Genomic DNA, 525098 nt, shown 5'->3' on the forward strand with positions numbered 1-525098 from the left:
ATATTAAACATTTCTCACCTAGCATAAACTGCAGAATCGAGTGAATTATTATTATCCCAACCCATCTTTTGAAGAAGTTTATATCCAACATTACTTTCAGCAATGGCATTCCCAAGAGCGCATTTTTGAAGCTTTTCTCTTGAGACAATCTGTTCACTTTCTGTATTTTTTTTAATCTACAAAAATAGAACTTAGTCAGAACAAACAGTCATTATTTAATGGTTAATAATAAATAAATTAAGACATTTTAGATTCTATAAGTTTTCATACAATATATCATATTTTTTGAGTCTTCTTTGTTTCATCTTACAATTTTAATGTTTTAAAAATTCAAAGGAGATTCAAAAATGTTTTTTAATAAAAAGAAAAAATCTGCAGAATCATTATTTACAAGCAGCAAAGAATATTAATTTGTTGGTTTAAATGCATTTGTGGGTACCTATAATAAATACCTATTAAAATTAGATCAATCATATGGTATACAAAGCAATTTCTCTAAATTTACTTAAAAATTAAAATTACAGTGAATAAGTTTCAATAAATTTATTGGATATCCTAAAGACTAATTCTAACTTTAATAAATGTTTTACTATACACAGTATATAAATAAATTTAAAATCTATTTTATTATACTATTTTACTTATATTTGCTATTTTAAAATTTATGTTTACAATATAATATTGAGTAGCGTTTATATCTATTTTTAACACATCTGCACGCACCTGCACTAAAAAGTTCTCATGCTTAATATTCAGATCATTAAACTTAATTTAATTTTAGTATAATTTATTAACTACCAAATAGATTAATATTAATTTTGATTAAAGTTAAATTGTTATTCAATTATATTTTATATAAATATATAACAGTAGGGAAACAGTAAACAATTTTTGTTTTTTTAAATTTTATAATAGAAGCAGTCAACTAAATGCACTTTGACAGCTGCACTTAACTCTAGTCCAGTGATTCTCAAAGTTACATGTCTGCAGACTTAATAAACTACCTATGTCCCTATTTGCTTCTTATCCTGTAAAAAATAACCTCGGGTATTGTACATGCAACAATTTGGTTTATTCAGTAACCTAAAATGAGATAAATGGTGCATAAAAACAGCATGAATTTGCATTTTAGAAAATTACCAATTGGCATATACTCACAGATCTTCAGTGGTCCTTAGACCATACTTTGAGAATCACTGTTTTAATCAATATTGGAAAGAACCAGGAATAACAATGGAATTATATTCATATACATTAACACATAAAAATGAAACAAATGAAAAAAAGTGCAAATTAATAACTGAAAATGTAATGTATCATTCAATGTACATTTTTGTCATCATCAGCCAGATTGGGTTTATTTTTTGTGATTTATGTGGTAAAATCAAATAATTTATGTATTCTAATATAAAATTTTTATCATTTTTGCACAAATATAATAATTTTACCTAAACTTTTCTACTTAAAACTTTTGAATAGTCAGATGTCTTGTACAAATAGCAACATTAGTGTTCAAGAATTTGTGGTTCACAAATTATGCTTTCACTAGCATCTAGTTGAAAATAAAATAGCCATAAAAACAATTTTTTAATATTAGCTGTATTTTATGACCTTTATATCCATGTTCTATAGTTTGACAAAGTCTTCAATGAATACAGATAAAATATTTTATCATTATTATCCATCTGTGATTATGGAAACTAATTTGAGTTTCTTACAAAGGGACGTCTGATACATAAGTAGCATTTCAATGACTTTTTGCATATCATATGTTTTCCAAGAATTTTGATCAAAATATTTTCATATGTCTATTTATCTTATGAGAACAAAAATGCTGAAACATGTAATGAGGAATCTTGAATAAATGATTTCTGTACAATTGTGAGTCTTTTGGCAAGATGAAAATATATAAAATCTACATTTTGGATAATCTTCACAATTTGAGTTTATTTTGGAAAAATTCAATTAACTGTTCCTTTACATTTTGTAAACCTACTCAAATCTCTAAAAGTATTAGTTCAACATTCACTATGGCATCTATAGATATTTAATATAATAGATATTTGCTCTATAATTTAGATATAACATTCAGTATTTAAATTTCTATAGACAGATTATCTACAGATATTTATTCCATAATTTGTTGAACAGAAAAGAATGAATTGAATTTCTTCAATGTTGTTATCAAAAGTAATTAAGATAAGTTTCTTTACAAATCCATTATTTTATTCCTGCCTGTAATAATATTAACATTATAAATGTTATAAAATGTTATTCAATATATTTAAGTGAAAATATCTGTTAATCAGAACCCAAACAGCATTGTAAAAGAATTCAACAGATTTCTTGCCTTACAGATAGATATATCAGAAGTTCTGCTCTATTTTCAAAAATTCTTGTCAACACTTTTCCTCTTGAAAGCAATCTAAGCTCTGTATGATGTAACAACTCAGTATCTTTGCAATTTGTTGAAAAATAAAAAATTTTCAAAGCTTTTCCTTTGGTGGAATTCACTACTGTATATGAATTGCAATCTGTAAAATGGAATCTAGTTCAAAGGATAGAGATTTCCTTGTAAGAGCATGGCAGTGTAGGAAACAATGCACCATTGCAACATTTTAAATTGTTTTTAATCTTTCAATGAGACTGCTTTACATCTTGTCATCACCTCTGTGCTGTCATATCATATGGCGATACAGTTTGTCAATATTGTATCTGTACTTTGCATAACCATTTTGAATAAACATTTTCCAGTTGTGTTAGTTTCTACTGCTTTACAAAATAAAATAGAGTCCTACAAACTTGACTTAATGTGGACTGAGAAAGTAATGAGTTACTGAAAATGATAAGTTTTATAAATAACAAAGATGCTATTCTGAATAAAGAAATTATCGCAAGGGTATTATATGTGCAAATTTATTAACTATGTACCAATAGAAACTATTTTTATTACATTTGTAGTTAAATTTTAATTTTAAAAATATTGGCTACTTGATGGCTACTTTCAAGTTAATGATGTTCATGCCATGGTGTTTTGCATGGCACCTTGTAAAAGAAGTTATATGCTTTGTTAATGCATAGAATTGCTGCTATTATTGAGTATTGTCAGGGAAGAATAACAACTTACTTGATCCTAGTGTTAAGTTATAGAGGTAAACTCTAGGTATTTTTATTTATTTATTTTGAACAACACAAGTTTTATGGAATGTCGAGTTACCAGGACTCTACTGTATCTTCAACAACATTCTATGAATCATGTGATATAAGGCATAGGAATTATACAAAATTAGGAATATCTATCTATTCATCAAACTGTTAAGAGAAGTATGTGCTTCTAGTTTTATCAAGAATTTAATTATGAATATCTTTGACTATATCATAGTCATTATAAAAAATAATATAATTCTTTATAATTAATATATTTTACATTTAAAAAGTTCAATTTTAATATAATCCTATTTTGAATCACAGAATATCATCTAGTAACTTCAGTTTAAAAGCAATATACAAATTATAATTAACGGATGATTAACACGTGTGGATACTTCTAGAATAGTTAGAGATAATGTTACTAATAGCAAATAACTTTATTACTTTAATAATTTCTCAAATTACACTTGATAAATATATTATTTTTTTAATTATTATACAGTTGAGGCTCATACAACGTGGGGATACATTACGCACTATAGGAAATAGCATTATCACATGATTTATGCAAGTTTAAACCTAGGCCTAAAAGTTGAGGGGGGGAAAACACATACCTCTGAAAAACAAAATTTGAATTTTGCATATGTACTATGCACATTGTACAGGAATTTACTGTATAATACAACTCAGGTATTTTAAATTAATGGATATATAGAAGTAATTTAAGTCCAATGTATAGAAGTAATTTTCAGCTCTTTTTGAAGGCAGATTGTAAGCCAAATTAGAAATTAGATTATTACTAATCAATAAAAGTACTAATGTCAATAATCTTTTGATTTTTCAAATGTTGGTTGACATTAGTAGTTTGTTTTATTGTGTAAAAAGCTTTATTTGACGTTTCTGATAGTCAGAGAAACAGATTTAAACTTTTACAATTAAATACATTGAAAATGCTACCAAAATCTTAGTATAAAGCAAATAAAAAAATTATTGAGTTAAAAATGAACTTGCATTGACAGACAATTGAACTGATAAATGAAACTTCTTAAGCCAATAAACCAACATCTGCTGTAAATAATCGGGCTAAATTTTGGATATATAATTAAAAGATTAGAAATAAATTTGGCACTAGAGGTAGGCGTTAGGCACCATCTCTTATTAATTATATATCCAAAATTTAGCCCAATTATTTATGGCAGATGTTGGTGTATTGGCTTGGGATACCAGGTTTGGTTTGATGTTTATTTGAAACTTCATAACATTAAAATGTTTTCAAAATTGAAAAAATCAAATGTAAAATAACAGAAATAATATGCAGAAACACCAAAAATCTCATAAAAAAGTTTCTTATCATGTGTATAAATTTCATAGGTAACAACTATGTTAATGAAATTATTTTTAATTCAAAGCTACACAAAAACATCATCTCTATACGTGGTCAGTCAAAGTCTCTCACACTTTTTCCATTCCAAAAGTACTGAAGTTATACTTAGTTAATATAGTTATACAGGAAATCATGTATAAAAAATCAAATGGAATCTTTAACAAATGTGAAACTTATTTTGAAGATCACTTTTACTTGTTATGAATTTGAAGGTTTTTTTTATTTATTTATATTTTTTTAAAGAATTACTATATTAGCCCAAATATAAGTCAACTCCTAATTTGAAATCCTTACTTTTACAATAAAAAAAAAAAAATTAAGATCCAAATATAAAATTGATCTTTTATTATTAATTTTATTTGCATACAAAAAATTAACAATTAAGACATAAAAGTTGGGAAAGTCATTGAAATAATACTTCAATCACTTTTAACTTAATCAGAACTTTATTGTCATCATTCCTGTTTTCTATTTCATTGTCACCATAGTCTTCAGTCTCCTCAAACAATAAATCACCCTCTGTCTTGTCCAAGTTGTTGGTAATGTTTCTTAAATCCTTTACAGTTGTGTCTTTACCAACAATCTTTCATAATTCTATTGTTTTAACTTTTAGAAGAATTTTTATTTCTTTTTATCTATGGGATTGACTATGAAAATTAGTCATGTTCAATTCCACTTTTCTTTCTTTTCAAACTTAATTTAGTTAAAAATACATATTTTTTCCTTAAATTTTCAACTATCTTCCTCAATTTTTGACAATTGTTGATTACTAAAATGAAGAAGTTACCAAATTAAAATTTTCATAGAATTTACTGAAATTGACTGATTCTATTGAATACAAAAAAAAAAAAAAAAAAAAGGCTTAGTGTAAATTGACTGTTTAAACACAATTAACTAATTGATTATTTTTAATTGTGCTAAACATTTAATTCCTGTGCATAGTTTGCAGGCTGCAGTATGACAGGTCACAACTTGGTTGGCATTTAGCATTGCTGAACAATCAATGCACCAAATTTTAAAACAACTTTCTCTGTTTAACACCTACCACATACAGCTATTAAAATCAAAGAAAACTTTAATCATTCAAATATAAGTCCAAGCATGAATATAGGTCAAAAGTGATTTTTTTTGTGTCCCTTTAAAACTGCATAAAACATGGAGTAAATATTACTCCATGTTTTACGCAATGTTAATATATCTTGAACATCTGTTTACTGTTTACCCAATGCTAATTAAGGTTTCAAGAGTCAATTAAACAAGTAAAATGAATTTAACAACTATCAGAAAAAAACATTATCTTAATACACGTTCAAAGTGTTTGCTCTCAGCAACAATAAAATACTGGCATAGATGACCTTGAAAATCATTTTCAAGGTCAAAATATTCCATTGATTCTCCATCTATTACTTACTATATAACCTTAACAAAATTAATATAACTTCAGTACCTTTAGAATGAGAAAAGGCACAGCGGGATTTTGGCTCTTGCTATATTATTAAGTATCAGTTAATCATGATCATAATTTGTAAATTTTAATGAATATCTACTTTAATAAAATGTCTGATGTTCTATTTTGTTATGATTTAAATCTATCAAAAAAATAATAAGTAAAATGAAACTGATGATTGATATCAAAGATAATGGGATATCAAGTTGAAACTAATGTATTAAATACAACAAATTTTTTTTATTGAAACTATTCAAGGGTGATTCAACTCCAGACCAGAATTTCAGTAATGATAATAGTACTGTTTGTATTACAAAGTCTCAATTTACGTTTCTTTCTCTAAGTATTCTCTCCACATGCTGATAATTCTCCCATCATTTTGACAATGACACTAGAGTGCAGAATGTCTTTTGGTGGGTGTTACAGCATGGCCCTAAACACAGTGGAGGAGCAATTAATTGGCTTGGTTGGGATATTTTGGATCATCTGGTCTAGAGTCTGGATCTATCACTGTATAGTTATCACCTGTTTGGGCTTTTGAATGAAAGTTGTCAAGATAAGAAATTTACTCAGAACACTGAAGTCTCTGCCTTCAGCATGACACACTCTGAAGTCAGAGAGTTCATCATGCAGTAGCTCTGACACCAGCCAAAAGACTTCTATTCTACAGGCATAGTATTGTTGCAAAATTAATGGGAGAAGTGTCAGTGTGTGGAGTGAGAGTACCTAGAGAAACATAAATGGGAACTATGCAATATATACAGTTCCATTTCCATTACTGAAATTCTGGACAGAAACTGAATAGCACTTGTATAATCTAAATGAATATTTCTATATAAAATACTGAATCTTTTTAATATTTCACATAAACTAAATTTAAGTTTAACAAACCATCACTGTATAAGCTTCTCTCTTCAAATTTTCCAGCGCAATATCTGCAGCTCTATTTCTAGCCATTTGTTTTGTTGTTCCCGTTCCTTGGGCTAGGAGTGATTTATTGAATATTAAATCACAACTGTAAAATATAAAAACTAATTATATACATATTTGTTTTTTAATAATCTGAAAGGAAAATAGAATAAAATGAAAGATTTGTTTGCATATTTTAGAAATTTAAATAAATATGAATATGATATTACAGTGGAACCTCACTTAACGAGCATAATTCGTTCCAGAATCTTACTCGTAATGCGAAACACTTGTTAAGCAAAACAATTTTTCCCATAGAAATTAATGTAAAATACAATAATGTGTTCCACGCCGAAAAATGCTCAAATGTTTTATATATAACATTTATTCAAAAAAAAAAAATTGTACAATATACACTGTTAAGGAGCGTGAATCATCATCATCATTTCTTCTAGCACAGAATGAACCATCCTGAAATGAGAATTAGATTTGCAGAAACAAAAAAAATCATAGCTAATATGTTTGATAAACACTCTAAACGATATGCCAAATTCTTGGGTTACGTAAAGGCTATAATTAAATATTAGAAATTAATTAATTTGACTAGAGGTAAGCAGTTATGTTTCCATCTTGTATTAAATTTAATAATTATAAATAGTTAATTTTTAATTCAGACATTTCTAAAATTTAATTTGGAATCGGTCATTAAATTTAATGAACCAAGAATTGGGCATATCGTTTGGCATGTTTATTATATAACAGGCTATGGTTGTTGATGTTTATAAGTAATGTGTGAGCACAAGTTTGGAAAAATATGTGATTACAAGCGACACTAAGATGCTAGTGGAAGGAGTACTAAACACAGACTGATGGAGCATGCCGCATGCGCACAATTCAGGACTTCCCCTCTCCTTGTCACTCGTTATGCGAAATATCACTCGTTAAGCGAGGCACATTTTTTCAATTTGTTTTGCTTGTTATGCGAAATACTCGTTGTACGAGGTGCTCGTTAAGCGAGGTTCCACTGTATATAATAATAAATCATTTGAATCATATTCTAACAATTTGGTGTTATAAAATTCTGCAAAATGAATGAAACTTTATTAAAACATTGTTCCTTGTTCTTCGGAATTTACTATCCATGTACTCAAACCTCATTTCCTAAATTTTATCATCTTCATTCAAACTTCAATTTTATAAAAAATACAATTTTGGAATAACTGATAAAAAATTGGATTAAATATTATTTACAATCATTTATATTTTAAGTATTCATTCAATTCAATCAATCAATTTAATTCAATTAATAATTATTCAATGTTACCCAATTATTAATTAAAATAATTGTGTAGTGTTAAAATTTTATCATTTTGTAAATTATTAAAATTTAAGCTTTCACATTTCATATTTTGCTGTTCTAAATTGTAAAAGAATTAAGAATTGAGGAAGTGGACAACAAGTAAGTAAAATTTACAGAAAAGTAGCTAGACCCTTTCAAATCATAAGTTCAAATGTTGTTTTGAGAAGAGACACTAGTTGTTGAACTATAAAAGTCTAAGTAAAAACTATAAACTACCCAACACACCTTATCTCACTGAGAATTATTTATTGTTGGGTAGTTTAAGATAATCTAGTTGGGTATTAATTAAGTAAAAACTATAAATATTCAAAATCATAGTAGTCAGAATGATCTGTGGAAACATTCTCTTCTGTAAAATTTTATGTTTATTATTTATTTATCAATAACTTAAATTATATTACTATTTTGTATATTTATTTTATCATTATTTCATTTATACTTAAACACTATGGAAATTTAACATGTAAATGTTAGTTTCAGCTTTTGTTTCAAACTGTTAATCATTTTTTTTATTTTCATGGCATTTTAGAATTTAAATAAATAAATATATAAATACCTTATAGTTATAGCATTTATATTTGAATATTTAAACACTATTGACACATTATTAAAAGATGCAGTTCTCATCATGACTTGAAATGAAGTACGTGAAGGATCAATGTAGAATTCATCTAAAATAACTATATTATGAATATTTGAATTTAGATTATGTACTACTAAAGTTTCATTTTGCTTTCTTGCTGCTACTATTTTCCTAGCCTTTCTTCTCCTTTTTCTAACTGATCCATGACGATTTTTCTTAACATTTTCAAAAGGTTTTGGAATTACACTATTCCTACAGATAATTTCAATTGCTTTAATATATGCTTGTCTTATAGCTTCTTGTTTTTTAGAACCATATGCATCAGTTATTAAATGTTCATCTATAAACAACCAGCAACGAAAACTTTTCTTCTTTTTATTAAATAAGCAATTTGTCCTTATATGACTCTTCATAACACTCATGTTAAGAACTTGAATAGGATTTTTTTCTTTCTTTTGAATTTTTATAATTATTTGAGAAAGATCTTTAAATAATTGTGAAATTTCTTCCTCGGACTTAAAAATTTTACACTTTTCAGGTACTGATGATTCTGTATCATCTTCATCGATTTCATGTTCACCTTAAAATAAAAATTATATATTTAAGAAACTGTAGATAAAAACCTAAACTAAATTATATAAATTAAATTGTTTATTTTAAAATGCATTTATTCACAGTATGATTCTGATTTACAAATACTTGATATATAAGAATTTGATATAACAAGCTGTTTCTTTACTCTCTCCCATTTATGAACACTGACTAATAATTCCGAAAACAAAAATTTTCATTCATAACTGTGATTGCATTGAAATTCTCGTGAAATCCTGATTACATGGTTCATAGGTTCTATTCCGTTTCCTTTGTTTCATACTGTGTATTCATTCATTAGTAGTAGGCATTTGTTCTAACACAACTGTGCAGTTTAGTACATTTTATCTCTACATTAGAAACTCTTCTACCTTAATAGCAATTTTATTAATTAAAAAAAATTTATTTTACTTTATTGCTTGCATTCTGCATACTAACTTTTATATTTAACTTTTCTTATTTTGTATTAGTTCGTTTATATCAATGAATAACTTAATCAACACTTTAATTGATAAGTAAAAGGTGTTTTGCAGAACTTTATTATTATTTGGAAAACATGGTAGTGTTATAGGGCCAGAACAAAATATAAATTTGATCATAAGAAATAAAGGAAAAAGCTCGTCCCTAATTAGAAAATTTTGATTTTTGAGTTTTTCAACATGATGTACATTGTAAATCACGATTACACTGTCTTATAAAATTTAAAAAATAAAATACTTCATTTTTATAAAAAGGTAATAAAACTTGGCATCATTGTTAATAAATAAATAAATTCTAGTTTCAAGAAGTCAACTTTTTATTAAATAAAAAAAAATTTTCAGTCAAAAACTGACCATTCTCAGCTTAAAACCATAGAAATAACAGTTTAGAACAGTATAATGTAGAATCTATGATACACCATTCTAAACTGTAAATTCTTAATAGTCAAGTTCTAACTGAAAACATTTCTTTTATTTAATTAAAAGTTAGTCTCCTGAAACTAGTAAAATTTATTTATTTTTCTGTAATAATTTATAAAATTTTAATTATAAAAAATTTATTTAAACACATACATATATATAAAAGCCACTATAGAGTATTGATGGAATTATATTTAATATTTTACCAAATAATATTCAATAAATATTAAAATGCAAAAATGCTAGAACAGTGATTCTCAACCTTTTTTTTGTCACAATACACTTTTAATAATTTAAAAAAGGCTGACTGTCATAATCATGGAATAGCTTAAATATACTAAAAATTTTTTACTAAATATCCTGTACTGAAATAGGGATGTATCTTACATGCTGTAAAACTATGGTATTTTTAGAAAGAGAACAATTTTATATTTGTATGTTTGTTATAGTTTTATGATATATTTACATTTGTATGTTATTATTTTAATTTTTTTTTTAAAATTTAAAAAAAATTAAAAAAAAATTCAAAACCTAAGTTAAAAAAAATTCAAAACCTAAAAGGAATATAAAATATATTTCGTCTGTTTTTAACAAATTAAAGAAAAACTTATTTCATCTTATTAAAAAATCATTTTATGCAAGTGAGTAATTTACAAATTTAAATATGAAATAATAATATATACCTTGAGTATCTATTGGTAATGGATGTTGTTCTTCTTGATAATCAAAATTCTCGAGTATTTTACTAAGTTCAACATATTTCTGCATTACTTCTTTTGAATACCTGTAAATATTATAAGCATTATTAAAATGGTTTCATTTACATAAATTGTATTTTCATTGGCATAAAATCGTAGGACGATTATTAAAAAATTATTTCTTTTGCTGGGACCTTTAACTTAGAGAGACTACTGTATTAAATATCTTAAGAATTGCAAACATCAACATAGATGACCAAAAATTGAATTGTTTTCATTCACATTTTCTAGAGTGTCAACAGGATACTTATCCTCATGGCAATTCTACTGTCTACAGGATTAATGAAATTTAATTTGTAATATTCCTGATAAAGGTTGGTAAAATTGTGGTGATGCAAGTCATTGAAGACCACATGTTATAAATAAAATACATTAAATTACTTTTCATTTTTGGTGTATGATCACAAAGACTATTTATTCACTTTTACTTTAATTTACAATATTGAGCCATCTATCTCCCTTTCTTAACAATGCTCACCAATCTTCTGACAATCGTGAATCCCAAAACAGTTGCGTGTATAATCCGTTTCCATTGTCTTAAATTATTAATTAAAACTAACTTACATTAGACTAATACTATTACTACTTAAATTAGAGAAGGTAAAGAAAGAAATTATGTTGCTATGGGATCCCTTTACTTTGTTCTGCGAGTTGGACACTTAAGGTGGCTACCACAGTTAATAGGGAAAATTTAATCTCACCATGTGGATACTCTTCGATGAGACGAAAATTCCACTCACAACCTTTCCTCTATTTCTTGATATAGTGTACCTTCGTTATAGCACTGCTCACTATACCACGCACTCAGTTATAGTGTGGGTGATAAGTTCAAACACGTTTATACAGGTCCGTGCAGCATTAGTGAGTAGTGCATTTTTATTGTTACTGCGTATTGAGTAATTGTATATGTATTGAGTTCCTGCATGTATTTTGAATAGTGTTTAATTATTGTATGCATGATGAGTAAAAGCTTACAGTGTGAAAGAAAAGCTTGACATTATTGCTAAAGTAAAGAGGTGAACCGTGTTACACTGCGCCACTCGGTTTAACGCGGTTCACCTTATAATGCGGGTGTTGTTTCCTGCCCAACATGCGCGTTATATTGGGGTCCACTGTATTACAAAATTCAAGCACCACTCTCATACGTCTCCATTGTGTAGATCTTTTTGGTGCTTCTTCCCCTTTGTCGCCACGTGCCTCTTCTCGCTCTCCCGACCAAGAATATCCCAAAAATCATCCTCCTACACCGTGACATCAGTCAAATGTCCCTTCTGGCCCAAAACTTCCCAAAAACAAACAATTAACAGTAGAAAGGGTTGAACAGGGGGAAATGATAGAGTTAGTTGGATAGATGAATGGAAAATGTATGGATTATCTATTTACTTAATAAAACATACATATATACGTCGTGGGGTTCACCACAAAATATGGCCGAAAACATTAAAAACTAGAGTTGTTACCGTAATTTATGGTTATTGAAGTGTTTTTAAGGAAACTTATACTGAATCAAGTATGCTTTCCAACATAATATCATACTTTTTTAACAGCTGAATTAATATACAGTCTAGTGTTTAATTCCTTTCATGTTTCCTATAACAAAATGATAATAATATGCTATCTGACATTCTAATAACATTGATCAATATGAGACTAACTACTCATAAATGATCATTATTCATAGCATTATCAAACAGAAGTGTAGTGTATCATGAATACTTACAATGTCCACATGTAGTAATATTGACTTCAATTAAGTCAAGCTGTTCTAAACAAAACATTTTAAAATACACTTACCTACATCCTAATACTTTAATATTCATATAAACCTGGGACAAACAAATTAACTGATCTTCTGAAAAGCTATTTTGATGACAAATAAGAAATTTCTTTCTTAATTTCCAATGTTCTTCGTGTTCCCAGGGTAAACGATACTTTTCGAAATCTTTATTCATTTCTTTCTTTTGGAAAGACTCGAAATATATTATATTAATCAGGTATTATAATGAAATGTCGAAGAATGTTACAACTTAGTTTTCATTGCTGTAATTCGTACAGTAATAACAACTCCGTTAACGAAATGGAAGCCATTTCTAAGACAAGATGCCCCCTTACGGTCTTTTTTTAAAATGAAAAATAAAGAAAAAAATATTTTTTTCATAAAACAAATAATTCATTCGATATTTAAAAATTATTTCTTTTCCATTTTTAAAATAAAAAAATATTAGGTTCCTCGAAAATCAAGTAAATAATTTTAACTGAGTTGAATATGATAACATACTGTATGTCAGAATTGCCAATGACAGCCGTGTTCAGTATCTCAAAATTCTTGCTAAGTCTAGTTATTGTTTTTTTTTTTTTTTTAACTCTTTCCCTCCTGTGGGCACTAAGAGAGCTTTTTTAAGCAAGCCCATTATGAATTCGGCCAGGCCCGACATTGGCGCAGGGGACTCGACAAATTCGGACGGACCACTCCCGAAAAATTCAGGGTTTTTCGACCCGTCCGGATTCCCAGGTCCTATATAACAATAGACTGTCACATTAGTTCGGCCGTTAGACTTTCTGTTAAGCAATTTAGCACAATATTTTTAAATGTAATGGATTTATTAAAGTTTAAAGTATGAATTATTGTTTAAATATATCATTTTCTGACATAATAAGCATAAATGCTTCCAAACGACATTGACTTAAATTATTACAAAATATTATAGCCTATTTTAATTTCGAAAATGATCTTTCGTAAGATAAAATAGAGTGGATGATATAGTTAAAACAAATTTAGATGTTAAAAATATATCATTAGCGAGGTTGAGGCCGAAGTTTTAAACACGAAAACGTGTACGTCGGACGTTGAACGCCGCTTTCCTGTAAGCCTAGAAGTTTGAAAATGGCGTTTGGAATGTCGAGCATGATTCCTCTGACTTTCCAAACGCCATTGTCAAACTTCTAGGCTTACAGGAAAGCGGCACTGAACGTACGACGTACACGTTTTCGCGTTTAAAACTTCGGCCTAAACCTCGCTATTTACATGCTAAAGTATGGAAATTAAATTATTGCAATACTGCATAACAACAAAGCATGCAATATTTACAATTTGTATTTTTAACATCTTCTGTTTCACCGGATTTTGGATCGTTATCTAAATCCGAAATCTGAATATTTAAATTAATTTTCGTATTAAATATAGTTAAATACAGAAAATATTAGTATGTATAGTCTCCTATATTTCTTCAGACTATACATACTAATAGTTTTCATTATCATCTTTTAGGGTTTCATTGAAAATAGTCTATTTATTTATTTATTTGCAAAGTGTAATACCACTCTGTAAAATTTCCCTGTTCACATTAGTATTCAATTTTTTTATTTATCAAACCTACTACAATTTCGATTGTATCAAATGAGGTTTTATTAATACTACATAAAATTTTATGAAAATTATTCGAATCTAAGCTATAAGTAATGAAAATCACTACAAATAACATTGTTCATTAAGTATCGAACTATTAAAGCTTGTTGCTTCACTTTTTACTCGATCGGAGATTACGTTATAAATTCGAAAATTGCCGCAAACGTTTACATTTTTGCTTCCTTTGCAGTGGCGTGCCGTGACATTTGATGATAGGGAAGCTGTTTTCTGTAAGAAGTCGACTTACAGGGGCAATCAATTAATTGCTCGTCAGGGCCCGTTCGTATTCGTTTGTTCGATAAGCCAGTAAAAACCGTATACTTCCTTAAATGTATTTTTAATAGATTATCTGACGTACTTAATAAATAAGAAAGTTCAATATACTGTAATTACCTCCGTTATTAGATTCAATAAATTTCCTACGCCCTCTAAATGCCAATTCTTGCTTTGAGAAAAAACATATAACGTCTATTAATTTAGATATATCTATTAATCGTAATTATCTCGTTATAATTTTCAATATTTATTTTATATTGTCTACGAATGTTAAACTCTATTCCGCTTTGAATTCCAAATTGCTTCAATTTTACGAAAGAATCGTCATTCGTCACAAATTTTATCGTCAAAATTGTGAGTTTGCCGACAGGGTGCCGACTATGTCAAGAGGGTCGAGCGGTCGCGAAGGGTCGTATGTGGGCGATCGGCACTGAGACAGACTCTACGGTTACAAGAAACCGTTTATTTGACACGAAAGAAGCTTACAAGATTTCCGGCGATCTTGGAAGTTCTAGGTCGGCAGCAGCCTCTGGGTCTTCCTCTCCTTTCGAATATAGTCTCATTTTGAAGGAGTGTCCCTAGGTCGCGAATGGCCAGTTCCCTCGACGACTCCGCGACTCCAGGACGATGCGGTCGACTTCCGTTGATGGAAAGATGTCGATCCGAGGTCGGGAGACGGAGACGAAGATGGGCACCAGACACACACACAACAATAGATCCGTCACTTGGAACTTTCGGGAGAAGAAGCCCTCGCGTCCTTGAATTCTCAGGTTTTATCTGTTTTTCTCCGATTCCGCTTTCCGATTGGTCTCTTCTCGTCACCTGGTGACAATTCGAAACCTTTCGGGGGCGCGGGAGAGGTCAAAATCGAAGTTTAATTCGATTCCCACTCGGAGATAGACGATCTACGTTTCCCCATTGTTCTATTGTTTAAAAGTTCGCGTCGTTTTCTTTAAGAAAAACTATTTCTACCTTCTATTTTTTTTCCTCTAAAAAGTATAATTTTTTTCTAAAAATAAATGATTTTAACGCGAATTTCAGTGAGGTTCGACCTATCCAGAGCCTCACAAAATGTCGAAATTTTTTTGTCGACGTATTTATATTTAATTTAGGCATTGGTCTTTCTCTTTTAATAATGTTTTCTTTTTCATTATATGGTCTCAAGCCAAAACTTTTTTAAAATAAATTTTTGAATCACTAGCCACGATATAAGGTCAGAAAAACTTACTTGGTAAAACAAAAAATGTGATGAATATACCTACCTAGTACAAAAAATTCTTCAATTGTATGAATATACTTCTAAAGAAACTTATAATTAAATATAACTTTGTGAAGAAACGTACATAAAAATAACAAAATATTCTTTACTTTTTAAATCTTAAAACACTCCACTTAGTGAAATAGCTCCCTACGAGTGGCTAATGGATGAATGAAATCGGGACGGTCCAGGTAGGTGTGTGCGTGCCAAATCCCGAGGGTGCCATACCGGTCAATGTCAAATGCCTCTTTTGTCGCATCACTAGTATATCTCAAAGGACGCGACAGGGTTGTTGTAGATTTTAAACGTTTCTCACCATAGCTGTAAAAATCTAAATACTGTATGTTAAACTTAACAGATTGTCCGTCGTTCGTTTTCTAACTACAGTAGAGCGTCGATAAGTGGAACCAAATGGGGACTGGGGTCCTTCCAGTTAATTTGTTCCAGTTTCCGACTTTGTACGAAAAAATACATTAACCTGTCCGATGTTCAAATTTTTCTCCGTTGCGTATCACTTCCTGTTGAATTTTTCTCCGTTGCGTGTCGCTTCGTGTTGAATTTTCGTCGATTTTAAGCCTAACAAAAAATTTTTATAATAATCATCGAGGCTATCGTATCGTTAAAAATTATTTCTGCATTTTGTACAAACAAAATAAATATATTAAAGAATATAAAAAACATGAAAATTATACTTTAGAAGTAAATTTAGTATCAAAAACATTCGATTCAGCACGACACAGTCCGACTGAAAATCGTTCCACTTTCCGGCCATTCCACTTACCGACGTTCCACTTATCGACGCTCTACTGTAATTCGTTTTAGGACAGAGTGTTCACGGAAATTTCCAAAATTTACAACTTTTCGGTCACTCTCATTGAACTGGAAAAATTTCTGTCTTTATTACATCTAATATTACGAAGAGATCAGACCCCACTGTACTCGGCAAGAGATTGGTTCGGTTAAGCTTCTGTTTAAGTAAAATTTCGGCTCTTTCATCAGGGTTTTATTTATGTTTCTAATTTCCTAATCGCTTAATTATTTAACTACTTCTTAAGTAGAAATAAGTCGAAACTAGTTACTTTGTACTTGGATATCTGTAGTCTCGGGAAAGAAGTGGAAAGAAATTTTTGTGACAACCGATACATAAATCGTAAATTTAAGGAAAATAAATTTTAGAGCTTTTTTGTACCATTGTACGTCTCATTCATTAAATTTGGTTGTAAATGATGCTGCCAAAGTAACAGTTAATTTTTTAACACTGTACTAGAATTGTACACGTTTTTTCTCCATCCCCTTACAGCTGGGACATACTAAATCGTAATATCACCGGCTTAACATTGAAATCCGTAAGTAATATAAGATGGGAGAGCGGAATAAACGCAGAATAAATATATCAAATATTTTAATGGATTTTTTTAAAACTCCTGTCAACTATACAGAACTATCATAAAAACATGCCAGTAAATTCCTATCGGTTGGGTTAAGTCATAAATGTAGTCTAGGGTGGGCAACCTTTTTTATAACATGGGCCAGAATAAATTTTACGTTTTTTTCCGCGGACCGTAGTAGTTTATTGACGCCTTCTTGTGACTTGTAATTTTTTTAGTCTGCAAATACGAAATAAATAAATAAAAAGTTAATTACTACATTTATTTCTCTTATCGTTTTCGAAAATTACAAAGAATTGGAAAAATAACTATTAATTAGTTATTTTTCCAATTTAATAATCTATTAAAGGTCTCGCGGGCCGGATAGAAACTTTTCGCGAGCCGTAGCTGGCCCGCGGGCCGGGGGTTGCCCGCCGTTGATCTAGTCTGCTCGTGATTAACATAATCGGGCGAGGGCGGCCGAATATCTAGCAGGCAGGCGGCTAACAGCCCACAACCGATTTGGGATATAAAATTAGAAGCTTTATGCGTGTGTCGCTTCTACCAGCTAAACGGGGTGAGGTTGGGGCTCTGTAAAGCGCATGTGACAATGCCTATATAATCTGGCTGATTGGAAACTGACCCGGTTTCGACACTCCTTCCGCCACCGAATTATTCGAATATACAATAGCAATCTTATCGTTTTTTTTCACATGTAGTATAGAAATTTGTAAAAGATACATAATGCAGTTATAATAAAATATTAATTTTAATTAATGCAAAGTACATTAAAATATGAAAATTTATATTTTATAAAATACAAGGGAAGATCATTGGAAGGTGGAATCGGCGCTTCTATCGCTTCCAATGACGGCACGCCACTGCTTTCCAAGCATTTGTATTTCTCAGTTAATGCCAGAATCATGCTGAGAGTCAACTTATGGGTGCAAGGAGGTCTCGTCAATGGTTCACTAGGAACTATACGCTACATTATATATGCACTTAATGCTCGCCCTCCATCTCTTCCTCTGTGTATTTTAGTGGAATTTGATAGCTATTGGGGACCTTTCATCTATGGTAATCTGTTTCCAATAATCCCCATAATACGTTCTTCGAACAATGGTAGTATATTGCGATCTCGTAGACAGTTTCCCCTTACCTTAGCATACTCGATGACTATACATAAATCACAGGGATTAACCTCCAAAAATCAAAATAGATATAGGGAAAAAAGAGACAGTTATAGGTCTTACCTATGTTACATTGAGTCGAGTGAAAAAATAACTGACTCAGTATTTTTAAAGAGTTACAATAAAGATCGCTACGAGTCAATCTGTAAGTCCAAGGCCCGTAGTGATAGACGAATTTCGTGAAACGTTGGCATAGCAATTAATTAATGGCTTATTCTGACCTTATATTTGTACCTTTAAATGATCCAATAGAAATCAAATATATTGTTGAGAACGAATGATTCTTTGTTTCTTTTTTCCTCATAATCTAGAAAATAAAGGTGCGAGCAGCTCGTTCCGACTACACGCTGATGCAGCGTTACTTAACTAGTTAGATATGGAACATACTGTCTTACAAAAAAAAAAAAAAAAAAAAAAACACAAGTATTACGCTCGAATTCAAATGTCATTTTAAGTCGGCAGGAATGTCGCCTTTGTCTTTTCAAGTTTTGATAAAGAAATTGCAGTCATCAAAGTTAATAAACCTGTTTCACGTGTTTTGCTTTCAAAATTATTTACCTGTGGTTGTAAAAAATGTTTTAAAAAACTTGCTCGAATAAAAGTAACATTTCTTTATAAAAAGCTGGAAGTAGGTTTGTGAATTATTAAATTTTTTTTTAAAAATAACGAAAATAGAAATAAAACTAAAGCACTGTAATGTGTTTTTTTTTTAAATATATAGCAGGATAAACAATTTACAGCTTAAACCGAGAAACTTTATTCAACTGCTGAGAAATATATAGAAATTGTATACGTTTATGATGGTCGTAACGCAAGAAATAATGCTTTCCGGAGATAAAGGGTAACTGGCTCCTGTTCGGGCGTTACAGACGTGGAGAAAACGCGGAAAACGCCACGTGACTAGTCCTTCGTGGCGAGGCGCAAACCTATGACCAAACTCGCAGTGTTCAGGGAACGGAACCGCTTGGCTACTGGTGAGCCCGAACCTGTTACTCGTCTCGGTCTAATAAAAGTGATCAGATTATTATAAAGTTCTATTTTTCTCTTTAGCATTTAGTGTTTATATTTGTGACCACATGTCGCTACTTGTTCGTATATTTTCTCAAAACGTTTACTTTCCGCATGTTTTAATAAATATTAAAAATTTCTGGAAGACTTATGAAAATAGAGAGAAATGATAAGCAAGAGTGGAATGTTCACAACATTTCTAAAAAGTTAGTTAAATTTTACTTGCAGTTTCAAATGAGCATTTATGTCACAAACCGAAGGAAAAAGCAAATTGTTAGTCGTGTTAGCCGCGACGTCTCATCTCGTGTCGTCAAAGTCGAAGAGATTTTTCCTGACAACTGGATTGTAATGGCTATTTTTAATTCATTGGCTCACATCATAATTTTTGATTAGAAAGAATATACAGAATAAAAACTAGAAACAATTTGAGAATATTCAAGATGTTCAAGAACACAAATGTTTCTCCGTCAGACAAAAACATACAGTTGCTGACTTCAGTATGACGCAATGCGAATTCTCTAGATAAATTGGTAGTGTAACGAACAATTATTTACTGTGGCATCGTCACAATGCCAGGCTTTAATCTATTTAATTTAAAATATATGCTCTCCGCCTCAAATTAATAGTGTCTTGCCCCTGTACATCATACTTGCCCTGTTAGCAATAGAGTCGTGTCGGTCATCCATTCAGAGGAAAATTTCTGAATTGAAATACGTGCTCGTTCTATTTGAACTATTCAATATGGCTACACTTTTCTAATCTACATATTAAATTAATGTTTTATTGTTTTTCACAGAGATTAGCAAACATATCGGATGTAGAAATAACTTAATAATTTTGAATACCAAATCATATTTTTATCGCAAAAATTGTGATAAAAATATGATTTACTATTCAAAATTATCTGCCTAAAATTGATAAGATCTTTATATAAAATTAAAATATTGTTTTAGAATAATTAATTCGAAAATGCGTAAATTTATTTTGATTTCGATTTGAATAATGGAATCCTACATGTGGAATAGTAATAGCGACAAGAATCAGTTACCGAAAAAATAAGTTAAATGATGTGGAAGTAATTAAATAAGCATATCCACCAATTAGATAAAATGCATTTCATCGAATTTGAATACAGTATATTTTAAATGAAATTAATCGGCGATATTTTTCAGAATAAATCGTACTATATGACCTAGGACGCAAAAACTTAGTGGCGCCACAGCTAGCATCAGTTAAAAAGAAATATTTAGCAATTAATTTAATTAGACGTATTATGTATACATCGGAAGCTTTCGCGTGACGATTTGCGGATTATTTAATGCACAAGACATCTAGTACTATAGTAAAAGAGAAAGGCGCAAAAATTCTTGAACCGGTCCTGGATAGAACAAACCTAAAACCTTAAAAATTCATTTCTGCTTTTGCAGAGAGATTATCCGCATACAATAAAACTGTCTGCAATACAACAGTACTAAAACCACGAATCTCGAATAAGTACTGAAGGAAAAATCGAAATAATATATATATATATATATTTACAATTTATGGTTAAAATGCACCTAGGTAGTCCAAGATGGCGGATGGCGACGGGAAAATTTTTTCTACCCTACATTCTAGACGGCGACGGGGAAATTTATTTTCTACCCTACATTATAGACGGCGACTGAGAATTTTTCTTTCTACTGTACATTTAGACGGCGACGGGGAGATTATTATTACCCTGAGTTCTATAATAAGAATACTAAAAAGTACAAATAAAAAATAGGATAACTTACTTTGTTACTGAGCTTTTCCCTTTTTATCCACGTTTCCCGTCGACTGAACTTGACTCTCCGGTACGTGACGAGGCAGGCTGCTCTTCTTTTCCCATTCGTTTTAACACTTTTCTCTCTTTTTTCACCTTTGTCTTGTGTTTTCTTTTGCTTTTTGTTTTTGTTTTTTTCCTTTCTTGCTGACATTAAGTACGGGAGCAACCGGAAAATAGTCTCCGGTTCTTTTCAACTAGGTATTATTCCGTGACCGGGATGTATTCGACCAGTCTATGCCTGCCTTTTTAGAAATACCCGAGGAAATTTCCGAATTACTCGTCGTGCACTCTAAACCAATATAGTGCCATACGAATGTCAAAAGATTCGCCCGTGACATATTGTCACATTTCCCTTTGAACGTTCCTTCGAAAACCGAACTATTTCGCCAGCATTTTCGGCAACGCATCACGCACGATTTCGGGTCGCCGCGATAACTCAATTTGCATGTTTAGCCACATTTCTGGCAAACTCCCTCGGTGTGTTGGAGGCCCAGTTTTACGGCAAATCTCGGTCCGCCATCAATTCTTTCGTCTAATCCTAGTTCGTAAGACTCTGCTTCGTTTAGGGTAGAAAAAATTTCCCCGTCGCCGTGTAGAATGTAGGGAAAAAGAATTTCCCCATCGCAGTCTAAAATTTTCCCCTCGCCGACTTCGCTACTACTACAGGTAACATTAACCGACGAGCCGCCATCTTGGACTACCTAGGTGCATTTTAACCCAATTGATTAATTTATATTCAAACGTGCTATTATTTACTGTAACATCGTCACAATGCCGGGCTGAAAATTTTCGTCACGATGTCCTCAATTTTAATAGTATCTTTACCCTGTATATCATACCTTTCCTGTTAATAATAGAATCATGCCGGTCTTCTATCTCACTCCGTTCTCGAGATTAAGATCATTGACAACAGTTTAGTCTTATATACTTTTAAATACAATATCTATTTTACGGCCGGATGGCCGAGCGGTCACGGTGGCAGCCTACCGCTCTGAGAAATTTTTTGGGGGTGACCCATCCCTCATTATCCCGCCGCCCCATTGTGGGCCTGGCCGAACCCATAATGTGTTTGCTAAAAGAGGCCCTCGTAGTGCGCACAAGTCGAAAAGAGTTTAAAAAAAGACGTATCTATTTCATATTCAATGATACTATAAAAAAAATTCCAAACTCAAAATAGACTGATTCAAAGTTCATAGTTTTGGGCGTACAAAAATAAGACAAAACTACCATTTCTCTTTATTTTGATTAAAGACAATCTTTTCTATACAGAGACGTATCACACACATGTCACGAGACATCTACATGAAATTACAGTGTTGCCAGTTTCTGGTATTTAAAGGTTACTTATAAGTGATACAAATAAAAACGTAAGTATATTATATGTTAGATATTTTTATTTATAAAAATTTAAAATAACGAAATAAAAATTTATTAAATATTAAATTTTATTACTAAAAAATAAATAAATAAATAAATTTATATATACATATATATATATATGTATATATATATATATATTTATATCGATATATACGCAAGTACAAGTATTTTAAACAGACGATGTCTGTATGCATTGAACACATCAAATTATAGTTTGGTTAGAAAAATTTCCGAGTATTACGAAGCGGAAGTCTGTCGGTTAAGCACAACACAATTGTTAGAGAAAATTGTACAGTGATAACTGAGTCATTCGTCGTCGGATAGAGAAGTTTAGAAATTGAGTTCAAGTGTAAATTGTTCATAAACAAAAGGAAAATTATTTGTTCTTCATCCATTACAGTAATGAATTACAAGGATGATTGCAGACTTAGAAGACAACGCCAACAACACATTAACAACGCAAGAATTGTCGATTCTAGCTGAATTTGATAGGTAAGTCCCGTCGTCATTAGGCTTAACTAACTGTTATGTCGATTCATACGTTCTTATATTCATTTTTCTCATTCGTTAAACATAACTTTGTATTATGTTGTAAGTAATTATCAATGTCAGCAGTGCAACTGATAAGTTACCTTTCAAACTTTCAATGACATTCTATAATTAGGAATACAGTCTGTGTTTCGTCTATATGATCGATTATCATTTCAAAAATTCTCTTACATTTCATTGTTAATTGCTATTACGTTGTTACACGTTTAATATAAAGAGAAATCATTTAAAAAAATTTTAAAACTTCTTGATTAGTAAATGAATGATTTTTCCACTTCATTTGATAAACTACATTGTTTACATATAAAGAAAAATTAAAGGCGTGTTTTTCTCCAAATGATATTTAATTATTAGAATCATATTAATGCTTATGGAAACTGTTTTAATATAGAAAATTTGTAATTGTTATGTATTACTTGATAAGATAAAATGACAATATAATAGATAGCTTATATGAATTTTTCACAAGAGGATAAAGTAATTAGAACTAAGTTTACTCAAGATTATTTATATAAACATTGTCTTGTAGCATATAACTTTTGTATTTGACTTTTATAATGATTCTTTTTTTAATTTTTCCATGTAAGGTATGAAAATGGATGTGCTGTGATGCTGTTTTATTAGATTTCTTTTTATGTAAATCTTTCTGCTTGCAAATTACTTGTTTAATTTAAATACCTTCATTAAAATAATTTAATATATATATTTTTTTAACTTCAGTTCTGTCATAATGAATATACGTTATGCTTGGCTGATAAGTATGCACTCTTTTTATTTAAAAAAACTATCTTGTGTTATAGATGACAAAGATATTCGTACCATAAGATAATGTAAATAAATACCATCTTTATAACGGGTATATATTATAGAATTTAAATTAACAGCTAATACAGCTTTATGGAATTTAAATTATTAATTGAAATTTAATGAGTTCTCTCATCAACACATCAAAGTTAATTTATAAGTAAAATAAATTGCATAATAGTAGGTAAACACAAAAATGTTTAATAATCTTTTGAATTCATGAATTATGGTATACAGTACTAATATGATTAATGCATTATATATGTATTTAAAAGCACATTGATATACAGCAGATTCTTCCATATATGAAGCTATGTGGACAGGAGCAATCCAGATATTAAAAAAATCTGGATAAGGGAGAGTAATAACTTTTAAATAAGACTAACATATATGCCTACTGTATGCATAAAAAATATTTATTTTGACTCTGACACTTATTAATTTTGAAAGTATTCTGTTAAAGTTGTTTGTTTTGTTCACCGATGAGTTGCTACATTCTGCCAATGCCTCGTCATTATCGGCAGTGGTTGATGCATTGTGTGCATCTATGAACTTTGATGCAATTTTAATTAAAAGAAAAAATTAAAAATGTATACACTGCAGTATGGAAAGGTAAGATTCAGAGTAGAGTATAATGTTTTCAAAAATTTTTGATTGCCTTTGATCAGTCTGGATAGGAGAGGGCCGGATGTGGAAGAGTCTACTGTAATCTAATACAAGAAACACTTAATGCTAGCTTCTATGAGAAAATATTATGTTTTGCCTTTAACAAGCTGTTGAAGTTTTATTTAAGTCATTCTTTCCAGAAGTCACCTATTACTTTAATATAAAATTTGAAATTTAAGCTCCATTAATGTGATGATCTGTTTTTTTTATATTAAAGTTTATATAGTATTACACAACAATGATTAATTATACAGTATATTTTGTTTTGGTTTATTGTTATAAATACTTTTTAGGGGATTTATTTCTGTTTATATTTATGCTACTAGTCATATTTTAGTAATTATTATCCTCGTTTTTCCTTTGAGTAAAAATCCAATTAAAAAACCAATCTTTGTTCCTTTTTTACATTATAGTACTTAATTACACTCTAAAACTGGAATATGTCACATAAAAATAAGGACACACACATCTAAAATCAACACAAATTAACTCAAAATAGTACTTTTACTAATGTTTTCATCTGTTTGTAACAGTCGTCTTCAGGTACATTTAAATATTTGATTTTAATTTGTTTATTTAGTTCTACATTATATGTATTGTACTGTACCTGAAGATGCCTGTTACAAACAAATGAAAACATTGGTTGGTAAAAGTATTATTTTGAGTTAACTTGGTATTGGGTTTAGGCGTGTCTTTGTTTTTATTACATTATCTGGAATTATAAAAATGTAATTATTCATTTTTCAGAATTTGATTACAGAAATAAAAGATAATGAGAACATTATCTTCCTTCTTATAGTTTATAAACTTTTGAACATGAAAATAAACTCCAAAGAATTTGTACTATAGATTATGATAAAGAATAAGTGATATCATTACTTGATTTTATTTATAATTATTATCATCTTTAAGTTTTCTGTATTTTTATGCATTATTAACATATTCAATTATTGCTGTTAGAAACAAGTTCAATAGACACTAATTGTCAAATTAAAATTTTTTTTTTAAATTTATAAATAATAAATTATAGGTTTATTATATTAGGAAGATTATCAGATTAGCTGATTAACAATGAATGATTAATCAAGATTGTATAATCATATCATTGTACAATTAATCATTAACTAATCATTGCCAGGAATTTTTAAAATATTTCATAAAATTTTAATGTTTTTTTTTTAGATTTTAGTTTTTATACAACCTTATTTTAGTTTTAACCTTTTATAATAATAGTTTTGCTTAGCAATTGGTTTATTCAGTATATCAGTGTACGTGCAGTGTAATTGCACTGCTATAATAAAGAATAATTAGAATATTTTTATATTCACTTAATAAAGAAAATTGAGGTCTCTTTTGCTTAGAAAGCATCCTATCCATATTTTTTCTAGTGAGCCTGCTTGCTTCCTTTATTTATAAGATGCTAAGAACTGTATAATTGGCTATGTAATAGTTAAAATTGATGCAACCGACATTAAGTACTGTAATAACTATGTTCATTGGCTACATGGGATTCTTAAATTAAAAATGCTTGGATGTTATGTGCACTCTTCTTTTGCTTTAATGACTCTGGCATTTTGCCTCCTATTCTCACAAGACCAATAAAACTAAACTTTTTGTCATAGGTTGCCAACCATTTGGTTTTAAAATGAATTGTCTGGGACCCATTTGAGAGGTTAAACTAAATATCAGATAATTTCATCCAAATAATGGTACCACCCAAAGGCAAAAGGATTATCTCCATAAATATTGAAAATTGTCATGTTTTTTATTATTAATTGATTGATAAATTGATTTTGTGTCACAATTACTTCCATACAATAGTCATTCTTTTGAGTGCACTGTTAACAAAATAGTGTGAAAATAATTTCCAATATAATAACTTTGTAAATGTGAAATGTTGAAGCCTGTTTTAGTGCTCTAGCATTATTAAAATGACATTTCTTGGATTATATATGAGGGTCAGTCAGAAAATAACTGTTAAATGTGATATGGCTCAATCATGTAAGATCAGACAACATTGTGCAATGCACTGAGATGGCCTGTCTATGAAGGACGAACATTCAGCCCAAAATTGGACTCAAACACACCTCTTGCTTACTGCGTGATCCCAGAGTTGTCAGAGTCCCATTTTAAGCCGTTTTTTTTTTTTTTCTATCAAGAATGTGAAAGAACATTCTTGAACATGATGTTTATCACTGGTGAAGAAGAGACTACAAACATCTGATATATTAATAATATTTTTGTCCAAACAAAACAATGGACTTGACAAATGAAGAACATTAATTAGAGTTATTTTGTACTTGGATAGTCCCAGTTCTTTTTCAATCAAAAACTGCAAAAGATTGAGAACGTCCAAAATTCATTTTATTGAGAATAGCAGATCACTGACAATCATCACAAACTTGAGTAGGAATTTTTGAAAAGGGACACACTTTGTTGGCAGATAATGCTTAGATGGGTCATCCAAAATCCATGACTTTCAATAAATCTTCCAAAAGATAGTTGAGCTCATTTGCCATAACAGGTGCATCATACAGGATGAACTCTCTTGTTTAGTGAAAGTTTAATTATGGTTCTGTTCACAATATCATCATGGACCATCTTTACTAAAGAAGAACTATATGCAATGGATTCCTTATCACCTGAATACTAATCAGAACAATATGTTAGGAGACAAGTTTCTCTTTCAAATTGTGGCTGGTGATGAAACTTAGTGCCATCATTTTGAGCCTGAATGTCAACTATCAGAATTGTCAATGGAAACATCCAAAATCTTCTCCTTCAAGAAATCCAAGACCATTCAAAACAGTATGGGAAAGATAATGCTGACTATATTCTTTGATCAAAATGGGTTGCTCCTTATACATTGACTGTCCCTCCTTGGATAAAGGAGAGACAATCAATTTATTGTGGTACCAAGAAACTAAGCTCTCTACAACATGCAATTAAGCTTGTTTTCCAAAGATATCATCTCCATGATAATGCTCTCCCTCATACCACCAATCTAATTAACAGCACATTGACCCAAGTACACTGGGAAATGTTCAACTATCCTGCTTACAGTACTTACCTCTCTCCTTACAACTTTATCATTTTTGAGAAACTGAAGTAAGCTCTTTACAAGGCTGCAATTCACTTCAGACAAATGACAGTTGGAAAATGGTTCTGGAAACAGCTAAAGCAATTTTATAAGAAAAATAATTCTTTTTCCTCATATCAGTGAGATAAATGCCTAAGTGAGACAGACAATTATTTATGGGGTAATTAAAATATTCTTTATTTTGTAATACATTAATGGGCTTTTTTTAAGACTGACCATCAAAATTAATTACAAAATTAAGATATACCATTTTATCAATCCATGCAACTGGGTAATTCTCATATACATCACGCAACTTTTTTTTAACACCAGTTGAAAATTTAATATCAACAGACTAATTTTTTTGATTTCATGCCAAATCTTCATCAAGTCAAATTGCAATTCCAAAATAGAATGTCTAGTTGTCTAATAGAGCATTATTTATACAGGATATTTGAAAAGTAACTTTACACCTATTGACAATGTAATATATTTTATTTTATATGCTGTGTGTACTGTATATGTCACTTCCCAATTACAAAAGATGTTAAAAATGACCTTCATGAGCATTCAAGCATGTCTGTACTCATTTAATCGCAATCAGGCACTTTTTTAATCTTCACTTGTTATGCATCTAATTTATACTGTGATTGCAGCTTTCAGTTCTTTATTGGAATATTGGTTGTCTTTATATGCCTTGACTTTCTTAGCTCCCCAAAGGTAGTCTGGCAGACTCAGATCAGATGATCTGGGAGCCACAAGTCTTTAGAAATTATACAGTCACCAAAGATCTCTAAAAGGAAAGCCATTGATTGTCCAGCAGTATATGCTATGGCGCTATGTTTCTGAAACCATGCATTATTTATTTTGTTCTTGATAAGTTCATTGTTAAGTGGATACAGAGTATCATTATAGTAATGATCATTGGTGTTGCCATCATAAAAGAATATGGGTCCAAAGATCCTCTTTCTTGATATTGCCATCCACATACCAACTTTTTGCCTGTGAAGAGTGGTTTGTTGTAAACAGTGTGGATTATGTGCTGATCATATTCTACTGTTTTGTACATAACTTTTTTGAAATATATTTATTCACTGATAATAAGATTTTAAATAGTGGTACCATGTTTTCATCACCCACTTAATACCACAAAAATTGAGTGACAAAGAAATGGTGACAAAATTCTACTCAGATACTACAACAAATAATGTATACTTCAATACTTTCTTTTAAAACTTATTACTGTATTACATGTTAACTGGAATAGCTAGATTAAACTTTTCTTTTTTAAATTTTACAATAAAAAGAAGAAATACATATTACACTATAATCTGGGTTGTTATAAAATATAGATTCTCTTTAATGCAGTAAAAAAATTACATACATATATATAGTTTGCTTCAATACAGTATTGGACCAGTACATATACATGTATTATATGATTTCATCAAAATTTAAATCATGGAAAACAAAACAAAAATGTATACTAATAAAAATATTTTTTTTCTGCTGTTGATTTTTGCAGTACTGAGTATTCTTGAGTAACAATTTTTGGTTAGCATGTCAGAATAATTAACTCCTCTTATGTGGAAGAAAACTTTAACTTTTTTTAAGTTGGCCAGAGTTTCATCAGATATTGTTAACACGTTGACTGCCATCTACGAGATGACTCGTAGTTACCGTTTCTGCCTAGGACGCCACCTACGAGTTATATCGTAGTTTGTTTCCTTGCCATATTTGTGCAGCTACGATGTAATTCGTAGTATATCAGTGTAAATATGAATAGATAGCTTCAGGGGCAAGAACAAAAAATCAAGTTTGGCTTACATGAACAGAACATTTATTAATTAATGAACAGAAAATATAATCATAAAAAGTTTATTCAAAATCGAAAGCAAAACAATATTTTTATTGTTTGTGATAATTTATAAAACAGAAATATAAATTTAAACGAACAGAAAATATTATAAAATGTTTATTCAAAATCAAAAGCAAAACGATATTTTTATTGTTTGTGATAATTTTTAAAACAATCTTCTACGCAAAGGGCTGGCTTCTCAAGACAGATTGGACAGAAATAACGCGTTTCTCGGCGTTTTTTAGCTTTGGTACAAATTCGACATGGCTTTGTCGGATGTTGTTTTTTCTGAGTAGATGGGATACTCTGTAAATAGTGAAGCTTCTGCAATTTAATTTTTTTTGAAACTGGTTGAATCTCTTCTCCAATCAACGCTTTGACGAATGCTTCTCTAAACTTTTAGTTTAGAGAAGCATTCGTCATAATGAGAAGCATAAGTTTTATTTTAGAGAAAAAGAGAAGCATAAGTTAGCTTATAGAGAAGCATAAGTTTTATTTTAGAAGAAGTTGCTTTTTGAAAGAGTTTGTGCGCATTATGTATATATATTTCTATAATATGTAATGCAACCTTTTTGAGCCATCTAATAGTCTTTCTTAGAGCTGTGTAGTACGATAGCATTTGATCTGATCGTCAATGCCAGACGTTCCATGATTATAATCTCGAATTATATTCGGTTTCATCGAACATTTTCCATTGCGATTGAACACCTCTACCATTTCAACAACGTGCATGTTTGAAATGGTAAGGACTTCTCGTTTGTCTTTCCATTTACATACAGTAACAGGACCATTTCGCTGCCAAATAAACTCCCCCATCCTCACCAAAAATTTTGTCAGATTCTGAATCACTTAGATTAGTGTAGTACTCAAGTTGTTTTTTAGTCAGTGGTCTTTTCTTATCCATTTTGGGATATTTATAATTTGATTATAAAAATAAATAAAAAATAACACTCTCAAAAAAGACGTAAATGTGATGTGCTCGCCTCTATATCCGATTTATTACTAATGAATTTAGACGCACATCTCCGATTGGCTGTAGCGAAGTGACAGGACGAATCGTGTCTGTGCACGAATTAACTCGTAGTTTGGCTTTAGCGAAGAGCTTTCTGTTACATAAGCCAACTACGAGATAATTCGTAATACCTTTATTTTAAGAAAAACACATTTTATATGCTATTTGATTATTACTATATACTCTGATTAGAGTTTTTAATAATATAATATAATTAAATTAAGTTGGCGTTTTACAACAGAATCCTAAAAAGTCACGTGGCAGTCAACGTGTTAAAATATTACCTTCTATATTTGTTTCTTCATCATTGTCATATCTTGAATGTCAACATCAGATGAAGTTGAGCCAGTGTCATAAACCATTTTAAATAATTTCATCATTTGATGAATATACAGATCCTCCTTGACTTATGATGTTTTGACATACAATATTTTGCACATACAATGGCTGATGTGAGTGAAGTGGAAGTTTGGGGGAAAATGGCTAGAGTTGAATTCAGGATTCTCTACCGATATGTTAATGATCTTGAGACTTTTTTTTTATATATATCATCTTATATGTTGTGTTTTACAGTATACCCATTATGTCTGCAAAACATTTTGCTGTGTCTCAATGAGAAACTTATTGTACTTCTCTGCTCCTTACCGACACCGGGTATTATAACTATAACTTCAAAAAACGAACCTGTTACCGGTGTAAATCTTCTTATGAGCGTCTGACTAACGTTTTCGAACCTAAAACAGTTCTTCTTCAGGCGAAGATGGAATAATTTAAAAGATAGAATAGAACGTTTCAAATCGAACCGCTTTGTCCAATTCCGTCATGGCTGACATGCGCTGTAGTGTCGCCATGACGGAAGATAACCAACACCCAACACTACAGTATCATCTCCATGTAGTGTCGCCATGGTGTAGATGACCAACACCCCGACACTACAGCGCATGTCAGCCATGACGGAATTGGACGAAGCGGTTCGATTTGAAACGTTCTATTCTATCTTTTAAATTATTCCATCTTCGCCTGAAGAAGAACTGTTTTAGGTTCGAAAACGTTAGCCAGACGCTCATAAGAAGATTTACACCGGTAACAGGTTCGTTTTTTGAAGTTATAGAGAAACTTATTATTATTATTATTATTATTATTATTATTTTGGAGGTTGCAGGACAATATTAATTACTTAAAAAGTGAAAAATAATTATATCATTTGATTTCAAGATTTATTTTATATCTTAAAAATAATTAATTTTATCCTGGGAAACAGATCACTTTTTGTCGAAATCCCAGGACAAGCAAAGAATCAGGAAATGAGAAAACCCTAATCAAGAGGATATTGCCAATAATAAACTCACAATTGAGCTTTCAAAAAGTTTATATTATAACATGGCTACGTGCTCCTTTAGGCTAATACTAGTTTACTCAGTTGGTGCTATGACAAAAGAACATTATTTTTATGGGAAAATCTTTATATCATGTCATTTTCACCCTGAATACCCCTACCATCAATATTCCACATTTATGGATAGTATTATTTAAACAATTCACATTGTAGATGCTCTAAAGATCCATACACTTCTGGATTTGTATTTTTGTTGATAATTCCACATGAATTTCATTTTTATTAGACTGTTCTAATTTTTATTGATTATTTGATATTCCAATCTTTACTGAATTTTTAAAAAAAAAACCGTTTCATTTATGTTCTATTCTTATGTTTAAAATTTGTTTGATTTTTGCCTGATGATGAAGGCTGTATGTCTTTGAAAGTACTTGCAATTTTTAATAAATACATATTTTTTAACATTGGTTTGGTATGATTTCTCTCTCATATAATATTCCCAGCATGAAGTGAAAATTGTTTTTGTCAATTGTCAGTTGTGTTAGTTACATTTTTTGGTTCTTTAGTTGCAGATATTAGCGACATTAATAGCAGGGGCAAGGCACTTTGATTTTACCCAGCAGCATTTAATGGTATTTGGGCTGGGTTCTCTCCATGCTTGATCTCAGCATAGAGACAACCATCTTTTGGATTAATTTTTAGTATTCAATTGGTTGCATTAACAGACACTACAATATGCATAAGTAGCATTTATCTGTAGCTGCATTTCACACTATGAATTGCTTTTTGCATCTAGTGGCTGCAAGAAGCTAGAGGTATTTGGATTGGTGGCATTTTTTTTTTAATCCAGATTTCAAAAGTTCTTTTTTCCATCCAGTCTTGAAAACTTTTCAAATACATGTACAAATTGGACCGAGCAGCATAACTCATTAGTAAATTTTTCAAATTTAAATTTTTTGAAATATCTAGGATTTTTAGAAGTTTGTTAACTAGTGGTCTTCTTTTTTTCTCCTTCAGCACTTACACAAAATAAAGCAGTAACTCTTTCTTTCTCTTTGATTTTTTTTTTTCCACGGTGTTTGTTTTGACTGTTTGTAAATTATATTTGAAAAATCAAAATATCCAGCAGCAGAAAGTATTTTAACTATTAAACTAACGTTTTCAACTGTCTTAATCAGTTATCATGAGAACCAGATTTTTTGTTTTGTTTGTTTTTCCATCTAGTTATAAGAGTTGTATATTAATTTATATCATATTTTGATGTTTATTTTTCTCAAAAAAGAGGAATCAAAAATATATCTTGCACAGAGCAAGTAAAAATGCAATTACAGCACTGCAGGCACATGCATGTGCGCATGCACAAGGCTCCACTTGACACTAATCAAATTATTTTTGCAAATAAAAGTATTCATTTGACAAAAAAATTGTGTCTATGTCCCTTGAAGTGCAAAAGGCTCTCTCGTAGTTTTTCATCAGGCTTGAAGTGACATTTTCTGGTGGAAATTGAAATGCTCACCTGCTGGTAAGCTGTGTGTTAACCATTCTCTCTCATTTTTTGTAAGCTGAACATGGTCCTCTTATCAGAAAGATGCAAATTATGTTATTTCACATGATCAGTGTTTTGCTAGTTGGGCTGCAATTTAAAAAAATTGTAGATTTATAAATTCCCACTGTCATCTGTTTGCTGTCTATCCTTCCTCAAACTCTAGAACAAAGTTAGATGAAAAGTTGAGACCAGATATGGAAAGGTTAGGGGCAGGAGGCCCTGATTAACTATATACAAACTTCCAATGAAAACTGGAAGTCATGTTATTTCAATTCAGAAATTTTCCTCTGAAAGGAGTTAGATGACTGACATGACTTGCTAACAGGAAAAGTATGATGTACAGGAACAAGACACAACTAATGTGAGTGGAGAACATTTTAAATTGAATAAATTAAGAATATGATTAAAAATTGCAGCCTGTATTGTGACAGTGTCACAATAAAATAATTTCTCATAAATACTATAGATATAGTTATCTATTGCAGTATTTTTCTAACTTTCTGTTCATACAACCTAGTATATTTGTTTTCATGGTTATGCGATTGAAATGTTTATAATATAAAATTTTTAAAAAACCTGGTAAACTGGAGTCACTTTATATTATATAATGAAATAAAACTATGCATCATTGATAACAACTTTTGTGTGTGAAATGTAACATCTAGTACATTTCTATTAAGTGGTTTGGGTCAATTTAGATTTGTAACAAATAACTTACTTCAATTCCAATATATATTATATTATTGAAATATAAATACTCCAACCAATGCCGAATTATCAGGCTAGAAAATGGCTATAGCAATATTAATAATTTAAGATAATTTGGAACTAGAGTTAGGTGTTAGGTGCCATCTCTTGCTAAATTTAATAATTAGAATTTAAATTAAATAATTTAAATAAATTTTAGGCCTAACTGGAAGAAAAGAATCAGCCCAAAGTGGGACTTGAACCCACAACTTCTGCTCACCGTGCAGATGCGATGCCAATTATGCTACCTGGACCTCTGGTCCGATCTTCCCTTCCAGTATATATAAGCTTACGCTATGACCATTGACAGCCATTACAATGCCAGCTAGGGACGCATTAAGATATAAATATAAATATTAAAAAATATAAGACTGACAATTGTAAATAAAACAGTTTGTTTCAAAATTATTCAGAAGTCTATTTTACTTTGAAAAATATTAAAGTTTTTTTTATAAACTTTAATATTTTTCAAAGTAATGAAATCCTTAATGAAATCCTTTTTAGAATGTACTTTTTAAATTGTAAGATGATTTTACAAATACGGCACCTCTATCTTTATTTTATATTAGAGTAGCATGTTATATCAGCTTGTTTTTACATCCATAATATTTATTGCATTTTAATATGTTTAATGAATTCCACGCATGTGTTTTACGTAATTTAAATAGTCCGTTAAAAAAGGTAATTTGTTCGAAAATCACAGTATTTGATTTCTCCTGAAGATGACAACAGTAAGTTGTTGAAAATACTTGTGTTTATATGTGAAACATTTCAAATAACTGTTAATAATGCAGCAACACAAATGTGTTAATTATTCTTTATTTTATGTTGGTGTGAAGTGTGTTAATACTATTTTAAGATGATTTTGTCAATTTCATTTTGTATGTACATGAAAAAAATTCTTTATTAGTCTGTTTGTGCCAAAATTCATCAATTATTTATTTTTTTATAATTTATTGTTATATGACAATAAACCTAACAGTTTGATTAAACAAGGAAATACTTTTAAAACTATTGCAAGTTAAATAGCTGTATGGCTATGATCTTGTATAAAATATCTGTTTTGTTGTTATTCAAAATAGAAAAGAGAAATCAATTTCATATAAACACATTCTATAATCTTAATTTTATTACTAAATGAAAATAATAATTATAAGAGGAAAAAAGGTTTTTTTTTTCTTTACTTTTCTTTCGAAGACACAATGTAGTGACGTAAACTTAAACACTGGGTGAATTTTTCATCCTTTTTATTCGGTTGGAACACTTTTTATTACATAACGCGTTTCGGGCCGATGAGGCAGTTGAGGTGGAGGAGTACGAGATCAGCGTTAGACAACACACCGGTAGACGAATCTCAGATTCGTACCCTTGGACTATTCACATCCGTCTAAACTACCGAATGAGGTACGGACCAGCTTTTAATGGTATACAAGCTCTCACCACCAGGATTTAGAAGCCATCTCTTACTTTTTAATGTTTAGTTGGCTGAAGAGGGGCATCGGCCTGAAACGCGTTATGTAATAAAAAGCGTTCCAACCAAATAAAAAGGATGAAAAATTCGCCCAGTGTTTAAGTTTACGTCACTACATTGTGTCTTCGAAAGAAAAGAAAAGAAAATACAAAACACGGTTTCCTCAAGATAGGAAAAAAGGTATTAAAAATGTTCAGTACTTAACAGATGTCTTTATTGTTGCTAGTTGTTAGAAAATATTTCATTAATACAAGTGTTTCTGTGGAAAATAATATTTTGCAATCCATTAAAATTTTAATGCAACTCATAGTTTGAGAAACACTGATCTATAGTATTTATTATGAAGTTGCAGACCTACCAATATTGAGACAATTCAGATCAGTAATTGTTCAAGCAAAAAAAATGTCTAGCACTCATTGTGTCTACCAATATAACTGAAAAGAACATGACAAAAATTTAATATTTTATTGTGAAGAGTAAAACATTTAGTAGCTTCTGCTCTCATAACTCTAACATATGAGGATGTGTCAAAATGATGTCATTTTGCTGCATGCAACGAGTACTAGAGCACTAAATGCAAGAATTTAAATCTGGTTTTATGCATCTGAGTAGGCCAAAATTATAAATCATAAAAAAGGAGTGTAGTGTAGAAAATATCCAATCTTAGCATTTTCTACTTCAGCATAATTTCAAAAAATGCTTCTCATAGATTATAACTTCAAAAAATAATTAAACAATTTTATGATCTGAAAACTGAAAATTTTGAATTTGTGTTATTTTTTCTAAAATATTTCTGATCCTCTCAATTATTTTCCACTCCCTTTTTATTTTTTTATTACAACATTAATTTCAACCTCAATATTCATTATTATTCAGAAAACTTTTAATGAATTATATAATTTGTAAATAGCTTAGTCATCATTTACTTTTATTAATAATAAAGATTTTCTTTCAGTTTTGAAATCTCTATTGTAACAGATCCATCTTTTAAAAAAAGAAAATATTTTCATTTTGTAAAACTAAATATTAAAGCAAAAGTTTTCTGTTTTGTAGAAACAGCAGTGAATGGCTACAGAATACACATGGGATTCCATCCTTTATCTATATTTTAATTTAACATCATCACTCCCATCTTATATGGACATTTCAATTAATAAATTCAGCAAGATTACAAAATTAAACCCACTCTAGTATGCCAAATTCAAAATATCCTATTTTAATTCAAAATATAATAAATGAATATATTATGTTGATAAGTATTGTCATCTCTCAACAAAACTATAAATGCTTTTATTTTCCATAGTAGCATAGTTTAACAAGGCTTTTAGGTCACAATGAAATATTGACATTCTATTCTTTATATTGAAAATTGTTTTGAGAAACCTAAAGTTTTCTGAATTTGACTAACAGTTTTCACAAATAATTAGTCAAATTGCTAAATAAGTTTTTTGGGCAGTTGATGCCCTGACGTATACTTTTACAATGGTTTTCCCAATGGGCCTTTGTGGTTAACTGTTTTCTTGAATACCCATAGAATAAAAAGTTTTTCCACTTCTGCTCTATAGTTATTATAATTTTTGTCATCTTTAGTAATGTTCTGTTAAAATACTAAAACATTACTGTCTATCAGCATTAAAACACTTTATTAACACAAGCACTTTCAACATTTTTATCAGTGTCATTTTCAGATAAAGAATATAAATTTAGAACAATTCAATTTTAAAAAAAAGAAATATTACATATTTAAAATGAAAAACATATTTTGGAATACAACATTAAATAAACTTGCATCTAACATAAGTATTTCATTTACATAGATACAAATTAGTATGAAAAATAAATAAATATATTTATTTGCAGATTTATCTCTATGTGCATGTTTGTTTATTTATTTATTTATATATAAATATATAAATAAACATACACACAGAGATAAATCTGCATGAAAAACAAAAAAATAATTACATAAAACCAAATGATAAAGGGAGATAACATAGATGCTAAATGCTCAAATTTTTAAAAAGTGATACCCAAATTCCTAGAAGATTCAACATAGATTTATTAAATGGTTCTGTTTTTTCAATAACTAATGCCTTCCAGATAAAGTAACTTTTTTTGTCACCACAATGTAAAAGTAATGAAATCTCATTCCATTTTGAGACACAATTCTTTTCTACAACACTTTCTCATTATGGATATTGCTCTGGTGATCAGTAAGACGGGTTTGTAATTTTTTGTCGCGGCTACTATATAAAAAATATTTGTATCTTTTATCTGGCTGTTTTAATGGAACTAAATAAACTCCCAATTTTTCTAGTGTGGAAAATACATCTCTGTCATTGCAGAGAAGCCTGTGCAAAGTTATTTGTGGTTTAATTGAAAGAATAAGTCCATTTTTCCTAAAATTTTTGGTGATGTGTAATGAAATGGGCCTAGGTACAGAATGGAAGGAGATACAAACATAAGCTTGTCACTTTGTGCAATCAATGCTGTAGGCAGGAAGAATGACCTACCTACCCGATCATTGATATGTTTAAATTTTACATGTGTAGTAAGTCATATGCTGTTTTATTTTGTCAACATGCTGTATTGTAAGAGATGTGAGAATCAGGAAATTTGTACAAAATTGGTCAGGGAAAGTCATGGAATTTAAAACAAAAATTTGAGTAGGAACCCTGAATTTGGTTTAATTTGTGTTTCTTTAATAATTATCTGGTTTTTTGTGGTGGTTTTAGTAAACTATGTATAATTGCTTAGAATAAGATTTTATCGAATATTTTATAGTTGTGTTTGTATATATATTATATATACAGTCAAACCTCATTAATACAAATTTGAAGAAACTAAAAATTAGCAATTCATATTATTAACAAGATTTCTATAAACAAACTTTACAAAAAATCAATGATCTTACTACAAATGTCAAAAACCATATTTTCTCCCAGTTATTTTGCTAGGTTTTATCTTGTTTTGATATATCAAAAATAAATAAAGTTATGGAGTACTTCAAATATACACATTATACTTTATTGAGTGGCTTGAAGAAAGAATTAATGCTCATTTTTTGACATTGGTTAGAGTTGGACAATTCAAACTACTGGATATAATACCATTTCTGAATTTAATTTGGTCCTAATTGATTAGACAAAATTGAATTCAGAAAGTGGATACATGTAAAACATGTAAAACTTACAAATTTAAAAATAACTCATTTGCTTGGATTTTAATGGAAACTGTTTTTAAATTTAAAATTAAAAACTAATTACAGTATTTAATATTGTAATTCAGTTGTTTTTATTATTTTCTTTATTAAACAATTAAAAATAACTATTTTGTAAAACTACAAATTTTTATTTGAATATTTTCTAATCCTATTAACTTCTAGTTTCCATTGTGCAAGTCATGTGTCTTAACTAAATGCTCAGTCAGTGGCGGATTTCCAAACAGGCACGCCTGGGGCCTCAAAATTCAGCTCTCAAAATAAAAAAAAATTATTTTAATTAATTATTATTTTTTTCATAATAAAAATAGTTAATAATTTAGCAGTGTTTCCTAAATTAAATTACTCTTAATTATTTACCAAACAATAGTGAAATATATTATAATAATTTACAAATAAATTTTTATTATTCATAGATTACTAGATTTTTGAAATACAAATCACTAGTAAATTTAAAAATAAATTATTTTTTATATCCATGGATTATTAAATTTTTTTGTTTTTAACACTTTTACCTATTGAAACTTAACAATTCTTGTACCAATAAGTTTCAGTTTTCATAATTAATACAATTTGAACATCAATAACCTTTTAAATACAGCCAGGCAGTTGTGATTTTATATTGGTTAATTTTCAATGTTATTTCCCTGTCTCGCTTTTTTTGGACCACCAGTATAGTGTGAAAATTCGAACCCGCCGGAACCAACCCGTTAATAATAAAATATTTTATTGCTTGGTTCCCACGAAGAAAATATGAATCAGGAGGAACAAGAGTCGAAAAACGCGGGTTGGCGAAACTGAATAACGTGACCGAGAGGATAAAAGGGCGACGAGGGAAGACGGGGGCCGGTTACGTTCTGTCACTTTGACTGTGTGCGCGCGCAATATCGAGGGAAACACCCGAAATCCACGGAATACGTTGACCAGGAGGACCGACCCGGATCACGAGGTATGACCCGAATTTATGTAAACTCTCCCTCCGCGGATCTGAAAAGAGGCGACCGTCGCGCGCCTCTTCTGTAATTATATCGTTAGCTTAAATAAATTGTTGTTGTTATTATCCGTTGGCTATGTCCTTTATTCGAATATTATCATCCGCCACTCTATCGTCGGACCCATCCGCTTCCTCCACTCGCGTAACGCGTAACTCATCCGAACCGCCATCTTGACGTGGGCAGGTCTAACGGACCTGTTAGCCGAAAAAAGGAGGACCCAGACTCTGTCCGCCTCCTGGCACCCACAATAGTGACTACCAGAGTAAAAAACATGCATGTCGAATGCACATTGTAGGGTGTAGGGGTAGTGAAAATATTTAGAGGGAGGGCCTCAAAATTGAATTGTGCCTGGGGCCTCTCAAGTGTTAAATCTGCCACTGCACAACATATGAAGTGCTGATTATAAGAGAAAGTGTAATTTTTTCTTTAGTTGGAGTGAATATCATTGGTATGTATATTGTAGGGTGTAGGGGTACTGCACAACTTTGATGATAACAGTAATGTTTGTCAGAGTTTCAATGTCAAAGTTAAAAAATGCATTTGTGGTTATGATGTGGTTTGTGCATTGCCACTTTGCTTTCTGCTTCTCCAAAGTAACATGACCCAGTGTGATTTGTATTAAATGACTCAATAAATTGTTATTGAATTCGTGGCATCTCAACATACTTTGTTTTACATATTAACTGATATTCTGTATTAACCAAACTGGTTAACATTGAAATACATATCCTCATTCAACACAGGACCACAAATCAACTTGGCATAAATGCTGACTTTACATAAACAGATAATATAATAATGGGGTTTGATTGTATTTAAAATTACATTACCATGTATGTTAAAGGATTTAAATATATATTTTTATTTATGTACTTTTTAAAATTTGTATTAAAAAAATTTAAGTTGTTATAAATATGTTGTAAAAGAGAAAAAAGTTAGCTATCAATCATTCTAGGAGCAGTCTTTTCTGCAGAAGTGTGTATGGTAGCATCTAAAAAATAAATTATCATAAAACTTCTTGTAGTTTAAAGTAGACTTTAAACTATTGCACATACTTAATAGTAAGTCCAGTCACCTCTGTAGTCAGTTATTATTTGGCATCTTCTGTCCATGCTTTCCATCAAATTTCCTGCATATTCTTGTGGTAGAGTACCATATTTGCTGAATTCTTTTCATAAGCTGCTTGAGATTGTATGCAGACTTTTGAATCTTTTTATACATATATGGACACACATTTTTGATTGGATTGTCATCTGGATCATGTTGTCAATTTATCATTGTCATTTTTCTTCCAAAACTGCATGCACAAGTGGTTCTGACGTTTTGGGTCATTATCTTTTGTAATAACTACTGACTTATGTCATTGTTATAAAACTTCTTAGCCAAAAACTCAACTAGCAATTTTTATAAATATTGCACATTTTTTCTGCATTTAGGTTGTCAACAAGAGGTAGTGTCCCAAAACTGCATTCACAGAACCATCCCCAAACATGGACTTTTATTGGATGTTTGACAGTACACTGAAGAGCCCTGTTACTTGATGTTGACCAGACTCTCTTAAGTGGATTCCATATCCAGAAAGATGCTTCATCTATGAAGTACATTATTCCAACCATGGCTCTTATTTTCATATGTCCATGCTCATTGTTTTTTAGTATCCTTTTCTGACAAAAGCAGTTTCTGTATAGTGGATTGGTGGATTTCATATAGGTGACATCTAATTGTATTTATTCCCATGTCTATTATCTTGTTACAAAGCAAAACTTGGTCTTTGTGAAATGTTAAGTTTGGACATCATTCATAAAGCTGGTAGATCACTTTGCCTTGCTTTCTTGTCATCAAACAGTTTGATTCTCTCTGTAGCAAGTCATCCACATTTCTAACCTCTTTATATTGACTCACTCATTCCTCCATGAAAGAATTTTATTTTTTAAATGATTTTGCAGCTGCTGTGACTGATAATTTGGTCCTTTTGAGTGGGTAACTAAAAACATGGCTTTGTAATGCTTTTAAGTATTTGTGCTCATTTTGAAAATGTCTGTTTAAAACATCATCAATATTTCATATACCAGTTAAATTAGTACTACTCAATAGAGCACACTTAAAGATTTTAACCACATTAAACAGATGTCACTACAGTTATTTTTCTCAAAGTTTTGCTATACATACTTTTGTGGAACATACTGTAAATCTAAAGATTGGACATTCTACTGTTAAAGTTGGTTAATAAGTGGTTAGAGAGCCATTATTTTTGATAACTAGATTTCAGATCAGTTTGGATGCCAATTTATTCTGAGAAAGTTGTAGACACAATGCTAGAGATCTTGTTTTTGATTAGTTTCCATTATGAGAAGTTACATTAGACAAATTCATAAACATGATTCTTAGATTAATGCCAAATGATTGCCAGATTACACTGGGCCGGATTAACGGTACTAATTACTTGACAGTTAATTAGTAGTCAGTAGCATAAATATAGCTTGATGGAATCTGGCAATTGTTTAGCATTGGACATTAAACAAGTCTGATGATAATCATGCTGGGTTCAATATTCTATAGATATCATTAAGGTGAAATTTATGCTCTGTGTTATGTTTATATTTTTTACATTTTCTTTTGCAAAGATTTTTTATGCTTTTTCCTTCTTCTATGTCTGAATATTTATGTTATTCAGAATAAGATAGATATTCAATCTTATACATATACCCTTTATTGTGATTCCAGGGATGCATGTAAGATCACATAACTTACATATATTAAATAGCTTTACTTATATAAAAATATTATTTTAGTAGAGAATTTGAAATAAATTTATAACATATAGTTACTAAAATGATCAGAATACTTTCCTCAAATTTTATTATTTTCTTTTTAGTCGTTTATTTGGATTTTTAAAACTTGGAATTCCTGAAAATGCTAAGAAAAAACTTCTAGTATTAAAGGTAAGATTTTCTTTAATATTTTAAAATTACTTATCATAAAAGGTAAGGAAACTAGTCAATAAATAAGCAAATTCTGCTAATTTTCTTTTATTTAATAAAAAGTTGAATTCCCGAAACTAGCAGAATTTATTTGAAATTACTTATTTTTTTATGATATGTTTTGCGTTAATTTTATTCTTTTTTTTCCCATACAAATTGATTTAATGCAATAGTATTATTTAATTCTTCTTTATAAAAAAGCCTAAATATATCATATTTTTTAGGCTGTGAAATGTATAGAAAAGACTCTTGTTCAGCATCAGCAGTTGAAAGAAAAAAAATTACTTTTAACACAAAAACAGTCAGGTGACAAAAATGGAGATTCTCAGTCAGCAATATCTGATCAAAATAGAGATAAAGGAAATGAAACTATTGAAATAAAGGAATTTTCTCCTAAAATCTATTGTCAGCTTGGTCATTATAATTTACTTTTAGAAGAATATGCAAAAGGTAAACCTAAAATGTGTTAATTATAAAGTTTTAATATTTTAGACTGATACAGTTTTAAATATAAAAAATTAAGTTAATAGCCATGTATTTGACATTTTGCTTTGTACTTTTTTGAAAATATTATTCACATTTACATTGTTTTACAGATTTAGCCATTACTGATTTAATACCAATATGTCAGCATATTGAAATGTTCCCAATACATAGGAAAACTGGTTCATTTTACAAACTGATATTCTGATTTGTTATTTTTTTCTTCAATATACATTCCTTACATTTTTTTTTCTCATGACAGACATTTGAGTATGATGATGACATATTATGATGTAAAAATAATTCAAGATAAAACCAATTTAAGGTGTCATTGGTGCAAAATCATGTGTAGAGAGGATACTCATTGCACATGATTTGCCACCATTGACAACATGACATATGGTTTTGTTACTTTTGAAGGATTCCATTTTTATAGGAAATGATGTGTAGCAATAGATGGGCAACAGATGATCATTGTTGCCAGGTCTAATGATTTAGCTCCAAATTTGGCAATTTTTCTATACTGTTATAGATTTATTGAAGGTGTGTTTGTGTTCAAATTTTTTCTTAAAAATGGGATTGTAGTCAGATCTAGGCAAACTAGACAATTACAATTTCCTAGGACTCTGATCTTAAAGATATCTGTAAATTGATTTGTAATTGTTTATTTCTTTACATTTGAATTTAAATGATTAGTGAACAAGGTTAATATTCTCTAAACCAATGAGCTTTCAGCAGTTTCATTTATTACCAACACCTGTTGAAAGTATGGATAAAAGTGAGGATTAGATTGGTTGGAAAATTATCAGTTTCAAATTGTATTAGCAGAATTCAATACCATATCATCTCTAATTGTTTTATAAACATTCAGAATTTTATTAGTTACCGTTTATCATGACTGACTGGCATCAAAAAAATTTTTCAACTCAGTTGATAGGCCTTTGTCAGTTGTAGAATACTCGACTGACTCATCAATACCTTTTGAAGGGTGATGACCAGCCTGTATAGTATTGCAACTGTACCATAAGTGTTAAGCACATACTGAGCAATTGCATTGCCTCTGAGAGGATTCGTAGACAGCATTTTGGAAATGCAAGTTTTAAAGAGATTTTGGGCCAGAGGCCAAATGTTGATAAATTATTGAACTTTCTAAAAGTCACAAATATTTATAAACAGATTTGTTTATTTATTTATTTATTTTCATATACACTTTGTTGCTATATACATTTTAATTGTTATATATTTTCGTTATCGGTTCTTCGTTTTTTGTTCCTTTCTGGTTTTTTATTTTTTTCTATTTACTTTTGTTATTTATTTATGTATTTATTTATACTATATGTTGTGGTGCAGCTTGGCCTTTGTGGCCCTTGTGCCAAAAAACCTTTACCAACCAACCAACCAACCAACCAGTTGTAGAATATGCAATGGTCATATACAGAAATATTTATATTTTCTATGACATGACCTATTTCATGTATAAGTGCAACAGATGACATATATAAGGTGCATCCCAAATAATCATCAACAAAGTTTTTAAAAAATTTTAAAACATATTAGTTACGTTAACTAGATTTTAAAAAATGTTTTTAATCATGTTTATTAAACGAATGAAATGCTACAAAGTTGCATCTTCCATATTTTTTTTAAAAATTAGCAGAAAGAAATTTTAACCTGTTCCAAAAAATTATCAATTGTTTGTTAAAAATACTTTCTAGGAAAATATATGCACATCAGTTTGAATTTTCATATATATGAAGTGTGCAGTGCCATAACATTGTAAATGCCATTTTTCTCTAGATACATTTTATTGAAGAATTGAATTCTAAAAGCAATGTTTTCTGCCACAAAAAGAATATTGTGGCGATATTGGCACTGTAAGTGGCTGTATTTTGAAAATGAATTTATATTAAGAAGTAATGTTTAAAGTGCTGAAGTGCAAGTCGTGACTTTTGGTGCTTAAAATGTTACGGTTTATATTTAAATCATTTTGATATAATCATTTGTAACCTAATGTATTTTTTTTATTATTTTATTGTAAACTTGAAATGAATTCATTCATTAGAAAGTGTTTTTTACCTCTCCTGAAAAGTTTCTTTTTTGGCATTTACAACATTATGGCATTGTACGCTTCATATATTGTTCCTCTGTAATCATATGAAAATATTTGACACATTTGAAGCATTGGAAAGTTGTTTGTTATTATGGGTAAAAAATATGATTTAAGTGATTATGAAAAAGATAAAATTGATGCCTGGGCAGTTGAAAGCATTTTCCAAAGTGAAATAGCTCCAAGATTAAATAAAGCTAAGTCATCAATAAGCAAATTTTTGCAACAGTAAGGAAGTTCAACAGAAAAATCAAATTCTTGACAAAAAACAAAAGTGACTACTCAACAATATAGGCATATGGTTTCATTTGGCAATTTTTCAATTGGCAAAAAGAAAAAAAACAAAGTTGTGTTTCAAAATCAACTGTTGAAATCTAGAAAAGCTAAATTCAGAAGAATGAAGAGAAGACCTTATCTTAAATCACACCAAAAAGAGGCAAGATTCAGGGCCAAAAATCCTATGACCTGGGATGAGGAATGGACCAAAGTTATTTTCAATGAGGAAAAGAAGTTTAATTTAGACAAACTTTGTAGCATTTAATTCGTGTAATAGCACAATTAAAAACAACAATGATTTTCATGTATATGAGATAACTGACAGTATTTTTTAAATTTTAAAATGTGTTGATAATTATTTGGAATGCATCTTACGTACGTACGTACTGTACATAGTATAGTATAGTATGGTTACTCTAAATGTTAGATACAAAAATGCAAACTTGCTTAGTTTTTAATGTATTTATTTTAGTTTGAATTTGAGAGTTCTTACTAAGCACTAACTGGTAATTAGACCAAAAACTAATTTGAAATATATGTAAAGCAAGTCTTATAAAATTCAATACTGTCTTTTAATTAAACTTACATTTTGTATTTAGTAATCTGAGCATTATTTCTGTTTGAAAAATGTGTATATTGTAACATCCTCATTAATTAAATATACACTTATTGCAATATTACTTAAATTAATTAATTAATATAAAGAATAAAAATTAATTTAAAAATTTTTCAGCTTTGTCTGCATACCAGAAATATCGTGCATTAGTAGAAGATCATTGGAAGGTAAGATTTTTGTTTAAATTGTTTGTTAGGAGTATGGTATCAAGTTATTTAAAATATCTTTAGACTGCTTTGATTTGGATATTTATAATACCAGTATTGTAAGAAATTTATGTAAAATGAATCGTTGTTATTGTCTAAATTATAATTTTTGACAAGTATTAGTATTTAACACTTGTAATAATCCATATATACTAATAATTATTACTATTATTACAATGTGTATTTATAAAAAAGTACAATGATGAAATTTAGCTATATTTTAATGTTAAAAAATTTTTTCACTATAAATATCTGTATGGTGTAATGATTTTTCAATACAGTGGAATCCAGTTAATTTGAAATTTTTTACTTGAATGCATGTGTTTTTTCCATTACTTTAATATAGGAATTTAATGTTAATTTGATTTAATGCAAAATTGGTGAATTTTTTAAACTCAAACTGAAAATTCTGCCTATAAGTTTTTTCATGTATTTATTGGTAAATGCATGTATAATAAGCACCTGTAGAATAACATTGTGTGTATTGACTGATAAACACATTATTCTACATTGTGACATGACACTGATGATGTGTATACTTCCTGATAAACACATTATTAGTATCATTTGATCTCAACAGGTCAATGACAAATGCATCAGCCAACTTAGGAAAAATGCTAAGTGCCAGAGTATTGGAAATGCAAGCTGTATGAGCAAAAATGGTCTCCACATGGAAGCGCACTGATTAGCCATTTTCTACAAAACTCAGAGAGAATTCTACAATTTGGGAAATGAATGTTATATTCTTAATCACCCATGGGTCCCAACTGACCCATGGGTGATTAAGAATATAACACTAAGGCACTTCCCTGAGTTAGATGATACACAAGGAAATAAATAGTATAAAACACAACAATCTGAGCGTAGCATTTAAATGTAATCCTATAGCATTTAGACTTTTAAGCAATGATAAGGTTCCACAAATTCCTGATTTGGGGATTTATTCCATACCAATCAAAGACCACTGTTTCTGCAGGAGGATGACATATGAAGTGTGTAATGCCATAAGGTTGTAAATGCTATTTTTCTCTAAATGTTTTGTTGAAGAAATTAATTCTAAATGTAATGTTTTCTTCTGCAAAAAATATTGTGTCGATAGTTGTGCTGTAAGTGGGTATATTTTAAAGTTGAATTTATGTGCAAGCCATAACATTTTAAGTGCCAAAGTGCAAGTCACGTGACTTTTGGTGCTTGAGACATTACGACTTAGGTTTACATCATTTTGTTATTCCAGAAAATTTGTAATGTATTGAGTTTTTTACTATTTTATAGTGAAATTGAAATGAATTCCTTCAAGACTTGAAGGAATTCATTCACTAGAAAGTTTTTTAAATCTCCTGAAAAGTTTGTTTTTTGACATTTACAACATTGTGACAGAGGTTTTGTAAGGTAGCACATTTCATGTAGTGCTACCTTACAAAACCTCTGGAAAGGATTAAGAAGACAAATATGTTATTGTCAGGGGTCTTAACAATACAGCTTTGTCATCATTTGCAAGTAAAAACACAAGGTATCATGGGAAAATGCTAAGATTACTGTATCAACCACTGATCTAAACAGCATAAAGCACATGGTGCAAATAAAAATCAACATTGGTGACTTCAGCATCAAATTTATTAAGATAAAAATGTCTTTGATCAGTTTGACTGAACATCTTCAATTATTGAAACTTTAAAGAAAAGAACTTGAGATATATAATTTAAAAAATGGAACATTATGTTTGAATTAAAAAAAGGAACAAGAGCTTTTTTAATTCAAATCATTTTTTTTTTTTAAATTGTATATCTCGAGTTCAGTTACTGAAATTTCAGAGAAAAGATGATCGGTCAAACTGATTGAAGATGATTTTATCTTAATAAGTACACTGCTGGAATTATAACGGTAGGTGTTTTTATAATAATAATATTATTATTATTATTGTTATTAAGTCTGCATCTCATGGTTTGACAGGTAATTTTGGCAGGTCAATGAAAACAAAGCCCATGTTTTCTTATTGTTAATTGAGGAATCTGAGTGATGTGGCATGTTTGCAAAGCAACAAACTTCTGATAGGTTAACTGCTAGGTTAACTGCTAGGTTAACTGCTAACTGCTCTGATAGGTTTGCTATCATTTCTGATAGGTTAACACTTAATGGCAGTTTCTTTAGATGCACAGTTAATGTTTTTGAAATTAGAGCTGTTGCTGTTATTAATACTTCCTTATGCTTCCAAAGTTATTGAACGTTGTTTCTCAATGATTTGATATTTGACAATTTTTGTTTGTTCTACTTTTTGTAAATTTTCAGTATTATGTATTAACACTTCAATAAAATAGGTTTTTCCTTGAAATTTAATTGACAGGAACAGTGTCAAGTTTATTATAATCAATTGCTTTGTCTGTTATTAGTTGTTTATCCCAATATAATATTGCTGATTTGTTTTCAATCACTGGAGATGGGTTGTATTTGTAGTAAGGTGCCATATTACTAAAAAGTTTGAATTCTTTTGGCAAGTTGTTGATAGATTATTTTAGCAATTTGATTATATCTCATAGTTTATTCTTTTGGTGTGAGTGCTTAGCATTCAGAAGTAATGTGTTGAATTGTATATAATACACATCCCAAAACCTGATACATTAATACTCAACCAGATGATCCCCTTAATTTATAGCCCAATTAATTAAGGTGATTGTTTGGTTGAATATGTTGAATTGTTTCGTTGGCTGATTTACATGCCCAACATTTGCCATCAATGTTTTCTTTCAGTATCATTTTTGATAATATTTTGTTGTTATTGATTGATCTTGAATGGCATACATAAATAAAGCCTTCAGTTTTGGCATGGATGTTAGATTTGTGTAGCTGTAATGTATAGTTTTCGATATCAATTTTCGTCTTGTGTAATAAATATGGAAATTGACCATATAGTGGCAATTCAATCCATTTATTATGACTGTTTTTTGTTGAGATTTCAATTTTGGTGACATTTCCAGCTAGATTTAATTTGTAATTTTATCATCTAGTTGAGCAAATACTTTGCGTAATTCATTGTTGTTTTCTGTGAAATATTTTCATAATTTTTCAATTTGTGAATAAGCCAAATAAATTGATCAATCCTTGTCCACCTTTACATCTTGTCATACATAATCTATCCTCACAACTTTTAGGATGGTGTTTATGATATTTTCTCATTATTGTTCTTGTATATCCATTTTTAGCTATTCCAAATCTGTATCACTCCACTTTAAAATGCCAAATGTGTATGTGATTGCTGGTATTGCCCATGTATTAGTTGCTGGTATTACATTGCAGGCATTGAGTTCTATTTTTAATATAGATTTTAAACAGTTGACATATTTTTCTTTGAACATTTTTTTAAGTTCTGTAGTGATCCATGGATTTATTTTGCAATATTCTCAAATATTTGTAAGTTTGATGTTCTGTTTTTATTATTATTTGCATCAACATTTTCTCATTGCATTGCATACCTTTAGATAAAACACATGGAGATACTTGGATATCTACAAGATTAATGGAAGATTTGAGTGAATTAACTACTATGATATAGATTGTCTATTCAATGAGTGGAAATCAATTTATGAACTGTAGATTAGCTTTAATATTTATTTCATGTTTTTATTATTAACAAGCATTTTTGTATTGTTATTTACCTTCATTTTTCTTTTATATTTAATTTTTATGTATCTTATTTTTTTATAATTTATATTATTATTTACAAATTAAAATGTTTTTTTATTTGAATTTTGTATGTTTGGTTCTGCAATTGATGGTACTCCATAAACTGGGCTGAAAATATTTTTGTGCATTAAAATACTACTTGCTGGAGCAATTTAAAGTGTTGCATTTTTATCATCTTTTGTTTCAGTATCTGGCTTGAAACAGGAAGATTTGACACACAGATTTGCTTTTGCTAATGTATTAGAGCAGTGCTTCTCAACAGGGGGACTATATAGTTCCAAGGGAGCCATAGGCCAAAAAATCAATTTTTGGGAAACCAGAACATGATTTTGGATGATCTCTGCTATGGATGTAGCTTCACTTTAGTGCCACCATTTGTTTGCCTCTGAAATTGGAATAAAATAGTGTGGAGCTAACCTTAAGTATTTTTAAAAAAAAATAACAATTAGCTATAGTAATACTGTATGCAAGGTGTATCTCATAAAATTAGATCCATTCTAAAAATTCCAATTTAAAAAATTACAAGTTTATTTACATAAAACTTTTATGCAAATACTTTTACTTAAACATAAAGCAAATATAATTTATTTATATATATAAACATCTCAAAGTCTGATATTTTATAATGATACCAAACAATTACTGGATTTAAATTGGGCTACTTTACCACTACTACTATATTCTAAGTTATTTAATTATAATTATTAAATTTAATAAGAGATGGTGCCTAAAGCCTACCTCTACCAAATTATTCAGTGTTTGATTATTAATAATAGTGGTAAAGTAACCTGATTTAAGTCTGGTAATTGTTTAGTTTCATTGTAATATTGAATATGTTGCTGTTATTTTTGTATATGTAGGGAAAATTGAAATTTAAAAACAAAAACTTAAAATTTTTTGTCCCAAAAATATAGTTTCAAGCACATTTATACTATATTTACAAATTGCAAATGCAAACCTACTTTTAATTGGATACAATTTATTTCAAAATCTCAAATAATTTTGCTTGCTAAAGTGCAAACAAAATTAGAAAAGGACATGCCCTAACAGATTTTGAAAAGAGGCAAATATCAGCTCTTCATGCCTGAGGAATGTCATCCAGAAAAATTGGAAAGCAACTGAATTATCCAGTATTTTTTCAAACAGTGCATCTGGAATGCCTCTAGTTTATTTATGTCTGGTTTCAGCATCATAGAGAAGTTTAGATAAAATTAGACCTATATATAGGTGCATCTTTGTGCCAAGAGAGAGGTTTTTTCTTAGGCACCAGTTAAGCCGGTCAAATATCATTGTTGCTTGGCCATCTGGCTGTTGATCTCTGCTATGGATGCAGTCTTTTTTTTGTGTAATATTGAGCCAAGATATTTGAATTTGTTGACCTGGTTGATTTGGGCACCATTAAGATGAATTGTAGTTGGTGAGTCGTCAGATCAGTGGTAATGACTTCTGGTTTTTTGTTAGTGATGATTAGGCTGTTTGATTGAGCAATTTGAGCAATCAAATTAAATATGTCAGTTTCTTCTGCATCAGATTCTGTAAAAATTGCACTATTATCTGCATTATGAGATCAGTAATAAATTTAGATGAGCCAAACTGGACTCCTTGTCATTTCTTGAAGGCTTTGTGCATGATAGCATCAATGGTTAAATGGTTACATGACTTAATGTTAATAATGATATTTGCAATGCAGAATCATACATTTGATAACCTACATGTGGACTGTTTATTATTATTAAAGTGGTATAAGTTCATTTTTCTTTGTGTTGAGATATTTAAGATTTGCAAAAACACAGACACCTTCCAAACTGGTTCCAGCAGGTCCATTTATTGGAAAAAAATGAATGTCTTTGATCACTTTTACAGATCTTCATCAGCTTATTACACATTTTCATAAATTGATTCAATTTATGGAAATGTAATAACCTGACAAAGATCTCTTAAAGTGATCAAAAGCATTTTTTTTTTTCCAATAAATGGACCTGCTGGAACCAGTACAGAAGGTATCTGTGGGTGTTTATATTATTTTCTAGCCTTTTTGGTTTTTTAAGGACTTGCCTTTCATTCAATTCAAATCTACTGAATTTATGCAAAATGTACCAAAAATTTATGATGTAACAACTAAATTCAGTAGATTTCATGTCTGGCAACACTGATGTGGACAAACTGAAGTGAATAAAGTAAATGTTAACTAATTACAAGTTTTATTTTTTTTAAATGAATGTATAAGTACATATGTATGTAATCATTAAGAAATATGCAATAATTATTTTAATTAAAAATCCATTTTTTAACTTTAAAAAAGTAATGGAATTTTTAATGTTTATTTTTAAATTTTTTCCCAAGCTGTTGGGAAAAAGTTTTAAAATATCAATGTTCCACAGAAGAATATTAAGCTCAGAAAGGACCAAAGGTCAAAAAAGGTTGAGAAACAATGTACTAGAGCAACATCTTTGTACAATGACTTGTCATTTTTGAGACACCTGTGACAAAGATCCATGAAACCTGTCTTTTAATTTCTTCTCTTTTTCTTCAGGATTCTCATCAGTGTTGTTGTTGGAAGGTTTTTTTGTTTTGCAAATTTAGCTTGTGAAGTTTTACTATGTTCAAATTCAGATACAAGTTTGTTTTTTTTTTTTTCAGTGTAAGCATTGTTAGCTTTTGGCTACTCTTTTTAACAGAAATGAGAAATACATGTTGCAGATCAGTACATATATAAGTGAAGGATGAAAAATGCAAAATCGGATTCTTCTGTGACATTAAGCTACGTGGTGTGAACTTATTTTTCTTCAGAAGGGATAGTCAACATAGATATCTAAACAAGTGTGAGGCAGAAAACATATGTTGATTTTATCCTGTGGTGACAAGTTAAACAATGTTGAGTAAACCAGAGTTTTTTTAACATTAGTGCTTATGTAAGTTAGTAGGAACCACAGAAAACCAAGAATGGAAAGTTAGAGTTGGGAGTCAAGGAGTTGAATCTTTTTATGGGAGTGGGAGTTGGAAAACTTATCAGCTCCTATCTCCTTATGTCGCATTGACGTTTTATTATTAAAAAATATTAAAATTTTAAAAAGTCTGTTAATGCCATTATTTTTAACTTTTTTAATAATACAAAATGCAGTCTATGTTGTTGCACTGCCTCCTACCCCAAGTCAGTATTGAACGATTATTTTCAACTCTGGATTTAATCAAATTTCACTTGTGTGTAGTGTTGCCACCTTTACAAAATCACTGACCCGGATGGCAGGTCAGGTTTGTTCGAACAGAAGTTCCTGATGCATGTGCAATGTCATTTTACAATGCAAAGAATAACGTGCATGCTGGTTCTAAATCAGTTATAGTTAGGGACTAGGGACTTGCATAGGAGTAACGTATGTAACCTAAATTATGAAAGATAATTTAGCTCCATAGGAGATGTGTACAGACTTACGAGCAAAGAAAAAAAAAAAGTCAGGTCAAGAGGCAGGTTGTGCATCACATGTCTGCATAAACAGGGTAACATAGTAACATGGCAGAATGGCAGATGAGTTTCAGTGTGTGAGGTCTTTCACTGTTCAAATGGTGTAAATTTATAAAAATATTTGCGAGAACTTTGTTTCATTGTAATTTCACAATTTCTACGAAATTCCCGGACAAAATTAATAGTTCACCCAGACAGTGAGTCAATTCTTGGACTGTCCGGGTGAAACCTGGACAGGTGGTAACACTACTTGTGCATTAACTTGAAAGAGGACATAATGGTGGCTAATCTTTTTTTGAGAACAAATTCATTTTAATTAAATGTTGTTCAGTCTTTTTAGTGTCAAATTTTTTACCTTAGTATTAAATATTAATATATTATTATACATAAAATAATGAAACTTTATTAAAGTTTTTCCAGTTTTTATAAGGATAAAAATTATATTGTTAGATATGTATTATGTATATGCAATGCCAAAAAGGCCCAAAATTGAAGCATTTTAAGTTAACATTTTCATATAAAATTATTAAAATTTAAAATCTATATTCAAAGTCAATACAGTATTTTCTGTATTATTATTTTTTCCTGCTTTTTAATTTTTATTATTTCATGTAAACTGTTTAGAAATGATAATATTTTAATCATATAATAGGACTTTTATGTTACTAATTTATATAAATTAATAAAAATTATTTGTAAATAGTATTTACTAAGTACGATTTATGATATTCTTTTTGAAGTTCAAATTCAAATATTCTTTTTAAATATTATTGTATTTTTGCGGAATGACTGGCATGCCAGTCTATCCAGAGGGGAATGTGAAATCAGATATTTCCATATGGTAAAAACTGGCATGCTGGTTTATCCCACGGAAATGCCTATATGCTGGTTTAAGTGAGGTTATAGATTCCTTCTGGAGGGTGCATTAAAAAGAAAAAAAAAGAAGAGAATTATGTCATGTAAAAATGAACAAGTTTTTATTCCAAAATTGTGAAACTGTCAGCATTACATCAAAAACTACAATTATATGTTTAATTTCTTCATTTTGTCATCTTTCTAATGACTTAAAATATGCTTGGAATTCCAAAGGTGCTTTTTTTGTGTGTATTTTATTATTGTTTGATTCAAAAACACAAAAATATAACATATTAAATTTAAGAAACTCACTGTGAATTATCTCAGCTTACACCAATTAAAATAGGCTTTGTGAGAAATTTGAGAAGAAGGTGTTATTTTTAAGGTCAGGGTAGATGGTCACTGTAGCCTACACTGACTATCACCACCAATAAGTCGTTAATTGTTTTATTGTCTTGTAAACAAACTCTCTCTTCCTGATTTTAAGTCAGTCAAATTACAATGTTATTATTTTATTGTACTTGGAAGAATGTTTTCTTTAATGTTTAATTAACAACTAGGTATTTGTTAGATCTGATTAATTTTATATTTGTCACAATTTAACGGACATGCTGGAAACCTCGGGTTGCCAGCATGCTGGTCTCTCCTGTTTATATACAGAATGCTGACCGTTCTGTGAAAAGATGGTATATTTTTGTATATAATAAATAAAAATACTATTTTTATCAAAAACTTTATGATAGTCAACTTTATTTCTATTAAATAAACTACTAACTTACTCGTACATTAGTGAAAGGAATTGGAAGTCTGAGTCGGTTTTAAAAAATACCAAGTCGGGAGTCATGTATTTTTCCTCTGATTCCCCATCCATGCAGAAAACTGATTACAGGGTGGCTGGAAAGTACCTTTACATGTGACTTTAATATCATGTGTTTATGTACTGAGGTCACTCTTCTGGATCCAAAATGTTTTTAGACTCCTCTATGTTTATTAGCACACTCCTATGTTCATTTGCTCATCCACATTTGTGGGGTGACAACTTGGAATGCTGTACAAACTACATTTTTCAGGTTGTTGTCTGTGGAGTATTGGCATTTTCACTTTTCACAAGACTGCAGAATACATTGTCAGGTATTGTAAGGTTAGGGCTCCTTGGTGGCCAAGGTAAAGTTGCAAAAACTGTTGACCCATGTCCAATCTAGTGATATGGAAAAATTTGGTTTAGATGTGCACAGATATTCAGTGCAAAATGTTCTGGCATACTTGTTACACCTGTGACCTTTGTTCCTTTCTAAACATATGATTAGTGCATGAACTGTTTTTAAATACTTCATGCACAAAAATCCATGAATTACTTTGCAAATTTTGACAGAAATTGATGTTAAATATTTACTACAGTGTATCCTGAAAATTTTATTCAAATTGAACCACTAGTTTCTTCATAATTCACATTTTTTTAATGTCAATCCCACTCTATCTGCTGAAATTCCAATATCATTGCACCATTGAAAAACATTGAGTTGATTTTGATTTATTCATATAAAATTTGCCAGTAAATTGGACAGTAACCATCACTGAAGATGGTCAGACGAATAAGCAGGTTCAAATGGCAGTTAAATTATTTAGGTCGCACACAATGTCTGGAAGCCACTACCCTTGTCCAATGTCATATGACACAATGTTTATACTTTTAGTCATACATGGTTCCCAAGCTTTATAGACTATTTCTGATTAGTTTATTCGATAGATGAAGGTTAATTATTTAATTTAAATTATAATTCCAGAGAGTTTATGAAAATACTATATCAGAACCCCATTTGAATTAAACAGTTCAACGAATTTGAGTTATCCAGTTTGATTTAACATGCAAATCCCTACTCTGGACAATTGGGGAAAGAAAATGACTTTAATTAAATACAACTTCAAGTTATCCTAGTTTGAGCTAATCATGTTCTACTGTATTAATTATATAGAAATATGAAGTAATTTATTGTGTAATATAAATGTTTGTACAGGTACTCCTCACTTTACGACCTATCTGCTTAACGACCACTCGCACCCCCAACGACTTAATGACCAATGGAGTTTTGACCTGCAATTCGGGGAATCTGCTTTCTCAGCTTGAGTGTCGGTCAGTGGCGAATGGTGACATGTGCACTAAGCGTACTATAATAGGCTAATAGCATACTATAATAGTCTTTTTATGAATAAATTTGAAGTTTGTTGCATAATTTGTATAATTTTACAACAATCCTATATTCCTGGCATGAGCTGCTCGCTTATCGACCAATTCGCTTAATGACATAGTCATCGGAACGGAACTCGGTCGTAAAGTGAGGAGTACCTGTACAAGGAAAGTTTATATTGTTTTCTTGAAATTTTTAGATTCAAAAGAACACAATGAATAAAGAAATGTAAACATCTCATTTAGATGTAATAAATCAAAAATTGCATTAACAATCTGATGCTGACATATATTTGATGTAATAGTTTGTGCAAAAATAAAAAATAGAATAAAATTATTTATATGGATTATCATAAATTCATAAAAGTGAAAGATATTAAATTTCTGCATTTTACTAAATTATAGTTTTTTTTCATTTTTGAAATCTCTTCGTAAAGAAATTTTAATAAAATAATCTAGCTGAAATGTTTTTATATATAATATATTTAATTTATATTTAATTTAATATATTTAAAACTTATTAGTTTCCTTGTATAAGGTGCTTTGTGTTAACATTTGTAGTTCCAATCAATTATATATTAAAAACAGATTACATAGATTAAAATTAAATAAGTAATAATATATTTGACATTCCATTTTCTCTCTAATTTGGACAACAAGGTCAAAGTTGTAACAAGAAAACTGAAATAGTATTAATTCTACCTCAAGAGAACATAATCCCATCATAAGCTGCATTCACTGAATTATTCATATACTAAAATGTATGAAAACTACAAATGAAATTATGTTCTCATTAATTTAAAAGTTTAATAAATTTAGAACTGCGAGGACCCGAATATAAGAATAACGAGATTCAATTTAAATCTTTTGTTTTATTTGCTGTTTTCCAACCGATGTTGGAAAGTTAGGGTTAATTCCAACCACAGAAACAAAAAACGGAAAAACACCCGACAAATTTTCTCATAAAAATCAATCGTAAACCTTTGTTCCCACGGCAATACTTCCTTGTAGAAGATGAGTTAACTGTTGAAAAATGAGTATGTCATTTAATTCACCATTGGTCAAAAGGGACTCTCACCCCTGACATATATCGCGAAATCTAGAAACCGAGAACCCGAAATAAAAGGAAAAATGATGACATACAAAAAGAGAGAGAAGTTCGGACATTTGTCAAGTGTGTGTGTGTGTGTGCCGTGGATTATCGTCTCCCGCCGTTGAAGCCATTCATCCCATCCATCCTTATCATTCAATTCGAACTTTCGTCAATTTGACTCCCAAATCCCAACGAACTTACGTTCTTCGGAACTTTGTCAACAATCCAAGGATTATCAAAGTATCACCTGCATTTCAAAGTATTTACTCTACTCGCGATGTTTTGTAAGCTCTCTCTCTCTCTAGTCAATCAAGATGTAATCCAGTAATTTGATTCAGTATGTAAATAACTTCCAATTATGTTAATTAATGTATTCCTTATTCCAAAATAAACGGGTATTTTTATCTAACTACAGAGTGGTGTGCGTTTCTTCCTCCATTATCATCTCCTCCGTTCGAACCCGAAACTAAGTACGCTATCGCTCACTTGATCAGTCATTCCTCTGATCCTGAAAAACGCATATCTATCCGCGAGAAATTCGATAGATTGGTGTCAGTTCCTGACGTGAACGGGATCCAACAATCCTCATCTGAAAGTAAATGTTGACCGCTTGATCCCTAGTCATCCTTTCGACAAACGAGGTCGGACCTTAAGGTCTTGAGCCGTTAGATGATGATTCTACCCTTCTCTACCTCTTATCTCCTACCCTCGGTTAACCTCACAGAACTTTAACAAATTAAGAATATAACTAATATTTATAGAAAATTTATAACAATGGGAGTTTTTCTGATCAAATCTTTCTTCCATGTAAACACTTGACTACATTAGTTCTTGATCTGGCAATATGGGTTGTTGTTATTGTTTGTGTTTTTTGTTCTTGAGACTATAAAGAGTCTCAAGAACAAAAAACACGTGTATGATCTTATAAGTTATGTGAATTGTTGAGAAATTGTTGGATTTATGTTTTTCCTTTTTCAACTTTCACTAACCACTGTTTATAATATAAGATCAATCAACTATATATATATACATATATATATATATTGATTTTATAATTGATTATAATTGATCTTATATATATATATATATATTTCTCCTTCAGCTATGACAATGTATGAAATCTTTTGCAATACATCTGGTTCTTCAAAAAAAAAAACCATAACTAGAAGTCAAATGGAGTGAGGTCAGATGATTGGGAGGCCAGGTTGTCTGGAAATAATGGCTGATAACCCATTTATCTGTAGTGTTGCTTTAACAAATTTTGAACATATAATATGATATGGGATGGTTCACCATATTGCATGAATATGGTTTCTTGAATGCACTTGTGTTGTTGCTCTTGTATCATAAAATTTACCAACATGTCATGATATTGCTGTTTAAGTACAGAACAGGTACAGGGTTCAGTTGGAGTAACCTCTTCAAAAAAAATATAGCCCAATAATGAAAGTAGCCATAAATCAACAGTACACAATCACTATTGGAGAATAGAGTAGAACTTCCTGGATAACTCTAGCGTTTTCTGTTGCCCAAATATGACAGTTGTGTGTATTGATTTGTCCATTTAAGCAGAAGTGGGCTTCATCACTCCAAAGAAAGTGGATATCACTTGGCCATGGAACAGACATTCTCACTAGGAGCTAGTATTACTAATCATTTGGAACTATAATTCACTACACTTAAAAAAGTTACCTTCTTGCTACCAAAATTTTGAAAAAGTGCTACTATGCCACTGCTTAATTTGGCAAATAAAAAAAATCCAAAATTATTAAAAAATAATTTATTTTAAAATAAACGAGAGGAATTATTTTTTTAAAAAACAGTGAATATTTTATTTAACAACATTATTTTGGGTATATTGTAAATTCTCTACATAAAAGATAATGAATACAAAAATAATAATCACAAAAAATACAAATAAAGTAAATTAAAATGATCTAATTGCTTTCAGTTTCTTCTTAGTTGGTGCTCTTTTATTGTAATCTCATCCAGTTTTGCAGTATCTTTTAATTCACTTTAATAAACCTCTGAAGAGGACTTATCAGTGTTTCTGTCTGTTTTAAAGGAATACATATTTCTGTGAAATTTTCTGAATTATTGTTGTGTTATTTTGATAGAAGTTACAAAATTTCCCACATAAGGGAAAACAATTAAATGTAGCTTTTTACAATGAAGTGCACTTTTACAATTAATACTAGATTTAAATGGTCACCACAGAAGGAGTTACGGAGAGGATACGGCAAGACAAGAGTTATCTGCAGAACCAATTGATGAATATCACTCTGTGCTGTTCTGCGATGGGCAATGGATCTTCTTAAAGTTGTCCATGGTTGAGATGAAGTTCAGAAACGTTTTTTGGAGCAGTCTCTTCTCTAGAAGAAGAAATGGCTGGCATGGCCAGGGATGATTATTTTTAAGGACACTGGTCATCAGTTTGAGGTGCGGTTCGTCATACCGCTGGAAATGGAAGAGGAGGTGCATAGGAGTTTCATCCTCCTGAGGACAGTCATGGCATTTACCATTGCTGCTAACCAGGAATTGTCTCAGGTATGCATTAAAGTTCCCATGCCTGATGATAAGCTGAGTAAGGTGGAAGGTTGGTGTCAGGTGCCAGAGAGAGGAGGAGGTAACCTTCAAGAGAAACTGATGAGTGAGCCTACCAGTTTTACTGGTATCCCATTCATCCTGCCACCCCTTGGCAGTTTGTTGATTGAGGTGTTTAGTGATCCAAGAGAAAGGGATCAGAGAGAGAGCCTTAGAGGGGAGCCTTTTGTGAGTTGGTCTGCACTTGTTATTTGAACGGCTTTTTATTCAATAGAAATTTATTGACAGCTTTTGTTACAGGTTAACCAAGAGGGTGGTGATGTCCTTGATGATTTTGAGGTTTAAGTTCCTGTTATGGATCTGGTGAAGTCACCTTACTATCTGTGATGTTAATCCTCTTCCTTTTTAGCTGACTGATGTTGGTGCCGATATAGTCGAGGGCCTTGTAAATGGCATAGGACTCAGCCTGATTATTTGAGCAGTGGCTTGCAAGCTTAAAGTGCACTGTTTGTACAGCTGCTGCCTGTTGTCCAAGAAGTTAGCTACAGTTGGCAACATACCAAGAACTAAAGTGCAAATGTTATACAAATTTCTGCATCATGTTGCTGAAGACTCTGTATCCTGTACAGATAGTACCACATCTGATGCAGCACTAGCCTTACAGTTGCATAGGGCATGTCCAGTTCACGGGCAACAGCTGGTATACTTACCCTACCACATGGAGATTGATTGGACAAATCCATGACAGATGTAGCCACATCTTCAACGCAAGAAGGTTCTACTCGTTTTTGACCTCTACTTGGTAGACCATCAAGACATTCTGTTGCTTCAAATTTATCAATCATTTTGTGGACAGTGTGAGCAGATCCATCTGGCATCAGAAGCATGTGAGGACCTTACATGCTTCTGATGCCAGAATTCTCTAAGAGATGCATCTGCATTATTATTGTTCTGATAGAACAATTTGACTAACAGTGCTTTTTCTTGCAACATTAGCATTGCTCATAAAGGTGGAGATAAGCACTAACAAGATATTCTTAATTTGTGTATAATAGTGACATGTCTTATGAAAAAATGAATTGACATATTTGGTACAACTTTTTTTGGTGGAAGCAGTGAAAATGTTAATTTGCCATATTACTCATGGGTTAGCTGCTTAACACCATATTTAAATAAATAAAAAATTAAACTGCTTGTTAACAAAGCAAAAATTATAGTTTGTTTTATTCAATTAGAAATCAGATAAAGTTACTCTTAAAACTGGAACTACTAAATAAGTGATGACAAACTGACTTTTCATATATTTCCAGAAGCGACAGCATTGTAAAAGAAAATGCAAATATTTTCAGCCATATTCAGGGACCAGCATCAGTCTTCTATAGAAGATTTTCTTCATTTTAGCCAACTTTTGGAATTTGAAACATTTTTTTTTTTTAAAAAACAAGGATCTGGAACCAAAATCTTTAAAAACAAACAGTCCACTTTTTCTTGTCATTACATCATCAAACAATGTCATCAATGTCAAAAATTAAAAATAATTTTTATTAAACACCCCACAATAATTTTTGTATAAAACATAAATTGTGGCTTAAAATGACATAATATGCAGCCATTTGTATGCTTGACAATAACTGTGATATTAAATTATATCTCCACGTAATGGATTGTTTAAAAGTGGTTTCAAAGTGTTGCTTTCCCACATTACTTAGACCTGTCTGACACCAACAAAGAGCTTGAACATATTAGAAACATAGCTTGTAGACATTTATTTAACAAAGTGCTGATTCTAGCTTTGACCAAAGAATTTATAAGGGATGGGCAACACAATGAAAACACAATAAGTAATAAAAATCAAATACTACAAGGAACAAATAAGAGGTAGATTGTGATGGATTTCCACTCCAACTTGATTGCAACATACAAAAGAACAGCAAGTTACACCAATATCTCAATTGTCTTTAAACATAATCCAATGTTCTTCAGATTCCTCATGAATATAAAAGATAATTATTTTTTTAACAAAACATCAGGAGTCTGCTCCATACCACTATACTATAGCAGATTTAATCATAACCTCATATACATAGGAACCCCTAACAGAGCTTGGGCATGAAGGTTGGTAGAATATAAGTATGACATTGTCAATAACAAAACAGCAACGACTCTAGCCTAATATGTAATAGAGCCCAGGGTATCTGTACAATGGGATGATGCCAAATTAAGAAAATCTTAGACACTGATAAACAGAACATTAGAAATGTGGGAAGTACACAACGTGCGTCCAGAAAATAAGTTTTGAAAGTGTCAGAAGGGGGTGCTGGTGGTTGGAGCGGAATATTCTTCTACAGGTATGAAGGAAGAATATTTGGTCATAAACTGGTGCATGCACAGCTCCATGCAGGCAGTTTCTGTAATGCAGTACTTTTTCACTTTGTATAAATCTTTATTTTCGAAGACAGCCTCGGCTCTGCAGACACCACCGAAGGTTGAGAGCAGAATGTTTACAAGCATAATACATGTAAAACAGGTTACATAATAAGAATATGTTAGATTACAGCTATATAAGTTTTAGAATTCAGTTAAAGTACTTGGCAAATTATTGACTGTAATGCAGTACTAAAGGAAAAGATGACTGCTCTCATAGTCTCCTGCCAAATGTGAGGTATGTACCATAATGAGATTTTTGCATGCTAAGAAGCTGATGCTGGCAGAGATCCATCGGCATTTGTGTGAAGTGTATGGATCAGACTTCATGAGCAGTAGTATGATCAGACAGTGGTTCAAGAAATTCACAGAAGTAAATGATGTTCCATCTCATTTTGTCATTCTATTTGTTACAACAGTAACATGTTTTCAGGGATTCCACTAGCTTTTTTAAATCAGTAGGTTTTTTGCTAATATTGTCTGAAAACAAGTAATGCAAAAAAAAAAAAAAATGCTTTCAGCATATCAAAATAAAATCTATAATTTCTGTTATCTGCCAGTACAAAATTAGAAGTGACATTATAAAGGCTATAACTTACTCATAGTCATACTAAGCTCACAACTGAAAGCATCTGTTTTTCTGGCATCATACAGTAAAGGCAGATTGGAAATAAAATTCTCTTCAAGGTGGACCATTGATTTGATATATTTATCAAATTGCTAACATTTATTACATCCAGTCTATTGCATATTGGGGTTTTAATGAGATTCATTTTACTAAAACCACACTCACAGTCAACAGTATTGAAATTGCAAGGACATATTCTAAAACAAGGAACATGAGGATAATCAGAATTTAAGTCATTTGGGATCATTAATTGTTGGACACCCAAGAGATAGAGGTGATAAGTAATATTTTAAACATGCCCCATTCCATAAGCAATTCAGTCTTCTCTACATTTAGCTGTGATTGCAACAAAGTATGAATCTGTGATATTTCTTTGTCTCCAGTCATAAAAACTTTCTGAGTTTGTACTGGGGATGTTTCTGGGTAGCAAGACTGTAAATAATTGGAGCTTTCCAATTAGAAAATCTTTGTTTGCAAGTTTGATATAAGATAATTCAAAAAGGTGTTTGATGTACTCTTTCCAATTCCTGATGATCTTTCATATTATCCTTTTATAATATGCCTTTATATTCAATCTCTCTTGTGGTTGATGTCTCTCCAGGAACTTTTTCTAAGAACTCTTTAAATGTGAGGGCATCTACAGTTTTCAGCAATTTCAGGTAGTCAATTGTACATGTTACTTGAATCTCAAAAGTTTGTTTTGCCTTGTTTTTCTTTGAAAAACAAGGCAAATCTGTTGTAACACATTTGAGAATGTCAGTCAAATAAGCTGAAATTTGCAACATAGTAATAGTCCTTGGCCAACTGCTTATTTGTCCTCAAGAAGAACAGATACTAATGCTGATCATCTCCTTCATACAGCTTGAACACATCTATGTAAGCTTAGTCAGATGTTGAGAAAACTCAGACAAATTTTTTTTCAGCAATGTTTAAAACATTTTGAAAACTTTAACAGCCTTGGTGATTGATAAAAATACTGGAATATTTTGTTTAATACATCTTGGTATTTCACTAGCTCCAAAACATGGTCAGTGCCCACTTTTGCAACGAAGAAAGTGAAAATATATCATTGCCCACATTCTTGCGTTTCTGCGTGACATCGAAGCCAATGTAGTAAAAATACTTGAGCTTTTAATATCTGATTAATGTTTGTTTATTTCTCTTTTAACGGTCCTTATTACGAATGAGTACTGTACTTTAATTTCTGTGCTTCTTAAAGATTTTTAAAAATTGTTTAAAATGTTCAGAATTGTTCTGAACATTTTAAAAAATTCTGAAATTTTAAAAATTGTTTTGAATATTTTAAAAAATGTTCAAAACGATTTAAAACATTTTAAAAAATGTTTAGAATGATTCTGAACATTTTTAAAGAAATTTTAAAGCTTTATCTGCACATGAATGCTTTTAAATGGCGAAAAATGCTTTTAAATTTCTTTATATATTAAAGTAAGTGTATACAAGCAGCAAAGATATTTATTAAAATATAATAATAGTTTCAGTTGCAATAATTTAAATGAATTTGCTCATAGAGTGGAAAGTAATCAGTTGCAACAATTAAAGTGTGATTTTCTCTCAGAAACAGCAAGTAATCAGTTGCAATTTCCAGGCATTCCTTTTTACTTTTTCGGCTGTTATATATAACGGAGAGAAAGTACGGTGATCGGTCAAAAAATGCCCCTCCCAACGAAGAGATTTTTACATTTTTGGGCTCAGGACACCTTAAAACATCGAAAAATGCAAAAAGGGGGCAATTTCTGTGTGGGGAGCACAATTTTATTCACCCTGTTTGAAGTTTAATAACTCCTGTGCGTTTTATTGAAGAGTTCTAAAATTTTACAGGGAGATTTGTTTATTAGGGGATTGATGCTATTACGTTCTGGTTGTTATAGGTTGAGGGGGTGGGGAGATAATGGGGGTCGTGTATCTCCAGTTGGGTCAGACTTAATGACAATTTAATAAAGATTTTACTCATTATTAGCATTTATTTACATTTTTTTTATATAAAACTCATTCCTATCCTCAAAATTAAACTTTTTACCATTTTATAATAGTTAAAAATATAAAAAGTTTTTCAATAAAATATGATAACAGATGGCACCACCAAAATTTTAAATGTTTCAAGGAAAGCTGAGCAACTCATTGCTGGGTTTTTTTTCATGTTGTTCATAGAACATGCAAAGAGATAATCTAAAAAAGCATGAAAAAAGCAAGGATAATCAAGGATAATTTAGTAATCAAGAGACCTATTAAAATAAAGAAATGATACAAATACAATATCGTTTAATAGACATATGCTTAATGTATGAAGAATGCATCATGTTTAGTACAGGTGACCATATCTCTAGTTTAAATTAAGTACTTCTGTCAGGATCTATCAGTGAGTTTCTTTTCCAGCTTTTACATTAGTTGTACTTGATTTTAATGACCACTGTATTCGTTGAATTGATGACCTGTACCATTTGTATTGTTGCCATTTATCAATGAAGCAGACAGCGAAACAACTCCTCACGATTTTTTACCTTTTCTGCTCATTGGCACTTTCACTTTTTATCTAATAACTAAATTCAGTTAGTTAACTGAAATAGTCAATAACTAAAATCATTCAGTGTATAGTGAATAATTGATTTTAATTTTAATTTGACTTTAAACTAAAATTGTCATACAGTTAGTGTTGCCACCTTTTCAAAATTGCTGACCTAGACGACAGGTCAGGTTTGAACAGAAGTTCCTGATGCATGTGCAATGTTATTTTACCATGCAAAGAATAATGCACAAGCTAGTTCTAAACCAGTTAGGGACTTGTGTAGTGCAACTTAAGAAATGAAATAATGAAATAACTTAGCTTTAGAGCTGAGAAACTAATTAAAAAAAAAAAGGTCAACAGGTTGCTACAAAATCCCAGACAAAATTATTTGTTAACCTGGACAATGAATTAAAAACAGGACTGTCTGAGTGAAAACCGGACGGATGGCAACACTACATACAGTACAGTGAATAAAGTGAATGATTTTAGTTATTCACTGTACTGTAGTGTGTGACAATCAGTTTAGCTGATATACATAGAGTGAAGAATTTTACACCTTTTTAGTTGTTTTATTAATTTTAAGGTTTTATGTGATTTTCTTTGTTTTTTAGCAAGATTTAACTTTTAAGTTTGACAGTTTTACTAGTTTTACTGCCTTTTTACCCTATTGTTTTAAATACTTTGTTATTTCAGCAGTCACATGTAAATATCATTTTAGTTTTGACAATTGTACAGTGTGGACTAAAGAGGGGCGAACAGCCTGAAATGCATATCCATTTCATGTAAAAAAACAGTTTATTTTATTCATCTAATTGTGTTTTTGTGTGATAAGTTCTACTTAGCAATTTTGTGCTTACTCTCAAAGAACAAAAGAAAGAACAAGAAGCAATGAAGTATTAATGTCCTAATTCTGCTCATATGCAAATGTTGGCAGTTCCTAGTGACTTTGAAGAACATCTGAGAACTAATGGCTGAATTTGTGACCCTCTTGGCCTTAACAGTTAGAACAGTAGAATTCACAATATGTCTACCTTCTCTCAATTGTCTCAGTTGTCAAAAGACTGGCAAAGGTCCAAATTCTGGATCAATTATTCTAGATAAAACTTTTTTGGAAGTGATCTATCTTTTCCAGACTTTTGATATGTGGCATTTTGGTAGAAATGCCACGTATCAAAAGTCTGGAAAAGTCACATATTTTGTTAATTCTATTAAAGTCACAAATTAACAAAAGTTAACTACGTACAGAACAAAACAACCACCAACAATATAAATAAATAAAATAGAAATCAACAAAAAAGATTAAGTGATTTAGTGGTTCAGTAATCATTTTTTATAAAAATAATAAGTTCACTACAGCAAAATATTATCCACTTAAAGAATGAGATAACCACTGTCTATAAGTATAATATCATTGCAAGCAATTTCAACATTTTATAAATGCCATCTTCAAACAAAAAAGAGAATATAATTTAGGAATATTAGAATAAAATTTAAAAACAAACATCACCTATTCAAAATTGGAATATAAATACAAATTTTTAAAAAATGGATAGTAACATTTAAAAGAAACTTGGGCATGAGAATAGCAAATGCATGGAAAGATGATAATAGTAAGAATGAATAGTAGCAGATATATTGAAGGAGTGGAATACACTTTGGAAAGCAATATCAACAACAAGTGTTGAAAGTGCTTGTGATGATGATATAAGTAATAAAACCAAAAATTGAGGACAGTCTGTTGAAAAAGGAATCACAATTTATTTATTTCCAATGTTCTGGGATACAATATTTTGATGACCTACCTTTCTCTGTAGGTTACTTAGCTATTAAAAAATTTCCTTATAAAAACTTTGTTTTTAATTTGATCCTTTTTTTTTAATTAAAACTGGTAAACCACAAACATTATCTTTTATTCCATTCTTACCACTTGGGCTGTAGAACTTTATATCCACTAGAAGCATACACTGGTAAATATAAATTTTCAGCTGCCCTTTAGTGATGAATCTTTATAGAATAATTCTTGAGCATTGAATGTGAATAAATGATGATTCCTTTTTCAATAGACTGTGTCTTTAATTTTTGGTTTTAAACTTACAGTAGAGCGTCGAAAATTGGAACCACTTGGGGACTGGGGTCGTTCCAAGTAGTGATTTTTTCCAATTTCCGATTATGTACGAAAAAATATATTAACCTGTCCGATGTTCAAATTTTTCTTTGTTGCGTATCGCTTCCTGTTGAATTTTTCTCCATTGCGTGTCGCTTTGTGTTGAATTTTCGTCGATTTTAAGCCTAACGAAAATTTTTATAATAATAATCGAGGCTATCATATCGTTAAAAATTATTTCTTTATTTTGTACAAACAAAATAAATATATTGAAGAATATAAAAACATGAAAATTATACTTTAGAAGTAAATTTAGTATCAAAAACGTTCGATTCAGCACGACACAGTCCGACTGAAAATCGTTCCAGTTTCCGGCCATTTCAATTACCGACGTTCCAATTTTCGACGCTCTACTGTAATTACCATTTGGTGATATTCTACAATTGAATCAATAAATAATAAAAATTGTTTAATGCCGATAGATAATGATTATTTCATTCTATGGATGTAGCCATTTTTATTTTTAACACTCATGTAGTTTGGGAGATTGTCACAAACATTTCATTTATTCCATTTCACTTATTTTATATTTACATCTATAGTAAAATGATAAAAGAAATAAAAATGAAATACAATATTTGAGGTGATATCTTCTAAACTGCTTACTGGTGTCATGTTTTAAATGGTAACTTTGGCATATGTGTTATGCAAATGTTTTCTTTTCATTCTAGCATTTTTTGTGAGGTATACATAATTTAGTTATCATTTCAGATTCTTGATGATGATAACATGAACCAGTATGAACCCCTTGCAATAAAGGTCAAAATAAAATTTTTAAGACAAGATATGAGTAAGGGTGCCACTATGCAGATGCAAATCTAATAGTGGGTGGGAGTTTGTGAGCAATATAGTTCTCGCAAAGGAAAACCATGCACAAGCGAGAAGTGAGAAATCTCGCTGGTGAGAATGAATTTCTGGCTCTTGCAAATATCTGACAGGGTTTGATATTTATTGTCTCTCAAGGAGAGAGACAATAAATATCAAACCTTCTTGCTAAATACTGTGCATGTGCTTTAGCATGAATAAAAGATGGCTCCTTTCATCTACTGTATATATAAAAAGATTTTTTTTTTTCAAACTATAGATATACATAAAGCCATATAAATTCTGTTTTATTAACAAATTATAATAAAGTTCTTTATTCTTTTGCTGTTTCAGAGAGGAGAAACACTGTATTTTCATTTTCTTTTTTGTATGTTCATTATGAAGTAATCCTAATAACAAAAGTTTTTCCTTTGTTAGTAGTAAGTGTTGTAATTGAACAATTTGATTTTTATTTCCGTACAGTGCAATAATTCATGTTTCCCTGTGATGAGTTCAATGTGAACATGTGACATCATCATCTTCACGCCAGTTTCTCCTGTTAGTTCACGTTGGTGTAGTTGTACTGTACTTAACTGAGAGCAATGAATGTCATCACCTTCTTTTACCACCTATTCTTGCACACTCGCATATCACTTGGCAAATTTGCTTGCTTGCATCTGCATAGTCATACCCTTAGTGTTTGATTTAGATATATCACATGTGGAAATAAATTGAAATACTGGTCTTGTAAAGACAATAGTTAAACTTGTTACAAAGATAGCAGTCTTTTGAATGATGTAAAAGTTACATCATACAAACTTTTATGTAGTGACATTTTCTGTTACTGTGTATAGGTTTTGATGATATATTGCCAAAATCCATTATAATTAATGAATGGCATTTCAGAATAAAAACAAACTATCTTATGATATAAATTTTTTGTGTTAAGAAATATATAATAATTAAATTTAACAAATTTTTAAATGAATTACTTTAAAATATTTTTAAGAATAGCTATGCTAGGTAGAATTATCAAATTTAAAAATGTTTGAATTATAAGAGAAATTTTTTGTTTTTACATATTGTATAGTGTGATTTAGCTAAGCGTATACAAACTTTGGAGGGGTAGGTTGCACAAAGCCAAATCGGAATCATATAGTAATGATGGCTTGGAAACACCATCTTCATATTGTAGATGATGATATTTAGTTGCAAGACTGTTCATACATTCTTTCAGGATATGATCATTTGTAAACTGCCTACAGAAGTAGTAGGATGGCTGAGTTCACAGACACAGAGATGACTCATACACACCTCACTTATGGAACAATGGACTGCAATGAATGAGCTGTTGTGCGACTGTATTGGGAATAATATCTGATTAGACAAGTTCCAAACCGCCAAGTGTTTGCTCTGCTGCATTAAAGGTTATGTGACACTGGCTCTTTCCATAGGCTAGCCAGGTGTTGGGAATGATGGACACACACTCCTGACATTGAAGAGAATGTGTTAGATCATGCAACAGACACTCCAAGTTCCAGCACACGTGCAATTGTCCATTGACTTGGTCTGTCCCAATCTACCCTATGGAGGGTTCTGCATGAAAACTAATTGCATCTATTTTATGAGCAGTGTGTTCAGATGCTAAGGTCTGAGGATTACCCTCAGAGCATTGTATTTGTGCAATAGTACCTGCCAAACAGTGAGGCAGAACCCCAATTTCCTGCTTCTGTGCTATTCACAGACAAAGGTATGCTGTATATGAAAAGATAGCTTCAGTGCACATAATACACATGTATGAGCAGTGAAGAAACCTCCACACTATACAAACACATGAAGCACAGAACCTGGTAAGCTTCTACTTCAGGCATGTCAAACACGCGGCCCGCCAACACATGGGTTACGGCCCGCCGAGACTTTTTAAAAATTTTTAAATATCAAGCTTTGACACTTGAAGTTGGAAAGTTTGAACTTTTTTGAACTGTACGATTCCCGCCCTTTTTGTGTTTGTTTGTTCCGTATTTCGTCCAACCAATTCAAATTGGTTGACGCTACGAAAGACGGTTGGATAACGGCTGCGGCTTTGAATCTACGAACGATGATTGGCCGGCGAACATCATACGAGAGCGGACGTCGTGGACGACTGCTACGCGCTGATTGGTCCATCAGCGATTGCTACAATCCGTATAAAAGAAAAGGTTTTGGTGCAAAAGTCAAGTTTTTGCTGGAACTTCAAGGCAGATGTTTGTGTTTCGTCTACTTTTGCCGTGACAAGTGACAGGAGGAGTGTTCTGAGTAACTGTATCCGAAGTATACGTCACAAGGTGTCTTTTCGATGGATCTGTTCAGGAATAGTGACTTTTGGAACTTTGACTGTTTGTGTGAATCTACTTTGTAAACGTTGTAATTTTTGTGATTTGTAAATCTCATAAACCTTCTAAGTTCATGTAACGTCAAATAGTTGTCATAAACGTTTTGTTTAATTTGAAAAGAGGTATTTTAAATTTGACTAACTTCAAGAACAATGAGTAAGAAAAGGTCAATTGAAGAGGAACATCGTAATTTTCAAGAAAAATGGGAATTGCAATATTTTTGTGTCCAAAACAAGAATAAAATATTATGCTTGATACGTAAAAACGCTATTTCAGTTCCTAAGGAATATAATCTTAAAAGGCACTATGACAGAAATCATAAAAGAAACTGACCAATACATTGCAAAACTTCGTGAAGACAAATTGTCGGAATTGAAATCACTCCTTCAAAAACAACAAAGTGTATTCGTTTCGCGGATGCGATGTTAATTTAAAAATAAATGAAGAACTTTTGGAAATCATTCCTACGCATAATACAATCACTGAAGCTGATATTTTTGATGCACTTGTGGAAGTTTTGAAGAAGTATAAGTTACCATTGGAAAAGTTGGTTTGTCTCGCAACTGATGGTGCACCCACCACGACCGGTATTACTAAAGGAGTTGTTGCAAGATTAAAAGAAACATGCAAACAGCATGGTAATAATAATTTTGAACATTTTCATTGTATTATTCACCGGCAAGTACTGCGCTCCAAAGTTTTAAATATCGGACATGTTTTAAAAATAGTCACCAAAATTGTAAATTATATTCGAGCACGTGGACTTAATAATCGTCAATTTGCTTCATTTCTGGAAGATATTGAATGTGAATACACCGATCTACCATATTATACGGAAGTTCGTTGGCTTTCGAGTCATAAAGTGCTAAAACGATTCTTCACATTGCTGGACGAAATCATAATTTTCTTGGAAACAAAAAATTATGAATGTGCTGAATTAAAAGATGGACAATGGATAAAGGATCTGGCTTTCTTGGTTGATATTACGAGTCATCTTAATCAACTTAATCTTAAGCTTCGAGGCAAAAATCATGTTGTTACAACGCTATTTGATAATATTAACGCCTTCAAACAAAAATTATCACTTTAGCGAAAACAAATAGTAAAAGAAAACTTGTCTCACTTCGAAAGCTGTCAATATCTATTGCCTAAATCACCTAAATTCAAATTTACAGAATATGCTCACCAAATTAAATTGTTAGAAACGGAATTCGATCGAAGATTTTCTGATTTTAAAAGCTGTGAATTACAATTTCGTCTTTTTACTTCGCCTCTATCTATCGATATTGAAACTGTTGATGAAAACTTACAAATGGAATTAATTGAAATCCAATGTGATAATTTGCTGAAGCAAAAATACATGGATGTTGGAATTCCAGATTTTTATACATATTTATCTGTAGATCGGTTTCCTAAAATGTTATTGTTTGTTACCCGTATACTGGCTATGTTCGGAAGCACTTATTTATGCGAGCAACTATTTTCTTTAATGAAAAATAAAAATTCAGAAAGGTCAAGGTTAACCGATCAACATTTATCATCAGTTTTAAAAATTGCATCAGCTCAATATATTCAACCAAATTTTGATGACTTCCTTTGTGAAAAACATTGTCAAATATCTTCTAAAAAGTAATATTAAACTGTGATTTTGTTTATTTTTTATTATAACTTTATTTTTGTTTTTTATAAAAAATATAAAATATTTATAGTTTAAGTTTAAAAAATAATATGAAATATAAAATGTCTATGTACGTATAATATACAATACATTGAGTCTAATAAATACATAATATAATCATTCTAAAAACCATATTTTATTAATTTTTTGAACATTGAAAACATGCGGCCCCCGACTTATACAAAATAGATCATGTGGCCCGCAATATCATATGAGTTTGACATGCCTGTTCTACATTCATGGAACACCGGGGATGTAAACCTCACGTACAGGAACCACTTACCAGTGTTGGAAATAAAAAAATGTTGTTAACGTTTTCGAACTTTTGAAGTTGTTCTTCAGATGATAAAAGCAATGGAACCCAGATCCAAAAATAGAATGATTATTTTTAAACAAAATCGAACACTTCACGTTAAAGCCGCTTGATCGGACATGCGCATTCAGTGTGGGTAGATGATGATTAAAGGTCCATGCCGATGAGGGCCTGCCAGGCAACGAACAAATTGAGCTCTTCTTTATAATTTATGCAGGTGGTGGCGTGGCTAGATTTGTAAATGCAGATAGCCTCCAACCACCTCAGGTGTTCAGGGTGAGGTGATGTGATGATGAGCCTTGCTTGGTTGAGGGCTGCTTCGATGTCAGGATCGGTCATGTAAATTGCAAGAGCCGTAGAGTTCCTCCCATGTAGAATATCTGCATTGTGCTCATGTATTCTGATTCCCAATGATCATTTGGTTGAACCAATATAAACAAGGTTTCTGTCACACCCGTGATCCTGGATCACGGGTGTGACAGAAACCAGATAGATAAATAGCAGATAGATAGATGACTAGCATGACTCCATTGCTAATGGAAAAGTATGATTTACAGGGGCAAGGCACTACTAATTTGAGGTGGAAATCATATACAGTCAAGTTCGCATAAGTCGACACCCGGATAACTCGACACCATCGGTTAAGTAGTCAGTTTTCTGTGGTGCCGGCGACTTACATAGGCATTAATGTTAAAAAACTCTGGTTTACTCAACACCGTTTAACTTGTCATCACTGGATAAGTCGACATACTTTTGCTGTCCCACACTCCAATAAGTCGTCACTCCCTCCTGAAAAATTGAATTCACTCAGCATGTGTGGTGTGAACTCATTTTTTTTTTTTCAGGAGGGGGAGTCGATTTATTTATTAATACATAATTAATATATTTAATAATATTATTAATATATATATATATACATACATATATACATATTAATAAAAACTCCTTAACATTTTATGTATAAAGTAATAACATATAAACAAAAAGAAAATATACAATCTACATCGTCACACCGAATCCAATTTTGCATTTTCTCATGCCAGAGGCATTAAGAATCCTTAGACGTTACTTGCCAACAATTGACAATTGTGAAGATGATGTTTTCAAGGTGTTCATGATTGTTGAAAAAGAAAGTTGAGACAGTTAAGTGCTCAAAACAAACAACAGTAAATGAATTTTTCAGTTTTTCATCTACAGAGTAATTGTAAATGGAGGACACAATGTATTGTAAGCCTATATACTGTATAATGCACTACTGCATTTTATTAATTGTAGTTTTGTGATTTTTTTTCCAACTGTGCTTTAGTCGTCACATCGGATAACTTTACACATTTCCACTTCCCTTTGGGGTGTTGACTTATGCGGAGTCGACTGTATTTTAAATCAAGTAAATTAAGAATATGATTAAAAATTGCAGCCTGGCATTGTGATGCTGTCACAATAAATAATTGCTTATTCTTAAATAATTTTGTTTTTAATTTTAATGTAAACAAAAATAAAATTCTAAATTAATATATAAATTAACTTATTTCTGTGTCATATCTTTTAAAATGATGTTTTAAAATGATATTTTAGGATGCACCATTCCTGTATGGATTGGGACTGACATACTTCCATTTCAATGCATATCAATGGTAAGTCTGAAAGGATATTATTTTAATTATTTTGTGTATTTTTTTATTTGTTTCGTCAATCAAATCAGTAATCTTTAAATTAAAGTTAATTTTCAATAAAAAATGGATTGTTTTATGATACACTAAAATTTTTAGCTAAATTATAATTTAATTTTTAACAAAATGTTTTTTAAGCTTGGTCTTCATTATTTAATATTTTAATATATTGGGTTGAACAGAAAGTTTTTGCATTATTTTTAGAGAGAAAAAGTTAGGAAAAAATAAAATATATTTATTCAATTAACAATGTATTTTTATTCTTTGTAATTACTTTTTGTCAGTTTCATGAGTGGATTCTATTACCATAAAAATTTTTTAGTTTTGCCTAAAAATGATTTTATATCATTTTTCATTTATTCAACATTTTAAATTTTTTTATCGTTAAAATAATTTCATAATCCGAATAAATGAAAGTTGAAAGGTTCTGTCAACACTATCCTATTCATCTATAGGGTAGATGATCTGAAATCTCCAATTCAATTGTTTTATTTTTTTGTTTCATCATCAAACAGATGTGAAGATGTTACCCTGACAAGAATAATCTTTTTGTTGTTTAAAGTTTGTTTGCTTGGTATAATTACTGACAATAGACATAGAAATTTACAGTTTTATTAGAATCCAAATACTTATCATAAAATATACTATTCTATATCCCACCTTAAACAAAGCAGTCATTTTTGGAATATAGATCTTATTTTTGGAGTTGACACTGCTGTTTTTGTTCTTGCATTATTGTGCTTACTTTCCCAGCATCTATAGAATAATATAACAGGGAAAGTATGGTGATTAGTCAAATTTTGACTTCCCAAGTTTTTTGCTTTTTTTGACATTTTGACATTTCCTGAACCCAAAAATGCAAAAAGACTGCATATAAAATTATTTGTGTTGGTATCTATTTCTCATTATATCTAACGGCTGCCTGAACTAAAAATTTTGAAATTTGTCAGGATTATTTCCATATATGGAGCATCAATGCCCCCATATTTCTATTCTATCTACTCTATTTTATCAATTCTACATGGGGAATCAATGCCCCATATATAGAAACATAGGGTGAGGAGATAAGGGACATATTTCAAGCAGTGGCGTGCCGTCATTGGAAGCGGTGGAAGCGCCGCTTCCCTTGTATTTTCTATAAAGTAAATACATATTGTGCGATTATTTTCATATAATTAAAATTAATATTTTATTATAATCACATTATGTATCTTATTACAAATTTCTATACTACATGTGAAAAAAAAGATAAGATTGCTATTGTATATTCGAATATTAGTGGCGGAATGGAAGCGCTATATTGTCAGCTTCCAAACAGCCAGATTATACTCATTCGCGCATGCACTTTACAGAGCACCAACCTCACCCGGTTTAGCTGGTGGAAGCTACGCACATATAACGCTTCCATTTCTATCCGGGACTGGTCCTAGCCTGTTAGCCGCCTGCCTGTTAGATATTTGGCCGCCCTCGCCTCATTATGTGAATCATGAGTAGATTTATAACTTAACCCAACCGATAAGAATTTACTGGTAAGATGTTTTTATGATAGTTCTGTATAGTTGACAGGAGTTTTAAAAAATTCATTAAAATATTTGATATTTTTATTCCGCTCTCCCATCTTATATTACTTATGGATTTCAATGTTAAACCGGTGATATTACGATTTAGTATGTCCCATCTATAAGGAAATGTAGAAAAAACGTGTACAAATCTTGTGCAATGTTAAAAAATTAACTATTACTTTGGCAGCATCACTTACAACTAAATTCAATGAAAGATGCATAAAGTACAAAAAAAGCTCTAGGATTTATTTTTCTTAAATTTACGATTTATGTATCCGTTGTCATAAAAATTTGTCTTTCCACTTTTTCTCAAGACTACAAATATTCAAGTACAAAGTAACCGGTTTGAACTTATTTCTACTTAAGAAGTAGTTAAATAATTAAGAGATTAGGGAATTGTGGACATCAATAAAACCCTAACGAAAGAGCTGGAATTTTACTTAAACAAAAGCTTAACCGAACCAATCTCTAGCCGAGTACAGTGGAGACTGATTTCTTCGTAATATTAGATAATAAAGACGGAAATTTTTCCAGTTCAATGAGAGTGATCGAAAAGTTGTAAATTTTGGAAATTTCCGTGGACCTGGCCCTAAAACGAATTAGTTAGAAAACAAATGACGGACAATCTACTTAGTATTAAGTTTAACATATTTAGATTTTTATAGCTATGGAGAGAAACGTTTAAAATGTGCAACTACCTTGTCGCGTTCTTTGAGGTATACGAGTGATGCGACAAAACAGGCATTTGACATTGATTGCACCCTCGGGATTTGGCAGCCGGCAGGCATGCACCTACCTGGACCGTCTCTGATTCCATCCATTAGTCACTCGTAGGGAGCTATTTGACTGAGTGGATTGTTTTAAGATTTAAAAAGTAAAGAAGATTTTATGCTATTTTTATGTACGTTTCTTTGCAAAGCTATATTTAATTATAATTTTCTTTAAAAGTATATTCATACAGTTGAAGAATATTCTGTACCAGGTACAAGTATGTACTGTACATCCACCACACATTTTATTTCACCAAGTAAGCTTTTATTATTTTATTTATAATTTTAGCCCTTATATCGTGGTTAGCGATTCAGAATGTAATTGTGATATTAAAAATACATTTAGATAAGTCTACGGTTTTTACTGGCTTATCGAACAAACAATACGAATGGAACCAAGATCATCACTGACGCGCAATTAACTGATTGCCCCTGGAAGTCGGCTTCTCACAGAAACACAGCTTCTTTATCATCAAATGTCACGGCACGCCACTGATTTCAAGTGGGATCACACTTACTGAAACTTGTATTCATTATTGATATTTATAGTTTTTTTTTTTAATAACTTGCCCCTATTCTAAAAATAAGGGTTTTGTTTTTTTTATAATAAATAATAATACAGTAATAAAAATTATCTTATAATATAATCAAGATGGGTTGACAATAATAATCAACACAGAGCCCAAATGGTTAGGAGTTGAAAGTTGAAATTTGGTACACAGTTAGGGTATGGAGGGAGAGGATTAAGGCTTATCTAAGAAACAGCTTGTACTGTACTATTTTAGATGCAATTTTTTATTTTTAACTGCGTTTTAGTAGGGGTACGCACCCAAATGAAAAATTTGCACCCTAATAAAAAATTTTTGGAAATCTCCCGTGAGAAAGATGTAGAGGGTTAAACCCGAAAGAATTTGGCTTCTACTATACTATTTTAATTGCAGTTTTTGCATTTTTGACTGCATTTTAGTAGGGTATAGCCATGAGAATTCACATTAAGAAGGGATTTTTGGAAATTCAACTCTCCCAGGGAAAAGGAGAGAGTTAGTTTTAGTCAGTATAAAGTGTAAATAATAAAGAAGTAAAGTAGATAGTGGCACATATAGTATACATTTTGGAAATTAATAAATATTTTAATCATTTTAGTAATATTTCCACTGTTTAGGTAACCCAAAAACGACAAATCCAAAATAAACAAATGTGAACAAATATTTGAATTCGTTCCAAATTCAAAAAATTCGAAATATAATGTTTCAAACAAGTTTTCTTAGATTTTAGAATTTAAAATTAATCATTTTATTCAAATAAGATTATCACAGTTCTTGCACCCGGTGAAAACAGGTAAGATCGTCTATAATCTAATAATCTTAATCTTCGCTACCATTACTTTCTGCCCAAGAAATGCTGGGCTCATCTGGTAGTTTCTTATAATCTTGTAACAGATGATATCACACACAATTTTAACTTTGAGTCATTTAGTGTTGTTTAAATTTATATATTCTTTTCTTGAAAAATAGAAATGCATAATTTGACAAATCTTATTAGTTTAAGCTTTTATTATTTAAATTTTATGTTGTGGTATAATTTAAAATTACTGTACTTTCTTTCCTTAACGTCCTGTTTGAGTAGCAGGAAAATAATGCAGCTTCTTTTAAGCCAGGCAATCTTTGTCAGCTTTTCTTTTACAAATAACTTCATTACAAACAGCAAAACATATAAGGGGCAGTCAAATGCAAACGAGACAGACTATATAATGAGCATGGTGCGGAAGTTGGTAACACAGGTAGGTGTGTGTATAGAAGTGCCTTCTGTTGGGAATCAGGGAGGAACAGCACGAACATTCGCTGCTGTGCCATTTTTCTGTTAGATGTGCTTGAAGTGAGGTTGGTGAGTCGTGTGTGCGTCCGATGTCACTATGGAGGCCGGGAAAGAGGAACAGCGAGGTGTAGTGCATTTTTTGACTCCGGAAGGAGTGTCAGGAAGTGAAATTCATGCCTGAATGTCTGCTATGTATGGCAAACACAGTATGTCACGTGTGCATGTGTTTGAGTGGAATAAACGATTTCGAGAAGGTTGGATGTCATTGAAAGACAGCAGTTGGCCGGGACAGGCTCATTGTGTCATTACCCCTTCTGTCATTGCTGTGGTGGATGCTGCTGTCAGAACTGACCGATTGTGGTCAGTGGAAGACATTTGGCTCATGTTGGGCATTAGTCACGGTACTGCTCACTCCATCTTGACAGAGCATCTGAAGGTCTGGAAAATCTGTGCGCAGTGGGTTTCCCACAGCCTGACAGAGGAGCAGAAGTTGAACAGAATGTTGACATCACTGCAGCACTTGGAACAGTATCACGATGAAGACTATCATTTCCTGTCCCGTATTGTTGTGGGAGATGAAACATGGTGTCATCATTTTGAGCCGGAGAGCAAGCGTCAGAGCAAACAATGGAAGCACATGGATTCACCTCCACTGAAAAAATCAAAAGCCTTGCACCGCAGCTCCAGGAAAGTCATGACGACCTTTTTCTTTGACTGCAAGGGCTTGCTGCTCATTGACTTTCTGGAACACAGTGCCACAATTAACACATAGCAGTACATGGAAACTTTGCAAAAATTGAAGCTTCCCATCAAGTCCAAACTCCCAGGAATGTTGACGGACGGCATCATTCTGTTGCAGGATAATGCCCACCCACATGTTGCCAAGGTTGTTTTGACTATGCTGCAAAAGTTTCGCTGGGAAGCACTTACACATCTTTCATACAGTCCTGATCTCTCCCCATGCGATTTCCATATTTTTGGAGCCCCAAAGAAAGACATTCATGGCTGTCAATTTGCTTTGGACAAAGAGGTGCACACCTGGGTACAATCATGATTCCGTAGGCAACCGCAAACATTTTTCCACGAAGGCATTGACTGTCTTGTCTCACAGTACGATAAATGTATTAACAGTTATGGCGATTGCTTTTGAAATAATAAACAGCTTACTTACTTTTTTCCCATCTGTCTCGTTTTCATTTGACTGCCCCTTATAGCATTTTATATTACTGTACAATAGTACATTTCAAAAACTTGTAAAGCATAGTATGCAGTATATGCATTGTATGTTAATATTTGTTCTTGCTTTCATCCAAACAAAAGGTTAAAAAGAAAGCACAGTATCAAAATATGCATTTTAAGTTATCACACATTAGTGATAATGTGTTAAATATCATGATAGCTTTAATTAAATTACACTACTGATCTCTGTATTGACATTTGCTTGGAAAATTCAAAAGGTTTCCATTCAATCCAATACAGCATTCTTATTTTATAAATGTATAAGTATTTAATTAATCATTCTGTTACCAGTTTCTGTGGATTTTTTGAAAAATGTATAATTATTCTTTTATTCAATTCTAGGTATAAAATTCATAATATATTTTTAAAATGTGAATGAAATGTTATACTTAAATTTTGAGGAAAATTAGTGATGGAAGATTAAATTTATAATTTTTGAATTATATAAAGATCACTGAAGGAGCAACCAAAACATTGTTAGATATACAGTAAAAACTTGATTTAATGGACTAATTTGGTTAAGGGGGTGTCTGTTAAACCTGAAAGTCCATTATATAAAAAGTAGGTTTTCTGAATATGCATATTAAAAAATGACAAATTAATTAGTTTATATAAAAGCACACATGATAACATGAACAACCCAGAATATCTTCAATTAAAATTGAATTATGACTATTTACAAAAATATAAAATTTTCGAGTCTATCTTACATCCTTTTTTACTCCACCACAGAAGTAACAGTGTATTGGCTTGAATAAACTTCATTAGAACAAATGGTAAATTATAAAAAATCTTCACACAAAGAACCACCTGAACCAGTAATATATTGTGCTAAAGGACAAGGTAGTTGAGATCAAAAATTGTAACCATTGTTTTTAGTTTTAAAAGACGCCGAATCCTCAAATAAAAGGTCGGCGTTTCAATCAATTTTAACTTTGTGTGAAGATTTTTTATAATTTACCATTTGTTCTAACGAAGTTTATTCAAGCCAATACACTGTTACTTCTGTGGTGGAGTAAAAAAGGATGTAAGATAGACTCGAAAATTTTATATTTTTGTAAATAGTCATAATTCAATTTTAAGTAAAAAAAGAGATAAACTAATTATCTACGTATGTTTTTGTAATTAAAATGAAATATGTATGAGAATTTTTATTGCACAGAAAAATTTTCTGTATATTTTATTGCTCATTATGTACTCATTATGTACTCATTCTAGTTCTGAGTCTGTAATAATATACAAGTATACAATGTAAATCAAAATAAATAAACAAATATTTTATGGAAAATATACTTTGTGATTGGTTACCCTTGGATTTGAAAAAATAACTTCTCAATTTAACTACATATATAAAAGCATTTTAGAATTAACAGGGTGTTAATTTTCACATATGACATGTGGACTGGAAATTTTGTCTGCTAAATCTAAAGTCCATTAAATTGAGGTTTTACTGTAATATGAATATACTTATCTGAAATTCATTAAATTAAAAATGAACTTTCCTTTTTCAGTAGAAAGAGAATTATATAAACAAACATTACAAAACTCGATAAATTCTTAAAGCCAAACAACCATTGGATTACATTGGGCTACTTTTCTGAAATTATACAGTATTTAATTAATTACTAAATAATTTAGTAACTGGCATAAATATTCACATGGTAAGTGAGAGTTGCGGGTTTGATCATTTTATTCAAATAAGGTTATCATAGTTCTTGCACCCGGTGAAAACGGATAAGATTGGCTATAATCTAATAATCTTAACCTTCACTACCATTACTTTCTTCCAGAATATTCTAAATTATTTAATAAATATTAATTAAATTTAATAAGAGATGGCATCTAACACCTCCCTCTGGTGACATATTATTCAGTAATTAATTAAATATAATTGCAGAAAAGTAGCCCAATTTAATCCAAAAGAGAATTATATTTTTTCCATATTGCTGCAGTATTGGTTTCTAACTTTTTTTTGCTTCTTGACTGATCCCTTTCTAAAATTATATTTAATTTGCCAACTCCTTTATATGCTGATATAAAATTAGAATAAATTACAAGTAAAATGAAACAAAAGTTTGAATTAATAATTTTTTTTATTAAATGTAAGTATAAACCAAAATTTAAAAATATGAATTGTACTTTAAGAAATTATTATTATTTTATTATATTTAAAAATATTTGTCCATCAATTCTTCAATGTATTCATTTTTTTGACCCCCAGAGACCATATCAAGAATCTTTGCTATATCTGTATCTATTTAAGATCCTATACTACTAGAAAAGGAAATGCTAGGAAACAGTTTCTGTATATTGTATATTTTACAAGAACATTTGAATAAATCTGAACATTTAAATTTTCGGTTAGATCAACAATAAATTACACAACATCAAATCAGAGTTAATAAAATGGACAAACCAACCAACCAACAGTTGAGCTTGTTAAAACATCTACGACTCTATTAAGATGCATGTGTGCACTATTATATGATTTTATAACACACCCTGATATAGAGATACAAAGAAATAAATGCTGTCAAATTAACTGGGTCTTTAACAGAATTAAGAAATATTGAAATTAATTTATTATGTATATTTTGCTTTTTTTACAAAGTAAATGTGTCTCTGTTGTCTTATAATACAAAAATTTTTAACTAATAGTGTTAAAATATTCAGATATGATTAATATTTTGAAAATATTAAAAATTGTTTTGTTAAATCTTTAACAATTATTGAATTTTTTAAAATTAAGAACTAATTTATAAATAATAATGCTCTTATTAAAATAAATCAATTAGAATTTTTTCATTAGTTTTTTAAAGTGAATATACACAACTTTTCTATAAAAGGTTTTTGTTCCTAGGTCTCTTAAAAGGTTTATAGTAATGAAAAGCAGTTACCAAATGTTCTAAGGAACTTTACTGTACAACAATATAAATAAAATAATTTTTCAACTTAAATGTTACTTAATGTGAATATGTTAAATGTTAAGTAACATTTAATTTTATAAAGTTTTATATACTTCCCTATAATAATTAAATGAGTATATAGTGTAATTCAAAATACAATATTATTATAAACTAAAAATAATTGGAAGCATCTGTATTTATAAATCAAAGACTCTGTTCAAATATAATAAAGCAGTTAAAATTTAAGAATTTTTATACGCTTTAAATATACTGCAAGAATATAAACTTATTTAAATAAATGTAGTATTTGATTTATTATTATCATAAATTTATACAATATTTGAGGTGGAGCATCAGTGAAGCATCTTCTGTGTAGCTTTACAGAATTAAGTTGTTCTCAAAATTTGATTGGTTGATTTTGATTAAACTTTGTCATTTTACATAATACTAAATAAAGAAATTAAAAACATAAAAATCGGAGGTCCATCATTTCGTTTTCGAGATACAGTGGGGTCAAAATGACAATGTCCAAGGTTGCTAGCATGAACATGTGCATTTTTAAAAAACTTTTTTACTTTATATTCGTCAATAATAATGTTTCGGGGCCCCAAACAATATTATTGATTTTCTAGCCCTTCAATTCAATTCTTAGTTCATGTTTGAACAGAAAATGAAGTGTGCCTAATAGGTATATTATGTATTTTCAAATTACAAAAGAAAATAAATCATTAAGTGAAAATTCAATAAATAGTTCTTTAAAAAACATTTCAATAAGAAGTTACAAGTATTGAAATTATTAAAATTGAATCTGTAATATTGATATTACTGTAGTAAATTTAGATAAAATTTTGTAATTGGGTAAATTTGTAGATATTTTGTGGATAAATTAACTCTTTGTTTAGCAACCTGATTACACTTACCCTGATATTAAGTGATTCAGATTTTTGAAATACATAAACATACTATATTTAAAACATTTATTTATAAATAAACAAACAAGAATAAAAATGTGGTAAAATAAAAATTACAATAGTTTGATTTAATTTACATTAGAATATTGTGTTCTATTATATTTTAAATCTTGTTTGTCTGAAGAAGATGAATATAAGTTCATTGAAAGTGCTAGTGAAAATAAAAAACTGTTAAATTGGTTATAGTTTGATTAAATATATTAAGTAATATTTTCAGTAAAATGTAAATAGTGATATTTGTATGTATTAAAACCTGCTTATGCAAATATTTAACTTACTGTTTCAAATAACTTGACACAGCTGTTTTTGTTTATGCTTTATATTTTCATATTTTGATTTTCGTTTAATGGTTATTGATATTCACAAGTTTCATTTAAAGAAAATATCAAATTTAAATAGCATGTATAGTTGATTTTTTTTTAATTTTAAAAATTGGTCGTAGGATGTCAGATTTTCAGTGTGAAATAGCTGTTCTATCATTTGAATAGTCAAAAGAAAAAATAACAACAACAAATATGAAATGAAAAAATAGATAATGAAATGGATTACAAGATTGAAACTTAAAACTCCCTATCAGAATACTTGAGAAAGCATGTTTCACTTTTTAAGAATCAATTAATTAATTTATTTTTATAACATTTTTTAAATTTAAAGATTCATTCTTATAGCTTCAATTATATTATAATTGGTCATGGTGCTTGACACCTTTTACAATAGATTTATAAACAAAAACTGAACTTATACTTAATGAGGATCTGATTGGAAGGAATGAGAGATCCCAAATACTGTATTTTTGCAAATGAGAAATGGCATAAAAAGTTTAGTCTTGTGCAGTTGCAACGTTTTGTTTTTGATATTATGTTTTAATTTTACACTGCCCTCTCTGATATTATAGTTAATTTGAAAACATACTTTATTCGATTCATTAAAGGAATATCTTATCGTTTATCTTTGTTGCAAAAGTTAAGAACAATTATTTCTCGAATTACAGTATACAGAAACTTTATTTTTCTGTACAAATGTAGGCCATTATAAGAATAAATAAAACGAGTTAAAACTTTGATATTTTGGATAATATGGCCGTACAGAAAATTTATAATTTTTTGATAGTAGATAAATTTCGCATACATGATAAAAGCATCATTGATGAAGTTCCGAAACGATATTTATATCACAAAGGGATAGATGTTAATGATCGAGGATCGCTTGCATATTCTCGTAATATGTAATAAATAGTGTGTAAGAAAATACCTTTCCCATTCAGAAGAGTGAAGTGGTGAAAAGACAGCTGTAGCGTGAATAGAATTAACGTAACTACTAGATTACGAAAATTTAGTATTACATAATGACGTATATAGCTTATCATAAATTGTACAAAATACTTTTTAATTTGTAAATACGTAAATAAATTACTAGAATTAGTTCACAGTTAGAATGATATTCCAGATCGAATGATTTGTAATATATCAATGTATAAAATTTTCAAAAGAAAATTATAAACACCATTTAAGAAAACGAAGTTATATGCTCTAGAATTTTTCTAGAATCTAGAAGTTATATGATCTAGAATTTTTCAAGACATTATAAAACTTATTTTGGATTAATTTATTAGTTGAATTGAAAAACATCTAATAAGCTAATTTGTCATATTCTGTTGTATTAAAGTTAATAAGTACTTTCCTTATACATATGTAATAGATTTTCGTTATTTTATTTTTTCCTTCAAGTCAAAGAATCAAGAAAATTATGCCATAATTTTTATTATAGAATTTTTCTATACAAAACTAATGCGAACGAGAAACAAATATTTTTAATTAACAAAATTAGACCTTAATTTTAAATGTAATTAGTGTACATTTTTCATTGGGCTGCAATTTGAAAAAATTGTAGACCTATAAATTTCCACTGTCATCCGTCCGGCTGTTTTTCCTTAATCTTGAGAACGGAGTTAGATAGATGAAAGACGAGAACAGATATAGAAACCTTGCGGGCAGAAAGCCCCGATTAACTATATATGTATACGAACCTCCTATGTAAACTGAAAGTCATGTTATTTCAATTCAAAAATTCCCCCCCCCCGAAAGGTGTTAGATAGGTCAGTGGTCTGCAACCTTTCTGACCTCACGGACCACTAAACTCACAATTTTGAATTCCGCGGACCACTATTATGAATTTTTTTAAACGATACAAAATCTGTAGAATAATGATCATAAAAGTTGAATTTTACTATATTAATATGAAACTCGCTTGTTTAATTATAACAAATTAATGCTAGCCTACAGTTCATTGCTGCTTGTTTGAAATAAGTTTATGTATTCTTAACGCTTTTCCAGAAGGACGACAATCGCACTCGCAATATTGTTTATTATTTATTGATAACAGTCACTTCGTATTTGGTTCTAGATTCGAATAAAAACGCCCCCAATGAGTGAAAAAAAACAACTAAGCATTTTGCATTTCTTTTGTAATACTTTGTGTAATCTTCAGTTGATCAATGTCAAAATTTTTTCGCGGACCATCGATGGTCCACCGATGAGATAGAAGACTGGCACACACTATTGCTAACAGGAAAAGTATGATGTACAGGGGCAAGCCACTACTAATTTGATGAGGTGGAGAGCATATATTTTAATTAAAGGAAATAAATTAAAAATTATGATTAAAACTTGCAGCCAGGCATTGTGACTGTCACGATAGATAATTGCTCGTTACTATATGCACTCCATTTTGTCTGTAGTAATGAATTGCATTTTTACAACATGTAAATAAAGTGAAATATTTTTAAAAACTTTTCTCGCAATAATGTCTCTATATACATGGTTCATTCAAGTTCCAAGGTCTTCCATTTTTTTCTGACAAAATACTTACACAAACAAATTGAAACTTCTGTCACTTCTAGACATATCTCCTTGCAGACCTACATATTTTTCACAACGTCGACGCCATGACATCGTGCCGCTGCAAACGCTTCTTTAGGGGTCTGTTTTGACCACTGGATAATCGCTGATGCTAGAGCTGCGTGACTGGAAAATGAGCGATCACGGAGAGTGTACTTCATCGTTGGAAAAAGCCAAAAGTCACTAGAAGCAAGGTCAGGTTAGTAGGGAACATGAGACACCACTTCAAAGTTGTTTTCATGAAGAAACTCTCCTCTGTTAACATCGTCCGATGAGCTGGAGCATTATCTTGATGGAAGAGCGTACGTTCATCCTTTTCCGGCCGTTTTTCTCGCAATGCTGGAAGCAATTCGTGATGACAACATGATTGCGCGCATGGAGCAACTTGCTCCACGCACAATCATGTTGTCAAACCAGCTGGTGCGCGGGCATGGATGCTTCGGTTTGTTGTCACACGATGTTCGCCCCTTTTTTTTGAACTGTCGCACCCACAAACGCACATTTTTCACATCCATGACACCATTATTGCATGTGTCACTCAATTGGAAATGAATTTCGGTGGGTGTCGCTCCACACAAATACAGAAAACGAATGATTATGCGTTGTTCTTGTAATGAAAACATCTCCATTTTATGTATCAAAAACGCTTCTCGCTCGAACTGCTGCTGCTAGAGTTCTATGCGCCGTATGATACTACCCTCTCTGTTATGCAACCACAAACAGTGTCTGCTTTTTTAAAAATACCGCATATTGCTACCTGTTCCCTTCCCCTAGAAAAAAAATAGGCGAACTTACAACTTGAATGCACCTCGTACTATAAAGTTTTGTTTTGTCTCAATATTCAACATTTATTGTTTTCATAATTCTGAAATATTTCTTTTTATCATTTGATATTTTAGATGATATAAATAAATACTGCCAATTTATTGCAGTAATTATAACTAAAGTAGTAATAAATCTTAATATAGCTATCCCTGGTAGTTAGGTTCCACAAGTTAACAAAGTGTACTATTCTTTTCCGTAATTAAGAGAAATATGTTTATTAAAACAATAATTAACCAACAGTTAGTCAAAAATATTGCACGTTAATATTAATTTTTCTTTGCCGTTAAACGCTGGTATTTCCTTTTTGGCAAAATGTCGTCGTCTGAGCTTTCCTGTTAACCTTAATCTGAAGTATCAGCAATTTTATAGTCATTTTGGTAAACAGATTCTTGAGAAACTGCTTGATAACGAGAAATTTACAGACACGGAAAAAAGTTTAGAAAATCGTGTATTAAACTCAACGCGAAACTTTTTTTTAAGAAAAAAAGTCGGGATTTTTTTTGCTTTTTCGACTTAGGCCATATTTTACAGCGCAACCTCTTTCTATCAAGTCAGCAAAGACGACCAAATGGCTGAGCAGTCAAGCCTTTGAGTGGTTGCAGCCTACCACTCAAGGGAACCCGGAATCGATTCCGAATGAAAAATTTCCAGTAATTTTTCAGCATATGGTTCATCCGGATATGTCGAGCACCGTCTCTCACCACCCGGCTGCCCCATAATGAGCTTGTTAAAAGAGGCCCGCAGGGCAGAGAGAGTTTTAAAAGGTTTTTTTAAATTTAAAAAGAAAATTTAAATAAGATTCAAAATCAAATTTATGAATGACTATTTGGTATTAATAAGTAAGTGAATTAATGTGCTGGCTCTTAATTTTATGGCGTATTGGGGCTGTATAAAATTTACCACTGCCTCACATCATCCATTACTGATGCCAGTTGGCCCACCAGTGGCCAAGCGATTCCGTTCCCTGAATACGGGAGTTCGGTCGTGGGTTCGCGCCTCGCCAGAACGGGTTTGCCACGTGGAGTTTTCCGGATTTTCTCCACGTCTGTAACGCCCGAATAGGGGCCAGTTACCCTTAAAAAGACATCCTGGAAGGCATCCCCTAGGCAGATCGCCCAAGTGTTGCGTTGCCATAACTTAATAACAAAAACTGATGCAGTTATGCCTTCAGAACCGCATTTATCTTATTCGTACTATACCCTTTGTTTTTTTTTTTTTTTTTGTTTTTAACCATATTTTCAGTTAATCGATGTCTATGTTGCCGACAGTGGCGACTCAAAGTAAAAGGAAAAGAATAGTAAATTCTCCAAAAATTTTTTTCTTAATTAAAAAAAATTCATTTTTGCCTATAGTATAACTCAGTGTCTTCTATTACTTGTAAATTAGCGATCACACAAGGTGAAAATTTTTGAATTCGCATTAAAAATATTTTATCCGTTTAACACGGCTCCTCCACGATTAAATTTTCAGTGTGCTACTGGTTGTGAAGCATCTTTTGGAAGAGAATTCTAGGGAAAAGATTCATCATCATCAGTATTATCTTAGATATTGGAATACGGTATTCGAGTCAGTTGCGAAGTTGTTTGGAGTGAAATGGAGGGCAATGATTTGTTGATCACTTTTTCCACATTACCAGAGCTATCATAATTACAGGGATGGCCTGTGTTTTTTTTTTTTTCTTTCATATTCGTCCTCTACATTAACGGTTTTCTGAAATTTAGTCACGAAACTAATTTAGTTTATTTTTTAAAAAGAAAAAAAAATTAGTTATTATTTCTTTAAATTCGAAAATTTTATTTACCTGCCTCAAGATTTCCTTTGGAACGAGAGTCAAACGTTTGTTCATGTTTGTCCGATACGCTGTATACATTTGTGTTGGGTTCTCGCTCTTATACCAACCAGAATTTAATAATTTAAATCTTCGTTTAATTAATGTGTATTTCAATTTCGTAGATTTTATATTTTATTGTGAAAACAATAATAAACAAAATACCAATTCTTACTCTAATACACGTCATATTTATTTAATTTTAATAAACTACAGATAGAATTTTTAATAGAATAGATAGAATAAACAGAATTTTTTTTAAAAATTCTTCTAATTTATATTCACCCGATAGTTCGTTGTTAGTAGCGCCAATGAATAGTAGTTTCTATTGGGTATATTAATCGTTTCTGAATCAAGTTTAGTTTTTTTTTTTCATATGTAAAAATTTCTGTTCATAAACGTAAACCTGTTTTTAGAATAGGTAATAATAGATATTATTTAGAGATATAGATAGAATTACAGATAGAATTTACAAGTGTGTGTATTTATACACACACACACACACACACACACACACACACACACATACACACACACACACACACCTAAAAAGAAGTATCCAGACTAATTCAAAATTATGTAATGTACAAAGCAAAATATTTTATTTTGATGATAATAATTACTATACAAATAGAAATATTAAAACAGTGATTTTTGTTCATGTATTCTTTCGTTAGTTTATTTATAAAGGCAGATTGTAAATGTAGTTTGCAGTACATTAGATACATAAATTGTTAGGAGAAGCACTATTATAGTACCTATTTGATACATATTCTGATGGGTTTGTTGTTATGGATAGAAGTAAGATGAAAATTTAAAATACAAATAAGTAACAAATTTATTCTCAGTGATTGGTTAATTTATTGGACAACTTTTGAGAAGCATAAGAGATCTGACAATTAAGTTCGCGGTAAAATTGTTACATACCTCATTGTTGAATTTCACTGTGGTCGTCTTGAAAGTAGTCAGTCCTCTTGGGAAGCTATGCATGGGTGCCAGCGCCTCGTCCACACTTTCGCATAAATTTTGGAACTGGTTTCTGGAATGGCCTTCAGTGCTGCCATCGTATTATCTTTGATGTCATTAATTAATGTCATCAAAATACCTTCATTTCAATATTTCCTTTATCTTAGGGAAGAGAAAAAATTCATTGTGGGCTAGATCCGGTGTAGGAAGGATGTTGTAACACAGTTGTTAGTTTACTAGCTAAAACTCCCCCATAGACAGTGCATTGTGAGCAGGTGAGTTATCGTGGTGCAAGAGCCACGAGTTGTTTGCGAAAAGTTCGGATCGTTTCCGTCTTACTTTTTCACGCAGCCTTACTCCCTCCACAAGGGGCCGTCCATTAATTTCGTATACAGTTTTTAAGCCATTTTTGATACCTCCCTCCCCGTTGTGTACAATGCAGTACTTTCAGCAAACTCCCTTTAATTACGTATACAATAGTTGATGGACCCATCTGATATTGAAGAAATGAAGAAATCAAATATTTTTATAACTGACAATTTATTCACGAGACTAGTAAGTAGGCTTATAAGACCAAATTTGTATGCCACTATTACCACTACAAAAATCCACTTAGACAATGTCTCGACCTCCTCCCTCCTTTAAACTGTACACGTAATTAACAGTCTCCAACGTAAAACAGTAGTACGAATTATGCTGACTTTCTAATTGTCGAGGTTTACTGCATACCAATATCTAATGCAAGTCGTATTATTGTTATAGTAATTTATAAGTGTAAGGTTGTTCTACTTGTTTCATGGCTGGACGACTAGCTCAACTATTTGATGATAACGCTGTTTTGTAATTTTATTAATTATATTATCCATACGTAATAAGTGAACCTTATACAGCACGACATTAATAAATCGAAATTGAAAAATATTTACTTCATTCTCGCAAGTTATTTCTCATAGAAGTCATATAGGGTGATTCGAAAAGAACTTACAACTTATGATTAAAATTCTGTATTCTTTCATACTTGCTGAATCGTTTCAGACGTTCATTTATAACAAAACACATCAAGTTTGTCTCACGTATTGCAGAAATGTTGCATCGGCTCGGGGAGGACGAAACATATTTGGACATTCATCTTCAGTGGTAAAGTGAACTGCTGTAATACGTTGTCAAAGATGCATGTATTTTGTCTTGCTAAATAGAATATATTTTGTAAACCTAAAAACTACCCGAGATATGCCACTTTGTTATATAGCAGTTTGCTCTCATGAATGATATTAATTTTGGTTTATCACCATTTTTTATTGCGATCGACTGATGGATTGTGATATATTCTCTGTCGCCGTTCGAAGTATATTTGCAGTTTGTTCGTTTTTTACTGACTTATCTTTCGCTGTTTGTATTTATCAAAACCAGAAACGATACACAACATTAATAATGATGATGCAGAATGAAAAACTTTAGTGGAAATTGGATTTAACACGTAAATTTTATTTCGAAAATTCATTTTGGAGAACCACTCCATTGGAATTTGTATTAGTGAAAGGTTTTTATGTGGATTGTTGCGTATTTCTCTAGTTTGGCGATACTGTGACTCTTGAAAAATGTAGCGAATTTCAGATTGAGCATCAATACTTTAAATAAAAATAGGGAAATTTCTGCAATAGTAGGAAGAAAAAATAGCAAATAATTTTTCTCATGGTGATTTCTTTTTTTATTTAATCTGTTAGCCAACTTTAATCGTAATTGTTGGTCTGACCGATTTCGCTGCAGTTAAAAGAAGAAAAAAGAGGTCGGATATTTAAAGAACTTTAAAAAAAATGTTTGCCTATTATCAATATTTAATTTCTTGTAATTTATGACAAAAAAAGGGGAAAAAATTCATAATTTTACGACATTAAAGGAATAATTTCATTAAAAGCAGAAAATTTTCGATGCAAATAACTTTTTTTAGTTTATTTATATTTACTCTCTGACAGTTATTTCTGTTTTATTTCTAGCTTGTGCTTTCTATCGGAAAATTCTTGAATGTGTTATTAGCTTGAAGAGTTCGTTTTTATTTATTATCTTTTAATTAAATCAGTTGTTACATTAAATTTTGTGTTTAGATGAATATCTCACAAATATTAGAATATTGTGAATTATTGAGATTAGTCAGATGACCAATTTGTTTGTAATTTAGACGGACACTTTTATCATATTTGATAGAAGAACACGTTCAAATCAGTTAATTACGATTACTTGTAAGCATCTAATACGTAATAGGAGCTCAAGAAAATCTGTATTAGTTTTCGATGGTCAATATATATATAATTAACAGATTATAAAACAAAACTTTTTAATTTCTTGATGTAGGTTGTTTGCAAGATGGATTTATATAAAAATAATATACTGTACCACTATATGCATATGATCTTCGGAATGAATAGACAAAGCACAAATCGCAAAACCAATATATCAATTCCAATGTACACTCACTCACTCATTTACTCACGTGTTAAAACTGATGTGTTAATTTTGAATTTGCCCTTTGTCGATTTCATTTGATCATGTGACAAATTGTAAACGCATCGTGCCTTCGTTATTTAACTGTTTAGACATCAGCAAAGCAAATAATAACTTCTTTAGAAATTAAACAGATTTTAATTAAAAATACGAATTCCTATTTTATATAATAAAAAAATAATAATAATAAAATAACGAGAAAGTTTTGATTAAATCATTGTAACTCTAAAAACAATTATACTTTGATGATGATGGTAAATTTAGAAATATATAATTATACTATATAAAAATTATAGTGGAAAATGAATGTATTAAACAAGTAGTTAAATCATTTTGTAAACAAATTATCGTAAAGAAGCATGTAAATGTAACGATTATATGATATAAAACAAATGCGTTTCAACCCTTTCTTGACATAATCAGCAATCTTTCTAGTTTTGGATACCAATTTGAATATTCTGTCCAACATGTTTTTATTTTAAAATATTTTTATTATATAGTTTACCTTATGTATTTCTACATTTCAACTTTTTTTTTTTGTCTTAAAAAACCGAACAATTTGATTAACTACTTACTGATGTTAGGCGTCTATCAGTGTTAGAATTAATCATTGTGTATATTAATTATTGTTCTCGGTAATAATTATAATTATAAAATAATGATTCAAAATGTGAAGGAGCTGTGCAATTAATTTACTTTTATATAATTACTTCCACTTAATTCGTTGAGTAAAATACAAATCGATATTTTAAAACAAAACAAATAGGCTACCAAATCTAATTTTTGACTTTTTCCGTATACAGTATTTTAAAATGATATCTACTGTTTCTGAATTTTATTGTTATTAATCCAATTAGATATGTTAAAACATTTGAATGCTTATAACTAGACGTGGCGATAAAGATTATACGGAACGTTCGTTGGTTTGTTTGTTGTAGTGAACGTCGGAAGAATAATGCTTCTAGATTATGTATATTTCGGTTTTCGAAATTATTTTCAATAGTTTTAAGTAAACAGTAATTTCACTATTACTAATTTGCATATATTTTTAAAAAAAATATACTATTGTATAATTTTTTTAAATGCTAAATTTAAGCATTTTATTGCTATAAATTGAACTTTATTAATTGTTAAAATTATTAATATATTTTAAGTTTATTAATGAAGTAAAATATTTTACTACTAATAAAATATTTTAATTTAAAAGACTATAATATTTGTTACAACTATCACATCGTCATTATATTATTATTATTATTATTATTATTCAAGGAACAGCTATTAATCGCGATCACTTTTGTATTATAAATAAATTATATTCATGCACTCAAAGATTGTGCGACTCGCAAATATGTATAAAATAAGCATTTTACGGTTTTCGTGAAAAATATTCCCAGAAGAAAGTTTTACGCTAATTTCCATATTAACTTCCGTCGGACAATTTGTGACATTATTCATACTCCATTATGCATCTTCAACTTTTATATAAATATTAATACGTGCTACTTATAATGTAATTTTTAAAATTCGACTTATTAATAAATATGTACATATTTTTTGCATTTTTAATTTGTATTAATTTTTCTTTATATCTTCGAATTTACTTACCGAATATCCTGTTTTTGTATTTTATTTTTTCCTTTACTTATTTTATGTATCGAGAAATTCTCATTTTATTTATTTATTGATTTTAAATATTCCATTTATCCATTTCAATCGTAACGAATATCTCATTTTTACTTCTCTTTCAATACGGCGCTTAATTGTTAATAAACGTAATGGATAGGCAGTAGCAACAGTATATCCTCAAAAAATTAAATTGGATGTAATAATCGTCAAATGGAAAAAATACTGAGACGATCTTTTTTTTGTTTTTTGTATACATTTATCATTTTAAAACAGTATTCATTTTTTTATATTTCAATTTAATTCAGTTTGCGTACAATTTTTCAGTAAACAATATAACAGCAGTTTATAAATTTAATTGCCATTAAACTTTTTAATGTTTTGGATATTCAGAATTTCGGATAATTTTTTTTTCTTAATATGAGAATAGAAAAAAAAAACTTATCCTAAATTGAAATGAAAATTGTTTTTCTAACTATATAATTTTTTTAAAAATTTTATAACCATATTATAAAATTAAAGTTTAGTTTAAATATTTCTATGATTTTTTTTTCTTTTAGGATTTTTGTAGAGATTTTTAAAGAATTTTCTTTTATTCTTAACTGTAAAATTATTCAAAATTATATTGGGAAATTCGTCAAAATTGTATATATTGATTTATTGATTTTTTTACAATTTATCTTTTTGCAATTAAAATAGTTAACCGTCAAAGTTTTTTCTTAACTATAACTCGAAAAAATGATATGAACTAACCATCTTATTTAAATTTCAATTATCGAAGATGGAAATGATTGTATACTACTCAGCGAAAGCACTAGAGGGCATGACAATTGCGCTTAGTTAGAATGTGCAGAGTAAATAAACTGATAAAAATAGGATGCTTTTTGCGATTACATTACCCCAATCGATCGAAAACATCAAATCGAAATATAATATTGGTTTTAACGTGAATTAAAGTTTTTTTTTTTTTATCTTGGAGATTGCATCGAGCATTTCCATATTTATTTTAAGTCGTTCGAGTTGCAGTTTTTCTCGCTTCCTATTTTTCCACGAGCAACGCTATTTTGTCATTGTTAACCACGTGAATTTGGTTCTCTCCCTTCTCCCTACAGCGAACAAAGGGAGTGTCCCAGAAGCTACCGATGTTCCTAGCCGGGTTCGTGTACGCATGCGCTCTTTCACCCGTGCCTGGGACCAGCAAGACATGGATAGTTGTTGTCTGTGGCGGTGGTACTAGGGAGGTCAGTGAGCTATTGTGTCCAGTCAGTAGTCCAAACGTAGCGTATTTATTAGATGGTGGTACAACGACGCGTTCTGCTTGTTAATGGCGTCAGCTGATTGAACTTTAAGCTGATTTTCAGATGGACATTACATTTAGTCTTCGCCAGAGGTCTTCTGGGATTGGATCAATAGATCCAGCAGGTAAATAGTTTTATCTCGCTTCTCTTTTTTCCCGTATACAGTATGTATTTTTCAACCCGTATCTAAGTTTGTGTGTATGTATTGTATACCCATACACTATTTCGATCGGCTATTGTATGGTATATTTAGATCATCCTTGATGATTTTTAATTAGATAATCTTGGCATTTAGTCTGATATTACAAGAACGTTCTACTATGAGGAGATTAGTCCCATTTTCTTTTTTAATGAAATGCATCCATTCTTTCTCATCCTAAATAAATCAGCTCTTCACTCGAGAAAAGTATTTAATCCAAATTTTGAGACAGTGAACGAAAGCGATGATTGAACATCTGAATTCCAACGGATGAAGTGGGATAAATAGTGTTTCCACTTTCTGTAGTCAGTAACAGCCGGAAACGTCTTGGAAAACAATAGTACAGGACACAGCTGTCGTTTCCACCTGTGCCAAATAAACGAAATAAAAACAGCTGGCCATGTGCTTTTCATAGTTTAGACAGTATAAATTTGACCAGCTGATTTATGGTTTTTATCATATTACAGTTCTGATTTTAAATTATTTCTTTTTATTATTTTTTAATCGAAAACTTGTTCTGTTTTGAGGATATAGTTTACATTGAGGATGTTGGCTGCAGCCAGGTGTGCCTGTCGACCACCTGGTCGTAGAACCACTAAATGACAGGTTGAGAAGGCGAAATCGTCCCTTTGTTTTACATCGAAAAATCGACCTATAAGTAAGGAGGTTGACTTCGAGTGTTGGTTACTCACCGACCTTGACTCGGCCGGATGTACCACGTGGCATCCACGCGTTACTTATTATTACTTCCGGTGTATGAATTGATTATTTTCTGAGAATAAACGTGATACAATTTGAAATCTGTCACGAGGTATAGAAGTTGTCATCACTGATTTATCGCCGACATAAGATTATTATCACCGATATGTGGTGTATTGGAAAGACGTTTTTGCACCAACAATAACAGTCGTTCTCTTACGAAAAGATATACACTTTTCCGCTTCTTAATCATTCCAAAATATAAACTTGGAATATAGTTTTCATAATATTAAAAAAGTAGATTTCTTTGTGAAATTAAAACAAGTGAAAAAAATCTTTTCTCGTGTCAATATACTATTTCATTAAAGTCGACTTCCTTTATTCTGACCGGAAACTGTTTAGAACTCGCAATCAAATTAAATACAATGGTTCTGTGTGTATCTTCTCACAAGCGGTCAGCTATTTTGGTGCAGATGTCTGGCGCAACCTTGAGAATAGGCTATTCGTGTCTCAGAAATACCATTTTTCGGATTTATATATAGATTCGTTTTCAAAAAAGTTTTATTTGAACAACGAGGATGAAACTTTGATATTGCAGAAACATCCTTGGGGTAGAAAGCGATGTTTGGCGGAGAGACAGGTGAGGCCGTTCACCCTACCTACCGCTCAAGGCCGTTACCGCCGGTCCCACTGACTGAGTTCCGGACCTGCAGCGTTTAGGTAGAAAAGGTGTTGTTAAAGACTGATCTTTGTTTTTCAGATGACCAGTTTTCTTATCGCTTCCTCATTTAATAGATCCGAGTATTTGTGTAAAATATAAAATTTCGCCGTTTTTTTTGCCTTTTAAAATGATTATGCTGATTAATTAAAGAATACACCATGACAGATGTGAGGAATATCACGTGACTCATTCTGTATGGGGGAGGGTGCCGGGAGAGGAGAATCTATTGTTGTGTCTGAGGCCTACGTGCAACTCGACTCGTTGTCAATGGCGGCTCGATCTCCATAGACCTGTTGACATTTCCCCATACTTTCAGAATCGGTGAAGGAACATTCGTCTGAGATTTTTAAAATAGCAAAATCGCTTATTTCGGATATAAATTTTATTATTTTATAAGTAATTCGGGTATTTTTCTTAATTAACGAATATTTCGAGGTAAAAATTTTGCGATAGCATCATTATTATTTTAAAAAATCGGAATTAGATGAGTTGTTATTAGTTAGCAGATCATTTTTAACAGACCTTTAAATATAAAGTCAAGGACGCGGGGTCAGACACTCCAGGTGTCATTGTCGCCTTTCAAGACGGTGTAAGATAGGAACAATCACCTTACCTTCATTTCGTGTTTATTCGCTTTGTTTGTTTATTGTTTGTTTCACGAATCATTTAATTTTGTTAAATTATATAATATAAAGTTCGATTGTGTAATTGAACTTTGAATTTATTTATCTATCTATTTTAGAAAAAAATTATTTCGGTAATTATTTTATTTAAACGAGGTTTAATTTTTATCTAGACTTAACAATTTTACGATTATTTATTTATTTATTCCGTCACAGAATTATTTCAGATAGTATCGCCTTACTACATATCATCGATCAATACGGCATAAATAAATTAGAAGATATTTTCAAAATCCGAGGATGTTTTTAGAATTATTTAACCGAAGGAAAGGTCATTTTAAAAGTAATGATTTTATTGCTTCTGCGGGTGGTCGGGGATCACCTAACCGGCCATTAGTTGATGACTTCTTTTAAATGGCGAGCGTAAAGATTCTGCCTTTGTCTTCTGCTTGCATTAATTTCGGAAATTCCTTTCTAGTAATATGATAAATGGTATTTGGAAAATCCAGTTTCATTTCGACTCATTTTTATTAAAGGTCATCGCAGTCAAAAAATTATTGTCAGGTACACCGAAAGGTTATTGAGCTGCTAAGATTACAAAATAGTCCTTGACACACTTCCCCAACGGAAGTACTTCAATCTTTGCTATGGTTTGGCGGAAGTTATCTGCGTTTAGCTATCCTAATTATGTTTACAATGGTAATCGATATATATGGTTTTCTTAAATATCTTTTTCTATTTATTTTCTCTTGTTAAATATTTTTTAAATTAGGAATTATTTTCTAAATTTTTAAATTTGTTTTAGTTATAACAAAATTAAAATATTTCTGCCATTTAAAAACATTAAAAAGTGTACTTTTCGAATTAGGAATAAATTACTTACTTCGGGATGAATAAATTTTGTTTAAAAGTAAAATTATGAAATAGTTAAATATTGGATTTTTTTTTACAACGTATTACAAAAGTAATAATTGTATTCAAATTTCATTCTTTTCATATATTTATAGTATCGTGTCTTTTTTTAAATCGATTTTTTTAGAAAAACGACTATTTAAAAATAAAAAAAGACAAATTATTTGATGGAAAAAAAAGAAAGTGAAATGCCAACTTAATGACCATTTTCAGATCCTCGAGAGAAACTTTTAAGTTCAAGCTAATAAAAATGATTCCTTTTTAAAATAACCCTTAGCCACGTCATCGACACTAGTGGGAGTGGTCTGTATTGCATCTGCGCATGGGGAGGTTCCGGTCACGTATCCGGTGTTATTTCCGGTATTCTTCCATTCGCGTTTTTAGATTCATCAAACTATCACCTTCTTTCTTTTTTTTTTTATTTTAAAGAAATCAGAAGGAATTTCTTTTGTTAACATCGTTTAATTTTAAGACAGAATACTGTAGGTATTGTATTCCCAGCTGGTATGTTTTTCTATTTAATGTTGGAATTGATTGATTGATAGATTTTTAACAAAGTTTATAATTTCAATTATAAAGATATATAATGATATTGATTTTAATATATTTTTTTTTATAAAATTAAAATCGATTTATATTAATGTACAAATAATATTTCTATCTTATTCAATTAATTAACTTCATTATATGAAATTTTTAAAATGTTATAATAGTAAAAGTTAATATAAATAAAAGTTTTAAAAACGGTTCAATTAATCATTTAATATAAATTTCTTATTTTACTAGATGTAAAGTTATTTATTAGGAAATTCATCAATAGCATAAATTAATAATTATTTCTTTTCTTCTTTTACCTTGTTAATTCACATTTTTTTTTCAATCTTACCTGTTTGAAGCATATTTTTTAAACTTTGTGATACTATTACAATGAGTTAGAGTAGTAATAAACTAGTAATGATATCATATATGTATTTTTTAAAATAATAATTGTATTTATACTATTTATTAATATTATAAATCTATAATAGTATATATAAAATAAAGAATTGGTATTCTAGAAATAACATGAAAGAAATAAAGTTATATAAAATATCAAACTTTCAAATTTGATCAAATCCAACATTCACTTTTATTTTAAGTTTTTAGTGATAAATTTTACTTTTTAAATATCTCATTTCATAAATATGAAATGAATGGAATGAAGTTAGAGATAAAAAGTTTATATTCTTTGTATAAGTGAAATTTTTTATGCAATATAAAAATTAAAATATAAATATACTATTATTATTATTATTATTATTGAGTAGATGATGATGTAAATTTTTTCATTTAATTTTTTCACATTTAAACATAATAAAAATCAGAATATGATGTATTTTAAATTACATATTACAAATATGAAATTTTTATAATTTGAAAAAAAAAATTCAAAAATAAGCAATTTTTTTTTTGGTTATTTGTATGTTATGTATGTTTTGAAAAAATTTGTTTGTTTTGGAATGAGCCATTAGTATTTTTTAATGATTTAATCCTGAAAATTAATTGAGATATTTATATATTTAAATTTTTTGTTTATATATTTATGTAACATGATTTTCAAAAAAGTCATTTTGATTATTTTTCACATTTATTATTAATAAAATAAATATCTTAAGAGAAACAAAAAATAGTTGTGAAATTTCATTGTTATAATGAAAAGAACAGAGACTAGATGTGGCAGTGATGTGATTCCTTTCTTACTAAATCAGATAAAAATTGTAAAAGTAAAAATAAATTTATCAGAGGAAAAGTGGTTATGATTGGAAAGAGAAATCAGGAATATTAAGTTCAGTTTCCGTTATCATATAAATTTATGCATTTCTTGAAATGATATGTTATTCTGTACACAGTGCCGAATCCAATAGATGCGAGGCCCAATTGAATTTTTTTTGCGGGGCCCCTCAAACTTTAAATAATAAAATTAATTAACTGTTAATTTACATATTGAAATATGTTGTTTTATTTTTAATAATAATATACCTAGATATTTATTTTTGTAACATGTACTATTTTTAAATATATAAATTTTGACGTGATGCGGGGCCCCTTCAAGCGCGGGGCCCGATTGGCACCAATCACTCCCATCGCCTAAAATCCAGCCCTGTCTGTACATTATATAATAACAGAATATAAATTAGTGTATCAAAAATTGATACACTAATTTACTTTATTATGAAAATGACAATGCAGTCATAATATAACAGGAATTTTGTTTGGAGTTTTTGTTGTCATTTTATATAGAGTACAATCAATCAAATATTCTTTAATCATAATAGGCATAACCTGTTACAAAGGGGGTTATGTTGTCAACAATCAGTTCTTCTCAATTAATCAATACAAATTTTTTAACATAATTATACAAATTATGTTAAAAAATATAGAGTAATAAATAGCAGGAGAATGTTTCCAGTGAACAGAATGAATCAAGAAAGCTGAAAATAACAATGAAAGACTAAAAAATGAAGTAATAAAAATTTCATTAAAACAGACATATAGCGATTCAATCACAACTAGATAGGAAAAGATAAGAATAAGGATAATAATTAAACTTTATTTATCAAAATGAAATACTTTATTTGTAGTCATGTAATTCTTTACAGAAATGTGTGCTCAAATCTAGATTATAGATATTATGTACTGATTAATATTTTTAAAGTCCTTTGCTTTTTCAAATCCAAAAATGTTAATCAGTAACTCTCTGATCTCTCTAATGTAAGTTTGAGCATTTTTAACTTTGCTGAAACAAAGAAATAGAAGACACATGTCTAAGATAACATTTAAGCTTTTCAAATTAAAAACTCCTCTTTAGGAGTTATCTAACTACAGTTTTAAAGATGAATATCAAATGCATTAGCAGATGCCATTGTTTTGACAACCATCTTTTTTCCATTTTTTACATGCACTATATAATAGTGTTTCTATGCAATTTTCTTCTAATGCTGTAGACATAATATTGTGCCACAAATAATATCTCTCTCTTTGCTTCTTCCTGCAGCAGTATAAAATAGTATTGTTTTTCTAGTGTAATCTATATTTTGGCAGTCAGCCAGAACAATTTTTATTAAAAAATGTATGTAATTGTTTTTAGGATCATTTAAAAATATTTGACAGTATTAAAATGTGAATCCTTTTTTTTCTTCTTCTTCTCTTTTGTATAAATATATTATAACTGTTAGTTTTCCCCATATGTAAAATAATATTATCTTACATATACAGTCAAACCTGTTTTTATGCGGTGGATAGGGACCGCATTAAAAAAAATCGCACGAAACTTCACGAATGGCTGTAAAAAATAGTTTTCGTAACACAATTAAAAAAATATTTTTTTATGCAGTCAACAGGGACCGCATAAAAAAAGTCTCACATAGAAAATAACTCAAAACTGTACGAAATAGAATTTATTGACAACAGATGTCAGCCCTTGACTGCATCGTCTGGTCTATCGTCTGTTTTACATATTTTTGTCCAGGTGGTGTTTTGTTGACTTAAAAAGTAAATTATTTCATTTTTCGCATATTCATGCAATAATATTACTATAATAAGTGCATTTATGCTATAATAAGTTTATTTAGCTGTAATAAGTCAACGTGAGACATGACGAATCGCACGAGACTAGTCGCCAACTATACCACACAAATAAAAAATCGCACCAAAAAAAATGCACAAATTAAAAATTTGCATTAAAAAAATCGCACAAATAAAAATTGCACATAAAAAGAGCGCATAAAAACAGGTTTGACTGTATATTTTTCACTGAAAACTAAAATTAGTGGAATTAAGTTTGGTGGAATGAAGTTATAATGTAATTTAAACACTGCTCTATTTATAATTATAACATATTTTATAATTTATATGAAAGTTATGAATAAGTTTGTTCATTTCATTTATAAAGAAATTTAATTAAAAAATTAATGAAATAATAAGAAATTACATAGATTATTAGTAAATGATTGTTAAAAATAGGAATATTTTTGGCCAGGCATAAAAGAGAAATCTTTTATGCTTGCTAGCTGATTAATCCTTCACCATCTATATAAATTAACATGTATTTGACAGGTTAAGTGAATACTAGAAGTTGGATTTATTCCTCTGTGGACATGAATAAAAATGCTAATTATATGACTTTGATTCTAGATTTATATTTGGAAAGTGTTCAAATTTTCTCAAAAAAAATTTGTAATCAGCCTTTTTTCCTGTTACCAGAATATTGGATTTTTGTAAATATAATAATTTCTTTGGTTCTTCTTTTACATTGTTAGCTAGCTGTTTCATTTACAACTCTATAAATCAGTCTAGTAATGTTATTATTTTGTTGCTTATTATTAGTTACTTTTAAGTTACTATGATTCAGTTATATATATATATATATATACACACAAACACACACAGGGTGTAACAGAAAGGGGTGTAAAAATTTGAGGGATTGTAGAGGGGGTTAACTTTATAAGTATGCTTTAGGCTGGTGGTGCGTTCCACCATTAGCCAAAGTTTGCATTTTCAAAAATGTTCTTAGAACATCTTCGAATATTTCAAATATGGAATGTTTTAAACATTTAAGTGTATTGTTAATTTTAATGCTAATTTCCAACACTTGACTTAGTAAAGTGTTTGTATTTGTTCATCAACAGTGATTAATTTGTGTTGACCAAAGTGTTTTTTGTTTGTTTTTTTTTTAAATAATGTTCAAATTTATGTTTTTGGAATACACTGATATATGAACAAGCTTGTGGAAATGCACTTGAAGCTATGGTATATGGCATAGAGATTCTGGATCTCTTAGAACTCCAGCAAAGAATTGAAGATGGTTGCAATTCAATCAAACACTTCTTATATAGATGGGTTGAAGCTGGTATTCAAACTGATGGATGCCATTTTGAACACTTTTTCTAAATAAATGATTTGTTATTTAAATAAAATTGTTCAATAATGTCGTTAGAACTTTGATAAATTACTAATACATCCTTTATTTTCCCTTACACCCATTATAACCTGAATTGTTACAAAAAAGACTCAAAATCTAAGTAACAAATTAATAAAATTGCAGATAGTAACAGATATCAAACTAATGTGCAATTATCAATAAATATTTTCATACATTAGATGCATTTTGCTAAACAGGAAGTGATGTGACATTTTTTTAATCACTTATAACTCAAAATGAACACTTCAAATCAAAAAATTGCACTACAATTTTTGACTCAAAATTAACTTTTCTACAACCCCTCAAATTTTTTACACACCTTTCTGTTAAACCCTGTTTAAATATTTACTTTTATTTTTATGTCACTTCAAAATACATAGAATTTTATAGCATTTAAACAGTTTTACATTACTACAAAGCTTTCCGTTATAATACATGTTTCTAACAAGAGTTTGTTAATATATGTAGCCAAACACATCTGAACAAATACAAAATATACTCATCTTGTCTCTTTTTCTCAATTTACTCATGTATATTGCCTTAACAATTTCTATTGTGCTGTTCATTCAAGTTTGTGAACTTTTCTTAATAAAAGTATTTAATACAACATCTCAAACATGAATAAGTATAATGAAGTATTCTGGTGTATTTACTCATCCAAATGAATGAAAAAAACAAAGATTTAACTATTGAGGAGAAGCTTGAAGTAATATTTTGAAAGACTATACAAATAACTTTACAGGCTGTACCTCTAACTCTATTTTTCTCATAAGCTCAGTTATCTTTTTTATGCAAAATTCTTTAATGTGATGTTTAGGAGCACCTACTGCATTATTGGAGAAATTACTTTGATCTTTATACACTGAAGTGCCACTGAGTTAGATGTAGTTATCAATAACATATTGGATCTCTGGCCCTGATGATGACCATCACATGATGTAGCATGGACTCAACAAACTTCCAAAAGTGTTCTCTAGTCAGGCAGGCTTCTCCCACAACTATTCATAATTCACTCAGTTTTATTGGTAATATGATCATGGACCTGAACACACTCTTCTATGGTATCCAAAAGATTTTTGATGAAATTCAAGCCCCTATTTCTAGGTGACTAATTCATTATGGCAAAGTCTGCAGAATGTGCCTGAAACCATGTAATAGCCAACTGGGACCTGTGTGAAGAATAATTGTCTTGCTGGTAGATGCAGGATGGACATATATTGGGTGCAAATGATAGACCAAAAAGTCTGTTTACTGGGATACATTAAGAGGAATAAGTATGTGTAACAAAGGTACCAAAGATGTTCAGATGAAGACATTCAAGGCCATCACTGAGCCTTCACCACCTTAAATCATTCTGACCAGACATACAGGATTCTTAGCTTTATGGGGTTGGTGTCATATATGCAATTTCCTATCAGCATGATAAAGTTTAAATTGGGATTCATTGAATGCCAATCATTGGCACTCAATGAATGGTCCATTTTAATGTTCTTTAGTCCAGGCAAGGCCCAATGTTATGCAGTTAATGGTGTCAGTCTCATTGGTCTTTAGTTGATATGATGAGTCCATATACTGACTGTTTGGCTGGACCCAGCATTCAAATGGGAGGTGATTTGAGGTGATGTGTGCTCTGACAGGTCTGTAAGATGTAGGCTAACTGCCAAAGCCCATGGTCATTCAAGGATGGTTGTCTTTTCCAGTTTGTCTGGGTGCTTGTTTTTTTGTTATGTGCATATTCCTGGAACACTCCTGAAACTGTCATACAAAAATAATCCTAGTTCTTTGACAGTTTCAGATATCAAATGATTTGTTTGTTGGGCACCTAAAATCTGACCATGATCAAAAGCATCAAAATCACATGCTTTCCCTATTCACTCCTCAGGGTAAATTCTGGAGAAGCAAAGCTATCAGCTAAATATCATCACAGAATTGGCTAGGCATGCATATGTGCAAATATAAGAGCAGTGATACAGTATTTGCATGCTGTCTCGTATCCTTAATTCAACGGCACTTCAATGTATATAAGGACTGTAACAATAGAAATCTGTTAAAATTCAAAAGATGAATTAGGAAAAGGATCTGATCAGCAATAGAGAAGGTAGATAAAGATGTGTATCTAATATTTCAAAGTGTGATGTCAGGTACAGATGGTCAATTCCTAAAATTGTGTGCATAACAAAATGTTGGAATTTGCAGTTGTTTTCTTTGAGTCTGTTATATTCTGATCACCTAAATATAAAAAAAAGTACTTTAACTCTATAGGAATTCTTTTTCTCTTTAAAAATCATGGTCATGAGAAAATAAAACCATATTTACTCGCATATAAGACAAGGTTGTTATTCATTTATCACAGCTTCAAATTCCTAGGTTGTCCTTTATGCGCAAGCAAAAGATTCTTTGCAGTTTTGTAAATAATTTTTGTAAACAGTGTATTTGCATTTTTTACTGGATGCTTACTGTTTTGTATTTAAAACATAAGTATTTTATCTGTGTTCTTGTATATTGTCAGGAGTAAAGATGAATAACAATAGGAAAAGCAAAGCTTTTGAATTGAATTTCAGATTGAAATTCCAAAATCACATAGGAGCACAATATAAGTTTTAATCCATTCCTACGTGAAAACAGATGATTATTTGCAAATCAGAATTCGGAGAAACTCATAAGTGTAATCAATGGAGAGTGGATTTGACTGTTAAGAATTGGCAAAAAAGGGTTTCCGATTGTCCAACTTTACATGAACAAATTATGTTGTTGATTTTACAAGATGTTTTTCTTAAAGTTTAAAATGTCAGTAATTTTTGCAGGACAATGTGTGCATTTACATTCATATGATATTTTACTTGTGATTAAACAAAATAAAATTAGAATTGTATTAATAAATCTAATTCTCTTTATTTTGATCTTGAAAGTCACACCTTGTCCTATATGTGAGTAAATAAGGTATCTCAGGAAAATCTTTGTAAGATTTTTTTTAAAATTGTCAACCATTTTTCCAGTTTTAAATTTTTTACCATTTCAAATTATTTATTGCTACCAGTTTTACTTACTAATTAATGCAGGTACTGGTAGCTTTATCAGTTTGGAGTCTAGAAAGCAAAAGTAACATGTTAAGCTGTTACTTAGAAATAGAAATAATTTTTTAATGAATAATTCCAAATAACACATTTGATCACAGTGCTTAAACAGTCTTTTACTCATGTTCTGTCACATCAAAATTTTTATGCTTTAGTCCAGGAATCGGCAAAATTTTTTAGGAAAGGGCCAGATCATAAAATAAATCAGGTTCGGCAGGCCAGGTTGCAAACTCGAATAGGTATATTTTTTAATAGGTACTTCTACTCATAGATCAAAAACAAAAAAAAGTTATTTTTATTAGGAAGTGATATTTTTAAATACATAATATTTATACATATCATTGCTGATACTTAAAAACAAATAAAAACATTTTTAATAAACATTATAGAATGGTGAAAATTTGTACTAATGTGAAAATGAAATTGTTATTTCTGAGACAATATTTCATCATACTGGACTTCCAAATTAGTAATTCCTATCATTCCCATGGCCATAGTTTGCCAACCCCTGCTTTAGTCTACTGAGAAAAGATCAAAGGGAAAAAGAAATGTCACCCCCAAAAAGTTCACCAAATTTTCTATCAATTGATCAGCCAATCTAGAAACACTGGGGTGGCATTGCATTAAAACTGCCATTGGTTCTCAACATCACTTCCTGCTTTCCTGTCCAAACTTGCATGATGTCATGACATTGCTAGGTGTGCAGTGCACAAGACTCCCACCATTAGTGTTGCCACCTGTCCAGTTTTTATTCATTGTCTGGGATTTCATAGCAACCTGTCAACCTTTTTTTTTTTTTATTTTTTTTTCTTCTCAGCTCTTTAAAGCTAAATTATTTCATTTCTTAATGTAAGATGCTCCTACACAAGTCCCTAACTGGTTTAGAACTGGCATGCACATTATTCTTTGCATGGTAAAATAACATTGCGCATGCATCATGGACTTCTGTTTGAATAAACTTGACCTACTGTCCAGATCAGCAATTTTGAAAAGGTAGCAACACTACCCATCACACAGGAGCTTAACATTCTGTTGTTTTTCCTGAAGCATGCTTTGTGATTCAATTTCATGCTGAATGTCTAAATAAGTGGACTAAGATTTTTATCACTACTTTAATAAAAATATTACCAATTGGTGATTTTGGCACTATGCAGCATGGCCTCTGATATCTATCATGTAACCTGTTTATTTAAATTCTATTTAAATTCTGGTGTTATTTCATAATATACTTTTAATAACTTATATTGGTATAGATTGTAAAGTACTATTTTAGTTTACAACGATTATCGACTCTACCGTGTCGGAAACAACCGTTAACCTACCGGGTACTTTACTCGGATTCGCGTTAGCGTGCCAGGCCTGGACTTTAAGCGTGCACCGAATTAAATAAAGACAATATTTGTCAATAGAAAAAAACCAAAGATTTAATTAGTCATTTAGCAATAACTATGTACAATATTTAGTAAAAATCAAACAATAATTTATTCTAAGAAATTCAACAAAGTCAACCCGACAATTCTCAATTCAAATCTATATCTAACTTAACTATTCCCCTTGGGAATCCGACAAAACCAAAAAGCTTAACTTATAACAATAATTCTTATAAACTAGAGATCCTAATCGTCACCTCAATATACTCGGAACCTATTTCCTCAAACTCTCAAGACTTTCTCAGACTGTCGATCCAAATTCGAATCACTTCAAATCACCTTGGAACTATTCGAGATCCTATCGGACACCTCTCTATTACTGCTGCGAAGCTCACCAAGCTCGTTGCTATCAGAATTCACCTCTCCGTCTTCACTTGAGACTCGGGATTTATAGTGTGAGGTGACGTCACAATTCTGAATGCGGTCACTCCCCTCATTTACATACTTAAATGCTAACAATAACGTTTTTCATCGTCTGGCAGCCCTTTTTCCGACAGTTTACTCACTAACCTTTTACATTATTTGTTTTTACAATTCTTTCCGGGACGTTATTACTTAAGGTTTAGCGAGTTTTATTTCGTGCTTGTGGGTTCTCCCCCCCCTCTTCTCGGTGCGGACCTATTCTTTGCCGCTCGGGGAGCGAAAATGTGCGTGAGTCCTATGGCGCTTTTCTTTCGTCGGTGAGTTGGGTTTTATTTCTTCTCTTTTTAATTACTGAAGGTGAATGGTGAGGAAACCTTCGTCCTAACAAAACATAAGCCCCAAACAAAAATAGAATAATAAGCAAAATAAAAGTAAAATAAAAATAACGCTCGGACTTGGTTCCTTACAAGATGAGCCATTTTTCATCCAAGCTTATGAGCCAATTCACCAAAAAATTTTTACTATTTGTGACATGATATAGTGTTGAGCCAGTTAATATTGGATGATTTGTTACACCAATAGTACATGCATTTGTAAATATGAGTCAATTGATATGTTCACCCTTTAAAATCAGCCATTATTCTAGAATATTCTATTGACAATTTTGTTTGGAAAAAACTGGTAACTAAGAACAAAAATAACTGCATATTAGAAAAGGTACTTCTATAGACTTTCCAATGCCAAATATAGCTTTTCCATGATAGTAAACATGTTTGGAAAAAAGTCTTCATGTAAATAAATCAAGTGTAAGCAGCATTCTTTAAAAGTGCAACTAGCTACCTCCTGAAGCTTGTGGGCATTCTGAGAAGCAACAAAGATGCCATACTTAGCCCTCTTGTCTATCAGAGAAGATATAACAAGTTTGCACCCGTGTCCTTGAGAATTCCACTACATCAAGATGTTTGTTCCAAAGGCTTTTTAGTCTTTGGGAAATATCAAGTTATGGTGGTATGAATCATTCATGAAAAATTGTGTTCTTGAGTATAGGCAAAAGCCAAGTGGACACCATCCCAAGCTAAACTACAGTATGTCAAGAAGTACTTACCATTATGAAAAATCTGTACAAAGGATATGTGGTAAGTGGCAATAGATGGTACTAACATGTAAGTGGTCCCTCTGGACAAAGCTTGGATGTATCTGGATGACACAATAAAGCCACAATCAATTTACTATAGGGAAAGAATGGCAACAGGCCACTCTAACTTTGTTATCAGCTGGATATTGTGCCTGAATAAAGATCAGTTCTGTTGTTACATAACTCCAAAAGTTAACCAACTGAGTTGAATCAAAAAAATGTCATGCATTAACCAAGACTTGGATGAATGTTCTTTTATCAGAGTCTTTGACAGATAAAAAAAATTTAAGAAATGATGATAATATGTTATGTTCAAAGTTTATATTAGAAATAAGAAGGTTGAGAAATTATTGCAATTCAAGCTGAAGAATCTAAAATCATTGGAAAGTAACACAATGCTAATTGATAAAGGATCTTTTGATGGCATTTGATCATTTACAACTTGACTATTTTCTGGATGAGAGTACCATAATCTTCAAAATTTTTGTATTAATTGTGGGATTATCACAATCTCAAAAATTCTGTTCTTTTTTAACTTAACCAAAAAATAATAATAAGTATCAGGAAATCCTCTTTTCATGAACCATAAGAAACATTATTGGAAAGTTCCTAATAAGTTTGGTGTTAGGAAGAACATAATTAGGATTTCACAAAGAATCTTCTTTCCTATCTTGTTAAATGTGTTGAGTAGACACCTTATTTGCAATTTATTTAATGCTCTCATCTAATATACCATTAAACTAGCATGAACATTTTAATAAACTAATGTTTTGAACTTTTTTAAAGGGTTGTATTCAGGTTAATTACATTAAAGCTTTAACATAGTAGAATTTGAATTGAGTGTTCAAACCAAACAAATGGATAGTCATTGAGTATACTCCTTTAGAATGGCATTCCAAACAAAAATTCCAGTTTCAACATAGCATATTTTAATTATCATTTGTCTGTAAAATTTGGCTAGTGCCGTGATCCTCTTCTATTTATTTCAACATAAACTGGTATCACAATGACAAAACATCAAAGAATTGAGAAATCAGATGGAATGAATAATTCTTAAAGGTTACTATAGAATTAGTCAATGTATTTAATGAGAAACTTCCTGTGAACATTTACCCTGGATAACTTTGAATGATGCACAAGAAAATTGATTAATCTTACAGCAGATCTTAAAAGAATGTTTGTTTAAAGCTTTCCAAGCTGGCTACAAAATAATCATTTGCTCATTTTGAAACCAGCTTGATGTTTCTCCTCTAAAATGATGTTACAGATTTGTTGTCTTGGAAATATCCTTACATCTTAAGAATTATAGAAATATAATTTTTATTCCAAGCTAGCACATTACTAATGTATAATTTTAAATGTTTTGCACTATATTATGTTTATGTTTCATTTGGAAAATTTGAAATTGATCTGATCTTATGTAATGTAATTGGCATTTGTCTTTACAAATGTTTGTAAAGCTGATGATGATTCAAAATAAAAATGAAAGCATTACTTGCTATAAATAAAACTGGCTACCCCCAAAGTAAGCATTTTAATATTTTTGTGTTATAAGTACCTATTAACCTAATTAGAGGAAAATCTCACAAAACTCTTAAAACTCCAATAACTTAAAATAGTTCCAAGTTCTGACTCTGCTGACTAGCATAGCTAAAAGGACTTTTTTTTTTTTTCTTGTTTATTTGGAGGTGCTGGTCTGGTCACTTCTTTCTCTTCCAACACTAGATGTCACCACTAGACTATTGTAATTGGTGTGACTAAAATAAATACATTGTATTCTATTTATATGAAGGAAAAACACCGGAGTGAAAATAAATTAGAATCAACAACTGTAGTGCCTTTTACCGGTGTGCTTCTTCTCTCTTTCTCTGTAAATCGCAAACGTTTTCGAACCTCGTTGGGTTCTTCCTCAGGCGTAATGGAATTCTGTTCTACAAAATTTAAATATCTCTTCGAAGTTGACCGTTGATTTAGAAAAAATTGCGTTCTGGAACGCTGTTGCGTGCAGCCGATGTCGTCATATTAGACTTGCGTGATGTGAGTATAGCGCTACTTCAGGGATCTGTTGAGAAAGGCTTCCCAAGCCGATGATAAGTTGACCTCCTTTTTAAAATTGATGCAGTGTGTGTTGCTGCGGGTGTTGAGTAAGATGTATATAGCTTCAAGCCATTTGAGGTGATCTTGTCGAAACGTGGAGTGAAACGTGTTTCGACAAGATCACCTCAAATGGCTTGAAGCTATATACATCTTACTCAACACCCGCAGCAACACACACTGCATCAATTTTAAAAAGGAGGTCAACTTATCATCGGCTTGGGAAGCCTTTCTCAACAGATCCCTGAAGTAGCGCTATACTCACATCGCGCAAGTCTAATATGACGACATCGGCTGCACGCAACAGCGTTCCAGAACGCAATTTTTTCTAAATCAACGGTCAACTTCGAAGAGATATTTAAATTTTGTAGAACAGAATTCCATTACGCCTGAGGAAGAACCCAACGAGGTTCGAAAACGTTTGCGATTTACAGAGAAAGAGAGAAGAAGCACACCGGTAAAAGGCACTACAGTTGTTGATTCTAATTTATTGTATTCTATTTTTGATATATTCAATTTGGGTGTGAAGATGGAATGTTAAAGTTCTTATTTCATTTTTTTCCTGAATATTTTAGTATTTATTATTATTATTATTTGATAAATAAAACAGAAATGAAGCAATATGATGATAAACATTTTTGTTCTACGGTCATTTGTATCTTTGACACAGAAAGTTTAGATGACACATGAAGTTCTAATTATTTATAGTAGTGGTAATGTAGCCCAATTTAATCCAGCAATCATTTGGCTTTAGATTTCCCCTTCATATTGTTTTTTAATTTCATTCAGTTTGTAATTATATTTGTAGTTAAATGTAATAGAAAAATAACATTTTAGTGCTTGAGATGGTACTTTCTAAACTGCATTCTATTAAGTGTAATGCTTTAAGCAGCTGCTTTGGAGATGCAGGTTATGTAAAGGTTTTATTTCCATTCTAGCAGTTTTTGTGGTGTATATGCTACTGCAGGTTTTCTGCATGGATTATGATATATAATAATCAAAAGCAAAACAGTCTTTTGTAACTGCAATATAAATTAACAATAAGCCTTTAATCTCTTTTTTTTTAAAGATATTTAATACAAATATACTTTATTACACATATGTAGAATATTATTACAGTTAAAGGGCTATGCTAGTAGCTCAGGCCCTACCAGCTCATAACCAACCAACCAATCAACTATAAGTAGTCAGAGCAGTTCATTAGGTTAATGTACAAGTGAATTTGACATGGTAATAATCAAGTGGATATGAAAACTGAAAAATGTGCAGGATACAATTAAAATTGTGATACAGGAATGCATTATGCATATTCATGCCAGTATTAAAGTTTCAATACACCACTCCAAATGAAGAAAGGTCAACATACAGTACTGAATCTGTATTTGATGATTTGGAAGAGGCAGTGCGGCTCAGTGAAGTATTAGATGTAATAAAGCCGTAAAGATCTTTGACAGCAATATCTGTGAAACTGCACCCTGTTTAGATAGCCCATTGTTTTGCACAATATGATGTTCACAGTGCATTTGTAAAGCTGTTGACAGCTAAATGTTCTGTTTTAAACATTTTGATTATGAATAGTTTATAATTCAACATTTTTGTAAGTGTGAGTCTTGTAATAAATTCTTTAGGATAATTTTTGCCTTATATTAAATGTTTTTCACTTAACTGAAGAGGTCCATTTCTCCAGGGCCAAAATGCATTTTAGGGATATACATGGTACAATCCAAAATTTCGGGGACTGCAGTAATCTATGACAACAAAAGCGTGTATTTGAAGTTACAGCGTATGAAATGGATTCTACCAAACCACCTCTACGTGTTCAGGTTAATTTCACCCATGTCATGTGATTAAACCGCGAGCGCTGCTGTTTTTTTCCGGAGATAGTTACCTTTGTTCTGCGACGTAATAAAAGTGGAGTTTCAAGAACAACCTCCAACATTAAATTTTGTCAGCATTTAGGTAAAACATTTACAGAGACTAAAATTGCTAAGAAAGGTATACAGTGATTCTACCATGGCAAAGTCGAAATGTTGGAGGTTGTTCTTGAAACTCCACTTTTATTACGTCGCAGAACAAAGGTAACTATCTCCAAAAAAAAAACAGCAGTGCTCGCGGTTTAATCACATGACATGGGTGAAATTAACCTGAACACGTAGAGGTGGTTTGGTAGAATCCATTTTATACGCTGTAACTTCAAATACACGCTTTTGTTGTCATAGATTACTGCAGTCCCCGAACTTTTGGATCGTACCACATAGAAGGCATTAATAGTTTCATGTGTGTGATAACCCTTTCATTGTAATAATAATCTATGTATTTAATAAAGTATATTTGTATTAAATGCAATATAAATATTCGATCATGATTCAAAATAGAATAATTCTTCAGTATTGCAATAAAAATTTTGGAATGTTTGAAATATTGTCTTGAAAAATGTTGAAACACTGTGTTAGGTAAAAAGGTATTTGAAGAATGGACAAGTTGACCTAGGTTCTTGATAATACAGAATAGCCAAGAATTACTGAAATGTAATGATAGAGAAGAAAGATTATTAAATGTTAACAAGGAAAAGAAGTAAAGTTATTGATTTTAAAAGTTAAAACTAAGAAACAATGTCTATGTTATAAACAATATAAATACTGAAAACAGTAAGTAATTGAATTAATATTGATGTTTGAACTTTAAAATGATTACTGTTGAATTTAATGTCATGATTATTTTCTAGTAACCTAACAATAATAAATGGTTTAATGGATGTGCTTTAAAGAAGAATTTTTTGATTCTTTGTATTCATTTGTGTTTTATAAATGATTGTTGCAAGCATTAGTGCTGATAAGATGTTAGTTTCTAACTCTAGCAAAGATAAAATCAGTGAATGGCACTTGCACATTACTTACATTTCTACAAGTAACTTTTGGTGAATTTTTTAAAAGATTTTTACATACAGTAGATATAATTCATTGCTATGGATAACTCGTGGATTATCTATACTTCAAAATCAATCTGAAAGCAGGTGTAGGGTGTGTGACTTATGAACTTGTCAAACAGCTTTTCCTTTCTCTCTAAACTTACCAAGAACATCTTTTAAAAATGTGAAAAATCCTTTGTGTTGCTTAGGCATATTCTGTCATTTTAATTTTTTCCTGAAATCATCATCACATGCCTCTTTAGTCCCCTCCCGTTCATTTTCTATGTAGCAATCCACTGTTAATCAATATTATTAGATTATTCTCATTTGGATAGAATAAGTTTTTAACTTGTTAGAGCTATTACTGACTGAAAATACAGGCAATTGAACTTGTATCTTGAAAGATGACAAATTTCTTGTTATTTCCTCCTCTCTATATAATTGCTTCTCAAAGAACTTTACAAATCCTGTTTGGAATCTAACTGTTGATTTTATCATATGTTAATTTTCTATAGCAGATAAGAGCTGGTGAATTTACACCAAGGATGTTATTAGATATTTTGAGACTATTGTATTTTTTGCAGTAATGAAGTTTAGATTCCTCAAACTTTTTTTTCATTTGTTCTGTTTCACAAATTATATACTTACATCTACAATGAACTGGTAATAGAAGGAGAAAACCAGGGGGAAAAATGTTTGAAATGTGTCTTCTGAATTGCATATTGATAAATGTTATATTTTCTTTAGCCACTTTGGAGTATGGGGTATATGCTAATACAAATTATGCATTTTTCTCAGTAATTTTTTGCATGTTATACTCACTGATTTATTCACAGAAAATTAAGTTAGTAAAATTATAAAATTTTGTTAGACATCTCATTAAAAGACTGCTTTGTAATATTTTTTAAAATATGAAAAATTACTGTTGATTGTCATTTAAGAAGAGATTTTCTTAAAATAAAAAAGTATGCATGTATACATACATACATATCAAAAATATGCCTATTAATGTGATGTTGGCCCATCAAGGCCCTAAAAACAGTCGCACATTGAAGCATGAAAGCAATAAGGTCATATAATTGTGTTCCTAATAGAAACAGGTGCATTTAATCACAAATATTTTCCAGTCTGCTTGCAAATTCCATAAATAAACTTTTCTATTTCAATAAATAAGAAAAAAGAATATAAACAGACTTAGGACCTGATATAACATAGGCTGACATTTGGACCTGATATATGTTCTATTGAATTAGCATATTTTAACAGACAGTGATGTGCCATTACCGACTATGCTTATCTAAACACTGCAACAGTCACAATCTAAAAAATTAATAGCTTTGGTAGGGAAATTTTGCAATCCTTCCTTACTTACCAGACCCAACCTCTAGCAGTTCTTTTTTTTCTTCTTCTTCTTTTTCAGAACTTTTTTGCAAGGGCAAAAAAAATACATGAGTGTACAAGAGATTAGAAATGGCATTGAGGCTTTTATAAGCTCAAATAGCTTTTATCAGAATGGAAATGAAAAATTGAACTTCAAAGTGACAGATGGTAGAGGAATAAAGTAGTGAATGCATTTTGCATTAAATTAGTGTAAGTTCCATTATTCAAAATTGCCTAAAAATATGACATTACTATTGAACAGCCAATATATTATTACAGATAACACAAACCTTCCCTATGTGGACAGAAATCATTCTCAGACATTCAACTATCTTATAATATGTTTTCAGTTTCTTAGTAATTTTTCATTTTGAGCTCAACAGTTTTATATTTTGAAATAATCAGGAGTATAAAATTTCAGGAAACATATTTATAGATAATGTATAACTTATTAATGAGAAAGTGATAACCCATAATTATGAAGATAATTTTTAAAAATAAAATTAATATGGGTATTCTTTTTGTATACAAGTTGGTCTAAAACATAATGGTATATTCTAAACAAGTTGAGATAGCATTGAAAAATATTTGTAATATGTAGTTTTTTTTTTATTGAAGCTGTTCCTGTTAGATTTGAATGCTGAGGTTTTGTGACAGTGCTGTATGAAATGGAACTAAAGGCCAATAAAAAATATTTTCTTTTAATTCAATCAGAAGTGTAAATTTTTGAATAAGAAGTTAACAAATTCATTGCTTTCATAAGGATATAAATTAAATACAGTTAGTACTTTCATAAATAAAAACATGCATTTGCTTTATACTTATGTTGGTTGAACTCCAAGTTATTTTTTAAAATTTATTAAGCTATTTTAAAGAATGACTTATAGTTATTCATGATTAATTATTCATTAAATCTTTAAACAAGTTTTTATGGCTAGACAGCCATGAAAATTAGTTTAAAGATTAAAATTACTGTCAAAGCTTGTAATTTGTTTTATCCACTTTTTTTTGTAAGAATAAATAGAATTACTCTTTTAATTAGATATATATTTTTTAAAAAAAATGGAAATTTGATTTTTATATGCAAGAATCTATTTTTATAATTCTGATGCAGCAACATAGACATCTCCATAGCATGTTACAAAGGTAAGGCAGAAAAAGTGGAGAAAACTTGTTTTATATATAAATTATAGATAAGCAAAACTGCACGTTTTGTTAAATGTTTAGTTACGATATGTTTGATTATTTAAAAATATAAGAAAAAAAATGTTGTTATTTTTTTATACAAGTAAAAAGTTTCCAAATAAATCATAAATGTGAAAAAATAGAAGATTTCTAAAATCTTGAATAATTATAAGGCTGTCATTTTATAAATTTCAAACATTAAGTTACTGATCATATTAAAACTAAACTCATTATCAGCATATTTGGACAATTACATAAGTATAATTCAGAAGGAATTGAATTACATTTATGTTGTTTTATAATTTTTACTTATATAATTTTTTATTTTTTAATGTTTTTAATATTTTCTTCAGTAAACTTTTCATTTTATGATAGCAAATTGATATGTCATTCATTTTCCAGGCACAAATTAGCCACTTTGATATTATAGTTACTATGAAAATGTTCATATCTGGCAATCAAAACAGAAAACTTGTATCACATTTTAAACTTCTTTATAGTTTGTTTGATAATGCTGAATTGATGTGTCATTCTCATTCCCAATACTCACTAATTAATTAATAACTACTTACTATGGGAATAGTCATATCTGGGAAAACATGAGTTGTCTTGCAGATGGTGCCTGTTGTTTGCCAACTACAAGATGATTTGTAGTTGGCAGTCAACATGTTAAATAATGTATATCTAATGACATTGGAAATAATTGATGATTCTAAATTTAAAATGTTCACAAGTTGAAAATTATGTTCTGGTCAGCACGATCAGCTTTAACAGTATAGAGCAGTGTTTCTCAACCTCTAATGAATCATCGCCCCTTCAATAAAACTGTTACGTAGTATCACTTCCTTCACTTTGAAAAAGATTTTGTTGGGTTTATTTGATAATTATATACTTTGCAAAAAATTAAACATTTATTTACTCAGAATACATATTAGAATTTTGATATAATTTACAAAATTAAAAAACGTAAATATTAACAAATTTAACAAATATAATAAAATATAACACTTTTTATTGAATATAAAATATTTAAGTATATGGAAAAATTATTATTAGTGCAAACCTTGAGGCTGATGAAGTTGAGCCAATTTGTTTATCTTTGGTTCGAAATTTGTCAAAAGTAATCGCAAATCATCTTTTTGTGTTAATTTCTGATTTCTTTGGACAATAACTGTACAATAGCACTAAATCTTTTTTCTACAAAATAAGAAGTTGGAGATGCCATAATTAATAACTTGATCTTATTCCAAAGCATTTTATATCTGTGCCTATTTTTTGCCCAAAAAGATTCAATATTGTGTATACAAAATCTTTGCTTCCACGTCATGTTGCAAATCAATCATAATTTCTTGTATTGAGGCAGGTATTGTATTTGCATCCATGTTAAAAGGATCTATTACCCAGTTTGGTATTATTAGCTGTTCTACGTCTTTAAAGCAAATATTCATATCATTTTTTTATATTTTCATAAAGACCAACCACTGCCGAATTATCGGGCTAGCAAATGGCTATAATAATATTAATAATTTAAGATAATTTAGTACTAGAGTTAGGTGTTAGGTGCCATCTCTTGCTAAATTTAATAATTAGAATTTAAATTAAATAATTTAAATAAATTTTAGGCCTAACTGGAAGAAAAGAATCAGCCCAAAGTGGGACTCGAACCCACAACTTCTGCTATCTGTGCAGACACGTTACCAGTTACGCTACCCAGACCTTCGGTCCGATCTCCCCTTCCAGTTGATATAAGATTACCGTACGACCATCGATGGTCATTACAATGCCAGCTGGGGACACATTAATTGCCCATGTCCTCCCGAAGGTAATCTTATATCAACTGGAAGGGGAGATCGGACCGAAGGTCCGGGTAGCATAACTGGTAACGTGTCTGCACGGATAGCAGAAGTTGCGGGTTCGAGTCCCGCTTCGGGCCAATTCTTTTCTTCTAGTTAGGCCTAATTTTATTTAAATTATTTAATTAAAATTCTAATTATTAAATTTAGCAAGAGATGGCGCCTAATGCCTAACTCTAGTACCAAATTACAGTCAAACCTGTTTTTATGCAGTCTTTTTTTGTGCAATTTTTTTTATGCAATTTTTTTTTGTGCGGCATAGTTGGCGACTAGTCTCGTGCGATTTGTCATGTCTCACGTTGACTTATTATAGCTAAATAAACTTATTATAGCATAAATGAACTTATTATAGTAATATTATTGCATGAATATGCAAAAAATGAAATAATTTATTTTTTAAGTCAACAAAACACCACCTGGACAAAAATATGTAAAACAGACGATAGACGAGACGATGCAGTCAAGTGCTGACATCTGTTGTCAATAAATTCTATTTCGTACGGTTTTGAGTTATTTTCTATGCGAGACTTTTTTTATGCGGTCCCTATTGACCGCATAAAAAAAAATATTTTTTAATTGTGTTGCGAAAACTATTTTTTATAGCCACTCGTGAAGTTTCGTGCGATTTTTTTTTTTTTTTTATGCGGTCCCTATCCACCGCATAAAAACAGGTTTGACTGTATCTTAAATTATTAATATTACTGTAGCCATTTGCTAGCCCGATAATTCGGCAGTGGTTGGTCTTTATGTATAACAGGTTAGTTGGTGTTTATTTATTTATATTTTCAATATGTGTGCAATATATTTCTAAATCAGTATCCCCAATATTTTTTGCACTTATTGTATTTAAACAAGAAAATATAGAAAATTCTCTACAAGTCATATTATTTTTGTAGAGAGTTAGTTTGTTTAAGAAGGATGTTACAGAACTCTTAACTTTGATGAGATTGATATTGTTGCCTTGAATTTTTGTCAAAAATTCATTAAACTTTTCATATATGTCTGATAAATAAGCAATGTCATTATGTAATACTTCAACATTAAATGTGAATTCATATTTACTTGTATATAGAAATTCAATGATAGTATTGAACAAATTAAAAATCTTTTGAGACAATTAAATTACTCTTAGATAGCCATCTAACTTCCATATGAAGTAACAAACATTCATATTCTTCATTGTCATTATGACATAATTCTCGAAACAAACGGTCATTTAAAGAATGTACTTTGATTTTATTAATTAAAAATATTACCAAATTCATTTATTGATGCAACCTATCATTGAGTCATTTGGCTACTAAGTGTTGTTGATGTAAAATGCAGTGTATGGTGAAAATGTTTGAATTCTTTGCTTTCAATAAGATAATAAATCACGCTGTCTACTTATCATTGCTGGAGCTCTATCAGTAGCACAAGCAAGAATGTTAGAAATTGGTATATTATTTTCATCAAGAAATGTTTTCACAACATTAAAAATAGACGAACCTTTAGCATCAGTAGATAAAGATTTTGCAAATAACATTTCCTTAATGATTTTGTCATTTTTAATGTATCGCACATACACCGGTAATATTGATTCATTATTGCAAACTGTACTTTCATCCAATTGTAACATAAATTCTGTGTTTTGAAAGCTGTTCTTCAACATCATTAGCCTTCTCATCAATTCTTCTGGAAACAGTATCGTTGCTTAAAAGAGGTGAAGAAATTATACTGTTTGGATTTAATGTAGTCATATCACTTAAAATATTCTTGAACAGCTGGAATTATTAATTTTTTCCCCGATATTATGAGGCTTGCCACATTTTGCTATTAACAATGAAATTTTGTATGAAGTCACAAGATTCTTGTTAAGTTGAATTGCCAAATCCTTAAATAAATTCACAACTGTTTTATGGTTGTCTAACTTCTTTTTTTAATTGAAGAAAATAATCAAGATCTTTGTCTTTCTTATTGGGATGTTTTCTTGATAAATGTTATTTCATTCTTGAAGGCTTCATTCTCTCGTTTGAAAAAACTTGCTGACGTTCAAGGAACATTGGTAACTGCTCATTACTTGGCGAAGCAATGAAACCAAATTTTAAATATTCAATGGAATATTGGGGACATTTTCGCATTCCAGACATGGACCAGACAATGTAGTGTTTAATTTTCTAAAGAATTAAAAAATAATAATAAGTAAAATTAATATATTATTTTTTATTACTTTATTCCTTTTATTTTCTTCTTGTATAGTCTGTGCTTTGTCTTTAATCATCATTAATATTTTTAATTATTATACTTTAAATTTAAATACTTTTCCTTAAAAATCTCATATGACACATACAAACTGTTATTTGGATTAAAATTGTATCTTAAAGTTATGTTTATTCCTTGTTGCACAAACTACACATATTATATTTAATTTGATTTATTAACATTTACTTACATTATTAAAACATCAAAAATAAAATAAGCACAAAAACTCAACTTAGTCAACCAGTTCTATGATTTGACCCCATGTATCATTGGACTTTGGCAAGAAACTTCACAGGATCTCTTAATCTGGAGGTCTCCAACACATACATTCACTAGCTTTTGGACATGTATTTGCACCTTGTTTAGTCATAATTAGTCCAATCTTCCTATCTTTAATCATTTCTAAGTTATGTTATTAGTTCACTTTATTTAACACCCTGTATATTTGATATGATATGTACTGTACTTGGCATCAGCATATTGGGAGGAAATCAGTTTGATAAACATATGTATGGTGTCAATAACTTTTCTTAAATTTTGAATGATATCAGTTAATGTTATATGACTTAAGTAGGAAAAAAAATATTCATTATTAGTATTGGAATTAACTTACAGGTAATTTAAGTAAGTCAAATTTTATATTGATTGAGTTAATTATTAGAAAAAGAAATAAAATTTATCTAATAAACAAAGTATTGACAAATATATCACATTAACCTTATAATGCTTTGCAGATAGTTTTTAACCTGTCACAGTTAACATTTTAGTGATATGTTAAAAAATAACTGCAAAGCATTTTAAGGTTAGTGTGATATATTTTAGAGAAAGAAAATACAAAATTATTTAATTAATAGTTGAGTAATAAATTTAAAAGATTATTAAAATTTTAATTATTGTTTTGTTCTCTATTAGTAATAATAATTTTATTATTATTAAATACTTTTCATAAAAGTCAATAGTGTAATATATAAATATTTAAGTAGTTTACAAAATATTTTAAATATTAACATGATAAAAGTTTTGAATTTTCTCTACTCAGTTTACACTCCACTATCAAATTCAGCAAAAATAAACTAATGTTTCATCTTGATCTGTACCAGTTGGTACTGTATCTTATATTAAAAAAAAAATAAACATCTTTTTTGTAAAATGTTAATTAAGAATTTCACTTCTTAAATTATTTTCTCATTTCTAAATAATGAATGAAAATATTTAAATTTTATTCATAATTATAACAGAAATTTTTATTTTAGGGCAATAAAGGCATTCAGACAAGTTCTTTATATTGATCCAGGATTTAAATGCTCAAATGAAATTCATCTTCGATTAGGTTTGATGTTCAAAGTTATTTCAGATTATGAATTAGCTGTTAAAGTAAGTTTAATATTTTAAAATTTTTAAAAATTATAATTCATTATTAATACTTTGATTTTAAAATATAATTTTATCTTTAAGTTATCATATTTTTAGTTTTGATTATAAAATATTGTTAGTTAGCAGAATATGATTACTTTACACTTTAAATTGAATGTCTTATTACTTCAAGTTTATTTATTTAATAAGAAAAATGTGTATATGATATATTAAACACTAATAAGAACTTGATATTTGATCTTTTCTTATAGAAGCCAAAAATATTTATATTTATTTAATACTTATTTTAAATTTTTTGTTTTTATGTTCAGAATTTACAAAAATAAGCATAAAACAACAAAAAAGTTTTTGAAATGTTTATATTAGACTAATATGTATACTTATGTCCAAAAATAAGCATAATTATCTATTCTATAAATAGAAGTCAATGTATAGTTTACAGAATTATTGTCATCAAACTAGAATCTGGAGAGAATAGAAAACTTAATAGTCCCATGAACAAGGTAGAAAGAGACCAGTTTTCAGAGATAAGACAATGAGTATGTATGGACTGTATTATGCTTAAAGGCCACACTGACCTCCATATTTTGCAAGATTGCTATTGCTGCAAGAATATACAGAGACAAAGTTTTGGAACCTCATGTCGATTTCTGATATGTTATGGATACAGATAACATTTTCATTTATAATAACACCTACACACAAAGGGCCATACTACACTCATCAATGACTTTTTTAATGATGAAGATATTGTCACATGAAATGATAAGCAAGATCTGATCTGCATTTTATACAATGTACAAGGGATTGCTTGAGGGAGACAAGTTGGATGTTGTCTTCCCCACCAAGAACATGTCAGGAATTTTAATATGTTTTTGTTCAAGAATGAACCATGCTTCTAACAGTTGATAAACAACACCATTCAATTATTTTGTTACATAAAGAATGCAATCTTTTGCTTGTACACCTTGTATGCTAATAAGTTCTGGTATAAAATTTGCATTATTTTTTCATACCTATGACAGGCATATTATTTAAATTTTCATACATGCTCTATTTACTGTTTGAACATTTTTCAAATTCTGTATAATGTAAATTGTAGTCTTCATTCTAGTAACCATGAAGGAACTAAAAAGAAAATTTGACAATTGTATAGCTTTTTTCAAGGAATGAGGAACTCTGAAATTTGTTATTTACTAAAACCTGGAATTGTTATAAGAAATTGTGTGTGCCCGACCATTAAGAGTTATTGAGGAAACAGTATTGAAGGCTGACCAAGAAGTGGTTGTCCAAGGGATAAAAGGATGATAAAAGGACTCTTATGCTTAAAGCTTTGAGGAGTCAAAGTAGAAATCTTTTCCAATGCCACAGAAAACTGGCCTTACAGATGAATGTCTCAAGACAAAACCAATTATTTAGTACTGGAATGGACCCCCATCTAAAAGTTTATGAGGTTTTTTGACTCATCATTCATTTTGGGTCTCCCAGAGCAGTAAGATGACACCTTAACTATTTGGCCATTCAGCCATTTATGTAAATTCAACTTAGGGATTTACAACAACCTGCCATATATTGATGCAGGCTGAAAAGAAGAAAAAGGCTGATTTGTTGTTGCCTTTTGCAGAGATGATGATGTGAAAAATATTCTCTTTGAGATAAATTAAAATTTTTGAAAAATAATGAAAAATTTAACAAATAAAACTACTGTCTATCCAAAATCAGTGAAAAGTATTTTCCTACATTTCTAGATGTCTCAAAAGGTTTACCATCCCAGAAGTATGATGGTTTAAGCAAGATCAGCAAGGAAAAGTAGAACTTCATTTTGTGTCAATAGGAATGAGTGCCAACAATTACAAGACAGATTCTTCAAGCAGTGGTAGAAATGTTGTATAGAACTGTCCAAAAATCAAATTTGGACTTTACAGCAAGATTCAGCTGTAATCCACAGCATCAAAACTATACAGGAATGGTTAAGAGAAAGTTCCAGATTTCATATTGAAGGAAAATTGGCTTGTCACACTGCCTGATTTGAACCCATTAGATTACTCTAAATTGTCAAAGTTACAGTTGAAGCTCTGTGATAAATTTTTATAAAGGTTGAAACTCCCAAGATATTCTTCTTGAGAATGTGCTACCTTTTCTATGGAAAGCATGCATACCACTAGAAAAGTAGATACCATGTAACATACTGTATGATACAAAAAACAGGGTTACACAAAATTAGGGTTTTAATCAAGTACCAGGCCTAGACTTAATGGAAAGCAAAATACAATTATCCAAAATAACACTTATATAAGCAAAAATCTACAATAATACTTATTGCATTGAACAGTAAATATATATAAATAAACAACAATGATTATAAACAAGAAGTTAGTAATAAATATATATTTCAAATATTCAAAACAAGTCAAGATCAATTATGTACAAGCAAAAAAATCAATGACAGAAATTTTTTTTTTCCCAACTTGGGACATACAATTAATTAAATCTCTACCCATATCAAAAATAAAAAACAAAGTGACCCAACGGGTCATGGGTAGTCTAGTTAAATCTAAAGCATCGGTGACCAATAATTTTCTGCACATAGCCATTTTACAAAACGTTAAAATATTGAACAATATGTGCCACTTAGAGGTGGAAATAGTTTTCTCATTAAATTTCATTGACTATAGGCAAGACTAAGCTATACAGCTCCATAGAATAACATGTAAAACTATGAACAAGTCAAATCTGTTCTTTATCTCTTAGAGCAGGGATGGGCATCCTGCGGCTTGCATCAGTATTTTTTGCGGTTTGCGTCGCATAAAATATGAATAAATATATCAATTTTCCGGCTTAAGGAAGTATGCAGCAAAAATTCAAATGCTATTTCTACAACTTATGTTTGTGAATAGTTTTTCTGCAATGAATTTAGTAAAAATTAAAACAAGAAACTGGCTAACAGACACATCGAAACTAATTTAAAACTAGCAGTGACTAATATTTAACCAAATATAATATTTCCTATATATTACATTTACATCAGTTCCAGAAGCTAAATTAAGTATACATATGCTAATTTATAATTATATATGAATAAATAATTGTCATTTACCGGCATTTTTTTTTCCTCTTTTTTCTTGTATGCGGTTCTTACATAGAAAAAGGTTGCCCATCCCTGTCTTAGAGGAAATCTAAGGTAACAAGCAAGACTTATCCATTGGCTGAAAAGGTGTTAAAAACTTTAATATGATAGCATTACTAGATAATATTCAGTAGTATGTCATTGCAATAAAGAAATATCAAATTATTTTTATAAAATAGGAATAATGTATTCAATTCTTTTGCATTTTCATTTTATAATTCAAATATTATACATGTTACTTTCCCAGCTGTTATGTATACGTAACAAGAGAAAGTATTGGAATTGTCAGATTTGATCCTCAGAGTTTTTTGCAAATCTCCATGTTTTGAGGTTTCCTGAATGCAAAAAAGTCAAAAACACAACTAAAAAAAAAAAACGCCAACACACATCCACATCTATTTTACTTAATATTTCAGGATGGAGTAAAGATTAAGTAACAAAGTTTGGCATGATGGCTTGTATATAAGGGGCATTGATACTATTAAATTTTGGTGGTTAAAGTTTGAGAGTGGGGAGATAAAGGGAGTTGTTTGTATCTCCAGTAGGTCAGACTTAATGATGATTTTATTCGTTATTAACATTTATACTTTTTTGTAAAACTCACTCCTCACATGATTATCACATCATTCATCTAATCTGGCCTTCCAATGACTTTTTTCCTTTTATCAGATGAAGACTGTTACTTTATGGCAGGTGATTAAGCAAAAGTTAGAAGGCTTTTTTAGATAGAAAAATAGTCTTCAACCTTCTGTCTGATTCAAATGTGGTATCATTCATGTTTCTGATGAAATTGGTCAATACCTCCCATTAACTGTCAAAAACCAGTACACTTATAAACTGGAAGTGTATAACTAAATAATTGACACCTAAATGCAATTTCCAACACATAATAAACACAAATTTACTGCTCGAATGTTTCTGACTGTCATTTAGAGGCCCTCATCAGGATTGAATACGTAAAAAACAGTTCTATCATTCAAAAATTTCTATCTTTCGAACATTGCTGTGTTCCAATCTTTTAAACATTTAAAAAGGTGTTCGATATGGAAATTGTTTGTTTACATCATAAATAAATAAATAATTATTTTTAAGTAAAGCTACAAATGAAATTATTATTATTATTACATTCTGTGGCAATCTAAATATTTCCACGACTGTGGTACTGTAATATAGTCTGAGTTGATGCACTCTCCCTTCATGTACAGATCCATTCAATCCAGAATATGTGACCATAAATATGATGTGGCCAAGGGGAATTATAACACAGCACTTGCCCATTATGCTACCAAGCCTGAGGTTTTCCCCATTGGGACGAAGCCATCCTTATACATGGGGTCTTTGACCAACATGACTTACGATCTTTAGAGTCTCTTGAAATTTATATAATTGATATGAAGGGAGAGTGCATCAACTCTCCCACTCACTCTTTGAGGCAGTCATGCATACCAATGCCTTTTTTTATCAAGGAGGGCTTTACTGCGCAGCAGGTTTTCATGAAGCCTTACTCTTTATCATAGGACACAATTACTTTCACTTCAGTCAGAAGGTATACCTACAAAAACAGTGTTCCAATGGGTTGTCCTCTATACTAGCAGAATTAGTCATGAGACACGTGGAGAACAGGGTCTTTGTTCCCCCTCACAATAGCTTACCTGTTAGTATATTTAAGGTACAGTACATAGAAGACATACTTTTAGCATGCCAGGGCAAAGAGGACTCTTCTGGTTAGAACAATATCTTGCAAGTGTATACTCATCTGTCAGTTTCACCTGGGAAAAAGAAATTGAGGAAAAAATCACCTTTTTAGACCTAGGCATCTCCAAATCCCAGGGAGCTTTGGTGTTTTCCATATACCACAAGTTTGGTAATATTATAATATCTGCCATGGCCTTCCAGCCACAACAGTATGTTAACGCGGCCATAGCCCCCTTAATCAGAAGGACCTTTTTAGTACCTTCCACACAACACCTTATCAACACTGAGCTAGAGGCCATCCGTGTAGTGGTGTGTGTGGCAGGATATGGTCCCGCCAAATATAATCATATCCAAAACAGAGTTAGTTAAAAGTCTCTTTTCCCTACCACTACCTTGCACAGTCCAAGAGACTGGACAGTACTCTGTCCTTGTCTTCCATTTTGTGACCACCTCACAGCCCAGATTGCCAGATATTCAGTCAAAATGCATTTCTCTTACCCATTGCCCTGCACCCAAGTCTGAGAAGACCCTTATGTAATGACAGGAATGAGGTTTCAATCCTGGAAAAATCAGGTGTATATTCCATTCCCTTGGAAAAACCAATGTCAGGGCTATACACCCATTATATAGGTGCAACCGCCAGAATACTGGCCAACCACATATCTGAGCACCAGTATTCTGTCACGGTGGGGGAATTGTGATATCGGATTGTCCAAGTTAGTTGTGCAGCATCACCACACCCTCTTCTCCATGCTGCTGTCTCCTTGCAACTCCTCCACCCTCAAATTTCCCAGAATTTGGATTAGTTTATACAAATAGTTAAAACATCAACATTAGCTTGGTATCTACCCCCCTACTCTGCGAATTAAGGTGCATGCGCATCAATGATACGCGATTTTTCAAATTAATGTTTTATGTTTCCTTATTCTTAAGGTTGTTCATGTTACATTCCAAACAACTAATGCATTTACCATATTCTCTGTGTATTAAGGCACATTTGTGTCAATGTTACGTGGTTTTCAAGTTAATGTTTTAAATTTTCTTATTTTTAAAGTTATGTTATGTTATGTTCCAAACAGCTAATGCTGTTATCGTTTCAATTTTAAAAATCCATTCAAAATCTGTTCAATTCTATTACTGCCTGAGGACGACATACATTACTACATCGAAAGCACTTGCAAGAAAATAAAACATTCCTTAATGCCTTTTATGTAAATTTTTATCTTGTTAGGACAGTTGTTGACGTGACATCCACTGTACGTATTCATTCTAATAAATCACTATCTTGGATTTCATTAGTTTGGAATACGTAGCTATGCAAATCTTGCAACCTTTTGGCAACACATTGCAATGAAGTTTGTTTGGAAAGGATTTTTGGAGAATTTTCTAGAATTTCTTGTAGTTTTTCTTCTCACATATCTTGTGTATAAAAGGCAAGTCACCTTTAGCTGTTCATACTAATGTCTGTGAATAATAGCAAGAAGTAAGGCAGTACAGAACCAATCAGGAAAATTATTATCCAGAAGTATAAAGGAGTCTCTCAATGCAATATCATGCAGGATGTGTAGATATTTCAGTCCAGTAGATCGTAGATTATTTTCAAGAAAGGGAAAACACTCATCCACGTGAAGCTTTAGGAAGAAAACTACATTTCAGTTCCAGACAACTATGGTCCTTTTCACATTATATTTCCCAAAACAGGCAAGTTTCCATAGAAGATTTGACAAAGTGGGCAAGGAAATACTTTAATATCCCATTACCTGAATGTATAATGTGGAGATAAATTTGATTATGCAAATATAGGCTGTACAAATCCAATAGAAAACCTCTCGTAAATGAATTATGCTAATGCAGGCATTTAACTTTGGCCAGAACTCATCTGAAGTTGAAAAAATGTTGATTGGAAGAAACAACTATGGCCAGATGAATCAACATTTTATGTAAACCATGGGAATGTAGGCAAGAAAGTTGTACTAAAGATGAATCCCACATGGTATTCAGAATAAGTCCTGAAGCCACAGTCTCTAATGATTTGAAATGCATGAGTGCAGAGAAAGTTGGAGATTTGCATTTCTGCAATGATATTTTTGAACTCTGAAGCCTATATTTGAATCCTTCAGAAACATCTAAGAGAATGAATTTATAAACTTTTTCAAAGTTGATCCTAATTTCTAGCAAGACAATGCTAGGAAAACCGAAGCCTGACTGCTTTTAATTATATATGTGTACTCTCCTGGCCAGCATCAAGCCCAGATCTGTTCTCCTGTAAAAACTGATTTTTGAAAAGAAAGATGACAACACCACCATCACATGTTAGAAAAATTACATGCATATTTAAATGAAGAAGATAAAAAATTTCTATGTTGCTGTACAAGTTTGTGCCTTCCATGCCTCAATGCCTTGTAACTCTTATAAAGTAAAAAGGTGATGCTATTTCGTGATGATTACAGAATCTTAACACATTGAACAAAGTTCAAAGAAGCATGTTGCAAAGGCTCTGCAGATTATAAATTACATATTTTAATAGCTGCATATTATTTTCCCAAAATCTGAGCTTCTGATATGTTTATATAAGATGACCAGACATCCCACTTTATGTGGGACATGTCTTGCATTTTAAGTCCATGTCCTGTTTGTCCCACCAGGGATGCCTAAATGTCACTTTCCACTCACAGAATAAAAATTTAAGGAAACAAGCTCAACATGTAGACCTCATTGCCGTCTGACAGTCCATCTATAATACAGCAGGTTATGCATCACATTGGAAGTGTGTGCTGAAGTATATATCCACACCACAGGCTTCTGTTGGCAGGAAAAGTTTATTTTCATGCTGGGTGAGCAGCCTTTAGATGAGAACTTAATACTAAATTTGTGTCCAAAAAACAGTGTGCAGGGACATTTGTAAATTTAACTCATGGACAAACCTGGCATTCACCAGGGACCTAAAAATGGCATTAAATTCCTGTGATCAATGGGGAATGGTTTAATAAAACACCAGATTTGAATTTATCTGTCAAAATTTATTTTGTCCCTTTTAAAGTAATTCCCTCCCACTACAATGCACTTTTGCCAATGTTTTTTCTAATCCTTGAAACATGCTTATTTTTGCAAAATCCCTTTGGGACTTGGAGCAAATTTTGTTTTGTTGCATTAATCAATTCAAAATAGTTACCACACAACAAAAATTTTGGTTAAGGAAACAGGAAAAAGTTACACTGTATTATATGGTTCTACAAGCTCAGTATTCACTTTATTTGCCTACTAGGTGAATATGGAGCTTGTGGAACCATATTTGTTAAATTTTTGGCCAAAAATTGCAAACGAGCATTGTGAGCCATGTGCAAAATCTATGAATTTTTTCACCGCATATCAGGTCATTTTCTACAAATTGCTTTGTGCAAACAATGCAAAATGCTCAAATAGTAATCTTTGTTTACAGTTTGGCCAGTTGGAAGGAATTTATGATGCACAACCCCACAACAATTGAATAAAACAGTGTGATCTTGATTTTTTTTTACTGATTTTGATATGGTCTTTTTGGTCTTGCTTCACCTTTCAAGCACCATTCACTTGATTGTTGAGCTGTTTCAGTGTCAAAAGCTTAGATCCATGTTTCATTAACTACAGTGATGTGTTTTAAGAATGATTCACCTTGAGAAAGCATTTTGAACATGTTTTTGGAAAAAATTCAACATTTTCAGGACGACTTGAGAAATGACGCACTGTAAGCCTTTTAAAATTGCTTGACAAAATCCAAATGATACTGGAGTGTGTTCAATAACATCTCTAATTGTTAAACAACAATCATTGAGCACCAAATCTATGACTTGAGCAACATGTTTAAATAATTTTTTACTGATTTTCCTTCCCATTTAATGTTTGGAAATTGAAATTATGCTTTTGATTGTAGACAGATTTCAACTGTAACAGATTTGAATTAAAAAATTATTGTTTCTCAAACTATCAAATTTATTGCTGTGATTGATTAGAAAAAGGTAGTCAGTTGACTAACAGTAGTTTTAAAAATGGTATAAATAGTCTCTGTTTGGTATTTCTACTTTCCAACCAAGTTCTGCACTGTCTATCATATTGTAAGTATACATATGTATATTTTATATATACTGTGTTGGCTAAATATTATTCAATGTTTTTCATAGAATCTTACATATTAGAAGCTTGCACTAAAAACAAGAAGCAGGCTACTCTAGATCAGTAATTTAAAAAGTTGTAGCTATTATATTTCATTGTACTTCTCCTGCAATCAAATACAGTATCTGGATTAAAAAAGTTTTTTTGCCATTCAATTGCTGTGAAAGAGTGTTTTCAGCAGTGAATGTTATATGGATAACCAAGGAAAATTCAAGGTTGTAATGTTAAAAGGCATGCTGATGGCCAATGTAACTTTCACAAGTCCTGCAAGAAAGTTTTATGACAGTGTTTTTCAACCAGGGTGCCACAGCGCCACGATTGGGGTGTCGCAAATTTTAGGACCTTTCGGCATTTTCTTGGAAATTTACTTAACAATTTTGTCGAAATACTGACACGTTCAAGATAACTCAATTTTGTCACGTCAAGACACGTCAATTTTGTCAAAATACACGTTCAAGATAACTCATTGTCAGTATTTCGACAAAATTCAATGGACTTAAATTTTGATTTTGAACACGTAGAAACACTATTTTTGCATTAAAATGCTACTTCAAACTGTCAATTTTTAAAATTTTTTTTCCCGGGGAGGGAGTCCTCTCCCTGGACCCCACCCCAGCAGTGTGCATAATATTCATTTTTGCAAAAAATTCATCTCCTCCCCATTAGTCCCCCCTTGTTCAGATTCTAGATCCACCACCAGTCAAGGGTGCCACAACTTTTTATTTTTCAATCAGGGATGCCACTCAATGAAAAAGATTGAAAAACACTGTTTTATGAGATGCTGCAGAAGGAATCTGCTGTTACAAAAAATCCACTCGTCTATGAGATACTTTCTGTTGGCCCCACATTCTTCCAGTCTGTTGTCTGCTTCAAAATAGACTAACTCTCAGTCAGGTTGAGGTCAAAGGAAAAAGTTAGTTACTGGTTTTGTCATAGGTGATTTATTTCTTGGGAAACAAATGTGATCAATAAATACAGCTACAGGTCATATCAATTACATGTGCTATGCTACATATCTATATATATATAATCGAGACGAGTTGATGATGATGATAATAATAATAATAATAATAATCACACACACTGATACACTTCTTTAATTTCTGTTTTGGTTACTATGCCTTGACTTTGGTCCGGCATAGTACACAGCCACCGGTGTTAACCGAGTATTTCTAACTTAACCCATAATAATAATAATAATAATCAGCGCAGAGCCCAAACGGTTAGGAGTTGAAAGTTGAAATTTGGTACGCAGTTAGGGTACGTCACGAGAACGCACACTAAGAAGGGATTTTTCGAAATTCTTCTCCACGGGGGAGAGGGACAGGATTAAAGCTTCTATATACATTATCGAGACGTGCCTAAACGGTTAGGAGTTGAAATTTGGTACGCAGTTAGGGTACGTCACGAGAACGCACACTAAGAAGGGATTTTTCAAAATTCCTCCCCACGGGGGAGAGGGACAGGATTAAGGCTTAACACTTCCATCAACAATTGAAGTGTTAAGTAACAATGGAAGTGTGAAGCAACAATGGAAGTGTGAAGTAATAATGGAAGTGTCAACAATGGAAGTGTTACGTAACAATGGAAATGTTAAGAGCCCAAACGGTTAAGAGTAGAAAGTTGAAATTTGGTACATAGTTACGGTATGTCACAAAAACGCACACTAAGAAGGGATTTTTTTGAAATTTCTCCCCACGGGGAGAGGGACAGGATTAAGGCTTAACACTTCCATCAACAATGGAAGTGTTAAGTATCAATAGAAGTGTTAAGTAACAATGGAAAACAAGAGAAGGCGACGTGCAAGATTTATGGGTGCTGGAGGAAAAAAAAAAAAAGGTAATATGTTAGAACATATTCCATTTCCAAATTTAAACAGATTAATTCAGTTTTTCTCGACTTTTCTTCTTTAGAACATTCGATGAAAATCGAACGATATAATCAGAACACGTCGTGAAAATCGAACAATATTACAATATTCAATTTTCAAATTCGACCTTTTATTAAAAATATTTAGTTTGTTGATGAAATTACTCTTTTTCTTCTGTGACTATAACGTAATAATCTTAATCTTCGCTATCATTACTTTTGCCCGAGCAACGCATGGCCTATCTGCTAGTTTTAAATAATTATTTGTAACCAATGAAGATTTAGTATACACTACTGGTATTTATCTGGCATCCTGCTTTTGCATCCAAGAAATCTTGTCACCTTAGTTTATATGATCACTTATCTTTATAATGATTTACTTTTTGTTACAAAAATAAACATCTGTGCATATTACTATAAATTATTTTAAGTTTTTATTAGTGAATGAAATGCATTTCAAGTGGGATTAAACTAAGTAACCAAACAGATCCACTGTATTTGATTGGATGAAAAATGTAATCATAATGACAAATTATACAGCACTTTCCATACCTGGGATATTTGTTTTTCATCCTTGTGATTGATACAATTACTACTTTGGTCCACTTTAAAAATTTCAAGGGCTCTGAGATTCACAATTTGATTACCGTATATGACAGTTCATATTAAATGTACTTAGTGTAACTTAGCCTCAATGCTGTTATGCAAACATATATGGAGAGGGGGTGGATTACTTCATGATATAAATTAGTGATGCCACGAATAGTGATTTTGCCGAATACTGAATATTCTGCAGCTGAATGTGCGGCAGAATATGTGTACATTTCGTGGGTGACAGGTTACGACCTCTCTTATTGCGGTGGGTGCGGTAGCGACGGCGCGGGCGCATTTGTTTTATTTGCAAGTAAATCGTGTCACGGCATGCATTATGTTCATTGTTACATCAAATTGCGTTACTAATAGTCATAAGGACTATTAGTAACACAACTTGAGCTTGAAACACAGTTCAACTTTGATGCGAATGACAAATATCTGGTTGCCACTTTTCTTGACCCGCGTTTCAAAACCAGTTTCCTGGAATTAGTTCAAATGCAAAGAGCAAAACAAAACGTTCTTTTAGAAGCTCTGAAAATTAGTTGTGATGAGTCTACTAGTACTGATGATGATTCTTCTCCACTTCGTAAGAAAAGAAATATCAATGAAAATGATAAAACCATTGAAATACACGACAGTTTCTGGAACTGTTTTGAGGAAGTCACTACAGAAAATATGCAAAATGATGAGAATGTGGAGAAGAAAAGTGCTATTGCAAATGAGATTGATTTTTATATGAAAACTGTTCGCCTAGATCAGACGGCAGACCTTTACAAGTGGTGGTCAGCAAACACAAAACAGTATCCAAGCCTGACAGAATTCGCTAAGATTTATCTATTGTCTCCCGGCATATAGTGAGAGGCTATTTTTAGAAGTGGATATAGTTTATGAGGAAAAGCGCAATCGTTTGCTATCAACAAATGCTGAAAAAATTGTTTTCATTCATCACAACTTACCACTGATAGATTTTAAGTATTAAATGTAATAATTTGTGATTAAAATAAATACATTTTTGAGTAATATGTGGATTTTTTCCCATGATTTGGTATTCGGTATTATAGTATGCAACATTCGGCCGAATACCGAATATTAAAAAAAGTAGCTGAATAGACTGAATACCAAATAGTGGCCGAATATTCGTGGCATCACTAATATAAATATCATTTGTGTTCTCTCATCCCCAGTTTCAGGCACTTCCTGATAGAGCCAATGTAAACTAAGTCTTCTCCTGAATATATCACCATGTAGAGGTATCATATATATGTCAAGGATCTAGATGTTTAAGGATCCTTCTCATTCCTAAATAATCTGGAAATGGTGGGGTTTCATTTGTATGTAATGTGGGTACAGTGTTTTGCTATCTGTTTAAATTCAGCATTCATGTTGCATTTGTAATATATTATTATGTGATCATCATTCCTCCACTCATTGCTGTTCTCAATGTTGTCATTTATTCTGTCTGGATTATTTTGCTGGGTTTTATATTTACTAACTAACCTCCAGACTAAGCTTTTGTGAAAACTGTGCCTGAGCCATTGTTGCAATAAGGGTCAACTCTGCTTTTGTGTATGCCACATTAGTGCAATATGTGAGAACACCTCATGGTGTGGGCTCTGAATGCATCAGTTTTGTATTAATAAGGAATATTAGATGGAGATCAAACATTTGTTGATATTTTAAATTTTTTATTATTGGACTGGATTGAGATTTTGTACCATCCAATTATAAGTGCTAAGAGAACTCTTGATTCAGAAAACACTTGCTGTTTATCAAGTTACATTAACAGCTGTATTAATATATGAAAATTATTAACCAATATGACGTGATTCATCAAATACCTGCTCACTTGCAGGATGATATCAGAACCTCACTGTCATATTTTCCACCATGGTTCTGCACAATGGAAAATGGCCTTTATTCTTCTCAGTCAATATTTTAAAAAGTTATTCTATGTTAAATTAAATACTAATAATTAAATTTATTACAATAATCTATGAGTGAATTTTTGCTATTTATCAAGAGTATAAACAGTGGTTCTCAATTTTTTTGAAGTCGGAAAACACTAAACTTTGACATTTTTTTCTGCAGAACACTTACTATACATCAGCTTTAAAGCAGGGTGGCAAACCTTTTTTAAATCAAGCACACCCAGTCTAGTAGATGATGACATTGGCATTTGCTGATTACATTTTCATACAAAAATTATTTTACATTGTATTGATATTTCTTTTCAACAATTTTTAATTGTATATTTGATTTTTCACGGAACACTTGAAGTGGCTTCACGGAGCCCCCGTGTTCCACAGACCACAGATTCAGAACCACTGGTGTAGAGAAACATATACTACAAAACAAAACTGTTGTGTCCAGAGGGTTATTGATGTCTGGGATAGTCATAGGTTCATGTGCATCATAACAATTAACGGGGTGGGGCCACTATGTGACAAATCACAGCACAGTTGTTTGATACTGAACAACAGAGATAGGTGTCAAGAAAAGTACAGTAATGGCTCATCACAATGGATTACAGAAGCTGTTGATCTACAGCAGTGCTGCTCCTGAATGAGGTTCAAATGCTCCTCTTTTTGGGAATTGTGTACCCAGCCCAGGTATAGTACCTCCTCATTCGTCCCATGTTCACATGCTCCCATGGCCCCACAGTCACTCAGTCCTATTCCATCAAATATTTTTGGGATGAAGTAGAATGAAGTATCCAAGCTTGCAGACTTGTACCATCTTTATTGGAGGATCTATAAGACAGTATCAAGGACTGCTGCACAACATTGATCCACAAACCTACAGGCATCATGTGGAGTTGATGCCAAGAGGCAGCACTGCTGTGATCCAAGCAAAACAAGAATGTTAGATGATTATCTCTAATTCAGTGTACATTTAATACACATGATATTAGATATGAGGATATAGGAATTTTTTTCAGATTAAAGAATTTGATCGTCGCAGATTTATGCAATGCTTATTTTTTTCTGTCTTTTTGTGCAAGTGGAATATTTTTATCTCACTTCTTTCAATATCTATGAAAAAAATTATATATCACAAAAAAAAGGATACATAAGGAAAAAATTTCAATGAAAACTTAGTGTTAATTTATTAATGTTAAAAATAATTATAAGGATGATTTTCGATTATGCAACATAACTATATGCATATTTATACACAAACACAAAAATTAAAAACAGTGAAAAATCAATATTGCTAACTTTCAGGGACAATATCGCAAATTTTTTTTTCTATACATCCTTTTCATATCTGATCTCGCATAGATTAATAAAAATTAAAATATATTTATATATCTTGTTTTTTTTATAATTGAATAGTTTTAAAATTTTGAATTTAAGGAAAAAAAACAAATTGAATGATTGATTTAAAGTTTTCTCAAACAGCATTTTCAGTTGGCGCAAATAGATTCAAGTCCATGTACGTTTTCTAAAGCTGAAAGTGAGTATTTTTTTTAATATATATAAATGTTACAAATTTAACAATAAATTGATTAATATGCAAAAGAAATATTTTCAAAAATGTTGATTAAGTTTATTTTTGACCTGCTGTTATTAAAACAAAATGTAAAGATTGTGTGAATGAAGTAGCAATGATAATTTGTTTGTGATGCACGGAACCATTATACTTTAACTGTTTTCATGATAATTACCACTTAAAATGTTGTCATATTCTTGTGAAACAGTAATTGTAAGTATTTTTTGTGGCAAAAACTTTAAATTGTTGAAAAATAATTTTTGAATTTCCTGATATTTTATAAAGAATAATAAATTTTAATTTCAATAATTAAAAATGGCATAAGAATTGTATATAACAAATTTAATAACAGTAAGATTAAATTATAAATGTAAAAACAGTTATCGCACACAAGATTCGAACCCATGTAGTAACACTCTTCACACAGCATCTTAACGAATCACACCACGTTATTAACATGCAAATGGCATTTCTTGAGAAAATCATGATAAAACTTTAATCATGATTTTCTTGAGAATGCCTGAATGGTGGGTCCTGTAGCTGCTTGGTAGAGTTCAAGTAAATACTACACATCCACAAAATTTTGTCAAAATCATGATGACAACCGCCCAACCTCCCAGGTTCCTCTTGTTAGCTTTGTTTCTTAAAATTTGTCTTAGTAAAATTATCTTGAAATATATTTAAAAAAACACTTTGAAATAAGTTAAGCATTAATTTATCATATTAATAATTGAAGCCTGTTAATTACTTATATTAATCTTTTCAGTAAAGTTTCACATAGCTCATCTGTACGAGGTTCAGGTAAGCATCTTAACATTTAATTATTACTTAATCATGTGATGAACTATAAGTATTTCATATTAAGTTTTGTGAATGGTTTTTTGGTTTAATAAAATTGTAGTCTGATGTTAATAAGCATTGAGTGATTATTTTTATTAGCATTATATATGTTACATATGTTAGCATGTTATTTCATGAATATCAAAAATTTTAATTCATTAAAAGAGTACTAAAATATACTTGCTCTCTTGGAGTTTTAAGAATCTTTGATTTTTTTGTATTCTAACATTTTCAAATAAGTGATGCTCATCGGCAAAAAAATACTGATTTATATTTTAAAACTGTTTTGTTGCCTATATAATCACATGTTCTTTTTATTCTCATGTTCTTAAAGATGGGCATTGCTTACTCAATTAGCAATACAACAAATAAATTTTAAAGATAATTAAAATTTCAAGAAAGCAAGTGTATTTTAGTTTAATTTTTGTTTATGAAGATGTAATATGCTATCAAATCAGAAATTGTTTCAGAACTATTTTAATAAAATGAACCATACACTATTTTATTGTTAAAAGATAATGATTTTATAATTGTAATATGTTGTGAATTTTATGTATTTAAGTATTTTTGTATATTAATCATACTAATGTATTATTATATAATTTTTAACTATAAGGGAAAATTTAAAGCTGCAAAAGAAGCTTATGAACAATTATTGGAACAAAAAGACTTATCAAAGTGTGTTCGAGCAGAAACTCTGAAGCAGTTAGGTATGAAATAGTTTTTCTATTCATTAATTTTAATAGTTTTTCATGACTGTTAATATATACAGTCAGACTCCATTAGTACAAAGTTGAAGGGATTGATACAAATGGGCTTAGATAAATATTTGTCTATAATATTGTAAAAAGTATACTTTCCTTGACAATGATAATGAAATTATGAATAACTATCATTATCTTTGAATTAAAAATTGCTGAAAAATTTTAGTACTTCTTAATCAGAAATATTTAACAAATCTTTACTTTTATATATATGATTAATCTATGTGTTAAGTATTAAATTTCCTATTATAAATTTTTTCATATACATAATTACATTTATTATGTTTATTAATGATAAACGTAAATATTTTTTGTTTCTGTGAATCTAGGGTGGATGCATCATACCGTAGAGGCCTTGGGTGATAAACCACAGCGGCAGACTTATGCCCTTCATTGTCTGCAGAAGTCCATTGATGCAGACCCTACTAATGGCCAATCATTATATTTTCTTGGTCGATGCTATGCATGCATTGGAAAAGTTCATGATGCCTTTGGATCTTATAGAAATTCTGTTGATAAAACAGAAGCAAATGCAGATACATGGTGTTCTATAGGGTGAGAATATTTGCATTATAATTTGCTTTTCAAAACAGCTTAGAATGAATTTTGTTTTTAATTACAATAATCTTAACAAAAACATAAAATTTATTGAGAATATTTTTGTCTACTGTTTAATTTAAGCTTTCTTAGTCTAAATACAACATAGATTTAAGATTTTTCCTTCATTTTAAATCTCCAATTCTATTTATAAATAATAATTAGAATTTTTACAATTTTGTAAAAAAGAAAATATTTTGTAAGTTAGTAAATCTCTACTTGAAATCTGTTAAAATACTGTATAAAGCAAACATTGATTGTTGAGCACCACTATAGAACAATATATTTAATTGAAATTGCTTTTTTTTTTAATTAATATCCAACAAAATATTTTAATTTTAATTGTGTTCAACTCTGTGATGTGCATTGTTGTGCTGTTTATAACTGTTAGAACTAAAAGGTATAAATAGCTATTTTTACTAAGAAATAATGTTGATATGCCATATTTAGTCTGGTTGTTACTATTCTACTTATTATTTACTATATTTTGCATTATACAGAAATAAAATGCTCTGTTTTGTGAAATTATAAGTAAATAGACATCCTAAAAATAAGAATTATGGATAACACAATATAGTAAAAAGGATTAAATGTGATGGTTCCTTTCTTGCATGTCTATTCTACATGTCTTTGTAATCAAATATAATAATTTTCTAAAATTGTAAAAATAAATTTATTAGAATTTAAAAACAATATAACTTTATTCTTGTATATCTTTGTACTTTCAGTGTATTATACCAGCAACAAAATCAACCAATGGATGCATTACAAGCTTATATATGTGCTTTACAATTAGATAAAACTCACACTCCTGCCTGGAATAATCTTGGTATTTTATATGAAAATTGTAATCAACCTCAGGATGCACTCAAATGCTATGTAAATGCAACTAGAGGCAAAGGTAATAATCATTACTTCTTATTTACAAAATATATGTATATTTTTTGAGATATCTTTATATGATCATAGGACCAGTAAATCCAAACTTAACTGCAAGAGTGAAATTTTTACAGAGCCAATTAGGAAATGTACCACCAAGTGGAATTGAAAGGTAAGCTCTGTATAGTTTCTAGATAGAAAAAGAAACTATGAACTATAGTATTTTACTTGAGTAATGTATTAGTTTAACTTACTCGATATGAAATGAATGGAAGCCGACTTCTTGCTAGGAAAGTAAATGCTCCAGTGAAAGAGAATCTGTAGTGTTACCAGGAAAATCCAAAATCTCCAACAGTTAAATGTTTTTTTAACTATGAAGAATCAAAGTTTATTGCTGACTGCTCATGAAACAAAATGGCATACAAAGGGGTTATGTTAATAAATATTATTTAAAATTATTTTAAATTACAATAATTTCTGTTGTCTTGCTATGAATTATTTTGTTAAAGATTTTTGATATAGATTAAGTATAACTATAAACAGTATATACAAAGAATTACAAATATTTATTATAAATATTATAATAATGTATTATAGTAATTAGTCAAACAATTATAGTAATTAGTACCAGATTACATCAGGCTGTTTTTCCACAATTATTTTTAATTAATTTCTAAATAATTTGTCACTAGCGAGAGGCATTAGGTGCAATCTTTTATTAAATTTAATAATTATAATTAAATAATTTAGAATATTCTGGAAGAAAAGAATAGGCCCAGAGCAGGACTCAAACCTGCAACTCCTGCATATCCTGTGGATGCATTGCCAGTTATGCCACCCAACCTTCCAGATCAATAGCCTCTTTCAGACATACTTAATTAGGATATACAGTTATATCATAATTAAATATATTCTTTTACAGTCTGTAATGTGATCTTTACAGAAAATGTATAGTGTGCATTTTAACTCACAAATCATGTAGTAATCATGATTTTTCACATGCATTTTTGACTGATTTATTTGTATTTTCGTGATATTCTCATGCTATGCGCTATCCATATAATTGTGTAAAAATTTTGACCATATATTTTTTAGCTTATTACAGGCTCAAAAAATTACTGCCTTACACGTGTGATCACGTTACAGTTTTTCACACAGTCACATGCATAATGTGGCAATTTTCTGCTCTGATATCTTTAGAAATAATATCGTAGAACACTTATATGATTGTCTTAAGGTATTCATGACATCATGGATGTTTGTCAGCTATGCATGATTAATGACATGGTGGTCTACATCTTGCTATGACCTTGAATGCTTGTCTCTGTAAGATAGCTTTGGGGCACTGTGTCTTTCAACAGTTTAAAAGTTTTAATGTGTTTATTTCATGCCCTAGAAATATGGAAAAATTATTTTCTGGCCCTTCTTGAGAAACACCTCAGCATTTATTTCCAGATGAACTTGTTTTACAATAACTTAAGCTATTACAAAGTTTGATGGGCCCAGTCAAGGACATTGTTTTATAAAACAGTATCTTGTAAATTAAATAACACATGATGTTGAAATTTGGCATATGTGGAGAAGACATATTATAGAATCTTTCAGAATTGTCAAATTTGAAGAATGGCAGTTATATATAAAAAATCAGTGTAAAAATGCTATCTTAGTAAGATTGCTTGCAAGCTTAGCAACCAATCTTACAAAAAATACTGTATGTAATCATGGACTAATGCAAAGCAAAGTAATGAGATTGGGCTGTTAAAGACAGTCAAGGTTGGAGCCACTAATACATTATATGATAAAATTTCAAAATTTATTATTTATTAGTTTGTTATTTGCACATATATGTATATATACAAATGGACCTCTGAAAATTGAGTGTTTAGCTTGTAAGTCTGGAAGTTTCACAACTCCTTAGAATGGCAACAGTTGAATGGATAAGATGCTACATAGTGGAGTTAAACAATATGGGTTTGATCCTTTGCATTAGTTTAATTGTTAATGTTGTAGACAGTTTCCTTATGTAGTCATGTTTGTTACACTTCAAATATAACTATACCACCAGATCTGAAAATATGAAGAAATAAAAATTTTATTTAATGGCATAAAAGAGTTAAGTCTACAAAGACTTCACTAATGAGGAAATGATGTCACAATTTCTTAATCTTTTGTTTTATGAGCTTTAAACATGAAGAATAACAACAGTAATAATAATGCTAATGGTATGGTACAGTTAAATAATAAAATAATTATGTTACACATTAAAAAATAAATAAAAAATAAAAACAAAAATTGCAAAGGATCAAACCCATATCCTGTCACTCCACTGTACCACATCATATCCACTCTGTTAAGGGAGGTAGAACTTCCAGACTTATAAGCTAACCACTCAATTTTCAGAGCCCTGTTTTTCAGAAATGTTTGAGAAGTGGGTCCTATTATTTGGACAAGAAGCTGTTTGTGTTTAAGGCTACATGCTTACCAAATTTTCTTCAAATCGGAGACCTAAACATCTGACCCTCTCCTTGTAAAATGAATTTGGAAAACTTGCACAATTCTGATTTTGATTACTTTTACAATTTTAAATTAAATAATAAACTAAAGAGAAATTTTGTTCATACTGCTGAATAGAATACAAGAACTGTGAAAAGTAATGTTTTAAATTATTTCAAAAATTTTGAAAAACAACAAAAATAAAATTTTATAAAATGCACAGAATTTTTTTTCCTCTTTATTATTTAATGTATTGATAGGACAATTATTAGTTATTTTGTTTAATTTTTGTTAATTTTTTTATACTATTTATTTATACTGTTACATACCTGTTTAACAATTATTACAAATATTTCATTTAAGATTCTTATAAGATAATAATCTCTCATTGCAAATACAAACAAGGTAAAAATTTTGAATTTATTGCTAATTGTATATTCTACTTTTAATTGGTTATTGATTGGTTACAGAAAATATCATTATTAACTTATTGGTTGTGTGAATTAAACCTTAGTTTGTATGCATAAAATTAAAAATTAGCTTTACCTAACAAAATTACTGAAAATTAAGCAAATGAACAATGCTATTTATAGTTACTTCAAAGCAGTTAATAGGCCAATGTGAATTCTACCTGATGAAAATAAATTCTCATTTGTGTTTAATTCTATTTGCGTAGCATATTTTGCAATGCATTATGCAATTCTAAAATAGATGATTCTATTAAGGGAAAATAATAAAAAACTTATTATTATTAATTTTTTAAATGTGAACTCTTGCTCCTGAAAAAATTTCTAGAAATTTTATTTTACCAAAAATGATTTACAGAATTTGTCAAACATGATTGTAATTTTTAATATAGAATTAGAACTAGCTAAATAGTAACATGTTTATCAATAGGTTTTTTTTTACTGCTACTTTACAAGGTTCATATTTCTAATGTTTTTAGCCTATACCGTCAATGTACAAAAGATTAAAGAGCCTTTTAGAAATAGCACAAGAAAAAAAAAAAAAAAAGGTTTTAGTGGAAGTTGCATATGATAATGAGAATAGATGTAAAATGAATGAAAGCAAGTTTTATTATGTGATAGATTTAATTTTTCATTGATATTAGCAGAGAACTTTTTATCATTAAGAAATACACTGATAATTTATCTAAGTATAATCAAAGGATAAATGATCATTTTGCTCTTTGTTATGGAAGTTAAATCAAATTATTCATCTAGAACATGTTATATCCTTAAAATACAGATTTTGTAGTTTTTATGATTAAAATGTCAGTTAAAACAAGATTTCATGCCTTTAAAACAGATATCGCTAGACATTAATTCTTGCATAAAAGCATGATTGTTGAATTTCTAATGATAGTATAATAGATTTTTATTTCTGACTAATACAGCAAAGATTGATTTCAGACCCAATGAGATTTAGTTCCTTCTCTTTTAAAATTAAAAAAAAGTACATTCAGTAACAAGTCGTGTAATTTTTCTGGTAAGAGTTAAAATTATGAGTTTTATTAAAAATACTTTTTGTATTATTAATTATTATAAAATAGCAAAAAGTTTAATTTTGATGGTGGAGACAAAGTTTTTATAAAATTGTAAATATTAATAATAAGTAAAATCTTCATTAAGCCTGACCACATTTAAGATATGACACATCCCCTCACTTTCTCCATCCCTGTGATCTTTAACCACCAAAATTTAATAACGTCAATCCTCTAATATGAAAAACGCCCTACAAAGTTTCAGAAATTTTTGACAAAAGTCACAGGAGTTATTTAAGTTTGAAAGGGATGAAAAAATGTCACATGCATATGCACATGCACATTGACACACACTCATCCATACATGCAGAAATCTCTCAACTTTTTTTTGCATTTCTTGACATTTCAAGTTTCATCGAGTCCAAAAATGTAAAAATTTTGGGGGTTTCTTGACAGATCACTATACTTTTCTTCTGTTATAACAGTTGGGAAAGTAAAATTATTCAAAACTGGTTTTAATTCAATCTTTTGATTTTATTTATATACATATATAAATTCATTGATAGTATGCTTTCCAGAGGTTTAAACAATTCATATCAACATTAATTTGAATTATTAATAAGAAGAGTTTAATCTCTGTAATAAATTTTGCAAGAATTCAACTTATTTGTACTGATAAACTTAACAACTGATAGTTCTATATATGTTAACAGTGAAATTAATGATAATTTTAAAAATTTTACTAGACCAAGACAGTTACCTTGTGTGGAGGAAGCATGGCATATTCCTATTTCACAAGAGATGGCTTCACGACAGAATAATGTTTCTCATAATTCTATGGTATGAATAATTTTTATTATCTGTTGTTATATTTAAATTTAAAAAAAAAAAAAATGAATGTTTTAATTGAACTAAAAATATTAACTGTTTTTATATTTAAGTATTATTGGTCTCACTTACTGGAATTCAATTAAATTTCAAAACTTCAAAAAAATCAATTGCTTTTTATTTTATTATTTTATATTTTTTCTTTTCAAAACTGTAAACTGAATATTTGCTCAATTTTGACTCTTCTTACAGCAAATTTTCACAGTTGTTGTTTAACATTTTTGATTTCTTAAGAAATTTATAAACATTAAATTTTAAAATTTAATGTCTATAACAATGTCTTTGGCACTTATGAATTCTTCATATTAGAATTTATCTGAAACAATGCTTGACAATATTTTAATTAATTAAAGTTGGAAAAAATTAATTCAGTACTATGAAATTTAGATCCACTTTCCTCGGCTGCTTGTATGAACAAACTTTTTTCTATTATAAATGTTTTTAAATATATCTGTATAAATGTTAAAAGTGAAATTTGTGATAAATTTATAGTCTTAACCTTTCAACTGTGGGATAGTCAGGTATGGTGCTACCCAAGGTAGTGGAGAATAAATGGAAATTTTTAAAGTATTTTTTGACACGTTTTTTTTTTTCCTCATTACTGTTTCGGAAAAAGATTTTGTAAACAGTTATGTCTAGTAAAGAAAAGTCTTTTTTTTTTATTGTTACATAATTCATTTTTTATGTGAATTTTTTTTCACGGTAGTTTTTGGTGATACCGCCAAAAGAATTTAACATATATATACATCCCTCACCACTGCCACACGATCGCCCTCAACGTATATATACGCCGAGTGGTTAACTTTTTTTTAAAATTTTTAACTTATTGTTTTTTTTTTTTTTTTAAGTTGTATGATTTACTATTAAAGAAACAATGAAGTTATTAAAATTTATTATTTACAGACAAGAAATATTCCTCCTGGTATCACCGGTCAGAGACAGCCATATGTAAATCAACAAATATATAATGTTCCACCTGGTCATTTTATGGTAAATTATTGCATGTTTTGTTATATTTAATTCATTTAATAACTTTTACAGTACTACAGTAGACTCTTGATAATTCAAAATTCTCTCTGATTCAAATTTTATTTTTATTCTGGTGTAATTTATGTAGACTCAATGAATTCTCTGTTTCTCTAAGTTGAAGTAGTTTTGAGATCACATTTTGCTAACTCAAAATTTAAGATACAGAACGTTTATTTCATGCATTTTTTTGTATGCGCTTTCTTTTGCATTTTCAAAAAGATGGATAGTGATTAAGGATGTTTGCAAAATGATTTTAGTGTATTAAAAATGCTTTTGTAACATCAAATTATGCTTTAAAATACTTTCTCCTAGCAAGAATAAACAAATTTTTTAAATATTTGGAAAATGATACTTTTTTAATTCAAACATTAATTGAAAGGTATATTAAAGCAGTAGAGTTAGTAGTAATTTTAATTGCTTCATGGAGAAAAGTATTTTTTAGTGTAATCACACTGCACCTTACACAGTTTTCCAGCACTAGTTTAATCAAAAGAAATGTTTTCAACTCCATTCAGAGGTCTGTCTCAGATTACAAACATATTGAAAAAAAGAACTGAGTTCTAATTTACCATGAGAACTCGATTCTTTAATTAAGGTGCTTTTCACACAGAATAAATGAGATTTTTTTAAAAAATGTTTGTATACCATTATTTTGTCTGGCAAAGGTGATTTATATTATGGAGGTAAAAAACAAAGAACATTTTAACTACTTATAGGAGTAAATATGACAGATGATAAAAAGACTGTCACTATTACTAATTGAAAATGTTTAAAGCCTTAATGTTTCTGTAATGCCAAGACATTACCTATACAATAAGAAAGTATGGATGACATCAGAGCTTTTTCGAATTAGCTGAAAAAGTTAGACGTCTACATAATTCACTATTCTTTCAAATATCTGTTATGGTAGCTGTTTATTCATTCAACAAATATATCTCTCTTTAATCCGAAAAAATTACAAGAATTCTGGTAGACTATCGTACAGCTTTTAGGTCAGAAACCTCTTTTATTGAAGATACATGTTACATATGCATTTTGGGCTTTAAGTCCCTCTTCAGTGCTATACCAAAGAAATTTTAAAAACAATCAGTAATATAACGATATAAGGTGTGTAGATTATATCTTCTTACATAAAAAACTATTTTATCATACTAAAAAAAGTTTTTCACAATTTTTTCCTTCAAATCCATCTGTCACACTCATATGACACTTCTGGGTCTTTTTTACATTATTTACTAATCCTTGTTTAATAAACATAAAAATTTAATAATAAAATATTTTTATAATACATGGAAGTTTTTTCTTTTTTTAAAAAATATATTACCTTTAATGCAGGCATATATCATATAACATTAAAAAATTTAAACAATCGCTAAAAATTTCCAAAGACATTTTTAATCTCAAACAGCATTAGGGTAACTGTAATTATAGTAACGTTCTAGAAATTATTTACAAAAATAAAAACTTTTCTTTAAAAAAATTACAAAGACTACATACCAACATTAATATTTTTTCAACTCTCAATACATCGTACTTTACATTATGGTGTATGACGCTTACATTATAGGGAACTTTTTGTCATAACATCTTCTATCAGACTGTACCATTGCTGATCTATTTACATGCCATTAGAGATATTGATTAAATTTTTACTATTAGATTTTATAGTTTCGATGTGTTCTTTATATTTATGTTTATAAATGTTTTATTTTTTATTTTTTTACTGGAATGAAGGATTTTAACATTTCTATCAATCTAACAGTTACTATTTTTTATATGATTATACCAAGGAGAGTTATTATATTTTAACCTTATCACTGCTTCGTGTTCTTTAATTCTTAACTCTAAAGTCCGACCTGTTTCACCTATATAATCTTTTGGGTTTTGACAATTACAATTAATTTTATATATAACAAAAAAAAATTATGTCTATTGAATAAGGATTAGTGAATAATGTAAAACTTCCCAGACCCAGAAGTGTCATATGAGTGTGACAGATAGATTTCAAAGAGAAAATTGTGGAAAACTTTTTTTTAGTATGATAAAATAGTTTTTTATGTCAGAAGATATAATTTACACACATTATATTGTTATATTACTGATTGTTTTTAAAATTTCTTTGGTTTAGCACTGAAGAGGGGGCTTAAAGATAAAATAAGCCCAAAATCCATATGTAACATGTATCTTCAATAAAAGAGGTTCCTGCCCTAAAAGCTGTAAGATAGTCTACCGGAATTCTTGTAATTTTTTCGGATTAAAGAAAGACACATTTGTTGAACTACTAAACAGCTACCATCTACATAATTGCCTAAAACAGAAAAATTATTCTTTTTATTGAGAATTGCAGTGTACATTTGATGATTCCCACTCTGAAAGCTTATAACAGTTCAATTTTTCCATAAAAAAGGCTTCTGGATTGCAACCTTTAGCTTGGGATCCTTCAAAACTTTAAATTATGATATAGAAAGCTTATTGTACGAAAATGTTGCATGTTATTGAATGTGTATTGTGGGAGTTTCAAGTGAACCTGCTAGGTGCAATGCAGATAATTAACTAAGCTTGAAGTTCCACAAAGCATCATTGCAAATTGCTTTACAAAAACAGGTTTCGTTCAACAATTTGTTGATGCTTTGAATAAATCAGAATTTGTAGAATATATCAAAGAAGATCAAGTCAATCTTCATTACAGTAATGAGTGATGAAAAAGTGTCATTCAAGAATTTTATTAACATTTATAAACGATGTAGTTTCATTGTCAAACAAGATGTTTTCAAGACAGTTGACCATATAACATTGTTGAGCAGGAAGCAATGAATTGTTTTGTAAATACACATAACTAAAAAAAAATATTAAATGATTGTTTAAAGTCTAACTACATTATTTTAATAAAATCATAAATACCACAATACAAACAATGTTTTTGTAATTAAAAATTTCATTAACTCAAAGTTGTATCTTTCTCTTCAACTTTGAATTATTGAGGGTTTACTGTATATCAATATATAATGTTTATTTTAAGTTTTGTCAATATTATTATTTATTATTCAAATACAATAAATTTTATATCAGAATATGTTTTAAATTAAATGTTATCAGAATTTTTTTTAATTTAGGTGTTAATGTTTTTTTGTTACATATGTAAAGGGTCAGTCAAATGCCCAAGTAACTCAGCCTTATGGAACAAGTTGTCAAAATCAACAGGAGCAACAAAGTCATATTGTTAAAAGAATAAAATTAAATTCAGGAACTGGACAAACTATTGTAAGTGGTTTTATTTATAAATAAAGGTTTTTTTTTTTAATTTGTTGATAACAATTTTAATTCAATAGCAATCAGGTACTCATTCAGAAGGAAATGTTTCTGCACAGCAAAATAATCCATATTATTTTAATCAACAACAATTGCAACTTCTTAATTTACAACAGAATCAGGTAAACATTAAATATATATAACATAGCTTTGGGGTATTTCTTTATTTTGTAACCTTTTGTAACTACCAAGTGATCAAATGGAAAGTTCACTTTGTGACACCATACTTGTTACTGTCCTGCTACATGTTATGAGAAACACTTAAATTTTTATATTTACTTACTATGGACCCAAGGAGTAATAATTGACTTTTTGCCAGTGTCTCCAAGTTTACTTCTCACAAGTAAACTTTTTGTTTGATCATGTAGTATATTTGTACAATTTGTACTTCACTAAAAAATAAAGAAATGCTATAAAAAAAATCAAATCAAAAACTGTTTTTTTATATTTTAATCATATTTACTGTGCATAAAATTAATTTAAAAAAAATAAAAATAAGAAGAGAACTAATAAATCTGAAATGGTGCCTTTTTATTTTAAGCTTTTTCAGCTAACACAAACTATTGATTTCTTCCTAGTTTTTTCTTAGTCCTTATAAAAAAAATCTCCTTTTAACTATATATAATTTCTTGTCATTTTTCATGGATTCCTATCTGTGATTAAAAGTTCTTTGATATGTATAGAATATTCTTGACTGGGAAAAATGATATACAATTTTTATAGGAGCACTTATTGTCTTATAAACCCACTTGCTTGAACATAAGTATTATTTGTATTTAAGAAAGCGCTCAACAGAGCTTTCTAAGTTAGTTCTAAATGATTTCTGCTAAACCTCATTTAGATGTAAAGTTATCATAACAAAGATAGACTAAGCAATAATTTCTTTTTCAACAAGAAAATTGTCATCACCTGATTACTCTCCTACATAAAAGCTATGTTCTTTATTGGTAGATACTATACTTTAATATAATAATAATTTACCTTAATTGGTTAATATTTAATACTTTAAATCGAATATATCAATTAAATATTTTATTTTATTTAAAATAAGAAATGGTCTGTTGTAGAATTGGTTTTTTCAAAATCTGTTTGATTCTCTTACTTGATTTTACATTTGAATGTGAAGCTTCTTTGAATACAAACCAAGTAAGAGAATTAAGAAAAAAGTTCAGATAAGTCAAAATAACAACCAGATGTACCATATTTTCATGGAATGACATAAAAACTGGGGAGACTAGCTTGCCAGAAACCCAGGGTTACCAGCATGCTAGTTAAACTGTGACTAAAATATAAAATTAGTCAGATTAAACAAAACTAGTTGTTAATTAAATGTTAAAGAAAACATTCATCCAAGTACAATAAAATAATAATGTTGTAATTTGACTAACTTAAAATCAGGAAGAGCATATTTTTGTTTACAAGACAATAAAACAATTAACAAAAGTACTTTTGGAATTCCATGAGTATTTTATGTTAGAAAAAAGACAAAATGAAGAAATTAAACTTATAATCATAGTTTTTGATGTAATGCTGACAGTTTTACAATAAAAACTGTCTGGTTTTTACCAGGTAACTCCTTTATTTTTTTTTTATTGTTATTTTTTTTTATGCGGCTTCTAGAGGGAGGATGTATAACCTCACTTAAATTGACATGCCAGTTTTTTCAATATGGAAATATCTGATTTCATGGTCTCCCCAGATAGACCAGATTGCCAGTCATTCTGCAAAAATACAATACAAATTCCAAAATTCTTCTGATTATTAAAGATGATTATAACATTTGAAATTTTGCATAGGGTACACTAACTCCACAACAAAGAACATTAATGCAACATCTCCAGCAACAATATCAGTTGATGCAGAAACAAAAACAAGTAAGTATAATTTAAAATTTAAATTTTTTTTATCAAGATGAAATATTCTTAAAATATGAAAAATTATACACCTATCCCTCTTTTTATGCAATTTTGGAATAGATTAGTTCTTTTTTGTCAACCATATTTTTTTTTACATGGAAAAGAAAACAGTTTATCTGAAAATTTTTTAATTTAACTTTTTGTTAAAATTGTGTTATTGTTAAAAAAAGTTACTCTTTTTTGCTGAAAGACTTGATTTAAATACAGTGCATTACTATATGTTGATTTTGTTTCATGTGCTATCTTGTGTTTACTATATTTATATATAAATAATGCTAATGATAAATGATGATAGAATAAAAAGAGCTCCTATTTTTTTTATAAATTGCTTATTTTTCTTGTTCCATTGAAGTTGTGGATCCTTATCAAGCATTTTTCTACAGAATGTATGTACTGTACTTTATGTAAAAAAAAAAAAATTTTTTGTAAAAAGTGTTTTGGAATGTATCCACTGTACAAAAAGATGGATAAGTGTATAGATATGTCTACCACAAATAATTTGTCATCTTTTAATTACATAGCTGTCTTGAGTCTTTCAATATCATTTAATAAGATTTAAAAACGTGGGTGATTAAATGTGAATTTACAACTCACAATGTGTGTGTATGTAAAAGAATTTTATGATTCCTTTTTTTTATTACAGAATATTTTTCAATATAAATGTTAAATTTAAAATTCATGTCATAGTTATATTATGATGAGTTTAAAATACTGAAGAATGAGAAAGTTTATTTTATTGAGAAATAGTTTGGCAATAACTAAATTGATAGATTTTTGTTAAACTATTTTTAAATTACACAGAAATTAACAAATGGACAAGCTACATATTAATTTTTTTAATAACTAAAATTATTAGATGATGATTCTGTTAGAGGCAAATAGCAAATCTGTTTTTAATTAATATAAAAAGAGCAGCTTGATTAAAACCATCAGTTTGGTCTATCTTTAGATAGTATCAATGTTTTTGTTTAACCTACCTATGGTAATATGCGTAAAATATCCAAATTATTGTAAGATAGACCCTACATTATCATGTATCAAGGAATTTTATAAAATGCCAGAATATCATTATCATACATAGAGTTGTAAGGTTCTTGTTTCTAATGAATTAAATAATTATTTCAAGCTACCAATTGGTGGGGACATACAAGGCAAACTATATTAGAGCATTGGAAAATTTGATGTGATCTCAATTTTATAACAGAGTTTAAGTTAATTATTTAAATCAGATTGACAATTTATAAGTTCCATTATGTTGACTCTTCATTCATCCACACAAAATATGACATTATTTACATTAGAAATTTTGTATTGTATAAATCAATAAGTTTTTGTTTGTCAAGAGCAAATAAATAAAATTTCACATTTTATTTTATTTTATAGCAGACTACTACACAGCCAAACATCATAAGGCCTTCCCATCAGCAATCTCTGCCTGTTTCATCTAGTGTATCAACAAATTTTTCTCCTGCTGATTCACGTACAGTAATTTCTGGTCATGCTGGAATACCTGTAAATTCTAGAACAGTGGTTCATTCTGACACATTGAATCATTCCAAAACAGTGCCTGTTCAGTCACAACTTAGTCATACTTCTACTGAAGTTAATAATCATGTTTCATCTGCAAATCAAGCAACAACTGGTACTCCTTTAATAGAAAGTACTACTCCATTTATAAATAGAAGGCCACTGACGACAACACCTGATCAATCTGTTCATAATACCTCACCTTACACTGCCAGTAATCAGGTTTCAGGTGGTGTTCATGATCTTCAGCAGGCCAATTTGCTTAAACAAAGACAGCAAAATGCTTTACATGGCACTATGTCTGGAAATGTGAGTACATTATATTCCATTTAATTTGAACTTTTAATGTATGAATGTTGTTTTAGTAGTATGATTTTTCCATAAACTTAAATAAGATAGGACTGTATAACTACAGTGAATTCTGGTTTTATATGATTTTAAAGTTATGCAATTCAATAATTTATCTTTCATGAGGACATCAAGACTTCACTCACACAAATGTACAGACAGCATATGGAAGAAGTTTTATCTTCAGTTCTATTTGTTTGATTGGAAAGGTCATAGTGATTTTGAAGAGAAATAAAAGAAACTGTTTTAAGACTAAAAATATACTTTTATTCCATTATGTATGTGCCATTGTTTTTAATGACATGTTGCCATCTATGGGGGAGCTTCATGATACCGTCTTTGTAGAACTTTCCAGTTTTTTCTGCAAAAAACTGATCCAAGTAGTTTTTGCAAGCTTCCAAAGTATCAAAGTTTTTATCATGAAGGGAATTTTGCAGAGAATGGAAAAATCATAGTCTGACAGGGCAAGGTCAGGTGAGTAAGGGGGGTAAAACATCCCAGCCTAGTTCCAATAATTTTTGGTGTGTTTGTAAAGATGTGTGCAGTCTGGCATTATCTTGGTGAAATACAATGCCTTTTCTATTAGCCAGTTCCGGACAGTTTTTTTAAATTGTCATGTTCAATTGATCCAATTGGGAACAATACTTATCAGAATCAATTGTTTGATTCTGTGGAAGAAGCTCATAGTACAGGATTCCTTTCCAATCCCACCAGATGGTGAGCATGACCTCCTTTGGATGAAGACCAGCCTTTGGAGTTTTTAATGGTGGTTTGTTTTTCTTACCCCATGATCGTTTTTGGCTGATGATGTTATAAACAATCCACTTTTCATCATCTGTCACTAAATGCTTCAGAAAAGGGTCATTTTCATTTTGTCTTTCAAGAGAATCACAAATGGAGATGCAATCCAGTAACTTTTCTTCCATTAACTCGTGAGGTATCCAAATGTCATAACGATTCATGTATCCAAGCTTCTTTAGATGTTGAAATACAGTACTGTTTGATGACTTCTCTATGTATGCAATGTCTCGAGTTGTGTAATGAGGGTTTTCATCCAATAATGCTTTGATCTGGTCCTCTTCAATAACAGGAGATCTTCCTGAGAGGGAGCATCTTCAAGACTGAAATTACCTGCTTTAAATTTTGCAAACCACTTTCGAACATTTGATTCTGCTACAGCACTCCCACCATAAACATCGCATATTTTTTTTTGCTGTTCATACAGCATTTTTGCCTTTACAATAAAAAAAAGAAAAGAAACAAGTGTTGATAATGCACATTGTTTGCATCAATTTTTGCAACGAGACAAATTAAACGATATTTGAATAATCTTAACAGTTTTTTTTTTTTTTTTTTTTTTTTTTTTTTTTGTAATGGACGCGTCTCAAGGTCATTTATCATAATATTCATTGGTTTGTACAATTCTGATCATTTTCACGTCAATCAATGTCTCAACTGTCAGCTATCAAAATCACTACAAACTTTCCAAACAACCCAATACAATAAGAATGAAGATTCTGTTTTCTATAAAACAATTATCACAGCTATTAAATACAGTGGTAGAATGGCCTCAATATCTGGCATGGATGAAGTTGATGAAAAAGAAATTTAAAGTGATTAATAAAATATTGAAATTGTACATTTGAATGACTGCACTGTAAGCAATATGACCGTACAGCTGGAATTACTGAGTCAGAGCACTTTGTGACTGCAGAATTTGAAAACAATCTGAACATGTTTTATCAATATAAACTTTGTAAGATTGGAAGTAGAATCATTATTTGTTACCAAAATTGATATGATGTTGAGGAGACTGGTTGATATTATTTATATCAAAGAGAAGAAATGACAGATGTTATAATTTTGTAACTATCTTTGTAACACAATTTTTTTATCTTGAAATCTTAAGAAATGCTAATCCATATTAAGACACAATTTTTGTGGAAGTTACTGTTTGTTCTTTTTCAGGAAACATTATGACATTTATCTGCTTTGTGTGCTGATAAGGTTATTGCTACCATTATCCAATATAAAATGAGAATTATTTTTATGCATGAAAATGAGTCTTTGTATACTTTTACATGCAGTGCAAATGACTTATAAACAAGATTTTCTCTTATATTTAGATTCTATTATAAAGTTAACTATTTTACTGTGATGCTTTTGAGATTATTTGATTTAGTTTTTCTTTAGGATGTATGAAGACTTTTGGAATCTCTCATAATCAAAGCATATAATTGCAGCCATTCACATTATTCACAATAAGTTTATACATTTATCTATCTGAATTAGGACTCTGAATTTTCAATATGTTGTTATTTGACATAGTTAGAAATAATGAACAACATATATTTGATAGTCTTACTTACACTTGTATTTGTAAATTATGATAATTTATCACCATTTTAAAAAATTTGTTATTTGATTGATTTTCAATTTATAATTGATAAATTTGAAATAGTATTGTTTTTATAAAATAATTGTTTAATTACATTTAGTACATTTTATTACACTTTTTATATTAACAAAACAATTTCTTAATGAAGAAATATTAAAATTTATTTGATAGGTTCGTCCTCCTTCGACATGCCAATCACCAAGTTCTCAGGAAGTTACAAGTACTACTCTTATGTCACCGTTAGGAGAACAAGATTTTCAAACCGTTCTTTCACAAAAAGAAATAGCATTAGCAGAAGGTTTATTGGCTCAATTCACAGGTGAAATAACATCTAGTAAAACAGATAATTTAGAAAAATCAAAATTATCTGAATCACAGGATATTGTCCAAGATTCATTAGACAATGTTCATTCTACTGTTATGAGTCCAATTAGTGGGGATTTAGATACATGTAAAATTGTTGAACATCAAAGAGAATCAACAGAAGTAGAAGATATTACAAAAAGTAATCAAATAAATGAAAAACAAGAAACTTGGTCAAATTCTTCAAGTAAACATTTAATTGAAAATAGTTCTAAATCTATTAGAAATGAACTGAAAGTAAACACTGTTTCTATCCCAAGTGTTCAGCAGGCTCTGAAACAAAATAGTACAGAAAATCCTTCTACATCAAGTATAACAGCTCCTGTGTCACTCTCTATTAATATGAGTTCTTCCCAGCTGCTGGCAGCATGTAAAGGTTTTGAAAAGAATGGTGTTTCTAATACAAGTATTATGACCGAATTATGTCCTCCTCCGACTCCACCAGATCCTCCTTATCCACCACTGCCAAAAGATAAATTACTACCTCCAACACCAAGTGTTTTTGTAAGTGAAATAATACAATTTTATTACAAATTATTATCAGAAATTTATACAATTGAATCTTTTTAATTTAAATAATCAACCCAAAATAGTTCAAATTATAAAATATTTGCTTAATGATTTTTTGAAAATTAAACACTATAAACTACTTTTTCGTTATTTCATGTTTTTGGTGATACAAAGTTTTTTTTTTTTTTTTTCTCTCAACTTCTTTAATCACTTCAACTTTTTTAAGCTAAAGATAAACTCATGTGTGTTCCAAACTTAAATATTGGGGGGGGGAAAAGCTAGACATTTCTGTTATCTAGATGCAAATGTCACTAAAACTGAAAATAAGCTCGTCATGTGTTTCAATGTTCAAGGAGTATACAAACATGTCTTTCAAGGAATCCTGTAAATAAATTGACCACATGATACTTTCTCGTTCCAGTTTTAAAATAAATAGTAAATCATATTTTGCAAGTAAAATTTGTATTAAGAAAAATTCAAATTAACTTTATCATTAATTTAAATATGAATTTCAATAATAATAATAATTGTTTTAAATTATTCAAAAAGTTTAGATTAATCAGATTCAATTGCACTTTATTTCACAAATTTTTTATTTGAAATTTTTTTATATTTATTCAAATAGATTGATACATGCACTTTTAATGAAATATCAAACATGTACTGTACCTTTCTTTGACTAGCAAAATTTTATTTTCAGTTTTATTCATTTTTTGACAATTTGATATAACTGGTTTATGAATGTATATTAGAAACATTTAAATTTTGTGTTATTTATTATTTCATTATTCAATGCAATAAAATGCTAATCCTGATCATTTTTATAGATTCAAAAATGTTTTTGTTAAATTCTGTTAGATAAAATTAAATGTGTTCATGCACTTTAAACATAAGTTGTTTTTTTAATGAAATTTAATATATATTAAAACTTAAATTTTGATAAATTATTCTACTTAACTTGCTATATATTATGATTCAAATTTCCATTCAACAATTAAGTTAATTTTATTGTTTAAAATACAGAGCAATAAATATAATGTATAGTTTAAGTAATTTGCTGCACACATTATGTGTACAGGACAGCCATGATTTACACAAGGATTACTTTTCTGGTGTGTCTATATAATATTTTGTGCAAATTACAAGTATAAAAGAGTGTCAAAATTTATGAGGAGTGCAAAAGAAATCAGGAGCATAATAGATTTTTGTTTTATGCAGATGAAATTTGTGATGAAAATTTACATGTACTGTGTGTGAAAAATTATTTTTATAAAAATTAGTCTGTATATTACTTGTATTGTGTAGTTAAAAAAAAAAAAATAATAATAATAATAATAGAAGCGATTTGTAAATATTCACTATAATTTGATTTGTTTTTTTATTTTTTTGAGTTGATAGTGAATTTCTTTTTGTTTAACCATGCATGAGCCTTTAGATATTAGGTTAGTTTTTACACATATAGCAAGCTTTATATATTTTTGTTACTTATATTATAAAGATGTATTGTATATAACTTTGAACAATTAGTAAGATATCAGTAATATATTCTTTTGTACCCTAATACAAGATAATTTATTATCTTATATTAGGGTAGGCTGATCAGTAATGCATACAATGAAATAGTCAGAAAAAGAAACTATTTATATGAATAAACAAAAACTGAAATGAAAATATAACATTTTTCTACAAATTGACATATTTAATTTTTCGCTATTTGCCTTGTCATTCAATACATTTTTTTTGATGTAAAACAAGTTTATGCATGTCATCAATAAAAAATTCAATGGTTTTTTGCCTGATCTATGATATTACAGCTTGCTACACTTTATTAGTTGAGCTGAAATGAATTCCCTTGAGATTCCTCTTGAGGCTAGAGAAAAAATTAAAATCACTCAGTGCCAAGTCTGAGCTATAGGGCAGATCCAAACTTCAGTTTCCCAAGAGCATCAATTGTTACATGAGCAGTATGCAGTCTTGCATTATTATGTAGCAACAAAGTTTACTTCCTAACCCAACACATCCCTTTACTATAGGTTCTTTGTTTCAGTATACCATGTTGAATTAACACTATTCCAAACTTCAAAAATTATATCAGGTAAACTTTGGAGTTCCAAAAACAGTTAGCATAAAATACAGATATTTCCTCTGCGTTGTTGTATTTTTGGGGCCAACATAATAGATGTATAGACTCATCTCCTATAACAATATTCAAAAGAAATTGATCTCTGTCTTCACAACACTACTTGCTTTTGTTTGTTTTGTAGTGTCAACATGCATAGCATCTGTCAAAAACATTAGTTGTGTAATCAAACAGAACAAAGAAATACAGTTGAACCTGTCTATCTTGAATATTTTTCTCATTTCCATGCGATTCAAGATAGGTTTCTAGATAAAGATTCCTGCACATTAAACAGTAATAGATTTGATTGGAGGTATGATATTCTATTAATACAATAGTAAGTACAGTACATACTTGTATTATGTATAAGTAAAATATTTTTGACATATCTTAACAGAAATAATTTGTCAATAATTTCTAATACCTGACTTTCTTCACCCAATAAGATGCAAACCAAACATGTTAATCACAACTATGTATTGTATTATAAGAGATGTTTCTCAACTACAATTTGTTATCAAAATGTAGTTGCTGAGCTTCAAACTTAGTATTAAAAATACAATTGACACTTCACTCCATAATTTGAGGTATAGCAGTTTTGGAAGAAAATTATTTGAGATTAAATTCAATATATTTTTCCATGTTTATCTGAAAATGCAGAGGAAAAAATAAATTTCAAGAGAAACTGGTTCAACTGTATTCTACTCTTTTTTAAGATATTCCTAGTCTACATGCTATCTGCTTTCGTGTGTCACAGTAGCCATGTTTTTTTTTTTAATCAATTTATGATTGTCACTGAAACTGGTCTTCCATCATGATGATGATTGCAATAAAAGCATTACCCAGTTCCCATTTATGAAATTTAATGGTTCATCAATTTACTGTAGTTCTATCAACAGTGTTTTCACCATGAACAGCCTTTAAATTGCAATGAATTTTAGTTGGTATTACATTTACAGCACTTTAAAACAATGTGTGATAACTCAATGAGATAAAAATTTAATTATCATTGAGCTGCAATTTGAAAAAAATGTAGATATATAAATTCCCACTGTTGTCTGTCCATTTGTTTTTCCTTAATCTCAAGAACTTAGATATATGAAAGATGAGACTAGATATAGTTAGGGGCAGGAGGCCTCGATTAACTATATATATGAACTTCCAATGCAAACCAGAAGTCATGTTATTTCGATTCAAAAAAATTTTCTAAAAGGTGCTAATTAGATAGAGGCTGGTGCAACCCTATTGTTAAAGGAAAAGCATGATGTACAGGGGCACACCACTTGAAATAAATTAAATTACAGTAGAGAGTCGAAAATCGGCATCAATTGGGGACTGGGGTTGTTCAGATTAGGGATTTGTTTCGATTACGGTCTATGTACGAAAAAATATATTAACCTGTCCGATGTTCAAATTTCTTCGTTGCGTGTCGCTTCCTGTTGAATTTTTATCCGTTGCGTGTCACTTCACGTTGAATTTTTGTCAATTTTAAGCCTAACGAAAATTTTTATAATAATAATAATAGAGGCTATTGTATCGTTAAAAATTATTTCTTTATTTTGTACAAACAAAATAAATATATTGAAGAATATAAAAACATGAAAATTATACTTTAGAAGTAAATCTAGTATCAAAAATGTTCGATTCAGCACGACACAGTCTGACTGAAAATCGTGCCGATTATCGGGCGATTCCGATTACCAGGGTGCCGATTTTCGACTCTCTACTGTATTATTAAAAATTGCAGCTCAATATTGTGATGATGCCACAATAAATAATTGCTCAGTATAACATGACATCACATTAACACTTAATTAGAGGAATAAAATTTACCACAGTTCTGGCTACAAGGTCATGCTGTACATGCATTGCTTATCAGTCTATCTTTGTCCTATTAGAATAGTTGCTGATTTTTTACATGAAAAAAAGGGTATGTGTAAACTTTCCATAAGAAAATTAAATTTTTACAGTTAAAAAACAAAATAATTACGTTTCTTCATTTTAAAAAAAACTAAAGTTTAATTATGTGATTTTTCTTTAATAGTTTGAGCCACCCAGTAACAAGAAAGTTTATGAAAATTGAAATAAAAAACATTTTGTTTTTATAATAGAAATCTTTATTTTATATATTTATGAACAATATTGTACTATTTAACATATTCTGTCATAGTTTTTATCTATTACTGTTCCCTATTCCTTGTTCCTGCTTCTTTCTCATAGCCTAAAAGAACTTTTTAAATTTAAAATATATGTTTGTTATTGAGGAGACTAGGGAAGCTTCATGAGACTCTTAACTTCAGTTTTTAGTAAGTATTGACAAAAATAATAACTCTGTTTAAATAATGATGATGGTGTTTGTTTATTTTTTGTTTCTTACAGCTGTCAGTGTAAGAAATTTCTAATTAAAAAATGCATTAGTAATTCTGAATTTATAACTTTCTAAATTAAATATTAAAGAAAAGAATTGGCCTGGAGCAGGACTCAAACCTGCAGCTTTCATGGGTTGGGAGAGTTTCAGGTTTGAGTCCTGCTCCAGGCCAATTCTTTTCCAACTTACTAAAAATGCTTTAGGATACTAGATAGAGTAATTAAACTGAAAAAATTACATGTCACATTTTATGTAAATGCATTTATCAAGTAGAAAACCGTGAGAATAGAATTCAACAAAACTTGGCACAAATATAATAATAATGATAAACAACTGTTGAAATTCTGTTTACCAAACAGATTATTAAATAATGAGAAACATTTTTGACTGTCTTTGATCATTTCCAGCTTACAGAATAAACTGAATAGAATTGTTTTCAATCTAAAAAAATACAAATTTGAGATAAGAAGAATAAACAAACAAAATCAAATTTTACTTTGAATTTATACTTTTTAAATTTAAAACATTCATTCCATTTATTCTGTAAGCTGAAGATGACCAAAGACATGGTTGTTTAATCAGAAATGTTTTCAATCTGTATGGTAACCAGAGTTTTAGCAGTTCCCCCCCCCTTTCATTGTTATCAGAATAGAAATTATATATAAGTCTATCCTCAGTATATCATTTTTCTGATATAGGCTCAGGTTTCTTAAATACAAAATCTTAATTTGCAACTTTAAATTTCATAATTTTTGTGACTTGCTGAAAATTTAATAGCATGATTGCATCATATTTCAGGTCTTCTGTGCTTAAATCATCTAATTGTTATTGTATGTGCAGAAGGTCTAACTTTTTCAGTTATATAATACACTACTTACATTTTTTCGTTTTGGTTTCAAAAAATGTATATATCTATCTCCAGTATTATGGTATATCAATTTTCTGGCAATTTTATGTTAAAGAAAGCTTCCAAAATATAAATAAAATAATTTGATTTAAAATTAATTCAATATTTGAAATCTTGATATTATATAGAATTGTGTTCAAATGAACTGGTAGAGAAATTCTGTTTAAAGAATTGAGAAAAATTATTGGAGTATCATAAGATTATATTATTGGAAAAAGTTAATTTATTCTAAAGATTTTTGAGATTTTCCAAGTATAATGATGATTTTAGGCAGATGTTTGCTATTAAATCTCTAGCCAACCATAAAACCAATTCAAGTTCTTCAATAACTGAAGAATATGTGATTTCTCTTATTAAATTCCATAAGAATTATATTACTATTTTTTTACTGGCTATTTTATTAGTAAGTTCAATATATAATTATTAAATTTACTATCAGTATCAATTATTGTTAATGATTTTATATATATAATTTATTTTATATTAAATTTTATTTTTACTAATTACATAATGGTTTATTTATAAAGCTTGAAAACAAGAAAGATGCATTTTCTCCCCAACTTCAAGAGTTTTGTTTAGCTCATCCAATTGCTGTGATACGTGGCCTTGCTGCAGTGCTCAAATTAGGTATTTATTATATTTAGTCATAAATAATCTTTTAAAACTAAATTAGCTTATTATAAATTTTATAAATGATGACATAGAAATGTGTATATTTTCAGATTGTTGATAATTTTATTATTAATCTTATTTGTAATTCTATTATTTGAATTATATTTTTTAATATTTTAACTGTGATTGGCTTTTCTAGAGATGAACTGTGTAGGAAAACATTTTTCCAATTTTTTTTTTATTCTGAAATAAAACAGAAAGATTAGAGCAAGTATTTAATATAAAATGGTAAAACGAATGATTTTTTATAAAATATACATAGGTACATAATCAGTACAAAAATATTTATGTTACTGGAAAGGTTTGAAGGATTGCTAAAACAAAGTTAAGATTGCTAACAATGTTGTTTGAAATAAAGTTTTATTTTGGACATTACTGAAAAACAAATTAGACAACTTTAAGATTGTCTAGACATCTTTAGACTGTCTTATTTTTTTTCTTTTCTACATTGTCTACTTTCTGTCCTTGTAGAAGTCAACATTATTCAACTACAGAACCAGTATTATAATTTTTTTTTTTTTTTCTGTTTTTCTAATTATAAAAATATCATAACACTTTCTGATAAGAAATTTCCAAAGATTGATATGAGTAGTAAATTGTAACTGTGCTAGTACCAAGCTTTAATAAATCAAAAGGAGGCACTAGAAAATATCATAGCAATCAGTAGTTGGCTCCAGAATGTTTTAACAAAGGAGGACAAAATGTAAACAACATGCAGAAGACCTCTATATGTTGCCTAATTTGTTTTCACACAAACTGTCAGCAAACTTAACTTTACCTTGGCGACCCTAGGATTTCTGATCCTAGCAAGATCTCTTCAGATCTCACTGGTAACATAAATACAAAATCAGATTCAATTTACTACTAATTGTAGGATCTTTTTTGTAAAAAAGCAAATTGTTACACATAACGAAACTTCAGCTTTATTTTAATGCTTAAATATACATCCACCATACAGAAATCGTAATCCAATGCACAATAAAAATTACAATAATAAAAACCAAAAACATTATTTACATTAGCAATTTTTATTTAATTCCATGTTAATTTTAGAGATTTTCTTCTTAATTTTATATTTATTGAAAAAAATAATATGATTAATTTTTAGAAAGTGCTTTATAACAGATGTATATTTATAGCTGTTATATTTAAATGATTGTAAATAGACTTTCTTAAATGACTACTGTCTTAAATTCTTACTATTTTGATTCATACAGTATTAAATTCAAAAATGAGGATTAAATGTTCTGAAATAGTGGTGCCCAAACTGCAACTCTGGGCCAAGTCTGGCCTGTGAACACATTTGACCACATCACTTATAAGTGATAGAAATAAGCCTACTTTTTGTTTATAGTATATGGAATAGAATAATGTTGTGTTGTGTAAATTTATTATTTACTCAACAAATATGTAGTGCACAGGAAATACAGCCCATGATAATTATAAACTAAATTATAACAACTCAAAGCCCGATGCATATAATGAAATAACCAACGATTGCCTTAAAAATCGGGCTATAAACAGGCTAATTAAATGATTGATATAAAGTAATTTGACATTAGAGGTAGATGTTAGGTGCCATCTCTTGACTAAATTAATAATTATAATTTAAATAAATTTAGAACCTTCTGGAATAAAAGAAGTGACCCGGGGCAGGACTTGAACATGCAACCTCCACTTGCCATGCATAACTGGCAAGCGCACTGCAGAGCAAGCAGAGGTTGCAGGTTCAAGTCAGTTCTTTTATTCCAGAAGGTTCTAAATGTATTTAATAATTTAGTCAAGAAATGGCACCTAACTTCTACCTCTAATGTCAAATTACTTTATATCAATCATTTAATTAGCCTGTTTATAGCTCGATTTTTAAGGCAATCTTTGGTTACTTCATTATAAACTAAATCTGCAAAAAATGGTATCAACATTGCTTTTTATAACATAGGAAAGACAGTAAGACCATTATTAGAATGGAAAGAATTTTTTATATTAAATTTTAAAAATTGTCTGAGTTTTTTTAAAGATGGATTTGCAAGAAAATTTGCTATTGTGTTTTCTTAATAATTCTGTTAATAATAAATCATACATCAAAATTATGAAAGTTATTATTTGATAATTAATAACTACATATAAATATTATCAAAAAGTTATTCAATATATTAATTAGAATTGTTACAATTTTTTACAGCAGTAAACATAAACTATCTTAATTTTTTCAGATTTAGGCTTATTTTCTACGAAAACTTTGGTGGAAGCCAATCCAGATCATACAATAGAAGTAAGGACCCAGGTATGACATTGTTTATTACATTACGAGATTGATCCTTTATTCTACTGTATTGCATTATTCTATATATCTGTATCATAAAAATTAACAAACTTAAACTAACCATTTAAAAATTTTGTGCACAAGTCTGATCAGTAGTGTGTGATTTTATTAAAAGTATTATGTAATATTATTAATATGATATCGAACTATCATTAAATGCTCACATGAGTTTTCTTTTTAACATCTTGTTTGGCTGAAAAAAGAACAAATATGAACAGATTATACACATATATGACATATTATGCATTGGTTTGGGAAAATTCTTGCTATAGTACAAACACCAAAAACAGTATTTTTTCAAATGAATTTGTCAAAAATAATGTTGCATACAAACATAGTCTGCAGTTCCAACTCCAAAAATTCTTTGTATGATGGGATGTAAATGGCTTAATTTATGAACTTTTAGAGCATAATAAAGTTATAAATTTCAATGTCTACTATTGGCGATTAGATCAAGAGTCTTAAACAAACACCGATATTTTCTTTCAGAATTTTCTAAATTTAATAAGAGATAGTATCTAACAGCTACCTCTATGCCAAATTACTCAGCATTTAATTATTAATAAAAGTAGTCATGTAGCCCAGTTTAATCCAGCAATCATTTGGCCTTAATATAATTATTGGGCTTTGAGGTGTTAAATAATTTTCCTTCTATTCACTCAAAATCAAAAACCAAAATTTGACAAACTGATAAATGATAAAAAGATGAATAGTCGGTATTGACTTTGTTTCAAGTTGCAATAAGTTTAAATCCCAAATGGTTTAAAAGATAAGGTGTGTCATTTAGCTTCAGATGATATATCAATGGATTTTTAACTTCTACAATAAAAATACAATAAATGAGAAATCAAATAAAAAATAACAAGGATTTAAATTTAAGATTTGGACACTTTTTGAAAATCAAGTAGAATCCTTCTTTCATATACATGAAAAGTTGTGCTATTCAAATATGCAAGGTCTACAAACTATTTGGATAAAAGAATTTATACAGTTCTAAGAGATAAATATCTATTAAATTGACTGTCAGAAGCATTAAGCTATTTCTTTATTGTGCAAAATCATCTTTGTTTTGTTTTTATCATCATGCTCTCAAATTTTGTGGGCTTGATTATAATTATCATTTTGTATTTACAAAAGTAAAAACCTTTTTATCATGATTATAAATGGCAGATCAACATTTAACTTTGATATTATTTCTAATCTGAAAATATTGTTTGACAAATTTTAAGATTTTTTAAATAAAAACAAAAATTAAAATATTCTTAAAACTACTTCAATTAATCATTTTAACCATTAGATGTATCAAAACTAAGATGAATGCAATAAGAAATCAGACAAAAACATAAAAACTGATTGACTTTATTTTCTTATGATTTATGAGGATAATATAAAATTTATTTATTGCTATCTTGTAGCTTTTACAACCATCTGATGAAAATTGGGATGCTGAAAGGAAGAGACAAGTTTGGAGGTGTGAAAGTCATCGTTCGCATACAACGATTGCTCGATATGCACAGTACCAAGCATCTTCATTTCAGGAATCATTGAGAGTAAGAATATTTCTAGTTAGCTGTAACTATTCAAAATTTTCCTAAAAGAAAATACTTAAACATTAGCATTTATTATGAAATTAAATAAGATATTAAAATTTCTAACTAACATTATATAATTTTATTCACATATTCAAATTTTGTTTCAAAGCATACAGATTTTTTATTAATTTGTATTGTATTGCTAATAATTTAATAAATTTTTCACTTGGTATTTACATATTTACTTAAAATTGATCTATGAATCAGATATTATACTCTAACTATTTCAAATAAAAGGAACATGTCTCTGAATCATGTACTGTACATGGTATTTGTTAACCACTCAGCAATAGGGATATATATATATATACGTCGAGGGTGATCGTGTGGCAGTGGTAAGAGACATATAGATCCACTAAATTCTTTTGGGGGTATCGCCAAAAACTACCGCAAAAAAAAAATTCACATAAAAAATGAATTATGTAATAATAAAAAGAGACTTTTCTTTACTAGACATAACTGTTTACAAAATCTTTTTCTGAAACAGTAATGAGAAAAAAAAAACGTGTGAAAAAATACTTTAAAAATTTTCCAGGTATATTCTTCACTACTTTGGGATAGCACCATACCTGACTATCCCACTGCTGAAAGGTTAATATCATGAGACTTTCATAGATATTAAATCTGTTTTTCAAATAAAAATTTTTAGATGTTCAAAAAATTCTATTAAACTTTTGCTTAAATAGGAAAATAAATTAATTTAGTTATGTAATGTTTTAGATACCAAAATTAAACATTTTTAATTCATACAATATAAATTAAGTAGGGTTAATTCTTAAGATGGATTATATTAAATTGGTTTAAATGAAATCATAACTTTTACCCACATGTTCACATTGATACTTAAATTCTTGTATTTTATATTAAGAAGATTTTTTCATTTTGAATGTTATTTATAATTTGCAACAATCCGATCACAGATAAAATTTTTCAATTATATAATTCATTTCTGTGAGTAACCCAGCATGAACAGCCATTTTGTTCTGTACATTTTGATCAAAACAAACTCGAAATTTCTTTGTGTCAAAACTGTTTATATATACTTAAAAATTCCATCTGGTAGTAAATATGTTAAAACACAGTGTACAGAATAACATACAGTAGTGTAGAGTCATCTACAAATGGAATGTTTTATTAGAATCGTACATTTTTAGATTGAGGATGAATCGTCTAGTGATTGTTGTCATTAATTACCTGCTTGACGATATATCGACAAATGATTGCATAAGGGCTATGCTGAAATTGGCATCTTCTAAACTTAAATTCTTTCTACTTGATTGCTTGCTGTTCTCTCAATTGGTTGTATTTTCCTTGAAACCAAGCATAGTGTGTGACAGATAGTTCTCAATAGCAAATTTTTGTCTTTTAACCAGTTTTTATTGTTTTTACTCCTTTTATTGGTCAAGTTCTTTTACATTTTAACAAAAAATTTTATTTTTATTTTACAGTTTTACTTATTTTACCCTACATTTTTAAAAATTAGTTATTCCAGTAGTCTCCATTAGTTATGTATAATGATAAAACTAAAAAATATAATAAGAACTGAAGAGAGGCATATGCCCAAAATGCACATCCTTTGTAAAAAATAGAAAAAAAATCCACTTTTCCATCAAGAGGAGTGTTCCTGTGTGAAAAGTTCTCAATAGCAATTTTATGCTTACACTCAAACCTGTTTTTGTGTGGTATATGAATTTCAATCAAATTGGTATACTGCACAAAAATAATTGCACAAAACACATTGCACATATAAAAAATTGCACAAAAAAAGACTGCACAAAAACAGGTTTGAGTGTAATTCCAAGGAATATACAATTAAATTTTTTCCTCATTCTTATACTTTTTGAACTGATCTTGCTTCTATTTGAAACAATTTTTATTATTTTGACTAGTTACTTTTAATGAATTTAAATATTATTACTATGTCTAATAATTATTTGTTGTAATATAATACATTATGATATGTATAATATTTTATTAATGTATTAGATCTGAACATCATCTACTAAATTTTTATTTCTGACAAATAAGATATAAATGTTAACTATTACAGATTTATTCAATTATTTTTAAAATCAAATTATAAGTAATTGCATTCAAATATTTTATTTAATGATTAAAAAAAAAATTTTAGTTTTTGTAAGTTAAGTGAATAAAAATTAATATAGTTTTATTTTATATTAATTTTATATCAAATACGCAAAATAAAAATTTTCAACTGCAACTGAATAAAAGCAACAATTATATATATATATATATATATATATACATATTAAGGTGTCCCTTATTTTTCGAATTGTTTTTTTCTAACACATAGGGCCTAGTTTTGTTTATTTTACCCTTAAATATTCCCACAATAAATTTCAGCTCATTTTGATTACTAGAACCAGTGCCGACTTGCATCGAATCATTTCCATACATATGGTGCTAGAGAAGTGGCACATATTCGCTTTGTTCGCCATTCTAACACAATTTGTCGGGCTATTAACAGTTATAGTTTTTTTTCGAAGATTTTTAGTGCTTCGTAATTCCACTGACATCTTTGAAAAAAAAAACTATACCTGTTAATAGCCAAACAAATTGTGTTAGAATGGTGAACAAAGCAAATACATGCCACTTCTCTAGCACCATATGTATGGAAATAATTTGATGCAAGCCGGCACAGGTTCTAGTGATCAAAATGAGCTGAAATTTATTGTGGGAGTATTTAAAGGTAAAATAAACAAAACTAGGCCCTGTGCGTTAGAAAAAAAAAATATTCGAAAAATAAGGGACACCTTAATATGTATATTCAAAATAGTGCTAACTGAATAGGATTATTTTATATTTTAACTTTGTTTTTATTTCAGGAAGAACAAGAAAAAGCTCAAGGAATTTATAGAGATTCAGATAGTGATTCAAATTCTTCAGTTCCATCAAAGTAAGTGTTTTTTCATAAACAATAAAATAAAAAGTTATTAAAAATGTTTATTTTCATACAAGTTTTTAAAGGAAAGCTATTAAGTCTGCAGTTTAAGTAAATTATTAAATAAGCATGATTCACCAGCATCATCATAATGATTTTATTAGAGAAATATTCATAATAGAAAATATTTAAGTTGTCTACTCACTGTAATAGATTAATGAATTTGAACTAACAGTGAAAGTACTTGGATGAAAAAGTTGAGTAGCACACTTTCAAGAAATGTTGCATTTCTGATGCTTTAAATGGCACTGAGTATGATTGCATGTGGGAAGACCTATATTTTTTTGTCAGAAAGATTTGTAATGCTTTCATACATGTATAGACAGACTTTATAAATGCAAGATAATTAAAAGAGTTTAATTCTTATTTCCACTTAAAATTACAGAGGTAGAAAAAGCAAGAAAAATGGTGCTTTTAAGACAATCAAATTTGGTACAAATGTAGATTTATCAGATGAAAAGAAATGGCGTCCACAACTGCAAGAATTAGTTAAACTGCCTGCTTTTACCCGGGTAAATAAACTTTTTCTTTTTTACAAAATATTTTAAAAATTACAGTTTAATTATATTTGAAATAATAATTTTAATATTTTTATATAAATGTAATATTTGAATATGGATTTAAGTAGATATGAATCAAAATCTCTAATGAATAGACATTTTGTCTACTATATATCAATAGTCTAATAAATTAAAATTTTATTTATTGCATAAAAAGACAAATGTTTTCCATTTTCTTTTATGCTGTATTAAAGGTGTTTTAATATTTTTCATATTTTTGTCTAAAAACTGTTTATAAAATAGAATTTTTTGATACAGAGTGCAGCACAAGAATGTGACAGTTTTTGCAGAACTTTTACAAAAAAGAAAAAAAAACAATGAATACATTCTTGCAGTTTGAACTGAAAATTGTCAGTGATGTTTTGCTTAAACACCTTGAGAGTGCATGGGTTTGTCTTCACACTCAGGATCTCAAGTATCACCCTAGGTAGTAATTGATGACCAAAAGATCAGGGAAACTTTGGTGACCAGGCAACAACTTCAAATTGGGAAATGATATGTCTGTGAAATGTGATTTACAAAAAGTTCATTGATTCATGAGCAGTGTGTGCTTGTTGGATCATTGTTCTCAAGGGGTATTTCCACCATGTTAGTATTTCTAGGTATCACCTAGCTGTGACATATTTCTTTCCAAAAATTCTTAATCTGTCCATCCATCTTTCTTAAGAAATATAGACTATAATTGGCTCATACTTTTTTAAGGAAGGCAGACACTACAGCATACTAAGACTTTCCATTGTGCATTGATTATTCATGCATCTGAATGCTTATCACTCAAATTGGAGAAGTTCTGCAAAGATGAGAATGCACATCATCTGACATAATCAATTTGTTCTAAATATCTTGATCAGTATTCAAAGTGTCACTGAACTTGCTGCAAAGTTCCTTTGCAGTTTTGTCGATGCTGTACATACAGTGCACTGAATGAATTTGATTTCAAGTTTCCTCTCTACAAGAGTGCAGAATACACTGAAGACTTTTGCCTTGTATGAACAGTGCAGCCAAATAATGTCTAGCAAAGTAAATGGGGTTCTGCTGCATTGCTTGCTGAATGTTCTCAATATTCTCTAGAGTACAGACTATTTGTATAAAACTGTAAACTGATCTTTAACACTGCCAGTGTTAATTAACCTTTCCACCCACTCTAGAATAGTGTTATGGGAAGGAATTGGTCCATGTCGTGCTACATTAAAATTATGAAAAATCTCTGGACCTGGATCATCAATTTGCATTCAATAAATACTTTTACCATGAGTGTGCATTTACCACTGACCAATTTTCTTCGTTGTTCACAGAGATGGAGTGCTAACTGCACAAAACACTTTCTGCCTATATATACAGCAATATTTTGAAAACAGTCACATTCTCGTGCCACACCCTACATTACTATTATGAAAGTTAACAAATACATATTTTTACATAGGTTGTTTCAGCTGCAAACATGCTCAGCCATGTTGGTCATGTGATATTAGGAATGAATACTGTTCAGTTGTATATGAAAGTTCCTGGAAGCAGGACACCTGGACATCAAGAAAATAATAATTTTTGTTCAGTCAATATAAATATTGGACCTGGTGATTGTGAATGGTTTGCTGTTCCTGAAGGCTATTGGGGAGTTATTTATAATCTTTGTGAAAAGTAAGATTTCAAGAAGTATTTGCATTTTACATGAATTTTACTAATCATAATGAAGTTAAATAAAAATCAGTGTTAAAAAGTGTATAAATTCTTGTATGATTTAAATTTTTTTAAATAGAATGCAAAGATTAAATTTTTACTTCAAAGAAAATTACTATTATTTAATTTTGTATTAAAAATTCTGTTGCGGCTATTTATTATACCATTTTTGTTTTAGGAATAATATCAGTTTCTTACACGGTTCCTGGTGGCCTCTTCTTGATGATTTAATGGCTGAAAATGTACCTGCCTATCGTTTCCTTCAAAGGCCGGGTGACCTTGTATGGGTAAATGCAGGCACCGTACATTGGGTACAAGCAGTGGTAAGTATAAAAACAGATTTTTACTTTTTTTAATTTTGTCTATTTTAATGCCATTTCTTTCATTATACTCAACAGTCATTTGTTGTTCTGTATTTATCTAGAACTTTTTATTTATTACATATTTTTTCACCAATGTTAATAGATGAGATTAAAATTATCAATGGGAAATATGATGGCAGTATATTTAAATAGAAAAATTTTACATTTGATCTTGGTAATAAGTAATCATCAGATGGAGTTTTACACAGCAATCAATTTTGTCAGTTGACTCAGCTTCAGAAGATTGCAATGCTAGATTTTTAATTAATTACTATGCTTGAGATAGAAATTGATTTGCCATTGTTTTGATTTGAAAAAGTTTGTTCTATTATTTTCTTCTCAAGCAATTATATGATTTATGTATGAAAAGAAAATATTTTTCAATAAAAATATTATCTTTATAGGGTTGGTGTAATAATATTGCATGGAATGTTGGACCTTTAATTGCCAAACAATATCAGTTAGCAGTTGAAAGATATGAATGGAATAAACTTCAAAGTTTCAAATCAATTGTGCCAATGGTTCATTTAACGTGGAATTTTGCTCGCAATATCAAAGTATCTGATCAAAAACTGTTTGAACAGATAAAGTAAGAAATAATTTTAAAAACATTTTAAAGTTTGTAAAGTAGCCAAAATAAGAACATTTATAATTATCTAACTTTTTTAATTTATAGGTATTGCCTTTTGCGCACATTACGTCAATGTCAACTAACAATTGATTTTGTGAAGGCTTTAGGAAAAGAAATCAGATGGCATGGAAGAGGAAGAAATGAAGCTGCTCATTATTGTGTTAATTGTGAGGTAAATATTTTTTAAGCTTGTTTTGCAATTTTTATTCTCTAATGACATTGATTTCTTAAAAGCTATTATGTATTTTGGTGAAATAAGTAAATTTCAATAAATATCTTAATGAATGATTAGACATGATTATGTATGCATATATAAAATAGAATGTCTGTTCTCTACACATTTCTAAAGCATCTGAAAAGTATAGGCTACCATGATATTAGGAAGAGTCAGGTATCCAGGTATCATCCTCTTGACAGTTCACAATAAACAAAAACCCAATAAAAGTTAAGTTGTCTTTATTATTTTTTGCCTGGGTAACAGTGGACATATTTTAGTATATATACAAAAAATCCAGCAATAAGTTGATTAAAGGCTATGCACACTGTGATTTCTTGCCTCAGACATGTCTGAACAACAGCAAGCTGTTGACATTTGAACACATGCAGAGACAAGTTGCTGGAGGCATACAATCAACATTTCTATCTGGAGATCGTAAATTTTGCTAACACTCAAAAATACACAATTTGACCTACCTTGACGTGATATTCTTTAATAGTGTGGTTATACTGTAATTCAATCATAAGAACCAATTTAATGAAATTAAACATTGTGTCCTATCAACTGTTGATGAGCAACTAGCCTCCATTTTTATTTTTGTGTTGTAAAAAGAGCTTCACTCATTGGTTACAGCAAACGATGGGAGACAAAAAGCCCAACTGCTCTCTCACTGCTCGAGAAGCAGGTTTTTCTGTATCACGGTCTTAACTTTTCTGACACCATCTGTTGTGATATTTTATTATTGAAAACTTTTTATATTTTAATTATTATAAAATGGCAAAAAGCTTAATTTTGAGTGTAGGAATGGGTTTAATGAAAAATTATAAATACTAACAATGAGTAAAATCTTCAGTAAATCAGACCCTACTCGAGATAGGACACATGACTCCCTTTATCTCCCCCCTGTCGACCTTTAACCACAAATGTAATAGCATCAATCTCCTAATAACAAACCTCCCTGCAAAAAGCATAGGAGTTAAGCTTCAAAGATGTTGAACAAAATTGTGCCTCCCCCACCCAAAATTGTTTTTCATTTCTCAGTTTTCCCTAAAAGGTCCTCTAAGTCCAAAAATCTTGGGAGGATCATTTTTTTTTTTTTTTTGACTGATTCCCAACTATTACATATAACAAAGGAAAAGTATGGCAAATTAAAAATACAGGTATTAAATCAACCATTTAAAACTTTAATTAATATTTAATAGTTTCCATATGTCTTCCATCAGTATCTCTGCAAATCTCAAATCAGTTATTTACATTAATGGAATGGCTGCAGATGTATGAAAAGAACGAAGTGACAGTAGTGGGAACTGCAATAAAACATTTATGAATAGAATGGAAAATAAAAAGAAAATTAAAATATTAAATTTCTGCTTAAATTGTTATATGGTATTTCCTTATAAAATACTATTAATCATGTTAGGGAAAATTTCAAAGAAAAGATTTATTTTGTCATAATATTATATAAATACAGAGAAATATATTTTATAATTGATATTTTTCAGGTTGAAGTGTTTAACATTTTATTTGTGAGGGAAGTAGATAAAAAGCATGTTGTTCATTGCCTTGATTGTACAAGGAAAGCAAGTCCTACATTAGAAGGTTTTGTGGTATTAGAAGAATATACAATGGCTGATCTTACTGAAGTGTATGATAATTATGTATTACATCCTGTAAGTTTATATTTTGATTTACATTTACTATTATTTATATTTGTTATTATTCATTAATATATTTGTTTTTTTTTATATTTTTTTTTACAGTTACCCCATTCTACTCCTAATAATTCATCATGACATGAATAATAACTTTAGATTATATTTACATTCGTGCAAAAAAACTAAAATAGCAACAATATGCACATCCCAGTACAAGTAAAATATTTAAGATGTTTCATACATATTCTTTTTCATCTTTTTTTTTGAACAGAACTGCTACATATGTGAATATATAAATATGTGTGTAAACATATGTATGACTAGCAGTTTATTTTGAATGTACATTTGCTGGTCAGTCTTGAAATTGGCAACAACCTTGAATCAGCTAAGGACTGAGAGGATGTTGTGCAATGCAGGGAACCACAAGCACCATATTAATAGTACCTTCATTTGTAAATATCATAGATTATGTCCTGTCATCAGTTAAATTGCAACATTGTAATTAATTAAATCACTCCGGTTCATTCTAGTGATGATACAGAAACTATTGTTTCTAACTGCAGTACAAGATTGAAGAAATCTATCAACTATGCAAAAAAATATATACCAAAAAAAAGAGAATTATGTATGAGCTGTTAATTTTTCAACACCCACATAGGTTTATAGAAATATGAGATTCTCTATTTAGGTGCTCATTTTCTGTGAGAAGTAAGTACTGTTTGCCAATGAATATTTAAAGTGTTGCCAGATTGTTCTTATCACTGCCATTATCTGCAGACAGATATTGTGATAATCCACAATTTAAAAATTGATATATTCAGTAAAGCATCTTTATATGCCTTTTGTATAAGAAAATATTATTTCATTGAAGTGATTGACTTAAATGATTGTATAGATTTTATTAGTTTTGTTTTTCTTTTTAATTATTTTTCTTTAACAGTGCAGAATTGTGTTAAATGTGTTTTAAATGACACTATCTCAATTCAGTCTTCACTAATATTATTTTATAAAAGATTGAGATATTATTGTTGCTGCACAGTTATATTGTTTTGTGTGTATAGGTTTTTTTTTGTAATCTATAAAATATGAAAAAAATCTGTTATTACTTTTCATCCCTATCTATCCAATTGATCTCATCTTTAGATATAATTAAAAACGAAAATGTACAAGTTTGAATATTTTCCTTAATATTTCATGGTATTTATGCCTTAAGTTTGTATTTAAAATTCTATAGAATGAAATAAATATCTTAGCTCTAGCTAATAAGTTCAGATATTTATTAATAATTTTCTTAAATAATTTATAATCAGATAAATTGTTGTTTTAATAAAAAAATTATTGAATAATTTTTTATTTGAATTTTTACCAGAACAATCAGCCTGTTAATCATGTTTAGCTTTAAACTTACTACAGTATTTTCAACACTATGATGTTCATTTTTAATAAAAAAGAAAAAAAGGAATAAATTGCCTTTTGCCAAACAATAATTTTTTGTCTTAAATTTTTTCCCAACCTTCACATTTATAAAAATACTTTATCAGAATCAAGATTCCCAAAATGTATTTTTCAAATTTTATTTATTTAACTGACAAAGATTTAAATTGTAACCTGCTATATTTGAAATAAATATCTGTTACATGTTAGAATAGTTTTTAACTATTATGATAAAGGCCAAAGACTCGTGTCTCTATTTGATATTACTTTTTACATAGTTGCAGTTCAATCAAAATATTTTAACTTCAAAAGTATAAAACAAAAGACTTAAATAGCTATGTATGTTTTAGTAAAATGCTGCATATCAATAATACAAAGATAAGAAACTTATAAAATTTTATAATGAATATGTAATACAATTAAAATTATTAACTTTTAAACTTTGAATGCATTTTACAAATAATTTAATTTTCATATGATATTAATGATAATTTACATTTAAATGAGATACATTGGCAAAATGAATGGCTTATAAATTCCATGGTTTAAAGAGGTTACTACAATTACTCTTATAGAATATCTATTAAGTTATCTTCAGAATTGTTTCATCAAATGGAATTAAGAAAATAACATTGTCACAGATGGATATGAATTAAGTTATTTGATTGCATGAAAACATCTAAAGTAGACATAATCACTACTTACACAATATTCAAAAATAAATCTGATATATAACAATTAATTAAATAAAAGAAAATTGCAGTGATTTTTTTTCATTAAAGATTTAATTACATAACTGATACAAAGAAGTTAAATTAGAAGAAACATTCAGAACTATAGATACATTATCCGTATGGCGTACTAATTATTTGAAATCGTATACATTGCAAGAATGTAAGTAGTAGAAAAGAATTTGTAATATTGAAAATGTAGACTGAAGTGCTAAAAAATTAGAGACGTATAGCTTCTCCCTGAGCCCAAATAACAGCAGTTATAGGACATGGCATAGACTACGAGGTGTCTGTGTTTTTGCACAGGTTTTTCAAACACATTCAATTGTTTTCCATAATTCAGTTACTCAATGTCTTGCAGAACTATCCAACAAATGTAACATTTGCAGTGTTCCATAAATGCTCCTGTGGTTCAAGTTGCAACCAAGGTGACCAAGGAAGTAGCTGAAAATCTGTCTTGTTATCAAACCACTGTTGTGCTATCCATGCCTTGTGGGGAATAGCATTGTCTAACTGGTACACAATTACCGTCGGGAAAATATAGCCAGCATAAAGGGAGTGAAAAAAGTCTGCCTCAAGATTAGTATATGTTGCTGCAGTCTTATCATTAGTTTCTGTTAACGCCAATAGAACATACCAAACCAGGACAGAACCGCCACTTGCTTATGCAGCATCTTGCTGACACATGGATTCGTGGCTTCGTATGGTTGCCACATGAACACGACTCTCGGCTTGAAAGAGCTGAAAATGACATTCATCTGACCGTATAGCACTGTCCAATTTTGATGTTCTTTGGTCTAGGTGAGGTGCACTGCTGATGCCTGGGAGGTGTTTTTTTCCCTCCTCTGCCCTGTGTGCACTAAGAGGGCCTCATTTTAGCAGGCCCGTTATGAGTTTAGCCAGGTGGTGAGGGACGGGGCCTCCTGACATATACAGACAGACCACCCCCGAAAAATTCTTGGGGATTTCATCACCCGTCTAGATTTGATCCCAGGTCCCTCAGAGCGGTAGGCTGTCACCTTGACCGCTCAGCTATCCGGCCATCCAATGATGCTTGGGTCTTAGTAGTGATACCAGAGTGGGTTGGCAACTATAAAACCCCAAGGAATGCAATGTGCAAATGGGTTCAACAGCACTGTTGAAGTCTGATGTATGTAATTTGGCACAGATTTGTCCGTTGCGTGGTTAGCCATTGGTGGTCAGATTCTTGCATCAGCCATGGATGCCCACACTGTATGTGCTGCCAATGTCTGTCCAGAATTTAAGTATTCCTGACAAATTGTTGGTTTGCCCATGGACACTTGCCAGCTATCCTAATGCTTTACCTACAGACATCATCCCTGTGGAATTACGTTAAAAAATCCTTTTGGATGAGGGTCCATCTATTGGGAGACAAATCTGTAGTGAATTTTGCTAAATAACTTTTGCAACTCGCTGATGACAAATCTCCGGATGCTAATTTGATAACACTACACAAAACACAAATGGATATACGATAGTAATATTGGCATCTAAAAACAAATGCGTCACCGAACTGAATTTGCACTAACTAGTCTAGAGGAGCATAGCAATAGTTAGTTGTAAATTATGAACAAATATATAAACAAATATATTTGAAGAAAAATTCATCCACACAGATTTACAACAATCCGGATTATGCATAAATTAGTTAACCTCTTACAAAAAATATAACTACACGAATTCCTACTTGATGCCCCATTTCAAGTACGTATTTCTCGTAGCACTACTTAAGGAACAGTCAGTAATACCAATTTACTTCAAATTTTATTCCAATCTAAAGTCAGTGATAGCCATTTGTTGGATGAGAAGAAGCTCGCACTCGTGAAGTAAATACAAAAAGATATCGAGAAAGAACTTTTATTATAACAACCGTTACAACGTACAACTTCTTAAAAATAAGAGTGGAAGGATTAAGTTTTGTCAACTGGATTATAAATTAAAGTAAATAAAATAAACATTGAAATTATGACATAAAGCGTAATAGTAATATACATATGCCAGGCAACCTCATAAGATCTATTTGGTCCTTATTGTTCCTGAATAGTTGCAGATGGTGGGGTTCCTTCGATAATATATGCTCCTGTTTGTGGTGGGTAAATTTTCATCATACATGCTTTAGAGGAATCCGTAGTCAGTAACTATTCTATAATCTTCTTTGACGTTGTCTCTTATATTAGCAAGAATCGCGTCATTATTTCTCAATTATGGCGGTTATGATAGGGGATCCTTTTGAAAATGGGCATCAAGTAGCATTCGTGTAGTCTGTATTTTCTGTAAGATTTTGCTTAACTAATACATAATCTGTATTATTGTAAATCTATAAGGATGAAGTTTTTCAAATACAGTGATACCTCTTCAAACGTTCCAGAGTTCGAACTGTGCGAATGATAAAACAATGTGTTCGTTGCCTAAACGCCCTCTGTTAGCGCCCAAATTGTCTATCGCTTTCGTTGTGAAAGCATATTTTGCATTACACTCGTGGGTTTTCAGTACTTTTTTCGCCTTATTTTTGGTGTATTTGGATATATAGGCTTATATAACTATACCTATTAACTATGACATTACAAAAGAGTTTGAAAACAATGAAGCCCAAGAGGAAGGTTGCAGTATCGACGATTGAAGTGAAACAGGAACTCATCGCGGTACATGCGATCTGACGGCAAAGTTTAAGTTACGAAATTCGACGGTATGCACCATTCTTAAGAACAAGAAAGCAATAAAAGCAGCAAATGCGGCTAAAGGTGTGACGACCTTGCTTTCCAGAAGAACGCATATTATTGAGGAGATGGAAAATCTCCTATTGTGGATAAATGAAAAGCAATTTGGTTGGTGATATTATCTCAGAGGACTTGTGAGAAAATCGAGCAGGCTGCATAATGACTTTAACAAACGGGACATCACTCCACGCTGAGGTACAATAAATGCAGTTTTTATTGGGCTACAATTTGGAAAAATTGTAAACCTGTAAATTCCCACTGTCGCCTGTCCGTCCTTTTTTAATCTCGAAGATGAAATTAGATAGATGAAAGTCGAGACCAGATATGGAAAGCTTGGGGACAGGAGGTCCCGATGAACTGTATAAGAAGTTTTAACTCCCACCGGAAGTCACAGTAATTAAGATTCAAAATTTCCCCCGAACGGAGTTAATTGATAACTGGCACGACTCCATTGCAGAGCGGAAAAGTATGATGTACAGTACAAGGACAAGAATACTAATTTCAGACGAAGATCATGTACAGTATTTTAAATTAAATAAATTAAGAATATGATTAAAAATTGTAGCCCGGCATTGTGACAATGTCGCAATAAAATAATTGCTCGTTTTATTAAACACTACGTAATTTATTGATTGTTCTCATGTTGTAATTTATTATTTAGGGCATTCAATTGTGTTACTTTTACCTTAAATTATGCGTATTTGCTGTTTAAGTTTATCGAAATGGGTATCGTTTATGGCCTGGAAACTTTTTTTTTTAACTCTTTCCGCCCTGTGGGCACTAAGAGGGCCTCTTTTAGTAGGCCCATTATGGGTTCGGCTAGGCCCACAATGGGGCGACCGGGTGGTGAGGGAAGGGGTCCGACTTATCCGAACGGACCACCCCCCGAAAAATTCCTGGGGATTTCTCGACCCGTTCGGATTCGAACCCGACCCCCAGAGCGGTAGGCTACCACCTTGACCGCTCGGCCATCCGGCCTCCTGGAAACTGATTAATTTGCTTCCCGTTATTTCTAATGGGGGAAAAATGCTTTGGACTTCGAAAGGCTCCCTGAAACGGATTAAATTTAAAGTACGAGACACCACTATTTGTATAATACAGTAAAAACTGCTTAGGCGACCACCTGCATTCGACGGGCACCTGTCAAAACGGGAAAAAATTTCTGGCACGGAAGTTTATACATAGAGTTTTCGTTTAAGTTACCTTGTATTAAACGAACACCCGTGTAACGCGACCGCGGGCATCGATTTTTGGTCCGAAACAACATACAACTGTAATAAGCGACCACTTCCGCGAATATATCTGGTCTAAACTATTGTTTGAACTAGGGTTTCTTATTTCCCGGTCTTTTACTTATCCCGGGATTTCTGGAAAAAAGTGAACTGTTTCCCGGGATCCCGGGATAGAATTAATTATTTTTAAGATATACAAAATATCTTGAAATCAAATTATATAATTATTTTTCATTTTTTTAAAGTAATTTAATACGTCTTGCTACCTCCGAAAATCATGTTAATTATGCTGTGTAAGATATATATTAAAAATTATCTTTGAATTACGTAGAAATTTTCACAAATAGAAAAAACTTATTAAAGTTTGCTGGAAACTGCATACGACGACAACAACCACAAAAATGCCCTTGGATTGAGTTGAAAATTTAAAGAATAAAATGAGCTTAGATCAAATTTCTAAGTTAGAAGGTAATTTTCAATATTTAAATAAAACATAATACAAAATATTGTTGTAAATTTTTATAATAAGATTTTAAAAAGCAAAGATGGTCAATATTTCCATCACTCAATCTGATTCTAATCTTAGTAATGAAAAGTCCCGCTACCGAGAATGCCCTTTCCAATTCAATTGATGCGAGTGGAATCGTCTTTAATGCATTTAAGAGAAAACAGATGTTATGTATTTTTTTTACACCCGTAGCCTGGAAGATTTCCAGCTCGTTTTCGAGATTGTAGTACTTCTTTTGCTCTCTAGTATTCTTGATTTGTCTTCCTCGGTTGCGGCTGCTTTAATAGCAACATGGAGCTTATATACTGATAATTCGGTAGTTCATTTGGCTTTAATAATCAGGTTTACGAAGAAAAACTTCATACTTCATACTCGTTTGTATCCTGCCCAATTTGCACAACTTGGTGTTACGCAGTTATCGAAGCTACTGGGCGTGGTTAAAAATTAAGACAGTGTAAGCACAATTATTCCATATATTACAGGTTCTGACAAGTACAGAATTTTTAGAGTCCTGTCACAAATAAGCTACATATTGATTATTGACAATCTGTGACATGCCATAAGCAAAAATTTAAAAAACGAATAAGCGGACTTAAAATTAATAAATAGAAATGTATTCTGACAGTTTATGAGTTAATTATACTTTCTATTTACAAAATTTCCTCAACCTTAACACAAAATAAGAAAAAAAGTGAATTTTTAAGAAATTTGAGGGATTTCCCGGGATAAGAAGACTTTCCCTAATTAAAAAAACAACCGGAATCCCGGGATCCCGTTTGAGAAACCCTAGTTCGAACCCGTCTCAACAACGTTTCCCACTTCTAATGTAATGAATTAGTCTAAACTCTTGTTCGAAGCCAACTCGGGCACTTCTCCCATCCTTGAAATTAGGTGCAGGTGTTAATGAATTAAGAGACAGTTTGTTAGAAAATGTCCGAAAAACGAAAGAAATGAAAAGTGCTGGCGTTAGAAGATCGTGTTAAAGTTATCAGAGAAAGTGACAATGGTTTATCGCAACGACAATTAGCGGCGACGTTTAACTGTGGGAAAACGAAATTTATTTTACCGTAGATCTACAGTATTTTTCTTAAGGGTATAAAATATTGTACACTATTCAATTAATCGGCTGATCTCATCGTTTCATAAAATTTAATTTAAATTTATTTAATTTTTTGAAGCTCATATACAGTACATGTGCAATAAATAGTTTCTGTATCAACCTACCTTATTACCACGATATTTTTAGAAAAATAATATCCAAGTAATTTTCGAACGCAAACAATAAACGCGTTAACACAAAATCAGTTTTACAGGCCACCTTTCTTTTTGGATTTCGAGATTGTCATTGATGTCATGAAATCGTTTTATTATTAATTAATAATTTTTATTGTACTTAAGAAAATATTGAAATATTAAAAAGCTTTAAAAGCTTTTTAAAGTTAAAATAAGATTAAACTAACGAAAACCAAAACCAAAGTGGTGGAGAGATACGACGCGCTTTTATACGATAACGTAATACACACAAACGAAGAGAACCAACTTGAATTAATTATCACCGAAAAAAGAAAATGTGAATTTTAATCGAGAAAATGCGAATACTGTATTAATCTTTAAAATACTAATATTAAATCTGTCATATAAAATTGGACGACGACTTCTGTTAATCGAGTTATCCGATAAGAATAAATACAGTACCAATGTAGCTCTATCGTTGAAAAAATTCTCTTATCTTTGCTCACCTCGAGTTTTGCTTACTATATAGTATATAGCTTTTGCTTTTAACCATATATGTGCGGAAATACGGTATTACAACACCGCCTGTATTGGACCACCACCTGTCTAAAAGACCACTCTTTGAAGGAACCGTTGGTGGTCGCCATAGACAGGTTTTACTGTATTTGTTCATAACTTACAACCAATCATCGCTATGCTCCAGGAATGAAATGTTGATACGATTTTTATGTTCTATTGGTTCCGTTATGTTTAAAGTGTTCGACTCACAGAACAGTCTGGTGCAGCGATTTTCAATCTTCTTAGTTCCGCGACCCCCCAAATAGTAAATATAAATAAAATTAATATTTCGCGACCCCCACTCAAAGGAATAACAACAGTAAGCCTTACAATTATTAATTGAATTTTGACTAATTATAAATGTAATTTTTTTAATGTTATATAATCTCATTGCACTAATTTTATACCGGCAGTATAAAAAATGTAATACAGCTATTCCTATTATTTTATGTCGCTGCGTCGACGGGTACGAACACGCGTGTGTGACGTGTACATACATGAACAGTTTACAAGTTCCAAGTTGACGTGTAAGTGCTCTTTGTAATTTGATCTCCTATAATACTCGCTATGAGAGCATGTTTGAACATGTATATGGATGCGTTTGAACAAGTCGTGTTGTCACTAGAATAAAAGAGGCGCTGGCGATTGCACCACTTCGGTTAAATTTCGAATGCGAGGCGTGCGTCTGGTGCTTTTATTTTAGTGCGCGGTCAACCGTGAAACTGAATTTTTTTTTAAATTTCTAATGCGAAATGGATAAATTTGTGAAAAAACGAAATGAGCCAGCTACATCCAGTGAATCGGTTGGTAAAAAGACAAGGTTGTACAACGACAGTTATTTAAATTACGGTTTCACCTCATTGGATGGAAAGCCACAGTGCGTTGTTTGCTCTCAAGTTCTCTCCGACGAAAGCGCGAAGCCATCAAAATTAGTTCGACATTTGGAAACTAAACATCCGGCTCATAAAAACAAACCCTTGGAATTTTTCGAAAGAAAATTACATACCTTGAGAAATCAACAAATTTCTATTTGTAAGTTAAGCCATACTGATAAAAGTGTACTCGAAGCATCTTATCTCGTAGCATTAAGAGTAGCTAAGATGTCCAAACCCCAGACAATCGCCGAAAACCTCATACTGCCTGCTGCAATTGATATGGTCAGTGTTTTAATAGGCGTGGAAAAACAAAAAAAAAAAAAAATTGAAAAATATTCCGCTTTCTAACGACACAATATCAAGACGAATCGATGACACGGCTGCCGATGTTCGCGATTAGATAATTCGGCAAGCGAGTTCGAGTGGATTTTTTAGTATTCAATTTGATGAATCAACGGATGTAGCAAATATGTCTCAGTTCTTATGTTTTGTGAGGTACGAATGCGATAGGGACACATCAATCAAAGAAAATATGTTGTTTTGCAAAACAGTACCGGGCCATGCAACGGAACAATGTCTTTTTGATGTTTTTTATGAAGCTACGAGCTAAACTATACTAACATAGATTGGACAAAATGTATTGCAGTATGTAGTGATGGCGCAAAGGCGATAACGGGAAAGAACAGTGGATTAATGAAGATATTAAGAGATCGTCTTATCCCAAGGGCAGAATGGACGCACTGCTTCCTTCACAGACACGCTCTTGTGGAGCCGGATGGCCGAGCGGTCAAGGTGGCAGCCTACCGCTCTGGGGGACCCGGGTTCGAATCCGAACGGGTAGAGAAATCCCCAGGAATTTTTCGGGGGGTGGTCCGTTCGGCTATGTCGGGCCCCGTCCCTCACCACCCGGTCGCCCCATTGTGGTCCTGGCCGAACCCATAATAGGCCTACTAAAAGAGGCCCTCTTAGTGCCCACAGGGCGGAAAGAGTTAAAAAAACACGCTCGTCACAAAAAATATGCAGAAAAATCTGAATCAAATTCTTTGTGAAGCCGTAAAGTTGGTTAATTTTATTAAAAGCCGACCGTTACAGCTGTTTAGCAAACAGCCTGTTCTGTAACACAGGCTGTTTGCTAAACTATGCGATGAAATGGGCGAAAATAAAAAATCTCTTCTTTTCTATGCAGAAGTTAGATGGATACAGATATCGCGAGGGAAAGTGTTAACCCGGGTGTTGGAATTGCGAGATGAATTAATAATATTTTTCCAGGATAAACAAACAAACACTCTCATTATTCTGTAAAAACAATGAGAATGGCGTGTTGTTGTTGGCTTACTTAGCTGATGTATCTTCGCATTTAAACGACTCGAATGTGAATTTACAAGAAGGACGTGATGGAAACATTTTATTAATGACAGATAAAGTTCATGCGCTCATTAAGAAGCTTGATATCTGGATTATTCGCCTTCAGAGCAAAAATTTGGGTATGTTCCCACTCACTTCGGATTATATTGAGAAGAATTTGAATGACAAGACGCTATTATTCACCACAGTTTGAATTGCATGAAGATGCATTTGCGTGAGCTAAAAACTCAGTTGGAGTATTTCCCGAAAGATAAAAATGATTTGTCGAAGAGATGGGTACTGAATCCGTTTAGTAAAAATGTTGTTGCTACTGCTGCTGCTAAGTTATCAGTTGAGATTCACGACCAGCTCATGGAAATGCTACAACTGCAATTTACATCTGAAGATTTAAATACGTTTTGGTTCGCTCGTCGACACGAAATTTAGTCACAGAAGCATTGAAAATATTAATCCCTTTCGCCACGTCTTACCTCTGTGAAAACGGTTTTTCGTCTATGGTTGCGCTAAAAACTAAATAAAGGAATCGTCTTTTATCACTCCAAAACAATTTGCTTTTGTGTGTTTCTAACGTAGATCCACGCATGGAGAAAATTTTAAATGAAAAACAAATGCAACCATCGCATTAATTTCTTTTCTTTACATGTGTACTTATCGTAAGTAAAATGTTTTTAAGTTTATAATAAATGATTTCATTATTGTTTCGCGACCCCCAGGTTGAGAAACGCTGGTCTGGTGAATGCCATTAAAAACTGGACGAAAACGTTTGTTGTGGATTGAAAGTTAGGTTCACCTAGCTACACTTTCTGCCGCCATCTTGTTTGCGAACGCGGTTAATGTTACCTATGGTAGCGAACATGGCGGCTCGTCTCTGAAACAGTGGGAACGCACGTTCTAACCTATTATAATAAATTTCCATAATTATTGCCAACCAAATTATTAGAATAGGGATAATTTATTAGAATAGGTTAGGTTAGGTTAGTACGTGCGTCACCACTGTTTCAGAGACGAGCCGCCATGTTCGCTACTATAAGTAACATTAACCCACAACGCTATGTCCACAAACAGTAGAGCTAACAGCGTAAATGCTAACAAAACCAAATTGTAGAGAAAAAAATATTATTTGTACTCACGATTGACAAATTCATTTATTTTCTTTTCCTTTTCTTCGAACTTGAACGTGATTTTGCGACGTGCGTAGAATTCACTTCTTGCGTAATCTTACTTGATTCTTTTCAATTTTCGCGCACGTTTCTTCTTTCTTTCTCTTTGGATTTTCGTTATTCTTGGGTATGGCTTTCGGGGCAGAAGGAACACTTTCTGGCTCTTGCCATATTGGTGCGCGACCCGCTCCCGGATAAACCTTACTCAAATGTTAAAGAATAGTTCCTTTTAATATCTTTCCTTTTACTCACAACTGTTTCATCTATCTCGACAATTTTTCCGGGTCCACCAATTTTCATTTGGGATAAATTAATAATAAGGCAATCATCGTGGCGTGTCTTACGAAGTTTGCCCAGTCGACAGCAATACGATAGCTCACGCCCACAGCCAAACATGTCGCGCTCAACGTGCACTCTATGCAAATTAGATGCCATACAAATGAAAAAATAGTTCCCGGCGATTTTTTACCGAATTTATTCTGTAAATTATTTTGCGACGACCATTGCATTTCGTGCAGTCTGCGTCTACAGGTTGTAGACCGAACTTTATGGCAAACTTGATATCAGACGAAATTCTTTTGTCCAGATCTATTTCAGGAAAATCTGATTGTTAATAATGAAAAAAATCCTTTGACGTCCAGTTTGTACATAAAAACTGTCGACCTTCGGGTAATTCGGACATTACAACATAAAAAATTGATCTAAATGATTAAAAATTGATGCTGGAACAGGTTTTGCCTTTAAATATTTTGCAGTAATCTAGTTTAAGAATAATGTCATCTGTCGTATTTTCAATAATTCTAACATCAGGCATTTGAATTTGAACATACGTTTTCTATTTAATGGCACTCCAATGTTCCAATTCTCTGGTTAAGCCTATAGAGTAGGCCGAAAACGTTGTCGGCAACTAGAAACGTGTTGCGATAAGCAAAATCTTAACGTCGGAACGAAGACGTTCATTAAAATGGATAAAAAAAAAAATATTTTATTTAAACACGTCACATTCAGAGACTTTTAATGCAAATTATTACATTGTTATCGTTTGAAATATATTTAATTTAAAATAAACTAAATTATTATTATTATTTATTTGTTACGCGATGTATTTATTTTTTAATGTTAAAGTTCAAAATTTCGTTACTGATGAAAACAGTCGTAAGGCAATCAAGACACGTCTTCATTTATTATCAAAACGAATTCAATTGTTGTTACATTGTTAATGTTTTCCGTGTATAAATCAGCGCGCCGTTAAACGTCGCAGTTCTTCTCTGAAATAATTTACGTATATTATAGCGACGGAAACAAAATAAATTACGCTCTTCATTTTAAACCAGACTCTTCTTCAAAGAAGTCCGTAAATTCGTTACGAAACGCCATTAATTACCGCGAAATTATCATTAAAAAATACCCTTTTTCGTATGGTAATTTAGCGGATAAATTTATAATTAATTTAACACGCATTTAAAGCTATTAACTGATGATGAAATATTCGAATTATATCATCTCCGAGCTGGCGGATGCAAACCAGCTTCGTACTTTCCAGTTACGTAACTTTCGTAATTTCCAGTTTCGGTTAAACATTTTGGAAAATCTACGTTAAATTTCTGAGCATTAAAAAAAAATTTAATTTAGGACCGGTTTTAAAATGGAAAGTAAAATTCCAGCATAAATAATAATAGTTATTAGGCGATTTTAAAGTAGAACGGTAAATGCCGGAGGTACGAGGATGTCGGATGTAAAGATAAAGTCGAACGGAATCTTTCGTAGCTCCGGAAGATTCCATTCGTTTCCCTTTATTGTCGTAAGAAGAAAAACATCTTCCCTTTATTTACAGAAATACGTTTTTATTGTAATTAAAACGGGTCTACAGATGCGAGTGGAAATATCGTCCAACCGGAACTCGCGTCTCAAATAAACTGTCGAAAACATTCATTGGGGCAATTCTCACAAAAAAAAGACCCGGATAAGCGCAGCAGCGACCCCAATCGTTGGAAATTAACGGAAATTGCATCCGTAAAAGCCTCCATTTCAATCGATTTCGAAGACAAGGTTCAAAAAATCGCGCGATTTTAATATGGGGAAATTTCCCTCTTTCGGGATCGAAGACATTTTTCCCTGTTCTCTCGGTTTCCGAGACGACGCGCGCGGAATCGGGACAGCGGCGGCGGCGGTGGCGACTTTGTATTCCGCGGCCGCGTCCGCATCCGGGAACGGCGCAACACCCGGACGCGGGAATATTGCGCGTCCTTCGACCGTCCTCCGCTCCTCGGCCCGCGGCTGACCAATAATAAATAAGGAAACGGGAGGTCGAGGCCCTTTTAGGTGACTTCCACCGAAGGGGGCGGCGAGCAGTCCACTGTCTGTTCGAACTGGCAGATGCCGGTGGCCGGGTCGAACAGGAGGCCCTGTTTACAATAATGAGAGAACTTCTTCCCTCTGACGCATCGGTAGAAGACGTGACAGTCCCGCGCGTAATCCGGATAGAATCCGTCGGGTTTGTTGGCGCAGGTGAAGGCGTATCTGTCGGGCATGCCGTGCGCGTGTACGTTGCCGGCGCGCGCCGTCTCTTTCCGGCAGGGGGCGCGCTTACGGCAGCCACCGGGGGGACAGTCGGAAGCCGCGGGACCGTCTCCGGCGCAGGCCGCGTATCCGCGGCAGTCGCCCGCCCTCCCGCCGCAGTCGGGGCGTCGGGGACGCGCTCTTCCGGGCTGCATCTCACGTTTTCCGGAAGATCGCAGCTCTTGGTGACGGGGTTGAAGAGTAGAACGCTGGGGCAGGTGTAGCTCTTCCTCAGGCGCCGGAAGCAGATGTGGAACTTGCGACATCCGCTCTGGTAATCCGGGAAAAATCCCGTGGCTCCCGCCGGACAGCGGAAAGACGAGGACGGCGTTTCGGGCTTCTGCGCTCGAGCCGCAATCTTTTCGGACGGTTCGATCCGGTTGGCGGAATCGACGGTGCTGCAGTTGGCGTCGGAAGCGTCGCGCAAGTGACGATCCTCTCGTCGAAGACTTCACCCTCGCGACAGTAGGCGGCCGAGGCCTTTCCCCCTTCGCAGACGAAATACCTGCGACAGTAAGTGGAGGGATCGGGGTACATCCCGTCTTTCCTCCCCTGGCAATCGAAGCTTCCCGCCTCGGCGAACCAAGGAGCCGAGTCCGATCGACCGCATGTTCCCGGTCGACACCGGGACGATCCGACGTCGAAAATTCTGCCCGGGGGACAGACGTAAGAGAAGACTTTGCCCTCGGCGCACACGTGGAAGACCCCGCACTGGTCCGAGACGAAGACGCCGTTTTCTCTGTCGCCGCATTCGAACTGCCACTGGATGACGCGCGAGACGGTGGCAGATCGGCGCTTGGGGAGGTCGCCGGGGCACATTCGGTCCGAAACGTGGCAGCGTCGCTTGGTCGGCCGGTCAATCTGTCCGGAAGGGCACCGATAGGTGGCGCCCTTTCCCCGCCAACATTCGTGGTAGAGAGCGCATCCTTCTCCGGATTCCGGATAGCGATCTTCTTCTTCCAGAGGGCATTCGAAGGTGGCGAGGACGGTGGGAGGAGTGCAATCGGCCGAGCCCGCCGGAACGCACTTTCCGGATCGAATGTCGAAAACCAGACCCGCACCGCACGCCAAGGTATCTGCCATGCCGAACGCGCAGACGTGATAGTTGCGGCATTCCGACTGGAAATCCGGAAAGAGTCCGACCCTTCCTTCGCAAGCGTTCGGGAGGGAGACAGAAGGACGAGAATCGCCGCACGCCACCAGAGAGGAAGACAGGCATTTACCTACGGAGAGATGAAACGTGGTTCCTTCCGGACAGAAGGAAGTCACCGAAACTCTACCTCTCAGGCACAGATAATAAGCACCGCATCCGGAATCGACGTCTCCGTACACTCCGTCTCCTTTATTTCGACACTGTGTGTCTCCGACGGGTCGGCAAGACGACATGGAACGCGGCCGACATACTAAAGCACCGGGATCGAGAACTTTCCCCTGAGGACAGACACCCGAACGAACGGCCGTTCCGTTTTCGCACACGGCGAATTCCCTGCAGTCCCGGTCGAAATCCGGCGCAATTCCGTCTTCGCGCTCCCTGCAAATATCCGTCCGCCGGCAAACGACTCTGTAGGAAAAGTCGCAGGACAACATCTCCCGGTCGAAAGCCAATCCGGGAGGACAGTGGAAAGATTTGGAACGTCCTCCGATGCACAGGTAAAAGGTGCGACACTCGTCTCCGTAATCTGGATAATATCCGTCGGGTAATCCGGCGCAATGGAAAGACAGATCGGCGCATCTGGCACCTTCGACGATACTCGAGCAAGAAGAAAATCTCCGGTCGTAGATCTGTCCCGGAGGACAGAGAAATTCACTTTTAATTCCTCCTTCGCATGTATAATATCTTCGGCACCCTCCTTCCGCGTCTTCGTACGTTCCGTCGGTCTTACCTTGACAATTCAGAGCCGCGCAGGACACTCGTCGGCCGTCGACACAAACGCCTCTTCTCCAATCGAACTTGGTTTCGGGAGGACAATTCAGACGGGTTTCGACTCCCTCTGCCGGAATTAAATCGTGGTAAAATCTTTAATTTCGCACGCTTTAATTTCTGAATGATCGAGCGTCACCTACCTTTACAGAAGAAGAAGGATTGGCAACCGTTTTCGTAATCGGGATAAACTCCGTAGGAACGGCATCTGGTCTTCGACTTCTCTTTCCTCTCCGTGGAATTGCTACATTTTCCCACTCGATCGGAAACGCAGTAGGAGAGAGCCGGATCGTAGATTTCCCCGTTGTTGCACCAGAAACGAGAGGCCCTCCCGTTTTTACACACGTAAAAGTACTTGCATCCCGAATGATAATCGGGATAAGATCCGTCCGGGAGTTTTCCGCAGTCGAAGGCCAAGCCGGGAGGAGAGGTTATGGCCAAATTCAAAGTGGCGGCGGGAGAATACACGTCGAAATTCTGAAAAAAAAGGAAAAAACTGTCGGTTGTCGGACGCAACGTGGCCGCGGAAAAAAAATGGACGAAGGACTTACCTCAGAAGTCAAATCGCGGGACACGACGTTTCCTTTAACGATGGTTATCGTGGCCAAAACTGAAAGACATAAAAGTAATTTAGATACTTCTCCTTTATACATGACTGCCGAGCCAGACAGCTTCTTTCGGAGTTACTTTCGTAAATCATGCCGCTTTTGTTAAATAAACGGGAAAGTTTGGTCCGTGGCGAAATCGAAACGGGATAATTTCGTTACGAAAAGTAGAGAACGTGGGTAAAATCTATGGAAAGTGGATTGTCTCTCCTTTCAGACAAACGATGTGATGACATCGTCTCGTTCCGGGTTAGTTGCCTTGGACGAAAGCCAAATGTCTTCTCACCTTCGTTAGACGTCACGTGCGTTCTCCGAACGGATGCCGCCCGAAAACAGAAGAAAGGAAAGAAATTTTCGACAGGATTTACGGCCTAAGGGCATTTCCCGACACCTTTTTTTTTCAAAGACCGTCCCGAATTTAACGCGTTCGAATTCAAAAATGGAAAAGAAAAGCGCGAGTTTGGCGCGTAGGCAATTTTTCGGATTTTGCCGGGAGACGAAAAGTCGACTTACCGACAATAGAACCCATGTCGAGAATGTTGCGAATAGAATGCCGCTTCTATTCTGCAGCGGCGCAACCACGTCCCACACCTGGGTCACGTGGTACAGATGAGCTTCTTTTCGGACTGCGCAGATTGGCGCCATAAGCCAGCTTCTACTCGACGCACCAATCAAAAGAAATTTTTTGAAGATGGTCGAATTCCAAAAATGGGAATCGACTCTCTTTATCTTTTCTCTCTTAATCGTATATGGAAGAAGACCGGATACGCCAAAGGCACCAGCTATAATAAAAGAACCGCATTTTGTAACCGCCGAAAAATAATTATTCGAAAAAAAAAAAATTAGCGTTCGATTTTAAAATCGAATTCGATTCGAGCGTCGATCGAATTTCTGGTAGCGAGAAATTTGCTGCCGACGACGACCGAACGTGTTTACCACGCGAAATGTCGCCCGGAGTGACGTCATGTGACAAGAATATCCGGGTAAGTGAAAGTTTTCTCCTCACGGTATCACGTTCACTCGTGACAACATTTCCGGGAGCGTGTGGATCTGGGGTCGCGACCTTTCTTCCCCCTCTTTCTCCGGTCGGGTAAGGTTGTGTGGGAGGGCACAATCGGGGCACGAAACTATCAGACCCCGCGACGCCTTTGTTCTTCTTCTGCTGCACGATCGCAAAACACACCGCGCGTGGACATCCAAATTATTTTACCGTTTCTCGAAAAGTCCTCGAGCCCAGAATCGTGCATTTTCTTTCGCCTCCGTAACCATTACGTAAAGTTCCCAGATCGAGGACAGATTCTACGCCTTCCGGCACGCTTTTCGGCAGAACGCGTACGCGTCGCCGAAACGCGATTTCTATCCTTCTTCCACTAATCGAAACCTGTTAAATTTTGCAAAGATAAACAAAATCTTTTCCGCTAAACACGCAGTTTTTTTTCTGCAAACGGTTATAAAATATGGCGCGCGTTTCGTCGACGGGCCTTTTTTCGCGTCGGCGTCATTAAAAGAATTTTTAAAATTGGAAAGAAAGCCGAAGAACAATAGCCGCGTGCCTCTTCTCCCCCCGGGAGCCCAGAAGCGAAGAGCGGTCGCCACTCGAATAAGCGAAAGCCGAGTTTCTCGGATCGACGCCGTGACGCAAGAGAAAAAGACCAGATCCGCCGTGACGTCGAGGACGGCAATGGCTATTAGATGTCACTGCCGGCGCGAGCCAATGGCCACCCTGGAAAGAAGTTGGAAGGACGAGCGGAGGACTAATGCGAAATGCGAAGGGATTCCTGTTAGAGGCTAGAGGGGGGTAGAGAGTTGCATCCCTGCGGGTTGAGTCAGCGTTCGGTTGATCCCGGAACCGAGTGCAGCCCCCTCGCGCATTCACACGTTCGACTATCAGACGGATGACACGCCGATTATTAATGGACGTCCGGGGACAGTCGGCGCGCCTGGGGAATTTCTCGTCTTTCCCCGTGCCGAAAATGTCTAAAAGACGTTTATCGGCTTCGACTCGATCGTCCGTCCTTCTTCGATATTTCCATTCGAAAGCGTTCGGATGCGGTTAGTGCATCGAACCCGGATTTCGACATTTTCTTGCGTTTCCGGATTGTTTTCGGCCAGATCCACTCGTCTTCCTGAAAAGAATTATCTTCAATTAAGTAACATTCGCTGTCCGGATTTCAGCCTCTTCCTGTTTTCTCCGCAAACTTGCATATTCGTTATCCTTTTGCTTTTCGTTTTTCCACCGAGTCGCCATCTTTCGTTCGATGTTCAGTTCCGCGTTCTTCGTCTCGTGTTGGATTTATGCGTCGTTTAACGAATAATTGACGTTTCGGAATTACAATAATAATAATATCGAAACTGAATTTTATTCCATATTATTTCCGTTTAAACTTTGATTACCAAGGATTAAAGGTCGAGTTCTTGCCAGACGATAACTCGAACTGCCAGATTTTTGGGCTATTTTTATGCTAATTACGAAAATTAATAATCGGATGAACTTGTCGCTAGGGTTCGTTTGGCTAATAATAATAATAATAATAATTGTTATTCGAAAAATAAAATTATATCGAACGTTTGCGCAAAAAACAGAAAAATTATTTTTTATAGCGAATTTTTCTATTTTCGGAATTTTAATAGTCGTATTTAAAAAAGTCGATTTTTAAATATTTGATGTCTACGACGAAGAACAAATTTTCTGGTTTGGACCACCACGAAATTCGCGGAAAAGCGAAATAATTTGTCGAGACGCAGCTTATAATTTGGAGCAAACAAATAAGAACAGAAGAAAGTGGAAAAGAAAAGATTTGATTTGATTTATCGAGTCTTTCCGAGAAAAGTTTTATCCCCGAGAAACGCGGAGGTGCGGGGAGGGAAGCTCGGGCCCGATATTTATGTTCCGGATGTAAAGTCGGAAAATCGTACCCAACATTCTCCCTCTAATCAGTAAAGCGGGTGACCTTTGATCTCGTGACTCGTGCCGGGCTCATCACGGCCTCGTGCCACTTGTCTGGCCCGAGGCTCGTTAGTGTGACGCCCGCTCGCGTGCCGCTGACCCCCGGTCCACCCTCACTCGGACGACCGAGTTCCGTACAGACGTTACCCGTACCTGATTGGAGACCGAGTAATACACAAAATTCTCCTCCTCCTTTCCAAAAATACTATCGTTGGTCCGCGTTTCGGGCGCTCGACCTTCGACCTCTTTTATCTTTATTCACGAACTTCGCAAATTATTGCTTTTCGTCCTTATTAATAAGATCATTTTTTCCCTCTGTGAGTTGCGAGTGTCGGTCGTCTCCGGGATTACTTAATGAACTATTATCAGGCGAGCTTTTCGTGTTCCACCTTTAAGCTAAAGATGAGAATATAAAGATAAGTTCAAACTGTTATTACACCGTTTCTGTTTCTTCTTCACGGGGACGAAGTTTGTCCATGGAATGCCTCGCACCAGTATCTTCGAATAATCGACAACCTTCGTTCCGAAATGGTCAAAAATTTAATAAAATTTAGTCTTACAAATTTTCCAAAAATACTGATTGGACTTCCGAGTTTATTTCCGCTTGTTTTTTTGCAAAAATTCCTCGTTTTCGCTGCGTGTGTCGTTTATCTTTTGACACACTTTCCATATCAGGTGACGCAGCACGCTTCATATTTTCGTTATTTATTGCGAATTACCAAGTCGTCCTCGGAATTTTCTTTCAAAAATGGCAGTCGCACGTAAGTTTTTAAACGAAATCTAAAATTTGAAGCCAGTTAAATTACTTTTATAATCATGTTTTGCTATACAAAATGCGTAAATTATTCCAATTTCCCGATCTACAAGGGAACGCCTTACCACGATTGTACTGCCTCGGAGATCGATCGAGTCTTAATTGAGCCTTTCGCAGTCCCTTAGTTATGTGAAAAATAGCATATCCTTGGAATAATCGTTATTTTACAGGTAGTTAGATAAAAGCTACGCCTGCAATAATGTTCTACAAAGTCTACTTATTAATCAACACTAAAATATTTATTTAAAGCTACATTTGTATATAATATAACGTATTCGATATACCCAATTAACGTCACGAATCTTTAGATTCGTGTGTTAATTCGGTAATCCTTCGTCAAACACTTCTGACGACAAAAATGTGTCTGAATGTCTGTTTTAATTTTAGTTCGAATGTATACACTAATTTACCATAAAATCTTTCCCTCGAAACTAACGTTTCTTTCAAATAGTAATTAATAACTTCGGTAGATTATTGTTTCTAACAAGAAAATAACATATTGTCCCGATCGAATATTAAGTCATCTGAAACATACAAAGACAACCGATAAAGGACAAACTCCACGAATCTGGTACGAACCAGAGATTCGCAGGGTTGCACCTGTCTTTACTCGGGATAACTCCTCAGGAGTCCTTCTCATGGGTTTTTCCAGAGTAGAGCATACTACTTCCGGTAGTAAAAAATTTTGTACGGCATATTCTTTTCTGCACCCCTTCTAAAGATATCTGGATCCGCTATTGCTGGTACGTCACGTGTTCGTACATTATCAAACTAATCATCAATTGCCCACTTCGGCAGCAAATTAATGGAGAAAGTATGGGAAAAACCGTCTCGATTAATCGAATTCCAATTATTTCGTTCCTATAAAAAAACACACAATCTTAAAAAGTTTACAAATGTTTTAGGCCTATAACTTTCACCAATACTTCTTTGCGAGAAAATTTTTTACTGTGGCATCATATTTTAAAATCGCCTCTTCTTATCTCCTTCTAATCATTTCATAATCCTTGTCAGCTGGTCCCTCGCGATGTAAGTGTAAAATTTTTTGGGATACCGTTGACAGTATTTTAAATACATAAAAACTTGGCCGGATAGTCGAGTAGTTAAGGCGTTAGCCTCGGAAACTTTTCACAATTGGGGATTGGAGCTGGTGCTCCAATTAGGAGTCCGGCTGAACCCATGGCTATGGTTATTGGTGCCCACTCGACGAACAATCCACTTAAAAAACTGTTTTCTTTGTAATATTACGCAAGGAATTCGCCGAATTCGAAATTTAAATACTGTAATTATAAAGATATGACCGTTGGTTGGCACAGGTAAGACTTACAGCAACCACTCCAGCCAATGAAACAATGTTTTAAATTTAACATTATTTCCGACTTTATAGCTAAATTATAAATATTCATAACTCGTTTTGACAATTTACGGAATTTACGAGTAAATTTCTGTCGAAATATTTATTTTTATCTGGGAATAAATTTCATGCAATTTTAAATTATCATTATGGCGACTATTCGTTTCTATATTCAAATATTCAGTTCTTAAGGCGATTTTGCATAAAGCATATACAATTAAATATTTTAAAATAATTAAGTTTAATATTAAATGAATATATCTGTATATATTCATTGATCAAAGTAATTAATGTATAAAAAAAGACAGCAAAGGAGCTTCAATTTGAGCCAGTTTAAAACTGATGATAATGAATAAATCAAGGAGAGGGTTCAAATGTTCTGACGTCATTTATAGTTGAATTAACAGTTCTGGTAGTTTAAGGATAAAATGAATAATATAATAAATATCCATTGTTTTGTGTATGTAGAAATTTGTTTCTTGTTCTTGTCAAATCCTTCCAGAAGATAACTTTTAGATTGACTTGTGAGAATTATTATTAGAATTAAAAACAATAAATATTTAAACAATTGAGTCTAAACATCAAATATAATAATTATAAAATAATAAAAATTGTAATTTTTTTTTTCTTGTTTATTTTTGGTTAAAATATAATTAGAAATTTATTATTCTCAGTAATTTCCAAAATGTTTTAAGAATTTTAAGTTAATTTGATGAAAGAAGGTTAATAACATCTAACAGAGCAGAACAATATAGAACAGTCTGTATTCACCTTTCATATTCTTAATTTATATATGTCTTTTACAACTAATGGATTTCTAAAATGCTTTAGATTAATTTTAACAAATACAGGTATACCTCGCCTTACGTCGGTAATTGGTTCCAGGAGAGGCGATGTAAGTCGAATTTACTCGTGTAGTTACGACGTAAGTCAAAACTACGGCGGAAAACGCCAATAATGAACACTTAAAGATCGCTAAATAAGACGACAACACAGAAACGCAGATGTTTTCATGTTTCGTTCTCTAGGATTTATGATGATTATATTAACATTTACTGTAAATGTACATATTTTAATATGATTTTATGTGATTTTAACGCTTTTCTAGCGATATTACGACTTCAATGTTTGTGGCAGACGGATGTAAAGTCGAATAAAATGACTTAAACTTGATTTTTTATTTTTCCATATACTTTTTTGACAAACGACGTATAATCGAGAACGACGTAACTCGAGGTATACCTGTAACAATAATCTATAAATGAATAAAACAAACAAGACTTGATTATTTTAAACTTACTTTTGAGATAAATATATTAAATCTTAATAATAAACTTGAATAAAAATACATACATAGTATATGTTTTAATAAAAGAATTTTTGTACATAAAAAATCTATAAGAATTTTATTTCACAATTTATAATTTATGTAAAATCATCTAAATATTGAAGGACATCAAAATCAACTATTCTGTAAAATAAATAAATATATTAGAAAGTAATTTTAAACTATAAATTTTGATATTTTAACAAAAAATACCTTCCAATATTTCTAATCAGGCTCAAACTGGCCAGGCATTTGTATTTTGGCAAACTAATTTCTTCTGGATGAGTAGAACATGCCAATAGTTGCAGTGATTGTAGAGAAGCAATCTAAAAATTAATTTTTACATTGAAATATCTAATTTATATTACATTGTATCTGGTAAATTGTATATATATTGATAATAATAAATATTATTTGTAATATGGATTCAAATAATAATTTTAAAAAATGGTTACCTGAGAAAATATAATTGCCTTTGGAGGTGTTTTTTCCTCAATAATTGAATAAAATATAGCTAACATTCTTTCTAAAGGAAATGATTTTGGTCCAATCAAATGATTTGTAAGCTGAAAATATTTAATTTTCAATATTAAAAAGTTTAAATAATTTTATAAAAACTCAACACTAAATATAAAATTATTTGTTTGTTAAGTAAAAAAATTTGGTACTATCAAAACCGTGTTGTTATTTGTATTTGGTATACTGGCACAATGAAGTGACGCTTAATCAACACTGGGCAAGTTTTCCATCTTTATTTAGTTAGATTGTCCTCTTTTTTTTTGTTCTCTCACGGGCATTTGGTGTTGATTAAGCATCACTTCATTGTGCCAGTATGCCAAAAGTAAAAAAATGTCATTAACATGTCAGCTGTGACTAGGGAATTTGATTCCAGTCGTTATTTCTAATCCCGGGATTTCAGGATTATACTTAGTCAATCCCGGGATCATTTCGGGATTTTTTATTTGGAATTATTTAGTAGCGTTTGCACCAACAAACGCTACTAAAATCCGCTGGCAAAACAAGATGGCTGACACATTGACAGGTAAAATGCACTGAGCACTAGGCAGGAAGATCTCACCCCGCATTCTTAACTCTGCAGTTACATAACATACCTGACACGTGTGACAGAGCTGTAGACTGTACATCAATGCTAGATATCATAAACACATCTGACACATGTTACAATTTTGTTTAATCGACTACAGAGTGTATTTGATCGTTAGAAGCTCTAAATTTTAATATAGATGAGTTTTCAAGCATATTATTTATATTCATTATTCAATTTAAATTGGATGCAACAACCAGAGGCTGGTGGGAGCGCTCGCTTAAGGGTAATGATATTCCTCCATTGAATGACTTATTAGAATTTTTGAAGGGTCATGTTAGAACTCTACAACCAACCAAAAGTGCTCTTGACTGTGCCAGAAAATCGATTGGTGCCCACGAAAATACAAACATGCAAAAATGAAGTATATTACTAGGTAACCCAGTGAGAACTGCTCGCCTATCATTTTAGTTCAAAATACAAGAAGTTTTATATTGAAATGATAGCAAGCAATTCTGTTAAGAGCACTGGCACTGAACATTTCACTTCATGCAGTCTATTTTGCAACTTTTTTAAAATAATGTCAATCCCGAAAATCTTGGGATCAGGAAAACTTAATCCCGAAAATTTTGGGACTAAAAAGTGGTCGGGATCCCGGGATCAAATCCTCTAGCTGTGACTGATATACAAGCGTACTCTGTATGTTAGTTGAATGGTGCATAAGCATGCAAATACACTCATTGCTATACTAAATTCAAATTTGTTATCTATTATTAGCTAGGATGAAAGGATGTCATAATTTTTCAGTTATGTACAAAAAACAAATGAAACATAAAACAAGTTTCCACATTTTTAAAATAAGTTTATATGACTGATATTGAAATTGGATCCTATTATAGTAAGAAGAAAAATTTTAAATAAAATATAGTAGAAGTTTGTTAATCTGACAACCAATAATCCAGAATGTCTGGTAATCCATTTCCATCCAAAAAGTAGCTGAAAATCAATCCAGATACTTTTCAGTGTGTGCCAGATAAAGCAGTTCTGCAGTTCCATCACTGTTGTCTCAAGACTACCAGGACATCTAACTTTTATGCAGTATAATTCAGCAAACTGTACATAGTCATAGTCTACACTGTATTGTGCTGAACAAATATTGTTTTATTGCAGTTAGCGGGTTTTGTGTTCAGCAATATGCATGAATAATGTATTTTCTTTCCCATGAGCCAATGCAAAGACAGCATGCCTAAAACCAAATTGCTCATACCCAGAGCATATGAATATGATACATGTGAATATGTATACAGTACATGTTCAGAAAATAATTATTATATGCACATGAATGTTGAGTTTGTGGAGTAATAAATTCATTAATATTTTTGCAAACTTATCTGATTGACAAACTTGCAAACAATCTTAACATGATGTAGTCACAAACAAAGCATATGTAAAAAAATCAAAAGCATATAAGTCTGTGCTGATACAAAATATACACCATATGTATGCAACATTTGGGTCACATAATTTATAAATTTTTTAAAAATACAAAAATATCCAGTAATCTAGTATTTTCAATAACCCAGCACTATTCTGGTCCTAATAACAAATTTCTACTGCTTTATCAAAACTTGAGAGTGAAGAAAGGCATTGCTGTCATTCTGATGATGACTTTTTTCATCATCTAAACCTTGATATAATAAAAAATATAAATTTAAACAATGTGATATAAAATAAAATTAATTATTTTTTTAGTTTTAAGATATCAGTTTTATATTATAAAATTTTTAACTTGTATTTGATAAATGTATTAGTAATATTTTATTTAAAATATTGTAGTTATGTATGTATATCAACTATACTGAACCACATATATCAATTATACATGCAGTGAATATTAGTCTTAAAAATCATTAAGAAGTATACATTGTATATGTAATAATTACTTAAAATATGAAAATGCATCATATTAAGTAAATTGTAGTCAATATCAATGTAAAAATAGAACTTAATTTTGTAAAAATTATGAAAAGATTTTTAGTTTTCATTTTAACAAATTATTTTCATAACCACAGAAAATATATTTCTCATAACTATGTGGAAATCTGATATAAAATTAATAAAAATATAGACAATATATGTCATACTTTATGTGTGTATATATATATATATATACACATACATAAAGTATGACATAAAGTATATATACTGTATATAGTATTTTCTCCACTTACTCGTTTTTCCCTCTTTTTCTTCTTCCGGGAATGTTTTTCTTTTTTCTAGAAATAAATGTGATATTTAACAGTTATTAAGAATCATCATCCTATTACAGATACTTCTACTTTAAAATAAACTATAAGTGTATATGAATATGATACAGAGTTAGTCAGGAAGAGAGGAAAATATCTTGGTTCACTGTAAGTAAAAACTTCATATGAACATGAGTATTATTCTCAATAGTTTCAGCGATATAGCTGTATGAAAGTTGCTTACAATACAACAATAATGAATGATAGGCTACATTCAAAACTTGAACCTCAATACACTTTACAACTCATGTCTGAACATAATGTGTTGTTTCTCTGACTTAGTAGTGGTCATCACTGCTAACTCAGAAGCAAAATCCAAGTCTCATTGCAGCATTTGGAAACAGATGTTGGACATGCTAATAGTGATAGGGATGTAAATCAAAGTAATGTAACTTATTTGACTCACTCAATTGTAAAGTGTACTGTAGTTCAGAGTTCAAGTTTTAAACATTTCTTTCGAATGATGTGTGTTACACACATCATTTATTATTTCATACAACTGTATCTCTGATACTACTGAGTATAATACCCCCTATTCATACCAAGATTTTTCCCTCTTTTCCTAATTTACCCTGTATTTTAATTAAATAAAAAAATTTATTATACTGCTTGACAATTGCTAGGGATCAGTGAAATTTTTTGACATAAATAATAGCAGACATTGATTGAGGAAAAACTACATTTCATATATAAATAGAGGAACTGAAATATCTTTATGACGAATTGGCAGGCATTTCTTACTTTGGAAAGGAGCCGAACAACAAAAACAAGCAACATAGAGAGAGCATCATGCCTCAAGTTGTCCAACAACTTGTCCACAATCGTATGCACTCAAATGACGATGTTCAGGCTACGGCAACTAATACCTATTTTGTCTTCAACTGAAATATTCCACTGAAACTTGACACTATCATCTTCTAACCTTTATCGTGTTATCCTTACAGATATAAATTTTACACAGTGATAATGATCATTGATGAACCCATTTTACGCAAACTATACAAATTGCATAACAGTGCTGCCTGCAGATCAGTTCAAGGAATTATGTTCTTAGTGGTAGTATTTCACAGAAACTAGGCTACTGTTCCCTAGTAATTGTCAAGAAGCAGTATATTATATAAATTCATCAAAAATTATTATTATTATATTTTATGATAAAATAAAAAAACTGAAAGATTTGTGAAATTATTTAATAAGTATTTAACTTTAGGTAACTTTTTACTGAGAAACTTTAAATATATTTAAACCTACTCAGCAAAAATAATAATGTAGAAAACATATTACAAAAAATTATCAATCATTAAAAATATTGAAGGTAATTTTTTGATCAGCAGTTATTTAATAATCCATACATAGTAGCAATTTCTGAAAAAATGAATTTTTGCAATTTTTACAGTAAAATTGTGTTTTTGTATTAAAACTAAAGGTTTGTTAAAACTAGATAGTACTTGTCAAAAATAACACATGTATTGCACTCAATATTTGACTTTCAGAATTTTTAAAAAATAAAAATATTTATGTCAACTCTAATAACCTTAAATAGCTTTGCAAAGTATAGTTATCCACAAACGTTTTCGGTCCCTTAGGACCTTCTTCAGGTGGGACTATACTTTGCAAAGCTATTTAAGGTTATTAGAGTTGACATATTTGTTACTGCTTTGTTTCGGAAGATGGATTTTATAAAAATATTTTTAGGCATATTATGTAATATCAGATTATTATTTATAATATTTACACATATCAATGTCAGTTGAACAATCTGGACAACAATCATGTCAACTACAAGTACCCCTTGATTAATGCAGTTAATTAACCTTGCAATGTTGCTACATTAATTAATTATAATAATCAATAAAAATAAAATATGATCATGTGTTAGTGAGGCTCAAAATTTTTATGTATACCTGATAAAATACATACTGTAATTTGATACTTTTGTGAAGGAAATCAACAAATGTGAGTTTAATATTTGTTGAACAGGTTTAGCAATGTTTATTTTTTACAGAAAAATGTATCTATAGTCAATGGAACATTTTCCAATGACATGCTTTTAACCCTGTAATGTGATTTTGACTCTGATTTTAATAGAAGTACACATGAACATGCATGTTTCTATTAAAATCAGAGTCAAAAATCCATTAATTGATGCATGAGAGATTCTAAAGTATTAAACAATTTTACAAGTTGTATGATTTGTTTTAAGCTTTATGTTCTTTTATAACTATTCTTCTTTAAGCTTAATTCTAATAAGTCCTAAAATACTTAAGCAAGAATTGAACTAAAGAAAACTAAGAATTTTACAAGTGATTTTGATGTAATATCCTTTAAAACATTTTTATCTTTACATTGCTTCTTCTTCATACATGCAATGTTGTTTGATTTCCAGATGATCATCACTCAAGTCTCATGCAATTCCAATAGTTTATGAGCATTTCCCATATGTCCTTAAAACAAAGATCTTTACAACAGTAACTATGATACTGTCAGTATGTTCAAATCTATTAAAATCACTAGTGCATTTTGACAAAAATTTCTTCCAAACAGCTTAGCTCTCAACAACTTCATGTCACTTCTTTCTGAGTCAAGGAAGTTTTTATTGCATGTTTAATAATGAATTTTTTCCAAAATTCTTGAAGAGTAATATCGGAATCTTGTTTCATTATAGCTTTAGCTGCTTGTAAAAAAATTCTAATAAAATACACTTTGAAAGATGCAATAATATCTGTTTGTATTTTGCAGTGAAGTGGTAACCAGCACATCATCACACAAGTCATTAAGTGTGTTAGGATGACCAGGATCATTCAAGTAGCAAAGAGATCTTTGAAAGATAAATTATTAGCTTTATAATAAACTTTAACTGCTAGACAAAAATAAGAATCAACCAGTCTTCAAACACAGAACGGGTGAACTATTCCTTTTTATTTGATTTCCAAATGATTGGTAGAGATTGTTTATTACACCCTCTTAAGGATGTAGGGTTCTGGGTTTGACAAATTGATTTCTGGTCTTATATTTAAAGTCTTATATACTTCAACACTGCCTCCAAGTAAGATGGTTAGGAAATCTTTGGATGCTATATAGCAGAGGTGAGCAAGCAAGAGTTCAGTGGGAGCTGAAATGTAGGTTTTGCAAAATGCATGGGAGCCGCAGTTCTGTATTGTCATGGCGGATAGTATGATAAGGTGCGTGATTTTATTGTATAATATAAATATAATATAAAACAAATATTGAATTTTTTTAATAAACATATTTTCACAAAATTATAAAAATAAATTTGTAAAAATAATGATAAAAAACAGAAATTAACACTTTCAGCAAGAGCTGCAAGTAACTCAAAAAGAGCCGCATTTGCCTATGTCTGCTATATAGCCAAATTGTAATTCTCTACTTTTTGCTAAAATGTTCTAGATGGAATTTTCTTCCCATATAGATCAGTTTCATCCATGTTGAAAATTATCATAGTTACTTTCTGTAATTCAGCAGGAAATTTAGATGTTGCATCTATGACTGCACTCACAGCTTGTTATTTTAAGATTTACATTTCTGCTTTAGATTTAAAATTTTCAAAGTACCCTTTGTTCACTGTAAATGTTGCAATATCCTCTTTATATTTTGTTTCTTTCAGCCATGAAAATAAGCTAAGATCTTAACCCTGATATTATTCATACCAATTGGAATTCACTTCAGATTACAGTCTTTTATCTCAATTATAACTATACTTTGACACTGTATGTAGTATGCTTAAAGATACAGATGAAATTTTACCTTTATCATGGTATCATCCACTCTGGCCAAAATAGTATGTACTGTTGACTCATTGAAGCTTAGCCCTCTACCAATCTTAGCTTTACTTTCATCATGTTCAAAATCTTTTAATTACAGTAGAGCATCGATTATCCGACTTAATTGGGGACTGGGGTTGGTCGGATAACTGAAAAGTTGGATAACCGAAAAGTATGAAAAATTATATTATTAGTATAGTGTATTAGGCCTGGTTTAAATACTAGTCTCCCTTTCATGGTCGAGCCAGTGCTGCCAGCTAAAACATGCAAAAATTTAACAAAAATAATATTAAAGTAGCCAAGACATAACCAAATATTGTAGCACCACATCACTAGCGAACATTTGAATTTGCCGACTAGAATGCGGTCAGTTAACCAATAAGTCGATTAATTGGGGGTCGGATAATTGATGCTCTACTGTACTTCCAGTTCGTGTCTAAAGTAACCAACCACTCTCCTTTTTTCTTTTTATTTTCTTCTATAACACCATTCTTTATCTTAGGTACAATGACAACAGGTATATATTTGTACATATAATCAAATAAAAAGTTTAGTAATTTGTTATTTGCAAACATAAGAAACACATCTGTTCTGTTTAAATGGTAACTGTGCAAGTACTGAGTCTTGTATTGAATGAAAGGGAGTGAGAGAAGACCTGTGATAATCAAAATTTTGAATATGTAGTTCAGAAATGATTGCAATTAATTTAACTGCATTAATTAAAAGTGATGTTGATCAAAACCATGTTAATCAAGAGATACCTGTATTATGCCTGACTGTATCATTTTATTCACAGAAATATTAAAAATTTTTAAATTAAAAAAAAAAATAACTCACCTGAAATTCATAACTAAGTAAAATTCAAACTACTACTAAAACTAAATTTAATCAGAAATAAAACATGGAAATATGCTAATAATTTTAAAAAGTTAAAATATATTTCAAAAATATTTCAAACCTTCACAAAATATTTCTTATCAGTCTTTGGTGAATTATAAGATGCAAGATAAGAAGCTATGAGTAAAAACTTTGAATAGAAAGGTAATTCAGTAGACTTTTTGGGTATTACATGTTTAAAATTTTTCATATCAATTTCCTGTTTTTGACTAGAGGAAAAAAAATAATATAATATTTATTTAAAAATATGTAATTAAAAATTATACTTTACATTATATTAAACATACAAAATCATGAGTTAACTCAAAATGATGATAACTTTTGAAAAAATGTAATATAGTAAACCCCTGCTAACTTGGACTAATACAGGGTGAAGGTTGTCTGAGTTAGCAGGATGTTCTCTCTAATGACACAAAAAAATGAAGATGTGGCTATACAGGATTGTGATCAGCTCTATACAGAAGCTTTACTGAGCTGAGATTATATTGCTGAATTTATTATTATAGGAAATGAACTAAAAAAATTTCATAACAGTACAGCATACAGCAATGTAAAGTATTTAGTAATTTACTGACTTCTGGATATCAAAAATACTCATTAATTATACTTTCATTATAATTATAATTACTCGTAAATTATCATTTTTCTGTTGTCAAAAAATTTTAAACTACTGTACAATTTTTCAAAAATTTGTCAAAGTTACATGAAGTCCAAGTTAGTGGGAGTTTACTGTATAACAAAACAATAATTTTTTAATCGTTATTTATAATTAAATGAATAATTTTATTTAATCCATTAATATTTTTAACACAATATTTTGAAGTCTGTATGTTCCTAAATACATGTAATTGTACAAAACTCCTTAACAGCTATTTCTTTTTAAAAAGAATTTATACAAATGTAATGTATTTTAAAATAGTCAACAACACAGAACAAGAAATCAATGAGTAGTATTGCCTATTGATTTTAGGAAACATTGCTCACTTGTAAATTATTTTAAAATTATTAGAATCTGCTGGCATTAAGACAACTATTTTCATATTAATCTTCATTTTAAATTTAAAAGAATTAATTGTGATAAGCATATTTACATTATATTTTCTGATATATTTGTTTTCTCAATTATGACAATATAATTATTTTATATTAGAGCTTTTGATTGTTATTTTGAATTTATCCTCAAATAATTTTATCTGGTTTTTGTATTAAAATAAAACAAAAATCAATACATGTAAAATATGCAAAAACTAAACATTAAATTTTTCTTATATGTATGTGGTGCACAATGTCAGACTAGAAGTATTTCAAACACAAACAATAACACTTTCTGTTTAAAATTTCTTAGCTAGAAGTACTGCTTTTTTGAATATAATCTGCAGATTGTTTGTGTATAAAAAAATGAATCTGAAAGGGATGTGGTTTAAAATGCAATTACAAAAATTCCTATGGAGCAATGGCTGCTCCCACAGATATGGGATATATGATGGTATGATCTATGCAAAGGTTTTATTTTTATTCTAACAAGTTTATGGGTTGTATGCCATCATGAATTATATGCATGAAAATATGGTGACCCTTAACTAAAATTGCATAAAATATGAAAATTAAATATTTTTCAATCTATGCATTTTGAATAAATTCATTTTAACATTTGCCAACCAAGATTTTTTTTTAAATATAAAATAGGCTATAATGTAATTTTTAAAAACATTAATTTATTCAACAATTCATATAAATTACAAATTCAATAATCCATTAATATGAAATTTGACGAAAATGAAATACAGTAAGACCCCGCTTAACGCGGGGGATGCATTCCTAGACAACAAAGCACTAAATAAAGCAGAATTAAACGAGGCCATTTTAACACAGAGTAAATAGGGAAAGGGGAACATGTGACCAAAAATAAACAAATTTTATTTTAATTTTAAGTTATTTTTATATTAATTTGCATAATAATATATGTTAAATAACACACAAACATATGCACACAAAAATCTAAAGTTCATTTTTTGTGAGGATGGTCCTGGCTTTTCTGAAATTCTTGTTTTTTGCAACAAAGTCGTGTAGTTTCATTTATTGCTTTTTTTTCTTTCCTTAAGCAAATGTCAGTAGCAGAAGATTGCATCCAAAATGCCTCATCTTGCTTTTGCACTCCTTTCGAAATCTGGATCATTTGCTACAATTTGATCAACAATTTTGGTTATCATTACCAAACTTTTACTAAGGAAATCTGTAGAGAAATTCTTTAGGTTCTTCCTTTTCAGAATCACGATTTCCCAGTTCTACATGAATTCCTTGTTCTGCAAGTTCTTGCCTACAGTAACTCCTCGATATCTTGCTCATCTATATCTCCTAGCCCTTCTGTATCGATTAGGTTGACCAAATTGTCAACCTAACGATACAGCAATAGGCTCTTCTCGTTGAGAATTCTTGGATAACTTCAGCCATAACTTCTTCCACACTTCGTTCATGCATTTGTCAGTTAATTCTTGCCAGGTGAAGTCGATATTTTCTTTGGCAACCATGACGTTATATTTTTTCCAAAATCACACAAAACAAACAAATTTAAGGGAGATACAGGGCTATGACAAATTGCCACCTTTTGCTGATTGGTTCGTGTTTGGGAATAATCGTATTATATATGAATCAATGAAATGCTCGGATAATTTGAATTGGTGTAAATTTTGAGCTTTTTTTAGGCTTCAAGCAGACTGTGTTATATTGAATCAGCGTTAAGCAGAGTCTTATTGTATTTGTATAATTAATTTCACATTTAAATATCCAATATTTAATGAATACTGTGATTACAAACGTATAATTTTCAATATCCCTTTATAATGTTATTTAGCAAAACCAAAAAATTATTATAGAGAGAGTTATTGTTATAGTGAAGATTTTTTAGTATTACTTGATAAAAATGACATTTTACCATCATCATCACTAATCTTACATATTCTGTTTACTTGTTTTTGAAAAACATTTAATTAAAAAATTGTATCTAATTAATTTCATATTACAGACTTTTAATTTATATAATATTTAAATATTCTCATTTTCAAATTTGCCCTAGTTCTATTATCTCACCCTTCTGAAAATATTACACACAATTATAAAAATATTTTTTTTTTAAGGAATGCTTTTTCATCTTTATTACATCTTTAAAATATTTGTTTTTAATTAAAATGAAAACAAAACAGCATGAGAGAGACATTTGTATCCAAAAGTTTTGCAAGACATGAAAATCTATCTTTTTGTAACCAGGTTTTGAGTTATAAAATAGAATCTTCAATATAATGTAATTTACGTTTCTGTATAAAAAAAATACTAATTGGGTAGGAAATAAGCATTTTAGTCTGTTAACAATCATTATAGCTAGGACATCTAGGCACCAAAAATCATATAAATAGTAATAAATTCATAATTTATATGATTTTTAGTGCCTATGTGTCTTAGCTCTATAATCAAAAAATAACATAATTTCTAGTATTTTAATATACTATACAGTATGTGAAAGCCATAATTAAGGGTAGGGAATGACTATGATTAACCCTATCACTTAATCAAGTATCCGTTGTAAAACGAATCTTTCGGTTGTCATATAAGAATGGCTAAGTTGCGAGCGGTGGGGCGGAGGGACATTCTATCAAGTGGGATATTTTGTATTGGAAGCGATGATCGCTAAATCACCTCTTTCAATCAGGTCTGACACCAGGTTATCAGTTTTAACACACGCAGATAACCATGCGTATTAATCTATCTGTGTACGTGTGATATAAATGAATTATTCTAAGTCCAATTCTAAATGAAACAACAATTATATTTATTAGACTTAACTAGAATAATTACAAAATATATACAGGATAAAATTAAACAAATGACCTTCAATTAATAAAAGAGAATAAAATGCATGGAGATTAACTAATATCTAATGATCTAAAAATAATCTATTCATGCTATATCTAACACTAGACAGAGAGAGTTGAGTTTACAACCATCTAACAATTATAATACCTCAAAGGTTTCTTCTTAATGATAAGTATGGCGAATTCAGATCAGTTGTATCTTTTATTATGTGGTCAGTTCGGTTCATGGATTAATCTTCCTTGTGCTGCCTAACTACACATAGGTTCTTCAATTCATTATTTTTTAAAAACTCCGTTCCAATCTTTTAAGAACAAATTCGAATGATCTTCGAATTCGTTCTTAAAAGATCGGAACGGAGTTTTTTAAAAATAATAGAATCCAGCAGTTTAACCTGAAGAAGGACACGGAAGGCGTCCAGAAAACGTTCGTTGACTTGAATTAATTAATTTCACAACGGTCACAGGCACAAGTGAGTTCTAGTTATATTTTATACAGGTCCTTTTTTTTATAGATACAAAATGTAGTAGTAATCAATCAACCCACTTTTGATCATAATAATAGCAATTGCTTTCTCATGCATAAAGTCAATTATTTTTTAATACAAATAAATGAAGAATATGTAAAAGTATATTTTAATAACGATTTCTTGCAGCATAATGATTGACTATTCCAGCAGATTAGACTAAGCATGTAGAAAAAACAATTTTGAATAATAGTATATGAAAAATATGACATTGCAAATTTTGTAATATTTTTGTTTGCCAGTTGTATGTAAAAAGAAATACATGTGTGCTATGGTTATGTTAAAATTCAACAATTTAACAAACACCACTTTGGTAAAATTGTGTACTAAGAGAGTTGGATGAATTAAGATAAAAATAATGTTAGTAAAAAATATATATTTTATGATTTCTAAACTGTTGCAAATTTATGAACTTTAATTAAAATTATTTTGCATACAATTTTATAAATTATTATTATTAATATAAACATTTTTTTGTTTCATTTATTTACATATTACATTATAGTTTATTTACATATAGTAAATAAAACAAGACAAATAGTAAAATTTTGTGACATTTAATTATTAAATCTACAAGACAAAAAATTATTTTTGAGCTATGTTAGTAAAAATTATTCTTAAAACATCATTATATCATAATAAATTAAAATTAAATTTTAAAACAAATGTAAATATTTAAAATATAAATAAAAATTATCATAAATACCTTGAAACTTCTCTTATATAAACAGTATTTAGTGAATTCTTTAAATGTGGTTCAATATTTTTCCACAATTTATGAACATCTGTTGTGCTTGCTTAAAAAACAATGTTAAATCTCAGGTTATTATTATAACACTCACAGATCTGTAAATTTTGAATTTAAAAATACATGATAATATTTGTTTAAATTTATATTAGTATATATACTTGGAATAGTCTAAACAAACTTTTGATTTTCATTTTTGTGTGCATTTTATCAAAATATGTGTTAGAGTCAAAAATAAACTAAATTTTTTACTCTAGTACTCATAAATATAGGTTATTTTAATAATCCAAATATTAATATTTACAGACGATTACCTTCAAATAAGCACCTTCTATAGCTACATACTTCTGCCAATGTTCTTACCGCTTCTTAAAACAGTCTCACATCCCATTCTGCATTATCTCGCGTGTAATGACTGCAATCATCACAGCACTTTTCATTACTGCTGATTTGAAACCATCAACTTTCAACATGGCTTTTATTTTGATGAAAAGAAAAAAGAAGTGAGTAAGGAGGCTCTGGTTGTACAGTTATCTGTTGTTTTGTCAGATATTCACTAACTAGAAAAGTATGATATACTGAAATAGTGTTGTGATGAAGGACACAATCTTATGCTCATCAGAAACAAAATTATTTTTGTCTCATTTCATCACTGAGATGACTGTAGAATATTAATGTAGGACTTCTTGTTAATGGGTTTACTGTTGGAAACAAACATGTAATGCATTAAGCTTACAACAAAAAAATGCTACAATGAAATGAAGAGATGCTGAGATGATTGCACTCAAGGAAGTAACACAGAATAGGCCACTGTTTTAATGGGTACAAGTTGTATGAACATTGATAGAAACGTATATTTGCAGAAGGTGATCTTCTGCAAATATTCACTTACATATTATATTACACTTATATTATATTACACTTACAATATAAAATACTGTATATGTATTTTAAAAAAACTTACTACTCACCTTCACCTAAATTAATATATTCAATGTATTTAGGAAAATTTAAATTTGCCTAAATAAGAAGAAAAATATGGTTTTATATGCATGATTATATAGAAAGTTCAAATAAAGATTTGTACACATTAATTTATTTATGTTAAAAATTCATTATATATAAAATTAATTAATTAATTAAATTAACAAATAAACGTACAATTCACAGGTCCTACATATATGCAATTTTTAGAAAAAGTACAAGCAAATTTTAAAAGATTTTGAAATATTTTATTGTTTGATTGTTATACTTCTAATAAAATTACAGGTAACCAGAGATATTTAGGCTACAATTTATAAACTAGTAGATTATTAAAAAAAATTTTTGGATTTATTATATGTAAAGATAGCAAAACTATTAAAATTATCTTCATAAACATTTATGGAGATTAATAAAATGATTGAGCTTGAATACTGTAAGCTTTTTTTTTTCTGAAATTGAATCTTACTAAATTTTATTATTAAGTCTTTCTTGTAAATTCTTTCTTGTTAGATTACAATTTTCTTTTTTTCTATAAAAATGCCTACATTAATTTTCTTAGAAATATGATCATCATATAAAAAATAAGCAGAATTTCTTCTGATTAGTATTTGAATAAAAAAAATTAGTACCTTAATCTTACTGGTTCTTCATTTTATTGAAAAATATATAATTTAGAAATACTTCAATTTATCAAGTCCACATAAAAATGCAATTTGTCACTTGTACCATTTTATTTAGACACACACAACACACACACATAATTTATTAATTTATATATATATATATATAAATTAATAACATATTAAATTGCTACTAGTTAATTACATGTAATTAACTAGTAGCAATTTAAAATTTACAAAATGAAAATGAAAACTTACCAAATATTGTAGTTCTTTCAAGTTTCTTGTAACTATGTAAAATACTCCTAAAACCATTTTCAGGTATCCTCTGTAAAGTTCTTCAGAAATATCTGGTGGACATTGAAGGGCCATGATATTTAGAAGTTCATCTGAAAAATATTTTATTGACAAAACATAATACATAATTTGTTAGAAGAACTAATTTTATTTATTTTAAATTTAGTATACAAATAAAAATTACATTTTATCTGATGTTACAAATGGAAATAAAAATATCAGTTTCACCAAAAATGAATTTTCTCTTACAGTGAGAAATCTTTACTCTGCTATCTTCATAATTATAAGATATATATATTTATGGGCAATGATTATATGCATAAATGCACTAAAAATAACTATAATAATAGAAACTTTTATGAAAAGATGCATTGATAACCAAAACATTATCAAACATCAAAAAACATACAATATCATATAATAAAAAAATTCTACCATTTTTTTAAAATTTATAATCAAATTTTTAAAAAAATCAAATCATTTCAAGTAAATAAATAGCATAAAATTTTTAAGTTTCCAAACTAAAACACATATAGTAAATAAATGACACTAACTAGTGTCATCATTAAAACATATGCAAGTTTTCAGTAAACTTATCTCACATTTACAGATATCCCTCATATAACACAATTTGAGAATTCAGGAAATTGTCTGTACAAAATTTCAAGTTTTTAAGTGCAAACTCCACTATTCAATATTTTTTTTATTCCAGTAAGCATACACATTGTCTCAAATTTGATCATAAATTTTACAATATTTAAATTTTCAATTTGTTTTGTGCCTTTCATCGAGTTTACTTTAATGAAAACTGATAGAACAATTTTTCCCCCCTTGTCCTAGCTTTCCTATCAACCAAGTATTGTTGACATTGCTTTCAGAAATTAGCATTTAAGACTGTCACCATGTTTTGGTTTTATAGATTACTCTTTGTATTTAGTAAAGTTTATTTAAAGATTTTTAGGTAAGTATTACTTACCTATGGTTTAAAATAGATTAATAATCATTTGTAAAAATGACAAGTTAAATACAGAGGTATATTGGTACTCAAACAATTCAATATTTGAATACAAATTCTGGTGAAAAATAATCTAGTACTTGAATGAACAAACGAAGGCCCCCTAAAACAAATTTTTGATTAATAACGTATTTTTATTTTGTCATACATAATAATTTTTTATGATAAAAATAAGAAAAATGAAGATGTTGCTGATATTTTTGATGAACAACAACAGAAAGCTCAGATGACAATACTTTGCAAAAAAATCACCCTTGTTTAACTAAAATTAATATTAATGCATAATACAGTCCTTTTAATTGTGACTATTAGTTAATTATTGATTGGAAATTGATTATCGATTAGGTTCCAAAAATTGACAAAACTATTCTATTCTTAAGTAAAATTACACTTCACTCTGACACCGGGGATGAAATACTAAATACTGAACCTGTTACCGGTGTAATTTGCGTGAAAAATCTTCTTTCCGCAAACGTTTTCGAGCTTTCCAAATACCTCGGTTTTTATTTAAATGTCTACGTTCCTTTTTTCGAAGTGTTTCGTTGGAATATTTTTCTCTACCTGAAGAAGAGCTATTTGGAAAGCTCGAAAACGTTTGTGGAAAGAAGATTTTTCACGCAAATTACACCGGTAACAGGTTCAGTATTTAGTATTCTATTCTTTTTCTTTACTAAGTAATAAACATATTTCTCTTAGTAAAGAAAAAGAATAGAATAGTTTTGTCAATTTTTGGAACCTAACCCCATGTTTTGTATTAGTCCTTTGTTTTGTGTAGCACGGATTTGCATAACACAGCACTTTTTTAAAACATAACTACAGTCTTATACGAGGGATACCTGTATCTGGTCAGAATCACATTTTCAATAAATTTGTCCAAAATCATAGTGAATTTGTTAATAAATATAATTAAGAATTCTGTTGGAAATATTTCCCATCATTAATTAATCAATTTAAATATTAGTTAATATTTCTACTTAATTAATTAGAAAATGTAATTAAATACCATTAAATACTTTATTTGAAATTAATAAAGCTAAATAAAATTGCTATATATGTTTTTTTACATACAGTAGTTCCCTTATCTGTAGTTTCAGTTACCCATGGTCAATCATGATTCAAAAATGTTAAAAGGAAAATACCAGAACTAAACAATTCAAAGTTTTAAATTGTACACTGTTCTGAATAGCATTATGAAATTTTGTGTCGTCTCACTTCTTCCCATTCAGATATAAATCACCTTAGTAACCTTAGTTTTATTCTAGTCAAGCTGTTCAAAAACATTCGTTGTTTTTAAGATATTACTCGAATAAAACTAAGGTTACTGAGGTGATTTATATCTACATTTTTCCAGTTTGATTTGTTACTTTTTAAGCAGTAAATATTACATTCAGGATATGAATCATCCCTTTGTCAAGCATAATGTTGTAGACAGTATTGATGCTGACAATTTGAATATTTCCAAGAGAAACCATAAAACTCTTTAAGAGAATGGTGAAAGTTCTTGATTTAAATAAAAAAGAAAAACCTCATTCACACAACTATTTTTACAGTATATCATTATAACTGTTCTATTTTATTATTATTTATTGTTGTTGATCTTCTGCTGTGCCTAATTTATGGATTAAATTAGGCACAGTATCTTTTATCATAGGTATTTATAACATATACTAAAATAAAGGATGAAGATTAAGAAGTTTAAAAATTTCCATTTCTGGACATTAAGAAATGATAGTGTTACAAGAAAGAAAAAACTGCAAGAAGAATTTCTTGGGAAAAATATATGACAAACAAAAATGAGGACACTTCACTATATACTATCCTGTACAAAATAAATAATGCAATAAAAAAATACTGTAGCATATTACACAATAAAAAACTAATAATCATTAATCATTACACTGATTAAATAACAACACTAGTTTTTAAAATAGTTCTATGTAGTAATTCTTAATAAATCTTATGAAAAAATTAGTAACTGCATTCAATAAATTGATTTACAACAAACCTTTATTGTAATCAGGAAAATGAATAATATATGGTTCATGTGTAGTTGTACTCTGTTGAAATTTTTCCCAAACAATTTCTGAGATTAAAATTACACATACATTCAAGTTAATCTAACAAAAAACAAAATTTTTTAGTATCAAATGTTATGTCAAATTTAATTTTTCATTAAAAATTTATTAAAGTATTTAAATTTTTGAAGTCCTCTATTAATCTTAATTTGTTAAACCATCTTTCTATCATAATTATTTACAATTATCTGTATACATAATATAGCAAAACCAAAATGTATTGATCCCAGATTATCACTTTCCCAGAAACACTGTTCAATTTCTACAGTCCTTGAATAAATCCTAATTAAACTATAAACCCACATCAATGGTTCTGCAATTTATTATTTTTCTGCATTTATTAGTCAGAATTTCTAATACTGAAGAATGTTAATCTAGGACTTTTAAGAAAGAACAACATTGCATACACAAATATTCATATGAATTGGCAGTATAACAGCAGTTGATGTTTTTTGAGTGGGGTGTAGCAAGATGTAATTTGGATTCTATACAGTTAGCTATTTGATACTGCAAGCATCTTATCTTCCAGCTTGTTATCTGGAAAGTAAGAGATGTGTTGCGATCCTAGTCCAGCTGGAAAAACCTGTCTGTGTGCATGTTACCAGATCTTAATGCTTTTTGATGACAAAATGTTATGAAGTTTTCAATTATTGTAATAGAGATTTAGCAACTTTCTACATTCCCTTTAGTGATAAAAAAAAAATTATTGTTGATATAAGAATTTTCTTACTTTTGCTTTGGTATTTGATGATTCTGTATGTGAATTTTCGATACTGCCTGTGTGAATCATTTCATTTCATTTCATATTTTTGCTTAATTCAGTACATAATATGTGGTTCAACTTGTGTTCAATCCTTTATAGTGCTTGATATTTTTTAATCTAATTTTTCCTCCATATGGTGTTTCTTATGAAATAAGTTCAGATTCCAGAAGAATGTGTGTGCATTATGTAAGAGGTGAAGAAAAACCAATGTAGCTAAGTGACTAAGCCTACCATCATCAACTCTAAATTCAATTAATGCAAAAAAATAAATAAATAAATAAAAATCAGAGAGTAGGCTGATAACCGTGGTATATCAGCCAAGAAAAGGAAGACAGCTAAGAATCAACTTAAAAGCTGAAAAACTATTTTTTTTCTTGGTACCGTAGCTCTGAGCATCAGGTATTCTTATTGATGCTTCAGGAAAATTCTATCAAAATAGATGCAACAATGGAAATTGAAATATATTTCCTGCATTAAATGACTGTATTGCACACTTCTACCACAGCCTGGTGTTTAAAAAACTGCCTGGGGAGTGTGCTACTACGGACAATACCAAAGCTAAAGAACACTGGTTTAAAAGGTTTCTGAAGCAGCTGGAAAGTACAAGGCCTAGGACGTCTAATGAAGATGAAACAAGCCTCTTTTACAACTGTCTACCAGACCAAACATTGGCATTGAGAGGAGAGATATTCTGCAAAAGAAAAACAATTCAGTAACAAGTTGTGTAAATTTCTTGGGTGTTATAAGATTTTATATTATTAATCAAAATACAGTGGATGATCGGATAATGAACACTCTTGCAAAAGATTTTTTATGTTCAGATAACAAACACCTCACAGAACAACACAGAAGAAGCAACGTACATTTCAGCTGACTTTGTATAAAGAATATATTGGTAATAGTTTGATGGTTAGTTCACATGCATCAGTGGGTGAGATATATACTGAATAGGACACCCCCATTTTAAAAATGACACTTATTAGGGAAGTGTCATTTTAGCTAGTAGCTCTAAAGTTGCCAGTCTGCTTGACAGGTTTTTGCTATATACAGGTTTCATTATAGAGAGGTTTGACTGTATTAGCATTTCAACTGGTGTTTTCATTGTTTTGCAAGGAGGATGCATGTTTTGTTTTATTTTAAAGCATTATCTGTAATTATTGAATAAAGAATAGCACAATACATCATGATAATTCAGTATGTTGGGTTTTACTACTCCAATTCCCAACATACTCCAATTCATAACAGATATCAACGAAAACAAATTCGGCCTCGAGATCGAACTCGAACAAGAAAATGATAAATTTATACATTTCCTAGATTTATCTATACAGCTGGATAGCCAAGGAGCTTTCCACACTAAGGTGTACAGAAAGCCTACTTACAACCAGATATTCATCCCATGGAACTCGCACGACCTGCCGGCGTATAAACTCGCAGCATTCAGAGCGCTCGCCGTTCAAGCACACACACACTGTAGTAGCACCCAAGACGAAAACGAAGAGATGAATTACATCATTAAGCTAGCTAAGAAGCACGGGATCAGTCACAAAGCCCTCACTAGCCTCACCACGACACACACTAAGAGGAGAAACCTCTTAAACACTGAGGAGTTTACGTTGATGGACTACAGAGCAGCACTGAGCGGCATATATAGACGTATAGGAACCGCTACAAACAAAAGAATAATATACAAACGGAGTCCCACTATATACCAGCTGTTAAGAGCTGATAAAGACGCCCGGACACTAACTCCCTCTCAGGAGTTTACAAAATCCCGATTACGGACGCACGGAGGCAGAATAAATTATTTTACATCGGTGCCACCAGAAGATCACTCAAGGAAAGGCTGGCGGAACATCAGAGAAACACAAGAAACGAACAGCCTTGCACAGCGCTGGCGACTTATGTCCTAGCAGATCCCCAGGAAGTCCAAGCCGAATGGACCCAAGCAAGACTAATACAAACAGTTCGTAACATAAAGCACCTACGTTATACAGAGGCATGGCATATCTACAAAGCTAGCCAGAAAGGACAATCCATAAACTTCTGAGAGGCTAGTAAAATATCTACGGCCTGGCGCTCAGGCGACACGTAATCGCCAGAAAGGCGGATATGCAGAAGCTTACGCAAGGATTGAACCCGCCGGTTATAGTCTCTGCACAGCTCCTACCCTTCCCTCGGCTATATGAGATGTTTGGCACGCACCGTATTCTTCTGTTCGTATTTTATTTTTAATATCCCCACGAGGCATATATTATTATTTTTCACTGTTTGTTATCTATTTTTACATTATTCTCATGTATTGTGTTATTTAATACTCATCAATGTAGAGATGGCGCACGCTATTCTATTTAGATGTTCATTTAAAAACGTTCCAAACGCTTGTTCGTTACTGCTAAATGTTCTTTTGTTCGATTTTTTGATGTTCTATCCTGAAGAAGGTCGTTAAATACAACTGAGTTAGTTTCTAATAAACATGGCTGCTTATATATAAGGTGTTATGAGTTTTTGTCTTGATAAGTCACGCAGTCTATGATGAGCTTGGATCATGTAAAAATTCAAATTGATTTGTCGCAATAGAATCAAAAATACTACAAAAATCTTAGAATATATGTTCTTAATCTTCAATGTTTCATAAAGTTTCATAATCATTTTCCAGTATAGATTACATAATTAAAAATTTTACTTACTAATTCTTGAAGTTTAAGAAAAGAAGACAAAATTGAATGATTAAAATTTCTAAGAATTTCTGCTTTATCTAAAATCTGTAAATTAAAAATGTTCAAATTAATAGATATAAAATATAATTAATAATTAAAACTTTATAAATAATTTAATACAGAATTGTTATATACAACATTAAAAGTTTACTTCTTCAAATCTTTCTAATCAACCTTTTCTGTTCTCTTAGGGTATTGTATCATATGTATGTTTAATCTAAGTACTTTTGGGTTTCTCAGATCATTATTAGGAACAAAAAGCTGTGAAAAATTGCAATATCAAATTCAACCATCATCAGCTTTTAAATTCTTATTGTTTCAAGACAATGTTCTCTTCACAAATGACCCTACAATTTTACGCCTCCTGCCAAAAAGTATTTTACTCTCTTTTCTGTTAAACTAATTTAAATTACTGAATCAGTTTTTATGCTTTCTTTAATCTAACTAGTTTCTTATTATCAATCTCTCCATAGCAGGTACCAAAGAATCCTCCTCCTTAGTATTAACCTTTCAGCAGTGAGGGACGTATATATACATCGAGGGCAATCACGTGGCAGTGAGGGACATATATATCCGCTAAATTCTTTTGGGGGTATCGCCAAAAACTACTGCCAAAAAAAAATTCACATAAAAAATGAATTATGTAACAATAAAAAAAGACTTTTCTTTACTAGACATAACCGTTTACAAATACTTTTTCTGAAATAGAAATGAGAAAAATTGTGTGAAAAAATACTTTAAAAATTTTCCAGGTATATTCTCCACTACTAAGGGATAGAACCATACCTGACTCTCCCACTGCTGAAAGGTTAACCATGTTCAACTCTACATCATTCTTGCATATCTATGTTTTCTCTACACTACAATCAAATGCACATCATGCAAAATATGGATATACAGAGGAATTTAATATTGGATGATGATCAAATTTAATACAGCAAATTTTTATAGCACTTTTTACTTCTCACAATGCACTGGAAAGCCAAAAAGTACTTAAAGAAAATAAATGAATGGACTTAAAAAAAAAAAAAAAAACAGAAAAAGGTAGATTGTTAGATACAATATTCTTTCTTTTGATAAATATTTAGTTTATATGATTGATATTCATTACATAATTAATTTAAATTAACCAATTAAAACAATCTTTAATATTTTAATAAATAAATTATTATTATTCCTTTTAAAAATATCTGTGATTAATTTTATTTTTTTTTATTTGGTACATATTCATTTAATAATAAATATGTAAAAATAATCTAATATTTAACATATTATTTACAATATAATTATCTAATATAAGCAAAAATGTAAAATGCATACTTTTGATGTTGAAATATTTCAAGAAATTAATGTATATTTATAATTTCATATTATAACATAAATTTTCAATTTCTTTCGTCTATTTTTAAGTTTCATAAAATCACACTCCTTATAAACAATAAATATAATTGTTTATACAGTAGAGCGTCGATAAGTGGAACGTCGGTAAGTGGAATGGCCGGAAAGTGGAACGATTTTCAGTCGGACTGTGTCGTGCTGAATCGAATGTTTTTGATACTAAATTTACTTCTAAAGTATAATTTTCATGTTTTTTATATTCTTTAATATATTTATTTTGTTTGTACAAAATGCAGAAATAATTTTTAACAATACGATAGCTTCGATGATTATTATAAAAATTTTCGTTAGGCTTAAAATCGACGAAAATTCAACACGAAGCGACACGCAACAGAGAAAAATTTGAACATCGGACAGGTTAATGTATTTTTTTGTACAAAGTCGGAAACTGGAACAAATCATTAACTGGAAGGACCCCAGTCCCCAATTGGTTCCACTTATCGACGCTCTACTGTAATTTTATTTAATAAAATAATATATTCCAAAGTTTCTACTTTATCTTAAATAAGATTTAAGAAAATTAAACTTATGATCTACTTACTATATATAAAGTATCAGTGCAGTTTGGTATTAATGTTTTCAATTTATATAAAAAATCACACATATCATCACAATGAAAAGATTGAAAGTTTTCTTCACAATTCAATAATTTTGAAATTGCTTTCAAAACACCTTCAAACAAATATCGTGGTGTATGCATTTCTATACAATTTATCCAAATATGAAAAAGCTGAAAAAAAATTTTTTGAATTAATTAACTGTTCAATTTTAAACTAAAGCATTTAATTTTCTTAGTATACTTAACTATAAAAAATATTCTTGGCTTATAATTTGTTCCATTACATAATAGATTATTAAAACATTAGCATTCTTTGTACATATCAAATTACACTAATCTATACAGATATCATTGAAATTTCATTGCAATAAAAGGAGTTCTTGAAGAGTTCACATATTACAAGAAATATAAAGCACACTCCAAATCTTTTTACAAAGGTTCAAATGTTTAATTTGAGTAATTAAAAAAAAACAAGAAAAAAAATCCTCACCCTCCCATGGGACAACATGGCAGTAGGTAGTCAATTAACTGGGTTATCGAGGCAAATGAGAATGGGCTGCAGTTATAGAATTAACCAACTGTAATGGATCTCTTTATTGGTTAAAACTTTTATTTAATTTATTATTAAATAAAAGTTTTAACCAATTTTTATTTTTTAATTTTATTTAATTTATTATTAAATAAAATAAAATTTTAAGCATTTTTTGTTGTGTTTTTATCCTTTAAACGAAAATAATAATAATAACGTGAAAGAATACTAAGAAAGGAAACAAATAAATTATTTAATGGATATCCACTATTGTTTATTTGATGATAATTTTCTGGTCAGAGGCTCATAATTAGTGGTCCTTAAAACTTTTCATGACAGCTTTAGGATCCTAATTTCACATTTAATACAAAGTTTTGAAATTATAAAATATTTTTTATAACTTACAAAATCCTAACTCTTTTTTAAACATTCAATGCAGTTAGATCAAAATTATTGCACAGGTCATGGATTTGCCATTTCTGACTTCACTAGTAAAATATATCTTAATGTTTTTGGCAAACTAGAGAACAAAAAAAGTTAAAACATGTTTTTAGGTTAGATTTTTATAATTTATTTGATTAAACGATCTTAAAATAAGCCACATGAATTACTAACATACAAATAAAGAAATATAATTTATAAAAAAAAGATATAATTGTCCTTAGGGAGACGATGATAAATTTATTTTTTCTAACTACATTTTGGAGACAGAGATAGATAATATTGCTATCTTGGAATAATTAAAGTAAAAGTCAAGAGATTATAGATCAAAAAATTCAATAGGATTAGTTTGTATTTAGATAAAGTTTTCTAATCAATGATATTTTTGTGATTTAAAAGTTGAAAATTATTCAGTTTAAAAAGACATATAAAATAATTTATCTAAATAAAATACCTGTAATTGCTGCATAATAGTTTTAACTAACAGTGTTTTACCAGTAGCTGCATGTCCATAAATAAAAATACTCTGGGTAGCAAAAGTACTGGGCTGAAACAACATTAAAACAAACATTCATAAATACTTTGATTAGCAAGTTATTTTTTTTTTGAAAAATTAAAAAAACAATGACAATGTCATTAATTTTCATTACTTAAAATGTAATAATACTGTAATTCCTTGATTCTAAAATACAATATTCTAAGTTTGGAATCAAATTTTACAACTTTTTTGCATATGAAAGAAAAATTTTTTAAATAATCAATTTTATGAGCTTTGTTTAACAATAAGTTTAAAAAAAAATTGGATTTTATTCTAGATAAATAGGTTGTAGAGAAATAATATTTCATAAAATTACCTGAATCTGTAAAGGCAGATGCAGATGCAGATGCACACATGTGACACAGAAGCAAAAAGTGGCAACCAAAATCACAGAAGAAAAGTCATACTTGTGGCTAACCACTTCTTAATTTTCTAAACATATGAGTAAAAAGTAAAATCCAAGAAGGACAAAGACAATTTCCATAGTTATTTGAATGCCATATTTTTAAATTAATTTCTTTATTTCATTAAGAAAAAAAATAATTTAAGCAATTAATACATGTTTATGAACTATTTCCAAGTTTTCTATATCAAGATCTATTTTTGGATTTTCCCCCATGTTAAAAAAATCATGTGGTATCAATTCGAAATGTCCATTCGTGTGAAGTGAATCGGTATTACTAGTGGCTGCTGGAAGTATATTGATGCTGCAAATGCCGAAAAAGTTGGATTGGAGTCTATTTTCACCAAACTGCCAAGCAGCACAACAACTAATACTAATCATTGCCACAAACTTGCCATTTTTCTTGACATACCACAGTTGTGCATCCACTTAAATCTGATTAATATGTAATATCAATATATAAAACTTACAGGACCAAATAATTTTAATAAAATTTCTGTTTGTTTCCTTCTTGAAATAACTTTTTTAAAAATATGCATTAATTTATCTTCATTGTAGCTCTTCATATTTTTCTTTTATACTCTGTTGTAAATCTGAAATTATAATTATTAATGAAACATCTTATTTAATAACTATGTTAAAATTTATTACAAAATATAACTTTTAAATTAAGTTTTAAGAAACTACAGTGTTTCAAGTTTGATTTTTTCACAATTGAATGATTAAACTAGAAACAAATTATTGACAAATGCACACAGGCTACAAAATTATGATAGCAATTCAATGTTAACAGTTGATTCCACCAATTATTTCCATTGACTCTGACAATTACCACAGACAATTAGTCGAGCCTATCACCGACGCTCGTCGTCATCTCAAGTTTGTTACTCGTGTGCATCAGTCTGGTATTATCTTGTTAATATGCTAGAATCCACTAATTGTAATCATTTTGAAACTTGACTATACTGATAACATTTTTTCATATTAAAAATAATTAACTATATGTTTAATATTTTCCACTAGATTTTATTACAGAGATTCTGTCATATCATATAAAGAAATAGATTTGTAAATTTATGGACATTTGCTGTTTGTTTTTTAGTGAAAACATCAATTATTACAAAAAATTTAATGTCATTGATGTAACAAATTTTCTGCAACACAACATAGCACCCACCTCTAGACAAATTAATTAGTTTCTGATTAACTTAGCCATATAATAGACCAATAATTTGGTAAATTGTTTGATTTAACTAATAAATTGGGTTTAGAGATGATGTCGAATATATATCACTCAAGAGTAATAATCTATGACAATCACTACTCCCCGCATAAAAAAGAATTAAAAATTAATACGCATATAAAAAAATATTACAATATTTCGAAGCACTAAATCTTCCTTTTGAAGAAATGCTTTGTCTTCTGTCCTTCTCATACCTTCGAAACAAACATTTTAATAATTTGTATTAATTGTAATATTTTTAAAAAAATAATTTATTGCGATTGCGCCACCACCGAGGAACCGTATTTTAAGTTTTTACATACCGAGGCGGACGAAAAGTCTCGATAAAAAGGACGACTCTGCCGGCGGGAACGATCCGTTCCCAAAGGTAAGAAGATAAAGGCAAAGCGTTTCTCCAAAATAAGATTTAGTGCTTCAAAATATTGTAATATTGTTTTATATCCACATAATTATTGCCCTGGCCTGTTTTAATACTTTCTATTAATTATATTTAAAAAAATAATAATAATTATGCCCCTAGTGCTAGCGACCTCGGACATTTTCAGTCCGACCTCACCGTATCTCGAAAACGAAATTACGGATCCCCAATTTTTGCTACATTTTTAGTTTCCTCGTCTCGTATTATGTAAAATGATAGACTATTCAAAAACGACCAATCAAATTTTCTAGGTTCTCAAAATTTGATTGGTCGATAGACTTGGATTGGCAGATAGAAGCTTCGCTAACGCTCCGCCTCAATAAAGTAACTTCTACCCAGTTGCCATGTATTTGTATCATTATCTGTCAAGTAGATATTAAGTCGTGAATTATAATTTACACAACACGATCACAGCGTAAGTTATTATATAATTTACACGTAAAAGAACTGAAATGGTTTAAAGATTTTTTTACCAATTTTACATTTAAAAAAATAACTCGATATAATAAACTTCCCATGCAAAGTAACTTTCTCTTCGAAAAACCGCCTTTGAAAACGTGAATAGCGCCATCTACGTTCTTGATATGTTGTAATTATATATATATATATAAAAAAAAAACACACACACACCCGACATAATTATACCGAAACTTTTATTAGACGATATAATAAAGTAAATGTAAACTTTTGTTGATCGCGTGTAAATAAAATAACTACTTACAATATAAGTAACCTACAAATTATTTCTATAAAGTTACTAGTACTGTATATATGTTATGGACAAAGTGATTAATACGGGCATTATGAATAATGACCAACAAAATCGGAAATTGTAATAAATTTCAATAATTTATCAAATTGACCGCTCATTATGAATATTGCTACCACCTAGTCGGGCAAAGTGATAATAATACGTTGAGGAGTGATCATCCGACATACGCTAGCCAATCGGCACTCGGTCGCGTGTGTGTATTTTTTTTTTTTTTTTTTTTTTTTTAATTCTTTTCGCCCTGAGGGCACTAAGAGGGCCTTTTTTGCAAGCCATTATGGGTTCGGCCAGGCCCACAATGGGGCGACCGGGTGGTGAGGGACGGGACCCGACATATCCGGACGGACCACCCCCCCCTTCGAAAAATTCCTGGGGATTTTTCGACCCGTCTGGATTCGAACCCGGGTCTCCCAGAGCTGTAGGCTGCCACCTTGACCGCTCGGCCATCCGGCCAAGCGCGTGTGTGTATCGTGTTCAGTATCGAATTTTAAATTTGATTAAAAAAACTCCACTTATTTCATTTAGAAATATTTATTTTTTGTGAATTATTTCAAAGTACCATTCACTGATATTCTTCCGGTAAGTTAGAAGTAACTTCCATTTTTGACTCACTTTTTCTATCATTAACAAATACGCTGATTTTGTAAAAAAATTAATTGTTTTCACCTTTTTCTGCTATTAACTCGTTTAATCGGTTGTTCGTGTCACTTAATGATTTCTCTATGATCATAACTTTTGTCAAAGAAAAAAGATTAACTACTGGTAACATAAATTTAAAATTCGGTACTAAATGCAATACGCATGCGCAACTAAGATGTAAGTTTTGATTGGCTAGCGTATGTTGGATGATCACTCCTCAACGTATTATTATCACTTTGCCCGACTAGGTGGAAGCAGTATTCATAATGAGCGGTCTATTTAATAAATTATTGAAATTTATTACAATGCCCGATTTTGTTGGCCATTATTCATAATGACCGTATTAATCACTTTGTCCAGACGGCCGGATGGCCGAGCGGTAAAGGTGGCAGCCTACCGCTCTGGGGGACCCGGGATCGAATCCGAACGGGTCGAATAATCCCAGGAATTTTTCGGGGGTGGTCCGTTCGGATATGTCGGGCCCCGTCCCTCACCACCCAGTCGCCCCATTGTGGGCCTGGCCGAACCCATAATGGGCCTACTAAAAGAGGCCCTCTTAGTGCCCACAGGGCGGAAAGAGTTAAACAAAAAAAAAAAAAAAAAAAAAAAAAGAGGCCTCTCTTAGTGCCCACAGGGCGGAAAGAGTTAAAAAAAAATCACTTTGTCCGTAACATATATATTTTTTCATTTTTGACTCTTTCCGCCCTGTGGGTACCGGAAACGGTCTTTTTACCTAGTGGTTTATCCACTAGGGCCTAGTGACTAGACCACTAGTGGGCCGTTAATGAAAGAGAAACCTCAGCTTCTTTCTTTAATCATACCAATCGATGGTTTCGGCCGGGTCATCAAATAGGAATAACCGGGTAATGAGGGACGGGAACCGACATATCCGGGACAGGCCGATAGGGAAAAATTCCTAGCACGTGAAGAACATTACTCATCCGCATTCGATTCTGGAGTCCCAGACCGGTAAGCTAGCAAGTACCCGACGCCGAAAACGCCTCGGTCTTGCGGTCGTCATATGTAAAAATTGTATGTTACACATGCGAGTTATACAAAAGCACTATTATATACACAAGTTCTTAAAAATAACTATGTAGAAGAGTGCTAACAACAAACTATTTGATGTAACGGCCGGATTTCCGAGCGGTCAAAGTGGCAGCCTTCCACTCTGGGGGACCCGGGATCGAATTGTCAGGAATTTTTCGGGGGTTGGTCTGTCCGGATATGTCGGGCCCCGTCCCTCACCGCCCTATTGTGGGCCTGGCCGAACTCATAATGGGCTTGCTATAAGAGGCCCTCTTATTGCCCACAGGGCGAAAAGAGTTACAAAAAAGAAGAAAGTATTAATAATAAAATTATTAAAATGAACGTAACATCTTTGTATATATCATTAAAAATATTTTTCCTGGTTGTTATTTTTAAAAATTAAGAATTATTAAAAGATATTTCTAAATATTTTTTTAAAATCTGAGAACTTGATATTTATTTATTTCTTATTGCAGACTGGCAACACTCCTTCAGCTGGAACGATTGTAAGTCACATGGGTTGAGTGATTCTACATGTTCGAAGTTTGGGGAGCTGTAGTTGTCTGTATTGAAGAACCGATTTAGCAGTTTTATTGCTTTAGATGTAAGCACTTTTTATTGATCTTTGCCCAGAGTGACAGCAGAATCATTAATATATATTTCTTAACAGCAGAATCATTAATATATATTTTTAAGCATTGTTTATGTATATACAGGGGAGAGGATAAGTAGATATACAGTTATGAATCTGAGAAATACAGATGTTTGGCACTTTTATTATCGATTGACCACGTACTGTTGATGAAATGATTCAGTATATAACAAAGTGTAGAAGCTGACCCAAGCAAATTGATGACAACAAAGAACTATGTAGAAACTAGACCACGGGAATATATGAATATTGAAAGCTGACAATTTGAATACTTAAGAGATAGTACTTAGTTGCAATTTGTATGTTATGCTTATTGTAATTTAATAATCATAACATCATGACTTTGTAATCATCTGCATATGTCTCTCCAAGATAAAAACTATGTACTACTGTAGCTCTAAATGAGATGGTTGGGACCTTATCAGAACTGTAGACCATACAAAAATGAAAAAGTCAAAGGAACCTTACTGTTACATGTGACCTTTCACAAGATATGTTCCTGAAATCAGTCCATGTGGGAATGAGATAAAATTTAAAGAAAAAATTTTTAGAACTTTCTCAAAACTATGTTAAAAATCGACTGTTTTCAACCCTACTAGAGACGGATAAAAGCTCACAAAACACAAAAATTACCATCTTTCACTGACTACTACTGTGGTGCAATCGGAGTAACACTGCATGCTCCACTAAACCTATCATGTAATTAACAAGCAGCTTGGTGTTCTGATATTCTAATGATATTTATAGGTATAGGTAAAAAATAAAAAAATGTCCTATTACAGATTTAAGCAATGTTTCACCAACTGTTCGTGGGCTTTGAATAGACCACTTGACTCTCATTCAGCACTTGGTGTTTTACAGTTGGGTGCGTGGAGGCTTGCCACCTCCTGTATGTTGAGGTGTAAGCGACAGCAAGCACAAAAGAGATGACTACATGTAGAGTGGAGGTCAAGGTGTGAATGTCAGGGAACACGAAGAATAGACAGTAGTACTGAAAACTTTGGAGGGGAATATTCCCAAAGAGTTGTATGTACGGATGTGGTTCCATTGATCTTTTTGCTCATCTAGGGGAGTTGCAAACCTCTCATTAACAGCAGCAATCTTATCAAAAACAGTATACCTACTTTTGCACCACTTGTATATATTTGTTATTAAATTTATTAATTAGTTTTACAATATCCTTTTCTCATTTCAAATAAATAAAGATTAATTTATAAAAATAAAATAATATTCTCTTGAAACTCTGGTTTTAATTTTTACATTTTTTTTTCTTGTTTTATGTCAATAAAATAAATACTATTTATGGCAGAAAATTTCAAGCAGGAAAATGAGTTTACGAAAGGCTCTTTACCTGCTAAATATTTTGTCTACAAGAAGAATAGCAATTTTCAAAATGCTTTACTCTAGTTCTACTTCTACACTCAATACTTTGGATTTGCATAAGTTACATTATAGGAAAATGTTTGAAGGTAGGAAAGTATTACATGAGTTTACTAATATTTTCCTCTAATACATTGTTTGTAAAAACAATTAGATAGAATGGTAGAATTTTCATATAGAACATATCTATAAAATAATTCATGAATGCATATAGATATTATAATAACAAAGTATTAAATATACATGTAGTCATAATAATTTGTAATTTTCAATTTTTTCACTATGAATTACATACCCAATTTATATATATATATATATATATATAAATTGTTTGCTACATGCGTATTTGTTTATAGATTATAAAGTATTTAAGTTTCTTTAGATCTAAATCTATAGTTATTCTTCTGAATAAATATAAACTTTATTTTTGAACTTTGAAAAAAACAAATATCAAAAATAATTAATTTGTGGATATCGATATGAAATTCTAGGTTTTATGACAATCTTTAAACTAAAAATATTTTTTAAAGGATGATTATATTTTTAAGAAATATAATCATCTTTTATTAACAAACTAGATAATGATTTAAAGGAGCATAAAAATTCATAAAGGAACAAAACTAACGTTGGTTAAAAAGCTATGTCAGTTATCAACGCATCATTGATACCATAGAGATTTTGTTTGTTTTTATGCTTCTACTTCCATAGTAACAAAATTCTTTTATTGCTTTAGTGCTGACGAACAGTTAATGTTGAAAGTGCTCAAACAGTTAGTCTGTTTTATGCATTATTTACATTAATATGCTTTTGTGAAGTTGAGTTTGTGTATTTTCTTTTAAATAATTTTGTTGCTACTTTTTTCTTATGAGGGAAAAACCGACTTTTATTAGCATTTGCGGCTAACTTGTGCTTTTTTTTTTCGAAGATATATCTGTAGTTTAATATCATGTATACTAAATTAATTTATTACGTAATATAATCGTATAATACAATATACAGCATATACTTTTTATAATATATTTTTACAACTATATTTTAAATCAAATAACCTTCAGAGAAAAATAATAATAAAATAAATTAATCAAAATATGAATAAATATTATTTTATATTGATTATTTATATTAAATAATCAATACTTTAGTTTTAAATTTAATTACTTTATCTTATTTTTCAGTACATAAGAAGTGTTTATCTGAAGATTCGACTATGTCAGTTCAAGGTTTTAGTCATTTTTTAATCTTACTTTAATTTTCTGTTTTTCTGCTTGAAAAATTTATATTTCAAAATTATTTTTACATAGATATAAAATTTGAAGACTTAAAGCAACAACTGGAAAACTCTAAAATTGTATTAATTGATGTTCGTGAATCGGACGAATTAGCGAAAGACGGTCGGATTCCGGGATCGATAAATATACCGTGTAAGTTTGTAAAGATATATAAAAATAATCTACTTATTTTAAAAATAAAGACTAGTATTTACATTTATAAAAAAATTTGTCTTCAAATGGAATAAGTTTTATAATACGGTGACATTGATATAAATAAATATATAAATTTTATATTCAATTAAGCATTTTTTTATATTTTCAATAAATATTTATTAATTTAATTTCAGTTCCACAATCGTATATTTAAAATTTAAACGATTGTGATTCTAAATAATGCTGTAAGAATTTGAAAAATTTACTTGTTCTAAACAGGTCTTTAAAATATTTATTTGTAATAAAAAGTATATAAAAGGCAAATTTAAATAAAATAAATAAACAGTAGAAAGATGATAAAATAATGTAAATTCAGTTTGTTTTAATATTTTTATATTATGGAAATATTTATTAAACCAGCTTGAAAATATAGTACAGTATCAATTTTTACAATTCTGTTTTACTTAAATGATATCAATCATTCGCTCAATACGTATTCAGTTATTACTGCAACTAATATGTGGATCTGGGGGAGATTTTTATGATTCATTACTACTATATACTATTCTGGGTTAATGTTACCCTCGGTGCCAAGATGGCGGCTCGTCTCCGTTTCCGGGAAGGAAACAGTGGGACGCACGTTCTAACCTAACCTAACCTATTCTAATAATTTGGTTGCTACTAATTATGATAATTTATTAGAATAGGTTAGGGTAGGTTAGAAAGTGCGTCCCACTGTTTCCTTGCTGGAATCGGAGACGAGCAGCCATCTTGACACCGAGGGTAACATTAACCCTATTTTGTTATAGAATTTCAGACCTTTGTGATTCACTTTATTTTACTCTGATTCGGTATAAATTTTTTCACTGTTTTACTTTTATGAAATTTCTTCTCGTTTATTTTCAAGTGTTTTTTCTTGTTATTTTGGTTTCAGAAATTCTTGGAATAATTTTATACATTATTTCTTTTGTTAGGTTTGTTTCCTCTTTTCTTTTTTTCTGGCTTTCCCTACAATTAGGTGTCATAATAAAATATAATAAGAGAAATTTAGTTAATAAATAGGCACACTTTTACTTATCTTGTGTAGTTTGTAGTAATAATAACTTTTTATTTATATGGTTATTTAAAAATTAATTTTTTATTACTTTCCTGGCACTGTTGTATATAACAGAGGGAAACTTTATTGATTAGTGAAAAAATGAACCTATAAGAGTTTTACTTTTTTCGATTTAAGACCTCAACACATCAAGAATTGCAAAAAAAAAAAAATTTGGAGGTATTTTTTTCTATATGTATGGATTTTTGTTAGTGTGTGTATGCACTATTTTGTTCACCCTCTTTGAGGCTTAATAACTTCTGTGCTTTTCAGCGAAAATTTCTGAAATTTTGCAGGGAAATTGCATATTAGGGGAATTGATGCTGTTAAATTTTTGTGGGTAAAGGTCAACAGGGTTGGGAGATAAAGGGGGTTGTGTCACATATCGAGTAGGACCGGACTTAAAGGAGATTTTACTCGTTATTAGCATTTATAGTTTTTTTATAAAACCCATCCCTACCATCAAAATTAAGCTTTTCGATATTTTATAATAATTAAAAATATAAAAGGTTTTTAAATAAAATATCATAACAGATGGTGCCACACATGCAGTTTTAAATGTTGCCAGGAAAGTTAAGCAACTCGTTGCTGGATTTTTATGAAAATCACAAGAAAAATGGATAAAACTTGCTACTAATTTATAATTATATATTTAATATGTGTTGTTAAAACTGTTATACACTGTATTACTTAATTATGTCAGTTATGTAAATTTCCTTTTATCCATAATATGAATAATCAGGAATTTTGTTGATATGATCTTTATCAACAATCAATAAAATTGATGCACATTTGCAATTTTAAATTTAAAAAAAAGAAATTTGAAATACGATAATTCTGATCATGCATGCCCAATTTTTTCTGTAACTTTTTCTACCTTCCACGTATTAAAAGGGACTTTCTTTTAGCAAGCCCATTGTGGGCACAGGGCCTTGACATATCCAGACAAACCAGTCCTTAAAAATTTCTAAGGTTTTTCAATCCATCCAGATTCAAGTCCCGTCGCCACCTTAATTGTTCGGCCACTCTCCCATCAAACGCGCGCGATCAGAGGAAGCTGTTTTTATAATAGTTTTGATGTCTAATGCATTAGTTTTATTTTAAAATTTATTTTCAGTTGCCATATAATAATACATTTTTATAATGAAAAAAATAAATAAAAAGTATATGTAAAAAATTATGGTATTGGTTTACCAAATTATAAGTAATAAGTTATTATTGACATAAATTTAATTAATGATTAAGATGATTTGATTCAAAAGATAGATTTACTACTTATTATTTGTGAGAAGTTTGTTAATTAATTTAGATTGATTGATTTAAATATTTAAAAATTTTGATAAAAGAAATTTATAACTTTATATTATCTGAAGACTTAGGATTAGACCACATTATTGTGACTAATCATTGATGATAATGAAATGTTTTAATGAAGGAATACATATATTGCTGTTTTATGATTATTTACAAAGATATATTATAAATTTAATTAGGAAATAAAATATAAATTAAAATTTGTAATATCTACAATATATCTTTGTAAAATGCAATACAAATTTTCCCTTTTCATTTAATTTTATGTAAGCATTATAATGTGTAAATTATACAATAATTAAAGGTTTTTTTTTTTTTTTTAATAATAAAGTGTGGTTTAAATATTAATTTTAATTATTATGATTTAAAATTTTTACAGTGGGAGAAGTTGAAAAAGCCTTTTCCATGATTCCAGATAAATTTCAAAACAAATACGGTATTTCATTTCCAAGTAAAAGTGATTCGCAGTTAGTATTTAGCTGTAGATCTGGTCGGAGAGCAACTATGGCTGTGCAACAAATTCAGAAAATGGGATTTTCACAGTGAGTTTGTAGATTTTGAAATGATTTTATCAAATACCATTATTAAAGATTAAAAACTTAGATTAAAAAGACTTTATTTGCAAAATAATACTTCAGAAATAAGAGTGACATTATTTTGAAACTCGGAGATTGTTTATATTAGTTCTATACATAAAATTTATTTCATTTCTATTTGTCTTTTAAGTTAAATAGTCTGTACGAAAGTGAATTAATCAATGAGTAAATAAAAACTAATTTAAAATATTTTGACAGTAAACAGCTAACTTACAATGCAAGACAAAAATTTAAGACCACTTATGATTTTTCTCAGTAAAATTTCTTAGGAGAGTTAGAGTTATAACTAAATGACTAGACTGAACGTGCAAATATATGTATATTTTAATAAGTTTACTGTTTGTAATTAAATTAACCTATCCAAGTTGAATATGCACCACTTATAGGTACATTATCTTATTAAAATATAACGTTTTTATAGCTTATCTGAAAACAACATAAATAATTCCCAGGAATGTTTCAATAGTCATCCATGTTTGGTCTTGGGAAACAAATCTAAGTTCAATTTTGTGTTGTATAATCATTTGGGATTGTAACAGTCTGTACTTTCTGAACTCACCAAATGACTCAAAGCTTTTTTCTTGATAAGTCATACCAAAAACAATTAAGCATATCAGGACCATTAAAGATAAAATTTTCCAAAAATTCACTGTTTGAACATTCATCTTTGCAAAAGTGAGTGGCTAGCAAATATGCTTTTTTTTCAGTTGTGGTTATGTTTTCATTTTCACATACTGAAGATTATCTGATGTTGCCATTACTCTAAGAGTAGTTCTTGAGCTAATTGGAAACTGTAATTGCATTGTAATGTTTGTAGCACACACATTCATGATGCTTGCACATCTCAAAATCATCCATTTGTCCCTGATGGATAGATGATCACCCTGTGCATGATTTCTTTCCATGATTGTCAGAATCATTTAAATAATTATGTATAAATGTTTTGAATCTATGTAATAATTTTGTAATTTTACATTCTGATATTCTATCCTGATGGTGTTAATTTGTTCCTTTTCATAATTGTTAAGTGTTACTAGCACCCATTTTTAAATAAACAAACAGAAAGAATATTAAATTATACATAAATTAATTATTACAAATAAATACTACATTTTGTATTAAAAATATACAAAAACTTTGTTCAACCCAATAAAATCTTTATTTATTAACCATGGTATCTGACAAGTGTGTGGAAGCAACAAAATTAAGAGGAAGGTTATGTTGACAACTGAGATGAAAAAGGAACTGATTGTAAAGTATGAAAGCAGTGAATGTATGGTGGATCTGGTGGCCGTGTTTAAGAAGCTGAAGTTGACTGCGTGCAAGCAGTAAATGCAACTTTTATTTTACTGTCCCATCTCTGTTATATGTATAATAGAAGGAAAGTATGACGATCGGTCAAAAAATGACTCCTCAAGATTTTCACATTTTTGGACCCAGGATCTTGAAACATTGAGAGAGAGAATAAAATTCTGGGGTTTTTTCTGTATGTATGGATGTTAATTGTGTGGGGGGCATGATTTTGTTCACCCTTTTTGAAGCTTAATAATGTCTGTACTTTTGTCAAAAATTTCTGAAATTTTGCAGGGATGCTTGTGTATCAGGGGGATTGATGCTATTAAATTTTGGTGGTTAAAGGTCGATGGGATGGAGTGATAGAGTGGTCATGTCATACATTCAGTAGGGTCGGATTTAATGACAATTTTACTTTTTAGAATTTACAGCTTTTTATGAAATCCATCCGTTTTCAAAATTATGCTTTTTGCCATTTTATAATAATTAAAAATATAAAAGAGCTTTTAATAATAATATATCATAACAGATAGTACCACACACAGTTTTAAATGTTACTGGATTTTTATTATACAGTATTTCCATATTTTATTTGTTTTCCTGTTGTTATCAACAACAACACAAAACACTGGGATGTGTTAAAAAATCGTACTCCTAGAATCTATATCTGGTGTGACAAAAAAGAAAAAAACAGAAGAAAAAGTTCACCACAAATGTTTTCGAACTGCTGTGAGTTCTTCCTTAAGTGTAAAACAGAGTTTCTGATGGGACAGAGCAATCAGTTAACAAAATATGAGAAAAAAATATTCAAAAGTGTAACACAAGTCACGCATGCGTGTTTGTAGGACTACCAGATCTTAACAATTAAAGTTCGGAGTCCATCAACGCTTGCCAGGCCACAGACAGAACTAACTCATCTTTAAAATTGATGCACGTGTCGTTAAGGATCGATTTATAAATGTGAATGGCCTCTAGCCATTTTAGGTGTTCTATGTGTGATGTAGTGCAGACTAGCTTCGTGAGGTTAAAGGTCACCGTGATGTTGGGATTGGAGGCATAAGTAGCGAGGGCGGCAGAGTTTCTCTTATGTTGTATGTCCTCTATGTGCTCCTGCAATCTGATCCCCAAGGAGTGTTTGGTTGATTCAATGTAAATGAGGTCCCTATCAAATCTGTTGTCTCTAATGGGGATACTGTACACGCCTGGTAGTCTGTTCTGGTTGGGGGGTCTTTCCCATTGCAGAGGATATGGTGGGACATCTACTGTACGTGATCTGAATTTGGCACTTCTGGGCAATCTCAGTGTAAAGCGTTTTAATGTACGGATTGAACGTGATTGGTACTTGTTGAACGATGTCAGGACAGTTGTCACTCTGCGTGTTAGCCGTGACGGCATGTTGTGAGTGCTTGTGGTGATAGCGTTGAATCAATTTATGAATGAACTTTGGGAAACCATGAGTAGATGCAACATGGTGTATATGAATAAGCTCAGCGGATAGTGCTTGTGTAGATGAATGAGAAAATGCTCTCCTGATTAAAGCGTTGTATGTCGCTAACTTACATGAGAAAGGGTCACATGACCCCACAGGTATGTATGTGGATGTAGACTCTGGTTTGTGGTAGACGGATGTGAGGATGCTCATCTCCTCCACTCTGATATTTATGTCAAGGAAGTGGACCTCCTTGCAGTTGGCTTGTTCAAGCTCTAAGGTTAAGCCGAAAGGGTTGTCATTAAAAGTGTCAACAAAGGCCGAAATAACTGGAACTGTCCTCCAGAAAACTAATATTGTTGATGAATCTCCTGTATAAAAGGCTGTTGGAGAGGAACTGTGGAAGAACATTGCTCCCCAGTTGTCTTATAACCATTTCGCATAGGTCCCCTGAAATTGGGCTGCCCATAGAGACCCCTCTTCCTTGTGTGTAGATTGCGCCATTAAATTGGAAAAAAGAACTGTAGCAGATTAAGTGGGCCATCTCCAGTACGTGGTGGTGTAGGGTGTTATTGTCCACAATACGTAAAAGGATGTCCCTTAGTGCACAAAAGGCTAGTGGAAGCTGGATTGAGGGGTAAAGGGACTTAAAGTCCAAGACAGTGATAAATTTTGGGATGGTAACATCTTTCAAAAGAGAGATGATCTCCTGCGGAAGAACTCACAGCAGTTCAAAAGCGTTTGTGGTGAACTTTTTCTTTTGTTTTTTTTTTCATCACACCAGATATAGATTCTAGAAGTACAATTTTTCCTGTTGTAATTTATTATTTAGGGCATTTGTTATTTCTATCTTAAATTATGTGTATTTGCTATTTTAAGTTTATCAAAATAGGTATTATTTAGGGTCTGGGAATGGATTAATTCACTTTGCATTATTTGTAATAGAAAAATTTGCTTTGGACTTCAAATGATTCGGAGTTCAAACAGCCCCTGGAATGAATTAAATTTGAAGACAAAGCACCCCTTTATATTAATAACAAACAGTGAAACTTTATTAAAATATGCTTATATTTGTATGCTTTTTTTAGTCATTCAATTAAAACTTTCATTAAGAGAATTACATACAGTATTAGTAGTTTTTTGCGTTTTGCCCTTAATTTTATTAAATGTTTCTACTAACTTAAAACAGTTATTTACGTTAGGGCTTATTACGCCAGTGAACATGAACACAAAATTTCTTAAATTTAATATACATTTATGTTCACTGGTGTGATAAGCCCTAACATTAATGATAATACAAAAATATCACATTTTTGTATCATCAAAAATATATCTTAGAGTTTCATTTCATTAAAAATTTTCATTAGAATACAAAAAAATATTTATGCATAAATACAATAAATTTAGATTTTATGATACTGATTTTAGTAATCAATCCTTGTTATAATTTTAGCTAAAAAGTGGTGATAATTAAAGTATTCCTATTTAAAATCATCTGCTGAGTTATCCAGTTATGAAAACTTAAACAAAATTAATAGGAATACTCTTTGGAGCATGCAGAAGTGATTTTCAAAGAGAAAAAATAGATCCATAAATCACCACCACAGCAATTTGATAATGTGAGCAGAGAAAAAATATAACACAACTTCTGCAAACAATTGATAAATATAAAGAAATAAGACATTTAATGCCATACTTGAAAGTAGTGAAAATGCAATACCTCTTACATGAATGTGCTTTACTTGCAGTGCTGTATTCTCAAAGTAATAGTAATGCTGAAAACATTACTAATGCTGTTGTGATGAGAATTTTTAAGATGTAAATAATTTTAAAGAAGTCTGCCAACACCATATACATTCAGAATGACTGCTTGGCTTCAATATAAAGAAATGCAGCATTTTCTCACGGGATGGTTTGCATAGTAGCTGGTGTAAATTTTATTGATGACAAAGATTACTTACTCATTTCCAATAACACAGTTCTCTTTTTAATCTGATCTTAATCTTTAAAGTTATTGGGGATATTTCAAAAGCATTATTTTTCAGGAATTCATTTCCAACTTGACTGCCTTAAAAGTCAGAATAATACATTTTTTGAAAAAAGACCTCTAATGATCAATTGCATTCTGCCAATAAGCACAGCGTTTATTAGATACAATATTTGGTACGTTCGAATATCTTGTGTACCTTTTCTAATTAGTGAATGCTACAATGTGAAGTGTTATCATATGGTGTAGTACATGAGTAGTACATTAAACTTATCAATCCCATTTTTTATTTATATTTCTGATTTGTTTATTTTACAATTGCCTTCTTATACTGTTGGACTCACAGCACCAAATTCCATTGATGATGATTTTTGGAACTTTTTTCTGTGGAAATTGCTTCCATATATTATGAAATTATATTGCAATTTAGGTTTGGTGGAAATTTGATCTGTAGACATCTCTGCAGGTGTTTTTAAATTATGCTCAGTCTGTATGCATACATTAAAATTATAACAATAGTATGAAAATTACATTTTTATAATAATTTTTCAAACAATTCACAACAAATATGCAAATTTTTTAAATTATTAAAATATAAAAATATAATTTTAATTTAATTATATTGCATAGTTTTCTTAAAATTATTATGACAAGATGATATTTTTAAATGTTTAATTACAAATATTTAATTAATTATTTTAATTTATCATTCCTAGGGTTAAATGTTATCTTGGAAGCTTTCAGGATTGGGTTGAAAAAGGTGGAGATATTGAAAAATGTTGAGCTAATAATGTTACCCTGGTTTGATTCTAGTTTTAGTATCATGTTACAAATTTTTTTAGATAATAAAAATTATTTTTTAAAAACATACAATTTATATGATTTTATTAGTTATATTGAAAATAAATTTGTTACAAAATGTTCTTATAAAAATAAATGTTCTAATAAACAAATTTGTAGTTTTATTTTTTGACTCTCCAGGGCACTAAGAGGGCTTTTATTCCATACTATTTATGAAATTGGCCAGATGGTAAAGGACGAGGCTCGATACATTTGAGACAGACTGTTCATAAGAAATTCCTGAACTACAATCCCTGGAATTATTATTAAGTTAGCTGATTAATAATAAGTGATTAAAAAATATCCAACAATGATTTGTTAAAGTATAACATTTCAATTTTTAAAAAAATTTTTATACAGTGTTCAGTTTTGCTTTGAATTGGCATATACAAAAGCCAGATGGCTATGTGATTAAGTGGGCCACATTTCTGTCCCCAGAGCAGTAGACAATACTGATGGCTAAGGTTATAATCTGATTGTTTTTTAAAAGAAATATGGTAAGAAAATATCACCGACCATGAAGTTTTCCTGACAACAGGAGGACCACAGGAGCTTAAGTCCTTTCCATTGACACAAAAAATAATTTATTTGTTCAAACTTCAAAATGTTTTAAACATTTATGATGGCAACACTGGTTTATTCAATCATTTGCAATACAATCATTGTGCACGTGTTAATTAAAGATACTTATTATTTAAATATTTTTGAGTTAGCTCTGTGTTTCGTATTATTACTGAAAAATATGCAATTCATTTATAAATTAGATAAGATACTTTCACATTCTCCTAATTCCATTCTTTAAGATGAACTATGCAATTTCACCATGCAGAATAGTTGCATTTATTTTATAAAACTTTATAACAATTCCATTAGTATAGTGCAGGGATGGCAAACCTTTTTGAGTCCGCATGCTATAGTCTTACACTTTGAATAATGATATTTAAAGAAATTAAACAAATACACTTTAATTTGAATAAATGTAAAAAATCTGATTGAAAAAGACAGAAATCATATGATACATTATGTGCCAGATGATTTCTCTTATGTTCCACTTTGGGCACGCGTGCCATAGGTTTGCCATCCCTGGTATAGTTGTGAGATCGAGGGAGGTTAGGCAGAAGTCGTACCTCCCTTTCCGGCAACTCGCTTGTCAGGATGGCTAAAGTTTCGAATTCAGTCCCCCGAGTAGGGACTCTCTTGGTCGGGAGTGGATAGGAGATGAGATGGGGTCGACGATAAGGCGAAAGCAATATTCGAGTCAAAGAGGGACACCATTTAACAATTAAAACAAGGTTTATTAGAATTAACAAAGGACACAAATACAAAATCTGACTAATTCCATAATTCGCGTAGGGTTCGAGAGTGAGAGCTTACAGTTTCAGTTCATACCTCACAATAGTTTCCTTATAGAGTATGTTCCTTGACATCCAAGCGGTGGAGATAAATATCCGAAATTGGCACAGTTTTAAAAAGTCGAGACTGAGCGTGGAGACGTTGGGATGGTAGGTCCAGAGCGGTGACAACCTGCGATGGCATTCATCCGGCAGATGATAAGAGACTCCCCTTTGAGGGGGGGAAAGGAGTGGCTTTTATAGCTTTAGGCTGGGAAAAGTGGTCACATGATCGATGGTTGCTGGCGATTTGGGTCATAGGTGTTCCCGGGACCAAAAATATATGACGAATTCGGACGTTAACTATAAACTGAAGTTGTAAGAGGATCTGGATACAGCTTAAGAACAATAGATTGTTGACAGTTATACGGCCGGGGACGCATACTTTCTCGTCCAGGACCGTTTTTAGGGAGGATGCTTTTAATAGGAAAATTCTTCAATATAATAGAAGGAACAATTATTAAAAATGGTTACGTTTTTACGAATTTACATTCGGAAATTTCCGGATCTCGCATAGTGATATGAAATTTAATAAAAAAAAAAATAGAAATTACGTTAGTTTTAATTAAATTTTTTAAATTAAAAAACATCTGTGATTTTTTTTGGGTCCTCTCTTGTTTTTTCCCTCTCCTAATCCTCATTTCTTGTTGCTACATTGTAATAATGTAGGTTGACTTCTTATTTTCCTGGCTGTTATACACAGTATAACAGAGGGAAAGTATGGCATATCAAACCATGTAAAAATCTTAAAAGGTCCTACAAAAACAACTCTCCAAAACTTTTACATTTTTGGACTTGGAATCTTGAAATGTGTATGGATATTTGTGTGTGGAACGATTTTGTTCATCCACTTTAAAGCTTTAAATAAAAAATGATAAATAATTTAAACAGTTTGTTAACATTTGCCCTCAAACTGAGAGTGTAAATGGTAATTGAGAGAGATTCGTAGAGTTAAAATATTTGAAAAAAAATTTAATCAATGTTAAATTATTAAGAGTATTACAAACTTTTCTCTAAGATTCATAATTATGCAGTATTATTACAGCTGTGACAATATTGAATGAACTTATTCATTAATCATTACATTAATTTGAAAATTTGCAATAAGAGGCAAAGTTGGTCTTGGATGGTTTGATAAAGATTTCGCTAGAATGACAATTTGGTCAAACATATTAACTATAAAATCAGTTTTTGTTCATTATGTAGTTCTAAGAAGAAAAAACATTGGAGGAATATAAGTAAACAGTTGCAAACCACAAGGTCGCCAAGAGACTTGGAAAATTATAAATCAAGCAGACTGCAGCGAGTCAGATTTCTACTGACAAATGGATACATTTTTTGAAATTGGATTTTAATTTGTTTATAAATGATCTTCCAGAGATATTTCATCATTCTCATTTTTCGGGTTTTTACCTAAATGTCACGGATGAGCTGCATTGTCTTCTATATGCAGATGATGTATTATTACTAGCAGACTCGAAGTCATCTTTACAAAAGAAACTGATTTTAATTTCTGATAATATTTTAAAAAATGATCTTTCTTTTAATTTTCAGAAAACAAAGGGATTGGTGTTTCCAAATGGAGGAAGATTTCATAAAACTGATAAAATTTTACTTAAGTAAAGTTTTGGTAGGAAGTTTACTTAGGTAGTCCCTATGGCAGCACATCCGGAATCTAGACAACATGAGTGTTTTGGAAGTTGCTTTCTTAAGTTTACAAGATTTCTAACATCATTTCAGTACTAGAATAATTTACCAACATTTTATAATTTTGTTAAGAGTAATTTAATAAGTAAATATTCAAAGTTATATATTATTGTGCAAATCATTTTTTTTTCAAAGTTTACGTTTTATATTTTGTCGTTTATTGTTTTAATGGCAGAGTTTGAAACACATCAGCAATTTTCTTGGCAACTTAAACTACTGAAACAACATATATTTTTTCATGGCAATTCTGTCACAGTCAATCAGCATGCAGCATAATTCCAATTGTACTTCCAAAACTATAAAACTAAGTTTTACTGCAATTTAAAAAATTTCCATAATTAATTGCATGAAATGGAAGGCAATTTGCAAAATGTATAGGCATGTAGGGCAACAATTGCCTTGCTCTGTGAATCACCAGGTGATGTAACAAAGTTGTGGTCAGCATCAGATTGAGCAGAAATTGTTATCAAATTTTTGATACAAGCAACCATTTTTTGTAGAGAATCTTCTCATCTTGAAGTTTATCATCATCATCGCTATAAACTCAATAGCAACATAGATACTAACAAAAACCATTTTCCACCCCTTGTGGTAGTGGTGGTGGTTACTAAATAGCTTGTCCCCTTTGAATTTGATCATACATTACATAATTTGTTATCTACTGTGCATATATACCAGTGAATTCTTAATTCTAATTACCAAATTTTTGAAAATAAAATACTTTCTTTAATATGAAATGCATTTTACATTATAAAAATTTTTCCCAAAAAAATTGACATAAAAAATGTGATGCACCATTATATGGTAATCAAAATATATTTGGCTTATAGGATGTATCCTAATTTTCCAATAAATTTTAAATACAAAAATGTGTGACTTATCAGGGAAAAAACAATTGGAAAAAATCTTTTATAAAATAAATTAAAAATAAGTACATGTAATTTCAAAAATTTATAACTTAAATTTTGGAAAACTTTGCAGTTTATTATTCAACTTCTACAATAAATTAATTCAAATATAAATTTCAAAAATTTTAATAATCCACTTTTCAGAAAACAAAATGTATTCTTTCCTCATTATAATATATTAGGCAGATGCTAAACCAAGAAGGAAGCCACCAGCAAAGCCTGTAACTAAAACCACATTTTCTTCTACAAATTTTTGCCCCTGTAAAACAAAATATATATATGTATAAACACAAAGTTTTATTGAATTTAATTTTATACTTATTTTTTTCTTTATAATTTTCATATTTTTTATTTAATTATATATCAATGTATAATAAATATTATTCGACATTACTGTCTGAAGATGATATTCAAATAATAAACTATCTATTACTTCTGTACTTGTTACTTGTATGAAGAAATGAATACTGTTTTTCAAAAGCATTTGTTACTCATTACTCTCAGAATAATACATAAATATTGTTTACTGCTGCATATGTTGTGATGAACAGTTATATTTAAGTATAAAATTTTAACAATTTGAAAAGATGTAACAGAAGTAACCCTCTTTCCCAAGGCAATGATGATGAAGGGCATTTCTGCATAGTTATTATGGGTTTGATCAAATCCACAATGTAGTAGTTGAATGGTTAGGGTGGGAATGTTTATTCTTTATGAATTTGAGTTTCCTCAGAAGGTTTTCAGATATTATCTGTTTTAGGTTACTCAGAAAGAAAAGAATGCCCTTTATCATCTGGTCATTCAGCTGTCAATAATACAATCATAAAATAAGTTATCATGGCCTTTAAAGAATAAAAAAGTCAAATTCAATTCCAAACTAGAAAATTTCTTCTAATATCCCACTCTTGAAAAATCAATCAAAACAATAGATGAAACAAACAAATAAAAACAACAAAACAAAACAAAACTTGACCAAGAGAGCTTATTTGAGACATTATAGTGTTAGTCACAAACTATACATTAATTCAAGACCAATAATGACAATTGCAGACTTTTTATTAAACTTAGATAGTCTCAACAACTCTCAGAATTCTGTCCGCAATACAAACTATAATAATTATATATATATATATATATATATATATATTATACACACATTAATCTATGTAGTCAATCATTTCTAGTTTATTTGTAACTATGCTATGTTCATGCATTCAAGATGTAACCAAAGTATGGCTTCCAATTTACTATCTAAACAGCATGATATTTTGTTTTTCATAGTTTCAGTCATTTCAAACCAAACCTTGAATATTAATGACAAGTAAAATACAATATTTATGACCAACCAAATGGCTGAAAATTATAAACAAAAAAAAACATCCTGCTTTTAAATTTGTGTAACTTAATTTATTAAACAAGTTGATACTAAAGTAGATAACAATTAAATTTATTACAAAATGACACACTAATTAATAATTTAAACTAGTCTGGAAGAAAAAATGAACTTAAAGTGTGAGACTTGCATCCACATAGGGTAAATGTGTGATATCTCACATGATTTCTTATCACAGTCAATATTGAAATGAAAGATGAAAATAATGATTTTGAGCCCAGAATAAGACTCTCCTGTGTGAAGGTCATGTATTCTGGGAAGGAGGATGACTTGTTATTCTTGTTTGTTGAGAGAAAGCTTTTACAATACCTTTGACTTGGTATACAGTCTGACAAAAGTCCACAGTTTCATTAGTTTTATTATTTGTCCAGTTGGTTGTTTTCTTTATAAAATCTGAGCAGAGGTTCTGGACTCAGGATAGAAAAAGGTCAGTCAAACAACATACACACTTAGTGGAATACTAAATTGGTATACCAAGTTACGATTAATCTGGAATGATGGAGAGCATATATGGCAGGTTCTGTTAACTCAAATGATTGAGAAAGGTAAACAGACTTGGTGACTTCCAATAGTTAACAGTGGAAAAGCATGCACATCTTCCATTGATTGAGAGAGGACAACACTGTCCTTGAAACACAGCATTTTACAGATTTAGTCTCTTGATCAAACATTCCAAATGGTCTAATTACACTTATTTCTAAGTGTAATTAGACCATTTCAATTGTGAGAAAGGTTTGATGTTGACAATTAATTTGATGCTGACTTAAATCCCAAGAGATATTTATTGTGAAGCAGTTAACTGTCAGGAGAAAGTATACACTATTATCCAAAAGTGCAAGTCATTTGAAATTTCAGTGGCAAAACAAACTATTAAAAAGAATTTTAATTGTAAAAATAATTCCTTTTTCTTTTGGAAGAGATGTTTAAGATGAAGGTTTGGACTGTGAATCCTCATGTTACCAGTTACACTCCTTATACTTCTGGTCCAATCTTTGCCTCCAGACATACATGATTTAGAATTATACTAGGTAACACAGTAGTAAAGAGCTATTATAACTTGTTAAATAGTATGTCACCGTGAAAGACTGAAATTAGAGAATGTCAATATTCTCCAATGAATGTCGACACATACAAAATATGTCAGTGAAAGACCGAATATTTGGTTATATTATTATACAGTCGAACAATTGCTGGTGTATGTCAACAAGCACAGATAAGCTTAGATGCAGCTTTTCGTTTTGACCTCCACCAATTTGTTATACTCTCGAACACTGCTGTTTGTCAGTCTTATGCAAGGTTTGTTGGTACGTGCAATGATAGGTTAGGTTAGGTAAGATTTCTCCGAGAGCAGCAGCTGCCAATTAATTTGAGAAGTGGGAGGCAAGGCTATACATGCTGTAATTGTAAAAAGAAGTGTTCCACGACTAAATACAGTTGTAAAAGCAAGGGAGTCTTGTGCAATTCAAAGTGTCATAATAGTTTAAGTTGTTGCAATAAATAAGATTGTATGACGTTAATCAGATAATTTATGTGTAAGTTTATTATTGGTATTATTTTTCTTTTCTGATTAAGAATATACTGTTCATCTTAGATTCAACAGTTTATTTACATGAGCTGTTTACTTAAGCTCTCTCCTATTTTGACATATATCATATATTAAAAAGTAGCATTTTTGACTTAACGCAAGAAAAATATTTTTATTCAACATTCACCATCAGTGCATGCTGAATGTTGACATTTGCGGTGTAAGTGAGAAATAATGATATTTAGCAAATATTTCGTACATACACGAAACAACTGTGTGAATGCTGACATTCACCAGAGAATCTCGACATTTGCCAGATATCGGTCTTTCACAGTAACATGTATATAAATACAGTTTTGAGTAAAAGTTAAAGCTGACCAAATGCAAATGGTGTTTTTGTGTATGTTGACAGAAATGTCCCATTTGGTAAAACAATTGATCTGTATAGTTGAACAATTGAAACATTTATCTTGAACAAATTTATAACTAAAAATAACAATCTGTCTATCAATAAAAATTTATCATGACATTGTCACAATTCCAAGCTGTAATTTTTTAATCATACTTTAATTTAGACTAAGCTTTCTATGTCTGGTCTTTATTGGGCTGCAATTTTCAAATTAATTATTTCATACAAAACAATTTAAAGAAAGCAATAATATCACAGATATAATGTCTTAGTATATTTAATATGATATATTTCAGTATATAAAAAAAAAAAAAATAAATAAAACACATTACTTCATTAACAAGTCGAGGAAGCCTGTTCTTTGCTTCTTTTTCCAAATTCTGTTTTGCTTTGTTCAGATCTTTATTTACTGTGGTCCAATTAACTTTGATATAACCTCTATATTGTGCAATCTGAAGAAAATTTTAATAAAAATTTCATAAGCACCTTTATTATTACTAACAGTTTTTTCCATATATTTTTTCCAATAATTTTCTTTGTTAAAATATAATAAATTTTTATACTTTAATAATTTGAAACCGTGTCATTCTATGTCTGTTTCACAAGCATGATAAAGTGCAGTCAATCAGACATGTCAATAAAAAACAACAAATCTATGAACAAGATAGAAGATGAGATAAACAAAAACTTAATAGACATAGATAATTTTAAGAAACATCTAAAAGAGACAAAAACCTTTGCATACATTATCTTTACCAAAATCTATTTTGGAAGTTATACCAACCAGAGATAAGGAATATATAAACTTTAAAATATTAAGATCTGCAATAAAATATAAATACATTAAAATTAGAAGAATAAAAAGAAAATTAAGAAAACTTAAAATACAAAGAAGTCAAAATTTAGACATTAATGAAAAGCAAAAAAGAATATCTAGAAAATTATGCATATAATAAACAAGAGTGACTAGTCAAAAAATTCAAATACCCGACTTTGAAAGAAAAACAATTGGAAAAATACCCTTATACTAAATAAAACACAAGTCAAGATTCCAGAACAAATCCACGAAATGTTATATAAAGGACTAAATTCCAATGGCCCAAATCAATGGAAAGTACTAGACATAATACCGAACTTGGATCGCATGTGCAATGGCCTAACCAAAATAGACTCAAATATAGCAAAACTGAATATTAGTAATAAAATAAAAAAAATATATTACAAGAAAAAAAGAAAAAATAAACAGCGATAAGAATTATTTTCAATATAGAGATCAAATTAACACATTGCATATGTTCTTAAGCAACAATAAATCATAAATCATAAATCATAAAAGTCGATAAATCGAAGCAAATAATTATAGTTACTCAAGAATGGGTACAAAGGATAAAGATACAGTAGAAAATACAAAATTTTGAGAACTACCAATCAACCCTACTCAAATAATAAATACAGAATTAAAAAATAGAATTACCAAAGTACAAAAATTAAATAAGCTAAAAAAAAAGAAGAAACATTGTAAAAGCCTTATTGTCCTTAAATTCTAATATTGTTAATTGTCTACTTGGACTTTACTTATTAATAGGACTTTATACTGGTGTTTAAAGATTGGCACAGTAATGAGAGTTAGTTCAGGAAAAAAGAAAATTTCTTTATTATATCACCTGTAGTAATAATTTCTGAAATTATTACTACAGGTGATATAATAAAGAAATTTTGTTCTTTCCTGAACTAACTCTCATTACTGTGCCAATCTTTAAACACCAGTATAAAGTCCTATTAATAAGTAAAGTCCAAGTAGACAATTAACAATAATAAAAGAAGAAACATGCTTCATCTTAAATGAAGACAATAAAAGAGCACCGAAACTAAATGTGCAGTTAAAAACACAAAGTACCAAAAAAAGTGCAACCCATTGTAGATTTCAAATATTCCACACTATATAATCTCAAAAAATTTTTAAAACAAGAACTCCAAAAATATAACAATTCCAGTTTTGCTATAAAAATACTGAAGAACTTATAAATGAACTTAAAAAAATAAATATAGAAGAAATGTTTAAAATAGCCAGTCTTGACATTATTGAAATGTACCCATATGGGATATTATAAAAAACAAACTAAATAACATTAATGCAATGGCAGAGATAATAGAACTAATTGAGTTTTCTTGTAGAAGTAACTATTTTGCAATACAGGATAAATAGTATACACAGACAGACAGTATCAGTATGGAATCAGTGATTGGACCAAAACTGGCAGAACTAGTAATGGAAGATATAGATAAAGTAATCAGTGCAATAAATTGAATAAAATTTTACAGAAGGTATGTGGATGACATTTCAAATGACATACCTGTTGTGTTCTTTTTAAGACAATTAAAAGTTTGTAAATTATTAAAACATCTTTTGTTAAAACTTCAACAATACACATTCAGTTTAAACATTTTGGAAGGTTTTTGTAAAAAGGAAATTTTCTGATCATGCATTCACTGTTACAGTACTGCATTATCCTCATCACTTAGCTTTGCACCAATTTTCTATTTTACTTTTTTTTTATTTACAGGTTTAAACTTTTCTAAATTTTTCATTGTCAAAAAATTTATAAGTTATTAAGAAATATTTTTTTAATAATATTTTTTGTATCTAGACAGTCACAATTGCCATAAATAATCAGGCTATATTTTGGAAATATTAATTAAATTAATATTTCCAAAATATTTCCAGTTTATTCTAAATTAATTAATTTAGAATAAACTGGAGTCCTGCTTTGGGCCAATTCTTTTCTTCCAGTTTAATTTTAATATGAGGTGGTGCCTAATGCATCTCTCTAGTGCCAAATTTATTTGTAACTCATAATAATTATTTCCAAAATATAGCCTGATTATTTATGGCAATTGTGAATGTCTAGATACTAGAAAATATTATTAAAAAAATAATATTTCTTAATAACTTATAAATTTTTTGACAATGAAAAATTTAATCCTCCAAATAAAAAAAAAATGTAAAATAGAAAATCAATAAAAATCTACATACATCAATACAGAAAATCAATGCGAGTCTAAGCAATGAGGATAATGCAGTACTGTAAGAGTGATTGCATGATTGGAAAATTTCCTTTTTACAAAAACCTTCCAAAATGTTTAAACTAAATGTGTATTGTTGAAGTTTTAACAAAAGGTGTTTTAATAATTTACAAACTTTTGTCTTAAAAAGAACACAACAGGTACGTCATTTAGAATGTTAATTTATATGCTTAATACTATGTCATAACTTAGTATAATTTATTAAATGGCAGAATGAAAAAAAAGGAAAAATCTGTAATCATGCATACACCCATTCTAAGAAACTATGCTTGAACATCACCCAAAATTGGCTAATGTAAAATACAGAACAGAAGGTATGTTCTTTGTAATTATATGAGTTATCTTAACAATTTAATGTTATATAGTAACCATGTACTGTACATTTTAATTTAAAAATAGTTAACTGATGAGGGGCATTGTGAGTCTGAAATGCATATCAACTAAAAAGAATAAATAAAGGATGAAAAGCTGCCTAGTGTCTGATTGACTGCACTTTATCATACTTGTGAAAAAAATTTTTATATAAACATCTCAAATCCTGATAGTTATATTAAAGCCAAACAATTACCCATTAACCAGGGCTACATTACCACTACTAATAATTATTAAATACTGAGTAATTTGGCACTAGAGGTAGGTGTTAGATGTCATCTCTTATTAAATTAATATTTACTAAATAATTTAGAAAATTCCAAAGAAAAAAATTGGCCCACAGCAGAACTTGAACCCACAACTGTCATTTACATTGTCAGTTTAGTATCAGACAGAGGTCCAGGTAGTGTAACTGACAATGTAAGTGGCAGTTGTGGATTAAAGTTCTGCTGTGAACCAATTTTTTCTTCAGAATTTTCTAAATTATTTAGTAAATATTAATTTAATAAGAGATGACATCTAACACCTACCTCTAGTGCCAAATTACTCAGTATTTAATAAATATTAGTAGTGGTAATGTAACCCAGGTTAATCTGGTAATCATTTAGCTTTAATAAATGTCTATTAGACTATAGACAGCAACCATATTACAGTGTAAATTTTTAATATTTAATCTTTTTAAACTTCAACTATAAAACTAAAAAGTCCATAACAGGTTGAAAAAAAATAAATGTTTGACAAGGTTTGCATTTGTAATTTTATGGCCAGAAGTTTTAAAATAAAGCTTAAATATTAAATACAACATGTTTCTGTTTGTTTATAAATTTTTAATATAGCATAAATATATTGTAGTCGTGTAAAAAGAATTACCTGCAAAAATATAATACTTCCAGCTACAGCTGCTGCTGCTACTTTTCCAACTTTAGTAAATAAATAACCAGAACACCTAAAAAAATTTTCAAAAAGATTGAGGTTGAACTTTATATAAAAAATAAAATATTTGAAAATATAAGAAAAATATACCAGTGAAATTTGTTTTGAATTTTAATTTTTTTAAATTGTTGATCATGAATTTATTTGTTTCATGTATTTTATTATAAGACTACTGTTATATAAAATATTACATAAAAGTTGAAAGATTATTATTGTTGAGAGTCATTATTATAGTATACTAGCTTATGTACCCAGCATTGTCTGGTTTATAAGAGAAAAATTTAAACATATGAAATTATTAATTTTATGAAAATCCTGTTCAAAAAGAAAAATATCCGAGTCCTTAAATGTAATGATTTGACTTTAATAGCAAAACAGAAAAAAAGATACTTTTCACAGTATTACCTGAAAATGTGAGACATTTTTTGGATGTCTTTGGAATTTATTAATATTTGAAAAGTGATCTGTGTTGGTGGCCCAGCATATGACCCATTTTAAGAGCATCATCAGTACATCTAGAAACTAATTGGGAAGTATGTCTTCATAAATAGCAAACTTTATAGAAAAATTGTTAGAATAAGAAAGTACTATTCAGAAATGAAAATACCTAAGGTATTAGATGTGGAAAATTAATATTTATATAGTTTTCACAGTGTAATACTTTTAACTCCATGCACGTGCTACCGTTGCAATAATGATATAGCGCATCTGTTTTGTGCTGTATCGTTGTCATGATAATAAAGAGAACATAATACTTGTATTTTTAAATTACTGTATTTTCTTTTTTGTATAAATTTAATTCAGTTTATTATTTTTTTAAATTTTTCTGCCAACAGATGGATTTTTCTGCTAAAAGTAAAGGCAACGAGTCAAATGTAGACAGAAATGAATTGATATAAAAAAATTAAAATCAATATTTTGGGGTAGTATAGCTTAGTGTCAATTCTAGTGTCTAAATAATACACAAACTTTGTTCAATTCAGTTTAAGAATAAAGATTTGTATAAAGGACAAACCAACAAGAATTCATTTTTATATATATAGCTATAGATTATTAAAACATTGCCAAACTTTATAAATGAAAATATAAACACACTTCTCTGTCATTCCAATAACAATTTTTACTTCTGTTGAAAACTTCAGTTCATTAAATATAATTTAAATTACAAATTTAAATATATCAAAAAGTTTATCATAAATAATATCAAAAGAATATTTACCTTCAATTTGTATTGAGTTTCTATTATAATATTTTAGACAATTTTAAAAATTATTTGGTAATATTTTTATTAAAACAGTGTACTTGCATTTGTGTACCAACAGATATCAAAGCAATTATAAACTGAATATACAGTTGGTCACAAAGGGCCGATTGCAGAGAGAAAACTTAGATGCTGATGACAGTTTAGAGATCATCTAGACCGTGGTTCAGAAATATTTCATTACAGAGTCTTGCCACAGTTTAGATGGCATTTTAATTCAAGCGGAAGCTGTCACATTGTTCGATTCATCACAAAGTTTAGAGAAAAACGAATATCATTCCTTTGATAAACAAACAGGATGAATCCAAAATTCTTCATTAATTGCTTGGATCAAAAATAATATAATTAAATACTTAAACGAGATTTATTAGCAAGCAAGTTTCTGTCTTGTCCACAATGTCAAAAAAATTTTGTAACTGGCTGACGTGTATAATTTGAAAATGCATCTTGTCTTAAAAGGAACTGTAGATATGTAATAAGAGATTAAAAAATAAAATTCTACTTAGAACTTTTTTTTAATAATCTCTTATTACATATCTACAATTCCTAATAAATATATATATATATTTATTTATTTATGGCTCAAAATCGCCAAGGTTGCAAATTTCCAGATTAGTTTTATGACAAAAAATATTACAAGCTATAATGATGACAATTATTTTATATTATCACTAAATTTCTGTTTAAACAACACTTGATAGGGCAGCGCATAGAATTTGTTACTTTTTTATAATACCGCTTTGTAACAGAGACTTCGCTAAAAATGGTCATTTTGAGAACGTTTTTGTAAAGTTAATGAAATGTTCAAAAAATACAAAACTGTGGTTTTTTTTGCTTTATTCAATGGCGTAGGTATATATTTATCAATATTATCTAAAAAAATAACAATAATACACAAAATCTTTTTAAAGCAAAATACACCAAAAACGAAGATTAGTTGCTATTTTCATGCATACAATTTAAGAAATACAAAAACATCAGTAACTTTTATAATTAAATTCACATCACATGCATAGAAGTAATGTTTTTTAATATAACTACAATCTTTTTTTGTGATGATAACTAAAATTGTAAATGTTTTATTCAATTTTAGTAACTTTCTTGGAAATGATCAGGCGTTTCCAGAATGACGATAATGATATTATAGGGTATAGTAAGGGTATATTTTAATTATGAATGACAGTTTTAGAAATCAAAGATGTTTATTTATAAAGCCATAACATTTGTACTTAACATTAAATTAACTTTACTTAGTTAAAGAAAAGTTATATAATACAATCTAAAATAAATTCTGAAACAAAAACTTGTTAACTTTGTAAAGACTTATTTACAAAACAAAGCAAAAAATAATTCTTAAATTTTTTCGAAAACATCAATATCAGTATCGCAATAATAATATTCTCGATTCTGTTCTTTTTTTTATTAATGGTGTCGGAATAATACTAATTATTTGCTCAAAGTTAATATAAGACACATTATTTAATTCCAGTTTGAATTTTCTGGTACTTTTACGCACCACACAGATCTGAAGAAATTTACTGAAATTTCCCTGCCATCGTCATCGACATATGTCTGGCAGGTAGCAACATATCTATAATAGGTATTTGTCTTTTGAGTAGGGACTTTAATTAACAAGAATGTCCCAGGGGATATCAAATTTGGTTGTATTTTTTCTTGACCATAAGACGTACAACTTGCTTCAACATCAATGTATTTTTCTTTAATTTGCTGACAAACAGAAATTGCCATTAAATCTTCGTCATCTGATGAAGATGAGTTGTAAATAGTTTTATAAGTGTTGTGTCTCTCCTTAAATTTCAAATGGTCTTCCAAATTATCTGTAACCATGGGCTCTTCGGCAACAGAAGATTCTATCGAAGGCATAAAAACATCCATACGTTCTACCAACCTTATGTTAAAAAGACTAGAAAGCGTATTCAATACTTTGCTAAACAAAAGGCTTTTGCACACTTCAGGAGATATGTGAATGTCTTTAATTAGAGCATCAACTCTGCTGTTAGGAGTTGTAGGTACAGGTTGCTTTTTTTGCATCTCTTGTTTGAAGTTTTTTTTTTAAAGACTCAATTTTTTGTTTTATTTGAACTATAGTTTCTTCCTGTTTTTTTATTTTTCGGTATGCTTTTGCTCTATCTTTCCGAACTTGTTTTCTTCCTACTTGTCTTCTCACTGAAGGGATTGTGGCTGACTCATCATCTGATTGTGGCGGCGTATCACTTATTATATTTGCTAATGCCTTTTTCTTCTCTCTGTATTTTTTCGATGCTTTTGTCCTATCTTTTCTCTGCTTTCGCTTTTCTCACTCAGTCATATCAGCAATATTCTTCACTTTCTTTACTGCTTTTTTCTTTTTATAATATTCCCTGGCCTTAGCCCTTTTAATTTCTCTCTCTTCATCGGTCATCTTACCTAAAAAATTTCTTTTTCTAGCATTAGCCTTTTCTCTTTGGTGCAAATAAGCCGCACTATCTTTTTTGTCTCTTTTTTGTTTTTTTCTGCATCAGGAGTATCCATATTGCTATGAAGAAAAAATCAACAAGTATGTTAACTTATTGGAAATGACATACACACAACACATAAAGTAAGTTAATGAAAAATTGTAAGAGAATACACTCCGGAAACAAAATCATCATTTTGAGAGCGTCATCGTCATTTCGAGAACGTGTCATCATGTCCGGGAACGCTGCCAAAATGATGGTTAACAAAATGACGATTTCAAATTAACGTGCGCTTTGATTTTATGATGGCCATCTTAGACGTGGTCTGACCCAGTTAATGTAAAATATTTGAGGTTAGTTTGTTATTATTGTACTCTAAAAAGTATTTTATCAATATTTAAAACTAATAAACGTATTCCCGGGTTGATGAACTATTTATGTACGCTCTATAAATAATGAATTAAAAGGTACTTACCACTTAATTATAATTTATTTGGCAGAAAACACACTGATAGTTAGTTACGTTATCGCTTTTACCAACTACTGAGGTCTGGCACCGTATGACTGCGTTCACTTTAAATTATTTTCGACCAATTACAGCTGCGTTCACTAAAATGACGCATGTGCTGTCGGACATAATATTTTAGCATATTTCTATTTAAAAGTAAAGTTTTTTTTAAATAACACTTCCAAAAACTAGTTTTGGGATAAAAAATACATAATATAAGTAATGATAATTGTTAAATATCATTTATTTTATATAATTTCTTGCAGATTGTTTTTGAAGATCGTACTTTAGGACATGTTCCTGAAATGATTTTGCGTATATTTACAATGAAATAATATAAAATCTATTTTACTTTTAAAGTATATTGTATGGTGTACGGTTAAAATAAATTAATTTTAGTGTTGCATTATGTTCATTTGCTCAATAAAGCTACAATTTAAGTAATTAATTTGCTGGCAAAGCAAATTTTCCACCTTGGTGATTTTGTGTCATATATATATATTTTATTTTGAATATTAAAACTTTGTAAACAGTATACATGAATTTCACTACAAGTAGAAATTTAAGTATTTAAGAATATTATAGTAATATAATATATACCATCCAGATAATCCTCCAACAGTTAACTGTTTTGCAGTTGATGCTTTTGAAATATCATCTAAAGCAGTACGTAACCATCCATTTTTGTCTTTTGGCTTTTTCTTTATATCTATGTTAATAGATTTGGAAGAAAGATCTATATCTACAGATTCTAAAAATACAGAAAAATATATGTTTGATTAGAATAAAATAAATCATAAAAGATCCACATTTTTATATAATATACATTTATATTTAATTTATATAAATTTTTTAATCAAAAAGTTAAATCAAAATTAGATTTATTTACAGATTACTGCTTGCTTCCGAAGACTTTATCACTTCACAAATGTAGAAAATTACTGCAATATTCCTCAAGTTAATTTTTGTTTATTCATAACTATCAATAATCAATGAATAAAACAGTTTGATACAAAAAGCAGAAAGAAAATTACAAATTATAGTACTCTGCACAATTGCATTCAAGTAGTTATTATGTAGCAAAAGTGAGATACCATCTAGTTCAATGTTTGTGTCTCACCCTGTATATTTTTAATGTATTTAAACAAATAAAACCTGTAGTACAGTGTATTTCTAAAATAAGAATGGAACTGATGTGCTGAATGTTGAATGTGTATCACACTACTACTGTAGCCAAGCAATGAAATTACAGTGGCAGTAGTAAAATAAAAATTGAAAATTCAAACATATGATGTTATGTGACTTTTTTTTTTATAATCTCAAATTTCTTGGAAAAAGTTTGAAAATTTCAAGTAGATTATAACAGTTTAAACATATCTTACAATTTTATAATATATAATCTATTTTGTAATGAACATGAAACTATTTTTCTTTGCTTATGTAGACTAATGAACATTGGCTCCATTCTTATTCTGAGAAAGAGTGAAGTACAGTACTTATATTTTATGACAAAATATTTTTATATCCATTAAACTTTCTGATCTTTGAGATTATTCAAAATGATTAAAACCAAATTTTGTTATTGTATTTTTCTTATTAATTCAGTCTAAAACTTAAAAAAAATTTCTTTTGAACTTAGTTTTCTCCATTTCATAATTTTTTTTTTAAATTTAATTTCACAAAGATACTGGTGTATGAGAAATGCAAATGAAAAGAAACTGGTCTGTGAATACCAAGTTTGAAAAGCACTGCTTTAAATAAAAATTTTTCCCCCTAATATATGATAAAATCAATAGAATATACAATACATTATAAGTTTTAATCTATCATTTTTGATGGGCATGTAATAAAAACTTGCCAATTATTAAATAAAAATCATTCCAAAAATTTTTAATGTAAACTTAATGAATATAACCCTATCGAAAACAATGGGAGAAAATATGAAGTAATTAAATTTTACTTATTTTGCTTTATTCAACTATTAAAATTTTTATGGCCAGAATACAGCCTCAGGATAAACATATTTATCCTGGGGCCATATTCTGGTCTCTCATCTCTCACAGGCCAGTCGCTGATCGGCTAATCCAAATGATTAGCCAAGCAGCGACCGGCCTGTGAGAGATGAGAGACCAGAGAAGGTGACCAGAATACGGCCCCTGTTGTCCTTAATCTGAAATATAAACTTATAAGTTCTTGCTATTACAGCAATATAGTCCCAACTACATCCAGTTTCGTTAATCTTTAAAACATGAACATGCACTACATAGAGAAATTGATATGTAATGGAAAATGTCATACACCATTGATAACATTATCAAGTAAATTTTGTCATCATCATATTCAAGATATAATTTTTGAATTTCAATTCATTTAAATTCAAGAAAATTAACTACTATTGATGCTATGACCCAGCTTAAAATTAACTAAACTGCAAAATGTAATATATTATGTTAAAATTTGCCAAATGATAAGTAAAAGAATAGCTTTTGCTCATCATTACATTTTTATAAAAAATTACCAATTTATCAATGACAATGACAAAAACAAAAATAATGCAATTTTTACAAGTGGAATGTTCATTTCTACTACAATTAAATTCACTTTTTCTTAGAACAATCCTTTAAATTTTAATAGTTAACATAAAGCTGAAGACATACAAACAGAATAACAATTTCAAAAAATATAACCAAATTAATCTGAAAATCACTTGAGAAAAAAAAATTTGCTTAAATTTTTTAATAAGACTATGTTAAACAATCAGATGAGAGAATAAATGAAATATATCAATATCAAAATGGGCTGTAGCACAGAAGTAATTTATTTCTTGAATGTAAGTGAATTGATAAAGTTATAAATTTAATGATTAGAATTAAAATTTAACATGTTCTAAGAAAACTCAATTCAAATATGGTTGCCATCAAAATAAAAAGTGGTTTGTATAGAGCTAGCAATACATGAACATTGTATATTTGTGGCTAACATAAATAACTCTTACCTATCTTCATCTTTAGAGTTTCAAGCTTTCAGTTTCTTCATATCACTTAAAAAAAACATTTCTATTAATATATAAAAAGCAATTTAAAAAAAGCTTATAAGTAAACAATTAGCCATAAAAAAAGAGAATACAATGCAAAGATACTGGTTAAAATTATAAGTAGAGTTATGCAACATACAAAAAATAAAAAATAAAAATAAAAAACAGCAAAGTCAAATTTTTACTTAATTAAATATTAATAACATCGGCAACCACTGTTTTTTCACTGTCCACAAATGTTTTTAATAGCTTGACTGCCCTGCTTTAAGTCAGTTACACATGTTCAATTGAAATAGTATTCTATATTCAAACTGAATTCAAATTCCAATCATTTTTGAAATTTATGAAATTTAAATTTACAAAATCAAACTTTACATCTAAGGTATTATAAATGTTTTCGAACCATTACGGTTCTTCTTCAGGCAAATTGAACTTCCTAATCGAATGCACTTCAATTCAAAGTTGTTATGAAATATAATATGGAACATTATTCTGTTCAAATCGATGACGTCATTATGGACTTTATATTTCATAACAACTTTGAATTGAAGTGCATTTGATAAGGTATTATATATAATTTTGTATTAATATGCCATAGTTTAACTCAATTATTATAGTAATCTTTTTTTCCTCGGAATTATCATAAAAAGCTTTCCAAGCACACAATTAATGGATCTGCACCTCATATATTAATACACTCTCTCTCTTCAAGGCTGTTTTAAACATCTCTAAAAATTTGATTTCTGAAATATTGGAGAATATCTCCATAGAGTCTTTCTCCAATATTTAATATTACCATCCTTTGACAGAGTGAGTAGGTCTTACCGACTTATCGCCGATAATTGTTTGATAAATCATGGAAGCATGCAGTGGTGAAACTCATTCCGAAACCATGCAAAACTCTGGATAATCCGAAATCCTTTAGGCCAATTAGTTTGCTCCCTGTATTAGGTAAAATTTTAGAAAAATTAATGATCAATAGAATAAATTACCACTTAAATCTTAAAAAATTCCTAAATAAAAACCAATTTGGCTTCACTCCTCAGATGAGTACTGTTGACCCCCTGATTAAAGTTAGGGATATTATGCAGCATGCCTTAAGTAACAAAAAAATATGCATTGTAATCTCTCTGGACATTTCCTCGGCATTTGACAGTGCCTGGCCCATACTCATTCTACGCGAACTTTGAACTGCCAAAGTACCAAAGAATCTGTACGATCTTGTGGTAAGTTACTTTTAGGACAGGAAGGTATCTTTAAGGTATAATACTGTAGTATCCACTAGGGATGTTTCGCTGGGTGTTCCTCAGGGTTCTGCTTCTGGCCCAGCCCTGTGGAATATTTTAATCAACACTGTTTTTAGGATCAAGCTTCCCGCCGGTAGTGAACTCTTTGCCTTTGCCGACGACATGCTTGTGACGGTAACTGACAAAAATATTTATTCTCTTAAAAAGAAAGCTAGTTCCATACTAGCCAGTCTTCAAAATTGGGCTAATGAAACTAAATTAAAATTTAATACTGACAAGACTAAATTCCTATTTGTAACGAGGAAGCGTAAGATTAGTAAACCACCTTTGACTTTAAATGGGAAAGTCTTGGAGTATGTAAATTCAATTAAATACCTGGGGGTTACATTACATGACAAGCTTAGCTGGTCGCCCCATATCCGTGTGCAGTTGGGGAGGCTGAGAAACTGCTACACATGTTAAATAGAATAGTGACCCTACGATGGGGACTTGCTTCTAAGACTTTAGATGTTATTTACGAGGGAGCTGTACTACTGTATCTGGGATATGCTGTAGGGGTCTGGGGGGATGCTCTCAAGTACCAAAAGAATAGGGATATGCTTTTTAAAGGTTCAACGGCATATTTGTATTAAAATAATTAAGGGATATAGGACTATTTCGAGAGAAACTGCTTTACTTTTAGCTAACAAATTACCATTGGATCTTCTGCTTAGAGAGCATTATGATTATTTTAACATTAAGAGGGAAGGTACATTGCACCTTAATAATTATTGTGTTCAGTATGCTATCCATGCTAGTGTGGAGCAGCTTCCTAACCCTACATATTCACATAAAGGTGCATTAATCGATTATGCTGACCACCATCCGCTTAAGATATTCACTGATGGGTCGAGGTCCGAGCGCGGCACAGGGGCATCTGTGGCTTTCCTGTCAGGCATGCAAGTTTTGCATTGTTTAGACTTTAAGTTACATCAGGATTGTTCCATTGTTCAGGCTGAAATTTTAGCTGTCTGGCATGCTCTAAATTACATAATTAAAAATAAGCTGAACCATGTGTTACTTTGCATTGATTCACTGACTGCATTGGCTTGTTTAAAAAAGCCTAAGATATCCACCAAGCTAAGTTTAGACATCTACAACTTATTTTAATAAAACTTATCTTAACTTATTTTAATAAAACTTAAGTTTAGACATCTAAACTTATTTTATTAAAAGTGCATCGCCTTGTACAACACTAAGGCCTCTTGGATTAAGGCACACTCTGCTTGCCCGGGGAATGGCTTAGCTGACCTCCTGGCTACTAGTGCACATTTAAATAGTAATATAGATTATTCTATTCTTCCTTTAGGGCATGCTAAGCATATCCTTCGACAGAGTTCAATTCAGCTGTGGGACTCCAGATGGCAAGCAGACACAAATGGTGCCGTTATGCATGGCTTCTTTCCTACCGTCAGTCACAGGATTAAAATTAATTGGGAGCATCATGACCATTTCACTATGCAGCATGGTAAACTTTATTAACACAGCATGGTAAACTAAATAGCTATCTTTATAGATTCAAGATCATAAATAACCCAAATTGTAACTGTGGTTGCCAGGTTCTGGACACTATTGAGCATATCTTGTATGACTGTAGCCTTTTTGATATCTGTTGAAGAAAATTGATCACCTTCCTTTGCGACCAGCTGCAGGTCTGGCCAGCTCCTCTCCACGCTTTAGTAGAGGACGTTGAGGGTTTTAACTTACTAAAGGATTGCTTTATTCAGTGTACTAGTCATTACGACTAAATAAAGCATATAGGTCCCCAATAAGACTCTTTCTGCTGGCTGTGGCATACTGTCACTGTTCCTGGCTGGGATATTAGTGTTTCTACAGAGTCTATCTTGGTAATATATGTTTTTGTATACTTGTTATATTTAGATGTGTGTTTATTTTTCTAGCTATATGTGTGTGTTTATGTGGGTGTCATATGCTCTGTTCTAACTCTAATATTTGAATAGGGAATGTCACTTCACCCGCTGTCCCTTCTTTGTGCCATCACAATGATTTTCATGTACTAGTACCAACTATGCCTAGGCTTCCCTGAGCCTCTTAGTGCTCTCTGAGTGGGAAGAGGCCTTTTCTGTATAAATAAATAAATAAAAAAAAACCCCCCAGTTCCTTACACTGTCATATTAGCAGACTAGAGACAATTTACAAACTTTATTGTAAAAGAATTGATCATATTCTACAAATAAATTCAATAATAGATTGTCTATGAATACAACAAAACAAAAATAAGTAAATTATAAGTTGCTTTAAAAAGTTAAAATGATAAATTGTGATTCATACTTTAATGGTTGAAACAAATAACAGAAATACAACTTATATCAAATACGAGTATATCAGTTGTATTTCCCTGGGCCCTGGGAGAAATCTCCAGCCCTCTCTCGACTGTTAGTTTTAACATCTTATACTTTTATACTACAAATTATAATAGATTCTAATTTTACAGCTCCCGACAGTCGATAAAAATTTGAAAAAGGGCAATGAACAACACTATACAATACACTATAATTACACACAATACAAGTTACAAAAATTCAATTATAAATTGCTTTATAATTTCTAATTTAAAATTTTGTTTCAAAATGTTTTTGTGAAATAAACAAATGAAGAGCAAACTAAGGTTTGTTTCAGTTATGTGAGTACTAAAAAATTATTCTTAGAGAAGAAAGTTATACAAATATTTTTTAAAAATTTCCATCAATCCTCCCTTCAATATATATAATAAAGGTGGTCAATGGAAAAAATTTTTCTCAAAAAGATTTGTTGACATATTTGATACAAAGATTTGTAACTCCTAATCCTATTCCTTAGTTTTTTTGTCTACGTTACAGTTATTGCTAATACATCTTCTTGAATTGTTTGTTACAATTAAATTATATTTAGTTTGAAAATAATAAAAATATCCATTTACATCACTGTATATTACAAAAACACCAATTGAAATAAGTTATATCAAAACATTGATGAATAGTAAAAGATCTACCTCAAAGTAATGCATGAAAAATAGACTAAATAAAATTTAGAACTTTTTTAAAGCTTAATGCACATGTAAATGTTGAATGTTAGTACAACTGCACCAGTCAATTGTGTTTGTTTAATAGATAATAAATAATACAATTTTATAAGGTAGACAAATATTTTTGTAAATTCACTAAGATACGTGTATTTAAACACATTATCAATTATTGTAAGGTGCAAGTGTCTTTACTCTTTGTAGTGATTGGTCACTATTATTATTATTTTTATGTTTTTATATATATATATATATATAAACATAAAAATAATAATAATATATATATATATACACACATATATGCATTCCGTTTCGTCCGTGTCAGAATTCGAATTATTGTTGCGTGGCTTATTTGTTTCATGGTACTGTATCATCTTTTGACGGGTGCTTGTAAGCAGACAGAGGATTGGTCGACTCTGTACCATGTGGACGTGGACGTGGCCGTAGCCCTGGATGGCAGGCAATATAAAATGCGATGCTACATGTTACGGGAACTTTTTTTTTTCCGTTGGCTGGTTCACCACCTGGACAGAAGAATTGTTGAACTTTCGTGTAAGAGGTGAGGATTGTCGCTCGTCATTAAGAAGGGAACAAGGAGATGAAAAATTAAAAAAAAAAAAAAAAAAAAGAGGAAACCAAGAGAATCCCTTGCATCTGCACAGATCAGATTTTCGTCTAAGTTCCCTTACCAAGAAAATATTATTGTTAAGATTAATGTATAGTAACTATTAGTTCACCATGAAGAAAGTAAAGATAATTCCTTTCTTGTTTCTATGAACTACACATGGTTTGGAAAGGAAGGCCAGTGTGGGAATGACCTTGCAGTATACCTGATGATCGCCCAAATATAAGTATTGTGTAATTTATGTGATTTGTACATACTTGTATGTATGTATGTATGTATGTATGTATGTATGTATGTATATATATATATATATATAGATTTAGATTTGTAGTTTTAGTCTGATATAATTGTCGGTTATATACATGTTATAAGGCATCATCGGCATATTTCATGTTGCGAGACTGGTTAATTGCAGTTGTTACAGGTGTAGATATTGTGTATCATGGTCCTAATTATTATAAAAGATAATATAGATATTGACAAGATTTCAAAGTGTGCTTATTTGTAAGATCCTTTACACTCTTGCCTTAACACAAGGTTGGAAACATTTCATTTCATCCTCAACACTACATCTTTTAAGTATTTAAGAAAACTTTATTTTGTATAGTCTTAATTATTGAAAAAAAATACATTTCAAATGATTCAACAATGAAACAAATATTTATTTATTTCACAGTTAGAAAATGCAATTTGGTAGCTTTCCACCCCCGATTTAATAAATATCCTAACAACAATATACAAGTAAAAACATAAAAATAAATACAAGTTAAAAATAAAATTCTTTACATCATATAAAAACCAAACATGTTTTACATGTTTATAAACATTAAAACAAAAAAGGAAAAATATTACATAATGATTAACAAATACTGTACAAATTAGAGTTCAGGAATTATATAAAATATTTTGAAATATGACTGAAATTTATATTTCAAAATATATCATTTTTGATATGAGACAAAAATGAATCAAATAATAGAGTAAACTAATTTGTTGTGTCAGGATAAACTCGACACACCCAAAAAACAAAATTTCAAGACGAGTTTCTTAAAAACTATCAACGCCATAAAAATTCTGCAAGATAATTCCAAAGCAGAACGGGGAGAGTGCCAAAATGACGTTTATTTTTTCTTCAGTATTTTAACAAATACACTCGATACGATCCGTAGGCGCACAAGTGACGGGGTTGACAAGGTTAACCAAATGGTTAACGGTAAGCTGTCGGTACCTTACATTTCCAACCGTGTCATATACAGCCCACAGATCAAACTTCAGTCATGCCAGATAAAACAAACTGCTATAAGATAAGCAACAAAGTGGTAGAATTTCGTCGATCGACCGTGACCACAAAGCTTTCTTTTGTATGAACATTGTATCCTAGAAAAACCCACCATTCTCTAACAAGACAAACTCAATTATACTTTTGACAAACAAAACGACTTTCGTCGACCTCAACTACATGACTGGGCTCTTTGACGACAATACGATTTGGTACAAACCATTCATTACACATATCTCCACAGAACTGTTTCCAATCTACAATTGTACAAGCAGAAGCAATTTGAAGCTCTCTTACGAGGAAGTCCCGCTCATTGAGTTCAAAGGTCCACAGATGTGCCAACTGAATAAGTAGATACTGGCAAATGACTATTGGTGAAAAATGAATCTTTGCAAATAGAAATTTTGGCTGTACTATAGATTACCACCTATGGAATTTTGTGACAGTATATATTTGAACTCGGGACCAAGACGAGTTCAACGGTACCTTACTTTTGGACTGGAGACAAAAAATAAGAAAGTCATCATACTTTTTTAATCCTATCATGCAGACGGTACCGTAGTTGCTAGTACCACCATCTTGCGGTAAAGTCTGCAAACCATGATGTCAACTACGGTCATTTCCCGGAGGGATAGGTTAGGTTTGCTGGATAAGCTGCAAAAGCGGCACGTAGTACTAGCCAACCGCAAGCAATAGTGAGCATGTCGGCGGCTGAGGGGCCATAGGCCCCGAGGTTGAGGAGCACGAGGATGTGCAAAAAGGACTTAACTCCAACTGCAGACGATTGGTGTGCTTGTGGATCAACATCTGCCTCTGTTGAAAGTATATATGGCCGACTTGCTGGACTGCCTGTTAATTAAACACAAAATAGGCTTAGCAGAGAGAGCGATGTGACTCCCGATCATCGCCCGACCGCCTAAAAAAGTATAACAACTTTTTTATTTTTCGTCTCCGGTCCAAAAGTAGGGTATCGTTAAACTTGTCTCGGTCCCCTCAGTTCTGATATATACTCAAAGTCCCGAAATTCCATAGGTGGTAATCTATAGTATCCCCGAAAGTTTTTACAAGCCCTACAAGCTGTACAGTACAATGCCAAACTGTGCAGTGTGCTTTATTTATCTCTTCTAACCTCATCACATTCACACCCACACGACTATTCTCACAAATGCGTTGAGTTTTTAAGACTATTGTCATCGCCCACTGAATAATTTCTCAGTTATTTTGTGTGACAAGAATCAGGTCTTGTAGACGAACCTTTCGAACTGATGTAGCCCCCCATACATCATTCAGCGGATAGAGATCTTTTTCCTTATAATATTCGTCTTGTCCGTTCTTAATAACATTAAATGTTTTCATTTGTAACGATGTGGCATATTTACCTATTTTTAAATTCTATCTACAAACAATACGACAGAAACAAAATTAAAAATGAGTCATACCTTCCTCGTCTCAAGGATTCCCTTAAACTTCGCTCTAAAAATACCCTCTCTCGGTCTAAAATTCAGTGCTGCCAGCCAATATTAATATATTAAGTATAATACTCTAATGTAACGTAATTTGACTAATAATTCTCGTGTTCGAATAAAATCGTTGCGCATCTAAAAGTATTTTATTTTTAAGAACAGAATAATAAATAAATTTAAAATTTGTAATATAATGGCTCGTATAGGTATTTTTTATATTAAAAAAATAGTTCTAACAAATTGAAATTAATAATTACGTATAATATGAAAATACCTCGTTAAAAAAGTATATTGAACAGATTGAAAAGAGATCGTAAGCTTTTGTTCCATTATATATCAATCTTAGATAGCCTAAACCGATAAAAAGCTCATATTGAATACATTTTTTAAAAAACTTTTTATGTTCTATAGATACTAGTTTTTTTAAAAAAAAACTCTTTCCGCCCTGTGGGCACTAAGAGGGCCTCTTTAAACAAACCCATTATGGGTTCGGTCAGGTCCACAATGGGGCGGCCCAGTGGTGAGCCGACATATCCAGTCGGAAAACCCACGGAAAATTCCTGGGGATTTTTCGACCCGTCCGGATTTGATCCTGGGTCTCCCAGGTAGGCTGCCATTTTGACCTCTAGGCCATCCTGCCGTCCTATGAATACTAGTGTGAATACTAAGAGAGCCTTTTATCCGTAGGTTTTCGGCCAAGCTCACAATGGTGACGACCGGATTGTGAAGGATGGGGCCCGATATGTCCGGACAAACCGTCCATAAAAAAATTCTTGAGGTTTGACTCGAATTAATATTCCCAGACGCAGGCTGCTACTTTAATCGCGCTGGCCATTTTTACTTTCCTGGCTGTTATACGTAATAGAGGAAAAGTATGGCGTCGGTCAATTTTTTTGACCGATCGCCATACTTGATTTTTACATTGTTGGATTAAGGGAACCTTGAAATGTCGAGAAATGAAAAAATGTTCAGGGCTTTTTTCTGTATGTATGGATGGAAAGATGTTAGTATGTGAGGACACGAATGGGGGTCGACTGGGAGGTCCGAATTTGGAGTATCAATCGAGAAATTAAAGACCTCCTTTTCAGACACGAATAGGAGGAATTAAAGATCTAGATTAAAACAATGAAAGTTTTTTTTAAATATTAAAACAATAGAAAAGACTAAAGTCGAAGAAAACGCTGCTGTAGTAGTAGTATTCAGTCGCGACGTTGACCTCTTTCGCGCCCTAAATCGGGTTTCGAATTGTCACCAGGTGACGATGAGAGACCAATAGAGAGGCGACTTTGGATGAACTTATAAAACTGCGCGTTTCAAGGACATTCGGAGTTCTTGGTTCGTAGTCTCTCTCTACGGGATTTTGTGCTCCTGGAATTCCATAACGAAAGTTGTTTCGACATCCCAAGATTTGGTCTTCGCTCTTTCGTCCCATCAAGAATCGTCAACGTACTGTACACCTAGTCGCCAGAAATCATCTTTTCAAGTTGTGCCGTGTGCCCCGGAACCGTCACAAGCCACATCTCCTTGCCAGAAGAGAAACGATCGTCGGAACATGTGAACTTTTGTACAGACTTATTTCCCACCTTTGGAAAGGCGTTACGCCTAGTTTTAAGAATAGTTGAATAACATCCTCATTTATATACCGTATTTTAGGGACTATAAGACGCACCTTAATTTTTAAGCAATTTAAAAAAAAAAAAAATACCTATAAGACGCACCTGAATTTTGGAGGCAACTTTTCGAAGAAAAAAGTGCGTCTTATAGTCCGTAAAATACGGTATTAGATAATAATATAAATCTTATATAGCACGAATCAAAAATCGATAGACTAAACTTGTCGTTTCAATACACAAGTGACGTGATCATCGAAACTTGTTCAATGATAGAAAAATTATTAAAGTCCGTCCGACCAGGGCCGGATTTAACAATCAGAGGCCCGTGGGCACAAATACGATGGGGCCCCCTTTAAGAGTAGGCAAATTTGATGATTTAGAAAATTTACACAAACTACTGTACTTTCAACTAGAAAGTGGTAAATTTCATTTAAAAATGAAGTTATTGTAAACATACATATATTTTATTGTGTAAAAATTATTATTTTAATTCAATTGAAAAATACCTATGCAAAATTTTTTCCCGAAATTTTCCGATGTATCATGTTTGGTTTTCTCTGCCTGTGGTTCTCATGATTAGGTCACACTAAGCTGTCGCGGTAATATATTAAAAACAGTTTTGTGGAGGTCCTGGGCACCCGCCCCAAATGCCCTTATGTAAATCCGGCCCTGCGTCCGATCTGGCAGAAAAACTCGTGCACTGTGACGATATAATCTACCTGCAATATAAAATTGTAGAGGATGCACCATTCGGCACAACCTATTCATTTATTTCATAATTTATAATTAAAAAAATTACCCTTAATTGTCAGCGAGCTTATTTTTGTAATATAAAAATTTAATGTTATAATTCATTGCCTTGCTCTCTTCAGATGTTATTCCGAATTTTTGTTGAAAAAAATATTCAAGATTTATAACAAATACGCATTTATTAATTCGTAAAAGTGACTATTTGATTCTTTAATGTAAAATTATGAATATAATTTAGAATCCACGATTGAATATACAAAGGATAATCAGGAATCTGGGTGTAATAAGTTATTGTTACAATATAATATTTTGTTAAAAAATGATTTAAAAGCTAATTTTGATTGCAAAAATTATATGAAAACTATTTGGACGTCTTTCGTTATTCGTGGCAATTACAAATAATAAACTGAAACATTTCGTCACTTCTTTGTCTGATAAATTTAAAGCGCACAACATTAATTTGCCGAAGTGTTGTTTCCAGTAAGAATAACCAGACACCGACTTAACTTGCTCCCAAATTCGTATGGGAGAGTTTATTGCCACAAATAAATGATACAGCATTAGTTCAATTGTCAGTTTGAAAAAGTCACAGCACAGCAAGGTATATAAAGGACAATACCTTTGCTGCCAATTATTTTTTTTTTAATTGTTTAGCCATGAGTACTGAAAAGGCTTTTTAAGTCAGTCAGCTCAAACAATCTGCTAGTTCTTTCTTCTGGTTTTTGGTAACATTATTGTTTCAGAAGCCACAAACTAGGAACTTGCCATTTAAAAAATCATTTTATTTGTAATTTGGTCAAAGACTGGAAAAAAAAGTTACATGACGTTCGTCCCGCAAGAAAAATGTACTCATTGGTTGAGGTTTTTTTAAGTTCTCAAAATTGCACAAACACTTATATCGACAAAAAAAAAACAAAAAAATAATAATAAAACAAATAAATAATGCAACTAAGACTTCAGGTGTGTGTATATTTACATCACAAGGCACCTTTCTAAGTAGTAGAAAAAAAAAAACATGGAAACGCAAGCTACCACATCAGGTAATGGTTCTTACCTAAATAATAAAACTGTGCTTTTAAACAATGATTATAAAAAATTTTGAAGATAATTCTAAATGTTCAGCAACTATTCAGATATGCAATTTATTCTTTTGAGCAGGGAATATCCCATGTTATTGTCTGCAAAACTTCTATTTGTAAAATCCATGACTATGGTGCAAAATTTGGGAGGTTAGTCTTCCTTGAGTAACATCAAAATGTACAGCAAGGTAATAGTAACTTAGTGTATTTTAATATTTGTCAACACCTACTATTTAGTCTGCTGTCATTTTCCAAGAAAGCTATATTTATATCTAAATCAATTTTTGTATTGTTAGAATCATTATAAATTAAAACAACTGCAAACAAATTTTTGGAAGGGGAAAAGAATGCTATATATTGAATGGTTTCAATGGGATAATGGCAGCAGGATGTATATGTGCGTGCAGGTTAAAAGGCATGCAAATGTTCCCATAGCCTTTCAATACCTAGCACTTTACATAAGAGTCCAAAAATTTTATAATCTATGTTGTTCCATTTACAATGTGTTCTTCGGAGACCGGTACGCTCTCGGATTTCTTCTCGGGAGCACTGACGGGACGAGGTCTTTGTGGACGTGGTTCTCTCTGTTGTTTTGGAGGAGACGAACCATTACTCTGGACTTCTTTAGATCCTTCTCCGTTAGTACTTCCGTTTCCAATTCCGTTTCTAATTCCGGCACATTCTCCGGAAGCATTCCTTCCTATATCTCTAGGTTCGGAGTAACGTCGATCTACTGGCCGTTGGTAATCGCCGGAAGAATTGTCTCCTTGATATCTACTACGTCTCTTTCTTCGTCTACGCCTGTTTCTAGATCCCTCTACGGACGAAACACTTTCTGAAATTAAAAAATTAAAGCACAGTGTTAATATTTATATCCATAAAAACTAAATTAGATTAATTTTATTTCATAGTTTTATTAGTAATCTATTGATTTTTTAAAGTGACAAAAATGTCTACTACTATTTGCACCAAAAGCAAAATTTCAATCAGAGCCACTTTTCTTTTGTTGAAATGTTTTTGAAAAGCATTGCCTTCTCAACTTTAAACCTACATATGTTACACTCCATTATGCTATTTACAATTATTATTCTATTAAATCTCCAATATTATGTAACCATCTTGAATAGTACCACAAAATGACCTAAAATTCTATAAAATGGTGGTATTTATCTATGCATGTAATCTTTTCAAAACTATTTCATATTTACTCTTCTTTTTATCCTTTCCTTTTTAATTAAAGCCTTTCAAACATTTCATTTTGATCTTTTTGTTTATTGCATTATCTGAACTCCTTACATAAATATATTTGTTCCATTGTTTATAAGTTCATTGAATCTTCCTCTTCATATATTAACCAAATTTCATCCCAATGCACAAACGAATCATTATTTTAAGTCTTTAGAATGCAATGTGTCTAGATCATTGAAGATGAGAAGACAAAAGATGGTTCCTTAATGGAAGGTTTCTTTTTGGTTTGAAAATTAATGTAGTGAAGTTTCTTCCCCAAACTCTGTCTTGTTGAGTTGGTTGGCATTGATAGATTTGTCACAACTCGATATAGTTTGATCCAGGTTCGTGGAAAGCACACCTCCACACTCAAGATAGTTTATATTTACAGTTTATTTACAAAATATGTATATAGAGTATGCAAGTTGGAGAACACATAAAATACAGGATACACACAGTGTGGTGCCTCACGTACTAGATTGGCTTTCGGGAACTATTAGACTCTGGAGAGGCCTCAGTCAGCCTGTAGAGTGGCTCAACTGCACGGTTCGTCCAGTCTCAGCACTTACCCATCCCCGAGATGGTTACCAGAGGAGTATGCTCTCTCTGAACTCAGCAGGCTTTCAAAGTGCCTGAGACTTCCGGGTTACCAGTCTCTTGCCCTTCTTGCCCCTCTCCCATTAGCTCCGCAATTTAAGGGTTTTGGATGGAAACTTACGACCAATCACAAACCTTCTTTGCGTGAACAGCTTTCACCCAGGTCTGCTTTTATCGAATGAGAGTGAAGCTTACATTTACGTCCACCAATACTCTGACTCACTCATTTATGGCCAGGAGTTCACCATCAGGCAAGTGGTCTATCACCAGACCACACGTGGATCCAATTAGCGAGGTCGGCGCTTCTTTTGTTACCTTCCTATTTACAACTTTGTTTACAAATACTTTACAAATGTATAACATAGTTTTGCTAGTTCTCTATACAGAAGAAAAAAAAAATGTTTAAATTTTGTTGCAAAACTTAAAATACAAGGGACATCCAGAAAATAAAGAACATTTGCACATAGTAATCTGCACAAGTAAATTACCACCATCAATTTAAGGTCAATTTGTTCTCTGATGTGATAGCTTAAACAGCATAGAGTTTCAATAATGGCAGGCTTATTCTTACTATTTTGTCAAAGGTTAAAATGTGTACAAAAACTGAAGTCCCATCAAATGCAGTGTTATTCATTTTCTAAATGCAAATAAAGTTTGTCCAATAGAAATTCATAAACAACTCACAAAAGTGTATGGTGATTGCATTATGATGAAGCGTGAGAAAATTATGTTTAATGTTTAATCAAGAAAGATAACGTGAAACTGCACTCTACTGCAGTCACTCGAGCTGTACACTTCAGAAATTTGGCTGGGACATTTTCAATCACCAGCATACAGTCCCAACTGGCCCCAGTGACTTTCACCTTGTTCCCAAGCTGAAAGTGTTTTTGGGTGGATTTGGAACATTTTGGAACAGATGAGAGGTGAAAGAAGCTGTCACTGACTGGCTGAAGGAACTAGAGGTGGAAGTCTATGACAAAGGAATCAAAAAACAAATGTCATGCCATGACAAGTGCTTTAGTTGAGATGGTGACTATGTAGAAAAGTAACTGGTTTTGTACTAATTACTTGATAAAACTTTTTTCCTATTATTACTGTTTTTTTCCTTTTTTATAACCAAATGTGCTTTACTTTCTGGACTCCCCTCATAAAAGATTAAAAAATTATTTCTCATTGCAAAAAAATATCAGAAAATCAGATTCCTTATTTTATTCCCACGAACATGAACTCATAATAATCTGACTATTATGACTTTGGTATCAGCCAATTGTACACCTCAACCCCCATCAAAAGAAGGTTGATGGTGATATTGCAGGTGTCTGATAAAGGAGTAAAGCAGAGGAGCAAAATACATGGAAAATCCAGAAAGTAACTTATGTTTTGGCCACTAGGGGTGTGGGATTGGGCTAGAGCTGCCATTTTGGTGTCAGAGCATCCCCTCACTCAGTACACGTTCATCTGTGTTAGTATGTGTTTTGTGTTCCTTGTGCTTTGTCCATTGTGAATTTTTAAAATGTGTGCTGCAATTGAACATATGAAGTGTGACCAGTGATTAAGCTTTTGTTGGCAAAAAACCACAAACCAATTGAAATTCATAGACAGCTTTGTGGGGTGTACAGAAATGATGTAATGAGTGAAGGCAGAGTGAGGCAATGGTGCATTATGTTTAAAAATGGTTGCACTAACGTCCACGATGAAAAGTGAAATGGCTGACCGAGCATGTTGACTGATGAACTGGTGATGAAAATCAATGGAAAGATTTGTGAAAACTGCCACTTCACAATTAGAGCTCTCATTTGATTTTCCACAAATTTCACTGAGTTTTTTTAAAATTCTTTCCACCCTGTGGGCACTATGAGGGCCTCATTTAGCAAGCCTGTTATGGGTTCGACCAGGCCCACAATGGGGCAGCTGGGTGGTGAGGGACATAACCTGACATATCTAAATAGACAACCCTCCTTGAAAAATTCCTGGGGACTTTTGGACCCATTTGAATTTGATCCTGCGTCCCCCAGAGCAGTAAGTTTCCACCTTGACCATTTGACCATCCAGCCCTCATGGAGTTTGTTGCATGAGGTTGTAACACACAAGCTAGGCTACCATAAATTTTGTGCCAAATGGATACCAAAAATCTTGACCACAAAAAACAGCACATGGCATCATCATTGACATTTCTGGAAGCCTACCACAGAGATGGCGATTCACTTCTCAATCTTGTCGTAACTGGGGATGAAACTGGAATAAAATACATGAATTGTGAGACAAAAAATTAGTCTATGGAGTGGGGGGACACAAGTTCTCCCACAAAACAAAGGAAATGTTTGCAAATGTTGTCAGTAAGAAAGTTCATGGTGACAGTTTTTTCGGACAGGAAGGATGTGCTTCTGATGGATTTCCTCAAACTAGGTTCAACAATAAACTAACAGATACTGTGAAACATTAAAAAAGTTCAGAAGAGTGAATCAAAACAAACATCAGGGAAAATTGAGTTCTAAGATTTTGTTCATGACAATGCCCACCAGCACATGGCCAACTGCACTCGACAGCTCTTGGATGGTTTCGGATTGGTTGGTTCATTCGCCATACAGTCTAGATCTTGTGCCAGACAAGTACCATTTGTTTCCATGCATGAAATTGTGGGTGCTCCGATGATGCAGAACAGCAGGCAGGCGTGAATGAGTGGTTGAAGTCTCAGATGGCAAAATTCTATGACAATGGAGTTAATAAGCTGGTGCACAGTTATGATAAGTGCCTCAATTTGAACAATTACTATAATGAAAAATAGTCTAAAAGTGTGCCTTTCAAATGTACATAATTAAAGTAGTCCCAGGAAAGTGTGTAATAGAAGAAATAATGTTATGACAATAGCCACAAAAACATTACAAGAAAATAGAGAAGCTAAGCCTGTAGACATTAACTGAGGAAATTAGTCAAAATGCAGGAATCTTGTATTTGAAGATCTTGAGGACAACAGGATTGTTGAAGAATAGAATAAATTATCATGATACAAAAAAATAATGAAAAAGCAAATATTTCAGATACACATTTTTGAAATGCAACAATAATAATTGGTAGGGATTTAAAAAAACGATGAAATTTTCCAATGTATCAAAGTAAAATTTTTCATTAATCACAGATTTTACAGTCAGATTTATAGTCACTTTGATCATGATATCATCAGTCACTTCTTAACATTTATTGTTTTCTATTTATGCACTCAGGAAATTGTATTTTATAAAAAGAATATCAAAAAACATTGATTATAAAATGTAGAAAAAAATTTTTAAATGTAATGTTTAAAACAAAAACTTTAATTTACAGAATAGAGCAGCCAATTCTTTAATTTATGATGTATTGCTAGACTTTTCCTTATTGTCATTTATCTCTTCTGTCAGTATGCAGGCCTAGGAGTGCTATTTCCCCTTTGAAAAAGTGAGAAAAGTGAGTTGAAATACAGAAAAAAAGTGAGTGCAATAGTGACAAAACAAAGTGAAAACACAGAAGGAAAACTCAGCAAAATAGCGGTAAAAATTGTTATTTTCTTTTTATTCTGTTATGGTTAAACACATTTTAAAAATTTCTGTATATACTGTAATATAGTAGCCACTCGTTATATCGCGTTTTTTTGGTCCCCCAAATTTTAAAAGCATTTGAGTCAATTAATTTTAAATTACCAATTGCCACTGAATTTCTATTTGCAACGAAATACGAGAAAGAGCTAAATATGCAGAACAGGTGGATAGATCGATTGTCATTTGTTTCCTTTTGATATAAAAATTGTTTATTTATTAGTTTTAAGTACAGTCTCCTCATTTACAAGTTTCTGTGAATTCGAAATTTCATACCTTTATGTGAATTAACGGTATTGCGTCAATTCACATAAAGGTGTGAAATTTCGAATTCACCGCATAATGTGTAAGGAAAAGATCTCTTTAATTCTGAACGAAAACTTTAAAATTTTTATACAGTAGTAACTTTATTTTGCTTTTTAGAGAATTTTTACTCTAATTTTATAAGTTTTGATGTTCTATTATATATTCAATATTTATTTTTTTAAATTTTCAATTACAGTATTTATAATTTTTATTGAAAAATATAAACTACACGAATTTCTAATAAGCGATTTATATAGTACTGTATAATAAAATCGCAATTGATGTTTTGTTTTTATATCGACAGTATTTGTCTTTCAATGTCATTCTTAAAGAAACAATAATGCTAAATGGGCGTTCATGGTTTCGTATGGGCGTTCGATGTTTACGTAAACGTCAATTAATTCGATATAACCTACGAATAAAATTCAGGATTGAAAAACTAAGCTTATTTTATATCAGAAACACTTGCTGATGAAAGAATAGCGATTCCATAGCATGTATAATCTGTTCAGTAAAAGCCCAGAATTTTTATTACTCGGTTATATCGCGTTTTTTTTTTTCCTGTCTCCTGATAACCAGTGGCTTCTGTATTTCAAGTAAACCATGAATACTTGAAAAGTCTTTGGCTTCTGTAAATAATCAGTCATGAAAGATGATGTTCTTTTATTAAGATTATTCTGCATGTTATCAGCTTCCTTCTTTTTCGCTTCCTCTTGCTTTTGAACACTTAACACTAATAAGCATCACACGTGCTGCTTGTACTTCATTCATGTTCTTGCTGTTAATAGCCTTCTCCAGTTTTTTTGTTTGCTGCTTCTAACAAAACTTGGACTGTCGCATGTATTTCATTTTCTTCTACATTTTTCTGGTTTAAACTCAGTTGCAGTTCCATAATCTTCATGTTACGAACAGCTTTCTTTTGTTGTTCTTCAAAACATTTCTGTGCTCTTTTTTCCGTTTCTCTTATTCTTTTAACTTCTTTTCATTTTCCAATCGTTCTTGATAATTTCTATGCACCGAGGAAGCTAATTTCAGTCGTCCTTTGCAATAGGTACAAGGTGTGGGCTTTGGTCATACATGTTTAGTCCCTCCTTAACAATCAAAAGTGAATTAAGCATTCTTTCCAACACTGATGCTCTATCAGGAGAAAGTGCCCGGCATAAAATTGATCCTCTCATTCATGGGAACGGGATTTTCGATGCTGATTTCACTAATTTGGCTATTCTCGGATATTTATCATTATCAGAAACTGTTTATTTTTTAATGCTTCGAGATGTGTAAATATTGATTTCCAAATAAAATAATAAATCTGAAATAAATATACTCCAAATAATATAAGTAAAATAATATTTTATTAATGATTTCATAAATAAAAAGGAACTTTTTCCTGCAGATGAATAAAAACCAACATCGTTGCAAAGTTGTTAACCTTTGGGAAGAGTGTGAAAATCTTTCTCACAAGCAATTACGTGTTGTACTTTTTACAACACTTCGAATATTTTAATTTATTTGGTAAATTTTATATGTAAATATGAATTTACATTTTCGTTTACTTTTTTAGTCTCTCAATTAATGCACAATTATAATCGGCATAAGAGAAGATTAAAAAATGGATATTTCACAAGCAAAGTAATCACACATTTTATGAAAATAACACTTACTATATGGAATAATTATACTTGTAGTCTATTTAAACACACATTTATGGGAAGATGTAGATGTGATTTAACGTTAACAATATGCTATGAAATCATTAAAGTAATTTTATTAAACTCAAGTTTATGAAATTATTTAAAGATAAATCAAGTAAAAAAATATTTTTGTAAACGACAACTCCTTAACCCGATTGTTAATTAAAACCAAATAATCTGCTAAATTATTGGGCTATAACCAGGATAACTAAATGGTCAGAAACGAAATTTTTTTAGTGGTAGGAGGTTACGCTACTATCTCATGTTAATTTTAATAATTATATATTTTGAATTTAAAAGCGGCAGTAGTGTTGTCAGCTTGAGAGATTAATCCCTCTGCGTAATGTGTTTTCCCCTGCAAAAGGACTTTAGTGATTTTCTTAGAAAACAGCCAAAACCGCAGGATGCTTAGAATACTTATTTTTAAACTCTGTAGAAGGAAATGCAATTCGGATAAGGTAGATTTTGGCGAATAATGAAAATATGGCATGAGTACATAACTTTACTCAACACTGGCTTTTGAATTTGTAATGAGAGGGATTTTTTAAGTGCATAAAAGATTTTTTTAAATACGTTAAATAAATTTTTGTTTCCTATAACCTAAAGACACTGAGCCGGCAGTTGCAATTTTGAGTCTGCTCAGGGCCGCGTATTTTCTTCTAAAAAGTTCTATTCCGATAGTCCGATAATTCGGCAATTCGTTTGGCTTTAAAATTATTTTTGGTTTGTCCCACATCTTAATTAAGCACGTGAAAATGACCAAAAAAGTGAGAAAAGTGAGGATACTTCAGAAAAGTGAGTACAAGTGAGAAAAGTGAGCGACTCCGAGGCCTGCAGTATGTCATGCTTGAAGTACTTATCTCTGAAGTGTACACACACCTATGACACTGCTATATTCATGCATATGTTTTTTGAAAAAGATGAAAGGAATTGTCATCATGGCTTCGTGTGCCTCCTCATCAGATTGAAACAGAGGTTTTCTTCAACTTCACTAATAGACAAGAAATCACTATGGGCTAAATCCAGTCAATACAAATGTAGAAGTATTTTACTATACTGGCTTTATTATAAAGTACAGTACATGGTCTATAATTTTTCATACATCAGTTGGTGTTTCACTAACAGGAGGTGAAGTCACACTTTTAAAACTGCTTATAATTCAAAATGAATGCTTCAAATCAAAAATTGATCCTAGAGTTTTCAACTCAAAATTAAACTCTCTAAAACCCCTCAAATTTTAAACACACCTTTCTGTTACACCCTGTATATTAAAAGCAAAATGTTAAAGACAAAACCTATGTGAGGCAGTAATGCCTCACACAGGCTTTGTCTTTAACATTTTGCTTTAATAAATTTAGGCAAATAAATTTTAAAATTTCAAAACAACTTTTGAACGGTTTTTAAAAACATTCTTTTAATTTTCAAAAGATTTGATTTTATTTTTAGTTTGTGTAAAGGAGAAAGTTTTAATTAATTACTGTTTTATTATTTTTATTTTAATTATTATTTTTAATAATTTTTATTTATTTAATTTTGCATGCATTTTTTGAGTCCTGAATTCCAAATTTTTTTAATTAATTGCAATTCTTTTTTTCTTTTGTGACATGACTATAGAAATTACTTTAGGGTTGTTTCTCACAAAAGATAATCAAATTTAAATTTATTTTAATTTTTTTTAGTAATTTCATTAATTTTTGTTTCATAAATTTGCCTGCTTTTTAAAAATTTTAATTATAAGCAAATTAACATTGATTGAACTATCGAGTTTCAAATCAAGGCTGGCAGTCGGCAAAAATATTTAAGCATCGACAAAACAGTTTAAAATGTAAACAAAATTATATTTTAACTGAAACAATATCATATAAAATTGTTTTTAATATTTAGTATGTTTACTTTTAATTATAAAATGACCTTCTCATTATAATTATAAAAGTTTTTATGATGATTCACAGATGTGCTGTAATATGTTAAATTTTCAAATGAGGATTCATGTGATTCTGAGTAAAAATACTTGTTTGTGCTGTTTAATGCCATTTTGAGTTTTAAAAATTGATTTTTTTAGATGAGTTGGTCTAGATATTCATGGCATAAGTGAATGAATTCAAAAATTATTTGACTCATGATGATATTTGTTCAACTCATTTGCCAAACCTCATTTAGTATTAAATACGACAGTTAAATTATTTACAGATGGTGACCCAACATGACATGATGGGATAGTTCTTTGAGTAAAAGTGAATTAACTAGTTGTAATTTCTTTGGGGATAGTGTTGCAGTATTAACTTTATCCAAAATAAGATTACAAATTTATTTTCTAGTACACAATAAAACATGCATATTCACTTATAAATGAAGAATTTTCACATTTCTTTCAAAAGATTGATTCTGGATTTCCCAATTGTTTTCCATTCTTCAGCTCAATGTTTATTAATTACTGAATGTACCATGCTCGTAATGCAAATCGTAAATTTTTCCAAACTAAAATAAACTTAGTACTATATTCAAAAGAATCAGAAACGAAATTGGGCATTTTCGGCAGAACTGGAATCAGGAGAAATTTTGGTATCGTCCCATCACCTTTAAATACTGCAGTTTTCTTGAGACATCCATCATTGTAAGTCTCATTCATTTCTTTGTGTTTCAAAAGCACTTAAACCACAACTGACACAATAACAAATTGCAGACCTCTCTTCTGTGAATTCAATAATAAGTCTCAAAAGCATCATCAATAATAGACTATTAAATGAAGACATCCAAACAAACTTGAGACTGATAGGAAGTAATCAACACCTATTGAGGCTGGTCACAAAGCTTTAGAAAGAGTACAACTAATACATTTTGCAGAAATTTGTATGGAAACAATTCTACAAATTAAATAATCATTCCTTGCACAACAAGAAACACAAAATTCTAAGTTACTGGGGAATATTTGAACATTCAATAATTTATGTAAATAAAACTTGTGTTAAAATGCAACAGAGCAGAGCTGTTTTGACAACTGAAAAAATTGAATTAGATATCTAACAAAAAATATAATTTTGAATTTTCTATAACTTGATTTTGCAGGAAAAAATTAATTTTAAGAAAGTTGAAATTATCTCACTTCAGACACTCTTTTGATAATCAGATTTATTTCATTCCCCCACTTTTTTCTATATGCAATATCACTTGATAAAATTGTAAGAAATACTTTGATCCTAATTACTAAATTTAATAGATTATGAAATTCTTGAACCAAAGCATTTTATCATAAACTGATCATCCTTAATTGGTATAATTTAATTAATGTAAAAATTTTAAGAATCCACAAATAGGAAAGTATCATGATTGCACTGTTTAAAAATATATTTAATCATAAATTAAAAATAACTATGAGAAATTAAATTTTAAGTTTACTGTATTTATTTAGAATATGTACCATTAAGACAGGCATTACATTTTAATTAAACAGTTTATAATATGAATAAAATAATTATTTACATACAACATTTATATTTAAAAGTATATTAAAAAATGTTTTTTACCTTGATCCATACTAGCTACACTCGAGACCTCATGACTGTCAAGCACAGATTCATCTTCATCTGTGACACGACGGCGATCATTTCTGCCTCTCTGACGAGGTGGAAGATCTGAAACTAAACAAATTATCATTATTTTTAAATAATTAAAATATGATCTTATATTTCACTTATTAATAAAAGTTTTAAAAGAAATAATTTCATTGGCAACATGAAAGTTAACCAGATCAAAAACTTTAAAAATTCAGAGTTGTAATTAAAATAGTACTTAAGATATTTCAACTTTTATAGAAAAAATAATCACACTATAAAATTAACTTTTTTTAAAAATAAAACTAACTTTATTTTTCTTATATTTTTTATATTTAATTACACATACCATAATTAAATAAAAATTATTATAATAAATTAGGATATAAATAATACATTAATGTAATACATCCATAGAATGAATCAATAAAATCTGAAAATTTTAGTAAGTGAAGCAGCTGAATAAGAAATTTCTTATCTACTGTGGAGCAGATTATTTATCATGCAAAAATGGACAATGAATTAATAAATATTTGCAATGGAAATATTTTCTGAAAGTAAATACAGTAGAATCTCTTTTAATGGATTGCTTGGGCTGCTAAAAATTATCCATTGTTCTGAGCATCTGTTATATCATGAACAAAAGATTTCCCGCACACCCAAAATAATATCCATTATTTGAAAAAATTCCCGTTTTTTTAACCATCTACATATAATAAATAAATACCAGTACTTGAAATTAATCAGTCTCTTGAGATCTCTCTACTTTATTCTATAAAAATACCCATGTTAAAAGATTGTATATAATGCTGTACATGTGCACAACAAAGCTGACAGAAAGTGTATATGTTTTGGACAGAGTGATTAATCGAGCATTATTCAAAATGCCCAGTCATTATGAATAATGACCAAAAAGGACGCGCAGTGTGATAAATATTGATTAATTTATCAAATTGACTGGTCATTATAAATACTGCTATCACCTAGTCAGGCAAAGTGATAATAATACATTGAGGAGTGATCATCCTACATATGCTAGCCAATCGGCACTCTGAGTTGCCAATTGTATCGCGTTGAGTACCGAATTTTAAATTGTGTGACATTTTAAATTTGATTAAAGAAACTCCACCTGTTTCATTTAGAAATATTTATCTTTTGTGAAGTATTTTAAAAAGAAAATAGTACTTAGTTTTAAAAGATTACATGAACTATATTAATTAAATGATAAAATTTTACCTATGTGCACTATTATGGTGGTGGTCGTAACTGTTTGTGCTCCTGGCGGATTCCTCCTGGAGGGGAGCCACTAATTGTTTAACGTCACTAGATATTGATATATACTAGTTATTGATACATATGTTCAAGAACTAATGTGAATAAATAACTAGTGATGTTAAACAATTGGCGGCCTGCCGGTGGCTCCCCTCCGGGAAGAATCCGTTGAAAGCACAAACAGCTGCAACCACCACCAAATTCGGTACTAAACACAATACAAATGCACAACTAAGATGTGAGTGCTGATTGGCTAGTGTATGTCAGATGATCACTCCTCAATGTATTATCACCACTTTGCCTGACTAGGTGATAGCAGTATTCATAATGACCAATCAATTTGAGAAAGTATTGAAAATTTGTTACAATGCCCGATTTTGTTGGTTATTATTCATAATACCTATATTAAACACTTTATCCATAACATATATACTGTGATCATACTGTATAATGTATATACTGTAATTAGTGTTTCATTTGACTTTGCAATTTGTTAAAAAACTTATCCATCTTCATTTGTTTTGAAGCCACTTTTCTACCTATTAAATACAACAGTGGCTCAATACTAGCAATGTCAGGTACAGCTTGTTTATTATGCTGAAACTCAGCAGAAAGGTCTTCATGACTTGGAAGGATTTGATAGTCTTGCTAAATTTCAGCACTACACTAGGACCAGCATCAGAATGTTTACTAGGTGGCTCCTCCTCAATCTTCTCAATCTGCTGACAGATCCACTAAAAAGAAGTAAAATTACATTGATTTACCAGGACCCGAAAAAATCAGTTAATCCATTAAAATGAGATTCTACTGTACATTAACGAAACACAAAGATGTGTGTTATAAAATGACACTAAACCAGATTTAGTTGCATTTCTCTCTCTACAAAGTATGAAATAGGTATACTTTAATTATAATCATTTATTATATACATATATACACACATACTACATCCTCTCTTTTATTCAAAACTTCAAAAAAATATTTTAAATTCTTAATATTTAACAATTTAGTTGAATAATAAAATGTAACACATTAATAAATCAAATAATAATAATAATTATCTGTAATTTAACTATTACTGTTTAACTCAATCTATTTATCAGAATAAAAATACTTTGGAGTACTGAACACTGAAATACTACTGAACAAAAAACAAGATGTTTTTGGTTAAATAATGTAAATACCAATAGTAAAAAGATTCAGAATGAAATTTTTATGCTCAGGAGAATTCAAATCAGTTTTACTACATAAAAATTAAACACTACAAAAATTAAAAAAACTATATTCAATGATGATATTGAATATGAAAAGCATGAACTTTATTGCATATCAGTTACTTTAAAATTGCTGAGTCTTTTTACATTAAGGCTCTATTAACATGTTCAATGCTAGTATAAAAACAATTTCCCTAGAATATGCCAAATTTTATTTTTTTGTTTAATCATGTAATATATGTATGTTAAAAATGTCAAAAGAATTTTTTCTGTCACTTTTTTTCAACAAAAATATGGTGAGGTGCTGTTTGTACCAATAAAAAAATTAATACATAGAATGCTATATTGCCAATACAAGATCAATGAATGAAATATATTCTTTAAAATGGCATAATAATGACAAAAATAAACTTTCTTATAAACAAAGGTTAAAATTTCCAAGTGATAATATAATCAAACTTTGAAAACACCAGATCATCAGTATATTGGAATGAAGCAGTGTCAGACTTCCACAATATCTTTGGCACTGAACATGTTAATAAGTATTCATCATAATAAAAAGTATGATTTAAATTTTCCTTTAATTATTTTTTTTAATAAGTACCAATTAATAGAGACTTCAATTTCAAATAATTTGAAATTAATTAAATATTAACATATAGTTATTAAATTTTATTCTGATGTTCTCAATAAATAACAGGGCTGAAAGAAATAGCTTACCTGATTATGAAGTTCCTTATATGGAGACTAGCAATAAAGGTCATTTGTTTTTTATATATTTTTTTCAAAATTTCAAATTAAATTTTAAATCATATCATCTTCTACTTTGAGGACCCTTTCAGCCCTGTTATTAGTATTTTATAACGTGTTTCGTAAATTTTGAATATTGTGGAAAATCAATTATTAAAATTAACAAAAGTAACTTTGCACAAAGCAAATTTAAATTAGCTATTCTAAATTACTTTAAATTAAATAAAAACCTAAATTAAAGATAAAGCAGGGATGAAAGGGTCAAAAAAAAAATTTGGCATAAAAATCTGTAAAAGACAAAAACCATAAAAAAAGCACACGTTCACACATTATAAATATTGCAGCTTTATTACAACATGAGGAAGAACACCTCAATATAAAAAAAATAGATATTTGGAAAAATTATGAGAATCTATAAAATGACAAGCTCAGGTTTTTCAAATATAATTTACTGTACATTAAACAGTGTTATTTGCTGACCCTTTCATATCTGCTCTATTCTTATTTTAGAGCAGATCTTGATTAAAAACTTTAACTATAGGATTTTTTTGGGAATGATAACAACTAAGCCCTCAATTTGGCAATGATTAAGACTAGTTAATTAGTTATCATTAATCTGGTACATTCAACAGACCATGTTAGTGACAAAAACTTTCTTTTGTGAAAACATTACCAGTTATTTTATGACAATATCTTAAATAAAATAAGAATCATATTATAATGAATGCAACACAATGCAAAATTGACACAGTACATAATCAGACAAAAGCTGCAACAAAATTTGTACTTTCAATAAGATACAAGTATGATGAAAAAATTGCTTTAAAATAACAAAACATAGCTGTCATATGAGTTTTAACATGACAAAAGTTAAAAATAAAGTAAAAATGGTAAGTTTATATATGACTAAGATATATCACAGATTACAATCTATTGTATATTAGATAATTTCAATTTTGCTTTCACTGGAATTTAACATAACATAAAAATGAAAATAAATTATAGTAAAAATGCATGAAAAATCACAAAAAATGGAATACTAATTAAATTTTACAGAGGAAAAAAAATTAATATTTTATTTTTTACCATATAAGTAAAAACTTCATTCACTTTTATGGAAGACTAGAAACTTAGATTTAAATCACAACCATTCTATATATTTTTTACTACAGAAGTAAATTTTTTCAGTTAAAATAAAACAGCTTATAACTTGTTCTTCATAAGAATTATTAATAATTGATTTTTATCATTAATAAAATTATAATTTTAAGAGTTATGATAAAATTATAATACTATTAAATTAAAAAATGTAAAATGCAGGTGGAGATTAGTAATTATTCAGAAAAGCAAGTTAAACAATTTTACAAGCAAACATAAGTAATCTAATCTTTACAAAATAGCATTGTATTAAATAATGAAGTTTTTGTAAAATAATAGTGTATTGTTTAAAAGAAACATAAATGAAAAACAGTTATAAAATTAAGGCTGTAGTATTTTAAATACAAACTGCATAATAAGCAAAATGCATTTAAGAACAAAACTTTTTATTTGCAGATTATTTTGGTAATGTCTATTTTCTGTTTAAAATATTTCTTCCACCACCAATCCTATCCCTACCTCGCAAATTGCCTGCAGAATTAACACGTTGAGGTTGTTGCCCAGAATTAAACTGTTTATCCACATTAGGAATATAATCACTAAGAGTATGAGGATGATTACTAGTGTTACTGTTGTAGCGGTTATCACCACCCCATCGGCGTCCGGGACCCATTCCAGGTCCACCACCACGTCCTCGACCTCGAGGCGGGCCACCCATTCCACGACCTCGATGACTTCCTTCAAAATCAGAGTTAAAATTTCTCTCTGGACCACTTCGCCGAGGTACTGGAAAATTCTGAGTAGATCCCATTTGTGTCCTTAGTTGAAGATCAATTTCCAGTTTTTCTTGTCGAAGTTTTTCCACTTCCTACAAAATATTTACAACATTACTACTACTATTCTACTATTAAATTTCAAAATAAATTACAAAACCTAAAATATTTAAATCTTCCAATATAAATTCTTATCACTAACTGGATAATTGTATATTATATTTTCTGATACAGTTCTACTGATAAGGTTTTTATAAAAACTACAACTAAATAACTAAGATGAATTGTAAGTCTAAAACTATACATATGCAGTTATAAGAAATATATACTATAATATATAATTAAAATGATTACTTAATATGAACACACTTATAACTGAAAAATTTCAATTTGTTAAAAACTTATCAATATTAACATTGAATGAATGCCTTTCACAGATTCATATTAAGTTTAATTCAGCCTAACAAAAATTTAACAGGAAATGAGCAATTATTTATTGTGACATTGTCACAATGCCAAGCTGCAATTTTTAATCATATTTTTAATTTAAAATATATGCTCTCCACCTCAAATTAGAACTGTAGTGTCTTATACTTGTACATATTTTTCCTTTAACAACGAGTTGTGCCAGTCTTCTATTAACTGCTTTCAGGAGAAAAGTTTTGGATTGAAATAATGTGACATTGGTTTGCATCAGAAATTCATATATACTTAATCAGGTCATCCTGTCCCCTAAGGTTTCCATATCTGATATCTTCTTTCATCTATCTAACTCCATTCTCAAGATTAAGGAACGACAGATGAATGACAGTGGGAATTTGTAGGTCTATAGTTTTTTTCAAATTGCAGCCCAAGAAAGATTTATTTTGTAAATATTAAATTATGAGTAATTAAAACAATATTTTTTAATGATATTCTATGACTAAAGATTCCAAAATTCTGATTATGCATAAATATTTTACTACAATCATATTTATCATTTTTCAAAATTCTTGATCAAAAGTATTCTTGATTTGCAACAGTTTTTTTTTTCATTTTGTAACACTATTATCATAAAACTTGTATCTTAATTCTCCAAATATATATGTGGTGTGGCTTTAAGTGATATTGCTAGTGAAGCTATAGAAAATACTTGGTGTTGGTACAAAACTTATACACACCAAAATATATTTAAAAAGTTATTAATAATTGATTTTTATCATTAATAGATATCTAAAATATAGAAATCTAAATTTTTCCTTGCATACATCATTATAATTCAATACAAATTTTCTTTAGTATTCTCAAGATTTGATATTGATGATGATATACTAAAGTGATTCTAAGAGAAATTCAACAACTGTTTATTGATATCTTTCATTTTCCGATTTATATTAAGTAACAAACATCATACTTAATGATTTATCTGTTATACAGATTGTTTCATTTAATTTCTTAAATTTTTATGATACTTTCATTAAAACAGATGACTGAAAGCTAACAAAGCTAAACAATGTTATATTAATTATATTGACAATACTCAATGGTGTAACCTAAGCAGAATTGCTCTGAACAGTAAATTGTAGAAATTCATATAGTACACTCTTGTTAATCCAGCCTCTCAATTATCTGGGATATCCCACTGTAATCATGCATTAATGATTACTTAAGGTTAAAAATAACTTAAGAATCAATCTCCATTTCTGTAAAGAGATTATTTCAGTTAGAACTAGGATGTAGCCTGAAAAATTAATCAAAAGAATACTACTATAATAATAAAATTATAATCTTAATTATATTTATGCACTTCCATTAGTTTTACATCAAATCCTGTTTTTCTGTTTACTTGGGTTTCATTTCTGTCTACAGTTTTGTACATTATTGTTATTAGAAAATTAAACTTACTATTACTGTATAACAGTATATAATTTCACAATAACAAACAGTATAGCTCTCCAAAAAGACTTAGGACCAAAGAGCAACAGGTCATGTCATTTATTGCTTTTAGGCCTATACACTCAGTAATCCAGTACAGTTGATAATCTGGCACCAGCTGTGCAACGAATGGCTGGATTAGCAAGAGTCTAGCATAATAAAAGTTTGCATTAACAGATTAATAGTGATGAAAATATTAGATGCCAACAAAAACATTTAGTCCTCTTGGAACATGTAATCATTCTGTTAATTTTCATTATTGTTTTAAAAAACAATAATGTTTCTAACAATTTTTTTTTGAAATAAAAAACATGACATCAGACTAGCAACCAAGTGGAGCCATCTTTTTTCTTTTAATTATTGCAATAATTTCAAAGAAAGTTTTAAAGATGTTTGGTTAGCATCAAGAATCAATTAAAATATGAGGAAGATCCATAACCTAGTCTTTCATCTTAAATGTAGATTTTATTTTATGATGCTATTCAATATTTATATCCAACTAATAATTTATCATTGTATTAATCATGTGTTAAATATTACTTGTAAACTTCACATACCATACAACATTCTATTTACTTAAGGTTAAAAATAACTTAAGAATCAATCTCCATTTGTGTAAAGAGATTATTTCAGTTAGAACTAGGATGTAGCCTGAAAAATTAATCAAAAGAATACTACTATAATAATAAAATTATAATCTTAATTATTTTTTATATAAATATAATAATTGAATGTGAAAACGTTTTTAAAATTATATTTTGAAAGATACTGTCTATTTGAATTTACATCTATTCAAAATATAGTCATTATAACATACAATAATGTTAACATTTGTTTCTATGCCATATAACTATTAAGTAAGCATCCAATTATAAAAATTTACATAAAATTTTACCTTTAAATGAGCTAGATGATACTCCAGAAGTATTTTGGCATTGGATATACTTTCCACAGTACCAACAAAAACAAATGGCACCTAAAAATAAATTGTTTTGATAAAAGAAATTAATTAATTTTTCATTTATTTAAAATAAATTTGTAAATACATGAAATGCAATTGTAATTTATGTAATCTTATTTTGTGCAATTTTGAAATAGCACATTCTTATCATAAAAGCAATAACAACAAAATAAATCTTGTTATATGCTTAAAAATTAAAATATCGTACTAATGTTCATGACAGAAGGAAAAAACTGATTGCTAACTCAAAAAATCAAATCACAATGAGGGTATTTAATTATTATATTGTAGTTTTTTTTTCGTTGTATTCACAAGAATTTTTTTGAAATTTACAAACATTTTTTTTTTCCCTTGATGTAGGTAAATTTTGGTTACAAATTTTCTTTTTAATTGTATAAAATTCATATAAATTATGAAAATTTTTCTTGTTCGTAATTCCAAGTAAAGAAAGAAGTCAAAAAATTAACTATGCTGATGACTATTTATTAATTTGAAAAATAGATTCTCAAAATTTTAATGTATTTCTTAAAGAATAATATGCTTAATTTGCAAGTTGTGTTTACATAGTCTCCAAGAACATTAACATATAAACCTTACTCTAATTTGTTAACTGCATTTAAAACAAAAAACTTCAACTACTAACAAACAATCCAAGAATAATCTAATTTTAATAGATTTAGTACAACTGATGCCAAAGACATGTTGGAATAAGATTAACTACATCCTATTAACATAATATTGTCAAACAATATGAAACTCCTAATTTTCAAAATCTACTACAAACAACAGTATATTAAAAACAAGACAATAAGCCAATTAACAAATCCTCAAAATCATTTCTTGGAAGATAATTTTATTTACAAGGTAAAGTTAATAAATCATCTGATGAAAATAAGGGAAGGTTAATATTTAGAATAAGATAAATTTTATAATTAATTATAGATGCTATTTAAAGAATTAATTAATTGTAAAATAATAGCAATAGTTAAAACTTAATAACTTTTTCACAAAATAATTTTATAACTGATGACTAAAATTTTATATTTCTGACATGATTTTAATTGCAACAACGTATTAGCAGTTATGTTTTAAATTAATGGGTTTTATAGTAGCTAAGTGTCTTAAAATGTCATTTATGTTGTTTACATCACCTTGTAGATTAAAATATAAAATAAGAATTTATATAATAAATTAAAAAAATATTCCATAATGAGTTAATTTACGTAGGATAAAGTAATAGAAAATAAGACAAGATTTTATACAATCATATATAAATATGTGAAGGAAACTAACAAGGAAATGCAATAAAATGACTATCTAACTTTTAGATATTTCATGTTTAAAATAAAAATTCAAATGAAATTAAACTTACACAAAAATCCTCAATTGTAAGCAGTTTTGTAAAAAGGAAACTATTTTAAGTTATTGAATTTATATATTCTAACATAAACATATTCATAAGAATGAGAGACATGGTGGTTACATTTCAGCCTTCCAGTAGTGACCAAACTTTTCAATTAGTGAACCAAACTGCACATAAGTCAAAGTATATTGGCCAAAAATATTTTTATTTTCCAAATAGTGTACCTCTTACTTTGAACAACTTTGAATATTCTAATGTTCAAACTTTAAATTTGAGAAAAATTTGGCTCAGTTTGAATGATAAATAATGTTTCTATGTTCAAACAGTTCAGGTAGTGAACTGTTTGAACATAAAAACAGTAAAATATACTCACTGAATAAACACCATCTGTTGTGTACATAAGTCATCTCTTGCTTTACACTTGTGTGTTTTCAGTACTTTTTGCTTTACTTTTTGGAGTGTTTGGTTATATGTATATAATCCTTACCTATTAACCATTATATAACCATTCTTATTCAAGTGTGTGGAAGTAACGAAGCCTAAGAGGAATATTGTTATATTGATAATTAAGGTAAAAAAGGAAATTACTGCAAAGAACTAAAGCGGCGTATATGTGGCAGATCTGATGACTATGTTTAAGATGACAAAGTTGACAATATGCACCATCCTTAAGAGAAGGAAGCAAGAAAAACAGTAATGCTTTTGTGACAACACTGACCTCCAGGAAATCACATGTTATTAAAGAAACAGAAAAACTCCTAGTGTGGATAAATGAGAAGCAATTGGCTAGTGATATCATTTCCAAGAATATTTGTTAGAAAGCCGAGCAAGCTGCATAATGACCTTAAGATACAAGACATCACCACTCCTAAGGTATAGTAAATGCAATTTTTATTTTATTTACTGTTTTCTCATTGTAATTTATCATTAAAACATTTAATTGTTTTATTTTTACCTTACATTATGTGTATCTGCTATTTAGGTTCATCAAAATGGATACTATTCAGGGCTTGGGATTGGATTAATTCAATTTCCATTATTTCTAATGGGAAAAATAATTTGACTTTGAAAAATTCAGAGTTCAAATGGCCTAATAGAACCAAATTAAATTCAAAGTATGAGGCACCACTGTACACTAAATTAGGTCTGTTTATATCATTTATAAGGCATGTGGCAAGCATGTTCACAGGCTGGATTTCGCTCATGGGACATAATTTGGGCACAGTGCCATATACTATGTCTGTTCTGGCTTCAAAACTCAAATATCAGTTTCAGTTTTTAATTTTTGTTTTTGCAGAAAAGGTAAAATTAGATTTTTTCATTAGCCAATTATTTATTTTTGCATTTGTTTACTAATTTATTTGTGTATTTTTATTCTATTGATGCTCTAGTTTAATTATTCTCTCATTCACCTTACCTTATATTTTCATTTTATTTTGTAAAGTTCCCAATAGCATCAATAAATGCAAACTATAAATTAAAGAGAATTGAAAACACACTATTTAGCTGGGAGTTGGAGACACTGCAGCTGTATTGAAAATTAAACTAACTTATAAACAGAAAATAGTATGCCTACTCCTCGTAGTTTTCCATTTTGATTCAACAACTTTCAAGTTGTGTCAGCCAACAAATTCAAATTTTTTTGAAAAGGGAGAATTATTGTTTATAACTGTTAATAAATCAAGTTGCAGTTAGTCAGCATTGAAGAATCCAACAAGTTTGACTTATGGAAGGATACTGTTGAGATATGTGGCATTTTGTTTGACTTTATATAACATAATATATTTTTACTCCTAGAATGTTTAACAGTTCAACTTAAAAAAGGACTTGAAAATACCTGAGTTTTCAAACTTCCAATTAAAATTAACTGATCTCCTGTAAATATTTTCTTGTTTAGGTATTAAAATAACCATAAATTAAATATGAAATAAAAATTTATTTTCATATTTAAGAAATTCAAACACAATAAATTATTGCTTGCAATTTGCATGGGAAAAAGTTTAAGACCAGGATCAAAAATTCATATTTTACAATATTCTGAAGTACAATACATATTGTAAACTAATTTGCATACATCCACATACTGTGTTTTCAGCCTTCAGTAAAAATGGGATCCAATAAAACATTAACAGGTGAAGAAAATGGCAAAATATATGCATTCAGAGACTGGAAAATCTGAATGTGTCATTGCAAGCTTACTACAAAGATTAAAGATGGTAGTTCACAATTACTTAAAAGACCCTGACAATTATGCAAAGCTAAATGTTGTGGTAGACCAAAATATCTTTCTGCCAGAGATGACAGGGCAATATTGTGAACAGCTATGTCTTCTGATATGTGATTTAGTCAGATTACAGTTTCACTACAGCTACCTGTAACACCAACAATAATGAGATATGTTCTGAAAAAGAGCATAATCCACACAAACATTAAAATGCAAGGACAGCCAAAACTGACAAACTCCTACATGGAAATGCAGCTGGACTTTGAAATGCATTACATTGGCCATACAGATTTATGGAATCACATAGATTTTAATGATGAAAAGAAATTTAATCTGGATAACCCTGATGGTGTGTGATACTATTGGCACCAACCTCATCTTTTATCACATCGTGTATAAGATAACGGATCTGTGTTGATGCGGGTAGCTTTCACTCATCAGTTAAAATCAACTACTGTTTTCATTTCACCTTGTTCAAAGGTAGTTCACTATGAAGATGTGTTGGGAAATTATCCTCTACCATTATGAGATGAAGCAATGGATGAACATTTTATTTTCCAACAGGATAATGCTCTTATTCAAAATGCTGCCTCACTCAAATCCTTTTCACTTCATTGTATTACAATTCTGATGTAAAAAATCTGGTGAATTACAAGTATGTTTCTGACAGTAGATTTGCTAACAATGAGTGATGGATTACCGTTCTTAGTCACCTCTGTAATACAATAAGAGAAACAAAAAGCTGGATTTTACATTGTAACAATGCCTCAGTGCAACATGCTCTACTAGTTGGTGATTATCTGGCAAAACATCAGATACCTATACTTGTACAGTCTCCTGACTGCTCCTCTTGACTTTCATGTCTTCACTAAAATAAAAACTTTTACTGAAAAGATGCATATTCAAATCAGCAAGAGGTAAAAAGTATTGTGACAACTGCATTCAAGGAGGTAATGCAAAATAGCTTGCAAGACTATTTTAAAAAGTGATACAACTGTTGGTAGAAAAACATAGTTACAGAAAGGTTTACTTTTATGGTGGTCTTCTGTAAATACTTGTACTATTAATGTTATAAAAATTATATAAAAAATGTATTTTTACTCTAACATATTCCAAATACATATACATAGTTTTATTATTATTATTATTATTTTTTCTTTTGCAAAATTGCAGAATATACATATTAATAAACAAGTATCCATCCTAAATTTGAGAATATTAGAATATACTAGCATTGTGACTAATAATGAATTCAATATCTAAAAAAGAGAAAAATTTTAACAACTTTAGTTCTCACTACTGCATTGATATTTACAGCTGCATTAGCACTTTCTAAATCAATCAATTCAATATCATATTATTATTATATAAAATCTAATCATATGAGAAAACATTTGTGTGGCAGTTAGGTTAGGCTTTACTAATACATTTTCAATAAAATATTCTTGATATTCTGTTGCATATTTGTAAATTATTAGTGTTTTTTTTAATGACTAAAATAATTGGTTTCTGCACTACACACAACAGCGAAAAATTGGAAACAAAGGTTAGAATTACTCAACAAATAAAAATTTTTTCTACATGAGTGTTTTTTTTTTCAATAATAAATAAAATACCATAAGAATATTAAATAATTGCAATCTATGTTAATTATAATTTTTTTTAAATCTTAAAGAATAAAACTAACTCTTATTTTCAAGTTACAGAAAACATAAATATCCAATGCACATTTCATTAACATTAATTATTCAATAACATCATACCAGTGTCTGTTCTGTTCTTGTATCATTTTTTCCTCTAATCTGAACATAAACAGATAAACCTTATTTATTTGTTGTTTATCTTAATTTTTAAACAATATATTATTAACATAAATTAAGATATATCCATATCTATCTATAAATTTAATATACACAAACTACATTTAAAATTATTTTCTTTAAGTAAATACTAAGATACTTAATATACTCTAAAAATTAATTTTAGTTGTCTCTTTAAACCAATTATCTATTTAAAAGAAATAAATAAAATAATTAAAAACAACAGTTTAATTATTATGACTCTTGATTCAAATTATGTTATTTAAAAATTTTTTAAAATTGTTATATTAATACAATTTTTATTCAAATAATTCAATTTACAAAAAATTTGTTTTGCTTGAAAATTTTAAACATACCTCTTCTCTTGGAGTTTGGTTTTCATTATCACCTTCTATTTTCACACGAACTACACCCGATTTATCTACCATTTCTTGAATTATACGGCCATTTTTTCCTATAACTTTACCTAAGAAAAAAATAAAGTATATTATTATTAATTAATTAAAAGACTACATTAAAATATGCTTATTGTAAACACTTTGGAACTTGCCTATATTGATAACAATAACCAAATGTTAACTTTAAGCAGAATAAGTACACAACATCACAATAAATGAAAATTCTGTTTTTGTTAAACTGACATTGAAAAGACATTTTTAAAACAATTATAAACAATTGAAGTGCAGTAAGAAATGCCAACAAGTAGGATGAGATGATAATTAAAACCAGGGATGGGCAACCTTTTTCTATGTAAGGGCCGCATTTTAAGACTTTTGAACTGATGCGGGCCACATACAAGAGAAAGAGGGGAAAAAATGTTGGTAAATTAGAATTATTTATTCATATATAATTATAAATTAGCATAGGTATACTTAATTTAGCTTCTGGAACTGATGTAAATGTAATATATTGGAAATATTTAGTTAAATATTCGTCACTGCTAGTTTTAAATTAGTTTCAATATGTCTGTTAGTCAGTTTCTTGTTTTAATTTTTACTAAATTCATTGCGGGAAAAACTATTCACATACATAAGTTGTAGAAAATAATGTGTGTATAGTAGAAAATGTTTGAATTTTTGTTGCATACTTCCTTAAGCTGGGAAATTGATATATTTATTCACATTTTACACATCGCGGGCCGCAAAATATATAAATGCGGGCCACAGGTTGCCCATCCCTGATTAAAACAATTGACAATAATTGCACATTATCACCACATAGTAAAGTCGATAACATGGAAAGATACCTTAAACATGCTTATTTACTTCAAGCTAATGAAACTATAATCAAAATCTGATTATAAAAGCAAAGTTTTTACAGTGTATTTTAACATATCTTTTAGGACATGCTAGTCCTCATAATATTAAATAACTGATGATAACATCCAAGATTCAGAGTAGATTCTACTGTAATAAAACATTATATATATTTTTAAATTTTATTCTGTGTCATCATCATATATCATCTCTGTTACTGAAATTTAAAAATTTAAAGTTTAAATAATGTTTCAAAACAAAATATTCTTGCTCATAAAATTTCAACATTTTTATTTCTTATAAATTATTGACAATTATATTAAATTATGCAGGGTGTTCACTAACATTTTTCCAGATATGCAATACAGAAAAATCTGTTTTATAGGTATAAGCACATGGTTCCATTCCATGTTTACAGTAAAATAAAATGCAAAAATTAACAAATGTTATGAAATAATTTTTACATATGTTTTCATTATCGGATTAAGTTGTATATAATACAATGTACAGTCCTCGCTTAACGAGCACAATAAATTGTGAAAAACCGACTTGCTTAGCAAGCAAATTTTTGCATAACGAGTGGTTAGGAGAGGGGAAGTCCCAGATTGTGCACATGCTCCATCTAGCACTCGTTCAGCTAGCATCTTAGTGTCACTTGTGATCACACATTTTTCCAAACTTTTTCCAACACGTATTACATATAAGCATCAACAACCATAGCCCGTTATATAATAAACACGCCAAACGATATGCCAAATTCTTGGGCAATGTAAAGGCTATAATTAAATATTAGAAATTAATTAATTTGACTAAAAGTAGACAGTTATGCTGCCATCCTGTATTAAATTTAATGACCAATTCCAAATTAAATTTTAGAATCATCCAAATTAAAATTTAACTATTTATAATTATTAAATTTAATACAAGATGGAAGCATAACTGTCTACCTCTAGCTAGATTAATTAATTTCTATTAATTAAGTTTAACCTTTACATAGCCCATGAATTTGACATATCTTTTGGTGTGTTTATCAAACATATTATCTGTGATTTTTTTTGTTTTCTGCAAATCAAATTTGCATTTCAGGTTGGTTCATTCTGCGCTAGAACAAAAGATGATAATTCACTCTCCTTAACAATGTTTATTGTATAATTTTCTTTGAATAAACATTATACATAAGATATTTGAGTATATTTTTCGGCATGGAATGCATTATCGTATTTTACATTATTTTCTATGGGAAAAATTTGGGAAAAATATTTTAATGGCATTTTACAGCCAGATTTTGTTGAATTAAGAATTCTTAATAAAACAAAATCTGGCTGTAAAATGCCATTAAAATATTTAAAAAATAAAACTGTTAAAGTATGAAATAGAAAGACTTGTCTGGAAACCTCTTAAGATTCCAGTTGCTGGCAAATTACAAATAAATCATATTTAATAAATTGCATAAGTTTTAACTTGGATGTTGATTTCTGGATCATTCAAGTGACTGTCATTGCCCACATAGGTAAACAATAGGTGATAACAGATTGAAAACTAGTAAAGAATAAAATATACATGGCAGATTTCTCTGAGAAAATATATTAATACAGAAGTGGGGATATAGATTGCCTCTGCAAATAGCTATTTTTTAAAAATAGGAATCATTATAAATATATTAAATAAAATTAACATATTATGTATCTAACATTTATAATTGTAAAGATATTTTAATATTTAGTATAAGTAAGAATACTGATATTTATTTCTTTCCAAATGTTATGATATATTCTATCACATCATAATATGCTAATATTATCCTTGAACAAAAACAGTGTTAATATAGTTTTATATTATTACCAAACTACTAACCAACAAGATTTCGAGGCACTTGGATGGATTCTTCAGCATATTCTAACATACTTCTTGCTTTTTTCACAACTTCTTCAGTCTATTAAGATTAATAAAAAATATAATACCAATTAATTTATAGTATAAAAACAATTTTCAAATAATATAAACAAGAAATCTAAAACAAAATGAATAACTTTACAATAAAAACTAATTTTAAATTCAATTCAAGAATAATTTTTCCTAGAAAAGTATATTCATTACTATATTTTCATATCAAATCTTTTTGAATTAATTAATTTATTTATTTATATGTATGAGTAAATGAATTCATACTAATTATAAAATATTAAATCCAAATCACTGGATAAATTTATCTGATGATTTGATTTAAATAAATATAATTTGAGAAGCATTACATCTTATAGAAATCATAAACTTTATTATAGTACTTTATAATAAAAATTAAGTTGATCATAACAGTTATTATGAAGATTATTCAGTAATGAATTTCAAGTTAATTTTTTAGAAAATATAATTATCTGCAATTTTTACATATTTTATAATATTTCAATTTATTATTATTTAATATTATTAATTATGTTTACATTTCAAGCATTTGAATTTTATGGACTTTTTTAGATGTATAACTTTATAATTCAAATAAAAGATTTTCATATTTTATGTCATCAATTATCATCATCAATCCATCATTTTATGTTTATTATAATTGTGAAATAAATTTTATAAGCAATAAATGTGAAATACTTCTCCATAAATCTTGAATGTACAAGTAGATTCTTCTAAATCAATTCCTGTAATCCCTTCCAATTTTCGAGCATTTTGAATATTTACTCCATGAGCACCAATAGCTAAACCCATAAGATCATCCCGAACACTAAATGCTTCAACGTATCCTGAACTTGAATGAAGCCTTGTATTCTGTTGAAAATAATATTTCATTGAAAATAGCAATTGAAAATATCAGTTTAATTAAATATAGAAACATTTAAGTATTTCATTTTTACAACAAAAACATTAAATATTGATTAATTACTGTTATTATTTTTGTTAAAAAAATTTTGTATATAAAACAATGATATGTGGAAATCATTTCTTTAACACATGCTTAAATGAACTTTAATTATCAAATCTCCTCCAAAGCTGAAACACATCTTAAAAATGCCTCAAACATTACTTCCAGGATATATCATATTGAGCACACAAATGTTTTTCGCCTCTTAAGTGGTCCTCTTAAGATATAAGAAGAAGTTTGATCAAATTCAAAAAATCAAATAAATTAAAAACACTAAAACCTATAATCCAGTAATTTTTAAAATAAGTGCAAATGTTTTCACCCATGTAGAACTTGGCATCATCAGCTGTTAAACAATGGAGAATTGCTGTATATATGTGCAGAGGGAGGTGACATAAGACAAGAGAAAGGGAAGTGGGAGGATAGTAAGATTTATAATTCAAAGAAAGACTTCCATGCTATGAGGAAGGAGTCAATGAAGTGAAAATGCATTTGCATTTATTCTAAAAATTGCTGGATTATAGGTTTTAGTGCTTTTAATTCAAGTATAACCAGTTTTGAGTGGCATAATATGATTAAATAAATATTGTCAAGTGAGAAACAGTTGAGTTTCTACAATGTGAAAAATTTTATAGAAAGCCAATGTCCAACAACATGTTTTCAAATGTGTTGGACTCAAAATAAATGTTATTGGTCATTGGCTTTTTTACAAAATTTTCAAATGCATAGAAACTCAACTGTCTCTCACCTGGCAATATTTATTAAATCTTTTAATTCAAGTGAACTTGCTCTTATACATAAAGAGAATCTCAAGTGGCCTCAGGCCAAAAACATTTGTATGCTCAAGATGATATATGCTAGTAGTAGTGTTTGATATATTTTTAAGGAAATTATTACAAACTTTAATCATTATGAATATATCAATTTCTTTAAATTTTATAACAGAAATTACAAATAAAATTAGAAAAATGCATACCTCTAACTGACGTGCTGCTTCTTCAGTCCTGTTTACTAATAATACTTTTTGACGTAAATTTCGAAAATGCATTTCACTCAACATTGAGGCCCTTTTCTTTGCCATTTCTGACCGAGCCTATAATTAAATTTAAAAAGAAAAAATATTTTTAAAAAAGAAGAAATTTTCTTAAGTTTTCACTTAGGAACTTACACAAACAGAATATTTTAGCACATATGCCTTAGTTATAGTTCAAAAATATGAGGCACACTCCAAAAGTAAGTATCATTTATGTATATCTTCCATGCATTTTGGCAATGTTAAGGTCACTCATGCATAGTTACTTCTTCCACTCAAGAATGAAGTAACCAAGTCATTTTTTTCTTATATGTTCACAGTCCTGATCACTAAGCATTAGTTCAAAACAATCAAGCAGCCCACCAGTTATAAAATACAATTGACAATTATTTTTTTGAATGTGAGAAATGTTTGACCACACAAAATTTACCAGCAAACTTGTGAAACTTATGGACTAAATATGATAAGAAGGTATGGTGAGAAAGCGAGTTAGAATGTTTAAGGAAGAAGGACAACATTCATAAGAAGGAGTGAAATAGCTGCCTATTCCTAGTCAATGAAGACTTATTGATCATCATCAGAGAAGATTCATTCTGATAGACAGTTCACAATTTCTGATTTCTCTATAATTTCCTGACATTTCAAGATCTTCACTGCGTGAAATTGTGACTAAACATTTCCACTTCAAAAAAGTCGCGTTCGAGATGGGTGCCAAAAATGATTACATACATTTGCAAAACAAAACACATGGGATCAGCCTTAGAACTTTGTTGTGCCTTTGAAAAAATGAATTTTTCAAAAGAATTGTCACTGGTGATGAAACATGGATTTTCCACGTGACACCAGAAAACAAACAACAATCACTGCAAGGTCCAGAAATAATTCAGAGTCACAAGCAGCAGAATTCTATAAACAGTTTCTTCAATTTAGTGTAAAGATATTATAAGTGCCTCAATTTGCCTGCTGATTATAATGGTAATTAAATAATTTTTGTTTCAATTGCCTACTTTTTTGAATAGCCAAACATTACTTACTTTCTGGATGTGCTTTGTACAAACACCATCTTTGTATAAAATTCTTCTAACATTTTGTGTGTTTGGTCAGCAACAAAATTTAAATAAATTGAACTATCTTGCATAAGTTCAACAACATAAATTAAAAATTTGGTTAAACCTAGCAGATTATATTATGTCATCATCATTAAAGAGAAAAAACAACTAAATATTTAACTATTAAAAATTACTTACTATGCTAATAAAGTAGTCAAATTCACAACCAATAAACAGTGAGATGAACAAAATTGCAAAAATTTTTAAATTTATTATAAATATATGAATAATGTAATTTTCACATTTGAAAAATATAATAAAATATTTAATTTAAAAGTTGTTTTTAATTTATTTATTAAAATTAAAGTTTATTCTTATTATAAAGACTGCATATATTACAAATTTAACCTTTCCCATGCTATTGAGAGAGTATTTGAGGTAATACTACTTTTCTTTGCATTCAATCACTTATTTTTTGTTCCTGCAATAATCTATTTTCTATCATAATCAGTAGTTTCACCTATCAGATCAATGATTTGTACCACTTTGTGATGAATTATTTGGGATAAAATCATCTTAGCATCTGATATGTTCTTTATAATGATCAACAGTCTTTACTTCTAATTAATTTTTTTTGCAAGAATCTTCCTTATTGGTTAAGTTTATGGACAAGTCAAGGTAATGTAAAATTTTCCACAAAACAGTTCAGTTTACTGATATTAGATGGTATTACTAAAACACTATTAATTTTCTGACGTTCTGTGCTTTACATTTATTATAATAAAAATAACTGTATTATTTGTGAAATCTTATAAATTTATGTATTCTAAAGCAAGAAGTTATATAAAAGTATTTGAAAAACTGCTAACTTAGAGAGTTAGCTCATAGTAATAAACAAACTTTAATATAATATTACCAAGTCATTGACTTGTAAAAATAAACTTATCTATTATGTTGAAAAATACAAAGATATGAAATACATTACTGCTATAAGACAGAAAAATGTTTTATAAATATATAAAAATTAATAATTAGTAGTTGAAATTGAAAAAATGTAAGTTGAAGTTTGACTTTACTGCTGGAAATTTGTTTCATTACAAATCCTGTCAAGTATGATTAGTGCAAGAAAATTGGTTTTTGTTCTTGGGATAGTGTCAAATCACAAAAGAAAAGCTAAGTGAGTATCAATGATGGGGGAAAATGCAAAGTTGTGTAACATGAATTTTGCTTGTTATTCTGGTGTAAACAGATAATTTAAATATCCCAGATTAATAAAATATCTGTTAAATATAATTTTTTGAAACTTTTTTATGAATAAGTTATAAAAAGTGTATGAATATTCAAAGAAAATACATTTCTTGTAAAAGTATACTTTTTGAATAATTTTGATTATTATTGACAAAAGAATGCTATTAGAAAATGTTAAACATTTTTAATAAGATGAAAGCCTGATTTGATGATCTTGACTTATGGAAAACAGTCTAGAAAAGGTTAAAATATTAAAATGCTAAACTCGAACAACGTGAAAAGTCAAAACAGAAAATATAATTTTACCTTGAAACAAATTTTATAAACTTTGAAAATCAATATCAATACACAGTAAATTTCACTATGAAAAAATTAATGTAGATTGGAAAAGACACATTCTATATTTATATAATAAGTGTAATTATAATATTAATAAAAATTTTTAAGTTTTACAGATTTTCTGTGAAACCTTTCATAAACTGAAATGGCACAGAGAAGAAAAGCAATTATCATTAATTTATACAGGAAAAATTTTTGAGTGTTCACAGACTCAAAATTAACTTACTAAATCATAACAAATAACATATAAAACCTAAAATAATGCTAACACATAATAAAAGCAGGAATAATATGATAAAAATACAGACACAAGTAGAAATGCAAGTACAGTGTATTTATTGAAACTACACTAGAAGTACTCTCTAGTAAATACCCTTTAAGCTACAAAAGTGCCAATCAAATCATCCATGATTACCTTTAAATCGCACCTTTGCAATAATTTCATAACTATCATCCATTCTTTCTATATTCCGCTTATTGAAAAGATTGGCTAATTTTTTCTTAAGTAAATTATACCTGTATATTATACTTTGTACACCCATCAACCCACTCAAGCAATAACTTTCTATTTTATAATTTTGTATATTAATGAATGCATAAAATAAACTGATAAAGCACAGATGTCACAGACACAATCAAAAGATATAGAAGCTTCATGCTGAATATGATTCCCAGGGAAGATGCTTGGAGACACCTCTCACTTTTCACTGCTCAGAATGCACAATGATCATTTTACATCATTGTGCAAACCATCCATGGCTTGCTGCAAAACAAATGCCAAATGCTATTTTTGCTTTTCACCTTTCTTGTAAAAGAGAAACCTTCTTTTGGATTTCTTTTTGTTAGCAAAACAGGTACCAATATAGGTCTTTTGTAGTGACATAAATGTGAACTTTTGGTAAGCAGGATATACCTAAATAAGTTTAGCAACATTATAAACTTAAGGACAAATTTCTATTAATTATGCTCAAAAATTTTATATTTTTTAAAATTAATTTTATAATATATAATTGTATCTTCAATTAGTAACTCAATCATATGTACTTTAAAATAAATATGTACTCACTATTATAATAAGACTATTCTTTTCTGGATTGAGCCTACATACTGCAGCACCTATTGCTTTTTTAAATTCTTTATGAGCTGATTCCATTTTTGAACTGAAAGAGAAAATTAGAATATTAATAATTCAATTAAACCATAAAACTTCTAATGTTATGCATGGCAATTATATTTGAAAGTTTAATTAATTATAAAAAAGTTATTGCTTTTGTCTGTTGTATGATACAGGTGAAATAAAAATTGAATTAATGGTTCTGAAACTGCTTATTATACAATTAAAATATTAGTTTTCTATAAAAGAATCATGCTAAGTAAATTTTAATAAAATTAAATTTCATTCAAATAACAGATAATGAAAAACATTTTAGCAATTTTAAGTAGCTAAAAAAAATACCAAAATAAAACTGATAAGTCTTTCAGAGTACAAAAATTTTTTCAATAGCAAACTATTTTTGTTTATAATCAATTTCTTTAATATAATCAGTAAATTACAGTATAAAAATTTTTAAACTTAATTTGTGTTTGAAACTATTTTATCAGAGAATTTTTCCATACAATTTATTATTAAATTTTGTTTTTAAATAAATGTATATCATGATTTGACAATGTTGAATAATGAGGATTCTGTATGCAATATAATTTGGAGACTGATGATAATAGTACATTTCATTTGCATCAATACATACTATAAAAATTTTAACATGTTTTCTGAAAATATAGTACTTACTATTCTTGTAAATCTTCTGGAACTTCCAATTCAAATTTTGGAAACGTGCTTTTCGTGATAGGTGGGCTAAATAAAAATGAATATTTATTAATAAAAAAATACGCAAACATCTTTTGTAAGATTTTTTTACATTTTAAAATAATCATATTTAAAATTAAATTATATCTTTTTAAATAAAAAAAAGTGTACTTAAATAAGACAAATTATCAATGTCATAATTCATTTTTTTTATTTTAACTACATTATATGACATTTTATTAATAATCAAATATTAAAATGTTAATAACTACTACAGTTTGTTTCAAGAAATAAATTCAATGTCAAACCTTATATAAAACTATCGTGTGTATTCAAATTATAAACAAGCAACACAAACTATATAAATTTTTTAAAGTAAATTATATTTAGTCAAATCTAGTCTCTTCAATAACATGTAGTGAAAATGTATTTGTTTTATTATAGTGCAAATCAAAAATTTTTCTTTTCACAAATTTATACGAATTTTCAATAATTATTGTTTAATGAAAAAATTCTAAAAATGAATTTATCATTTCCTTTCTTATATATCAATATAGAAAAAGTACAAAAATTTTCATTTCAGAGAATTAATTGTGTTTTTATGAATCTTACTTTGTATTCTTAGGACGAAGTCTTTCACTAGCGACTATTTCTGTATATGCTGTTTCCCAACCTAAATACTCCACAACGTGAAAGTCACCCTTTATCATTTTAACAGTAGCACGCCACCATCCACATGCTTCTTGTTCATTTGCTCTTGAAAATACCTAATTAAAAATTCATTATCAGTTATTTTCAGCATCTTCAAATATTAAAATCAGAATATATTGTGAAATACACTCTCATATATATATATAATATATATATATGAGAGTGTATTTCACATAATAATATAATATAATATATATTATATTATTATGTATTTCACAAATAATTTAATATATATATATATTAAATTTATTTATTTATTTAAATATATAAACAATAGCAGTTTATGAATTTTTTAGGCAATGACTTAATTTTTGGAAACTTTCAACATTCAATATTAAAAAATATAAAAAATAAGTTAGCTATTTGAACAATAGCTATCTTATTACTTATATTGTCCTTAAAAACAACAAAAACCTAAGCAAAATTCCAGAAGTCCAAAATTTATTGTTCACATGCAATGTCTTTAGAAAGATAATTTCAATTTCAATAAATATAAGAAATAATTTTGTTCTTAATTTTTTTATTTCTAATAGCCTAATGGAAATTTATAATTATATTAAATTTAGTAATTAAAGAAATTATATTAAACAGTTCTTTAATTTTTGATCAATTCTAATGAACCAACATTCTGTTAATATTATAATATATTTATATACTATCTTTTTTTACACTTCTTTAAAATTCATCATTTCAAAAAATTATTATAATAATATAATTTTTTGGTTAATTTTTGTTAGTTTGATGTAAAAACTGTACTGCATAGATGATACAACTCTACATGAAATTATCCATTTCAACACAAAATAATTTTGATTATACCTCAACCTCCTGTCCTTCTGTAAAATCAGATTTATCACCATCTTTGGATGACGAGGAAGGTGGCAATCGAACTCTGCGAAATGGAAATTTACTCTCTGGTTGCCAACTATTAAAAGGTAAAAAAAACAATTATTAAAGTATCTCAAAGATATTGGGATACAAACATTTTTAAATTTATACGTATTAATATTTAAAATTTTATAAATTCTTCGTTGAAAAAAAAAAATTATTATTTCTTAAATTTACTTTAACAATTAAAAGATGATTAATAAACTATTGCAATATAATTAGAAAACTAAAATTTCAAAATAAATATGCTTGCATACAGAAGTTAATTTTATTTATGATTTAGGTATTCAGTAATATTCAAAAGCATTACCAGAAGCTTTAAATAAAAGTTATACAATTACAATTAACATCTATATGAAATCATGTTTATTTTGAAACTAAACAATCAACTTTTGTTTATAACTTGAGTATGTTAATTAACTAAAACATTACGCTTATTTTGTTGACTATTGTCAAAAAATACAGAAAAATTATTTCTCCTCTTTTGAAATGTAATATTTACATTAAATTAAAGAAGACTACTGATTATTATTGGAAATCACAAGCATTCATCTTTCACCAGTATTATTTCTAAAACAAGACTTATCAATGGATCTTGCATCTTTCTAAAGCTAAAATGTATTAAAACCTAAAACTTACTTAATGAATTAAATATTTTAACATTTGTCCATTATGCTTCAAATGTAATCACGTTAGTGTACAAATTTCGATTCCTTTTTTTCATTTGCATTGAAAAATTCTATTATTATAAAACTACAGTATGCATAGTTCCAGTCATTTGGAAAGATGACAATTTTGCTTTTGTATGGTGAAATTCCAATCCATCCAAGTCCTTGTATTTTTATTCAAACTTGGTTACTATTGTATTCAATCTGCCTTAGAAATATATTCTATTTTCAACTATTTTCTTTTTAAAAAGTTTTTTTCTTTGTAGTCTATTACTGACTATTTTTTCTATGTCATTTTCACTAAAATCTCAGGCATTTCTACTTTGTGTCAAATGACTGTAATTTATCATTATGTATAAAAACACAATGGTTCCAAAACTATATACCCCTTCAAAACCCCACAGAAATGTCTGTGTATATGTGGTTTCATATATAAATTTTTATACATTTTACGGCACACTAAAATTTGAATAATATCTAGAGAATTTTAAACAAAAACACAGTTATAAATAATAGTTTTGACCTTTTTTAATATTCAAAATTGTTTAAAACTATGGAATGATAAAATTTAAAAAAAAACTAAGTATAAAAATTATTTATGGGGAATAATAAAAGCATTAAGAAGTACTTGAAAGGTACCATTAAATAATACATAGGACCATAGAAATGTCAGCACTTATTAAACATGCTGAGCCAAAGGTTTGCTTCAGTCTGAAAGCCACTTTCCACTATCAAATATGTAAATGATTCATGCTTGCCTTAAGTGTAAACATGAATTAGTGGTGAGGCTTGAACACACATTTTGAAGAAGCAACTTGTATGCATATCAATTGTATTAAAAAATAAGCAACTGTAACAAAACTTGTGATTATAAGTATATTTTTACAACAATAAACACATTAGATATTGTCTAAATATTTCCCAGACTTCATGAAACTAGTTCACAGATCTTAGTTTAGAAGATTCTAATTTGATATGTCTGACTATTTCTAATTTGATATGTCTTACTAACAAAATTCTAAGAAAATGTTTTAATAATTTTCATAAGACACGTGTCTGTTATCATAACTCTAAGGACAAATTTCAAAAAGCAAGATTGAGTCTTAGGCTAGCAATTGTAAACAGTAACCTGCATGACAATTTTAAGGTACACACATTGAATGTTTGGGCAGTTCAATAGAACCCTAATTATCCAAAGCAATGTGGACCAATGCAAACTCGGATAAAATAGATGACAACAGCAATTTTAGATTAAAAATTACAAATGCAAAACATTTATATGGTATATCAATTTCCAACTTTTTTAAAACAAAATCCTTTTCTGGATTTAATCATTAAAAAAAACAATTTTTTACATTATTTATTACACAGCTAATATATGTACAATAGTTTTAAGAATAAAAATGTGTATTATTTTAGTTATATTTTAATATGAATGTTTGTCTAACATTGAAGTTAAATAATAAAAGGAAACAAACAAACAAATTCTTTTTCAATAAACATTATTGTTTTGAATTTTATGAATTACAGTATAAGAAAAGTAATGTATTCACTTACAGGTTTACTTCAGATAATGCAAAACCTTGATTAATTGGGATTTGAATAATTGATGACAGCATTTGCACCATCATCAATTGTTTGATACCAGTCTTTAAATTTCTTCTCTTGCTTTTTCAACATTTTCATCATCGATGCCTGTTGACAGGCAACCTGGACATTCATTGTCTTCAATAGACATCTGTCCATTTTTGAAACATGAGTACCTTGAAATATTGAGTTCTACTCATTGCATTATATCCAAAAGCTTCTTTAAGCATTGTGTGTGATTCTGTTGTAGTCTTTCCAAGTTTGAAACAAAATTTCACACACACATGCTGTTCTTTAAAAGAATTCATTTTACAAAGAAGTGAATATTATGTGATTATTAAATTTAATGTCCTTGAATAATATTCACAGCATTATTTTCTAACAGATGGCACATGTAGCAATTTGACTTAAAACACTAAACACACCTGAACAAATTTAAATCTTGTTATTATTCCCTACTGTCATAAAATCTCTTAATACTTAAGAGATTTTATGGCAATAGGGAATAACAACAAAGTAATATGATTAATAAGAATTATGACAATTATGAGGTATGTTCAGAAAATAAAGAATGTTTGGCTACAAAAAAAAGAGAAAACAGTAACAACAGGAAAGAAGTTTTATTAAGTAATTAGTACAAGACCATTTACTTTTCTACATGGTTACCATTATGATTAAAGCAATTGTAGCACAATGCTAATTTTTGGATTTCTTTGTCTTCCATTTCCAGTTCCTTTAGCCAGTTAGTGACAGGTTTCACATCATCATCCATTCCAAATTCATCCAAAAACTTTTTCAGCTTGGAAAAAAGGTGAAAGTCACTGGGGATCAGTTCATGATTGTACAGTGGATGGTTGAAAATGTCAAGCTAAATTTCTGAAGCACAGCTTGAGTTGCTGCAGTAGAGTGTGGTTGCACATTATCTTCCTTGATTAAACATTAAACACCATTTTCTCACATTTGCTTTGTTCATAATGTAATCACCACACATTTCTGCAATTTGTTTATGAATTTCTGTATGACAAACTTTTTTTGCATTTAGAAATCAAACACTTCATCATACTTTGCATTTGGCAGAATTTTCAATTTTTGTACACATTTAACCCTTGACAATAAGTCTGTCGTTAACAAAACTCTACACATGCTAAGCCAACACATTAGAGAACAAATTTACCTTGAATCGATGACAGTAATTTACCTGTGCAGAGTGCTATGTGCAAATGTTCTTTTTCTGGATGTCCCTCATAATTAAGAGATTCTAATTAATCTGAAGAGTTCAAATTCAATTGAGTTTGAAACCATTTTAATGATTAGAACAGGAAAGGGAAAACCACTCTAACATTTCCCAGATTATGAGCTACCATCTACAGCAGACAGAGTTTGACATTGAGACACAGAACTGCAACATGGATATCTGCCCAGCAGGAAAAGAAATAAGGCTTCACAACTCAAGTACAAATTAGTACATGGGTGTGCAAACTATATTACAAAATGGAAAGTTTTCTAACTTTCCATTTTGTAATATAGTTTCTGCATTTATATGTAAGCTCAATATATGCGGAAATGCAGATGAAAAGCCTTGATACAGTGGGTTTATGTGAGACTTGATATGAAGAGTCAGGAGAATTCTCTAATGACAATGTTAACATTATATATTGTGGAAAAGACAAGAATGAATGATGTGGCCTTAGTCCTTGACAAGAAAATCAAAAACTGCATGATAGGAACAGATTTTATTAGTGACAGGATAATGATGGTGAGACTCAAGGCAGTATCTAAAGATACTGTACTGATACAAGGATATATACTGAGAGGTCTTTTGGTGTGGTGTTAGTGGGCCACTAACCTATCCACTGTTGCTATTATCTCTTCATTGGCGTTTGTTTCTCTTCCTCTTTACCTAGCCCTGTAGGATTCTTTCTAAACCCCTCTGCTACAATTATCACAATTTCAGATTGCACACCAGACAGAACTACACATCTGTTGGAGCCTGTGTGGTGAAGTCACTTATCTTCTAAAATCTGCTCTTTCTATTTATTTCCACTTTTCACCTGGTAGTAATCTCCAGCATCCCATTTATTTGTTACCCTATGTCAGTGGTTCCCAACCGGTGTTCCGCGAAACACTGGTGTTCCGTAAGCATCTCCCAAGTGTTCCGCAGATTTAGTCGCAAATCGGAAAGTGTACAATCGTATTCAAGCCGCCGAATATCAAAAAATTAAAATCATAAAATTTTCATAAACTTAAATATATATGTACGACTCGTACTTATGGAGTGTACTACTGTTTCGAATAAGATAAAGGCAACGATAAAAACTGAATGAAATATGTAAAAAACATCAGGCACAAGTTTCCCATTAAAGTTATTTAGGTATATTTTTTCCTGTCTTAGAATTGGCGTTATTATTAACACCAATTCTAATATGAGTAGAGATTTTGAATTATAACTGCTCAATTCTAATAAAATAACTGATGACAAGCTTATGTATTTCATATTAACTTAAGTAAGTGTTCTGCTAAAGAAAATTGCTCACAAAAGTGTTTCGCATCCCAGAAAAGGTTGGAAACCACTGCCCTATGTCATTATTAAGCATTCAGTTGGGTTTTTCTCAACAAATTTTGGTTCTTCTCTAGCTGGCCAGATGGAGTTTTTCTGGATTTCCTCCACCTCTTCTCCCAAATGGGGGCCAGCTCCTCCTCAAGATCTCCCAGAAGGCATACTATCCCATCCTAAGCAGTATTGTATAATTTGCTTCAAAATTATTATTCAAAATTTGCTGGACATTGTTATCAATAGATTGCTCACAGCTGCTTTCTTTTCTTCAGTAGGTTTGAGTATCCCAAAAAACATTGGTCACGTCTGTTTGGTTAAACAATACAAACTGCAAACTTTCCTATCTATCTATTTTCCTCTTATTTAAGTGAAAACAAATATGGTAAGTTATATAAGCACCATCACAAGATATGCTATGCAGAATAAAATTTGAAACACAACATATATTGGGTTGTTCAAAAAGTAATTTTGTTTTTTTCATAGAAAAATAAATATAATATTCTTATAATAAATAAATATTTTATTAAATTATATATTGATCATTTTGGTCAAATACCTGTTGTCATTGTTTTGTGTAGTAACAAGATTTCACATTCATAAAAATTTTGATTGTTGTTTACAAAAAACTGATCCAAGTGATTTTTGACATTGTCATTTCAAGTAAATGTCTTACAGTTAAAAAAAATTTGTATAGACCGGAACAAGTAATAATCTGAGTGTGCCCAATCTGGCAAATATGGTTGGTGCTATAACACATCCCATCTAAGCTATAACAGTTTCTGATGAATTACCAAACTTGTGTGAAATTTGGCATTATCATGGTAAAACACTACACTTTGTTTGTTGATCAATTCTGGCCTTTTTTGTTTGATGATATTACTCAATTTGTTTACTCGATGGCAGTACACTTTCGAATCAATTGTTAAATTGTCTGGTAAAAGCTCAAAAACAAATTTCTTTAAAATCCCATCATAGAGACAGTGCCGTAACTAGAGCGGTGCCAGCGGTGCCCAGGCACAGGGCACTGATAGGGGGGGGCAGAAATGACCTGGACCAAGTTTTGGGTCATAGTTTTGGGGCATAGTTACAGAAGCTGGCACCAGGTGCATAAAAGGCTAGTTACAGCGCTGCATAGAGAGCATCTCTCTTTAATAACATGTGGAACCCATATATTGAGCTTTGAAACAAAACCAATTCGTTTTAAGTAATAATAAACAGTTCAATTTAACAGATTTAATCTCTTAGTGATTTCACATGTTGTTATATGGCAGATTGCTTCAATCAGTACCTTTATTTTGTTTTCATTGAGCTCAAACGGCCATCCAGAATGTGGTGTATCTTCGATATTAAAATTGCCAGAATGCAATTTTGCAAACCAGTTTTGGCACTGTCTTTCTCTCAACACATCTTCTCCAAACTTGTACCACAATTTTTTTCTTGTTTGAACAGCATTTTGATTTTTTAGTTATAAAAAAGCAAAATATGCCGAAAATGAAGCTTTCGATTTTCCATATTTGATGGGCCACCGAAAAAAAAAAAAAAAAAAAACAATTGTACAGAATCAAACAAAATCTTTTACAAATAAGCCTTAAAATGTCAGCTGTTGAAGTATATAATGAAAATGTGATTTAAAATAAAATTGGCTGGTAAAAATACATCTAATTCCTCTAGTAATAAAAAAATGAAATTACTTTCCGAACAACCCAATACATGTAATAATATGAGCCCTCACAAGGGACTAGTAATTTCTTATGAGCCCATCTTGGGACACCATCTACTAACCAACACAGACATCCTTATTTTATGACATTCTCTGGCCATTTTGTGCTCTCTGAGTGGTATAGAGCCTAAACCCACAAATAAAAAAATAAAAAAAATATACAGAGAGGTAATGGTTCAATGAAAGCAATTATAGAAGGATCAGTAGAAGGGAAAAGGAGAAAAAAAAAGGAGGAGGAGAAAAGAAAGGAGAAGGAGGAGAAAGATGCTGAATGACTTAAAGGATGGCATTGGATACGAGAGAATGAGGAGTTTGGTATGGAACTGAGAACAATGTGGATATAGCTCAAGAACCTGCTATTTGTCAAGCAGGTTCTTGAGCTATATCCAGATGATGAACCAATGATGATGTCATAAAATACTGTTATAGCATGTGCAAGATTACATTACTATGTAAAATATTAATGTAAAGTTTTTACTGTAATAAATATCAATCTTTCATAAATGAAAGATATATATTTAAAATGATTTATACATTATAAATTAAGTAACCATTTTTAATTTAAAATATTAAATTAATGTTTCCTATCTACAATAGAATTAATTTATAAATTGGAAATGTTGTTTATTCTAAATTATTAAATTCTCTCTTCTATGATTTATTTAAAAAAAAAAAAGGTTCAAAATTAAAATTATTAATGGATTGCAATTTGATAAAATTGTAGACCTATAAATTCCCACTGTTGCCCATCCATCTTTCCTTACTCTCAAGAATGAAGTCAGATAGATGAAATCTGAGACCAGATATGGAAACCTTAAGGGCAGAAGGCCCCAATTAACTATATATAAACGTCTGACGAAAACCAGAAGTCACATTATTTCAATTCAAAACTTTTCCCCTGAAAGCAGTTAGCAGATGACCAGCACAACTCTATTGTTAAAGGAAAAGTATGATGTACAGGGGCAAATCACTACTAATTTGAGATGGAAAGCATATATTTTAAATTAAAAATATGATTAAAAATTGCAGCCCGGCATTGTGATGATGTCACAATAAATAACTGCTCGTTGGACTTAATAATATTATAATATCAGTTCATAAATTAGTACATTTTAATTAATTAGAGTAATAATTTTCTTCAAAAAATTTGTTTTAATCATTAAATCTTATAATAAAACATATTTCAATAAATGTCCCCAAAATAAGATAATAATTAAAAGTAGTCAGCAGACCTTGTCTGCTGATATCTCAAAAAGCAATAAATATACAAACATCTAAATACACATAGTTTGCAAAGTTTCAGTGTAGTCTGTCTAAAATTTTCAACAAATTTTAAAAAATATCAGAAACATGTTTTAAAATAATTCAGATAATTCCATGAATAAATTTTCCTAGCAAAAGCATTATATTAATAGTCATTAAATATAAAAAGACTTATGTATATAAATGTAGAAATGGTAACAAGCTTTTTTTCATTTAATCACATTTCATTAAATCATTTTAAATTAAATTTATTAGTCATTAATATTGTTTGATAAAATTTTATATAATATTCAATGAACTATAAAAGCAAAATAGGAAAAAAATTTCCAGCAATAAGTTGTATAACTTTCCTAGCTATTCTGAGACCTTATTTAGAAAATACCTTTTATAATTTTAATTATAATATAACTTTATAAAATTGTGTGTGGTGCCATCTGTTATGAGATTTTGTTATAAAAACCTTTTTATATTTTTAATCACTATAAAATGGCAAAAAGCATAAATGTTAATAATGAGTAAAATCATCATTAAGTCTAACTCGACTGGAGATACAAACAACCCCCTTTATCCCCATCCCCGACCTTTAACCACCAAAATTTAATAGCATCAATGCCCCTCATACACAAGTCACCTTAACAAATTTCATTACTTAATCTTTACCCCATCCTGAGATAATAAGTGAAATAGATGCCAACACACACACACCCACAAACATCCACAGAATTTTTTTTTTTTTGCCTTTTTTGATTTAGGGGGTCTAAAAACATGTAGATTTGCAAAAAACCTTGAACGGTCAAATTAGATTCAAGTACATTCTCTTGTTGTGTATACATAACAGCCAGGAAAGTAAAAACGGCATGTAAATCATATTTGCAATAAGCATGTTTTATTTTATAAAGAGAGAAAAAAAATTTTTTCAGTAATTTATAAATATTACAATCCAGATATCAGAGTATTAAATCATTAATAAAAGAGAAAATTTAAAAACAGTGCAAATTCATCTAGATTATATTGGAATGTTGATTGGTATATAATTTTTTTTTTATTAGTTATAAGCAGTAAAATAAACTAAGTATTTAAATATAAGAATAATAATGATTTTAATAGACAATTTAATTTAATTTAGAATAAAATTAAAATAGAATGTGATAATTTTGTTGGTATAAATTAAATTTATACCAACAAAATTATCACATTCTAAACTGACTTGAAAGTTCTTCATAGTATACTGCATAAAAGCTTCACTATTACAAATTACAGTAATACATAATTTTACAGGTGATTTAAAAATAATCTTATGTTAAAAGATATGAAATAATTTTAGTAAAAATTAAAAAAGTTTCCCTCCTCCACAAAATTTTGAGCCATCTTGATCAAAAATAATTACATAATCAAAATTACTTCAAAATTAAGTTGTAATTTGAAAAACTATAAAGCAGTCAGATCACTCTTAAGATTCTATAAACTCACAATGCTAATGAATTAATTTGAATTAACTTAAATATAATATTGAATGTGATAAATAAATAAATCAATAAAATATTGAATATTTTCAAAATTTCATTTGACTGGACACAATCAAATATGTAAAATTTAAAAAGGGTAAATTAATACAGCTAAAAATGATTTATGTCAAATTTTCAAAGTTAATTATTATAAATCTGATGGAATAATTTCTAAATAGGGTATGATAATTATGAATAAATGAAGTAAATAATTAATATTTTATGCAATAAAAAAATCTGATCTGCTTAAAAAAAGCATCTTCTTTAATGATATAACTGTCAAGAACAAACAATTGTTTTTAATCACAAAACGAATTCAATAGTTGGCTTTACACAATTATTTCATTAAACACACAAGTTTATATAATGGGTAATTTCACAGCTTAGGATATGTATGATTATGCTACCTATTAATTTATTTAATTTATCTGAATAAATTTGGCCACTGTTTTATTTCTAAAGATTAGATTGGAACTTAATGTATAGAAATTTAGAGATACAACAGATCAAAATATGAATTAAATATTATTTTCTAATGTTATTTAACCACTTTTCCATATCAAGTGTATTAAGAGGACTACTGAAGAAGTCAGAATATATTTTTAAGAAACATTATTTGGAAAAAAGTTTAATTCTGTAAAATAAAAATGATTGGTTTAGAAAATAAAAGCAATGAAAATAGTTGTTTTAAACAAAAACTATATATCAGATATATACAAGCATTTTCAGGTTTACTTCATCTTTGAAAGTGGATAATGTAGAAGTGCAAATGGCTGCTTAAAAGACTGATTAAAACTTCATGAAAAGAAAGAGAGAGAGAGAGAGAGAAAGTATTCTTTTCTTCTCACAAGTGTTCATATTTCAAAATAAAACAATGAAAGAAAAATGTGTATGCATTTTTGGTATCTGCACATTAATGTATATCTCCTGTTAACTACAATCAAAAATGTTGAAAGCATATCAAAGTTGTAAAATTCTTTAAAAAGCAAGAGTACATGCAGTTAATTAATTCAAGAAGAAAAAGTGGAGAATATCATAACCTTATGAAAGAAATGATGGAAGATGATCCCAAAGTTCATTTTTGATATTTATACACATTAAACATCCAATAATCAAATTTTTAGTTTAATGCCAAATGATGGCATTATTATAGCCTGATGTAATCTGGCAACTGTTTGATATTTTTGATAAATTTTAAATAAATAAATAAATAAATAAATAAATATATATATATATATATATATAATCAACTTGGATTTGATTAAGTTATATAAATGATGAATTAAAATTCGTCAAAGATATTATTAGTTGCCATGTTAAACAATGCAAAAAATTGTGAACTAGCAATGTAGATAGAGCTAGACAGAAAAATAGAACTTCTGTTAACTTTTCTCACTAATCAAAAGAGAACAGAATAATATGTCATTAGTAATGCATGAAGTGTTGTGCATTAAACCTAAACCTATATCTAATTTTCTAATGTAGTGGTTCTCAAGCTATTTTAACATATGGAAAGTTAGAAAACTTAAAATTTATTGGGAAACTGCTATCGCTACCTGTACACCCAGACTCACCAAAGTCAAGCTACAAGTTCTTTGTACTTTCACCTAAAAAATTATGTATTTCAGATTAGAAAAAAAAATCAAAAATAGAAAAAAATACCAGCAATTATTTGTCTTTTAAAAAACTTCTGGAGAGGTAGTAGTTATGTCCACATGCTATCAGTAGCTGAATGATTAATGTTAAATGCCATATATATAAATTTAAGACCATCAAATTTTTTGCCATTACACACTTTTGTCTTGTGGAACACCTTACATACTTTCATGGGCATAGACAATTTCTCAAAGCATAGATGTATGCTATGACTTTTCCAAGGGAGCAAAAGAATATACTCCCATTGTCATAATTATTTCTTAAGATCATACTACTCTTGGGCCCTCATAGCATAGTGATGGAGATGACAAGTACAGCAAGCTCCTACAGATAAAGGGTGGTTTGTTTGGTAAGCACAATCATAGACTACCAGAACTCAAGTAAGATAAATCAGTCTGTAAGAAGGATTAAGGGCTGATCCAGTAAGAGAAATGATCTGTTTGCCAAGACAGCCTATGCCTCAAGGTTCTACAGAACCAAGTTTGAAAAACACTGCTTTAATGTGTCAATAAAATTTCAGATATTTTTAACTCAATATTTGAATCAAAAATTTTATTCCTGTGACATTCTTCTATTTTACTAAAACAAATCTTGGCATTTCTGATTAAGAAAAATAAACAGCTATAAAAATCCCATTTTTCATATTTCAGAGTAAAAACTAATTAACTTATGATTGATAAAATAATACACAGAAATTTACTCTATTTTCTATTATTATAGGTACAATTCTTAATTTGTTCTTGTAAATTAAATAACTGTTTCCAAACAGGACTCTTAACAGCATCTTGAACTAAAAAAATAATCTGAATTTCTAATTATAAATTATTATACAATATCTGCTAAATGCCTCCCTTTCATTAGTCATTCCATTAATAAACTCAACCTTGCCTTAGTTAAACCTACTGATATGCAATCGGTTTATGTTTTATAAAAAAACACAACAAATACATAATAAATCATTGATAAATTGTGTCTACAGAATAAAAACATAAAATGAATATTTTGAGAAAATAATAATGATAATTGATGAAATCTAAATATAACTATTTCAGTTATTTTAATAGAAATGTATGATATGTACTGTATATAGACAATTGAAATTATAAAAATGGATGTGACTCTGACTACAATTCAACAAAAACTTCAGAATTTCGACTCAAAACAGAAATTAATGTTATTTCAATAATAATAAACTTTCTTCATTACATTGGTGTTTTCTATTAAGGTTAAAATATAAGTAGCTTTTTTTGAAAAAAATTAATCTCCTAATTCCAAGTTAAGGTTTCACAATCTGCTAATTATAATGTTTAATTTTGTATTACTGTTCCAAATATCATATCAATACATACATCTGAATCTTCTATAATACACTTTATTTTATGTAAATTGGATTATGTATTTATTAAATGCTTAAGAATCCAACTTTATACATATATAATAAATTATAGAAAATTTTTTTCATAAGGAAATACATTAAAATCTATAAATGATATATGAAAAGCATATACTGTATTTAAACAATACCAAATTTATTTACTAGGCCTACTTGATAATAATAATGATGAGACAATTTTGAATTTCAAAGTTTGTCTTACGGAATGCTGTTGCTCTGTCTGTTGGAGAGTTTCTTCACATCCTTTTTAGGAATTTCAGTCTGAGACCAATGTTCCCTGCAACAGCATTAGGATGTATGCCTTAAATGACACTCCTATCTTACTACACAACAATACCACCATGGGCATGTTGAATATTTCAATAAAATCAAAATTTTAAATTGCCAAACAATATTTAAGAAAAGTGAATTTATAGTGATGCATACATACTTTATAAATATATGATAAAATTTTTTTATATCATATTTAATGAATCAGTAAATAAAGTAAATGTATTATTATATTCCAAATACAATTATAAGTTTATAAAATAATTATAAATAAATATTTTTACAGTTATTATTGTTATTAAAAGTTTAATTACAAATTTATATTTTTTAACATTGGCCTGATTCTATTAAATATTTTTTTCATAAAATCATTTCTATAAACATATCTTTACACAGTTTTAATAAAAAATAATCATTTCCATGCATAAAAAATGAATGCAAGTCTGCTTCAAAAATGATCAAAAATGAGTTGGTAGATTTTGTTGGGAGAGTAGTATTTTGTTTATTTATGCTAAAATTTAAGAAAAATGATTTTAAACATTTTGTAACACTGTTGTTGGCAAATACAAAATACTTTAAATACAATTATGATATATAGTTAAAAACTATTTGTGTAGAAATGTATAAAGATATGTTTATAGAATCCTACAAACATATTTAATTTTTTATATAAAAACATATTCTGAAGATGTAGAACATGCAAAAATTAAAAACTTTTATATCTGCATCATAGACATAATGCACATATAAAATGTTTTGGTTAAAAAAAATCAATGCTATCCCAAAATTCACTAGCTTTGTTTTAATTGAAATTAATCAAAACATTTTACTTATGCAGCAGAGAATGCCACAAACGACTGCAAAAACATTAAATTTGAACAACTCCATTTATAACTCTCTCTTCTCATATCAGATGTCATAATTAAATTTTTACTATTCAGATCTTTCTGGCACTTGATATAACAATCTGACTGTAAGTGTCATCAAATTTGATGGCTATACAGTAGAGAGTCGTTAATCCGAACCCCAGTAATCCGAATGATTTTCAGTCAGACTGTGTCGTGCTGAATCGAACGTTTTTGATACTAGATTTACTTCTAAAGTATAATTTTCATGTTTTTATATTCTTCAATATATTTATTTTGTTTGTACAAAATAAAGAAATAATTTTTAACGATACAATAGCCTTGATTATTATTATAAAAATTTTCGTTAGGCTTAAAATCAACGAAAATTCAACACGAAGCGACACACAACAAAGAAAAATTTGATCATCAGACAGGTTAATATATTTTTTCGTACATAATTGGTTATCCAAACAAATCACTAATCCAAACAACCCCAGTCCCCAATTGATTCGGATTAACGACTCTCTACTGTACTTATTCAGGACCAGGAGAAAGAATTCAGGAACAACTTTTTTCACAGAACTGTAAACACCAAAAACAGAATACTATACAAGATGAAAACAGTACAAACTATACATGAATGATTAACAAAATAAAACATGAAATTAAAGCTTATTTAATTATGATGAATTTTATGCTGTTCAATGTGATCACCATTTTTGTGAATCTGAAACTACATTCTGTCAGTGTGCTCAACAGCCAAACGCAATGTATCAGGAGAAATTTTCTGTATATACTGTTATCTTGTCCTTTAAGACTGCTAAGAGCACTTCCACGATAGATAGTGTCTTTACAGTACTCCACAACCAAAAACCACATGGAGTGATGTCAGGCAAATGACATGGACATTAAAGTGGAAGTGGCTGATCACACTTTCTTCAATAAAGTAATGCTGCAGAAACTGCTGCAATGACTGTACAATATAAAGTGATACTCCAGCATGCATAAAAATTTTCCTTTTCAGACAACCTCATTTATGTAGTTGCCTAATAATGAAACTATGAACCATATCACAGTACTTCTCAGCAGCAAAAAAGCACATCACTGTTTGTTTGGTAATTTCCTCAAAAAAATCAATCCTGTTATAAAAATTGCAGTAAAACCATACCAAATGGTGATTTTAAACAAATGCATTAGAACATGCTGTACAACTTGGCAGCATCAAAAGTCCAAATCTGACTGTCCTGGGTGTTTACAATCCCATTCTAATAAAAATGGGCCTGGTCTCTCCAAAGGCTCCATTGTTTCCAGAAATGCCAGATCAAATAAGCTCTGCAACATACTGCTCAAAAACACCATCCTGAAAAGTGCAAATATTTACCCTGAAGAAAATTTTCCATACTGTCAATAACCAGCTACCTTGCTACACCACATGCATTGCTAGAACTAGCAACATTATTCAGGGTCCATTGAGAATGGTTGTCACAACTTCTGTCACCTCAATCTTCAAGATCTAACTACCAAAGATCTTGTTTCCTCAAACTTTCAAATCATTACTTTTACTTCAATAGCTGATGAATGACCAGTCCACAAACTCTTAATGTCTACATTAGTGATTCACCAATTAATTACCTATAGACAATAAATAATTGCCCAAACAACAAATCATTATCATTTATTATTATTAAACATTACTTCTGTTAAATTTAAGTCAGTTAATCTCTGACAAAGTATTCATCAGATCTGTTAACCTGAAATTTATAAATGAAATCTTTTCTGTATTTGGTTACCATTATAACAATTTTTGGAATCCTGCATTCAAAAATGTTTACAATTAATGAGTTATTACTATCTATTTTATTTCTTTCAATATTGGACATTTGAATTGTTCAAAAATTTGGTATGTATTTCTCATTTAAAATCAAATTTTTTATTTTTTTCAAAAGTATATTGTCTGTATAGTTTCTTTATTGTATGTTAGTTTCCTATGATAATTTCTTTCCAAACTCACCTTGGTTACTCTTTATCTTTGATTTCAAACTACAATTAACATGTACTGTATGTTAAAATAAAAAATTGTAGTGTGTATATAAACAATGCATTTACTGGAACAATTTATTATTCCTTAATCATGTTTCTATTGAATAAAAGTTGATTTTTGTTTATCATAATAAGAATTTTAATTTCAAAATTATATAAGTTATTCTGTGTTGACTCCAGTATTAATTAATAATACTAATGTGATTAATTATGTAAGGTCAGCACTGAATAACAATCTTGTTAATTAATAATGTTCCAATAGGGAATTTTTTCATTCCTCTATAATGGTTTAATTGTAACAGTAAATGTAAATTATGTCTATACATTTACTATAATTAATTATAATTACATTAGCATTTTATACTACCTGGCAAAAATGTATCATGAATCATAAACACAAATTTTATGTTTACTGTAGATCATTTTATGTAGGTGTGCAAAAATTTTCTAATAAATACATATTTAATCTTTAATAATGGACTATTAATTAATGAATTAAATATTCAGAAGCTAAATTTAAGAAAAACTGTGGAAATCTTGCCTATTTCTGAGAAATCCCCCCTGGAGAAATTAAGGGAGAGATTCCTCTGTAATCAAAAATGTTATAATTTTAAAATTTATTGCTGTATTATCAATAATATCACAATTAATGTATTTAAATTTTATAGTAGTTTGTGACTTTAAAAACACTACTAGTTTGGCAAAATTATAAATTTGAGAGACTCCCTAATAATCTAATATCAATAACATTTTTTTTTCCAAAATTTTTTCTAAACCCCTCAACAATTACTGAAAAAAAATGAATTTCCAATAAAATTTTTTTCAGTTTATTAAGAATTTTATAAAATTAACAGCATTTATTAAGAAGTTAAAAGAAATAAACAAATGCTCCAATTCCATAAGTACCAAAAAAGTGTAATGTCAGTAAAACAATTAATTACAAATCTTATTACTATTTATATATTAAAACAAACACATTTATCATGGAACTGAAGAAAATTTTAACAAGAACTACACTAACAGAAGATATAAAAAGAGAAGAAAAACAGCTATTTAAAAAGTACATGTGAAATGGATATCCTAGAGCAGGCATGTCAAACATGCGGCCCGCCACACATGGGTTGCGGCCCGCCGAGACTTTTTAAAAATTTTTAAATATCAAGCTTTGACACTTGAAGTTGGAAAGTTTGAACTTTTTTGAACTGTACGATTCCTGCCCTTTTTGTGTTTGTTCATTCTGTATTTCATCCAACCAATTCAAATTGGTCGACGCTACGAAAGACAGTTGGATAACAGCTGCGGCTTTGAATCTACGAACAATGATTGGCCGGCGAACATCGTACAAGAGTGGACGTCGTGGAAGACTGCTACATGCTGATTGGTCCATCGGCGATTGCTACAATTCATATAAAAGGAAAGGTTTTGGCGCCAAAGTCAAGTTTTTGCTGGAACTTCAAGGAGGACGTTTGTGTGCTCTACTGTAAGGTGTTTCGTCTACTATTGCCGTGACGAGTGACGGGAGGAGTGTTCCAAGTAACTGTATCCAAAGTATACGTCGCAAGCTGTCTTTTCGATGGATCTGTTCAGGAGTAGTGACTTTTGGAATTTTGAATGTTTGTGTGAATCTACTTTGTAAATGTCGTAATTTTTGTGATTTGTAAATCTCGTAAACCGTGTAAGTTCATGTAATGTAAAATAGTTGCCATAAACGTTCTGTTTAATTTGAAAAGAGGTATTTCAAATTTGACTAACTTCAAGAACAATGAGTAAGAAAAGGTCAATTGAAGAGGAACATCGTAATTTTCAAGAAAAATAGGAACTTGCTTTGTGAAAAACGTTGTCAAATATCTTCCCTAAAGAGTAATATTAAACTGTGATTTCATTTATTTCTTATTATAACTTTTATTTTTGTTTTTTATAAAAAAATATAAAGTATTTATAGTTTAAGTTTAAAAAATAATATGAAATATAAAATGTCTATGTACGTATAATATACAATACATTGAGTCTAATAAATACATAATATAATCATTCTAAAAATCCTATTTTATTAATTTTTTGAACATTGAAAACATGTGGCCCCCAACTTATACAAAATAGATCATGTGGCCAGTAATATCATATGAGTTTGACATGTCTGTCCTAGAGAGACTAAGTAAGTGGTATGACAATTTCTTAAGTAACAGATATAATGTAAAGAAAAAAAAATTACTGAATGGTATGTCCTCTTTCCTTATATAAATAGTTTTTATGAAAAATATAAAAGTAAATTTAATGATCTTTCTATATTTATCATCCATCTAAAAAAAAAACAGGTTATCAAACTCATTAAATTTTATTTATAATAAAGAAAAAAATCAACAACTAAATGTAGTAGGTGTAGTGTATAAACTCATGTATGTGTTCTCAACCAAAATGCTTTACAGGAGAAACAAAACAAGAAACTGGAAAAAAAAACTAAAAGACATGAAGCAGCAAAATGATTAAAGAATAAAGTATCTCCTTGGTATCAACATTGTAATAAATACAGTAGAGCGTCGTTTATCCAAAAGCCGATCAACCAAAACGTTGGTTAACCGAAAGCTTTCCAGTCATACTGTGTCGTGCTGAATTGAACGTTTTTTATACTAGATTAACTTCTAAAGTATAATTTTTTTTATTGTTTTTATATTTTTCAATATATTTATTTTGTTTGTACAAAATAAAGAAATAATTTTTAACAATACAATAGCGATGATTATTGTTATAAAAATTTTTGTTAGATTAAAATCGACGAAAATTCAACACAAAGCGACACCCAACGGAGAAAAATTTCAACATGGGATAAGTTAATATATTTTTTCGTGCATAATCGGTTATCTGAACAACTCCAGTCCCCAATTGATTCGGATAAACGACACTCTACTGTATAACTGTAAAATTAATAGAAATAATATAGAAATATTGTATAAAGAAAATAATGTAATAAAACATCAAGTTAAAGAACACTTCAGTATACTAAAATATGTAAACAACATAAATTTAAATAATGGAATGTCGTTACATGCATGCTGGGATAGCTTTGTACAGTATAAAAGCACCAATGTAAAATGAGCATTGTTATCCACTGATGAGGACGATGAAGAAAGAAAAATGCATATGGATAAGAAAAAGGTAAAATAAATATCTTTTTATTATGAACTGTTTCAAGTTGTAATTCATTACCTCAGAATCAGTATTGATTGAGTATTTTAGCTTGGAAACTGTATTCTATATTTTAACTTTTTTTTAAAAATTTTTAGAAATGTAGTTATTTTTATTCATTTTAACTAAATAACCGATCCCATTGAATAATTTATTATTAAATTTTAAATGCTATAGATTGTCTGGTTGTTTTATGTTACTTTGTTTTATTTAATTATTAAATACGATGATAAAAACAAAACATATCTTGTATTTATCAGAAAGAGAGTCCTAGAATTAATGCATTTAGAAAAGAAAAAAATCAGGCAGCTATAAGAATATTCTGTTTTTGTTGTAATCACACTTTCAGTGATAGTCCTTTTATTTCACTGCCATTAGATTTTAAACTCAAAATACTGAGAAACCAAAATTGCTGCAGTGATCAGTTCATTTTATATTCTAAAAATGTCTTCAAAGTATACACTATTTATAGTTCAATAACTAAAAAAATTTAATTGGAATTTTTATTTTATCATTAAATGTAAATTAAATTTCTAAAAATTTTAATCAGTAGTAAAGTAGTTTAGTTGATTTGATAAATTCAGTTTATCAACTGTATAGCTATGCATTTTTATACATATTAATGCTAAAAATTAAAACTAGCTAACAAATCATTCAATTGAGAATCTGTAGTAGTTTCTCTAATATAGTACATACAGCTATAAACAGTAATATTTGTTAATATTTATATACAAAATTCATTACTGGAATGTTTTGATAAGAGATATCAAAATGTATTAAGTCAGAGAATTCACACACACAAATGCTATTCCAATTTTTCTTTTGCAGATTAGGTCAAAAAATTAACAAATAATTAAATTATTAAAGCCTTGCAGTGCACCTACCTTTAATATCAAATCACTTTTTTTACAACTCCAGAATTGAAAAATAAAATACTTTAATTACAATAAGAAAAAATATCTTGCAAAATCACTAAAATTTCCCAAAGGAATATTTAAACAAGAATTTCAAATTTATGAAATTGACATTCATGCTCATTTTCTCAAAATTTTTGTTTTTCACAAAAAAGAAATTTTTTAGACAGATCTAGTTTCTTACTGGATTTTTTTTTTTCATTCATGAACTGAAAAATGCCTTTAATAAAATAATGTATCATGTTTCTTATTACAACTTAGATATTTTTTGCAATAAGAAACATGAAATATATTCAAAATTTTTACTAAGGAATATTAAGAGACTTCATTAAAAAAATTAAAACTTATTCATAAAATGGATTTTTTATATGTAATTCAAAACCTCCTATTAAAATAACACATTTTTCAGAAATCTAACAAACAGTGCATTAGATCTTTCAATAATTCACATGTCTCTCTTCTGTTACAATAACTTTATGATGAACTGATTTATTAATTTTCAATGTTTACTACTTTTTTCTATTATTTATCCTATTATTTCTCTATAAAGTTACTTATTCCTTATAAATAAATCTAAATTTTCTTTTCTCTGTGATTTCTATGTATTACCATTATTATTAGAAAAATAATTCATTGAAAAGTATAATTAAAAGTAATTTATGAAAACATTAATTTATATATTTTTCAACATCGTTTTATTCAATATGAACTTTGGATAACATCACAGTAAAAAACTTTTTTCATTAAATTTTTATTTCCAATATTGAAAAATAAAAACTAATAATTCTTCAAAATACAGTTCCATATCATAATAAACAATATTATCATAGAAATCCATCTAATTTTCTTATAAATGAAGATCATAGTGAATAATTAAGAGTAATTAACAAAACAAACTTTTAAAATTTTGTTTTCTATATATCAGTAAACTGATTATTTTCTTATAGAAACAAGCAAGCAAAGATATCTTTAGAAAAGCTGACAAGAGAAAACTACTTTTACTGACATACTAAATTAACAAACAAAGAACACTATACCTTTGAAAAATACAAATTCATGTAAATGAGAAAAGTAGATCATCACTAAAAAAAAAAAAAAAATGAAAATACTACAGTATTCCAGTAGAATGAAAAACACGCCATCTTTTCCAATATGATCTATGTTATGAGATTATATCCATAATGTTACATATTAAATTAAATTAATTAAATTTACAATGTAGTGGTTAACTATTAAAATTTTCAATTAGAAGTTCAGACTATTTACAAAAATACCTATTATTATTTGTTTTGTATTGAAGTTTTTCTTCAAACCAATGTAACGGGTACTTCTGTGGTTGTGTTAAAGGATTAATGGATAGACTCGAAAATTATATTTTTGTAAATAGTCTGAACTTCTAATTGGAAAAAAATATCCTGAGTTCTCCATGAAAATATTAAAATTTTATCATTATTTGTTTATGAATGTCAAAAAGAATTCAATTACTTATAATCTGCTAAAATGTAAAAATTTTAAACTGAGGAAAAAAATAGGCTAATGTAGACATACTACTGAAAAATGACTTATTGTACTTCTGTGCAGAAATTCAGTGTACAAATATGTAAAATTTGTAAAAGCTATATTTTCTTTGTTGAAAGCAATCTTCTAATGTAAAAGACAAAAAATTTAAAATTTAAATTTATACTAATAATAGTTTTGTTTTTTTTCTTTTTATAATTTTGGTTGTATTTTGTACTTCTCCCCAGATAAGAGAGATTTCCTATAAATCTTAAAAATGTATAAAAATAACTTGATACACAATATTTAAGCAAATACCAAATGAATGATATTTTTTTCATCATCTTAATTTTTCTTTACACCAATAAAATATTTTTCACTCACACAATGTTTTTTTTTGTTTCTAAGTATATATATATTTAACCTCTACCAATCCTTCGTGAATATTCCTAACCTCTACAATCAAATTAGACATTTTATGAACTTTTCACTACATTTTTATACAGAGTACTACTAATACTTTGTAATAATAATTATAAACTTTATCACACTATTACTTTAGATAACTACTATTCTGTTACAATTTCCTTTTTATCTTATAAACCTTGTATTTGACTTACTAAAATTAATTCATTTAAAAGACAAATCAATCAAAATAAAGATAAAATTATAACTCTACAACTAATTTTTCTAAACAACAAATATAGTTCTTTTTATGTGAACTACTAGAAAAGTTGAAATTAGTTGTATGCTTCAGTTATAAACACTCAACTATATTTTTCTTTGATCATTAACTCATAACAGAATATTGTTAATATTAATTTATCACCATTTTGTGATATGCCTTCCAAAATTCTTTTTGCTTACAAAAAATGTAATTTGGAACTTATACCGAGTATTTAGCTTACTCATTTTGCTATTTATATCCTACAATCTATCTTATAAGAGTTGTCTATCTATCTAACAAGTGACATTTTACTAAATTAAAACTTTAAATAAAATTACATATTTATTATTTCATTTACTGTACTTAAATAATACTGTCTGACATGCTAAATTGTTAGTTCAAATATTTAATTTTGACAGTTATATTTATTCAAATTACTTTACTTTCAAATGAAATTTTGCTATTTTTAAGATCTCTGAATTAGTGATAATTTTATGATAATATTCCTTATTATATGTTCAATGTTATCCATATTAATAAAATATTCAGATATTAATGAGTTTTTATTATAATTAAGAACCTAAATTCTCAAAACAGTAACTAAATTTAATCAGCCCAATTCCAACTAACAATTTTTTGGAAAAATTATTTGATATTTAGTATAACTAATATTATAGTTATTCTATATTCAACTTACACAAATTACAGAAATCAGTTATTTTAATTATTCTAAGATAAATAACTTACTGCATTGTTCAGTAAAAAATTATTACTCTAAGTATAAAAAACATTACAATTATTTAATACTTGTACTGTAAAGATTTCTTCAAAATTAAGTTCAAGGTGATAATTTTAGATTATTGTATTACTTATTAGTTTATTATTTTATATTTTTACCATTAAAAATTTATATCTTTCATAAAAATCAAAGGTAACAAAAATATATTATAACAGTAGTAAAATATAAACAGCAAATGTTTTTGTTTTCAAACTTTTCATTTAACTAATTGATTTATTAGTTAAATTCAGTTTTAAGAATCTCTGTAATAACAAACTAAACAGCTAAGTTAAGTTTTTTAATGTTATAACCAACAACTGGTAGATAAAAATTATATGACTGCTGAATAAAATATTTAATTGCAGATAATTAATCATTTAATCCATCATAAAATATACAATTGAAATATAGTTTCATTCAGAAACACAGTATTGCTAATTTGAAATCTAAAAAACAAGTAACAAATTTTCCTCTTTATATCACTTTTTTGAGAAAAAGATTTACTGAAATTTATATATTCGAAATGATAATTTGACAGCTGAAACCTTTTAAATCTTACATAAAGATAAAAAAAATTGAAAGTTTAAGATTACAAATTTCTTTCAAATTAAAATTTTTTAGACATTGGTTTTTATAATAGTTTCTTTAAGCATTATGAACAAAAATATCATTTAAAATATATTTATCTCTATTAACTTATTAGTTTTTCATTGCCTCATTCATCGCAAAATACTATTAAAGGTTAAAATACAAATGTGTGTGTATATATATTTATTTATACATTTATATTTAAATTAAAATATTACTAGTAAATTTGTCATTCAAGACTGATGAATTATTTGATGTTTAGTAAAGTGTAATATTTGAAATAACTACTACATACAATATTTTTTTTATCAAAGAGAAATTTAGTGCATTTTACAAAACTTCTTTAAATATTTCTGGTAGATGAATCATTTTTATCATCCTTATGTTCAGCCAATAGTATGTTTTATTTTCACAAAAAATACTACTGGGTGAACACAATACAATTTTAAAGAAGTTATCCTGATTAGTTTTGTTAATGTCTTGTCCAAAATTCTTTACAATTCTTTCAGGCCAGCAGCATAGTGTAGAAGAATGATGACAACACCTTTTTTAGACATCCACCAGACATGATAATTGCATGTTAAAAGCAAAGAAAGTAATAACTTTACCATCTTTAAATTTAAAATAAATATTTAATAAAGCCTAAAACATGCAGATTGCCAGTGCTGCAACAATGCAGATCACATGTGCTAGTAAAACACTTGTGACCTCCATTGTTTTACAGTTAATCAAACTTTAATGAGAATAAAATAATTTTAATGTTAAAATAAAACATGTAATAAGTTCAAAATATATAAAGGAACAACACCGGAGTGAAAATAAATGAAAATCAACAACTTTAGTGCCTTTGACCGGTGTGCTTCTCTCTTCTTTCTCTGTAAAACGCAAACGTTTTCGAACCTCGTTGGTTCTTCGTCAGGCGTAACGGAATTCTGTTCGACAAAATTTTAGAAAAAATTTGCATTCTGGAACGCTGTCGCGTGTAGCCGATGTCGTCATATTAGACTTGCGCGATGTGAGTATAGCGCTACGTCAGGGATCTGTTGAGAAAGGCTTCCCAAGCCGATGATAAGATGATCTCCTTTTTAAAATTGATGCAGTGCGTGTTACTGCGGGTGTTGAGTAAGATGTATATAGCTTCAAGCCATTTGAGGTGATCTTGTCGAAACGTGGGGTGAATGATTGCGGCACGGGTGAAAAGAGGCTCTATTTCTTGATCGGATGAATAGACTGCTAGGGCGGTGTTTTGTCTATGGTGTAATATGTCCGCTTTGTGCTCTTTGATCCTCGTCTGTATGTTGCGTTTGGTGGATCCGATGTAGATGGCTTCGCTGTTATCTCTGTGGTCGGCGATGGGTATAGAGTATATTCCCGGAAGTCTGTTTTTATCTGGAGCGTCTTTTCCGTTCCTAAGCCACTCGAAAATCGTTGGGCATCTCCTGAAAGCTAAGCGGATATCCTTTTTCTTCGCTATTTGGTAGTATATGGTCTTCAGTGCCGGATTGTAGGTGATCGGTATAAATTTAGGTGGGGAACCATTGGAAGGAGGGGTGTGGGTGGAAAGAAGCCGTAGTGCCTCAAAGTTGTTTTTGCGTGCAATGTTGTGATATCCGTGTTGTTTAGCTATATTCTTGATGTGCCGCATTTCCGAGTTGAAGGCAGCTTGTGAGGAGGAATGCGTGAGTGCCCTTTTGAGTAGCGCCTTGAAGGCTGCCATCTTGTACTGCGGAGGATCACAGGAGAATGCGGGTATATATAGAGGTTCGGTAGATGGTTTGTGATAGACTTGCGTATTGATGGAAGATTCTTCTACAGTGATGTAAATGTCCAAGAAGTGTGCTTGGGTATGGTGGGCTTGATCCAGTTCTAGTGTTAATCCATATGGGTTGTCGTTGAAGGTGTCCACTAAGGCTCTGATATTTGGGATGTCCTTCCATAATATAAGGATATCATCAATATACCGTTGGTAAAGGAGGATATGTGAGCGTTGAGAAGAAATGACTTCTGATTCCAGTTTTCTGACCACAAGCTCACAGAGGTCTCCTGCGACTGGGCTACCCATGGGTACACCCCGTTGTTGTTGGTACGTAATGCTGTTGAATTTAAAGAATGAGTTAAAGCAGATCAGGTGTGCCATTTCGAGGATGTCAGGTTGTAACGTGCTGTCTTGAGTGATATTCTTTTACATCACGGTAGAAGAATCTTCCATCAATACGCAAGTCTATCACAAACCATCTACCGAACCTCTATATATACCCGCATTCTCCTGTGATCCTCCGCAGTACAAGATGGCAGCCTTCAAGGCGCTACTCAAAAGGGCACTCACGCATTCCTCCTCACAAGCTGCCTTCAACTCGGAAATGCGGCACATCAAGAATATCACTCAAGACAGCACGTTACAACCTGACATCCTCGAAATGGCACACCTGATCTGCTTTAACTCATTCTTTAAATTCAACAGCATTACGTACCAACAACAACGGGGTGTACCCATGGGTAGCCCAGTCGCAGGAGACCTCTGTGAGCTTGTGGTCAGAAAACTGGAATCAGAAGTCATTTCTTCTCAACGCTCACATATCCTCCTTTACCAACGGTATATTGATGATATCCTTATATTATGGAAGGACATCCCAAATATCAGAGCCTTAGTGGACACCTTCAACGACAACCCATATGGATTAACACTAGAACTGGATCAAGCCCACCATACCCAAGCACACTTCTTGGACATTTACATCACTGTAGAAGAATCTTCCATCAATACGCAAGTCTATCACAAACCATCTACCGAACCTCTATATATACCCGCATTCTCCTGTGATCCTCCGCAGTACAAGATGGCAGCCTTCAAGGCGCTACTCAAAAGGGCACTCACGCATTCCTCCTCACAAGCTGCCTTCAACTCGGAAATGCGGCACATCAAGAATATAGCTAAACAACACGGATATCACAACATTGCACGCAAAAACAACTTTGAGGCACTACGGCTTCTTTCCACCCACACCCCTCCTTCCAATGGTTCCCCACCTAAATTTATACCGATCACCTACAATCCGGCACTGAAGACCATATACTACCAAATAGCGAAGAAAAAGGATATCCGCTTAGCTTTCAGGAGATGCCCAACGATTTTCGAGTGGCTTAGGAACGGAAAAGACGCTCCAGATAAAAACAGACTTCCGGGAATATACTCTATACCCATCGCCGACCACAGAGATAACAGCGAAGCCATCTACATCGGATCCACCAAACGCAACATACAGACGAGGATCAAAGAGCACAAAGCGGACATATTACACCATAGACAAAACACCGCCCTAGCAGTCTATTCATCCGATCAAGAAATAGAGCCTCTTTTCACCCGTGCCGCAATCATTCACCCCACGTTTCGACAAGATCACCTCAAATGGCTTGAAGCTATATACATCTTACTCAACACCCGCAGTAACACGCACTGCATCAATTTTAAAAAGGAGATCATCTTATCATCGGCTTGGGAAGCCTTTCTCAACAGATCCCTGACGTAGCGCTATACTCACATCGCGCAAGTCTAATATGACGACATCGGCTACACGCGACAGCGTTCCAGAATGCAAATTTTTTCTAAAATTTTGTCGAACAGAATTCCGTTACGCCTGACGAAGAACCAACGAGGTTCGAAAACGTTTGCGTTTTACAGAGAAAGAAGAGAGAAGCACACCGGTCAAAGGCACTAAAGTTGTTGATTTTCATGTAATAAGTTCAACATTTTTAATATCTTGCTTATGACTAATATTGTCAAAATGAGCCATGTCATAACAAATAGTAATGTGACAAAATATATGTGGCTTTATAAATACTGTATAAACATTACAAATATATTTGAAGCTTTATATTTTCTATAAAATATACATGTTATGATACTTTAAGATACAAATTATCATATAATGCAAGATTCTGATAGTAGACCAAATGTACTACTGGTCAAACAACTTATCAAAATTTGCTAATAATTTGATCATCAAGAAATCTTCATTAGTTCAAAATTTGGGAATGAAATATTTGCAACTTCAAATTATCTGAGATTTACATATTTCTGTATAATATGCCAAATGCAATGTCACTGATGTAAGTTATTAAACAAACAGAATATGGCTACTTATACAGAATGTTATGTTTGCTAATTATTAATAATAATAATAATATAAATAAACTGCGGGTAAACAACACATGTCTGGTGAGAACCTCAAAAGTTGCCAGATCAGTTTTATAAAAAGTAAAGCAGAATTCCTTAAAATGTAGCCCAAATTATTTTCAAAGTGGCCCAAAAAATAGTAAGTTGCACTGCTTGTAACCCAATCTTGCAATCTCAAAACTCAGCCATATTTTATGAGAACAGGGAAAAAGGATAGTCCATGGGTAAGATAACTCCTGAAAATGTGTTACTGTAAAAGCAAAGCCATCTTGACCAGATTAGACTTGTTCTTGGTCTATTGTTCTCTTATAGCAGGCCTGGCCAACCAATTGTTTCGCGGGCCACTTTGATCACGCATAACATTACAGTGGGCCACAATTTAGGCAAACATGCTTTTAAAAAAAAAAACAAATACAAAATGAATAAGATTTTATTGTTATACCAAGAGTTCATACTCATACTTGCACATTATAACAATGACACATGCAAATTTTCATTTATTTAATTGTTTTAGTATACACATAACGGGAAACAAAAGTTCTAATAGGTATATAATATCGCTTAGAGGGCCACACAATTTAACGTGATGGGCCGTGGGTTGGCCAGGCTTGTCTTATAGCATGAAGGCACTTCTACCTAAACAAACAAGTTAACATACACATATCACAGTTCAGACAGAATTTTCACTTCAAATTACAAAGTAGCCATATTTCAAACTAACCAAATTCCTTAACATGTAAATCTCCATATCCCCAGCTGGGAGAAAAGTACAATTACAAACTAATGAGATTTCAAACTATCCAAGTTCAAATTAATGAGGATTTCCTGTATAAAACTTTTGTTTAGATGACAATTATTGCTGGTTTAATGGTAACTGCTGATTTTTTATTTAAATATATACCAGTAGCATTGTGCTGATTGATTTCTTGTATATCCAAATTTTTATAGCTTTCTAGAGATCACGAGGTTTAATCTGAGATTTCATTTGCTGAATTTGACCAATGCAAAGTGTGTAGACTAAGTGATTTTCTGTGCTTTTAAATATATAAATAAGCAATTTGACATTAAATATTTTCTAATGTTGCACACCAGCATGAAAGAAATAATTGGCAATGATATTTAATAAAATTGAAATTAAAGTTTGTAAAATGTATAAAAATATGGTTCTTGAAAATTATAAATATTTATTATTAAAAAATTCTATATAAGACAGAATTTTAAGAATTGCTTTTAGAATATGATGACAGGAACAACCAAATAAAGACACTAAAAACTATCCTATTAATTAAAATCTAAAATCAAAACAATCTGTGTTAGTTTTTACTGATTGATTGCGAGTTCAGTTATAATTGAACTTATCTTCAATCATACTACAATCATTAGTGAATGCCAATAAAAATTCAATGATGGACATTTTTCACAAAATCACATTCAACTCTCAGCCATAGCAACTTCTATATTATATGAATGTTAATATATTCAATCAGTAATATTCCTCTTAACTGCGACAAAGTTTGAAAAATACTTACAGAAAGTATATTTTTATATCCATTTTTAAATAACTAATTGTTAAAAAAATTTGCACTTGCCTTTGTTTTTTTAATTTGCAAACAATAAATTTAAAACCATCATTGAATATTTTTATCTTGTATTTAGAGAAATCACTTTTCTACTTATACCTTTAAAACTCTTATAACTAAATCAAAGTTATTTGATCAATTACAAGATACAATTAACAATAAAAACTGAATAAATGTATTTTTAAAAATTTTTTTACTTCTCTTTTGCAAATTTTAAAATATTTTAATATAATATTATAAGATTTACAGCAATTTTGTTGAGCATTTAATAATTTTATTTAAAGAATTTAGTTTAGGGTCATCCTAATTTATTAATGCCTTATAATAAAAATAATCATTAAAATGTTATTTAACACGTTGACTGCCAACTACGAGATGATCGTATTTTCGTTACTGCCTAGGACGTCACCTACGCGTTATAATGTAGTTTGTTTCTTGCCATATTTGTGCAGCTACGATGTAATTCGTAGTATATCGGTGTAAATATGAATAGATAGCCTCAGAGGCAAGAACAAAAAATCAAGTTTGGCTTACATGAACAGAACATTTATTAATAAATTAACAGAAAATATAATCATAAAAAGTTCATTCAAAATCAAAAGCAAAACGATATTTTTATTGTTTGTGATAATTTCTGAAATAATCTTCCACGCAAAGGGCTGGCTTCTCTGGACAGATTGGACAGAAATAATGTGTTTCTCAGCATTTTTTAGCTTTGGTGCAAATTCGACATGGCTTTGTCGGAGGCTGTTTTTTTTCGGTAGGTAGGATACTCCATAAATAGTGAAGCTCTTGCAATCTAATTTTTTTAAAAACTGGTTGAATATCTTCTCCAATCAACGCTTCGACGAATGCTTCTCTAAACTTTATAAGTTTTATTATATAAGAAGTTGCTTTCTGAAAGAGTTTGTGCACATTGCATTACATATTATAACATATATATATAATATATATATATATATATATATAGATATATATATACACAACCTTTTTGGGCCATCTAATAGTCTTTCTTAAAGCTGTGTAGTACAATAGCATTTGATCTGATCGGTCAATGCCAGACATTCCATGATTGTAATCTTGAATTATATTCTGTTTCATCAAACATTCTAGTCAGTGATCTTTTCTTATCCATATTGGGGTATTTATAATTTATTATAAAAATAAGTAAAAAAATAACACACTCAAAAAAGACATAAATGTGATGTGCTCAACTCTATATCTGATTTATTACTAATGAATTTAGACAGGTCTGATTGGCTGTAGCAAAGTGACAGGACGAATCGTGTCTGTGCACAAATTAACTCATAGTTTGGCTTTAGCGAAGAGCTTTCTGTTACATAAGCCAACTACGAGATAATTTGTAAAAATCTTTAAAAAAAAAAAAAAAAAACACATTCTATATGCTTTTTGATTATTACAATGTACTCTAATTAGAGTTTTTAATAATATAATATAATTAAATTAAGTTGGCATTTTACACTGGAATTCTGAAAAGTCATGTGGCAATCAACGTGCTAATTAATTTAAAAAATTTCTAAAATGACTAAAAATAAAATTTGATAATTTTGTTGCTATGTTAGTTACTTTTAGGAAATATATAAACTTATGTATATAAAGTGATAAAAATTATATATGTATATACGAAACTTTACACAATACATACACAATTTCTATAATCTTTATGTATACTGCATTGTGTACTCTTGTATATTGTATCAAATACCTAAAACTTTCATTTTAGCTATTTTGTCTTTAAATGAAAAATTTTAAATCCTTATCTTTTCTTAATTTTTATTATATTTATTATTACCACCAATAATTGAAAAAATTAAAACTGGACATAAGTGATAAAAACTATTCATGCGTTTTAACCTAAATTTCTATTCAAAGTAACTAGAGTTAGTTTTTTGTTTTGTTATGTGAGTTTTTATTTAAAAAAATCAAATTTTGCAATTCATATACAGCTTGTTTCATGAATTTGGCCAGACGTATTTTTACAATACACCATAGCTGGGACAACACTTATCTACTTAGTGAAGGGTACAGATTGTTTGCCAAATCTATGACACAGTCACCTGCTTTACGAAAACAGGAATCTTGGATTTTAAAAAATCTAGTGATGAGTTGCATAACTTTTCCAGCTGTTATGAGATTTTATTTAAAAATAACTTTTATATTATTAATCATAATAAATAAAATTGTGAGAGACACCATCTGGTATGAGATTTTGTTATAAAAACTTTTTATATTTTTAAATATTATAAAATGTCTAAATGCTTAATTTTGAGAGTAGAGATGGGTTTTATATTAAAAAAAATTGTAAATGATAACAAGCGTAACATCTTCATTAAGTACAACCCCACTTAGAATATGACACAACCACCCTCTCTCTCTCTCCATCCACTTGACCTTTTACCACCAAAACTTAATAGTATCAATGCCCCTTATACACAAGCTACTGTGCCAAATTTTGTTTCTTAATCTTTATCCCATCCTGAGATATTAAATGAAATACACACCACCACTTTTTTTGCCTTTTTGTTTTTTTTATACTATTTTGGGGTTCAGGAGGTTTCAAATTGTGGATTTGCAACAAATGGTCATATTTGACACAATTCCAATACTTTCCCTTGTTATGTATACAGACAGGAAAGTGTAAACTTCCAAAGTCCCAATCAAAGTATTGCACACTGCCTGGCCAAGATATATGAAACAATCTTTAACAAATAGCTCAAAAAGGTTAGTAAAATTACTATTTTGTGATTAAAAAATAAATAAATAATAATGAATTTCTAACTTAAACAGACAAAAACATTATTTGAATAATTAATATAGAATAATATAATTATTTAGAAAAATTTAACTCTTTCCCTGTTTGTATGTAATTAATTTTAATTATATTCTTTTCAGTTAATTTTAAAATATATACATAAATTATAACCAGATTTTTATTATTACATGATTTAATTATATACAGTATATCATTAAATTATATGCTATATACTATATATTGCGGAAGATATTATATTCACAGTGTTATATTGACCTTACATTTAGATAATTCACAAAACATTTAAATGCCAAATACTGAAAATATGTTAAATTTGGACTAAGTTATTTAACTATTCAGGAATTTTGACTATGGGAAAATTGTGTCAACATTTAAGTTCCATTAATCATCAATAAATTTAACAATTTTGTTTTTTGGCATAATATTTGTTATTCAAAATAAATGAATCATAATGTTATAATACAGCCACTCCTCACAACCTACCTGTTTACTGACTGCTCAGACTTACAACAAGCTCTCCGGTGCAGGAAATCCCATTTTGCAGTATTACTCTCAGTTCCTGCAATCGGTCAGTATTTACTACACAAAGCGCTTGCAATCTACCAGACTACATATTTCATTTATAAGTTTCTACATTATTGTGCACCCCATAATACAAGATGACAGCAAAAAGAAAGAACATGACTTCACCTAGAGGAAGTGCCAAGAATCAAAGGAAGGGCAACCTAGTTGGAAGCATAGCAATACTCTTGGAAAAGGAAAGAATAGTAGTAGTACAAAAGAAGTTCAATATAAAGGGGTTAGCTGGTGTGTTCTCAAAATTGAATGCAGTTACATTAGAACTAAAGGGTATCAATCCAAATGTTGTTAAATGGTTCACAAAAGTGGAACAGAAAATGAATAAACCTTTATGTTACTACTGTAAAATTTATGAAGAAAAATGGAAACTTACAAAGCAGATCACACTAACAAGATTCTTCTCAAAAGCTACACCCGGGACTCCTACCTCTTTAAGTGCTTCCATTTCTTTGCAGTCATCTCCTTTACCTGAGCACTCTACTGCTCCCAATAACCTTGCTGATAACTCCAATGATGACACTGATAACCTGAAACCATTACCACCCTTTGAAGGATTCAAGACTAAAGTGTTAATCTAAATTACCTTAAATGAATGAACTTTAATTTGTTGGCACAACATTTTAATAACTTTTGTCGATTGTATTTTTATGTTCTGTAATATGAAAGAGATGCAAATTAAAGCAAAGCTATTAAGCTAGAGTTTCCTTTAGACCTTTTCTTTATCTAAAATCAACAAAATAATTAAGCTCCTCATTTATCAACCAATTTGCTTAACAACCTAATTATAAGAACAGAACTATCATTAAGTGAAAAATGCCTATATTTCTAAATAAATTATATGAGGCAATTTAGAAAAACTTCTAATCACAATCCAAGATTATTGAAAGGAATGATATCAAGCAAACAATAATTCAAAACTTCAAATGTATATCATGACATCATCACACTTAAAATAGCCACGATTATTATTATAAAAATTTTCGTTAGGCTTAAAATTGACAAAAATTCAATGTGAAGCAACAAGCAATGGAGAAAAATTTCAACATGGGATAGGTTAATATATTTTTTGTACATAATCGGTTATCCGAACAACCCCAGTCCCCAATTGATTCGGATAAATGACGCTCTACAGTATATTAATTTTTAAAAAAGTGATAAATAATGTATAGCTGACTCTGATGTATGAAGTTTTACAGAGAAGGTAAGTTTGGTTTTGTTTTCATTGTAGTAAAAAAAAAAAACATCTTTTATAGTAAATTATAATGCTAATTATTACTTATAGATTTTAAATCTTCTGTCATTTACTGTATGTAATGGCTGATGAGGAACTTTCTCTGAAATGCATACTATAATAAAGTATATGCATACAAATGATAAAGTTTAATTTCCTTTGATCTATGTGTTTCCTTGTCTCAGTGTAACAAGTCTGATATTAAAAGCATGTTTTATAGCTATAATGCACATAATAGAAAGATGTAATTATATAGCACTTTTTGTTATAACTTTTTCAATATTATAAATATATTTTTTACACCAATTCTTTCTTCTTTTACAGAATGTTTTAAAGTTTTTATTATATAATCCAAAAAACAAGTTCTAATCCTAACATTTTTATTCTATTTTATAAAGCTTAAAATTATTGATGATATTTAAAGAATTCCTTTCTAGTTTCTTGGATAACACCATAACATTGACAAAGAAAAAAATGTGACATTCTTCATTTTTATAACTAGCAATGATTGCTTATTCAGATAGTTTAACTCTATATAATAGTCTTCTTAAACTGGAGTAAAGTGTATATTTAAAAATTTCTAGCCTGTTCCAGCTACAATTTGTATTTATCTAATGTTTAGTAGTAATGTAAAGTTAGTCAAAAACATTAGATAAATACAAATTGTAGCTGGAACAGGCTAAAAATCTTTAAATTCTGTATATTCAATTTTTTAATATCTGAAATTTTTACTGAATTTTAGTTTTTTCTTTTTTCTTACTCAAATGAACATTTTTTTAAAAATTGACAAGACCATAAATAAATAGATAACTGAATTTAAACAAGCATAATATAATTTTTTTAAATTTTATTTAAATTATTTATAAGAAACAGAAAGTTAACAAATATAGTATAATCTCATTTTAACAGATTGCTAGGGCCAACAAAAATCAGCCATTGTTCCAAGAATCTGTTATATTGCAAACAACAGTTCCCTGCAAATCCAGGAAAATATTCATTATTCAAAAAAATTTCCATTTTTTAACTCCCTGTAAATGAAAAATATCTGTGCTCAAAATTATTCAGTCTCTCAAGATCTCTATTTGTTATTCTATAGAAACATGTATGTTACAAGATCATATATTATGCCATACATGTGTATGACGAAGCTGACAAACTGCATATACCATTATACACAAAAAGAGGCAAATTATGTATGCTCATTAGAACTTGACTTCACAAATTGTTTTAAAAAACTTATCCATCTTGGTTTATTTTGATGCTGCTTTTCTACCTTTTGAATATAACAATCACTCGATATTAGCAATGTCATGTACTGAGTAGCCTGTTCCTTTATGGTGAAATTCACTGGGAAGATCTTCATGGCTTGGAAAGACTCAATGGCTTCATTAAATTTCAGCACTACACTTGGACCAGCATCAGAATGTTTACTAGATGTTCCTCCTCAACTGTATCAGCCTGCTGACTCTCTTCATTCAATTCTTCAATTGTACTGTACATATCACAGATATAACAAATGCATCTTCAAACTCTACAAATTTCCTGGAACACCCAAATACAGTAGACCCCCCCTATAACATGGTAGATATGTTCCGTGTTATATGAATCCATGTTGTACGAGTCACTTAGATTTTACAAATACATGAGCCGTTCACAGCCCGAAGCGATTAACTTACTTGTTATATTTAAAATAACTTTCTTTAGTAATCAGGCTTAAGGCACTACATGACAACAATTTTTATGGCCATTGAGTAATAAATGGTTTTTTTCCACAAGAAAATTCAACTTTCCCACCTAAACTGTCTGTGTATATGCGTGCCGCTGGATTGCAGTCATCCAATCAATGTCCTCACTATGCTGGTAGCTCTCAAGTAAGTCTGCTGCTCATCCACTATTGGTCCAGATTCAACCAATCCTGTCGAGACATGAATCGGCCACGACAATCTGTCTCATTCTTTTACAAGCCTGTTATACAAGCCTCTTTTAGTGTGTTATACAAACACAATCACAATTTTTCCTCTGTGATATACAAATCTGTCTTATATGAACCCGTGTTATAGGGGGGGTCTACTGTATCAATAACTGTTAAAAAAAACAACAGATGGGAACTAGAAAAAAAATCTGCTATTCCAAGAAATCTGTTGTTATGTAGCAAGATTATATTGTATATTGCTTTTGTAAACTATTTCTTTGCTATATGATTATTTGCATCATAAATGCAAATAAATATCATATAGTATATTAAACATATCAGCAGTAAACATAAATAAAAATAAATTAAATTTTTTTATCTTAAAAAGAATTAAACAAAATATAACTTGAAAAACATAACAGACAAACAGACATTTGATATCTCTATAAATCAAATGGCAGCATCAACAATATTAAAATTAATTTGTTATAATACCTGATAGAAAGTAATTTTTTTCTTTCAGTATTTTTTTTGAAAAGTAACTAACTTTGATATACTGTGTGCACTCATGCACACAGTATATCAAAAGTCCCTTGCACTGTTTTAATTACAAAAGTACTGAAAATAAATTATTTCAAGGTCAACAAAACTAATATAAGGCTGTGTGTGTAAAGAAAAAGTATTATAAAAATTTTATCTACAATTAAAGATTTTAATAATAATATGGAATGTTAGATGACATCTCATTATAAAATTATATCACATAAAACTGTATTTTGTGGACAAATTTCAAAAGCAACTAAAATACAAACAGTATTTTCAGGGAAAGAGTTAAAATAAATGAATAAAAAGTATTTAAATATTCTATTTATTTATTTTTATTTATCTAATATATTATATGTTTTATATCATTAATTTTTTTATATAACAAACTGTTTATGTATAGTATGCATCACTAATAAATTTCATACTTTAAACAAATTTATTAATTCAATCATTTTATTTACTCACTCATTTTCAAATGCTACGGTGACTTCTTCCTCATGTACATCAGTCACGTATGCCTGAAAACAATAATAATAATTTTAAATAAAAAATTTATTAACAATATACTTTAGTCTATGAGGATATTTATTATTTCTTCAAATTCACTAAAATTTTAATGACGAAAAATATGTATAAACTTGTGAAGCAAATTATAAATGAAACATTTTAAAAACTGCTTTATATTATTAGCATTCTTTTCAAATACATTTGTTTTAGAAAAATGTGGTTATAAAATTTCTTAGAATTTTTGAATTTTAAAATAATAACGTCAATAGAAAATATATAAAAATGATATGCATGATTGTTACATGAAATTTAAGATTTTGTTTCAAAATTTCTTGCCTATTATTATAATCATTATAACAGTCAACTGTTATAATGATTATTGTTAAATAAGCAAAAGCAAAATTGGAAGTATTTTACAAATTAACTATTATTAGGTAAATATTCCTGTATGATTATTATATTTTGTGCATTATTTTGATATTTCTTTTATTTGGTAAATTAGTGTTTCTTTCAGTTTATATTTAAACAATTATTTAACTTTTAAGGAAAATATTTAAGGTTATTTCTAGCTGAGGATTTAAGAAGTTGGTGCCAAAATTTCACAAAGAATCACTTGCAAATTTAATTCTTTTAACTATTTTGAATTTGTTCCAAGGTTTTTATATATATCAAATTATGTACTATTATCAAAAACTATATTGAAAAGTGAAGTGAAACCTAATATTAGAGTAAATATCTTATAAAAAGTTTATTAATTCATATTGGACTAACTATTGAAAAATGAAATATTTTAGAGTTTTTTTATTATTTTATATTTATTTATATTTAAAGAAAAACTGTAAATAATAAACTTTACTATTCTTTTTTAAGGCTATACAAGATGTTACATTCATACAATTTTGGGATGTATCATTTTTCAAATTTCACTATTGTCAGCAACTGTTTTATTCAGGAGTAAATTTTGAAAAGTATAAACAAATGATAAGCAATTTATAAAACTGGCATGTCATCTTGTGTATTATTTTTTTATGTAATGTAATTCTCTTCCTTAACTCTGATAATCCTTTTCTTGGAAGAAAAGAAATATATTAAAAACATTAAATTTTAATAAAATATGATGATTTTAGTAATTCTTTTTATTGACTGATCTACAAAATGTTTCATATTGTGACAGATCATATTCAACTTATTCTGAGATGGTTTCAAAGTTGAAGTAATTCATAATTCTAAATAGTAACTTTTCATTCTTGTTTCTACTTTTTTAATCATCTGAAAAGAAATTTTAAATTATCCAATTTTTTTTTATCACTGATACTCTAGTATCTAAGACGCTATATGAATTGGACAGAATTATAAGATCAACTTTTAAGTCATAATTCTGTTTTTTAATACAGATCTCTTACATTTTACAAATATACTCTTAACAAAATTAAAACAAATTATTTTCTCACAATCAGCAAATTACAGTATATTGTTATAAGAATGAAAATATAAAGATACAAAAATTACAGTAAAATGAACTAAAATAAAAATACAATAGAAACTGCTTATTATAATCATAGATATAGTAATCAATTATTTAATATTGCCAGAATTAACATTTCCTAAAACATGTAAGTTAATAATAATTATAACATTAATATATCCCAAAAAATTATATTAACTTGAACTGTTTTAACCAGGGCTGCAGAGTTCATAAAAAAACACTCGACTCCAACTCCTGATAACTTTAGTAGGCCGACTCTGACTCCGGCAAAATTAAATACCAAGTCATTTTATTGGGCAGAGGCGCTCATAGAGGGGTACCCTACTCTAAACTCTAAAAGGAGCCCCCGGGCATTTACCCAAATACTTCTATACGTAGGCTTTTTTTTCCCAAGCTCTGATGGTCCATTAAAAAAAAAGACAAGTTTAAATAACAAAATGAATTTATTACCAAAAGTTAGGTACAGACATGGTTACTTTTCGACATAATCACCATGAAGATTGAGAAATTTATATCTGTGCACAAGCTTTGCCATCCTTGTCATAGAATGTTGCCACCAATGACTCGAGATGGGCCCTAACGTTTTTTTGAAGATTGTGATTAGTCTTGAACCTCTGCCCTCCTAGCCACTTTTCCTGTTCAGGAAAGAGGTGGAAGTTGCTCGGCACTAAATCAGGGCTATATGTTGAATGTTTAAAGGTGGTGAAGACTTCCACTTTTCAGACTTCCACCCAGCTTAAAACTTTTTAATGTGTGAAGACTTCCATCTCTTTCCTGAACTGAAAACAGCTAGCAAGGCAGACATTTGAGACTGCCTTGCTAGCTGAATGAACTAATGACGATCTTCAAAACAATGTTGTTAAGGCCATCTCAATTTACTGGCAGCAACATTCGATGACGGGGATGGAAAAGCTTGTCCACAGATATGACAAATGCCTCAATCCTCACAGTGATTATGTCAAAAAGTAACCATGTTTGTATCTAACTTTTGGGAATAAATTTATTTTGTTATTTACACTTGTCTTTGTTTTATGGACCATCGGAGCTTGAAAAAACTGCCCTTGTAGTTAGTATTTTTAATATTTAACTTACATTAATATTTATTTGTATAAAAAAATTAATTTTTAACAAATATTTAATAAGGGGAGTAAGGGTGCGATAAAATTCTACATCTACATATATTCGACAGCATTTGCATTTCAATTTTACCCTTCCAGAAAAGTTAGTCCAACTAAAAAGTGTGCAATCTAGCTACTTCAGCCCCTTGTTCAGAAAAGAAAAATACGAACTCTGATCAATTAGTCTGGCTCATTCAGAAAAATAGAGTATTTATTTAGAGCAGGGATAATAAAAGAATGATTCAAAAATATTTAAATTCAATCAGGTCAAAATAATTTAATTACTAAACACAAACACTACAAAGAACACTACATATTTAATAAATTAAATTGATGAATTTTATATTTAAAATAAATGAATTATAACAAAATATAAAAAGATTTTTAAAAATTAATAAATATATAATAAATTTTCTTTCATTTAAATAAAAAAAACTAAAGTAAATTTAAAATGCGGGAGTCGGAGTTGACATTTTTTCCGACTAACTCCTCTGGCCAGAAATTCCTCCCAACTCCAACTCCACAGCCCCGGTTTTAACATAACCTTTTAACATCAAAATCATTTATAATAATTTTTTTACTATGTATTAATATGAAACAGTATTCAAAATTATACTCAATGTTTTTAGACAATTATTAATACTAAAAACAAGTAAGTGTCCCTTTTTTTATAGCTCTCCCTACAAAAACTCCACTGAAGTCAGGTGGGGAGAGTCATTCTACACACTACATCCACAGTCATTCTAAGTGAACTCTGACCTTAGGACTGAACAAGTAGTATCTTCTATGTTAAATAAAATTTGTAATTTAATTTTGTAAATTTGGGAGTGCTTCATATATAATGTTAAAATGGTTTTAGGTTGTTACAAGTGGGATTTTTAACATTATCTAGTTTAGTAAAATCGTGGGACCAATAAAAATTTGACGTGTAGGTCAGAGGGAGAAGGTGAGGTCAGAGGGAGAAGGTCACCGTGTGACCTTCTACCTCTGACCTCACTTTGTTCCCAAACTCCAACGAGAAGAGACATCTTTTTACTTAATGTTAGTTAACCTTTCGAGTCAACAACCTTGCTGATCTTGGATTTGTATTATATCTTGACACTATTGTAAATATTGCATAGCTGATCCAAATTAAGTAAATTATCAGTTTCTCAGTTAATTTTTACCAGCAGAACAAAAGATGCAGAACACGTGGTCGAGGTCAACAGACAAGGTAGGATGCAACCCAGTATTGTTTGTGCAAAATAAAAGTTAATTTTGGACGATACAATAGCCACAATTATTTTTTTCAAAAACAGGAAATTTTTGTTAGGCATTGACAAAAATTCAACCTAGGCAGACATGCAACGGAAAGAAATTTCTACATTGGATAGGTTAATTTCACCAAAAATGCATCGTGGATGACCTTGTGGTCGTGGGCGGTGAAGTTTGAACAATTGTGCTCAAAACCAGTGATACAAAAGAAGATTGGAGAATGAGAATGAGATCCGCCTTGAGCATCAAAGTGATCCCACTTAGTAGTGAATCTCCAAGACATAGTCTCGTCCCAAATATGGCTTTGCCGTTTTACTTGTTTAATTATATTACTTAACATTATCAGTGGTTATTGTTATCATTATGCATAAATCCCAAAGTTATTATAATAAACAGATTCTACTGTGTAATAAATTTTCTCTTAATATAGGACAAAATAAATTCAAAAAGTTATAATTGTTGATCATTCATATTTCTCCATTATCAGATTTGTTTATTAGGATATTTTGTTCCTAGGAACAACTCTCTTAATATATAGGCTATATATGAAATACAAAATAAGTTATATCCTAGAGAACAACAACAATGCACAGAAATCTAATATAGTGACATCTAATTCTAAAAAAATACATTTATGATTTTTAATAGAAACAGCCTGTGGGCATCAAATTCTCTCAGAAATAACTGTGACATTAATCAATTTTTTTTTTATAAATCTTTTGATCTCGTCAAATCTCAAGTATATTTATCTCAAATCATTCTTTTGTGATTATACAACCCCTGATAAAAAAAAGTATGGAATAACGTTATAAATTGCTGCATCACATTTCAAAGATAAGTTTTTAAAGATATTTAATGTTTGTTTTGTTGACTGTTTATGCAAATTTTGAGAAGATATATTTGCATAAAAATGTGCTAAAATGAAATTAGTTTTATGCATTATTAAAAAAGTATAATTCATTTACTAATCAAGAGTAGAGACAAAAATATAGAATACTAGTATAGCAGGGTTAATTTGCAGAAACATTAGCTACTCTTTTTGAATTTCTTTCTTTTCTCAATTCTTCAATCTCTACTTTCAATCTCATAGAAAGTAGTCTGTCATGCTTGGCAGGGGAATTTCTAGTATTCCATACTTTTGACCAGGGGTTGTATTATATCAAGAGAAATATTTCCTAACAATTTTTTACAAATATATTATCAACCTAACCTGAATTATTCTAATGATTTAAGATAAAGCTGGATTTATCAGACTGCAACTTGGATAATTAATTATGTAAGTGTTATATAATTTAAATTAAAAGGTAAATACTTATACCAATTTCTCTCATTAAATTCAGTAATTATATTGATAATATAACCATTAATTCAATATTAAATAATAATATAAAGAATTACATAATACAGATATTAATTACATACTAATATATAATTCATAAATGCATTAATATCATTTTTATAAAGTAAATTACAAACAATTTCAATTTAGTTTCTGGAATGCTGATGCAATCACATATTATTAATTAAAAACATCCAGTTTGATTTTTATTAGTCAAAACACATACCGTATTTTATGGACTATAAGACACTACAGACTATAAGACGCACCTTAATTTTTAAGCAATTTTTAAAAAAATACCTATAAGATGCTATGGACTATAAGACGCACCTGAATTTTGGAGACAATTTTTCGAAGAAAAAAGTGCATCTTATAGTCCGTAAAATACGATAACAAAGTGGTAAAAAAAAATATGTATTTGAAACTTCACAGTTATACATACATACAATAGCCTATATGTATACGAAATAATGCATCAGTATCAGCAATATCTACAGAATAATTTTGCTGAAGTATGAGAAAGTTTTCTCCAAAATTCTAAAAGCAAAATTCTAAAACTGACTGACTAGAAGGAGATAAGATTTTGTATTTCAATCACACACTGCAAAATTACCACAATATAGAAAGGTAAAATACATTATAAAGATAAATAGCAGATTGAAAAAATCCTGATTAGAAAATAAAAAAACATCATAAAGAAATTTTTCATTCATTTTATTTCAAAGTCAGTCACAAATAATAAGTATAGCTTACTTATTCTTAAAAAACTTGTAATTTTCATCTGATTTCCCTTTCTTTAGAAAGTCATACTACAGTTTGCATTAACATGACTTATATTTTCAATTTCTCTCTTAAATTTTTAGACTTCATCTAGTCTTTACATTACACTGAACATTCCTTTTCTTAAATTCTCAAAACAATTCTTTAGAAGCATCATATGAATTTAAACATATTTGATATAGATTAGTACTGCACTAAAATGATCAAACAAATGCTTTGATTCCTCATAGATAACAACAAATTAGAACCATTCAAAGGAAAATCTGACTTATCTTGTTCAGATGCTTAAGATCTAACATAGTGACATCTAATTTTATGACAACTGAATTTAACAATCTGCAAATTTTTTACCTTTGGGAGAAAAATGACGCTACCATGTTTCTAATCTCTCTATCTTTTCTTTAATGTACAATTGAATCATTAATGATGAAGGAATGAGTATTATAATACTGCTAATTCTTCCTACATATAATTTGTAGGAAGAATTAGCAGCGATTTGTTTTGAGAGACATTGTTTTTTTGTTATTTTTGATAGTTTGCCATTGGAATCTTTTTGTTTAGATGATAGTTGATAAAATGTGTTTGTAAAATACAACACTCACATTCACAATGCATATCAATATAAAATACAACATTTATTTTCTGTATAAATACATGTGCTAACATATTTATACAGAAATATCAGCATTTTCTATAGAATAATTTCGCTGAAGCACGAGAAAGCTTTCTCCAAAATTCTAAATCTAAAAGCAAAATTCAAAAACTGATTCAATAAACTCTGAAATAATATACACTAACAGTCAACATGGACCTCAATAGAATAAGTTTAGGATAAAAGCATTAAACTAACTCAATTGCCTCTTTTTTAGCTGTTTCACTATTTTGGTTAATTGTTTTTGGTTTTTTGGTTTTTTATTTGGTTAATTATTTCTGCAAATATACAGATTTTAGCTTCTTCAGAAATACAAGTTGTTGTTATAAGAACTGAACTTCAAATATGTGAAATGCACAAATATGGAGCTTCTACTATAATAAAGATATATTATTAGTATAATGCTAATATTTATAGTATACATTTAGATAAATAGATATTTTCTTGTATGTAAAATTTTTATTCAAATAGAGAATAATTATAGTGCATAGTAAGAATGGGATGATTATCAAGTTAGCTGATTAACAATCAGGACTGTATAATTGTCTAATCATACAATTAATTGTTAATCGACAAGTAAGCAGCATGATCATATCTCTTTAATAGAAAAGGAATTACCTGTGATTTTATATTCATATAATAAAAGGAAATCAGGGTCTCTTTTACTTAGAATCCTGTCCACATTGCATTGTAGTGGGACTACTTGTTTGATATGCAAGATGCTAAAGAGAACTGGCTATGTGATTGACTTAAAACTGATGAAACCAGCACATAAATAACAACTAAGTTCATCTTCTTTTATCAAAATAATTGCATTAAGTAATTTGTATTACATTTAAATCTCTTGTGTGTTAAACTCCTTAAAAATTAATTTTGTAAATAAATCATTAGCCATCTTTAAAAAAAACTATTAACACGAGACTGATCACAAGATATACAATACATACAAATCATCATCCATGCACAAAGTAAAAAATATAGAAGTATACAAATATACAATATAATATTATGTTTACATGAGAAAAGTTAATTGATGTAACAATTTATTTAACTACAAATAATGAGAATAGAAGTCAAAATGATGATTATAAAGAATGCAACTTGATTTAGGTTAACAAAATGGCATTCTTCCAGTTCTTAATTCTAGTAGAGAATGTTGTGATATCATGCCATTAACCCACTTAAAGATTAACTCCATCATAAAAATGGTGGTAAAATAATTCAGTTGTTAGAATATTGATAACAGTTATTTAGTCTACTGTGTATATTTAAGAAAAATTTATAAGGTTTAAAAGCTTTATCACATTTGATAACTTTCATTGAGTAAACATAAGAGACCAAACATTGTATATATGTAGTCCCCAACTTTAAGCACATCTTTGTGAAGTTCATTAAAAAAAAAAAAAAACTTGTAATAGTTTCATAATGATTTTTATTACTATTTGGTGTAATCATAATATTCTTCAAATAACAAACTGATATAAAACTTCATGTCACTGCTCAAAATCATCTTAAATTTACTCAATAAATGTATTATTTTAATTAAACTTTTAGTGGAATGTTTAATTAATGTGACTGTCCATCACAGTTTTCTCTTATGGCAAACAATGTTCAAAAACATCTCCATTTTCCTAAATGTATAAGTCAATTCTCTATTGGAAAAGTGTCACAGTTTTCAGTTTTAGGTTGTAACATATATTTGCCCCCTTTTTTTTAGTGTTTTATAAATCTTTTACTTGTAAATTCAGAAATACATTTAATCAAGTATGTATGTGCATTTTGATCAATAATTCCTTTTTCCATCTTTCTGGTAGTTGAAAGATTCCTTTTTTTTGTAGAATTCCAATGACTTGTTAGCAAAAAAACCACACCAAGTGATTTTAGCAAGATTTCAAATCTAGTAAATTACACCATTAAGAGAGTTCTGCAAAACTCTAATCAGATGATAGTCTGAAGGTGCAAGGTCCACGCTATAAGGTAGATGCACTAAAACATCCCAGCCAAGTTGCAACAATTTTTGTCAAGTCTACACAGAAACACATGGTCTGGCATTGTCATGATGGAACACATTGCCCTTTCTGTTGGTCAAATCTGGCCCCTTCCTGTCAATTGCTTCTTTTAGTTTGGCCAATTGTGAGCAGTATTTAGTGGAATCAATAGTTTGGTTTGGTGGCAGCAACTCAGCACATAATATCCTTCCAAACCCACCAGATAGACAGCATGACTCTTAGGGTGCAAATCAGACTTTGCAATTGTTTGCACTGGCTCACTCTGCTTTAACCATGATCTTTTTTGACTAATGTTGCTGTACAAAATCCACTTTTCATTGCTAGTGATGAATTGTTTGAGGAAAGACTTGTTTTCATTGCATTTACATAATGAATCTCAAGCAGAAATATGATTCACTAAATTTTTATCACCTGTTGATGAGGCACCAAGTATCAAGCTTCCTGACCAGTCCAAACTCAACCATAATGGCATTAATGTTTAGTGTCTCACCAATCTCAATGTCATCAAATGACAATTTCTGTCAATCAGAAGCTTGATTTTTATCCACATTTGTGGTGACAAGTCATCTAGTGCAAGATGCATCTTTGACATCAAAATTTTCTTCTCTAAATCTCTGGAATTATTTTCTGCATGTTCAATCATCTACAGCATCATCCCTACATGCAGCACAAATTTTTTTTACAAGTTTGCAAAATTATGGCAACATTTTCATATGGTTTTAAATTTATTTTTATCTTTGACAGGCTGGACAGAAGCAGCAATCCAATAGAAGATATGCTTAAAAGATTCAACCTAAAGTACAGTTAGTGGACACATGACTAGGATTTAGTATAACTCAGTATTTTGAATTTGACAAGTCCAAGTTACTGTTTAAATACCAAATATCAGTTCCCATTTATTGAACTTTAATATCTACAATATGTTCAAACAACACTAAAAAATTACATAGATTTTTTTTGAAGTCCAAATGAAATATTTTTGTCTGGGTGCTTTTATTCATTTATTCTAATAGGTCATCATTCAATATTAGGCCTAAATCATATAGCCAAACCATATTTAGCCTATATATACAGATTTCATACATGTAGCAACTACAATTAAAATTCATATTCTGCTTTGCATACACTTCTAATTATAAGTATCCAAATTGTTATTGTTTGCAACAATACTTTTTTGTGATATTTCAGATGTGCACAAAATAAACCATTATTATGTGAAACAAGATATCTTAAACAGAAACAAATCAACTAAATATTTAGAAAGTTTACTAGAAACACATATTATTTCACTTAAAATTAGGCTTTGTTTTTTTTTATTATTTTCACTATGTTGGACTAAAATGGCTCTTTCTTTCAGTTATTATGAGTTCAGCCAGGCCCATAACAGGAGAGCTGAGAGATGTGAGTCATCCAAAGCAGACCGACCATCCATGAAAAATTTCTGAGGACTTGCTTGGGGAGTAGACTGTTGTCTTAACTGTCTCAACCATCTGGTTTCAAGCTTCTGACTTTGAGGCTACCTTTAAGAATTTTCAAACTTTTGATATCTCTGGCACTTTTTTAACTCTTAAATTTTTTTAAAATAAATAAAAAAGCATACCACACATACTCATACTTTGCAAGCATGTTGCTGGATTTGTAGAAAATATGCAATTTTTTTATGATTTAGACCAGTGATTCTCAAACTTTTTCAATCCACCACCCCCTTTGTTCCATACAATTATACCAAATGCCCCCTAACCCATTTTCTCTTGTGTGAGAAAGGATTGGAAATATTCTTAGGAAAACTTTTCTATGAATCTCACACTTCATGCCCTTACCGTACATTGTTCCCAACATCTGGAAACCATTAAATGCAATATTTCCTCTTTAACAGAGAAAAGGGAATGGCTGTCAGTGACCCCAACTTTTGCCTTTGGTTCAGTACCCTGCTTCCAGCGCCCCTAGATTTACTCACCGCCCACAAAGGAGCGTTATCGCCCACTTTGAGAAAAGCTGATTTAGACTATTTTTAACTTTCTGGACTGCAAAGACTCAAATCAACCTAAAAAATTCTGTTGTGCAAGATATAATATCATTATAATAGATATGACAAAACTAAGTAGTTGAATTTAGACTAAACCTGCTAGCTTTATGTTATCTTTATTAATTACATTTTGTTTCCTTACATCTTTATTAATAATGCTCCAACTGTTAACAACTGACAATTTCTTTTTTAATGCTGTTAAAATATACAAACTTGGAACTCAAACTCATCAAGTTTTAGATAGAATTCAAATCTGAGTAAAAGTGAGGAGGCTCAACAAGTTAAGTCTGAGTACTCGGAACCGAAAAATCCTAAACAATCCTTTTTGAGCTTGAAAATTTGGTACTCTTAAGCTTGATTTCTACATTACTAGAAAATATTCCAAAAACAGAAAAAGAAATACGTCACTTCCTGTCTAGAAATTTTGGATTGAATAAATTCCTTATGGAAAAGAATGTATTAAAAATATTTCTTCTTTTCATTTTTATACTACACCAAATTACACAAAAAATGGCACACTTAAACTGAAACCAGTCAGTTAGTTGACACCAAATCAGAGAGTGATTTTGTTTAATTTAAACAATACTATTCAGCAGATTAGTTTTCAAATTAAATTGTATAAAAGGATAAAACTGATTTTTTATTTGTATTGATAAGCAACAAATTTCATATTGATAAGCAGCAATATCAAAGTACACCTATCTCTCTGTCTACATAGTCTATTTTTAGTTTTGAAATAATGCGAATGACAAAACTAATCCCCTTTTAAGCGATTGATTTTTTTTTTACAAGGAAAAGAACGGTTTATTTGAAAATTGTTAAATTTAACTTTTTGTTAAAATTAAGAGTTCATTATATTTTTTAAGCACAGTATAGTGCTGTATGTATTAATGCATTACAGAGTACTGTATGTTGATATCATTTCCTATGCTAATTTGTGTTTATCATATTTACACAGAAATAATGTTAATGAGAAATGATATTAGTATAAAAATGCTTGTTTTCCTTTAGTAAATTGCTTATTTTTACATACCATTTAAGTTGTGGCAAGCATTTTTCTACAGGATGAATGTACTATACATTTATACGTGGCATTCTTTAAAATGTATCCACTGCACAAAAAGAGGGATAGGTGTATTATCATCCCTTTTTGTGTTTTATTATTTCTGTTATTGGTCATAAGAGTTTGCTGAGAAATTCTGCACTCAAGTTCTGGTGTAGTGAATATAGAACAACAGAATAAGAATAAAGAACATTTTTTTGGTGATTCTGTTTTGTTATTTCTCTAGTTTTTGGTGATGTGGAAATGAAACAAAAGTGTATAAATGGAAGAAAGAATTAAACTGTCATAGTACCGTATTTACTCGCATATAAGACCAGGTGTGACTTTAAAGATCAAAATAAAGAAAATTATATTTATTAATACAATTCAAATTTTATTTTGTTTAATCACAAGTAAAATATCAAATAAATGTAAATGCATAAGGATAAGATAATACCCCAAAATGTGATGTAAAAGCAAAGCCATATTGACCAGGGGACCTATAGACTTCTGATAATTATCACCGAGTTCAGCGTTAACACAAAACTTTCTTTTATATCGCAAGTACTTTTGATGAAATTAAGCTCGTCGTCTTCAGGTGAAAAAAGAACAACAAATTTGAAGAAATGGCATGTGCAGAGTGTTCTTATTTATCTCTTACTACCAGGGGACCTATTTTGAGCTCTTCCGATAACTCAACAAATCGATACATGAGACATTCGATAAGTCCCCTTACCGAAAGGCAGTTAACAAACCTTAGACAAATCGCTATTCTGTGCTCCATGTTAAGTGGGTTTCGCTACAGGTAGTCAGCCGAGATGTGTCTGGATTCCATGCCATCGATAGCTGTTACGTTTTAACCAATTACAGTTTAGTTAACATTGTATTTTTGTCACGTGACTGCAACCCGCCGTTTCTAAGCAATGCACGTTGTTTTAGTATTGTCATTACCAACCCTTTACAATTCTAGAAGTCAATCATATAAAAAAGAGAATTAACATAAACATATTAATTTTAATGATAAATGTTTTGTTGTTAAAAAGTATTTGCAACATATTATAAAATAAGGTACAATTTATAGAAGGAAACACTTAAACTTTTGTTTGTCATTTTTTGATCGCTAAAAGCTACTAAAAGCCAAGAAAAGCTACCTATAAAAACTAAATAAATTTTGTAGTAAAAAGAAATCACTAGAAATGTAATATAAACAATGTTAGTTATTAATGTAATTAAATACTACAAAATATAAAAAGTAAAGTATAGTTTGTTGATTTGTAAAAAAAAAAATAATTATTTATATCAAAATTCAATTTTTTGTATAAATTTTCAAGTTCCATTCAAACTCAAGGCTCTAATTTTCTCTCTCCAATTTGTTGAATGCTGTAGGGTTCCCAGAGTGATAGACAAGAAGTGGGATAAGCTTCATATCACCGCTAGCATTAGCTCCAAAAAGTAATGTCAATCAGTCTTTCATGGGTTTATGCCAGGGCTATGTAGTAGTGATGATTTTGAGGTTACTCTTACTACAGAGTTGGATTTTTAAATGTTACTCCTACTCCTTGAAAAACTTCCAACTCTTCTTACTCCTCAGTCCTACTCCTCAATAACAATATTTCATCATTGCCACATGACTCATCAGGCTACTTTGTTTTTTGAATTTTGATCACATTATATAGTAGCCTAATCAGTAATCAGAATTTAAAATTCAAAGGGCTGTAGCTATATTGTTTTTCATTTATTTAAAGAAAATTATAAAACAAAATACATATTTGATTTAAACTATTTAGTCAATACTGAAGAAAACTGAAACAAAAATCTGAAGGAAAAAACTAATAAAACGATTAAAAGTAAAAACTATTCTTTTAATCTACTAGATTAAGTTACTTCTCAAAAATAATATGCTCTCAATCAAATCTTCTTTCATTGAAGCATGCAAATCAGATTCTATTATTTTGAGTGCTGAAAATAGCCTTTCAACACTGAATTGGGTAGGTGATATAGTAGTAGCACAAATTGCCACATCTTGAACTATTAATGGATATTCTTTTATTGTGTCTATCACCTCTAACTTTGATTTATGACCTACTTTCTCCACTAAAGTTAAAGCCTGATAGAAATCAAAGTGGAACTTCTCATTACTTGCTACTAGCGCTGCATCTTCTCTGTTGTTGGTACTATTACTAGCTTGAGCTTCAATACATCTCTTTTTTATTTTTTCTTGGTGATCAGGGTATTTTTCAAAATCATCATCAAATTCTGAACTAGAAGTGTCAAGCTGAGAAGAGTCCATGTAATCTGATTGCTTTTTTCCTGCAATTTTTTCACTCAAACAAAGTAGTGCTGCTTTTCCCCTGGTTAACTGATTCTCTGATAGCATTATTCTTTAATTTGGATCAACATAAATTTCTGCTAATAACATATCATCTAGTAATTGAGTTTCTCTGTGCTCCATACTCTCTTTGATTCCATCAGCAACGAGACCACCAATTTTGGATAACTTGAAGATTAAATCTCTCCATTCCTTGAAGAATAATCCGGGTGTTAGGTAAGACTCTTGAAACTTTAAAGTTGCAATATATGGATGACGAAGTAATATTTCAAGCTGCTCAACTTTATCCCATACTTGATCAGCTAAAGTTATGTCAGGATTAGGCATATAAAGGAGTACAGGCTTTAATTCTAAAAACATTTGATCATTAAATAAACACTATCCCGTGTGGTAGCTTGATCAACTAGGACTTTTTTTCCACAGTGCCTTTTGAGAATAGCATTAATCTTGGGATTCCAAGCAGCTGTAGCAATCTGACGCAACTTAGTTATGAGCTTAACTGCATGAACTCTTTTCAGACCATCACGAATTGCAAGCAGTAAAGTATGCACACCACACCTCATATGTTGTATGTTGGCAATGGTGGAAGTTGAACCTGTGAAATTGTTTCCAATAACATCCAAGGTTTTGTCTAAGTGCTCATCTTCATCTAAATCAAAATTACTCTCCCCATTCTCCAGGCTCTCCACACAGCTTTCTCCTGATTCAAAATCTGTCTTTTTCTCATTAAGTTTTTCAACTGTTTTTACCATGTTTGATGCATTGTCTGTTACTATTGTCAAGATATTTTCCTTCTTAATTTCAAATTCTTTGAGCATATTTTCAATCAATTTGCAAACCTCATTGCTTGCATGCTGGGCTTTAGTATCTTTAACTGCTAAGGTACATATCTCGTTTCTTTATTTTCATTCACAAATTGGGCATTTATTACAAAATAATTTACCTGTTGACGGATGCATGCATCCATTTTCAGATGAATATACTTTTCCTTGAGCATTTCCTTCAATAATTCTGTTAGCTTCTTCTATTATTATTTTTCTAATATATCATTCCAAAGATACTCCTAGTAGCTACCATTTCACCAATCAATCCAATAAAACCCAAAGAAGAGAAGACACTGAGTGGTAGTCTGTTCTTTACAACAAGTTCAATAATATATCTTTTGAATTTAGCAGCTGACATTGTTATTGTAATCCTTTGGAACTCAAAATAATTTATTAGAGTATTTTTTCCTTCTACTTTACTACTTGTGCTAGGCCTAGAAAATTGATGACTTTTTGTTGCATTCCTTTTCCATCATAAGCTTGAATTCTTTTGGATGGAAGTGCTCCAAATGGCATTTTAAATTGGATGACCTGGTGGGTGCTTAGCCTCCCTTTCCTTTCCCTGCACTGATTTCTGAATTGCATTGCTTTTCTGGGTTATCTTCATTTATTAATTGGAATTTGAAGACATTGTTTGAGATAATTCAAAGCATCCAATTACTGCATTTCCTTTGTTCTATTATAGGAAATTAAATTATTAAATTTATAGTTTATCTGAAAAATAAGTTAATTTAAATTTAGGGTTAAGGCAAAATCCAAAAGTTAAACTTCAAATAAACTATTTTTATTAGCTGGATTAATGATTTAAATTAGATGGTGCAATATAATATAATTGTTTTTTAATGTTTGAATGTGCAATATAATTAAAGGAATAAGGAGTAGCAAAATATATTTGTTACTCCTTCTACTCCTTGAAAAACCTCAGACTCCTCTTACTCCTTACTCCTACTCGTACTCCACAGCCCTGGTTTATGCCCAGGAATATTTTTCTCTTCTTTCGTAATGTAGGTATGATTCGGCATGCACTTCCAAAATGAACCAATTTCATCACAATTGAAAATCTGTTGTGGACAATATCCTTCATTTTTAGTGAATTCTTCAAATTTGAGACAGAACTTCTCAGTTTCTTCTTTATCTGCACTAGCAGACTCACTGTGAATTACCACATGTTTAATGCCAGTTCTCCTTCTAAACTTTGCAAACCATCCAGTGGTAGCTTTGAATTCTATCTCCTCATGTGACGAATGTGGAGTTTATTTCTTCAGTTCTTCAGAAATTTCTCTAGCTTTCTCTTGAATGATGTTGTATTAGTTGTATCTCTTTTCATTTCCCTTTCTTTTATCCAAATTAAAAGCAATCTCTCCATTTTTTCGTGGATAGAACATCTTTGTTTCTCAGATGTGATTTTTGTTACTCCTTCAGCTCCTTGAGTCTTCTTGATTATATCTTTCTTAGCTAAGATTGTGCCTACTGTAGACCTGTTCAAGCCATACTGCCTAGCAACATCAGACATCTTCTGCCCACTCTCTACTTTGGCTATTATCTCTTGCTTGGTTTCTGTGATGAGCACAATTCTTGACACTACACTCTTTTTAGGCTCCATAATATTATCAATTTCTTTTTGAAATAAAATGTTTAGAAAAGCATTCACAAAAATTCAGAAAACAGAAATCAACTAGCACATGAAAGAATTACGTAAATGTGAGGCCCAAATGTAATTTGAAATTTTGGTGTTAAAATGTTAACGAATATTCAATAGGACAGTTAAACTCTCACCTTTAGAAAATAAAAACCAATGCAAAACTTTACAAGTGCCCGACAGTCTCACAAAGACTATAAAAAAGTTATTTGTCAGAAAAGTAAACAAAAAGCTGGAATAACAATGGAGAGTTTTGAAGTTCAGGAAAACACTATCTGATCGGCTGATTGGTATCGAGTTGAGTGTCGATGTTGACGTCTCCCGCACTCCGAAAGGCTTTGAACTGTTACCTGAAGACAACGGAAAATCAGTCGGTATTTTCTGTCGCTTCTTTTTATGTTTGTTCAATGAAGTGTTCGTTGTCTGATCATAAAAATCTTTCGCGAAAGTGCTCATTATCTTTGTTCGATAACTGATCACCCACTGTACTAACAAAGACAATGGGTTAGTACAGTAGTGCACAGGCACACATGCACACAAATCACATGCCATGTATTTTGCCTTCACTAACACATTTGAAGATGAATCATATATCATATGGTATTTAGCCTTAATGCTGGCTCTCTACTTAGTGCAATTTTGAGGCAATTGAATCACCTTTGTTGATTACTGTGCTCATGCACAGTAAAATCATCTTCCAGTTAGAATGGCCTTCAAGTATTTTTGCAACAGAGTACTAGGACAACATCTATTTTCTCACAGCAAATCTGTCACAGACAATCAGAATGTAGCATCTATAATTCCAAGCATAAAGGACATCATATTTTTACTGATCAACCTTACCACTACATATAGCATGGTGTGAAGATTTTGAAAAGGTGCAAAAAAAAAAAAAAAGTAAATATCAGATCAAAAAATTTAAATTGAAAAATTGAAAAGTTGAAACTTTTGCTGTCATTTTAAAAATTCCCATAATTCATTGCAAATCACCTTCCATTTTGCACAAAATGTGCAGGTCTATAAATCATCAGATGGAAACACAATTGTGCTAACTGGAGAGCCTGCATAACAGGAAAGTGGCTACTGAGAAATTCCCTGAAATAATGAGATAGTCATCCCTGTGCTCACTGGCCACCCTGTAATTTGATTGCAGGTGTTTATGAAATCTCCCCATTAGTAAATTAACCCCATCTCAAATATCTTTCAAACAGATAATCCAAGGGTTATCCCCAAAATGACAGTACGTAGATAACTGATAAGTACAGTAGAATCTTGTTTTAACAAATTGCAGAACAATAGATTTCTCAAGATAACAAATTTTTTCCCAGGTTCCCCAAATCAATGTAATTTTACATCCTTTCAGCAGATCCTTTACTCGGAATAAAGGATTTTTTCTAACTCAAATCTATTGTAAACTTCATGTTTTTTCAATGTTTAGTTAATATTTGGGATATTTGTTTCTGGAAATTTGTAGTTTGATGATGCATGTGTTACATTTAGGATATGTACAATTGAAGAATTGTGCAAAGAGTCAGCTGGATATGATTGAGGAGGAGTCACCTAATAAACACTCAGTCACTGGTCCAAGTGTAGTGCTGAAATTTAGCGAGGCTGTCAAGTATTTCCAAGTCATGAAGACCTTCCTGACAAGTTTCAGCATAAACAAAGAGGCTATACAGTGAATGACGTTTCTAATATCAAGCAATGTTGTATTCAATAAATAGAAAAGTGGCACTAAAAGAAACCAGGATAAACGAGATTTTTTTTTTTTTTGACAAATTGTGAAGTCAAGCAAAGTACTAATGAGCATATGTAATTTGTCTCTTATGTTTTTATGTTTACAGTATGTACAGTTTTCACCAGCTTTGTCATACACAAGTATGGCATAATATACAATCATATATCGCATAATATACAGGTACATTACAAACATACACGTTTCTATAGGATAAAGAAGAGGGATTTCAAGAGAATGAATAATTTCAAGTACAGTAGAGCATCGATTATCTGAATACTGATCAACTGGAACATTGGTTAACTAAAAGCGTTCCAGTCAGTAAATTCAAATTTCTGCTAGTGCTATGGCACTGCAGCACTCTCCCCCTCCCTGCTAACCTAAACTGTGATACAAGATATATACAGTACAATTTTGTATTTAATATATTTTTTGTAAATGATCAGTTATCCAAAAAATCACTTATCCAAACAACCCCAATCCCAAACTGTTTCAGATAATCGATGCTCTACTGCAGTGGTTCTTAACCTTTTTATACTTGCGGCCCACCAAATATTTCATATTTTTGTGAACCCCATTTTTTTAATAATAATTTATATTTGTTAAATTATCTATAATAAATTAATTTTTTTATTATTGCTTAATTTTTTTATATAATAAATGTAAATCATAACTTATTATTTCATTATCTATTTAAATAACATTCAAACTTCACAATTAAACATAAAAACTCATTAATTTTTAACAAAAAATAAAATAAACATTTAAAAATTCATAGAAAAAACAAAAAATATTTGAAAATAATTTAGATGAGATTTCTGCTGCCGAATATCCTGAACTAATTTGTTAATTCTTGGTTCAATTGTTTGTAATGCTATCTGCATGCAGGCATCTAACCACAATCGATTGTGTTTTTTTGTTTTTATATCCACCATAGTTGAGAACCCTTTCTCACACAAATATGTACTAGCGAAAGGCAGAAAATTTTGCATTGCTGCTGAAAAGATGGGAGAGGATATTCTACATGAATTTGTATCCAAAATTGGGACACACTTAGTTTTGAACACAGATTTCAAATTACAATCATTTATTAATTATAATAATGTATCTTCATCAGCTGATGATAAATTGGTATTTTTATAACTGTTGTATGGATATTAAATCCACAGTTTTGTAATGTGAACTTCATCATTAGGAAAATATTTATCTTGTATGTAGGAAGAAATAAGAAATAAATAAAAAAAAACAAAATAGGAAAACTTTATCTTTCTTATTTCACTTTTCAATACGATATTCGGTTATACATCAATTTTCTTTTTATTATTATCTGAAGGAATTTTTGCATAATTTGGCGGCCCCCCAACAAACTTCTTACGGACCCCCAGGGGGCTGCAGCCCCCCTGTTAAGAATCACTGCTCTACTGTACTGGTATTTCTTATATAGGCCTATAGGGGTTAAAAAATAGAAATTTTTTCAAACAAATATTTTGCGGGAAATCCATTGTTCACAATATAACAGATTCTTGGAACAACAGATAATTATCGTGGACAAAGCAATCAGTTAAAATGAGATTCTTCTGTATATTCAATCAATTTAGCTATCAATGGAAGTACAACCACTCAAAAACTGGGTAAACTGATAGAAAGCTACAAAAAAAAAAAACCAAATAACCAGCAGAAAAAATTGAAAAGTGCTAACATTAAAAACTAACGTTCGCTAACATTTTGAACAACATTGATGTGGATTCCGACCATACATGCTTCATTCACAGTTCTTCCTAACAACCCTTTCTCAGACACCCAGAACAAGTGGAAATTCAGAAGGCCACCCACAAAAATACTGCTATTAACTTCCACGATGTAGACTCCTTTCCCACATTGTGGAAGTCCTAGTTTGAATTGTAAACTTACTTTCTTCTCCCTCTCCCCATCTCACGTCGTCTTCTTTTTTCACACATGTATGGCAATCCCCTATTGTTTCAACAGCTGCGGGATTAGTTAGCCTGAGGATGTCTGTTCAACATGAGCAAAAAAGTTAGCACTTCCCAATTTTTTCTTCTGGTTATTTGGTTTTTTTGTAGCTTTGTATCAATGTAAACTTAAAATTACTAACATAAAAGCAGTGTGTTTGTGTGTATATAAATTCCTTGTAACTCCTGCAATTTTTGTCCAATCCAGATGAAATTTTGGTTATGTTCTGACAGAAAGTACAGGTTACTTATTTTGCAGAAATATTAGCTATAGAATAAGCATTTTATCAATTTCAGATCGGTGATCGCACTTTGTTGCAGTGATGTTGGTGACTGTGTGATGTTCATGCTTGACAAGGAAATTTCCCTTAAGTCGTATTTTTAAATATTTTGGTGAATGGCATATTTTAAACTTAAAATATCATTCATTAAATTTAAAATTTAAACTTAAAAATGATAGCCGCATCATGTCACTTCTGTAACAAATTTTTAAAAAAAATCTCTTCATAGTGATCAATGTTCCCTCTAAGCTACGCAACTGCGCAGCCACGCACTGCTCAAATTGTTGCCGCGCACGAGAATTTGTGCGCCATGCAGGCAAGCATGCACACTGATTTGAATTGTTTACTTTTTTCTCATTCTGTCTGCAACATGATTATTGCTATGTAAATACATTAAATCATTGACAAAAGATAATATTTTATATGGAAGTATGTTTTAAAATGAATTTTAATCTCTACTTTATAATTAAGTATTTTAATTTTTATAGGAAAAAATAAGATTTTATATATGCATATATGCTCAGAAAAATTTTTTGCTCAGAATTTGGCTCAGCAAAAATGTTTTTTGCTCAGAGAAATATATGTTCCACTCATCTACAAAAAAAATTAGAGGGAACATTGATAGTGACCATGAGACGTTCTGTTATCCAATCAAAAGTATTTGAGCCCGTTATTTAGGAAATGTTATCACTCATCTAATTAATGTGCATACAATTCACTTTTGTTTTATCAATGTGGAATTAAAAAGACTTGCTATTTTGTTGGGGGGGGGGTGAAATGCCCAGAGGAAAGCATAAGAGTAAAATTGGTCAGGTAAATTCTAGATCTAAAAGAATAAAAACTTAGACCCCAATGGCTGAAGTCTGACTTAAGCAACATCGAATAAGAATGGCTGCCAAGGGCTGCAGAAACAGTATCACAACATCAAGTTTGACTTGAAGTTCTTCTAAATTCTTCAATCTCTACTTTATCATAAAAAAATACTCTAACATGCTTGACAGGAAAATTTCTAGTTAAATAATAATTTGTCATCATCATCCAATGATTTGAAAATGAATGTGAATTGACTAACTAGCATAAGAATATGAGTTAACTAATGTGTCTGGATAGCCTCCTCTTCTTTAATTCTTTATGGATTAATTACAAACTTTTTCATATCAAAATAAAAGATAAAGGAAATTTGAAGATTTGTAGGAAAATAGTAGTAATCAAGCATTTTCTCACAAAAACCTTAACAATAAAGAACAAACTAAACTACAAGGATCGTTCGATAAGTCCTTAGAAAATCCAATAGATGGTGCTCGTAGAATCAAAAATGGCTAGTTTTTTGGTAAGCATCATGACTCACTAGACAGCTGTGAAAGTCTCAGTCACATGGTTTCATTTTTATTGTCAATTGAAGCAAGAAACTTTTGTTTATTTAGAAAAATGGAAAAAGTGAGTTTTGAGCGGTGATTAAACACTTATATTTAAAAGGCTTAACACCAAAAAAGATTAAAGCTGAGTTGGATGAAGTTCACGGCACATATGCTCCTATGTTTGCAACTGTTTACAAATGGGTAAATGAGTTTAAACATGGCCGTACATCCACAAAAGATGAATGTTGTTCGGGATGTCCAGTGGAAGTGACTACTCCCAAAATGATTGACAAAATCCACGATATAGTTTTGAGTGATCAACAAATCAAAGTGCACAAAATAGTTGAGGCCACAAGCATATCGCAAGGTATAGTGTTTTCAATTTTGCATGAAAAATTGGGTGTGAAAAAAATCTTGGAAAAATGGATGCCGCATTTGTACTCAGTGGAGAATAAATGGAATTGTGTGGTCGACTCTGAGGCTATTTTAGCACTTTTTCGTCGCAATCCTGATGAGTTTCTGCGTCGATACATAACTGTGGATGAAACGTGGATACACTACTACACTCCAGAGACAAAGGAACAGTCAAAACAGTGGGTTTTTGAAGGCAAAAGGATTCCAAAGAAGGCAAAGACAGTGAAACTGATCGGAAAGGTGATGGCCACAGTTTTTTGGGATACATGCGGAATCATCTACACCAAGGGTGGGCAACATTTTTTATAACATGGGCCAGATTAAATTTTATGTTTTTTCCGCGAGCCGTAGTAGTTAATTGACGCCTTCTTGTGACCTGTAATTTTTTAGCATGCAAATATGAAATAAATAAAAAAAAGAAGTTAATTACTACATTTATTTCTCTTACTGTTTTCGAAAAATTACTATTATTTATTTATTTTTTCGATTTAATAATCTATTAAAATCTCGCGGGCCGGATAGCAACTTTTTGCAGGCTGGGGGTTGCCCACCTTTGATCTACACCGATTACTTGGAAAAAGAAAAACAATAACTGGAGAGTATTATGCGTTGTTATTGCACCTGTTGAGCGAAGAAATCAAGGAAAAACTTCATTTGAAAAAGAAAAAGATCCTCTTCCATTAAGACAATGCACAGGTGCACACCTGTACAGTTTCAATGGCCAAAATCATGGAATTAAAGTTCGAATTATTACAACATCCACTGTATTCAGCCCCCAGTGACTTTTTTTTTATTTCCAAACTTAAAAAAATGGCTCGGCGGACAACGGTTTACATTGAATGAGGAGGTCATCGTCCAAACAGATGCCTATTTTGAGGACCTTCCAAAATCTTACTTTTTAGATGGCTTAAAAATGTTGGAGAAACACTTGGAAAAGTATATAGAGCTTAAAGAAGATTATGTTGAAAAAAAAATCTACCTAAAATAATCTCTTTTTCTATTTTTTTCTAAGGACTTATTGAACAACCCTCATAATATTGAAGTTTTTAGGTATAACATTGTGTGCTACAGACTTTTTTTTTAACTCTACCTGCCATGCGGGCACTAAGAGGGCCTCTTTTAGCAAGCCCAGGCTCACAATGGGGCAGCTGGGTGGTGAGGGATGGGCCTGACATATCCGGACAGACCAACCCCTGAAAAACTCCTGGGAATTTAGCAACCTGTCCGGATTTATACCCAGGTCCCCTAGAGCAGTGTTCCGCAAACTTTTTGTATTCAAGGTACACCTACCAAATCACGAAATTTTAGAGGTACACCAAAGAAAAAACCAATGTTTATTTAATATTTATTTATTATAAAAATCAGTACAATGTTTAATGAGAAATGTGAGCCTGCTTAACTGAGCACAGGCGATCAAAATTTGGAACAATCATTGATAAGGCTGCTCTCATCTCTTGGTCGATCGTCCTCAGGCATTCTCTTTTTCTTGATTTAATCATAGTGAGAGTTGAAAACCCCAATTCACATAAGTAGGTCGTGGCAAATGGTAACAGAATTGCAATAGCACGCTTTGAAAGCAGTGGATACTCATTTTTTATATGCAGCCAAAAATGTGCTAGTTCTGTTTCGGAAAATTTTAGTATTAATGTCCAATCAGTTTTTAGCTCCACGAATTCTTCCTGCTCGTTTATCGGTAGGTGTTCAATGGAAATGCTATCTGAAAATGGATTTCGTACCCAGTCCATGAGTTGCAGGTCACACTTAGGAAAATAAGAGTTCATTTTTTCTCCTAATAGCTCCAAGTGTTTCACTATCAAAGCCTGCACTTTTTTCTGAATTGGCAGCCATGACATTTGGGAACATTTCATTACTACCATCGGTAGCGTGGCTGATCCATAACACCAACTTAGTGCAAAGCTTTCAATCTTGTCCGATAACGTTAAAATATTAGAATTCCTGCCTTGCAGTTTTTTGTTGAGCTCATTTAAATTGGCGAATATATCCGCCAGATATGCAAGTTTTGCTACCCATTCTTCTCTTTTAAACAGAAAAGTAAAATCTGAACCCTAGGCCTCTAAAAACGTCTGGGTCTCATTTTTTAGCTCGTAAATTCGAAAAAGCACTTTTTTGCAAGAAAGCCATCGTACTTCTGTATGAAACAGAAGTGACTGATGATCTGCTCCCATTTCCTGACACACTGCATCAAACAGACGAGAGTTCAGCAGTTGCAACTTGATGTAACTGTCAATTTTGACGACTTCTTGTAGGACAGACAATTCATCAGGCAGAGACTTCGCCATCAGTGCTTCCCTGTGTAAAAAGCAATGTACATTTTTAATATTAGGGTTTTTTTCAGAAGCCCTGGTTATAAATCCCCTAATTTTTCCCGTCATAGCTGCTGTTCTGTCCGTGCAAATGCTTATGCAGTTGTGCCATTCCAAATTATACTCACTGAAGTACTGGTCTGTTACTTTGAACATTTCTTCTGCAGTGGTATAACCAGGTAGTGGCAGACAAAATAAAAAGTCCTCTTTTATTTCATATTCGTCAGTGTACCTCACATTTGATATGAGATGCGCGTGACCACTGATATCAGTAGCCTCATCGACTTGTAGTGCAAAAACTCCACTAAGCCTTAATTTTTCAATTAACGTTGATTGAATGTCGCTAGAAATATCATTAATTCGACATGAGATTGTATCTGCTGACGCAGGTATTTTTTCGATTTCCTTAGCAGCTTCCTGGCTAATCATAATCTTGACAACTTCTTTGCAGACAGGTACAATTAAAGTTTCAGCGAGAGAATGAGGCTTCTTGGATTTAACAAGCATATTAGCGATCATATAGCTTGCTTTCTGCACTTTGTCTGATGTTTTGAAAGACAAACTCATAAGAGTTACCTGTTTCTTAGACTGGTCTTTCAAACGTTGAAAAAAGGCTTTGTCTTTTTGAGCCACTGATGGGTGTTTAGTAGTTAAATGTCGTAAAAGTTTACTGGGCACCATCAAATTATTACCCAAGTTTCTCCATTTTGGGATTGGGCATGATTCATCTCCGCAATATATAAAGCCATAACATACATAGCTCTCATCATATTTTCAATTAACAAGCTCAGGTTTTTTCTTCATTGACTCTGCTTCTTGGGAATCATTAGTTTCACTTGACGAACTTGCAGTAGGTTTAAGGAATTTACACACACATACATATATACACCATTATATACACATACATGTATTAGGGTCTATTTATTTGTAATAAAAAAAAGTCAATTACGTTCGCAACGACACATTCACAAACTAGCGGCTAGTTACTGGCGAAAAGCAATTTGTTTCAGTTTACAACAGCGCGTGACAACGATGACTAAGTGGGGTGCAGCGTTACAATATCACATTGACATGTGCATGCGTGCGGGTGGGCTGTCCCGCTCCTCGTGCAACGAAGCACTTCGCTCGCATAACTCTCAGCTATGTGTAGGTGCATTATCTTCACAAAACTTGACATTTTTCCACGGCATACCAACTATTGACCATGGTACACCAGTGTGCCACGGCACACGCTTTGCGGAACACTGCCCTAGAGCAGTAGGTGCCATCTGGCCGTCTATATGTGCTACAGACTATCAGGGGTGAAATAAGAGATTTATGGCATCTCTACTCCAAATACACAAATCACTGCTAACTACAAATTCAATCCATCCTTTTCTGGAACATATATCATGCTCTTTCATATATATTTTAAGATTTTCTTAACAGATTTCATGGGTTTTTTTTTAACATATAAATTTGAAAGTTATTAATCAAAAAAATATTTTCACAAAATTTAATAAAATACATAAAATAATAATTTATATCTTTTTAAAAAACAATGGGTTCTTTTCTGTTGATGGGATGCCAATTGTAACTCTGACACATGATACAGTTGTCTGCATCACTAAGACTATTGCGTCGAACTATTTAGACCGGGAATGGGCAACCTTTTTCTATGTAAGGGTTGCATTTCAAAACTTTTGAACTGACACCAGCCACACACAAGAGAAAAGAGGGGAAAAATGTCGGTAAATCACAATTCTTTATTAATATATAATTATAAATTAGCATAGGTATACTTAATATAGATTCTGTCACTGATCTAAACATAATATATCAGAAATATTTGGTTAAATATTAGTCAATGCTAGTTTTAAATTAGTTTCAGTGTGTCTGTTAGCTGATTTCTTGTTTTAATTTTACTAAAATTAAAACAAGAAACCAACTAACAGACACATCAAAAAACTAAATTCATTGCGAAAAAACTATTCACAAATATAAGTTGTAGAAAATAACATTTGAATTTTTGTTGAATATCTCGTTAAGCTGGGAAATTGACATATTTATTCATATTTTATGCCACACAGGCCACAAAAAATATTGCTGCAGACTGCATGCGACCCAAGGGTCGCAGGTTGCCCATCCCTGATTTAGACCATGCGACCGTGCCAGCTTTGAGTAGCCCACTTGACTGTTTGCAGAGTACTTGATGCTATATAGTTTTAATGGGTAATGAGGTGCAAGCAATAGCAAGCACCGAAACACACAACTATATGCAAAGCATGTAGAATAGGCAGTATACCGATACATATTAAAAAACTGATCTTTGGAGGCAAATATCTCACAAAGGGTCAATTCTGGGTGTGGTGCGAAACCTCTCATTCATAGTTCAAATCTCACCTATTGCCATACATATCGGCCAGCATCCCATTAACAGAAAGGTACCAAACAACACAATCAATAAGTTATTTTCAAATTAAAATAAACTAAAACTTGCAGTTTGAAAGGGAACGTAGCAGTTTCACACATTAAAAGAAGAAATTTCCTATATAAATTGCTTTATTCTGAAATATATACCGAAGTTACTTTTAAGTAATTTATACGTGCATAAACATATAAGCAAATGACATAAAAATAACTTTCTACCACGAAAAACATGAAATTTATCATTTATATTTTTACCTTGTGCGTATATCCCAACTAAAACAAAAACTGATAATAATTACTTATCAATGGTTAAAAACGTGGGTAATTCTGATTTCAAAACACTCAAAAAATTAATTTGCAGTTTAAATCTATATTGTCCACACTTATCATATAAACTCGAGCATTATTTACCGTCAAGCTTATTTTCTATAATATATGTCCCAGAATATAATACTACATTTAAACATTGTGTAATTTATTTACCCATCAATTCAATCATAAAACTTTTAACAGTAATTTTGTGTGTCTTAATTTATTCTCTAAAAGTTACAATCGAGAAAAACACATATTGTTAACTGCAGTATTACTTAGTACGTTTAGAATATCATCAATATTTATTCCTAAAATAATAAATCATTTTACTAACTTTAGATAAAAACAATTCGAACTGATATTAGCAGCCATCTTTAGGCTTAGCACGTGTTAGCGTTCGTACATTAGGCCTATACGAAGTTCTAAAATGTGTTTCTTTAACGTAAATAAAATTAAATCTACAACACTAATAACACATTAATCATCAAACAAGCGTTTAGCCGATCAATTAATTTTTAAGCTGCAATAATTTTAAAAAACCATTGAAATTAAAATTCCTTAATAATTCTTCTCTTAGCGTCTATTAAGTTGAGTTATTCTTTTTCTTATTTAAGAAAAAAATAATGACATTATATCAACGACATTAATATTTCGACGAGAGGCTTAATAATATGGAAAATTTGACTTTCTTTCTTTCTTTGAAAGATAACTCACTTTGTAATAAGCACCATTTTCACCGCAAACTTCCACAGCTAAGTCCTCCATCTTGAATCATATGAAGCTTTGTATCATGGGAACGATTCCAGAATTCTATCTCGAGAATTTGTTCAAAACAAAATTTTCGAAATTACTTCGAAACAAAAAAATTATTTCTACATAAATTTTAAAATTGTTATTTATAGATTAGATAAGTTTAAAGACGTTTCTAAATTTAATTCTCGGAGTAAAGTCGAAAATATTATTCGCTTGGAAGGCATGCGCTATTTTAATTCGATTATTCGGAAACCATTTAAAATTTTTATATTAGAAATTTAGAGATATCAGATAAAACAAATGTTAAGAATTTTTAAAATGCTTTCATTATGATTACACATATTTCGTTATAATTCAAGCGATTATATTTCTGCCAGCGCTTAGCGGTTTTTGATACAAGTAACAGTCGGATATTCACGAATGTACTGTACTTATTCAATCAAAGTTTAATTGTAAATTTTTGTACTGTTCGGTCAGAAATTCAATAGTATAATCGCAAATTTGTGAATTAAATTGGTCCGAAATTAAGATAGCGCAGTATTTTTGATTTCCGAACATTCCAGGGTGATAGTGTTAGTATGCCGTTCTGGATTTTTATGGGTACTTTATCCTGCATACATCTGATACATTTCTTCACCACCCGATCGCTCTGTTATTAGCTTGAATCCATTATAAGCATGACAAAAAAATCTTAGTATTCATAAGACGAAAAACAAAAAAAGCTTTCATATTAATACTGTATTGACTTAATGCAAGAGGAATTATTAGAAAGATACCACGCATCAATATGTGTTAAAGGATTTTGCTTGAATTCGAACGAAACATTCAACTAATTCAAATGACTAAAGCACATGTATGGTAGATTTTTTCATTCTCTTTTGCTTTTTGGATAATAAAAAAGCCTTTTCTCAAATGTATTATGAGTTTGGCCATGCCCACAATGGTGTTTCTAGGATGCGGGACCCAGCATATCCAGGATAGACCAGTTTCGAAAAATTCTTGAAATCCTGGCTCGGACTCAGACCCAAATCTTCCAGAGCAACAGGCTAACGCATTTACCATTCAGCCTTTAGTAAAATGCTGTCAGTGCGAATTCGTCTGGTCTGCATTGACGCCAGTCTCGAAGCAACTCGATAGCAGATTTTGCTTAAATATGAAGAAGTGCAAAAGAAGTATATATTCTAACAAGAATTTTTTCCATTTTTGACTCTATTATGAAGGTGAAAGATGGGGCCTAAACATGTCCGGACTGCCAACCAACAAAAAATTCTTGGGGCTTTTTCAACCTGTCTGGATTCGATCTCTGGTCTCCCAGAGCGGTAGACTGCCATCTTGACCGCTCGGTCATTCGTTCATCAATTCCTGATGTTTTCGAAACGGGTCTCCAGAGCCTTTGTCATCTCAGCCATCCGCCCAATATAAGACATTCAGACTGAGATTGGCATACATGGGCTACGAGAAGATCGTGGTTAAAATGTGGACAAAGGGGATCGAGTTCAGTCTTAACAAACTTTTCCTGAAGCATTTCATCGGAGGGTTATTTCCAAAACTAAAAAAGCTTCTGAAAGACAGAAATTTCCTTGCTTCTCTTGATGTTTTTTAGAGTACCTAGCTATCAGAGTAGCGACACACGAGTCATTGCCTCCATGTTCTGTCGAATGTCATCACGTGGTCTATGGGTTTACATTACTTAATGTAAACCCGTAGACCACGTGATGACATTCGACAGAACATGGAGGCAATGACTCGTGTGTCGCTACTTTGATATCTAGGTACTCTAGTGTTTTTAGTAAGTCAAATTCCTTGTCTTTTATTCTACACGGTGTTAAGAGAACATTCAGCATAATTATATGATAGAATATTATTTACCATACTGAGTAAATAAAAGACCTTAGTAAACATAGATCGAAAACTCAACCATTTCTGAGATATGTAATTCGATAAAGACCTGGAAATGTTGAAAAAGTTTGCGACTGTAAGATGCAAGCTTGCACGGAAGTAGAAGGAGAAGGTGTGAAATACCTATAAATATCGGGGTAAAGATTTATTAAAATTATATTCTCTTTTCACGTTATAGGTGACAAGAAGTCCGCCATGAAGGTTCGTTCACATCTACAGACACCGTACTTGGCAGACACGTAACAGCACAAACATAAAAATATTATTACATACATTTTCAATGGGCATATTTACATATACCGCGCGTGAGCGGATCGTGTCCGCACAGACACAGGCCGGCACCGGCCAGCATTGTGTGCGAGAATGTTTTGTCTGTGCCGGCGCGGTTAGTATGAACGCCATCGTCGACACGCACAGACAGTGCTTGGTTAAAATGATGAATCAAGAGAAATTAATTGAATTAGTTCGGGAATATACATTTCTTTATGATTTAAGTGCGTGCACTCCCTAGTATGTCTGAATGCGTCTGTGTATGCTGGGTTGTAGATGTGAAAACTATTGTCTGTGCCGTGTCTGTAGATGTGAACCAACCTTGATAGTTTAATACAAAATCGTTAATATCTCAGGAACGGTTAAGTTTTCGACTCGGTATAGTGTGTACTATTTCTTATAGTTTATTCAGTATAGTATATTGTACTTTTTCCCAAATAAAGATTACTGAATAATCTCCAAATTAATGGTGATATAAGAAGACAATTTTTTAGTATAATCATTAAAAATTTTACTAGAAAACAACCATTTGAAATATTAAATTTAGTTTCGTTCTGTAATAATTTGACTTTTAGGCTTAATTCAATTAGTTTATGAATGGCTAAACCTTAATATATTTAAACGATATTAATATATAATAAGACTTTGTTTAAAACTCTATTGAATGTATTGTACAGTACCTAACATTAATCCGTTTTTTATGCAGTATTTCAACGATTATAAATTGAAAGTAAAGAAATAAAATAGAATTAGTGTAAAATTGATTATTTTTAATTATTAAAATAATTATATTCTTATAAAATGATTTAAAATTTTTTATAAAATTTATTTTATTTTATTTATTTATTTTTTGAAAAATAATTTTCAGATAGAAATGTGGCAGAATGCGCCTCCTAGCGCCGGATGTGTCTGCTTTTACTCGTGATTACTGTTGCTAGTGCTTCTTATGCCATTCCAGCAGGTGCGTTTGTATTAGAAACGGTTAAAAATTATAGTAGAAGTGATTTTTAAGTCTATGTTTATTCTCTTATTAACAATATTTAATGGAAATTGACATGAGGTATGAAATAATTTATCTTTAGGCAATATTCTGCAGATTCATCTTGCACAGTTCAAGATAGTTCTAGAACTTCTAATCTGCTTAATTTTTGATTATATTCCTATTTCTATTGAATTCATCGTTTGTGATTCTTTCTCAGACTAATTAAAACAGTTTTAAATTATATGTATATATTATAGAAGAATGGAAGTACAAGATTTGCCTCAACATTCCAAAATCGATGAATATTCAGAAAATGTTAATGTAGAAAATACTGAAGATAATTCACCACAATTGGAGAGTTTTGATAGTTCAGAAAAAAATGATGATGACGATCATGATGAAAGTAAGAAATCAGATACGCCTAAGGCAAAATTAAAACCGTTTCGAATTGAAGATGAAACTCCAAGATTAACAGATGAAGATGGTTGGTTGGATATATTGGGAAGTAATGATCTAAAGAAGAGAGTAATAGAGTCAGGGGTAGGATTGGAAAGTAGACCACAACGAGGTGATTGGATTGTTATTGATGCCACGGGAGAATTAGAAGATGGTACTGTAGTGGAAAAGTATGATAATATGACAGTAATAGTAGGAGATTCGGATATTGTTCAGGGTCTTGATTTGACGGTGACGTTAATGGAGAAAGGCGAACTTGCCGAAGTTATCGTTCCTGCCAGATTAGCTTATGGAGAGCAAGGGAAACTTCCAGAAATTCCACCAAATTCTGTCATAAATTACAAAATACGGTTAGTGGATGTCAGATCGGAAGAAGAAGAAAATTTAAGTGTCGATCAAAGAATTCAAATTGGAGACGAGAAAAGAGACAGAGGTAACTTTTGGTATGAACGAGGTGATTTTTCTACAGCTGTACATTGTTATAGAAGAGCATTAGATTTTCTTGATTATGATGAAGGTCAGAATTTTCAAAAACCAACTGATGACGAGTTTGAAAAATTAGTAAGTATAAGAATTAAAGTTTATAATAATCTTGCTGCAGCTCAATTGAAAATGGATGCATACGAAGCTGCTATTAAATCTGTTAACAATGTATTAGCAATTGAACCAAAAAATGTAAAAGCTCTTTTTAGGAAAGGAAAGATATTAGCAGCTCAAGGACAATTAGATGAAGCTATTGATGTTATGAAACAAGCATTACAAATAGAACCCGAAAGAAAGATAATCCATCAAGAATTATCAAAATTAACTTCAAAAAGGAAACAGGAAGAAACACAAGCAAAAGCAATGTATAAAAAAATGTTTAAATGTAATATGGAACCCCAAACAAAATCCAAAGTTAAAAAGTCTTGGGTTTCTTCCAACTGGAGTATGGTACTAGGTGGTATTTTCACAATTGTATGTGGTATTGCAGTTTATAAGCATTTTAATTCTTCAGAATAATTTCACAAATTGTATAAATTTTATACAAATTTTATGAAATAAATTATTAAACAAATATTTGACCTACATTAATTAATAATTAAATTTTTCAAATTTAATCATGTAAAAATTGGAAATAAAATTTGATTATAAAATTAATAAATATTGATTTTGAGAAGAATTAAAATGCTTTAAATAACATTTCTTAAGTGTAATTAATACCATGTTTATACGAAATAGACTTGGTGGTGATAATTGATTAAATGCACGTGATTTAGTTGGGATATTTGATCATTCTTACATTAATCTCTTTTATATCTGTTTATCACATTTGAGAAAGACGATAAGCAATGTCAATTTCTTATATTATTTTGAAAATAAAATATTTTAGATAAATTTGTACTAGATATTAACAGATTTCATACTCAGATTTTTAACTTATAAAAAAATATTTAAAACATTAAGAATTTATGATGTCCCAAGTTTTCAATTATCAAAATGTTTAAACTTTGTTATGTTTGAAGAGTAAAAGTTAAATCAATAATAACAAAAAGATATTTATAATAATATAATTGGAATGTAGAAATTAATGTAACATGAATTTATCTGTTTAATTCCTATTAAAATTTTAAACTATTGATTGGTAGGTTGCAAATTAGTGGAAATAGAATTTACAAATGTTTTTTTTTTTTTTTTTTTTGTAAATAATCCAGAAATGACTTTGACTTCTCAATTAAAACTGACTACTGAAAAATTCAAATTTTGCACATTCATGCAAAGTACAAAGATAAAATTTTGTAGTAAAGGTGTTGATGTAACAATGGGTCAAAAACTCTAACATGGAATTGGCTCTAAAAGGATGTAATGTCATTTAAGGTACAGATCTATCGTAAAAATTATTGGAGCCAATTCTAAATTAAAATTTTTGAAGAAAAAGATTTCATTATACAGTAGTTTCATTTTAATAAGCAACAATAATAAGACAATATTCTCTTAGAATAAGTTTATACCGTCCCCTTAAAAAAAGCTGCTAACTTTAGTTTTTCTTACATTGTGATATTTTTTACATGATGAGAAGCTGGTTCAGTTATTTTACTTATATATAGGTTAATTTCTCGTTTTAACACTTAAATAAGTGCTGTAATAGTATAAATTGCAAATTAAAAATAATAACGGAGCAGTTATTCAAAAGTTTTATTTGCAATGTTGATTTAATACTTAATGAATAAAATTCCCAGTCGCTATAAAGTAAAACCCATGTTACGCTATTTACAGTATAGGAAATTTCCATTTTCACGAAAGGGGTACTTTTAAGATGTTTAATTTTTGAAACTTGAAAACACCAGAAAGTCTGGGAGATGATCCGTCCTGATATGTAGGACTGTCCTTCACCCCATCTTGGGCCGTCATATCGCTCATCACTATTGTGAAGTATGAAGGCTTATGAGGAGAATAATAGAGACATTTACTTTTCTGGCTGTTATGTATACATAAGGAAATCGTCAAATTTGACCCTCTGAGTTTTTTTTGCAAATCTCCGGGTTGAACTCTTGAACCTAAAAAAATTAAAAAAATTCCTTGAATATGTGTGTTAGTGTCTATTTCACGTAATTTCTCAGGACGATGAAGGTAAAGAAACGAAATTTGGTATTATGGCTTGTGTATAAGAGGCATTGATGCTATTAAATTTTGGTTGTGAAAGGTCGGATGGAGAGAAATCACGTGTCATATCTCACGAGTGGTCTGACATGAACATGTTACTGGCATTTACAGTATCTTTAAATTTAAAACTCGTCTACCCTCAAAATTAAGCATTTAGTCATTTTACAATTAAAAATATATATAGTTTTTATAATAGATGGCGCCATATACATTTTTAGTTATTTTGATTAATACAAATTTATTTTTAAAATAAAATTCATAAGAGCCGGGAAAGTTATGCAACTCGTTGCTAAAATTTTATCCATTCACAAAATATGGAAAGGCCTGAAATCTTTAGGAGGATATAATTTTCGCGAATAGTAAAATTCACAGAAATATCCTGGAACTTAACTAAGATTTTATTGTTAAGTTCATAAAACATTTGCATTTTACTTTTCCAGCTATTAAAGTAACAAAGGGTTGTAATCAGTCAAATTTTGCCCTTCGAGTTGCACTTCTTGACATTTTACGGTTCCCCGGTTCCGAAAACGTAAGTAAACAAAATTCTGTTTTGTTTTTGGTTTGAATTTTGTATTGTATATCAGGATTGGATGAATTAAAATTTGGCAGGAATACTTCTGTATACAAGTAGTATCCGGTTTTACGATCCGAATCATTACTGCATTGGCGGCGATGGTATTGATGAAATATTGCCGTAGGCGTGAGTCAGTGGAAGACAGTTTTAAGAAATGAGTCATCGTTAAGAGTAGATGCTGGGCGCGTTTCCTAGTAAAGCTGCTGGAGGGCGCTTTGAGTAATTTCTGTTTTTGTAGGAAACACTTTTACACCTCAGCTACTCAGCATCGTTGTTTGGCTCCGTATACGTTATTTTGCACGAATGAAAATGTTTAGTTAGAAACGATGTACACTAGAATTGTGACAAACTATAAATATCGGAGGCAGCCGATCAAGAAAATTCGAAATTGCGTAGAAATGTAATTACAGAAGAGCATCGATTAACCGACTTATCGGTTAACCGACCACGTTCTAGTCGGCAAATTCAAATGTCCGCTGGTGATGTGGTGCTACAATGTTTGGTTATGTCTTGGCTACTTTAATATTATTTTTGTTAAATTTTTGCATGTTTGCTGGCAGCACTGGCTCGACCATGAAAGGGAGGCTAGTATTTAAACCAGGCCTAATACACTATACTAATAATGTATTTTTTCATACTTTTCGGTTATCTGACCAATCCCAGTCCCCAATTAAGTCGGATAATCGAGGCTCTACTGTACCTATATGGTAAACAACAATAAAACGTGTGCATTCGCAATTACGAATAAAACTGAAGGCGTTTATGTCGGAATAGAAGATTATGAGGAAAACTATTTCTAATTTTTCCGATAACCAGTTTTAGATAGATTTTCATATTCCAGGGAATGAACAAGCTGACACAGCTTCAAAGTCAGGAAGTCCTTTAGAGCAGCAGTCGGCAACCGGTGGTCCGCAGACCATCGATGGCCCGCAAGAAGATTTGTATGGTCCGTGGAGAAATTTGGACATTGATCAACTGAAGGTTACGCAAAGTATTACGAAAGAAATGCAAAATGTTTAGTTGCTTTTTTCACTCATTGAGGGGTTTTTATTTGAATCTGAATCCAAATACGCGTGACTGTTATCAATAAATAATAAACAATATTGTGAGTGCGATTGTCGTCCTTCGTAGAAAAGCGCTAAGAATCCATAAACTTATTTCAAACAAGCAACAATGAACTGTAGGCTTGCATTAATTTGTTATAATTAAACACGCGAGTTTCATATTAATATAGTAAAATCGAACTTTTATGATCATTATTCTACACATTTTGCATCGTTTAAAAAAATTCATCATAGTGGTCCGCGGGATTCAAAATTGTGAGTTTTGAGTCCGTGAGGTCAGAAAGGTTGCCGACCGCTGCTTTAGACCATACAATGCCTATTGAAGGAAGCGACTCGAAGCTAGTTATTAAAAAAACAACTAGCAGAGAAATGGCAAAACATGGAACGCATAAGTCCACAATAAACTATATGAGATCAAACCTTTGGTAGAAAATTGGACACGTAACGTTGTGTATGAAAGGAGATCTGAGGTTATTCTTACCTAGTGTTGCCACCTTTACAAAATCGCTGACCCGGACGCAGATCAGGTTTGTTCGAACAGAAGTTCCTGACGCATGCGCAATGTCATTTTACAATGCGAAGAATAACGTGCGTGCTGGTTCTAAATAAGTTACGGTTAAGGACTAGGGACTTGCGTAGGAGTAACATACAGGCGAAAAAAAAAGTCTAGAGGCATGTTGCGCGTTACACGTTAGCATAACAGAGTAACATGGCGGAATGGCAGATGGGTTTCAGTGAGTGCGAGGTCTTTCGTTGTACAAATGATGTAAATTTATAACAATATTTGCAAGAACTTTGTTTCATCGTAATTTCACAATTTCTACGAAATTCCCGGACAAAATTAATAGTTCACCTGGACAATGAGTCAATCCCCGGACTGTCCGGGTGAAAACCGGACGGGTGGTAACACTATTATTACCCGTTTGAGAATTGGACATACAGTAGACCCCCCTATAACACGGTAGATACGTTCCGTGTTATAAGAATCCGTGTTGTACGAGTGACTTAAATACATGAGCCAATCACAGCCCGCCACGTGTGCAGTTTAGGGGCTACGGCTGTTTGAAAGGTTTTCTTCCATAAAATTAATCGATTCTAGACTAATTTGACTCAACATTTCCAAATCACGTATAATTTTTTGGGAATAATCCATATAAACTATGCTGTAAACGAAAAATTGTAGGATTACTTACTGAGTGTGCACCGTTCGACGACGCCATTGCTTAAGCTTGTTTTCGTCGCGGAGCGGCTCATCGAACGGCGGACGCGTGTTTCCTGATCAGCGAATTTTTCGCAGAAAAATAACTTAACTTTGGAGACATCATTAATAAAAATATAAGTTTTATGGCCGTTGAAAATAAATGTTTTTTAGTAGGTCCAGTGCTCGTTTAAACTCAGCGGTTTGTAGTACAATATCGACTATTGGTCCAGATTCGACCAATCCTGTCGCGACAGGAATCGGCGATGACGTTTTACCGTGTTATACGAGTCTCTTTTAGCGTGTTATACGAATACGATAGCAATTTTTTCGCCGTGTTATACGAATCCGTGTTATATGAACCCGTGTTATAGGGGTCTACTGTACTCGGTTGATTCATCAATACCTTTTGAAGGGTGATGACCAGCCAGTATGCTAATATTGCAACTATACTGTAAAGCCTGGTCACACGATGCGATTTCCAGCCGCGCGGGCGACTGCAACCGCGACGGCTGTTCCTGTTAACTAGTAATTCCCCCACGAAAACCGGCGCGACTGCAACCGCGACTAGAAACAAAAAGTTTGTTCTACTCATTGGCGTAGCTAGGGGGTACGGTAGGTGCGGTCCGCACCGGGCCCCTGGAAAGTGATAGCCCATGGGGCTCCAAAATCACAAGAAAAAAGACCCAAAAAATTTTTTCGGGGGCCCAAAATCTGGTTCCGCACCGGGCCCGGAGAACTGTAGCTACGCCACTGGTTCTACTCGCGACGGTTGCAAACGCGCATCCAATCAGAAAACGTCTTTGTGCCACGTCATACTTTGTGTTGTATATTTGTCAACATATCTTGATTATAACATTTGTATTAACTCAGTTTCAGTACATTTAAATGCTATATTTGATATAAATCAAATCTGAATTTATAAAAGTTTTTGTTAGATTTATTTTAAAAAGTTTGATTATTTTTAATAATATACAATTGAATAAAATAAATGCTGATATAAAAGAAAAAAGTATATCGATTATAAATGAATTAAATCATTTAAGCTTTCCTCTAAACCACTTCAACCCTCAAATATTTACTTTTCTAAGATTGATAAATAGCATCCAAAACTTCTGGGATAATAACTGATATCGAATTATGGGTCACTCTAAATTGGTATGCCAAACTACGAAACGTTTCGCCTAAATTTTATATAAGTTTTAGTATTCATACGGATATATCCCCTATAACCTTCGGCACAGCGCCGGATTAAGCCTCTAGCGGGCCCTAGACAAAATTTAAATTGGTGCCCCATTTAAGTAAGTTGCTTCTAAACAAATCTTATATAATGTGACATTAGCGTAGCTAGCATGGGTGACACCCGGTGCGGATATCGTAGTGTCACCCCAAGTCACACCGTAGTGTCACCGTTTTTAACTCTTTTATAAAACACTATTGAATTATAATATCTTTGCACTCGAGCAACTTGAACGCTATATCGAATATGCGATGTCGCGACGTATAAGTGTAGATTTAGAAAATAAATCATAACCATCCATACATCAGTACTACCACGAGACGCGGACCTAAAAATATTTCTAGATGGTGCGAGAGATCCCGTGGCGTACTGCACTGTACATTACTTCTGACACACACGGGTGGATGTTGACCTCTTTTTTTTTTTTTTAGGTAATGGCGAGTCGAGCGGAGCTTAGTAGGAATTGTTAAATACAGCCTTTTCTGTCCTATTTCTTAAATCATTTTTAACTCCTTTTCAAACAGAAGAGTCTTCTGCACTGAAGCCGGGCCCCTCCGAATTACGGGCCCTAGACATTTGTCTACTTTGCCTATTCGATAATCCACCCTGCTTCGGCATCCAAAAGCCTTAATTCATTCATCAGCTGGTGAAAACACGATTGTTTAGCCCGTTGATTTTCATTACGCCAAGTTTTAACCCAGCATGAACGTTTTTTCTTATTTTTCTCTTCGTATATTCTCGCCAGCTCTAACAAAATTATCGTCTTTTTTCTTTTATTCATTCTTGCTTGCCATTTTAATAGGAAAAGTGGCTAAAATTCCGTAAATACTTTGAAGTAGAACGTAAAATGTCGGTAAATTCACGAAAACAGACAAAAACAAGCTACTGTAATTTTATTGGTTTATTATAGAGTCACGTGTTTCCGAGTTGCAACGTCAACGAACAATGTGTGACCACGAGAAGACGAGCACGACTCGCGCTTGTTGCGGTTGCAGTCGCCTGCGCGGCTGGAAATCGCATAGTGTGACCAAGGCTTGCGTTAAGCACATACTGTGCAACTGCATTGCCTCAGAGGATTCGTAGACAGCATTTTGGAAATGCAAGTTTTTCAGAGATTCTGGGCCAGAGGCCAAATCTTGATAAATTATTGAACTTTCTGAAAGTCACAAATATTTATAAACAGATTTAATTAATTATTTTTTATTTATATATACATCTTGTTATTATATACATTTGTACTGTTATATATGTATTTTTGTTATTTTTCATTTTTTATTTTTTTTTGTTTTGCATTATATATTTTATTATTTTATTTATTTATTAAATTATATAATTATACCATTTGACATGGCGTAGCTTGGCCTATGTGGCCCTTACGCCAATAAACCCTAAGCAACCAACCAACCTTTTGATATGTCACAATTTTCATTTGAGGTACAGTACGTAATTTGAGTATAATTTATGGTGGTAGCCATCTTCTGTATGAACCTCGCTGCACTAGCGCTACAGGAGCTAAATTAAAACGGAAATGCCCCGTAGCTTAACTGTCTTTTAACAAAGCAGCTTTACTAGAAAACTTATTTTTGTGCTTTCAAGTATTGTATGCTTTCAACACGTCTAAAAGAGGAGGTGAAACCATTACTGATATGAACAACAAAAAACAACGCAAATCCATAACTTTGGAAAACAAGTACAAAATTATAAGCAGTTGTGATGCTTGCAGCACCGTTAAAGATCTGTATGAAATATTTTCTAAGTCATTTTATTGTTTGTACTACAGTAGAGAATCGAAAATCGGAATCAATTGGGGACGGGTTGTTCAGATTAGTGATTTGTTCCGATTACCGATTATGTACGAAAAAACATTAACCTGTCCGATATTTAAATTTTTCTCCGTTGCGTGTCGCTTCGTGTTGAATTTTCGTCGACTTTAGCCTAATGAAAATTTTTATAATAATAATCGAGGCTATCGTATCGTTAAAAATTATTTCTTCATTTTGTACAAACAAAATAAATATATTGAAGAATATAAAAACATGAAAATTATACTTTAGAAGTAAATCTAGTATCAAAAACGTTCGATTCGGCACGACACAGTCCGACTGAAAATCGTTCCGATTACCGGGGTTCCGATTAACGAGTCTCTACTGTATTTCGAAAGAAATAAAAATATCTAAAAGAAATTAAAAACTCTCGTCTTGAAAATTTTCTCTACAGAGGCGCTACTGCTGCATCTAGTCGGCCTACGGAAAAGAGGCCGTTCGGACAAAAAAATATTTAAAATAATTTTGTCTTTATAAAGAAAGAAATTAATATTAAAAATAATAATATTTATTTTTTATTATAATGCAAATGTAATATTAATAAAAAAATATTTACCAAATATTTTTTATTGTTTCGTCTTGTATCGACTTTTTTTTAAAACTCCTTTTGCCCTGTGAGCACCAAGAGGGCCTTTTTGTGGCAAGCTTATTATGAGTTCGGCCAGGCCTACAATGGGGCAGCCGGGTGACGAGGGACGGAGCCGACATATCCGGTCAAATCACCCGGAATCGAATCCAAACGAGTCTGGATTCGATTCCGAGTCCCCCAGAGCGGTAGGCTGTCACCACGACACTCGGTCATTCGGCCTATAAAGGTTCTAGGTTATTTGGGAAAGGATGCTCGCCATTTTATATATCTTGTTCGTTTCGCATAAAAAAATGTACACGATATTCTTATACAGTACTAACAAGTAAGTGGTTTGATTCGTTAGTACAATGCTATTTGTTTAGTCAGCATAGTATCTCGATGTATACTTTTCTGCACTGTTCGCGTTTTTCATGATCTATAGAGGGCGCTGCATTTTTACAAAATGGCTATTTTATCTGGGTCGCTTGTAACTAGTAGTGTAAAAGTAATCATATATTACTATCCGATATAATGATATATGTTGCTTGTAGCTGTTTATCGAGAAATTTTATAGGAGAACAATTACAGTATTGCTAGCGAGACACGTCATTATGCGGTATCGAAACAAATGAGCGAGATCGTTCTATTCATATTTGTGCCCTTTGTGTTAAAAAAAACATCAGCTTTGACATCTATCCCATCAGGGCCGGATTTACAAGTAAACTATGTAAGCTGTTGCTTAGGCCTCAAACTTTTCTACAAAAAAACTTTTTGTAATAAACTTTTTTTTATAAACCAACAAAATATACTTTATTTTTTATTTGTGTACTATTTCATTAATTTTGGTAAAGAATTAACATAAAATCTTTTTTTTTTTTTTTTAAATTTCTGAAGACAAATTCGCCCAAATAGAGATCACCATTTATTACTTTTGCGTTCTAGACGATACATTTTTGGCGACCGATCTTCCTTTCTAGGCTACTAGCCGCCAAAAAGTTAAAAAAGATTGATTTTTTTTGTGTTTTTAAATGACTTATTTAACTTTTTGGCGGCTAGTAGACTAGAAAGGAAGGTCGGTCGCCGGAAATGTATCGTCTAGAACGCAAAAGTAATAAATGGTGATCCCTATTTGGGCAAATTTGTCTTCAGAAATTAAAAAATAAAAAAAAACCATCGGACGAAGAAATTACATAAAATCTTTTTTTAAAAATTGATAAAACCAAGTAAAAAAATTTAATAGAACAGATATAAACATTTAATTAAATTCAGTTATAAAACATAAGACTAGTGAAACGTCGCGTCTTTTTCTTCCAATATCTGTATTAAATCAGAGACATAGTCTGATTTAATTCTTTTCTTTTTATGATTAACTTCTAAAATTGTGAAGGGTTGGTAAGGGTCTTTACAGAGTTCAGCTTAGGACCTCAAAATGCTTAAATCCGGCCCTGTGTCTCACACAAAATTACTGGCATTTTAATTTTAAGGAAAAGTCCTTTAAAATTGACAGCATAACTTGTTCATGTAAAGCTGGACAATCGGTAAACTTTTGCCAATTCTTAACAGTCTTAATTCACTCTTTCAGAATTCGGAGAAGCTCATAAATATAACCGACCGATTTCCGAATAATCATTCGTTTTTCACGTGGGAATAGACGAAAACTTATATCGGGCTCCCGCATGGCTTTGAAATTGAAATTTGGAACGCAACAGAAAATAGTTTTGTTATTAAACACCAGAAGGCAAGCATCCCGTGAAAAATGCTAATATCAAAACACCATCCTCATTGGTCAACGAAGATGTAAATAAAGCAGGGCTGTCGAGTCGGAGTCGTGGAGTTTCGGTATTTTAGTCGGAGTCGGAGTCATGTAAAAATCTACCAACTGCAGTCTACCAATCTACCCTGAAATAAAGAATATCGGAAATAGCAATCTACATGATAAAGTTTGAAAAAATATTCTCAAATAATTTTTTGTAGATTCATTTAATGCGTAAAGCTGAATCATCTTTCATAAAAGAATTATTAATAAATTAATACATTGTCACTATTCGTATTATTTTTAAATCAAATAACTAAACAAACACGAGTAACAATACGAATTATAACTTATTACTTACTAGTTTTTATAAGTCTATATCTTTGTTTCACAGCACGAGAAAGTGCATTCAATCAGACACTAGGCAGTTTTTTATCCTTTATTTATTCTTTTTTAGTTGATACGCGTTTCGGGCCCACGATGCCCCTCCTCAGTCAACTTCTGTTCTGTATTAAATTAAATAAATTAAACATCAGTCAATTTTGAGTAATGTTCTAACATAGTTTCTTATAATTGGGTGTATGCATGATTACAGATTTTTCATTTCTTTTCAGTCTTCTAGATTCGTTGTTTTTTCGTTGATTGCTGTACATTTTTGCCGGATATAGACTGCCGTTCCTATCCTTTGAAAAACTTTCGATGGAAAACAGTCACGTGACCATAAAAAATCAGCTCTGACATCACGACTAATACGAGGGCTGTTTTTTCAACCTCCGATGGTTCATAAAAAAGACAAGTGAAAATAACATAATGAATTTATTACCAAAAGTTAGGTACAAACATGGTCACTTTTCGACATAATCACCGTGAAGATTGAGGCATTTGTCATATCTGTGGACGAGATTTTCCATAGAATGTTGCCTCCAATGACTTGGTGGGCCCTAACGTTGTTTTGAAGATTGTCATTAGTCTCAAAACGCTGCCCTCCTAGCCACGTTTTCAGTTCAGGAAAGAGGTGGAAATCTTCACACGTTAAAAAGTTCCAAGCTGGGTGGAAGTCTGAAAGGTGGAAGTCTTCAGCACCTTTAAACACCCAGCGTATAGTCCCGATTTAGCGCCGAGCGACTTCCACCTCTTTCTTGGACAAAAAAAAAGTGACTAGGAGTGCAGAAGTTCGAGACTAATGACGATTTTCAAAACTACGTTAGGCCCATTAAGTCATTGGCGGCAACATTCTATGGAAAAGCTCGTCCACAGATATGACAAATGCCTCAATCTTCACGGTGATTATGTCGAAAAGTGACCATGTTTGTACCTAACTTTTGGTAATAAATTCATTATGTTATTTACACTTGTCTTTTTTTTATAGACCATTGGTGATTGAAAAAACAGCCCTCGTATTCGTCGTGATGTCAGAGATGATTTTATGGTCACGTGACTGTTTTCCTTCGATGATCTGGCGATGTTGCCTCTTGTGATATCACTCGTGACGAAATTCTAAGGAACCAAAGAACATTCCGTCAATTCTTCTACGAACTATAGTATAGCTTGGTAGTTTGTTACAGAATAACGAAAATCAGCGATCGCAATTGCGTCGCTTATAACTTTGTGCACAAAGTTATAAGTAACACAATGTGTGTGGTTTTTTTATTGACAATAAATTAATAAGTCATATATAAAATATTTTTAGTGATATACTTGTAGGCCTACTTACCAGTATATGTTTTGTAGTTTCAACAATTTAATGAAATAATTATGATTGATAACGGTATCTCATAGATACATAATTATATAGTAAATTAGTTCAGAACAAGTACAATCTGTATTCATGCAGCAGCGATTTATGGAATAATGAATCTCATGAATTTTAGTGGGGCGCGAAAGAATAGGAGCCCAGTTCCGATCGGAAAAAGGGACATCCTCCCTAGACGCTACATTGGGATCCAGCGTCCAATACAGCGCCACTGCACTAACAGGTGCAAGCACCTGCCAGAGAAGAGAATGACCGAAGTCAAACGAAAACTCCCGGTTCGAGCCGGGGACAGAACGCCTCCAGCACTTGCTGGATTGGCAGTAGGGATTGTGTGTGGGAGTTAACCCAAACACCAAAAGCGCTGCTAAGGCCGGGAGCGGGGCTCAAACCGACCATAGCAGGACAGAAAGTCAAGACTGGGAGAATGGAACTCGACCAGCCAAGACGAAGGTGTAGTGACACCAGTGACCACTTCCCAGCCCCATGACAAGACCAAAAACCGCCAAACAGCGGACAGATACTACACATTTGATCTTAGCCAAAAAGGCCGAGAAGCGATTTATGGAATAATAACCATTCTTTTCCAAAATATTTTCTTAATTAAAATTCACTCTTTTATTTTAATTGTGTCCTGTCTTCTATTTCTATACTAATTATGAATTAGCGGTCACATAAAGTGAAAATTTTATTGAATTTGCATAAAAAATTTTCATCCACTGGCTGGCCGCACGAAGTTTTCGGGGTTTCTTCATGTATCTAACATCTAAGGGCAGGGCCGGATTTACATAAGGGCATTTGCGGCCTGTGCCCAGGGCCCCAACAAAATAGGGGCCCTCACAAAACTAAAAAGAAATTATGTTTAAACATAATTTTTTTCTATTAACGTGACAGCCTAGTGTGGCCTAATCATGAGGGCAACAGGCAGAGAAAACCAAACCCGGGAAAAAACCTATGAAACGTCGGAAAATTTCTGGAAAAAATTTCACATAGGTATTTTTCAGTTAAATTGAAATAATTAGTTTTACGCTATAAAATATATGTGTTTACAATACCCTTATTTTTAAATGAAATTTACAACTTCCTAGTTCAAATCTAATTGAAAGTACAGTATTTTGTGTAAACTTTCTAAATCATCAAATTTGCCTACTCTCAAAGGGGGGACCCCCACCGAATTTGTGCCCAGAGCCCCTGGATTGGTAAATCCGGCCCTGTCTAAGGGTGAGTTCTTTTATTCCTCCGCGTAACTCCGCGCGAGCGGCATCCGTTTAAAAATTCCTGCGGAACGCGTTCCTGTATTCCGGCCGGAGTGCGCGCCGTCGGACCGCAAAAACGGTCGCTTGTAGTAGCAGTTTACGGTGGAAAGCAACATGGCGTTTTCTATGGTTCAAATAGTTTTGTTTAAGGGTCCATTATGTAGTTTTAGGAATGAAAATTTAGAAGTGAAAGAGCGAGTTAGTGCACGCGATTATGTAAATGTCTCCTCAAATTTTTTCGAGCGTTAGCTGGCATTCTAATTTTATTCGTGGCTACTTTGAATGCTCTGTCGGCAAAATAATTCGTTTTGTGGTTAAATTTTGCAATTGAGATCTTTCTTTTGTCTCTAAAAACGCATATTTTAAAATCATAGATTCTTCTTTAACGATACTATCAATAGTACGGGTGCCACCATTTTTCTTTCTTTCACCGTCGTTCCTAAATGCCTACAAACAACAGCGTACTCCTGTAGTAGCGGAGAAGCAGAGCGACTTGTTACTTTTTATTGAAATAAATAACTTTACACGTGGACTTCACGAGTAAACGACATGGCTGACTTGCATGCGGATTGTTTACATTAAAAAAAAAGTTAACTCTGCTGCTACGCGACAGAGGGAGCCTTGTCATATTTTTTCTTTTTATTACAACACTTCCTCCAAAAGAAAAAATAAGACTTGCTTAATGATTACATGGTTACAATCTTCGTAAACCAATCTTTTCTCTTAGCAGTTCAAATCGGACACGTTCAAGCGGCTTCGTCAACAGATCGGCCAATTGGTTCTTTCCGTCGATGTGCTCCAATTTGAGTTCACCATTTAAAAATCTTTCACGTACATAAAAGTGTCGAACCTCGATATGTTTGGACCGTTGATGAAATTCCGGATTCTTTGCTAGCTTTATAGCACTTGCGTTGTCAATATATAGCGTTGGAGGCTGCTTTGGCATTTCAATCAATTCAGACAATAAACGTTGTAGCCAGATTAATTCTTTTGCTCCTTCACTTGCTGAGATAATCTCTGCTTCAGTTGTGGAAGTTGCCACTACTTTTTGTAATTGGCTAGTCCATGATATAGCTCCATTCGAGAATTTCGCGATAATTCCAGTTGTTGAACGTCTTGTCTTCTTGTCACCAGCGAAATCTGAATCACTGTAGACTTTCAGTTCTTCTTCTTTATTATAAATGATGCCCCAGTTCATAGTACCTTTCAAGTACCGAAATATACGCTTTACCTGATTCCAATTTTGAATAGTTGGTTTCTCTGTAGCTCGAGCAGCTTTATTCACTGCAAAGGCGATATCTGGACGAGACGCAGTTGCAAGATACATGAGACAGCCCACTGCCTCGCGATAGGGTATATCAGATGACACTGCCTCGTCGAGATCACTTTCTTCACAGCCAACAGGGGTTGAGACTGCATTTGATTCAGCCATTTGGAATCTTTCTAATATTCTTTTTGTGTAATTTTCTTGACTTACTGTAATTGATCCATCTTCATATTGTTTTATTTTCATCCCAAGAAAATTGTCGAGAGACCCTGTCGTCATATTAAATTCTTGTTGCAGAGCTCTCAAAAAATCAGCGATCTCTTTCTTGTCACTGCCGACAATAAGACCATCATCTACATAAATTGCGATATACAGTTGCCTTTTATTCTGGTTTCGATAAAAAAGACAAGGATCTGCAGTACTGTTTTGAAAACTTGCTTTCTTCATAAATCCGATAAATCGTTTATTCCAGCAACGTGGTGCCTGCTTCAGCCCATACAGACTTTTTTTCAGGAGACATACTCGACCGGTACCATCATCGAAACCCTCTGGTTGTTCCAAATACACTTTCTCTTCAAGTATGCCATTGAGGAAAGCTGTCTTTACGTCAAACTGTTCCAATTGCATATTCTTTGCAGCTGCTACTGCTAACAAGGTTCGAATGGTGTCATAACGTGCGACAGGACTAAATGTTTCCTCGTAGTCAATTCCTGGTTTTTGGGCATAACCTTTTGCAACCAACCGAGCTTTGAAGCGAGTGCTTCCATCACTTTTAGTTTTCTTGCGCAGAACCCAACGATTTTTCACAACCTGTGCATCTTTCGGACGTTCGACTAACCTCCATGTGTCGTTTTCTTTTAGAGATTCCATTTCTTCATGAATGGCATGCATCCATAGTTCTCTCTCGTTCGATTGCAATACTTCAGAAAATGAGTTTGGGTCTTTGTATTCCCCAGCAACAACTCCTGCTATCATTAAAAATTCATTGCTTTCCATCCAGGATGGTTTACCTCGCTGTCTCTTGCTTCTCCAGTTTTCTTTGTCAGAAGTTTCATTATTTTGCTTCGATAAAAGTTCCGTTGATTCCTCTCTTTTATCACATTCACTTTGATTTTTGCTTCCTCCAGAAGAAGACGCCGTGACGAATTCTTCAGTTTTGATTTGATTTTCTCCGTTTCGGCATGTGACCTCCTCCGGTTCCTTCACCTCAGACAACGGAGTGCACCGACCCGATGTCGGCTGCTGCTCTCGAGGAAAGTCAAATTCCACAGTATCACTTTGCCGATTGCAGACGACTTCTGGTTTGAATTTCACATCGTGACTCATAATCACTTTTCTTTGAGAAGGAATCCAGACTCGAAATCCATCCTTATCGTTAACATACCCAACCAACTGTCCGAAAATAGCTTTATTGTCAAACTTCGATCGAAAATTCTTGTTTACATGTACGTAGCATCCAGTGCCGAAGATTCTCAGATGATCAAGTCTTCCTACTTGTCTACCATACCATAATTCATAAGGAGCTTTGTTCTGAACTGAAGATTTTCCAGTACGATTCAAAAGATATACGGCAGTGTTGCATGCTTCTGCCCACAATCCTTTCGGTAATTTGCTTGGATTCAACATAGAACGTGCTGTTTCCACAATGGTACGATTTTCGCGTTCAGCTGCACCATTTTGCTCAGGTGTATAAGGTGGAGGAATCCATTGTTCTATCCCTCTGTTTGCGAGCAATTCAGCAACTCTTTTGTTGACAAACTCCGTACCTCCATCACATCTGAATTGTTTGACAACATGTCCATTTGTTCTAGCTTCATTTAAAAATTGCTCAAGCACATCACATACTTCGCTTTTCTGTTTCAAAAAGAAAATTCGTCGAAACTTGCTGAAGTCATCCTTGAAACATACGTAGTAACGTGCTCCTCCTAAAGATTCGGTGGACATTGGTCCGTTCACATCTGCATGGATCAATTCGCCAGTAACTGTTGGACGATTCATTCTTTGCTTAAATCGTAGTCTATGCATTTTTCCCAAAGCACATCCATCACAGAATTCTTCTTTGCAACCTTCCACGTTGATGTTCATTTGCTTCAAAACATCTTTTACATGCTGTTTATTTTGATGACCAAACCTTTCATGGTACACCTGTAGAGTATCAGACGCTGTCACAAAATTCACCCGAATGTTTTTATATGGTTTTACAACGCGTATATCGAGCATGTACAGACCATTTTTCATGTAACCAGTCATGACAGTGTTCTTACCAATTTCGTCTCGAATTTTAACACTTCTCTCATCGATTACTATCCTGTAGCCGTTCGATGCTGCTGCTCTGACAGAAAACAAGTGGACACTTGCATCAGGGACGTACAAAACATTTTTCATTTCAGCATTATACCAGATATTGTTTCGTCGAACTTGAATCCTTATTGTTCCTTGGCCATGTGCATACATACTCACATTTTGCTTTCCAAGTGAGATTACTTCAGGAACAACAAATTCTCTATATGAGACGAAGTATTGTTTGTTTGGGGTAATATGCTTGGTTGCGCCACTATCACAATACCATTTATTTGCATCAATGTAGTTTCCAACCGACGCGCCCATGACATGTGAAATGAATACATTGACACTTCGTTGCTTATTACTCCCGACACCTGTCTTTTTCTGCGGACAATCTGCTGCCCAATGACCCAATTGTTTGCACTTGTTACATGGAAATTTTTGTTTTGCCCGTTCCACTGACATTTTTGTTTTTCCAGAATTCTGCTTCTTTTTATACTCGCCAGAAGCGACAAACGCATTTGTTTCGGTTGTGCCTTGATCACGCAGTTCAATCGTGCACAGTTTTTCAATGAGTAAATTCAAACTTTGATTTTTTGACGGAATCGTGTCCCAAAGGTCTTTGAAATTATCATAGTCTTTTCCCAATGTAGATAAAATTCGGCCGTTTAATATTCTTTCAGACAAAGTATTTTCTTCGTGTTTCGTTAATTCGTCGTTTAAATCAACAAATAACTTTTGCAATTTGGCAACATGCGTGCTAATGTCCTCCTTCTCATCCCGTTTAACTCGAAAGAAGGCTTCAATTAACATGTTCAAACGTTGCGTACTGCTGCGCTCAAATCGCGCACGTAATTTATCCCAAATTTCTTTCGCATCGTTGCACGTCAACACGAGCTCAGCAACTGGTTTACTTAGCGTACTTGCTATTAAACTTGCCGCCCTCGCGTCGTCTTTCTGCCACTCAGCGTATGTTGCCTTTTGTTCATTCGTCGGCTCTGTTGGTAACTCAACGCGTACACGTTTTCCGTTAATAATATCTTCTAATCCGTATGAACGCAACACCATAGAAACGTGCCATTTCCATTTTGCCCAATCTTCAGGCCCTTCGAGCTTATCTACGTTTACCTTGTAATCCCCGCTGGCAGCCATTTTCCTTCTATTCGTTCTCGTTCGCACGTATTCAACCAAGTATAACTTCAGAGGCGCTCCACAATGATCTCTTTCATTCAAAACTGTACTTTTCTTATTTTCACGTGGACTGGACGTGGACTGGGCCCATAACCTATTACTTTTTATTGAAATAAATAACTTTACACGTGGACTTCACGAGTAAACGACATGGCTGACTTGCATGCGGTTGTTTACATTAAAAAAAAAGTTAACTCTGCTGCTACGCGACAGAGGGAGCCTTGTCATATCTTTTCTTTTTATTACAACACGATGCGATATTTGTGATATGGTATTTAAACACATGGGACGTTCTTCCGACAGAGAGTCTTTCCAGGTGGCACCCTTGACAGATCGCCCTTGTTATTCATTACCTTATTACATCACTCCAATCTAGTCCACGATGCACTAAACCAACAAAAACCCCAGAGAAGAGTCAGAAAGTTCAAATGCCCTTGCGCTTCGGATCATCGAACACGTCTGCTAATTGAGACTTGTTCCATAACTGTTCCTCCATTAAGGCTGACAAGTTAGCCTTAATGACGGAACAGTTATTGAACAATTTTTCATATTTATATAACAGCACGCATTAAGCCTAGTTCAAACTTCGTCGACCACTCCTAAGTTCTCTTATGCTTCAAGTTCCCGCTGTCTGACTTTCTGAAGTTTCTTGTATACTTTATGGAAACTCCCAAGTGCGGCAGGAGTCTGTCCAACTCAATTTCGAGTGAATAAAGGACACAAATAATCAAAAATTTTCGTTATTTCTGTCCTAAGCCTGGCATTCCTTCTTCGTTCAAAAATAGAAAGAAGAATCAAAAGTTTCGAAACATCGAAAATCTCTGTCGAATTTTGTTCGGACACTTTATTCTAAAAACAACTCCGCGCTTCGCGCTGGAGGTTGAAAACGTAAACGTTTTACAAATTTCAAAATGTTGAATTTTAAACACAATCCTAACATAATTCTTCCTTCCTCCATCAAATAAATTTAAAAGGGAGAGATCCTAAAGTGTAGCTCATATAGCTTATTTATAAATCTAGTCCCGAATAAATGAACAAAATTCCACTTAGTTTCAGCGATGTTTTACGATGGATAAAAGTAATGTTACGTTTCAACAAGGCCGGACTCAAGGGAGTAAGGGTATTTCAGCCCTCCCCATTAACAATAAATAAATAAAATTTATTCGAACTTCAAACGTTGTTTCATAAACATTTATGATGGCAAATATGATTTATCGGACCATCCGCAATACATTATTATTATTAATTATTCAAATATTTTTTATCTTTGAGCTAGTCCTTTTTTGGATTCCTATGGATCCGCTTCTGTGTTTCAATATATACCATATCTAGTTATTATGTAAAAGAGATACTGTATTAAAGCTATCTTAAAAATTTTATAAAATTACCAAAGTACATAGACGATAATAGGTAGAAAATCAAATTATTTACAGCGAGATTTATTCTATGGTTACTGAATAATAATCATTCTAATGTAAAAAATATACTTTTAATAATATTGTATTTGCTCAAGTGTTACTCCCAAAAACAACACACAATAAATTTCTTCACACACGAATTCAATTCATGATAAGCAATTTCAAAAGAAAGGTTCATAAAATTCTCCAACGTTTACGGAGTTTTTCAAATTATGTTTACATCGTGAATTTTCGTTTTCTTTTCCTTGTTTCTAAACATTCAATTTACATTCAATTTATATTTTTGCAAGGTAAAAGTAGAAGGAAGAAAGAAAGAAAGAAAGAAAGAAAGAAAGAAAAAAAGAAAACATTCAAATATAAAATAGATCGACAATCTCATTTAACCATTGTTTAACTTTAAAAACTAGTTTAATATTCGCGCAAAATTTCCGATACAGATCTGACCATAGAAAAACTATAATTAATCTTAATTTTATCGATGTAGGCTACAAGAAAAATAAACTATCGCAATCTATCATAATAGATTTCCAATTATTTCTGACATAATAAAAATATAAGCGAACATTCACATAAAAATAACTTTTCTAATGATTGATAAAGACAAATTACGTCATATTTACGCAGTCGCGCGACCGTAACTAATCGCGAATACTTCACTTATTGATAATAAAAATTAATAAATAAATACTGTAAATCGTATATATATATATAATAAATATTCGAACTCGGTATAATAAAATAAGTATTTACGCTCCGGGAAGCGCAGACGCACGAGTAGTGAAAGCACGTGAGGTGGCAGACGAACTACTACCACCCGTAGTTATCCTTCCCATAATTCCAATCAGACGTGCTGAATATGTCGACTGACTTAATACAATGGCTCTGACCGCTCTCGGTCTGGGCAGCCAAAGCAGTACACAGTTAACTAGAACGTTAGAAAAAGTATTCGAAGATGCACAGTTAACTGGTGAACTTAAACTCAGCGGAAGGAAATTAAGGGAATATCCGAAATTAGCCAGTGAATACGATTTGTGCGATACGGTAGCTGCAGGTAAGTCGAGCTAGGGCGGTGACATTTAAAAAGAACTGACATTCTCTTTAAAATTCCGTTACCTTTAACAGAAACTAGATCGGCTTACAAGTGAAAGTTTTTATTCCGTTTATTTTGTTTTGTTTTTTTTCGTTATTGTAACGAAGTTTGCCATTGGTTACGGTTATCCTTCTGTCATCCAGGTGAATTAGATGAGTCTTTGTTGAAATCTTTTGCAATAGGGAATATGTGAAGGGTAAATTAAACACTCCTAATACTGTTTAATGTAGAAATATTCCTGTTTTGCATATTTTAAAGTAGTTCTTGAGTTTTTTAGTTTCGCATTATTAAATTACTACACAAACATAATGTTGGGTAATCTAATGAGTAGGATTGGTAAATGACATGAAAAATGTATATTATTTTTATATTTTACAGTACAGACCTACATTTATAGCATATATTATATATATATTAATCTTCAGCTTTTATAGGTATTGTTTAATAAATATTCCCGAATATCTTTTTAATATTTTATATAATTTATTATTTAAACTGTTATTGAATCAATTTTTACAATCTGATGTAAATAATTGTTCATAATGTTTATACCTTGTGAAAAATGTAATAATAATAGTAATAGTAAATGTGAAATTCTTGTAATTTTTTGACATTTTTGGATAAATAACTCAAAATTTCCTTTATTTCTATCAACAAATTGAATTAAGTTTCTTTTTTTTTTAATTGTTGTAACAAATATTCATATACCAAACTGTAAAATTTATTTAATGTGTATTTTGGAGTATGTTAAAAATTGTTTGGCAGTTATTAACTAATATAAAGACTGGAGTGTGGTATAGCTTTTTTAGCTTCTCGTGGAATATAATTAATAGAAAGATACAATAGTGATTAATTTGAAAATGGAGTGATATAACTAATAATTAATGAATACTGTACTTTTAGATTAAATATTAAAAACTGTATTTGAATTTTTAATTCTGTGTAAATTTAGTACCATATAAATTTCAATATTAATTATTATTTAAAGAATAGATATTTTTTTGATTAATATGAATTAAAAGGCTGTTTAAAAATAAAAGTGTTTTGTACATACATTATAAAATAATTTTTTATAATGTATCTATTTAAATTATTTTATATTGATAAAAATATATTTAATTGATGACAAACTAATTAGAATTTCAATTTTATTTTTTAAATAATTTGGAATTGAATTTAAAATATTTACAAAGTTAACAAATGATTTAAAGAAAATATTTTTAGGAATATATTGCTTTTAACACAACAAATAACTTGGATTATATTTTCTTTTTCATTGCTGGAAAATATTTTAAAAATTGTTTTACAATATGCTGCTTTATTATGATTTTTATTACTATAAAATTTTTTTTTGAATTCATCAAGCAAATCTAACAGATACTAACGGTAACAGAAAATACAACAATCATTATTATTGCTTGATTTATCATAATAAAAGATTAGAATAATTAAATTTTTCTATTTTAATTTCAATTAAATTAAATTTATTTTGATTTTTATAAGGAAGATTCTGTTTTGTAAGTATGATTGTTAAATTTAAAAATTGGCAATAATCATACATGATTAATTTATTATAAAATTTAGGACACTATGAACTAAAATTGTTCAACTTTTTACTTTATTCCTTGATTAAATATTTCCATACACTAGTTATTAGTTTCTCTTCACTGTATCAAATAACATTTGATTAATAACCATTGACAAATATGTTATGCTTTTTTTTTATTAATAAAAGATGTTTACTTTGTGTTCATGTATATACTAGTATTTGTGATTTAGTGTCCTAAACTATAAATTCGACTTATTTATTATGACAGTAAAAAATTGCTTTTAAGTATTTATTCATTTGTTAAAAAATAATTAGTTTCTCTAAAATGACTTTGCATTTTTAATTACAATAAAAAAACTCATAACATATATTAAGTTCTCAAAAATGAATGGAACAGTTGTTAATCTGATTCAAAATATCAATTTTGTTTTAATAATAATCTGTTCTACCAAATACTATTAAAAATTTTTCTAATTAAAAAAAATTGAAATGTTATTAAAAATATCAGATTTAAAATTATGATTTAGATTTATTGGAAAAAAGTAATATATAGTTGTTATTTCAGCATTTATCATAATTACTGATATTCATATTTGCTTAATAGTAAATATGTCATTATGAATATACTATGTTATTTTAGATATGGATTCTATTGTAATTAAAAAAATAAGAGTATTATTTTCAATAATTTCGTTCCTTTCACGTTCCTTTCAGAACGTTCTTATATAAATATAAAAACTAACGTTAGTGTAAAATTCAAAATTATATTTACAAAAGAAAGATTATTCGATATAATTTCGGTAATATTTAATAAGAGTAGTGTGTCAATAGTGATAAATTTACAAGCATTGATCAAATAAAGTAGTTTGTTACTATAGTTACGTTATACATGGGTAGGTTGAAATTCACGTGAAGTGTCAGCGTGTAGTCATATTTGTTGACTCACAATGCGTTTCGGAAAAAATTAACATTTTGTTAAATGTGATTTTTTTTTTTTCCATTTCAACAGGAATACGAGTAAATAAATCTTCGCAACGTCCGGTGTTTGATGAAATATCCGGTTAAATTTCCCGTAAAATTTTATTAAATAATTTTGTCGTAATGGTAAAGTTGTGAAATGCAAAAAAATTTTATTTGTTAGATATCAATATACATATATTATAATAATAATTCTATACAAATACATAATAGTAATTATATTTGTTTTATCAGTTCGAATTATCACACGAATACAGATGATCATGCTACAATTTTTTGTTAAATTGAAACACATTTTTCAACTTTAGTTGCTTTTAATAATTTAATTTTCTAGTAAAAATAAGTTTTTCTTTATCGTAAATTACTCCGCGTGTGATTCATTCTATTTTAATAATCTAACGCATGTTCATTTTCACATGTGACAATAAATTATCTCTTAAATTTGATATTCTGTGCTTTTAAGACATTCGAAACTTCTTTTTATATTTGCAGTAACGTATTTTCATTTATAAATAGCGAAGGAAATTTATTATTGTATTTAATTTCATATTAAAAAAAATTCTTCATTATAATTATATTAATTATAACATATATCACTAAAAGAATTTTTCAACATTTCCTATCTGAAATTTTTAATAAAATCATTTGCTAAAGTGTTGATAAATTGCTCAATTATTTAATAAATAAAGATAAATCGCTTTAACGCATTGTTAAGTTTAATTTAGAAGTATTGCATCGATGATTTCTTTATTATCAAATAGGTAAAGTTTCATATCATTAGAACAGGTATATTCAAGATAAAGATACTGTTTTTTGCAGACAGTCAACACTGGATGACAAAAATATCTTAATATACTGTTTAAATATTTAAATGCGTAATGAGATTTTTACTATTCAAGCTGTATTCTATTTTTGAAATAAGTTGAAAGGAATCGAAGTATAGCCTTGAACAACATGCACAAACTTCCTGTTTTTTTTATTTTTTTATTTCATAGTAACACAGTAGCTCTAACTTGTAGTACGTTTATGCAAGAGATAATTTGCGATTGTGAATATTAAAAATGAGTAAATTTGATTGGCGTTATAATCTTTTTCTTAATTTGTAGAAATGGAAACTGTCGTCACGGGTTAAAAAAAGCTGCTTCGATTTGCATAAGTTATAATCAGATAATAGAATAAATAAAAGAAATTTTAAATATATTCAAGGATCTTTGCACCAGTTTGATTTTCATGTACTGTACTTTTATAGATTTCTTTTTATTTCCAATATAATTTTTCGTAATATTTAATTTCAATAAACTTACTGATAAAATGTTAATTTGAAGATCTAACTGAAAAAGCAATAGCTTTTTATTTGATTTAAAAAAATTTTTTATACAGTTTTATTCACTTTTTCTTTATTCCGGAATTAAATTGCAAAATATTTAAAAATTTCCGCAAAAGTAAATTTTCAGAATTTTTGAAGGTTGTTATTTTTTGGTCAGATGAACAAAATATAAAAGCTTTAAAAGATATAAATATTTCACGATAAAAAGGTTAATGCAAAAGTTCGCTTTTGCACGAATAATGATTGTGAAGATAACGATGGTGAATTATTTGTAAACGACATGGAAATAGTGCAAATGAAAGAAACACAAAGTACTGTAATGTTGTTGTTATGAAATTGTTTGCAGGGAATGGCCTTCTGTTGATCACGCAAACAAACAATTATTCTTTCATTCAAAATGAAATGAATGCTTCAATTTTAGGATTTCTCATTAAAACAATTAGAAAAAAAATTCGAGACTTATATATTTAAAAACGTTTGTATTGCTATTTTATTGACATATACAACTATAAACTTTTGAGTGGTTTTCATAAAATCGACCAAGAACAAAATCATAAAGCAACTGGTAAACTTCTCTGGAAGAATTTCAAAAGGAAAACGTTTTCTTAGATCTGGGAGTAAAAAATGAGAAGTTTGATAATGGACTTAATAGAAAAAATAAATGGCTTAATGGATTTCAGTAAACTTTGCTTAATGATTCATTTTCAGTGTTTTTTCGGTTCTAAAATTTATCAAATATTACTCAATTTTTTAAAAAATTTTTTGCGTTTTAAAAGTAATTTGTTTTAAATATTTTATTTTAAATATATCTAAATTTTTTAAGTCTAATAATAAACTCTAGAGTTTTATAGCGAAAAAATTTAATAAATGCTATTCTTTCGGTTAATTTTTAAATTCCCTAGTTTAAGTTGAAATTCATTTAGGAATTTGGAACTAAATTTTAATGTTTTTGGTTTTCAGAAATAATTAAATCTTCATTCGTCTTTTTTTCTGTACACTTAGACATCCGATCTGTATAGTTTTTTCTTTCCAAATATATCTGCGATAATTATCTTTAATTCTTTACACTGTGCAAGCGTAACTCTAAAAAATACAGTGGAATCCCTCTATTTAGAGGCACAAGGAAAAGTATTGTTATAGTAAGAAATTTTAAAAATATATTTCCTTCCTCATTTTACTTTGTCTAACTACAAATAGGATTATTTCTACAAAGTTCGACTTTGTTAGAAGAGAAAACCAAATAGTTTTATTAGGCGTGCTGTTATAGTATTATTATTAGCAAAAAATTTAGGCGCTAAAACGCAAAAAAAAACCACACGCTAAATCAGGTAACTACTCTGATCTGTACGGATGCCTACTGACTGCAGGTAACGTTCGTGCTGGAATAGATATATTAAGAAAATAGCCTACTACAATTTGATTTTCAAAACCGAGCGATAAATTAAAAATAATGCAGTAAATTAAATTTTAATTATTATCGTTGCAGAGAAAGGAAAATGCTATGCATTTTACGAGTACAATAGAGGAGAAAAATTATCTCTGAACGGACTTATCGCAATAGAGGATATCGTACAATCTAGAGAAGTTTTGCATTAAGTTAATATAAATTGCATAGGGAACTACTATAGAGTATGTATCTTATCGTTACGGAGGGATTTATCGTTATATCGAATCGCTGTACCGAGATTTGATTGTATTCTAATGTACAGTAAATATTACGTTTTATCGTGTTTATGGTTAAGCCATATTTTTAAAAATATGAATATAATCTCTATATTAGAATTAATACCTAATATTTGCGTGATGTTATTGGAATATATACATGAAAAAGATTCAGAGCACATCTGACTGAACAGGTGTGTAGGACATTGTCACCAAAGGATGGACACATATGGAAAAGGAAGAGGTCGAAAGCCAACGAACTTATTTCTATATTGATGGCATTGTCTGCAGAAGGAACAAGGGAAGGCTAATTTCCTGTCGGACTTAATTGTTAGTTTTTCATTTTCCAACGCACTACCACATTTTCAGTAGAAAGAATTCTACTGTTATATGCAAGTTTTGTCCGAAAATATCAAAATTTAAATAATTTTTAGTGTAGGTTGATAAGTAAGGATAAGATTTTCGCCTACAATGAAACGTCGCAAGTTATTCTAAGATAGGAAAAAATACATTATTAATGTGATTTTTATTTTTTATATTTCAATGAAATTATAGCCAGCTGTCTGTGAAAATATAATGTTTATACACAATAAAACTGATATTTGGAGAATTTTAAATAGTAGCCAATTTAATTATATGAAATTGTTTTTTATTTCAAAAAAATTGTAAAATAAAGAATATTACTTGTTTTCAAATCTTAACGAATATAATTTCCTATTTGTGTACAAACATAGAAAATTTATCCATGCTTAAAGTATTTACAAGTATTTACAATAAAGATTTGAAAATAATAATGTAGAAAGTAATTGCCCTATCTTGTAGCTTAGAGATTGTCTTTCATTGATGTTTCGTATTCAAGGTTATAAATTCTTACTCCGTGACCTTCATTAACATTTGTTTCTCATTCTCTTTCTCACACCACTGCTATATTCGTTGCGTCATCGTAACATTTTAATTATCGAGTCACTGATCACGACCAAAAATGATATCATCAAACGTTATTAAACAAGCAAAATCATTCCCGATTAATTTTTATATATTGTTATGTCACTTACATCACATCATTTTGTATCATTAAAAAGAAAAAGAAAGGATATTAAAATAGCTCATATATTTTACCGAAGATATTCTGATTATTTTAACAGTTGTGCTATTGTTTAGTCTAATTGGATGTAGCAAAACAAAAACAGATAACCTAGATTTCACAGCTTTGCGAAAAATACAAACAATTCAAGTGAATTCAAGTGTTAGAAAAGATTAAAGTAATTTAAAACGAACTAAATATACAAAATATTATATCCTGCTTTATTCGAATTTATCAATTTTTGCAAATTTTTTTTTAAAATATATCTTTGTGTGGGTTTTTTAATACGTAAGTATCTTCACTAAAAGTTCAAAGGCTGAACAAACATAAACGACGAGCTACATAGACTTATGAATCCATTTCTTGTAGCTTCATGCACAAACTATCCATATTATGCATACATCCTGCAATGGATCTCACTTTGTCTAATGCCTTCGGCTATCAAAAATCGAGTAACAGTTCGCTGTTCGATTCTGATGCACTGTGGGCACAAATGCCATCTGGCAGGGATGACTTTTGGTACAGGCTGCATACTGTATACTCTTTCAATATTATTAGTCTCAACCTTGTATGCTACGTTTCTTTTCTTTAATGGGGCTACGATAACAGGGATTCAATAAATAAGGTACTAACCTAAATAAGGTTAGTACCTTATTTATTAAATCTACCTCGTATATTCACTTATTTTTATTTTGTAGATATAAATAATAACAAACATTATATAACTATTGCATTTTGTACTTAAACCAATGAAAATAGTAAGTAATTATAAATTATTTTTTATAGCATATACAAAAGGAAATTCCACAATTTTGAATTATTATTTTTTCTGTCTAATTTAACCAATCCAAGCTATCGCCTATCTATTAATACAATTATTAAAGTAATTTTAAATGAACTAATTTTTATCGAATTTTAAATTAATCTTAACTCCATTTATAATGTTTTCATCAAATAACTTAGATTTTCTGTCTACATTGTTGATTAGAATTTTTTTAACTAAATAATTTGTTTAGAAATGTAATCAATTTGTACGATTGCATATTTTAAATTCATTCATCTTAATTTTAAGTCTGTAAATTATAAAATAAAAAAAAAAATAGCAATAATTTCAGAAATGTTAATTTTTATTTAAGAAAATTAGAAAAAGACTTCAAATATGCTTTCCTTCAGATGTGAATTAAAACTGTATATACCATAAAAGTAACGAGAAATTAATATTATTAAAGAGGAATTTTGTTAAACAAAATAGTCATCATTTTAAATAGAAGAGGAGCGATTTAAAAGTAGAACTTCCTAAGGGAACCGGATGAGGAAAAGGGAAAAAGTTCCTCTACTTCCCGCTTTGCCTCTTGTATTTAACCTTTTCATTTGTTTCATTTATGTATGTATTGTAATTATAAAAATAGAAACAAGTCGAAAAAATGTTTTTTATAATCAGTTTATTAAGCTTCAACTGTGCTACAAACTAAAAATTTTTAAACTTCGAAAATTTGAATGTTCGATAAAAATTAGGAAAAAAAAAAGTTTATTGTAATGACATTGTTTAAGGAAATGATGTTAATGACCGATCATGTAATTTAATGAGTTAAATATAAAAATATTTTAAGATGATAAGAAATAATTCCACAAAGTAAATATTTTCTCAAAATTTAGATTGACATGAAGATAAAAAAAAATTCTGCTAGTTGTAAATTGATTCAATACATTCAAAAGATGAAATTTTTTAAAATTCAAAGTTGTCGATTTCTATAAAAATAAATAAATAATACACGAAATCTTACAAAAGCTAAGTTTTAGTTTCGCTAATAAAACGAACTTAATTTGAAAGTGATATACCGATTTTAGAGAATTTGAATAATTATTAAAACCAATTATTAAAATGAGAAAAAAATCATTGTAATGCAAATTATAGTTATTAATCATTTAAGTATTTTTTGAAAAATATTACCATATCTTTCATTTTTGTTTCCACTTTAACAAAATTCTTACAAAGTATATTAGTGTTTTATTGTTAAGAGTAGAAGCTTTTCGTTTTGCGTATGTTTTTAATCAATCGTACAGGATAAAAACTTGTGAAATTTTCCCTATTTTTCAAATTAATGCAATACGAGTTTCGTGTGAATTTAAAATCTTTCGAGTTACATACTTTGTAATTATTTATCTTGTAACATGCAAAAGATGCAAATGAAATCGTTTCAATTATTTATAACGACAAAGCTCACTTGTTAGTTTAAATTGTTAGGATAATCGCGCAGTGAGGAATCTGGATTCAAATCTGATCTGGATCCTCGTGATTTTTAGTAAATATAATTTATCAATTAAAATTAATTTTGCTTTAAAATTTTAGAGTTTGTAAATGTTAGAACTATCAGGAAAAATTATTTTTGTTCGTGGATGGTTTGTTCTTCATTCTTCAGTCATGCATGACAACAATAACATGGGTCAAGTTGTTCGTAACGAGCAAAACTTGAAGCTACCCGTTAGCTTATTTGTTCTGAGGTCTTTAATTTCTTTAGTCTATTCCGCATTGTAATGTTTAATTCTCACAGCATTAAAACAAAACAGTGGTTATTTAAAGCTTCTCAATTGATTTTTACGTATTTTTTATTTTTTAAATTGTATTATCTCAGATAAATTCAGAAAGAATTGAGTACGAAATAAGACTAGATGACACTCTTAGGAATAAACTGAGGCATTTATTTTTCAGTTGTTATATTTAAATTGTCTGCAAATGTATTTCAGGTTAAAAATAAATTGAGCTCTGTTTTAACATAACGACCGAGAGCGATCTGACCCAGTAATATAGTTGTCTAATTGTATAAAGTCTTATTTTGAAAAATGACATCGAATTTCATTCAATTCATGCGCGATTTTTCTCTGAATTTAGTTTTATATTTTAATTTATTAGAAAAGAAATCTTGGGAATCTTTATTTGATTACCATTACCATATTGCGGAATTTAACTATTTCGCAATATTTCTTTTTTGCTTGCATCATAATTTTTTATGCAATGAAATTAATTTTAAAAGAACATTACTAATTATTTATAATTACTTAAAAGGAATTCTAATTAACATTATTTACATAATTTAACATTATTTAAATAAATAAATGTTTACATTTAATATTTATTCAACTTATAGCATTAGAATGTGCAATATAAGTTACAACGTGAGAAATTTTACTATCTTATAGCAGATACCAGTTTGTAAAATACTTAAGTATTTATGACGTTGTTCTGAATCAACATGTATCATTAAATAAAATTTAAGTGTTTTAAAATTATAAAATTTTCCACTGATATTTCGGATATATTGATGTCGAGAGAATAATTATAGCTAAACCATTAAATTTCATTTTATAACAAGTATTTTTTTATATTTATAAATGTCAATGATTATAAGGAATATTTACTTTAAATATTCATAATGATCTATCATTTATCATTCTAAAAAATAATAATAATCCAATATGAAAACTCATTCAATATTTTTTTAGTTTCTTCAAAGAGATTTTTAATTGAATGTAATTAATTAATTACAGTTAATGACCATCAAATGAACGGTATTGAAGAAACTAAATATATTTAGTTTTTTTTTTTAATCGTACAAAATTATTTGGTTTAACTTCTGCACCGGTTGACAAGATACAAAATTTGATTTAAAATGCGTTTCTTCTAAACTACCTAAATCTTTCACAATGGCATTTACAAAACTTAGGAATAATAAATTTTAAAATTATGTAAACAAAGTTTTGGCAGATGTTGCGAAGGAAAAGAAATGTACTGTTTTAATATTTTGTATTACGTAGAGATTTTATGTAGTTTAGAAAGAGATATTACATAGTTTTGCAAGAATTTAATAGAAAATGAATATAATAGAGAATGAATACATATTATATCTTTGATATCTTTTTGGCGACTAATATAATCGAAACTGAATTTGAAGAAGCTAAATGATATCCAATACATAGCTTCTTTTATATACAATATGCTTTTTGGAAGAACGTTTCTCCACAAAAGTGTCACAAGAATCCTTTCTATTGTAGTTACAGCTTTTTAAATTTATTCAATTTAAGAATTAAGTAATTATTCTTATTCTCATATCTATAAACCCGTGATGATTGCGTGTCTTTTCAAGATCGACATTTTTCACTTTCAAATCCAATGCTATGCCTCTAACGACTTTCGATTTCTAGATCTGTACATTTGTTATAGTTATTCTATGTATCGTGTTTCTTAAATTTTGATGTAAATGAAAAGAGAAGAGAATTTGCATTTGCACCAGAGCAGAGATGGAAGTGATTATGGCTGATTGAACCTAATTCGAGAAAGAGAAAGGTTATATAATTGATGAGCAGGATGTAATGGTTTAACGTATTTAAATATGTTAATATATATACGTATAAAATAGTTACATAATATAATGGCTCAGAAAATTACTATATAGCAGATTTGTTTTAAAGCTTTTATATAGGCTTAAATTGTGATAAACTTTTTTTTTTAATATTAAAACTTATTATTTGAACTTTACATGAAGTGTTGAGATTTCTTATAAAGAAGATGATGATTTTTAGAATATTTGCTAAATTAAAAGTAATATTTTTCCGATTTAAGTAATCTATGTATTTTCTTGCAATAAATAACAATTAAAAATTTTTTCTTATTGGAGAGTCAATATTTGTGCAATAAAGTTTGATATTTGAATTTTTATTCGAACTGTATTATTTATTTTTATGGATTTTTTCGAATCATGATGGTATTTCTTTTCCTCACCTAAATTGTTTTGCCCCATTTCTGGTCAGAGCTATCTATAAAAGCTTAATGGACATAAATTTACGTTAAGGAATATTAACTATGGAAGCTAAAAGCATTGTGGAAAATCCGATTCACCCTAATTAGGGAGGATATGGAAAGACCCCTGCAACAATGTTTCTCAATAATTGCACATTTACTAGCGTTGAGAAGTGATTTTATTATAAGGAAACATATACTGATATATATATATATATATATATATATATATATATACAGTATAACATTTATTTTTTCTTTAAAATTTTAGAGTTTGTAAATGTTAGTACTATCAGGAAAAAATTCTGTAGTCTACATACGTATATTTATTATCCGAGGAATTTATTTTTAATGAATATATGCATATTTATATATAGATAATATATTATATTCTTTGTCATAATGGGATTCAGTTTTAACGTCAAGAAAGATAAGAAGAAATGAGAGACTCATCAATATGCCCTATATAATTCGTTGCAGACAGTTTCTCTAAACAGTCTCTTTGATAATGCAGTTTAAAAAACAAATTCCAGATTTGTTTATTAAACAAACTATATATATGTGTGTGTGTTTCACTCAAAAATTTAGTTATTTTGGAATGTGTGCAAAATATTCTCGAGAATGTTCTTGTCACTTAAATTGTCGACGTAGAAATCATCTTAAAATTTTCCTTACATGTTACAATTGTGAACGACTGAAAAAGTGACTGATTATAGAAAAATTCTGTTAGTCTATTTTAAAATCTCTGCTCTAATAATGAACTTTTTAATTTCAGCAGAATTTAATAATCTATCAATATCAGCCACAACACAATAAGAAATCATTCTTTTTTCTTTAAGAGATCGGGTTTGAAACTGGATCCTCAAATTTTCAGGAATAATTCAGATAAATTTCAGATCTGCTCACTTATAATGGGCAAAAATGGTGTCAGCCTTTGATGCTACGTGTTACAAAACCTACAAACAATAATACAAATATATATATTTTCTGTGGAAACTAAGTCGAGATGGAACGCATTATAATTTTATAATTTTCCCCATTGAAGTTAATGGGATTTGCTTATTCGTTTAACGCCTTTTTCGCTTTAATCCGTCCCTGAAAACTGTCGCAAAGTCTTTTAGTTTACTTATATATTTAAATATTTTAATGGTATTGATTACTTTAAATTGTTTTTTGTTTTAATCAAACATGTTCTGTTTCGATATTAACTCGATAAATTAATTTAAAAAAACTATTTTTATTATTTGATCGAATTCAATTTAATATCTTTAATTTAATTGAACTTTTTTTTGAAATAAAAGACAAAAATAATCATGAACCACTATCATTTTCATAAAAAGCATTAAATCTCTTGACAACAGCCTTAGTTAATAATGTTTTATACAAATGTTACACTTAATTTGACTTAATTTTCATAATTTACTAAGTTTTAGAACTAACAAGTTCTAAAATCGATTCGTCATCATCAGTTTCCAACATTCGCTGTGTCTTCTTCAGTTTGGTAAAACTTCTACTCTATTTTGTTTGATCTTTCTTCAAACAGTCAAACCTGATTATTTGCAATAATTCGAGATATTCAACTTAAGATTTATACATATAATATCGTCTAGAATTCATCGAAAGTTATGATCAGAAAAAGAAAATTACCATTATTTTTCTTTTGTTTAAAAGATATATTTATAAAATTATAGTAAATCAAAACTATTAAATAAGTAAATTTTATTTTAAATTATATAAAATCTCAAATTTATTACCGCAATAAGGTAATAGGATGCATTTTTCTAGATAGTGATTAATTACTGAAATAATCAAAAAATATTTGAGTAATTGTATTGTATTTTAAATAATTTTGATACGTTAGCTATTGTAATTCATAAAATTCTTCCAACAGAAAGCATTAAAGTATTTACTCATTTCAGTCTATATATAAAATACAGTAACTAACTTATGACAACTATTTCACTAGTTATACGCTGTTTACTTATTGTTTACAGTAAGTCACAGGTTCAATTTTAATGTTTTGAAAAATGTATTCATATTTCTCATTTAATCAATTAAATATTTTAAAATATATTAATCATATGGTTATTTATTAATCTGGTATTTAATTGATTATAATTTATCATAAATTTGATATGGGAAATTTATTTTTCAAATTTAGAATAGCTTTTAAATGTAATAAATTACTTGGAACAGAAAAATATGCCATTTCTGAGTAATAAATGTTAACTTACGATATCTATTTCATTTAATTAAGAAAAATTTTCAGCATAATTTTTAGATGTTGATGAACTTTGCGCGTTTGATCTTTAAAAATTACATATAGACCCAGTTCAGTTACTAGAGTTAACACATATCTAAATCATCATCCCATTTGTTAATACTTATTGATGATTATTCTCGACACCCAGCCTTATTCGGCAAGAAAAGTAAATGGACCGGTCATTCTTGTCAATAACATGCAGTTATTCATCGAGCTGTTTTCTCCCTTTTTTAGGAACAAGTTCGTAGTCGTGTCAATAAATATTTCACACTCCCTAAAGATTGTCATCTCCCAGACTTTAATGTGCAAAAAAGGGAACCATAAATCACTCAGTTCGTGTTATACACACGTCTTTAACAGTATGATGCTTATGAAAGTGGGACAAGGTTTATCGTTCTTTTTTAACTATTCTAACTGGCACCGGTAAAGGTCAAGTTGGTGTTTTTAACCCTGTTAGATTTGAGTAAATTGACACGCATAGTTTTACTTATTGAGCTAAGAAATTATTATTTTCACTTTAAATAAGAGTTATTATTAAGTTAAGAAGAAGAAAAAAAAAAAAAAATTCGAAATCGCAATTCGTTACATTTATCGAAGATGAGAATCTTTCCAATTTTAGCAAATTTTTATTGAGAAACGAACAGTTAATTTATTTTTATAAAGTGTTGTGAGCGTTAGCCAAACATTAGATTAAGAGATTGTTGCCCGCAAGATGGCTATATCGTAATTGAACACGTGTATAAGAGTTTTCACAAAGAAGATTGCGATTTTGGTTAGTTTTAAAACCATAACTGAAATCGCATTTCGTTTCACGTTGAAAAGCTGAAGAATGACGAACTTGATATTTATATTAACAGCTTGTATTCCGTGATATAGAGAATCGAATATTTATTTAAGCAATAGTTCTATTTGTTTTTTGGATGCTAGACTTTATGGTGACAGTTTGTGAATCAAGCATGCTAAACATATGTTGATGAGATATGATGAATATTTAGTCTAATTTTATATCAGCAATGATTTGAATGTTATTTTCTTATTTTTATATGGATTTATATAAATACATTTGACATTTTAAACCAAACTAAAAGAAAGAGGATAGCTACATTCTTTTCTTAAAAGAAAATGAAAGTAATTACATTAATTGTTCTATTAATATAATATACTTTTTAATGTTTTATTAATTTATAAGTTTTTTATAATATTTTTCTACAGTAGAAACTATCTTATTTATAACAAATTGTTGAGCGATTAATTCATACTTTATGATTAGTTTATTCATATAATTGTAATTATTTAATAAGTTTCTGAATAGATATAAAATATAATTTCGATGAAATAAATGTATTGATGATTGCTTTGTCAGTAGAAAATCTAATGGAAAATGTTTTCCATCATATTCTAAGTATAGAACAGAATTATAGTCAAAACCAAAACAGAAACATGTAAAATGACTTGACTAATTCTTTATCATTTGTTTTGATCATTTTTCTCAATGAGAGATTCCATTTACGAAAATTTATTTTATAGTAATGCTTTTGTGTAATTAATATTTCAGTTTATTTTTATTTTATATAGTAGTAAAAAAGGCAATTTGATACAGTAACTTTATTATTTTTTAAGCATAATTTTACTTTATTTGCGGTTATTAATGAAACATTATTGTGAGTACCATCTGGACAAATAGAAACAACTTGGTTACTTCACAGAAAATTCAAGGTCAAACATCTCATTTCAAGTAAATCCCTTTTAGGAAATTTAAACTAATACTTCATTCGAATTTAAGATTATTTCAGTTCTAACAAAATAATAATTAATAATTCCAAATATAAAGTACAGGCAAAGATAAAAAGTTGCTATCGCATCCTGGTCAACATTCAGATGAGATGACGAATGCGTCATTTTAATACAAATCACTTAGAAATTTTAAATAAAATAATAATCGAAACGAATTTGCTTTTTATATTCGTGAGTTTTTTGACATAAATCATTATAATTGAGGTCTTTAATAATAATGTTTCTATCATGCTTGGCAAAAATCCTATTACCTTTCATTCTGAATGGTTTCTGATATTGCGCTATAACTTTAAGTCATTTCTCTGTTTCAATCTTTCAGCACTATTCGTAGATTTCGTCTCTGATTGATGATCTTGTCAATGTAGTTGGCATATCTTCATTATATCAACATTATGCAAATAATAGTCGTCATAATCGAAAAATTCTTTCTAAGTTACTCATCTGTTCATTTTATTGTAAAAAGACACCGCATTTTCTTTATCAGGGTCATCGACCAAAATTTATTATACGTATTTGTTTTTGTCAAAAACGACCGACAACATCAAATTTGATATATGAATAATCAAACATTATTTACAAGCTCATTTTGACATTTAATCTCGGTCTTTTTCCTGTGGTTTCCTATCTTGTTGATAAAATTCTTTAAAGATTGAAACACAATTAAATTCACTTTTTTTTTCTTCTCTCTAAACGGAAGATCCTTGAATCCTATCGCAAAAACATGCAAGCACAATTTGTCTTGAATGGAAATAAGAAGCGTGCAAGACAAATGCAACAAACTTTTTCACATCTCCATGCGAAAAAGTTTAGAAATAAAATTACTTTTTGAATCTTAATCTAAGTATCTAAAAACTTTTAGATTAAAATTGAAGTCGTCAGTAAATTGTGTAAGTTTTATATGCCTATTCACCACTTATTTCAGATTTGTTGCTATCTGACTTTCATCTATTTATACTAAAGAACAGTGGCGTGCCGTCATTGGAAGCGGTGGAAGCGCCGCTTCCCTCGTATTTTCTAAAAAATAAATACATATTGTGCGATTATTTTTATATAATTAAAATTAATATTTTATTATAACTGCATTATGTATCTTATTACAAATTTCTATACTACATGTGAAAAAAAACGATAAGATTGCTATTGTATATTCGAATATTAGTGGCGGAATGGAAGCGCTGTATTGTCAGCTTCCAAATAGCCAGATTATACTCATTCGCGCATGCGCTTTGCAGAGCACCAACCTCACCCGGTTTAGCTGGTGGAAGCTACATACGTATAACGCTTCCAATGGTTCTATCCAGGACCAGTTCTGGGCTGTTATCCGCCTGCCTGCTTAGATGTTTGGCCGCCCTCATCCCATTATGTGAATCACAAGTAGATTTATAACTTACCAGTAAATTTCTATCGGTTGGGTTATGTTTTTATGATAGTTCTGTATAGTTGACAGGAGTTTTAAAAAATCCATTAAAATATTTGATATTTTTATTCTGCTCTCCCATCTCATATTACTTACGGATTTCAATATTAAACCAGTGATATTACGATTTCGTGTGCCCCATCTATAAGGGTATGTAGAAAAAAAACGTAAAAAATTAACTGTTACTTTGGTAGCATCATTTACAACTAAATTTAATGAATGAGAGATGCACGAGGTACAGAAAAAGCTCTAGAATTTATTTTCGTTAAAATTTACGATTTATGTATCTGTTGTCATAAAAATTTTGTTTTTCCACTTTTTTCCCAAGACTAAAAATATTCAGGTACAAAGTAACTGGTTTCAATTTATTTCTACTTAAGAAGTAGTTAAATAATTAAGCGATTAGGGAATTGGGGACATAAATAAAATCCTGCTGAAAGAGACGGAATTTTACTTAAACAAAAGCTTAACGGAACCAATCTCTAGCAGCGTACAGTGGGGACTGATTTCTTCGTAATATTAGACGTAATAAAGACAGAAATTCTTCCAGTTCAATGAGAGTGACCGAAAAGTTGTAAATTTTGGAAATTTCCGTGGACACCTGGTCCTAAAACGAATTAGTTAGAAAACAAATGACTATTAAGTTTAACAAATTTAGATTTTTACAGCTATGGTGAGAAACGTTTAAAATTTACAACAACCCTGTCACGTTCTTTGAGGTATATTAGTGATGCGACAAAAGAGGCATTTGACATTGACCGGTATCGGCACCCTCGGGATTTGGCATGCATGCACGCACTGCACACCTACCAAGATCGTCTGTGATTCCGTCCATGAGCCACTGGTAGGGAACAATTTTAATTAAGTAGATTGTTTTAATATTTAAAAAAGTAAAGAATATTTTGTTATTTTTATGTACAGTACGTTTCTTCACAAAACTATATTTAATTATAATTTCTTTAAAAGTATATTCATACAATTGAATATTTTGTACCAGGTATGTATAATTGTATATCCATCACATATTTTATTTGAACAAGTAAGTTTTTATATAATTTTATTTTTAATTTTAGCCCTTATATCGTGGCTAGCGATTTAGAATGTAATTGTGATATTGAAAATTTATTTCAAAAAAGTTTTGGCTCAAGACCATATAATGAAAAAGAAAACATTATTAAAAGAGAAAGACCAATGCCTAAATTAAATATAAATACGTCAACAAAAAAATTTGTTCGACATTTTCACGATAAAATTTATGAAGACATAAAATGACTTTGTGGATGCATAAAAATGCAAAAATTGTTTTGTTGGCCTTGCCTACTATTTTCAAATAAAATTAGTGTGTGGAATAAGAATGGCTTTGACGATTTAAATAATTTGAGTAAAGCTGGCAAAAGACACGAATTGTAAATGCCACATAGATTCTTTCGTAAAATTGAAGCAATTTGGAAATCAAAATCGAATAGAATTTAACGTTAGTAAACAATATAAAATAAATATTGAAAATTATAGCAAAGTTACGGCTAATAGATATATATCTAAATTAGTGGATGTTATCGAAGCAAGAATTGGCATTTAGAGGGCTTAGGGAATTTATTGAATCTAATATAACAGAGGTAATTATATTGAACTTGCTTATTTATTAAATGCGTTAGATAATCTATTAATTAAAAATACATTTAGAGAAGTCTACGGTTTTTACTGGCTTATCGAACAAACGAATACGAATGGACCTTAGACCATCACTGACTGGTTGCGCCTGGAAGTCGGCTTTTTACAGAAACACAGCTTCCGTATCATCAAATGTCACGGCACGCCACTGGTACCAGTAGTTTATTGACAAATCTAGATGTATGTTTGTATGTTATGGAAACTGTAAAAAAAGATGAATATTCATGTAGAAAAACGGTATTTGTAAATAAGGTATACAGTAAACATCCGCTAAATAAGACTAATCCGAGGTAAAGATTGTCTGAGTTAGCGGGTGTAACACTTGTTTTCTCCGACCACGTGGAAAAAAATGTGGTTATACAGTATAGTAACCAAGGGCGTCGCCAAGGGGGGCAGGAGGGGGAAGCTGCCCCCCTAGAAATTCGAAAAAAAATTATTTAAATGCTAAGTTTTAATTAAAATAATCTTAGGTTTCTTGTAAGTTAAAAAATGTTTTAATTAAGATATTTCTTTTCCGGTACATAGTAAATGATTAAAACTTTATGAATCGTTTTTATTTTACCTACATACAATTCATATCCTCTATCAATTTACATTATCTTTCCCCCCTGGCCCATTGGCTGGCGACGCTCTTGATAGTAACTTATTAAGATCGGTTCTATACAGAAATTTTACTGAGCTGAGATTATACTGCTGAATTTATTATTATAGGAAATGAGCTCAGACATTTTCATGACGATAGTCTTTATTAAATTAATTAACTTAAGGACTACAGTAATTTAATGCACGATATCGAAAACAAAACTCGTTAATTATAATTTTTCTATTGCTAAGAAATTTTTTAAATTGCTGTTTCGAAAATATTTGTCAGAGTTATGCGCAATCGGAGTTAGTGCAGATTTACTGTATTGCCATTTTGATTAATGTAGCTTGCTTTCGATAATTACGGCAGGAAGAAGAAGAAAAAAAAAAAAAAAACAGTAAAACTTATTATGTGACCCTTTAAATTCCAGCAGTTTCGTGATTAATACTGATTGATATTTATATCACTCCATTATAAGCCTATATCTCTACTTATATACTGTAGTTTGTTATAACGAGATTATACTGTATAAACTTTTAGATTTTTTCCGACTATCTCCATAGGAACCCACTACATAATCGTTCAGTTAAACGAACATAACTTATTTATAACGAACTTTCATTTTAACATTATTTTTCTCAGTTCATGATGATATAGTGAAATGAAAATTGCAGGAATTCTAACAACCTCGTTACAGCTTCTTTCCCTCCTCTTCGCTATTGTTTTGCAACTGGTAAAAGACTGTACCCAAGGGAAAGGGGTGAATTCTGAAGCAACAAGTTGTACGTGAACTAACACGTGTCACAAGTTGTCATAGACACAAGTGCAAGGACAGCCGTTTATGCCTCCTTTTAATTTTGTTATTTATCTTATTCTTCAATTCAGACATGAATATAAGATTGCACCGAGGGACATCCGAGGGAGGGAACGTCGCCGGGCTTATTCTATTTAGTCCTTTTAGATACAGGAAACCGAAGTATAGTAAGAGTTCGTAGGCGTGAATTAATTGACGAATTTAGAAGTAAACTAGTTGTGACGTTGTTCGCCAACAAAAAGTTCAGAGTTCACAATCGTTGCGGTTACTGTACGAGGAATCATAAACGGTGAAAAAGGTTCGAACCAGCTTTTTATATACTTCTACGCGCCCTCTGGTGGCGATGGAAAGTTCTTATATCGGCCGCCACATATATATATTTTACTTATTTCATGTAAATAAAGTATCAGTAGCATGTTTAACACCTTTGTTTTGCTTTTTATGTGCGAACATTTAAATATTATTTAGATATTTAACTTATTTGTAATGTTTATTAAACTTTCCGTTTAATAGACATTTTTTGTGGTCTCCTCAAGTTGTTATAACGAGATTCCATTGCATTATATATTATAACATTATACCTATGCTTACAAATGCCCATTGATGGTCGGATGGATAAAAACACCGAATACAGTAAAACCTGTTTGGCGACCGCCCACGGTTCTCTCAAAAAGTGATCTTTTAGACAGGTGGTCGTCCAATACAGGTGGTGCTGTAATACCGTATTTCCGTACGTATTTTGCGCACTTTTTAACCATTTCTACTAAGCAAAACTCGAAGTGAGCAAAAATAAGTGAATTTTTTCAACGATAGCGCTACATTGGTATTGTATTTTATTCTTATCGGATAACTCGATTTACAGGAGTCGTCGTGATTTTATAAGACTGATTTAATACCAATATTTTAAAGATTAATACAATACTCACATTTTCTCGATTATAATGCACACTTTTCTCCGATTTAATTAATTCAACTTGGTTCTTTTCGTTTGCTCTTCAGTTATGTGTATTACGTCATTGATATACAAGCGCGTCGTATCTCTCCATCACTTTGGTTTTCGTTAGTTTAATCTTGTTTTAACTTTAAAAATACAGTATTTTTTTAAAGAAATCATTTTTATTATTAATTAAATTATTAATTATTTTTTCTCATAATACGATTTCATTACATTCCGCGATTGTCATTGGTCAATCGCGGAATCAAAAAGGAATGTTGCCTGTAAAACTGATTTTTGCATTAATTAATGCGTTTATTGTTTTTTTAAATATTTTGCGGGCGAAAATTACTTGGATATTATTTTTCTACAAATGTGGAAATAAGGTAGGTTGATACCGAAACTATCGCACATGTACTGCACTGTATATGAGCTTCAAAAAAATAAATAATAAATAAAATAAATTTTATCAAACAATGAGATCAGCCGATTAATTGTATTGTTTTCAATATTTTATACCCGTAAGGAATATACTGTAGATCTACGGTAAAATAAATTTCGTTTTCCCACAGTTAAACGTCGCCGCTAATTGTCGTTGTGATAAACCATTGTCACTTTCTCTGATAACTTTAACACCATCTTCTAACGCTAGCACTTTGCATTACTTTCGTTTTTTGGACAATTTCGAACAAACTGAAATGAATTTCCCTTGTTGCTAGACTAATTCATTAACACTGCATCTAATTTCAAGGGTGTGCGAAGTGCCCGAGGTGGGTTCGAACAAGAGTTTAGACCAGATATATTCGCTGAAGTGGTCGCTTATTACAGTTGCTGTATGTTGTTTCGGACCAAAAATTGATGCCCGCGGTCGCGTTACACAGGTGGTCGTTTAATACGGATAACTTATACGAAGACTATGTATAAACTATTCCGTGCCAGAAATTTTTGCCCGTTTTGACAGGTGCCCGTAGAATGCAGGTGGTCGCCTAAGCAGTTTTCACTGTACTAATAGTTGGTATCGGGTTGACACCTGATCATCGGGCTGGCCACATGATTTTTTTTCTGGTTTTCTTCGCGTATCGAGGCCAGTTTCCCATACATAAAGTCCTCCCGTGAGACATTTCTTTTGGCAGATCGTGTTGTTGTTTGCCTTATCCCATTAATCTCACAATCCCAAGCTTACAAATAAAGAATTCATCAAGTATTTCTTAACCATTATGTGAAGATAATCCAAAGTCTAATTTTAATTGCAAATTAAGTAATTTAGCATGAATTATAAACAGTTGCGTTAATATTTAAACAAGAAAAAATATTTCAAATTTCAATTCTTTGCTGCAGATCATCTCAAAATAAATCAAAATGTAACAAACGGTTGTAGTTCTTGCTTTTTCGCATGCATATCAATCATTATACAAAAAATTGTCTTGGATTGCATCCTCATAGAAAATTCACTTTCAGTTTCTCTGGCTTTCTCATTTATGTCGTAATTTTACTAAATCCATATTAATCATCAAAACACATAGCAAAACAGTGTAATGCTGTAATGCTAAACAAGAATAATTCTTGAAGTACTGTATCATTATCAAGTCATCTAATTCGCACAATATTAGAGAAATAATTTTTCAGAGCTAGTACTGTAAGTGTAACTGATTGAATTAATGTGCATTCGTTTTGTTAATTCAAATAAATTAACAGTATTATTATCCCAGTAATTTGTTTCGCTAGGTTCACTTAGAAGATGAGTTTTTTGTAGTTCAAAAATAATCGACTAATATTCTTAATTATATAAATCTGGAAAATTAAATTAAATATTATTCATTTTAATATCCTGTCTTTATTAATAATTGTTTTCATGGCACAGACTATTGGCAGTAGCTGGATAATCTGATCGTATTACTTATTTTAATTTTTTTTTCATCATTCCTTGTGAGGTCAGAATTTAATAAAAATGTATATTTCCGAAATTTATCTTCTTTCCTCTTGACTTAATGTAATTTCCTAAAATTCATATTTAAATTTAAAAAATTATTAAAAACTTTGAAATTATATCGTGTATTCTTTCAATATATCCCTTGCTTCAGTCATGAAAGAAGTGTGTGTGATTTTAATGAATGACATTTATGTCGATATATTTTTTTTAAAAGATTCTCAAATAACAGATTGTAGAATCTAAAATGATATTCCTGTGTCAATTACTTATTATCCTTTAGATGCCAATGACCGTGTGTGTTTTTTCCCGTAGTGTTTGATAACAGTATACACTGATTGCTGAACAAAATGTAAAGGCATATTAAATTGGCGTAACCAAATAATTTTTTGCCAGATGTTCATCAAGACATAGTACAGTTTTATAACTTAAACTATTTAAAGGAAGTAAAAACGTGATTTTTATAATTTTCAAATCTTTAGCTATATTTATTCTGATGTATTGAACTTTTAATTTCAATTCTTTCGGAGGGACAAGTGGAGTTATTCGTCTCTGCTTTTTCAAATTCTTTCCGTAAGTTATCTTTACGGATTTTGAAACATTAATTAATTAATTAATATAGGAATTTTCTATTCAAGTCGTCTTTTTTTGTAAATGTAATTTGATCCAGTGAATAAAATTATTTTGAATATATTGTTTGGCGATATTTATACTGGGAATGCTCAGAGGTATTATAATTTATGATTCAGTTAAGCTACACAAATTAAACTGAATCCGATTTGAAATTATTTGATTGATTAAATAATAATAAATCTTTAATATTCATTCTGAAAGAGGAAAACTTTTTCTTTATGAAAACAGATGTCTAGAAACATTTCTTATACTGTTTATTTGTAGAATAATTAGTGCAGTACTACTGTTTCAATCAAATTTATTTATCTTGTTACATTTGATTGATCTTGATAGCCTACATTGCCCCAAAGAAATTCTTTGGAAGTGACAGAAGATTAAATAAACTTACTTTCGTTTTTAGATTTCAAAATAATATTTGAGTGATAACGGGAAGTATTCCAGAAGTTTCGTATTGTTGATTATGTAGTTTTAAGAAATTAAATTTATTAAGGAAGCTATGTCAGAATGCACGTGTTTTACTCTTAAAATTAAACAAATAAAAAAATAGTTTAAATTTAGTTTTAGATTGTACCAATACTAATTTATAAGTATCATAATACAAGGCGTTCCAAAAGTTTCTATACATAGAGAAATTAACACTAGCAAATTATCTCCCAAAAGCAAGCAAATTGTCAATGTGGACATTTATCTAAAATGCTGCAAGACATCATACTGAAGGCCATAACAAAGCAGGATGATGCAAAAGCCATGGTATACCAGGAAGAGATATAAAACATGGATCATTTTCAGGAATGTATTTGAAGCACAACTACATGCATAACACCAGATGTAGAAATGACTCTGCCATTTCTTTTAAATGTACAATCTGTAGAGGATGTTTTGTGAATAAAGTTACATTTTGTTAAAAAAAATTAATTTTTCTTATGTATGAAGACTTTTGGGACACTCTGTATTATAATATATTATGAAAAAATATATTGTACTGTAATAAAAAAATCAAGATATTTCACAACATAAAAGCAAAAATATTAAAATAAATTATATCAAATCATTGTTAATGTACTTTAATAGCTGTTTATAAAAACAAAAAGTTTACACTAGACTAGCATGATAAAATTTGTAGTAGACTGACTTACCTTGATTTAATCTACTTCTGTTGTTCTGTTAAAATATTTACATATTTAAATATTTCATATAATTTTTTAGAATTTTTAGTTTGATTTTTGACATATTAAAACTTTTGTACATTTTTTTCTTTATAAAATAAATATTTTTGATGATAAAAACTGGAAATTGAATTTTCAATGTATGCAAATATAATATATCAAATTCAAAAATAATTTAATATATTATTTAAAGTTAAATAAAATCTAAACATTACTGTATCAAACAATAAAATTATTAATAATTTTGAATATAAAATAAAAATATTTTGTAAGTAGTGATAGTGGAAAAAATAGGGAAAAATAAGATTCAACATGTACTTTATTACCACCTTAATCACATTATTATGAGATATTTTGTTAGTTTTTTAAAATATTTTATATTATGTATTGAAATAAAGTTGCTTTAATCAAATAATTTTAATACCTAAAACTGAATTAAAATAAAACTTTAATTGAATGAAATTGTCTCTGAGAATACTTACGAAATATACTCTATGTAATATTAACATTGCATTTATATAATTGTTAGAAATTAAAACTAATAAATTACACCAGTTGCAAGTTAGAGTGAATTAATTTTTGAAACTATTTTTGGTATATCAATAACATGGGGGGTATTGACAGCTAAGTTGGCTCAGAATATCATATCCTCTGAGCTGCTGCTAGGTCTAGTTAAAAATAACAGAAGTACACATATTGAAAATAGACTAAAACCAAGATGATGATATAGAAACTTTACAGGAATAAATGAATTTAGTCACTATGCAAGATCATCTAGCATGACACACAGATAATATAGTTTTAAATTATTTTATCTGAAAAAAGAGAGAACTAATTTTATAAATTTTTTATTTCCATTTTTATAATGCTATGAGAATAATAGAATTTGTTTGATTTAGTTGCACTACAAAATTTTGTAGGAATTTTATTTAAAAATTATAACATGGGAAAGCATTGAAGAAAAATTTTTAATTTTTTCAAAATATGAAATATAAAAGCCTAGTGTAACACAGAAGAGAAAATTCTTTTCTAAGATAATTATACTGTTCTACAAAAAAATTTTTTTAATGGTACCTATTACAATCTTCTTGTTAATTTCTAATCTGATTAGATTCTCAGACAATCTGAGAAAATCTAATCAGAATTTTTAAGTTTTTCCTAATGTTCTTAATATTTTAAAGTTTGTTAAGTGTACTCTTGAAATAACTTAATCACTCTTACTTTATTTGTATTATATCAAATACAGATCCGGGTTCAGCAAAAGGCTGAACCCAGAACCCAGCCTTTTGCTTACTTAACCTCAAGTCACAGATTAAAATCATTTACTGTAGATCTGCTTGAGTTAAAGTGTCTGATTGGATCACTCTGATCTTTTTCCCAAAGGTTTTTTTTTTTTCAGATATGAATAATTTCTTACTGCTAATTTCTTCATTCTTGCTGTCAATTTCATTTATTGATCTTGAAGGTACTGGAAGGCTTTCTGAGTGTGGTGCTGATCTTATTGCAGAAAGTCTGGATAAACTATATGCCACTTAGATTTTCTGTTTGTAAATCTCTGTGTATTTGTTAGACAAAAATAATGATTGGTGAGGTGGTTTTATTTTTCATGGGTACAGCAAACAACTTAATTTTTACCCTTCTATCAATTAATCAGTTTAGCATAGCACAATGCACAACAAATATCTGGTGTTCATTGCTTATCTTGGTCTCCTATTTTCCAATTATTTCATTTCATTCCAGTTTTCTCACTTTCAATTCACTCTTATTTCATTCCAAATTAATGTTTATAAACCTTTTTTTTATGATGAATGAAATCTGACTATCCTTCCTATTTGAATCTCTTCCTATGCCTTTCAAACGTGACAGTACACTCCACAGATGTAGCAGAAGCTATATAATTGATTCCAATAAACTCATTGAAGAGGCATTTCCAAGAAAATTTTAAATAATTGATATTAACCAGACATTAAGAATAATTAAATAATGCTTATATATCTTAATTTACATAACATTATATAATCTATTCACTAAGTTGATTTACCTTGTTGCTGAATATATAAACACAAACTATAAACTCAATGCTTAGTAGTTTGACAATGACTTGCAAATTAACATCATGCAGCCCATTAACACAACTGTCAACGTCTGAAACAGAGGCTCAGAAGTTGATGTTGCCAATGTACCAAAAATTTCTCACATTTGTTACAGTAAATTTGAGTAAAATGAAGCTTTTTTTTTCGTACTTATAACTAAAAAAAACTGTGCTTGATAGCAAAATTCTGATTTAATATTTGATTTTCTCATTTAAAAAAATGCTTCAGAAACACTTATTTTCACCTAAGAGAAAACCTCAGTAGAACAGTGCTATTTATTTTAATAAAATTACATAGTTAATTATAATTTGATGTATATAATTTTAAATAGTTTTTTTATAACTCAGGTTTTAGTAGAAGGTACTGTACATGTATGTGTCTGTATATGACATATATTCTGTGCTGTTTTTATACAAATATTATATACTCTCTAAATTCAAGACTTTTCATATAACCAGAAGCTATATGATAATCAATATTAAGGGTAAATAAATGTAAATAACAATTTTTAAAATATATTTGACAAAAATCACTAGGGCAAATAAGTTTAAATTTACAAAATTTGAGAAAATTCTTAACATAGATAATACATAAAAGTGTCTTCTTTGTCCTTTTGCATGTAATGTACTGTACTGTACATGAGAGAATTTTTATCAAATGTATTTATTTTTTAATTGTGCCATTGCCAGAGGGAAGATTTTAAAAGATTTAGGTATTGAGGTGAATGAGTAGCCTCTAGAAAAAGCTAGCTCTGCCTTGGAACTGTTAATTTCCTCATGTGCATGCAAAAAGACAAAATTAGAAGGCACTTTTATGTATTATCTATTTTAAGAATTTTCTTAAATTTTGTAAGTTTTTAAATATGCCAAATGAACTACCAGATTATTTCAGACTATAACAAGGCTAATTTAACAATTAAATTAGCCTTGTTACAGTCCAATAAATAACCCAGCAGTTTATTTGGAATAATAGAATCAGGCTGTTTGTTGTTATAAATTTTTCAATTGTAAATAACCAAACCAACACCTTTTATTTTTTTGCAAATAATTATTGGTACTTGTTTTCTTTATTCTAATACTAATTTAAAGTGTTGAATAAAAAGTATAAAAAAATTTGTATACCCTCTGCTAAGTTTATGGCTACAGCACATTGATGTGACTAATTTTGTGAAATGAGTTTTTTATAGTATAACTATAAATACCATATTTACTTGCATATAAGATGAGGTTTTTATTCATTTTTCGTGCCTTCAAAAACCTAGGTTGTCCTATACACACGAGTAAAGGATTCTTTGCATTGAACTCCATTGTTCAAAAATTACCCGCTGATTACGAAGCCAAGCTGGTCCAGTTTCAGAGGTATATTATCAATTTAAGAAAACACTAAATTCCTAATAAGCCAAATTGGGAATGTAAATGAGATGCTAATATACTTTGATATGCCAAGCAATACAACTGTCCATCAAAAAGGAGAAAAACAAGTATTGATTAGGTCAGGGAGGAGTGAAAAGCAAAGAATCATGGTCACGCTGGCATGCACAGCAGACTGTGTCATAAGTTGCCACCATACATTATGGTGAAGTGGAAAACAATCCCTAAAGATGAAACTTTTCCAATATATGTAGTTATTCCATGTCACCAGAAAGGCTGGATGATCAATGAGCTTATGATTGACTGGTTAAAAACAGTATGGCTACATTTACCGAGAACATTGCTAAAACTACCATCAATTTTGGTAGTTTTAGCAATGTTATGGATGTATTTAAGGAAAACTTCACAAATGACGTTAAAAATCTTCTAGGGGAAAACAAGAGCATTTTTGTACCAATTCCTGGGGAATGACATCACAATTACAGCCCTTGGATGTATGCATCAACAATCCATTTAAAGATTTTGTGAGGAAACTACACTGACTGGCTTACCTCCGAAAATCGTGAAGTGACCGCGACCAGTAGCATCAAACAGGCTAAAGCTTCACAGATTGCTATTTGGATATCAGTTGAGTGGAAGAGCATTCCTCAAGAACTGATAGCAAAGTCATTCAGGAAATGCTGCATTTCAAATTCACTTGACGGATCAGAGGACGATGCTTTGTGGAGTGAGTGAAAAAGAGGAGAATTGTAATGAAGCTTCAGAGGGTTAGTCCGAGTAGACAAAAGATGATAGCATCAAGAAAAAATGATTGTTTGCCTTAATATGTACAGTACATTTGATGATAATTTATTTGTGATAAAATAAAATTAGAATTGTATTAATAAATCTAATTTTCTTTATTTTGATCTTAAAAGTCACACCTTGTCCTATATGCGAGATCGTCTTATAAGCAAGTAAATACAGTATTTTATAATATAAATAGCTTTTTTATATTTATTGTAGTTTAAGAAAGTTATTGATTATTAATTTGCCAAAATTAATAAGAGTAAGAGTTAATCAAAAGATGCAAGTTAAAACATGCCTAAGTTAAATTATTACTTCTAAGTATTTTTGCTTTGTGTCTGTGATTAATGTATCTTGATGTACCTAAATTTGGCTAATTTTCAGACTTATCACACCTTGTAGGTGAAGTGATGAAAACTGAGTCAGAGATCAGATCCAAAAATTATGCTTTTATTGACATTGGAAATGCATTTTATAGTCCCTCATCAGTTCAACCATTTTGCATAGATGACTAAAATTATATAATACAGACAAATTTAATTGTCAGTTACATAATACAGTCAAACCTGTTTTTATGCAGTGGATAGGGACCGCATAAAAAAAACGCATAAAAAAAATCGCATGAAACTTCACGAATGGCTATAAAAAATAGTTTTCGCAACACAATTAAAAAAATATTTTTTTTTATGCGTTCAATAGGGACCGCATAAAAAACGTCTCACTTAGAAAATAACTCAAAACCGTACGAAATAGAATTTATTGACAACAGATGTCAGCACTTGACTGCATCGTCTCGTCTATCGTCTGTTTTACATATTTTTCTCCAGGTGGTGGTTTGTTGACTTAATAAATAAATTATATCATTTTTCGCATATTCATGCAATAATATTACTATAATAAGTGCATTTATGCTATAATAAGTTTATTTAGCTATAATAAGTCAACGTGAGACATGACAAATCGCATGAGACTAGTCGCCAACTATACCGCACAAATAAAAAATCGCATTAAAAAATCGCACAAATAAAAAATCACACAAAAAAAGACCGCATAAAAACAGGTTTGACTGTAATTACCAGTTGGTCTTTTCTTCTAATCTGTCATTTAGGAGGTAATAAAATTATATAAGTGTAAGCAAAAATTATTTATAAATAATTTTCGTAAAATTTTTGTAAATATGTCTAAATTAAATAGGTAGACAGGGTAACAATTGTCATTAAGAGCAGGACTATCATACTATTTTTATATATGCCAGAAAATCTGCTTATAGGTACAGTTTATGTGCTTGATAATTATTGAAGTGGAGCGTTAGTGAAGCTTCTTCTATAAGGCTTACAGAATTGTGTTCATTCTCAAAATTCATTTGCTAGATTTTGATTAAACTTTGCTATTTTCCATTAATTGCAATGCAGAATTCAATAAAAGATGGGGATCCATGACCTTGTTTTAGAGATATAAGGTCATTTCGTGAGCATGTGTTACAAAGCGATATTGCACGAATTGTGCAAATTTGTTGTGCAATGTTTCAAGGTCGCTAGCACTTATATGGGCTTATAGAATCAAGTTTGTTCTAAAAATTTAATGGATTGATTTTGATAAAACTTTGCCATTTTCCATTAATTAAGATGAGGAATCCAGAAATATAATGTGAGTCCATTTAAATGTAAAAAATCCAGCAATGAATTGCTTAACTTTCCCATTTACATTTAAAATTCTAATGCCACTATCTGTTACAATATATTAAAAAAAGTTGTTTACATTTTTAATTATATTAAATGGCAAAAAGCTTCACTTTGAGAGTAGAGATGAGAGTAGAGATGTTTTATAAAAAGTTGTAAATGAAAATAACAAGTAAAAGCATCATTAAGTTCAACTCTACTCAAGACACACGATCACCCTTTATCTCCAAACCTGTTGACCTTAAACCACAGCATGAATCTTTCTAATACACAAACCTTCCTGCAAAATTTCAGAAATTGTCAAAAGCACAGGAGTTATTAAATTAAGCTTCAAAGAGGGTAAACAAAATCGTGCTCCCCCCCCACACACATTTACATCCATACATACAGAAAAAAAACTGAATGTTTCTGCATTTCTCAACATTTCAAGGTCCCCTAAGTCCAAAAATGTAAAAATCTTGGGGGTCATTTTTTGATCAATCGCCAAACTTTCCCTCTTATATATAACAGAGCCAGGAAAGTAAAAATAGGTGTCCATGACTTTGTTGCTAATACCTTTTGTATATGGAAAACAATGTCCATCCTATCTTATGTGACGAGCGCATCTATTGGAATTTAGGCCAAAGGGTCAAAAATGCAAACAGTATTACATATGTTAATGAAAAATAAGTGCAAAAAATGAACAAAACACAAGAGTAAAGCAATCACCATAGATTGCTTTGTTCTCGGATTGTCTCTCTGTACCTGGCTATTGCAAGGATTGTATCCCCCATGGCCAGCAGGTATGAGGATAGCCTCTTTTGCGAAGGCAAGTCCAAAGTTTACCTGTCCGTTTCCATCAGGTACTGTACAAGAATTGCCTCTTCTGTGCCTAACAGGTGCAGGTATTGCTTTTTTCCTTTTAGCTCTGCTTCAATTCTATCACAATAAGACAGTCATGTGATGTCCTAGTTTAAATATTATGTAACTGACAATTAAATTTGTCTATATTATATAATTTCAATGCAAGATGGTTGGACTGATGAAGACTGTCTGAAAGTTTTTATTGACATTGGAAATACATCAATTTTTGCATCTGATCTGATCTCAGTTTTCATCACTTGACCTACAAGGTGTAATAAGTCTGAAATTATCCAAATATAGGCCACATCAAGATATATTAAGTTATTACCTTCTTTTTTAGTGTTAATCATTTCATCTTATTCAGGCTATTACTAACTGTTCTAATGTTCTTAAAGACACCAATTTTGAGTCGAATATGAATAAGGACAAAGTGGTTAACACCAAAAAGAAGCTAATAAATGGAATCCTTAAAAGTGTGCATTGTCAAGGATACTGATGAAAATGTACTGTAACATGACAGAACAATTTAATGTCCTAGTGTGACAGTAGTTTCTGTAATATTTTGTAGAAATAACTTAAAACTTGTCTTTGAACCATATTGTGCTTTACATATTTTAAACCTTATTTTTTGTTCTCAATTAGTCCAGCTGAGTTGTTTTTAATTATTATTATTAATTTAATGTATAAATAATATTAAGTTCATAATTACATAAAATATAATCTTTATACTTAAAAGAAATATATGATTTACAATATTGAGTTTAAAATGTCTTATTTTTAATTAATTAAAATGTTTAATAATTTTATGAAATGTATGATGACGTTCACATTTTTCAAATTTATTTTGTTATATAAAATAGCTTTAAGAATAATTTTTATATAAAAGTTCTGATATTTATTTTTAATATTTTAATTCTTGTTTTTAAAATATATTCAAATTAAAAGTATTATTGTTGTTATAATTTTATAAAAAGTAGAATTAGAGATTTAAAAGATTAAAAGATTTATTTCTTTTCCAGATTTATCAAAAAATAGGTTTACAGAATTACCAAGTGAAATATGTGAATTCTTTCTTTTGGAGCAATTAGATTGCTATCATAATGTCATGCGTGCTATTCCTGAAAGTGTGATTACATTACAGTCACTTAGTTATTTAAATTTAAGGTAATTTTTATTTTATTTAATTTAAATAACTTTGAAACAAAAAATAATATCAAAAATATAAAATAATAATTAATTCAATAGTTAATTTTAAATCACTAAGAATAAAATATATTGATACATTGATATTAAGTTTAATATATTGATAATTAATTCACTAATAATATATTGATGCCATTTTAAAGTATTCTATTAAGTTTAATTATTATGCCTTTGTGTCCTTTTTAACTCTATTTTTAAAATTTATTTTGTATACTAGTACTTTCTATATATTAACAGGACTTATACTGGAAATTATGGATGCAGATATTTAGTCTTACAGATCAAAAATAATGTTCTTTATTTACTGGAACTTATGGGTGAAGGTGAACTAAATAAAGAACATTATTTTTGATCTGTAAGACTAAATATCTGCATCCATAATTTCCAGTATAAGTCCTGTTAATATATAGAAAGTACTAGTATACAAAATAAATTTTAAATATTCTATTAAGTGTCTATACAGATCAAATATACAATATTTGATTTGTATGTAGATACTAGAATAAGTTATAAATGATTTAAATAATTTAATTAGAATAATATTTACAATATATATCCATTTAATTAAGTTTGATCAATAAATCTGTTGAAGGATCACATTGTATTTAAAAGAAAATATCATCAGCTTTGAAATAAATACAGTAGAGTATCGATTATCCGACCTTCGATTAACTGACTTATCGGTTAACCGACCGCGTTCTAGTCGGCAAATTCAAATGTCTGCTAGTGATGTGGCGCTACAATATTTGGTTATGTCTTGGCTACTTTAATATTATTTTTGTTAAATTTTTGCATGTTTTAGCTGGCAGCACTGGCTCGACCATGAAAGGGAGGCTAGTATTTAAACCAAGCCTAATACACTATACTAATAATGTATTTTTTTTCACACTTTTCGGTTATCCGACTTTTCAGTTATCCGACCAACCCCAGTCCCCAATTAAGTTGGATAATCAATGCTCTACTGTAATACATGCCATAATATTCAACATTACCAACAGCTACAGTAATTTGAATTCTTTAAGTTTTAAAATTGAAAACATGATATTTTCATTCTTCAGATGTTTTTGAATGGCTTTATATGTAAATATGTAATAAAGAAATAAATTTGATAGCCAAAGGTTTAAAAACTGGATTATTTAATTTAATTTAAAATTAATTTCTAATTATTAATCTTAGAAGATGGCTTACCTATCTACCTTTAGGCCAAATTTTGTATTTTAATTAAAATTAGCATAATTCTTCCTAAAAAAAAATAATTGAAAATTTAGATATTTCTTTAAATAGATCTCACATATAGAAAAACTAACATCATGTGTATTATAAAATTTTCAAATAATTTATTTCATTTAACATCTAATATATGTATTAATTGAAATAATGGCTGTACTATAGATTACTCCATATGGAATTTCAGCTTTGAGTGTATATTTGAACTCGGGACTGAGACGAGTTCAACGATACCCTACTTTTGGACTGGAGACCAAAAATAAGAAAGTTATCATATTTATGATTTCTTGCCTTTCACAATGCATTCTATGTCATTTTAGAGTTTTCCACTAGGTGGTGTTTAACCATTCATGCTCCTGACGGACTCTTCCCAGAGGGGAGCCATTGGCAGGCCACCTAGTGTTTAACATCACCAGTTATTGATTCAAGGTAGTTCTTGAACAAAAGAAAAAAAAGGAAATGTATACTGAACTACAAGCAGCGCCACCGAGCGGAAAACTCTAAAATGGCATAGAATATATTACAAAAGGTAAGAAATTGTAAATATGATAACTTTCTTATTTTTGGTCTCTGGTCCAAAAGTAGGATATTGTTGAACTTGTCTCGGTTTATAGGGAGTAATCTATAGAATATCTGAAATAATAAATTATTTTAATAATAATAATAATACTTATTAGTGTTTTCTGTAATTATATAACAAATAAATAAGAAATGCAAGCATTTGTTGAAACTGATACATTTTCAAAATTAAATGCAGATACATAATAAATCTTGACAGCTAGCAATTAAGTTATATAATTTTAGATTTTAATAAAAAGAATGAACAAACTCAATCTCTTTTGATATATTTTATTTAGTAGTCAGTATAATTGTTTTCTGAAGTTTAACAGTATCTGACTCATATATGAGACCATTTTTGTGATATCAAATCTTTTTGGTATTCTGAAAACCACTGCTTTGTCTTGATTATTTAAGATAATGCTAATCTATTTTTAAAAAATTAATTTTTTAAAAAAGATTTCCCATAATTAAAACTTTAGTTATTTTCTGTATTAACCCTTATTGTTTTTTTTTTACCTATAACTGTATTTAATCAGAGAGAAAAAATTACTAAGGATTACAACTGTTGGCCTTTATTATATTACTATGCATTTCAGGTGCAAAATTTGTTTTAGAAAAACACAACAAAATAAAATTAATAAATACATTTATATTAAATAATTACCCAAGCAGATTATTAAAAAAATGGATAACGGAGTTTATAAAAAACAGATTTAATGTTAAAAATAAAAAAGATGATAACATATATACATCATTCCCTTACATAAAAGGTACATACGAAAAATATAGAAATATTTTCAAAAAATATGGTGTTGTACTAGCAGCCAAACTAAAAAATAAACTCAAAAATAATATTAATATCAATAAAATCAAAAATAAAAAAAACTAGATGAAGTAGGTGTTGTATATAAGCTAAACTGTACGTGCAAAAAAACCAGCAATTTACATAGGTGAAACAGGAAGGCAACTGAAGACCAGAGTAAGAGAGAGCATAAAACAGCAATCTGGCTAAAAATTAACCAATCACCATGGACAGATCATTGTAGCAAATATGGATGTGTGATCAATAATAATAATATAAAAATAATCCACAAAGAAAAAGATAAGTTTTTACAAAGGTTCAAGGAACATTTTGCGATTTTAAGTACACACAACACCATTAACTTAAATAATGGGATGGAGATAGATGACGTGTGGGAGGAAGTGGTAAGGGCCAAATAGCACATAAACAGACAAAAGGCTGTTAGAATGATGCCTTGGGGTAGGAACCTTGATACAGTGGTGCACTGTGTGTTTTAACAAAAAGAGGTTCATTTATTATAATATAAATCATTTGAATGCTGTAATTTGTAATAATTTTGTAACATCTATGTTTCCCAATTTTAGTTATGTATTACCTGAAGAGGGGTGCATATAAAACAGATTTTGCACCTGAAATGCATAGTAATATAATAAAGGCTAACAGTTGTAATTCTTAGTAATTTTTTGTCTCTGATTAAATGCAGTTATAGGTAAAAAAATGACTATCTTCTGTATTAACCCTTGAAGTTTTAATTTTGGTAAGTCTTTTTTAAAAGATTGATTTTTAAAAAAAAAATATATATATATAAATATATATATATAAAACTGCACCATAATTAAAATATATTTTGTTACTTATACAAATGTTAATCTACTTTATAAACAAAATATTCTATTTATAGGCTAATTGGAAAATATTTTAGTCAATAATGGAAAAAATTTTTTCTATTGACTAAAATATTTTCCAATTAGCCTATAAATAGAATATTTTGTTTATAAAGTAGATTAACATTTGTATAAGTAACAAAATATATTTTAATTATGGTGCGGTTTTTTTATATATATTTTTTTCATCTGCTTCAGAGTATGTTGTTATGAGTTTTATAAAACTTTTGCTCTCAAATAAACCATGTAAATAAATGAATTAGATTAGATCACAATGTAATAATATAATAATAATTTCATTTTTTTACATGGTTTATTTGAGAGCAAAAGTTTTATAAAACTCATATAACAACATACTCTGAAGCAGATTAAAAAAATATCCATTATAAATTATGAAAGGACAGTGTTATTTCTGAATTTAATTTAGATTTTTCAAATCTTCTAAACAGCACAAAATAAGTGTAAAAATTTGTATATATATACTGTATATACATATATAAAAATCAGTATTTATTAATTAAAATTTTGAAACATAAATGCTACAAAAATGCAATTATATTAAAGTTTTGTAAATTTTCTTCTTCGAAGAGTACCTGTGACTTCTAGCATAAAATTGTAAAAGTTGTATAATAGCTAGTAATAACATTGTGGACACTGTAAAATGAAATTTTTAACAAATATAAATTCTAATTTATAACTTATAATCCACTTAAAAAAGGAATGAAGACTAGAAAGAAAAAATTCATGTATGTAGTTATAAATAAAATCCAGACTCATATCTTTCGGTAACATCCTGAATCATGTAACTGTTTAAGCACATGAACACAAAATTCTTAATTCTTACATTTATTTAATAACTTGGCTTTTAATGCACATAGGAAAATATGATTTGTGTGTAAATGATTTGTTCTGTAAACTGAATATTGACTAATTATACAGAAATCAAAATGACTAGCAAATTTTTCTTACAATGAACCTGAAAATATTTTGTTTTAGTAAAATTAGTTTTACAAAGGCCACTATTGTATTTCTTAATCAAATTTTTAACATTGTTGTTAAATCATTTTTTAGAACTGCTATTTAGTTTCTTAGAAGTTTATTTTAAATATTTTTTACAATCGAAGTTAATAAATATTTATAAACTTTTTCAGTCGGAATCAACTGACTACAATTCCTCCTTCTCTTTGCCAACTACCTCTCCAAGTTCTTATTTTAAGTAATAACAGACTTGTATCTATTCCTGAAGAAATTGGACATATGCATTGTCTTTCAAATTTGGTAGGTCTAATTTATTTTTATTTCAGTTATATTATTCAAACTGCTAGAAAATTAATAATAAAAAATAATTAATTTAAATATCTACTTGACAATTAAAGTGTTTTTTTTTTTTAATACATATTCTAATAACCATAATTTTTCTATTATAGTAATTTGTCTCCTTAATACCTGTTATTTTAAAGTTATATTAAGTATTTATTATATTAAAAATCTTTTTTTAATATTAAGTCATGTTTTAAATACAGTGGAATCTCTGTTAACAAACTTAATCTGTTCTACAACTCTGTTCATTAACTGAAGCAATTTTTCCCATAGAAATTAATGCAAATACAATTTATCCATTTTAGCTTTCGGAATTTTTGTAATTTTATTTGTAAAATGAGTTTTCTTTGATGAAAATATAGGAAAATGTAGTAAATATCATTGCAGCAACAAATTTGTAAACTTTATTTAATAAAATAGCATTATAGTTTGTTGTAATTGGTGGCAGAGGAGTGGAGATGTACAGAGCTTAATGCTTGGAAGGGGAATCCCCCTCCATAAAAATATTGGGTAGCACTGTATTGGGAGATTCTTTGAGTCAAGGTCTTTTTTGATGGGAAACAAGAAAGTGGTCTAAAGTTGATTGTCTTACTCTTTTAATCAAAATTTTTCTAAAATGTGATATTGCATTGTTGTTCATTAATTTAATGGCCTTATTAGCCCCATCTTTGTTAGGGTGGTGCTTCTTGATAAATTCCTACACATCATTTCATCTTCTGCAAATTTCCTCGATCTCTTCTTATAAGACTTTCACCTGTTCTTCGTGCAAGGCAACCAGCTCTTCTGTAGTTAGTTCATTTTGATGGTCCTTCAGCAACTCCTCCTCCATGTCTGCATCATCAACCTCTAATCCCAAACTTTTGCCAATGGACATGATTTCATGCACTACGTCAGACGAACTCTCTGCTTCAAATCCTTCAAAGTTTCCTCCAGGCTGATTGCAAATAGCAGTGAGAGACCTCACTCCAGGCTTTGTCAATAAGGTTGATACAATTGATCCAATGCATCTCTCAAAAAGCTCTAAGGATTAAGTTGGCATTATTGGTAATCTGGAAACACCTGATGAACAGTGCCTTGGTATACAGCTTTTTAAAATTGGAAATCACTTGCTGATCCATTGGTTGCAGTAATGGAGTTGTGTTGGGTGGAAGGAATTTGATCTTGATGAAGTCATGCTCACTATCCAGATCTTCCTCCAAACTTGGTGGATGTGCTGGGGCATTATTCATTAAGAGAAGACATCTAAGAGGAAGAGCCATTTGTTGAAGATAATTTTTGACAGTTGGAGCAAACACTTCTGTGAGCCAATCCATGAATAAGGTTTGAGTTATCCATGCCTTGCTATTTGCCTTCCATTGTACAGGCAGTTTGGACTTTATCACATTATTGGAGATTTTCAGCATTGTAGACTAAAAGTGGCTTGATTTTGAGGTCGCCACTTGCATTAGCACAAAATAAAAGAGTGAGCCTACTCTTCATGGGCTTATGTTCAGGTAGTGCTTTCTCGTCTCGGGTTATGTATGTTCGTCTAGGAATTTTTTCCAAAAAAGACTGGTCTTATCTCAATTAAACACTTGATTTGAGACGTATCCTTCACTTTTTACAAACTCTGCAAATTCATCCACAAATGCTTTTGCTGCTTTTTCATCTGAACTTGAAGCCTCCCCATACCTTATGACACTGTGAATGCAACTTTCTCAACAAAACCTATCAAACCACCCTCAACTTGCTTTAGAGTCCTGTCCATCTGCACTTGTACTGGATCTCTGGATCAACAAGTCACTATGTAAATTTTTAGCTTTTTCACAAATTATAGCTTCACTAACCCTGTCTTCAGCAAGTTGCTTTTCATTGATCCATATTAGTAGCAGTTTTGCAACTTCATCTAAAACTTTAGTTCTTTGTTTTGATATCACATTCACTTCTTTAGCCACTTCGGCAGCCTTAAATGCTGCTTTGTTTTTAATAATTGTAGAGATAGTTTATTTTGCCATAGTATATTCTTTAATAATGTCACAAACATGAATGCCATTCTCGTGTTTTGCAATAATTTCTTTCTTTAATGCTACACTAAAATTTTTTCTATTGCCACTATCACTTTTCTTGACACAATTTGACAGAAACTGTTATGTTCATTATCAGAATTTTGTCCATTATCAGAGACAGAATTTTTACAAAATAAAAGTTTGTTAACTGATTTAGTCATTAACTAGGGCGTTTGTTAATGGAGGTTCCACTGTATGTATAAAAATGACTTAAATATGATGTTTTTATTCATTTTAAAAATTTTATAATGATTCTATGTTGAAGTGATAAATTGTTTTAAATGAATAGTAGATTTGATTCAAAAGTTAATAAACTCCCAGGTTCAGTAGATTGCTTTTCATGAGCATTAAAAGGTGTAGACTGTTTTATACTAGTTTCTTATTCAAGGAATCTTAATGCCTTGGAAATTTTTTTACTGTATTCTTAGATTAAAAGAAATACTGTATTTTACAGCATATAGCATATAACTTTTGTCCATAAATAAGGCTCAAAAAATCACTCTAAATCATGTATGTAAAATTGCAATTTTTCATAGGCTAATGAATTTCCCAAATGGCCTTCAGTAGGCTACAGGTAACCTTAACAAATGCTTGATTAAGAAAATAATGTTTAATTAAACAATAACAATTATTATTATTATGATTTGCTGTAGACTAACAGTTTTTGCATGTATTTATTTAGAATACTTTAAAAAAAAGACATTTACCATTAAACTCTTCTTTTTTTCCCTGATAAATAAAAATGTGCATTTTATTGTAATTTCATTTAACAGTAAAAGAATTTGTTTTTCAGCTGAGTGTCAAAGGTGCAGGATGACTTAATTAAATCATACACTAAATACTTTTCCTAAATATTCTGTGCTGAAATCAGGGTACATCTTGTATGTCATAAAATAATCAACTGTTTCATTTATTAAATAAAGTTGAAATAACTTAATAATTATTTGTTTTAACAGCATAGTTATCACTTGAAAGAATAATACACACAGATTAAAAGGAAAACAATATTTTTATTTTAAATAACCATAATGAGACGTACAAGCCTGTTGGGCACTGCCCCAGTTTCATAAACTTTGGAATCAGACTGGACCTCCATCCTCATATCCTGTTCTACATTGATTTTTTTTTTCCACAGTACTTGCTTTTAATCACAGAATTGTCAAAATCCATCTTCATGCAAATTGACATTGCAAATGGAATTAGGAGTTGCTGAGCTTTAGTGCTTTGCAGTGGACATTTCATTTTGTACTGATGTTCAAAAACTTTGTTTGTACCATGCTGTCATATGTTGTTTTTAAAGTTTTGCTACAAGACAGCTCAATAAGATTTTTTTTGTACAAAGGTAAAAAAGTATTGAGTGCATTTTAGATTAATGTAAACTTTTCTATGTTTTCTGAAAGTATTTTTCAGAAAAGTCACTAAGCTATGTTAGATACTTGTAAAAAACAGATTTAAGTTCATGGGTAAAATCAATTTCATTGAATATAACAAATTACTGCAACAGGGAAGACGAACAAATCTTTGTTACTTTTTATAGTAGTAACTTTTTCTGAAGGCTGAAACTTTCTCTATGAATTTCAGAATAGTATGTTTTCCTGCCCTGCAGAAATTTAATGAATTCGTTATCTTGAAGAGACTGCAGAATTACAATTAATCTGAAATTCTGTATTTTTCTTGAACATTTGAAATACTCTCAGCACTCCTGTGATTTTGCTGTGGTGTGCCAGATTCTTTGTATACTGCAGTACACAGTTTGGAAAAATCACTTTAAAACAGCTAAAAACATTGATTTGATTAAGTCAATCAAACATTTGTATTTTTACATTTTTATTTTTTAAACCCTACTTAAATATCATTTTAAATACACTTTAAAATTTTAATCTTAAAACATGTTTTAATAATGTGTGAATTTCAAAATATTTCTTTATACAAAAGTGTATTCTATTTCCAAACTTGCTAACTGCTTGATTTAAATAACAAATGATGACTTAAAGAAAGCCAAAAACATTTCTGTAAGAATAAAAATTTTGGCTACCTTAATCTATCAATGTATTTGTATGTTTAAGATGATACTAAGATTAATGAAGTTTGAAGGTATAGAACATTATGCAGATTATGTTAACAATCATTTCTGCAGAAAAACAATTATTAACTATAAATTTCAGTATTTGAAATATAACTAATTTTTAACCTATGTTAAGTAATTAAATGTATTATATATGTATTATAAATGTCTTAAGATAATTCTGAATTATTTTTTTATATTAGTATTATTTAAAAATTACTTGAGTGAGTGAAAATTCAATTTTATAATAAAAATTTATTTAGAATATTTTGAAATAATTAGCTATTTTTATTTTGATAAAATTATCATTTTTGATTTAATTATGTTTTTTTCTTTTGCTTAAATAGGATATTAGCTGTAATGAATTGTCTATATTACCACCCCAAATTGGTGATTTAGATTCTCTGAAATCTCTGAATATTCGAAGAAATCAACTTGTTGAATTGCCTTCAGGTATTTAGCCCAAATTATACTGAAAGGATTGATAATTTTTGATTAATAAATAACAATAAAATGAAATGACAAATTTAAATATTTAATAAAGTATTATTATTTATTAATATGTATATATTGATAAGTGAAATTACCAGTGGTTATTTTTCTGCATTTGAAGAATCATCAGACTTCCTTATTTGATTGAAAGGCTGGGTGCAACAGTGGTCTAATCCTGCTTTTTTAAAAGTTGAGATATTATACTGTAAAAGTAGTGTGTGCTAGTTTTTCATATTTCTTTATTATTTATTTTTCTGTTTCCATCACTACTGAAACAGAACCCTAGTAATCTTTCTTTCACAGTAGTTAGAGAATGTTTATTTAATCCATAAAAGTATGACACTGTTAACTCAATTTCAGCTATTAATAGTGTTTCTTAAATACTTTTTAAAATGATCTGTTATGAGAAATAATGCATTCGTTGATTCTGTAATTCATTTAGAATCTGTTTTGTTAGGGAAAAATTGTCCTTGTGAATTTGCCTTAAAAATTTCTTGTTTTAGTTACTTATTATATATTTACTTTAATTTGGTTAGCTTTTGTGTATATTTTGTCATATATTTTTGGTGTATTCTATCCATTATCCATGTCAAAAAGTGCAAAAGTGATGATGGTTCAAAAGTGCAAAGAAAAAAACATTTTTCTGAATGTGAAACTACAAGTATTACATTGTCAAATTGATGTGGGTGCTTCTTATTATGGACATTGCCAAATTAAAAGAATAATGCTAAAAAATGCAGATTAAGTAAAAGCTTCAACTACAAAAATTACTCAAGTTTTTAGCAAGAAATGTAGCTCTTTCAACAAGCCATTTGTTTGTTGTCCTTGTTATATTTCAGTTGTTTAGTTTAGATTTAAAAATTTTCCTAATTTGTTTTATTACTTGTGTGTAAAATGTGTTCTGCTTCTAGGATACTTAGAATTTTCTTATAACAGACACTTAATTTTTCAATTTTTCAATTTTATGTTATGTTTTCTTCAGTCTTATCATTTTTTGGTTGTTACTTTTGCATGTTTATAGTATGAAAATTCCATGCTAATATCTATCATCTGTAAATATTTTACTTTATTTTAAAGTAATACAATGTACTAAAAATTTAACAGTAAATATATATCTTTTGAATATTTTGAAGTTTTAAAATGAAATGAATTATTTAATTTTTAAAATATATTTTTTCAGAAGTGTGTGAACTCCAGCTTGTGAAATTAGATATATCTGCAAATAGAATAACAACCTTACCACCAAATTTACGTTTCATGTATAGTTTACAAGAGTTCATTTTAGACTGCAATCCTTTATCTTCTCCACCAGCATTTGTATGTTATTCATAATTATTGTTTTTCCTATAATTATATTCATGTATATTCAGAAGTTATTTATGTTTAATTAATAAAATATAAATTTTAATAGTTATGTAAACGTGGACGAACACACATCTTTAAATATTTAGAAATACAAGCTATTAAAGAAGATAAAAAACGTGGTATTCTTCTTGAATCTGAATTCCGAAGGTCTTGTCGAAAGTTAGGAATTTTGTAAGTTTAATATTATTATATAAATTTTATTTTTTTTGCTATAATGTGATAATGTTTGTTATTCACATCTATTTTTATAGTTTAGCATGTATTTATATGGAATGTTTTATGAAAGACATGATATTTAAATTCTTATTTGAGAAATATATAATTTTTTTCTTTTAATACATTATTATTAATAGTATTATTTTGAAAATTGAGATTTGAAGTATTTTATGTAATAATAATAATTATTATTAATAATACATAAAATACTTAAAAGCTACTATAATAATAATAATAATAATAATTATTAATATTATTATAGTAAATGTATTAACCAAATATCTAAAAAAAAAAACACCAGATGTTTGAGTTACCTTTTATGTAAACTTTTTCATTGTAACTAAGTAATTGGGATTTAAGATACAATGGTTAGTTATGATGATTAATTAAGTTTATCCAAAGAACAATTTGAAGAAATGCTTAGATGGCATGCTTAGATGTTTTAGTTATAATGATTCAGGTTTTATATAGATTCATTATATATGTATTATATTAATGCAACATGATGGTAATTATATTAATATTACATTGTCATTATTTGTTATTTCTAAATAAGTACACATTATTTTCAAGTTAAAATTATCAACACAAAAAATTGCTTGCCTGTATTAAAAAGATTGATAACTTAATCTATCTAGCTACCAAAATAAGCTAATATTACCAAACAATAATAATAGTATGAGTGGTTTGCCCCTAAAGGAGAACAATCTGTTTTAAAAATTTTAATGCTTTCTAAATAAATATTAATAACAAGTTTTCTTCTATTGCACTCTCTTTAGAAGTGATGTGGTGATATCTTTCTATTACTTTCATCACTCATATGTCACACATTAATTTCACATTCTGAAATATTGGAGCAAACTAATAATACACTGCATTAGGGAACAAATCTGTAATTGGACTTACATTGTTTTTATTTAACTGAATTGGGAAGAAAATAATATATTTTGAGAAATAATCGAATCTATAAAATTTAATTTAGGTAGAATTTTTGTGTATGTAATTTTAATTTTGTTTACTCTTTGTTTATTATTAAAAATGATATGATTTAAAAGACTATTCTTCCATAATTTTGTATATGTATAATATAAATTTATCATTTACTTTTTCATTCAAGAAACTTGTATTTAATTGTAACACTTAAAATTCTTAATTTGAACCATTGACTTCCACTCTGTTGGTATTTATAAATTTTAAATTACAGGATTTCAATTAGGTCCTATGAAAAATTCAGATTATTTAATAAAAACTATATTTAGTTTAATTTGAATGCAGTACTTTCATTGGTATTAGAATTTTGTTACAAGGTATTTAACCAATTCAAATATCAATTTGATGTTCAATGTTTTTTTTGAATTTTAACATGATTATTGTTTATAAAATATTTTTTAATGCAGTTATGCTAGATTAATAGGATTTTGTTAATATTTATTTAACTGTAAACTTTATTGATCATTTTGTGTGATGATATTCCTTTTATAAGTTTAATTATAAAGATTTGTTTTCAATTATATACAGTAATTACAGAACAGTTACTATAAAAATAATTTTATTTATGTTTGTATATAGGTGTATAAGTGTGTGTGTGTGTGTGTGTGTGTGTGCGTGCGTGCGTGCGTGCGCGTGCGTGCGTGCGTGCGTACATGCAACAGAGTTATAAATGGGCACATGCACATGCATATTTATAACTTTGTTGCATATGGTTTGTGGTGAGCGTTTTAAAAATATTATTTTGCTAATTAGATTTTATACATATTGATAGATCTGATTTGCGCTACCAAAATGGCTTAACTTCTGATAATTGTAGGAAGAGATACACTTTGGATTCAGGTTACAATACATCTGATGGAAGTGATAAGAGATGGTCTCAAGATTTTCAAGAGGTTTGTCATATTTAAAAATTTTTTTTTCTTTCTAGTATATATTTAAAAATAATTATTTAATTTTAGAAAAATTTAATTCATTAATATTTTAAAATTTTGTGTGTTTTGTATTTAATTGAGAAATTGCAGTGAAAACAACAAATTTTAATGTAGATTGAAAAATTATGCAAAGTAATTATATTATTCACTGAGGTGCCTGGCCTGGCTAGCATTTAGCTAAATATAATAGTCTTACAGTTAAGTTTTAATTTAATGTATAAGAATTATCAATCAGTTCTTAATAGGGAAACAGTACTTGTAGAATAAATCAGAGCTTTAGCATATAAGTTAGACTGTTTGTTTTCTATTAAAAAGTAAATCTTTTTCTAAACTCATTCAATGTATATTTTTGGGCAGTATTCTGACTTAAATTTCATTATAAAGATTATTCAATCAGCTGTATATTCTTTATTCTGTTAAATATGGAAGACTTGATCTACAGTTGGTTTAATCAACATGGAAAGTTAGAGGGAATGAAGTCCTGAACTGGCAGTAGCCTTGGAAAAATCATGAGGACCCAGATTGAATAGATATTTAAAATTATTATATCTTAATCTATAAGTAAATAAAAAAATTATTAAAAAAATGGAAATAAAATTTTGGTAGTAATTTTAGAAAGAAAATATAAGACTAAAGAATTTAGAATTTTTGATGACTAGATCAGAAAGATTAACTTTTGTAATAGATTGAAGAAAAGTGTTTATTTGTAAACTTTGAATTCAGATAATTATTTATGCTTATTCAGTACTTCCTCTGTCCCATAATAACAGTAGCAGTTAAAGAATTTAATTTGTCCCATAATAATAATAGCAAAAGAAAATAAATATAGAATGCAACATTTATCAAAAAACTAGATTAAATTAAACAATGAATTAAAAGAAGAATGAAATGTTGAAATAAAATGAATATTTTATTTGTTTACTTATTTAATTTTTTGTAATTATAACAACTACAAAATTATTACTCCTAATTTTCATTTTGAGTGTTCAGATAGTTTCTGGATTTTTCAATAATTTCATTACTGCATTTTAAATTTGTAGGTAGGATCTCTTGACTTTGAAGCTTTGCTTTTTGTTTTTCTTTTGATTCATCAAGAACTGAACAATTGCAACTCGATGTTTGCTTGAAAACTCTTATTTTCATCTTACCTTTATAATGGGTTGATATTCAACTGAAATAAAACAATTGATTTCGATCAGTGGATGAAATTAGAAAAATATTTATAATTTGTAATAATTAGGTTAAACCAAAAATTGAAAAATGTGTCAAAACAAATGACATGTTATGAAAAATTGATTTTGATTAAAGGCTTTGCAATTTTGCACTGCAACATAACTTACAGCTGTATTTGCCAATAATTCCCGTTTAAATATTCACTTACTACTATTATTATGGGACAGAGGGAGCATGATATTATCTATGATCATGCCATTTTAAAATATTTCATATGTTAAAATTTATGTAAAACTCTTGATTTCTATTATATTTCAAAAAATTTCTTTTATGAAACATTGTTACTCAAAAAGTTTGAAACAAATGAAATTGTGCAATTATTTTTTATAAGCTCTGGTAATATGAAAAAATTATTTCTTACAATTCATCTGTAAAATTAAAGAAAAATCAATTAACTGTTCTACAATTATCTAAATTATCATTTGTTGATTTAAGACTTGTTTGTTGCAACAAATGATAATTAATTGATGGTAAATAAATGCCACAAATGATGATTGATGATGATCAATAGTAATTAATTGTTAATGCTGATTTGAAAATTTAAGTGCTCTGATTAGAACCAAACAAGAAATGACTAATTTTCTAGAAAACTCAACATTATATAATAAAATGTTTAAAATTTTAAGTATAATGAATAATGCCAATATATTATAAACCTTATAGTATCATATGTATTTATATATGCCAATATATAAATACATATGATGAGTTACTAAATTGATTTACAATTAGATATTCAGAATAATGTTTGGGAATTGTTATATATATACTTATAAGTAAAATCAAAGCAATTATATTAAATATAATTCAGAATAATGATAAAATTTAGTTCATTCATTATGTAGTTGGTATGAGTTCTTTATCATGATAAGAATTAAACTGAAATATTTTGACATAACTGTTTGTGTATTTTTGTAGTTAAATGGAGATCTAGAAGATTCCCATCATCTTGCACTTAGAGCTGCTGCTCTTGCAAAAGGAAGACAAGAAAGAGAATGGTTATATAATAGTTCTGATACTATTACTCCTCCTACATCAGTTATTTTAAATTCAAATAATGAATCTCCAAATGGACTTAGTAGTATCAGTACACCAAGTACTTTGAGTCCAACTAGTGAAATTAATGTGGAAGAAGTTTTTATGAAAGAAAGTATCTTCTTAAATTTTTATATTTTTATGATTTATTGATAAATAATTTAACAACAGCAATTTTTATAGGAATCACAAAAAGAACAAATAACAGATGTTTATGAACAATCTAAAGATGACTATAGGAGAATGGCAAGAAAAGTTTTAGAACAACAAAGGGAAGAAGCTAGAAAACTGCAAGAACGAAGGTAATAATTAAAATAGATAATTTTTCATTTGTTAAATAAAATTAAAATTAATGGTAAAATATATATTTTTTCTAGTCCTTCTAAAGTTTTAGCTTTAAAAAAAGATTCATGTAATATTAATAATTCTCCTGTTCTGAATTCATTGAATTGTTCACAAACATGCAGACAACTTAATGAAAATTTACGATATCAGACAATAACTGATGGACTAAATAAAAGACCACAGTCTGATAAATGTCATAAGTAAGTGTTAAAATTTCTCAATTGACATTCTTTAAGATTCATTACATTTAAATGGTATTATGATGATAATCAATAAATATGTTAAGATAGACATAATAAAGCTTGCAAGTAATATGTTAATATTTACACACAAATATTTTCTCTCTAAATACTTTCAAAGCAATACTTTTCAAACTTATAATATTTCAGTATGCAAACTTTATAAATTCAGTTGTAGAATTTGCATACTATATTTGGAATTATTATAAAATCTTCCTATTACAAAAAAATTCAGTTTCATTTAAATAAAGCAATTATATTTTACTTATTCTTTCTTAAAAGTAATTGGTTTAAGATATTTTGCAAAAAAAGCAAATTCATTTATTTATTAACTAATGAAACTTTTGAATTATGAAACTGTTTTCTGTAACTCTTTTTTTTCCTTTGCTGTCAGAAAAATTTTTGAGATATATTTACATGAAAATCTTTTTGAATAGCACTGTATTAAATAGTATAAACAGTAATAATTGTTTCTAATAGTATTAAACCAGTGATATTCAAAGTATGTAAACTCACATACTTCAGCTTAATACTATAATTTAAGGATATTAAATTTAAATAAAGATTCAGGCATTATTGTAACTGTGATTATCAGCTAGATCGCTCCTATCAGTCTGGACTGACACCATATATATCTTTAACTTTGGGGATATAGGAAACTCATTTGAATGATTTTTCATGTGTGTTTTTCAACATGTGAGAGTGAGTGTCATATATGGGACTTGGGCAGATGGAGGAGGGAAGTAAGAGAGATGGGGAAACCTAAGAGTGATGCACTCAATGCTACAATTATTCTAAAACAAACTGTTTATTGACAGTATATATTTCTATGATTATACAAAATAAAATGAATTTTAATTTAGATAAAGACACCTGACAATAAAGTGGCATACTTATCAATAGCATGCTTATTGAATTTCTACTTCAAAGCTATCTTAACGACTAAATTCTACTGCTTGTGAGAGTTTACATTAGGTCATGCGTAGATTACCTTAAGTAATAAATGACCTTTTCAGGGCAAGTATTTCTCTTGAATCAAAAGTCTCTAGTTCTCCATTTCTATTGGTCTTCTATTTCCTTCTGAGTGGTAGTTATTGGGTCAAAGGTGATTTTTTTTTTTTTTTTTTTTTTTTTATAATGGTTGGAATGGTTGAGTAGTGATAGAATTGGACTAGGACTAGTTGGCTGAACTATACTGAAAAATGACCAACAAACTGGACGTTGTAAATAGGAGAGATCGCAAGTTTCCTCCTTGAGCAGAACTAGTTTACCTAGTTGACTTTTTGGTGGTTCTTTTATACTTTTCTCTGCTCTCTGGGTCAACACTACCAAAAAGGATAAAATTGGATGGAACAACAAAGCATTATCCAATCTTAAATTTTCTCTTTACTTCTCTGTATGAGTTGTCTTTTCAGGAAGTGTTTCTTTCAAAATTAATATTTCTGAACAAATAATTTAGGAAATAAAATGTTAACAAAAATGAATATTTTGGGAATTTAAAGAATTATAGTGTGGGATCTCACATAACTATTTGCATTGTAATTTAAAATTATTAAAGTTTTAGAAGCCATAATCTGTAGATTTAATGAATAAAAGTTATCTTATGTACTGTACTTATATTCAGTTTCATGAATTCTATTTACTTATCATCTTGATACAGAATGTGTATTTGCCATTTTTTGTATTGTTCATTGTTAAGTTGTTACATAAGTTTAAAATACATCTTTATGCAAATTTTCAAACAAATTAATATAAATTCTTAATATATTTGTCAACTTTGACATTAATTATTAATAGGACTGTTAAACTGGTGTTAGGTGTTAAACTCAATAAAGAAAGTCTGTTTTCTATAAGAACTTTTACTCAATTTTGCATAAACACCTAACACCAGTTTAACAGTCCTATTAATAATTAATGTCTAACTTGACAAATATATTAAGAATAGAAATAAGGACAATAAGGCAATAATAATTATAAATTAATATTAAGTTTTTAAAATATTGGGTTGTTCGGAAAGTTCGTAGCAATTTTTGATAGCCGACAGTTGAGACACCGATTGATGCAAAAATGATTAGAATTGTACAAACCAATGAATATTACAATAAATGACCTTGAGATGCGTCCGTTACAAAACACCATTATGATTATTCAAATAGCGTTTAATTTGTCTCGTTGCAAAAATGGATGCGAACAACGTGCATTATCGACACTTGTTTCTTTTCTTTTTTCGTAAAGGCAAAAATGCTGTACAAACAGCAAAAAAGATGTGATGTTTATGGTGGGAGTGCTGTTTCAGAATCAACTGTTCGAAAGTGGTTTGCAAAATTTAAAACGGGTAATTTCAGCCTTGAAAATGCTCCTCGCTCAGGAAGACCTCCTGTTATTGAAGAGGACCAGATCAAAGCATTATTGGATGAAAACCCTCATTACACAACTCTAGAGATTGCAGACATAGTGAAGTCATCGAACAGTACTGTATTTCAACATCTAAAGAAGCTCTGATATGTGAATCGTTACGACATTTGGATACCTCATGACTTAATGGAAAAAAACTTACTGGATCGTATCTCAATTTGTGATTCTCTTGAAAGACGAAATGAAAATGACCCTTTTCTGAAGCGTTTAGTGACAGGTGATGAAAAGTGGATCATTTATAACAACATCAGCCGAAAACGATCATGGGGTAAGAAAAATGAATCACCATTAAAAACTCCAAAGGCCGGTCTTCATCCAAAGAAGGTCATGCTCACTGTCTGGTTGGACTGGAAAGGAATCCTGTTCTACGAGCTGCTTCCACAGAATCAAACAATTGATTCTGATAAGTATTGTTCCCAATTGGATAAGCTGAACATAGCAATTAAAGAAAAACGTCCAGAACTGGCCAATAGAAAGGCATTGTGTTTCACCAAGATAATGCCAGACCTCACACGTCTTTACAAACACGCCAAAAATTATTGGAACTAGGCTGGGATGTTTTACCCCACCCCCTTACTCACCCGACCTTGCCCCATCGGACTACCATTTGTTCCATTCTCTGCAAAATTCCCTTCATGATAAAAACTTTGATAGTTTGGAAGCTTGCAAAAACCACGTGAATCAGTTTTTCGCGGGAAAAACTAGAAAGTTCTACGAAGAGGGTATCGTGAAGCTCTCCCATAGATGGCAACACATCATTAAAAACAATGGTGCATACATAATGGAATAAAAGTATATTTTTAATTTTAAAACAATTTCTTTTATTTCTCTTAAAAATCGCTACGAACTTTCTGAACAACCCAATACATATATATGCAGTATATTATAATTATAATAATCATTTTCTTTAGCATATAATTAACACAATAATCTTAAGGATTATGTTTATTTAATAAGATAGTTTGTTGTGTGTCTAAATATCACAAATATATACAAATCATTTCATATATCTCAAATGGGCAATGCACAGAACTCAGTTTGGGCTGTTGAAGCTTTATAAAGTCCAGGAATATTTTTTGGTAATGCACAGTGACATTGCTACAGATTCATTAGTCTGTTCCCTTCACTGAGTAAATAGACTGGTTCTTGCTACTCTGTATTTTTATAACCAAGTCAAGATTGTGAAATGAACTGTAAATATTTTGAATGAAACTTAATATAAGATAACTTAAAATTACTTTAAATTTGTTATGTTAAATTCATTATTTTCATAAATATAACAATTAGAATTGAATATAATAATAAACATATCCATAAATTAATAAAACACTATTTAAGATGACCACTTCTAAAATTTAGAAAAACTTGTTATGTCAAGTAGTAGTCTTGTTAAAGGGGGTAAAAAAAATTTAATGGATATGGTATGTAATACTACATACAGGGTTCCTATGCACCTGGAAAGTCAGGGATTTTCATCAGCGTTTAGAAAAAGTCATAGAATGTTAGGGAATTTGTTAAAAATTGTCAGTCAAGGAATTTACTTGGCTGCTTGGCTGGCAATATGCTTGGCTAAGTATAGCCATCTGCAGGCAGCCAGAAGTATTGTGGTGCAATACAACTTATAAAAGGGATGTGGAATATTTTCAGGACCCAAAATTTCTCCCAAGCTTACATAAAATTTTTCCAAAATTTACAAAGTACACAAAATGATAAATAATTTAAATGGTGGTAATTATCATTTTAATATTTTTGATTGTGTAACACTGTCTGATTTTTTTCCAGTTTATTAATATTTTATAAAGTTCAGGAAATTTATTAAGAGATAAATTTAATAAATATATACTTTTATACATGGATTATGTAGAATTTGTTAATGAATATTAAAAAATAATTGTTTTTTTTTCTTTTTTTTCAAAACCATGTAGATTTATGTTTGTGGGTTAATAACAGAATAACAGAATTTTAATAAAACATTTTATTTTTAATTTTAACAATTTGGCAATTATAAGAATATATTGCCCATAGTTTTGATTACATCATTCTGGATGAGATGATGAAACTAGTTGCCTTTAAAGAGGATGTTTAAAATTACAAAGGGATTTGAGTCCAGATGGTTATTTGTCAGGTGAAGGGGGTAATCAGCGTAAGGAGGATTAAAAACAATGAGTTTTATGGAATAAAAGTTGTTCTAAGAAAATCTGTTTACCTAAAGATCATGTGAAGAAGTTTACTGTAATTTTGTAATTTATATTATGACATATAAATCAAAACCCAGAGGTAGAAGTATGAAGCATATGTTCTAGTTTTTAGATTATCATTTATTCTCATTCTTCTAGATGGATTGGAAATATACAAATAATCTATATTGAATTATATATATATATATATAGTTTACAATTATTGACCCAATTAACTGAAATTTTAATTTAAAATAAGTAATTAGAATTTGTAAATATTATTGTTATCAAATATTTGTAGATTATTAATAAAAATTAATTTTTAAAGCCCAATAGATGCAAGTCAGCAAACATTGACTTTACCAAATCATACATTATTGGTAAGTTTTAATTATTTAATAAATTATTTTTTTGTATATTATGCTAGTTTTAATTATAATTTAATAAATTATTTTTTGTATATTATGCTGTTATTTTATTTTATAATTTTTTTTTATAATAATAATAATAATAATTATTTTCGTAATATGGGATAGTCCCGTTACAAGGGGGAACATAAATTAACACATTTGATAGTTTACATTAATAACAGTATTTATCTTGAATTACAAAAAAATTATTTTGATTAAGTCTCGTTATCAGATTTGTTACTGGCCTTCCCGGACAATTTAACATATTTAGTAAAAAAAATTGTATAATCTTGTTATTATAGTTGGGCTCATTTGAAACAACTTTTTATAGAATTCATTAGTTGATTTACTCTCAGATAAAGTGGAAATACCGTATTTTTGCCTAATCTCTGTACAACTTCTACAAATACATATTATATGGAAGATCGAATTTTGCTCCTGGCATAATTTACATGTTTCTCTCCTGATCCTTATATAATTCTGATCCACTAATATATAAAAACTGTTTAATCGGAGCTGCATATAAAATTTTTTAATCATAAATGGTAGGTGAAAATTGATGTATTTATTTGCAGGAGGAAAGTTTAAGTTCTCCATATACCAGGGATGAAATTTTGAACTCTGTAATTTAAGTATTTCTTGATGGATAGAGTTGTTAAACAAATTTTCTATTAATGTACAGTTACCAAATTGCCAGTCTTCTTCTGTATTTCCAAATAAAATAGGAGAAATTCTGTATTTAGCCAGCATTTGACTATATTTAGTAAACCAATTGTTGACATAATTTTTCTTTGTTTCTGTTAGACTTTTCAGATTATTTAATATGGTCTTGATCCAAGGATGATCACTGTTAATCATTCTTTTATAAAATTTTTGTTTTCTTGATACCAAATAGGGCTCCAATTGTAGTTGGTTTGAAGTTATATTAAGCCCCAAGTAAGAGGTCTCCTCTGTAAGCTTCAATTTCTCATTTAAAAGGTAAAAATTATGGTCTTGTTTCGCCAGTCTTCCTCCTCTCCTGAAAATTTGAATATATGTTTTGGTTGGGTTAATTTTCAGCCCAAGTTGTGTAAAGTACTTCTGCATTAAATTAATTTTTCTCTGTAGACCAATTTTTGTATTTGAAAGTAAAACAATATCATCTGCATATTGTATTGAGTGAATTACACAATTTCCAATTCTTATTCCATCCTCTGCTTTATCAAATTGTTTATTTATATCAAATATGAAAAAGTTAAACAAAAATGGCGATAATGGGTCACCTTGTAACAGACCCCCAAAAATATCTATGGGGGAGAAGACAGTTTTGCTAGATTTTATAGTAACATGATAATGACCAAATAAAAATTTTATGGCATTTATGAATAAGATATCTGCTCCATTTTTTCCTAGTTTTTCACTTATTAATTCTATTGAAACTGAGTCAAAGGCCTTCTCCAGATCTAAAAAAGCAGCGTAAACTTTATGCCTTTTTCTAGATAACTGAATTTGAATAATTGATATCAATATAAAAATGGCTATTTCTGTACCACCGTTTTTAGCGAAAGCAAATTGAGTATCGGATGTCAACTGTTTTTCTTCTAGCCATTGATTAAATCTTTTTGCGAGAATAGCTGTAAAAACCTTCCTTAAAGTTGATAGTATTGCAATGGGTCTATAATTGCTTGGGTCTGAGCAGTCTCCTTTTTTATATATCATTCTAAAGTATGCTGAATGCCATGAATCTGGATATTTATTATTTTCATACATGTAATTAAAGCTAAGCGCTATTAAGTCGATTGCTTCAGGTGGTAGTCTTTTTAATAAACAATTGGGAATTGAGTCAGGACCTGTGGCCGTGGTTTCTTTTAGTTTGTTAATAGTTTTTATTATTTCTGAGGCCAGAATTGGTATATTTATTATTCTCTCCTCCCTGTACAAACCTATCTGTTCTTGATCTGGGTGAAAATTTATGTTAGTTAACTGTCTTTTTCCAAAAAACTTGATCCATTTATCAAATCCAATAGGGTCTTGTTTTTCGTTACCTTTCCTCAAACGGCATTTTTTCACAGTCAGCCAAAAAAATTTGTTGCTTTTGTCAGTCAATAGTTTTTGATTGATTAAATTGAAGTATTTCTTTTTCTTCGCTTTAATAAGATTTATATAGCTCTTCTTGGAATTTATATAATCAATTAATTGATCTCTTGTTCTAAACCTACGAAAAGTTGCTAATTTAGTTTCCTTTCGTCTCTTTGTTCTGTAGCATTCCATATCGAACCAGTCTTGCTTAAATTTGGATTTTATTTTATCTAAATATCTATTCTTATGATGATTTGGTTCTATCTTATATTCATTAAATTTTTTATTAAACTATCATATAGTTCATTAGTCTCCATTTTTTCAATTAACTTAATTCTTCCTCCTATTTCAGTTTCAAACTTTCTTAATTTGAATCTGTCTCTCGCAACCTGCTCTTTCTCTTTAATTCTTGCCTTTTCATATTTTGATTTGATTGATTCATCTCTAATAATCAAGTGTACAGGGAAATGGTCAGATAAGTCGTGGTCTAATACTTTAAATTCTTCACAATAATCTAGTATGGCTTCAGAGCACATTATGTAATCAATTACCGATGCTCCTCTTGATGACATAAAAGTATGCCTACCGGGATAGTCTTCTTTTGTACGACCATTAAGAATGTATAAATCATAATTTTTAACGAAATTTAATAATAGATTCCCTTTAGGATTACTACCGGTGTCATGACTATTTCTTAAGTTATAAATTGTTTGATTATTACCCTTATAATAGGAATCATTATAGTTACCAATTCTTGCATTAAAATCACCCATGATTATCCAACAAGAGGTAAAATGCAGCCAATCCATTATAACCTTTTCCATTTCTTGATAGAGATTTTGTAGCGTTTGATAAGGTGGAAAATAACTTACTATTATTGCCAGAATATTATCTGATTGATTATTAAATTTAGGAGACTCCAATTTAATTAATGAGAATATAAAGTAAGTTGTTGAAAAACTATAAATCATTTCACCCAGAGATTTTTTCATTATTAACATTATTCCTCCTTTTGGTCGACCTACACCTAGATTTTTTTCTGCTGGAACTTGTAAATATTCAAAGGCCTGGAGAAGATATTCCTCATTTGTATTTAGTTTATTGACCCACGTTTCCTCCAATCCAATAATATCATACTTCTTTAAGATTTTATCAAAATAGCAAGCGGAAAACTTATTTCTAAGTCCTTGAACGTTCCAAGATAAAATTCTAATATCCGAATCTTTAAATTCCTCTATATTAACTTTGTCAGGTTCTCTATTTAGATTACTCAACATCTTAGTACCATTATTATTAGAGGAGCTCAAATATTGATTGTTAACTCTAAAAAAGTTTTAGTATCAACTAAACAATTATTTATAAAACTATACGTTATTTGCTTATTCTTATATATTAAATAGTCATTTCTAAGAAATATCTGTTCACCTTTTTTCTTGACTTCTTTATAGTATGGGAGGATTTTTGCTCTACGGTTTCTGGATTCCTGTGTCAGGTCGGATGACATACGTATATTTTTAAATGGCTCTTCTAAGGATACTTCTTTATTTTTATAAAAATTTGAAAGTATTTGATTTTTTCTCTGGACCTTGTTCAGTGTAACTTTCAAAATTGATGGATCTTCTTTTTTTATTATGTGAATGTCCAGAATTTCCTCTTTTTTGAATTCTGTTATCTTAATATTCTCTCGGAATAATTGTGTAAGACATTCTTTCAAGTTTGTTTTTTCTGTTATCGCTAATCCAAATAACATTAGATTACATTGGTTAGTTATATTTAAAATGGTATTTACCAAGTATTGTTGGGCTTCTATTTTTCTATCTAAGTCTGGCACTTTTGTTTCCAATAGATTTAAATTATGCTCTAACGTACCAAGTTTAGCTTTAAATTCGCTTATTTCCTGGTGAATTAAATTTATTTCGGCTTTAAGGTCCAATATTTGTGCTGTAATAGAGTTATGAGAGTCTTGTATCAACTTTGAAAGTTGTTGTAGAGTAGTACATGACGAACTGTCTTCTATCTCTACCAATTCGGAAAAATTTTCTAACCTTGTTTCTTCATCCTTCTCCCTCTCTATTTCAGCTATTTTCCTCAGCTTTTCCATCTCCTTAAGTGTAGTTGGTTGACGACGGTGCATTGTATCTACACATGCATCCTTGGACACCTTAACGGCACTTATACTTTGTGTCAATGGAGGTCGTCTTCTCTTTGTCGGTGAATGAGATAACGGCCCTAGATTTTGTTCTACTCCTGCCATTATTAATTTTAATCTAATTACTATCCGTAAACAGTTCAACAATAACCACCAAGTTAACAATTGATTTAATTTTTTGGCACACCAAAGATACTCCAATGCAATTTGCGCCATCTTGGTCGAAGGTCTGAAGCGCCCCCTTATTTTATAATTTAAAGTAATGTATTTCAACCTTTTCAATTTGGAGCAGAATCATAGTTTTTAGATTAAGTCACAGGCTGGAGAAGTAATTTTTTTTATGAGTATATAGAAAATAAGACATTTAAAATTTTTTATTTAACAACAGAGTATAGCAAGACAACATTTATACAACAATTTCATTCATACTGTCATCAATACAGTAATTGAAATATTTTCAATGAAACAAAATATTGATAATAATTTGATATAAAGACTAGTTTAAAGCATATGAAAGCAAGTGTTAAAATGTTTTGGTAACATTTTAAAAAACTTTTGTAATTGTGCATTCCTAAGTTTATTGTATTGTTCAGTGCCCAAAAGTGAAATGTAGCAAATTATATTTGGAAAACTGCTGCAATTACCAAATAACAATGACATGAGCCAAAGGTAATTAATTAAATATTCTGTTAATATGATTAAAAAAAATCCAGCAATGAACTGCATAACTTTCCTAGTGAAAAACAGACATATTAGCACAAAATTGAAATTGTGTGGCATGATCTGTTATGAGATTTTGTTAAAAAATAACTTTTGTATTATTAATTATTATAAAATGGCAAAAAGTATAATTTTGAGGGTAGAGATGAGTTTTATAAAAGATTGTAAATGCTGATAAGTAAAATCTTCATTAAGTCCACCCCACTTGAGATATGACATGTAACTTCCTCTGTCTCCCATCCCCTCAACTTTTAACCATCAGAATTTAATAGTATCAATGTCCTTATGTATAAAAGCTACCATGCCAAATTTAATTTCTTAATCATCATCCCATCCTGAGATACTAAGCGAAATAGATACCAGCACACATGCAAACATATCTATGGAATATTTTTTTTTTTTTTTTTTTTACTTTTAGGATTCAAGGGGTCTCAAAACTTTGAGATTTGCAAAAAATTCAGAGGGTCAAATTTGGAACAATTCTGATACTTTCCCTTGTTATATGTTATATACATAACAGCTGTAAAAGTAAAACTGAAAGGCCATTTAAAGTGATTGCCATCAAAGTTTTTACATTATCTTCTTTCAAGCAACTTCATTGAGAGTACTTTATCCAATTCTCTATGCCAGCAGTTGCCAATCTTTGTCCTCATTGACCACAAAACTCAATTTTGAATCCTGCAGACATCTGTCACAAATTTTTTTAAAAATGATACAAGCATCTATAGAATAATGATCATAAAAGTTCCATTTTACTTTATTAATATGAAATTCACTTGTTTAATTATAACAAATTAGGGTAAAGTTTGTTGTTGCTTGTTTGAAATAAGTTTATGGATTCTTGACTTTTTTCCACAAAGGACGACAATTATACTCACATTATTTATTGTTGGTTGATTTACTGACATTATTTATTAATAAATAATGTCAGTAAATCAATATTTATCATATTTATTTATTAATAAATAATGTCATTTCATGTTTGATTTAAGATTTGAATAAAAACCCCCCAATGAGTGAGAAAAAGCAACAAAGTATTTTGCATTTGTTTCATAATACTTAGTGTAAGCTTCAGTGGCGTGCCGTGACATTTGATGACAGGGAAGCTGTGTTTCTGTAAGAAGCCGACTTCCAGGGGCAATCAGTTAATTGTGCGTCAGTGATGGTCTAGGGCAGTGGTTCTTAACCTTTTTATACTCGCCGCTCACCAAATATTTCATAATTTTTTTGTGACCCCCATTTTTTAATAATAATTTATATTTGATAATTTGATAATTTATCTATAATAAATTGATTTTTTTATTATTGCTTTATTTTTTATATAATAAATGTAAATCATAATTTTATTATTTCATTATCTATTTAAATAACATTCAAACTTCACAATTAAACATGAAAACTCATTAATTTTTAACAGAAAATAAAATAAGAAACATGTCGATAAATCGATCCAATGTCGATGCTAAAACTAAACTAAAACTAAAACGCCCACTTGTGGTAAGGATTTTGCATAACTTTTGCAAAAATATTTAAATTTTCAAAGCCTACTATTTTTCCTAATTATTTTTAAAATTCCAAGCATTAATAGTTTCTTAAAATTGCTTTGGAATAAAAGAAGTAAATACTGCGGTGTAAGTAGCATATTTGCATTTATTTCTTCTGTACTAACAAAGTTGTATGTAGGAAGAAATACAAAATAAATAAATAAAAACTAAATAGGAAAACTTTATCTTTCTTATTTCACTTTTCAATACGATATTCGGATTATACATCAATTTTCTTTTTATTATATTCTGAAGGAAATTTTGCATAATTTGGCGGCCCCTGGCAAACTTCTTATGGACCCCCAGGGACCGCGGCCCCCTGTTACGAATCACTGGTCTAGGGTCCATTCGTATTCATTTGTTCGATAAGCCAGTAAAAACTGTAGACTTCTCTAAATGTATTTTTAATATCACAATTACATTCTGAATCGCTAGCCACGATATAAGGGCTAAAATTAAAAATAAATTATAAAAACTTACTCAATGAAATAAAATGTGCGATGGATATACATACCTGGTACAATGTATTGTTCGATTGTATTAATATACTTTTAAAGAAAATTATAATTAAAATATAGCTTTGTAAAGAAACGTACATAAAAATAACATAAAATATTCTTTACTTTTTAAATCTTAAAACAATCCACTTAGTCAAATATCTTGATACGAGTAGCTAATGGATGGAACTAGTGACGGTCCAGGTAGGTGTGTAGTGAGTGTGTGCGTGCCAAATCCCGAGGGTGCCGATACCGGTCAACGTCAAATGCCTCTTTTGTCGCATCACTAGTATATCTCAAAGGACGCCACAGGGCTGTTGTAAATTTTAAACGTTTCTCACCGTAGCTGTAAAAATCTAACTATGTTAAACTTAATAGTCATTCGTTTTCTAACCAATTCGTTTTAATACCAGGTGTACACGGAAATCAGTTTCCCACTGTACTGAGCGAGTGATTGGTTCTGTTAAGGTTTTGTTGAAGTAAAATTCTGGCTCTTTCAACAGGGTTTTATTTATGTCCCCATTCCCTAATCTCTTAATTATTTAGTCACTTCTTAAGTAGAAATAAGTCGAAACCAGTTACTTTGTACCTGAATATCTGTAGTCTTGGGAAAACAGTGGAAAGACAAATTTTTATGACAACGGATATATAAATCATAAATTTAAGGAAAATAAATTCTAGAGCTTTTTTTTGTACCATTGTATGTACTGTACGTCTCATTCATTAAATTTGGTTGTAAATGATGCTGCCAAAGTAACAGTTAATTTTTAACACTGTACTAGAATTGTACACGTTTTTTCTGCATCCCCTTACAGATGGGACATACTAAATCGTAATATCACCGGTTTAACATCGAAATCCGTAAGTAATATAAGATGGGAGAGCGGAATAAACGCAGAATAAATATATCAAATATTTTAATGGAGTTTTTTTAAACTCTTGTCAACTATACAGAACTATTATAAAAACGTGCCAGTAAACTCCTATTGGTTGGGTTGCTATAAATCTAGTCTAGGGTGGGCAACCCTTTTTATATCATGGGCCAGAATAAATTTTACGTTTTTTTCCGCGCCGTAGTAGTTAATTGACGCCTTCTTGTGACTTGTAATTTTTTTAGTCTGCAAATATGAAATAAATAAATAAAAAGTTAATTACTATATTTATTTCTCTTATCGTTTTCGAAAATTACAAAGAATTGGAAAAATAACTAATTAATAGTTATTTTTCCAATTTAATAATCTATTAAAGATCTCGCGGGCCGGATAGAAACTTTTCGCCAGCCGTAGCTGACCCGCTGGTTGCCCGCCGTTGATCTAGTCTGCTCGTGATTCACATAATCGGGCGAGGGTGGCCAGGGCCGGATCTTAGGCGATTGGAGTGATTGGTGCCAATCGGGCCCCGCGTTTGAAGGGGCCCCGCATCACGTCAAAATTTATATATTTAAAAATAGTACATGTTACAAAAATAAATATCTAGGTATATTATTATTAAAAAAAACCCAACATATTTCAATATAAATTAACAGTTAATTAATTTTGTTATCTAAAGTTTGAGGGGCCCCGCAAAAAAAATTCAATCGGGCCTCGCACCTATTTGATCCGGCGCTGAGGGTGGCCGAATATCTAGCAGGCGGCTAACAGCCCACAACCGCTCCGGTATATAAAGTCGCGTACTCTTTACGCGTGTGTCGCTTCTACCAGCTAAACCGTGACGTTTGTGCTACGTAAAGCGCATGCGCCAATGCCTATAATCTGGCTGCTTGGAAGTTGACAGGCAGGCGGATAACAGCCCACAACCGCTCTGGGATATAAAGCTGTACTCTTTACGAGTGTGTCGCTTCTACCAGCTAAACCGGGTGAGGTTGGTGCACTGTAAACCGCATGTGCTAATGCCTATATAATCTGGCTGATTGGAGACTGACCCGGTTTCGACATTCCTTCCGCCACCGAATTATTCGAATATACAATAGCAATCTTATCGTTTTTTTTCACATGTAGTATAGAAATTTGTAAAAGATACATAATGCAGTTATAATAAAATATTAATTTTAATTAATTCAAAGTATGTTAAAATATGAAAATTTATATTTTATAAAATTCAAGGGAAGGTCATTGGAAGGTGGAATCGGCGCTTCCATCGCTTCCAATGACGGCACGCCACTGGTAAGCTTGTTGATCAATGTCCAAATTTCTCTACAGACCACCAAAATTTTCTTGCAGACCATCAGTGGTCCACGGACCACTGGTTGGCGACTGCTGCTTTATGCTAATACTCACACATGAAGCACTCTGTTCAGTGGTAAAACAAGAATACAGACATGATGTGATTGCTATAATGTATTTATTAATCATAGTTTAAAATTCATTTAAGTTTTTAATTTATTTGTTTTTTACAAAATTTTATAATTTACAAGTAATTATGAAATATCTTGAATTATTTTCTATTCATGCTAGTTATTTTGCTAAGCCAATTTGCTAAATTAATCTGTTTCTAGAGGAAATTTGTTATAAGATTTTATTTGTTAAATATCTTTACTTAATAAAATAAGAACAACTGACAAAATTAAAAGATTAATATACTGTAGTACACTGACTTATTGCTAATAAGCTTTTACCTATCAATAGTTTTTTGTTAAATTTAGATAATTAAACTAGTCAAAAAAACTTAAGTAGTCCAAGAAGTCATCTAAAAGAAGTTTCTTGATATTTTTAAACCTTTGGACTACTCAAAAAGCAACCGATCCCAGTTTTTTATATAATTAGCAACCCGTGTGTTTGACCATTTGTCATGTTACTGACAGCAAATATCAGTCGTGAATATAGTGATTATTTTCAAATTAGGAAGTGCCTGTACTTATGGCATTGGAAAATATTGTAAGTCAAAAATAACTCAAGTGAAATTTTTCTGAGTTGGAATTTCCCAAAATTTCAGAATTCCTAGGAAATTTTCAAGTAAACTCAAACTCTGTGAATGCTTTTTGTTGTATTAATTTGTATTTTCATATTGTCTAGGATGCAAAATGTATTTAATTGTAATGTAAACAAACTCTTTTAACAAAAATTTATATTTGAAGTTTATTATTATTAATATTTTGTATTTATAATTTAATTGCCAAATATGAAATAATAAAATCACCTTATCTGCCGAGATATACAGTACTTTGATTACAGTACTGATCCAACTGAATTAATAATAAATAGTCTAAAAACAATAATCTCTTCTTAACATCTTGGCATTAAGAATTATAATAATAAAAATATATTTATTTATTCATTCATATAAAGTAATCTTAAAAACTTTATTATAACTTAAAATTTTTGAGAATATTTTCTCTCAAAAATGTTGACGATTTACATAGTATGAAATTATTCTAAAAAAGAAACATTTTTTTTTCTACCAAGTAGAACAATAAATCAAAATAAACTTATAAAAAATCAAAAATTATCATAAAGAAGAGTTCTTTTTTCTTCTTATTCTTATATACTTTATTCTGTTATATGTTCTTTTGATATGTAATTGCATTGTTTTAATTTGAAAAAATTATTCTTTGCACATTAAAAATTGTATTTTGCTACAGAAAAATTCTTGTTTAATTACAAAACTTTAAAAATACATACGAAAAGAATGTAAATGATGCATAGTGATTTTAAATGGTATATAGATTACAAGAGTTTCCTAGTATTTTATATATTAAAATTAGGTTAATTATAATGTGGATAATTTTAAATAATAAATTCTGTTCACATTTTTAGGAGAAAAACCAACATGATTTGATAAATAATGATATCAATGATGATTTTATGGAGAAGTCAGATGAAAACTGGAAACGAACTCAAAAAGATGCGTTTTTATTATATATGAAAGTATGCTATTTTGATTCCTTTTATTTTTATGTGTAATGGATATCAATAGAAAATATTCAGGCATTTTGATATAGTTGTTTTCTTGTAAAAGATAACGTGTATACACTATATATTATAATGAATCTACTGTTTCATAATATTTAGAAATAAAAAATACACTGGTTAAAACAATTAGGTGATCATATGACTGGCAAAACTGCATAAGTCAAACATGACTACAATTTGGTTCAAATACATATTTTTTCACATACAGTGGTACCTTGGTATACGTCTGCTTTAAAATATGTCCTGTTTGGACGAAACAAATTTTGCTTGGTATATGACTTTTGTTCGGTATATGACTTAATTCAGTTATACCCGCCATCTATGAACAAGTAGCACTATCGATGTACTAGACCAGACTAGACGTTTGCGGTGCCACGGTCTATAAAATCACAGCAATAAATTTAATACAAATAATTTATTTTATTATATTCTATACATTTTTTATTTATTTGTTTAATTTCATCTGATTTTTAATTTGTAAGTAAAATTTTATTATTTTTATTAATCATGAATTGCAAAAAGGCAAATGAAAAGCAACAGAAAACTAAAGAAAATGACTAGAATCACGATGGAACTGAAAAAAAAGATTGTTGAGAAATATGAGGGTGGCATGCGTGTTTGAGATTTAACTGTTGCATACTGTATTCCGAGAACGACGATATCGACAATCGTGAAAAATAAAGACATTATTAAATCTGCTAACATTGCAAAAGGAGTTAAATCAATTTCTAAACAGAGATTGAAGACATTAGATCATGTTGAGAAATTGCTTTTGCTTTGGATAACTGAAAAACAGTGTGCTGGTGACAGTGTATCAGAAGCAATTATTTGCGAGAAAGCTAAAGATACATGCTGATCTCATGAAAAATCAAGCAGGAACTAGCCAGGAAAGCGAGGTGTTTAAAGCCAACCAAGGTTGGTTTGCGAATTTCAATAAAAGGACTGGTATTCAGAATGTTGTATGACATGGGAAAGGAGCTAGTGCTGATAAAGTTGCTGCATGTGAATTTGTTAAACATTTTGGAGAGTTTGTGAAAAGTAAGCATTTTTATACCCCAACAAGTTTTCAATTGTGATGAAACTGATCTGTTTTGGAAGAAAATTCCAAACAGGACCTATATCACACAAGAAGAGAAGTCATTGCCAGGGCACATGTCCACAAGCCAATGAAGGGCAGACTAACTCTTTTGTTCTGAGGCAATGCTAGTGGGGATTGCAAAATGAAGCCTTTACTGATCTACCACTCTGAAAACCCGAGAGCATTTAAAAAACATAAAGTCCAGCATAAAGTGTCAGCTGCCTGTTATATGGAGATCAAATAGCAAGGCTTGGGTAATGAGGCAATATTTCACTGAATGGTTTAATGTTGTGTTTGGACCAAGTGTAAAAAGTTATTTAGAAGAGAACAATCTACGTTTGAAGGCTCTTCTCCTAATGGATAATGCACCTGCTCATCCACCAAGCTTGAAGGATTGTCTTGCCTGAGTTAAACTTCATTATTATAAAGTTCCTCCCACCTAATACGACTCCTCTCATTCAGCCTATGATCAGCAGGTCATAAGTAAGGTCCAGATTTTTGGGTGCATTTTTAGAATGGATTGGTTCCTCGTTTGGGTGCTAGTTTGGGTGCTTTTAAATGCTGTATTATTAAGACAAAAATCAACAGGTACTACTACATTTACACTAGGGCATTTGAGAAGAACCATTTTCATTTTCAAAATGAAGTCATTGACCTTGCTATATTCTACATGAATATGTTCACACACTCTGTATAGGGCATGGGCAAGACAAGTCACCTTTTAGGTTGTTGTAGATACACTTCAAATTTGAGAATGCTGACAACATGTAAGATGCTTGATCTGTAACAGCAAGCCAAACCTTTTTGTACTGGACACCATTTGGCCACAACTTGATGCAAACATCATCAAAAGCATAAGACACTGTAGTTGAGTTTGTATTTTCAACAACATTGGTTGTATAGTACATAGCATCCAGTTAGTGGTGCAACAAGAATGTTCAGCACGTACTGTTTTGTGGAATCCATTGTTTCTTCCAGTATAAACACTACAGGATTGTCTCTGACAATGTCCAGGATTTTAGATATTGTTTGAACATAAATTGGTTTCATGTAGTTTTTTTCTGAGTGCACAACTTTCCCATATATTTCTGGAGAAATGACCTAATGGCTGGATTGTTTATCTTATATAAGGGTATATTTGCTTGCAGAAGAGCAGTTGTTAAATCTGCATAAAATGTATTATTAGCCTTCTGAGATTCTTCTCCTCTTTGAAATGAGGTCCCTATAAATATTTGCCGGAAATTCCTCCTTTTTTGTTTGCCTTCTCTATGCTTTTCCGAACTTATGTGTCGCCTGGTTTTCGTTTCTTGGTGTTTCACATCAACTGAAATCACATAATCGCAAATGGAACAGCAAAGAACTTTTCCATCTGTGCATGCGCCTTCATCTTTAAACTTATTTGCTAAAATGTTCAGTTTAGATGCGGACAATTTTGCCAGTTTCTAATGATGCTGACACCAAACAAAGGAAATTGGAACTATTGCAGAGTAAGGTGACATCAATACAGAACTTTCTAGATTTGTTCTTCTCTTAGAAAAGAAAACACATGTAGATTTTCAGTGAATCTGTTTACATTCTTAGAACAACCCTAAGGCTTACTTGTTTAACCCAGAAAATTTCACTTTACCCCCTTTTCTCTAAACAAAAGAAGAGAGTAAGCTAATTATCATATTTTTTTTCTTCGGCATACATGGTCCAGTTTAATGAATTTGATTTTTCCCTCAAATGAATAAAAACCACCAAAAAAAAAAAAAAAAAGATAATTGTCAACATATTCTTTGAAAATGAAAAAGGGGGAACTGGGTGCAAAATATGTAGTTTGGGTGCTAGTCACCATTTTGGAGGCATGTTTGCGATTTGGTGCATTGGGGTGCTAAACAATTTGGCAATGAGTGAGCCTACTGTGCTAAAACCAACTTAGTTTGTCTTTTTACACTCCACCCCTTTCAAAAACCAAGTGGGTGTGGCACCCAAAAATCCAGACCTTAGTCATAAGTAATTTCAGAGGTGCTTTCAAGTAACCTCCAAGATAGAATTAACTCTGAGGGAGTTCTGGAAAAATCACTTTAATATCATACATTCTATATTGCTCATTGACAAAGCTTGGCAGGAAGTTTCCCACAGAACAATGAACTCTGCTTGGAGAAATTTGTGGCCACAAACAATAACTGAAATAACTAAGTCGAATCTAGGGCCTATATTGTGGAAGATATTGTTTCTCTGGCCAGATCCATGGAACTGGATGTATGTGGTGATGTGGAAGAATTAGTGGAAGAACAAAATCAAGAACTGACCACTGAGGAATTACAGGAACTGGAGAATGATGGGCATCAGACCAGAATGGATAGACACCATATCAAGAGGAGTTCTTTTTTACATGAGAATGGATTAATCAGTTTTACATTACTTCTTATGGGAAAGATTGGTTTGGTATACATCCTGTTCGGTATAAGTCCAAACATCAGGAACTGATTAAGGTTGTATACAGAGGTTCCACTGTATTACTGTATATTTCACTGTATCTTATTTAACAATATCTGACATTCAAAATCATTTGTTGTAAAGGATTTTCTATGCAACATCTTTCTCCCCTAACTGTTTTGACCAGTATATATAATAGACTGATGTAAATTAAAGTAAATAGATATTTTTTAGAACTTATGTACATTGTACCTGTATTTATTAAATATTTAATTTTTATGCATTATTTTAAATGTTTAATTATAATTTTTTTAGTATTTCTAAAAATATTTACATTAATAAACAGGATAACAGATTATTTTTGTTTTTTAAGGGAAGTTCTTGGAATACAAAAAGTGGAAATATAAGGCTATCTAATGGAACACATCATTCAAGTAAGTCAAGTAAAAAGTATTTTTTATAAATATAAAATTAGTTAATTATAAATATTATTGTAAATATTAATTTAATATAATAATTCATATGAATGAGGGTTTTTATGAGACTGAAATATAAATTTGAAATAAAAAGTGTGAATGGTTTTTATACATGTAATAGAAATATTAATTTTATTCAAATAATAGCTGTGGCTAGTATTTTAAACTGTGTATTTTCTCTGTAGTTACTATTTGAGGGTGGTTATTTTCTTTTTCATTTATCCATATAGTGTTTGTTATTAATAAAGTATTTAAATATTTATGAAAGTTTTATTTTTTAAAACGAGTACCGTATTTTACGGACTATAAGATGCACTTTTTTCTTCGAAAAATTGCCTCCAAAATTCAGGTGTGTCTTATAGTCCGTAAAATACAGTAATTATTTATTGTGACATCATTACAATGCCAGACTGTAATTTGAATCATATTTTAAAATTTATTTAATTTTAAAATGTATGCTCTCCACTTCAAATTAGTAATGTTTTGCCCCTGTACACCATAATTTTCCTGTTAGGTAGATGATGACAACTCTGTTGCAGTGGAAAATTTCTGAATTGAAATAACATGACTTTTGTTTGCATCAGAAATTCATATACAGTTAATTGGGGCCTTCTGCCCCTAAGCTTTTCATATATGGTCTCAGATTTCATCTATCTAACTCCATTCTTGAGATTAAGGAAAGATGGACAGACAACAGTGCAAATTTATAGGTCTACAATGTTATTAAATTTCAGCCCAACAAATTATAGTTGAAATTGCAAATGGTATATTTCTTTATAATGAGTATTAATTTCTGTATATTAGTAATAAGAAAACAATTAAAAAGTAAACCTGCTGTATATTGTAATAAAATAAAATATGTAAACTAACACTTTACATATTTTATTTTTTGTTAAAGTTTGTTCCTTAAACAAATACAGTACTTACCTACTCTAGTACAATATTTATTAATAAATTATTATAAATTAATAAATATTTACAATATTTATTAATTTTACAATGTTCAAGTTTTCAGAAACCCTGTAATAATAAACATGTCTACTATTTGAAGGCAATTATTATTTTAAGGTTTAGAGACAAGATACAGTTATTATTTGAATAAAATTCAAAAATAAAACTTTTCCGTTGAGTTTTTAACATACTGATTTCAAAGTTCTTTTGTTTTTTGAAAAATAAGATACGATATAAATGTTTTATTGTAAATTTGATCAAAAGTTTTTCAATAGTAAAAGAATTGGAAAATATCTAGTCTCAGATCTATAGAATATTACATTTTATGGCATATAAGACAGTGTTTATTCCAAAAAAAGGGCTCAAACATCTGTCCTTTATTGTATATGTCAAGTTGTTGCAATCCTCTATAGACTAATGAATTCCCCAAATAGCTTCCAGTAGGCTGCAGGTAAATACACTAAATATTTTTTTCCTAAACATTCTGCATTGAAAGATAAGCATGCTTTATATGCTGTAAAATATGGTAGTTTTTCAATTGTAACTGATTACAATTGAACATGCATTTATTTCAAAATATAAAATAAAAATTCACATTTTTTTTTCTTGTATTTTAAATGTAATTATATGTTTTTTAAAAAGATAATATTTAATTGTTTTTGTTTTATATTTACAATTTACTATATATCTTTATCCAATCTTTGTTACAAGCATTTCATATTAATCTTTTGATCAGTGTAATAAGTTAGTTGATGAAAATAAGCTTATATTGAAGATGAAAGCAGATCAAAAGACTTCATTAAATCTTATTGCTACATTTAAAAAAAATCAAATAAGATTATAAAAATATCTTTTTTTTATCAGAAAGTTTCAGAGTTTAATTTTTACTTCAGATTATACATCTCCTTCGTCATTTACAGCACGAAGAGAAATAGATAAAGTTAAAGAAGAAAAAAAGCAGGTTGATCATTTACGTTGTGTAAGTATTACATATAATTTTGTACATTGCTTTCTCCTATAAAGAAAATTAATATTAAAATTTAGTTTTAAAAATTTATAAGCAGTGAACTTTATTCCATAGTAGTAGTCTTATTTTAATCTGTTTTTGCATTTTATAGTTATATCTAGTTTATTTTATAGTTATCTTTATAGTTTTGTGTCTTTGTATTTAAAAATGTAAAAAACTATAATGTTAGCACAGTGACATTCTGTTAGCCTGGCATTGTTAGGACTGATGCGATGCTGGGCTATCGAATATGTCGACATTGGACAATGGAATTTTTTTAGTTTTTTTCAATTTCCTGAACACAATTTTACATATCTTCACATGCAAAACTCTAGAAATTTGTCTTTTATGATTGTTTAACATGCCATTTCAATTTTTTCAGATTCAAACTAACCAAGGGTAGGAATAAACAAGAACACTCTTAACTCTAATCTTACTTTGTGCTTTGTACACTTTACCTATATTTATTCTATAGTCTATACATTTTACATATTAATTAAAAGCAAAATGTTCCATCACTACTGAAACTAACACTTCATAAAAAAGTGCTATAAATAGAGATTCCACTCTGTCTGGATGAAATATAACCAAATCAATCAAAACAGACAAGAACTTTATCCACACTTTCTGAAATATTATGTTTCAATTGATTTGATTTTATATCAAAACTAAAATTAAAAATAAAGGCCAGAGTATTAAATTTAAATTAAATATTTTTATTTTTGTTCCTTCATTGAATATTTGGGTAATTATATATTATTTTATTCCTATTAGTACTTATTTACTAAAGAATCTAATTTGTATTGAATTAATTCTTTTTCAATTTCCATTTTTTTTATTACTCTCATTAACTATTTGTAGTTGGTTTTTAAAGTCTTTAATATCATTTTGTATAATAATAAATTCATCTCTAGTCAATGAAATCTGAGTAATCAATTTTTCATTATTAGTAGTAATTAGTTTGACAATTTTTGTCCATAAATCTGCAATTGTAATGTGTTCTTTATCTACCATTGATAAGTCTTGCGAGAAATTTAACTTAGTTTGCTTACCTGAATGAGTAGAATCAGATATCCTTGCTTCAGTAAATTTGGTAATTAATTTCGTATCTAAATCTGAAGAAATAGCTTTAAGATGTTGTTTTTGACAATTTAAAGGTGATCTGGCTCCTCTTTCCAGAGATCTTTGCAAAGGTCCCGGGTTTGATTCGATATCAGAGATTAACAAGAATAAAAATAAATTCATATTACTATTATTGTTAATCAAATTTAACAAAACAAAAGTCATTATATTATCTATAATAAAATGTAACTGCCAAGAGAAAAAAGATGCCAATAACATTGAAGACTAGAGTGCCCCCAATATATATAAAAATTATAATATGGAATTAATTATGTATAAATACATATTAGAAATTTAATAAAATATTGAAAAGATTTATCTAACTGATCTAAGATTTAACTTCTTTAGATTAATAAATATACTACTTTAGTTCTGACTTTTTCTGATAGTATACTATGAATTATTTTGAAATTATCTATAGTTGTCTTTTATCAGTTCAATTTGTCTTTGTGTATAATTTGTTTTTCACTTCATTATTAATATTAGTTAGATTACATAAGTGAAAAATGTATATTTTAGATCATTGAAGCTAAATTAAAAGTGACACTTCCAGAAGATTTGGGATCAGCTTTGATGGATGGTGTTGTTCTTTGCCATTTGGCTAATCGGGTTAGACCCCATTCCGTTGCTAGTATACATGTGCCTTCACCTGCTGTGGTAAGTAGAAGTTAATAAGCCAATAACATTAATCAATTGATAATATCATATAACATGAAATATCTTTGGTGTACAAATGTATTTCATGTTATGTAATGAGTTGAAATAAATACTACATATTGCAAGATTTTTAGGATGACGACATTCATTTTTTTTTTGCAATGAAACTTTTGAGAGTATATATGACAGATGTTTGAGCACAAACAATTTTTTTAGGATTAAACTTAGATATCTCAAATAATATAAAAACACTGCTTGAAGAAATAGCTAAGGGAATGAATTTATGACATATAAAAGTTTCATATAATGCTATTATACTATGTTGTGCAACACTCAAAGGCTAAGAAGTTTATGGTTTATTTTATAAAATTACTTAAATTTTGAAAACTATTATATAAAAGATAAAGATATTTAAAACCTAAAATATAATTTAGAAATATTATAATAATAAAATTTCACTTAATCCTAAACATTTTAAATATGATAATTTCAGCCTAAGTTGTCCTTGGCTAAGTGTAGAAAAAATGTAGAAAATTTTCTTGAAGCTTGTAAACGAATTGGAGTTCCTAAAGTGAGTTTTAACTGTTGATCAGTTTTCATATACAATAAATTAATAAATTTACCTTTATAATAATAAACTAATTAGGATCACTTATTCTAGTGTTTATTATGATTATTATTTTTATTATTATTAAGATTTGATTGCTACTATGAATTTTCTAACAAAATAGTAATTAGAGAATTGTGTACATTATAAATGTCATAAATTTGGAAACAACATTTTAAATGTTGTTGTTATAAAAATTGTGTGATGTCTAAATTTTGAAAGTCCAAATTTTCAGGAATTAAACCTTTCTTACTATCAAAAATATATTCTTATTTTCATAATTAAATTTTGTAGCTTTTTAAAAAACTACTTTTTCCAAATAAACAGTAAAAATAAACATATTATCTACTATATAAAGCTGAAAAAATGGGCATTTTCTTTGTCATGGTATACCAAAAACGGCCACTAGGGGCACCCCTAGCTATTATTTAAATTAACAATATAAATTTTTATATTTTTACAGTATAATATTAGTACAGGTATACTTCAGGTTGCGTCGTTTCGAGTTAAGTCATTCTTGATTATATGTCATTTGTCAAAAAAAAAAAAAAATATATATATATATATATATATATATATAGAAAAATAAAAATCAAGTTTAAGTCATTTTTTATTTGACTTTACGTCTGTCCGTCACAAATATTGAAGTCGTAATATCACTAGAAAAGTGTTAAAAGCACATAAAATCATGTTACTGTACAATAAATAAGAATAAAAGTATATAAAATCATATTGAAATACTCAGAATCAGAATCGAAATATCAGAATCAGCTGTTGATGCTGATGATCCATAACCATCTATGTCTGCGATGTAAATAAACAAATTGAATGTAAATATTGGTAAATTTAACAAATGAGTTTTTTCTACTATAGCAAAATAATTTTAATAACTGTATTTGTTATTTAACCTTACAATGTGTTAGAGCAAACCACATTCACAAGTAAAGAGTCCGCAGTGCACTGTAAACATTGCCAAATTGTAAACATGTACATTTACAAGTATGTATGTACATGTATTCATAAATTTAGATTACTGTTTTCCCCTCTACTATATTAAAAACCAAAATTTATTTATTTGTAAGCTTAAAATAGATTCTTATTAACCATATATTATTAAAAATGCATTTGTAAATAAAATACAGAACTGGGAATGGCTATTTGTAGTTTAGCATGGTGACAAGTAAATTTGATTTAAGTCACCTCTGCCGGAACCAATTACTGACGTAAGGTGAGGTGTACATGTATTTTATTATGCTCCGATGCCTGCATCGTGCCTTTTGGCTTGTATTATAATGTACAATATCATTTTGTTAGAAATTGCTTTATATTTATTATCATTTTGATACAAAATTCAGAGAATAAGATTTTCTAATGAACCATTATCTCAATAAGAATTTCAGATGTTAATATAATTTATAGTTTATATGATAATTATATTTTAATAATAATTTATTAATGTAATTAATATAATTTGATACTTACAATTACTAATTTATTATGCATTTTTATTTATTAATATTTTGATGATAATTTAATATATTCCTAAAAATAATTGTCATTTTAACAATAAATTATTTCAGTTTTTACTATATTATTCATATTAATAAGTTATAATTCAACAGCAAAATAATAACTTAGTACTCTTCTTAGAATAATTTAACAAACTGAATATTTATTTCACTTTCAGAATTGGCAAATTTAGAAATCTTATACTTACTAACCTTAAACTCTTCTTTGCAAATAAATTTGACTTCTTTCTTCTGCCAAAAAAATAACACCCATTATATATATAAATGTGTGTGTGTGTGTATGTTCAATAATGAAAATATGAACTTGTTGTTTGTTATTTCATGAGAGAAGTTCTAGAAGATTAGGGAAATCTTCTCAAAAAACATTGCCAATACACAGTTATTAGTGGAAATGGTTGCTGATTTACAAAATCAAAAAAGTTAGAATTTTAATATTAAATGATATATTGAATCATGTTCAAAAACAGATATTTCTGGAAAGATTCTGTGCAAAGAAGTGTAAATAAAAAAAAAATTAAAATGACTCATTGATAAGATATGAAATATATCCAATGGATGATAATTCTAATGCAATATTTCAAAAAGAGAAAGTATTAGAAACTTTGCCATAAATAAAAATTTATTTTTCAGTTCCTAATGGAAACATAATAAGTGTAGAATAATAATCGAATATTTAAAAGAAATTTCATATTGTTTCAATATGCTTTGAAATCTAACAAGTAAGATAAAGCTGTATTTTTTGATAATTCTTTTGTGATTAGCTGTACTGTACATGAATAAATTGCCATTTTACTTAGTTTTGTTGATAGTCACTTTTTCTAGTCAAATAAAAATTTTGATTTTGTTGTTTGATACTCTCAGTTTTTCTTAATTTAAAAGTGTTAAGTTCAGTTAGAATACAGCTGATTATATCTAATATATTTATCATCAATTCATGTAATACAATTTATATTCATTTGAATATAACTTCGACTTTACTTCATCTAAAAATTCCATAGTTTTGAAAATAGATTAAAAATACTTAAATATATAAATGCTTATATATTTTGATTTATGTATTCTATCTATATATTTATGAATGTAAAAATTGGATGAAGTTTTTAGTTATGTATAAATATAGTTATTTATAATTCAAAGTTTAAATCAACACACTAACACCAAAACTTCTGCAAAACACATACTTTAACAGACAGAATAATGTTGATGACTGATTAAGATGGTTGAAAGCATTATTCTGTCTATTAAAGTATGTGTTTTGTTAGATGTTTGATGATAGTGTATTGATAGTAATATATATTCTGTCTTTTAGAAAATTATTCGTTGAAGTTAAAACATAAATAAAGTAATAAATTAAACTTAATAAAATTTAGACTCATCATCAAATTTTGGTTAATGTAGATATTTTGTATAACCATACAAAAATACTTATGAAAGTTTATTATTTTCAATTTTATATTTTAAAAAATATGCTTTTTTCTTAAAAGAATTCAAAATTTAGTAATATTATGTTTGAAACTTTTCATAATAAAGCATAGAAATAAAATCTTGCTATATAAATTTTAACTATTTTGAAATCATTTCATATTATGAATATTTATTTTAGGCACAACTATGTAGATGGGAAGAAGTTGTTTTGAAATTGCATGTTGGTCATGTGGCATGCACTGTAAGAAGTCTTTTATATACTAGCCAAAAAAATCACCAAATCTTGCCTACTGTCTGTGATGTCATACTGTCATTCTTTCTGCTGAATTTATTACTTGGAACACTCTTGCTGTTTTACTTCTATCCTCCATCTTAACTGTAGACTTTTAATGCTTGAACTATTACTGTATTTCTGTGCAATATTTTATAAATTCTCATTAAGTGCATCAAACCTGCTGTTGTTGTAGGAAAAAATTTGATCATAATTGAATTATAAAGCTGATAATTTAATGTATTATATATATATAGAATTCAGCTTCTATACTTTAATGAAAGAATAATGTACTCAAATGACCAAATTAGCATTTGTATATACAACAGTCTTTCCATTACTTTTATCAATGTATTTGCACCATCTTACTTTTTAAATAGCATAACATCATTAGCATGAATTTAGACAAATTTACAAGCCCATAAATTTTTCATTGCAGTAAAATTTTTATATTAGCTTTCACCAATCAAATGAAAGATTGCATTATACATTAGGAGCCAATAAGAAATTTGAAAGTAATAGTAATGTATTTATACTGCAAATTTTACAGATTAGTTTATAATACTACATTTTCTTCACTACAGGATTTACAAAGTATATAATCCAAGTACATAATCTAATAAATATCTTCCATGTATATTATTCCTTCATTATTATTTTATTTAAATAATTTATAAAATATAGTTGAAATGTTTACAAGCAATATGCAGACATTTGTAAGGCCGCTATACAAGAATTATTTTTTAATATTGTAATCTGCAGATGATCTAGAAATACAGATTATAGCGTATTAAAACAATATATGTATTGTATTTTGAAGTAATGATGGTCGATCTAACCAAAAAACATAATATATATATAAATTGTATGGCTTCATATTATTGCCAAAGAATTTTAAAAAGTAAGTGCATTTTCCTGTGATAATGATATTTGTAAGATTTTATAATTTTTACAAATGAAAATGTTTTTGAGCATTAAATAAGCCATGGAGTTTATATAATAAACTTACTAAATATATATATATATATAAAAGTGTTATCACTTTTTTCCTTGGAATAGGCCTAATTGATGATTTTTATATTGCAAATATTGTTAAATATTTCATAAAACATTATTTTGGCTTGTAAATTTTTGAATGTAAATAGATTAAAATTATACACTGTAAATGGTATACATCATTTTGATCTTTTATTATTTTCATTTGGATTGAGCATGGAAATTAAATAAAATTTATTATTTACATAAACAGCTCTCATGAGTTTCATATGTAATTTGAACACAAACATACTGTCATGTTTCATCTTCTGAAAACAGATATGATTTCTATCAGGTAAAAAAGATAATTCAAAATGTAACTGTAATACAAGAAAGTGAAAATGAGGGATAAAAGTAATTATCTAAGCAAAATAGAAAGATCAAAAGAGTTTTAATTAAGATGCTTAAGACAGTAGCAACTTGCTTGTACATGATTCCACAATTGCATAATTAACTCAGAAAAATTCTGTATAATTGAATTAAGTGAATTAAGTGAATAAAGTAAGAAATGGGAACATATCAAGTTTTGCATCGAGTAGATGTCAATAAAAATATTTGTATACAGGAATTAGTAAGGAGGCTTTACATGCTGAATGAGTTAAAACATGTTTTAGAAATTAACAGTAAATTTATCATGAAAATCAAATCTATAAATGTGTATCAGAAAATAACATTGTGGATAATATTACATCCAGGAAATTTCAACAAATATGATTGTGGTGGTGTTTGATCTGTTTGTGATAAGCATGCACAAACAATGTATAAAATCTTGATTATTCAGAAAATAATAATAATATCTGAATGAAAGAACCAATCATAATGACTGCTATGAGTCCCTATTTCTCTATTCATTCTAGCGTAAATAAAACGAGATGTAATATAATATTTATAACATCCCAAAGCCTGATGTCTTAATACTAAACCAAACAATCACCATAATTAAAAATTCCAATTTCTAATTGTAGCATAAAATAGCCCGATTAATTATGGCGATTGTTTGGTTTAGTAATATAATAGTTGTAATAACTTACGTGATAACAAACAAATGGCAACATAAAATGAAAGAACATCTAATATTTCAGCTGAAACGATAGAGCAGGAACATAACTTCAAACTTAAGCTGTATTAAATTCACAATGTAATTAATCTGATCACAATTCCTAGATTTTTATCCCAGAAAATGTCATATTAGAAACAGAATATCTATATATTTGCTTATTTTTATCAAATAGAATACTATATTCATTTATTTAAACTACAATATGTATGTTAAGAATTGTGAAGTTATGTAGCTTAGAGATATAGTAGTTCAAACATAAAAATACCAGTAAAAACACAAATTAAAATGGAAATAATACTACTAGACTAGTTGAAGCAATTTCAATACTTAATCTTTAACACAAACAAAATATTACTGAAACATATTAATATGCTTCATTAGCTTAAAATATAAATAAAACATGAAAATTTATTGTACATTCAAAGTGATTGTGATTCTACGAAGGATATTCTGAGAGAGAAGATTTCTCAAAAATTTTTTCTAATAAAAATCTAAATACTGTAGGTTGTGAAATTCTCAGAACAAAAGTACTATGTAATAATTGTCTGGATCAATCCACTTTTTAATCAGAATTATAAATCATCAGAAAAAATATATTCTGTCTCAGTACTTAAACTGTGGTATTGGTCTTTTAAGACAAAATGTATAATACATTTTCCAAAAAAAAGAATTATTATTATTGTATTGTATTCCATTTCTATCAATAGCAGCTTCAATTTACTTGTAGTTCATTATGAACTATCTGTATCCAAGGCAAAAACTAATACTTCAATTATCCAAGAGATTATTCAAAAGTAATTGAATGCAAATATAATGGTGGATGTCAAAGTAGAAGTTAACAAATTAAGAAAAATTTTCATCCAGGAAATTTTACTTACAATAATTTTTGTTATTCACAGAAAGTGAACTTTGATTCCTGGAAATGAAAATATATGTATAATATTGTCAGAAGAATAAATCTGGTTTAAATGACAGAAATTTTAAAAGTTTCCTGACATTTTATACTAATCAGAATATGAAATAAACATATTTTTGCACATATAAGAGTTTGCTTTTATGGATGGGGCAAAATTGGCAGTGTATTCCACAAAGTACAAGCACCTAAAAAACTTTTATAGTATTGGAAGCATTTTTAATAATAGTTACAGTACATGTCAAAAAATAATTACTGTACATTTAAATTTACATTGATACAGGAGTGCAATACTCTAATAAGCTAAGACAAGTTGGCACACAAGATCATGTTGTTATAAGAGAAGCAGACATATGTTTCAAAAATGTGAAAACAAGTAATTTTTACATATAAAGCATGCTCTTATCTGTGTGGAAATATGGTAAGAAGCTCAAACATTCACATTTTTAATTATTAATTTGGCACTTTGAGAAACCAGTATGATTTAAGATATAACCATACTGGTTTCTCAGTGTAAATGGGGGCAACTTTAGTGCTACAGCCTCGACCGGTATGATTATATTAAATTAGTTAATAGCTTTGGAAGTAAAGAGTGGATGGGAGGTCCAGGTAGTGTAACTGGCAATACACTTGCGTGATAGGTGGGAGTTGGCTCGAGTCCCGTTCCGGGCCAATTTTTTTTTCTTCCAGAATATAAATAATAATATAATAATTCTAAATTAAAATTGAAAATTCATTTAAATTTATCATGAAATGACAGTTTCATTTCCAACCTCTAGTCAAATTGCTTTGTATTGGATTATTAATTAGCCTTAATAAGCTTCCAGGAGGCTACTTATTGGGCTGTATTAAGTATCTAATTGTTTGCTGGTAAAAATTAAAACTTTACTTGAACTAGATTGGATTATAGCTCATTTTTTAAAATGAAATGTAATACATGTTTATTTTTCTACATTTGATTTTTTTTTTATTCATCATAGCATTGGTGTTAATCATAAAACAGAAATGAAATTATTTATTAGAATAACAAAAGAAAAATTGAGCCACTTTTTGTGTAGTTACATTGTTTTTTGTTTTAAAAAATTATTTTACATATTATGGTTGTTTTTATTTGTTCATTTATTATTATTTAACCAGTTATTTTCTGTTCTGTACAAATTAACTTTGTTTTTATTTCTTTCTTTCTATTGAATTATTATGTTTTTAATTTTATATTATTTGGTTTACTTTATTTTTGTATGTTAGGAACTGCTCTGCACGCCACAGGATATACTCGAAGAACGGGGATTAATATTTATTGCCATAACTGTACAGGAACTCATGAAGCACGCACCCGCAAGAAATTCTAGTAGTAGTAGTAGTAGCAATTGCTGATTTCGAAAAATGCACAAAAACGGTCAGTGTTTTTTACCCGCTAGTCCCAGTAGAACTGTTGTCATCTCGGCATTTTTTAATTAAGAATATAAGGCATGTACAGCATGTAGATACACAGTCATCTTAGCTTCATTTCTCATCTCTCTATAAATATTCTATAAGTGTTTTTTTCATGACATATTTGTGTAAATACTCACAAATGTATATCGTGTAAAAGATTGAAAAGAAAAAAAAATAGTGTATATGATGTAACAAAATTTGCCGGGAAGAAAAATCCTTTTAAATTGATATTTATATTTTATCCTCTATTTTTAGATTCTAATAGAGATAATATACTTAATTTCACCAGAAAAGATATAAACTGTAATTATGAGCACATCTGAAAAGTTATTTTCAACAAAATTAACAAAGTGATTGTTAAAGTACATACTATAAATGTCAAATATATTTTATAATAAATTTTGACGAACGAGTTTAATTTCTTAAGCCGTTCGAGACTTTTTTGACGTGCTCTGCTAACAAACCAACGTCGACAAATATAAATTATTGTATTAATTTTATATATGTAATGCTTGAGTGGTGAATTAAATGTGGTATGCGTACGATTGACAAATAAAAGGGAAGCAAACCGAATCGAGACGAGACAAAGTTTCACGAAGGACATTCAGAGTTCAAATACGTCGATCGGATTACTCGACGACGAGAAATTTAAATCATATGCTTTGTTTCCAATTTTTTGTATTGTTATAAAAATTGGAAATTTTTAAAAATCACAAGTATTAAACTGCCAAAAAATTTTCTTGTAAAAAAGATTTATAATACTCAAATAATATTTTCATATATTCAATGTAAAAATCATTCCATAAGCATTTAAAAATGTTTTTGTAATTTGTTTTTACATCCAAATTGTTGAAATGAATTTCAATTTTTTTATAGTAATTTCTGAGGGGGAAAATCGTCTGCATCGAAAATATACAAATATTTGTTTTGATTTAATGAACTTTTTAAAAAATTTCTATTTATATTCTGTGTTTTGTGTACAAATTTTCATGTACTTAATAAATTATCTTCCATTAACAATTGTCAGTGTTCTTTTATTAAAATTCATTATTTGTAAACATTTTATTGTAAAAATGTTTGACTGGCTAGTTAATAGAGAGATTTTGGCCGTCGTTTTCAGCCCAAAACGTGAACGTCGGACGTTCGAGTGTCACCATCTGGCTATTCTAGAAGGTTGATAATGGCATTCACTACATCTAGCATGGCGAGTAGATCGGTTTAAACTTAATTTTTTTGTGTTTGGGGTTAAAATTATGATGTATTTATAATAATGAATAATATTGTAAAGAAATAGAGAAATAATTTCTGGATTAAAATCAATTTTTTTGCAAGTGATGAGAAGTGCCTATAGAATTCACATATGATATATTTGTTTTCATAATAGCCTAATTCTGTAGAAGTAGGTTTGTTCTTCCACGGCATCATCTACCGTCAACAGCGTAATAGGTTGTAAATTTTTAAAAAATTTTCCGAGCTGCTTTCGGATTCACATACGCCACTACTTCCCTCAACACAAGTATGAGGTGGTCCTATCGTACGGTAGGAGACACGACAATAATTAAAAAATAATTATTTAGTGTTATTAAACATCCTATAAATACTTTAAAATAGTTTAATTTGTTTACTTACTTTTGTTAGTAACATTAGTCGTTGTTAAATGTTTCTGCCATTTTTCAACAATATCCCACAAGTCGGTGCACGATGTGAACATCGCGCACTGACTCGTGGGATATTGTTGTGAACGTGCGCCGCAACGTATTTTACTTGGAGTTCAAACGTCAAACGTGTACTTCTGCTTGCCGTACAAGTTTAATGTTTGAACTTTGGCTGCAACCTCTCTAATAACTTCAAAATTTATTTCCAGGATGATTTAGTGAATAATAGTGTAACTCAATCAGTTATTTCTATCTTATTAAACTATGCAAAAACTAGAAAAATATTTTTTTTAAAATCATTCAAAGTTTATCCTGGATGGATCTATGGCTTTGATTTTTTTTGTCAAAAGCTTATTTCTAATGAAATTTGTGTATGTATTCAAATAGTTTTTGTTACAGGTGAAATCATTTTGAAACAAAATTGGTCAAGCCGATCTGATAGCGCTCTCCAGAAAAGCAAATCAAGTATTTAATTTTAAAATAAATTTTATAAATTCTTTGAATCAAGTAGTAGTACAGAAGAATTTTTCATTGAATATACAGTAAGGGATGTGATTTATAGACGTAAACGTTTAAATATTACATTCTAAACTAATGGTTTAGAACGTAATATTTAAATATTAAAGAATTCTATTCAAAGTGTTTGATCCTGATGATCACAGATAGTCAAAAGAATTAGATAAAATTAAAAATAGTTGCTGAAATAGGGTTTTTGTCTTTAATTGACAATAATCCAGTTAAAGCCTAACATATAAAATAACGTTTCTTCACATTCAATTTGTTTATCATTTATACAAAGACTTCAATTGACTTATTTCGATTCTAAGAAGAAATGAGTCCGAAAAGACTTTTATAGGCGAAGTCATTGCACATGCGTGTGGACATACGCAATAAATGGATTGAACAGAACAGAACACTTAGGTAATGAAAGTGAAGTCATTGTGCATGTGCATTGAAATCTGATAACAGACATCTGACAGACTGACAAAACTCCTAACAAGCAATTCACTGTAGCAGTGTGCTAAAAAACAATAATAATTTTTAAAGTCTCTCAAAATGTCAAGATAACATCCAAAATAACTACCTATTAAAACACATCAAATAATTTACTACAGTTTACTTCTTAGCAACACTACTTGATTTTAAGATTGAAAAGATAAGAGATGATTATAAGAACAATAGTAATTTCTCATAAATATAACACATGATTAATATGAAATGAATATAAAAGTCTTATTGTTTTTATTATTAAACACTATAAAGCATGTTTTTGGTATATATTTTGGAGTATGTAGAATAGAACGTACTAATAGGATTTACATTGATTCGTATGGAAATAATTGCTTCGTTTGTCGTCGGTTTCGGATTTTCGCCGATTGTTTTCGACAAATTAGCACGAAAACCGAGGGATAACTGTATTTATTTATAATTATACTACATATATGTGTTGTTTGAATTCGATGTATCATGTTTTCAGAATTCATGATATATAAGTTCTCAGATGGAAATATGTTCGAAACTTATGAGTCTTACCAGGTCGAATAAAATTCTTTTCTGTTATCTGGTTTTGGTAAAATTAAACAAAAGAAAAGAAAACTTGTGAGGCTAAATGTGCTCTATATGTCGACTGGACTTTTAAAAACGAAAAATAAAAACATGGTTTTGATAGATTTTAATTATCGTTTATTTATTTGTCTGTATAAAAACACACGTTTCTGATGATACAAATAATTTTTTATAAAAACGAAAAAATTCATTAAATAAAAAGATAAGCAATTCTGCTTAAAGAGTGACTGTTAAAAATTTTATAATTCGGACTATGTCTTTCAAGTATTCAGCGTTATGTCGAAACATTTCGGTGCGCTTCGTACAACAGCGTGGAGAAAGAAACGTTTTGCGACTTTCTGAACGTCACTCAAATCGCGATACGAATTTCGCTGTTGCAATCTACCAAAATAAACTGCATTTCGAGCGCATCTAACATATCTGTTGATTCGAAGTTTGGTTGCAAACAGCAACACGAAAAAACAACTAGGTACAAAATCAATTACGTACTGTATTTTATGTTGTATGTCACGCCTGTACTTGATTCAAGTAAAATGAAAATGTTTCTTACGCGAAGCGTATTGCTTTAGCATGAAGAAGTGCGCGTTGACAACGGAAAATATATCGGCTGTCCTCCAGAAGCAGTCGTGGCCGAGTGGTTAAGGCGATGGACTTGAAATCCATTGGGTTGTTCCCGCGCAGGTTCGAATCCTGCCGACTGCGATCGATGTTTTCGTATACCGGTCGACGAAAAATTCTTTTTGAGTTCAGTACGACGCCCTCTTTGCATTTGTTGACGAATCGCGTGAGCTGCGAACTTTTTGACGTCATCCATTACTGCGAATAGCACGCCCTTCGTCGAACTTATCATAATTTACTGCCAATAACAGAGTCGATAAAAAGATTCGCAATTTGACCGGCTTATCGCTATGAGTTGCGCTTTTTCATAACAAAACGAAAAGAAGTTGCGCAAAATCCTATCGCCAAACGAGCAACATAGGTTCCGAAAACGTAATTTCAACGGCGTTTTGATTGCTTTAATCCGAGGTAGTGAAATTAAAAGGCGATAGAAATTTATGAATTGCTATAAACATTACCGTTTGCGAAAAGTAACGTCCAACAAAATTTCTAAATTTGACAGAAACGTAGTACAGCGGTGGAAACAAAAAAAGAAGGAGAGAAAAAAAAATTCTTTTCTCCCCGGCGGGGAATCGAACCAATTTTATTTTCACATAATATGTATTACATACAAGGGATGTATTAATACAAATATTTCCAGATACAGCAATATATCGACATTTACATGATGTCTGATTGTTGATATTTAATTAGTAACTTAACTGGATCTGCCCAGAGTTCGCACTCGGGCATTACACAAACGGAGTAGTGACAACATATTGAGATAATACTTTTTTTTTTTTTTTAAACCGTCACTAAAGTATCGTAAATATATAGAAATCGGGTAAACAAGTTAAGGTAATATAAAAATAAAACGATAGAAAATATGACAGTATTACATAAATAAAATACGCGAGATGCATTTGAATGTTCAATAGTAAGGAAGAGAATTAAAATCTTTGATTTCTTTTTCTCCACATGGAGTAGCCGTATCTTATAATGTCGTTAACGATGTAACGATGCATACGTTTATAATAAATATATGGTGATTTGAGAAGATGAAACAGGTCGTCGTTGTGTCTGTCTGTCCCTCCCAAAACACCGAAAACTATAGCATCAAGGTTTACGTTGTATCCCTTCTCTATAAGAAATTCTTTTATGTAATTGTACTTTATAATTTTCTTTTGTCTCGCAGTTTCTAAGCATTCTGTTCCGAATTGGTTGGTGATGGCCAAGTCAATGATTGTTATCTTTTTGTTCTGTTCATCTTTCACGACGATATCGGGTCTGAGGGTGTCGTCAGTGAAGTCATCTACGGTTTGGTTGATTTTAACCGTTATTCCTTCTCCGCTGTTGTTATATTTGACAGTTTTTGCAATTCTGTTAAGGATTTTGTCATGTCTTTCTCTTCTTAACTGCATGTAGTGGGGACAGAAGGAAAGAATATGTTCTACATCTTCTTTTCGGTGGCAGAATTTACAGGAATTCGTCGGGACTCATCCTCCAGAACTTTTTGTTCCCATTAGTCGGTAGCAGATTCTGCCGGGCTTTGACAGCGAAGGAATAGAAGGCAGGGTGAAATTCGTTTGTGTTCAGCCAAGAGTTAGAATGTTGATTTTTTGTCGTAGCTAGGAGCCTACCTTGGCCTTTCGAATTATACCATTCGTTTGCCATCTTTTCTTTACCTTGTTGTTTTATTTTTTGCAGTATTTTATATTTATATCTGCCGCTTCTGTTATTACAGGTGTCGAGTTGGTGCAGTTCTATTTGGAAGTTATTATTGAACGTTGAAATTTTACCGTTTATTTCTTTAACGGACTTTGGTGCGTGTGCAGTTGGATCCATGCAGTCAATTGTGCGTCTTTTACGGAATTGTTCTAGATTGCCGTTTAAAAAATTCACTATTGCTTCGGTACTGGATGTGTTTAAAGTAGCTTCCTCGTGGTATCTTATTTGTAAGAGGGTCATTATTTCCCGCTTTATAATATCAGCGACGGTAGGGTCTTTAGAGTTGAGTAGATTTACCACATGTGTAACCTGTGTAGCACAACTCCACAACCACGGTTCCGGTATGTTGAGACCTCCACTTATTAGGTCGGCGTGAAAGAATGCACAATGTGCATGGGCCGGTAGCTTAATGTATTTTCTTATTGCCTCACGTAATGCTCTTTCGTAATGCCATTTGTTTCATTTGTTTGCCCATAAGGTCAGCTTGGTAAATGCCTAGACCATTAAGACGAATGAAGTATTCCCACTTTGGCGCGATAAAAGTTCGGATTATGTGGTGTTTCTGATAAATATGGAGACAACAGTTGGCCGTGTTGTTGAGGAGACGTTTGGTATAGTTTAACAGCTCGTGAAACGAGGCGTAAAGACTGTTGTTTCTCATACCAACTTGGTTACCAAGGTATTTGAATGAATCTTTTCCTTTGCATAACGGGATAAACTTGTTGTTTACTTTAAGGCGAATAGTACTGTCGTCGATTCTACGTGATTTGCCCTTTCCGTGAGACTTGCTGGCCATCAGTTTACATTTATCTGCATTGATGCGTATCCCAGTAGTATCGCAAAATTTAGTAACTATATTATGCAGCTGTCGCAAGTGTTGTGGGGTTTTGGCTATGACGGTCAAGTCGTCTGCGTAGAGGTGGTTAAATCCCAGCGAAGTCTTGGCACAACTGTTTAGCTTTCGAGAAAGATTTTCAATGACGATATTATAGATTAGTGGTGAAGCTGGATCACCTTACCTGACTCCTCTTTTTTGGCGTATCAGTGTTGTTTTACCGCCATTAGTTTCTACCCAGAAAAAAATGTTTTTATACATTGTCAGTATCCTGGAAGAGGTGACGTCGTCCAGTCCGATAGTATGAAGCGATTCCTGCGATTAGGCTGTGATCCACTGAGCCAAAAGCGTCTTTGAAATCGTATGAGCATATATATATATATATATCGTTTCGTCTTCGCTTTGCATTTCTAATGGCGGCATGGATAACATAGTCGTGCTCAGCACCTCCTTGAGTGGGCATGAAACCTTTTTGGTTGTTAGAGATTAAGCTATTTGTTTCAATAACTTCTCTTAGTAAAGTTTCCAGTAAAGAGGAGTATAGTTTTGCTATTGTTAATTGAAGATTGATGGGACGCCAGTTGTTCACGTCATCCAGGTCGCCTTTTTTGTGAAGTAATATTACCTTTGATAACTGCCATTCCTCAGGTATCTTTTGCTTCTTAAAGCATCTTACAAACAGTTTATGTAGCCATCGATGGAGTGGTGGAAATAGCTTCCATATCTTATATGGTATTCCGTCGAATCCTGCACTTGAGTTATTAATGAACTTTTTCATTAGTTTATTGATGTCGTCTTCTGTAGGTTCTCTCATAGCAAACTTCTGGTCGGGCAATGGATCTGGGTCGAGTAGTTTGCCTCTTCTGTCGTAAGAATATCTTGTTTTAAATGCTTGACTATGTCTGGTGTTAAGTGACATCGTGGTGAAGATTTACCCTCTAACTCTTCGAAGACTTGTTTCGATCTGTATTGATATTTACGTCGCCAGAAGTTTGAGGATTTATCTTGTTGTACATTTCTTCGACGTCTAAGAAGGTCACCTCTTTCCCGTCGGGTTAACCGATTACTGTTAAGACGTGTGTTAATATCGGCCAGCTCGTTAATTTCAGGTTGAGCCGTGGACTGGTGTAGAAACGAGGGATAAGAGTTGTTAGAATTTGTTTGAGAGGAGTTATTCCTGTTGAAGCGTGAGCGAGTGAGTTGGAGAATTTTGTCATAGAAAGCTTTCCTCAGATGTTTTTCTTTCCATACGACTTGTTGCCAACTATCTTCATCCGAAATTTCAAACTGTGAGGCAATTAGGTCGATTTCGTCACCAGCTGATTCTCTCTCTTCGTTAGTTTTCAGTATTGGAATTCGTAGTTGTCTTTTCCATGTAGGGATCCATGTTGTTGAGTGAGCTACTGGAGGTAGGAATTCTTCTGCTTCGGCTCTTAGGCTACTATTTGACGCTAAGTTTGTGGTTTCGATGGTTGAGACGACGCTAGATGCAATGCTAGTCCGGTTCGAGTCGGTGTTAGAGTGATCGAGAACCGCACATGACCTATTATCTACTTGAGCAGGATTTATTACAATAGGTGTACCGTTGCTATCGTTGAGATTGTCCAATAATTTATTACTATCGGTGACTTGCATGTTTTCCGTTACCACTGGAGGTGGGTGTTCTTGTAGAGATGTTTGGAAAACGTCAGTAGTGACAGTGGAATTTGAGCTGGTATTTTCCGGTTGTGATGCCAGTACTGCCGGGACACTGGATGCCTGAGAGTTAGGAACCCTATATCCTCTAGACGTTTTCTTTAAGCAAATTTCACCGCGTCTATCTTCCAGCATTTGCAATTCGGAGTTAACCACCGCTATTGATTTGTGGAGATCTCTCATGGTCAGGAGGTGCCTGACATCTTCCGGTTTCCAGCCCACCAATTCAATGGATTCTACTAACAAGTCTTTTTCCCGCAGAGAGAAAGGGTTGTTGTCCTCGGTGTCAGTGGGGGGACAGCCAACGGACATGCCTGTGAACAGTGAATTTTAATATCCTGCAAGATATGGGAACGAAATGTGCACGAATCACACGTATAGATAGGACGAATATGTGTTTTATGGGCCGTGATGGTGTGGCGGCAAAGAGTGTCAATCCGGTCAGTCGTCATCTCGCACGTCGTCATGGAAACAAATGAGCAGGGCAGCCTCTTGACCCCTCTCCCTATAATGTAGTCGAATGCCTTTGTCCCGGGAGGTAGTTCTGCTGGTGTAAGCGGGGAGGGCGCCGAAGGCAAAGTCTGGTCATGGGCGAAAAACACGTGGTCAATCAGACTTTTTCGGGAAGATGAGAAAAATTCGCACGTGTCGCATATCCATTTAATACTCAATTTATGCCTATGTGAAGTGTAATGTTGTTGTATGCCCTTACTTAAAAAGCTGAAAAAGTCACATTTATCCACAGGACACCTAAAAATGGATGTATGTAGGTGACAATGAAGCACGTGGTCCATTGTAGGAGCGACGTTTTCGTAGTCCGCGGCGTGGACATTATTTCGAAAAGTAACAAGTTAACTATCCAGATCGCTGTATAGGGTCCGTCCAGCACTAGTGCCTATTATAACTGACACAAGATTTTAGCTGTAGTATCTTTCTCCCCACACAGATAACGAAATGTCGAAAAGACCGTTATACTTCTAACGGTTCCGTTCAAACTAATAAAAATAATGTTCCTAAACTAAAGTTATTCACTTACTTCAAGAAGATCAAGTCCACCATCCAAGTTACTGTATAACAGTGAGTCCTTTTTAGCTGTAGTATCACACTCCACATACATATATCAAGATGGCGAACAAACCGTTATACTTCTAACGGTTCTTCTTCAAAGAACTTACGTCTATAACGTCAAAAATATTGCCGGTCGACTCAACTTTTACCTTGAATTCGAACGTTAGAACATTCATAGACTTAATGATGATATGTTCTAAACATAAAAGCACTTATAAACACTAAATTTATCCAAAATCCAGCTCCGGCGGGGAATCGAACCTTTATTTATTTTCAATTATATATACAAATCGCATATAATAATACATTAATTTGTAATTGGGGAGATATTAGTATTCGGCAATTGTTACAATTTAGAATGAAAGCCTTACTGAGACTGCCCAGAGTTTATGAGCTCAGGGGCATTTACACAAAAATTATATATAATAGTACATATACCAATATAAGTATTGCACAAAATATTAGTTATTACCATAGTTTGCATATTAAATTTATACATATAGAAAATGATTGTTGATATAAGGTTATGATCGTGTACATCTTTTTCGCCATATGTTGTGACTTGCACGAAGGATGTCGTTAATAATAAACTTGTGCATCTTTTTCACATATTTCCAAGGCGAGTTTAATTTTTTAAATAGTTGTGTGTTGTGGGTATCCGTTGCACCTAAAGCACCAAAGACTATCGCGTCAAGTACAACTTTATAACCTTTCGTTTCGTAGAAGGTTTTTATATGTTCGTACTTATCTATTTTAGCTTGTCTCGCTTTAACTAGGCAGTCTTCACCATATTGATTTGTTATTGCGAGATCTATAATGATTACCTCTTTGGTGTGTGTATCTTCCACAACCATATCTGGGCGAAGAGTATCATTTTCCATTTCTGGAATTGTCTGATTTATTCTTACATTTATGTTTTCATATCTGTTGTTATATCTAACTGTTTTGACAATTCGGTTCAGAATCTTATCGTGTCTTTCTCGTCTCAGGGGTAGATAATAAGGGCAGAATGAGAGATGTTGAATATCTTCTATCTGCTGGCAGTGAGAGCACCTGTCGTTCGTAGTCATGTTCCAGAACTTTTTGTTGTTGTTTGTTGGAAGTAAGTCCATTCTTGCCTTGATAGAGAGGCTGTATAGGGATGGATGAAGCTCTCCTGTATTAATCCAGGAGTTCGATACATAGTTTCTCGAGCTAGCCATTAATTTACCTTGTCTACCTGCTGATTGCCAATGATTTGCCAACTGTAGTTGATTATGGTGTTTTAATTGCTGTATTATAGTGTTTTGCCTGATAAGTAAGCCTTCGTTGCTATTCGATGGATTCGGAACCATGACATCGAAGACCTCGTCTGCACATATCACTTTAGCATTGCTAGTTTTAAATGCCTTAGGAGCGTGTGCAGTGGGATCCATACAATCCATGGTTCTTGCCTTCTTTAGATTTTCGAATTTACCATTAAGGAACTCTGCTATCATTTCGTTTTGTGACTTATTTTGAATGTTTTCAGTGTAGTATCTTAACCTCAGCAGTGTGGTGATTTCATTTCTGATGATTTGCTTTATGGTGGTGTCTTTTGAGTTTAGCAAGCTGATCACGTGTCTCACTTGTGTGGCACAGCTCCAACTCCAAGGCTCAGGGATGTTTAGGCCTCCGTCAAACGTTCTGCAGTGGAAGAGAGCGCGATGAGTATGTGCCGGTAATTTGATGTATTTCCTAACAGCTGACCTTAACGCCCGGCCAAGTAGGTCGGAGTGGTAGATGCCTAGACCATTTATTCTGATAAAGTATTCCCATCTCGGTATTATAAATGTTTTAATGGCATGGTTTTTTTGAAAGATGTTCAGGCAACAGTTGGCAGTCTTGTTTAGCAGACGCTTTGTGTCTTTCAGTAGATCGTGAAAAGACGAGTATAGACATTGTTGTTGTGTCCCTAACCTATTTCCTAGGTACTTTATGGCGTCGTTGTTACTACAGGTAGGGATGACTCCCGCGTGACAGGCGGGGATACTCACCACTATACTACCGAGGAACGGAAACACTTTCTTTTCCATGCTCATTTAACTCTGAACCTGCGACGACAGCTTACTTTCTATGCCTTTGAAACGTTCCAACTCAGATCGCGTTGTCTTCCGTCCATTTCAAGTACTATACAATGCAAGAGATTTTTCTACCATTGCTGTCAAATTGCCGCGAAACGGATCAACTACAATATCGCGACGGTCGAATGCCTCGTTCACAGCGGTCAGCAACAATCCAGTCACTCGAAAGCGTACCATTCGTCAGACGCATGGCCGTGGTGAAAATATTGCGTTGTGGCCGAAATAACCCAGGTTCGAATTTTGGTCACGGCTGTCCAATTTTTTTATTTCTTTTTAATTTCTTCTCGCGCACGAGACTTTCTTTTTATACCGTTACGGAAACCTCACATCGAAGTGGTTACGTGCTTCCGCAACCGACTCATTCCATGTAAATTTAAACACTTTCAATGCATTGGAGAAATTTAAAAAATATTCATTCCTATTTCTCTTTTCGAAATAGTAATTTTTCAGTAAGCTGTTCTCATTAAAAAGTTTAAAAATAAATTTTACGTAACGTGGAAGTCGTCATCGTTTGCCACTTTAATGGTTTTTTCTTTGGAAATTCCCGGCAGTCAGCGTTTGTTATCTCTAGCAAATACCAGCCGTTACGTCACTTTGATAGTTTACGTCTCACTAGATGGATGCTGAGATTTTGAATGCGTCCTATTCCATTGCTTTCGTTTTAGCTTTTCGTAGGAAATGCCACGTTAAATGTTCATTTATTCTTTACATTAGTCATTAAGGAAGAAAATTTCTGTAGATAAGTTATATGTTGACACCACAGAAAGAAACAAAATTAGTTTTTCTTAGATTTAGTAATAATCTTATTCATTAAATGCATGGCAATGTTGTTTAAAAAAGTGAAAAATTTATATAAAATTGTCAATTGAACCATCATAAGATTATATATAATCAATATATTTAAAAAAACAATTTGATTAGTAATATTTATTTGAAGTTATTTATACTGTGTAAATTATCATTTGCAAGATACTCTTGCTAATCCTGATTATTGTACAGGTTATTTGGATTAGATGGATTATGTACAAAGAAAAGTAAGACAATTATACACATTTTTGTATTTGTCTATAATGTTTTTTTTAAATGTCTAACATTATATAAGGGTATTCCTCGATCAACGTTGTTAATTAATCAATCCCTCAATGCCACCACATATATGAAAATTGCATTAATCAAATACGGTATCTACGTTAAGTAAAGACTGCTGGTAAAACCGCATTAATTAAAACTTCTGCCACGTATGTAAAGTGATTGTCGCAATTAAGTCTGTGTGTTAATCAAATCCCATGTTAAGAATATAAAAATATGTTGCTTAATTTGTTTTTGGCCAGATCCAACAATTAGTATCCCACTTTTGGAAACCTTCCGAACACGAGTCTTAAAACCGATAGTTTGAATTTTTTAAAATAGTTCGTTTTTGATCTTTCTCTTTGCCAGTAAGGTCCAGTATTAAAACAAAATTCAAGAAATATCTTAACAAATTTACAACTCAAATTTGTTTTTATTATAGTATTATGCTGTGCCCTATACTGGATATCTTTTACTTGTGTGTTCAATATTTTATAATACATGTTAAGAGTTTGAGTTAACTATAGTAAAAATAACAAATTCAAACCAACTTTATTTTAACAAGATATCTACATGAAAAAAATATCTACTGCATAATAAAACCATTCTTTTCTAGGCTAGACCTTTCAGTTAACATTATGTGAAAAGGCATAGTCTACAACTGAATACTATTGTATTAGATATTATTTTTAGAGATAACAGAGACTTAACACACTGCTATTGGTAACATTAAAATGACATTTCTGTGTGATAAGTCTCTAATATCTCAAATACAGTAATAGAGAAACATTTTCAACAATTTTTGAGACAAGCTCTCTTATGGCATAGTCTATAAAATAGATTACTTCTACGGCCACTGTTGAAGGAAGATCAAAGGAATAGAATGGAAAACAGTGCTAATGGATGAAAAAAATTTGGTAATAGGTGAGGTGGATAATACCAATAAAAGAAATTAATACTTTAGAATAAAAGTTTACATTAAATGATTACTTTCTACTTATAACTTATTTCAATTGTAGAGCTGAACTGTTAGTAAAGCTTTGTATCCAGGTAACCAATGTTTTATTACTGTAGATACTTGAAATAATTTAGATACACTCAAACCTGTTTTTGTGTGGTCTTTTTTTGTGCGGTGTACCAATTTGATTGAAATTCATATACCGCGCACAAAAAAAGACCGCACAAAAACAGGTTTGAGTGTATTGATGCCCAAAATATCTGAATACTATGAAAATTTAATTTAAAAATTGCAAAAAGCATTATCATAATCTTATGCTTATTTATTTATCAAGGGTTCATAAACCTTTTTGAATGTGATAATTCATTTCCTGAAGAGTCTTTAAGTAGTAGTAATAAATTTTTTATTTAATTTCAGTTTCTTTTAATTTAACTTGAACTTAAATGATTTTTATTATTTTATGCTAATTATAGTAAATTTCTTAAAGTAAATTGATTGTGACACACACGCTTAATTAGTACACGAAAATTCTAGCATATATATACTTCTTAGTCAATTGCTATTGTTTTGTTAAAATGCAATAGTGGCAGGAAAGGACTTCTGTACTGATATAGGATACAAAACATAAGGGATACCCAACGTTCAGCATTAGTTATTGATAGGAAATAATCATTTACTGTACTTCGTTTCAGAAAGTGGAAAAATGTTTTCTGATAAAAAAAATTTGACTAGTAGACATCCTGACTAAGCAGAATTCAGCTTAATCTGAATTTGGATGAATGCACATTCATATTAGCAAGTCTGCACTCCTGTACTACTAAAATATGAATAATAGTAATTCTCTGACAAGTACAAGCTCTTGTACAAACTTAAATTTTTTATAACTATTTGAACCCTTAATTATTTTAACCAAATGAATATCTGAGTACTGTATATAAATTAGTTAATGAAGTTCAGATAATTCAGATTAAAATTGTTTAATTACTTGAAATTAGTCAGCAATCTTCAATTTTGAAGCAACAAATTTGTCCAATAATAGAAAACATCAATTAAATCAAATGGAAAGAAGAAAGAAGTTACAAATTTACATGTCTACTATTAACAATTTGACTTTGAAAACACATAATTTTGCTAATCATATTTCAATGTCTTGATTAACCGAGATGAAGCTGTACACAAATACTAGTTTTCTTATAATTCGTAAAAGTTTTGCTGCAAAAACACCGAGTGCATAAATATCATACTTTCAACATCAATCGTACCAAGTGAGTGACTGATGTCGAGGTGACTTTTTAAAATTTTCTGCCATGCGGATATTAAGATCTTTTTTCTCCAAACCTATTGTGAGTTTGGCATGGTCTACGATGGGAGTGGATGGAGCCTGACATATCCGACCACCCATAAAAAAGATATGCAGAGGCAATTGCAGCAAAGAAGGGAGGGTCTACTATAAAACAAACAATTATAAATGATAATAGGTAACAGAAACAACTTGTAATATTTATAATAATAAATATTACAAAATCTGTTAATCTAAATGATATGAGAAACCATTTGTATTAAAACCTAATTACAATAATACAATAATTTTAAGAATATGTAAGAATATGTGAATAAAAATATGTATCTGTGTAAATTATGTGAAAAATGTTCTTATATTTGATTCAATTTATGAAAATTATATAAAAAAGGTTTAAAACTACTACCATATAAATTTTTCACATTTATAATTTTTAATCCATGTAAGGAACCTTAATTTCTAAGGTAATGTAATAGAAATTGAGTAATTTTTTTATATTCTTGATAAATTTTTCTCCAGTAATAAAGTCGATAAAAAAATTTATTAGCTCTGTTATTATTAACTCTATTAAAAGTATTGTATATCCACAATTATCTACATATTTTCTTAATCACAAAAAAGTTTAAAATTCCTACGTATAAGGAATTTAATAAACAATTTTTATTCAATTTTTAAAAAAAAAATTATACAAATTATTTCTCAAAAAAAATGTAAAACTAAATACTTTACAAAACTATAATTACACAAAAATTAATATAATATATATTTTCAAAATAAACTTTGTAATATATTACACAAATACTTATGATTTTCAAGTACTTTTAGGTGAAAGGAAAATAATCTCATATCTTAAATTATTACTTTTTACTGATTTATTAATAAAATTTAAAAAATGATACTTCAAACGTATCAACGAGTATTAATTAATACAATTAAGATATAATAAAGTAATAAAATGAGTAGTTGAATATCATGGTATCATATATAATTTAAAAAAATTACATAGCAAAATCCAAATGTAAAAATATTGATATATCAAAAAATAGTATATGATTAAATGATTTAGAGTTGTCTCATTTGAGATTCCAAAATATGTTCATTAAAAATGCAAGATCAAAAGTGTTCAATATTTTTATATAATTACTATTTCTATATGAGGTATCTTGAATTATGTAGCTATTCAATATTAAGTTAATTAGAAAAAAATTATGGATTTATAAAAAAATCACAGCAGTTTTTGGTCCCAAAGACACAAACATTAAAGCTATTCATAATACATTTTTATATATATGAAAATTAAAAAGTCATGAGATCATCAGATGTGATGACTTCTACTACAAGAGTTCCTGGCTTTTTTACTCCTCCTTCACCTTTCCTTCCAAATAATTCAATTTCGTGAATGACTGGTTCCGTGGTAATTGGAACTGTTAATGCCCCTTTACCTAAATAAGTGTCCATAATAATGTTGCTGTTCCAAACCTAATGTAAAACACCCTCATTAGTTTCAGTCATAATATAAAATTGTAACTTTACATTTGTCATAACAAAAAAAGTGTAATTCAAATTACAAATATTACCTGAATTTTAATTGGTGAATCCACACTTTTCCGATAAAAGATTGCACTGACATTCCATACGGGATCCAGTGTGTCGTGACAGATTGGGGTCCTTATTCTTTCTCCTTCACATTTCACAATGCAATAAGGATCTGCAGCTGTAAAAAATAAACAGTTTTATAAAATTTCAAACAGTTCTTAACTATGATTTGTTGTGAAACTGTGTTGTATTGTCTTAGAAGTGTTGAACACAAAATCATGTTAATAACAATCACATGGCTTTTTCCACCTTTATTTAGTTGATACGGTACACGTTTCGGGCCTTGTGCCCCTCATCAGTCAACTAAAATAACATAAGAAATAGTGTATACAGCGTTTTAACATTATTTACAGGCAAATTGTATAAACATTTTAAAACGTATGTAACGTACCAGTCTTCCCCCAGTATGGCACTTGCACACGGTAAGTTTGCACATTACAAACCCGAGAATTAGAAGGTTATAAAATTCTTGTACATCTATTTAATATAATAAAGTAATAAAATTACATCAACTATTGGGTAATAGTGGGACAGGTTCTTACTGTTAGTTATCTTCTTTCTGCTATTGGAGACGATTAATGTACTGTACGTTTTTCAAGTTCGTTTGAGCACTTCCTTTGGTACATTTATGTTGAGACAAATTTCAGAATTTTTCTTATAGACAAATTTCTAGACAAGTCCTTCAAGTGTAAGCTTTAGTTTAAACTTTTGTTAATAAGGACTTGAATTCGTTTCAACCCCTGAGCCCTCTGGTGGTGTTTTTTGGACGAAAGTATTAAGATTTATAGTATATTTAGCCAGTTTTTATTTATATTTATACAATTTTTTGAGTTAAGTATAGCTAGACTTTCTTTGAACTTTCTATTATATGTGTCTTTTTCTTTGTACAGAATTTTGGTGTTGTCTTTATCAATATTGCAGTTATTTATTAGGCAGTGATCATGGAAGACAGATTGCATTCTTTGATGCTTCATATCAGCTATATGTTCTTTTATTCATATTTTTAATTTCCGTTTTGTTTCCCCAATGTAGGTATATAGATTTTTGCAAGTACATGGTATTTCATAAACTACGTTTTTGGTTTCTTCTGTATTTTTATCAGGTTGTCTTTTTCTTTTATTTGTTATTCGAAATTGTAATTTTTCATATTTTGGTGCTAACTTTATATTTATTTTCTTCATTTCTTTGTTAATTTCTTTGTACAATCCTTTTATATATGGAAAGCTTTTGTATTTTATATCTTGGTTTTTTATCTTCTGAATTTGTTTTTCTTAGGTTAACATTTCTATTTGTTTTTCCCATGTATTTATCAATCAGATTAGGTATTCGTCTAATACGAACTTTTTCTTTAAATTATTTACATGCTTTTGTATATTTTCAGGTTTACTACTTCTACTTTTAATTTTCTTGTATTCCACGATGAAGATGTTTTGTTTTATATACAACGGTATTTGGGAACTGTAGTATGAATAAAAGAACATATAGCTGATATGAAGCATCAAAGAATGCAATCTGTCTTCCATGATCACTGCCTAATAAATAACTGCAATATTGATAAGGACAACACCAAAATTCTGTACAAAGAAAAAGACACATATAATAGAAAGTTCAAAGAAAGTCTAGCTATACTTAACTCAAAAAATTGTATAAATATAAATAAAAACTGGCTAAATATACTATAAATCTTAATACTTTCGTCCAAAAAACACCACCAGAGGGCTCAGGGGTTGAAACGAATTCAAGTCCTTATTAACAAAAGTTTAAACTAAAGCTTACACTTGAAGGACTTGTCTAGAAATTTGTCTATAAGAAAAATTCTGAAATTTGTCTCAACATAAATGTACCAAAGGAAGTGCTCAAACGAACTTGAAAAACGTACAGTACATTAATCGTCTCCAATAGCAGAAAGAAGATAACTAACAGTAAGAACCTGTCCCACTATTACCCAATAGTTGATGTAATTTTATTACTTTATTATATTAAATAGATGTACAAGAATTTTATAACCTTCTAATTCTCGGGTTTGTAATGTGCAAACTTACCGTGTGCAAGTGCCATACTGGGGGAAGACTGGTACGTTACATACGTTTTAAAATGTTTATACAATTTGCCTGTAAATAATGTTAAAACGCTGTATACACTATTTCTTATGTTATTTTAGTTGACTGATGAGGGGCACAAGGCCCGAAACGTGTACCGTATCAACTAAATAAAGGTGGAAAAAGCCATGTGATTGTTATTAACATGATTTTGTGTTCAACACTTCTAGTTTTTAACTATGTTAAAATTACTTCTAAAATATCTGTAATTATTACGTGGAAAGAGAAGCAAATTAATTAAAATGCTGGGTTTAAAAATATACTAAAACGATATCCAAGAGATTAATAATAAATAGTAGTAGTAATTATTTTGGACTGCAATTTTTGAATTGTAGACCTATGCATTCAAACTGTCATCTGTCTGTCTGTCTGTCCTCCATTAATCTCAAGAACAGATAATGTGAATTCAGACCAGATAGAGAAAGCTTAGTGGCTGTAGACCCCAATTAACTATATACAAATTTCTCAGCTGGATAAGAACTCATGATTTCAATTCAAAGATTTTTTTGAGAATGGAGATAGATGACCTGCATGATGTAATTACTAGTAGGAGAAGTATGATATTTATTTTTAATTTTGAGAGATCATTACTAACAACTTAAAACTTTCCCATTAACTGAATTTTGAGTGTATTTCAAAATACATGCTATTTATTTAATTTCTAGTTACAGATATAAGAATTCCACTTCGTCTACATATTATATTGAGATGAAAAACATTCATCAATTGATTTTTTAAATGACAGTAAAGATTAAATTTTGGCTAATTTTAGATAAAATTCTTATTGAAAAAACTTCATTAATACATTTAGAGATGGGTGCTATCCTCTTCAATTCATTTCTCTCTTAATAGCATGAAAAATAATATCAAATGGAGTTGTGGTAACTTTATACTTGTTTTTGATAATTTAAAAATATACAAGAAAAATTTGGCTTCAGCAAGATTCTAATCTAACTTACAAGTTTGAATCTAATTAGAAACAATGTTTTTTAATTATTTTGTAATTAGAGTGAATTTTTTATTAATTCTAATTATGAAAATATGTATACAAGAAAATAATATTTAATAATAATCTCTACAGAAAATAAGACAGTGAATAGAGATGAATCTAAATGAATCTTCTCTACAAATGTAGTTTGTGCATGTATGATTATTCTGTATGTGTTTGCTTGCATTTGCATAAGTGTAGTTTACATAAATCATTAACTTGTGTTGAATACTTATTTGCTTAAAATAAAAATTATTATTATTTTAGTTTACATTATCTAAATTAAATATATTTTGAAATCTTCTAATTTAAAATAAACATGTATGTCAGAATATATATAATGAAGACAATAAAAATTAATCATAAATTATTATTTTGTTCTTAATAATCATTAGTTAATTTTAAATTTCTAATTGAATATTATAATGAATATTGTATAGATCAGATGGCAAAAACTTAATTTATAGTAAATACTAATACTAATTTTCTTACTTCCAAATCTATCTTGTTTCTCAAGTCCTGATGCACTTCTTATAGTTATTAATGTTACAATACTGGGATATGACAAACATGGACAAATACTTTGTGATGGAACGTCTTCAGTCAATTCTCTAAAAATTTTAAAAACTTGTAATTTTTAGAAGGCAATTACTTGAATTTCTTAATATAAAAGTTATTAAGATAAATTATAAAACAAAAACACTGGTTATAAGTACATAAAAAATACATACACAATATACAGTATAATCTCATTTTATTGGATTGTAGAATAATGGAATTTTTTCCCATGTCCTGCCAAATCAATGCAATTTTACCTCCTTTTTGCAGATTTATAACTTGAAATAACAGACTTTTTTTAGCTCTATCTACTGTAAATTTTTCAACATTTAGTTAATATTTAGGTGTTTCTGGGAATTTGTAAAGTTTGATGATGCACTTGCTATATCTAGGATATGTACTGTACAATTGAAGAATTATATAAAAAGAATTAGCAGGCTGATATGATTGAGGAGGAGTCATCTAGTGAACATTCTGATTTTGGCTCAAGTGTAGAGATGAAATTTAGTAAGGCCAGCAAAGCTTTCCAAGTCTTGAAGACTTTCTTGACAAGTTTTGGCATAAACAAACAAGCAGTACATGACATTATTGAATACAACTGCTTGATATTAGCAGACTGGAAAGTGGCATCAAAACCAAGATGGAAGTTTTTTTAACAAACCATAAAGTGAAGTGAGTGCTAATGAGCATGCATAGTTTGCTACTTTTTTGTGCTTACAGTATATATGTTTCTATAGAATAAAGAATAGAGATCTCAAGAGACTGAATAATTTAAAGTACATGTATTTTTTATATCTAGGGGGTTAAATAACGAATATTTTTCTGGGTGTACAGAAAATCTGTTTTCAATATCATGGATTCATGGAACAAGAGATGATTTTTGGCAGCCTGAGTGAACCTTTAAAATGAGATTCTACTGTATTGTTTATACATTAATGATATACAGTAGAGCGTCGATAAGTGGAACGTCGGTAAGTGGAATGGCCGGAAAGTGGAACGATTTTCAATCGGACTGTGTCGTGCTGAATCGAATGTTTTTGATACTAAATTTAATTTTCATGTTTTTTATATTCTTTAATATATTTATTTTGTTTGTACAAAATGCAGAAATAATTTTTAACGATACAATAGCCTCGATGATTATTATAAAAATTTTCGTTAGGCTTAAAATCGATGAAAATTCAACAGGAAGCGACACGCAACGGAGAAAAATTCAACAGGAAGCAACACGCAACGGAAAAAAATTCAACAGGAAGCGACACGCAACGGAGAAAAATTTGAACATCGGACAGGTTAATGTATTTTTTCGTACAAAGTTGGAAACTGGAACAAATCATTAACTGGAAGGACCCCAGTCCCCAATTGGTTCCACTTATCGACGCTCTACTGTATTTTGATACATTGTAAATGATTAATATTAATAAAAACATCTGTTATACTTTTTGACAAGTTTCACTTGATGAATCTTATTGGTATAAATTGAAAAATTTGCAGATGATTATTTTAAGGTATATATAATATATATATACAGTCAGGGGGCACTGTTGACAGTGCTGGCTGCTGGCATGTTTTTTCTGCGAGTTACTGTTTTGAACTACAATTTATTGTCTTCCATTAATTGACTTTATAGAAGATGTCTTTTTCTACTGTGATACTTTCTTTTTTAATTTTGTTCTTGTTATTGGAGGAGTCGAACTTAACCCAGGCCCAATGTCTTGTACACCACCTTCTTCACCTCGCAATAAAGCTTCGACTTCCGCCAGTAAACACCGTCGATCTCCAAGCGAACCAACGTTGAAATCATCTCAATTGGAGGACTATTTTGCATCGCAGGATATTCCTTCTCAACTACCTCAGAAGATTCTGTGTCTCCTCGAGGAATGTTTTGATACTATTCTATTGAAACTGGAGGAATTGTCGTCGAAATTTGACTGGCTGTCTAATTTACATAAGGAATACGATGAACGTCTGTCTTGCCTGGAAGGAGAAATTGCCAAACTTTCGTCCTTTAAAACTGTATGTATGGATAAACTTTCTCTTCAAAATTATTATATAGACTCAGTTCATAACGATTCGAAGAAGGATAATATCATTGTTTCTGGTTTGAGTGGCGATGACGAGGAAATAGTTAATAATGCTAATCGCTTTATTGAATTATTTAAAAGACAGAGCAGGGAGTCTATTCCTTTAGTTAATAGTTATCGAATATCGGGAACTCGACTTTTTTGTTTAAACTCTGTAGTCAAGATGACAAAAGAGCTATCTTTAAAAATTTAAAGAAAATTCAGGCGTCGCCGTCATTCTTGCGCATTAGAGTCTTTGACGATTTGTCATACAGATCAAGATTAAGGCGTAGAAAACTGTTGCCTCTTTTTGCGGAAGCAAAATCTTTGAAAAAAAAAGTATTTCTGAAAGCCGACTGCCTGACTGTCGATGGTGACAGATTTACTTTTAATTTGGATACGAATGAACTACAGAAGATCGATACTTTTTTAGACAAACCCAGCCAAAAAGGTTAAGTGGAACAACTGCTAACGAGACAAATAAAACTTTGGAAATGAGGATATTGTCTTGGAATTGCCAAGGAACGCTGGACTTATCAGTGAATGACCAAGAGTTCATATATATATTGCAAAATTATGATTTAGTTGCTTTAACTGAGACATGGTTAACTAAGTATTTCAAACCGGTTCTCTCTATGTTGAACCCAGATTTGTTTCTATATGAACAACTTGCTAAAAAACCAATTGGTCCCGGTCGTCCTTATGGCGGTCTTATTCTTGCAGTTTCCCAGAAATTGGGCTCCTCGGAAATGTTGTTTAACTCCGATAATCTTATGGTGATTAAATTAAACTATGGAAGATTTTTTTGTTCACTTAGTCAAAGCTTGATTATTGTTCTTGTTTATATGAGAATAGATCTTTATGATTTTCTGTTAAAAAAAATGGAAGACTTGTTGATGAATTTCCCTGACGACGATATAGTTATTTTAGGTGACATGAATGCCAGAATAGGCGAGGAACTAGATAATTTTTATGCTGGGAGTAATATCAATGTTCTAAATTCCCGAAGATCTAATGACTTAACATTGAACCAAAGAGGAAAAAGTTTTTTACAACTGATTAAGTCGCACGGATTATATATTTTAAATGGTCGATGTGCCTCAGACAATCCGGCTAAATTCACTTTTCTTTCAACAGTTGGTCTATCTGTTATAGATCTAATAACAGTAAATGTTTATTTACTAGATAGATTATTGGATTTTAGAGTTCTTGATATTTTCAATTCTGATCACTTTCCAATCTCAATTTCATTTGAATTTACGACGGATAGCGTACGGACTCTGAAACTCCCAAAAATTCGTTACGTATGGAAACAAGATAGATCGGATGACTATTTATCTTTGGTTAGCTCGCTGTATACCTCGATTAAGACAACTTTTTCGCTGGATGCGCAGAGTTACTATGATGAACTATTAAACATTTTGTTGACTTCGGCTTTACGATGTGGGATGGTCAAGAAGAACATTTCCTTGTTATCATTTGAGAAGCAATGGTTTGATCCACAGTGTCTATGTTTAAAGAAATCTAAGAACCGAATACTACGAATGTTTCGAAGAAACAAAAGTAGAAACCTCTTGGACGAATATTGTAAATTAAATAAAAGCTACAAGTCGCTATGTAAGGCGAAGAAAAAGATCTTTTTGGCTAAAATAAATTCACTATTATTGAAGACAAAAAATACTAGAGATTTTTGGTCACTAGTCAATAAGTTTCGAATTAAGAAACCGTGTGAAAATGCTATATCTCCCTCGGATTGGTTAAACTATTTGCAAGAGTATTTCGCTGGACCAGATACAGTAATTTATATCGATGTAAGTCTTAATAATACTGTACCTCTTTTGGATGACTTTATTACCCTGAGCGAATTAGAAGTTGTAATCAGAAAACTAAGATCATCTAAGGCCCCAGGTCCTGACAATATAAGGAATGAAATGATAAAATGCCTTTCTACAGAAATACTATTGGATATATTAGATATGTTTAATTCCTTTTGGTCTAGGCGCTCCTTTCCACTATCTTGGAAACAAATTGCTTTGAGAATGATATATAAGAAGGGATGTAGGCAGACGCCAACTAATTATAGACCAATCGCTTTAATTAATGTATTTAGAAAGGTCTTTTCAACTATTGTTGCAAATCGCTCCGGATTTGGATGAACGAATTTAATATTGTTACACCTGTTCAAGGAGCATTTGTTAAAAATAGAGGTGTTGAATATAATTTGTTTATTTTGACTGGTCTTATTCAAATATCACTATCGAGGAAACGAGGGAAATTATATACCGCATTTATTGACCTCAAGAAAGCTTTCGACACAGTTGATCATGATTTGTTATGGTATAAGCTTAGAAGCATTGGTCTTTCTTCGTTTTTTGTCAACTTACTTAAGAGTCTCTTCTCCAATACTAGATATTTTATAGAAACTTTTTCATTAAGCACTGATTATGTTGAGTCCAATAGAGGGCTACCTCAAGGAGAACCACTGAGTCCTATCCTTTTTGTTTTGTTTTTGAATGATCTCCCTGGGCTTCTGAGAGGTAAAAGTTCTATGATACCTTTATCTTCTCATGTTGAAATTAACTGTCTTCTTTATGCTGATGATATCCTTCTCTTGGCTAATTCGGCTTCTTCGCTTAGAGAAAGACTTAATCTTACTTGGAAATACTGTGAAGATAATCGATTGGCAATTAATTTGGAAAAGACAAAGCTTATGATCTTTCGTAGAGGTGGAAAACTTAAAAAAACAGATAGTTTTAGTTTAGAAAACCATAGATTTGAAATTGCGTCTAACTTTAAATATCTGGGTATTTATTTCTCTTCACATGGTACATTCTCCTATCATTTAAACAAGGTGTTACCTGCTGCAAGATCTAGGATCTCCAATCTCGTCACGTTACTTATTAAAATCAAAGCGTCTTCATTAAATAACTACTTTAAACTATTTGATTCTTTGATTGGACCAAGTATGTTTTATGCTTTCCCGGTTTGGGGTGGTCTTTTAGTGGACAAGTTTGAACCGATACAGTTTAAGCGGGTGTTCTCATATTAACAGATCTGTCTCGGGGTCTGCATTGAGAATGGAATTGGAAAGACCTCCCCTTGCAATTGGATTGGTGATAAAATTGTTTAGATTTTGGAGGAAACTAGTTGACCTACCGGAAGACGATTATTGAAAATTGACATATACAAGACTTTCAAAGATGGATGGTAATTCTTTTTTGAAGCCATGGCCTGCTATTGCTAAAGGATTATTAAATAATATAGGATTGTCATATAGCTATATGTGTTTAAGTGAGAGTCAGTTCTTTCTGGACTGTGATCGACGATTGAGAGACCTGTATTGGTTTAGAGATGTTCAATATTTGACTGAAAGAGGCTGGAACAGTGAAATCTTCCTTAATGGAAAGTGGAGTCCAATTCCTTATTTATTGTCTGATTTGAGTTATAAACTAAAGTCATTTGGTGCACAGTTTAGACTAAATAGGTTCTCCATAAACCTAAATGGCAAATTGATTAATATCTCGGACGACTCAGAGTGTTTTTTTGTGGATCAGTAGTGATGGATATGAGAAAACACCTTCTCGATTCTTGTAACTTCTTTTTGGATACCCGAGCTGCTACTCTGCCATCTGATTTTTGTTATCAAATTATACTCGGTGATAATTTTTCCAAGCTAACTTTGTATAAATTATACAATTTCTTTGTTCATGTAGCTACCTTAAAACAATAATGTTCTTTTAACCCCCTCTGTAATAACAAAAGTTATATCAAATAATAAAGATTGATTGATTGATATATACTGTATATACATACATACATGTTTTTAATACTATTGTATATACTGAAATTCAGCTAATTTTTAGTTCTTACTAACAAATCATTATTTCATTAAATTTCTTCCAAAATATATTTATAATAAAATTATTAACCTTCAACTCTGTTTAAAAAATTTTTAATTCTACTTGTTCAATATATAAATATGACTTACACTGCATCTGCATCTTTATTTGTAAATATCCTTAACATAAAATTTCCTGTATTATTTGGCTCAAAAGTTGTTGGCACTATTACATATCTTCCAGTTTTTAATGTACATCTCAGAAACACACCTCGGCTGGACATGTATTCAGACACAGCGGACTTTTCTTTGATAGTATGAAGTCGATAACGTCTATTTAATTCAACCTATTAATTTTAAAAATTGAAATATAATATTTCAAAACAAAGTAAGTAAAATTAAGATGTAATAGTTATTGAATAACATCATTAAAATGAAACCTAATAGTCAAGCTAATATCCATAGAGATATTAACTTGACATTAAAAAATAATATAAATTAATGACTACAAGTAAAAGTTAAATATGAATGTTAGCTACCAAACAACCTATAATTATATTTTATAATGTATTTTATTATTTAAGAGATTATCTACTGAAATATAAAAATATAGAATAAATTAACACTAATACATTGATTTGATCTATTGTTTCTGAACTAGCTAAATGCTGGACTCTGCAGAATTTAACCTATTGAAAATTAAATCCATTTAGGAATTGAGAAGGTACAAATGACCAAAAATATACTGATTTTCTGCTGGAAAGAAGTTGATATCAATTAATAAGAAATTCTGAGACAAACTTATGTCTCAGAATTTCAATAAATCTATTTTTCACATGCATTAAATGAAATTCTGAAAAAATACTTATATTAACTAAATGTAATTAAGTTCTGAATAACAAACTTTCAAAATATTTAAAAATATCATCTTACCTTCATAATGTAGAAGCCAATAACTAGATTTTGTAAGCCTTCTATTTTCTGGGATCTTTTATCTTCTTGCATCAAATAAATCCTAACAGTATCTTCTGCATCATCAATGTCAAATCGATACTGTTAATTAAAAGTCATTCCTTATATATGATTTTCATAAGTGAATAAATTTTCAAACTAGACTTCAATTTATAATATGAAAAAATAAAAACTAGCTAATTCTCAACTTATAATATTAGTAGATATCATTAATAACAATCAATTACAGAGATTTTTTATGCTATTTTGTAATGTAAGGTTAAGATTTAAAATCAAGCAATTTATAATTGGCATCTAAATAATTTTCTTACACACTAATCAGCTACCATTAATCACAATATACAAAAAATGAAACAATACAATAACAAAAAGTCTTTACAAATCCATCAAAAATATTTAAAGAACATTTTCAGCCATCTTGCACTAAGGATGCAACAATACAAAACAAAATCAAATTGTTAACATAAATAAACATGAAATGCTAAAAATAAAAGAATTATCTTTAGTTTTAAAACAAGTAAAAACTACTTTCTTATTCTGACTTCGAGGAAACGATACAAGTTTAAATAGACAAATCAATGATAAAAAATGACCTCAGTATTTTATTATTACCAGTTTTATTTTCTCCTTTTTACAATTTATAAAGTGGATATAGTTATAAAGAGAAAGGAAACAAGAGTATTATTCAGTAAGTACGAAAAACCATGTAATATAAAAAAGACTATTAATTATAAATCTTATTGCCCCATAGACACCAAAAGGAATGTATTCATTATGGAATTAAAAAAGATTCTAAACAGACAGAACAACCTTACAAGAAGATATGGACATAGAACTAAAACAGCTTTTTAAAAAATTTATGTTAAATGATTATCCCAGGAATATCCTTAGTAAGTGGTACAACTCATATCTAAACTATAGATTTAATGTAAAAAACGAGATAAAAAATACATCTTATATAAAATTTCCTTATATGTTCAAGTTATTTGAAAAATATAAACCAATTTTTAAAGAGTTTTCTGTATGTATAGTGGCATGTCAAAAAAACAAGATGTCCGGTATGATTAACTTTGTAAATAGTGGAGAAAAAAAAGGTGCCGGAAGACCAATTAGGAACCACAGGAGTAGTCTATAGGTTGTTTTGTACCTGTCCAATTCCAAATTTTTACGTCGGGGAAACAAGAAGAAAGCTTGGAGTAAGAATAAAAGAACACGAAGCGACAATTAGATTAAAGAGAAAAGAGTCAGCATTATTTTTACATTATAACGAATTTAATTGTAATATAAATAATAATAATGTAAAAATATACAAAAAAGAAAATTGTACTGAAAGAAAAATTATAGAACACTTTTGTATCAATGCACATGCAAATACTATGAATTTGAATACTGGCATAGCCGTCGATGCATGCTGAGATAGATTTGCTTGACATAAAAGGAATGTAACGATTGATAATTTAACTGTTCCACTGAAGAGGCTCAACTATAGAATGAAATGCATTTGGACTTTATAAATTGTAAAAAGGATAAAATAAAACTGGTAATAATAAAATACCAAGGTCATTTTTCATCATTGATTCATCCATTTAAACTTGTATCGTTTCCTCAAAGTCGGAATAAGAAAGTAGTTTTTACTTGTTTTAAAACTAAAGATAATTCTTTTATTTTTAGCATTTCATAAGTATACCGATCCCATTGTTTTATTATTGAATTTATATATTTTATAAATAAATACAAAGCATAAAACTAAAATTAAACATTCAAAAATATTTGAGCAGAAATTTCCAGACAATAGCAAATAACGTATATTTCTGTGATTAAGACACACTTATATTTATTAACCTTCAGTTTCCAAAAAATTTGGTCAAAACAGTATCCTTGATATATCCGGTGATCCTAGAATAAGCTTGAATTATTAAACACATGCATAAAGTTACTAGTTAAAGCTCTCTCTTATTTTCATCAAAATACATTTCCAAACAAAATATCAATAACTGATCTCATAATTCAAAAATTAGGTATGCTCATAGCCCATTAGAATTAGGAAAAATTGACTACATGTTATTGTTCAAAGAGTTTTTAAATATTCTATTATAATTTTTAATCAATCAAGACATTACATATATTTTTAAATTATCTCTTCATTTTATTCTTCAGATACAAATCTTAATAATGTCATAAATTAAAAAAAATAATGCAAATCATTTAGAGTTTGGATAACTTCTTAAGTAACAAGAATAATAAACTTTTAATTCAAGTAATAATTCAAGAATGCATTAATAATCATCAGATTGTCTATAACATGTAATAAGCTATATAAACAATATAAAAATTTTTAGTAATACAGCATGTCACATTAGTAAACAGAATATTTTTTGTTTTTTAAAATCATATTTATAATAAAATTTTCCACGCATATATTACAAAATCATTTTAATAAGCACTTTATATTCCAAACTGATTATTATTTTCAATCATATTTTTGAATACGATTTAAAAGTATTATAATATGTTATTTTAAAAAATATTCACTCAAACTAAAATTGTTTCAGGAAATATTAATATTACAATATTAAAAAAGAATATTAATTTGCTTCAAATGCAATAATTATTACACAAGACATATATTATATAGTAATTTAAAATAATAAATATTTACTGTATTATTGAACAAATAGATAATGCATATAAATTCAAAACTATCATCAATAAATGTAGAAAATTATTTAAAAAATCTGTAGCAAGAAAAATGGTTTTTAAAAAAGTTATATAAATATAATACAATATTCTTCATGTGTGAAACATTTATGAAATATATGTTTTTTAAATAAAAATTATATTTAATGAATCGCTCATAAGAAATAAAAATAAAAAATACCTGTGGATTATGTAGAAAAGAATGTTTATAATTAATACAGCCTCCACATCTATCTAATGAAGTACCTTTTTCTCCTTCTGTCCACTGACCAAAAAATCTTGCTTCATTACAAGTTTTGCTGAAACTATACCATGCTGTGTTTACAATATGACATATTGATAAATCAGTGAAGTTTGAACAGAAATCATCAAATAACATCCTGTAAAGAGGTCTAAATTTTATTATATATATATATTTTTTTTTTCATCAGATTATTTGAATTTATATTATTATTTTACCAAAATTCTCCATCTTCATCAAAAGTTAATCCAAGTTTTTCTCTCTCACTTTCAGAGATATTATCCCACTCTGGAGAACTAAAGAAAACAACATATTCTTTATTTACTAATAAAACACAAAATAATATATAATATTTTACTGCTATTAAATTCTGAAAAAGTGAAATAAAATTTACTAAAATAACTTAAATTTACAATAAAATCTATTTAAATTATACAGTTTTAAATTTAAAAGAAAACTTAAACAACAGTTTTTGTTCTGTTTTCAGAGTTTTTTCCTCAAAAATGAATATATACATATTACATTTTTTGAAGTAATTGAACCTAATCAATATGCTTATTATATGTAACATGTTTTTGTTGACAGATTAATGTCATATATATGACATGAACAAAATCACATTTTTAACAGCAATAATTTTCTTTCATCATGTGCACTATGTTGTTTGAATCTAATCTGTAATCTAGATAATTTTACATTTTCAAAAAACAAGGAGATTCTTATATCACTTTGATATCATAACTGTATCATTTTTAACTATAAGATAAATTGTCTGAAAATGTTTTAAAATGAACAATAATGAAATAATTTAACAATAATATATATAAAAGTTTCTGTTTAAGGACATGGCTGCAGCATATATGCAAATTAGCACATCATAGATGTGGGGTATATAAGCACAAACAGCGAGGCATGGGATTATTGTGTGGAAAATGCTGAAACGTGAACAATGGTGACATTAATACTACATGCATCCAAACAGAACCAAAATGCTGTGATTCTTTTTTTGGCTGCCAAAGGAAACACACCGGTAGACATTCATCGAAGAATGAAGAATGTGTATGGAGAAGCATGCCTGTCGAAAACCACCATAGTGGAACGGTGCACAAAGTTCAGAGCTGGTCGCGATTCGACCCAAGATGCAGGTCAATCTGGGAAGCCAGCCACATCCAATACAGACAACAACAAGTGGGCAGCTGATGATGCGATTAGGGCGAATTGTCGCATATCCATACATGCACTTTCAAAAGATCTCAACATAAGCTTCGGTAGTGTGCAACACACAATCCAGCAGAAGTTAGGCTACCGTAAGACCTGCGGCCAGTGGATACCCTGAGCACTAAATTACAAACAACATTCAAACTGGATGGCTGTTTTCCTAAAGCACCTGATGCATTTCAATGTTGAAGGCAACACATTCCTTGAACACATTTTGCTGGTGACGAAAGCTGATGCCACCATTGAAAACTGAGTTGAAAGCGGCGACCATGCAGTGGTGTCATCCTTCGTCCCCTTGTCCCAAGAAGTTCAAGAGCCAGTCATCTGCTGGAAAAGTGATGGTTACCCTGTTCTTTGATCACCAGGGCCCATTGCTTATTGATTTCAAGGAACCAAGTGTCTCCATCACTGGGGCATGGTACTGCGAAACGCTGGAGAGATTATGACGTGCGATTAAGGTGAAACATCCAGGAAAACTGCAAAATGGGGTGATTTTGCTTCATGATAACGCATGTCCCCATACCGCAAATGTCATAATGTGCACTAAAGTGGGAGACACTCAAGCACCCGCCTTACACTCCTGATCTCTTGCCAAGCAATTTTCATGCCTTCAGTCCCTTAAAGAAGTCCTTAAAAGGTCAACAGTTCCAGTCAGACAGAGAAGTGTGTCAGGCAGTTTTGGACTTCTTCAAGCAGCAGAAACAGGAGTTTTACCAATGGGGTATATTCAACCTGGTGAAGCAGTGGGATGCTTGCCTAAATGGTCATGGTGCTTTTGCATGACTGGCATACCAAATCTGGACTGTACAGCGTTTGAACAGAAACTTTTTGATCATGCCTTATATACAAGATAACTTGAAAAAGTTTCCGGAATTATGCTAGGTTAGTCAATTAAAGGTGATAAAGAAGGGAACATGTAATGCATATCTTAGCTAAACATGTCAGGAATAGAGAAATATATTCAAACAAATCCATACTTGCTGCAAAGATGACAACAGTTATCATTCACTGAAAGTTGTGTTAGTGAGACAATGTGAAACAGTCTGGCAAAAAATGTCTGTGGAAGAACATACAAATATCAAATTTTGTGTGTTATTGAGGGAAAAACCCCTCTGAGACCTTAAAGATGCTTCAGGATGCCTATGTTGAATCTTCCACAAAGTGTTCTCAAGTTTATAACTGGCAAAAATGCTTTTGAGAGGGACAAGAAAGTATTGCTTTTGATTTTTGAAGTGGTCATCTGTCAACATCAACTTTTGAGGGAAAAGTGTTGATTGTATGTGATCAGACAGACAGCAGGAATTTCGGTTGAAAGTTGTCATTCCATCCTGCATGATCAATTGAATGCACTATTTGCCAACACACGGTGCCATGAATGCTCGACAGACTTTGTGTGATTTCTACCTCTTCTCGAGTTCCCCTACCTTCTTGAAAAATGACATCAAGGGATGCCACTTCAAGAATGCAGATGAGATTATACAGAGTGCAACATGTGTGTGGCAGGTGGTCACGAGACAGCTTCCAAGAATTTTTTCAGCAGTTACACCATCATTGGGAAAAGTGTGTGGTTGTTGAAGGATAATACTTTATATATATATAAGTATTTAAAATTATGTAATATATATATAAAGTATATAAAATTATGTAATATATATATATATATATATATATATATATTACATATATTTTATATAAAATATTAAAAATTCTCTTTTTTAAAGATTCTTCTTATGTAATTACTCAAACTGTTACTGACTATTGAAAAAAATTATGTAATTACTCAAACTGTTACTGACTATTGAAAAAAATTATTTAGTAGTTTTAAAATTACATTGGCTTATATTTCTGTTTTTTGTAATTCAAATAATTATAAATGTATCAATAAAAGAAAACATTTGTGAAAATAAAAATTTTACATTAAATATTTGTAATAGTTATACATTACATTAAATAAAATGGCATCATATACAAGACAGCTATTTTAACATAATTTGACCTCAAAGCACAATACTTCTATACAAATTTCTTATAAATAAAATTAATGAAATAGAATGTAATCTATAAAAAAAGAAACAAGATATAGTTGATTAAAGAAGTCTCATCATATAAAAATTAATTTAATAGAAATTAAATAAAATTAACAAATTAAAATAACAAAAATTTTGAAATATTGAAAACTCATACAATAGAAAAATTTATATATATTTCCAAAATCAGAAAGTATTGTTACTAAATACAAGCAATATAATGTAAGATTTCTACAGTTGAATGACAATTAAACATGAATTACTTATTAATAAATAAGTTAAAATTTTTTAGTGATTCATTTAACAAATATAGTTGAAAATTTGAAAGAAGTATTACATCTTCAATATTATACAATTCAATTATTATTTTATTTGCTAAGCATTTCTTTTTCTTTATCTAATTTTTCTGATAAAAATTTGGAAGTACGGGAGTTTTTTTAAACTTATAAATATAAACACTGACTCATTGGCTCTATATTAAAAAAGAGATTTATATTTGTAAAAAAAAACTTACAGAAAAACACACATTCATGTAAATATACCTATTATATTTTTTATTTTTATTAAAGTAGCATTTCAAAAGCTTACCCATCACTAAAAGAACCTGTCCATTCTTTTCCACCCCAAGGATTTCTCAAACGTATCATTTGCAGTTTTTCTCGACCAGTGAAATATGACATCAGACCAGATTCACCAATGACAACTTTTCTGACAGCAGTTATTCCATATGCATGGCCTTTTACAAGGCCAACTTCAGTTTGCATTTCCATTTCTTGTTGACTATTTGCCTAAAATATATTTTAAAATTATTTAATAATATAATTAAACACATTTGTATTTCTTATAACAGGGGTGTCAAACTCAAACTCCTTAAATGCCAATTTTTTGTCTCGAGTATGACAGTGGGCCAGATTAAAAATAAAATGCAAATGTAATACTAAGTATAAATAAGAAGTATATAAAAAATGATTTTATTAAAGAAAAAAAAATTATAATTTTTTAAAGTAGAGACGTATTAAACCGAAATATTATTTTGAGGATCCAGAAACTTGACTTCTTCTATGCTTCATTATCTCCTCGATGTTTGGTGTCAACGATGTTGTATTGATTTTCAAAATAGACTGAAGATGTTCATCTGTAAGTCTTGAACAGTATTTAGATTTATTAATCTTTATTGTTGAAAACAACTGTTCACACACATATGAACTTCCAAACATGCATAAAATGCAGGCAACATTGTTTCTTAAGTTGGGATAGCTATTTTGATTTTTGAAGTACTTTGTACAAAATGCCAAAATGTCAACTTCATTGAACTTGCTTTTTAAAGCAGTATCACACTGCAAATCTATTAATTCCATTTGCAAGTAAGTCGGTGCTTTATCAACATCGAATGTAAACAGATCATTAAAAAGAGGAAAGTCGTAGGTATTGAGCTCGCAAAAATCTGCAAAATGACTATCAAATTTAGCAATAAGATCAAGCAAATGGTAAGAAAAATCTGCTAATTTATCTGCATTGTACATGCCGATTTCACAAATGCTAGGGAAATGGTCAAGTTTTTGTTCTCACAGCTGCAATTCCCACAACTTTAATTTTATTTTGAAAGCTTGAACACTTGAGTACAGTTGCGTAACAATTACATCTTTTCCTTCAAATTATTCAAATGCTCTGTCATATCTACTAAGAACGCAAAGTCAAGCCACCATTCATCACTGTGTTCCATCAGTTTGCCCTTTTAAGCCATAAACGTAACAACATGTTTACGCAATTCGAAAAATCATTTAAGCGTTGATCCACGACTAAGCCACTGTACTTCTGCAAAGTAGGGAATATCTGAAAATTTTTCATTAAGATTGTTTAAAAATTGTGTGAATTGGCAGTGATTTAGACCTCTACTTTTAATAAAATTAACTGTTTTAATTATGGGATTCATTACATGATCCATTTTCAGCACTTTAGAGGCCAAGACTTCTTGATGTACAATACAGTGAATTCCAACGAATTTGGGTTGTTCACCTTTAATTTCATTTAAAATTTTGTTCCATATTTTTGTGACAACACCAGCATTTTTACCAACCATGGATGGTGACCCATCTGTGGTAATACTGCAGAATTTTCTCCAATCCAAGTCATAATTTAGTACTAATTGCTCAATTGCTGAGTAAATATCTTGAGTTGTGGTAGTACTCTTCAATAGTATGCACTGCAACAACTCTTCTGTGATGTTAAAATCTTCATTAATTCCATAAATAAATACAGCAAGCTGTGATGTATCTCTGATATCTGTACTTTCATCGGCTGCTAAGGAATACCAGATGAATTCTTTAATTTTATGTTTAAGTTGAAAGTCCAAATTTTCTGCCAATTCATTTATTCTGGAAGAAATTGTATTTCTAGTCAGGGGTATTTCTTGAATGACTTGTTTCTGTGATTGGAATGAAATGTCAGCCACATCTAGCATACATTCTTTTAAAAATTCGCAGTAACTAAAAGCTTTTGATTTTTTAAAAAATGATTGCTGCCCCATAAGTTTAGTTTTCAAAGATGCCAAATTTCGTTGGTAAATAAATCAAACTTGTCTATACGATTCGTTTCATAGTGTCTTTTCACATTAAATTCTTTACAAACGGCAATAATCTTATTGCAAATCAAACAAAGTGGTTTACCATTCCATTCAATAAAAAAATATGAAATTTCCCACTTTGGCAGGAAAAATCACCACTCACTATCAACTTTTCTTTTTACTGACATCATTTATTGAAAATTTTTTACCATTGCAGTTTATTTGACTGAACTCGCTCACCAATAAGAAATTGCAACAAAGTCTCTAATTATGGAAGTGTCTTGAATACTGAACAACATTGCCAGAGAAGTTTAGCTTTTGTGAACAAAAATTTTTTAAAAAGTAGCCCAAAAGTATCCGAATCAAAAAATTCATTTTTAATAACCCAAGATTTGACAACAAAATAAAAAAACAACATTTGTACTTTTCCAGCAAAAATAAATAATCTTGTTTAGACGGACTTTGAAGTTCAAAAGATGAAATAGAGAAAACATAATGTAAACAAGAAATTAAACACAAAAATAAATCAAATAAAATTAATATCTCTAAGTAATATGAATAAATAAATAAATAAAAATAATAATAATTGGTTCAACAATTTTGTTTATTATGTATTTGTTTAAATAAAAAATATCACATTTTCTTTAGTATCAACATAATAAAAAATAAACAAATAGCATTATTGAATTAATGTCAGGGGCCACAACTAATTGCCTTGAGGGCCAGTCATGGCCCGCGGGCCGTATCTTTGACATCCCTGTCTTACAACAATACATTTCTCATAAAATGCTTTAGATATGTTAATTAAAAGTATACAATACCATAAACTGAAAATTTAATGGAATTTAACTCTTTTAGTCATAATGAATGAATTGTATCTAACAATGCATATATATAAAATAATTGATATTAAATTTAGGCAAGTTTTGCAATGTATTAGAAAATTATACAAAATCTAACTCGATCTACTGTATATCTCAACAATTAAAATCTTAATATGTTTAAAGTAGTAATGACACTATGTAGTTACATAGAAATAAATAAACCTATATCATTGATTACTGATTCAGAATGAATTGAAAAAATTCTTAATGAAATACAAATTTTACAGTTTGAAAATGTTTTCATAACTTTCAAAAATTACTAAAAATTTTATCACATAATTATCTTTATCAATTATATAATGAGATCAGAAAAAATAAATAACTACTTTACTATTAGAGTTTTGAGATTGTTAAATTCAATCTCAAAGCAATGATAATTTTTGTAACTGCTATCTGAAAAGAATTGAATAGATTCTGATCAGACTTTCAGACTAGCTGAATTTAGAATATCATAAGAATCTATTCTCAATTTTAACTACGTTCTTTGTTTCAGTGAATGAAGTTATTGAAACACGGTACATACAGTAGTAAAGAAAACAGTAAAGAAAGATTTCATTGTTTCACAAAAAGCCCAATAGAGAAGTTTAAGGTATGAAGCTGTTAGAACCAATTATATTATATTTCACAAAGAAGGATACTTTAGATTATTTATGTAACTTAAACTATTGACATTTTATATGGTTTTTACAGTCCTGTATGACCCACAGGACTGTAAAAATTCATACAAAATATACTAAATGTATTAAGTTGAATTTTTTCCTAGAATTAATTTCAAATTAGCAAGAGTTTCTTGAAATCTAGTCAAACCTCATAACTTGAAACTTTTTAATCTAAGTCTGAATTATTTTTCCCTGACTGATTCGAGTTAATGAGGTTCCACTATATTAAGTTCTGTGAATATTGTCAGTGCTTTGCCTAGTGAAACAGCTTTAAAACAGGTGGATAAGTCTATTTCAAATGAAACAAACTATGTCCTTAGATTGCTTATTCAGCTGTATTAAAGCCAATTTACCAGGCAATGTACCCTTTGTTCATGAGTAGGTTGCCAGTTTAAGTTGCCTTAACTTGGATCCAGACCAATTAATTAATTAATTAACTGAGGGTGAGATCAGACAGAGATCTGGGTAGTGTAAATGACAATGCATCTGCACAGTAAACAGGAGTTGTGGGTTTGAATCCTGCACTGAGGTGATCATCTCTTCCAGAATATTCTAAAGTAAGTTCATTTATATCTAATTATTAAATTTAATAAGAGATGGTAGCCTAATTGTCTACCTCTAGCCAAATTACTTAATAATTAATTAGCCTTAAAAATAGTTTGATAAAGGAATCTGGCTGGCTATTTGATATTTGAAGTAGTTGTTGGGTAGGTTTATATATTCTCCATAACTCAAACTGCCCATTTTTCAGTCTCTTCAAATTTAAGATTTAAAGATTTTATATATATATATACACTTACATGTAAAGCACAACACATCAATGAATGCTGTTCTATTTCTTTCTTCATTCTTTTGTATAATTCTGTCCTTTTTACTTCATCATTACTATAATCATCTTTTTGTAATTCAATCACTTCAGAAATACCACCAGTGAAATCAATTAAAGCATCAGATAAATTTCCACCTTCCAAACATTCATAATTTCCAGATAACCTTAAAAAATATATATATATAAAAATTAAATCATTTATTGATTATTCTTAACAACTAAATTAGTTTTAAAACTACTTAAAATGGCCAAATCACTGAGGTAGTTAAGGTGTCAGCCTACTACTCTAAGGGACAAGGGATTGAATTTGGGCAAACAGTTCCAGAAATTTTTTGGGAGTGGCCTGTCTCAGATATGTCAAGTTCCCCCTCCCTTACCACCTAGCTGTCTTCATTCTGGGCCTGGTAAATTCATAATGAATATTAAAAAGGCCCTCTTGGTGTCCATCGAGTTTCCATTCTGAGTAAAAAGAAAAACAAACCCTAAAAACAAAATTAAATTATATGTATCAGGTCAGTCCATAAGTCCATGAGCATTTTTATGACCTTCAGAAAAATCTTGTTTTGCTGTTAAAAATGTCAGTCTAATGTGATAATTTTTACACTGAAGTGTTAAATTGGATCTCATTCATATAATACTGTTCAGAATTGTGAACATTTCAGTTGTTTATTTTCGTTAAAATGGAAGTAACCGATGAATATAAAAGACATGTTTTATACTTTTTATTTTTAAGTGGTGAGAATGCTACAAATGCAGCTAAAAAAATAAATACTGTAAATAATCAAATCGTTATTAGTGCAAGGATTGCGCAGAAGTGGTTTGAAAGATTTAGAAACAATGATTTTAGTGTGGAGGATAAGGCTCGTACTGGAAGACCCGTTGACTTTGATGATGATGCTCTCTCTTTTGTAGATAAAAATACGCATGAACTTATGGACTGACCTGGTACAATATTTAACATCAGTTTACTGACATCAACTTTACAGGTACTCCTCACTTTATGACCTATCTGCTCAATGACCATTCGCACTTATGACCAATCGAGTTTCGACCTGCAATTCAGGGAATTCCCTTTCTCAGCTTGAGTGTCGGTTAATGGCAAATGGTGACATGCACACTAAGCGTACTATAATAGGCTAATAGCATACTATAATAGTCTTTTTATGAATAAATTTGAACTTTGTTGCATAATTTGTATAATTTTACAACAATCCTATATTTCCGGTGCAAGTTCCTTGCTTATCGACCAATTTGCTTAACGATGTAGTCATTGGAACAGAACTTGGTCGTAAAGTGAAGAGTACCTGTATTGTTAAAAGTATGTTATATATTCCTTGTATTTTTCATAATTCTTGTATTAATAGAGAGCAATTCTTAAAAGAAATGTTTTTTAAATCTAATATACAAAAAAGAAAGTTAGTTTGTTCTTTATACATTTTAATATGGGAGACAATCTTCTGATCCAGGAGGAGGAGGTAAATGACTACTTTTATTCAAATTAGTTTTGACTCCCATCTGCAACAGATCCCCTTTCTATTTGGCTAGTAGGATGGTGGCATTTAAATACAAAAATTATTTAAGTTAACAGCAAGCACAAAATAGTACTCTTCAAAACCCAAAAAATGTGAGTTTAACTATTTGGTCCATTTTTTATGAAATTTGATTGATTGGCCATTACCATGTCATACTGTGTCATTCAAGGTATCATACTAGGTATCATTCAAACCGGGAATGATACATTATATTTAACCATTAGAAAAAATTTGGATGTCTTGAATTATTTTGTACAGACAAAAGTCAACAACTAGTTTCTGTTAAAAACATCAATTCCTGTTTACTTGAAACACCAATGCACCATTTTCTATTATCTGAGTATTGCAATAAACATAAACAATGGTAGGCTAAAGTAACCAAACTCTTAATATGGTTTTCATTTTAATGTGGTGTTGTTCTTACTTTTTGTCAAGGCAGCACAAGGCACATCAGCTAGTTTACATATATTTTTTGAGATTTTTATATTATATTATTAATAAAAATTTGATATATTTTATGAATTTGCCATAAAATACAAACATCAAAACTGTACAAAAATAAATTAGTTTTATTTTTTGATAATTTTTAGTCTGCATATTATAAAATAAATGCAATTAATTTAATACATTTGTTAAGAATAATACAATATCTAAAGGTTTTGAGATTTATTGTATTAAAAAATAAGGAAAGCATAAGTTTTTTGTCCATAAGCAATAGTTTTGAATAAAAAAAAAAAACATATACAAATTTCAGCAACTTCATGAAATAATATGTAAAAGAAATCATATTTAATTTTAAAAATTTGATCCATATAACATTTTGTAAAAAGCTAGATTATATCAATACAAATAACACAACATATTTAATTTTTTAATATTAATAAATAATATGTAAAGCACATTCTACTTACTTTGCATAAGCTTTTTCAAGAAGAGCACCCCAAAATTCATTCTTTTCTCTTGAATGCATATAAATCAACTGTCCATTCAAAGTAGGAAGTAAATCATCAATGACAACATCAATCCATTTACCAAATCGCCAGAATCGAAAATGAAATATACCAGCATAATTATTTGTATTTTCAGGATCCCATTCTTGTTCTTTATAATCAGGTATTACCTAAAATTAATTGTACTAATTGTATTATCTGTTACAAAAATTTATAAAGAGAGGTTTTTTTTTGTTCATAAAAATGTAAAATTTAAATTTCTATACAATATTTTTGAAAATAAAAGAAATCTACATTTTATGTTTATTGACTAAATATACATTTCAGCTTATGAAACATGGGATTCACACTTGCATCAAGTCATAAAGGAGTTGAGCAGTATACAAATTATTGTTCATTTAAAACCTCTGAATAATTTCTTATAGTTTAAAGGGTTATTTTGGATCTTCCATGTTTTCTGTAAACAGTCATGCACTAATCAGCAAGGATATATGGTAGTTTGGTATACTAAACACTCATGTTCATCTTCCCATACAATTGGTTTTGTCATTTGTATTGATGCAATCACTACCTTGGGCTACATATAACTGGTAGATTAAGTCCTCGCAGAAACTGTGTACTCAAGGCTATCTGGGTGATCAGATCCAGTTCTGTTTTAGTATCTGTCAAGTTGGAAAATGAGTGTGCACTTTTTAATTAGTACTCTGAAGGCAGCAAACTTGTAACTATGATATTGGAGCACACAGTATGTAAAATGGGCAGGAGTCAGGTTTGTGATAAATTGTGGTCTCAATTCAGTCAACAACGAACCAGACATTGATATCCTTATAATGGGCTTCTGCATTAATCATCTGCTCAACATCTAGTGACTGCCTATAAAGGTTGTCATTCATTTATTGTAAGAATGTATTAATGTCAGATTTTGAATGCCAAGTAATGAGGATGTTATGTACCTCTTATATATAAAGATGTTTAGAAGAAGGCTTGGGAGTACCTCATTCTCAAAGAGGTGCACAATGATTTCACAAAGGTCTCCTGCTAGGGGCTTCCCTTGGAGACTTCCCTTTTTTGGATGTATTATTGTCAAATTAAAAACAAGATGAACACTGATGTGCCAATTCCAAGATTTGCCAGTGAAAGGCACTGCAGTGGGCAGGAGTCAGGTTTACAAACTGACTCCTGTCCACTGTAGTGCACTCAAAACTGTTAAGATTTTGCACTGATTGCCTGAAGAATTGAACAACTTCATTTTTCAACAAATGTATTACATTTCAGAACAAAATGGGTAAAAAACAAAATTCTATAGTCTCATGATAGAATTCAAGAGATCCAATTCAGAAAGTTCTACAAAGGAAGAAGCCAAACATAAAGGCAAAATAAAAATTGATTATTTTTGTTTATTCTAGACTCAGAGTTGAACAACCTCTAAACTAAAAATTTTCTGTAGGATGGAAGAACGTCAAAAAAGTCAGTAAACAGAAGTTTGTAGTGCCCAAGAACTTCAAAGTAACAGAAGTTTGAACTAGGCTAAGTCAAGATGACTAGAATTAGAGAAAGTCACTAATTAGTCTTAATGGTTAAATGTTTAGTTATTGATGATCACAAGCAGAAGATGGATTAAATGGAACAATGTTCCAAGACAACACTGTTCCACTAAGTGGTTCCTCTTCAGTTGTTATTTGTAAATTTGTAAAACTATGTGTGAACATTATTTCAACAAGACTGTACATACATCTATAAATAAATGTATATTATTATATTAAAATAAATGAGCATACAAATTCAGAACAGAATGTATAATGTTCTTTGGAACTGAAAACAGATGGTTAACTGAAAAAAAATACACAAATTTAACTAAAACATATTCACTTTTCTGATTACACTTTTTGTATACAACCACTTCCACAGTCCTAAAGAATATTAACATATTTATCGTTAATAATATTACCTTTTAAAAATATAAGTTTTTAGGTCTTCACAATTTCTGCCAATTTTCTTTTCTTTATTATCATAATTAGCTTAGCACAATCAAATGAAACATCATTGTCTTTATCAAAAACAACTTCTGGCAGAATAATTTCATTTCCAATTTCAGAAATTGAAAAGCTGTGTTTCTTTAACTGATTCTTTTCAAACTTTTTTCCTGTCACTAAGACATATTTACAATCTTTTTTTTTGAATTTTTATTTTGTTAGGACCTGATATACTCCTGCTTGCTATAACTTCTTTGTTTTCTTATCACTTCTCACACACATTCATTATTATTCTGAATTTTTAAATTGTTAATAAAATAAGTAAGAGAAAAACAATCATATTTGAAAACTTCTCAAACAATAAAATTCAAAATTATTATAGAAACGATTGAAAATTTGAACAAACACAAAAATGAAACAAAACAAATAATGAAAAGAATAGAGTAAAATTCAGTTACCTAATAAATAATTATTTTCTATGAATTCCTAAAAAGGAAAAGATAACATGATTTGTTTATCTCTCTTCCTTTTTTCTTATTAGAAAAAAGTATAAACCTCTGTACTAGTTAGATTTAGGAAAAAATTTAGTAATTACAATCATTTAGTTAATATTTAAAGATATTAATTTAAATCATACTATACTTTATTCCATAATTCTTTTTCTTGGGCTAATGCAGAACAAGCAGCAACTAACCAGCAGTTACCCAACATTCCTTGGACAGCATCACAGCTGCAAACACCATCAACGAACAACTTCGGGTCATCACACAGTTCCTAATATAAAACAATGTTAAATTAATAAAAATATTTGTATAAAAACTGATTAATTAATTCTATCTAAAATTTATATCTATCAAACTTCCAAAATCAACATTCTGGTATTTAAAAAAAATTTAAAATTCTAAAAATATATTTTATTTAAACTAAAACAATATATAAATTTTTGTAATCTTATGACTGTATAATAAAATAATAAATTTTTAAATTAAGTAGAATGAATTTTTCTTACTTTAGGCAGTTTATAGTCTATGTAATGACTAAAAAGATTTTCTTTACTTGAAAGTGTAAATTTTTAATTGAAAACATACATTTTGTATTGTTTTTAATCAAACTTTCTTCAGTCAATTCATCATCTTTACCTTTCCAGTAAACATTTAATAATCTAAAAAAATTTTTTTATATGTAATTCTCTCTAAATTTTATCATCATCAACCATTTCTTCTAAACTCTTAACCATGCAACTGTTCGCAATTATTCTTTTTAGATAATCTATTTCAGGGATAGTAAATCTATTGCATGTATACCTACCTAAAGTGGCCTGTCAGAAGAATTTGCCTAGCACACAAAATATCATAAGATTTTGTTTGCTTTTTATTGTATAAATTCCACATTTTGTTGTTGTGGTTTTATAGTATATCACCATCCTTTTATCAATTGGCTTTCTCTAGTATATACAGTTAAATTCTTCAAAATTTATTTTTTTATGTTTTATTAGATATTAGTAATTATAATTTTATTCATGTGTTTTATTTCATTATAGGAAAACAAAACAAACTTTTTCATTTTTTCAGATTTATTTGCAAAACATGTTTCACAAACATATATGACAAGTGAGATATTTTTTAAGAATAAAACATTTCAGGCAGATTTCAAAAAATTAATTTATTAAATCAAATAAAATGTTTAAACCAATTATTTTTTCACCTTAAATTTGATTGGTTTGCATTTATTTTATATATATTTTAATAAATTATACAACTTAACTTATATTGACAATTTCTATTTATCAACAGCATTTACAATTTGATTTAAAATGTATTAGTAAATGAACAAGATCCACTAAAGTTTAATAAAAAGTAATAAACATTACAGATGGATACTAGTCCAATCTTCTCTGCTTGCCATGTCCAATCACCAGGAACAACTATTTCCATTGCAGAGACAACCTTTCTTTAGAGGCTATGCCTCTGCACAAATATGCAAAACAGTTTAAAATGTCCACAGGTGACAATCCCAACACAATTAAAAAATATAATTTTCTTTGTAGAAATGGGCTGGCAGAATTACAATTTAATAAAAAGTAATAAACATTACAGATGGATACTAGTTCAATCTTCTCTGCTTCTGTGCAGAGGCATAGCCTCTAAAGAAAGGTTGTCTCTGCAATGGAAATAGTTGTTCCTGGTGATTGGACATGGCAAGCAGAGAAGATTGGACTAGTATCCATCTGTAATGTTTATTACATTTTATTAAATTGTAATTCTGCCAGCCCATTTCTACAAAGATCCACTAAAGAACTAGTGGAGTCCATTAAGGTCTACTAAACCCACTCTACTCTGGGCACCATTTGAGTTAGAGAAGTTTTACTGTATGTAACACTGTATAGTTGATGTATTTCTGTGAAATGTAGAAAATGACAAACTAAAATAATAAAACAGGCATAGCATTTTGAAAACGTAAGTCTACAAAGAATTTTGATGCAGTTTAAAGTAATGAAAGGAAAAAAAAAAAAAAGGAAAAGTAGGGCATGCTAAAAGAAAGTAGGACAAAGTGAACATTTTAACAAAAAGTAGAAAGAGTAGGATAAATGGGAGTCCTGCAATAAAGAGATTGTCCACACTTTATGTAGTGAACTCAGATGTATAGCTGTCAGTTGCTAAGTCATAGATTTTTCAATATGACCTAAAGATAAAACAGCAGAGCTTCTAGACTTCAAAATCATCAATGCCAAAAATTTTCATTTATAAAAATTCAAAATCAACATTTACTGACTACGTTTTTTGATAAACAGAGTACAATCTATAAAAAACTTATGTGAAGAGTAAAAAACTAGTAGTAATTTCTATATTCTGATACTTTAAAGATTATTTTAAAGTGCATCTTCTAAGTGAGTCTACAATTGTGAGAAAGGTACTTGATTTTTGTTGCACAATTGTTCCATTCTATAACAATAAAAATATTTCTAGTGAAAGTAAAGTTTTGTGGAGATCAGTTATGTGCCCTAATCACATGAGTTGGTTCCAGTTGATTTTTTCCTCTTACTCAACAACAATTATTTTTAAAATAAAAAATTTTAGAATTATGAAAAATAAAGAAAAACATAACTATCAAACTGAACCTTTTTCCTTTAGAGACTTTTCCTAATTCTTTTCAAATCAAAAATTTTTGGAATAATAAATGCATTCAAACAATAGAAGATTAATTTGATTAAAAAAATAATAGATTTTGTAAACAAATTTCATTTATTTTGATTTTTCTAATTTTATAAATTAAATAACTTTTTTGTTTAAAAAAAACATTATTATTAAATTATAAAAAGATAAGATTAAATAAATCTTTCTAACCCCTGGTCTTTTCCATTCAATGTTTCCTTCTAACTGCTGCTGTTGAAGATCACTGAAAAAAAGGGATGAATCATCAGCTGAAAAGGTTTTATCTTCAAATAATGTTCCATTTTCTTGAGCTTCCTTTTTCAATGATTCATATTGCTGATTATTAAAGGCTTGATAGTTATCAAATAATCCAAACACCATTGTACTCTCTAAAGGAAATTTTAAAAATTGTATTATTTATTATAGTTTATATATTTTAAACTTTTTTATTATAAAAGAATCTGCTTAATATAATAATTTTGAAACTCAACTATATTAATTACAATAACCTTTTTACTGTTATCAGTAAGAAGGGGTAAATAAATAAAAGTAGAATTAATGGAAATTCTGATTTCATTGATTGACATTAAAATAACATCTTAAAACAATTAAAAAAATGTATAACAAAGATTTATTTAATTATTAATTAATAGTAATGCACACAGTATATCATTGAAGAAATATTAAACTATTGTACTACAAGAAATTAATGGAAAAACAATATTTAATGTTTAAAGCACTGGTTAATATTAAGGATTGGCAAAATTCAGCATTCTGAGACTAGACTCAACTTAAAGAGTCCAAGTTGAGTCTAGATTTTCAAGTTCATGTTTAAATACTATACATCAGTTTCTGCTTATTGAAATGTGGTCTATCTAAAATATTATAATCATGAAATGAAAAAAATCTGTGTACTTTTAAAAGTCCAAATGAAATATTTTTATCTAGTTTAGTTACTTGTTATTTAGGCTATTATATTGAGATTTCATACATTTAGCAAATACAATTAACTAATTAAAATTCATGTCCTGTTTTGCAAACATCTGTTTAATTATAATTGTCAAATTATTATTGTTTGCATAACTTTTTCATAACATTTCAAATGTGTACTAATTGAACCACTATTATATGACACAAGATGTCTTATATAGTAATAAATCAAGTAAATATTTAAAAAGTTTACCATAAATTTGCATAATATTTCACTTGAAAGTTTAGTTTTTTTTTTTACTCTCTTTACTCTATTGCACTAAGAGGTCCATTTTTTCATACCCATAGTGGATTTGACAAGATGGTGAGGAATGAAACCCAACTTATCCATGGCAGACTGACCATGAAAAACTCCTAGAGGAGCTGCTTGTCCCAGACTCAATCTTAGGTTTCCACAGCAATAGGTCCTTAACCATCTTGGCCATCCAGCTGTCAAGTTTCTGCTTCTGACCCAATAGTAAATTACATTCCTTTGAGGCCCTAGGTGCAATTTTATTACAAGGTCCTTTATGTAAAATTGTTTTATTTTTTTTATTTTAAAAAGGCAATAAAATCAATAAAATCTTTAAATAACAACAAGTTTTTTTCTTTATAATATACATCTTATAAACATTCACTAAACTTTTAGGAGGCATATTACCCTTTTTTATATAATTTTTGAGCCCAGAGGTGATGAGGACCTAAGTGCATGCCTAGTGTGCCTATTGGATAATCTGTCACTGTTCTGACTTTGAGAGTGTCTTAAAGAATTTCCAAACTTTTGATTTGTTTGGAATTTTTTACTTCTATTTGTTTTTCTTTTAAATCTTCATAAAATAAATAAACAAACATATACATACTTGTATTTTGTAAATGGCGGTGTTAGATTTGTGGTAAATTGTTTGATTTTTTATGATTTTCTGAACCAGCATGCAATGGTTTTAACTATTTACTATATACAAGATAAATAGCAAATTTCTGCACTGCAAAATCTCAAATCAATTTAAAAATTCTGTTTGACAAATGGTAATGTCAGTATTATAGATATGACAACAAAACTAAGCTAGTTGTATTTTATCTTTACTACTTAGTAAAGATAAAATACAAGTATCATGTTGTCTTTATTAATTACATTTTGTTTCCTTACGTCTTTACTAATAAGGCTTCAATGACTTCTATTTAATGTTGTTAAAATATACTTTTGACTCAGACTCTTCTTAATGAATCTTAGTCAAAGTATTCGGAACCAAAAAACCCTAGTTAAGATCAATAAAGGTTGCATATTATCAGTTATATGTCAAAGCAAGTAGCACAGAAAGATAGGTTTATTTACTTGAAGATAATGATAGCTATAACCAAAATCTGATTACAATAAACAAAATTTTATAAGTCTATTTTAACTTACATAGGAAAGATTAAATTTACTAAAATTCTGATAAAATTAAATGATGATAATACCCACAATTACAAACAATCCAGTAACGAGCCATGTAACTTTCCCGACTGTTATGAGATTTTACTGAAAAAATAACTTTTGTGTTTGTTTTGTCAACTTACGGCAACACAACAGTCAGGCGATGCCTTCCGAGAGTTCATTTTAAGGGTAACCAGCCCCCATTCAGGTGTCACAGACGTGGAGAGAACCTGGAAAACTGCACACGGCCAGCTCGTCTGGGCAAGACGCAAACACACGACCAAACTCCCAGAGTTTGGGGAATGGAACTGCTCGGCCACCGGTATGCCAACTTTTATATTATTAATTTAATCATAATAAATAAAATTGTATGTGGTGCCACCTTTTTTTTTTATTATAAAATGACAGAAAGCTTAAATTGAGGATAGAGACGAGTTTTGTTGAGTTAAAATTATAAATGCTAATAACGAGTAAACTTTTCATTAATTAATAAGTCCAACCCCCGGAGATACAACACACGACTCCCCTATCTTCTCCCCCTTTGATCTTTAAACACCAAAATTTAATGCATTAATGCCCTTTATACACAAGAATTCATTTACTATATACAAGATAAATAGCAAATTTCTGTTAGATCTTTCATCATTTAAATTTGAAGAGAGTAATGAAAGAATATAATACCTTACTATTATGTATTACTTTCTAAAATATAAAGTTGTGTCTTACCCATGTTACAATAAATACAAACAAAAATATAAAAATTAATAACCGTTGATGACTGAAATAAAATACAAATAAAAAAGAAATAAACTCGCCTTTATTTTCTGAATGATTCGATCAAAAAGCATGTGAAAAATTTTGACAGACGATAAACACCTTATGACGAAAGCATTCAAAAAAGAAACAACGCCCTCTAAGTGGATCTAAATGTAAACATGACATCATGTTACAAGTATTCGTTCTTTTATCGAAAATTATTTAAAGTAATTTATTCTTAATATTTTTTAATATTAGTAAAAATCTTTTTAAAATTTTTATATAATAGTAATAATAATAATATTAATATTAATATGAAAATATATATTAGTTTTAAGGTATGTTTAAAATTGTTAACGATATAATTTATAGAAAATAAATATTTAAATACTAATGTTAATGGAATTTATTATCTATTAAATATTTATATTCAATTTATATAAAAAATACTTTTAAAACTCATTCTATTCTATTCGTTGTCCTGGTTAATATGGAGGCTTTTAGCTTCAAGCGCTGTTCCCTCCGATGATGTGATCGTACGATCCGTTTTTGATGGCCAAAGCTTATTGCTTGGCCATATGCGGGGAGCGGGGAATAATGCTTTCTGGGAGATCTTTTAAGGGCAACTGGCTCTTATTCGGGCGTTACAGACGTGGAGAACATCCGGAAAACTCCACGTGGCCAGTCTCTCCTGGCGAGGCGTGAACCCGCGACCGAACTCCCAGTGTTTGGGGACG

At 30.2% G+C, this 525098-nt stretch overlaps 11 protein-coding genes, 1 long non-coding RNA gene and 1 other non-coding gene across 21 annotated transcripts in view; 6 read left to right on the top strand and 7 right to left on the bottom strand.

Annotated features, from left to right (window-relative positions):
* Positions 1-13182, bottom strand: part of LOC136971398 (NF-kappa-B-repressing factor) — a 19850-nt gene extending 6668 nt beyond the window's left edge. Inside the window, exons 1-5 of the mRNA XM_067265847.1 lie at positions 12876-13182; positions 11007-11107; positions 8807-9413; positions 6873-6996; positions 19-176 (exon numbers count right to left, since the gene is read on the bottom strand). Coding sequence (XP_067121948.1) covers positions 19-176; positions 6873-6996; positions 8807-9413; positions 11007-11107; positions 12876-13033 — 1148 coding nt within the window. The 5' untranslated portion in view covers positions 13034-13182. The remainder of the gene's footprint in view (positions 1-18; positions 177-6872; positions 6997-8806; positions 9414-11006; positions 11108-12875) is intronic.
* Positions 13183-22915: 9733 nt separating this feature from the next.
* Positions 22916-177427, top strand: Utx (Utx histone demethylase). The gene is made up of 30 exons (XM_067265876.1): positions 22916-23265; positions 42932-42998; positions 43262-43487; positions 46637-46686; positions 75023-75081; positions 123350-123470; positions 138306-138360; positions 139163-139197; positions 139853-139946; positions 140330-140555; positions 141326-141498; positions 141567-141648; positions 146199-146292; positions 147244-147330; positions 150514-150630; positions 150699-150800; positions 152475-152552; positions 153978-154430; positions 157039-157734; positions 163662-163761; positions 166020-166090; positions 167545-167679; positions 170568-170638; positions 171069-171195; positions 172667-172881; positions 173099-173243; positions 173687-173871; positions 173959-174085; positions 175633-175800; positions 175891-177427. Exons 1-30 carry the CDS (start codon positions 23189-23191, stop codon positions 175921-175923), a joined length of 4269 nt encoding a protein of 1422 aa, XP_067121977.1. The 5' UTR covers positions 22916-23188; the 3' UTR covers positions 175924-177427.
* A 12850-nt stretch (positions 177428-190277) lies between these two features.
* Positions 190278-193541, bottom strand: LOC136971404 (uncharacterized). 2 transcript variants are annotated; one of them, XM_067265859.1, is made up of 4 exons: positions 193218-193541; positions 192651-192709; positions 192243-192576; positions 190278-192169 (listed from the first exon to the last, which is right to left on the bottom strand). In XM_067265859.1, exons 1-4 carry the CDS (start codon positions 193231-193233, stop codon positions 190410-190412), a joined length of 2169 nt encoding a protein of 722 aa, XP_067121960.1. In that variant the 5' UTR covers positions 193234-193541; the 3' UTR covers positions 190278-190409. The 2 variants fall into 2 exon arrangements, with proteins under 2 accessions (XP_067121960.1, XP_067121959.1); XM_067265858.1 differs by lacking the exon at positions 193218-193541 and having other exon boundaries at positions 192651-193173.
* Positions 193542-193586: 45 nt separating this feature from the next.
* LOC136971406 (rhodanese domain-containing protein CG4456-like) lies at positions 193587-240798 on the top strand. Its single transcript, XM_067265861.1, has 7 exons — positions 193587-193687; positions 229231-229358; positions 230716-230875; positions 231962-232006; positions 232088-232207; positions 235000-235162; positions 240642-240798. The coding sequence occupies exons 3-7, from the start codon at positions 230734-230736 to the stop codon at positions 240706-240708; spliced, it is 537 nt and encodes a 178-aa protein (XP_067121962.1). The 5' UTR covers positions 193587-193687; positions 229231-229358; positions 230716-230733; the 3' UTR covers positions 240709-240798.
* On the bottom strand, positions 199170-225229 carry Orc5 (origin recognition complex subunit 5). The gene is made up of 13 exons (XM_067265860.1): positions 225127-225229; positions 224170-224262; positions 222728-222916; positions 220759-220833; positions 217236-217347; positions 214177-214307; positions 213286-213334; positions 212273-212363; positions 207238-207385; positions 202423-202467; positions 199602-199712; positions 199360-199472; positions 199170-199290 (listed from the first exon to the last, which is right to left on the bottom strand). Exons 1-13 carry the CDS (start codon positions 225220-225222, stop codon positions 199245-199247), a joined length of 1299 nt encoding a protein of 432 aa, XP_067121961.1. The 5' UTR covers positions 225223-225229; the 3' UTR covers positions 199170-199244.
* Positions 240799-244826: 4028 nt separating the features above from the next.
* Positions 244827-267544, bottom strand: LOC136971430 (FUN14 domain-containing protein 1). Its single transcript, XM_067265890.1, has 6 exons — positions 267398-267544; positions 259708-259752; positions 257313-257463; positions 252425-252500; positions 248431-248550; positions 244827-245030 (listed from the first exon to the last, which is right to left on the bottom strand). Exons 2-6 carry the CDS (start codon positions 259715-259717, stop codon positions 244950-244952), a joined length of 438 nt encoding a protein of 145 aa, XP_067121991.1. The 5' UTR covers positions 259718-259752; positions 267398-267544; the 3' UTR covers positions 244827-244949.
* Positions 267545-270286: 2742 nt separating this feature from the next.
* LOC136971413 (fragile X messenger ribonucleoprotein 1 homolog A-like) lies at positions 270287-371008 on the bottom strand. Of its 4 annotated transcripts, none has more exons than XM_067265875.1 (16): positions 370863-371008; positions 342806-342858; positions 318942-319016; positions 306325-306430; positions 305407-305561; positions 304777-304842; positions 304054-304147; positions 300295-300411; positions 299051-299224; positions 298304-298382; positions 295550-295659; positions 295137-295175; positions 289721-289801; positions 286760-287006; positions 281778-281891; positions 270287-271698 (listed from the first exon to the last, which is right to left on the bottom strand). In XM_067265875.1, the coding sequence occupies exons 1-16, from the start codon at positions 370911-370913 to the stop codon at positions 271346-271348; spliced, it is 1914 nt and encodes a 637-aa protein (XP_067121976.1). In that variant the 5' UTR covers positions 370914-371008; the 3' UTR covers positions 270287-271345. The 4 variants fall into 4 exon arrangements, with proteins under 4 accessions (XP_067121976.1, XP_067121973.1, XP_067121975.1 ...); XM_067265872.1 differs by having other exon boundaries at positions 286658-287006; XM_067265874.1 differs by lacking the exon at positions 318942-319016 and having other exon boundaries at positions 286658-287006.
* Positions 371009-373971: 2963 nt separating this feature from the next.
* On the top strand, positions 373972-375885 carry zda (peptidyl-prolyl cis-trans isomerase zonda). The gene has a single exon (XM_067265862.1). It carries the CDS (start codon positions 374314-374316, stop codon positions 375508-375510), a length of 1197 nt encoding a protein of 398 aa, XP_067121963.1. The 5' UTR covers positions 373972-374313; the 3' UTR covers positions 375511-375885.
* A 19436-nt stretch (positions 375886-395321) lies between these two features.
* Lrch (Leucine-rich-repeats and calponin homology domain protein) lies at positions 395322-476831 on the top strand. 4 transcript variants are annotated; one of them, XM_067265870.1, is made up of 17 exons: positions 395322-395587; positions 428014-428158; positions 432823-432949; positions 437449-437554; positions 438774-438910; positions 439005-439129; positions 440982-441057; positions 443248-443475; positions 443548-443666; positions 443742-443909; positions 448869-448920; positions 459671-459781; positions 463699-463759; positions 465646-465731; positions 467400-467537; positions 468031-468108; positions 471277-472615. In XM_067265870.1, exons 1-17 carry the CDS (start codon positions 395413-395415, stop codon positions 471472-471474), a joined length of 2130 nt encoding a protein of 709 aa, XP_067121971.1. In that variant the 5' UTR covers positions 395322-395412; the 3' UTR covers positions 471475-472615. The 4 variants fall into 4 exon arrangements, with proteins under 4 accessions (XP_067121971.1, XP_067121969.1, XP_067121970.1 ...); XM_067265868.1 differs by having other exon boundaries at positions 395324-395587; positions 440937-441057; XM_067265869.1 differs by having other exon boundaries at positions 395324-395587; positions 440937-441057; positions 465673-465731.
* Positions 413457-413891, top strand: LOC136971408 (uncharacterized). The gene is made up of 2 exons (XR_010880160.1): positions 413457-413492; positions 413569-413891. It is a non-coding gene; the product is annotated as an uncharacterized lncRNA (long non-coding RNA).
* A 2821-nt stretch (positions 476832-479652) lies between the features above and the next one.
* Positions 479653-479734, top strand: TRNAS-UGA (transfer RNA serine (anticodon UGA)). The gene has a single exon. It is a non-coding gene; the product is annotated as a tRNA-Ser (tRNA).
* A 5745-nt stretch (positions 479735-485479) lies between these two features.
* LOC136971421 (uncharacterized) lies at positions 485480-487009 on the bottom strand. The gene has a single exon (XM_067265883.1). It carries the CDS (start codon positions 487007-487009, stop codon positions 485480-485482), a length of 1530 nt encoding a protein of 509 aa, XP_067121984.1.
* Positions 487010-491232: 4223 nt separating this feature from the next.
* Positions 491233-524522, bottom strand: LOC136971410 (calpain-5-like). 2 transcript variants are annotated; one of them, XM_067265865.1, is made up of 13 exons: positions 524421-524522; positions 521415-521611; positions 518713-518844; positions 516059-516267; positions 513587-513779; positions 509269-509468; positions 505654-505731; positions 505376-505574; positions 502459-502578; positions 501676-501872; positions 495559-495677; positions 491961-492097; positions 491233-491862 (listed from the first exon to the last, which is right to left on the bottom strand). In XM_067265865.1, the coding sequence occupies exons 2-13, from the start codon at positions 521601-521603 to the stop codon at positions 491680-491682; spliced, it is 1956 nt and encodes a 651-aa protein (XP_067121966.1). In that variant the 5' UTR covers positions 521604-521611; positions 524421-524522; the 3' UTR covers positions 491233-491679. The 2 variants fall into 2 exon arrangements, with proteins under 2 accessions (XP_067121966.1, XP_067121967.1); XM_067265866.1 differs by having other exon boundaries at positions 521415-521607; positions 524417-524513.
* Between the last annotated feature and the right edge of the window lie 576 nt (positions 524523-525098).

Source organism: Centruroides vittatus, unplaced genomic scaffold (assembly GCF_030686945.1).
Source record: "Centruroides vittatus isolate TY-2023 unplaced genomic scaffold, ASM3068694v2 contig_250, whole genome shotgun sequence".
Taxonomy (NCBI): Eukaryota; Metazoa; Arthropoda; class Arachnida; order Scorpiones; family Buthidae; genus Centruroides; species Centruroides vittatus.

Excerpts from the sequence above, each read along its gene's own strand:
- Utx (XM_067265876.1), top strand. The coding sequence starts at position 23,189 with ATGATTGCAGACTTAGAAGACAACGCCAACAACACATTAACAACGCAA. Across the intron at positions 141,499-141,566 it reads AAATGCAACTAGAGGCAAAG|GACCAGTAAATCCAAACTTA; the intron begins GTAATAATCATT and ends ATATGATCATAG. Across the intron at positions 167,680-170,567 it reads CATTTCAGGAATCATTGAGA|GAAGAACAAGAAAAAGCTCA; the intron begins GTAAGAATATTT and ends TTTTTATTTCAG.
- LOC136971404 (XM_067265858.1), bottom strand. The coding sequence starts at position 192,752 with ATGTATAAAGGAGAAGTATCTAAATTACTTTTATGTCTTTCAGTTTTG. Across the intron at positions 192,577-192,650 it reads CCCGCGATTTGACTTCTGAG|AATTTCGACGTGTATTCTCC; the intron begins GTAAGTCCTTCG and ends CTTTTTTTTCAG. Across the intron at positions 192,170-192,242 it reads ATCCTTCTTCTTCTGTAAAG|AGGGAGTCGAAACCCGTCTG; the intron begins GTAGGTGACGCT and ends TAATTCCGGCAG.
- Orc5 (XM_067265860.1), bottom strand. The coding sequence starts at position 225,222 with ATGAAGAGCTACAATGAAGATAAATTAATGCATATTTTTAAAAAAGTT. Across the intron at positions 214,308-217,235 it reads TTTTCCTGATTACAATAAAG|ATGAACTTCTAAATATCATG; the intron begins GTTTGTTGTAAA and ends AATATTTTTCAG. Across the intron at positions 213,335-214,176 it reads TGAAAGAACTACAATATTTG|GCAAATTTAAATTTTCCTAA; the intron begins GTAAGTTTTCAT and ends CTTCTTATTTAG.
- LOC136971406 (XM_067265861.1), top strand. The coding sequence starts at position 230,734 with ATGAGTTTACGAAAGGCTCTTTACCTGCTAAATATTTTGTCTACAAGA. Across the intron at positions 232,208-234,999 it reads GGGATCGATAAATATACCGT|TGGGAGAAGTTGAAAAAGCC; the intron begins GTAAGTTTGTAA and ends AAATTTTTACAG. Across the intron at positions 235,163-240,641 it reads CAGAAAATGGGATTTTCACA|GGTTAAATGTTATCTTGGAA; the intron begins GTGAGTTTGTAG and ends TATCATTCCTAG.
- LOC136971430 (XM_067265890.1), bottom strand. Across the intron at positions 248,551-252,424 it reads GAAGTATTATATTTTTGCAG|ATTGCACAATATAGAGGTTA; the intron begins GTAATTCTTTTT and ends AATTTTCTTCAG. Across the intron at positions 245,031-248,430 it reads TTCCTCGACTTGTTAATGAA|GGGCAAAAATTTGTAGAAGA; the intron begins GTAATGTGTTTT and ends TTTGTTTTACAG.
- LOC136971413 (XM_067265872.1), bottom strand. The coding sequence starts at position 370,913 with ATGGAGGACTTAGCTGTGGAAGTTTGCGGTGAAAATGGTGCTTATTAC. Across the intron at positions 319,017-342,805 it reads ACCGTAGCATTTGAAAATGA|GGAACATTGGTCTCAGACTG; the intron begins GTGAGTAAATAA and ends ATGCTGTTGCAG. Across the intron at positions 304,148-304,776 it reads CCAGAAGATTTACAAGAATA|TTCAAAAATGGAATCAGCTC; the intron begins GTAAGTACTATA and ends TTTCTCTTTCAG.
- zda (XM_067265862.1), top strand. The coding sequence starts at position 374,314 with ATGGAAGTACAAGATTTGCCTCAACATTCCAAAATCGATGAATATTCA.
- Lrch (XM_067265868.1), top strand. The coding sequence starts at position 395,413 with ATGGCTCTGACCGCTCTCGGTCTGGGCAGCCAAAGCAGTACACAGTTA. Across the intron at positions 438,911-439,004 it reads TATCTTCTCCACCAGCATTT|TTATGTAAACGTGGACGAAC; the intron begins GTATGTTATTCA and ends AAATTTTAATAG. Across the intron at positions 448,921-459,670 it reads TACCAAATCATACATTATTG|GAGAAAAACCAACATGATTT; the intron begins GTAAGTTTTAAT and ends TCACATTTTTAG.
- LOC136971421 (XM_067265883.1), bottom strand. The coding sequence starts at position 487,009 with ATGGAAAAGAAAGTGTTTCCGTTCCTCGGTAGTATAGTGGTGAGTATC.
- LOC136971410 (XM_067265865.1), bottom strand. The coding sequence starts at position 521,603 with ATGGTGTTTGGATTATTTGATAACTATCAAGCCTTTAATAATCAGCAA. Across the intron at positions 516,268-518,712 it reads AAAAAGAATTATGGAATAAA|GTAATACCTGATTATAAAGA; the intron begins GTATAGTATGAT and ends AATTAATTTTAG. Across the intron at positions 495,678-501,675 it reads AATAAAGATGCAGATGCAGT|AGAATTGACTGAAGACGTTC; the intron begins GTAAGTCATATT and ends TAAAATTTTTAG.